Source organism: Pelodiscus sinensis, chromosome 13 (assembly GCF_052426305.1).
Source record: "Pelodiscus sinensis isolate ZL-2025 chromosome 13, ASM5242630v1, whole genome shotgun sequence".
Taxonomy (NCBI): domain Eukaryota; kingdom Metazoa; phylum Chordata; order Testudines; family Trionychidae; genus Pelodiscus; species Pelodiscus sinensis.
Genome location: NC_143064.1, coordinates 36,433,220 through 37,006,392, shown reverse-complemented (window position 1 = coordinate 37,006,392; position 573,173 = coordinate 36,433,220).

The following is a 573,173-nucleotide window of genomic DNA, read 5'->3' as shown; positions in this document are numbered from 1 at the left end:
TCGTCCCCGGGCAGGCTCCTGGGAGCCGCCAGGCTGGTCCTGGGGAGCAGTGGAGGGCTGGGTGTCCTCGGGTGGCTGGCTCATGTTGTGGCAGCTGCAGGGTCTGCTGGCTGGGTGCTGGCAGACTTGCAACTGGCACAAACTGTGTAGCCAGCCTGTGGCCCTTTAAGGGCTCCGGGGCCGGGAGGGGGGCAATAGAGTTTGCCTGGTGTTGGCCAGAGTGGCCACCAGGGCAAGCTGGGAAGGGCTAGCCTCCCACTAGTTTGAATTCAGGGTCTACACAGCCGTTAATTCGAACTAACTAGTTCGAACTAGGCTTAATCCTCGTAAAATGAGGTTTACCTAGTTCGTACTAAGCGCTCCATTAGTTCGAATTAAGTTCGAACTAACGGAGCGCTAGTGTAGCGCCTAGGAAAGTTAGTTCGAACTAACGTCCGTTAGTTCGAACTAACTTTGTAGTGTAGACATACCCTGAAGGACTCGCCATGCAGGAGAGCTATGGACGAGTTCCAGCAGTCACACTTTGCGGCACTCTGATCCCTGGAACAAATCCTGGACTGGAGACTGCAGGAAGACATCCAGCTGCAGCGAGACACCTGGGAAGGGAAGAGTGTGGGAGGAAAGGCAAAGAGAGGCAATGCACAGGGCCGTAGTGGGGCGGACAAGGAGAGAGTGTCATTTGGGTCCTTGTGAGAAACTCTCCCTCGGGGCCTCCCGGTTGTGCATGGCCCCTGCCAGGTGGCAGCCGTTTGCAGCTGCTCGAAGGCCCTGCTGATCCAGTCAGTTTTGCCCACCACTGTGGCAGGAATGCCTCTCCCTTCCTCTCACAAATATTGTGAAGGACACAACATGTGGCCACCACGTGTGGGATGTTCCACTCATAGAAATCCAGCTGGGTGAGGAGGCATCAGAACCAATCCTCCAGATGCCCGAAGGTGCCCTCAACAACCATGCAGGCCTGCTGAGCCTGGCATTTAATCAATCCCTGGAGTGGGCAAGATGGCCAGTATAGGGCTTCCTTATCCAGGGCAAGAGAGGATAGGCCATATCCCACACCATGCACATGGGTATGTTCATGACCCCAACCCAGATTGTGTAGTCAGGGAAAAAAGTCCTGGCATGCAGCTTCTCAAACACACTGGCATTTCAGAAGAAATGGGTGTTGTATGACTTCACCAATGTAGATGTCCGTGAACTGGCCATGGTGGTCTGTGATGGCCTGCAGGACCATCAAAATATACCCCTTCCAGTTAATGAATACAGATGCCCAGTGGTTGGGGCCCAGATGGGGATATAGTGCCATCAATACCCCCTGCTTCACCTTCTTCCCCCCCTGCATTTGGGGAAGCCCATGTTGGCAAAGTTGGCAACGATGTTAGCCACGTCACTAAGCTGGTGGCCCTGAGAAGCAGGACTGTGTTGATGGCCCACACGACTTGTAGAAGGAGACAAACAAACAGAGAATTACAGGGTTGCCAAAGCCCTCAGGCAGTCCCCAAGCTCTCCCTTCCCTCCCCTATCGGGCCTTGGAGACAGCTTGTGCAAACTGCTTCATGAGGTTCAGCACAAGCTGCAATAGCCATCAACTGCCCAGAGGCAGGTCCGGCTCCACAGCTTGAGTGCTGAGGTGTCCACAAGGCAACCACAGCAGGCAGAGAAAAGGCTTTGCTTTCCTTTGAGGAGGTTGGCAAAGGAGAAGAGCCTGTGACATTGCTGTAATAGCAGGGTCCCTTTAAGTATGAGGTCTGATAGCCTCAGGCAGCAGCTCCAAGAAATAACTGCTTCTCTGGTGCCCTTCCTGAAGTGGTTCCAGGTGGCTTTAAATGCGATTCATCAGCCAATGAGTGTGGATGCTCTATTTCAAAATAGCTCATCACTATTTTGATGAGCATTTGGTATGCAGATGCATTATTTTGAAATAAACTATTTTGGATTATTTCTTCCAGAGTAGCTTATTCCAAAATAAGAGTACAATGTAGACATAACCTAGGTAATACATTCCAGTGTTTCACCACCCTGCTAGTGAAATAGTTTTTCCTGAAAACTTGAGACCATGATGACTTGACTGCCTCTCAAGATCTCTTCCAATTCTAGTAGTTCATAATTCTATGTTACCCTTCCTACCTCCCTTACAAGGATGTGGCTCTCTGATTATATTTAAGAATTGTGGTATTTCCTTTTGAATACACATACAAAACAAAACTCACCAAAAGCAATCTTGCATAAAGTGACAGCTGTTTATTTAAATTATACTAGCCTCAGTGTACAACCATCTCTTTCTGACAGACATATGTTCAGTTAGTGCATTAGAAATAGATGCACATATTGTTTGCCATAATGTAATGACAAGGGACTGGACAGTACCAGTTGCTCAGACAGTTGTACTATGTTTGGGACATATTTAAGAAGAATAATGTTTTTATTTAAATCAAATCAGTAGCACATATGTTTCAAGAAATATTTTGACTATGTTTTTGTAACAAGATGTGACTGTGATTACATTAATAATAAACAAACATGTCAAACAAGTAAATGTCTAGTCTCAAGCTTACTGAGTAAAATCAATAACTGGTATATATTTGTTGAAAATAGGATTTACTGGTAATGTTCATATGGATTCATGTCAGTTGTTCCCATTAGAAAGTTTAATATGCAAGTTAAAGATTAAATAAAATCTCCAACATTTAAAATAAGTTTTATTGTCTCTTATTGTATTTAGGTTATCAAAATGCACTCCCTTGTTACAATATTCTATAGTATTTTTTCTTGGGCAATGGACTATGATATCTGGGCAGTTCTATTTCTTAGAGCTGGATTTTATTAATTTCTCCTTTGGCTGGTATTCCCTGAGCCATACAGTGTTTGTTTATCCTTTTCTTTTTCTTGTTTCTGTATGTGAATGTAATGCTCATGAAGGATACTAGGTTGCTTGCGCTAGAAAATACATATTGAACCTCTCTTTCTTCTTCCCTGGTAATGTAGTGAAACAGTGCATGTAGTCAAATACTGTAGTCAAACACTGATTTACATTTGTACGTTCTTATTACTGGCACTTGCTATACAAAGATTTAAAGAAATTCAAGAGCCCCCCAGGTTCTCATTCCAGAAGTATTTATAGTATAGAACTACTTCAAAGAATGTATAATGGCTTTTGTGGAACTGAACAAAGTTTTAGTCTTCTCACCCTTTATAGTTCATCCAGAAAAACATCCAGAATGCACCAACTCTGGCAGCACCAGTTCATACTCCAGCTTAATAAATCCAACTTGAATTTTTTTGTTTTCTGAGAAATTTCAAAATTTTAGCTCTTTTAGCGTTTTATTCTAATTTGGAATGAAATAGAATTGAAATGGTAGAAATTCTGTTGTCCAACCAGCTCTAATCTAGAGTCTATCAGGGTATGTCTACACTACCCCACTAGTTCGAACTAGCGGGGGTAATGTAGTCATCCGCAGTTGCAAATGAAGCCCGGGATTTGAATTTCCCGGGCTTCATTTGCATGAAGCCGGCCGGCGCCATTTTTAAATGCCAGCTAGTTCGAACCCCGTGCCGCGTGGCTACACGCGGCACGGAGTAGCTAGTTCGGATTAGGCTTCTAATCCGAACTAGCTGTACTCCTCGTGGAAGCCTAATCCGAACTAGCTACTCCATGCCGCGTGTAGCCACGCGGCACGGGGTTCGAACTAGCCGGCATTTAAAAATGGCGCCGGCCGGCTTCATTCAAATGAAGCCCGGGAAATTCAAATCCCGGGCTTCATTTGCAACTGCAGATGACTACATTACCCCCGGTTGTTCGAACTAGCGGGGTAGTGTAGACATACCCTCAGTAAAGTTCACTGAGGTTCTGGAAAAGGTTGATGATTTCCCAGTGCCCAGGGTGTCAGTTGCTTGAGGCCTATTTTCACATATTCTGGACATGATATAGGTTCATTGGGGAAGGAAGTAGAGGAAGCATGTTTCCACTTATGACTAAGGAGGTCTATCTCCTCCCACTGTACAGGGGTATTTTGGAAAACCACTACTGATTATTTCTAACAGCAGTCAAGCTAGCAAGCCATAAATAGGCCTCTGAAGCAGCTTTAGTATGACTATGTGGTAGGAGGAGGAGTGCCACAGAAAGGTCAGCTTGAGCCTGCATCCTCCCTGCTGAGTGCTTTGTCGAAATTGCTGAGATATGCATTTAGGAACCAGGAAGCTTGTCTATGTGCCCTCAGGGATGAGGCTATCAGGGCCTCAAGGTATGCAAAGTCTGAAAAAACATATCTGGCTCATTGATGATCAGAAGTCACCCCCTTGCCTAAACTTTAACATTTTTTGCTTAACAAGTTTCCTTTGAGTGATGTGTTAATATAATATTAATGAATAAATAAGGGAAGAAAGTTTGGGGTAATTGGACTCTTCAGGAACTCTTCCTCTGGACACAGCTTATGTTACCCACTGGAAGATGGAAGATTGGTCATCAGAAAACGACTACTGTGTCACTTGAGAGTCATACCAACTTTGGTAATTATTGAGGGTTGGAGATGTTTTACTAATCTGTTGCAGATGTGGGTAAGTGCTTGAGACTAAGTAAAGTTTAGCTTTAAGTAAAAGCACTCCTATGTTGTCCTGTTTGAGCCAGCCATCTATTGGTCTCACTTGATTTATTTCCTGACACTATCTCGCACAGAGTGAAGCTACTGTGAGCTTTGGATTGAAAGAAACCCCAGTAATACTGACATCAATTAACCACGCAAGAACATTTCAGCATTGCTCAGAGTTCCTGGAGTCTGAGTTGGTTCCACTAGCCAGGAATCTTTTTTGCATATGGTTCAGTGTGCACCATGAGATTGCTGTATGCACACTTGCACTACATCTCATGGAGCTAGATCAAGTATAAATAGTAATGTATCTGTGACAGCACAGGTAGCAACAATGGAGGCTGTGTATATACCTCCACATTTCAAGGAGATTTGGGTTTTGCTTGTTTCAATAGAGTCTCTAATGCTGCTATCCATGTTATCATAGCTACACTACTATTAATATGATGAAAGCTAGTGTATATGTATTTGCACACAAACAGGAGAATCACACGTCTAGTTAATAGTGTAGTCATAGCCCAAATCTTGAGATGATTTCCATCATTTGTCTTACATGAGGACTTTGTTACATGCCTTCTTGACTGCCAGAGTGCTTTATCAGAAAGCCTCTGAATGGGGCTGCTTTTTTGAAAACTGCTCAGAAGGTGTAGAATGGGTGGGCCACTCTCCCAGGGCTAATAGTTGGTGATACCAGTGTCCCATAATCTACACTGAATTTCTACTTACTTTCAGGTTCAGTGCAAGACTTAATGCTGAAGTCCAGAGTGGTTTGGGTTAATTATGTGCTTTAATTATCTCCTTTCTCTGTCACATCAATGGAGACTACAAAAGGTCAGACAGCAGTATCATTAGCCTTTGAAGCCGATTTCCAGTTAAGTGACTACTTGTGAGGTGCTGATCCCATACCAGTAGAAGTTCTATTCATGAATGTTAGAGACACGGGCCTCTTTATTGTACTTTATTACAGCATTACACTAATCAATTGAATGTAATTCTTCTAGAAACCAAGAAAAAGACCATGACCTTACCTCTTCACTTTTGAATTTCACTAGGATAAGTGTGATGTATTCATTATACTTTATATTTTCAGCTTGGCCCAAACCCACCTTCAATTATTTTCAGGGGAGGGGGAGGGGAGAGTCTGGACTTGTAACAGGGGTTTTTTAGTAAGTGTTTGCACATTGGAATTATTTATTTATTCGTCATTTTCAGTCACAAACTGATTGCAAGATAGATAGCTATAATTAGAGGATATATGCCATTAAGTGCCAGCAATGCCCCTCTGCCATGTATATTGGACAAACTGTACAGTCTCTGTGACAAAGGATAAATGGACACAAGTCAGATATTAGAAATAGTAATACACCAAAACCTGCAGGAGAACATTTTAACCTACTTGGGTACTCATTTATGGTTTTTAAAGTAGACATTCTTCTACAAAGGAATTTCAAAAACCAGGTACAGATGGTACAAACTGTGGAATTGGCCTTCATATGCAAATCTGGCTTGAACATAAACATAAACTGGATGGGCCATTATAAAACCCGCTTTCCTTACAGTCAACACCCAATTGATATCAAAAGCTAAGTATGGGACACTTCCAGCCCACTAAATTAGCCTCATTAGCACCAGCACTACAATTCACAGGTACCTTCCACCCCTTGTTTTTCTGTTATAAATTGAGAGAGTCTCCCCTTTTCTCTCCACTCTGCTCATCTGAAAAGGTGTGTTTTTCCCATGAAAGCTCATGATCTAAGCATACATCTACACAGCAGTCTTATTTTGGAATAACTGATGTTATTCTGAAATATCATCTGCATATACACTACAAGCAGTTATTTTGACAATGTCAAAACAATATAGAGATGGAGGGCTTCTTACTCCAACTCCTGCAACCCTAACTTTATGAGGAGTAAGGGAAGTCAGAGGAAGAGTGCTCTGTTGTGTGGGCAGTGCCAAAAGCCAAAATAAGCTATTTCGACATGGAATTGACATAGCTGAAGTTGTGTAGGTTATTTTGGCTTTAGCCCTACCGTGTAGATGTGCCCTAAGGTGCTACAGAACTACTCCTTTCTTTTTTAAAGTTACAAACTCTCTGGGGGTGAAGGGGTTAGTATAATAAAATGTGCTTACAATTATCCGAGCCTGCAAATTATAAATGAAAAATAGTGAAGACTACTGAACTACTGTTTTTAAATCTTGAGTCAAGTCTATGCAAAAGTGAAGTTGTAGATAGGCAGCATGGGTAATGTATTGCTATACAGAGACATGAAAATCTTCAGGCTATCTCATCACAGTAGAATTAACCCAAGCTCTAATTTGCATATTGTGCCCATTTTCTTTCCTGACCATAAACAAAATCCCCTCATTTGAGGTGGTGCTTTCTAGCTGGGTTAGTTGGCACAACTGGGACTATAGGCTAAACCCCTCCTTCTGCATTAACCAAGGCTGGTAACCAATAATTTTTGCAGTGTGGACCCAGGCTAAATCACTCAAATACTGGTGGTCCTCTAATGCCTTCACATAATTTCTCTGTGTTCTCAGAATGGCAAACATGGTTCCCCCACAATTCACTTGGAAAAAATCATAGCCCTCCTCAACTTACTGCTCATTGCAGCACAAAAACGACTGGAGAGGCCCCCAGAAGACACAAATGCGGGAGTGTAGTGCCAATGAAGACACAGTAAATGGAGCATATTTTACAATGTGATTACTCACTTCTAGACAAGGCTTATGTGGGAACCAATTACCTGAGTTAACTCTGCAATGAAGATATACCCTTTGTTAACTGGGAGATTCTATGACTGAAGTTTATTTTACTTTACTCCTCCCTTCCTACCCTCGAGAGACAAAAAAAAAAAAAAGAAAGCGAGGCTAATCTAAGTAATAAGCACACCTCTCTTGTAAGTAGATATGATAGATTACAGGCAATTGGAGATTTTCAAAGTTCTAATCAGCTCCTATTGTTAGTTGCCAAAATGGGAGCTGTTGGGTGCTGAGCTCTTTTAAAAAATATAGTAAAAAGAGAATTGCATACACTGGAGACATGGGTATGAAATAATGCCATCTAAATAGTGTTGATATCCTCAACATAGACTGCAGATCCATATGGTAAATTACATGTGCCATGCATCTTCGACTATCTCTTCTGCACTTTGTCCACTTATCTATTTCCCATAGAATAACTTCTGAAAATCCAAACCTCTCCTTAGCAATTTATCATACGTGTATGAGTAATGGAGAAACAAGAGTTTGTACTAAGTAATGAATGACTGCATGCTAGATGAGATGAGTTCACAGAGAAATAGATTATTTTCTGCTGTAAAGTGTTCATATATTAATAATAGCAATACATTTATATATCAATGCCCTCTACAGTGATGAATGATGTCGAAAGACCTATGAATAAATAAAATGCCACCTTTGGTCAAGATACGTTGCAGTTGGATTTTCCAGTTTAACAAGATAAATTTGATGCCAAGAGTCAGTATCGTGAATAGTCCTTGTGAGCAGTACATTGTAGAAAGGTTGAAAGCCACTGTGCTTTAAGAATGTAGTATGATGGGAATGAGAGATCAAGAACATCTTTCATAAGGGCAACCGTCACAGAAACTCATATTGAGAAGACATAATCCTGTTTAGTTCTATCCAATCATATTCCCTTTGAAAGCACTGGCAAAATTTGCAGTGATTTCAGTGGGAGCAGCTTCAAGATTAAAGTGATTAGCCAAATGGCCTGTAATCCTGGACAATCAAAGTATTTTATCATATTTTAACACCCATGTTCAATTTGAAAGTGTTTCTTTGTAAGTTGTCAGGATATGGGTAAACTCCCCCTGCCTTACAAAAATAAGAGAGCTTATATAACTTTGGCATCTCTGTGCTTTTAGGAATATATTTTACCTTTGTGGATTTTACCTGCACTCATTTGGAACATGAAGCAATAGAGCACCGGAAGATCATAGGTAACTCTCTCTGGGCTCCCCTCCCCCCATTTCTTCTTTGGGTGGAGGCAGCATTCTGCTTTGTAGGTGGGGATTTATTAGGTTGTGATTGTTTGAACTTATTGACAAAGGGAAACAGAAATGATGCTGTGGGGATAGAAGAAACTCAGGGTATGTCTACACTAAAAAGTTAATTCGAACTAACAGCTGTTAGTTCGAATTAATTTTGACAGGCGCTACACAGGCAAAACGCTAGTTCGAACTAGTGGAGAGCTTAATTCGAACTAGGTAAACCTCATTCTACGAGGACTAATGCCTAGTTCGAATTAAGTAGTTCGAATTAAGGGCTGTGTAGCCACTTAATTCGAACTAGTGGGAGGCTAGCCCTTCCCAGCTTGCCCTGGTGGCCACTCTGGGCACCACCAGGGAAACTCGTCTGCCCCCCTCCCGGCCCCGAAGCCCTTAAAGAGGCACGGGCTGGCTACGGTGCCCGTGCCAGGTGCAAGCCTGCCAGCACCCAGCCAGCAAACCCTGCACCTGGCATGGCATGAACCAGCCACCCACTGCCACCCAGCCCTCCGCCTCTTCCCGGGACCAGGCTGGCGGCTCCCGGGAGCCTGCCTGGGGTCGCAAGAGGCGGGCGCCCGCCTGGTCTAGTGCGGACATCGTGGACCTCATCCAGGTTTGGGGGGAAGCCTCCAACGTCCACGACCTCCGCACTAGGCACAGGAAAGTGGCCGTCTAGGGCAGGATAACTGCCAGCCTGGCCACCGAGGAGCAGGTTTGCATGAAAATCAAGGTGGTCCAGTGAGACCCCCGACCCTGAGCCCTGAGCTTAGAACATAAAAACATAAGAACAGCCAAACTGAGTCAGACCAAAGGTCCATCTAGCCCAGTAGCCTGTCTGCCAACAGCGGCCAAGAGTAGGTACCCTGGAGGGGATGGACCAAAGACAATGACCAAGCCATTTGTCTCGTGCCATCCATCTCCAGCCTTCCACAAACAGAGGTCAGGAACACCATTTCTACCCCCTGGCTTATAGCACTCCATGGACTCAACCCCCATGAATTTATCTAACTTCTCTTTAAACTCTGTTATAGTCCTAGCCTGCACAGCCTCCTGCAGCAAGGAGTTCCACAGGTTGACTATTTTCTTTGTGAAGAAGAACTTTCTGTTATTAGTTTGAAGCCTGCTACCCCTTCATTTCATTTGATGTCCTCTAGTCCTTCTATTATGGGAACTAATGGAGAACTTTTCTTTATGCACCCTCTTCACAGCACTCATGCTTTTAAAGACCTCTATCATATCCCCCCTCAGTCTCCTCTTTTTTAAGCTGAAAAGTCCCAGTCTCTTTAGCCTCTCTTCATATGGGACCTGTTCCAAACCTCTGATCATTTTAGTTGCCCTCTCCTCTCCCACCCTCTCTCTTCCCCTCTCCCACCTCCTTTTCCCAGTCTCCCCAGAGGTTAATCCCCCCCACCCCGAGTGGGGAACCCCTGAGAACTGTCTGTCCAGGGTGGGGGTCAGGTCCCTTTAAGCACAGCCCTTGGCTAGCCTGAGACAGCAGCTCCACGCTCTAAGTCCTAATCTGATGCCCTGCCGGCACTGCTTCCGGCCAGTGTTAACCTCGGTTCAGGGTCCACTCAATGTGGACATGCTAGTTCAAATTAGCAAAATGCTAATTTGAACTAGTTTTTAGGTCTTGATGCACTAGTTCGAATTAGCTTAGTGCGAATTAACTAATTAAGTTAATTAAGTTCGAATTAAGTTAGTTTGAATTAGTGCTGTCGTGTAGATATGCCCTCAGTGAGTATCCAACCCTAAGAAACAGCCCTGGTTAGGTGCTCACCAGGTTATACCTTCTGCAGTGATGTGGAAAGATTGCTGTTAGATATCCATCCTGGGACTCTGCCTCATCCCCCTCTTTGTGTTCCCCTTTAAGAGAGAAGAGATGAAAAGTCTGCCAGGTTCTCTCCAGCAATGAATTGCTTACATAGTGCAAAAATGTGTATTTCATCTTGCCATGAGAAAAGAGGAGAAGGCCTCACTCATGGAGAATGGGAAGTGAAAGACAGACAGAATAGATGAGGGTAGGAGAAAGGAAAAGTAATAAGTTAAAGGATAGAGATGGGAAAGGGCAAACTACTAGCAAACTTAAGACAATAGGAGAAATGAGTGGAAATTTGCAGTTTCTAATTCACTCACTAATAATGCTACATTGTTATCATGCAGTACTTTTCATCAGCAAATTTCAACGTGTTTTACAAAGTAATTTAGGATCTTATCTTCATTTTAAAATGGGAAAACTGAGGCATGGAATAATATGATTTGCCCAAGTTTAACAGGCAGAACCCAGGGATCACTGAAATGCTCTATTCACTACTCCTACTGGAATGTTGGGTAGAAAGAGAAGATGCAGTTGAATTTCAGTTGCTAGCTACCATGTGATGCTCTTTAGGGCTATAAATCAGAGGAACTCCTGGGCTATGTACATGTGGTTCAGAATTACTTCTTTGAATATTTCTGGCTTTTGTAAGGGGTTCAAGGATTTTTCCACAGAGAAGCCGTGCTGTGTAAGGTTAAGAAAGGGCTCAGTAGTTTCTATAGTAGGGGAGACCAGCTCTATAGTAAGTTCTTCTGTCTCTCTGCGCCTCTTCCATCACCCAGATTTGCTCTTAGTCCTCACAGATTAAGTGTTTTATTTTATGTGGTCCCATTTCAAATCCTTTCCAGCAGAGTTTTATTAATTTCAAAATTCACATGAAAATAAATATTTAAAGAGGATTCAATAAAAAGAGGGAGGGTTCAAATATTTAAAGAGGGCTCAATAAAAAACAGGGAGACCTAAAATCAGCTTGCTTAGATACCCATTAGCTGTGCGTCGCATCTCCAAGCAGGAAAATCATCTTTGGTTTCAGTTTTCAACCACTTGCCCCAACTTGCAGTCAGAGAATGCAAAATTCTGCAGTCAGAGAGGGCAGAACACTGCTCACCTGTATCTTATTGTTCCCCACTGAGATATCTAATGAACAGTATTACTAATAATTGGGAGGATTCTTGTTCTATACAAGAATGTTATATACAAGGTGGGAGTGAAAAGGGAAAACATGGGATTTATGTAGCTGTTTATAAAAAACAATGGAAAAACAACTTCAATTCCTCTAACATATGTAATGAGCAAACTTCATTAGCCAGTAGCAGTCTGTGCTTCGTAAGTGTCTGGATTTCCGGTTTTCTATTTCTATTGAAACAGAGCTTATTCCAAAGCACTGAGACTTCACTGTTCCTTTTTGTGGCCAGAATGGAGAGGTTTCCCCCAAGGTTACGTACTGGGACCAATCCTATTCAACATGCTTATAAATGATCTAGAGAAATGATCACAGTGAGGTGGCAAAATTTGCAGATTATACCAAACTGCTCAAAATAATAAAGTCCAAGGCAGACTGTGAAGCGCTTCAAAAGGATCTCACAAAACTAAGGGTGCATCTACACATCAGCATTATTTCAGAATAATGGCCATTATTCCAAATAGCAATGTGAGCATTTACACAGAAATTTGGTTATTTCGATATACATTTGAAAAAACGGATGACTTATTCTGACTTCTGTAAACCTCATTCCATGAGGAATAATGGCTAATCCGAAATAGCTATTTTGGAATAGCACTAGTGTGGATGTTCCACTGCTGATATTTCAAAATAGCTCCTACCCAGGGCCATTCAAAGCAATTACTCCCCAGTGCCTCCTCGGGCTCTAAATTGAAGTAACATGTCCACATTATGGAAGCCTGCCTTGAGACTAATTTTGAGGATTCCTTGTTGTGTAGATGTGCTATTTAAAAATAAACTATTTTGGAGTATTTCTTCCGAAATAGCTTATTTAGAAATAAGCATTCAGTGTAGGGTACATCTACACTACAAACTTCTTTTGGAATAAGCTTTTCCAGAAGATATGCTATTTTGAAATAGTACTTCTGCACGCAAAAACCACAATGAAATAGCTAAGTACTATTTTGAAAGAAAGCGTCCACACTGACAGTTACCTAGGGAAGTAGTAAAGTCTCCATCCCTAGAGGTGTTTAAGTCTCGGCTTGACAAAGCCCTGGCCGAGTTGATTTAGTTGGAATTGGTCCTGCCTAGAGCAGGGGGCTGGACTTGATGACCTTCTGAGGGCTCTTCCAGTTCTATGAGTCTATGATTCTATGACAGGGGCGGATATAGGGCAGGATGAACGGGGCAGCCGCCCCGGGCCCTGCACTCCAGAAAGCCCCGCACATGCGCCGTGGCAGGGCAATAGGTCAGCAATTGCTTTCGGCTGCTTCTGCCTAAGGCTATCTGAGCTGCGTGCTTAAAGGCTTTCCCCCTTCCCCCACACCCTGACAGCCATTTCTCAAGTTTGTCTGCTTGCTTGCCTACCTCTCTGAAAGAGCTCTGAACAGATAAGACCTTGCCTTCAAGACTATGTTCTCAGAGGATGGCTAGTCTACACTAAGAAAGTATTTTGAAATTAGTAAATTCAAAGCCTCAAAATTAGTTCAAATTATTCTGAAATAGTACATCAACATTGAACAGAGCCTGTTCCTCAGAGTTCCTCAACAGAAAGTGGTGTTTCTCCATGGTGTTGTGAGCCTTCATGGATCACAAGGGTTGCTTCACCAACATCAACATCAGATGGTCAGGAAAGGAGCACAATGCCTGCAGCTTTTGGAACTCCTTCCTCTTCCAAAAGATGCATGCCAGCACTTCTTTTCACCATTAGAGTCCAGGAAGTTGACATCGCCAGCGTGATCTTGGGCAACAGAGCCTACCCCTTGCTTCCCTGGTTCATGAAGCCCTACTTGGGCAGCCTAGATCCAGCAAGGAGCAATTCAACACTAGGCTGCAAAGATACCAAATGGTGGTTGATACCAAATGTTCATTCGGCTGTTTAAAGGGGTTGTTCAAGAGTATCGTCAGCAAGCAGGACATCTGCTTTGTGGTGGTGGCCTGCTGTATGCTCCAGAACCTATGTGAGAAGAAGGGGGAGACTTTTCTGCCAGGGAGGGGAGCTGAGGCTGAACATCTGACCAGAAAGTTTGAGCAGCCAAACACCAGCACCATCAGAAAAGCTCAGCAAGGAGCTATGTTCATCAGAGAGATCTTGAAGGACAATTTTATGCAAGGCCAGTACTGAAACTCTCACCTATGCCTCTTCACAAGGGGCCTCTCTATTTCCTGTGTGTGCCTTTCCTCCCCTATCCCTGCCTTCCCCTGCCCTCCCTTTCCACCTCCTCCCCTTCCCCTGCAGAGCAAACAATAAAAACATTGTTTTTGAAAAATAACAACAGGAGTCTTTATTCGGGTAATATACAACAGGTAAGGGAATGGGAAAGAACCTGGAATGGGAGAGGGATGGGACTGGGAAGTCTCGAGGCTCCAGCTGCTCTAGAGATCCCGCCGCCCCATGTTCTGGGGCCCCAGTGGCCTGTGAGGCGACTTGGAAGGGAAGCTATTAGGCAGGCAGGGAGGTGGCTGGTGGCCCAGCTCCATGTGCAAACAAAATGATGCCTCCTATCGCCAAGGTGAGGGTGGAGATCATGGTGTTGTGCTGCTACACTATTTCTTCCCAGATAGACTTCCTCTCTTCATGTGCAACTCCTCCTGGTCAGTGGCCTGCTCCTGCCTCATATCCCTAGATGAGGGACTGCAGACACACCATCTGCCCTTTTATGCATTTCTTGCCTGCATATCCCACTCAGTTGGGTAGATGGAGTGGGAGATAGGGGATGCGCCAAGCTTGCAGCTGTCCCAGCTATGAAGAAAGTTATAAAGGCAGTCATCACTGGTGACACTGTGTATGAAGCCTAGCCCTAATCTCTGAGCCAATACCAAAGGTCTCAGTTCAGACGATGGTGATGTACCTCAGTCAAGGTCATATGTTTCCTAGACAGCAGGCACTTTCCAGCAAGGATGCAGACGTGCCAGGAGAGCATTGCAACACCATGACCTGGGGACAAGCAGGTCAGAAGCCTGTGGAAGGGAATAGGAGACTGGGTGGTTTAGCTTCCTACTGTGTCCAGCACAAACTGGGTCCAGTGCTGGTAGCAGCCTGCACAAAGAGAATTTCCATACCTGCCTGCTAGAGTGTGGGGGTGGTGTGTATGAACAGTAGATGCCATTGGCAGACAAAGTATTTATGGGTTCCCCTCCTCTTCTTTGTCCTAGAAAGTTCCCATGCATGAGATCAGTCTCCTCCATATCACTATGCTTGATCGGAAGCAGATACTTATTGAGGGCAGGCATGACCCTGGGCCATGTGTGGCACTGCTTTGGGGTTCCATGACCCCAGGCTACTTAGTGGTGGCTGTGTATGTGAAGGTGTCCTACCATGGAGGCCTCTCCAGGAACTTTTGAGAAAGAGTGAGGGGTTCCTGAGTGAGAGTGTCATGGGGGTGGAGTGCTCCAGACTGGTGTTCCATGTGCACACATGTGAACAAGCTGTAGTGAGATTCCCCTAGGTCAAACAGGACAAGAGAGGAGCATGCAGCACCTCACAGCCCGTTGCTTACCCCTGATTGTAGATAAGAAGAGGCAGAGAACTCACCAGAAGTGCCTTTCCTGGGTTCCTCAGAAGCCTGGGAGACCTCCTGGGTGTGGGAGGACTAGCTCCACAGTGAGGAGCAGCTCCTAGCTGGTGGGCTTGATCATCTGGCTGGTCTCCACTGTTTCCTCCTCATCCTCTTCCACCACCCTAACTTCCTGCAGGTTGAGGTCAGGCGTGTCCTGGCTGGACTTGATGATGGCAGGGAGGTGACCAACCCCCCCTCCCAGGATGGCTTCCACCTGCTCAAAGTAGTTGCAGGTGTGTGGTGCCACCCCAGAGCATCTGCGCTGCTCCCTGGCCTTGTGGTAGGCCTGGAACAGTTCTTTTATTTTGAGCCAACACTGTTCAAGGGTCCTGACACCAAGACATGCTGGCATCTTTCCTGCTATAGATGACAGCACTACACTTCTTGGTGTGGAGATCCTGGAGGTTGAAATCCTCTTCCCACACCTTGATGAGGTCCAGGATCTCTACACCAGTCGAGAGAAGTTGGGGACAGGTCTTTGTACCTGGTGGTGGGGCCCTGTCTGAGGGCCTAAACAACACTGATTGCACACTAGGGGGAGGGATAGCTCAGTGGTTTGAGCATTGGCCTGCTAAACCTGGGGTTGTGAGTTCAATCATTGTGGAGGCCATTTAGGAATTTGAGGCAAAAAATTCATGAAGGTGATACTTGGTCCTGCTGTGTAGGCAGAGAACTGGACTTGATAACCTTTCAAGGTCCATGTTCTAGGAGATAGGCAATCTCCATTAGTTAATTTATTTATTTTTATTCTCATATGTCCCTGGGCAGTTGGAGGCCCCAGGAACAGCAGAAATGCTTGCAGCAATCAGAGGGTTCAAGGGTATGTCTACACTACAAAGTTAATTCGAACTAACAGCCATTAGTTCGAATTAAGTTTCATAGCATCTATACTTGCAAACTGCTAGTTCAAATTTAATTTGAACTAGCAGAGCGCTTAATACGAACTAGGTAAACCTCATTCTACAAGGAGTAACGCCTAGTTTGAATTAAATAGTTCGAATTAAGGGCTGTGTAGCCACTTAATTCAAACTAGTTGGAGGCTAGCCCTTCCCAGCTTGTTCTGGTGGCCACTCTGAGCACAACCAGGGAAACTCTTCTGCCCCCTTACAGGGCCACAGTCTGGCTATGGTGCTTGTGCCAGTTGCAAGCCTGCCAGCACCTGCACCTGGCACAAGATGAGCCAGCCACCCGCTGGAGACTCCCAGGAGCAAGAGGCGGGCGCCCGCCTGGTCTAGTGTGGAGATCATGGACCTCATCAAGGTTTGGGGAGAGGCCTCCAATGTCCACGATCTCTGCACTAGACATAGGAACGCGGCCATCTACAGCCGCATGGCTGACAGCCTGGCCACCAGACGCCACATGTGGACCCGGGAGCAGGTCCGCTGCAAAATTAAGGACCTGCAGCAGGCCTACTCCAGGGCCTCCCGGCCAGGGGCTGACCCAGATGCATGCCCTCAATTCAAGGCCCTGGACCACATCCTGGGAGCTCACACAGTGCATGCTCCCCGGGTGGTGATCGACCCCAGGGGAGGGGGACTCATCCTGGACCCAGAGGAGGAGGACACTGAGAGCCAGGAGCCTGCAGGGAGCCTGCCCAGGACCCAGGACCCCCGAGGCACCCCACAGAGCACATCGGCTATGTCGTCCGAGGCCAGGGAGGGCTCCACATGTGAGTGCCATCATGCTCCCCTTATGTGTACGGGGACGGGGGGGGGAGAGGGAGCCCAGGGACCTTGTGTCTGGGCCTTGCCCACCGTGGAGCAGCAGCTGGGTGTCATGCAGGGGCCCTGGCCCCTTCCCCACACACCGACCTTGCCTTGCAGAGGGGGGGCTGGGTTTCACCCACCGTATCCCCAGGGAGAACTGACCACTGCTCTTATTTCACTACAGCTGCAGAACCTGGGACTGCAAGGCGCACCACCCCGCCTGCAACAGCCACCCGCACCCGGGCTAGCAGGTGCACCAGGAACCTGGAGGACTACCACCAGCTGCACCTGCGGCTACTGGAGCACCAGATCCGCATCCAGGAGCACTGGGTCTGGGTGGACCTGCGGCTGTAGCAGCGGAGCTTGGAGGTGCTGGAGGAGCAGAGCTGTGCCCTCAGAGGTCACCTCCAGACCCTGGTGGACAGGTTCCTGCCTCCTCCTGCTCCAGCCCCTGCGGCTCTTGCACCTCCTCTCACTCCTGCTCCCCCTCCCACTTCTTCCGCACCTCCCCGTCTCTCCCGCCCCACCCTCCATACCCACTCCCCCCCCGATACCCCCACAAACACAGTGCTGTGAGACAGGAGAGCCAGCAGGACCCCCAACCCTAAGCTTTTCATTCCCTTCCTCCCCTTCCACCCGCTTCCAGCTCCCTCCTCCCAGGTTTCTCCCTCCCCTCTCACACCCTCACTCCTCTCTCCCCCACCCCAGTTATGTACAATAAAGAGAGATTTTTGCTGGCAAAGCAGGTGTCTTTATTTGACATTAGGAAGGGGGGTTAGGGAGGGGAAAGGGGAAGAAGGGGAGGGTGGAAGAAGGCCCCAGTGGGGCATGCAGGGAGAGTTCAGTCCTACTCCTCCACCTGGGAGCTTTCCTGCAGGGCTTCCCGGATCTGGACGGACCCCCGCTGGGCTTCCCGGATGGCATTGGTGTGGGGCTGCACGTACTCACCAGCCATGTGCTCAGCCTCAGCCATACAGGCTGGCAGGAAAGGCTCCCCCTTCCGCTCACATAAATTGTGCAGCACACAACATGCTGCCACCATTAGAGGGATATTGTGCTTGGCGAGGTCGAGGAGGGTGAGGAGGCATCGAAATCAGGCTTTCAGGAGTCCGAAGGCCCCCTCCACCATGATGCAGGCCCTGGTGAGCCTGGCACTGAAGGCCTGCCGGGAGGGTTTGAGGTGCCCCGTGTATAGATTCATGAGCCGGGGCTGTAGGGGGTAGGCTGCATCCCCCACCAGGCAGACAGGCATGTCCATGTCCCCGACCCTGATGTGGTGGTTGGGAAAGAAGGTCCCATCCTGCAGCCTCTGGCACACGGAGGAGATCCAGAACACCCTGGCGTTGTGTGCCTTGCCGGACCAGCCCACATTAATATCCATGAACTGGCCCCAGTGGTCACAAACAGCCTGCAGGAGGACGGAGAAGTACCCTTTGCGGTTGATGTACTGGGAGGCCTGGTATTCCGGGGCATGGATGGGGATGTGTGTCCCGTCGATGGCCCTCCCGCAGTTGGGGAAGCCAAGGGCGCCGAACCCCCGGATGACCGCGTCCGTGTCGGTGAGGCAGACCACCCTGCGGAGCAGCACCCAGTTGATGGCCTTGACCAACTGCAGAGAGACACAGAAAACTATGAATCACTGGGACATCCGAGTGGCTGGGAGTGTTCGTTCCCTGGCACTGCCCCACGCCCCACTCCTGGAAGCAACCCCCGCGGGTGGCATGTAGTACGGCAGGGACAGACCGAACCCTCCTGGGGCACTTTTGCCTCCTCCTGCCCCTACCCCGTTTTCCCTGGGCAGCCCATCCCCTCCTTGCAGCCCCCGCCCTCCCGGCCCACTGGCTGGTTGGTGCTGTACCTGCATGAGCACTTCTCCGATGGTGGATCTTCCCACACCGAACTGGTTCCCGATGGATCGGTAGCTGTCCAGCGTGGAGAGCTTCCACAGGGCGATGGCCACACATTTCTGGAGGGGGATGATGGGCTTCATGTGAGTGTCCCATCACCGCAGAGCAGGGGCAAGCCACTTGCAGAGCTCCTTCTTCATCCTGAAGTTCTGGGTCCACTGTTGGTCTCTCCAGGACAATGCGGTCCCACCAGTCGCTACTGGTGTCCAGACGCCAGATGCGGCAGGGCACGCTGTTATCCGGGCGCTGCTTCCACTCCTCCACAACCTCCGGGGAGGTCAGGGGAAGAGGCAGGGGGCTGACATGCACCAGATGGTCCAAGGCAGCCTCCACACGTTGCTGGCAGGCTTGCAGCAGCAAGTCCAAAACTGGAGCAGCATGCCCAGGGCAAGCTCTGGCTCCATGGTGCCAACTGTGGCGGTGTCCCCAATGGGAAGCACTGACACAGGTAGGCAGAGAGAAAAATGCTTTGCTGTCCCTCGGCGAGGTAGGCAAGGAAGCGGAAAAGCTGAGAACCGGCTGTCCAGAGGGGTCCCTTTAAGCACAAGCCTCAGATAGCCTCAAACAGCAGCCACACAAAACAACTACTGACCTGATGCCCTGCCAGAACCAGTTTCAGCTGCCCTTAAATGTGACCCAATGTCCAATCAGTGTGGACGCGCTAGTTAGATTAGCAAAACGCTAATTCAAATTAGTTTTTGGGTCTAGATGCACTAGTTTGAATTAGCTTAGTTCGAATGAACTAATTTGAATTAAGTTAGTTGGAATTAGTGCTGTAGTGTAGACATACCCCAAGAGAGCACTGGGGTCACTCATGTCTGTCTCAGGTCCTGGTCTCTCACACAGGGCACATGCAGCTGACCATGTGCAACAAGCCATTCTCCTCTTCCTGTGACTTCTACAGCTCTTCAGGAGGAGAAGAGCAGTGGAAATGCCTCATATGATCAGAGAGGTCAGAGCTGCAGCTGCGGGAGGCCTCCAGAGGCCAGTTATTTCAAATGAGTGGCACAAGAGCGTCTACACCACCATTATTTAAAAATTACTATTTCTAAATTAGCGTTACTCCTCATGAAAAGCAGAAATACAGAGATTGAATTCTGGGTCCTGTTATTTTGAAATAATGGATTTGGTAGTGTGAACGCTCCACTTATAAATTCAGCCTGTGTGTGGGGCGGAGGGAGGTATTTCGAAATAAAGTGCTAGCATAGACCAGGATAGAGTATTTGTTCTTTCTCTTCTATAGGTGAGCATAAAGATGTGGGGAGTAATGGTGCTTGCTGACTAAATAAAATGTATGTAGAACGTATGAGTGATAGCATGCAGAGATGAAATTACAAGGGAATGTATGACCAATGCAGCAAATCCAGGAATTGCTCATGGCTACAGAATATGACAGTGAAAACTGCACTGCAACAAACAAGCTTTCAAATTTAAACAAATTTTCCATTTTAGACAATGAAATGTCCCACATTAGTTTTCAAACAGTTTTCATGCTACTTTATCCAGTAGTGTCTCCTGTCTGAAATATATAGTTTTTACAGTTAGTTGTGCTTGGTATCCTTTTTCTGTCAAATCATCCTCTTGAAGCTACTTTACAAAACACAATGTTCTTTGTTTTCCAGTACATCTTCAGTGGCTTAACGTGTCTTTGAGAATGATACATCTGGAACCAAAGCTCAAAGCCTTAATTCAGCAGTTAGTCAAATCCTTTTCGGACAAAATAGGAGCAAAATCAGAATTTGGAAGGACAGTTTGTATAATTATGCCAGAATAATGTTACTTTACCAGTCTAGAGTGGAGAATGAAAGAAAGGGACTTTTTTATTGATTCAGAACATAGCCTTTTCAGGAAAATAAATAGTTTATCCCATAGTTTATTTTAAAATAACTTTTGGTAGATTAGCTAATAATAGCTAATGGCACACCAAGTAAAGCTTTTCTTTTTATGCAGTATGGCTAGGTCTTTGTGGTTTTTTTCATCCTGCATAATCTCTTTCCAGTCTATCCTATTTAAAACTAATTCACATTTAGTACAGTAGATAGTAAATATTTCAGGCACAGATGAAAACCACTGAGAATCTCAGGAGACCAGTCTGCAGCAGGTATGGAAAACTAATGATTCTTAGAGGTTTTTTTATTTAGGTTCCAAAAATGCATCTATAAGAGCTTTCATTCCCCTGCTATTGATTTATTTCCAGCAAAAACAAGTTGGATTAGATTTCTGCAGGTGGCAATTTTACACCTTGGTGTGCTGCTCTACAGTTTTCTAAGTATGGACTCTTATGTCACCAGGGTCCACTCGATCTGAAGTAGGGTCTTGCTCATTTTGTCCCTCAGAATCTGTTGTGTTACTGTTGAATGGTACACTCACAGACAATACAACAGCAGCTATAGGAGAGACTTTCACAATATCTGTCTCTGGGACACTTTGCATGAAGTGAAGGTGGAAGTCCACTTGTGGAGAACGTATCAGTTTTACTTCCATTCTATAAAAGAATATCTACATACCCCTCTGTTTTAGAAAAAGAGAAGAAACATCTTCTCTTTTCCTCTACAGTTGTGACTACAGTCACTTCAAAAGTAGGGCAAATTCCTCATGTTTGCAACATATCATGTAACTTCTTGATGCAAGTAGAGCCAGGTCCAAGTATGGACCTGCTGCTCTTTCTGTGCACATGATCTCCCAGTGGGCAGGTGTAACTCACACACCTAAGCTGTGTCTAGACTGGCCAGTTTTTCCGTAAAATCAGCCGCTTTTCCGGAAAAACTTGCCAGCTGTCTACACTGGCCGCTTGAATTTCCGCAAAAGCACTGACGATCTCATGTAAGATTGTCGGTGTTTTTGCAGAAATACTATGCTGCTCCCGTTCAGGCAAAAGTCCTTTTGCGCAAATCTTTTGCGCAAAAGGGCCAGTGTAGACAGCCCAGATATGTTTTCCACAAAAAAGCCCCGATTGCGAAAATGGCGATCAGGGCTTTTTTGCGAAAAAGCGCTTCTAGATTGACACGGACGCTTTTCCGCAAAAAGTGCTTTTGCGGAAAAGTGTCCATGCCAATCTAGACGCTCTGTTCTGAAAATGCTTTTAATGGAAAACTTTTCCGTTAAAAGCATTTCTGGAAAATCATGCCAGTCTAGATGTAGCCATAGGGTATGTTTACACTTGCAGCCTAATTCAAACTAGGGTTGCAAATGTAGGCATTCAGAATTGCAAATCAAGCCCAGGATTTAAATATCCCGTGCTTGATTTGCATCTTCCTGGCCGGGCGCCATTTTTTTGAAATTCACAAGCCCAAGGTAACTACCCGCAACAGTGAAACTACATGCAACAGTGAAACAGGTATTCGAAATAAAGCCCTAGTTTGAACTACCTGTTATTCCTCTGCAATGAGGTTTAACAGGTAGTTCAAACTAGGGCTTTATTTCGAATGCCTGTTCCACTGCCGCGTGTAGATATGGGCAGTTGCTTCAGGCTTGTAAATTTCAAAAAATGGCGCTCAGACGGGAAGATACAAATCAAGCACGGTATATTTAAATCCCGGGCTTGATTTGCAATTCCGAATGCCTACATTTGCAACTCTAGTTCAAATTAGGCTGCAAGTGTAGACATACCCCTAGTGGCTCAAGAGACCTCTACAGCCAGGAACTGTTTTAGGAAGTGTGGGTCCCAATTCGAACAGTTTGGCGGGGCCCCCGCACCCAAGATTTTTCAATAAAATTTAAGGTTTGATTTTTAAAAAGTTATCAAAGAGCGTTGCAGTTTTCTGTTACATTGATTTACTTTTTAAATAGCAAACATGGAGTCTTGGTTAAGAAAGTGTCAGTTCTATGGTCAAATTCCAGTCCTTAGTGATTTCAGCACCACTGATTTCACTAGATAATATGGTACCTCACCACCATTGCCTCCTTTGCATTGCCCTTCAACACACTGCCTGCATGTTGAGTCCAAGATCAGTCTACACAAGATTTTATCAATGATTTTTGCTCAAGCGACCACTGAGACAAGACAAGTACTCTCAACTGATTCTAGTCAGCTCTGCCTTTAAACACTGGATATAAAGTATCAGATATGATTGAGCACTCCCAAATAGACTCTACACCACCAGAAATAAAACCTGTTTCCATCTTCTGTGACTTTCAGTTAGATGTGACTCACTATCCTCTGCTTAGAGTTCAGGTTATGGTAGACCCTAAGCCAGGTCCTATTAAGTTCAGGTCTTTTAACTTTTAATCATACAATATGGATTACAACATTTCATTCTCCCAGCTCCAAGTCTTACTTGAATTTCAACCCAAAAGAGCCAAAATTGAGCGCCTTGACACAGCAAGTGTGTCTACTGATCTCTGTGGCAAAGTAGGTATGTCTATATAAATAAGGTCCCTACAGTTGATTAACAGATGGCAGTAGATAACTCATTTAGACCACTGGCTGATAATAGTTAGTCACCCTGACCAGTCATTAACCAGAGTCATGGCCTCACCCTACTCTCCATTGTCTCTATGATTCTCTGCTGACCTGTGACAAAAAAGGAGGGTGGAAAGGGAAACTGAAGGGAGAGACCTTTCTAAATTCACCAATCAAATTCACCAATCAATTTCCAACCCAAAAATCACAAGGAACGCCTACACAAAGTTATGAGAATGGTCTACAAATTAGAAAATATTTTAAAAATAAAACATGTTGGATTTTTATTGGCCTTTTGTTTCTTGAGTATTTATGGTTTGTGTTTTAAAACTTTCTTCCTTAGCTGTAAGGCCCAAAAGTATAGAGAACTTTTTTTAAATGAAAGCTGAGATTCCTACATAATCAATTGACTTCAGGCCTTTAGAAAAACACCAAGGCTATGTCTACACTCGCGGCTTCTTGCGTAAGTAATATGCAAATGAGGCTAAGCGTGGAATATCGCCGAGTCTCATTTGCATACCTAATGAGCCACCATTTTTTTCAGAAGAGGCTCTTGCGCAAGAAGGAGCATCTACACTGACCCTTCTTTCACAAGAAAAACCATCTTGCGCAATGCCATTCTTCCTGAAAATAATAGGTGTAACGGCATTGCTCAAGAGGGTTTTTCTTGCGCAAGAAAGGGCAGTGTAGATGCTCCTTCTTGCGCAAGAGCCTCTTCTGAAAAAAATGGTGGCTCATTAGGTATTCAGATGAGGCTCAGCGATAGTCCACGCTTAGCCTCATTTGCATATTACTTGCGCAAGAAGCCGCGAGTGTAGACATAGCCCAAATGTTTTGAGACTCATGGTAAAACAATGGAGGAATTCTTGTGAGCCCATGCTTTGCCCACGGTATAAATAAATAAAAATAATAATATCTTTTCCACTAAACATCCTAATGAGATACTGCAAATGGTAAACTGAATTTAACAGCTCCTGATATGAACCGAGTTTTTAATATTTGAGATGGGTTACAAGGAATCATACATGACAATATGAAATCTTTCCACTCTCAAGTCAGCATATTCACCTATAATTTTGATCCATGCATTTATTGGATAGTGAAAGAGAAAGGAGGGGAATTGGCACAAGGAGTAACAGTTAATTCGAACTAAGGAGTTAGTTCGAATTAATGTTTAACTGTCGCGTCTAGGTGTGGGCAGTTAGTTCGAACTAAGGGGGATTTAAAAATGGCAGCGCCTAGCAACATGCAAATGAAGCCCAGGATATTTAAATCCCAGGCTTCATCTGCAACTCCAGTTGCCCTCATTTGCCTACCTAGCTCGAACTAACGAGCTAGTGTAGACATACCCTAAAAGTATCATAAGGAGGAGGAAGAAAAATTGTTCTGCTTGGCCTCTGAGGTTAGGATGAGAAGCAATGGGCTTAAATTGCAGATATTTAAAACCAGTTAGACAGACACCTGTCAGGGATGAGCTAGGGCAACTCAACTTTGGAAGCCCCAGGGGCCACACTGATACTTACAGAACATGCTGAAGGCCTCAACTTAAGTGTGGTTGCATATGCAATCAAATATATACAAATAGCTTCTTTCATACTGACAAGCATAAATACAAAGATTAAGGCAAGACTACACAACACACAGGCCCCATTTAAGTCAGTTCTGCTGATATTAATAAAATGCAATACTTACCCGATTTCTACCCATATGACAGCACTTTTCATGAGCAATGACAGTCCAAAAATGTAACTACTAAAACACATATCAACAGAAGATCATTACACTGACTACTTTTTTGTTTTGGCTCCCACTCGCTGGCCACGTGTTGATCCCCACATTAACCCAATCTGCACCATGGGGCGCAAACAAACTGGCCGTGGGCAGCATACCACGTTATTAATAAATATTTTATAAACCTTTCCCTTTTCTCTCTGCTGCCATGTCTCCTCTCCTTGCTCCATCATCTCCCCTGGTGCCTGCTGCCCCCCAACTCCTCACCCTCCTCTGCTGTCCTGACTCCTGCCCTTCTCACTGCCCTCAGCCCTCCTGCAACCTGCCCCCCTCCATCAGCCTTTCTCTCCCCCCTGTGCCCACTCTTCCAGTAGCCCCACTCTGATCATGTGAGCTACTCCTCTTCTAACACCTCCCTCTACACATCTGCCCTGCCTCTCTCCTCTGGTGCTGGTCCCTCCCCTGGAAGTGTTTTCCCTTCTGCTTCACGTCCAGAATCCCCTGGCACCTGCACCTTCCGTTAGCCCTGCACCCTCCTTGTGCCTCCCCTTTCCCTCACTGCCCCTGCACCTTTTTTCCCTGTTGCCCATCCCCTCACCACTCTCTGCCCCCGTTCCCCTCACACACCTGTGCCCTCACACATGCCTTGCTCCATCCCCACCTCTCATGCCCATCCCTTCTTTCAATCCTTCTCCCAGCACCTTCTCCTCCAGCCCCCAATGCCCTTCCCCTCTCCTCTCCTCTCCCCACATCACCCTGTCCCCCCTCCCACTGACACCTCCCCTCCTGCCTTTTTCCTCATTGTCTGTACTTGGCCCCCTGGCATTTGTCTCTCCTCCAGCCTGTCTCTTGGTACCCTCTCCTTTCTTCCCCCTCCCCCTCAGCACAAGCCTCTTCTTCTCTCCCCTTCCCCTCTGCAGAAGCCTCTTCCTCTCCTACCGCTTCCAAGCCCCCTTCCCCCCTCCCCCCCGCTCCTGCTCCACTCCCACTCCCCTACCTTCTGCGGGGCCGGACTGCAAACTGCGTGCGCCATGGCAGCGGCAGCATGGCACTTTTCAGTTTTAAAATCCCAGGCGTGATGTTACATCATGCCCAGGCGTCTCCCTACCCACCTGCAAACAGCACGCATGGCAGCAGCAGCCAGCAGCATGCGCAGCGCAGGTAAGGGGGAGCCGAGCCAAGGGAGCCGACTTCTGGGTGCAGGGCACGGGGCCCCTTTAGGCACAGGGCTTAAGGCCAGCCCTATTTACAGAATGGGCTAGGAGCCAGCTGGCTTTTAGCTCAGAGGGTAGAGGCTCCAGAGGTCCCAAGTTCAAATCCACCTGGTGGTGGTTATACAGGCACTTGCAGCAATATGAAAGTGGGCTGTGGTCGAAATTCAGATACAGAGGAGAGGATATGGCTTTTGTTTTAATACCCTCACTGTGCGTGGCTTTTGAGGAATGCACTTCTTGCTATAACCCATACCTGTCTAAAGCCAAAAGTCACATTTAGTTATGTGATGCAGCACACTATTTTCTATAAACTTAAAAAACAACAAATGGTCTGGTAGCACTTTATAGACTAACAAAACATGTAGACAGTATCACGAACTTTCATGGGCAAAGCCCACTTCTTCAGATGACTGGAGTTTTACATATTTTCTATGTCCTATTACATAGGACATGGTGAAGTACAATGCTGCTAACATTTTTATTGTGTTTTCATGGGAACCGCAAGTTTGAAGTGGCTGTTTTCCATTGTGACACTGAGTAATCTTCTCATACATATTGAAGAAAATCATTGTTACTTATACAGTACTCGCCTAAAGAGATTATAGGTTCTCCTATAAAATGCCATATTTTGGTCTTATAAAACCTTATGAAAAAGATTATTTCATTTGGTGTTCTCATTTCTGTAAGAATAATGTCTTTCCCACATCTTCCTCATTTTATGACAATAACAATTATGTGCTACAGGAGAATTTCAGCTTTTAAAGCACTTAATATGAACTGCATATTTAAAGCTGCTTTTGTTTTGAAATAAGTTCTAAAGAAATTGTATCTAAAAGTAATGAAGCACACTTCCAACTTGTTGACAGTGTAAAAACAATTTCAATTGGTCTTTACCCAATCACTATAAATAAGTAAGATATTTATAAAGAACTATTGAACTAGCACAAATTGGATTGTCTACTAAATAACAAGCTTTGCAAGTGAAGTTATATTTACATTAATTGGTGCTAATTACCTCAGAAGTGTTAACATTAATGTTTTACTTTTGTGTAACAGTGACTGGGATTGCACATGAAATCCAGTGTGTCAATTGCTGAGTCACTTTTGAATTATACAATTGCGAGGATGGCAATAATTTAAAGGTTTGGATGGTTTTTATGGATAAGAATTCCAAATATAGAGTGCTTCATATTCCTTTAATCTAAGGCTATATCTAGATTACCTAGAATTTTCGAAAGAGGATATGCAAAAAGTAGTCTGGACATGGGTTTTTTCAGAAAAAAAACCTTTTTTGAAAAAAACACTTATCTTTAAAAAAGGAGGTTTACTCATTTTTTTCCGAAAAAGGTTTTTTTTCCTGAAAAACCAATGAACAGAGGCTTCTAGATTTCAAACCCTGATTAGAAGCTCACAGCTTCCACCTGCCAGCCACAGCACACACCCCTTGACGGGGGTAGAGGGGGAAAAAAACAAACACCCAAATACAAGCTCAACACAAGCTATTTTATGACAAAGCAACTGTGGATATGGGGAAGGTAGATGAGGAGTACCGGTAGTTTGAATTAGAGATCCTAATTCGAACTACCTACTCTGTACCGCGTGTAGCTGCAGACACGGAGTTCGGACTAAGGGGGATTTAAAAATGGCAGCGCCCGGGAAGATGCAAATGAAGCCCGGGATATTTAAATCTTGGGCTTCATTTGCAACTCCGGTTGCCCTCATTTGCCTATCTAGCTCGAACTAACGAGCTGGAGTAGATATGCCCATAGAAAGAGGTGAGATCCACCTACCCAAGAGAGGAAAGAGCATCTTAATGGGCAGGCTTCCAAACCTAGTGAGGAGGGCTTTAAACTAGGTTCATTGGGGGATGGTGACCAAACCCCTGAGGTAAGTGAGGAAGTTGGACACCGGGAAAAATCACAAGGAGGAACAAGCAACAAAGGAGGACCCTAATTTGAATGGACAAAGGAGGGCGATCAACTGGTTACCTAAGGTGTTTGTACACCAATGCAAGAAGCCTGGAAAACAAACAGGAAAAATTAGATGCCCTGGCCCAGTTGAAGAACTGTGATTTGATTGGAATAACGGAGACTTGGTGGGATGACTCTCATGACTGGAGCACTGTCATAAAAGGGTATAAACTGTTCAGAAAAAACAGGTGGGGGAGAAAAGGAGGAAGAGTTGCATTGTATGTAAGAGAACAGTATGATTGCTTGGAGCTCCAGGATATAGAGGGAGAAAAGCCTGCTGAGAGTCTATGGGTTAAGTTTAAAGGAGCAAACAACAGCAGTGATGTTGTGTTTGGTGTCTGCTATAGACCACTGGATTAGGTGAATTAGGTAGATGAAGCTTTCTTTGGACAACTGAGAAAAGCTTCCAGATTGCAGGCCCTGGTTCTCATGGGTGACTATAATCACCTTGACATCTGTTGGGAGACTAATACAGCAGTACACAGACAATCCAGGAAGTTTTTGAAGAATGTTGGGAATAACTTCTTGGTACAAGTGCTGAAGGAACCAACCAGGGGCCATGAGCAGCTTGACCTGCTGCTCACAAAAAGGGAGGAACTAATAGGGGAAGGAGAGACGGGTGGCAGCCTGGAAGCAGTGATCGTGAGATGGTAGATTTCAGGATCCTGACCAAAGGAAGAAAAGAGAGTGGCAAAATACACACCCTGGACTTCAGAAGAGCAGACTTTGACTCCCTCAGAGAACTGATGAGCAGGATCCCCTAGGATGCTTACATAAAGGGGAAAGGAGCCCAAGAGAGCTGGCATTTTTTTTAAAGAAGCCTTATTAAAGGCACAGGTAGAAACTATCCCAATGCATAGCAAGAAAAGCAAATATGGTAGGCAACCAGATTGGCTTACCAGGGACATCCATGGTGAGCTTAAACACAAAAAGGAAGCTTACAAGAAGTGGAAATTTGGACTGATGACTAAGGAGGAGTATAAATATATTGTTCGAGAATGCAGGGGAGTTATCAGGAAGGCGAAAGCGCAGTTGGAATTACAGTTGGCACGGCATGTGAAGAGTAACAAGAAAGGTTTCTATAGGCATGTTACCAATAAGAGGGTGATTAGAGAGGTTGTGGGGCCCTTACTGGATGAGGGAGATAACCGAGGGTATGTCTACACTACCCTCCTAATTCGAAATAGGAAGGTGTGGGGCCCTTACTGGATGAGGGAGGTAACCGAGGGTATGTCTACACTACCCTCCTAATTCGAAATAGGAGGGTAATGTAGGCATACCACAATTGCAAATGAAACCCGGGATTTGAATTTCCCAGGCTTCATTTGCATAAGCGGGGCTCCGCCATTTTTAAATCCCCGCTCGTTCGAACCCTGAGCCACGCGGCTACACGCGGCACGAACTAGGTACGAGTGGGGATTTAAAAATGGCGGAGCCCCGCTTATGCAAATGAAGCCCGGGAAATTCAAATCCTGGGCTTCATTTGCAATTGCGGTATGCCTACATTACCTTCCTATTTCGAATTAGGAGGGTAGTGTCGACATACCCCTAGTGACAGATGATGTGGGAAAAGCTGAAGTACTCAATGCTTTCTTTGCCTCTGTCTTCACGGACAAGGTCTGCTCCCAGACAAATGCACTGGGCAACGCAGTATGAGAATGAGGTGGATAGCCCTTGGTGGGGAAAGAACAGGTTAGAAACTATTTAGAAAAGATAAACATACACAAATCCATGGGCCCAGATTTAATGCAGCCGAGTGTACTGATGGAGTTGGCAAATGTCATTGTGGAGCCTTTGGCCATTATCTTTGAAAATTCATGGAGATTGGGAGAGATCCCAGATGATTGGAAAAAGGCAAATATAGTGCCCATCTTTAAAAAAGGTAAGACGGACAATCCAGGGAACTACAGACCAGTCAACCTTACCTCAGTCCCTGGAAAAATCATGGAGGGGATCCTCAAGGAATCCATTTTACAGTACTTGGAAGAGAGGAAAGTGATCAGGAATAGTCAACATGGATTCACAAAGGACAAGTCATGCCTGACCAATCTGATTAGCTTCTATAATGAGGATATGGGAAAGTCAGTGGATGTGATATATCTTGACTTTAGCAAAGTTATTGATGTGGTCTCCCACAATATACTTACCAGCAAGTTAAGGGCGTATGGATTGGATAAATGGACTGTAAGATGGATAGAAAGCTGGCTAGACTCTTGGGCCCAATGGGTACTGATCAACGCCTTGATGTCAGGTTGGTGGTCGGTTTCTATCGGAGTGCCCAAAGAGTCAGTTCTTGGACTAGTTTTGTTCAACATCTTTATTGGATGAGGGGATGGATTGCATCCTCAGCAAGTTTGCAGATGACACTAAACTAGGGGGAAAGATAGATATGCTGGAGGACAGGAATAAGGTCCAGAGTGATCTGGACAGATTAGAGGATTGGGCCAAAATAAATCTGATGAGGTTCAACAAGGACAAGTGCAGGACTCCCAAGTATTGTTACAGGCTGGGGACTGACTGGCTCAGTAGCAGTTCTTCAGAAATGGACCTGGGGGTTACAGTGGATGAGAAGCTGGATATGAGTCAACAGTGTGCCCTTATAGCCAAGGAGGCTAATGGCATATTAGGGTATATTAAAAGGAGAATTGCCAGCAGATCCAGAGAAGTGATTATTCCCCTTTATTCGGCTCTGGTGAGGCCACATCTGGAATATTGTGTCCATTTCTGGGCCCCCACTATAGAAAGCATTGGAGAGGGTCCAGCGGAGGGCGACCAAAATTATTAGGGGGCTGGAGCGCATGACCTATGAGGAGAAACTGAGGGATTTGGTCTTATTTATTCCGCAGAAGCGAAGAGTGAGGGGGGATTTGATAGCAGCCTTCAACTTTCTGAAGGGAGGTTCCAAAGAGGATGGAGAGAGGCTGTTCACAGTAGTGACGGATGGCAGAACAAAGAGCAATGGTCTCAAGTTCCAGTGGAGGAGGTCTAGGTTGGATATTAGGAAAAACTATTTCACTTGGAGGGTGGTGAAGTACTGTAATTGGAGTTCAGCCAGGGTTACCTAGGGAGGTTGTGGAATCTCCATCCATAGAGATGGTTAAATCTCGACTTGACAAAGCCCTGGCTGGGTTGATTTAGTTGGAATTGGTCCTGCCTTGGGCAGGGGCCTGGTCCTGATGACCTCCTGAAGTTTCTTCCAGCTCTATGATTCTATGAAAAGACACTAAGTTTGGTCAGGCATGACTTGCCCTTGGTGAATCCATGTTGATTGTTCCTGATCACTTCCCTCTTGTCCAAGTACTTCAAAATGGATTTCTTGTGTGCTATTGTGTTCCTTGAGTACTCCTAATGTTCTACAACTGTACATCTAGGCATATAAATGGGAATGTAAATATGTTTGTGGTCAGTTCTTGGAAAGTTATTTGAGATCCTTGGCTGAAGGTGCTATTCATGTTGAAATATTCATATACCCCTAAATAGGATTGTGACAGACCCAGCCAGGTCCACACTCGCCCCAGGTGGGGGGAGAGCCCTCCCAACGGCGCTGGGTGAGCAGCAGGCAGCCTGGGAGATGGGGGAAGCCTCGGCCAGGTGGAAACCCGCCTCGGTGCAGAGCGTCCTGCCCCGCATTGGGGAAGGCGGGGCCAGGAGCGACTGCGGCAGGCGGGCAGGGAGCCCAAGCGGTGCACCGGCTGACTGGGGCTGCGCAGGACCAGAGTCAGTGCGGCACGCCCCGGCCCTGACATCAGGGAGTGTGCGGATGCCCGGGGGCGAAGCCAACGTCCCCGGCATCCTTGCCCGGGCCGCTTGAAAATCGGCCGGACAGAGCAGCTAGAGGCAGCACCCGGAGGAGCCGCCAAAGACCCCACTACCAGGCAGACACCCCACCCCCGTTGGAGAACAGGAAGGCCAGCCCCAGAACCCGCAGGACAGCAGCTGGATGAGGCCGACGCTTTGGGCGGGGTAAACGCCTCTGGCAGGCACGCCGACAGGGCGAAAGGGAGTGGGGAGTGGAAGGAGCCCGGGGCGGGGCCCTTCTGGCACCCGTGGACAGGTGAGTTACGGGGATAGTCCCCACGTGGTACGTGGAGGAACGTGGCTATTGTTCCCCTACTCAGGGCCCCGGGCTGGGACCCGGTGGAGAGGGTGGGCCTGGGTCCCCCACGCAGCCCCCCTCCTTGCACAAGCCCGACTTACTCCGTAGGCTGTGGCAACACTCTCCCGCGCCACGGTGGTAAACAGACAAACAGGACTACACAGCGAGCCGTCCTATATTTCCTTCCCCCTCCCAGCAAGGACCTCATCCCAGAAAAGGCCCCGGGAGGCCCCTACCCCCCTTTACTGTACATTCGGACCCAGGAACCCTAATTGGGCCGGGCCAGGAGTTCGCCGAGCCCTGGTCTGGACCTTCGGCCGGGTGATCACACTCCGACTCCCGTGCCCAGGGGCCAACACCGGGGTTATTGCGGTAACTTCAGGCAGTGAGTCCACTGAGCCTCCCTGCCCTGCCGGGAGGGGGCGCTCGCACCCTCTTAAAGCCGCCACAGTGGTGGAGAATGTGGGTACTGGCGCTGTTGTGACCCTCCCCCGTAGGGCCCAAATGCCCAGGCAGCTGGCAAACTCTTCAGGCAGTGAGTGAGGATGACCCGGACGGCGCAATGGAGCCATGCCAGCTGCTGGAATGGTTCGGGGAAACCCAACGACAACAGCAGCAGGCCCAGCAAGAACCGCAGGCTCAACTGGTCCAGCAGCTAGCCACGCAGTTCCAAGAACACCAGAGGCAGCTGGTCCGGGAACTGGTGGCACAGCAAGACCAATGGAGACAGACGGTGGAGAAAAAACTGGAAATACCGGCCGGTATTGCCCTGGGTCATGAGGAGGAACCAGGACTACCCTTACGCCTCATGAAATTGGGGCCTCAAGATGACCCCGAGGCATTCCTCACGACATTTGAGAGGGTGGCAACGGCGGCCCGCTGGGTCCCCGAGCAATGGGCCACCCTGCTGGCCCCCTACTTGAGCTGGCCCACCCAACTGGCTTATCGAAGCCTCTCCGTCAGCGACATGCTCAATTACCACAAGGTCCGAGAGGCAATACTGGACCAGTTGAGCCACTCCCCTGAGACCTGCCGGCAGAGGTTCCAGCAGGAGGCCTTCAAGAAGGGAGACCATCCACGAGCAGTAGCCCAGCGCCTCCGTGAGTGGGCAGCCCGGTGGCTGGAGCCAGAACACAAGACGGGAGCCCAGGTCATGGAGATGGTGGTCATGGAACAGTTTTTACATATCCTGCCCCGAAATGGCCAACGGCGGGTACGTAGAAACCAGCCCACGACCCTGAACGAGGCAGTGGGCTTCATGGCGGCACACCTCCTTGCTGAAGCAGGGAAGGGAGGCGGTCGGCGGGAGACGCTACCAGGACCGAGAGCAGTAGGCCTGAAGCCCCAAGGCAAGACCGCAGAAAGGAGCCAACCCCCAGGACCCAGCGGGAAAGGGACAACATCCCCAGGCTGGCCCCAGTGTGGCCCTCAAGGGTTCTGGAGAAGCCCGAGTGGGAGGGAGGCCCCAAGAAACCCCAGGGAGAAGTCAGAACTGGCCCGCGGGGGCCCTGCTTCCAGTGTGGCCAAGAGGGGCACTTTAAGCGGGATTGCCCACTTATGGATTGCATGCTGATCCAGGAAGAGCCGGCTGGTCCCAGGGGGGTCCACGAAAGAGACCAGAACAGGGTCCTAGCCGAAATGAAGGTTGAGGGCCGACACGTGGAGGCCCTAGTGGACTCGGGCGCAACAATGACATTGGTTCGGGCGGAGCTGATACCCCCAGGGTGGCCCACAGGTGAGCCCGTGTGGATGAGATGCGTCCACGGGGATGTAAAGGCATATCCCACAGTCTGGGTCCGTCTGACCGGGGGCAGACAGGACCGAACCTGGAGAGTGGGGAGAGCCACTCACCTGCCCTATTCCGTACTAATCGGGTGAGATTGGCCGGGATTCGGACAGTTGTTACAGGGCCAAGGAATCCGGAATGCCGGGGAGCGAGTCCAGAGGAGCCGTGAAGGAGTGGCCTGCATAGGGGTGGAGGAGGCCCCCGACTTCATGGCGGAGCAGTGACAGGACCCATCGCTCCAACATGCCTGGGACCGGGCGAACGGCCTGGAGTAGCCAGAGGGGCCCTCGGACCACCAAACCAAAGGCCCGTGCTTTCAGGTACTAAACAACCGCCTCTATCGGGTGACTCGGGAACGAGAGGGCGGGGATCTGAAACAACTTGTAGTCCCCGCATGGTTCCGGCAGGAGGTCATGGAGCTGGGGCACGCGAACCCGTGGTCGTGCCATCTGGGGCGGGAAAAGATGCTAACACAGATACTCCAGAGATTTTACTGGCCCGGGGTGTTCCGAGCCATGCAGGACTTCTGCGAGTCTTGCCCTGAGTGCCAACGAACCGCCCCGGCCTGAGTCCCAAAGGCACCGCCAGTACCCCTCCCTATCATCACGGTGCCATTTGAACGGGTGGCGATGGATTTGGTAGGGCCCCTTGAACTCTCGGGGAGGGGACACTGGTATATAATGGTGGTAATAGACTATGCTACCCAGTACCCTTAGGCGGTCCCGCTTAGAAACACCAAGGCCCCTACCCTGGCTCGGGAATTAATGAAGATCTTCTCAAGGGTAGGCCTTCCCCAGGAGATTTTAACTGACCAGGGCCCGAATGTCACCTCCCGGGTTATCAAGGAACTATGCCGCATGCTGAAGATTAGGCGACTCCAGACATCCGTATACCACCCGTAGACCGACGGCCTGGTCGAGCGCTTCAACCAAACCCTGAAGGGAATGCTGAGGAGGTTCGTGCAGGACGACCCCCGGGGATGGGACCAGATGCTCCCTGACCTCTTATTCGCAGTCCGGGAAGTCCCCCAGTAGTCAGCAGGATTCTCGCCATTCGAACTACTATACGGCCGCCACCCCCGAGAGATATTAGACCTGTTGCGCGAAGGATGGGAGAACCAAACCACCGCAGGCAGAGGGACCATCCAGTATATCACCCAGCTGCGAGAGAAGTTGAGACAGCTAGGGGAGTATGCCTGCCTAAACATGGAAGACAGTCAGAGGCGCCAGACCCAGTACTACTATGCCAAGGCCCGACGGAGGGAATTTCGACCGGGGGATCGGGTGATGCTCCTGCAACCAACAAAGGAGTCCAAACTATTGGCTCAGTGGCAAGGCCCCTTTGAGGTAATCAAGAAAATAGGTGAGGTGGATTACGAGATAAAGATGACGGGACAACAGCGGGGGACCCAAGTCTTTCACGTGAACTTATTGAAAAAGTGGGTCCCCCGGGAAGCCCTGATGATCGCAACCCCATCCGAAGGAGAGGATCTCGGCCCGTGGGGTGGAGATGAGGATACAAAGGAGGTGGCTGACATAGGCGTGGAGCTAACGCCCCAGCAGCAGGAGCAACTACGAGCCGTCCTCCAGCGACACCAACAGATGCTCACAACCCAACCCGGGCGCATGACCCTGGGAGTGACAAAAGACGGGAAAATCGTACGGGAGCCACTAAGGAAAGTCTGGGACACCGTGGCAAAAGAGATTCAACAGATGCAGCAGTGGGGTGTAATAGAAGAGTCGAACAGCAAGTGGCGAAGCCCCATCGTCCTGGTCCCAAAACCCGATGGGTCGACGCAGTTCTGCATTGACTTTTGTAGGGTCAACTCAATATCTCGCTTCGACGCCTACCCCAAACCCCGAGTGGACGAGCTCCTGGAGCGGTTAGGCCAAGCCGTGTACATATCCACCTTGGACCTCTCGAAAGGGTACTGGCAAATTCCGCTGGACCACGAAGCCAGATAGAAGACAGCCTTTTCGACTCCCGTGGGGCTGTTCCAATTCATCACTATGCCATTCGGCCTACACGGGGTGGCTGCCACCTTCCAGCGAGTGATGGACCGGATATTGGCACCCCACCAAGGGTACTCGACAGCCTATATAGACGATATCATCGTTTATAGCCAGACTTGGGAGGAGCACCTGAGACACCTAGAGGAGATACTCATTGCCCTTGGAGAGGCCGGCCTCACGGCTAACCCAAAAAAGTGCCACTTTGCACAATGAGAAGTGTCCTACCAGGGGTACACGGTCGGGAGGGGGAAGCTGAAGCCGATCTACAACAAAGTGCAGGTGCTATGGGACTACCCAACGCCAACGACAAAGAGGCAGGTACGGCAATTTTGGGGGCTCGCAGGCTATTATAGGAGATTTGTCCCACGATTTGCCACCCTTGCTGCACCCCTGACTGAACTGGTAAAGAACACTGAGCCAACGTGGGTGCGATGGACCCTGCAGGCTGAACGGGCATTCCAGACATTAAAATAGAAGTTGTCAGATGCCCCAATACTGACCCAGCCGGATTTCAACCGACCTTTCCTCCTGTACACAGATGCCTCAGACTTGGGCCTAGGCACGGTGCTTGTGAAGGAACACCAAGGAGAAGAACACCCCATCCTGTACCTCAGCAGGAAGCTCCTACCCCGAGAGCAAAGCTACGCCACCGTGGAGAAAGAGGCTCTGGCAGTGAGGTGGGCAATAGATGCCCTAAGATATTATTTATGGGGTAATAAATTTAAGTTAATAACTGACCATGCACCCCTAGTGTGGTTGAACGCGATGAAAGACACAAATGCTCGAATCATGCGGTGGTACCTAGCGCTCCAACCCTATTGTTTTGAAGTAGTGCATCGGCCGGGGGCCGCCCATAAAAACGCAGACTTCTTTTCGCGAATAGGGGAAACAGAGACAACCCCGAGGGAGCCTCTCCAAAGGGGAGAGGTGTGTGACAGACCCAGCCGTGTCCACACTCGCCCCAGGCGGGGGGGGAACACCATCCGAACGGCGCCGGGTGAGCAAGCAGACAGCCCGGGAGATGGGGGAAGCCTCGGCCGGGTGGAAACCCGTCTCGGGGCGGAGCATCCTGCCCAGCACTGTGGGAGGCGGGGCCAGGAGCGACTGCGCAGGACCGGAGTCAGTGCGGCACGCCCCGGCCATGATGTCAGGGAGCATGCGGACACCCAGGGGGCGGAGCCAACGTCCCCGCTACCAGGCAGACACCCCCCCCTGTTGGAGGACCGGAAGGCCAGCCCCAGAACCCACAGGATGGCAGCTGGACGAGGCCGATGCTTCGGGCGGGGTAAGCGCCTCTGGCAGGGTGAAGGGGAGCGGGGAGTGGAAGGAGCCCGGGGCGGGGCCCTTCTGGCACCCGTGGACAGGTGAGTTACAGGGATAGTCCCCACCTGTCACATAGCGGAACGCGGCTATTGTTCCCTTACTCAGGGCCCCGGGCTGGGACCCGGTGGAGAGGGTGGACCCGGGTCCCTCACGTACCCTCCCTCCTCGCACAAGCCCGACTTACTCTGTAGGCTGTGGCAACACTCTCCCGCGCCACGGTGGTAGACAGACAAACAGGACTATGCAGCGAGCTGTCCTATATTTCCTTCTCTCTCCCAGCAAGGACCTCATCCCAGAACAGGCCCCGAGAGGCTCCTGCCCCCCTTTACAGTACATTCGGACCCAGGAACCCTAATTGGACCGGGCCAGTAGTTCGCCGAGCCCCGGTCCGGACCTTCGGCCAGGTGATCGCACTCCGACTCCCATACCCGGGGGCCAACCCCGGGGTTATTGCGGTAATTTCAGGCGGCGGGTCCGCTGAGCCCCCCTGCCCTGCCGGGTGGGGGCGCTCGCATCCTCTTAAAGCTGTCACAAAGATCATTTTCAAGAATTGTATCATTTACAAACTGAGTAGCAATTTTGTTTGGAATTACAACGTTTGACTCTGTCCTATGTGCAGTTCTTGTGAACACGGACCCTTGCTAATTCCAGGCACCACTTCTACAAATCTGTATTAGGGTAATATAAAAAAACATCATGTGTTTATAGCAGAATGAGAGTTGGGAAGGTGCTGGCGGTAGGTGAGGGAGGGCGGGTTAGGGAGATAGAAAGAAATGAATATTGAAAGCTAAAAAAATGTGGTCACCAACATAGTATTGAAGGCCTGAACAAGAGGCCAAATACTTTAATCCAAAATTCTTTATATATAAGAGTATGTCTACACTAGCCACCCTAGTTCGAACTAGGGTGGCTAATGTAGTCATTCGAACTTGCAAATGAAGCCTGGGATTTAAATATCCCGGGCTTTATTTGCATGTTCCCAGGCACCACCATTTTTAAATCCCCCTTAGTTCAAACTCCCTGCCTGTGGCTATACGTGGCACAGGCTATGTAGTTCGAACTAAAACCCCTAATTCGGATTACCATTACTCCTCCTGCAATAAGGAGTATGTCTCACTGAGGGTATGTCTACACTTGCAGCCTATTTCGTAATAGGGCTGCAAATGTAAGCATTTGGAATTGCAAATCAAGTCCAGGATTTAAATATCCAATGCTTGATTTGCATCTTCCCAGCCGGGCGACATTTTTTGAAATTTACAAGCGCAGAATAACTGCCCACGTCTACATGCTGCAGTGAAATGGGAGATCGAAATAAAGCCCTATTTTGAACTACCTGTTAAACCTCATAGCAGGAGGAATAACAGGTAGTTTGAAATAGGGCTTTATTTTGAATGCCCATTTCACTGCTGCATGTAGACGCGGGCAGTTATTCCGGGCTTGTAAATTTCAAAAATGGCGCCCGGCCGGGAAGATGCAAATCAAGCATTGGATATTTAAATCCTGGACTTGATTTGCAATTCTGAATGCCTACATTTGCAGCCCTATTACGAAATAGTCTGCAAGTGTAGACATACCCTAAAACACTTACCTGGTATTGCTCGTGTCTTTAACTCAAATATGTGTTGTTTCACTACATTTTTCTGGGTTGGAACTGGGGAGGAGGGTTCCAGTATGCTGGCTGCCCTGGGGGAGAACGGATAACCCCAGCCGTCTCTTACTGCAGGAGCTTGAGGCCAGGTGAGAATCACCTTTCCATGGCACTGCAGTTGTTGGAAGGAGTCCATGTCGCCCAGCTGGGAGACAGATATATAGTAGATCCATGTCTCCTCCTGTGCTCCCTACTGGCCCAAAGGAGTTAAAGCTGTCCCAGTCCCCACCTCTGGTCCTTTGCCGCCCTCTGTGATCATTCTGTAATATAACTCAACTCTCTCCTGGCAGAGCCTTCCTTTCTATTTTATAAAAAACAACCACATTCCACACACATTTCATTATCCTGGCACAACAAAACCATGACCTTGCTCTAAGTTATGATAAGAGGAAGCTGCATACCAAAACTGGTGAGCGTAGCTCTTACCGTTTAGGAGGCATTCTTAAACAAACAGACTCACAGATGGGCAGACCAGACAGATGTCTAAAATATATAATAAGAAGGTGAAACAGAATCATAATTTGAATCTCACTCTTGTAGTGCATAGTCATAGTGACAAGTATCATAGGGTAGCTGTGTTAGTCTGGATCTGCAAAAGTGATAAGGAGTCCTGTAGCACCTTAGGGTATGTCTACACTACAAAGTTAATTCAAACTAACAGACTTTAGTTCGAATTAACTTTGATAGGCACTACAGATACAAACCGCTAGTTCGAACTTAATTCGAACTAGCGGAGAGCTTAATTCGAACTAGGTAAACCTCATTCTACGAGGACTAACGCCTAGTTCGAATTAAGTAATTCGAATTAAGGGCTATGTAGCCACTTAATTTGAACTAGTGGGAGGCTAGCCCTCGCCAGCTTTCCCTGGTGGCCACTCTGGGCACCACCAGGGAAACTCTTCTGCCCTCCTCCCGGCCCCAGAGCCCTTAAAGGGCCACAGTCTGGCTACAGTTCCCATGCAAGGTGCAAGCCTGCCAGTACCCAGCCAGCAGACCCTGCACCTGGCACGGCACGAACCAGCCACCCGCTGCCACCCAAGCCCCCCGCTTCTACCCAGGACCACACTGGCGGCTCCCAGGAGCCTGCCCATGCCTGCAAGAGGCGGGCGCACACCCAGTCTAGTGCAGACATTGTGGACCTCATCCATTACCTCTGCACTAGGCACAGGAAAGTTGCCATCTAGGGCAGGAGAGCTGCCAGCCTGGCCACCCAGGAGCAGGTTTGCATGAAAATCAAGGTGGTCCAGTGAGACCCCCGACCCTGAGCCCTGAGCTTACAATGGCCGTACTGGGTCAGACCAAAGGTCCATCTAGCCCAGTAGCCTGTCTGCCAACAGCGGCCAACACCAGCTACCCCAGAGGGGATGGACCGAAGACAATGACCAAGCCATTTGTCTCATGCCATCCATCTCCAGCCTTCCAAAACAGAGGCCAGGGACACCATTTCTATCCCCTGGCTAATACCACTCCATGGACCCAGTCTCCATGACTTTATCTAACTTCTCTTTAAAATCTGTTCTAGTTCTAGCCTTCACAGCCTCCTGCAGCAAGGAGTTCCACAGGTTGACTACTTGCTTTGTGAAGAAGAACTTTATGTTATTAGTTTGAAGCCTGCTACCCATTCATTTCATTTGGTGTCCTCTAGTTCTTCTATTATGGGAACTAATGAAGAACTTTTCTTTATGCACTCTCTCCACACCACTCATGCTTTTATAGACCTCTATCATATCCCCCCCCTCAGTCTCCTCTTTTCTAAGCTGAGAAGTCCCAGTCTCTTTAGCCTCTCTTCATATGGGACCTGTTCCAAACCCCTGATCATTTTAGTTGCCCTCCCCTCTCCCATCCTCTCTCTTTCCCTCTCCCACCTCCTTTTCCCAGTCTCCCCGAGTTTTGTTCAATAAAGAGAGTTTCTATTTTTGACCACACGTGTTCTTTATTTTGTACATCAGGAAGGGGGGCTAGGAAGGGGTAAGTGGAAGGAGGTGAGGGAGGAATGGGGTACAAGCCCCCGATGGAGAGGACTGGAGTGGCTCCTCGGAGTGGAAGCTCTCCGGCAGCCCTCCGATTGACCCTTCCCCCCCCCCCCCCCCGGATGGCAGCCTGCGGCAAGTGTAGCCGGGCTGATGGCCGAGTGCTGTGATGTGCCCAGTGTGGGCATTCAGGTCACTCCAAGCCAGGACAGCTTTGCTGTCCCTCATCAAGTTAGACAAGCGAGCGGGGAACCCCTGAGAACTGTCTGTCCGGGGTGGGGGTCGGGTCCCTTTAAGCACAGACCTCGGCTAGCCTGAGACAGCAGCTCCACGCTCTAAGTCATAATCTGATGCCCTGCCAGCACTGCTTCTAGCCATCCTTAACCTTGGTTCAGGGTCCACTCAGTGTGGACATGCTAGTTCAAATTAGCAAAACGCTAATTCGAACTAGTTTTTAGGTCTAGATACACTAGTTCGAATTAACTTAGTTCGAACTAATTCGAATTAAGTTAGTTCGAATTAGTGCTGTACTGTAGACATACCCTAAGTTTACTTTGCTCTCAGTAAAGGAATTCAACTGAGGGTAGTATATTATTCTTACATTTTACAAAGGAGTGCCTGGTGCTTCTAAATGCTGTGCACTCCTTGTAGGATGGGAGCAGGGTGGGAGGAGATTTCACACATTTGGATCAGCAGGGACTCCACAGGCCAGATCAACTCACTTAGTGGTCCAGATCTTGCCTGCTGAAGCCCTTTTGCCCATTCCTGAGCTAAATGGTGCTTGGTCCTGAGTTGATGACTTCTTGAGGGCCCTTCTAGTTCCTATTTGTATTAGGATTCTATAACCTTCTGTTTATATACTAAAAATAGCTCAAATCATTGAGAGAAAAGCTACATTCTACAGTGCCTAAAGCATCTAGGTATGCTCCAAGATGAGTATCTTTCAGTCTAGGACTCTGAGCTTCAATGCCAATCTGGTTAGCCTAAAGAAATTAGTGCACATCTTTCCTCTGAACTAAAGAAGACAAACTTTTTTTATTATTATTAGGAAAAAAGGTGTAGAATATGCATAATATCACAAATACATAGTGTTGAATCAAGCACCTTGGCAAAGAATAAACGAATGATGCATAATGACTAGCTCATTAGAGAAGCCACCTGTTTCTGTATTGCTTGATCCCCAATAAGCAACTTCAAGATAAATGCACCTCTCCTAAGACCAGCTGTCTGGAAATATCTTTATTTTCTAATCACAGAGTAGCTCTTTTTATCAGATTCCACGGTAATTGAAACATCTGTTGGTATTCCTCAATATGGATTACAGTTCGGTATGTAAATCTTTCAAAAATTGTTCAATAGGATGACAGTTACATGGGGGGTTTTTACTTCTTAACTGTTCACCACTAGAAGCAAATTACTTATATCTTCATAGGGATAAATGTATGGCTTTAATGCTGAAAAGTAATCCTACACTTAACATGTTTGCTCCATCAACAATTCAATCATGATTTTGGTTTGAACTCTCCATTTTAATTTGTTACTTGAACAAATGAAGTGGTTTGACTGCATTGCATGGCCTATAGTACCTTTATAAGATTTGAACACTTAACAGATTATTTGATTAGGGAGAAGCACATTTCAAAGATGAATGTTACAACAAGTCAGTGATTAGTTTTCAATGGTTTAGCTAAACAGATTCTTATGTTTCAAACTCAATAAACAGTAGCATTTTTATAGTGGGAATGATTTTAAAAGAAGTTACTTCAGTCTGAGGACCAGCAAGTGTTGGGGGTAGGGCGAGAGGCATCTTGCTTCCCATAAACTAAGGGTAGTGATGTGTCACAGGTTGATGCTCCCCTTCCCCTCCAATCACTGGTGACACTAAGCTATATAATTGGCTCTATCTCCTGCTGATTGCCCACTCCCTCCATCCTATAGTTATTCTCAGTGTAAAGAAAAGCTGACCCCTACTGGTTCCACAGCACTTCTGTGTCCAGCAGCGGTGTAAAGGGTAACTCCTTAACCTCAGAGCAGGAAAGGCTCTGTGCTCTGCATAGCATTTACTTTACCCATGAGAAGAGATTGCTAAAGATGACCCTATAGTAAAAGAGAAAACTCTGAAGGCTGTCTTTGGGGACTATCCTCTCATCCAAGAGCAGTCTGCAACTTCTCCATGTAGTTGAACTGAATATCACCAGAAACTTGGCTAGCCACTACTGGCACCACAGAAGAGGAAGATACATACATCCTCTCTCTAGAAGATATGTCTACACTAGCCCCCTAGTTAGAACTAGGGAGGCTAATGTAGGTGTTCAAAGTTGCAAATGAAGCCCGGGATTTAAATGAAGCCTGAGACCTGGAGTGAGGGTCCTGGGCTGAGACCTGGAGGGAGGGAGGGCCCAGGTCTCCCTTCCCCCTCAGCATGCCGGTTTTTCAGGACTAATACCAAAGGTGTGAGGAGGACTCTTTTCTGAACTGGGGATAAGAGCAGCAACAAACTGTAACACATGATGGAGAACATGGGTACAGATCTCTAGCCCCTGGGTATAGGGGTGTACAAAAAAAAGGAGAGAGAGAGAAAAGGGTTTGTCAAGCCAGAGAAAAACTGCAGTAGCGACTATGGATCCAGCCAAAATATTTGAATGGCTAGCAGAACAGCAAAAGCAGCAGCAGCAACAGCAAGTTCAAATGCTTCTGCAACTGACTGCTCAGACTCAGGAACAGCAATGGCAGTTAGTCAGGGAAATGGCAGACCAACAAGAGAGATGGCTCCAGCAAGAGGCAGCCCTGGGGAGAGCTAATGTGGGAGTTCTCATAGAGGGAGGAGAAGGACAGATGGGAACGACCCACCTACCAATCAGGCTGACAAAAATGGGGCCTTTGGATGACCCCAAAGCCTATCAGGTCACTTTCAAGAGGGTAGCCCTAGCAGCTCATTGGACAGAGGAACACTGGGCCATCCTCCTCGCCCCATATCTTACAGGGCCTGCTCAATTAGCATACTGTAGCCTAGCTGCCAAGGAGGAACTAAACTATTACAAAGTTAAAGAGGCCATACTGGATCAAGCTGGTATAACTCCAGAAACTTATAGGCAAAAATTCAGGGTATGTCTATACTACCCCACTAGTTCGAACTAGCAGGGTAATGTAGGCATACCGCACTTGCAAATGAAGCCCGGGATTTGAATTTCCCGGGCTTCATTTGCATAAGCGGGGAGCCGCCATTTTTAAAACCCCGCTGGTTCGAACCCCGTGCAGCGTGGCTACACGGGGCACGAACTAGGTAGTTCGAACTAGACTTCCTAGTTCGAACTACTGTTACTCCTCGTGAAATGAGGAGTAATGGTAGTTCGAACTAGGAAGCCTAGTTCGAACTACCTAGTTCATGCCCCATGTAGCCGCGCTGCACGGGGTTCGAACCAGCTGGGTTTTAAAAATGGCGGCTCCCCGCTTATGCAAATGAAGCCCGGGAAATTCAAATCCCAGGCTTCATTTGCAAGTGCGGTATGCCTACATTACCCTCCTAGTTCAAACTAGGAGGGTAGTGTAGACATACCCTTAGACAGTAATGATACCCCATGGGCACCCAGCCACATATAGTAGCCCAGAAGGTGCGCGAATTAGGCTGGTGCTGGCTGGAGCCTGATAAGCATGATAGTTCACAGTTGGCGGCCATTGTGGTCTTGGAACAATTTCTGCAGATTTTACCGATGTGCGCACAACAATGGGTGCGTAGGCACCGCCCTCCAACTCTAACAGATGCGGTGACCCTTATGGAAGACTATTTAGCGGCTGAAGCACCAGGGGGACTAGGAAAGGAAAGCAAGGAAGCCAGGCAGGAGCGAGTGACCCTCGGAAGGGGACGCCCATTCCGCAGCGTGAGAGAGGCAGAACCCCGAATAAGCCTGGGTAGAGGAAGGGGGTGTAAGAACCCCGAGGACATCAAAAAAGGGTTAGTAGAAACCCTGAGGGAGACTTGGAGTAGGGTAAGAGAGTGGGGCTTAACTCCCAGAGGGGAGGCGGCCCCACGGAATCGTTGCTTTGAGTGTGGGCAGGAGGGACATTTAAAGAGGGATTGTCCCTTCATGGATTGCTCCTATGGACAGGAAGTGGCCCTGGGTGGCCATGCTCCTTCCCAGGAGAGAGCTACAGTAACTACCCAGGTAAAAGTGGAAGAGATACCGGTATCGACATTAGTAGATTACGGGTGCTGCCAAACCATGACCCAAGCCAATTTGGTCCCAGATCCAGAGCAGGCCAGTTCTACTGTCTGGGTTAAACACATACATTTTACCCATACCCGACTGCCTGGGTAAAAATACAAGATGAAGTTGAGGAGGCAGTGTGTCTAGTGTACTTGGTGTTATTGGGCCAGGATTGCCCGGGGCTTCCACAGGTGCTGAAAGCATGGAGCCAAAGGTGTCTTCAGAAAATAAGGGGAGAATCGCAGGAGGAGGTACCAGTCACCCCAAGAGCCAACCCAGAAGACCTCGGGAGCCAAAGAGAGGGAACCAAGCTGGATTGGGTCACCAATGGGATTTCCTTCAAGAACAAAGAGAAGACCCTTCCTTAACCCGGGCTTGGGAGCAGGCAGGAGAAAAAAGCGTCCAATCTTCCCAGACACAGCCAGGACCTTATTCTGAGGTACAAGGGGACCATTTATACAGGGTCACACTGGAAAGGGAGGGAAGAGGAGGTATATGGCAATTGCTAGTTCCTGCCCTGTATAGGAACAAGGTTCTAGAGCTAGCACATGCCAACCTGTGGGATGGGCATCTAGGAAGGGAAAATACCCTCCAGCGACTTACCCAGTGATTTTTTTGGCCAGGGATATATAGGGCAGTGCAAGATTTTTGTGACTCATGTCTGGCCTGCCAGCAGACCTGATTGCAGTTGAAACCTAAGGCTCCTTTGGTCCCCCTGCCGGTTGTGGGGGTACCATTTGATAAGGTAGCTTTGGATTTGGTAGGACCCTTGGAACATTCCAAGGTGGGCTCCCAATATATTTTAGTCCTGTTAGGCTATGCGACTAGGTACCCAGAGGCTGTCCCCTTAAAGAATACAATAGCCCCCATGATTGCTGAGGAGTTGGTTAAGATCTTTGCCCAGGTAGGGATCCCTAAAGAGATCCTTACGGATCAGGGGACTAATGTCACTTCCAAGCTTATGGGGGAATTATGTAAGTTGTTAAAAGTCAAAACATTAAGGACCTCTCTATATCACCCCCAAACGGATGGCTTAGTAGAGAGATTCAACCGAACTCTCAAAGAAATGTTGAAGCAATTTTTCAGAGGAGGATCCCCGAGTGTGGGATGAGGCATTACCAGCCCTCCTCTTCACCGTGAGAGGGGTACCCCAGGCCTCAACGGGATTTTCCCCGTTCAAGCTCTTGTATGGGAGACAGCCCCGGGGAATACTAGATCTAATTAGAGAGACCTGGGAGGACCAAGAGGCCTGGGTATGGTGAAGTATGATTTAAAACTATGAGAACGATTGCAGAAGCTTGGGCAATTAGCGAAATAGAACCTAGAACAAGCTCAAGATCGGCAGGCCTAGTATTATAATAGCGATGCTAAACTGAGAGAGTTTAAACCGGGGGATAAAGTACTCTTATTGATACCCATAAGAGAGTCGAAGCTTTTAGCAAGGTGGCAGGGTTCCTTTGAAATACTGAGAAGAGTAGGGAAGGTAGACTATGAAGTACACTTAACAGGAAAAAGAAAAGGGTTACAGATTTATCATGTGAATTTACTAAAGAAATCATAGAATCATAGAACTGGAAGAGACCTCAGAAGGTCATCAAGTCCAGCCCCCTGCTTTAGGCAGGACCAATTCCAACTAAATCAACCCGGCCAGGGCTTTGTCAAGCCAAGACTTAAACACCTCTAGGGATGGAGACTCCACTACTTCCCTAGGTAACCCATTCCAGTGCTTCACCACCCTCCTAGTGAAATAGTTTTTCCTAATATCCAACCTGGACCTCTCCCACCACAACTTGAGACCATTGCTCCTTGTTCTGCCATCTGTCACTACTGAGAACAGCCTCTCTCCATCCTCTTTGGAACCTCCCTTCAGGAAGTTGAAGGCTGCTATCAAATCCCCCCTCACTCTTCGCTTCTGCAGACTAAACAGACCCAACTCCCTCAGCCTCTCCTCATAAGTCATATGCTCCAGCCCCCTAACCATTTTGGTCACTTTCCGCTGGACCCTCTCCAATGCATCCTCATCCTTTTTGTAGTGGGGGGCCCAGAACTGGACACAACACTCCAGATGCGGCCTCACCAAAGCCGAATAAAGGGAAATGATGACATCTCTGGATCTGCTGGCAATGCTCCTCTTAATGCAACCTAACATGCCATTAGCCTTCTTGGCTATAAGGGCACACTGTTGACTCATATCTAGCTTCTCATCCACTGTAACCCCCAGGTCCTTTTCTGCAGAACTACTACTTAACCGGTTGGTCCCCAGCTTGTAACTATGCTTGGGATTCTTCCATCCCAAGTGCAGGACTCTACACTTGTCCTTGTTGAACCTCATCAGATTTCTTGTGGCCCAATCCTCCAATTTGTCTAAGTCATTCTGTACCCTATCTACCTCTCCCCCCAGCTTAGTGTCATCCTCAAACTTGCTGAGGGTGCAATCCATCCCTTCATCCAGATAATTAATAAAGATATTGAACAAAACCGGTCCTAGAACGAAATCTTGGGGCACTCCGCTAGAAACCGACCGCCATCCTGACATCGAGCCATTGATCACTACCTGCTGGGCCTGGCCTTCTAGCCATCTTTCTATCCATCTTACCATCCATTTATCCAATCCACAATCCCTTAACTTGCTGGCAAGAATTTTGTGGGAGACCGTATCAAAAGCCTTGCTAAAGTCAAGGTATATAACATCCACTGACTTCCCCATGTCCACCAAGCCAGTTACTTCATCATAGAAGCTACTCAGATTGGTCAGGCATGACTTGCCCTTTGTGAATCCATGCTGACTATTCCTAATCACTTTCCTCTCATCCAAGTGCCTCAATATGGATTCCTTAAGGATCCCTTCCATGATTTTTCCAGGAACCGAGGTAAGACTGACCAGCCTATAGTTCCCTGGATCATCCTTCTTCCCTTATTTGAAGATGGGCACTACATTTGCCTTTTTCCAGTCATCTGGGATTTCTCCCGATCTCCACGACTTTTCAAAGATAATAGCCAAAGGCTCCACAATGACATTTGCCAACTCCCTCAGTACCCTTGGATGCACTAAGTCCAGACCCATATATTTGTGTATGTATAGCTTTTCTAAATAGTTCCTAACCTGTTCTTTCCCCCCACGGGCTGTCCATCTTCATCCCTTCTTGCATCACTTAGCGCAGAAGTCCAGGAGCAGACCTTGTCCGTGAAGACAGAGGCAAAGAAAGCATTGAATACTTCAGCTTTCCCCGCATCATCTGTCACTAGGTTACCTCCCTTCATCCATTAGGGGCCGCACACCCTCTCTGATCACCTTCTTCTTGTTAACATGCCTGTAGAAACCTTTCTTGTTATCCTTCACATCCTTAGCCAGTCGCAATTCCATTTGCGCTTTCGCCTTCCTGATAACCCCCCGGCATTCTCGAGCTATACCTTTAAACTCCTGTCTGGTCATTTGTCCAAGTTTCCACTCTTTGTAAGCTTCCTTTTTGTGCTTAAGTTCACCAAGGATTTCCCCTGTAAGCCAGTCCGGTCTCCTACCATGTTTGCCTCTCTTGCTACGTGTCGGGATGGTTTCTTTCTGTGCCTTCAATAAGGCTTCTTTAAAATACTGCCAGCTGTCCTGGACTCCTTTCCCCTTTATGTTAACATCCCAGGGGATTCTGCCCATCAGATCTCGGAGGGAGTCAAAATCTGCTTTTTTGAAGTCCAAGGTGTGTACTTTACTACTCTCTTTTCTTCCTTTGGTCAGGATCCTGAAATCTACCATCTCATGATCACTGCTTCCCAGGTTGTCACCCACCTCCACTTCCCCTATTAGTTCCTCCCTGTTTGTGAGCAGAAGATCAAGCTGCGCACAGCCCCTGGTCGGATCCTTCAGCACCTGTGTCAAGAAGTTATCCCCAACATTCTCCAAAAACTTCCTGGATTGCCTGTGTACTGCCGTATAAGTTTCCCAGCAGATGTCAGGGTGATTAAAGTCCCCCACGAGAACCAGGACCTGTGATCTGGAAGCTTCGCTCAGTTGTCCGAAGAAAGCCTCATCTACCTCATCCACCTGATTCGGTGGCCTGTAGCAAACACCAACCACAACATCAAGGCTTTTGTTTGCTCCTTTAAACTTAACCCATAGACTCTCAACAGGTTTTTCTCCCTCTTTATACTGGAGTTCAGAGCAATCATAGTGCTCTCTTACATATAGTGCAACTCCTCCTCCTTTTCTCCCCTGCCTGTTCTTCCTGAACGGTCTATACCCTTCCATGACAGCACTCCAGTCATGCGAGTCATCCCACCAAGTCTCTGTTATCTCAATTAAATCATATTTCTTGGTCTGGGCCAGGGCCTCCAGTTCTTCCTGTTTGTTGCCCAGGCTTCTCGCATTAGTGTACAAACACTTCAGGTAACCAGTTGATCGTCCTATCTTCTCCATTTGAAACATGGGTCCTCCTTTCTTGCCCCTTCCTCTCTGCATTTCTTCCCGGTATCCGACTTTCCCATTCCCCTCAGGGTTTTGGTCACCGTCCCCCGACGAACCTAGTTTAAAGCCCTCCTCACTAGGTTTGCAAGCTTGCCCGTGAAGATGCTCCTTCCTCTCTTGGTTAGGTGGATCCCATCTCTTCCTAACAATCCTTGCGCCTGGAACAGAGTCCCATGGTCGAAGAAACCAAAGCCCTCTCTGTGACACCATCTGCGCAACCACGCATTTACGTCCTCAATTCGACGATCCCTGCCCAGTCCTTTCCCTTCAACAGGGAGGATGGAGGAGAATACCACTTGCGCTCCAAATTCTTGGATCCTTCTTCCCAGCGCTACATAATCCACAGTAACACGCTCAAGATCATTCTTGGCCGTATCATTAGTTCCCCCGTGGAGAAGCAGGAAGGGGTAGCGATCCAAAGGTTTGATCAGCTTGGTAAGCCTCTCAGTGACATCCTGAATGCGAGCTCCCGGTAAGCAGCACACCTATCAAGATTCCAGGTCCAGATGGCAGAGGGATGGCTCAGTCCCTGTTAGAAGGGAGTTCCCGACCACCACCACCCGTCATTTCCTTTTGGGCGTGGTGGCCGTGGAACCCCCATCCGTAGGACTACGCATCCCATGCCTTCCAGTAGATGGTGTTCCCTTCTGGTTTCTTCCTTGTGAGGTCCCTTCCAGAGGTTTCAGCACTGCAGAGCCTGTGGAGAGAGCTTGAAAGCGATTGCTTACCTCTATAGCATTGGGGGATTCCCGTGCTGGCCTTTTTTCCCTTCTAGAAGTTACATGCTGCCAGTTCTCTTCTTGGTCACGTACTGCCCTCTCTGGCTCTTCTACCTGCCGTGCTTGAAGGATTAAATGCTGCCTTCTATCGAGGAAGTCTTCATCCTCTCTGATCAAGCGTAGGGTCGACACTTGGACCTCCAGTCCTCTAATTTTTTCTTTCAAAATGTTAACCAGCTTGCACTTGGTGCAGATGAAATCTGTTCTTTCTTCTGGGAGGAAGACAAACATGGCACACGCTGTGCAGGTAACAACAGCAGACCCATCACCAACCATCGCTGCTGTCCTGGAAAAGGGATTTAAAAAGAAAGGCAAAAGAACCTCCCACCCTTCCCTCTCCCCTTCTGAATTCCCTCTCAAAACTCCGTTAGCAATCACCTGTTCGCAAGCTCCTTGGTCGCTTGCCCACTGCCTTATAAAGCCCCTCCCCCTACCAAGGCTCAGCCAATCAGCAGAGGCTTCTAGAATTCAAACTTTAATTAGAAGCCAACAGTTTCCACCTGCCAATCACAACCAATCACAGCACAAACTCCATCAAGGGGGGGGTAGAGGGGAGGGGGGAAAAAAGCCTCACTCTCAAACACAGGGGGAAATAAATAAATAAACAAACAAACAAACAAAAAACAAAAAAGAACACACACCAACCCTCACTCACAAACACAAGCTCAGCACACAGCAAGAAAGCCCCAAACACAACACCCACTTCCCTCAAGACTCCTGTATCTGCTTCTCCTGTACTTGGAGAACTCCTTCTCTAAAGCCTCACTCAAACAGGGAAAGGAAAATAAATAAATAAATAAATAATAATTAAATGGAAGCCCCAGAAAGCTCTTATGTTAGCACCTGCGATAGGAGAGCCCAAATTGGGCCCCTAATCCGGGGAGGTAGGTGAGGTTTTCGACAGAACAAGTGGGAGATGAATTGACGTGAGCCCAACATGAAGAAGTGGCGTGGATCACCGGATCCTATGCCATCGTCCTATCCGCAATACCGGGTCGTACCAAGGCTGTATGTCACCATATTGCTATGACTCCAGGCTGCAAGGTATGTGACCCGGTGTACCCGTTTGTCTATACCCATCCCGAGTTCGGGTTGGATCGTCTGTGACTACGGTCTTTCCCAAGGAGGGTTATCAATTTCCCTTATATAACTATATAGGTGCATATTGGCTAGGAGGCCAGGAAGGGGGCTCGGGCCCTCCCTCTCTCCGAGCCCCGGCCCAGGGCCCTAAGGCTGGGACCCTGGTCCCTAGCCAGTGGAGGGGGCTGAGACCCCTAAACCCTCCACTCACGGGGTTCACGGCCCTGCCCTGGGCCACTTCTTCCTGGTTATGTTCCTACTCCCCAGCACGGGGATAAGCTGACCGGTGAACGGTGTCTCCTGGGGCTGGCGAGCTGCACTCGTCCTTCCCTGGTCGCCCAGTGTGGAGGAAGGCTGGGAGGACACCAGCATTCCCAGCTGCTCCTCCCCCCTTACTCCGGTTCCCGGCCCTTTTCAAAGGGCTGTGCCTCGGCGTTTCTGGCCAGCCCCACCTCCGTGCGCTCCGCCGCACCTCCTGGGGGATCCTGGGTGATGTCGCTAATGACATCATCTGGGCGTGTCAGCCAGGACAGCCGACCTGTGGCTGCAGCTGTCTCTGCCGCGTCTAGCATGGCCCTGGGTCCCGCCGTGGCCATCTGGCCGTTCCCCGGCACCCCCACCATCTGCTCTGCCCCCCACCCAGGGTCCCTCTTAGTGCGGGGCTGCACAGCTGAGCCGTCTGCCCCGTCACACCTGATAAGACCCCTGCCCCAGAATATGTGGGACATAGTGAGGAAGGAAGTACAAGAAATGCTAAGGATGGGTGTTATCGAGGAGTCGCATAGTAAGTGGAGAAGCTCCATAGTACTGGTGCCCAAACCGGGGGAATCAATACAGTGTGGACTTTAGAAAAGTGAATGCTATTTCCAGGTTCGATGCCTACCCAATGCCCCGGATTGATGAGTTATTAGAGAGATTGGGGCAGGCCCAGTACATAACAATCCTACATCTGACCAAAAGGTATTGGCAGATCCCCCTAACACCAGCCTCCAAGGAGAAAACAGCATTCGCCACCCTTTTCAGACTGTTCCAGTTTAGAACTATGCCTTTTGGACTCCATGGGGCCGTAGCCACTTTCCAAAGATTAATGGACCAGGTGCTACAGGAGCACTGGGGCTATGCAGCCGCCTATATTGATGATACCGCGATCTATAGTGGTAATTGGAGGGAACACCTATGGCATCTACAGGCAGTGTTACAAATCACCGGAAGAGGCTGGGTTAACAGCCAATCCTGCGAAATGTCACATAGGACAGCGGGAGGTGACGTACCTGGGATATACAGTGGAGAGAGGGAAACTGAGGCCCCTGGTTAGCAAGGTACAGGCATTAGTCGAATACCAGTTCCCTACAACTAAGAAACAAGTCCTACCGTTTTTGAGTTTAGCGGGGTATTACCGCCAGTTTATAGCAAACTTCACAACCATAGCAGCCCCCCTTACGGATGTAACTAAGACTTCCCAGCCAAAAAAGGTCACCCGGTCGGAACAAAGGTGTGACGGACCGGGCCGTGTCTGGGCACAGCTGAGGGCGTCCGCTCTGGGCGAATTGCTCAAATCCGGGGCTCCTTACAGCCCCCAGACTGGTGACCTCTCCAAACAGGCCACAAACCAGCAATATCTGTGCCCCAGATGGCCCTGGGCCTCATACACAGGTGGTGGGGGGTCCTAGCACCCAATCCCACCTACCCCGAACAAGTTCTGTCCGGTTCCAAGAAACCAGCCACAGATTCCTGGTCAATTTACCCTCTGGACCTTACCCACAAATCACGCTGGGCCAATCCTTTAACATCTAACAACTAAAGGTTTATTAACACAAGAAAGAAAAGCATGAGAGTAAGGTTGTTAAAGATTAGTACGTTACATGCACCGAATCTCCCAGTCCTCGATGCAGGCTGTAGCAGAGATGTACAGCTGCTGGTTTAAAAGTTCTTGTTGCACATCCTATCATCAGGATGGGCTCACAGGTCTTCCAGGCTCTTCGATCCCTGCAATGCTGCCTCTGGGATGAAGTGCTGAGCTGAGAACAAAAATGGCATCGACCACATGGCCTCTTTATACCTTCTTCCTGGCCTCTTCTAGTATGTAGCAGGTCACCTGATCAGAGGCCAATCTCTGTGTTCCCTGCTGGCTGCTCTCAGGTGACAGCCCCCATTCTTTGGGTGTGTCTTTGGCCCATTGAGAGCCATTGTTCCACGGGGCCTCAGTAATTAGCATGTCCACAGGCTCGGCCCTGCCCAATGCTTAACCACATGCAGGGAAATCTTCAGTGTCCATACAAGTACATGCTAATAATTGCACACAGACATTATACAAACACATGAACAGCGTGCATAGGATTATCCGATAATAAGCTTCTATTCAACACCTCACATAGTCCCCTTCTATACCATTTTTGGGGCCAACACCCACACCTATGGGTGCATCAGTGATCTGGCTGCTCCCCTCAAGATCCAGCAACGTGACAAAAGGGAAAAGGCCTTCCTTGAGCTTAAGAGGTGTTTAATGGAAGCACCAGTATTAACTCAACCCGACTTCTCCAAATACTTTGTGGTACAGATGGATGCCTCTGAGGTAGGGCTGGGAGCAATCCTGTCACAAGAGGTAGAAGGGGAAGAGCACCCTATATTTATGTTGGAAGTTATCTTCCAGGGAACAGGCCTATGCCACAATAGACAAAGAAGCGCTGGCTGTAAAGTGGGCAATAGAACCTTTGAGGTACTACCTTCTGGGAAGCTCTTTTACATTAATAACGGACCACGCCCCCTTGAAGTGGTTGCAGTCGATGAAGGAAGTAAATCCTCGCGTAACCAGATGGTATCTGGCATTACAACCTTACAGGTTTGAAGTGGCACACAGAGTAAGCATAAGAATGAGGACTTCCTTTCAAGGATGGCAGAATCAGAGGAGATGGTGGTGAATGAATAGGAGGAAGTCAGAGATGCAAGGGAGGGGTGTGACGGGGTGGTGGGGTTTGAAGGGAGAAACCCTGCTCCCTGCACTAAACGCTCGCTTGGCTCCAGCACGGCGGGGAGCAAACAGCTATATCGGGCTTGCTCAGAAGCCACGGCATCTGCATGTGCAGGAAGCCCCAGCCCTGCCACTCCAGGCAGGGGAGGAGAGCGCAGATGCCGGCATCCTGAAGAAAGGCTGCCAGCTTGGAAAAGGGAGGACCCTGGCCCAAAGGGGGAGGAGGAGAGGGGTCAAAGAGCCGGAAGGAGGAGTCAGCAGGCAGAGAAGAAAAAGTAGCGCACTGAGCCAGACGAAGCAGCAGGACTAAGGATGAGCCACGGAAGCCAACGAGAGGGAAGGACGCAGTCCAGGATGGAGCAGGATATTGCCCGCAGGCTGGTGAGTTTTGGTATGGACCTCACCAACCCAACAGGTAACTATTGAACGTGGGCTGAGACCTGGAGTGAGGGTCCTGGGCTGAGACCTGGAGCAAGGGAGGGCCCAGGTCTTCCTTCCCCTTTGGCATTCCCATCTTTTGGGACTAACACCAAAGGCATGCGGAGGACTCTTCTCCAAACTGGGGATAAGGGCGGCAATGAACTATAACAGAAGGGCTTTGAAAAATCAGGGTGGAACAAGATGGGCGCTTTGGTAAGTTTGTCCTTCAGGGTCCTGAAGGCCTTCTCGCACTCCGCTAACTAGCTTACTTTATTCAGCTGGGCATTTTTAGTGAGGTCCGATAATGGGGTGGCAATATTCAAAAACCCAGGTATAAACCGGTGATAATATCCAGCTAGTCCCAAAAACTGGCATACCTGTTTTTTTTGTTGTGGGCACCTTACATTCCCGCAAGGCTTCCACCTTGTCTACCAGTGGCCGTACTGTCCCCTGTCTGACAGTGTACCCTAAATAGGTCACCTGGCGGCAACCCAACTGACATTTCCGCGGGTTGGCTGTAAGGCCTGCCTTCCTCAGGGTCTCCAATACTGCTTCCAAGTGTTGTAGATGTGTTAGAAGAATAGGGGGCCTCAAGGGAAAAAGGCCGGGGAGGTATGGAGAGACTGAACTTCCTTAGGACCCCTAGCTCACAGACAATCCTGCCCCCACTATTTCCCCTGCAGCCGCTTTCGCAAGATAAAAATATATAGTTTGGCTTGCACATTTCTACTTGGCGGGAAGCCATAAAATACTGTCAAGGATTATTAGGTTAAAAGATAGAGTCACATTGCTGCTTGCTGCATGTGCTCAAAGTGCGCAATAAGAGGAAGCTAGGCAGATGTATCCTGGTTGGGTAATCAGACTGCTTGTAGTGCAAAACTAAGCCATTTACTTCATGGTATAAAAGTGTGCTGTATGCTTAATTTGGTGTGCCTCTCCCTCTGGCATAAGTCGAGGGGAGAACCCGATCAGCTGACTGACAAATAAAGGGCTTGGTGTTTATCCTTTTGGGCCTCCTTGGGGTAATTGACTAGCTCCAGGGGGAAACGAGCCCATTTGGCTAACAGATGTGCCCTCCAAGTCGGACTATAGATCACCACATCGTCTATATAGGCAGTCATGTTGGAGTAGTGGGGCTGTAACAACCAGTCCATCAATCACTGAAACGTGGCTGCAGCCCCATGTAGCCCAAACAGCATGGTCACAAACTGAAACAGTCTAAAGGGGGTGGGGAAGGCAGTTTTTTCCTTAGGGGCTGGTGTCAGGGGGTTCTGCCAGTACCTTTTAGTCATATCTAGGATCGAGAAGTTTTCCACCTGTCTGAGCCGGTCCAGTTACTCCTCAGTTTGAGGCATTGGCTAGGCATCAAACCGTTAAATGGTGTTGACTTTGCAGAAATCGATGCAGAACCATGTCGTGCCATCAGGTTTTGGGATGAGGACAATAGGGATCCTCCACTCGGTGTGGGATTCCTCCATGATTCCCATCTCTAACATCATCTGGAGCTCCGTCCGGACGGTTTCCCACATCTTCCCGGGTACGGGCCAGTTTTGATCCCGCACTTTGTGGCCTGTATATGTAGCAATGTAGTGACATATGGCGCTGGTCCAGCCAGGTTGGGTAGAGAAAAACTGCAAATCTCTGGACCACCTGCTGTAAGTCTCTCCATTGCGCTGGACTTAGTTCCTCACTCACTATGACCTGCGCAGGTCCCTGGAAGTCTTCTACTGCAGGCCCCAACTCCAGGTCCACGGAGTTCGGAGTGATCAGTAGGCCCTCAGCCGTCTTCCATTTCTTCAGGAGGTTTATGTGATAAAGTCGCACCTCTTCCGTCCTTCCCAGTAACCTCACTTCATAATCTACGGCTCCTATGCGCCATACCACCTCAAATGGGCCTTGCCACTGGGCTAACAGCTTGAAGTCGCTGGACAGCAGTAGGACGAATACATGTTCCCCTGATCAAAAGAGCGGAGCTTGGCTCTTTGATTGTAATACTGGGCCTGGGTCTCTTGTGCCTGTAAGAGGTTAGTCTTGGCAAATTCTCCTACCTTCTGCAAGCACTCCCACAACTGTGCCTTGGACCCGAGATTCATGTTCTTCCCAGATTTCTTTCAATATGTCGAGTATCCCCCTAGGCTGGCGTCCATACAGGGGTTTGAAAGGAAAGAACCCCGTTGACACCTGGGGGGACCTGCCATATGGCGAACAACAGGGCTGGGAGGAGCTTGTCTGAGTGGCAGGAGTCTTCGGCTACGAATTTGTGGAGCATCAACTTTAACATTTGATTAAAATGTTCCACCAGGCCATCTCTCTAGGGATGGTAAACAGTCATTCTAAGAGGGCGGATATTTAACAACCGAGACAGTTCTGCCATTAGTTGGGATGACACATTGGTGCCCTGGTCAGTCAGGACCTCTTTAGGGATCCCCACCTGTGCACATAACTTGAAAAGCTCCTCCACGAGGGTGCGGGCAGTGGTATTCTGTAGTGGCACCACTTCGGGGTAACGTGTGGCATAGTCCACCACCACCATGATATACCGACAGCCCGAACTGGCCTTCTTTAGGGGCCCCACCAGGTCCAACCCAATCCTTTCAAAGGGTATCCTCACCACAGGCAGCGCTACGAGGGGGGCCTTCAGCACCCCCTTTTGGCTGGTGCGTTGGCACTCTGGGCACGATTCACACAAGTCCTGTACTGCACAGTGAATGTCCGGCTAAAAAAATCTCAGACCTACCCGTTGCAAAGTCTTCTCCCAGCCTAGATGGCCTGCCCAGTGTAGCCAGACAGGAACCCCCCTTGTAACATCCATTTTTGCTTGCCTGGAGCATACAGGGCACACAGAGCAGAAGGCCCAGGCTGCTGTGACCATGAATGGCTGTAAACAGAGATATGCCAGTTGCTGACCAAGAGGCTGCCAAGGAATGCCCTTGACTCAAACCCATATTGATACAAACACACAGCCGCCCGCGGGAGGAGGAATCTCTCGCCCAGTAAAAAAAAGTCTAGTATTTACAATTTAGTTATCTCTCTTGCAAGTGTAAATTAACTTGAAACTTGCTTGTAAGAACTGGCGCCACAAAACGGACCAGTACAATTCGGCATCTTAGATAAGAAAGAGGATACGGGTCCCCAGGGGTATAAAGATGGGTCCAGCAGCGCATTTTCTCTGAGTGTCAATCTACCATCTATCTGCTGGTCAGGTTAGGTGTTTGATCTCCCGAGGTTCCAAAGGGGACGCCCACCTCATATTCGTCTTTCCTAGGAATTGAGAGACCGGCCCTGGCCTGACACGCTGGAGTCAAGAGGCACAGAAGGGGGTAAAAATTGTACCTGAATGTGGTCCTTTGTTTAAGTATATATACATAGTGTTAGAGCTCTTTAAAAGATTAAGCTGTCATTTGGTACCATTATTTCTATTTTCTATCTTTACCTTTTTCCTGTAACCATTTTAAGATCTCTATTTTGCTAATAATTATGAAATAGAGCAATAGCCATTGTAACCATATGATTTATAAGTTCCTTTAATAAACCTGTAACTGTTTAAGTTTTAACCTGACTCCTTCAGTTGCTATAATAGAACCAAGAACAATTTAAAAGAACTTCAGCCGGTCATAAAGGGACAGACATAGGGAGAGCTTGGGCGTTTGGATCTGTGTCACTCCTAGGTGACAAGATCCATTGGGGCACCTTTCCAGCCTTTCCCAGGCTGCCCGCTGCGAAGGAACTTTGTGTTCTAGCAGTTAAAATCTAAGGTGTAATAAGCTCTTCCTATATAACGGGGCGTCTGTTGGCCTGCTGGCCACCCTCTGCGACGGGACCCTGGTCCTAGCAGTAAAGACACGGATGTTAAACCTTTTCTCGGAAACACACACACACACTGCCCTGACCATCGGCTGACACCCAGGGAATCCTGTGTGCCAGACATAGTACTGTATTTCTATACTTGCCAGGGACCAGGAGCTGCCACACTTCTTCCTCTGTCTGTGGGTCTCGAACCACCCGATATAGACAGTCCACTCTTACTTGAAAGTGCGGGTCTTGAGGTTTGCGGGTGTCCCTGGCTTCCTCCTCGCCTGTTCCTTGCACCTGCACCCAGGCTCAGCTCAGTGTCTGGTCCTCCCTTTGTTCTCTTAGGAAGTCTCCCTCCACTTCCAGTGTTTCTACTGCCTCCTCCGAGGTCGGGTGGTCCCCTCTGGTGGGTAGTGGGTTCTCCTATTGGCTCAGGGTCAGCCCTTCCTCTGCTTCTAGATTCTTGCCTTGGGCAGCCTCTTCCAAGTCTTGAGAGGATAGGAATGGGCCCTGCACTGACTGCTGTCTCCATTCTCGTAGCACCCTGCGGAAGCCCTTCCAGTCCCGGCCCAATATAACAGAGTAGGCCAAAGCTGGGGTCAACCCTACTCAGTAGACTCTGGCATCCTGACTGGCAGCTAGCCGCACCCATGCTGTCGGGTATGCCGCACCTCCCCATGCACACATAACAGTTGAATGGGCATTCTGACTGGCTCGGGTCCTTTTATTAGGTTCACCCTTACCAGCATCTGTCTGCATACTGAGTCTACCAACGCTGTCACTGGGGTCCCCTCCATCCAGAGTTCCACCGCCATCTTGGTGAGGTCTCCTTCTCCATTCCCAAGCCACTTGTCCAAAGGGACAGACTATGCAGGGGTTCTCCCACCTATGCCAGTCTTCTAGTCCATTCCCCCCCATTTTCTCTGTATAGGGTTCATCCCTTTGCCTTTTCCTTTGGGCAGCATCACACTTACCCCTGGGTCTCCACTGGTGGTCCCTGGCTCGTGCCCCCTCTTCCATTGTGCCTTCAGCTGAGCTGCAACCTCCTGCATCCACTGGCACTGCCATCACTGTAACGCAACCAACTGCTGTTGCAGCTGGGTATGGTATAATTCCTGCTTCCATTGCCATTTTGACAACCGCTCGCCCCACTCCCTGGGATCCATTTTCCTTGGTCTGCCAACCCCTCTGCTCAACCCCTCAGCACAGAGGTGGGATCGTCTGCCCACAGTCACCACGTGTCAAAGGGCACACCCTATGTCAGGGTGCCGCCCAGGCATGGAGTAAATTTCAGTCTTCTACGGCCTAGTTTTCCCAAAGTACAATGCCCCTGGCTTAGGGGAAATATGGCCCTCTGGCCCAGTCACAACATACAATGCCCCTGGTTTAGGGGAAATACGGCCCTCCAGCCTAGTCCCAAAATACAATGCCCCTGGTTTAGGGGAAATACAGCCCTCTGGCCTAGTTCCAAAGTACAATGCCCCTGCAGTCTCTGCTGGTGGCATGTGGAGTGGTGGGAAAGGTAGGGGGACTCAGGCTCTCCCACTCCACTGGCTCCCAGCCCAGGGCCCTTGATGGCAGCGAAGGTTTTCACTGCCTGGTCAGTGGGGATGCCTGCCAGAATACACTGACCTCCCAGAGGTTTTTCCTCTGCCCTGGGCTGTCTCTTACCTCTCCCCTTTCCAGGTTGGGCCCTCTACAGGTTAGTCCTGGGCTGCTCCTGAAGCAACTTGGATGGTGAGTCAGACTCCTGAGATGGCAGCAATGGCAGACTGGATTCAGGTGGTGGTTTGGGCTTTTTCGGAGCTCCTTGCCAAGCCCCTGCCTCTTCGCCCCCTCCCCCCATCTGCCTTCTTGTCTGGGTATTTATCCCCGGCCTGTAGCCTGAGCATGCTCCACAGGGCTGTGGGGATAGGGCCCCTTCAGCCACCTGGGTCAGGTGGACTCCTTGGGCTTGAGTGCAGGGCAGTGCCGCCCCGTCACATATGGTCATAAGCCTTAGATAAGACTACTATAGCCAACACTGTTATCTTACTGTTCTGTACTTCAGCTAGCAGCTATCCAAAGAGTCCAGTTACAGTGCAAACTGGTGGGTGTTTAAATTATTACAGTTTCTCTGCATAACTTTCAGCTAACACAAAGTGTTTGTAAAACCAACACAAGATTTTCAGAAATAAGGATGGAAGTTGTATTGTCACCTTGTAGATCAAGATAAGGAAAACTAAACAATGTGTATGACAATGCTTAGCTGTAAATGGCTGTGTTGAAATATGGACTCACAGACCTAGTGCCTTCTACAAGCTGAAAGGCACCATATATGCCCATTTCCATTTTGCTGCCAGATACTAACTATGCTTAAATGTCTAATGCAGCTTGCTTTATGATTTTAGGCTTTTTGCACACTGAAAAGCACATGAATTTACTTCTGGCTTGCATTTGAATCCTTTTTTTTAAAACAACATGTTAACAAATTAAATCAGGAAGGTACTGGGAGAGAAGAAATTCGGAACAAAGTGCTACTGGTTTTTTTCATGCATTAAGCATTGCTTTTTAGCAATTCTAACACATTCTAATCTTCAAACTTGGCTTTTTTGATAGAGCTCTTGTTTTGTAGATCTAACTAGTAAATTTTTAGAACACTTTTGTAGTATTTTTCTGTGAACAACCTACTCTTTGGTTTGCAGACTCAGCAAACTGAATTATTTGACAGAGGTAAGTAATTCCATCAGTAAATCTTGTGCAGGCAAATGAAAATATGATTCATGGGGGAATGAATATCTGGGCTATTTAACCTAATTTTAAAAATGGGCAAGTGTAGAGTTGTGGTGCATTAAAAGTTTGGAGATTATGCAACCATAGTTATCACAATGTGGATAAAAGGAGCATTTTTAAATGCTTCCTTTAGAAGAAGTTAGAAAACATTTTTAAGACAGATCTAACTATTTCTAATTATTGTGTAAAATTTGAATTCCATCATTCCATAGATATTTTGATGTATTTTTCTTTGTAAAATATGTTCGCCATTTATCTACTGATTGCATTCAGCTACATAATTATAGGAAGTGCAATTTTTAGCTATTTAATTACATTTACCTCACTAATAAAATAAGTATAGCTTTACTAAACTAATTTAGCTCTACTAAACAAATATAGTTACCTTTCTGATTTTTACACTATCTATTTATTTGAGTATAAACCACACACTTCAACTCTAGGTCAAGTTCCAAGGTCTTATGTTTTGTTTGGTCTTGTCTCTATTTATAAGATGCACGTTCTTCCTCTTAAACATTTCAATGTGCCACTGTAAAATGGAAATTGTGACTGTGAAGGTGACAAATGTTGCTTCATTAACAAAAGTTATCACATACTTAATAAACAGTTTAAGGATTTATTTTTAAAAAATCTAATTTACCAAGTGATATCCTACAGTATGCAACACTGAGAAAACTAAAGCATTGAAACCAAATATACGCATTAACTATAAGATTAACATTTTCTATAAAATGTGCCTGTAATAATGAACCAGCTTCAGGGAACCCATGTAGATGTAAACTTTGAAACATGGTAAAATGCTACCCTCTGCTGGCATTCTAAAACTCACTTTTCTCAGCTGGCTCACCCATTTATAGTTCATGACCATCTTCAATATTGTGTATCATCTGTGATTTCCAAGCAGAATATTTCCATAAGTAAATTTAGCGAAGTGGCAATGTACATAAGTTTCAGAACCTATTTAACAGAATTCCTATACTAATAATTTAGTTGAGTGGACGCACTAAACGTTCAGCAACATTTGCATTTTCCTGTATAATATGTAATGTAAATTCTTATATATAAAAACTTTATTAGAGCTAATAAGATAGAACTGAAAGATTTTTCTTTGAACTTTAACTTGTATAAGACTCATTTTTTTGAATGACCATGAGCTTATCCTTTAGCTGAGTCCTATTGTGAAATGGCAAAGACTCTTCAAAAACACTGCTAGAAAATTCAGCAATTTTTTAGCTTTTTCTGGTACATTTCATTCTTAGTATTAAAATCTAAAGCTCTGGGTTTAAAAGCTGCTTTCATATATAGAGGAGAAATTTCCTTAGATGTTATGTCTTCTCTTTCAGTTTCAGACTATGTTAGGAGAGCTGTGCTATGAATATTTTTTTTGGCTAAGGACAATGTAGCTCTCACTGTACATTGACTTTGGGGCATGAATATCAAGACAGTGAAATAAATGTATTTTTAATTTATGTTATGATTTATTTTGGAAGCTATATTTTTCAGCATTTCTAGTCTCAATAACAACTTGTAAAGAATGGTAAAAGGATTTAAAAGGACTTAAATGAAAATGGATAATAAAGTAAATTACAAAAGTATTGTTTTGAGGAGATTTAGTTGTCAGGACAAGGGGTTTTTTGTAAGAAAAAGGTTTGCAGTAGAATCCTCGATACTATCTTCTGGTTTTGGGGAAGAACATTTCTACCATCTGGACTTGAGTGCAGGCTCTCAGGAAAAGAAGTCCTCTGAAGAGATACAAAAAGTATATTTTCCTTTTATTAATTGTTTTATTAATTTGTACTGTTTACATTATACCTGATTCATCTGATTATTTTCTGCAGAAAATAATGAAAATGTATTGAGGTCCCTCTTTAGCTCATATAGGGTATGTCTACACTACAAAGTTAATTCGAACTAACGCATGTTAGTTGGAATGAACTTTGATAGGCGCTACACTAGCGCTCCGCTAGTTCGAACTTAATTCGAACTAGCGGAGCACTTAGTTCGAACTAGGTAATCCTCATTCTATGAGGACTAAGCCTAGTTCGAATTTACTAGTTCGAATTAAGGGATGTGTAGCCCCTTAATTCGAACTAGTGGGAGGCTAGCCCTCCCCCGCTTTCCCTGGTGGCCACTCTGGCCAACACCAGGGAAACTCTATTGCCCCCTCCCGGCCCCAGACCCCTTAAAGGGGCATGGGCTGGCTACGGTGCCTGTGCCAGATGCAAGCCTGCCAGCACCCAGCCAGCAGACCCTGCACCTGGCACGGATCGAGCCAGCCACCCGCTGCCCCCCAGCCCTCCCCCTCTTCCCGGGACCAGGCTGGCGGCTCCCAGGAGCTTGCCCGGGACTGCAAGAGGCAGGCATCCGCCTGGTCTAGTGCGGACATCGTGGACCTCGTCCACGACCTCCGCACTAGGCACAGGAAAGTGGCTGTCTAGGACAGGAGAGCTGCCAGCCTGGCCACCCAGGAGCAGGTGTGCATGAAAATCAAGATAGTCCACTGAGACCCCCGACCCTGAGCTTACAATGGCCGTACTGGGTCAGACCAAAGGTCCATCTAGCCCAGTAGCCTGTCTGCCGACAGTGGCCAACACCAGCTACCCCAGAGGGGATGGACCGAAGACAGTGACCAAGCCATTTGTCTCGTGCCATCCCTCTCCAGCCTTCCACAAACTTCGGGCAGGGACACCTCTCCTACCCCCTGGCTAATACCACTCCATGGACCCAACCTCCATCACTTGATCTCACTTCTCTTTAAATGCTGTTCTAGTTCTAGCCTTCACAGCCTCCTGCAGCAAGGAGTTCCACAGGTTGACTCTTTGCTTTGTGAAGAACAACTTTCTGTTACTAGTTTGAAACCTGCTACCCATTCCTTTCCTTTGGTGTCCTCTAGTTCTATTATGGGAATTAATGAAGAACTTTTCTTGATGCACCCTCTCCATCCCACTCATGCTTTTATAGACCTCTATCCTACCCCCCTCAGTCTCCTCTTTTCTAAGCTGAGAAGTCCCAGTCTCTTTAGCCTCTCTTCATATGGGACCTGTTCCAAATCCCTGATCATTTTCATTGCCCTCCCCTCTCCCAGCCTCTCTCTTCCCCTCTCCCACCTCCTTTTCCCAGTCTCCCCCAGTTTTGTTCAATAAAGAGAGATTCTATTTTTGAACACAATTGTCCTTTATTTTGTACATCAGGAAGGGGGGCTAGGAAGGGGTAAGTGGAAGGAGGTGAGGGAGGAATGGGGTATGAGCCCCCAATGGGGAGGACTGGGCTGGCTCTGCGGGCTTCTGGGGGTGGAACCTCTCCTGCAGCCCCCTAATTGCCCCCTCTCCCCAGATGACAGCCTGCAGCAAGTGCAGCCGGGCTGATGGCCGAGTGGTGTGATGTGCCCAGTGTGGGTACTCCGGGCAATCCAAGCCAGGACTGCTTTGCAAGTGGGGCACCCCTGAGAACTGTCTGTCTGGGGTGGGGGTCGGGTCCCTTTAAGCACAGCCCTCGGCTAGCCTGAGACAGCAGCTCCACGCTCTAAGTCTTCATCTGATGCCCTGCCGGCACTGCTTCCGGCCACCTTTAACCCCGGTTCAGGGTCCACTCTGTGTGGACAAGCTAGTTCGAATTAGCAAAATGCTAATTCGAACTAGTTTTTTAGTCTGGATGTGTTAGTTCGAATTAGCACTGTAGTGTAGACATATCCATACTCTTTTATTCTCACTACATAACACTGATAAAGAGCTGTGGCTTTTTGTGAACAGTCATTGCTATATAGTAGGATAGGTTGCTATTATGATGGCTAAGAAACAGTCACTGTCAAGCCTACTATATATGCTGACAAGTAAAAATGATCATGTGTTGCTTTTATGGGGGCTGATCCATTAAACTATGATTCATTAAACCGTGAAGGTAGAGAGATTACAGGGCTTCTCCAGTGGCATAGTGGATAAGGTGTCTGTCTGGAGGTTAAGAGTTCAATGCCTGCCTACCGTGAGGAAACTCATCACCAGCCTCCCAAGGGAGGGATGGAGCTGGCTTGCTTGGAAGTTAGGAATGATAAGGGTGCCCATTAAGGTCATGAGACTGGGAGGCTCCTACAGTGCCTCAATGGATCGGGTGCCTTTGATTGGCACTGATGTGGTATTTGATATCTCTCCCTGGAACTTCAGCTTTTTAATATGAAGTACTGAAATAACTGGATAGTGAATCAAATATTCTTTTCCAGGTGAATCAAAACCTGGATATAAAAGCTTTGAGAATGTATGTTTGCTTTAGCAGCCAAAACTGTAAGTATGAGAGGAACAAGGCAAGTTTAAAATGTTAGATTTGCTCTTTTTGGAAAACAATAATCAATCCCTTTGGCTGTGTCTAGACTGGCCAGTTTTTCCAGAAAATCAGCCGCTTTTCTGGAAAAACTGGCTAGCTGTCTACACTGGCCGCTTGAATTTCCGCAAAAGCACTGATGATCTCATGTAAGATTGTCAATGTTCTTGCGGAAATACTATGCTGCTCCCATTCGGGCAAAAGTCCTTTTGGGTAAAACTTTTGTGCAAAAGGGCCAGTATAGACAGCTCAGATTTGTTTTCCACAAAAAAGCCCCGATTGTGAAAATGGCGATCGGGTCTTTTTTACGGAAAAGCGCATCTAGGTTGGCACGGACGCTTTTCCGCAAAAAGTGCTTTTGCGGAAAAGTGTCTGTGCCAATCTAGATGCTCTGTTCCAAAAATACTTTTAACGGAAAACTTTTCCGTTCAAAGCATTTCCGGAAAATCATGCCAGTCTAGACATAGCCCTAGTGTCAAGCTGTATTTGATACTGTATCACTTAATCTATGTTATCATCCTGAACTTGACAAACTGTTTGGATTAGGACTTGTCACAAAGGAAAATTTCAATTTAAATTTCAAAAGATTTCTGCAGAATTTTAATTAATAAAGTGATTCAAATTTGAAAATGATAAATGAATGTGGCAACAATTCAGTTACTCACAGTAGTTCATTTGAAGTGTCTACCACATTAATCAGATTTTGTGTTGGTGAACATGATAGAGTATCAAGGTAAAGCTGTACCTTAACCTCATGACAAAATCATTGACATCAGACTCAGTTAGCCACAAAGGAAATGCTTTCTACACAGTTTGGTGATCCCAATGCTCAAAGAGAGGGGCTGAAAGCCAAGAAAGGTATTAGTGGAATCTGAATTCTCTGGACCCAAAGCAAACTTTTATTCTAGTAATTGATGACAACCATTAATCTTTAATCTTTCATACGTAACCTTATAACCAACTTATACATCTTCATAGCCTGATGTGAACATAAATGTTGGGTTACATGTTTTCCTTCAGTGCTGAAATGGGAAACATTTTGTTTAACTGGATACATAATTTGGATTTGGTGAAGAATGTTGGCATAAGGTACTTGAATGGTCCTGGAATGGTTTTCTGATAATAGCTCGGCAAAGTTTTTTTAGTCAAAATCTTTTAAAATTAAAATTCTCAGAGGGACAACCATGTTAGTCTTAACTTTAAATATAAATTAGTCCTATGGCCCATTAGAGACTATAATAAATATATACACAACGAGAGTATATTTGTATCATGATCATCTAATCTGAAGAAGTGGGTTCTAAAGAATCATGAGCTTTTGTAGGCAAAACCCACTTCTTCAGATGAGATGATCTTGAGACAAATATTTTGTGGCTTTGGCTCAAATTGCACAATTTTTATAACTTAAAACTTTAAAATTACTCTAATTTTCTATTTTATAGTTAATTATTATATCTGAAATTTAAAACAAAACTCATGAGGGGTTAACTCGCTCATATGGATGTCACTGGACAAAAATCAACCCTACTAAGTGAAACTATTCATACAGCAAATTTTTAAATCCATCACGTTTCACTCTGGCAGCACTGTCAGATGCCTTCAATAGAAAGCTTACCTGTTAATAGTGTTGACATCACGTCCACTCGTGGGGTAGCAGAAGTAAGACTTTCTTCTAAGACCACACAGACATTTTTTCTTTAAGGAAAACATTCAGGCAAATAGGCTTAGAAACTACTCAGTATCAGCATGACTTGCTTTGGAGGTAGTTCAACCAACCTCCGTGACAGTATCTGCAACATTAAGGGTTACAAACATTTTAATTTCACAAAATTGAACACACTTGTTCCACCTGTCTGTGAGACACCCCCCCCCCCACTCCCACTAAGTGCATTTCCACTCCCTCTGTTACTTGTTCTGCCCCATCTTTTCTCACTCACTCATGGGGCAGAAAAAGAGGGTGCAGTAGTCATCATGAACAGAACAGATTATGAACAGGAAGTAACCAGACAACTCACCAATACCATATTCTAGAAGCCTCTCTCCTGTTATCCCTCTAAAGTATACCTAAAAAACCTGAAACAAGCGCCCATAAAGCTCTCTGATGCTGCTCAGGACCAGATTTACACTAACACCCCCTCCCTCCCAATTCCTGACCAGGATTTTTCTATTTGGTACCCAAGATACACAAACCTGGAAATCCCAGACAACCCAGCATCTCAAGCATTGGCACACTTACAACAGGATTATCTGGCTATATTGACTCTCTCTTAAGTCTCTATACTACCAGCACTCCCATCTACCTTCGCAACACCACCGACTTCCTGAGGAAACTACAAAACATCAGTACCGTAAATTAGAGAATAATACATGCGTCCAAGTATAACACGCACTCATGCATTACCCACAGTTTTTCTATCATGTGTAAAAAATATATTAGAAAACCCGTGGATGTACATAACCCACAGAGACCTCTGCCACCTTCATAAAAGAATCTGGTGGTCTGTAACCGAGTCTCTCTTCGGGGGCCACAGGGCACCCCCCCCCAGTCCGAGGGTCCTTGTCCTAGTATGTCCTGTGCCTCCCGTTCCCGGTCTCTACCCCGCTGTCTCCCCAGACGCGGGCTCCACTGCTGGTCCTCCTGGGGCCGGTGGCCTCACTGTCCTTGGCTCAGCTCGGATCCAGGGTCCTTCCCGGTCCGTCCCCCGGCCGTCCCTTCTCTGGTGGGGCTTGGCTCCATCCTGCTCCCCACCGCTCCGGTCGTCCCCGCTGGGTGGTCGGCTTCCACTGCTGGGCTCCACGCCGCTCCAGGTGGGGTCCTTCTCGTGCCCTGCAGAGGAGGCTGAGAGCAGAATCCTCCCTGCTCCGCCCAGGCCTCCTCCCCTCCTGTTCCTTCCTCCCCCTTTTTGAATTCCCCACTCGGTGTCTGGCCGGCCCCCGCCCTTCCAAGCGCCGGCTCTGCGCTCCTGGGCCCTAGCGCTGGCCGGGTTCCAGCCGTGCCGTCCTGCGCCTGCGCGCCGGTCATGCTGAGTTCCCCTCGCTCTCCTGCCGGCTCTGGTGTGCAGCGCTGGGCTCCTGTTCCCAGCTGACCTTCCGCGCGAGGCACGGGGCCGCGGTCCCTGTGGCTGGGAGTGCGGGGGTAAGTTCCCCCGTCACACCCCTCCCCCCTAGTTTCCCTTGTCTCTCCTTTTACCTCCTCTCTCTCAACGCACCTGGACAGAAAGTCTGCGTTTGAGTGCTCTCGCCCCGCCAGATGCACTATTATAAATGAATATTGCTGCAAAAACAGGTACCATCTCATTATCCGGGGATTAACCTCTTTCATGTTATGCATCCACGTTAAGGGTGCATGGTCTGTCACTAATCGGAACGTGTTGCCCCAGAGGTAATACCTCAGCATTTCTACAGCCCACCTAAGTGCTAGAGCTTCCTTTTCTATGGTGGAATACTGTTGTTCTCGCGGCAGTAGTTTGCGGCTCAGGTATACAATGGGTCTATCCCCCCTTCCTTGGTCCTGGGCCAAGACTGCACCCACCCCTATATTGGATGCGTCTGTCTGCACAATGAAGGGTTTAGTGAAGTCGGGTTGTGTTAGTACTGGTGCGGAGGTAAGCCTCTGCTTCAGCTGTTGGAATGCCTCTTCGCACCGCTCCGTCCACTTCACTTTTTCCGGGTAACCCTTTCTTGTTAGGTCTGTTAGGGGGGGTGCGATGGTGGCGAACTGGGGGATGAATCGGCGGTAGTATCCGGCCAGACCTAGGAACTGCCGCACCTGTTTCTTCATGGTCGGGGCCCGGTAGTTCTGTACCGCTTCTACCTTGTTCACTTGTGGCTTCAAGTGGCCCCTTCCTACCACGTACCCCAGGTATGCTACTTCTGCCTGGCCGAATGTGCACTTGGCCGAGTTGGCTGTCAGTCGCGCGTCTTTTAATGCCTGGAGGACCGCTCGGACGTGTGTCAGGTCTCTTCCCACAATGCACTAAAGACGATGATATCATCGATATAGGCGGCGGCGTACGCCTGATGGTCCCACAACACCTAGTCCATTACCCTCTGGAAGGTGGCCGCCGCTCCATTTAGTCCGAAAGGCATTGTGAGGAAGTGATACAGTCCCGATGGGGTGGCGAAGGCAGTCTTTGCTTGTGACGCGGGCGTGAGCGGGATCTGCCAATATCCTTTGGTCAGATCTAATGTCAACAGATATTGTGCCCGCCCCAGTCTCTCCAGTAACTCCTCTACCCGCGGCATCGGGTAGGCATCCATTCGGGAGATGACATTCACCTTTCGGAAATCGATGCAGAACCACAGGGTCCCGTCCCACTTGGAGACAAGCACAATAGGGCTTCGCCAGGCGCTCTGGGATTCTCATATGACCCCCATCTGCAGCATCTTGCTTACCTCCTCCCGCACAGGGTCCCACATCTTCCGAGGTAGTGGGTGGAGGGGTTCTCGAATCTTCTGTCCGGGTGGCATCTGGATGTGGTGGTACCCTGCCGTGGTCTTGCCCGGCTGAGTCGACAGCATGTCTGCGAACTCCCGCAGCAGGCTTCTCATCCCCTCCTTCTGGGGCTCCATCAGCTCTGCTCCCAGGGATGCCTCTTCCTCCGCGTCCTTGATGTCACCGCCCCAGGGTCCCAATTCCGGCTCAGCCCTCTGCAAACTGACCATGAGGCCTTCTCGTTCCTTCCATCTCTTTAACAGGTTTACATGGTAGATTTGTGCCCCTTTTCGCCGGTCTGGGTTTGATCTCATAATCCACTGGGCCTACTTACCAAATGACTTCATAGGGGCCCTGCCATTTTGCTAGTGACTTTGATTCTGCCGACGGCAGCAGCAGCAGAACCCAGGGCAAAGGTCCGCACTTGTGCCCCTCAGTTGTAGTAGCGAGCTTGCCTCGCTTGGGCCTTGCGGAGGTTCCCCCGGGCCAGATCTCCTACCGCTCTCAATCTCTCTCGTAGTCCTAAAATATACGGGACCATCCCTTGTACCTTGGGGGGCTGTTCTTCCCATTCCTCTTTGATAAGATCCAATATGCCCCGAGGCTGCCTCCCGTAGAGTAACTCGAACAGGGAAAATCCGGTAGAAGCCTGGGGTACTTCCCACACTGCAAACAGGAGGGCCGGGAGGAACTGGTCCCAATCCTGGGGGTCTCTTTCTACAAACTTCCGGAGCAGGGTTTTAAGCGTCCTATTAAAATGCTGCACCAACCCATCCGTTTGGGGGGGTGTGACTGGGCAGGCGCCGCGTCCATGCTCCCCCGCACTGAGTCAGGAACCGGGGGGGGCGAGACAGGCGCCGTGCCCGCAACCCCCTGCACGGAGCCAGGGTCTGGGACAGAGACCGGCCCGCCGGGGAGGCGGGCAATCAGAAGGGGTCCGGCTGCGAGGGATCCGGGAGACAGGGCGGAGGGAGGGAGGACAAGCGGCCGCGAGGACGCTCCGGCATGGCCGGATGACGTCATGGGAAGTGGCGAGCAGGACGCCCAGGAGGGCGGGGCCGCAGGTGCTGGGGGAAGACCCACCCTGCCACTTGGGCAGGGATTTCAAAAGGGCAAGAGCCCCAGCCCGGACGACGCCAGGGGCGGTGAGGCGGACAGACCCCCGCCAGGGGAGGAGAGCACCGGAGAACCCAGGCCCACGGACCCTCGACAGAGGCAGAGACCGGGGGTAAGCCTATTCCCCAGCTGGGGAATCCCCCGGGGCTAAGCCGGGAAGAAGAGACCCTGGGCGGGGCCGCGGTCCCCGCAAGTGGAGGGTTTGGGGGAACTCGGCCCCCTCCACTATCCAGGGACTGACGTCCCTGTCTCAGGGCCCTGGGTCAGGGCTCGGAGTGTGGGAGGGCCCGAGCCCCCTTCCTGGCCCCCTCATGTCCATCGGAGCACGGGCCGACAGCGCGTACAGTTAGGACCACGGGCAGGCGGTCAGTCACAAGACAGGAAGGGCACCTGAACTTGGGGTGACCTCCGGAGACTTGGTAACACGTGGTGGAGAACGTGGGCATGACCTGAGCCCCGGTTAGGGGGACACGGGGGAAAAAAAAGGGACAGGAGGGCACGGAGGGGAGGACCCCCCCTTTTTTTTGTTGTAATCCGCTAATTTCCCCAGGAAAGATGGATCTAAACAGTGTTGGACTGGCTGGTGGACAACCAGAAGCAATGGCAACAGCAGCAGTCGCAAGCGTTGCAGCAGTTCCTGGAAAAATTCCGGGAACAGGCCGCAGCCAGCGTGGCCAGTAGCGGGGCGCCGCCAGTGGGAACCGATGAGGAGGCGGTGGGCCGTCAGCTTCCCATTAGGCTAACAAAGTTGGGACCCAAGGACAACCCAGAGGCCTTCTTAGTGACCTTTGCACGAGTGGTAATAGCAGCAAAATGACCCCAGGACCACTGGGCAACCCTATTAGCCCCTTACTTGTCGGGAGCGGCGCAACTGGCCTACCGGGGTATGTCGGCAAGGGACGCCCTATGCTATTACAAGGTAAAGGAGGCCATCTTGGACCAGTTTGGGGTGTCGCCCGAATCCCACCGTCAGCGGTTCCGGGAGGCCCGGTACAGCCCAGGGGAATGCCCGAGGGCGGTAGCCCAGAGAGTTAGAGAGGCTGGGATGCGCTGGTTGGAACCAGAGAATAAGTCCGGAACGCAGGTAGCAGAAATAGTGATCCTTGAGCAGTATGTGAAGATCCTCCCCACAGAAGGGCAGCGATGGGTGAGGAGGCACCTTCCGGAGACCCTAGAGGAGGCCATCACCCTGATGGAACGCTTCCTCACCGCGGAAGGAAGTGAAGCCCCCCGCTCCCTGAGCACGACGTGGGACCCCCATGCAGAGGGTCCTATCCCAGTGAAAGGCGAAAGTAAGCCTTCAGGAAGCCAGGGGAACCGAGCCACAATGGGCCAGACTATAGGGCGCGGACTGGCGCCCCGATGGAGCCGCCCGGAAGGGCGAGGTACAGACACCGAAGGGCCAGCCCAGGCCCCCGAGAAGGATCCACGACCCGAAGGGGGAGCAAAAGGAGCCTGCTATCAATGCGGACAGGAAGGGCACTTTAAGAAGGACTGCCCTCTCATGGACTGTACCTTCGGGCAAGGCCCGGCGCGAAAGGTAACAGGGGGCGAACGGGGGCGTAAGCAGATGATGCATGAAATAAGGGTTAATGGACACCGGGTGAGGGCGGTGCTGGACTCGGGGTGTGGACAAATGATAGTAAAGGCCAGCCTCGTGGGGTCGCGGGTGCCCTGTGGGCCAAAGGTATATATGAAGTGCGTCCATGAGGATATCCACCCCTATGTGACGGCAAAGGTGGAGATTGATGACGGGAGGATAAGGGACTCATGTACGGTCACGGTGGCCCCCCGCCTGGCGTATCCAGCACTACTAGGCCGGGATTGGCCCGGCCTAGGGCACCTGCTGAGCAACTGGGGACGGGAGCCCCAAGACATAGGAGGGGAAAGGTGTAGAAGCCCTAGGTTCACGGACCATGGCAAGGAGGTGAGTGATCCGACGCCTAGAGAAGAGGCCTCGAACGACGCTTGGTCGCAGACGCTCCGTCTAGACCCAGATGAGGGCGACTTCCTTGCTCTACAGAGAGAAGACCCGACCTTGCAACACGCTTGGACCCAGGTAGGAGAGACTGGGGGTGAAGACCGAGGAGGGAGGGACCCTCAGTTTGAGGTCCAGGGAGACCGCCTATTTCGGGTCACACCACAGGAGAGGGGGATGGAGGAACGGCACCAGCTGCTTGTACCAAAGCCCTATCACGGGAAGGTGCTAGAACTTGCCCACGACCACACCTGGGCCGGACACCTCGGGGCAGAAAAGACGCAGCACCGGGTACTCCAGAGGTTCTACTGGCCAGGAGTGTATCAGGACATAAAGAATTACTGCGCCTCGTGTCCCCAGTGCCAACAGACATCGACCGCAAGGGTACCCCCGGCCCCTCTCATACCCCTCCCCATCGTAGGAACACCCTTCGAGCGCATCGCGCTGGACCTGGTAGGACCACTGGAGAAGTCGAGCAGGGGTTACGTGTATATCCTGGTTGTCATAGATTACGCAACCCGATTCCCTGAGGCCCTCCCGTTGAGGCGAGCAACCGCGGGGGCGATAGCGGAAGAATTGATGAGACTGTTCTCATGAGTAGGCCTCCCCAAAGAATTGCTGACCGATCAGGGGACAAACCTAACATCAAAGATAATGACGGAATTATGTAAAGTCCTGCAGGTACGGAAACTACGAACGTCCGTGTACCACCCCCAGACGGATGGACTCGTGGAGAGGTTTAACCGCACCCTGAAGGAGATGTTACGCAAATTCATCAAGGAGGACCCGCGGGACTGGGACCAGCTATTACCGGCCCTGATGTTCACGGTACGTGAAGTCCCCCAGGCATCGCTATGCTTCTCGCCCTTCGAGCTACTATATGGGCGACGACCGAGAGGGATCCTAGACCTAGTGAAGGAAGGATGGGAGGAACAGAGAACGCCGACCTTGGGAGTAGCCCAGTACGTGGGCAATTTGAGAAAGAACCTCCGCGGGCTGGCGGAGTGGGCCCAAGAAAACCTAAAAAGGGCCCAATAGAGGCAACAAGCCCACTACAACCAGAAGGCCCAGGTAAGAACGTTTGCACCGGGTGACTCGGTCCTACTTGTGGCAAGGGCCCTTCAAAATAGTGAGATAAGTCGGGCTGGTAGACTATGAGATATTAATTAACAGTAACTGGAAAGAGACACAGATCTGCCATGTAAACTTGCTAAAAAGGTGGAACCCTCGGGAAGCGTTCTTAATTGACCCCCGGCCCCAGGATATCGAGTTCGGGCCCTGGGGCGAATCAGAGGTAGCCGTAGGCCAGGCCCAAGTTGGGGAGGGGTTATCGCAGATCCAACGGGACCAGGTGAAGGCGGTACTGCAACAGTTCCAGGAAACCTTAACCAGTCGCCCGGGACAGACGCGAGAAGTTTACCACGAAATAGTAACAGAGGCAGGGAAGATAGTGCGGGACCACCTGCGGCCTGTACCCCGAAAGATGTGGGACACCGTAAAGAGGGAGCTTCAAGCAATGCTGGAATGGGGGGTGATTCGGAAATCCCGCAGCGAGTGGCGGAGCCCAATAGTATTAGTCCCAAAACCAGATGGAGCCACCAGGTTCTGTATAGACTTTCGATAAGTAAATGCCATCTCCCGGTTCGACGCATATCCCATGCCTCGCGTAGATGAGCTACTTAACCGAGTGGGGAAGGCCCAATACCTGTCAACGATAGATCTGACAAAGGGGTACTGGAAGATCCCCCTGTCCCCCGAGGCACAAAAGAAAACGGCGTTCGCCATGCCTTTCGGGCTGTACCAATTCATAAACATGCCTTTCGGCTTACACGGGGCAGCCGCCACCTTCCAGAGACTAATGGACCATATATTGCGGGATCATTATGAGTACGCAGCCGCGTATATAGTCGATATCGTCATTTTTAGTAGGTTATGGGAACAACACCTCGAGCATGTCACGGCAGTGTTGGAGGCGCTCAGGCGAGAAAACCTGACGGCCAACCCAAAGAAGTGCCACTTCGGAAAGAGGGAGGTCTCGTACTTGGGATATACGGTAGGGAGAGGTCAACTTAAACCCCTGCTAAGTAAAATCCAGGCAGTACAGGAGTACCCAATCCCAACGACGAAGAAACAGGTCCGACAGTTTTTAGGGCTTGCCGGGTACTACCGCCGGTTTGTAGCCAACTTTGCGACAGCAGCAGCACCTCTAATGGACCTCACCAGGGGCAGCCCCAGAACGTGAGATGGACAGAACAATGTAACAACGCCTTCGAGAAACTGAAATACGAGCTCACCCACGCCCCGGTGTTGATCCAACCCGATTTTAAGACTGACGCTTCGGAGCTAGGGCTAGGGGCGGTGCTGGCCGAAGAGGAGGAGGGGACGGAACATCCCGTGTTGTACTTAAGTCGTAAACTATTCCCTCGGGAAAAAAGTTATGCCACCATTGAAAAAGAAGCCTTGGCCCTCAAGTGGGCCATTGACTCTCTACGATATTTCCTCTTAGGGTCCGAGTTCACGCTGGTGACCGACCACGCACCCTTCCGGTGGATCCAGGGGATGAAGGTGGTACCTGAGTTTACAACCATATAAATTCGAAGTAAAACACAGGTTGGGTACAGCAAACGGGAATGCCGACTGTTTGTCGCGGGTACCAGAAGAGGTGACCGGAAGGGAGGTGGGGATGGAAAGGAGTTTAAGGGGGGAGGGATGTGACTGGGCAGGTGCCGCGTCCGCGCTCCCCCGCACTGAGTCGGGAACCAGGGGGGGCGAGGCAGGCGCCGTGCCCGCAACCCCCCGCACGGAGCCAGGGTCTGGGACAGAGACCGGCCCGCCGGGGAGGCGGGCGATCAGGAGGGGTCCGGCTGCGAAGGATCCGGGAGACAGGGCGGAGGGAGGGAGGACAAGCGGCCGCGAGGACGCTCCGGCGCGGCCGGATGACGTCATGGGAAGTGGCGAGCAGGATGCCCAGGAGGGCGGGGCCGCAGGCGCCAGGGGAAGACCCGCCCTGCCGCTTGGGCGGGGATTTCAAAAGGGCAAGAGCCCCAGCCCAGAGGACGCCAGGGGCAGTGAGGCGGACAGACCCCCGCCAGGGGAGGAGAGCACTGGAGAACCCAGGCCCACGGACCCTCGACAGAGGCAGAGACCGGGGGTAAGCCTATTCCCCAGCTGGGGAATCCCCCAGGGCTAAGCCGGGAAGAAGAGACCCAGGGCGGGGCCGCGGTCCCCGCAAGTGGAGGGTTTGGGGGAACTCGGCCCCCTCCACTATCCAGGGACTAACGTCCCTGTCTCAGGGCCCTGGGTCAGGGCTCAGAGTGTGGGAGGGCCCGAGCCCCCTTCCCGGCCCCCTCAGGCCCATCGGAGCACGGGCCGACAGCGCGTACAGTTAGGACCACGGGCAGGCGGTCAGTCACAAGACAGGGAGGGCACCCGAACTTGGGTAGTATACGGAGGTGTGGAGCTGTTTCACCCGGAGTAGGCGGCAAAGCTCAGCTAGGACTTGCCCCGTTAAGTTCGTCCCTTGGTCCGTTAGTATTTCTTGGGGTAACCCGACCTGGAAGAACACCTTAACCAGCTCCTCGGTCAGGACCGGAACCTTCGTGCTGCGGAGTGGGACTGCCTCCGCGTAGCGAGTGGCGTAGTCTATTAATATTAAAATGTATCGGTTGCCCTTTCTCAACCTCTCGAGGGGCCCCACTAGGTCCAATGCTATTCTCCTAAAAGGCACATCCACCACTGGCAAGGGTACCAGTGGAGCCCTCGCCACGTTCTTCCCTGCCACTCGCTGGCACTCCGGACAGGAGTCGCAAAAGTCTCTGGTTTCTTTGTGAATCCCCGGCCAATAAAACCGTTGCAGTATGAGCTGCAGTGTTTTTTCGCTCCCTAAGTGTCCTGCCCAGGGGTTGGCGTGAGCTGCCTCCAGCACTCGCCATCACCGCCGGGCTGGCACCAGTAGCTGCCATACCTCTCCCTTCTGCTCTGGGGGGCAGACTACCCGATACAGTCGGTCGTCTCTTACCTCGAAACGAGGTCCCCTCTCGCCGGTCCTGTCCGGATCCGCCGTGTCCCCCGCTTGCTCCCACGCATGCGTCAGGGATTCGTCCTCGCACTGCTCCCGTACGAACTCATGGTTGTCCGCCGGCTTCCCTCTCCTAGCGTCGACGCTTGGCGTATCTCCGGCCCAGGCCTCCTGCAGGGACGCTGTTGCATTGGGTCACGCCTCCACCCCCTTCTCCTGGGTGGGGTGGGCCTTTCCCCACTCTTGGAGGAGTTTTGTTAGTCCTGGCCAGTCCCGCCCTACCACTACAGGGTAAGCCAGGCTAGGGACCACGGCCACCCGGCACCTCCGCTGTTGGTCCCCGTCTGTGATCAGGACCCATTGCGTCGGGTAGTGCTTCACGTCCCCGTGGATGCACTGCATCGCTATTGTCGGGCCCATCATACCTTCCCGGGACAGCAACGCCTCCCGGACCATCTTCTGGTTGCACCCTGTGTCCACCAGGGCCCATACCTCCTTCCCCACCACGCCTACCTGTACAGTGATCTTGTCGTCGGCCCTGCTCCTAGCCCGTTAGGCTGCCATCAGGGTCCTTCCACACGAGCAGTCCATAAATGGGCAGTCCCTGCGGAAGTGTCCCTCCTGCCCACACTCGAAGCAGGCACCGGGTGTCAGCGCCTCTGGGAGTCTCGGGATGGCCGCCAGCTTTTCCCGGGGCAGGTTCTCCTTCGGGGGTCCAGGTGGGGGCGTGGTAGAAGGCTCCCCCCACCTTTTCCACGGTATGGGTGGCGTGCCCCAGCTTCCACTGGCCCTTGGGAGCTGTGCTCTCCCGCGCTCCCCACGACCTCCGGGGCCTTCGGGGCCCCTTTCCACCCTCTTCTCTCCACCTGCCGCTGCCATGTAATTCTCCAATATAGAGGTAGCATCTCTCAGGGTAGTGGGCTGGTGGTGACGGACCCACAGGCGACTATCCGGGGGCAGGATCTGCAGGAATTGGTCCAACGCTACCATCTCCACAACTTGCATTGCTGACTTTCTCTCGGGCTCCAGCCACCTCACGGCCGCCTCTTTGAGCCTCTGCACCACCGCTCTCGGGTGCTCGCCTGGTCGATATTTCTCTGCCCTAAACCTCTGCCGGTGCGTCTCCGGCGTGATCCCTGCCTGGTCTAAGATGGCCTCCTTTACTTTATGGTAGTGCAAAGCATCCCGTGCCGCCAGACCCCTGAAAGCCCCTTGCGCGGCCCCAGTGAGATACGGGGCCAACAGTGTCGCCCAGTTCTCCTCTGGCCACCTGGCCGCCATTGCCACTCTTTCAAACGTTACGAGAAACGCTTCGGGATCGTCACTCGGGGGCACTTTCATTAACCTCAGGGGTAGTGCTAGGGCCGCCCCTACGCCGGCCCCCTCGCCCGTGGCCCCAGGTGGGCCCCCTGTCCCTGCCTGGAGCCAGTGCTCCACCTGCCCTTGCTGCTGCTCCATTAACTCCCTTACCAGCCTTTGTTGTTCTTTCTGTTGCTCAGCCATTTGTTGGAGGAGCTGAGTTTGCTATTGCTGCTGTTGGCGCTGGTTATCAGCCAGCCACTCCAGCAGCTTCCCTGCATCCATCTCTGTGCCCCCCGTTGCCCTCAATCTACCTCGTCCTTTGGGTCTATACATACATACATATGGTGCACCCCTGTCCGCTTTTTTTTTTTGCTATACTACTCCTGCACCCCCTTTTCCCCTTGGGGTCCTGCCCACATTCTCCACCAGTGTTACCAAGTCTCTCTTCGGGGCCACAGGGCACCCCCTCCAACCGAGGGTCCTTGTCCTAGTATGCCCTGTGCCTCCCGTTCCCTGTCTCTACCCCACTGTCTCCCCAGACGCAGGCTCCACTGCTGGTCCTCCTGGGGCCGGCGGCCTCACTGTCCTTGGCTCAGCTCGGGTACAGGGTCCTTCCTGGTCCATCCCCCGGCTGTCCCTTCTCTGGTGGGGCTTGGCTCCATCCTGCTCCCCACCGCTCCGGTCGTCCCCGCTGGGTGGTCGGCTTCCACTGCTGGGCTCCGCGCCGCTACAGGTGGGGTCCTTCTCATGCCCTGCAGAGGAGGCTGAGAGCAGAATCCTCCCTGCTCCACCCAGGCCTCCTCCCCTCCTGTTCCTTCCTCCCCCTTTTTGAATTCCCCGCTCAGCGTCTGGCCGGCCTCCGCCCTTCCGAGCGCCAGCTCTGCGCTCCTGGGCCCTAGCGCTGGCCGGGTTCCAGCTGTGCCGTCCAGCGCCTGCGCGCCGGTCATGCTGGGTTCCCCTCGCTCTCCTGCCGGCTCCGGCGCGCAGCGCTGGGCTCCTGTCCCCAGCTGACCTTCCGCGCGAGGCACGGGACCGCGGTCCCCGTGGCTGGGAGTGCGGGGGTAAGTTCCCCCGTCACATGGTCTTTGATGTGATTGCCACTTGCCAGCTATAAAGATTGAAGATCAAAATGTACCGATAATACAGGGTCTTATTATTTTATTTTAGTAAACACACCAGCATTGCCGCTCTTATTAAATTATTAAATGGAAGATGCTGATTTTATTATGTTGATCTTCTCTTCTTGTAATAAGAGTAAAATATGAGTAAAAATCAAATTGCATAAGACGCGGACATATATCCCATGGGGGAGGAGGGGAGCATAGTAGGTAAAAACATGGAAAACCTATGGGCTATATTAGCTAATTTATGGTAATCTTCCTCAAAGTACCATCCTGGCCACCATGGACGTAGAAGCCCTGTACACCAACATTCCACATGAAGATGGATTACAGGCTATCAGGAACACCATCTCCAATGACAGCACTGCATATCTGGTTACAGGGTTCTGCAACTTTGTCCTCAACCACAACTACTTTGATTCAGAGACAATTTGTATCTTCAAGTCAGCTACACAGCCATGGGCACCCCCCGCATGGCACCACAATATGCCAACATTTTTATGGCTGACCTTGAACAATGTTTTCTCATCTCTCGCCACCTAACACCTTTACTGTACTTACACTACATCGATGACATCTTCATCATATGGACTCACAGGAATGAGACCCTTGAAGAATTTCACAAGGATTTAACAACTTCTCCCCTCCTCTCACTCCCCCACCAACATCAGCTTGGATAAATCCACATGAGAAATCCACTTCCTTGACACTACAGTGCAATTAAATGATGGACAAATTTCCAACACCATATATCTGAAACCTACTGACCGCTACACTTACCTTCATGCCTCTAGCTTCCATCCCAGACATTGTATCTATTGTATACAGCCAAACCCTGAGATATAACAAGATCTATTCCAATCCCACAGACAGAGACAAAAAAATCTACAGGACCTATATAGAGCATTCTTTAAACTGAAATAACCACCCAGAGAAGTGAAAAAACAAATTGTCAGAGCCAAAAAAGTACCCAGACATGAACTACTTCAAGACAGGCCCAAAAGAGAAGACAACAGAATTCCACTTGTCATCACCTACAGTCCACAACTTAGAACCCTCTAATGCATTATCAAAAATCTACAACTTATCCTGGAAAATGACCCCCCTCACTCTCAGAGGCCTTTGAGGAAAGGCCAATTCTGGTTTACAGACAACCCGCAATCTGAAACAAATTATTTCCAGTAACCACGCAACACAGCTACATCATAAGCATCCAGGAACACACCCCTTTCCCCTGCAATCAACCCCAGTGCCAATTATGCCCACACATCTACACAAGCAAGCACATTAGTGGATGGCTCATTCGAATCAGAGGAATGAGCCATCCACTAATGTGATCTATGCCATCAAATGTCAGCAATGCCGCACTGCAATGTATATTGGCTTATGCCTTTGCTTTGAATTGGTATATCAGATGGCTTGCACATTATCAACCAACTAATGAAGATGCTAATGGTTCTTGATGTTTGTTTAGAATCTGGTGTTGGTTATCTTCCTTTCCAAGTGCTAACTAGTGGTTATTATCAGCCTCTTGTAACTTGTTGTTTTTAAGTTTTTCCTGTTACAGACTCACTCAGCTATCCCTCTGAAGCTTATCTGCTCACTATCTGTTTTCTTCCTCTCCTTCAATTATTTTTCCTTCTCCTCCCCTCCCTCCTTCCCTTATTTATCCTTGGATCTGCACTTCCAAAATTCCTGTCAGCTGAAGAAGTGGGTTGTGCCCATGAAAGCTCATGATAATATGTTTTGAAACAAAATACAGGACTATGTAGCACTTTAAAGACTAACAAGATGGTTTATTAGATGATGAGCTTCCGTGGGCCAGACCCACTTCCTCAGATCAAATAGTGGAAGAAAATAGTCACAACCATATATACCAAAGGATACAATTTAAAAAAATTGAACACATATGAAAAGGACAAATCACATTTCAGAACTGAAGAGGGATGGGGGGGGAGTGTGGAAAAGGTAAATGTCTGTGAGCTAATGGCATTAGAGGTGATAATTGGGGAAGCTATCTTTGTAATGGGTAAGATAGTTGGCGCCTTTGTTGTTAACATGTTTTGTTCGTCTTTAATGGTGCTACCAGACTTTTTGTTATTTTCTAAGTTTTTCCTGCTACAGACTAAGGGTACGTCTAGACTACATGCCTCTGTCACCAGAGGAATGTAGATTAGGCTACCAGACATAGGAAAATGAAGCGCGATAGTTTGGACGTGCGGGTGGCGACATCAAAGGTATTTGTCAACCACCCAGATATGCCTCCTGGGATGAGGTTTACCTGGGTGGTCGACAAATACCTTTGATGTCGACACCTGCGTGTCTAGACTATCGCGCTGAGCCGACAAACAGCTGATTAGCTGTTTGTTGGCTCAGCGTGGCAGCCATGTAAATTTAAATGAAGCGGCGATTCATTTAAATGGCAACAGAAGCATGTAGTCTAGACGTACCCTAACTCGGCTACCCATCTGAAGCTTAGCTTTACCTATTTATTTAAACAACCATCCATTCTCTCCACTAATTGGGGTCTTTCATGTTCTCTTTTTATGTGATTGGTCTAGAAATCTTTATTTCATCAAACATGATGGTGAACTCAGTGCCCCCCACAACAATAACATTGACAAAGAGATGATAGTTACCAAAAGGAGTGAGTAGGTCTAATTTACCACACTTTCTCATCTGTACTGAGATACAAAAAAAATTGATTTTGGACTGGCATTTCATAATGAAATTTGCTACAAAATACCTCGAAAGCAAAAAGTAAAAACAAAAAGCATGTGGGGGGGAAAAGTGAGTAATGGTGAAAAAAGGAGGGAGCATAAACACTGCTAGTATAAGGAATAAAGGAAGTCAGAAGAAGAATGCTCTTTTTCAAAGAAAGTGCTGTGTCGATGCTCTCAATTTCAAAATAAGTTATTTAGAAATAAGCTATGCAACAAATATAGCTCAATTTGCATATTTTATTTCAAGTTAAGCCCAGAACATGAGCAGCAGTATAGCGTTCTCCAGAGTGAGTTCCAGGTTCCAAAGCATTTTGGAGCCAATATAAAAGATGGGCGAAAATGTATCTCGGCTGCTCGGAAGCGTGACAAAGCTCTTCTGTGAGTGGAAGTCCCTCACGTTTACTTGCAAAACGTCTCCCAGTCACGTTTCTTAATGCGGGCAGTAGCAGAAATGAAGGTCTAGGGTTGTATCTCAAAGTATCACTATCTGAAGCAAATTGAGTGCACTAGCAGCTTTCTGACGCTCTCCAGAATGTGTGACGGAGTTTTTCATGGCACTATGAGACAATATAAGAAATTGCGAGACAAAGTGTCTTTTCTGTGTCGAAACACCTCACGTTTAGTTTCAAAGCGTCTGCGAATCAACTTCCTTCACGAGGTACAGCTCGCGTAAAAATAGTTTTCTCAGAGCTACTGAAACAATTAGGGTGGTTTTTCCCACAGCACACGAAGAGGTATGCGGCATTTGAAAGAATTCGTGAGAGGTTTTTGACAAACTTCTGAGCCAATGGATCAATTTCTGTAACAGTATCACGGCTGGCTCGGAAAACCTTCCATTTTGTTCCAAAAGTTCTGGAGTCTGAGTGAAAGGTTTTTCTTTTCTTTTCTTTTCTTTTCTTTTCTTTTCTTTTCTTTTCTTTTCTTTTCTTTTCTTTTTAACGCATTTATGAGGTACTACGAGTAAATTTGTGGAAAAGGAGCGTACAAGGAATCCCAGGCGAAAACAGCCCATGGGAGGAAGCCTCAGCCCCCACCCCTGGTTTTTGGTCTGCAAATCAACTTACTTTTCGAGGGCAATTGCTGAAGGGTACAGGTATAGTCAGGTTCTTCTCAGAAATAAGGAAACACTAGAATTTTCAAAAAACTAGAATCTCCCCACAAATTCTGCCTATTAACAGATTTAAGGCATTCTGAAGAAAGTGTGACAGGTTTTTAACGGCCATTTGACCAATATAATGATTTGCCTTAAAGTATGTCGACTGCTCGGACGCTCCTTACACTTACTACAAAACGTCTCCAAATCAACTTCCTCCTGAGTTTCCATTTCACTGAAAGACATAGAGCGAGTGAAAACTTCCTTCTCAGAGGAACGGCTGCAACTGAGTTTTCTTGAAAGTAAGAAGTGCCCAAACAAAGACTGTCCAGAATAAGCTTGAGGCTTCTCCAGTATGCATGACACATTAGTAACGCTTTTTTGAGCCAGTATAAAAATGGTGATGGAAAGTAGCTGGTTTTTGTGGAACCATCTCACAGTTACTGCCAAAAAGTCTGCAACCAACGTCCTTCATTCGGGCAATTGCGGAACTGTAAAGCGCACCTGAAATGGACCTTCTCAGCCCTAATGACTGGACAGGGCTTGTTTGTTTTTTTCTGAATGTATGCCTTCCGAATTCATGAGGAGGTGTCTGGCGTTTTTCTGAATGCGATAGCTCTCCACGCGTATTTGAGATAAAATAGGCCATGGCCAAGGCCCGAGGTAGTGTCTTGGAGGGAGGGATAGCTCAGTGGCTTGAGCATTGGCCTGCTAAACCCAGGATTATGAGTTCAATCCTTGAAGAGACCATTTAGGGATCTAGGGCAAAGTCTCTCAGGGATGGTACTTGGTCCTGCTGTGAAAGCAGGGGACTAGACACAATGACCTTTCAAGGTCCCTTCCAGTTTAAAAAAAAACACTTTTTTGAGCCAGTATGAAAATGGTGATGGAAAGTAGCTGGTTTTTATGGAACCATCTCACAGTTACTGCCAAAAAGTCTCCAACCAACGTCCTTCATTCAGGCAATTGCGGAACTGCAAAGCGCTCCTGAAATGTACCTTCTCCGCCATAATGACTGAACAGGGTTTGTCTGTTTTTTTCTGAAAGTATACCTTCCCAATTAATGAGGAGGTGTCCGGCGTTTTCCTGAATGCGACAGCTCTTCCACGTGTATTGGAGATAAAATAGCCCCTGGCCTGAGGAAGTGTCTTGTCTGTGTGGAACCACTCGCATTTAGTTCTAAAAGGGCGGCAAGTCACCTTCCTTCAAAAATGCAAGTCCTGAAAGGTACAGACCACGCAACCAACTTTTTCTGAGCGCTAAAGAAGACCTAGTTGTTCCTGAAAGTAAAGAACATTAACTGATTTCCGGTGGTCTCCTGCGAGTGTGAGAGGCTTTCAAGGCATTTCGGAGCTAATTTAAGAAAGGCTCTAAAAGTATCGCCCCTGGCAGGAAGCCACTTACATTAAGATCCAAAGCATCTGGACAGTCTCTGCATTGCCTAGGCCAATTGTTGAAATTCCGTGTACAGTCTTCTCAGCTCTAAGCAAGGAATAGGATTTCCTGAAGAAGCAAATCTTGTGCGTGAGCGGCTGTGTAGTGTTGTCCAGAGCGAGTGCCAGGCTTTAATTCATGTCGGAAGATGTAGTTGAACAGAGCTGTTGCTTTCTCTAGACCGTGCGGAAGGCTTTTCACATATTTCTGAGGCAATACCAGGAACATCGTGAACAAGCGTCTCGTAAGCAGAACTGATCTAGGGGAATGTTGAATCCAGCTGCTCACCGTGTTGGAATGGCCCAGGGTGCAAACATCTGAGCTACAGCTAAAAATCAATTCAAACCAACTTCTTAGAAGTGCTATAGGGGAATGTTGAATGAAGTGTTTCTTGCCATCCACAGTTTCTTAAGTCCTATATAGGCACACTCCGTTGTGTTTGCGGAACTAATCTCCATATGGGGGCTCATGCAGAGCTTTTGAAAGCTTTCTGTTCCGGGAAATGACAGCCCTCATTACTCCCCATTTATGACAGTTCCATCCAAAAGTTGTACTTGACCAGAGCTGCTGCTTTCTCTAGACCGTGCGGAAGGCTTTTCACTCATTTCTGAGGACATACCAGAAACATCGCGAGAAAGCGTCTCGTAAGCAGAACTGATCTAGGGGAATGAAGCATCCAGCTGCTCACAGTGTTCGAACGGTCCACGGTACAGACATATCAGCTACAGCTCAGACATAGAGGACTGTTGACCTACATGTATGCAGCTAGATACAGTGTTTTAATGCACATTCGCCCAAATTCCATACCATTCGCTCGAAAAAGGCTCCGAAGCAAGACTCATGTAGTGCCTGTGACAACTTTCCTCTCAGCAAGCATGAAAACATTACTTTTACTCTCTGCGTGAAGGTGCCGTACAAATCATGGGTTTGGCCCGAGTTGTTGCGGTTTCTGTAGCGTCTGGCAAGCTTTTCACACCTTTCCGAGGCAATGCAAGAAATAGTTTGACAAATCGTCTCCCAATCAAAAGTGCTGTAGGGGAATCTTGAATGAAGTGTTTCTAGCTAGCCACAGTTGGTTAAGTCTCATATGGGCAAACTCCGTACAGATTGCTGAACTTGTCTCCAGATGAGGACTCATGCAGAGCTTTTGAAAGCTTTCTGTGGCGGGAAAATGAAAGCTTTCATTTTTCCCCATGTATGACAGGCCCACCCAAAAGTTGTAGATGAACAGAGCTGTTTCTTTCTCGAGACCTTGCGGAAGGCTTTTCACACATTTCTGAGGCAATACCAGAAAGCGTCTCGTAAGCAGAACTGATCTAGGGGAATGTTGTATCCAGCTGGTCACAGTGTTGGAATGGCCCAGGGTGCAAACAGCTACAGCTAAAAATCAATTCAAACCAACTTCTTAGAAGTGCTATAGGGGAATGTTGAATGAAGTTTTTCTAGCTAGGCACAGTTTCTTAAGTCCCATACAGGCAAACTCCGTAGTGTTTGCGGATCTAATCTCCAGATGAGGACTCATGCAGAGCTTTTGAAAGCTTTCTGTTGCTGGAAAAGGAAAGCTTTCATTTTTCCCCATGTATGACAGGCCCACCCAAAAGATGTAGTTGAACAGAGCTGTTGCTTTCTCTAGACCGTGCGGAAGGCTTTTCACACATTTCTGAGGCAATACCAGAAACATCGCGAGGAAGCGTCTCATAAGCAGAACTGATCTAGGGGAATTTTGTATCCAACTGGTCACCGTGTTGGAATGGCCCAGGTTGCAAACATCTCAGCTACAGCTAAAAATCAATTCAAACCAACTTCTTAGAAGTGCTATAGGGGAATCTTGAATGAAGTGTTTCTAGCTAGCCACAGTTGGTTAAGTCTCATATGGGCAAACTCCGTACAGATTGCTGAACTTGTCTCCAGATGAGGACTTATACAGAGCTTTTGAAAGCTTTCTGTTCCGGGAAATGACAGCCTTCATTTTTCCCCATTTATGACAGTTCCATCCAAAAGATGTACTTGACCAGAGCTGCTGCTTTCTCTATATCGTGCGGAAGGCTTTTCACTCATTTGTGAGGCAATACCAGAGACATCGCGAGAAAGCGTCTCGTAAGCAGAACTGATCTAGGGGAATGCAGCATCCAGCTGCTCACAGTGTTCAAACGGTCCACGGTACAGACATATCAGCTACAGCTCAGAAATCAATTCAAACTTACTTCTTTTATGAGGGACATTGCCTACAGGGCTACAGCTTCAGACAATCGTCTCCTGAAACATAATGAGCAGTTGGGTTCTTGTACCAATGTCTCGAGATGATCTGAATGTAAACTGACTTGCAGCGGTGTGTAGAACGGAAGGCAGGACTTTCACGCATTTCTGAGCCAGTTGACGTCACTGTGTGGAAAAGTGTCTCGCAAACAAAACTGATTGGGGAAAGTTATACTCAGCTAGTCAGTTTTCTAAAGTCCACAGTGATAAACACGACAGGTGATGCTGAAAGCGCTTTTCAAAAGAGGGATCATGCAGCAAAATGGAGCACGAGCTTGTGAAAGTCATCTTGTCCGTGGGAACGAACGACTGCATTTTGCTCTGTGCAAGCACGTTCCGAGCATTCCCCGTAGCTGAGATGCGTAGTTGTGTGCTCCAGAACGGGGGGAAGGCTTTTCACACATTTCTGAGGTACTTCAAGTGATTGGTGGGAGGATAAACGGAATCCTAACCAAAACAGACATAGAGGACTGTTGACCTAAATGTATGCAGCTAGATACAGTGTTTTAATGCACATTCACCCAAATTCCATACCTTTCGCTCGAAAAAGACTCCGAAGCCAGACTCATGTAGTGCCTGTGACAACTTTCCTCTCAGCAAACATGAAAACATTACTTTTACTCTCTGCGTGAAGGTGCTGTACAAATCAATGTGTTTGGCCCGAGTTGTTGCGGTTTCTGTAGCGTCTGGCAAGCTTTTCCCACCTTTCCGAGGCAATGCAAGAAATAGTTTGACAAATCGTCTCCTAATCAAAAGTGCTGTAGGGGAATCTTGAATGAAGTGTTTCTAGCTAGCCACAGTTGGTTAAGTCTCATATTGGCAAACTCCGTACAGATTGCTGAACTTGTCTCCAGATGACGACTCATGCAGAACTCTTGAAAGCTATCTGTGGCGGGAAAACGAAAGCTTTCATTTTTCCCTATGTATGACAGGCCTACCCAAAAGATGTAGTTGAACAGAGCTGTTGCTTTCTCTAGACCGTGCGAAAGGCTTTTCACACATTTCTGAGGCAATACCAGAAACATCGCGAGCAAGCGTCTCGTAAGCAGAACTGATCTAGGGGAATGTTGTATCCAACTGGTCACCGTGTTGGAATGGCCCAGTGTGCAAGCATCTCAGCTACAGCTAAAAATCAATTCAAACCAACTTCTTAGAAGTGCTATAGGGGAATCTTCAATGAAGAATTTCTAGCTAGCCACAGTTGGTTAAGTCCCATATGGGCAAACTCCGTACAGATTGCTGAACTTGTCTCCAGATCAGGACTCATGCAGAACTTTTGAAAGCTTTCTGTGGCGGGAAAATGAAAGCTTTAATTTTTCCCCATGTATGACAGGCCCACCCAAAAGATGTAGTTGAACAGAACTGTTGTTTTCTCCAGACCTTGCGGAAGGCTTTTCACACATTTCTGAGGCAATACCAGAAAGCATCTCGTAAGCAGAAGTGATCTAGGGGAATGTTGTATCCAGCTGGGCACAGTGTTGGAATGGCCCAGGGTGGAAACAGCTACAGCTAAAAATCAATTCAAACCAACTTCTTAGAAGTGCTATAGGGGAATCTTGAATGAAGTGTTTCTAGCTAGCCACAGTTGGTTAAGTCTCATATGGGCAAACTCCGTACAGATTGCTAAACTTGTCTCCAGATGAGGACTCATGCAGAGCTTTTGAAAGCTTTCTGTTCCGGGAAATGACAGCCTTCATTTCTCCCCATTTATGACAGTTCCATCCAAAAGATGTACTTGACCAGAGCTGCTGCTTTCTCTATATCGTGCGGAAGGCTTTTCACTCATTTGTGAGGCAATACCAGAGACATCGCGAGGAAGCGTCTCGTAAGCAGAACTGATCTAGGGGAATTGTGTATCCAACTGGTCACCGTGTTGGAATGGCCCAGGTTGCAAACATCTCAGCTACAGCTAAAAATCAATTCAAACTTACTTCTTTTATGAGGGACATTGCCTACAGGGCTACAGCTTCAGACAATCGCCTCCTGAAACATAATGAGCAGTTGGGTTCTTGTACCAATGTCTCGAGATGATCTGTATGTAAACTGACTTGCAGCGGTGTGTAGAACGGAAGGCAGGCCTTTCACGCATTTCTGAGCCAGTTGACGTCACTGTGTGGAAAAGTGTCTCGCAAACAAAACTGATTGGGGAAAGTTATACGCAGCTAGTCAGTTTTCTAAAGTCCACAGTGATAAACACGACAGGTGATGCTGAAAGCGCTTTTCAAAAGAGGGATCATGCAGCAAAATGGAGCACGAGTCATCTTGTCCGTGGGAATGAACGACTGCATTTTGCTCTGTGCAAGCACGTTCCGAGCATTCCCCGTAGCTGAGATGCGTTGTTGTGTTCTCCAGAACGGGGGGAAGGCTTTTCACACATTTCTGAGCTACTTCAAGTGATTGGTGGGAGGATAAACGGAATCCTAACCAAAACAGACATAGAGGACTGTTGACCTAAATGTATGCAGCTAGATACAGTGTTTTAATGCACATTCGCACGAATTCCATACCTTTCGCTCGAAAAAGGCTCCGAAGCCAGACTCATGTAGGGCCTGTGACAACTTTCCTCTCAGCAAGCATGAAAACATTACTTTTACTCTCTACGTGAAGGTGCTGTACAAATCAATGGGTTTGGCCCGAGTTGTTGCGGTTTGTGTAGCGTCTGGCAAGCTTTTCCCACCTTTCCGAGGCAATGCAAGAAATAGTTTGACAAATCGTCTCCTAATCAAAAGTGCTGTAGGGGAATCTTGAATGAAGTGTTTCTAGCTAGCCACAGTTGGTTAAATCTCATATGGGCAAACTCCGTACAGATTGCTGAACTTGTCTCCAGATGAGGACTTATACAGAGCTTTTGAAAGCTTTCTGTTCTGGGAAATGACAGCCTTCATTTTTCCCCATTTATGACAGTTCCATCCAAAAGATGTACTTGACCAGAGCTGCTGCTTTCTCTATATCGTGCGGAAGGCTTTTCACTCATTTGTGAGGCAATACCAGAGACATCGCGAGAAAGCGTCTCGTAAGCAGAACTGATCTAGGGGAATGCAGCATCCAGCTGCTCACAGTGTTCGAACGGTCCACGGTACAGACATATCAGCTACAGCTCAGAAATCAATTCAAACTTACTTCTTTTATGAGGGACATTGCCTACAGGGCTACAGCTTCAGACAATCGTCTCCTGAAACATAATGAGCAGTTGGGTTCTTGTACCAATGTCTCGAGATGATCTGAATGTAAACTGACTTGCAGCGGTGTGTAGAACGGAAGGCAGGCCTTTCACGCATTTCTGAGCCAGTTGACGTCACTGTGTGGAAAAGTGTCTCGCAAACAAAACTGATTGGGGAAAGTTATACGCAGCTAGTCAGTTTTCTAAAGTCCACAGTGATAAACACGACAGGTGATGCTGAAAGCGCTTTTCAAAAGAGGGATCATGCAGCAAAATGGAGCACGGCTTGTGAAAGTCATCTTGTCCGTGGGAATGAACGACTGCATTTTGCTCTGTGCAAGCACGTTCCGAGCATTCCCCGTAGCTGAGATGCGTTGTTGTGTTCTCCAGAACGGGGGGAAGGCTTTTCACACATTTCTGAGGTACTTCAAGTGATTGGTGGGAGGATAAACGGAATCCTAACCAAAACAGACATAGAGGACTGTTGACCTAAATGTATGCAGCTAGATACAGTGTTTTAATGCACATTCGCCCAAATTCCATACCTTTCGCTCGAAAAAGGCTCCGAAGCCAGACTCATGTAGGGCCTGTGACAACTTTCCTCTCAGCAAACATGAAAACATTACTTTTACTCTCTGCGTGAAGGTGCTGTACAAATCAATGGGTTTGGCCCGAGTTGTTGCGGTTTCTGTAGCGTCTGGCAAGCTTTTCCCACCTTTCCGAGGCAATGCAAGAAATAGTTTGACAAATCGTCTCCTAATCAAAAGTGCTGTAGGGGAATCTTGAATGAAGTGTTTCTAGCTAGCCACAGTTGGTTAAGTCTCATATGGGCAAACTCCGTACAGATTGCTGAACTTGTCTCCAGATGAGGACTCATGCAGAGCTTTTGAAAGCTTTCTGTGGCGGGAAAATGAAAGCTTTCATTTTTCCCCATGTATGACAGGCCCACCCAAAAGATGTAGTTGAACAGAGCTGTTGCTTTCTCTAGACCGTGCGGAAGGCTTTTTACACATTTCTGAGGCAATACCAGAAACATCGCGAGCAAGCGTCTCGTAAGCAGAACTGATCTAGGGGAATGTTGTATCCAACTGGTCACCGTGTTGGAATGGCCCAGTGTGCAAACATCTCAGCTACAGCTAAAAATCAATTCAAACCAACTTCTTAGAAGTGCTATAGGGGAATCTTGAATGAAGTGTTTCTAGCTAGCCACAGTTGGTTAAGTCTCATATGGGCAAACTCCGTACAGATTGCTAAACTTGTCTCCAGATGAGGACTCATGCAGAGCTTTTGAAAGCTTTCTGTTCCGGGAAATGACAGCCTTCATTTTTCCCCATTTATGACAGTTCCATCCAAAAGATGTACTTGACCAGAGCTGCTGCTTTCTCTAAATCGTGCTGAAGGCTTTTCACTCATTTGTGAGGCAATACCAGAGACATCGCGAGGAAGCGTCTCGTAAGCAGAACTGATCTAGGGGAATTGTGTATCCAACTGGTCACCGTGTTGGAATGGCCCAGGTTGCAAACATCTCAGCTACAGCTAAAAATCAATTCAAACTTACTTCTTTTATGAGGGACATTGCCTACAGTGCTACAGCTTCAGACAATCGCCTCCTGAAACATAATGAGCAGTTGGGTTCTTGTACCAATGTCTCGAGATGATCTGTATGTAAACTCACTTGCAGCGGTGTGTAGAACGGAAGGCAGGCCTTTCACGCATTTCTGAGCCAGTTGACGTCACTGTGTGGAAAAGTGTCTCGCAAACAAAACTGATTGGGGAAAGTTATATGCAGCTAGTCAGTTTTCTAAAGACCACAGTGATAAACACGACAGGTGATGCTGAAAGCGCTTTTCAAAAGAGGGATCATGCAGCAAAATGGAGCACGAGTCATCTTGTCCGTGGGCATGAACGACTGCATTTTGCTCTGTGCAAGCACGTTCCGAGCATTCCCCGTAGCTGAGATGCGTTGTTGTGTTCTCCAGAACGGGGGGAAGGCTTTTCACACATTTCTGAGGTACTTCAAGTGATTGGTGGGAGGATAAACGGAATCCTAACCAAAACAGACATAGAGGACTGTTGACCTAAATGTATGCAGCTAGATACAGTGTTTTAATGCACATTCGCCCAAATTCCATACCTTTCGCTCGAAAAAGGCTCCGAAGCCAGACTCATGTAGGGCCTGTGACAACTTTCCTCTCAGCAAGCATGAAAACATTACTTTTACTCTCTGCGTGAAGGTGCTGTACAAATCAATGGGTTTGGCCCGAGTTGTTGCGGTTTGTGTAGCGTCTGGCAAGCTTTTCCCACCTTTCCGAGGCAATGCAAGAAATAGTTTGACAAATCGTCTCCTAATCAAAAGTGCTGTAGGGGAATCTTGAATGAAGTGTTTCTAGCTAGCCACAGTTGGTTAAGTCCCATATGGGCAAACTCCGTACAGATTGCTGAACTTGTCTCCAGATCAGGACTCATGCAGAACTTTTGAAAGCTTTCTGTGGCGGGAAAATGAAAGCTTTAATTTTTCCCCATGTATGACAGGCCCACCCAAAAGATGTAGTTGAACAGAACTGTTGTTTTCTCCAGACCTTGCGGAAGGCTTTTCACACATTTCTGAGGCAATACCAGAAAGCATCTCGTAAGCAGAAGTGATCTAGGGGAATGTTGTATCCAGCTGGGCACAGTGTTGGAATGGCCCAGGGTGGAAACAGCTACAGCTAAAAATCAATTCAAACCAACTTCTTAGAAGTGCTATAGGGGAATCTTGAATGAAGTGTTTCTAGCTAGCCACAGTTGGTTAAGTCTCATATGGGCAAACTCCGTACAGATTGCTAAACTTGTCTCCAGATGAGGACTCATGCAGAGCTTTTGAAAGCTTTCTGTTCCGGGAAATGACAGCCTTCATTTCTCCCCATTTATGACAGTTCCATCCAAAAGATGTACTTGACCAGAGCTGCTGCTTTCTCTATATCGTGCGGAAGGCTTTTCACTCATTTGTGAGGCAATACCAGAGACATCGCGAGGAAGCGTCTCGTAAGCAGAACTGATCTAGGGGAATTGTGTATCCAACTGGTCACCGTGTTGGAATGGCCCAGGTTGCAAACATCTCAGCTACAGCTAAAAATCAATTCAAACTTACTTCTTTTATGAGGGACATTGCCTACAGGGCTACAGCTTCAGACAATCGCCTCCTGAAACATAATGAGCAGTTGGGTTCTTGTACCAATGTCTCGAGATGATCTGTATGTAAACTGACTTGCAGCGGTGTGTAGAACGGAAGGCAGGCCTTTCACGCATTTCTGAGCCAGTTGACGTCACTGTGTGGAAAAGTGTCTCGCAAACAAAACTGATTGGGGAAAGTTATACGCAGCTAGTCAGTTTTCTAAAGTCCACAGTGATAAACACGACAGGTGATGCTGAAAGCGCTTTTCAAAAGAGGGATCATGCAGCAAAATGGAGCACGAGTCATCTTGTCCGTGGGAATGAACGACTGCATTTTGCTCTGTGCAAGCACGTTCCGAGCATTCCCCGTAGCTGAGATGCGTTGTTGTGTTCTCCAGAACGGGGGGAAGGCTTTTCACACATTTCTGAGCTACTTCAAGTGATTGGTGGGAGGATAAACGGAATCCTAACCAAAACAGACATAGAGGACTGTTGACCTAAATGTATGCAGCTAGATACAGTGTTTTAATGCACATTCGCACGAATTCCATACCTTTCGCTCGAAAAAGGCTCCGAAGCCAGACTCATGTAGGGCCTGTGACAACTTTCCTCTCAGCAAGCATGAAAACATTACTTTTACTCTCTACGTGAAGGTGCTGTACAAATCAATGGGTTTGGCCCGAGTTGTTGCGGTTTGTGTAGCGTCTGGCAAGCTTTTCCCACCTTTCCGAGGCAATGCAAGAAATAGTTTGACAAATCGTCTCCTAATCAAAAGTGCTGTAGGGGAATCTTGAATGAAGTGTTTCTAGCTAGCCACAGTTGGTTAAATCTCATATGGGCAAACTCCGTACAGATTGCTGAACTTGTCTCCAGATGAGGACTTATACAGAGCTTTTGAAAGCTTTCTGTTCTGGGAAATGACAGCCTTCATTTTTCCCCATTTATGACAGTTCCATCCAAAAGATGTACTTGACCAGAGCTGCTGCTTTCTCTATATCGTGCGGAAGGCTTTTCACTCATTTGTGAGGCAATACCAGAGACATCGCGAGAAAGCGTCTCGTAAGCAGAACTGATCTAGGGGAATGCAGCATCCAGCTGCTCACAGTGTTCGAACGGTCCACGGTACAGACATATCAGCTACAGCTCAGAAATCAATTCAAACTTACTTCTTTTATGAGGGACATTGCCTACAGGGCTACAGCTTCAGACAATCGTCTCCTGAAACATAATGAGCAGTTGGGTTCTTGTACCAATGTCTCGAGATGATCTGAATGTAAACTGACTTGCAGCGGTGTGTAGAACGGAAGGCAGGCCTTTCACGCATTTCTGAGCCAGTTGACGTCACTGTGTGGAAAAGTGTCTCGCAAACAAAACTGATTGGGGAAAGTTATACGCAGCTAGTCAGTTTTCTAAAGTCCACAGTGATAAACACGACAGGTGATGCTGAAAGCGCTTTTCAAAAGAGGGATCATGCAGCAAAATGGAGCACGAGCTTGTGAAAGTCATCTTGTCCGTGGGAATGAACGACTGCATTTTGCTCTGTGCAAGCACGTTCCGAGCATTCCCCGTAGCTGAGATGCGTTGTTGTGTTCTCCAGAACGGGGGGAAGGCTTTTCACACATTTCTGAGGTACTTCAAGTGATTGGTGGGAGGATAAACGGAATCCTAACCAAAACAGACATAGAGGACTGTTGACCTAAATGTATGCAGCTAGATACAGTGTTTTAATGCACATTCGCCCAAATTCCATACCTTTCGCTCGAAAAAGGCTCCGAAGCCAGACTCATGTAGGGCCTGTGACAACTTTCCTCTCAGCAAACATGAAAACATTACTTTTACTCTCTGCGTGAAGGTGCTGTACAAATCAATGGGTTTGGCCCGAGTTGTTGCGGTTTCTGTAGCGTCTGGCAAGCTTTTCCCACCTTTCCGAGGCAATGCAAGAAATAGTTTGACAAATCGTCTCCTAATCAAAAGTGCTGTAGGGGAATCTTGAATGAAGTGTTTCTAGCTAGCCACAGTTGGTTAAGTCTCATATGGGCAAACTCCGTACAGATTGCTGAACTTGTCTCCAGATGAGGACTCATGCAGAGCTTTTGAAAGCTTTCTGTGGCGGGAAAATGAAAGCTTTCATTTTTCCCCATGTATGACAGGCCCACCCAAAAGATGTAGTTGAACAGAGCTGTTGCTTTCTCTAGACCGTGCGGAAGGCTTTTTACACATTTCTGAGGCAATACCAGAAACATCGCGAGCAAGCGTCTCGTAAGCAGAACTGATCTAGGGGAATGTTGTATCCAACTGGTCACCGTGTTGGAATGGCCCAGTGTGCAAACATCTCAGCTACAGCTAAAAATCAATTCAAACCAACTTCTTAGAAGTGCTATAGGGGAATCTTGAATGAAGTGTTTCTAGCTAGCCACAGTTGGTTAAGTCTCATATGGGCAAACTCCGTACAGATTGCTAAACTTGTCTCCAGATGAGGACTCATGCAGAGCTTTTGAAAGCTTTCTGTTCCGGGAAATGACAGCCTTCATTTTTCCCCATTTATGACAGTTCCATCCAAAAGATGTACTTGACCAGAGCTGCTGCTTTCTCTAAATCGTGCTGAAGGCTTTTCACTCATTTGTGAGGCAATACCAGAGACATCGCGAGGAAGCGTCTCGTAAGCAGAACTGATCTAGGGGAATTGTGTATCCAACTGGTCACCGTGTTGGAATGGCCCAGGTTGCAAACATCTCAGCTACAGCTAAAAATCAATTCAAACTTACTTCTTTTATGAGGGACATTGCCTACAGTGCTACAGCTTCAGACAATCGCCTCCTGAAACATAATGAGCAGTTGGGTTCTTGTACCAATGTCTCGAGATGATCTGTATGTAAACTCACTTGCAGCGGTGTGTAGAACGGAAGGCAGGCCTTTCACGCATTTCTGAGCCAGTTGACGTCACTGTGTGGAAAAGTGTCTCGCAAACAAAACTGATTGGGGAAAGTTATATGCAGCTAGTCAGTTTTCTAAAGACCACAGTGATAAACACGACAGGTGATGCTGAAAGCGCTTTTCAAAAGAGGGATCATGCAGCAAAATGGAGCACGAGTCATCTTGTCCGTGGGCATGAACGACTGCATTTTGCTCTGTGCAAGCACGTTCCGAGCATTCCCCGTAGCTGAGATGCGTTGTTGTGTTCTCCAGAACGGGGGGAAGGCTTTTCACACATTTCTGAGGTACTTCAAGTGATTGGTGGGAGGATAAACGGAATCCTAACCAAAACAGACATAGAGGACTGTTGACCTAAATGTATGCAGCTAGATACAGTGTTTTAATGCACATTCGCCCAAATTCCATACCTTTCGCTCGAAAAAGGCTCCGAAGCCAGACTCATGTAGGGCCTGTGACAACTTTCCTCTCAGCAAGCATGAAAACATTACTTTTACTCTCTGCGTGAAGGTGCTGTACAAATCAATGGGTTTGGCCCGAGTTGTTGCGGTTTGTGTAGCGTCTGGCAAGCTTTTCCCACCTTTCCGAGGCAATGCAAGAAATAGTTTGACAAATCGTCTCCTAATCAAAAGTGCTGTAGGGGAATCTTGAATGAAGTGTTTCTAGCTAGCCACAGTTGGTTAAATCTCATATGGGCAAACTCCGTACAGATTGCTGAACTTGTCTCCAGATGAGGACTTATACAGAGCTTTTGAAAGCTTTCTGTTCTGGGAAATGACAGCCTTCATTTTTCCCCATTTATGACAGTTCCATCCAAAAGATGTACTTGACCAGAGCTGCTGCTTTCTCTATATCGTGCGGAAGGCTTTTCACTCATTTGTGAGGCAATACCAGAGACATCGCGAGAAAGCGTCTCGTAAGCAGAACTGATCTAGGGGAATGCAGCATCCAGCTGCTCACAGTGTTCGAACGGTCCACGGTACAGACATCTCAGCTACAGCTAAGAAATCAATTCAAACTTACTTCTTTTATGAGGGACATTGCCTACAGGGCTACAGCTTCAGACAATCGTCTCCTGAAACATAATGAGCAGTTGGGTTCTTGTACCAATGTCTCGAGATGATCTGAATGTAAACTGACTTGCAGCGGTATGTAGAACGGAAGGCAGGCCTTTCACGCATTTCTGAGCCAGTTGACGTCACTGTGTGGAAAAGTGTCTCGCAAACAAAACTGATTGGGGAAAGTTATACGCAGCTAGTCAGTTTTCTAAAGTCCACAGTGATAAACACGACAGGTGATGCTGAAAGCGCTTTTCAAAAGAGGGATCATGCAGCAAAATGGAGCACGAGCTTGTGAAAGTCATCTTGTCCGTGGGAATGAACGACTGCATTTTGCTCTGTGCAAGCACGTTCCGAGCATTCCCCGTAGCTGAGATGCGTTGTTGTGTTCTCCAGAACGGGGGGAAGGCTTTTCACACATTTCTGAGGTACTTCAAGTGATTGGTGGGAGGATAAACGGAATCCTAACCAAAACAGACATAGAGGACTGTTGACCTAAATGTATGCAGCTAGATACAGTGTTTTAATGCACATTCGCCCAAATTCCATACCTTTCGCTCGAAAAAGGCTCCGAAGCCAGACTCATGTAGGGCCTGTGACAACTTTCCTCTCAGCAAACATGAAAACATTACTTTTACTCTCTGCGTGAAGGTGCTGTACAAATCAATGGGTTTGGCCCGAGTTGTTGCGGTTTCTGTAGCGTCTGGCAAGCTTTTCCCACCTTTCCGAGGCAATGCAAGAAATAGTTTGACAAATCGTCTCCTAATCAAAAGTGCTGTAGGGGAATCTTGAATGAAGTGTTTCTAGCTAGCCACAGTTGGTTAAGTCTCATACAGGCAAACTCCGTATAGATTGCTGAACTTGTCTCCAGATGAGGACTCATGCAGAGCTTTTGAAAGCTTTCTGTTCCGGGAAATGACAGACTTCATTTCTCCCCATTTATGACAGTTCCAACCAAAATATGTACTTGAGCAGAGCTGCTGCTTTCTCTATATCGTGCGGAAGTCTTTTCACTCATTTCTGAGGCAATACCAGAAACCTTCAGAGAAAGCGTCTCGTAAGCAGAACTGATCTAGCGGAATGCAGCATCCAGCTGGTCACAGTGTTGGAATGGCCCAGGGTGCAAACATCTCAGCTACAGCTAAAAATCAATTCAAACCAACTTCTTAGAAGTGCTATAGGGGAATGTTGAATGAAGTGTTTCTTGCTATCCACAGTTTCTTAAGTCCCATATAGGCAAACTGCGTTGTGTTTGCGGAACTAATCTCCATATGGGGGCTGATGCAGAGCTTTTGAAAGCTTTCTGTTCCGGGAAATGACAGCCTTCATTTCTCCCCATTTATGACAGCTCCATCCAAAAGATGTACTTGACCAGAGCTGCTGCTTTCTCTAGACCGTGCGGAAGGCTTTTCACTCATTTGTGAGGCAATACTAGAAACATTGCGAGAAAGCGTCTCGTAAGCAGAACTGATCTAGGGGAATGCAGCATCCAGCTGCTCACAGTGTTCGAACGGTACACATTACAAACATCTCAGCTACAGCTAAGAAATCAATTCAAACTTACTTCTTTTATGAGGGACATTGCCTACAGGGCTACAGCTTCAGAAAATCGTCTCCTGAAACATAATGAGCAGTTGGGTTCGTGTACCAATGTCTCGAGCTGATCTGTATGTAAACTGAGTTGCTGCGGTGTGTAGAACGGAAGGCAGGACTTTCACGCATTTCTGAGCCAGTTGACGTCACTGTGTGGAAAAGTGTCTCGCAAACAAAACTGATTGGGGAAAGTTATACGCTGTAGGGGAATCTTGAATGAAGTGTTTCTAGCTAGCCACAGTTGGTTAAGTCTCATATGGGCAAACTCCGTACAGATTGCTGAACTTGTCTCCAGATGAGGACTCATGCAGAGCTTTTGAAAGCTTTCTGTGGTGGGAAAATGAAAGCTTTAATTTTTCCCCATGTATGACAGGCCCACCCAAAAGATGTAGTTGAACAGAGCTGTTGCTTTCTCTAGACCGTGTGGAAGGCTTTTCACACATTTCTGAGGCAACACCAGAAACATCGCGAGCTAGTGTCTCGTAAGGAGAACTGATCTAGGGGACTGTTGTATCCAGCTGGTCACCGTGTTGGAATGGCCCAGGGTGCAAACATCTCAGCTACAGCTAAAAATCAATTCAAACCAACTTCTTAGAAGTGCTATAAGGGAATATTGTATGAAGTGTTTCTAGCTAGCCACGGTATGTTAACTCGCATATGGGCAAACTCATGCATAGCTTTTGAAGGCTTTCTGTTGCTTCTAAGAACGTCGGAAGGACATCTCGTGTGAAAAAGTAGTTGAGTAGTCCTCCAGTACGTGTGACAGTTTTTTAGCGCATTCTTGAGGCTATATGAGAATTTGGTGAGAATAATGCCTCGGTAGGAATACTGACATGTGGCAATGCTGAGATATTGGTGTTCAAGTCGTGAGCACATTCTAAAGCACCTACCCCAAACTACTACTGGCCTTTCCTGCAAAAGAAACATGAAGTTCGGAGGTTGGGCGGAGTCATTGAGAACAGGCATCAATTTTTAAAAAAATGCCTCTAACAGCTCATGAAGGATTAGGATTTTTTTCCTGCACGTGAACACATCCCAAGCAAATATCGTGTACTAATCGAATTTGGCAGTCGTATAGTATCTGTCGATGGTATTTAGCGCACCTTTGAGGCCAGCTAAGAAGTCCTTTAAAAACGTGTTTTACTAGGATTCCTGATATTGGTCAAGATGGAGATGGGGGTGTACAAGTATTGGTAACAATTTAGGAATCCCAGCATTCTCTAAGCTCAGCAGAGCAGAGTGGAGCAATCACTAGCTAGACACTGTTTCACGCCCATTCTCATGCAGCTTCACAGAAGTGCCTACTACGGTCCCAAACCTTTGCAGCACATTTTCTGCCTTAGAATGTCCAGACTTCGCAAATGCCACTAGCTCAGCATTGTGCAATGGAAGTCGTACTAGCCAGACTCCGTTTCACACAAATTCTTATATGGCTTCAGAAATTTGCTATGTACCCGCCACACGTGCTGGAATACTGCAGAACTACATTCGCACACGAGATTTCCTTGCCAAGTTCTCACATGCACGAAAAACACCTAATCGTTTAGTAGCACTGTAAAGACGTGGTTTACTAATGCCATCCTCTTATCAATGCCCCCACCTCTCCCTATATCAAGTTTCTTTTGAAGCAGAACGGAGCGCATTCTATGCTGCTTGTACTCCTTAGAGTGGGTAATGCTGAGCACATTTAAAGCACCTACCCCATAACTACTGCTGCCATTTACTGCAAAAGCAACGTTCAGTTCGGGGGTTGGGCGGGGTCATTGAGAACAGTCATCAATTTTGTAAAAAAAAATGCCTCTAAACAGCTAATGACCGATTCGTTTTTTTTTCCTGCACGTGAACACGTCCCAAGCAAATCTCGTGTACGACTCGAATTTTCCAGTCCTATAGTATCTGCCGCCAGTATTTAGCGCAGCTTTGAGGACAGCTAGGAAGTCCTCTATAAACATGTTTTACTAGGATTAGTGATATTGGTCAAGATGGAGATGGGGGTGTACAAGTATTGGCAACAATTTAAGAATCACGGCATTCTTTAAGCTCAGCAGAGCCGAGTGTAGCTATCACTAGCTAGACACTGTTTCACGCCCATTCTTATGCAGTTTCACAGAAGCGCCTACTACGGTGCCAAAGCTTTGCAGCGCATTTTCTGCCTTAGAATGTCCTGACTACGTGAACGCCACTAATTCAGCATTGTCCAATAGAAGTCTTACCAGCCAGTCTCCGTTTCACAAAAATTCTTATATGGCTTCAGAAATGTCCTACATACCCGCCACACGTGCTGGAAGACTGAAGAACTACATTCGCACACGAGATTTCCTTGCCAAGTTCTCACATGCACGAAAAACACCTAATCGTTCATTAGCACTGTAAAGACGTGGTTTACTAATGCCATCCTGTTAGCAAAGCTCCCACCTCTCCCTATACATCAAGTTTCTTTGAAGCAGAACGGAGCGCATTCTATGCTGCTTGTCCTCCTTAGAGTGGGCAATGCTGAGCTCTTGGTTTAAAAGTAGGATCGCGTTCTAACGCAGATGTAGTATGGCCTGTGCTGCGTCACGCCTGAGAGGATCCGTGCTCTTTGAGGTGGCATTGAAAACAAACATCGAGCTTGGCGCGCATGTCTTTACAGAGCTAATGAAGGAGTAGGTGCTTTTCCTTCATGTAAGAACGTCCCAAGCAAATGGAGGTGTGCGAATGTACTTCTGCAGTCCTCCAGTCCGTGTGTCCCGGTTTCAAGCGCATTTCTGGAGCCATATAAGAAATTGTGTGAAACAGTGTCAGCTAGTAATAGTTACATTGGGCAATGTGGTGTACGAGGCGCCCTAGCATTCTAACGCACATACAGCATAAACTGCGCTGCGTTTTCATAAAGGAAACGTGATTGTTGAGGCGTCATTGAAACAGGGCTCAATCTTGTAAAGGATGTCATTAGCGAACTAGAGAACGATTAGGGTTTTTTTCCCAATGCATGTAAGAACAACGGAAGGACATCTCGTGTGAAAAAGTAGTTGAGTAGGCCTCGACTACGTGTAGCAGTTTTTTAGAGCATTATTGAGGCCATATGAGAATTTGGCGAGAATAATGCCTCGGTAGGAATACTGACAAGTGGCAATGCTGAGATATTGGTGTTCAAGTCGTGAGCACATTCTAAAGCACCTATCCCAAAATACTACTGGCCTTTCCTGCAAAAGAAACGTGAAGTTCGGAGGTTGGGCGGAGTCATTGAGAACAGGCATCAATTTTGTAAAAAAAAAAATGCCTCTAAACAGCTAATGAACGAATCCGTTTTTTTTCCTGCACGTGAACACGTCCCAAGCAAATCTCAGCTCTAAGCAAGGACTAGGCTTTCGTGAACAAGCAAGTCCTGTAGGTCAGCGGCTGTGTAGCGTTCTCCAGAGCCAGTGCCAGGCTTTAAGCCATGTCGGAGCCACTAGAAAAGGCTGTGCGAAAATGTAGCTCGACTGCTCGGAAGCGCCCTCCATATAGCTCAGGAACATCTGCCGGTCAGCTTCCTTCGTGAGCGCAATTGTTGAAAGGCACCTAGCGGGTGGAAAGTTGCTTCTGACTTATTGAGACGGACGCGGGGGCTTTCCTGAAAGTCAGAAGGTCCCAAGCAAATCCTTTACATCCGGAGAGAAGAGGAGTTCGCAAGAATGTGTGGCCTCTCTGGAACGCATTTCTGCCTCACTTTAAGCAATTGCATGAGAAAGCGTGGAAGTCCCTCACGTTCAAAACGTCTCTCGGTCAAGTTTCTTCATGCGGGCAGTAGCAGCAATGAAGGACTCGGGTTTTTTCTCAAAGTATCACTATCCGAAGCAAATTCAGTGCACTAGCAGCTTTCTAACGCTCTCCAGAATGTGTGACAGAGGTTTTCAGGGCTCTCGGAGACCATGTTGCGAGACAACGTGTCTTCCATGTGTGGCAACACGTCCCGTTTAGTTTCAAAGCGTCTGCAGGTCAACTTCCTTCACGAGGTACAGCGCGCCTAAAAATGTTTTTCTCAGCTCTACTGAAACAGTAATTCCTCCCCACCCCCGCCCCGCACATGAAGCGGTCTGCGGCATTCACAAGATTTCGTGAGAGGTTTTTTTGACGCCCTTCTGAACCAATACGTCCCTTTCTGTAACAGTATCGCCGTTGGCTCGAAAAACCTTCCACATCATTCCAAGCGGTCTGGAGTCTGTTTGACGGGGTTTTAGATGGTTTCTTTTGTTTTGTTTTGAACGCATTTCTGAAGTCCTACAAGGAATTTTGAGGAGAAGGAGAGGGCTAGGAATCGCAGGCTGAAACAGCTCTTGGAAGGAACCAACCCTCCGCCCCCAGTTTCCTCCCAAACCTCTGCAAATCAACTTGCTTCTCCAGGGCAATTGCTGAAGGGGACAGATGGCGTGATCAGGTTCTTCTCAGACATAAGGAAGGGTAAGTATTTTCTAAAAGCTAAACTGTCCCCACAACTCCTGTCTATTTACAGAGTTGAGGCGTTCTGAAGAACGTGTGACAGGTTGCTAACGGCCATTCAACCCATAGAATGCTTTCTCTTAAAGCATGTCGACTGCTTGGACGCTCCTTACACTTACTCCAAAACGTCTCCAAATCAACTTCCTTCCTGAGTTTCCCTTTCACTGAAAGACGCAGGGAGAGTGAAAACTTCCTTCTCAGACGAACGGCTGCAACTAAGTTTCCTTGAAAGTAAGAAGTGCCCAATCAAAGACCGTGTAGAATAAGCTTGAGGCTTCTCCAGTATGCATAACACCTTAGTAACGCTTTTTTGAGCCACTATAAAAATGGTGATGGAAAGTAGCTGGTTTGTGTGAAACCATCTGACAGTTCCTGCCAAAAGGTCTCCCACCAACGTCCTTCATTCGGGCAATTGCGGAACTGTAAAGCACTCCTGAAATGCACCTTCTCAGCCCTAACGACTGGACAGGGCTTGTTTGTTTTTTGTTTCTAGACGTATCCCTTCCGATTTCATGAGGAGGTGCCTGGCGTTCTTCTGAATGCGACAGCTCTTCCACGCGTATTGGAGATAAAATAGCCCCTGGCCGGAGGAAGTGTCTTCTCAGTTTGGAAGCCACTCACATTTAGTTGTAAAAGGGCGGCAAGTAGCCATCCTTCAAAAATGCAAGTCCTGTAAGGTACAGACCGCGCGACCAACTTTTTCTGAGCGCTAAAGAAGACCTAGTTGTTCCTGAAAGTAAGTCTGTCGCAATCAAAAACTGAACATTAAGTGATTTCCGGTGGTCTCCAGCGAGTGTGACAGGCTTTCAAAGACTTTCGGAGCTAATTTAGGAAAGGCTCTAAAAGTATCGCCCCTGGCAGGAAGGCACTTCCATTGAGTTCCAAAGCGTCTGGACCGTCTCTGCATTGCCTAGGCTAATTGTTGACATTCCCTGTACAATGTTCTCAGCTCTAAGCAAGGACTAGGCTTTCGTGAACAAGCAAGTAGGTCAGCCGCTGTGTAGCGTTCTCCAGAGCCAGAGCCAGTGCCAGGCTTTAAGCCATGTCGGAGCCACTAGAAAAGGCTGTGCGAAAATGTAGCTCGACTGCTCGGAAGCGCCCTCCATATAGCTCAGGAACATCTGCCGGTCAGCTTCCTTCGTGAGCGCAATTGTTGAAAGGCACCTAGCGGGTGGAAAGTTGCTTCTGACTTATTGAGACGGACGCGGGGGCTTTCCTGAAAGTCAGAAGGTCCCAAGCAAATCCTTTACATCCGGAGAGAAGAGGAGTTCGCAAGAATGTGTGGCCTCTCTGGAACGCATTTCTGCCTCACTTTAAGCAATTGCATGAGAAAGCGTGGAAGTCCCTCACGTTCAAAACGTCTCTCGGTCAAGTTTCTTCATGCGGGCAGTAGCAGCAATGAAGGACTCGGGTTTTTTCTCAAAGTATCACTATCCGAAGCAAATTCAGTGCACTAGCAGCTTTCTAACGCTCTCCAGAATGTGTGACAGAGGTTTTCAGGGCTCTCGGAGACCATGTTGCGAGACAACGTGTCTTCCATGTGTGGCAACACGTCCCGTTTAGTTTCAAAGCGTCTGCAGGTCAACTTCCTTCACGAGGTACAGCGCGCCTAAAAATGTTTTTCTCAGCTCTACTGTTTCGGTAACCGGGTTTGGTTCTTTAAAGGATTTGAAACCACAGAGAGAGGAATACTTCTTTTTAGGGTTAAACAAAGATTATTTATTTTTTCTATTTACTTTATAATCAATTTTCCATTTAAATCAATTCATTATTTTTGATTCTTTTAAGACAATATAATATACAAAGTAAAAGTAGAAAAACAGTACAGTTAAAAATAACAAGAAATAATAACTTCTCCTACTGATATACCCTCCTGAGTTACCTTTAAGAAATTTTTGGAGTTAACAGTTATATAATACTCACGTTAAGAAAGATAGAAGCATTGCTTAGATTCAGGAGATATTCTTTTCTTTATGTTTTTCCTTTCTTTGGATTTTTCGTTGCAACTTACGACCGGTATTCGTTCCCCTTTCGGAGCTTATTTGTTCCCCTTTCGGAGCTTACGTGCGGCAGCGAGATTCAGCGCCGGGGAGGGAGCCCTGGTTGATCAGACCTGGCTTTTCGGATTCGCAACCCGTCCGCTCGTGGTCTGTTTCAGCCCACCTTATATACCCTGTTTCGGTATTTTGGTACTCCTCCACTCGCCTGACAATTGCTGACGTTAGATTTTTGTTGTCTCATTCTGCCCTTACAAAAAACTTTCGTCTGCTCCATTTGGGGTAATCAGCACTTTGTTGCATACTGCTGTCTGAGTTACTTACTTCCCTAAAAGCGGGGTTATTGTTGGTCAACCAATCAAATTTTGTTTTTATTTTTATCTCCTGTATCTGAGTGCTGCCTTTCCTTTCCACTTACAATTAAACTGGTGCTCATTTGACATATTCTGGGTAGGCCTCAATACCTTCCTTTCACATCCTCCCGTGTCAAATGAGACACTTTAATTACAATAACTCTATTTCCCTCTGTGCTTGTGCATCTGCTATTTGCTCATTTTCTATTTGTTTTATTTTCATATATTTTATAGTTTGTTTTTGGGAAAATATTCCACACATATATAATATTCTTATCACAATTATTAATATTATTATTGCACAAACAGTCCAAAACCATTTTCCTGATATCAACATGGATAAAAAGTTCCAAACACTTGCTCCCCATCCTATTGCACTTTCTATACCTTTATTAATTGTTCCATCCAAATCATTTAATATGTCCACAATTGTTATGGGTGATTCGTCCACATTCCTTACAGTTTGATTCTTGATTGCTAGCTCAAGAAATTTTCCATTTTTTAACAAAATGTTCCAATTTCGTTTCTCCACGTCCAGATTTATAACCTCTATTTTTTGTAAGTCCAGTTTTTGTATTGTGAAATGCTCCACTCGTAATATTACTTGGGCGTTTTGGAAAGTTTGTTTTGTTATGGCTTTCACTTCTCCTGTTAAAAATCGGATCCACAACACCGTATTTTGTTCAATAGTCTTATTGCCTTTTCCAGTGCAGTTGTATCCCATTTGTGTTAAGTTCCATAGTCCATTTACATTACAAAAAGGTACGGTGACATTCATTTTAACTGGTACAACATAACATTTATTATGCATTATCTTTTTGCTTAACAATTGCCAAATTGAGTCACTACAGTGACAAACAATTAAATGGGTCTGGTTAGAGCCTATGTATTCTTTACATTTGTTTGGTAACCAATTAATTTTACCCGTTAATGTGGACACAACTTTCTGTCCATTAAACAATGCTGGTTTACACATCCTGAACTTTTCTGAACTATTACACCAACGCTCAGGTGTAGTAACCATTCCTCTTCCCCATACTTCACTTGTTTCTTTATATCCTACTTGTTGGTACACCATTGCTTCCCATCCTATTTTAATTCTATGGGATATTATTTCATGACTTATTTGTGCTGTATTTGGTATTTTTACCAATGGTGCCCTTCCACTTATCCCTCTCTCATCTTCCTCAATTTTTTGCAATAATTTTTTTCTAAAACTACTACTACTATACAAACTTATACAATTTAGATTATTTAAATACATAGATATATTTTTACTCCATTCTTGTGTTTTATCAGCATTTGTATTAGATATGTTTACAGCTGTATTTACCCAATGTAATAATTTTGCCGTTTCAGCTTTCATGGTGACTATTATTTTTTTACTTAATGAATCAATTGCTAACAAATCTGGTTTTACATCCTCCTCCCATTGCCTTAATAATTTTTTGGTTGCCCATATATCCCATGCTCCTCTTTTCTTTCTTCGTGACCCCCATGTTGTGCAATTTATGCTATATTTTATATTCCTTCCTTCATTTTCATATGCTGGTTGCAATCTTATTATTACTCCTCCTGTTTCTGTTGATTGTAATTTTGAGGGGGGTATTACAACTGTTAATGTTGGAAGGGTTGTATTACTATCTGGTGTAGCTAAGGCTGTGGTTCCAGATAGTGGAATTGTTACAAATGTAGGTTGGATCCATGGGTCACATGTTTCTGTTGAGTTGCTAATATTAAGCCATACGCCATATAATGGTGTTAAGCTAAAGCCAAATACACCCAGGCTTGGGGCCTGTATGCCTATCATTGTATTGGGGGGAGTGCTATCATATGATTTGTTTACCCAATTGTTCATATTAGCTTCAATACTATACAAGCGGGACATATTCCAACTGGTATCATTTTCCTGAACTATAACTAGAGTTTGATTTACCTCCTCTTTCCAGTGGGTGGTATATTTTATTTTACACACTTGCCACTGGGCTGGTTTGTTAGCTAATTTAGTTTGAGTATTGTTGTTATTTTTGACCCAGGTCCAGTTTTGTTGTAATGGATCATACTTACCATCTACGCTGGTCCATCCTGCACCATTAACATGATTTTCAGTGATGATGAACAACCTGTAACATATAATCTTGCGTAACTGTTAATTTCATTCTCTACTACTTAGCCAATTATGGTGTGCTAATCCTTTTCTTGTTTTTGTTGTGATTACATAGGTGAATGGTAACTTTCCAGCTTCCATTACTGTTCCTTCTAATGCCACTCTTTTCTCCTTATCCTCCGTTGGCCATACAATCCATATTTTTTCTCCTTGCTTATAGGAGGGCTCCCAGTTTGGTTGCTGCTTAGGTTTTATATCTGGCCATCGGCTTGTATGTTCATTCACATTTAATAAAACTGTATCCAATACTAGGTGCCAACCTTTAAAGGTGCCATCCTTAGTTGCCATTTTTAAATGTTGTTTTAAAATATCAATTTTCTTTTCTACTACTCCGCTGGATTGAGGATGGTATGGGAGATTTAAATGCCATGTTATGCCCTTTTCCATGGACCATTGTTCTAATTTCTTACTTCCAAATGGTGGGCCTCCATCTGACTGTATTATTTGTGGGCGTCCCCAAGCTGCCATTATTTTTTCTAAGGCTTTTAGTATATGTTCTGCTTTTGTTTTTTTCAAAGGAATTACCATAGTACTCCGACTTCCCAAATCTACTACAATTACTCCCTTTGGGTATTGTTTAGCATTTGGTAATGGTCCTATTAAATCTATTTGCCAGTGGTTTCCTGGTTTATAATATTCTGGGTTATATGCACCATAGGCATATTTTAGCTGATTCATGCGTTTAGTATTGTGACAGATTTTACAGGCTTTATGTATTTTTTCATGTTCTTTTACTCCAATTATTGATTCGCCTCCTGTGTATTGTCTTATCCATTCTCTTTCCTTTTGTATCCCAAAGTGGCCTGTACATTCATGTAACCATTTTATGAATGGATCCACTTCTCCTTTTTCTTTGGTTTTTTCTACTAACACTTCAAATTCTTGCAATTCTTTATCTAGTTGTTTGTGGTCAGGATTGTATCCTTCTTTATGGCTAGGGATATGTTTCACTGATGTGCCACTTACCTGATTTCTAATTATGGCCCATATTTCTCTCCATCCTGCATGTGTTTCAATGTCTATATTCCCTTTTAACAGTGTCTTTATACAATACATACTATCTATGCCTAATTCCCATGGTTCGTTAGGGTGACTCTCTTGTGCATGTTGTAATCCTATTCTAACTCCTTCTACTTCTGCTTCTTGGGCATTCACTTTTTCCCCTAACACAATAAAGAACTTTTTTTCACATTTGGTACAGTAATATCCTGCCTTTGCTTTTCCCCCTTTTGTGCTCCCATCTGTAAATATCCAGGGTGTTTCTGTTATTCCTGGTGTAGCTTTTGGGGCCTCCCAGGGTACTAAATTTTTTCCCAGTTTAACATTTGACCAACTTACTAGCCAGCTATAATACAGTTTTTCCCAAGTATTTTTCTGGCCCTCAAAGTTTGGTGGTATTATTTCCATGGTAAGCCATGCTAAAGCTGACACCCTTGGAGCGTGTAAAGTAAGACCTACATTTGTCATTAAAAAGTACCTATCTTTTATTTCATTTAAAACCCATAATAATTTTCCATATTCACCATAATGTCTTTGGGGTCCGTTAAATTGCAAAATCCATCTATCTACCTCTTCCTGTGTTTCGCCTTGTGTTGCACTTCCTGTTACCCACTCTTCATTCCAGTTAATTTGTAATTCTAGCGGGGGTCCCTTAGGGTCCCATCTTTTTAATGGAGTGGGGTATTTCAAATCCTGGTTTAACTCTATTAAGGCTGCTTGGGCTTTTTCATTCCAGTTAATTAAATCTTTCCCTCCTTTTAATAATTTCAATAAGGGTTTTATTTTATGTCCTAACCGTTGAATACTTGCCCTATTATAATTTACCATGCCTAAGACTTCCTGTAGCTGTTTGCGGGTTTTCGGAGGGCTTTTTAACCACTTACCTACACCATTGGGGTAAGTTGTACCTATTGTTATTTTATTTTCCATCACCTGAATTCCTAGAAAGGAGTATTCAGTTTGGGCCATAGTTACTTTTCTTTCGTTTATCTGCCATCCCTGAGTGGTTAAGTGTTCTATAACTTCTTGTTTTAATTTCTCAGTTTTTTCTTGTGTCTTTTCTCTTATTAAAAGATCATCTACATAGTATATTATTCGGGGATCTTGTTCCCAACCTCGTTGACTAAGGGTATACCTCATGGCATCTGTTGCTAATGCTGGTGAATTTTTATAACCTTGGGGTAATACATTCCACTTATAGTATTTTCCTCCAATTGAAAAATTTAAGGCTCCTTTTTTATCTTTTATAGGTATACTATAAAACATATCCTTTAAATCTATTAGTGCTCCCCATTTTAATTCTCCATTTTCTTTTAAATATTGTTCTATAGTTGGTTTGTCCCAGGGGGTGGTAAAGGCAACTGGTTGTATTGCTTCATTTATTTTTCTATAATCTATTACCATTCGCCATTTTCCCTTTTCCTTTTTCTGTATCCCCCATGCTGGACTCCTATATTGGGTGTGTAATACTTGTTCAATTTTTCCTTGATCTAGTAACTCTTTTAATAACTGATTAATGGGTTCTTTTCCTTCTGCTTTTGTTGGTATACTATTCACCTTTTGTGACCTTAATTTATTCTCATCAATTTGTGGGATATGTAATTTTTCATTGGATATTTGTATTGGTAATACTGCTTTTAAATTCTGTCGTATTGCTGGATTCTGTATTATTATATCCATGCCTAGTATATTCTCTTCCCCTAGTACTACCGTGGTTTTTGTTACATTCTGTCCCTGTTTTACTTCTATTACCCCTGTTCGATACATTTTATCCCCATTTAGTCCAGACACCCATATTTTACGTTTTCTTCTTCTATGTGGTACTTTTGCTTCATCTATTATGGTTATTTGGGCCCCTGTATCTAATAACCATTTAAATTGTTCATAATTCCCAGTGTTCCAATTTAATACTTCAGCACTTATATAAATTCTATTATCTTTTTTTCTTGGATTGTTTCCGGACCCTTGGTTTGGGGCCTCTGCTATTCGTTTTTTGATTTAGGGAATTTTGTCCATTCCTGCCATCCTTTTTCTATTGCTGCCTGTTTTTGTTCTTGGGGCGTCATCTTTTTTAAATCTGGTCTACTGTATCCATTTCCTAACAGAAAACCAAATATGGCTTTTTCTTCCTTGTTTGGGTCTTTCCCCTTCTGCGGGGTTTGGAAACTTTCACACGTTTTACGCGTGTCTCTCAGGGGTTCGTATGTTGGTGCTGGGGTATGTTTGCGTACTACTTCCAAATCATTTATAGTTTCCAGTATTCCCCAAACACTGCTCCCTGTTAGGGCTGTTAGCCATGTCGGAGCCACTAGAAAAGGCTGTGCGAAAATGTAGTTCGACTGCTAGGAAGCGCCCTCCATATAGCTCAGGAACATCTGCCGGTCAGCTTCCTTCGTGAGCGCAATTGTTGAAAGGCACCTAGCGAGTGGAAAGTTGCTTCTGACTTATTGAGACGGACGAGGGGGCTTTCCTGAAAGTCAGAAGGTCCCAAGCAAATCCTTTACATCCGGAGAGAAGAGGAGTTCGCAAGAATGTGTGGCCTCTCTGGAACGCATTTCTGCCTCACTTTAAGCAATTGCATGAGAAAGCGTGGAAGTCCCTCACGTTCAAAACGTCTCTCGGTCAAGTTTCTTCATGCGGGCAGTAGCAGCAATGAAGGACTCGGGTTTTTTTCTCAAAGTATCACTATCCGAAGCAAATTCAGTGCACTAGCAGCTTTCTAACGCTCTCCAGAATGTGTGACAGAGGTTTTCAGGGCTCTCGGAGACCATGTTGCGAGACAACGTGTCTTCCATGTGTGGCAACACGTCCCGTTTAGTTTCAAAGCGTCTGCAGGTCAACTTCCTTCACGAGGTACAGCGCGCCTAAAAATGTTTTTCTCAGCTCTACTGAAACAGTAATTCCTCCCCACCCCCGCCCCGCACATGAAGCGGTCTGCGGCATTCACAAGATTTCGTGAGAGGTTTTTTTGACGCCCTTCTGAACCAATACGTCCCTTTCTGTAACAGTATCGCCGTTGGCTCGAAAAACCTGCCATATCATTCCAAGCGGTCTGGAGTCTGTTTGACGGGGTTTTAGATGGTTTCTTTTGTTTTGTTTTTAACGCATTTCTGAAGTCCTACAAGGAATTTTGAGGAAAAGGAGAGGGCTAGGAATCGCAGGCTGAAACAGCTCTTGGAAGGAACCAACCCTCCGCCCCCAGTTTCCTCCCAAACCTCTGCAAATCAACTTGCTTCTCGAAGGCAATTGCTGAAGGGGACAGATGGCGTGATCAGGTTCTTCTCAGACATAAGGAAGGGTAAGTATTTTCTAAAAGCTAAACTGTCCCCACAACTCCTGTCTATTTACAGAGTTGAGGCGTTCTGAAGAACGTGTGACAGGTTGCTAACGGCCATTCAACCCATAGAATGCTTTCTCTTAAAGCATGTCGACTGCTTGGACGCTCCTTACACTTACTCCAAAACGTCTCCAAATCAACTTCCTTCCTGAGTTTCCCTTTCACTGAAAGACGCAGGGAGAGTGAAAACTTCCTTCTCAGACGAACGGCTGCAACTAAGTTTCCTTGAAAGTAAGAAGTGCCCAATCAAAGACCGTGTAGAATAAGCTTGAGGCTTCTCCAGTATGCATAACACCTTAGTAACGCTTTTTGGAGCCACTATAAAAATGGTGATGGAAAGTAGCTGGTTTGTGTGAAACCATCTGACAGTTCCTGCCAAAAGGTCTCCCACCAACGTCCTTCATTCGGGCAATTGCGGAACTGTAAAGCACTCCTGAAATGCACCTTCTCAGCCCTAAGGACTGGACAGGGCTTGTTTGTTTTTTGTTTCTAAACGGATCCCTTCCGATTTCATGAGGAGGTGCCTGGCGTTCTTCTGAATGCGACAGCTCTTCCACGCGTATTGGAGATAAAATAGCCCCTGGCCGGAGGAAGTGTCTTCTCAGTTTGGAAGCCACTCACATTTAGTTGTAAAAGGGCGGCAAGTAGCCATCCTTCAAAAATGCAAGTCCTGTAAGGTACAGACCGCGCGACCAACCTTTTTCTGAGCGCTAAAGAAGACCTAGTTGTTCCTGAAAGTAAGTCTGTCGCAATCAAAAACTGAACATTAAGTGATTTCCGGTGGTCTCCAGCGAGTGTGACAGGCTTTCAAAGACTTTCGGAGCTAATTTAGGAAAGGCTCTAAAAGTATCGCCCCTGGCAGGAAGGCACTTCCATTGAGTTCCAAAGCGTCTGGACCGTCTCTGCATTGCCTAGGCTAATTGTTGACATTCCCTGTACAATGTTCTCAGCTCTAAGCAAGGACTAGGCTTTCGTGAACAAGCAAGTCCTGTAGGTCAGCGGCTGTGTAGCGTTCTCCAGAGCCGGTGCCAGGCTTTAAGCCATGTCGGAGCCACTAGAAAAGGCTGTGCGAAAATGTAGCTCGACTGCTCGGAAGCGCCCTCCATATAGCTCAGGAACATCTGCCGGTCAGCTTCCTTCGTGAGCGCAATTGTTGAAAGGCACCTAGCGGGTGGAAAGTTGCTTCTGACTTATTGAGACGGACGCGGGGGCTTTCCTGAAAGTCAGAAGGTCCCAAGCAAATCCTTTACATCCGGAGAGAAGAGGAGTTCGCAAGAATGTGTGGCCTCTCTGGAACGCATTTCTGCCTCACTTTAAGCAATTGCATGAGAAAGCGTGGAAGTCCCTCACGTTCAAAACGTCTCTCGGTCAAGTTTCTTCATGCGGGCAGTAGCAGCAATGAAGGACTCGGGTTTTTTCTCAAAGTATCACTATCCGAAGCAAATTCAGTGCACTAGCAGCTTTCTAACGCTCTCCAGAATGTGTGACAGAGGTTTTCAGGGCTCTCGGAGACCATGTTGCGAGACAACGTGTCTTCCATGTGTGGCAACACGTCCCGTTTAGTTTCAAAGCGTCTGCAGGTCAACTTCCTTCACGAGGTACAGCGCGCCTAAAAATGTTTTTCTCAGCTCTACTGAAACAGTAATTCCTCCCCACCCCCGCCCCGCACATGAAGCGGTCTGCGGCATTCACAAGATTTCGTGAGAGGTTTTTTTGACGCCCTTCTGAACCAATACGTCCCTTTCTGTAACAGTATCGCCGTTGGCTCGAAAAACCTTCCATATCATTCCAAGCGGTCTGGAGTCTGTTTGACGGGCTTTTAGATGGTTTCTTTTGTTTTGTTTTGAACGCATTTCTGAAGTCCTACAAGGAATTTTGAGGAAAAGGAGAGGGCTAGGAATCGCAGGCTGAAACAGCTCTTGGAAGGAACCAAACCCTCCGCCCCCAGTTTCCTCCCAAGCCTCTGCAAATCAACTTGCTTCTCGAAGGCAATTGCTGAAGGGGACAGATGGCGTGATCAGGTTCTTCTCAGACATAAGGAAGGGTAAGTATTTTCTAAAAGCTAAACTGTCCCCACAACTCCTGTCTATTTACAGAGTTGAGGCGTTCTGAAGAACGTGTGACAGGTTGCTAACGGCCATTCAACCCATAGAATGCTTTCTCTTAAAGCATGTCGACTGCTTGGACGCTCCTTACACTTACTCCAAAACGTCTCCAAATCAACTTCCTTCCTGAGTTTCCCTTTCACTGAAAGACGCAGGGAGAGTGAAAACTTCCTTCTCAGACGAACGGCTGCAACTAAGTTTCCTTGAAAGTAAGAAGTGCCCAATCAAAGACCGTGTAGAATAAGCTTGAGGCTTCTCCAGTATGCATAACACCTTAGTAACGCTTTTTTGAGCCACTATAAAAATGGTGATGGAAAGTAGCTGGTTTGTGTGAAACCATCTGACAGTACCTGCCAAAAGGTCTCCCACCAACGTCCTTCATTCGGGCAATTGCGGAACTGTAAAGCACTCCTGAAATGCACCTTCTCAGCCCTAAGGACTGGACAGGGCTTGTTTGTTTTTTGTTTCTAAACGGATCCCTTCCGATTTCATGAGGAGGTGCCTGGCGTTCTTCTGAATGCGACAGCTCTTCCACGCGTATTGGAGATAAAATAGCCCCTGGCCGGAGGAAGTGTCTTCTCAGTTTGGAAGCCACTCACATTTAGTTGTAAAAGGGCGGCAAGTAGCCATCCTTCAAAAATGCAAGTCCTGTAAGGTACAGACCGCGCGACCAACTTTTTCTGAGCGCTAAAGAAGACCTAGTTGTTCCTGAAAGTAAGTCTGTCGCAATCAAAAACTGAACATTAAGTGATTTCCGGTGGTCTCCAGCGAGTGTGACAGGCTTTCAAATACTTTCGGAGCTAATTTAGGAAAGGCTCTAAAAGTATCGCCCCTGGCAGGAAGGCACTTCCATTGAGTTCCAAAGCGTCTGGACCGTCTCTGCATTGCCTAGGCTAATTGTTGACATTCCCTGTACAATGTTCTCAGCTCTAAGCAAGGACTAGGCTTTCGTGAACAAGCAAGTCCTGTAGGTCAGCGGCTGTGTAGCGTTCTCCAGAGCCGGTGCCAGGCTTTAAGCCATGTCGGAGCCACTAGAAAAGGCTGTGCGAAAATGTAGCTCGACTGCTCGGAAGCGCCCTCCATATAGCTCAGGAACATCTGCCGGTCAGCTTCCTTCGTGAGCGCAATTGTTGAAAGGCACCTAGCGGGTGGAAAGTTGCTTCTGACTTATTGAGACGGACGCGGGGGCTTTCCTGAAAGTCAGAAGGTCCCAAGCAAATCCTTTACATCCGGAGAGAAGAGGAGTTCGCAAGAATGTGTGGCCTCTCTGGAACGCATTTCTGCCTCACTTTAAGCAATTGCATGAGAAAGCGTGGAAGTCCCTCACGTTCAAAACGTCTCTCGGTCAAGTTTCTTCATGCGGGCAGTAGCAGCAATGAAGGACTCGGGTTTTTTCTCAAAGTATCACTATCCGAAGCAAATTCAGTGCACTAGCAGCTTTCTAACGCTCTCCAGAATGTGTGACAGAGGTTTTCAGGGCTCTCGGAGACCATGTTGCGAGACAACGTGTCTTCCATGTGTGGCAACACGTCCCGTTTAGTTTCAAAGCGTCTGCAGGTCAACTTCCTTCACGAGGTACAGCGCGCCTAAAAATGTTTTTCTCAGCTCTACTGAAACAGTAATTCCTCCCCACCCCCGCCCCGCACATGAAGCGGTCTGCGGCATTCACAAGATTTCGTGAGAGGTTTTTTTGACGCCCTTCTGAACCAATACGTCCCTTTCTGTAACAGTATCGCCGTTGGCTCGAAAAACCTTCCATATCATTCCAAGCGGTCTGGAGTCTGTTTGACGGGCTTTTAGATGGTTTCTTTTGTTTTGTTTTTAACGCATTTCTGAAGTCCTACAAGGAATTTTGAGGAAAAGGAGAGGGCTAGGAATCGCAGGCTGAAACAGCTCTTGGAAGGAACCAAACCCTCCGCCCCCAGTTTCCTCCCAAGCCTCTGCAAATCAACTTGCTTCTCGAAGGCAATTGCTGAAGGGGACAGATGGCGTGATCAGGTTCTTCTCAGACATAAGGAAGGGTAAGTATTTTCTAAAAGCTAAACTGTCCCCACAACTCCTGTCTATTTACAGAGTTGAGGCGTTCTGAAGAACGTGTGACAGGTTGCTAACGGCCATTCAACCCATAGAATGCTTTCTCTTAAAGCATGTCGACTGCTTGGACGCTCCTTACACTTACTCCAAAACGTCTCCAAATCAACTTCCTTCCTGAGTTTCCCTTTCACTGAAAGACGCAGGGAGAGTGAAAACTTCCTTCTCAGACGAACGGCTGCAACTAAGTTTCCTTGAAAGTAAGAAGTGCCCAATCAAAGACCGTGTAGAATAAGCTTGAGGCTTCTCCAGTATGCATAACACCTTAGTAACGCTTTTTGGAGCCACTATAAAAATGGTGATGGAAAGTAGCTGGTTTGTGTGAAACCATCTGACAGTTCCTGCCAAAAGGTCTCCCACCAACGTCGTTCATTCGGGCAATTGCGGAACTGTAAAGCACTCCTGAAATGCACCTTCTCAGCCCTAAGGACTGGACAGGGCTTGTTTGTTTTTTGTTTCTAAACGGATCCCTTCCGATTTCATGAGGAGGTGCCTGGCGTTCTTCTGAATGCGACAGCTCTTCCACGCGTATTGGAGATAAAATAGCCCCTGGCCGGAGGAAGTGTCTTCTCAGTTTGGAAGCCACTCACATTTAGTTGTAAAAGGGCGGCAAGTAGCCATCCTTCAAAAATGCAAGTCCTGTAAGGTACAGACCGCGCGACCAACTTTTTCTGAGCGCTAAAGAAGACCTAGTTGTTCCTGAAAGTAAGTCTGTCGCAATCAAAAACTGAACATTAAGTGATTTCCGGTGGTCTCCAGCGAGTGTGACAGGCTTTCAAAGACTTTCGGAGCTAATTTAGGAAAGGCTCTAAAAGTATCGCCCCTGGCAGGAAGGCACTTCCATTGAGTTCCAAAGCGTCTGGACCGTCTCTGCATTGCCTAGGCTAATTGTTGACATTCCCTGTACAATGTTCTCAGCTCTAAGCAAGGACTAGGCTTTCGTGAACAAGCAAGTCCTGTAGGTCAGCGGCTGTGTAGCGTTCTCCAGAGCCGGTGCCAGGCTTTAAGCCATGTCGGAGCCACTAGAAAAGGCTGTGCGAAAATGTAGCTCGACTGCTCGGAAGCGCCCTCCATATAGCTCAGGAACATCTGCCGGTCAGCTTCCTTCGTGAGCGCAATTGTTGAAAGGCACCTAGCGGGTGGAAAGTTGCTTCTGACTTATTGAGACGGACGCGGGGGCTTTCCTGAAAGTCAGAAGGTCCCAAGCAAATCCTTTACATCCGGAGAGAAGAGGAGTTCGCAAGAATGTGTGGCCTCTCTGGAACGCATTTCTGCCTCACTTTAAGCAATTGCATGAGAAAGCGTGGAAGTCCCTCACGTTCAAAACTTCTCTCGGTCAAGTTTCTTCATGCGGGCAGTAGCAGCAATGAAGGACTCGGGTTTTTTCTCAAAGTATCACTATCCGAAGCAAATTCAGTGCACTAGCAGCTTTCTAACGCTCTCCAGAATGTGTGACAGAGGTTTTCAGGGCTCTCGGAGACCATGTTGCGAGACAACGTGTCTTCCATGTGTGGCAACACGTCCCGTTTAGTTTCAAAGCGTCTGCAGGTCAACTTCCTTCACGAGGTACAGCGCGCCTAAAAATGTTTTTCTCAGCTCTACTGAAACAGTAATTCCTCCCCACCCCCGCCCCGCACATGAAGCGGTCTGCGGCATTCACAAGATTTCGTGAGAGGTTTTTTTGACGCCCTTCTGAACCAATACGTCCCTTTCTGTAACAGTATCGCCGTTGGCTCGAAAAACCTTCCATATCATTCCAAGCGGTCTGGAGTCTGTTTGACGGGCTTTTAGATGGTTTCTTTTGTTTTGTTTTTAACGCATTTCTGAAGTCCTACAAGGAATTTTGAGGAAAAGGAGAGGGCTAGGAATCGCAGGCTGAAACAGCTCTTGGAAGGAACCAACCCTCCGCCCCCAGTTTCCTCCCAAACCTCTGCAAATCAACTTGCTTCTCCAGGGCAATTGCTGAAGGGGACAGATGGCGTGATCAGGTTCTTCTCAGACATAAGGAAGGGTAAGTATTTTCTAAAAGCTAAACTGTCCCCACAACTCCTGTCTATTTACAGAGTTGAGGCGTTCTGAAGAACGTGTGACAGGTTGCTAACGGCCATTCAACCCATAGAATGCTTTCTCTTAAAGCATGTCGACTGCTTGGACGCTCCTTACACTTACTCCAAAACGTCTCCAAATCAACTTCCTTCCTGAGTTTCCCTTTCACTGAAAGACGCAGGGAGAGTGAAAACTGCCTTCTCAGACGAACGGCTGCAACTAAGTTTCCTTGAAAGTAAGAAGTGCCCAATCAAAGACCGTGTAGAATAAGCTTGAGGCTTCTCCAGTATGCATAACACCTTAGTAACGCTTTTTTGAGCCACGATAAAAATGGTGATGGAAAGTAGCTGGTTTGTGTGAAACCATCTGACAGTTCCTGCCAAAAGGTCTCCCACCAACGTCGTTCATTCGGGCAATTGCGGAACTGTAAAGCACTCCTGAAATGCACCTTCTCAGCCCTAAGGACTGGACAGGGCTTGTTTGTTTTTTGTTTCTAAACGGATCCCTTCCGATTTCATGAGGAGGTGCCTGGCGTTCTTCTGAATGCGACAGCTCTTCCACGCGTATTGGAGATAAAATAGCCCCTGGCCGGAGGAAGTGTCTTCTCAGTTTGGAAGCCACTCACATTTAGTTGTAAAAGGGCGGCAAGTAGCCATCCTTCAAAAATGCAAGTCCTGTAAGGTACAGACCGCGCGACCAACCTTTTTCTGAGCGCTAAAGAAGACCTAGTTGTTCCTGAAAGTAAGTCTGTCGCAATCAAAAACTGAACATTAAGTGATTTCCGGTGGTCTCCAGCGAGTGTGACAGGCTTTCAAAGACTTTCGGAGCTAATTTAGGAACGGCTCTAAAAGTATCGCCCCTGGCAGGAAGGCACTTCCATTGAGTTCCAAAGCGTCTGGACCGTCTCTGCATTGCCTAGGCTAATTGTTGACATTCCCTGTACAATGTTCTCAGCTCTAAGCAAGGACTAGGCTTTCGTGAACAAGCAAGTCCTGTAGGTCAGCGGCTGTGTAGCGTTCTCCAGAGCCAGTGCCAGGCTTTAAGCCATGTCGGAGCCACTAGAAAAGGCTGTGCGAAAATGTAGCTCGACTGCTCGGAAGCGCCCTCCATATAGCTCAGGAACATCTGCCGGTCAGCTTCCTTCGTGAGCGCAATTGTTGAAAGGCACCTAGCGGGTGGAAAGTTGCTTCTGACTTATTGAGACGGACGCGGGGGCTTTCCTGAAAGTCAGAAGGTCCCAAGCAAATCCTTTACATCCGGAGAGAAGAGGAGTTCGCAAGAATGTGTGGCCTCTCTGGAACGCATTTCTGCCTCACTTTAAGCAATTGCATGAGAAAGCGTGGAAGTCCCTCACGTTCAAAACTTCTCTCGGTCAAGTTTCTTCATGCGGGCAGTAGCAGCAATGAAGGACTCGGGTTTTTTCTCAAAGTATCACTATCCGAAGCAAATTCAGTGCACTAGCAGCTTTCTAACGCTCTCCAGAATGTGTGACAGAGGTTTTCAGGGCTCTCGGAGACCATGTTGCGAGACAACGTGTCTTCCATGTGTGGCAACACGTCCCGTTTAGTTTCAAAGCGTCTGCAGGTCAACTTCCTTCACGAGGTACAGCGCGCCTAAAAATGTTTTTCTCAGCTCTACTGAAACAGTAATTCCTCCCCACCCCCGCCCCGCACATGAAGCGGTCTGCGGCATTCACAAGATTTCGTGAGAGGTTTTTTTGACGCCCTTCTGAACCAATACGTCCCTTTCTGTAACAGTATCGCCGTTGGCTCGAAAAACCTTCCATATCATTCCAAGCGGTCTGGAGTCTGTTTGACGGGGTTTTAGATGGTTTCTTTTGTTTTGAACGCATTTCTGAAGTCCTACAAGGAATTTTGAGGAGAAGGAGAGGGCTAGGAATCGCAGGCTGAAACAGCTCTTGGAAGGAACCAAACCCTCCGCCCCCAGTTTCCTCCCAAACCTCTGCAAATCAACTTGCTTCTCCAGGGCAATTGCTGAAGGGGACAGATGGCGTGATCAGGTTCTTCTCAGACATAAGGAAGGGTAAGTATTTTCTAAAAGCTAAACTGTCCCCACAACTCCTGTCTATTTACAGAGTTGAGGCGTTCTGAAGAACGTGTGACAGGTTGCTAACGGCCATTCAACCCATAGAATGCTTTCTCTTAAAGCATGTCGACTGCTTGGACGCTCCTTACACTTACTCCAAAACGTCTCCAAATCAACTTCCTTCCTGAGTTTCCCTTTCACTGAAAGACGCAGGGAGAGTGAAAACTGCCTTCTCAGACGAACGGCTGCAACTAAGTTTCCTTGAAAGTAAGAAGTGCCCAATCAAAGACCGTGTAGAATAAGCTTGAGGCTTCTCCAGTATGCATAACACCTTAGTAACGCTTTTTTGAGCCACGATAAAAATGGTGATGGAAAGTAGCTGGTTTGTGTGAAACCATCTGACAGTTCCTGCCAAAAGGTCTCCCACCAACGTCCTTCATTCGGGCAATTGCGGAACTGTAAAGCACTCCTGAAATGCACCTTCTCAGCCCTAAGGACTGGACAGGGCTTGTTTGTTTTTTGTTTCTAAACGGATCCCTTCCGATTTCATGAGGAGGTGCCTGGCGTTCTTCTGAATGCGACAGCTCTTCCACGCGTATTGGAGATAAAATAGCCCCTGGCCGGAGGAAGTGTCTTCTCAGTTTGGAAGCCACTCACATTTAGTTGTAAAAGGGCGGCAAGTAGCCATCCTTCAAAAATGCAAGTCCTGTAAGGTACAGACCGCGCGACCAACTTTTTCTGAGCGCTAAAGAAGACCTAGTTGTTCCTGAAAGTAAGTCTGTCGCAATCAAAAACTGAACATTAAGTGATTTCCGGTGGTCTCCAGCGAGTGTGACAGGCTTTCAAAGACTTTCGGAGCTAATTTAGGAACGGCTCTAAAAGTATCGCCCCTGGCAGGAAGGCACTTCCATTGAGTTCCAAAGCGTCTGGACCGTCTCTGCATTGCCTAGGCTAATTGTTGACATTCCCTGTACAATGTTCTCAGCTCTAAGCAAGGACTAGGCTTTCGTGAACAAGCAAGTCCTGTAGGTCAGCGGCTGTGTAGCGTTCTCCAGAGCCAGTGCCAGGCTTTAAGCCATGTCGGAGCCACTAGAAAAGGCTGTGCGAAAATGTACCTCGACTGCTCGGAAGCGCCCTCCATATAGCTCAGGAACATCTGCCGGTCAGCTTCCTTCGTGAGCGCAATTGTTGAAAGGCACCTAGCGGGTGGAAAGTTGCTTCTGACTTATTGAGACGGACGCGGGGGCTTTCCTGAAAGTCAGAAGGTCCCAAGCAAATCCTTTACATCCGGAGAGAAGAGGAGTTCGCAAGAATGTGTGGCCTCTCTGGAACGCATTTCTGCCTCACTTTAAGCAATTGCATGAGAAAGCGTGGAAGTCCCTCACGTTCAAAACGTCTCTCGGTCAAGTTTCTTCATGCGGGCAGTAGCAGCAATGAAGGACTCGGGTTTTTTTCTCAAAGTATCACTATCCGAAGCAAATTCAGTGCACTAGCAGCTTTCTAACGCTCTCCAGAATGTGTGACAGAGGTTTTCAGGGCTCTCGGAGACCATGTTGCGAGACAACGTGTCTTCCATGTGTGGCAACAGGTCCCGTTTAGTTTCAAAGCGTCTGCAGGTCAACTTCCCTCACGAGGTACAGCGCGCCTAAAAATGTTTTTCTCAGCTCTACTGAAACAGTAATTCCTCCCCACCCCCGCCCCGCACATGAAGCGGTCTGCGGCATTCACAAGATTTCGTGAGAGGTTTTTTTGACGCCCTTCTGTACCAATACGTCCCTTTCTGTAAAAGTATCGCCGTTGGCTCGAAAAACCTTCCATATCATTCCAAGCGGTCTGGAGTCTGTTTGACGGGGTTTTAGATGGTTTCTTTTGTTTTGAACGCATTTCTGAAGTCCTACAAGGAATTTTGAGGAAAAGGAGAGGGCTAGGAATCGCAGGCTGAAACAGCTCTTGGAAGGAACCAACCCTCCGCCCCCAGTTTCCTCCCAAACCTCTGCAAATCAACTTGCTTCTCCAGGGCAATTGCTGAAGGGGACAGATGGCGTGATCAGGTTCTTCTCAGACATAAGGAAGGGTAAGTATTTTCTAAAAGCTAAACTGTCCCCACAACTCCTGTCTATTTACAGAGTTGAGGCGTTCTGAAGAACGTGTGACAGGTTGCTAACGGCCATTCAACCCATAGAATGCTTTCTCTTAAAGCATGTCGACTGCTTGGACGCTCCTTACACTTACTCCAAAACGTCTCCAAATCAACTTCCTTCCTGAGTTTCCCTTTCACTGAAAGACGCAGGGAGAGTGAAAACTGCCTTCTCAGACGAACGGCTGCAACTAAGTTTCCTTGAAAGTAAGAAGTGCCCAATCAAAGACCGTGTAGAATAAGCTTGAGGCTTCTCCAGTATGCATAACACCTTAGTAACGCTTTTTTGAGCCACTATAAAAATGGTGATGGAAAGTAGCTGGTTTGTGTGAAACCATCTGACAGTTCCTGCCAAAAGGTCTCCCACCAACGTCCTTCATTCGGGCAATTGGGGAACTGTAAAGCACTCCTGAAATGCACCTTCTCAGCCCTAACGACTGGACAGGGCTTGCTTGTTTTTTGTTTCTAAACGTATCCCTTCCGATTTCATGAGGAGGTGCCTGGCGTTCTTCTGAATGCGACAGCTCTTCCACGCGTATTGGAGATAAAATAGCCCCTGGCCGGAGGAAGTGTCTTCTCAGTTTGGAAGCCACTCACATTTAGTTGTAAAAGGGCGGCAAGTAGCCATCCTTCAAAAATGCAAGTCCTGTAAGGTACAGACCGCGCGACCAACCTTTTTCTGAGCGCTAAAGAAGACCTAGTTGTTCCTGAAAGTAAGTCTGTCGCAATCAAAAACTGAACATTAAGTGATTTCCGGTGGTCTCCAGCGAGTGTGACAGGCTTTCAAAGACTTTCGGAGCTAATTTAGGAACGGCTCTAAAAGTATCGCCCCTGGCAGGAAGGCACTTCCATTGAGTTCCAAAGCGTCTGGACCGTCTCTGCATTGCCTAGGCTAATTGTTGACATTCCCTGTACAATGTTCTCAGCTCTAAGCAAGGACTAGGCTTTCGTGAACAAGCAAGTCCTGTAGGTCAGCGGCTGTGTAGCGTTCTCCAGAGCCAGTGCCAGGCTTTAAGCCATGTCGGAGCCACTAGAAAAGGCTGTGCGAAAATGTAGCTCGACTGCTCGGAAGCGCCCTCCATATAGCTCAGGAACATCTGCCGGTCAGCTTCCTTCGTGAGCGCAATTGTTGAAAGGCACCTAGCGGGTGGAAAGTTGCTTCTGACTTATTGAGACGGACGCGGGGGCTTTCCTGAAAGTCAGAAGGTCCCAAGCAAATCCTTTACATCCGGAGAGAAGAGGAGTTCGCAAGAATGTGTGGCCTCTCTGGAACGCATTTCTGCCTCACTTTAAGCAATTGCATGAGAAAGCGTGGAAGTCCCTCACGTTCAAAACGTCTCTCGGTCAAGTTTCTTCATGCGGGCAGTAGCAGCAATGAAGGACTCGGGTTTTTTTCTCAAAGTATCACTATCCGAAGCAAATTCAGTGCACTAGCAGCTTTCTAACGCTCTCCAGAATGTGTGACAGAGGTTTTCAGGGCTCTCGGAGACCTTGTTGCGAGACAACGTGTCTTCCATGTGTGGCAACACGTCCCGTTTAGTTTCAAAGCGTCTGCAGGTCAACTTCCTTCACGAGGTACAGCGCGCCTAAAAATGTTTTTCTCAGCTCTACTGAAACAGTAATTCCTCCCCACCCCCGCCCCGCACATGAAGCGGTCTGCGGCATTCACAAGATTTCGTGAGAGGTTTTTTTGACGCCCTTCTGAACCAATACGTCCCTTTCTGTAACAGTATCGCCGTTGGCTCGAAAAACCTTCCATATCATTCCAAGCGGTCTGGAGTCTGTTTGACGGGGTTTTAGATGGTTTCTTTTGTTTTGAACGCATTTCTGAAGTCCTACAAGGAATTTTGAGGAGAAGGAGAGGGCTAGGAATCGCAGGCTGAAACAGCTCTTGGAAGGAACCAACCCTCCGCCCCCAGTTTCCTCCCAAACCTCTGCAAATCAACTTGCTTCTCCAGGGCAATTGCTGAAGGGGACAGATGGCGTGATCAGGTTCTTCTCAGACATAAGGAAGGGTAAGTATTTTCTAAAAGCTAAACTGTCCCCACAACTCCTGTCTATTTACAGAGTTGAGGCGTTCTGAAGAACGTGTGACAGGTTGCTAACGGCCATTCAACCCATAGAATGCTTTCTCTTAAAGCATGTCGACTGCTTGGACGCTCCTTACACTTACTCCAAAACGTCTCCAAATCAACTTCCTTCCTGAGTTTCCCTTTCACTGAAAGACGCAGGGAGAGTGAAAACTTCCTTCTCAGACGAACGGCTGCAACTAAGTTTCCTTGAAAGTAAGAAGTGCCCAATCAAAGACCGTGTAGAATAAGCTTGAGGCTTCTCCAGTATGCATAACACCTTAGTAACGCTTTTTTGAGCCACGATAAAAATGGTGATGGAAAGTAGCTGGTTTGTGTGAAACCATCTGACAGTTCCTGCCAAAAGGTCTCCCACCAACGTCCTTCATTCGGGCAATTGCGGAACTGTAAAGCACTCCTGAAATGCACCTTCTCAGCCCTAAGGACTGGACAGGGCTTGCTTGTTTTTTGTTTCTAAACGTATCCCTTCCGATTTCATGAGGAGGTGCCTGGCGTTCTTCTGAATGCGACAGCTCTTCCACGCGTATTGGAGATAAAATAGCCCCTGGCCGGAGGAAGTGTCTTCTCAGTTTGGAAGCCACTCACATTTAGTTGTCAAAGGGCGGCAAGTAGCCATCCTTCAAAAATGCAAGTCCTGTAAGGTACAGACCGCGCGACCAACCTTTTTCTGAGCGCTAAAGAAGACCTAGTTGTTCCTGAAAGTAAGTCTGTCGCAATCAAAAACTGAACATTAAGTGATTTCCGGTGGTCTCCAGCGAGTGTGACAGGCTTTCAAAGACTTTCGGAGCTAATTTAGGAACGGCTCTAAAAGTATCGCCCCTGGCAGGAAGGCACTTCCATTGAGTTCCAAAGCGTCTGGACCGTCTCTGCATTGCCTAGGCTAATTGTTGACATTCCCTGTACAATGTTCTCAGCTCTAAGCAAGGACTAGGCTTTCGTGAACAAGCAAGTCCTGTAGGTCAGCGGCTGTGTAGCGTTCTCCAGAGCCAGTGCCAGGCTTTAAGCCATGTCGGAGCCACTAGAAAAGGCTGTGCGAAAATGTAGCTCGACTGCTCGGAAGCGCCCTCCATATAGCTCAGGAACATCTGCCGGTCAGCTTCCTTCGTGAGCGCAATTGTTGAAAGGCACCTAGCGGGTGGAAAGTTGCTTCTGACTTATTGAGACGGACGCGGGGGCTTTCCTGAAAGTCAGAAGGTCCCAAGCAAATCCTTTACATCCGGAGAGAAGAGGAGTTCGCAAGAATGTGTGGCCTCTCTGGAACGCATTTCTGCCTCACTTTAAGCAATTGCATGAGAAAGCGTGGAAGTCCCTCACGTTCAAAACGTCTCTCGGTCAAGTTTCTTCATGCCGGCAGTAGCAGCAATGAAGGACTCGGGTTTTTTCTCAAAGTATCACTATCCGAAGCAAATTCAGTGCACTAGCAGCTTTCTAACGCTCTCCAGAATGTGTGACAGAGGTTTTCAGGGCTCTCGGAGACCATGTTGCGAGACAACGTGTCTTCCATGTGTGGCAACACGTCCCGTTTAGTTTCAAAGCGTCTGCAGGTCAACTTCCTTCACGAGGTACAGCGCGCCTAAAAATGTTTTTCTCAGCTCTACTGAAACAGTAATTCCTCCCCACCCCCGCCCCGCACATGAAGCGGTCTGCGGCATTCACAAGATTTCGTGAGAGGTTTTTTTGACGCCCTTCTGAACCAATACGTCCCTTTCTGTAACAGTATCGCCGTTGGCTCGAAAAACCTTCCATATCATTCCAAGCGGTCTGGAGTCTGTTTGACGGGGTTTTAGATGGTTTCTTTTGTTTTGAACGCATTTCTGAAGTCCTACAAGGAATTTTGAGGAGAAGGAGAGGGCTAGGAATCGCAGGCTGAAACAGCTCTTGGAAGGAACCAAACCCTCCGCCCCCAGTTTCCTCCCAAACCTCTGCAAATCAACTTGCTTCTCCAGGGCAATTGCTGAAGGGGACAGAGGGCGTGATCAGGTTCTTCTCAGACATAAGGAAGGGTAAGTATTTTCTAAAAGCTAAACTGTCCCCACAACTCCTGTCTATTTACAGAGTTGAGGCGTTCTGAAGAACGTGTGACAGGTTGCTAACGGCCATTCAACCCATAGAATGCTTTCTCTTAAAGCATGTCGACTGCTTGGACGCTCCTTACACTTACTCCAAAACGTCTCCAAATCAACTTCCTTCCTGAGTTTCCCTTTCACTGAAAGACGCAGGGAGAGTGAAAACTTCCTTCTCAGACGAACGGCTGCAACTAAGTTTCCTTGAAAGTAAGAAGTGCCCAATCAAAGACCGTGTAGAATAAGCTTGAGGCTTCTCCAGTATGCATAACACCTTAGTAACGCTTTTTTGAGCCACGATAAAAATGGTGATGGAAAGTAGCTGGTTTGTGTGAAACCATCTGACAGTTCCTGCCAAAAGGTCTCCCACCAACGTCCTTCATTCGGGCAATTGCGGAACTGTAAAGCACTCCTGAAATGCACCTTCTCAGCCCTAAGGACTGGACAGGGCTTGTTTGTTTTTTGTTTCTAAACGGATCCCTTCCGATTTCATGAGGAGGTGCCTGGCGTTCTTCTGAATGCGACAGCTCTTCCACGCGTATTGGAGATAAAATAGCCCCTGGCCGGAGGAAGTGTCTTCTCAGTTTGGAAGCCACTCACATTTAGTTGTAAAAGGGCGGCAAGTAGCCATCCTTCAAAAATGCAAGTCCTGTAAGGTACAGACCGCGCGACCAACTTTTTCTGAGCGCTAAAGAAGACCTAGTTGTTCCTGAAAGTAAGTCTGTCGCAATCAAAAACTGAACATTAAGTGATTTCCGGTGGTCTCCAGCGAGTGTGACAGGCTTTCAAAGACTTTCGGAGCTAATTTAGGAACGGCTCTAAAAGTATCGCCCCTGGCAGGAAGGCACTTCCATTGAGTTCCAAAGCGTCTGGACCGTCTCTGCATTGCCTAGGCTAATTGTTGACATTCCCTGTACAATGTTCTCAGCTCTAAGCAAGGACTAGGCTTTCGTGAACAAGCAAGTCCTGTAGGTCAGCGGCTGTGTAGCGTTCTCCAGAGCCAGTGCCAGGCTTTAAGCCATGTCGGAGCCACTAGAAAAGGCTGTGCGAAAATGTAGCTCGACTGCTCGGAAGCGCCCTCCATATAGCTCAGGAACATCTGCCGGTCAGCTTCCTTCGTGAGCGCAATTGTTGAAAGGCACCTAGCGGGTGGAAAGTTGCTTCTGACTTATTGAGACGGACGCGGGGGCTTTCCTGAAAGTCAGAAGGTCCCAAGCAAATCCTTTACATCCGGAGAGAAGAGGAGTTCGCAAGAATGTGTGGCCTCTCTGGAACGCATTTCTGCCTCACTTTAAGCAATTGCATGAGAAAGCGTGGAAGTCCCTCACGTTCAAAACGTCTCTCGGTCAAGTTTCTTCATGCGGGCAGTAGCAGCAATGAAGGACTCGGGTTTTTTTCTCAAAGTATCACTATCCGAAGCAAATTCAGTGCACTAGCAGCTTTCTAACGCTCTCCAGAATGTGTGACAGAGGTTTTCAGGGCTCTCGGAGACCTTGTTGCGAGACAACGTGTCTTCCATGTGTGGCAACACGTCCCGTTTAGTTTCAAAGCGTCTGCAGGTCAACTTCCTTCACGAGGTACAGCGCGCCTAAAAATGTTTTTCTCAGCTCTACTGAAACAGTAATTCCTCCCCACCCCCGCCCCGCACATGAAGCGGTCTGCGGCATTCACAAGATTTCGTGAGAGGTTTTTTTGACGCCCTTCTGAACCAATACGTCCCTTTCTGTAACAGTATCGCCGTTGGCTCGAAAAACCTTCCATATCATTCCAAGCGGTCTGGAGTCTGTTTGACGGGGTTTTAGATGGTTTCTTTTGTTTTGAACGCATTTCTGAAGTCCTACAAGGAATTTTGAGGAGAAGGAGAGGGCTAGGAATCGCAGGCTGAAACAGCTCTTGGAAGGAACCAACCCTCCGCCCCCAGTTTCCTCCCAAACCTCTGCAAATCAACTTGCTTCTCCAGGGCAATTGCTGAAGGGGACAGATGGCGTGATCAGGTTCTTCTCAGACATAAGGAAGGGTAAGTATTTTCTAAAAGCTAAACTGTCCCCACAACTCCTGTCTATTTACAGAGTTGAGGCGTTCTGAAGAACGTGTGACAGGTTGCTAACGGCCATTCAACCCATAGAATGCTTTCTCTTAAAGCATGTCGACTGCTTGGACGCTCCTTACACTTACTCCAAAACGTCTCCAAATCAACTTCCTTCCTGAGTTTCCCTTTCACTGAAAGACGCAGGGAGAGTGAAAACTTCCTTCTCAGACGAACGGCTGCAACTAAGTTTCCTTGAAAGTAAGAAGTGCCCAATCAAAGACCGTGTAGAATAAGCTTGAGGCTTCTCCAGTATGCATAACACCTTAGTAACGCTTTTTTGAGCCACTATAAAAATGGTGATGGAAAGTAGCTGGTTTGTGTGAAACCATCTGACAGTTCCTGCCAAAAGGTCTCCCACCAACGTCCTTCATTCGGGCAATTGCGGAACTGTAAAGCACTCCTGAAATGCACCTTCTCAGCCCTAAGGACTGGACAGGGCTTGCTTGTTTTTTGTTTCTAAACGGATCCCTTCCGATTTCATGAGGAGGTGCCTGGCGTTCTTCTGAATGCGACAGCTCTTCCACGCGTATTGGAGATAAAATAGCCCCTGGCCGGAGGAAGTGTCTTCTCAGTTTGGAAGCCACTCACATTTAGTTGTAAAAGGGCGGCAAGTAGCCATCCTTCAAAAATGCAAGTCCTGTAAGGTACAGACCGCGCGACCAACTTTTTCTGAGCGCTAAAGAAGACCTAGTTGTTCCTGAAAGTAAGTCTGTCGCAATCAAAAACTGAACATTAAGTGATTTCCGGTGGTCTCCAGCGAGTGTGACAGGCTTTCAAAGACTTTCGGAGCTAATTTAGGAACGGCTCTAAAAGTATCGCCCCTGGCAGGAAGGCACTTCCATTGAGTTCCAAAGCGTCTGGACCGTCTCTGCATTGCCTAGGCTAATTGTTGACATTCCCTGTACAATGTTCTCAGCTCTAAGCAAGGACTAGGCTTTCGTGAACAAGCAAGTCCTGTAGGTCAGCGGCTGTGTAGCGTTCTCCAGAGCCAGTGCCAGGCTTTAAGCCATGTCGGAGCCACTAGAAAAGGCTGTGCGAAAATGTAGCTCGACTGCTCGGAAGCGCCCTCCATATAGCTCAGGAACATCTGCCGGTCAGCTTCCTTCGTGAGCGCAATTGTTGAAAGGCACCTAGCGGGTGGAAAGTTGCTTCTGACTTATTGAGACGGACGCGGGGGCTTTCCTGAAAGTCAGAAGGTCCCAAGCAAATCCTTTACATCCGGAGAGAAGAGGAGTTCGCAAGAATGTGTGGCCTCTCTGGAACGCATTTCTGCCTCACTTTAAGCAATTGCATGAGAAAGCGTGGAAGTCCCTCACGTTCAAAACGTCTCTCGGTCAAGTTTCTTCATGCGGGCAGTAGCAGCAATGAAGGACTCGGGTTTTTTTCTCAAAGTATCACTATCCGAAGCAAATTCAGTGCACTAGCAGCTTTCTAACGCTCTCCAGAATGTGTGACAGAGGTTTTCAGGGCTCTCGGAGACCATGTTGCGAGACAACGTGTCTTCCATGTGTGGCAACAGGTCCCGTTTAGTTTCAAAGCGTCTGCAGGTCAACTTCCCTCACGAGGTACAGCGCGCCTAAAAATGTTTTTCTCAGCTCTACTGAAACAGTAATTCCTCCCCACCCCCGCCCCGCACATGAAGCGGTCTGCGGCATTCACAAGATTTCGTGAGAGGTTTTTTTGACGCCCTTCTGTACCAATACGTCCCTTTCTGTAAAAGTATCGCCGTTGGCTCGAAAAACCTTCCATATCATTCCAAGCGGTCTGGAGTCTGTTTGACGGGGTTTTAGATGGTTTCTTTTGTTTTGAACGCATTTCTGAAGTCCTACAAGGAATTTTGAGGAAAAGGAGAGGGCTAGGAATCGCAGGCTGAAACAGCTCTTGGAAGGAACCAACCCTCCGCCCCCAGTTTCCTCCCAAACCTCTGCAAATCAACTTGCTTCTCCAGGGCAATTGCTGAAGGGGACAGATGGCGTGATCAGGTTCTTCTCAGACATAAGGAAGGGTAAGTATTTTCTAAAAGCTAAACTGTCCCCACAACTCCTGTCTATTTACAGAGTTGAGGCGTTCTGAAGAACGTGTGACAGGTTGCTAACGGCCATTCAACCCATAGAATGCTTTCTCTTAAAGCATGTCGACTGCTTGGACGCTCCTTACACTTACTCCAAAACGTCTCCAAATCAACTTCCTTCCTGAGTTTCCCTTTCACTGAAAGACGCAGGGAGAGTGAAAACTTCCTTCTCAGACGAACGGCTGCAACTAAGTTTCCTTGAAAGTAAGAAGTGCCCAATCAAAGACCGTGTAGAATAAGCTTGAGGCTTCTCCAGTATGCATAACACCTTAGTAACGCTTTTTTGAGCCACGATAAAAATGGTGATGGAAAGTAGCTGGTTTGTGTGAAACCATCTGACAGTTCCTGCCAAAAGGTCTCCCACCAACGTCCTTCATTCGGGCAATTGCGGAACTGTAAAGCACTCCTGAAATGCACCTTCTCAGCCCTAAGGACTGGACAGGGCTTGCTTGTTTTTTGTTTCTAAACGTATCCCTTCCGATTTCATGAGGAGGTGCCTGGCGTTCTTCTGAATGCGACAGCTCTTCCACGCGTATTGGAGATAAAATAGCCCCTGGCCGGAGGAAGTGTCTTCTCAGTTTGGAAGCCACTCACATTTAGTTGTCAAAGGGCGGCAAGTAGCCATCCTTCAAAAATGCAAGTCCTGTAAGGTACAGACCGCGCGACCAACCTTTTTCTGAGCGCTAAAGAAGACCTAGTTGTTCCTGAAAGTAAGTCTGTCGCAATCAAAAACTGAACATTAAGTGATTTCCGGTGGTCTCCAGCGAGTGTGACAGGCTTTCAAAGACTTTCGGAGCTAATTTAGGAACGGCTCTAAAAGTATCGCCCCTGGCAGGAAGGCACTTCCATTGAGTTCCAAAGCGTCTGGACCGTCTCTGCATTGCCTAGGCTAATTGTTGACATTCCCTGTACAATGTTCTCAGCTCTAAGCAAGGACTAGGCTTTCGTGAACAAGCAAGTCCTGTAGGTCAGCGGCTGTGTAGCGTTCTCCAGAGCCAGTGCCAGGCTTTAAGCCATGTCGGAGCCACTAGAAAAGGCTGTGCGAAAATGTACCTCGACTGCTCGGAAGCGCCCTCCATATAGCTCAGGAACATCTGCCGGTCAGCTTCCTTCGTGAGCGCAATTGTTGAAAGGCACCTAGCGGGTGGAAAGTTGCTTCTGACTTATTGAGACGGACGCGGGGGCTTTCCTGAAAGTCAGAAGGTCCCAAGCAAATCCTTTACATCCGGAGAGAAGAGGAGTTCGCAAGAATGTGTGGCCTCTCTGGAACGCATTTCTGCCTCACTTTAAGCAATTGCATGAGAAAGCGTGGAAGTCCCTCACGTTCAAAACGTCTCTCGGTCAAGTTTCTTCATGCCGGCAGTAGCAGCAATGAAGGACTCGGGTTTTTTCTCAAAGTATCACTATCCGAAGCAAATTCAGTGCACTAGCAGCTTTCTAACGCTCTCCAGAATGTGTGACAGAGGTTTTCAGGGCTCTCGGAGACCATGTTGCGAGACAACGTGTCTTTCATGTGTGGCAACACGTCCCGTTTAGTTTCAAAGCGTCTGCAGGTCAACTTCCTTCACGAGGTACAGCGCGCCTAAAAATGTTTTTCTCAGCTCTACTGAAACAGTAATTCCTCCCCACCCCCGCCCCGCACATGAAGCGGTCTGCGGCATTCACAAGATTTCGTGAGAGGTTTTTTTGACGCCCTTCTGAACCAATACGTCCCTTTCTGTAAAAGTATCGCCGTTGGCTCGAAAAACCTTCCATATCATTCCAAGCGGTCTGGAGTCTGTTTGACGGGGTTTTAGATGGTTTCTTTTGTTTTGTTTTTAACGCGTTTCTGAAGTCCTACAAGGAATTTTGAGGAAAAGGAGAGGGCTAGGAATCGCAGGCTGAAACAGCTCTTGGAAGGAACCAACCCTCCGCCCCCAGTTTCCTCCCAAACCTCTGCAAATCAATTTGCTTCTCCAGGGCAATTGCTGAAGGGGACAGATGGCGTGATCAGGTTCTTCTCAGACATAAGGAAGGGTAAGTATTTTCTAAAAGCTAAACTGTCCCCACAACTCCTGTCTATTTACAGAGTTGAGGCGTTCTGAAGAACGTGTGACAGGTTGCTAACGGCCATTCAACCCATAGAATGCTTTCTCTTAAAGCATGTCGACTGCTTGGACGCTCCTTACACTTACTCCAAAACGTCTCCAAATCAACTTCCTTCCTGAGTTTCCCTTTCACTGAAAGACGCAGGGAGAGTGAAAACTGCCTTCTCAGACGAACGGCTGCAACTAAGTTTCCTTGAAAGTAAGAAGTGCCCAATCAAAGACCGTGTAGAATAAGCTTGAGGCTTCTCCAGTATGCATAACACCTTAGTAACGCTTTTTTGAGCCACGATAAAAATGGTGATGGAAAGTAGCTGGTTTGTGTGAAACCATCTGACAGTTCCTGCCAAAAGGTCTCCCACCAACGTCCTTCATTCGGGCAATTGCGGAACTGTAAAGCACTCCTGAAATGCACCTTCTCAGCCCTAAGGACTGGACAGGGCTTGTTTGTTTTTTGTTTCTAAACGTATCCCTTCCGATTTCATGAGGAGGTGCCTGGCGTTCTTCTGAATGCGACAGCTCTTCCACGCGTATTGGAGATAAAATAGCCCCTGGCCGGAGGAAGTGTCTTCTCAGTTTGGAAGCCACTCACATTTAGTTGTAAAAGGGCGGCAAGTAGCCATCCTTCAAAAATGCAAGTCCTGTAAGGTACAGACCGCGCGACCAACCTTTTTCTGAGCGCTAAAGAAGACCTAGTTGTTCCTGAAAGTAAGTCTGTCGCAATCAAAAACTGAACATTAAGTGATTTCCGGTGGTCTCCAGCGAGTGTGACAGGCTTTCAAAGACTTTCGGAGCTAATTTAGGAACGGCTCTAAAAGTATCGCCCCTGGCAGGAAGCCACTTCCATTGAGTTCCAAAGCGTCTGGACCGTCTCTGCATTGCCTAGGCTAATTGTTGACATTCCCTGTACAATGTTCTCAGCTCTAAGCAAGGACTAGGCTTTCGTGAACAAGCAAGTCCTGTAGGTCAGCGGCTGTGTAGCGTTCTCCAGAGCCAGTGCCAGGCTTTAAGCCATGTCGGAGCCACTAGAAAAGGCTGTGCGAAAATGTAGCTCGACTGCTCGGAAGCGCCCTCCATATAGCTCAGGAACATCTGCCGGTCAGCTTCCTTCGTGAGCGCAATTGTTGAAAGGCACCTAGCGGGTGGAAAGTTGCTTCTGACTTATTGAGACGGACGCGGGGGCTTTCCTGAAAGTCAGAAGGTCCCAAGCAAATCCTTTACATCCGGAGAGAAGAGGAGTTCGCAAGAATGTGTGGCCTCTCTGGAACGCATTTCTGCCTCACTTTAAGCAATTGCATGAGAAAGCGTGGAAGTCCCTCACGTTCAAAACGTCTCTCGGTCAAGTTTCTTCATGCGGGCAGTAGCAGCAATGAAGGACTCGGGTTTTTTCTCAAAGTATCACTATCCGAAGCAAATTCAGTGCACTAGCAGCTTTCTAACGCTCTCCAGAATGTGTGACAGAGGTTTTCAGGGCTCTCGGAGACCATGTTGCGAGACAACGTGTCTTCCATGTGTGGCAACACGTCCCGTTTAGTTTCAAAGCGTCTGCAGGTCAACTTCCTTCACGAGGTACAGCGCGCCTAAAAATGTTTTTCTCAGCTCTACTGAAACAGTAATTCCTCCCCACCCCCGCCCCGCACATGAAGCGGTCTGCGGCATTCACAAGATTTCGTGAGAGGTTTTTTTGACGCCCTTCTGAACCAATACGTCCCTTTCTGTAAAAGTATCGCCGTTGGCTCGAAAAACCTTCCATATCATTCCAAGCGGTCTGGAGTCTGTTTGACGGGGTTTTAGATGGTTTCTTTTGTTTTGTTTTTAACGCGTTTCTGAAGTCCTACAAGGAATTTTGAGGAAAAGGAGAGGGCTAGGAATCGCAGGCTGAAACAGCTCTTGGAAGGAACCAACCCTCCGCCCCCAGTTTCCTCCCAAACCTCTGCAAATCAACTTGCTTCTCCAGGGCAATTGCTGAAGGGGACAGATGGCGTGATCAGGTTCTTCTCAGACATAAGGAAGGGTAAGTATTTTCTAAAAGCTAAACTGTCCCCACAACTCCTGTCTATTTACAGAGTTGAGGCGTTCTGAAGAACGTGTGACAGGTTGCTAACGGCCATTCAACCCATAGAATGCTTTCTCTTAAAGCATGTCGACTGCTTGGACGCTCCTTACACTTACTCCAAAACGTCTCCAAATCAACTTCCTTCCTGAGTTTCCCTTTCACTGAAAGACGCAGGGAGAGTGAAAACTGCCTTCTCAGACGAACGGCTGCAACTAAGTTTCCTTGAAAGTAAGAAGTGCCCAATCAAAGACCGTGTAGAATAAGCTTGAGGCTTCTCCAGTATGCATAACACCTTAGTAACGCTTTTTTGAGCCACGATAAAAATGGTGATGGAAAGTAGCTGGTTTGTGTGAAACCATCTGACAGTTCCTGCCAAAAGGTCTCCCACCAACGTCCTTCATTCGGGCAATTGCGGAACTGTAAAGCACTCCTGAAATGCACCTTCTCAGCCCTAAGGACTGGACAGGGCTTGTTTGTTTTTTGTTTCTAAACGGATCCCTTCCGATTTCATGAGGAGGTGCCTGGCGTTCTTCTGAATGCGACAGCTCTTCCACGCGTATTGGAGATAAAATAGCCCCTGGCCGGAGGAAGTGTCTTCTCAGTTTGGAAGCCACTCACATTTAGTTGTAAAAGGGCGGCAAGTAGCCATCCTTCAAAAATGCAAGTCCTGTAAGGTACAGACCGCGCGACCAACCTTTTTCTGAGCGCTAAAGAAGACCTAGTTGTTCCTGAAAGTAAGTCTGTCGCAATCAAAAACTGAACATTAAGTGATTTCCGGTGGTCTCCAGCGAGTGTGACAGGCTTTCAAAGACTTTCGGAGCTAATTTAGGAACGGCTCTAAAAGTATCGCCCCTGGCAGGAAGCCACTTCCATTGAGTTCCAAAGCGTCTGGACCGTCTCTGCATTGCCTAGGCTAATTGTTGACATTCCCTGTACAATGTTCTCAGCTCTAAGCAAGGACTAGGCTTTCGTGAACAAGCAAGTAGGTCAGCCGCTGTGTAGCGTTCTCCAGAGCCAGAGCCAGTGCCAGGCTTTAAGCCATGTCGGAGCCACTAGAAAAGGCTGTGCGAAAATGTAGCTCGACTGCTCGGAAGCGCCCTCCATATAGCTCAGGAACATCTGCCGGTCAGCTTCCTTCGTGAGCGCAATTGTTGAAAGGCACCTAGCGGGTGGAAAGTTGCTTCTGACTTATTGAGACGGACGCGGGGGCTTTCCTGAAAGTCAGAAGGTCCCAAGCAAATCCTTTACATCCGGAGAGAAGAGGAGTTCGCAAGAATGTGTGGCCTCTCTGGAACGCATTTCTGCCTCACTTTAAGCAATTGCATGAGAAAGCGTGGAAGTCCCTCACGTTCAAAACTTCTCTCGGTCAAGTTTCTTCATGCGGGCAGTAGCAGCAATGAAGGACTCGGGTTTTTTCTCAAAGTATCACTATCCGAAGCAAATTCAGTGCACTAGCAGCTTTCTAACGCTCTCCAGAATGTGTGACAGAGGTTTTCAGGGCTCTCGGAGACCATGTTGCGAGACAACGTGTCTTCCATGTGTGGCAACACGTCCCGTTTAGTTTCAAAGCGTCTGCAGGTCAACTTCCTTCACGAGGTACAGCGCGCCTAAAAATGTTTTTCTCAGCTCTACTGAAACAGTAATTCCTCCCCATCCCCGCCCCGCACATGAAGCGGTCTGCGGCATTCACAAGATTTCGTGAGAGGTTTTTTTGACGCCCTTCTGAACCAATACGTCCCTTTCTGTAAAAGTATCGCCGTTGGCTCGAAAAACCTTCCATATCATTCCAAGCGGTCTGGAGTCTGTTTGACGGGGTTTTATATGGTTTCTTTTGTTTTGTTTTTAACGCGTTTCTGAAGTCCTACAAGGAATTTTGAGGAGAAGGAGAGGGCTAGGAATCGCAGGCTGAAACAGCTCTTGGAAGGAACCAACCCTCCGCCCCCAGTTTCCTCCCAAACCTCTGCAAATCAACTTGCTTCTCCAGGGCAATTGCTGAAGGGGACAGATGGCGTGATCAGGTTCTTCTCAGACATAAGGAAGGGTAAGTATTTTCTAAAAGCTAAACTGTCCCCACAACTCCTGTCTATTTACAGAGTTGAGGCGTTCTGAAGAACGTGTGACAGGTTGCTAACGGCCATTCAACCCATAGAATGCTTTCTCTTAAAGCATGTCGACTGCTTGGACGCTCCTTACACTTACTCCAAAACGTCTCCAAATCAACTTCCTTCCTGAGTTTCCCTTTCACTGAAAGACGCAGGGAGAGTGAAAACTTCCTTCTCAGACGAACGGCTGCAACTAAGTTTCCTTGAAAGTAAGAAGTGCCCAATCAAAGACCGTGTAGAATAAGCTTGAGGCTTCTCCAGTATGCATAACACCTTAGTAACGCTTTTTTGAGCCACTATAAAAATGGTGATGGAAAGTAGCTGGTTTGTGTGAAACCATCTGACAGTTCCTGCCAAAAGGTCTCCCACCAACGTCCTTCATTCGGGCAATTGCGGAACTGTAAAGCACTCCTGAAATGCACCTTCTCAGCCCTAAGGACTGGACAGGGCTTGTTTGTTTTTTGTTTCTAAACGGATCCCTTCCGATTTCATGAGGAGGTGCCTGGCGTTCTTCTGAATGCGACAGCTCTTCCACGCGTATTGGAGATAAAATAGCCCCTGGCCGGAGGAAGTGTCTTCTCAGTTTGGAAGCCACTCACATTTAGTTGTAAAAGGGCGGCAAGTAGCCATCCTTCAAAAATGCAAGTCCTGTAAGGTACAGACCGCGCGACCAACTTTTTCTGAGCGCTAAAGAAGACCTAGTTGTTCCTGAAAGTAAGTCTGTCGCAATCAAAAACTGAACATTAAGTGATTTCCGGTGGTCTCCAGCGAGTGTGACAGGCTTTCAAAGACTTTCGGAGCTAATTTAGGAAAGGCTCTAAAAGTATCGCCCCTGGCAGGAAGGCACTTCCATTGAGTTCCAAAGCGTCTGGACCGTCTCTGCATTGCCTAGGCTAATTGTTGACATTCCCTGTACAATGTTCTCAGCTCTAAGCAAGGACTAGGCTTTCGTGAACAAGCAAGTCCTGTAGGTCAGCGGCTGTGTAGCGTTCTCCAGAGCCAGTGCCAGGCTTTAAGCCATGTCGGAGCCACTAGAAAAGGCTGTGCGAAAATGTAGCTCGACTGCTCGGAAACGCCCTCCATATAGCTCAGGAACATCTGCCGGTCAGCTTCCTTCGTGAGCGCAATTGTTGAAAGGCACCTAGCGGGTGGAAAGTTGCTTCTGACTTATTGAGACGGACGCGGGGGCTTTCCTGAAAGTCAGAAGGTCCCAAGCAAATCCTTTACATCCGGAGAGAAGAGGAGTTCGCAAGAATGTGTGGCCTCTCTGGAACGCATTTCTGCCTCACTTTAAGCAATTGCATGAGAAAGCGTGGAAGTCCCTCACGTTCAAAACGTCTCTCGGTCAAGTTTCTTCATGCGGGCAGTAGCAGCAATGAAGGACTCGGGTTTTTTCTCAAAGTATCACTATCCGAAGCAAATTCAGTGCACTAGCAGCTTTCTAACGCTCTCCAGAATGTGTGACAGAGGTTTTCAGGGCTCTCGGAGACCATGTTGCGAGACAACGTGTCTTCCATGTGTGGCAACACGTCCCGTTTAGTTTCAAAGCGTCTGCAGGTCAACTTCCTTCACGAGGTACAGCGCGCCTAAAAATGTTTTTCTCAGCTCTACTGAAACAGTAATTCCTCCCCACCCCCGCCCCGCACATGAAGCGGTCTGCGGCATTCACAAGATTTCGTGAGAGGTTTTTTTGACGCCCTTCTGTACCAATACGTCCCTTTCTGTAAAAGTATCGCCGTTGGCTCGAAAAACCTTCCATATCATTCCAAGCGGTCTGGAGTCTGTTTGACGGGGTTTTAGATGGTTTCTTTTGTTTTGAACGCATTTCTGAAGTCCTACAAGGAATTTTGAGGAGAAGGAGAGGGCTAGGAATCGCAGGCTGAAACAGCTCTTGGAAGGAACCAACCCTCCGCCCCCAGTTTCCTCCCAAACCTCTGCAAATCAACTTGCTTCTCCAGGGCAATTGCTGAAGGGGACAGATGGCGTGATCAGGTTCTTCTCAGACATAAGGAAGGGTAAGTATTTTCTAAAAGCTAAACTGTCCCCACAACTCCTGTCTATTTACAGAGTTGAGGCGTTCTGAAGAACGTGTGACAGGTTGCTAACGGCCATTCAACCCATAGAATGCTTTCTCTTAAAGCATGTCGACTGCTTGGACGCTCCTTACACTTACTCCAAAACGTCTCCAAATCGACTTCCTTCCTGAGTTTCCCTTTCACTGAAAGACGCAGGGAGAGTGAAAACTGCCTTCTCAGACGAACGGCTGCAACTAAGTTTCCTTGAAAGTAAGAAGTGCCCAATCAAAGACCGTGTAGAATAAGCTTGAGGCTTCTCCAGTATGCATAACACCTTAGTAACGCTTTTTGGAGCCACTATAAAAATGGTGATGGAAAGTAGCTGGTTTGTGTGAAACCATCTGACAGTTCCTGCCAAAAGGTCTCCCACCAACGTCCTTCATTCGGGCAATTGCGGAACTGTAAAGCACTCCTGAAATGCACCTTCTCAGCCCTAAGGACTGGACAGGGCTTGTTTGTTTTTTGTTTCTAAACGGATCCCTTCCGATTTCATGAGGAGGTGCCTGGCGTTCTTCTGAATGCGACAGCTCTTCCACGCGTATTGGAGATAAAATAGCCCCTGGCCGGAGGAAGTGTCTTCTCAGTTTGGAAGCCACTCACATTTAGTTGTCAAAGGGCGGCAAGTAGCCATCCTTCAAAAATGCAAGTCCTGTAAGGTACAGACCGCGCGACCAACCTTTTTCTGAGCGCTAAAGAAGACCTAGTTGTTCCTGAAAGTAAGTCTGTCGCAATCAAAAACTGAACATTAAGTGATTTCCGGTGGTCTCCAGCGAGTGTGACAGGCTTTCAAAGACTTTCGGAGCTAATTTAGGAAAGGCTCTAAAAGTATCGCCCCTGGCAGGAAGCCACTTCCATTGAGTTCCAAAGCGTCTGGACCGTCTCTGCATTGCCTAGGCTAATTGTTGACATTCCCTGTACAATGTTCTCAGCTCTAAGCAAGGACTAGGCTTTCGTGAACAAGCAAGTCCTGTAGGTCAGCGGCTGTGTAGCGTTCTCCAGAGCCAGTGCCAGGCTTTAAGCCATGTCGGAGCCACTAGAAAAGGCTGTGCGAAAATGTAGCTCGACTGCTCGGAAGCGCCCTCCATATAGCTCAGGAACATCTGCCGGTCAGCTTCCTTCGTGAGCGCAATTGTTGAAAGGCACCTAGCGGGTGGAAAGTTGCTTCTGACTTATTGAGACGGACGCGGGGGCTTTCCTGAAAGTCAGAAGGTCCCAAGCAAATCCTTTACATCCGGAGAGAAGAGGAGTTCGCAAGAATGTGTGGCCTCTCTGGAACGCATTTCTGCCTCACTTTAAGCAATTGCATGAGAAAGCGTGGAAGTCCCTCACGTTCAAAACGTCTCTCGGTCAAGTTTCTTCATGCGGGCAGTAGCAGCAATGAAGGACTCGGGTTTTTTCTCAAAGTATCACTATCCGAAGCAAATTCAGTGCACTAGCAGCTTTCTAACGCTCTCCAGAATGTGTGACAGAGGTTTTCAGGGCTCTCGGAGACCATGTTGCGAGACAACGTGTCTTCCATGTGTGGCAACACGTCCCGTTTAGTTTCAAAGCGTCTGCAGGTCAACTTCCTTCACGAGGTACAGCGCGCCTAAAAATGTTTTTCTCAGCTCTACTGAAACAGTAATTCCTCCCCACCCCCGCCCCGCACATGAAGCGGTCTGCGGCATTCACAAGATTTCGTGAGAGGTTTTTTTGACGCCCTTCTGAACCAATACGTCCCTTTCTGTAACAGTATCGCCGTTGGCTCGAAAAACCTACCACATCATTCCAAGCGGTCTGGAGTCTGTTTGACGGGGTTTTAGATGGTTTCTTTTGTTTTGTTTTTAACGCGTTTCTGAAGTCCTACAAGGAATTTTGAGGAAAAGGAGAGGGCTAGGAATCGCAGGCTGAAACAGCTCTTGGAAGGAACCAACCCTCCGCCCCCAGTTTCCTCCCAAACCTCTGCAAATCAACTTGCTTCTCCAGGGCAATTGCTGAAGGGGACAGATGGCGTGATCAGGTTCTTCTCAGACATAAGGAAGGGTAAGTATTTTCTAAAAGCTAAACTGTCCCCACAACTCCTGTCTATTTGCAGAGTTGAGGCGTTCTGAAGAACGTGTGACAGGTTGCTAACGGCCATTCAACCCATAGAATGCTTTCTCTTAAAGCATGTCGACTGCTTGGACGCTCCTTACACTTACTCCAAAACGTCTCCAAATCAACTTCCTTCCTGAGTTTCCCTTTCACTGAAAGACGCAGGGAGAGTGAAAACTGCCTTCTCAGACGAACGGCTGCAACTAAGTTTCCTTGAAAGTAAGAAGTGCCCAATCAAAGACCGTGTAGAATAAGCTTGAGGCTTCTCCAGTATGCATAACACCTTAGTAACGCTTTTTTGAGCCACTATAAAAATGGTGATGGAAAGTAGCTGGTTTGTGTGAAACCATCTGACAGTTCCTGCCAAAAGGTCTCCCACCAACGTCCTTCATTCGGGCAATTGCGGAACTGTAAAGCACTCCTGAAATGCACCTTCTCAGCCCTAAGGACTGGACAGGGCTTGTTTGTTTTTTGTTTCTAAACGGATCCCTTCCGATTTCATGAGGAGGTGCCTGGCGTTCTTCTGAATGCGACAGCTCTTCCACGCGTATTGGAGATAAAATAGCCCCTGGCCGGAGGAAGTGTCTTCTCAGTTTGGAAGCCACTCACATTTAGTTGTAAAAGGGCGGCAAGTAGCCATCCTTCAAAAATGCAAGTCCTGTAAGGTACAGACCGCGCGACCAACCTTTTTCTGAGCGCTAAAGAAGACCTAGTTGTTCCTGAAAGTAAGTCTGTCGCAATCAAAAACTGAACATTAAGTGATTTCCGGTGGTCTCCAGCGAGTGTGACAGGCTTTCAAAGACTTTCGGAGCTAATTTAGGAAAGGCTCTAAAAGTATCGCCCCTGGCAGGAAGGCACTTCCATTGAGTTCCAAAGCGTCTGGACCGTCTCTGCATTGCCTAGGCTAATTGTTGACATTCCCTGTACAATGTTCTCAGCTCTAAGCAAGGACTAGGCTTTCGTGAACAAGCAAGTCCTGTAGGTCAGCGGCTGTGTAGCGTTCTCCAGAGCCAGTGCCAGGCTTTAAGCCATGTCGGAGCCACTAGAAAAGGCTGTGCGAAAATGTAGCTCGACTGCTCGGAAGCGCCCTCCATATAGCTCAGGAACATCTGCCGGTCAGCTTCCTTCGTGAGCGCAATTGTTGAAAGGCACCTAGCGGGTGGAAAGTTGCTTCTGACTTATTGAGACGGACGCGGGGGCTTTCCTGAAAGTCAGAAGGTCCCAAGCAAATCCTTTACATCCGGAGAGAAGAGGAGTTCGCAAGAATGTGTGGCCTCTCTGGAACGCATTTCTGCCTCACTTTAAGCAATTGCATGAGAAAGCGTGGAAGTCCCTCACGTTCAAAACGTCTCTCGGTCAAGTTTCTTCATGCGGGCAGTAGCAGCAATGAAGGACTCGGGTTTTTTCTCAAAGTATCACTATCCGAAGCAAATTCAGTGCACTAGCAGCTTTCTAACGCTCTCCAGAATGTGTGACAGAGGTTTTCAGGGCTCTCGGAGACCATGTTGCGAGACAACGTGTCTTCCATGTGTGGCAACACGTCCCGTTTAGTTTCAAAGCGTCTGCACGAGGTACAGCGCGCCTAAAAATGTTTTTCTCAGCTCTACTGAAACAGTAATTCCTCCCCACCCCCGCCCCGCACATGAAGCGGTCTGCGGCATTCACAAGATTTCGTGAGAGGTTTTTTTGACGCCCTTCTGAACCAATACGTCCCTTTCTGTAACAGTATCGCCGTTGGCTCGAAAAACCTTCCACATCATTCCAAGCGGTCTGGAGTCCGTTTGACGGGGTTTTAGATGGTTTCTTTTGTTTTGTTTTTAACGCGTTTCTGAAGTCCTACAAGGAATTTTGAGGAAAAGGAGAGGGCTAGGAATCGCAGGCTGAAACAGCTCTTGGAAGGAACCAAACCCTCCGCCCCCAGTTTCCTCCCAAGCCTCTGCAAATCAACTTGCTTCTCGAAGGCAATTGCTGAAGGGGACAGATGGCGTGATCAGGTTCTTCTCAGACATAAGGAAGGGTAAGTATTTTCTAAAAGCTAAACTGTCCCCACAACTCCTGTCTATTTACAGAGTTGAGGCGTTCTGAAGAACGTGTGACAGGTTGCTAACGGCCATTCAACCCATAGAATGCTTTCTCTTAAAGCATGTCGACTGCTTGGACGCTCCTTACACTTACTCCAAAACGTCTCCAAATCAACTTCCTTCCTGAGTTTCCCTTTCACTGAAAGACGCAGGGAGAGTGAAAACTTCCTTCTCAGACGAACGGCTGCAACTAAGTTTCCTTGAAAGTAAGAAGTGCCCAATCAAAGACCGTGTAGAATAAGCTTGAGGCTTCTCCAGTATGCATAACACCTTAGTAACGCTTTTTTGAGCCACTATAAAAATGGTGATGGAAAGTAGCTGGTTTGTGTGAAACCATCTGACAGTTCCTGCCAAAAGGTCTCCCACCAACGTCCTTCATTCGGGCAATTGCGGAACTGTAAAGCACTCCTGAAATGCACCTTCTCAGCCCTAAGGACTGGACAGGGCTTGTTTGTTTTTTGTTTCTAAACGGATCCCTTCCGATTTCATGAGGCGTTCTTCTGAATGCGACAGCTCTTCCACGCGTATTGGAGATAAAATAGCCCCTGGCCGGAGGAAGTGTCTTCTCAGTTTGGAAGCCACTCACATTTAGTTGTAAAAGGGCGGCAAGTAGCCATCCTTCAAAAATGCAAGTCCTGTAAGGTACAGACCGCGCGACCAACTTTTTCTGGGCGCTAAAGAAGACCTAGTTGTTCCTGAAAGTAAGTCTGTCGCAATCAAAAACTGAACATTAAGTGATTTCCGGTGGTCTCCAGCGAGTGTGACAGGCTTTCAAAGACTTTCGGAGCTAATTTAGGAAAGGCTCTAAAAGTATCGCCCCTGGCAGGAAGCCACTTCCATTGAGTTCCAAAGCGTCTGGACCGTCTCTGCATTGCCTAGGCTAATTGTTGACATTCCCTGTACAATGTTCTCAGCTCTAAGCAAGGACTAGGCTTTCGTGAACAAGCAAGTCCTGTAGGTCAGCGGCTGTGTAGCGTTCTCCAGAGCCAGTGCCAGGCTTAAGCCATGTCGGAGCCACTAGAAAAGGCTGTGCGAAAATGTAGCTCGACTGCTCGGAAGCGCCCTCCATATAGCTCAGGAACATCTGCCGGTCAGCTTCCTTCGTGAGCGCAATTGTTGAAAGGCACCTAGCGGGTGGAAAGTTGCTTCTGACTTATTGAGACGGACGCGGGGGCTTTCCTGAAAGTCAGAAGGTCCCAAGCAAATCCTTTACATCCGGAGAGAAGAGGAGTTCGCAAGAATGTGTGGCCTCTCTGGAACGCATTTCTGCCTCACTTTAAGCAATTGCATGAGAAAGCGTGGAAGTCCCTCACGTTCAAAACGTCTCTCGGTCAAGTTTCTTCATGCGGGCAGTAGCAGCAATGAAGGACTCGGGTTTTTTCTCAAAGTATCACTATCCGAAGCAAATTCAGTGCACTAGCAGCTTTCTAACGCTCTCCAGAATGTGTGACAGAGGTTTTCAGGGCTCTCGGAGACCATGTTGCGAGACAACGTGTCTTCCATGTGTGGCAACACGTCCCGTTTAGTTTCAAAGCGTCTGCACGAGGTACAGCGCGCCTAAAAATGTTTTTCTCAGCTCTACTGAAACAGTAATTCCTCCCCACCCCCGCCCCGCACATGAAGCGGTCTGCGGCATTCACAAGATTTCGTGAGAGGTTTTTTTGACGCCCTTCTGAACCAATACGTCCCTTTCTGTAACAGTATCGCCGTTGGCTCGAAAAACCTTCCATATCATTCCAAGCGGTCTGGAGTCTGTTTGACGGGGTTTTAGATGGTTTCTTTTGTTTTGTTTTTAACGCGTTTCTGAAGTCCTACAAGGAATTTTGAGGAAAAGGAGAGGGCTAGGAATCGCAGGCTGAAACAGCTCTTGGAAGGAACCAAACCCTCCGCCCCCAGTTTCCTCCCAAGCCTCTGCAAATCAACTTGCTTCTCGAAGGCAATTGCTGAAGGGGACAGATGGCGTGATCAGGTTCTTCTCAGACATAAGGAAGGGTAAGTATTTTCTAAAAGCTAAACTGTCCCCACAACTCCTGTCTATTTACAGAGTTGAGGCGTTCTGAAGAACGTGTGACAGGTTGCTAACGGCCATTCAACCCATAGAATGCTTTCTCTTAAAGCATGTCGACTGCTTGGACGCTCCTTACACTTACTCCAAAACGTCTCCAAATCAACTTCCTTCCTGAGTTTCCCTTTCACTGAAAGACGCAGGGAGAGTGAAAACTTCCTTCTCAGACGAACGGCTGCAACTAAGTTTCCTTGAAAGTAAGAAGTGCCCAATCAAAGACCGTGTAGAATAAGCTTGAGGCTTCTCCAGTATGCATAACACCTTAGTAACGCTTTTTGGAGCCACTATAAAAATGGTGATGGAAAGTAGCTGGTTTGTGTGAAACCATCTGACAGTTCCTGCCAAAAGGTCTCCCACCAACGTCCTTCATTCGGGCAATTGCGGAACTGTAAAGCACTCCTGAAATGCACCTTCTCAGCCCTAAGGACTGGACAGGGCTTGTTTGTTTTTTGTTTCTAAACGTATCCCTTCCGATTTCATGAGGCGTTCTTCTGAATGCGACAGCTCTTCCACGCGTATTGGAGATAAAATAGCCCCTGGCCGGAGGAAGTGTCTTCTCAGTTTGGAAGCCACTCACATTTAGTTGTAAAAGGGCGGCAAGTAGCCATCCTTCAAAAATGCAAGTCCTGTAAGGTACAGACCGCGCGACCAACTTTTTCTGAGCGCTAAAGAAGACCTAGTTGTTCCTGAAAGTAAGTCTGTCGCAATCAAAAACTGAACATTAAGTGATTTCCGGTGGTCTCCAGCGAGTGTGACAGGCTTTCAAAGACTTTCGGAGCTAATTTAGGAAAGGCTCTAAAAGTATCGCCCCTGGCAGGAAGGCACTTCCATTGAGTTCCAAAGCGTCTGGACCGTCTCTGCATTGCCTAGGCTAATTGTTGACATTCCCTGTACAATGTTCTCACCTCTAAGCAAGGACTAGGCTTTCGTGAACAAGCAAGTCCTGTAGGTCAGCGGCTGTGTAGCGTTCTCCAGAGCCAGTGCCAGGCTTTAAGCCATGTCGGAGCCACTAGAAAAGGCTGTGCGAAAATGTAGCTCGACTGCTCGGAAGCGCCCTCCATATAGCTCAGGAACATCTGCCGGTCAGCTTCCTTCGTGAGCGCAATTGTTGAAAGGCACCTAGCGGGTGGAAAGTTGCTTCTGACTTATTGAGACGGACGCGGGGCCTTTCCTGAAAGTCAGAAGGTCCCAAGCAAATCCTTTACATCCGGAGAGAAGAGGAGTTCGCAAGAATGTGTGGCCTCTCTGGAACGCATTTCTGCCTCACTTTAAGCAATTGCATGAGAAAGCGTGGAAGTCCCTCACGTTCAAAACTTCTCTCGGTCAAGTTTCTTCATGCGGGCAGTAGCAGCAATGAAGGACTCGGGTTTTTTCTCAAAGTATCACTATCCGAAGCAAATTCAGTGCACTAGCAGCTTTCTAACGCTCTCCAGAATGTGTGACAGAGGTTTTCAGGGCTCTCGGAGACCATGTTGCGAGACAACGTGTCTTCCATGTGTGGCAACACGTCCCGTTTAGTTTCAAAGCGTCTGCACGAGGTACAGCGCGCCTAAAAATGTTTTTCTCAGCTCTACTGAAACAGTAATTCCTCCCCACCTCCGCCCCGCACATGAAGCGGTCTGCGGCATTCACAAGATTTCGTGAGAGGTTTTTTTGACGCCCTTCTGAACCAATACGTCCCTTTCTGTAACAGTATCGCCGTTGGCTCGAAAAACCTTCCATATCATTCCAAGCGGTCTGGAGTCTGTTTGACGGGGTTTTAGATGGTTTCTTTTGTTTTGTTTTTAACGCGTTTCTGAAGTCCTACAAGGAATTTTGAGGAAAAGGAGAGGGCTAGGAATCGCAGGCTGAAACAGCTCTTGGAAGGAACCAAACCCTCCGCCCCCAGTTTCCTCCCAAGCCTCTGCAAATCAACTTGCTTCTCGAAGGCAATTGCTGAAGGGGACAGATGGCGTGATCAGGTTCTTCTCAGACATAAGGAAGGGTAAGTATTTTCTAAAAGCTAAACTGTCCCCACAACTCCTGTCTATTTACAGAGTTGAGGCGTTCTGAAGAACGTGTGACAGGTTGCTAACGGCCATTCAACCCATAGAATGCTTTCTCTTAAAGCATGTCGACTGCTTGGACGCTCCTTACACTTACTCCAAAACGTCTCCAAATCAACTTCCTTCCTGAGTTTCCCTTTCACTGACAGACGCAGGGAGAGTGAAATCTTCCTTCTCAGACGAACGGCTGCAACTAAGTTTCCTTGAAAGTAAGAAGTGCCCAATCAAAGACCGTGTAGAATAAGCTTGAGGCTTCTCCAGTATGCATAACACCTTAGTAACGCTTTTTGGAGCCACTATAAAAATGGTGATGGAAAGTAGCTGGTTTGTGTGAAACCATCTGACAGTTCCTGCCAAAAGGTCTCCCACCAACGTCCTTCATTCGGGCAATTGCGGAACTGTAAAGCACTCCTGAAATGCACCTTCTCAGCCCTAAGGACTGGACAGGGCTTGTTTGTTTTTTGTTTCTAAACGTATCCCTTCCGATTTCATGGGGCGTTCTTCTGAATGCGACAGCTCTTCCACGCGTATTGGAGATAAAATAGCCCCTGGCCGGAGGAAGTGTCTTCTCAGTTTGGAAGCCACTCACATTTAGTTGTAAAAGGGCGGCAAGTAGCCATCCTTCAAAAATGCAAGTCCTGTAAGGTACAGACCGCGCGACCAACTTTTTCTGAGCGCTAAAGAAGACCTAGTTGTTCCTGAAAGTAAGTCTGTCGCAATCAAAAACTGAACATTAAGTGATTTCCGGTGGTCTCCAGCGAGTGTGACAGGCTTTCAAAGACTTTCGGAGCTAATTTAGGAAAGGCTCTAAAAGTATCGCCCCTGGCAGGAAGCCACTTCCATTGAGTTCCAAAGCGTCTGGACCGTCTCTGCATTGCCTAGGCTAATTGTTGACATTCCCTGTACAATGTTCTCAGCTCTAAGCAAGGACTAGGCTTTCGTGAACAAGCAAGTCCTGTAGGTCAGCGGCTGTGTAGCGTTCTCCAGAGCCAGTGCCAGGCTTTAAGCCATGTCTGAGCCACTAGAAAAGGCTGTGCGAAAATGTAGCTCGACTGCTCGGAAGCGCCCTCCATATAGCTCAGGAACATCTGCCGGTCAGCTTCCTTCGTGAGCGCAATTCTTGAAAGGCACCTAGCGGGTGGAAAGTTGCTTCTGACTTATTGAGACGGACGCGGGGGCTTTCCTGAAAGTCAGAAGGTCCCAAGCAAATCCTTTACATCCGGAGAGAAGAGGAGTTCGCAAGAATGTGTGGCCTCTCTGGAACGCATTTCTGCCTCACTTTAAGCAATTGCATGAGAAAGCGTGGAAGTCCCTCACGTTCAAAACGTCTCTTGGTCAAGTTTCTTCATGCGGGCAGTAGCAGCAATGAAGGACTCGGGTTTTTTCTCAAAGTATCACTATCCGAAGCAAATTCAGTGCACTAGCAGCTTTCTAACGCTCTCCAGAATGTGTGACAGAGGTTTTCAGGGCTCTCGGAGACCATGTTGCGAGACAACCAACGTGTCTTCCATGTGTGGCAACACGTCCCGTTTAGTTTCAAAGCGTCTGCAGGTCAACTTCCTTCACGAGGTACAGCGCGCCTAAAAATGTTTTTCTCAGCTCTACTGAAACAGTAATTCCTCCCCACCTCCGCCCCGCACATGAAGCGGTCTGCGGCATTCACAAGATTTCGTGAGAGGTTTTTTTGACGCCCTTCTGAACCAATACGTCCCTTTCTGTAACAGTATCGCCGTTGGCTCGAAAAACCTTCCATATCATTCCAAGCGGTCTGGAGTCTGTTTGACGGGGTTTTAGATGGTTTCTTTTGTTTTGTTTTTAACGCGTTTCTGAAGTCCTACAAGGAATTTTGAGGAAAAGGAGAGGGCTAGGAATCGCAGGCTGAAACAGCTCTTGGAAGGAACCAAACCCTCCGCCCCCAGTTTCCTCCCAAGCCTCTGCAAATCAACTTGCTTCTCGAAGGCAATTGCTGAAGGGGACAGATGGCGTGATCAGGTTCTTCTCAGACATAAGGAAGGGTAAGTATTTTCTAAAAGCTAAACTGTCCCCACAACTCCTGTCTATTTACAGAGTTGAGGCGTTCTGAAGAACGTGTGACAGGTTGCTAACGGCCATTCAACCCATAGAATGCTTTCTCTTAAAGCATGTCGACTGCTTGGACGCTCCTTACACTTACTCCAAAACGTCTCCAAATCAACTTCCTTCCTGAGTTTCCCTTTCACTGAAAGACGCAGGGAGAGTGAAAACTTCCTTCTCAGACGAACGGCTGCAACTAAGTTTCCTTGAAAGTAAGAAGTGCCCAATCAAAGACCGTGTAGAATAAGCTTGAGGCTTCTCCAGTATGCATAACACCTTAGTAACGCTTTTTGGAGCCACTATAAAAATGGTGATGGAAAGTAGCTGGTTTGTGTGAAACCATCTGACAGTTCCTGCCAAAAGGTCTCCCACCAACGTCCTTCATTCGGGCAATTGCGGAACTGTAAAGCACTCCTGAAATGCACCTTCTCAGCCCTAAGGACTGGACAGGGCTTGTTTGTTTTTTGTTTCTAAACGGATCCCTTCCGATTTCATGAGGCGTTCTTCTGAATGCGACAGCTCTTCCACGCGTATTGGAGATAAAATAGCCCCTGGCCGGAGGAAGTGTCTTCTCAGTTTGGAAGCCACTCACATTTAGTTGTAAAAGGGCGGCAAGTAGCCATCCTTCAAAAATGCAAGTCCTGTAAGGTACAGACCGCGCGACCAACTTTTTCTGAGCGCTAAAGAAGACCGAGTTGTTCCTGAAAGTAAGTCTGTCGCAATCAAAAACTGAACATTAAGTGATTTCCGGTGGTCTCCAGCGAGTGTGACAGGCTTTCAAAGACTTTCGGAGCTAATTTAGGAAAGGCTCTAAAAGTATCGCCCCTGGCAGGAAGGCACTTCCATTGAGTTCCAAAGCGTCTGGACCGTCTCTGCATTGCCTAGGCTAATTGTTGACATTCCCTGTACAATGTTCTCAGCTCTAAGCAAGGACTAGGCTTTCGTGAACAAGCAAGTCCTGTAGGTCAGCGGCTGTGTAGCGTTCTCCAGAGCCAGTGCCAGGCTTTAAGCCATGTCGGAGCCACTAGAAAAGGCTGTGCGAAAATGTAGCTCGACTGCTCGGAAGCGCCCTCCATATAGCTCAGGAACATCTGCCGGTCAGCTTCCTTCGTGAGCGCAATTCTTGAAAGGCACCTAGCGGGTGGAAAGTTGCTTCTGACTTATTGAGACGGACGCGGGGGCTTTCCTGAAAGTCAGAAGGTCCCAAGCAAATCCTTTACATCCGGAGAGAAGAGGAGTTCGCAAGAATGTGTGGCCTCTCTGGAACGCATTTCTGCCTCACTTTAAGCAATTGCATGAGAAAGCGTGGAAGTCCCTCACGTTCAAAACGTCTCTCGGTCAAGTTTCTTCATGCGGGCAGTAGCAGCAATGAAGGACTCGGGTTTTTTCTCAAAGTATCACTATCCGAAGCAAATTCAGTGCACTAGCAGCTTTCTAACGCTCTCCAGAATGTGTGACAGAGGTTTTCAGGGCTCTCGGAGACCATGTTGCGAGACAACGTGTCTTCCATGTGTGGCAACACGTCCCGTTTAGTTTCAAAGCGTCTGCACGAGGTACAGCGCGCCTAAAAATGTTTTTCTCAGCTCTACTGAAACAGTAATTCCTCCCCACCCCCGCCCCGCACATGAAGCGGTCTGCGGCATTCACAAGATTTCGTGAGAGGTTTTTTTGACGCCCTTCTGAACCAATACGTCCCTTTCTGTAACAGTATCGCCGTTGGCTCGAAAAACCTTCCATATCATTCCAAGCGGTCTGGAGTCTGTTTGACGGGGTTTTAGATGGTTTCTTTTGTTTTGTTTTTAACGCGTTTCTGAAGTCCTACAAGGAATTTTGAGGAAAAGGAGAGGGCTAGGAATCGCAGGCTGAAACAGCTCTTGGAAGGAACCAAACCCTCCGCCCCCAGTTTCCTCCCAAGCCTCTGCAAATCAACTTGCTTCTCGAAGGCAATTGCTGAAGGGGACAGATGGCGTGATCAGGTTCTTCTCAGACATAAGGAAGGGTAAGTATTTTCTAAAAGCTAAACTGTCCCCACAACTCCTGTCTATTTACAGAGTTGAGGCGTTCTGAAGAACGTGTGACAGGTTGCTAACGGCCATTCAACCCATAGAATGCTTTCTCTTAAAGCATGTCGACTGCTTGGACGCTCCTTACACTTACTCCAAAACGTCTCCAAATCAACTTCCTTCCTGAGTTTCCCTTTCACTGAAAGACGCAGGGAGAGTGAAAACTTCCTTCTCAGACGAACGGCTGCAACTAAGTTTCCTTGAAAGTAAGAAGTGCCCAATCAAAGACCGTGTAGAATAAGCTTGAGGCTTCTCCAGTATGCATAACACCTTAGTAACGCTTTTTGGAGCCACTATAAAAATGGTGATGGAAAGTAGCTGGTTTGTGTGAAACCATCTGACAGTTCCTGCCAAAAGGTCTCCCACCAACGTCCTTCATTCGGGCAATTGCGGAACTGTAAAGCACTCCTGAAATGCACCTTCTCAGCCCTAAGGACTGGACAGGGCTTGTTTGTTTTTTGTTTCTAAACGGATCCCTTCCGATTTCATGAGGCGTTCTTCTGAATGCGACAGCTCTTCCACGCGTATTGGAGATAAAATAGCCCCTGGCCGGAGGAAGTGTCTTCTCAGTTTGGAAGCCACTCACATTTAGTTGTAAAAGGGCGGCAAGTAGCCATCCTTCAAAAATGCAAGTCCTGTAAGGTACAGACCGCGCGACCAACTTTTTCTGAGCGCTAAAGAAGACCGAGTTGTTCCTGAAAGTAAGTCTGTCGCAATCAAAAACTGAACATTAAGTGATTTCCGGTGGTCTCCAGCGAGTGTGACAGGCTTTCAAAGACTTTCGGAGCTAATTTAGGAAAGGCTCTAAAAGTATCGCCCCTGGCAGGAAGGCACTTCCATTGAGTTCCAAAGCGTCTGGACCGTCTCTGCATTGCCTAGGCTAATTGTTGACATTCCCTGTACAATGTTCTCAGCTCTAAGCAAGGACTAGGCTTTCGTGAACAAGCAAGTCCTGTAGGTCAGCGGCTGTGTAGCGTTCTCCAGAGCCAGTGCCAGGCTTTAAGCCATGTCGGAGCCACTAGAAAAGGCTGTGCGAAAATGTAGCTCGACTGCTCGGAAGCGCCCTCCATATAGCTCAGGAACATCTGCCGGTCAGCTTCCTTCGTGAGCGCAATTGTTGAAAGGCACCTAGCGGGTGGAAAGTTGCTTCTGACTTATTGAGACGGACGCGGGGGCTTTCCTGAAAGTCAGAAGGTCCCAAGCAAATCCTTTACATCCGGAGAGAAGAGGAGTTCGCAAGAATGTGTGGCCTCTCTGGAACGCATTTCTGCCTCACTTTAAGCAATTGCATGAGAAAGCGTGGAAGTCCCTCACGTTCAAAACGTCTCTCGGTCAAGTTTCTTCATGCGGGCAGTAGCAGCAATGAAGGACTCGGGTTTTTTCTCAAAGTATCACTATCCGAAGCAAATTCAGTGCACTAGCAGCTTTCTAACGCTCTCCAGAATGTGTGACAGAGGTTTTCAGGGCTCTCGGAGACCATGTTGCGAGACAACGTGTCTTCCATGTGTGGCAACACGTCCCGTTTAGTTTCAAAGCGTCTGCACGAGGTACAGCGCGCCTAAAAATGTTTTTCTCAGCTCTACTGAAACAGTAATTCCTCCCCACCCCCGCCCCGCACATGAAGCGGTCTGCGGCATTCACAAGATTTCGTGAGAGGTTTTTTTGACGCCCTTCTGAACCAATACGTCCCTTTCTGTAACAGTATCGCCGTTGGCTCGAAAAACCTTCCATATCATTCCAAGCGGTCTGGAGTCTGTTTGACGGGGTTTTAGATGGTTTCTTTTGTTTTGTTTTTAACGCGTTTCTGAAGTCCTACAAGGAATTTTGAGGAAAAGGAGAGGGCTAGGAATCGCAGGCTGAAACAGCTCTTGGAAGGAACCAAACCCTCCGCCCCCAGTTTCCTCCCAAGCCTCTGCAAATCAACTTGCTTCTCGAAGGCAATTGCTGAAGGGGACAGATGGCGTGATCAGGTTCTTCTCAGACATAAGGAAGGGTAAGTATTTTCTAAAAGCTAAACTGTCCCCACAACTCCTGTCTATTTACAGAGTTGAGGCGTTCTGAAGAACGTGTGACAGGTTGCTAACGGCCATTCAACCCATAGAATGCTTTCTCTTAAAGCATGTCGACTGCTTGGACGCTCCTTACACTTACTCCAAAACGTCTCCAAATCAACTTCCTTCCTGAGTTTCCCTTTCACTGAAAGACGCAGGGAGAGTGAAAACTTCCTTCTCAGACGAACGGCTGCAACTAAGTTTCCTTGAAAGTAAGAAGTGCCCAATCAAAGACCGTGTAGAATAAGCTTGAGGCTTCTCCAGTATGCATAACACCTTAGTAACGCTTTTTGGAGCCACTATAAAAATGGTGATGGAAAGTAGCTGGTTTGTGTGAAACCATCTGACAGTTCCTGCCAAAAGGTCTCCCACCAACGTCCTTCATTCGGGCAATTGCGGAACTGTAAAGCACTCCTGAAATGCACCTTCTCAGCCCTAAGGACTGGACAGGGCTTGTTTGTTTTTTGTTTCTAAACGGATCCCTTCCGATTTCATGAGGCGTTCTTCTGAATGCGACAGCTCTTCCACGCGTATTGGAGATAAAATAGCCCCTGGCCGGAGGAAGTGTCTTCTCAGTTTGGAAGCCACTCACATTTAGTTGTAAAAGGGCGGCAAGTAGCCATCCTTCAAAAATGCAAGTCCTGTAAGGTACAGACCGCGCGACCAACTTTTTCTGAGCGCTAAAGAAGACCGAGTTGTTCCTGAAAGTAAGTCTGTCGCAATCAAAAACTGAACATTAAGTGATTTCCGGTGGTCTCCAGCGAGTGTGACAGGCTTTCAAAGACTTTCGGAGCTAATTTAGGAAAGGCTCTAAAAGTATCGCCCCTGGCAGGAAGGCACTTCCATTGAGTTCCAAAGCGTCTGGACCGTCTCTGCATTGCCTAGGCTAATTGTTGACATTCCCTGTACAATGTTCTCAGCTCTAAGCAAGGACTAGGCTTTCGTGAACAAGCAAGTCCTGTAGGTCAGCGGCTGTGTAGCGTTCTCCAGAGCCAGTGCCAGGCTTTAAGCCATGTCGGAGCCACTAGAAAAGGCTGTGCGAAAATGTAGCTCGACTGCTCGGAAGCGCCCTCCATATAGCTCAGGAACATCTGCCGGTCAGCTTCCTTCGTGAGCGCAATTCTTGAAAGGCACCTAGCGGGTGGAAAGTTGCTTCTGACTTATTGAGACGGACGCGGGGGCTTTCCTGAAAGTCAGAAGGTCCCAAGCAAATCCTTTACATCCGGAGAGAAGAGGAGTTCGCAAGAATGTGTGGCCTCTCTGGAACGCATTTCTGCCTCACTTTAAGCAATTGCATGAGAAAGCGTGGAAGTCCCTCACGTTCAAAACGTCTCTCGGTCAAGTTTCTTCATGCGGGCAGTAGCAGCAATGAAGGACTCGGGTTTTTTCTCAAAGTATCACTATCCGAAGCAAATTCAGTGCACTAGCAGCTTTCTAACGCTCTCCAGAATGTGTGACAGAGGTTTTCAGGGCTCTCGGAGACCATGTTGCGAGACAACGTGTCTTCCATGTGTGGCAACACGTCCCGTTTAGTTTCAAAGCGTCTGCACGAGGTACAGCGCGCCTAAAAATGTTTTTCTCAGCTCTACTGAAACAGTAATTCCTCCCCACCCCCGCCCCGCACATGAAGCGGTCTGCGGCATTCACAAGATTTCGTGAGAGGTTTTTTTGACGCCCTTCTGAACCAATACGTCCCTTTCTGTAACAGTATCGCCGTTGGCTCGAAAAACCTTCCACATCATTCCAAGCGGTCTGGAGTCTGTTTGACGGGGTTTTAGATGGTTTCTTTTGTTTTGTTTTTAACGCGTTTCTGAAGTCCTACAAGGAATTTTGAGGAAAAGGAGAGGGCTAGGAATCGCAGGCTGAAACAGCTCTTGGAAGGAACCAAACCCTCCGCCCCCAGTTTCCTCCCAAGCCTCTGCAAATCAACTTGCTTCTCGAAGGCAATTGCTGAAGGGGACAGATGGCGTGATCAGGTTCTTCTCAGACATAAGGAAGGGTAAGTATTTTCTAAAAGCTAAACTGTCCCCACAACTCCTGTCTATTTACAGAGTTGAGGCGTTCTGAAGAACGTGTGACAGGTTGCTAACGGCCATTCAACCCATAGAATGCTTTCTCTTAAAGCATGTCGACTGCTTGGACGCTCCTTACACTTACTCCAAAACGTCTCCAAATCAACTTCCTTCCTGAGTTTCCCTTTCACTGAAAGACGCAGGGAGAGTGAAAACTTCCTTCTCAGACGAACGGCTGCAACTAAGTTTCCTTGAAAGTAAGAAGTGCCCAATCAAAGACCGTGTAGAATAAGCTTGAGGCTTCTCCAGTATGCATAACACCTTAGTAACGCTTTTTGGAGCCACTATAAAAATGGTGATGGAAAGTAGCTGGTTTGTGTGAAACCATCTGACAGTTCCTGCCAAAAGGTCTCCCACCAACGTCCTTCATTCGGGCAATTGCGGAACTGTAAAGCACTCCTGAAATGCACCTTCTCAGCCCTAAGGACTGGACAGGGCTTGTTTGTTTTTTGTTTCTAAACGGATCCCTTCCGATTTCATGAGGCGTTCTTCTGAATGCGACAGCTCTTCCACGCGTATTGGAGATAAAATAGCCCCTGGCCGGAGGAAGTGTCTTCTCAGTTTGGAAGCCACTCACATTTAGTTGTAAAAGGGCGGCAAGTAGCCATCCTTCAAAAATGCAAGTCCTGTAAGGTACAGACCGCGCGACCAACTTTTTCTGAGCGCTAAAGAAGACCTAGTTGTTCCTGAAAGTAAGTCTGTCGCAATCAAAAACTGAACATTAAGTGATTTCCGGTGGTCTCCAGCGAGTGTGACAGGCTTTCAAAGACTTTCGGAGCTAATTTAGGAACGGCTCTAAAAGTATCGCCCCTGGCAGGAAGCCACTTCCGTTGAGTTCCAAAGCGTCTGGACCGTCTCTGCATTGCCTAGGCTAATTGTTGACATTCCCTGTACAATGTTCTCAGCTCTAAGCAAGGACTAGGCTTTCGTGAACAAGCAAGTCCTGTAGGTCAGCGGCTGTGTAGCGTTCTCCAGAGCCAGTGCCAGGCTTAAGCCATGTCGGAGCCACTAGAAAAGGCTGTGCGAAAATGTAGCTCGACTGCTCGGAAGCGCCCTCCATATAGCTCAGGAACATCTGCCGGTCAGCTTCCTTCGTGAGCGCAATTGTTGAAAGGCACCTAGCGGGTGGAAAGTTGCTTCTGACTTATTGAGACGGACGCGGGGGCTTTCCTGAAAGTCAGAAGGTCCCAAGCAAATCCTTTACATCCGGAGAGAAGAGGAGTTCGCAAGAATGTGTGGCCTCTCTGGAACGCATTTCTGCCTCACTTTAAGCAATTGCATGAGAAAGCGTGGAAGTCCCTCACGTTCAAAACGTCTCTCGGTCAAGTTTCTTCATGCGGGCAGTAGCAGCAATGAAGGACTCGGGTTTTTTCTCAAAGTATCACTATCCGAAGCAAATTCAGTGCACTAGCAGCTTTCTAACGCTCTCCAGAATGTGTGACAGAGGTTTTCAGGGCTCTCGGAGACCATGTTGCGAGACAACGTGTCTTCCATGTGTGGCAACACGTCCCGTTTAGTTTCAAAGCGTCTGCACGAGGTACAGCGCGCCTAAAAATGTTTTTCTCAGCTCTACTGAAACAGTAATTCCTCCCCACCCCCGCCCCGCACATGAAGCGGTCTGCGGCATTCACAAGATTTCGTGAGAGGTTTTTTTGACGCCCTTCTGAACCAATACGTCCCTTTCTGTAACAGTATCGCCGTTGGCTCGAAAAACCTTCCATATCATTCCAAGCGGTCTGGAGTCTGTTTGACGGGGTTTTAGATGGTTTCTTTTGTTTTGTTTTTAACGCGTTTCTGAAGTCCTACAAGGAATTTTGAGGAAAAGGAGAGGGCTAGGAATCGCAGGCTGAAACAGCTCTTGGAAGGAACCAAACCCTCCGCCCCCAGTTTCCTCCCAAGCCTCTGCAAATCAACTTGCTTCTCGAAGGCAATTGCTGAAGGGGACAGATGGCGTGATCAGGTTCTTCTCAGACATAAGGAAGGGTAAGTATTTTCTAAAAGCTAAACTGTCCCCACAACTCCTGTCTATTTACAGAGTTGAGGCGTTCTGAAGAACGTGTGACAGGTTGCTAACGGCCATTCAACCCATAGAATGCTTTCTCTTAAAGCATGTCGACTGCTTGGACGCTCCTTACACTTACTCCAAAACGTCTCCAAATCAACTTCCTTCCTGAGTTTCCCTTTCACTGACAGACGCAGGGAGAGTGAAATCTTCCTTCTCAGACGAACGGCTGCAACTAAGTTTCCTTGAAAGTAAGAAGTGCCCAATCAAAGACCGTGTAGAATAAGCTTGAGGCTTCTCCAGTATGCATAACACCTTAGTAACGCTTTTTGGAGCCACTATAAAAATGGTGATGGAAAGTAGCTGGTTTGTGTGAAACCATCTGACAGTTCCTGCCAAAAGGTCTCCCACCAACGTCCTTCATTCGGGCAATTGCGGAACTGTAAAGCACTCCTGAAATGCACCTTCTCAGCCCTAAGGACTGGACAGGGCTTGTTTGTTTTTTGTTTCTAAACGTATCCCTTCCGATTTCATGGGGCGTTCTTCTGAATGCGACAGCTCTTCCACGCGTATTGGAGATAAAATAGCCCCTGGCCGGAGGAAGTGTCTTCTCAGTTTGGAAGCCACTCACATTTAGTTGTAAAAGGGCGGCAAGTAGCCATCCTTCAAAAATGCAAGTCCTGTAAGGTACAGACCGCGCGACCAACTTTTTCTGAGCGCTAAAGAAGACCTAGTTGTTCCTGAAAGTGAGTCTGTCGCAATCAAAAACTGAACATTAAGTGATTTCCGGTGGTCTCCAGCGAGTGTGACAGGCTTTCAAAGACTTTCGGAGCTAATTTAGGAAAGGCTCTAAAAGTATCGCCCCTGGCAGGAAGCCACTTCCATTGAGTTCCAAAGCGTCTGGACCGTCTCTGCATTGCCTAGGCTAATTGTTGACATTCCCTGTACAATGTTCTCAGCTCTAAGCAAGGACTAGGCTTTCGTGAACAAGCAAGTCCTGTAGGTCAGCGGCTGTGTAGCGTTCTCCAGAGCCAGTGCCAGGCTTAAGCCATGTCGGAGCCACTAGAAAAGGCTGTGCGAAAATGTAGCTCGACTGCTCGGAAGCGCCCTCCATATAGCTCAGGAACATCTGCCGGTCAGCTTCCTTCGTGAGCGCAATTGTTGAAAGGCACCTAGCGGGTGGAAAGTTGCTTCTGACTTATTGAGACGGACGCGGGGGCTTTCCTGAAAGTCAGAAGGTCCCAAGCAAATCCTTTACATCCGGAGAGAAGAGGAGTTCGCAAGAATGTGTGGCCTCTCTGGAACGCATTTCTGCCTCACTTTAAGCAATTGCATGAGAAAGCGTGGAAGTCCCTCACGTTCAAAACGTCTCTCGGTCAAGTTTCTTCATGCGGGCAGTAGCAGCAATGAAGGACTCGGGTTTTTTCTCAAAGTATCACTATCCGAAGCAAATTCAGTGCACTAGCAGCTTTCTAACGCTCTCCAGAATGTGTGACAGAGGTTTTCAGGGCTCTCGGAGACCATGTTGCGAGACAACGTGTCTTCCATGTGTGGCAACACGTCCCGTTTAGTTTCAAAGCGTCTGCACGAGGTACAGCGCGCCTAAAAATGTTTTTCTCAGCTCTACTGAAACAGTAATTCCTCCCCACCCCCGCCCCGCACATGAAGCGGTCTGCGGCATTCACAAGATTTCGTGAGAGGTTTTTTTGACGCCCTTCTGAACCAATACGTCCCTTTCTGTAACAGTATCGCCGTTGGCTCGAAAAACCTTCCATATCATTCCAAGCGGTCTGGAGTCTGTTTGACGGGGTTTTAGATGGTTTCTTTTGTTTTGTTTTTAACGCGTTTCTGAAGTCCTACAAGGAATTTTGAGGAAAAGGAGAGGGCTAGGAATCGCAGGCTGAAACAGCTCTTGGAAGGAACCAAACCCTCCGCCCCCAGTTTCCTCCCAAGCCTCTGCAAATCAACTTGCTTCTCGAAGGCAATTGCTGAAGGGGACAGATGGCGTGATCAGGTTCTTCTCAGACATAAGGAAGGGTAAGTATTTTCTAAAAGCTAAACTGTCCCCACAACTCCTGTCTATTTACAGAGTTGAGGCGTTCTGAAGAACGTGTGACAGGTTGCTAACGGCCATTCAACCCATAGAATGCTTTCTCTTAAAGCATGTCGACTGCTTGGACGCTCCTTACACTTACTCCAAAACGTCTCCAAATCAACTTCCTTCCTGAGTTTCCCTTTCACTGACAGACGCAGGGAGAGTGAAATCTTCCTTCTCAGACGAACGGCTGCAACTAAGTTTCCTTGAAAGTAAGAAGTGCCCAATCAAAGACCGTGTAGAATAAGCTTGAGGCTTCTCCAGTATGCATAACACCTTAGTAACGCTTTTTGGAGCCACTATAAAAATGGTGATGGAAAGTAGCTGGTTTGTGTGAAACCATCTGACAGTTCCTGCCAAAAGGTCTCCCACCAACGTCCTTCATTCGGGCAATTGCAGAACTGTAAAGCACTCCTGAAATGCACCTTCTCAGCCCTAAGGACTGGACAGGGCTTGTTTGTTTTTTGTTTCTAAACGGATCCCTTCCGATTTCATGGGGCGTTCTTCTGAATGCGACAGCTCTTCCACGCGTATTGGAGATAAAATAGCCCCTGGCCGGAGGAAGTGTCTTCTCAGTTTGGAAGCCACTCACATTTAGTTGTAAAAGGGCGGCAAGTAGCCATCCTTCAAAAATGCAAGTCCTGTAAGGTACAGACCGCGCGACCAACTTTTTCTGAGCGCTAAAGAAGACCTAGTTGTTCCTGAAAGTAAGTCTGTCGCAATCAAAAACTGAACATTAAGTGATTTCCGGTGGTCTCCAGCGAGTGTGACAGGCTTTCAAAGACTTTCGGAGCTAATTTAGGAAAGGCTCTAAAAGTATCGCCCCTGGCAGGAAGCCACTTCCATTGAGTTCCAAAGCGTCTGGACCGTCTCTGCATTGCCTAGGCTAATTGTTGACATTCCCTGTACAATGTTCTCAGCTCTAAGCAAGGACTAGGCTTTCGTGAACAAGCAAGTCCTGTAGGTCAGCGGCTGTGTAGCGTTCTCCAGAGCCAGTGCCAGGCTTTAAGCCATGTCGGAGCCACTAGAAAAGGCTGTGCGAAAATGTAGCTCGACTGCTCGGAAGCGCCCTCCATATAGCTCAGGAACATCTGCCGGTCAGCTTCCTTCGTGAGCGCAATTGTTGAAAGGCACCTAGCGGGTGGAAAGTTGCTTCTGACTTATTGAGACGGACGCGGGGGCTTTCCTGAAAGTCAGAAGGTCCCAAGCAAATCCTTTACATCCGGAGAGAAGAGGAGTTCGCAAGAATGTGTGGCCTCTCTGGAACGCATTTCTGCCTCACTTTAAGCAATTGCATGAGAAAGCGTGGAAGTCCCTCACGTTCAAAACGTCTCTCGGTCAAGTTTCTTCATGCGGGCAGTAGCAGCAATGAAGGACTCGGGTTTTTTCTCAAAGTATCACTATCCGAAGCAAATTCAGTGCACTAGCAGCTTTCTAACGCTCTCCAGAATGTGTGACAGAGGTTTTCAGGGCTCTCGGAGACCATGTTGCGAGACAACGTGTCTTCCATGTGTGGCAACACGTCCCGTTTAGTTTCAAAGCGTCTGCACGAGGTACAGCGCGCCTAAAAATGTTTTTCTCAGCTCTACTGAAACAGTAATTCCTCCCCACCCCCGCCCCGCACATGAAGCGGTCTGCGGCATTCACAAGATTTCGTGAGAGGTTTTTTTGACGCCCTTCTGAACCAATACGTCCCTTTCTGTAACAGTATCGCCGTTGGCTCGAAAAACCTTCCATATCATTCCAAGCGGTCTGGAGTCTGTTTGACGGGGTTTTAGATGGTTTCTTTTGTTTTGTTTTTAACGCGTTTCTGAAGTCCTACAAGGAATTTTGAGGAAAAGGAGAGGGCTAGGAATCGCAGGCTGAAACAGCTCTTGGAAGGAACCAAACCCTCCGCCCCCAGTTTCCTCCCAAGCCTCTGCAAATCAACTTGCTTCTCGAAGGCAATTACTGAAGGGGACAGATGGCGTGATCAGGTTCTTCTCAGACATAAGGAAGGGTAAGTATTTTCTAAAAGCTAAACTGTCCCCACAACTCCTGTCTATTTACAGAGTTGAGGCGTTCTGAAGAACGTGTGACAGGTTGCTAACGGCCATTCAACCCATAGAATGCTTTCTCTTAAAGCATGTCGACTGCTTGGACGCTCCTTACACTTACTCCAAAACGTCTCCAAATCAACTTCCTTCCTGAGTTTCCCTTTCACTGAAAGACGCAGGGAGAGTGAAAACTTCCTTCTCAGACGAACGGCTGCAACTAAGTTTCCTTGAAAGTAAGAAGTGCCCAATCAAAGACCGTGTAGAATAAGCTTGAGGCTTCTCCAGTATGCATAACACCTTAGTAACGCTTTTTGGAGCCACTATAAAAATGGTGATGGAAAGTAGCTGGTTTGTGTGAAACCATCTGACAGTTCCTGCCAAAAGGTCTCCCACCAACGTCCTTCATTCGGGCAATTGCGGAACTGTAAAGCACTCCTGAAATGCACCTTCTCAGCCCTAAGGACTGGACAGGGCTTGTTTGTTTTTTGTTTCTAAACGTATCCCTTCCGATTTCATGGGGCGTTCTTCTGAATGCGACAGCTCTTCCACGCGTATTGGAGATAAAATAGCCCCTGGCCGGAGGAAGTGTCTTCTCAGTTTGGAAGCCACTCACATTTAGTTGTAAAAGGGCGGCAAGTAGCCATCCTTCAAAAATGCAAGTCCTGTAAGGTACAGACCGCGCGACCAACTTTTTCTGAGCGCTAAAGAAGACCTAGTTGTTCCTGAAAGTAAGTCTGTCGCAATCAAAAACTGAACATTAAGTGATTTCCGGTGGTCTCCAGCGAGTGTGACAGGCTTTCAAAGACTTTCGGAGCTAATTTAGGAAAGGCTCTAAAAGTATCGCCCCTGGCAGGAAGGCACTTCCATTGAGTTCCAAAGCGTCTGGACCGTCTCTGCATTGCCTAGGCTAATTGTTGACATTCCCTGTACAATGTTCTCAGCTCTAAGCAAGGACTAGGCTTTCGTGAACAAGCAAGTCCTGTAGGTCAGCGGCTGTGTAGCGTTCTCCAGAGCCAGTGCCAGGCTTTAAGCCATGTCGGAGCCACTAGAAAAGGCTGTGCGAAAATGTAGCTCGACTGCTCGGAAGCGCCCTCCATATAGCTCAGGAACATCTGCCGGTCAGCTTCCTTCGTGAGCGCAATTGTTGAAAGGCACCTAGCGGGTGGAAAGTTGCTTCTGACTTATTGAGACGGACGCGGGGGCTTTCCTGAAAGTCAGAAGGTCCCAAGCAAATCCTTTACATCCGGAGAGAAGAGGAGTTCGCAAGAATGTGTGGCCTCTCTGGAACGCATTTCTGCCTCACTTTAAGCAATTGCATGAGAAAGCGTGGAAGTCCCTCACGTTCAAAACGTCTCTCGGTCAAGTTTCTTCATGCGGGCAGTAGCAGCAATGAAGGACTCGGGTTTTTTCTCAAAGTATCACTATCCGAAGCAAATTCAGTGCACTAGCAGCTTTCTAACGCTCTCCAGAATGTGTGACAGAGGTTTTCAGGGCTCTCGGAGACCATGTTGCGAGACAACGTGTCTTCCATGTGTGGCAACACGTCCCGTTTAGTTTCAAAGCGTCTGCAGGTCAACTTCCTTCACGAGGTACAGCGCGCCTAAAAATGTTTTTCTCAGCTCTACTGAAACAGTAATTCCTCCCCACCTCCGCCCCGCACATGAAGCGGTCTGCGGCATTCACAAGATTTCGTGAGAGGTTTTTTTGACGGCCTTCTGAACCAATACGTCCCTTTCTGTAACAGTATCGCCGTTGGCTCGAAAAACCTTCCATATCATTCCAAGCGGTCTGGAGTCTGTTTGACGGGGTTTTAGATGGTTTCTTTTGTTTTGTTTTTAACGCGTTTCTGAAGTCCTACAAGGAATTTTGAGGAAAAGGAGAGGGCTAGGAATCGCAGGCTGAAACAGCTCTTGGAAGGAACCAAACCCTCCGCCCCCAGTTTCCTCCCAAGCCTCTGCAAATCAACTTGCTTCTCGAAGGCAATTGCTGAAGGGGACAGATGGCGTGATCAGGTTCTTCTCAGACATAAGGAAGGGTAAGTATTTTCTAAAAGCTAAACTGTCCCCACAACTCCTGTCTATTTACAGAGTTGAGGCATTCTGAAGAACGTGTGACAGGTTGCTAACGGCCATTCAACCCATAGAATGCTTTCTCTTAAAGCATGTCGACTGCTTGGACGCTCCTTACACTTACTCCAAAACGTCTCCAAATCAACTTCCTTCCTGAGTTTCCCTTTCACTGAAAGACGCAGGGAGAGTGAAAACTTCCTTCTCAGACGAACGGCTGCAACTAAGTTTCCTTGAAAGTAAGAAGTGCCCAATCAAAGACCGTGTAGAATAAGCTTGAGGCTTCTCCAGTATGCATAACACCTTAGTAACGCTTTTTGGAGCCACTATAAAAATGGTGATGGAAAGTAGCTGGTTTGTGTGAAACCATCTGACAGTTCCTGCCAAAAGGTCTCCCACCAACGTCCTTCATTCGGGCAATTGCGGAACTGTAAAGCACTCCTGAAATGCACCTTCTCAGCCCTAAGGACTGGACAGGGCTTGTTTGTTTTTTGTTTCTAAACGGATCCCTTCCGATTTCATGAGGCGTTCTTCTGAATGCGACAGCTCTTCCACGCGTATTGGAGATAAAATAGCCCCTGGCCGGAGGAAGTGTCTTCTCAGTTTGGAAGCCACTCACATTTAGTTGTAAAAGGGCGGCAAGTAGCCATCCTTCAAAAATGCAAGTCCTGTAAGGTACAGACCGCGCGACCAACTTTTTCTGAGCGCTAAAGAAGACCGAGTTGTTCCTGAAAGTAAGTCTGTCGCAATCAAAAACTGAACATTAAGTGATTTCCGGTGGTCTCCAGCGAGTGTGACAGGCTTTCAAAGACTTTCGGAGCTAATTTAGGAAAGGCTCTAAAAGTATCGCCCCTGGCAGGAAGGCACTTCCATTGAGTTCCAAAGCGTCTGGACCGTCTCTGCATTGCCTAGGCTAATTGTTGACATTCCCTGTACAATGTTCTCAGCTCTAAGCAAGGACTAGGCTTTCGTGAACAAGCAAGTCCTGTAGGTCAGCGGCTGTGTAGCGTTCTCCAGAGCCAGTGCCAGGCTTTAAGCCATGTCGGAGCCACTAGAAAAGGCTGTGCGAAAATGTAGCTCGACTGCTCGGAAGCGCCCTCCATATAGCTCAGGAACATCTGCCGGTCAGCTTCCTTCGTGAGCGCAATTCTTGAAAGGCACCTAGCGGGTGGAAAGTTGCTTCTGACTTATTGAGACGGACGCGGGGGCTTTCCTGAAAGTCAGAAGGTCCCAAGCAAATCCTTTACATCCGGAGAGAAGAGGAGTTCGCAAGAATGTGTGGCCTCTCTGGAACGCATTTCTGCCTCACTTTAAGCAATTGCATGAGAAAGCGTGGAAGTCCCTCACGTTCAAAACGTCTCTCGGTCAAGTTTCTTCATGCGGGCAGTAGCAGCAATGAAGGACTCGGGTTTTTTCTCAAAGTATCACTATCCGAAGCAAATTCAGTGCACTAGCAGCTTTCTAACGCTCTCCAGAATGTGTGACAGAGGTTTTCAGGGCTCTCGGAGACCATGTTGCGAGACAACGTGTCTTCCATGTGTGGCAACACGTCCCGTTTAGTTTCAAAGCGTCTGCACGAGGTACAGCGCGCCTAAAAATGTTTTTCTCAGCTCTACTGAAACAGTAATTCCTCCCCACCCCCGCCCCGCACATGAAGCGGTCTGCGGCATTCACAAGATTTCGTGAGAGGTTTTTTTGACGCCCTTCTGAACCAATACGTCCCTTTCTGTAACAGTATCGCCGTTGGCTCGAAAAACCTTCCATATCATTCCAAGCGGTCTGGAGTCTGTTTGACGGGGTTTTAGATGGTTTCTTTTGTTTTGTTTTTAACGCGTTTCTGAAGTCCTACAAGGAATTTTGAGGAGAAGGAGAGGGCTAGGAATCGCAGGCTGAAACAGCTCTTGGAAGGAACCAAACCCTCCGCCCCCAGTTTCCTCCCAAGCCTCTGCAAATCAACTTGCTTCTCGAAGGCAATTGCTGAAGGGGACAGATGGCGTGATCAGGTTCTTCTCAGACATAAGGAAGGGTAAGTATTTTCTAAAAGCTAAACTGTCCCCACAACTCCTGTCTATTTACAGAGTTGAGGCGTTCTGAAGAACGTGTGACAGGTTGCTAACGGCCATTCAACCCATAGAATGCTTTCTCTTAAAGCATGTCGACTGCTTGGACGCTCCTTACACTTACTCCAAAACGTCTCCAAATCAACTTCCTTCCTGAGTTTCCCTTTCACTGAAAGACGCAGGGAGAGTGAAAACTTCCTTCTCAGACGAACGGCTGCAACTAAGTTTCCTTGAAAGTAAGAAGTGCCCAATCAAAGACCGTGTAGAATAAGCTTGAGGCTTCTCCAGTATGCATAACACCTTAGTAACGCTTTTTGGAGCCACTATAAAAATGGTGATGGAAAGTAGCTGGTTTGTGTGAAACCATCTGACAGTTCCTGCCAAAAGGTCTCCCACCAACGTCCTTCATTCGGGCAATTGCGGAACTGTAAAGCACTCCTGAAATGCACCTTCTCAGCCCTAAGGACTGGACAGGGCTTGTTTGTTTTTTGTTTCTAAACGGATCCCTTCCGATTTCATGAGGCGTTCTTCTGAATGCGACAGCTCTTCCACGCGTATTGGAGATAAAATAGCCCCTGGCCGGAGGAAGTGTCTTCTCAGTTTGGAAGCCACTCACATTTAGTTGTAAAAGGGCGGCAAGTAGCCATCCTTCAAAAATGCAAGTCCTGTAAGGTACAGACCGCGCGACCAACTTTTTCTGAGCGCTAAAGAAGACCGAGTTGTTCCTGAAAGTAAGTCTGTCGCAATCAAAAACTGAACATTAAGTGATTTCCGGTGGTCTCCAGCGAGTGTGACAGGCTTTCAAAGACTTTCGGAGCTAATTTAGGAAAGGCTCTAAAAGTATCGCCCCTGGCAGGAAGGCACTTCCATTGAGTTCCAAAGCGTCTGGACCGTCTCTGCATTGCCTAGGCTAATTGTTGACATTCCCTGTACAATGTTCTCAGCTCTAAGCAAGGACTAGGCTTTCGTGAACAAGCAAGTCCTGTAGGTCAGCGGCTGTGTAGCGTTCTCCAGAGCCAGTGCCAGGCTTTAAGCCATGTCGGAGCCACTAGAAAAGGCTGTGCGAAAATGTAGCTCGACTGCTCGGAAGCGCCCTCCAGATAGCTCAGGAACATCTGCCGGTCAGCTTCCTTCGTGAGCGCAATTGTTGAAAGGCACCTAGCGGGTGGAAAGTTGCTTCTGACTTATTGAGACGGACGCGGGGGCTTTCCTGAAAGTCAGAAGGTCCCAAGCAAATCCTTTACATCCGGAGAGAAGAGGAGTTCGCAAGAATGTGTGGCCTCTCTGGAACGCATTTCTGCCTCACTTTAAGCAATTGCATGAGAAAGCGTGGAAGTCCCTCACGTTCAAAACGTCTCTCGGTCAAGTTTCTTCATGCGGGCAGTAGCAGCAATGAAGGACTCGGGTTTTTTCTCAAAGTATCACTATCCGAAGCAAATTCAGTGCACTAGCAGCTTTCTAACGCTCTCCAGAATGTGTGACAGAGGTTTTCAGGGCTCTCGGAGACCATGTTGCGAGACAACGTGTCTTCCATGTGTGGCAACACGTCCCGTTTAGTTTCAAAGCGTCTGCACGAGGTACAGCGCGCCTAAAAATGTTTTTCTCAGCTCTACTGAAACAGTAATTCCTCCCCACCCCCGCCCCGCACATGAAGCGGTCTGCGGCATTCACAAGATTTCGTGAGAGGTTTTTTTGACGCCCTTCTGAACCAATACGTCCCTTTCTGTAACAGTATCGCCGTTGGCTCGAAAAACCTTCCATATCATTCCAAGCGGTCTGGAGTCTGTTTGACGGGGTTTTAGATGGTTTCTTTTGTTTTGTTTTTAACGCGTTTCTGAAGTCCTACAAGGAATTTTGAGGAAAAGGAGAGGGCTAGGAATCGCAGGCTGAAACAGCTCTTGGAAGGAACCAAACCCTCCGCCCCCAGTTTCCTCCCAAGCCTCTGCAAATCAACTTGCTTCTCGAAGGCAATTGCTGAAGGGGACAGATGGCGTGATCAGGTTCTTCTCAGACATAAGGAAGGGTAAGTATTTTCTAAAAGCTAAACTGTCCCCACAACTCCTGTCTATTTACAGAGTTGAGGCGTTCTGAAGAACGTGTGACAGGTTGCTAACGGCCATTCAACCCATAGAATGCTTTCTCTTAAAGCATGTCGACTGCTTGGACGCTCCTTACACTTACTCCAAAACGTCTCCAAATCAACTTCCTTCCTGAGTTTCCCTTTCACTGAAAGACGCAGGGAGAGTGAAAACTTCCTTCTCAGACGAACGGCTGCAACTAAGTTTCCTTGAAAGTAAGAAGTGCCCAATCAAAGACCGTGTAGAATAAGCTTGAGGCTTCTCCAGTATGCATAACACCTTAGTAACGCTTTTTGGAGCCACTATAAAAATGGTGATGGAAAGTAGCTGGTTTGTGTGAAACCATCTGACAGTTCCTGCCAAAAGGTCTCCCACCAACGTCCTTCATTCGGGCAATTGCGGAACTGTAAAGCACTCCTGAAATGCACCTTCTCAGCCCTAAGGACTGGACAGGGCTTGTTTGTTTTTTGTTTCTAAACGGATCCCTTCCGATTTCATGAGGCGTTCTTCTGAATGCGACAGCTCTTCCACGCGTATTGGAGATAAAATAGCCCCTGGCCGGAGGAAGTGTCTTCTCAGTTTGGAAGCCACTCACATTTAGTTGTAAAAGGGCGGCAAGTAGCCATCCTTCAAAAATGCAAGTCCTGTAAGGTACAGACCGCGCGACCAACTTTTTCTGAGCGCTAAAGAAGACCGAGTTGTTCCTGAAAGTAAGTCTGTCGCAATCAAAAACTGAACATTAAGTGATTTCCGGTGGTCTCCAGCGAGTGTGACAGGCTTTCAAAGACTTTCGGAGCTAATTTAGGAAAGGCTCTAAAAGTATCGCCCCTGGCAGGAAGGCACTTCCATTGAGTTCCAAAGCGTCTGGACCGTCTCTGCATTGCCTAGGCTAATTGTTGACATTCCCTGTACAATGTTCTCAGCTCTAAGCAAGGACTAGGCTTTCGTGAACAAGCAAGTCCTGTAGGTCAGCGGCTGTGTAGCGTTCTCCAGAGCCAGTGCCAGGCTTTAAGCCATGTCGGAGCCACTAGAAAAGGCTGTGCGAAAATGTAGCTCGACTGCTCGGAAGCGCCCTCCATATAGCTCAGGAACATCTGCCGGTCAGCTTCCTTCGTGAGCGCAATTGTTGAAAGGCACCTAGCGGGTGGAAAGTTGCTTCTGACTTATTGAGACGGACGCGGGGGCTTTCCTGAAAGTCAGAAGGTCCCAAGCAAATCCTTTACATCCGGAGAGAAGAGGAGTTCGCAAGAATGTGTGGCCTCTCTGGAACGCATTTCTGCCTCACTTTAAGCAATTGCATGAGAAAGCGTGGAAGTCCCTCACGTTCAAAACGTCTCTCGGTCAAGTTTCTTCATGCGGGCAGTAGCAGCAATGAAGGACTCGGGTTTTTTCTCAAAGTATCACTATCCGAAGCAAATTCAGTGCACTAGCAGCTTTCTAACGCTCTCCAGAATGTGTGACAGAGGTTTTCAGGGCTCTCGGAGACCATGTTGCGAGACAACGTGTCTTCCATGTGTGGCAACACGTCCCGTTTAGTTTCAAAGCGTCTGCAGGTCAACTTCCTTCACGAGGTACAGCGCGCCTAAAAATGTTTTTCTCAGCTCTACTGAAACAGTAATTCCTCCCCACCTCCGCCCCGCACATGAAGCGGTCTGCGGCATTCACAAGATTTCGTGAGAGGTTTTTTTGACGCCCTTCTGAACCAATACGTCCCTTTCTGTAACAGTATCGCCGTTGGCTCGAAAAACCTTCCATATCATTCCAAGCGGTCTGGAGTCTGTTTGACGGGGTTTTAGATGGTTTCTTTTGTTTTGTTTTTAACGCATTTCTGAAGTTCTACAAGGAATTTTGAGGAAAAGGAGAGGGCTAGGAATCGCAGGCTGAAACAGCTCTTGGAAGGAACCAACCCTCCGCCCCCAGTTTCCTCCCAAACCTCTGCAAATCAACTTGCTTCTCGCAGGCAATTGCTGAAGGGGACAGATGGCGTGATCAGGTTCTTCTCAGACATAAGGAAGGGTAAGTATTTTCTAAAAGCTAAACTGTCCCCACAACTCCTGTCTATTTACAGAGTTGAGGCGTTCTGAAGAACGTGTGACAGGTTGCTAACGGCCATTCAACCCATAGAATGCTTTCTCTTAAAGTATGTCGACTGCTTGGACGCTCCTTACACTTACTCCAAAACGTCTCCAAATCAACTTCCTTCCTGAGTTTCCCTTTCGCTGAAAGACGCAGGGAGAGTGAAAACTGCCTTCTCAGACGAACGGCTGCAACTAAGTTTCCTTGAAAGTAAGAAGTGCCCAATCAAAGACCGTGTAGAATAAGCTTGAGGCTTCTCCAGTATGCATAACACCTTAGTAACGCTTTTTTGAGCCACTATAAAAATGGTGATGGAAAGTAGCTGGTTTGTGTGAAACCATCTGACAGTTCCTGCCAAAAGGTCTCCCACCAACGTCCTTCATTCGGGCAATTGCGGAACTGTAAAGCACTCCTGAAATGCACCTTCTCAGCCCTAAGGACTGGACAGGGCTTGTTTGTTTTTTGTTTCTAAACGGATCCCTTCCGATTTCATGAGGCGTTCTTCTGAATGCGACAGCTCTTCCACGCGTATTGGAGATAAAATAGCCCCTGGCCGGAGGAAGTGTCTTCTCAGTTTGGAAGCCACTCACATTTAGTTGTAAAAGGGCGGCAAGTAGCCATCCTTCAAAAATGCAAGTCCTGTAAGGTACAGACCGCGCGACCAACTTTTTCTGAGCGCTAAAGAAGACCGAGTTGTTCCTGAAAGTAAGTCTGTCGCAATCAAAAACTGAACATTAAGTGATTTCCGGTGGTCTCCAGCGAGTGTGACAGGCTTTCAAAGACTTTCGGAGCTAATTTAGGAAAGGCTCTAAAAGTATCGCCCCTGGCAGGAAGGCACTTCCATTGAGTTCCAAAGCGTCTGGACCGTCTCTGCATTGCCTAGGCTAATTGTTGACATTCCCTGTACAATGTTCTCAGCTCTAAGCAAGGACTAGGCTTTCGTGAACAAGCAAGTCCTGTAGGTCAGCGGCTGTGTAGCGTTCTCCAGAGCCAGTGCCAGGCTTTAAGCCATGTCGGAGCCACTAGAAAAGGCTGTGCGAAAATGTAGCTCGACTGCTCGGAAGCGCCCTCCATATAGCTCAGGAACATCTGCCGGTCAGCTTCCTTCGTGAGCGCAATTGTTGAAAGGCACCTAGCGGGTGGAAAGTTGCTTCTGACTTATTGAGACGGACGCGGGGGCTTTCCTGAAAGTCAGAAGGTCCCAAGCAAATCCTTTACATCCGGAGAGAAGAGGAGTTCGCAAGAATGTGTGGCCTCTCTGGAACGCATTTCTGCCTCACTTTAAGCAATTGCATGAGAAAGCGTGGAAGTCCCTCACGTTCAAAACGTCTCTCGGTCAAGTTTCTTCATGCGGGCAGTAGCAGCAATGAAGGACTCGGGTTTTTTCTCAAAGTATCACTATCCGAAGCAAATTCAGTGCACTAGCAGCTTTCTAACGCTCTCCAGAATGTGTGACAGAGGTTTTCAGGGCTCTCGGAGACCATGTTGCGAGACAACGTGTCTTCCATGTGTGGCAACACGTCCCGTTTAGTTTCAAAGCGTCTGCAGGTCAACTTCCTTCACGAGGTACAGCGCGCCTAAAAATGTTTTTCTCAGCTCTACTGAAACAGTAATTCCTCCCCACCTCCGCCCCGCACATGAAGCGGTCTGCGGCATTCACAAGATTTCGTGAGAGGTTTTTTTGACGCCCTTCTGAACCAATACGTCCCTTTCTGTAACAGTATCGCCGTTGGCTCGAAAAACCTTCCATATCATTCCAAGCGGTCTGGAGTCTGTTTGACGGGGTTTTAGATGGTTTCTTTTGTTTTGTTTTTAACGCGTTTCTGAAGTCCTACAAGGAATTTTGAGGAAAAGGAGAGGGCTAGGAATCGCAGGCTGAAACAGCTCTTGGAAGGAACCAAACCCTCCGCCCCCAGTTTCCTCCCAAGCCTCTGCAAATCAACTTGCTTCTCGAAGGCAATTGCTGAAGGGGACAGATGGCGTGATCAGGTTCTTCTCAGACATAAGGAAGGGTAAGTATTTTCTAAAAGCTAAACTGTCCCCACAACTCCTGTCTATTTACAGAGTTGAGGCGTTCTGAAGAACGTGTGACAGGTTGCTAACGGCCATTCAACCCATAGAATGCTTTCTCTTAAAGCATGTCGACTGCTTGGACGCTCCTTACACTTACTCCAAAACGTCTCCAAATCAACTTCCTTCCTGAGTTTCCCTTTCACTGAAAGACGCAGGGAGAGTGAAAACTTCCTTCTCAGACGAACGGCTGCAACTAAGTTTCCTTGAAAGTAAGAAGTGCCCAATCAAAGACCGTGTAGAATAAGCTTGAGGCTTCTCCAGTATGCATAACACCTTAGTAACGCTTTTTGGAGCCACTATAAAAATGGTGATGGAAAGTAGCTGGTTTGTGTGAAACCATCTGACAGTTCCTGCCAAAAGGTCTCCCACCAACGTCCTTCATTCGGGCAATTGCGGAACTGTAAAGCACTCCTGAAATGCACCTTCTCAGCCCTAAGGACTGGACAGGGCTTGTTTGTTTTTTGTTTCTAAACGGATCCCTTCCGATTTCATGAGGCGTTCTTCTGAATGCGACAGCTCTTCCACGCGTATTGGAGATAAAATAGCCCCTGGCCGGAGGAAGTGTCTTCTCAGTTTGGAAGCCACTCACATTTAGTTGTAAAAGGGCGGCAAGTAGCCATCCTTCAAAAATGCAAGTCCTGTAAGGTACAGACCGCGCGACCAACTTTTTCTGAGCGCTAAAGAAGACCGAGTTGTTCCTGAAAGTAAGTCTGTCGCAATCAAAAACTGAACATTAAGTGATTTCCGGTGGTCTCCAGCGAGTGTGACAGGCTTTCAAAGACTTTCGGAGCTAATTTAGGAAAGGCTCTAAAAGTATCGCCCCTGGCAGGAAGGCACTTCCATTGAGTTCCAAAGCGTCTGGACCGTCTCTGCATTGCCTAGGCTAATTGTTGACATTCCCTGTACAATGTTCTCAGCTCTAAGCAAGGACTAGGCTTTCGTGAACAAGCAAGTCCTGTAGGTCAGCGGCTGTGTAGCGTTCTCCAGAGCCAGTGCCAGGCTTTAAGCCATGTCGGAGCCACTAGAAAAGGCTGTGCGAAAATGTAGCTCGACTGCTCGGAAGCGCCCTCCATATAGCTCAGGAACATCTGCCGGTCAGCTTCCTTCGTGAGCGCAATTGTTGAAAGGCACCTAGCGGGTGGAAAGTTGCTTCTGACTTATTGAGACGGACGCGGGGGCTTTCCTGAAAGTCAGAAGGTCCCAAGCAAATCCTTTACATCCGGAGAGAAGAGGAGTTCGCAAGAATGTGTGGCCTCTCTGGAACGCATTTCTGCCTCACTTTAAGCAATTGCATGAGAAAGCGTGGAAGTCCCTCACGTTCAAAACGTCTCTCGGTCAAGTTTCTTCATGCGGGCAGTAGCAGCAATGAAGGACTCGGGTTTTTTCTCAAAGTATCACTATCCGAAGCAAATTCAGTGCACTAGCAGCTTTCTAACGCTCTCCAGAATGTGTGACAGAGGTTTTCAGGGCTCTCGGAGACCATGTTGCGAGACAACGTGTCTTCCATGTGTGGCAACACGTCCCGTTTAGTTTCAAAGCGTCTGCAGGTCAACTTCCTTCACGAGGTACAGCGCGCCTAAAAATGTTTTTCTCAGCTCTACTGAAACAGTAATTCCTCCCCACCCCCGCCCCGCACATGAAGCGGTCTGCGGCATTCACAAGATTTCGTGAGAGGTTTTTTTTGACGCCCTTCTGAACCAATACGTCGCTTTCTGTAACAGTATCGCCGTTGGCTCGAAAAACCTTCCATATCATTCCAAGCGGTCTGGAGTCTGTTTGACGGGGTTTTAGATGGTTTCTTTGTTTTGTTTTTAACGCGTTTCTGAAGTCCTACAAGGAATTTTGAGGAAAAGGAGAGGGCTAGGAATCGCAGGCTGAAACAGCTCTTGGAAGGAACCAAACCCTCCGCCCCCAGTTTCCTCCCAAGCCTCTGCAAATCAACTTGCTTCTCGAAGGCAATTGCTGAAGGGGACAGATGGCGTGATCAGGTTCTTCTCAGACATAAGGAAGGGTAAGTATTTTCTAAAAGCTAAACTGTCCCCACAACTCCTGTCTATTTACAGAGTTGAGGCGTTCTGAAGAACGTGTGACAGGTTGCTAACGGCCATTCAACCCATAGAATGCTTTCTCTTAAAGCATGTCGACTGCTTGGACGCTCCTTACACTTACTCCAAAACGTCTCCAAATCAACTTCCTTCCTGAGTTTCCCTTTCACTGAAAGACGCAGGGAGAGTGAAAACTTCCTTCTCAGACGAACGGCTGCAACTAAGTTTCCTTGAAAGTAAGAAGTGCCCAATCAAAGACCGTGTAGAATAAGCTTGAGGCTTCTCCAGTATGCATAACACCTTAGTAACGCTTTTTTGAGCCACTATAAAAATGGTGATGGAAAGTAGCTGGTTTGTGTGAAACCATCTGACAGTTCCTGCCAAAAGGTCTCCCACCAACGTCCTTCATTCGGGCAATTGCGGAACTGTAAAGCACTCCTGAAATGCACCTTCTCAGCCCTAAGGATTGGACAGGGCTTGTTTGTTTTTTGTTTCTAAACGTATCCCTTCCGATTTCATGAGGAGGTGCCTGGCGTTCTTCTGAATGCGACAGCTCTTCCACGCGTATTGGAGATAAAATAGCCCCTGGCCGGAGGAAGTGTCTTCTCAGTTTGGAAGCCACTCACATTTAGTTGTAAAAGGGCGGCAAGTAGCCATCCTTCAAAAATGCAAGTCCTGTAAGGTACAGACCGCGCGACCAACTTTTTTCTGAGCGCTAAAGAAGACCTAGTTGTTCCTGAAAGTAAGTCTGTCGCAATCAAAAACTGAACATTAAGTGATTTCCGGTGGTCTCCAGCGAGTGTGACAGGCTTTCAAAGACTTTCGGAGCTAATTTAGGAAAGGCTCTAAAAGTATCGCCCCTGGCAGGAAGGCACTTCCATTGAGTTCCAAAGCGTCTGGACCGTCTCTGCATTGCCTAGGCTAATTGTTGACATTCCCTGTACAATGTTCTCAGCTCTAAGCAAGGACTAGGCTTTCGTGAACAAGCAAGTCCTGTAGGTCAGCGGCTGTGTAGCGTTCTCCAGAGCCAGTGCCAGGCTTTAAGCCATGTCGAAGCCACTAGAAAAGGCTGTGCGAAAATGTAGCTCGACTGCTCGGAAGCGCCCTCCATATAGCTCAGGAACATCTGCCGGTCAGCTTCCTTCGTGAGCGCAATTGTTGAAAGGCACCTAGCGGATGGAAAGTTGCTTCTGACTTATTGAGACGGACGCGGGGGCTTTCCTGAAAGTCAGAAGGTCCCAAGCAAATCCTTTACATCCGGAGAGAAGAGGAGTTCGCAAGAATGTGTGGCCTCTCTGGAACGCATTTCTGCCTCACTTTAAGCAATTGCATGAGAAAGCGTGGAAGTCCCTCACGTTCAAAACGTCTCTCGGTCAACTTTCTTCATGCGAGCAGTAGCAGCAATGAAGGACTCGGGTTTTTTCTCAAAGTATCACTATCCGAAGCAAATTCAGTGCACTAGCAGCTTTCTAACGCTCTCCAGAATGTGTGACAGAGGTTTTCAGGGCTCTCGGAGACCATGTTGCGAGACAACGTGTCTTCCATGTGTGGCAACACGTCCCGTTTAGTTTCAAAGCGTCTGCAGGTCAACTTCCTTCACGAGGTACAGCGCGCCTAAAAATGTTTTTCTCAGCTCTACTGAAACAGTAATTCCTCCCCACCTCCGCCCCGCACATGAAGCGGTCTGCGGCATTCACAAGATTTCGTGAGAGGTTTTTTTGACGCCCTTCTGAACCAATACGTCCCTTTCTGTAACAGTATCGCCGTTGGCTCGAAAAACCTTCCATATCATTCCAAGCGGTCTGGAGTCTGTTTGACGGGGTTTTAGATGGTTTCTTTTGTTTTGAACGCATTTCTGAAGTCCTACAAGGAATATTGAGGAAAAGGAGAGGGCTAGGAATCGCAGGCTGAAACAGCTCTTGGAAGGAACCAACCCTCCGCCCCCAGTTTCCTCCCAAACCTCTGCAAATCAACTTGCTTCTCGCAGGCAATTGCTGAAGGGGACAGATGGCGTGATCAGGTTCTTCTCAGACATAAGGAAGGGTAAGTATTTTCTAAAAGCTAAACTGTCCCCACAACTCCTGTCTATTTACAGAGTTGAGGCGTTCTGAAGAACGTGTGACAGGTTGCTAACGGCCATTCAACCCATAGAATGCTTTCTCTTAAAGTATGTCGACTGCTTGGACGCTCCTTACACTTACTCCAAAACGTCTCCAAATCAACTTCCTTCCTGAGTTTCCCTTTCGCTGAAAGACGCAGGGAGAGTGAAAACTGCCTTCTCAGACGAACGGCTGCAACTAAGTTTCCTTGAAAGTAAGAAGTGCCCAATCAAAGACCGTGTAGAATAAGCTTGAGGCTTCTCCAGTATGCATAACACCTTAGTAACGCTTTTTGGAGCCACTATAAAAATGGTGATGGAAAGTAGCTGGTTTGTGTGAAACCATCTGACAGTTCCTGCCAAAAGGTCTCCCACCAACGTCCTTCATTCGGGCAATTGCGGAACTGTAAAGCACTCCTGAAATGCACCGTCTCAGCCCTAAGGACTGGACCGGGCTTGTTTGTTTTTTGTTTCTAAACGTATCCCTTCCGATTTCATGAGGAGGTGCCTGGCGTTCTTCTGAATGCGACAGCTCTTCCACGCGTATTGGAGATAAAATAGCCCCTGGCCGGAGGAAGTGTCTTCTCAGTTTGGAAGCCACTCACATTTAGTTGTAAAAGGGCGGCAAGTAGCCATCCTTCAAAAATGCAAGTCCTGTAAGGTACAGACCGCGCGACCAACTTTTTCTGAGCGCTAAAGAAGACCGAGTTGTTCCTGAAAGTAAGTCTGTCGCAATCAAAAACTGAACATTAAGTGATTTCCGGTGGTCTCCAGCGAGTGTGACAGGCTTTCAAAGACTTTCGGAGCTAATTTAGGAAAGGCTCTAAAAGTATCGCCCCTGGCAGGAAGGCACTTCCATTGAGTGCCAAAGCGTCTGGACCGTCTCTGCATTGCCTAGGCTAATTGTTGACATTCCCTGTACAATGTTCTCAGCTCTAAGCAAGGACTAGGCTTTCGTGAACAAGCAAGTCCTGTAGGTCAGCGGCTGTGTAGCGTTCTCCAGAGCCAGTGCCAGGCTTTAAGCCATGTCGGAGCCACTAGAAAAGGCTGTGCGAAAATGTAGCTCGACTGCTCGGAAGCGCCCTCCATATAGCTCAGGAACATCTGCCGGTCAGCTTCCTTCGTGAGCGCAATTGTTGAAAGGCACCTAGCGGGTGGAAAGTTGCTTCTGACTTATTGAGACGGACGCGGGGGCTTTCCTGAAAGTCAGAAGGTCCCAAGCAAATCCTTTACATCCGGAGAGAAGAGGAGTTCGCAAGAATGTGTGGCCTCTCTGGAACGCATTTCTGCCTCACTTTAAGCAATTGCATGAGAAAGCGTGGAAGTCCCTCACGTTCAAAACGTCTCTCGGTCAAGTTTCTTCATGCGGGCAGTAGCAGCAATGAAGGACTCGGGTTTTTTCTCAAAGTATCACTATCCGAAGCAAATTCAGTGCACTAGCAGCTTTCTAACGCTCTCCAGAATGTGTGACAGAGGTTTTCAGGGCTCTCGGAGACCATGTTGCGAGACAACGTGTCTTCCATGTGTGGCAACACGTCCCGTTTAGTTTCAAAGCGTCTGCAGGTCAACTTCCTTCACGAGGTACAGCGCGCCTAAAAATGTTTTTCTCAGCTCTACTGAAACAGTAATTCCTCCCCACCTCCGCCCCGCACATGAAGCGGTCTGCGGCATTCACAAGATTTCGTGAGAGGTTTTTTTGACGCCCTTCTGAACCAATACGTCCCTTTCTGTAACAGTATCGCCGTTGGCTCGAAAAACCTTCCATATCATTCCAAGCGGTCTGGAGTCTGTTTGACGGGGTTTTAGATGGTTTCTTTTGTTTTGTTTTTAACGCATTTCTGAAGTTCTACAAGGAATTTTGAGGAAAAGGAGAGGGCTAGGAATCGCAGGCTGAAACAGCTCTTGGAAGGAACCAACCCTCCGCCCCCAGTTTCCTCCCAAACCTCTGCAAATCAACTTGCTTCTCGCAGGCAATTGCTGAAGGGGACAGATGGCGTGATCAGGTTCTTCTCAGACATAAGGAAGGGTAAGTATTTTCTAAAAGCTAAACTGTCCCCACAACTCCTGTCTATTTACAGAGTTGAGGCGTTCTGAAGAACGTGTGACAGGTTGCTAACGGCCATTCAACCCATAGAATGCTTTCTCTTAAAGTATGTCGACTGCTTGGACGCTCCTTACACTTACTCCAAAACGTCTCCAAATCAACTTCCTTCCTGAGTTTCCCTTTCGCTGAAAGACGCAGGGAGAGTGAAAACTGCCTTCTCAGACGAACGGCTGCAACTAAGTTTCCTTGAAAGTAAGAAGTGCCCAATCAAAGACCGTGTAGAATAAGCTTGAGGCTTCTCCAGTATGCATAACACCTTAGTAACGCTTTTTTGAGCCACTATAAAAATGGTGATGGAAAGTAGCTGGTTTGTGTGAAACCATCTGACAGTTCCTGCCAAAAGGTCTCCCACCAACGTCCTTCATTCGGGCAATTGCGGAACTGTAAAGCACTCCTGAAATGCACCTTCTCAGCCCTAAGGACTGGACAGGGCTTGTTTGTTTTTTGTTTCTAAACGGATCCCTTCCGATTTCATGAGGCGTTCTTCTGAATGCGACAGCTCTTCCACGCGTATTGGAGATAAAATAGCCCCTGGCCGGAGGAAGTGTCTTCTCAGTTTGGAAGCCACTCACATTTAGTTGTAAAAGGGCGGCAAGTAGCCATCCTTCAAAAATGCAAGTCCTGTAAGGTACAGACCGCGCGACCAACTTTTTCTGAGCGCTAAAGAAGACCGAGTTGTTCCTGAAAGTAAGTCTGTCGCAATCAAAAACTGAACATTAAGTGATTTCCGGTGGTCTCCAGCGAGTGTGACAGGCTTTCAAAGACTTTCGGAGCTAATTTAGGAAAGGCTCTAAAAGTATCGCCCCTGGCAGGAAGGCACTTCCATTGAGTTCCAAAGCGTCTGGACCGTCTCTGCATTGCCTAGGCTAATTGTTGACATTCCCTGTACAATGTTCTCAGCTCTAAGCAAGGACTAGGCTTTCGTGAACAAGCAAGTCCTGTAGGTCAGCGGCTGTGTAGCGTTCTCCAGAGCCAGTGCCAGGCTTTAAGCCATGTCGGAGCCACTAGAAAAGGCTGTGCGAAAATGTAGCTCGACTGCTCGGAAGCGCCCTCCATATAGCTCAGGAACATCTGCCGGTCAGCTTCCTTCGTGAGCGCAATTCTTGAAAGGCACCTAGCGGGTGGAAAGTTGCTTCTGACTTATTGAGACGGACGCGGGGGCTTTCCTGAAAGTCAGAAGGTCCCAAGCAAATCCTTTACATCCGGAGAGAAGAGGAGTTCGCAAGAATGTGTGGCCTCTCTGGAACGCATTTCTGCCTCACTTTAAGCAATTGCATGAGAAAGCGTGGAAGTCCCTCACGTTCAAAACGTCTCTCGGTCAAGTTTCTTCATGCGGGCAGTAGCAGCAATGAAGGACTCGGGTTTTTTCTCAAAGTATCACTATCCGAAGCAAATTCAGTGCACTAGCAGCTTTCTAACGCTCTCCAGAATGTGTGACAGAGGTTTTCAGGGCTCTCGGAGACCATGTTGCGAGACAACGTGTCTTCCATGTGTGGCAACACGTCCCGTTTAGTTTCAAAGCGTCTGCACGAGGTACAGCGCGCCTAAAAATGTTTTTCTCAGCTCTACTGAAACAGTAATTCCTCCCCACCCCCGCCCCGCACATGAAGCGGTCTGCGGCATTCACAAGATTTCGTGAGAGGTTTTTTTGACGCCCTTCTGAACCAATACGTCCCTTTCTGTAAAAGTATCGCCGTGGGCTCGAAAAACCTTCCATATCATTCCAAGCGGTCTGGAGTCTGTTTGACGGGGTTTTAGATGGTTTCTTTTGTTTTGAACGCATTTCTGAAGTCCTACAAGGAATTTTGAGGAGAAGGAGAGGGCTAGGAATCGCAGGCTGAAACAGCTCTTGGAAGGAACCAACCCTCCGCCCCCAGTTTCCTCCCAAACCTCTGCAAATCAACTTGCTTCTCGAGGGCAATTGCTGAAGGGGACAGATGGCGTGATCAGGTTCTTCTCAGACATAAGGAAGGGTAAGTATTTTCTAAAAGCTAAACTGTCCCCACAACTCCTGTCTATTTACAGAGTTGAGGCGTTCTGAAGAACGTGTGACAGGTTGCTAACGGCCATTCAACCCATAGAATGCTTTCTCTTAAAGCATGTCGACTGCTTGGACGCTCCTTACACTTACTACAAAACGTCTCCAAATCAACTTCCTTCCTGAGTTTCCCTTTCACTGAAAGTCGCAGGGAGAGTGAAAACTTCCATCTCAGACGAACGGCTGCAACTAAGTTTCCTTGAAAGTAAGAAGTGCCCAATCAAAGACCGTGTAGAATAAGCTTGAGGCTTCTCCAGTATGCATAACACCTTAGTAACGCTTTTTGGAGCCACTATAAAAATGGTGATGGAAAGTAGCTGGTTTGTGTGAAACCATCTGACAGTTCCTGCCAAAAGGTCTCCCACCAACGTCCTTCATTCGGGCAATTGCGGAACTGTAAAGCACTCCTGAAATGCACCGTCTCAGCCCTAACGACTGGACAGGGCTTGTTTGTTTTTTGTTTCTAAACGTATCCCTTCCGATTTCATGAGGAGGTGCCTGGCGTTCTTCTGAATGCGACAGCTCTTCCACGCGTATTGGAGATAAAATAGCCCCTGGCCGGAGGAAGTGTCTTCTCAGTTTGGAAGCCACTCACATTTAGTTGTAAAAGGGCGGCAAGTAGCCATCCTTCAAAAATGCAAGTCCTGTAAGGTACAGACCGCGCGACCAACCTTTTTCTGAGCGCTAAAGAAGACCTAGTTGTTCCTGACAGTAAGTCTGTCGCAATCAAAAACTGAACATTAAGTGATTTCCGGTGGTCTCCAGCGAGTGTGACAGGCTTTCAAAGACTTTCGGAGCTAATTTAGGAAAGGCTCTAAAAGTATCGCCCCTGGCAGGAAGCCACTTCCATTGAGTTCCAAAGCGTCTGGACCGTCTCTGCATTGCCTAGGCTAACTGTTGACATTCCCTGTACAATGTTCTCAGCTCTAAGCAAGGACTAGGCTTTCGTGAACAAGCAAGTCCTGTAGGTCAGCGGCTGTGTAGCGTTCTCCAGAGCCAGTGCCAGGCTTTAAGCCATGTCGGAGCCACTAGAAAAGGCTGTGCGAAAATGTAGCTCGACTGCTCGGAAGCGCCCTCCATATAGCTCAGGAACATCTGCCGGTCAGCTTCCTTCGTGAGCGCAATTGTTGAAAGGCACCTAGCGGGTGGAAAGTTGCTTCTGACTTATTGAGACGGACGCGGGGGCTTTCCTGAAAGTCAGAAGGTCCCAAGCAAATCCTTTACATCCGGAGAGAAGAGGAGTTCGCAAGAATGTGTGGCCTCTCTGGAACGCATTTCTGCCTCACTTTAAGCAATTGCATGAGAAAGCGTGGAAGTCCCTCACGTTCAAAACGTCTCTCGGTCAAGTTTCTTCATGCGGGCAGTAGCAGCAATGAAGGACTCGGGTTTTTTCTCAAAGTATCACTAGCCGAAGCAAATTCAGTGCACTAGCAGCTTTCTAACGCTCTCCAGAATGTGTGACAGAGGTTTTCAGGGCTCTCGGAGACCATGTTGCGAGACAACGTGTCTTCCATGTGTGGCAACACGTCCCGTTTAGTTTCAAAGCGTCTGCACGAGGTACAGCGCGCCTAAAAATGTTTTTCTCAGCTCTACTGAAACAGTAATTCCTCCCCACCCCCGCCCCGCACATGAAGCGGTCTGCGGCATTCACAAGATTTCGTGAGAGGTTTTTTTGACGCCCTTCTGAACCAATACGTCCCTTTCTGTAACAGTATCGCCGTTGGCTCGAAAAACCTTCCATATCATTCCAAGCGGTCTGGAGTCTGTTTGACGGGGTTTTAGATGGTTTCTTTTGTTTTGAACGCATTTCTGAAGTCCTACAAGGAATTTTGAGGAGAAGGAGAGGGCTAGGAATCGCAGGCTGAAACAGCTCTTGGAAGGAACCAACCCTCCGCCCCCAGTTTCCTCCCAAACCTCTGCAAATCAACTTGCTTCTCGAGGGCAATTGCTGAAGGGGACAGATGGCGTGATCAGGTTCTTCTCAGACATAAGGAAGGGTAAGTATTTTCTAAAAGCTAAACTGTCCCCACAACTCCTGTCTATTTACAGAGTTGAGGCGTTCTGAAGAACGTGTGACAGGTTGCTAACGGCCATTCAACCCATAGAATGCTTTCTCTTAAAGCATGTCGACTGCTTGGACGCTCCTTACACTTACTCCAAAACGTCTCCAAATCAACTTCCTTCCTGAGTTTCCCTTTCACTGAAAGACGCAGGGAGAGTGAAAACTGCCTTCTGAGACGAACGGCTGCAACTAAGTTTCCTTGAAAGTAAGAAGTGCCCAATCAAAGACCGTGTAGAATAAGCTTGAGGCTTCTCCAGTATGCATAACACCTTAGTAACGCTTTTTGGAGCCACTATAAAAATGGTGATGGAAAGTAGCTGGTTTGTGTGAAACCATCTGACAGTTCCTGCCAAAAGGTCTCCCACCAACGTCCTTCATTCGGGCAATTGCGGAACTGTAAAGCACTCCTGAAATGCACCGTCTCAGCCCTAAGGACTGGACAGGGCTTGTTTGTTTTTTGTTTCTAAACGTATCCCTTCCGATTTCATGAGGAGGTGCCTGGCGTTCTTCTGAATGCGACAGCGCTTCCACGCGTATTGGAGATAAAATAGCCCCTGGCCGGAGGAAGTGTCTTCTCAGTTTGGAAGCCACTCACATTTAGTTGTAAAAGGGCGGCAAGTAGCCATCCTTCAAAAATGCAAGTCCTGTAAGGTACAGACCGCGCGACCAACTTTTTCTGAGCGCTAAAGAAGACCGAGTTGTTCCTGAAAGTAAGTCTGTCGCAATCAAAAACTGAACATTAAGTGATTTCCGGTGGTCTCCAGCGAGTGTGACAGGCTTTCAAAGACTTTCGGAGCTAATTTAGGAAAGGCTCTAAAAGTATCGCCCCTGGCAGGAAGGCACTTCCATTGAGTGCCAAAGCGTCTGGACCGTCTCTGCATTGCCTAGGCTAATTGTTGACATTCCCTGTACAATGTTCTCAGCTCTAAGCAAGGACTAGGCTTTCGTGAACAAGCAAGTCCTGTAGGTCAGCGGCTGTGTAGCGTTCTCCAGAGCCAGTGCCAGGCTTTAAGCCATGTCGGAGCCACTAGAAAAGGCTGTGCGAAAATGTAGCTCGACTGCTCGGAAGCGCCCTCCATATAGCTCAGGAACATCTGCCGGTCAGCTTCCTTCGTGAGCGCAATTGTTGAAAGGCACCTAGCGGGTGGAAAGTTGCTTCTGACTTATTGAGACGGACGCGGGGGCTTTCCTGAAAGTCAGAAGGTCCCAAGCAAATCCTTTACATCCGGAGAGAAGAGGAGTTCGCAAGAATGTGTGGCCTCTCTGGAACGCATTTCTGCCTCACTTTAAGCAATTGCATGAGAAAGCGTGGAAGTCCCTCACGTTCAAAACGTCTCTCGGTCAAGTTTCTTCATGCGGGCAGTAGCAGCAATGAAGGACTCGGGTTTTTTCTCAAAGTATCACTATCCGAAGCAAATTCAGTGCACTAGCAGCTTTCTAACGCTCTCCAGAATGTGTGACAGAGGTTTTCAGGGCTCTCGGAGACCATGTTGCGAGACAACGTGTCTTCCATGTGTGGCAACACGTCCCGTTTAGTTTCAAAGCGTCTGCACGAGGTACAGCGCGCCTAAAAATGTTTTTCTCAGCTCTACTGAAACAGTAATTCCTCCCCACCCCCGCCCCGCACATGAAGCGGTCTGCGGCATTCACAAGATTTCGTGAGAGGTTTTTTTTGACGCCCTTCTGAACCAATACGTCGCTTTCTGTAACAGTATCGCCGTTGGCTCGAAAAACCTTCCATATCATTCCAAGCGGTCTGGAGTCTGTTTGACGGGGTTTTAGATGGTTTCTTTTGTTTTGTTTTTAACGCGTTTCTGAAGTCCTACAAGGAATTTTGAGGAAAAGGAGAGGGCTAGGAATCGCAGGCTGAAACAGCTCTTGGAAGGAACCAAACCCTCCGCCCCCAGTTTCCTCCCAAGCCTCTGCAAATCAACTTGCTTCTCGAAGGCAATTGCTGAAGGGGACAGATGGCGTGATCAGGTTCTTCTCAGACATAAGGAAGGGTAAGTATTTTCTAAAAGCTAAACTGTCCCCACAACTCCTGTCTATTTACAGAGTTGAGGCGTTCTGAAGAACGTGTGACAGGTTGCTAACGGCCATTCAACCCATAGAATGCTTTCTCTTAAAGCATGTCGACTGCTTGGACGCTCCTTACACTTACTCCAAAACGTCTCCAAATCAACTTCCTTCCTGAGTTTCCCTTTCACTGAAAGACGCAGGGAGAGTGAAAACTTCCTTCTCAGACGAACGGCTGCAACTAAGTTTCCTTGAAAGTAAGAAGTGCCCAATCAAAGACCGTGTAGAATAAGCTTGAGGCTTCTCCAGTATGCATAACACCTTAGTAACGCTTTTTGGAGCCACTATAAAAATGGTGATGGAAAGTAGCTGGTTTGTGTGAAACCATCTGACAGTTCCTGCCAAAAGGTCTCCCACCAACGTCCTTCATTCGGGCAATTGCGGAACTGTAAAGCACTCCTGAAATGCACCGTCTCAGCCCTAAGGACTGGACAGGGCTTGTTTGTTTTTTGTTTCTAAACGTATCCCTTCCGATTTCATGAGGAGGTGCCTGGCGTTCTTCTGAATGCGACAGCGCTTCCACGCGTATTGGAGATAAAATAGCCTCTGGCCGGAGGAAGTGTCTTCTCAGTTTGGAAGCCACTCACATTTAGTTGTAAAAGGGCGGCAAGTAGCCATCCTTCAAAAATGCAAGTCCTGTAAGGTACAGACCGCGCGACCAACTTTTTCTGAGCGCTAAAGAAGACCGAGTTGTTCCTGAAAGTAAGTCTGTCGCAATCAAAAACTGAACATTAAGTGATTTCCGGTGGTCTCCAGCGAGTGTGACAGGCTTTCAAAGACTTTCGGAGCTAATTTAGGAAAGGCTCTAAAAGTATCGCCCCTGGCAGGAAGGCACTTCCATTGAGTGCCAAAGCGTCTGGACCGTCTCTGCATTGCCTAGGCTAATTGTTGACATTCCCTGTACAATGTTCTCAGCTCTAAGCAAGGACTAGGCTTTCGTGAACAAGCAAGTCCTGTAGGTCAGCGGCTGTGTAGCGTTCTCCAGAGCCAGTGCCAGGCTTTAAGCCATGTCGGAGCCACTAGAAAAGGCTGTGCGAAAATGTAGCTCGACTGCTCGGAAGCGCCCTCCATATAGCTCAGGAACATCTGCCGGTCAGCTTCCTTCGTGAGCGCAATTGTTGAAAGGCACCTAGCGGGTGGAAAGTTGCTTCTGACTTATTGAGACGGACGCGGGGGCTTTCCTGAAAGTCAGAAGGTCCCAAGCAAATCCTTTACATCCGGAGAGAAGAGGAGTTCGCAAGAATGTGTGGCCTCTCTGGAACGCATTTCTGCCTCACTTTAAGCAATTGCATGAGAAAGCGTGGAAGTCCCTCACGTTCAAAACGTCTCTCGGTCAAGTTTCTTCATGCGGGCAGTAGCAGCAATGAAGGACTCGGGTTTTTTCTCAAAGTATCACTATCCGAAGCAAATTCAGTGCACTAGCAGCTTTCTAACGCTCTCCAGAATGTGTGACAGAGGTTTTCAGGGCTCTCGGAGACCATGTTGCGAGACAACGTGTCTTCCATGTGTGGCAACACGTCCCGTTTAGTTTCAAAGCGTCTGCACGAGGTACAGCGCGCCTAAAAATGTTTTTCTCAGCTCTACTGAAACAGTAATTCCTCCCCACCCCCGCCCCGCACATGAAGCGGTCTGCGGCATTCACAAGATTTCGTGAGAGGTTTTTTTTGACGCCCTTCTGAACCAATACGTCGCTTTCTGTAACAGTATCGCCGTTGGCTCGAAAAACCTTCCATATCATTCCAAGCGGTCTGGAGTCTGTTTGACGGGGTTTTAGATGGTTTCTTTTGTTTTGTTTTTAACGCGTTTCTGAAGTCCTACAAGGAATTTTGAGGAAAAGGAGAGGGCTAGGAATCGCAGGCTGAAACAGCTCTTGGAAGGAACCAAACCCTCCGCACCCAGTTTCCTCCCAAGCCTCTGCAAATCAACTTGCTTCTCGAAGGCAATTGCTGAAGGGGACAGATGGCGTGATCAGGTTCTTCTCAGACATAAGGAAGGGTAAGTATTTTCTAAAAGCTAAACTGTCCCCACAACTCCTGTCTATTTACAGAGTTGAGGCGTTCTGAAGAACGTGTGACAGGTTGCTAACGGCCATTCAACCCATAGAATGCTTTCTCTTAAAGCATGTCGACTGCTTGGACGCTCCTTACACTTACTCCAAAACGTCTCCAAATCAACTTCCTTCCTGAGTTTCCCTTTCACTGAAAGACGCAGGGAGAGTGAAAACTTCCTTCTCAGACGAACGGCTGCAACTAAGTTTCCTTGAAAGTAAGAAGTGCCCAATCAAAGACCGTGTAGAATAAGCTTGAGGCGTCTCCAGTATGCATAACACCTTAGTAACGCTTTTTTGAGCCACTATAAAAATGGTGATGGAAAGTAGCTGGTTTGTGTGAAACCATCTGACAGTTCCTGCCAAAAGGTCTCCCACCAACGTCCTTCATTCGGGCAATTGCGGAACTGTAAAGCACTCCTGAAATGCACCTTCTCAGCCCTAAGGACTGGACAGGGCTTGTTTGTTTTTTGTTTCTAAACGGATCCCTTCCGATTTCATGAGGAGGTGCCTGGCGTTCTTCTGAATGCGACAGCTCTTCCACGCGTATTGGAGATAAAATAGCCCCTGGCCGGAGGAAGTGTCTTCTCAGTTTGGAAGCCACTCACATTTAGTTGTAAAAGGGCGGCAAGTAGCCATCCTTCAAAAATGCAAGTCCTGTAAGGTACAGACCGCGCGACCAACTTTTTCTGAGCGCTAAAGAAGACCGAGTTGTTCCTGAAAGTAAGTCTGTCGCAATCAAAAACTGAACATTAAGTGATTTCCGGTGGTCTCCAGCGAGTGTGACAGGCTTTCAAAGACTTTCGGAGCTAATTTAGGAAAGGCTCTAAAAGTATCGCCCCTGGCAGGAAGGCACTTCCATTGAGTTCCAAAGCGTCTGGACCGTCTCTGCATTGCCTAGGCTAATTGTTGACATTCCCTGTACAATGTTCTCAGCTCTAAGCAAGGACTAGGCTTTCGTGAACAAGCAAGTCCTGTAGGTCAGCGGCTGTGTAGCGTTCTCCAGAGCCAGTGCCAGGCTTTAAGCCATGTCGGAGCCACTAGAAAAGGCTGTGCGAAAATGTAGCTCGACTGCTCGGAAGCGCCCTCCATATAGCTCAGGAACATCTGCCGGTCAGCTTCCTTCGTGAGCGCAATTGTTGAAAGGCACCTAGCGGGTGGAAAGTTGCTTCTGACTTATTGAGACGGACGCGGGGGCTTTCCTGAAAGTCAGAAGGTCCCAAGCAAATCCTTTACATCCGGAGAGAAGAGGAGTTCGCAAGAATGTGTGGCCTCTCTGGAACGCATTTCTGCCTCACTTTAAGCAATTGCATGAGAAAGCGTGGAAGTCCCTCACGTTCAAAACGTCTCTCGGTCAAGTTTCTTCATGCGGGCAGTAGCAGCAATGAAGGACTCGGGTTTTTTCTCAAAGTATCACTATCCGAAGCAAATTCAGTGCACTAGCAGCTTTCTAACGCTCTCCAGAATGTGTGACAGAGGTTTTCAGGGCTCTCGGAGACCATGTTGCGAGACAACGTGTCTTCCATGTGTGGCAACACGTCCCGTTTAGTTTCAAAGCGTCTGCAGGTCAACTTCCTTCACGAGGTACAGCGCGCCTAAAAATGTTTTTCTCAGCTCTACTGAAACAGTAATTCCTCCCCACCTCCGCCCCGCACATGAAGCGGTCTGCGGCATTCACAAGATTTCGTGAGAGGTTTTTTTGACGCCCTTCTGAACCAATACGTCCCTTTCTGTAACAGTATCGCCGTTGGCTCGAAAAACCTTCCATATCATTCCAAGCGGTCTGGAGTCTGTTTGACGGGGTTTTAGATGGTTTCTTTTGTTTTGTTTTTAACGCATTTCTGAAGTTCTACAAGGAATTTTGAGGAAAAGGAGAGGGCTAGGAATCGCAGGCTGAAACAGCTCTTGGAAGGAACCAACCCTCCGCCCCCAGTTTCCTCCCAAACCTCTGCAAATCAACTTGCTTCTCGCAGGCAATTGCTGAAGGGGACAGATGGCGTGATCAGGTTCTTCTCAGACATAAGGAAGGGTAAGTATTTTCTAAAAGCTAAACTGTCCCCACAACTCCTGTCTATTTACAGAGTTGAGGCGTTCTGAAGAACGTGTGACAGGTTGCTAACGGCCATTCAACCCATAGAATGCTTTCTCTTAAAGTATGTCGACTGCTTGGACGCTCCTTACACTTACTCCAAAACGTCTCCAAATCAACTTCCTTCCTGAGTTTCCCTTTCGCTGAAAGACGCAGGGAGAGTGAAAACTGCCTTCTCAGACGAACGGCTGCAACTAAGTTTCCTTGAAAGTAAGAAGTGCCCAATCAAAGACCGTGTAGAATAAGCTTGAGGCTTCTCCAGTATGCATAACACCTTAGTAACGCTTTTTTGAGCCACTATAAAAATGGTGATGGAAAGTAGCTGGTTTGTGTGAAACCATCTGACAGTTCCTGCCAAAAGGTCTCCCACCAACGTCCTTCATTCGGGCAATTGCGGAACTGTAAAGCACTCCTGAAATGCACCTTCTCAGCCCTAAGGACTGGACAGGGCTTGTTTGTTTTTTGTTTCTAAACGGATCCCTTCCGATTTCATGAGGCGTTCTTCTGAATGCGACAGCTCTTCCACGCGTATTGGAGATAAAATAGCCCCTGGCCGGAGGAAGTGTCTTCTCAGTTTGGAAGCCACTCACATTTAGTTGTAAAAGGGCGGCAAGTAGCCATCCTTCAAAAATGCAAGTCCTGTAAGGTACAGACCGCGCGACCAACTTTTTCTGAGCGCTAAAGAAGACCGAGTTGTTCCTGAAAGTAAGTCTGTCGCAATCAAAAACTGAACATTAAGTGATTTCCGGTGGTCTCCAGCGAGTGTGACAGGCTTTCAAAGACTTTCGGAGCTAATTTAGGAAAGGCTCTAAAAGTATCGCCCCTGGCAGGAAGGCACTTCCATTGAGTTCCAAAGCGTCTGGACCGTCTCTGCATTGCCTAGGCTAATTGTTGACATTCCCTGTACAATGTTCTCAGCTCTAAGCAAGGACTAGGCTTTCGTGAACAAGCAAGTCCTGTAGGTCAGCGGCTGTGTAGCGTTCTCCAGAGCCAGTGCCAGGCTTTAAGCCATGTCGGAGCCACTAGAAAAGGCTGTGCGAAAATGTAGCTCGACTGCTCGGAAGCGCCCTCCATATAGCTCAGGAACATCTGCCGGTCAGCTTCCTTCGTGAGCGCAATTGTTGAAAGGCACCTAGCGGGTGGAAAGTTGCTTCTGACTTATTGAGACGGACGCGGGGGCTTTCCTGAAAGTCAGAAGGTCCCAAGCAAATCCTTTACATCCGGAGAGAAGAGGAGTTCGCAAGAATGTGTGGCCTCTCTGGAACGCATTTCTGCCTCACTTTAAGCAATTGCATGAGAAAGCGTGGAAGTCCCTCACGTTCAAAACGTCTCTCGGTCAAGTTTCTTCATGCGGGCAGTAGCAGCAATGAAGGACTCGGGTTTTTTCTCAAAGTATCACTATCCGAAGCAAATTCAGTGCACTAGCAGCTTTCTAACGCTCTCCAGAATGTGTGACAGAGGTTTTCAGGGCTCTCGGAGACCATGTTGCGAGACAACGTGTCTTCCATGTGTGGCAACACGTCCCGTTTAGTTTCAAAGCGTCTGCACGAGGTACAGCGCGCCTAAAAATGTTTTTCTCAGCTCTACTGAAACAGTAATTCCTCCCCACCCCCGCCCCGCACATGAAGCGGTCTGCGGCATTCACAAGATTTCGTGAGAGGTTTTTTTGACGCCCTTCTGAACCAATACGTCCCTTTCTGTAAAAGTATCGCCGTGGGCTCGAAAAACCTTCCATATCATTCCAAGCGGTCTGGAGTCTGTTTGACGGGGTTTTAGATGGTTTCTTTTGTTTTGAACGCATTTCTGAAGTCCTACAAGGAATTTTGAGGAGAAGGAGAGGGCTAGGAATCGCAGGCTGAAACAGCTCTTGGAAGGAACCAACCCTCCGCCCCCAGTTTCCTCCCAAACCTCTGCAAATCAACTTGCTTCTCGAGGGCAATTGCTGAAGGGGACAGATGGCGTGATCAGGTTCTTCTCAGACATAAGGAAGGGTAAGTATTTTCTAAAAGCTAAACTGTCCCCACAACTCCTGTCTATTTACAGAGTTGAGGCGTTCTGAAGAACGTGTGACAGGTTGCTAACGGCCATTCAACCCATAGAATGCTTTCTCTTAAAGCATGTCGACTGCTTGGACGCTCCTTACACTTACTACAAAACGTCTCCAAATCAACTTCCTTCCTGAGTTTCCCTTTCACTGAAAGTCGCAGGGAGAGTGAAAACTTCCATCTCAGACGAACGGCTGCAACTAAGTTTCCTTGAAAGTAAGAAGTGCCCAATCAAAGACCGTGTAGAATAAGCTTGAGGCTTCTCCAGTATGCATAACACCTTAGTAACGCTTTTTGGAGCCACTATAAAAATGGTGATGGAAAGTAGCTGGTTTGTGTGAAACCATCTGACAGTTCCTGCCAAAAGGTCTCCCACCAACGTCCTTCATTCGGGCAATTGCGGAACTGTAAAGCACTCCTGAAATGCACCGTCTCAGCCCTAACGACTGGACAGGGCTTGTTTGTTTTTTGTTTCTAAACGTATCCCTTCCGATTTCATGAGGAGGTGCCTGGCGTTCTTCTGAATGCGACAGCTCTTCCACGCGTATTGGAGATAAAATAGCCCCTGGCCGGAGGAAGTGTCTTCTCAGTTTGGAAGCCACTCACATTTAGTTGTAAAAGGGCGGCAAGTAGCCATCCTTCAAAAATGCAAGTCCTGTAAGGTACAGACCGCGCGACCAACCTTTTTCTGAGCGCTAAAGAAGACCTAGTTGTTCCTGACAGTAAGTCTGTCGCAATCAAAAACTGAACATTAAGTGATTTCCGGTGGTCTCCAGCGAGTGTGACAGGCTTTCAAAGACTTTCGGAGCTAATTTAGGAAAGGCTCTAAAAGTATCGCCCCTGGCAGGAAGCCACTTCCATTGAGTTCCAAAGCGTCTGGACCGTCTCTGCATTGCCTAGGCTAACTGTTGACATTCCCTGTACAATGTTCTCAGCTCTAAGCAAGGACTAGGCTTTCGTGAACAAGCAAGTCCTGTAGGTCAGCGGCTGTGTAGCGTTCTCCAGAGCCAGTGCCAGGCTTTAAGCCATGTCGGAGCCACTAGAAAAGGCTGTGCGAAAATGTAGCTCGACTGCTCGGAAGCGCCCTCCATATAGCTCAGGAACATCTGCCGGTCAGCTTCCTTCGTGAGCGCAATTGTTGAAAGGCACCTAGCGGGTGGAAAGTTGCTTCTGACTTATTGAGACGGACGCGGGGGCTTTCCTGAAAGTCAGAAGGTCCCAAGCAAATCCTTTACATCCGGAGAGAAGAGGAGTTCGCAAGAATGTGTGGCCTCTCTGGAACGCATTTCTGCCTCACTTTAAGCAATTGCATGAGAAAGCGTGGAAGTCCCTCACGTTCAAAACGTCTCTCGGTCAAGTTTCTTCATGCGGGCAGTAGCAGCAATGAAGGACTCGGGTTTTTTTCTCAAAGTATCACTATCCGAAGCAAATTCAGTGCACTAGCAGCTTTCTAACGCTCTCCAGAATGTGTGACAGAGGTTTTCAGGGCTCTCGGAGACCATGTTGCGAGACAACGTGTCTTCCATGTGTGGCAACACGTCCCGTTTAGTTTCAAAGCGTCTGCACGAGGTACAGCGCGCCTAAAAATGTTTTTCTCAGCTCTACTGAAACAGTAATTCCTCCCCACCCCCGCCCCGCACATGAAGCGGTCTGCGGCATTCACAAGATTTCGTGAGAGGTTTTTTTGACGCCCTTCTGAACCAATACGTCCCTTTCTGTAAAAGTATCGCCGTTGGCTCGAAAAACCTTCCATATCATTCCAAGCGGTCTGGAGTCTGTTTGACGGGGTTTTAGATGGTTTCTTTTGGTTTGAACGCATTTCTGAAGTCCTACAAGGAATTTTGAGGAGAAGGAGAGGGCTAGGAATCGCAGGCTGAAACAGCTCTTGGAAGGAACCAACCCTCCGCCCCCAGTTTCCTCCCAAACCTCTGCAAATCAACTTGCTTCTCGAGGGCAATTGCTGAAGGGGACAGATGGCGTGATCAGGTTCTTCTCAGACATAAGGAAGGGTAAGTATTTTCTAAAAGCTAAACTGTCCCCACAACTCCTGTCTATTTACAGAGTTGAGGCGTTCTGAAGAACGTGTGACAGGTTGCTAACGGCCATTCAACCCATAGAATGCTTTCTCTTAAAGCATGTCGACTGCTTGGACGCTCCTTACACTTACTCCAAAACGTCTCCAAATCAACTTCCTTCCTGAGTTTCCCTTTCACTGAAAGACGCAGGGAGAGTGAAAACTTCCTTCTCAGACGAACGGCTGCAACTAAGTTTCCTTGAAAGTAAGAAGTGCCCAATCAAAGACCGTGTAGAATAAGCTTGAGGCTTCTCCAGTATGCATAACACCTTAGTAACGCTTTTTGGAGCCACTATAAAAATGGTGATGGAAAGTAGCTGGTTTGTGTGAAACCATCTGACAGTTCCTGCCAAAAGGTCTCCCACCAACGTCCTTCATTCGGGCAATTGCGGAACTGTAAAGCACTCCTGAAATGCACCGTCTCAGCCCTAAGGACTGGACAGGGCTTGTTTGTTTTTTGTTTCTAAACGTATCCCTTCCGATTTCATGAGGAGGTGCCTGGCGTTCTTCTGAATGCGACAGCTCTTCCACGCGTATTGGAGATAAAATAGCCCCTGGCCGGAGGAAGTGTCTTCTCAGTTTGGAAGCCACTCACATTTAGTTGTAAAAGGGCGGCAAGTAGCCATCCTTCAAAAATGCAAGTCCTGTAAGGTACAGACCGCGCGACCAACTTTTCTGAGCGCTAAAGAAGACCGAGTTGTTCCTGAAAGTAAGTCTGTCGCAATCAAAAACTGAACATTAAGTGATTTCCGGTGGTCTCCAGCGAGTGTGACAGGCTTTCAAAGACTTTCGGAGCTAATTTAGGAAAGGCTCTAAAAGTATCGCCCCTGGCAGGAAGGCACTTCCATTGAGTTCCAAAGCGTCTGGACCGTCTCTGCATTGCCTAGGCTAATTGTTGACATTCCCTGTACAATGTTCTCAGCTCTAAGCAAGGACTAGGCTTTCGTGAACAAGCAAGTCCTGTAGGTCAGCGGCTGTGTAGCGTTCTCCAGAGCCAGTGCCAGGCTTTAAGCCATGTCGGAGCCACTAGAAAAGGCTGTGCGAAAATGTAGCTCGACTGCTCGGAAGCGCCCTCCATATAGCTCAGGAACATCTGCCGGTCAGCTTCCTTCGTGAGCGCAATTGTTGAAAGGCACCTAGCGGGTGGAAAGTTGCTTCTGACTTATTGAGACGGACGCGGGGGCTTTCCTGAAAGTCAGAAGGTCCCAAGCAAATCCTTTACATCCGGAGAGAAGAGGAGTTCGCAAGAATGTGTGGCCTCTCTGGAACGCATTTCTGCCTCACTTTAAGCAATTGCATGAGAAAGCGTGGAAGTCCCTCACGTTCAAAACGTCTCTCGGTCAAGTTTCTTCATGCGGGCAGTAGCAGCAATGAAGGACTCGGGTTTTTTCTCAAAGTATCACTAGCCGAAGCAAATTCAGTGCACTAGCAGCTTTCTAACGCTCTCCAGAATGTGTGACAGAGGTTTTCAGGGCTCTCGGAGACCATGTTGCGAGACAACGTGTCTTCCATGTGTGGCAACACGTCCCGTTTAGTTTCAAAGCGTCTGCAGGTCAACTTCCTTCACGAGGTACAGCGCGCCTAAAAATGTTTTTCTCAGCTCTACTGAAACAGTAATTCCTCCCCACCCCCGCCCCGCACATGAAGCGGTCTGCGGCATTCACAAGATTTCGTGAGAGGTTTTTTTGACGCCCTTCTGAACCAATACGTCCCTTTCTGTAACAGTATCGCCGTTGGCTCGAAAAACCTTCCATATCATTCCAAGCGGTCTGGAGTCTGTTTGACGGGGTTTTAGATGGTTTCTTTTGTTTTGAACGCATTTCTGAAGTCCTACAAGGAATTTTGAGGAGAAGGAGAGGGCTAGGAATCGCAGGCTGAAACAGCTCTTGGAAGGAACCAACCCTCCGCCCCCAGTTTCCTCCCAAACCTCTGCAAATCAACTTGCTTCTCGAGGGCAATTGCTGAAGGGGACAGATGGCGTGATCAGGTTCTTCTCAGACATAAGGAAGGGTAAGTATTTTCTAAAAGCTAAACTGTCCCCACAACTCCTGTCTATTTACAGAGTTGAGGCGTTCTGAAGAACGTGTGACAGGTTGCTAACGGCCATTCAACCCATAGAATGCTTTCTCTTAAAGCATGTCGACTGCTTGGACGCTCCTTACACTTACTCCAAAACGTCTCCAAATCAACTTCCTTCCTGAGTTTCCCTTTCACTGAAAGACGCAGGGAGAGTGAAAACTTCCTTCTCAGACGAACGGCTGCAACTAAGTTTCCTTGAAAGTAAGAAGTGCCCAATCAAAGACCGTGTAGAATAAGCTTGAGGCTTCTCCAGTATGCATAACACCTTAGTAACGCTTTTTGGAGCCACTATAAAAATGGTGATGGAAAGTAGCTGGTTTGTGTGAAACCATCTGACAGTTCCTGCCAAAAGGTCTCCCACCAACGTCCTTCATTCGGGCAATTGCGGAACTGTAAAGCACTCCTGAAATGCACCGTCTCAGCCCTAAGGACTGGACAGGGCTTGTTTGTTTTTTGTTTCTAAACGTATCCCTTCCGATTTCATGAGGAGGTGCCTGGCGTTCTTCTGAATGCGACAGCTCTTCCACGCGTATTGGAGATAAAATAGCCCCTGGCCGGAGGAAGTGTCTTCTCAGTTTGGAAGCCACTCACATTTAGTTGTAAAAGGGCGGCAAGTAGCCATCCTTCAAAAATGCAAGTCCTGTAAGGTACAGACCGCGCGACCAACTTTTTCTGAGCGCTAAAGAAGACCGAGTTGTTCCTGAAAGTAAGTCTGTCGCAATCAAAAACTGAACATTAAGTGATTTCCGGTGGTCTCCAGCGAGTGTGACAGGCTTTCAAAGACTTTCGGAGCTAATTTAGGAAAGGCTCTAAAAGTATCGCCCCTGGCAGGAAGGCACTTCCATTGAGTTCCAAAGCGTCTGGACCGTCTCTGCATTGCCTAGGCTAATTGTTGACATTCCCTGTACAATGTTCTCAGCTCTAAGCAAGGACTAGGCTTTCGTGAACAAGCAAGTCCTGTAGGTCAGCGGCTGTGTAGCGTTCTCCAGAGCCAGTGCCAGGCTTTAAGCCATGTCGGAGCCACTAGAAAAGGCTGTGCGAAAATGTAGCTCGACTGCTCGGAAACGCCCTCCATATAGCTCAGGAACATCTGCCGGTCAGCTTCCTTCGTGAGCGCAATTGTTGAAAGGCACCTAGCGGGTGGAAAGTTGCTTCTGACTTATTGAGACGGACGCGGGGGCTTTCCTGAAAGTCAGAAGGTCCCAAGCAAATCCTTTACATCCGGAGAGAAGAGGAGTTCGCAAGAATGTGTGGCCTCTCTGGAACGCATTTCTGCCTCACTTTAAGCAATTGCATGAGAAAGCGTGGAAGTCCCTCACGTTCAAAACGTCTCTCGGTCAAGTTTCTTCATGCGGGCAGTAGCAGCAATGAAGGACTCGGGTTTTTTTCTCAAAGTATCACTATCCGAAGCAAATTCAGTGCACTAGCAGCTTTCTAACGCTCTCCAGAATGTGTGACAGAGGTTTTCAGGGCTCTCGGAGACCATGTTGCGAGACAACGTGTCTTCCATGTGTGGCAACACGTCCCGTTTAGTTTCAAAGCGTCTGCACGAGGTACAGCGCGCCTAAAAATGTTTTTCTCAGCTCTACTGAAACAGTAATTCCTCCCCACCCCCGCCCCGCACATGAAGCGGTCTGCGGCATTCACAAGATTTCGTGAGAGGTTTTTTTTGACGCCCTTCTGAACCAATACGTCCCTTTCTGTAAAAGTATCGCCGTTGGCTCGAAAAACCTTCCATATCATTCCAAGCGGTCTGGAGTCTGTTTGACGGGGTTTTAGATGGTTTCTTTTGTTTTGAACGCATTTCTGAAGTCCTACAAGGAATTTTGAGGAGAAGGAGAGGGCTAGGAATCGCAGGCTGAAACAGCTCTTGGAAGGAACCAAACCCTCCGCCCCCAGTTTCCTCCCAAGCCTCTGCAAATCAACTTGCTTCTCGAAGGCAATTGCTGAAGGGGACAGATGGCGTGATCAGGTTCTTCTCAGACATAAGGAAGGGTAAGTATTTTCTAAAAGCTAAACTGTCCCCACAACTCCTGTCTATTTACAGAGTTGAGGCGTTCTGAAGAACGTGTGACAGGTTGCTAACGGCCATTCAACCCATAGAATGCTTTCTCTTAAAGCATGTCGACTGCTTGGACGCTCCTTACACTTACTCCAAAACGTCTCCAAATCAACTTCCTTCCTGAGTTTCCCTTTCACTGAAAGACGCAGGGAGAGTGAAAACTTCCTTCTCAGACGAACGGCTGCAACTAAGTTTCCTTGAAAGTAAGAAGTGCCCAATCAAAGACCGTGTAGAATAAGCTTGAGGCTTCTCCAGTATGCATAACACCTTAGTAACGCTTTTTGGAGCCACTATAAAAATGGTGATGGAAAGTAGCTGGTTTGTGTGAAACCATCTGACAGTTCCTGCCAAAAGGTCTCCCACCAACGTCCTTCATTCGGGCAATTGCGGCACTGTAAAGCACTCCTGAAATGCACCTTCTCAGCCCTAAGGACTGGACAGGGCTTGTTTGTTTTTTGTTTCTAAACGTATCCCTTCCGATTTCATGAGGAGGTGCCTGGCGTTCTTCTGAATGCGACAGCTCTTCCACGCGTATTGGAGATAAAATAGCCCCTGGCCGGAGGAAGTGTCTTCTCAGTTTGGAAGCCACTCACATTTAGTTGTAAAGGGCGGCAAGTAGCCATCCTTCAAAAATGCAAGTCCTGTAAGGTACAGACCGCGCGACCAACTTTTTCTGAGCGCTAAAGAAGACCTAGTTGTTCCTGACAGTAAGTCTGTCGCAATCAAAAACTGAACATTAAGTGATTTCCGGTGGTCTCCAGCGAGTGTGACAGGCTTTCAAAGACTTTCGGAGCTAATTTAGGAAAGGCTCTAAAAGTATCGCCCCTGGCAGGAAGGCACTTCCATTGAGTTCCAAAGCGTCTGGACCGTCTCTGCATTGCCTAGGCTAATTGTTGACATTCCCTGTACAATGTTCTCAGCTCTAAGCAAGGACTAGGCTTTCGTGAACAAGCAAGTCCTGTAGGTCAGCGGCTGTGTAGCGTTCTCCAGAGCCAGTGCCAGGCTTTAAGCCATGTCGGAGCCACTAGAAAAGGCTGTGCGAAAATGTAGCTCGACTGCTCGGAAGCGCCCTCCATATAGCTCAGGAACATCTGCCGGTCAGCTTCCTTCGTGAGCGCAATTGTTGAAAGGCACCTAGCGGGTGGAAAGTTGCTTCTGACTTATTGAGACGGACGCGGGGGCTTTCCTGAAAGTCAGAAGGTCCCAAGCAAATCCTTTACATCCGGAGAGAAGAGGAGTTCGCAAGAATGTGTGGCCTCTCTGGAACGCATTTCTGCCTCACTTTAAGCAATTGCATGAGAAAGCGTGGAAGTCCCTCACGTTCAAAACGTCTCTCGGTCAAGTTTCTTCATGCGGGCAGTAGCAGCAATGAAGGACTCGGGTTTTTTCTCAAAGTATCACTATCCGAAGCAAATTCAGTGCACTAGCAGCTTTCTAACGCTCTCCAGAATGTGTGACAGAGGTTTTCAGGGCTCTCGGAGACCATGTTGCGAGACAACGTGTCTTCCATGTGTGGCAACACGTCCCGTTTAGTTTCAAAGCGTCTGCACGAGGTACAGCGCGCCTAAAAATGTTTTTCTCAGCTCTACTGAAACAGTAATTCCTCCCCACCCCCGCCCCGCACATGAAGCGGTCTGCGGCATTCACAAGATTTCGTGAGAGGTTTTTTTGACGCCCTTCTGAACCAATACGTCGCTTTCTGTAACAGTATCGCCGTTGGCTCGAAAAACCTTCCATATCATTCCAAGCGGTCTGGAGTCTGTTTGACGGGGTTTTAGATGGTTTCTTTTGTTTTGTTTTTAACGCGTTTCTGAAGTCCTACTAGGAATTTTGAGGAAAAGGAGAGGGCTAGGAATCGCAGGCTGAAACAGCTCTTGGAAGGAACCAAACCCTCCGCCCCCAGTTTCCTCCCAAGCCTCTGCAAATCAACTTGCTTCTCGAAGGCAATTGCTGAAGGGGACAGATGGCGTGATCAGGTTCTTCTCAGACATAAGGAAGGGTAAGTATTTTCTAAAAGCTAAACTGTCCCCACAACTCCTGTCTATTTACAGAGTTGAGGCGTTCTGAAGAACGTGTGACAGGTTGCTAACGGCCATTCAACCCATAGAATGCTTTCTCTTAAAGCATGTCGACTGCTTGGACGCTCCTTACACTTACTCCAAAACGTCTCCAAATCAACTTCCTTCCTGAGTTTCCCTTTCACTGAAAGACGCAGGGAGAGTGAAAACTTCCTTCTCAGACGAACGGCTGCAACTAAGTTTCCTTGAAAGTAAGAAGTGCCCAATCAAAGACCGTGTAGAATAAGCTTGAGGCTTCTCCAGTATGCATAACACCTTAGTAACGCTTTTTGGAGCCACGATAAAAATGGTGATGGAAAGTAGCTGGTTTGTGTGAAACCATCTGACAGTTCCTGCCAAAAGGTCTCCCACCAACGTCCTTCATTCGGGCAATTGCGGAACTGTAAAGCACTCCTGAAATGCACCGTCTCAGCCCTAAGGACTGGACAGGGCTTGTTTGTTTTTTTGTTTCTAAACGGATCCCTTCCGATTTCATGAGGAGGTGCCTGGCGTTCTTCTGAATGCGACAGCTCTTCCACGCGTATTGGAGATAAAATAGCCCCTGGCCGGAGGAAGTGTCTTCTCAGTTTGGAAGCCACTCACATTTAGTTGTAAAAGGGCGGCAAGTAGCCATCCTTCAAAAATGCAAGTCCTGTAAGGTACAGACCGCGCGACCAACTTTTTCTGAGCGCTAAAGAAGACCGAGTTGTTCCTGAAAGTAAGTCTGTCGCAATCAAAAACTGAACATTAAGTGATTTCCGGTGGTCTCCAGCGAGTGTGACAGGCTTTCAAAGACTTTCGGAGCTAATTTAGGAAAGGCTCTAAAAGTATCGCCCCTGGCAGGAAGGCACTTCCATTGAGTTCCAAAGCGTCTGGACGGTCTCTGCATTGCCTAGGCTAATTGTTGACATTCCCTGTACACTGTTCTCAGCTCTAAGCACGGACTAGGCTTTCGTGAACAAGCAAGTCCTGTAGGTCAGCGGCTGTGTAGCGTTCTCCAGAGCCAGTGCCAGGCTTTAAGCCATGTCGGAGCCACTAGAAAAGGCTGTGCGAAAATGTAGCTCGACTGCTCGGAAGCGCCCTCCATATAGCTCAGGAACATCTGCCGGTCAGCTTCCTTCGTGAGCGCAATTGTTGAAAGGCACCTAGCGGGTGGAAAGTTGCTTCTGACTTATTGAGACGGACGCGGGGGCTTTCCTGAAAGTCAGAAGGTCCCAAGCAAATCCTTTACATCCGGAGAGAAGAGGAGTTCGCAAGAATGTGTGGCCTCTCTGGAACGCATTTCTGCCTCACTTTAAGCAATTGCATGAGAAAGCGTGGAAGTCCCTCACGTTCAAAACGTCTCTCGGTCAAGTTTCTTCATGCGGGCAGTAGCAGCAATGAAGGACTCGGGTTTTTTCTCAAAGTATCACTATCCGAAGCAAATTCAGTGCACTAGCAGCTTTCTAACGCTCTCCAGAATGTGTGACAGAGGTTTTCAGGGCTCTCGGAGACCATGTTGCGAGACAACGTGTCTTCCATGTGTGGCAACACGTCCCGTTTAGTTTCAAAGCGTCTGCACGAGGTACAGCGCGCCTAAAAATGTTTTTCTCAGCTCTACTGAAACAGTAATTCCTCCCCACCCCCGCCCCGCACATGAAGCGGTCTGCGGCATTCACAAGATTTCGTGAGAGGTTTTTTTGACGCCCTTCTGAACCAATACATCCCTTTCTGTAACAGTATCGCCGTTGGCTCGAAAAACCTTCCATATCATTCCAAGCGGTCTGGAGTCTGTTTGACGGGGTTTTAGATGGTTTCTTTTGTTTTGAACGCATTTCTGAAGTCCTACAAGGAATTTTGAGGAGAAGGAGAGGGCTAGGAATCGCAGGCTGAAACAGCTCTTGGAAGGAACCAAACCCTCCGCCCCCAGTTTCCTCCCAAGCCTCTGCAAATCAACTTGCTTCTCGAAGGCAATTGCTGAAGGGGACAGATGGCGTGATCAGGTTCTTCTCAGACATAAGGAAGGGTAAGTATTTTCTAAAAGCTAAACTGTCCCCACAACTCCTGTCTATTTACAGAGTTGAGGCGTTCTGAAGAACGTGTGACAGGTTGCTAACGGCCATTCAACCCATAGAATGCTTTCTCTTAAAGCATGTCGACTGCTTGGACGCTCCTTACACTTACTCCAAAACGTCTCCAAATCAACTTCCTTCCTGAGTTTCCCTTTCACTGAAAGACGCAGGGAGAGTGAAAACTTCCTTCTCAGACGAACGGCTGCAACTAAGTTTCCTTGAAAGTAAGAAGTGCCCAATCAAAGACCGTGTAGAATAAGCTTGAGGCTTCTCCAGTATGCATAACACCTTAGTAACGCTTTTTGGAGCCACTATAAAAATGGTGATGGAAAGTAGCTGGTTTGTGTGAAACCATCTGACAGTTCCTGCCAAAAGGTCTCCCACCAACGTCCTTCATTCGGGCAATTGCGGCACTGTAAAGCACTCCTGAAATGCACCTTCTCAGCCCTAAGGACTGGACAGGGCTTGTTTGTTTTTTGTTTCTAAACGTATCCCTTCCGATTTCATGAGGAGGTGCCTGGCGTTCTTCTGAATGCGACAGCTCTTCCACGCGTATTGGAGATAAAATAGCCCCTGGCCGGAGGAAGTGTCTTCTCAGTTTGGAAGCCACTCACATTTAGTTGTAAAGGGCGGCAAGTAGCCATCCTTCAAAAATGCAAGTCCTGTAAGGTACAGACCGCGCGACCAACTTTTTCTGAGCGCTAAAGAAGACCTAGTTGTTCCTGACAGTAAGTCTGTCGCAATCAAAAACTGAACATTAAGTGATTTCCGGTGGTCTCCAGCGAGTGTGACAGGCTTTCAAAGACTTTCGGAGCTAATTTAGGAAAGGCTCTAAAAGTATCGCCCCTGGCAGGAAGGCACTTCCATTGAGTTCCAAAGCGTCTGGACCGTCTCTGCATTGCCTAGGCTAATTGTTGACATTCCCTGTACAATGTTCTCAGCTCTAAGCAAGGACTAGGCTTTCGTGAACAAGCAAGTCCTGTAGGTCAGCGGCTGTGTAGCGTTCTCCAGAGCCAGTGCCAGGCTTTAAGCCATGTCGGAGCCACTAGAAAAGGCTGTGCGAAAATGTAGCTCGACTGCTCGGAAGCGCCCTCCATATAGCTCAGGAACATCTGCCGGTCAGCTTCCTTCGTGAGCGCAATTGTTGAAAGGCACCTAGCGGGTGGAAAGTTGCTTCTGACTTATTGAGACGGACGCGGGGGCTTTCCTGAAAGTCAGAAGGTCCCAAGCAAATCCTTTACATCCGGAGAGAAGAGGAGTTCGCAAGAATGTGTGGCCTCTCTGGAACGCATTTCTGCCTCACTTTAAGCAATTGCATGAGAAAGCGTGGAAGTCCCTCACGTTCAAAACGTCTCTCGGTCAAGTTTCTTCATGCGGGCAGTAGCAGCAATGAAGGACTCGGGTTTTTTCTCAAAGTATCACTATCCGAAGCAAATTCAGTGCACTAGCAGCTTTCTAACGCTCTCCAGAATGTGTGACAGAGGTTTTCAGGGCTCTCGGAGACCATGTTGCGAGACAACGTGTCTTCCATGTGTGGCAACACGTCCCGTTTAGTTTCAAAGCGTCTGCACGAGGTACAGCGCGCCTAAAAATGTTTTTCTCAGCTCTACTGAAACAGTAATTCCTCCCCACCCCCGCCCCGCACATGAAGCGGTCTGCGGCATTCACAAGATTTCGTGAGAGGTTTTTTTGACGCCCTTCTGAACCAATACGTCCCTTTCTGTAACAGTATCGCCGTTGGCTCGAAAAACCTTCCATATCATTCCAAGCGGTCTGGAGTCTGTTTGACGGGGTTTTAGATGGTTTCTTTTGTTTTGTTTTTAACGCGTTTCTGAAGTCCTACTAGGAATTTTGAGGAAAAGGAGAGGGCTAGGAATCGCAGGCTGAAACAGCTCTTGGATGGAACCAAACCCTCCGCCCCCAGTTTCCTCCCAAGCCTCTGCAAATCAACTTGCTTCTCGAAGGCAATTGCTGAAGGGGACAGATGGCGTGATCAGGTTCTTCTCAGACATAAGGAAGGGTAAGTATTTTCTAAAAGCTAAACTGTCCCCACAACTCCTGTCTATTTACAGAGTTGAGGCGTTCTGAAGAACGTGTGACAGGTTGCTAACGGCCATTCAACCCATAGAATGCTTTCTCTTAAAGCATGTCGACTGCTTGGACGCTCCTTACACTTACTCCAAAACGTCTCCAAATCAACTTCCTTCCTGAGTTTCCCTTTCACTGAAAGACGCAGGGAGAGTGAAAACTTCCTTCTCAGACGAACGGCTGCAACTAAGTTTCCTTGAAAGTAAGAAGTGCCCAATCAAAGACCGTGTAGAATAAGCTTGAGGCTTCTCCAGTATGCATAACACCTTAGTAACGCTTTTTGGAGCCACGATAAAAATGGTGATGGAAAGTAGCTGGTTTGTGTGAAACCATCTGACAGTTCCTGCCAAAAGGTCTCCCACCAACGTCCTTCATTCGGGCAATTGCGGAACTGTAAAGCACTCCTGAAATGCACCGTCTCAGCCCTAAGGACTGGACAGGGCTTGTTTGTTTTTTTGTTTCTAAACGGATCCCTTCCGATTTCATGAGGAGGTGCCTGGCGTTCTTCTGAATGCGACAGCTCTTCCACGCGTATTGGAGATAAAATAGCCCCTGGCCGGAGGAAGTGTCTTCTCAGTTTGGAAGCCACTCACATTTAGTTGTAAAAGGGCGGCAAGTAGCCATCCTTCAAAAATGCAAGTCCTGTAAGGTACAGACCGCGCGACCAACTTTTTCTGAGCGCTAAAGAAGACCGAGTTGTTCCTGAAAGTAAGTCTGTCGCAATCAAAAACTGAACATTAAGTGATTTCCGGTGGTCTCCAGCGAGTGTGACAGGCTTTCAAAGACTTTCGGAGCTAATTTAGGAAAGGCTCTAAAAGTATCGCCCCTGGCAGGAAGGCACTTCCATTGAGTTCCAAAGCGTCTGGACCGTCTCTGCATTGCCTAGCCTAATTGTTGACATTCCCTGTACACTGTTCTCAGCTCTAAGCAAGGACTAGGCTTTCGTGAACAAGCAAGTCCTGTAGGTCAGCGGCTGTGTAGCGTTCTCCAGAGCCAGTGCCAGGCTTTAAGCCATGTCGGAGCCACTAGAAAAGGCTGTGCGAAAATGTAGCTCGACTGCTCGGAAGCGCCCTCCATATAGCTCAGGAACATCTGCCGGTCAGCTTCCTTCGTGAGCGCAATTGTTGAAAGGCACCTAGCGGGTGGAAAGTTGCTTCTGACTTATTGAGACGGACGCGGGGGCTTTCCTGAAAGTCAGAAGGTCCCAAGCAAATCCTTTACATCCGGAGAGAAGAGGAGTTCGCAAGAATGTGTGGCCTCTCTGGAACGCATTTCTGCCTCACTTTAAGCAATTGCATGAGAAAGCGTGGAAGTCCCTCACGTTCAAAACGTCTCTCGGTCAAGTTTCTTCATGCGGGCAGTAGCAGCAATGAAGGACTCGGGTTTTTTTCTCAAAGTATCACTATCCGAAGCAAATTCAGTGCACTAGCAGCTTTCTAACGCTCTCCAGAATGTGTGACAGAGGTTTTCAGGGCTCTCGGAGACCATGTTGCGAGACAACGTGTCTTCCATGTGTGGCAACACGTCCCGTTTAGTTTCAAAGCGTCTGCACGAGGTACAGCGCGCCTAAAAATGTTTTTCTCAGCTCTACTGAAACAGTAATTCCTCCCCACCCCCGCCCCGCACATGAAGCGGTCTGCGGCATTCACAAGATTTCGTGAGAGGTTTTTTTGACGCCCTTCTGAACCAATACGTCCCTTTCTGTAACAGTATCGCCGTTGGCTCGAAAAACCTTCCATATCATTCCAAGCGGTCTGGAGTCTGTTTGACGGGGTTTTAGATGGTTTCTTTTGTTTTGTTTTTAACGCGTTTCTGAAGTCCTACTAGGAATTTTGAGGAAAAGGAGAGGGCTAGGAATCGCAGGCTGAAACAGCTCTTGGAAGGAACCAAACCCTCCGCCCCCAGTTTCCTCCCAAGCCTCTGCAAATCAACTTGCTTCTCGAAGGCAATTGCTGAAGGGGACAGATGGCGTGATCAGGTTCTTCTCAGACATAAGGAAGGGTAAGTATTTTCTAAAAGCTAAACTGTCCCCACAACTCCTGTCTATTTACAGAGTTGAGGCGTTCTGAAGAACGTGTGACAGGTTGCTAACGGCCATTCAACCCATAGAATGCTTTCTCTTAAAGCATGTCGACTGCTTGGACGCTCCTTACACTTACTCCAAAACGTCTCCAAATCAACTTCCTTCCTGAGTTTCCCTTTCACTGAAAGACGCAGGGAGAGTGAAAACTTCCTTCTCAGACGAACGGCTGCAACTAAGTTTCCTTGAAAGTAAGAAGTGCCCAATCAAAGACCGTGTAGAATAAGCTTGAGGCTTCTCCAGTATGCATAACACCTTAGTAACGCTTTTTGGAGCCACGATAAAAATGGTGATGGAAAGTAGCTGGTTTGTGTGAAACCATCTGACAGTTCCTGCCAAAAGGTCTCCCACCAACGTCCTTCATTCGGGCAATTGCGGAACTGTAAAGCACTCCTGAAATGCACCGTCTCAGCCCTAAGGACTGGACAGGGCTTGTTTGTTTTTTTGTTTCTAAACGGATCCCTTCCGATTTCATGAGGAGGTGCCTGGCGTTCTTCTGAATGCGACAGCTCTTCCACGCGTATTGGAGATAAAATAGCCCCTGGCCGGAGGAAGTGTCTTCTCAGTTTGGAAGCCACTCACATTTAGTTGTAAAAGGGCGGCAAGTAGCCATCCTTCAAAAATGCAAGTCCTGTAAGGTACAGACCGCGCGACCAACTTTTTCTGAGCGCTAAAGAAGACCGAGTTGTTCCTGAAAGTAAGTCTGTCGCAATCAAAAACTGAACATTAAGTGATTTCCGGTGGTCTCCAGCGAGTGTGACAGGCTTTCAAAGACTTTCGGAGCTAATTTAGGAAAGGCTCTAAAAGTATCGCCCCTGGCAGGAAGGCACTTCCATTGAGTTCCAAAGCGTCTGGACGGTCTCTGCATTGCCTAGGCTAATTGTTGACATTCCCTGTACACTGTTCTCAGCTCTAAGCACGGACTAGGCTTTCGTGAACAAGCAAGTCCTGTAGGTCAGCGGCTGTGTAGCGTTCTCCAGAGCCAGTGCCAGGCTTTAAGCCATGTCGGAGCCACTAGAAAAGGCTGTGCGAAAATGTAGCTCGACTGCTCGGAAGCGCCCTCCATATAGCTCAGGAACATCTGCCGGTCAGCTTCCTTCGTGAGCGCAATTGTTGAAAGGCACCTAGCGGGTGGAAAGTTGCTTCTGACTTATTGAGACGGACGCGGGGGCTTTCCTGAAAGTCAGAAGGTCCCAAGCAAATCCTTTACATCCGGAGAGAAGAGGAGTTCGCAAGAATGTGTGGCCTCTCTGGAACGCATTTCTGCCTCACTTTAAGCAATTGCATGAGAAAGCGTGGAAGTCCCTCACGTTCAAAACGTCTCTCGGTCAAGTTTCTTCATGCGGGCAGTAGCAGCAATGAAGGACTCGGGTTTTTTCTCAAAGTATCACTATCCGAAGCAAATTCAGTGCACTAGCAGCTTTCTAACGCTCTCCAGAATGTGTGACAGAGGTTTTCAGGGCTCTCGGAGACCATGTTGCGAGACAACGTGTCTTCCATGTGTGGCAACACGTCCCGTTTAGTTTCAAAGCGTCTGCACGAGGTACAGCGCGCCTAAAAATGTTTTTCTCAGCTCTACTGAAACAGTAATTCCTCCCCACCCCCGCCCCGCACATGAAGCGGTCTGCGGCATTCACAAGATTTCGTGAGAGGTTTTTTTGACGCCCTTCTGAACCAATACATCCCTTTCTGTAACAGTATCGCCGTTGGCTCGAAAAACCTTCCATATCATTCCAAGCGGTCTGGAGTCTGTTTGACGGGGTTTTAGATGGTTTCTTTTGTTTTGAACGCATTTCTGAAGTCCTACAAGGAATTTTGAGGAGAAGGAGAGGGCTAGGAATCGCAGGCTGAAACAGCTCTTGGAAGGAACCAAACCCTCCGCCCCCAGTTTCCTCCCAAGCCTCTGCAAATCAACTTGCTTCTCGAAGGCAATTGCTGAAGGGGACAGATGGCGTGATCAGGTTCTTCTCAGACATAAGGAAGGGTAAGTAGTTTCTAAAAGCTAAACTGTCCCCACAACTCCTGTCTATTTACAGAGTTGAGGCGTTCTGAAGAACGTGTGACAGGTTGCTAACGGCCATTCAACCCATAGAATGCTTTCTCTTAAAGCATGTCGACTGCTTGGACGCTCCTTACACTTACTCCAAAACGTCTCCAAATCAACTTCCTTCCTGAGTTTCCCTTTCACTGAAAGACGCAGGGAGAGTGAAAACTTCCTTCTCAGACGAACGGCTGCAACTAAGTTTCCTTGAAAGTAAGAAGTGCCCAATCAAAGACCGTGTAGAATAAGCTTGAGGCTTCTCCAGTATGCATAACACCTTAGTAACGCTTTTTGGAGCCACTATAAAAATGGTGATGGAAAGTAGCTGGTTTGTGTGAAACCATCTGACAGTTCCTGCCAAAAGGTCTCCCACCAACGTCCTTCATTCGGGCAATTGCGGCACTGTAAAGCACTCCTGAAATGCACCTTCTCAGCCCTAAGGACTGGACAGGGCTTGTTTGTTTTTTGTTTCTAAACGTATCCCTTCCGATTTCATGAGGAGGTGCCTGGCGTTCTTCTGAATGCGACAGCTCTTCCACGCGTATTGGAGATAAAATAGCCCCTGGCCGGAGGAAGTGTCTTCTCAGTTTGGAAGCCACTCACATTTAGTTGTAAAAGGGCGGCAAGTAGCCATCCTTCAAAAATGCAAGTCCTGTAAGGTACAGACCGCGCGACCAACTTTTTCTGAGCGCTAAAGAAGACCTAGTTGTTCCTGACAGTAAGTCTGTCGCAATCAAAAACTGAACATTAAGTGATTTCCGGTGGTCTCCAGCGAGTGTGACAGGCTTTCAAAGACTTTCGGAGCTAATTTAGGAAAGGCTCTAAAAGTATCGCCCCTGGCAGGAAGGCACTTCCATTGAGTTCCAAAGCGTCTGGACCGTCTCTGCATTGCCTAGGCTAATTGTTGACATTCCCTGTACAATGTTCTCAGCTCTAAGCAAGGACTAGGCTTTCGTGAACAAGCAAGTCCTGTAGGTCAGCGGCTGTGTAGCGTTCTCCAGAGCCAGTGCCAGGCTTTAAGCCATGTCGGAGCCACTAGAAAAGGCTGTGCGAAAATGTAGCTCGACTGCTCGGAAGCGCCCTCCATATAGCTCAGGAACATCTGCCGGTCAGCTTCCTTCGTGAGCGCAATTGTTGAAAGGCACCTAGCGGGTGGAAAGTTGCTTCTGACTTATTGAGACGGACGCGGGGGCTTTCCTGAAAGTCAGAAGGTCCCAAGCAAATCCTTTACATCCGGAGAGAAGAGGAGTTCGCAAGAATGTGTGGCCTCTCTGGAACGCATTTCTGCCTCACTTTAAGCAATTGCATGAGAAAGCGTGGAAGTCCCTCACGTTCAAAACGTCTCTCGGTCAAGTTTCTTCATGCGGGCAGTAGCAGCAATGAAGGACTCGGGTTTTTTCTCAAAGTATCACTATCCGAAGCAAATTCAGTGCACTAGCAGCTTTCTAACGCTCTCCAGAATGTGTGACAGAGGTTTTCAGGGCTCTCGGAGACCATGTTGCGAGACAACGTGTCTTCCATGTGTGGCAACACGTCCCGTTTAGTTTCAAAGCGTCTGCACGAGGTACAGCGCGCCTAAAAATGTTTTTCTCAGCTCTACTGAAACAGTAATTCCTCCCCACCCCCGCCCCGCACATGAAGCGGTCTGCGGCATTCACAAGATTTCGTGAGAGGTTTTTTTGACGCCCTTCTGAACCAATACGTCCCTTTCTGTAACAGTATCGCCGTTGGCTCGAAAAACCTTCCATATCATTCCAAGCGGTCTGGAGTCTGTTTGACGGGGTTTTAGATGGTTTCTTTTGTTTTGTTTTTAACGCGTTTCTGAAGTCCTACTAGGAATTTTGAGGAAAAGGAGAGGGCTAGGAATCGCAGGCTGAAACAGCTCTTGGATGGAACCAAACCCTCCGCCCCCAGTTTCCTCCCAAGCCTCTGCAAATCAACTTGCTTCTCGAAGGCAATTGCTGAAGGGGACAGATGGCGTGATCAGGTTCTTCTCAGACATAAGGAAGGGTAAGTATTTTCTAAAAGCTAAACTGTCCCCACAACTCCTGTCTATTTACAGAGTTGAGGCGTTCTGAAGAACGTGTGACAGGTTGCTAACGGCCATTCAACCCATAGAATGCTTTCTCTTAAAGCATGTCGACTGCTTGGACGCTCCTTACACTTACTCCAAAACGTCTCCAAATCAACTTCCTTCCTGAGTTTCCCTTTCACTGAAAGACGCAGGGAGAGTGAAAACTTCCTTCTCAGACGAACGGCTGCAACTAAGTTTCCTTGAAAGTAAGAAGTGCCCAATCAAAGACCGTGTAGAATAAGCTTGAGGCTTCTCCAGTATGCATAACACCTTAGTAACGCTTTTTGGAGCCACGATAAAAATGGTGATGGAAAGTAGCTGGTTTGTGTGAAACCATCTGACAGTTCCTGCCAAAAGGTCTCCCACCAACGTCCTTCATTCGGGCAATTGCGGAACTGTAAAGCACTCCTGAAATGCACCGTCTCAGCCCTAAGGACTGGACAGGGCTTGTTTGTTTTTTTGTTTCTAAACGGATCCCTTCCGATTTCATGAGGAGGTGCCTGGCGTTCTTCTGAATGCGACAGCTCTTCCACGCGTATTGGAGATAAAATAGCCCCTGGCCGGAGGAAGTGTCTTCTCAGTTTGGAAGCCACTCACATTTAGTTGTAAAAGGGCGGCAAGTAGCCATCCTTCAAAAATGCAAGTCCTGTAAGGTACAGACCGCGCGACCAACTTTTTCTGAGCGCTAAAGAAGACCGAGTTGTTCCTGAAAGTAAGTCTGTCGCAATCAAAAACTGAACATTAAGTGATTTCCGGTGGTCTCCAGCGAGTGTGACAGGCTTTCAAAGACTTTCGGAGCTAATTTAGGAAAGGCTCTAAAAGTATCGCCCCTGGCAGGAAGGCACTTCCATTGAGTTCCAAAGCGTCTGGACCGTCTCTGCATTGCCTAGCCTAATTGTTGACATTCCCTGTACACTGTTCTCAGCTCTAAGCAAGGACTAGGCTTTCGTGAACAAGCAAGTCCTGTAGGTCAGCGGCTGTGTAGCGTTCTCCAGAGCCAGTGCCAGGCTTTAAGCCATGTCGGAGCCACTAGAAAAGGCTGTGCGAAAATGTAGCTCGACTGCTCGGAAGCGCCCTCCATATAGCTCAGGAACATCTGCCGGTCAGCTTCCTTCGTGAGCGCAATTGTTGAAAGGCACCTAGCGGGTGGAAAGTTGCTTCTGACTTATTGAGACGGACGCGGGGGCTTTCCTGAAAGTCAGAAGGTCCCAAGCAAATCCTTTACATCCGGAGAGAAGAGGAGTTCGCAAGAATGTGTGGCCTCTCTGGAACGCATTTCTGCCTCACTTTAAGCAATTGCATGAGAAAGCGTGGAAGTCCCTCACGTTCAAAACGTCTCTCGGTCAAGTTTCTTCATGCGGGCAGTAGCAGCAATGAAGGACTCGGGTTTTTTCTCAAAGTATCACTATCCGAAGCAAATTCAGTGCACTAGCAGCTTTCTAACGCTCTCCAGAATGTGTGACAGAGGTTTTCAGGGCTCTCGGAGACCATGTTGCGAGACAACGTGTCTTCCATGTGTGGCAACACGTCCCGTTTAGTTTCAAAGCGTCTGCACGATGTACAGCGCGCCTAAAAATGTTTTTCTCAGCTCTACTGAAACAGTAATTCCTCCCCACCCCCGCCCCGCACATGAAGCGGTCTGCGGCATTCACAAGATTTCGTGAGAGGTTTTTTTGACGCCCTTCTGAACCAATACATCCCTTTCTGTAACAGTATCGCCGTTGGCTCGAAAAACCTTCCATATCATTCCAAGCGGTCTGGAGTCTGTTTGACGGGGTTTTAGATGGTTTCTTTTGTTTTGTTTTTAACGCGTTTCTGAAGTCCTACTAGGAATTTTGAGGAAAAGGAGAGGGCTAGGAATCGCAGGCTGAAACAGCTCTTGGAAGGAACCAAACCCTCCGCCCCCAGTTTCCTCCCAAGCCTCTGCAAATCAACTTGCTTCTCGAAGGCAATTGCTGAAGGGGACAGATGGCGTGATCAGGTTCTTCTCAGACATAAGGAAGGGTAAGTATTTTCTAAAAGCTAAACTGTCCCCACAACTCCTGTCTATTTACAGAGTTGAGGCGTTCTGAAGAACGTGTGACAGGTTGCTAACGGCCATTCAACCCATAGAATGCTTTCTCTTAAAGCATGTCGACTGCTTGGACGCTCCTTACACTTACTCCAAAACGTCTCCAAATCAACTTCCTTCCTGAGTTTCCCTTTCACTGAAAGACGCAGGGAGAGTGAAAACTTCCTTCTCAGACGAACGGCTGCAACTAAGTTTCCTTGAAAGTAAGAAGTGCCCAATCAAAGACCGTGTAGAATAAGCTTGAGGCTTCTCCAGTATGCATAACACCTTAGTAACGCTTTTTGGAGCCACTATAAAAATGGTGATGGAAAGTAGCTGGTTTGTGTGAAACCATCTGACAGTTCCTGCCAAAAGGTCTCCCACCAACGTCCTTCATTCGGGCAATTGCGGAACTGTAAAGCACTCCTGAAATGCACCTTCTCAGCCCTAAGGACTGGACAGGGCTTGTTTGTTTTTTGTTTCTAAACGGATCCCTTCCGATTTCATGAGGCGTTCTTCTGAATGCGACAGCTCTTCCACGCGTATTGGAGATAAAATAGCCCCTGGCCGGAGGAAGTGTCTTCTCAGTTTGGAAGCCACTCACATTTAGTTGTAAAAGGGCGGCAAGTAGCCATCCTTCAAAAATGCAAGTCCTGTAAGGTACAGACCGCGCGACCAACTTTTTCTGAGCGCTAAAGAAGACCGAGTTGTTCCTGAAAGTAAGTCTGTCGCAATCAAAAACTGAACATTAAGTGATTTCCGGTGGTCTCCAGCGAGTGTGACAGGCTTTCAAAGACTTTCGGAGCTAATTTAGGAAAGGCTCTAAAAGTATCGCCCCTGGCAGGAAGGCACTTCCATTGAGTTCCAAAGCGTCTGGACCGTCTCTGCATTGCCTAGGCTAATTGTTGACATTCCCTGTACAATGTTCTCAGCTCTAAGCAAGGACTAGGCTTTCGTGAACAAGCAAGTCCTGTAGGTCAGCGGCTGTGTAGCGTTCTCCAGAGCCAGTGCCAGGCTTTAAGCCATGTCGGAGCCACTAGAAAAGGCTGTGCGAAAATGTAGCTCGACTGCTCGGAAGCGCCCTCCATATAGCTCAGGAACATCTGCCGGTCAGCTTCCTTCGTGAGCGCAATTGTTGAAAGGCACCTAGCGGGTGGAAAGTTGCTTCTGACTTATTGAGACGGACGCGGGGGCTTTCCTGAAAGTCAGAAGGTCCCAAGCAAATCCTTTACATCCGGAGAGAAGAGGAGTTCGCAAGAATGTGTGGCCTCTCTGGAACGCATTTCTGCCTCACTTTAAGCAATTGCATGAGAAAGCGTGGAAGTCCCTCACGTTCAAAACGTCTCTCGGTCAAGTTTCTTCATGCGGGCAGTAGCAGCAATGAAGGACTCGGGTTTTTTCTCAAAGTATCACTATCCGAAGCAAATTCAGTGCACTAGCAGCTTTCTAACGCTCTCCAGAATGTGTGACAGAGGTTTTCAGGGCTCTCGGAGACCATGTTGCGAGACAACGTGTCTTCCATGTGTGGCAACACGTCCCGTTTAGTTTCAAAGCGTCTGCACGAGGTACAGCGCGCCTAAAAATGTTTTTCTCAGCTCTACTGAAACAGTAATTCCTCCCCACCCCCGCCCCGCACATGAAGCGGTCTGCGGCATTCACAAGATTTCGTGAGAGGTTTTTTTGACGCCCTTCTGAACCAATACGTCCCTTTCTGTAAAAGTATCGCCGTTGGCTCGAAAAACCTTCCATATCATTCCAAGCGGTCTGGAGTCTGTTTGACGGGGTTTTAGATGGTTTCTTTTGTTTTGAACGCATTTCTGAAGTCCTACAAGGAATTTTGAGGAGAAGGAGAGGGCTAGGAATCGCAGGCTGAAACAGCTCTTGGAAGGAACCAACCCTCCGCCCCCAGTTTCCTCCCAAACCTCTGCAAATCAACTTGCTTCTCCAGGGCAATTGCTGAAGGGGACAGATGGCGTGATCAGGTTCTTCTCAGACATAAGGAAGGGTAAGTATTTTCTAAAAGCTAAACTGTCCCCACAACTCCTGTCTATTTACAGAGTTGAGGCGTTCTGAAGAACGTGTGACAGGTTGCTAACGGCCATTCAACCCATAGAATGCTTTCTCTTAAAGCATGTCGACTGCTTGGACGCTCCTTACACTTACTCCAAAACGTCTCCAAATCAACTTCCTTCCTGAGTTTCCCTTTCACTGAAAGACGCAGGGAGAGTGAAAACTGCCTTCTCAGACGAACGGCTGCAACTAAGTTTCCTTGAAAGTAAGAAGTGCCCAATCAAAGACCGTGTAGAATAAGCTTGAGGCTTCTCCAGTATGCATAACACCTTAGTAACGCTTTTTTGAGCCACTATAAAAATGGTGATGGAAAGTAGCTGGTTTGTGTGAAACCATCTGACAGTTCATGCCAAAAGGTCTCCCACCAACGTCCTTCATTCGGGCAATTGCGGAACTGTAAAGCACTCCTGAAATGCACCTTCTCAGCCCTAACGACTGGACAGGGCTTGTTTGTTTTTTGTTTCTAAACGGATCCCTTCCGATTTCATGAGGAGGTGCCTGGCGTTCTTCTGAATGCGACAGCTCTTCCACGCGTATTGGAGATAAAATAGCCCCTGGCCGGAGGAAGTGTCTTCTCAGTTTGGAAGCCACTCACATTTAGTTGTAAAAGGGCGGCAAGTAGCCATCCTTCAAAAATGCAAGTCCTGTAAGGTACAGACCGCGCGACCAACCTTTTTCTGAGCGCTAAAGAAGACCTAGTTGTTCCTGACAGTAAGTCTGTCGCAATCAAAAACTGAACATTAAGTGATTTCCGGTGGTCTCCAGCGAGTGTGACAGGCTTTCAAAGACTTTCGGAGCTAATTTAGGAAAGGCTCTAAAAGTATCGCCCCTGGCAGGAAGGCACTTCCATTGAGTTCCAAAGCGTCTGGACCGTCTCTGCATTGCCTAGGCTAATTGTTGACATTCCCTGTACAATGTTCTCAGCTCTAAGCAAGGACTAGGCTTTCGTGAACAAGCAAGTCCTGTAGGTCAGCGGCTGTGTAGCGTTCTCCAGAGCCAGTGCCAGGCTTTAAGCCATGTCGGAGCCACTAGAAAAGGCTGTGCGAAAATGTAGCTCGACTGCTCGGAAGCGCCCTCCATATAGCTCAGGAACATCTGCCGGTCAGCTTCCTTCGTGAGCGCAATTGTTGAAAGGCACCTAGCGGGTGGAAAGTTGCTTCTGACTTATTGAGACGGACGCGGGGGCTTTCCTGAAAGTCAGAAGGTCCCAAGCAAATCCTTTACATCCGGAGAGAAGAGGAGTTCGCAAGAATGTGTGGCCTCTCTGGAACGCATTTCTGCCTCACTTTAAGCAATTGCATGAGAAAGCGTGGAAGTCCCTCACGTTCAAAACGTCTCTCGGTCAAGTTTCTTCATGCGGGCAGTAGCAGCAATGAAGGACTCGGGTTTTTTTCTCAAAGTATCACTATCCGAAGCAAATTCAGTGCACTAGCAGCTTTCTAACGCTCTCCAGAATGTGTGACAGAGGTTTTCAGGGCTCTCGGAGACCATGTTGCGAGACAACGTGTCTTCCATGTGTGGCAACACGTCCCGTTTAGTTTCAAAGCGTCTGCACGAGGTACAGCGCGCCTAAAAATGTTTTTCTCAGCTCTACTGAAACAGTAATTCCTCCCCACCCCCGCCCCGCACATGAAGCGGTCTGCGGCATTCACAAGATTTCGTGAGAGGTTTTTTTGACGCCCTTCTGAACCAATACGTCCCTTTCTGTAAAAGTATCGCCGTTGGCTCGAAAAACCTTCCATATCATTCCAAGCGGTCTGGAGTCTGTTTGACGGGGTTTTAGATGGTTTCTTTTGGTTTGAACGCATTTCTGAAGTCCTACAAGGAATTTTGAGGAGAAGGAGAGGGCTAGGAATCGCAGGCTGAAACAGCTCTTGGAAGGAACCAACCCTCCGCCCCCAGTTTCCTCCCAAACCTCTGCAAATCAACTTGCTTCTCGAGGGCAATTGCTGAAGGGGACAGATGGCGTGATCAGGTTCTTCTCAGACATAAGGAAGGGTAAGTATTTTCTAAAAGCTAAACTGTCCCCACAACTCCTGTCTATTTACAGAGTTGAGGCGTTCTGAAGAACGTGTGACAGGTTGCTAACGGCCATTCAACCCATAGAATGCTTTCTCTTAAAGCATGTCGACTGCTTGGACGCTCCTTACACTTACTCCAAAACGTCTCCAAATCAACTTCCTTCCTGAGTTTCCCTTTCACTGAAAGACGCAGGGAGAGTGAAAACTTCCTTCTCAGACGAACGGCTGCAACTAAGTTTCCTTGAAAGTAAGAAGTGCCCAATCAAAGACCGTGTAGAATAAGCTTGAGGCTTCTCCAGTATGCATAACACCTTAGTAACGCTTTTTGGAGCCACTATAAAAATGGTGATGGAAAGTAGCTGGTTTGTGTGAAACCATCTGACAGTTCCTGCCAAAAGGTCTCCCACCAACGTCCTTCATTCGGGCAATTGCGGAACTGTAAAGCACTCCTGAAATGCACCGTCTCAGCCCTAAGGACTGGACAGGGCTTGTTTGTTTTTTGTTTCTAAACGGATCCCTTCCGATTTCATGAGGAGGTGCCTGGCGTTCTTCTGAATGCGACAGCTCTTCCACGCGTATTGGAGATAAAATAGCCCCTGGCCGGAGGAAGTGTCTTCTCAGTTTGGAAGCCACTCACATTTAGTTGTAAAAGGGCGGCAAGTAGCCATCCTTCAAAAATGCAAGTCCTGTAAGGTACAGACCGCGCGACCAACCTTTTTCTGAGCGCTAAAGAAGACCTAGTTGTTCCTGACAGTAAGTCTGTCGCAATCAAAAACTGAACATTAAGTGATTTCCGGTGGTCTCCAGCGAGTGTGACAGGCTTTCAAAGACTTTCGGAGCTAATTTAGGAAAGGCTCTAAAAGTATCGCCCCTGGCAGGAAGGCACTTCCATTGAGTTCCAAAGCGTCTGGACCGTCTCTGCATTGCCTAGGCTAATTGTTGACATTCCCTGTACAATGTTCTCAGCTCTAAGCAAGGACTAGGCTTTCGTGAACAAGCAAGTCCTGTAGGTCAGCGGCTGTGTAGCGTTCTCCAGAGCCAGTGCCAGGCTTTAAGCCATGTCGGAGCCACTAGAAAAGGCTGTGCGAAAATGTAGCTCGACTGCTCGGAAGCGCCCTCCATATAGCTCAGGAACATCTGCCGGTCAGCTTCCTTCGTGAGCGCAATTGTTGAAAGGCACCTAGCGGGTGGAAAGTTGCTTCTGACTTATTGAGACGGACGCGGGGGCTTTCCTGAAAGTCAGAAGGTCCCAAGCAAATCCTTTACATCCGGAGAGAAGAGGAGTTCGCAAGAATGTGTGGCCTCTCTGGAACGCATTTCTGCCTCACTTTAAGCAATTGCATGAGAAAGCGTGGAAGTCCCTCACGTTCAAAACGTCTCTCGGTCAAGTTTCTTCATGCGGGCAGTAGCAGCAATGAAGGACTCGGGTTTTTTCTCAAAGTATCACTATCCGAAGCAAATTCAGTGCACTAGCAGCTTTCTAACGCTCTCCAGAATGTGTGACAGAGGTTTTCAGGGCTCTCGGAGACCATGTTGCGAGACAACGTGTCTTCCATGTGTGGCAACACGTCCCGTTTAGTTTCAAAGCGTCTGCACGAGGTACAGCGCGCCTAAAAATGTTTTTCTCAGCTCTACTGAAACAGTAATTCCTCCCCACCCCCGCCCCGCACATGAAGCGGTCTGCGGCATTCACAAGATTTCGTGAGAGGTTTTTTTGACGCCCTTCTGAACCAATACGTCCCTTTCTGTAAAAGTATCGCCGTTGGCTCGAAAAACCTTCCATATCATTCCAAGCGGTCTGGAGTCTGTTTGACGGGGTTTTAGATGGTTTCTTTTGTTTTGAACGCATTTCTGAAGTCCTACAAGGAATTTTGAGGAGAAGGAGAGGGCTAGGAATCGCAGGCTGAAACAGCTCTTGGAAGGAACCAACCCTCCGCCCCCAGTTTCCTCCCAAACCTCTGCAAATCAACTTGCTTCTCGAGGGCAATTGCTGAAGGGGACAGATGGCGTGATCAGGTTCTTCTCAGACATAAGGAAGGGTAAGTATTTTCTAAAAGCTAAACTGTCCCCACAACTCCTGTCTATTTACAGAGTTGAGGCGTTCTGAAGAACGTGTGACAGGTTGCTAACGGCCATTCAACCCATAGAATGCTTTCTCTTAAAGCATGTCGACTGCTTGGACGCTCCTTACACTTACTCCAAAACGTCTCCAAATCAACTTCCTTCCTGAGTTTCCCTTTCACTGAAAGACGCAGGGAGAGTGAAAACTGCCTTCTCAGACGAACGGCTGCAACTAAGTTTCCTTGAAAGTAAGAAGTGCCCAATCAAAGACCGTGTAGAATAAGCTTGAGGCTTCTCCAGTATGCATAACACCTTAGTAACGCTTTTTGGAGCCACTATAAAAATGGTGATGGAAAGGAGCTGGTTTGTGTGAAACCATCTGACAGTTCCTGCCAAAAGGTCTCCCACCAACGTCCTTCATTCGGGCAATTGCGGAACTGTAAAGCACTCCTGAAATGCACCGTCTCAGCCCTAAGGACTGGACAGGGCTTGTTTGTTTTTTGTTTCTAAACGGATCCCTTCCGATTTCATGAGGAGGTGCCTGGCGTTCTTCTGAATGCGACAGCTCTTCCACGCGTATTGGAGATAAAATAGCCCCTGGCCGGAGGAAGTGTCTTCTCAGTTTGGAAGCCACTCACATTTAGTTGTAAAAGGGCGGCAAGTAGCCATCCTTCAAAAATGCAAGTCCTGTAAGGTACAGACCGCGCGACCAACCTTTTTCTGAGCGCTAAAGAAGACCGAGTTGTTCCTGACAGTAAGTCTGTCGCAATCAAAAACTGAACATTAAGTGATTTCCGGTGGTCTCCAGCGAGTGTGACAGGCTTTCAAAGACTTTCGGAGCTAATTTAGGAAAGGCTCTAAAAGTATCGCCCCTGGCAGGAAGGCACTTCCATTGAGTTCCAAAGCGTCTGGACCGTCTCTGCATTGCCTAGGCTAATTGTTGACATTCCCTGTACAATGTTCTCAGCTCTAAGCAAGGACTAGGCTTTCGTGAACAAGCAAGTCCTGTAGGTCAGCGGCTGTGTAGCGTTCTCCAGAGCCAGTGCCAGGCTTTAAGCCATGTCGGAGCCACTAGAAAAGGCTGTGCGAAAATGTAGCTCGACTGCTCGGAAGCGCCCTCCATATAGCTCAGGAACATCTGCCGGTCAGCTTCCTTCGTGAGCGCAATTGTTGAAAGGCACCTAGCGGGTGGAAAGTTGCTTCTGACTTATTGAGACGGACGCGGGGGCTTTCCTGAAAGTCAGAAGGTCCCAAGCAAATCCTTTACATCCGGAGAGAAGAGGAGTTCGCAAGAATGTGTGGCCTCTCTGGAACGCATTTCTGCCTCACTTTAAGCAATTGCATGAGAAAGCGTGGAAGTCCCTCACGTTCAAAACGTCTCTCGGTCAAGTTTCTTCATGCGGGCAGTAGCAGCAATGAAGGACTCGGGTTTTTTCTCAAAGTATCACTATCCGAAGCAAATTCAGTGCACTAGCAGCTTTCTAACGCTCTCCAGAATGTGTGACAGAGGTTTTCAGGGCTCTCGGAGACCATGTTGCGAGACAACGTGTCTTCCATGTGTGGCAACACGTCCCGTTTAGTTTCAAAGCGTCTGCACGAGGTACAGCGCGCCTAAAAATGTTTTTCTCAGCTCTACTGAAACAGTAATTCCTCCCCACCCCCGCCCCGCACATGAAGCGGTCTGCGGCATTCACAAGATTTCGTGAGAGGTTTTTTTGACGCCCTTCTGAACCAATACGTCCCTTTCTGTAAAAGTATCGCCGTTGGCTCGAAAAACCTTCCATATCATTCCAAGCGGTCTGGAGTCTGTTTGACGGGGTTTTAGATGGTTTCTTTTGTTTTGAACGCATTTCTGAAGTCCTACAAGGAATTTTGAGGAGAAGGAGAGGGCTAGGAATCGCAGGCTGAAACAGCTCTTGGAAGGAACCAACCCTCCGCCCCCAGTTTCCTCCCAAACCTCTGCAAATCAACTTGCTTCTCGAGGGCAATTGCTGAAGGGGACAGATGGCGTGATCAGGTTCTTCTCAGACATAAGGAAGGGTAAGTATTTTCTAAAAGCTAAACTGTCCCCACAACTCCTGTCTATTTACAGAGTTGAGGCGTTCTGAAGAACGTGTGACAGGTTGCTAACGGCCATTCAACCCATAGAATGCTTTCTCTTAAAGCATGTCGACTGCTTGGACGCTCCTTACACTTACTCCAAAACGTCTCCAAATCAACTTCCTTCCTGAGTTTCCCTTTCACTGAAAGACGCAGGGAGAGTGAAAACTTCCTTCTCAGACGAACGGCTGCAACTAAGTTTCCTTGAAAGTAAGAAGTGCCCAATCAAAGACCGTGTAGAATAAGCTTGAGGCTTCTCCAGTATGCATAACACCTTAGTAACGCTTTTTGGAGCCACTATAAAAATGGTGATGGAAAGGAGCTGGTTTGTGTGAAACCATCTGACAGTTCCTGCCAAAAGGTCTCCCACCAACGTCCTTCATTCGGGCAATTGCGGAACTGTAAAGCACTCCTGAAATGCACCGTCTCAGCCCTAAGGACTGGACAGGGCTTGTTTGTTTTTTGTTTCTAAACGGATCCCTTCCGATTTCATGAGGAGGTGCCTGGCGTTCTTCTGAATGCGACAGCTCTTCCACGCGTATTGGAGATAAAATAGCCCCTGGCCGGAGGAAGTGTCTTCTCAGTTTGGAAGCCACTCACATTTAGTTGTAAAAGGGCGGCAAGTAGCCATCCTTCAAAAATGCAAGTCCTGTAAGGTACAGACCGCGCGACCAACTTTTTCTGAGCGCTAAAGAAGACCTAGTTGTTCCTGACAGTAAGTCTGTCGCAATCAAAAACTGAACATTAAGTGATTTCCGGTGGTCTCCAGCGAGTGTGACAGGCTTTCAAAGACTTTCGGAGCTAATTTAGGAAAGGCTCTAAAAGTATCGCCCCTGGCAGGAAGGCACTTCCATTGAGTTCCAAAGCGTCTGGACCGTCTCTGCATTGCCTAGGCTAATTGTTGACATTCCCTGTACAATGTTCTCAGCTCTAAGCAAGGACTAGGCTTTCGTGAACAAGCAAGTCCTGTAGGTCAGCGGCTGTGTAGCGTTCTCCAGAGCCAGTGCCAGGCTTTAAGCCATGTCGGAGCCACTAGAAAAGGCTGTGCGAAAATGTAGCTCGACTGCTCGGAAGCGCCCTCCATATAGCTCAGGAACATCTGCCGGTCAGCTTCCTTCGTGAGCGCAATTGTTGAAAGGCACCTAGCGGGTGGAAAGTTGCTTCTGACTTATTGAGACGGACGCGGGGGCTTTCCTGAAAGTCAGAAGGTCCCAAGCAAATCCTTTACATCCGGAGAGAAGAGGAGTTCGCAAGAATGTGTGGCCTCTCTGGAACGCATTTCTGCCTCACTTTAAGCAATTGCATGAGAAAGCGTGGAAGTCCCTCACGTTCAAAACGTCTCTCGGTCAAGTTTCTTCATGCGGGCAGTAGCAGCAATGAAGGACTCGGGTTTTTTCTCAAAGTATCACTATCCGAAGCAAATTCAGTGCACTAGCAGCTTTCTAACGCTCTCCAGAATGTGTGACAGAGGTTTTCAGGGCTCTCGGAGACCATGTTGCGAGACAACGTGTCTTCCATGTGTGGCAACACGTCCCGTTTAGTTTCAAAGCGTCTGCACGAGGTACAGCGCGCCTAAAAATGTTTTTCTCAGCTCTACTGAAACAGTAATTCCTCCCCACCCCCGCCCCGCACATGAAGCGGTCTGCGGCATTCACAAGATTTCGTGAGAGGTTTTTTTGACGCCCTTCTGAACCAATACGTCCCTTTCTGTAAAAGTATCGCCGTTGGCTCGAAAAACCTTCCATATCATTCCAAGCGGTCTGGAGTCTGTTTGACGGGGTTTTAGATGGTTTCTTTTGTTTTGAACGCATTTCTGAAGTCCTACAAGGAATTTTGAGGAGAAGGAGAGGGCTAGGAATCGCAGGCTGAAACAGCTCTTGGAAGGAACCAACCCTCCGCCCCCAGTTTCCTCCCAAACCTCTGCAAATCAACTTGCTTCTCGAGGGCAATTGCTGAAGGGGACAGATGGCGTGATCAGGTTCTTCTCAGACATAAGGAAGGGTAAGTATTTTCTAAAAGCTAAACTGTCCCCACAACTCCTGTCTATTTACAGAGTTGAGGCGTTCTGAAGAACGTGTGACAGGTTGCTAACGGCCATTCAACCCATAGAATGCTTTCTCTTAAAGCATGTCGACTGCTTGGACGCTCCTTACACTTACTCCAAAACGTCTCCAAATCAACTTCCTTCCTGAGTTTCCCTTTCACTGAAAGACGCAGGGAGAGTGAAAACTTCCTTCTCAGACGAACGGCTGCAACTAAGTTTCCTTGAAAGTAAGAAGTGCCCAATCAAAGACCGTGTAGAATAAGCTTGAGGCTTCTCCAGTATGCATAACACCTTAGTAACGCTTTTTGGAGCCACTATAAAAATGGTGATGGAAAGGAGCTGGTTTGTGTGAAACCATCTGACAGTTCCTGCCAAAAGGTCTCCCACCAACGTCCTTCATTCGGGCAATTGCGGAACTGTAAAGCACTCCTGAAATGCACCGTCTCAGCCCTAAGGACTGGACAGGGCTTGTTTGTTTTTTGTTTCTAAACGGATCCCTTCCGATTTCATGAGGAGGTGCCTGGCGTTCTTCTGAATGCGACAGCTCTTCCACGCGTATTGGAGATAAAATAGCCCCTGGCCGGAGGAAGTGTCTTCTCAGTTTGGAAGCCACTCACATTTAGTTGTAAAAGGGCGGCAAGTAGCCATCCTTCAAAAATGCAAGTCCTGTAAGGTACAGACCGCGCGACCAACCTTTTTCTGAGCGCTAAAGAAGACCTAGTTGTTCCTGACAGTAAGTCTGTCGCAATCAAAAACTGAACATTAAGTGATTTCCGGTGGTCTCCAGCGAGTGTGACAGGCTTTCAAAGACTTTCGGAGCTAATTTAGGAAAGGCTCTAAAAGTATCGCCCCTGGCAGGAAGGCACTTCCATTGAGTTCCAAAGCGTCTGGACCGTCTCTGCATTGCCTAGGCTAATTGTTGACATTCCCTGTACAATGTTCTCAGCTCTAAGCAAGGACTAGGCTTTCGTGAACAAGCAAGTCCTGTAGGTCAGCGGCTGTGTAGCGTTCTCCAGAGCCAGTGCCAGGCTTTAAGCCATGTCGGAGCCACTAGAAAAGGCTGTGCGAAAATGTAGCTCGACTGCTCGGAAGCGCCCTCCATATAGCTCAGGAACATCTGCCGGTCAGCTTCCTTCGTGAGCGCAATTGTTGAAAGGCACCTAGCGGGTGGAAAGTTGCTTCTGACTTATTGAGACGGACGCGGGGGCTTTCCTGAAAGTCAGAAGGTCCCAAGCAAATCCTTTACATCCGGAGAGAAGAGGAGTTCGCAAGAATGTGTGGCCTCTCTGGAACGCATTTCTGCCTCACTTTAAGCAATTGCATGAGAAAGCGTGGAAGTCCCTCACGTTCAAAACGTCTCTCGGTCAAGTTTCTTCATGCGGGCAGTAGCAGCAATGAAGGACTCGGGTTTTTTTCTCAAAGTATCACTATCCGAAGCAAATTCAGTGCACTAGCAGCTTTCTAACGCTCTCCAGAATGTGTGACAGAGGTTTTCAGGGCTCTTGGAGACCATGTTGCGAGACAACGTGTCTTCCATGTGTGGCAACACGTCCCGTTTAGTTTCAAAGCGTCTGCACGAGGTACAGCGCGCCTAAAAATGTTTTTCTCAGCTCTACTGAAACAGTAATTCCTCCCCACCCCCGCCCCGCACATGAAGCGGTCTGCGGCATTCACAAGATTTCGTGAGAGGTTTTTTTGACGCCCTTCTGAACCAATACGTCCCTTTCTGTAAAAGTATCGCCGTTGGCTCGAAAAACCTTCCATATCATTCCAAGCGGTCTGGAGTCTGTTTGACGGGGTTTTAGATGGTTTCTTTTGTTTTGAACGCATTTCTGAAGTCCTACAAGGAATTTTGAGGAGAAGGAGAGGGCTAGGAATCGCAGGCTGAAACAGCTCTTGGAAGGAACCAACCCTCCGCCCCCAGTTTCCTCCCAAACCTCTGCAAATCAACTTGCTTCTCGAGGGCAATTGCTGAAGGGGACAGATGGCGTGATCAGGTTCTTCTCAGACATAAGGAAGGGTAAGTATTTTCTAAAAGCTAAACTGTCCCCACAACTCCTGTCTATTTACAGAGTTGAGGCGTTCTGAAGAACGTGTGACAGGTTGCTAACGGCCATTCAACCCATAGAATGCTTTCTCTTAAAGCATGTCGACTGCTTGGACGCTCCTTACACTTACTCCAAAACGTCTCCAAATCAACTTCCTTCCTGAGTTTCCCTTTCACTGAAAGACGCAGGGAGAGTGAAAACTTCCTTCTCAGACGAACGGCTGCAACTAAGTTTCCTTGAAAGTAAGAAGTGCCCAATCAAAGACCGTGTAGAATAAGCTTGAGGCTTCTCCAGTATGCATAACACCTTAGTAACGCTTTTTGGAGCCACTATAAAAATGGTGATGGAAAGGAGCTGGTTTGTGTGAAACCATCTGACAGTTCCTGCCAAAAGGTCTCCCACCAACGTCCTTCATTCGGGCAATTGCGGAACTGTAAAGCACTCCTGAAATGCACCGTCTCAGCCCTAAGGACTGGACAGGGCTTGTTTGTTTTTTGTTTCTAAACGGATCCCTTCCGATTTCATTAGGAGTTGCCTGGCGTTCTTCTGAATGCGACAGCTCTTCCACGCGTATTGGAGATAAAATAGCCCCTGGCCGGAGGAAGTGTCTTCTCAGTTTGGAAGCCACTCACATTTAGTTGTAAAAGGGCGGCAAGTAGCCATCCTTCAAAAATGCAAGTCCTGTAAGGTACAGACCGCGCGACCAACCTTTTTCTGAGCGCTAAAGAAGACCTAGTTGTTCCTGACAGTAAGTCTGTCGCAATCAAAAACTGAACATTAAGTGATTTCCGGTGGTCTCCAGCGAGTGTGACAGGCTTTCAAAGACTTTCGGAGCTAATTTAGGAAAGGCTCTAAAAGTATCGCCCCTGGCAGGAAGGCACTTCCATTGAGTTCCAAAGCGTCTGGACCGTCTCTGCATTGCCTAGGCTAATTGTTGACATTCCCTGTACAATGTTCTCAGCTCTAAGCAAGGACTAGGCTTTCGTGAACAAGCAAGTCCTGTAGGTCAGCGGCTGTGTAGCGTTCTCCAGAGCCAGTGCCAGGCTTTAAGCCATGTCGGAGCCACTAGAAAAGGCTGTGCGAAAATGTAGCTCGACTGCTCGGAAGCGCCCTCCATATAGCTCAGGAACATCTGCCGGTCAGCTTCCTTCGTGAGCGCAATTGTTGAAAGGCACCTAGCGGGTGGAAAGTTGCTTCTGACTTATTGAGACGGACGCGGGGGCTTTCCTGAAAGTCAGAAGGTCCCAAGCAAATCCTTTACATCCGGAGAGAAGAGGAGTTCGCAAGAATGTGTGGCCTCTCTGGAACGCATTTCTGCCTCACTTTAAGCAATTGCATGAGAAAGCGTGGAAGTCCCTCACGTTCAAAACGTCTCTCGGTCAAGTTTCTTCATGCGGGCAGTAGCAGCAATGAAGGACTCGGGTTTTTTTCTCAAAGTATCACTATCCGAAGCAAATTCAGTGCACTAGCAGCTTTCTAACGCTCTCCAGAATGTGTGACAGAGGTTTTCAGGGCTCTCGGAGACCATGTTGCGAGACAACGTGTCTTCCATGTGTGGCAACACGTCCCGTTTAGTTTCAAAGCGTCTGCACGAGGTACAGCGCGCCTAAAAATGTTTTTCTCAGCTCTACTGAAACAGTAATTCCTCCCCACCCCCGCCCCGCACATGAAGCGGTCTGCGGCATTCACAAGATTTCGTGAGAGGTTTTTTTGACGCCCTTCTGAACCAATACGTCCCTTTCTGTAAAAGTATCGCCGTTGGCTCGAAAAACCTTCCATATCATTCCAAGCGGTCTGGAGTCTGTTTGACGGGGTTTTAGATGGTTTCTTTTGTTTTGAACGCATTTCTGAAGTCCTACAAGGAATTTTGAGGAGAAGGAGAGGGCTAGGAATCGCAGGCTGAAACAGCTCTTGGAAGGAACCAACCCTCCGCCCCCAGTTTCCTCCCAAACCTCTGCAAATCAACTTGCTTCTCGAGGGCAATTGCTGAAGGGGACAGATGGCGTGATCAGGTTCTTCTCAGACATAAGGAAGGGTAAGTATTTTCTAAAAGCTAAACTGTCCCCACAACTCCTGTCTATTTACAGAGTTGAGGCGTTCTGAAGAACGTGTGACAGGTTGCTAACGGCCATTCAACCCATAGAATGCTTTCTCTTAAAGCATGTCGACTGCTTGGACGCTCCTTACACTTACTCCAAAACGTCTCCAAATCAACTTCCTTCCTGAGTTTCCCTTTCACTGAAAGACGCAGGGAGAGTGAAAACTTCCTTCTCAGACGAACGGCTGCAACTAAGTTTCCTTGAAAGTAAGAAGTGCCCAATCAAAGACCGTGTAGAATAAGCTTGAGGCTTCTCCAGTATGCATAACACCTTAGTAACGCTTTTTGGAGCCACTATAAAAATGGTGATGGAAAGTAGCTGGTTTGTGTGAAACCATCTGACAGTTCCTGCCAAAAGGTCTCCCACCAACGTCCTTCATTCGGGCAATTGCGGAACTGTAAAGCACTCCTGAAATGCACCGTCTCAGCCCTAACGACTGGACAGGGCTTGTTTGTTTTTTGTTTCTAAACGGATCCCTTCCGATTTCATGAGGAGGTGCCTGGCGTTCTTCTGAATGCGACAGCTCTTCCACGCGTATTGGAGATAAAATAGCCCCTGGCCGGAGGAAGTGTCTTCTCAGTTTGGAAGCCACTCACATTTAGTTGTAAAAGGGCGGCAAGTAGCCATCCTTCAAAAATGCAAGTCCTGTAAGGTACAGACCGCGCGACCAACCTTTTTCTGAGCGCTAAAGAAGACCTAGTTGTTCCTGACAGTAAGTCTGTCGCAATCAAAAACTGAACATTAAGTGATTTCCGGTGGTCTCCAGCGAGTGTGACAGGCTTTCAAAGACTTTCGGAGCTAATTTAGGAAAGGCTCTAAAAGTATCGCCCCTGGCAGGAAGGCACTTCCATTGAGTTCCAAAGCGTCTGGACCGTCTCTGCATTGCCTAGGCTAATTGTTGACATTCCCTGTACAATGTTCTCAGCTCTAAGCAAGGACTAGGCTTTCGTGAACAAGCAAGTCCTGTAGGTCAGCGGCTGTGTAGCGTTCTCCAGAGCCAGTGCCAGGCTTTAAGCCATGTCGGAGCCACTAGAAAAGGCTGTGCGAAAATGTAGCTCGACTGCTCGGAAGCGCCCTCCATATAGCTCAGGAACATCTGCCGGTCAGCTTCCTTCGTGAGCGCAATTGTTGAAAGGCACCTAGCGGGTGGAAAGTTGCTTCTGACTTATTGAGACGGACGCGGGGGCTTTCCTGAAAGTCAGAAGGTCCCAAGCAAATCCTTTACATCCGGAGAGAAGAGGAGTTCGCAAGAATGTGTGGCCTCTCTGGAACGCATTTCTGCCTCACTTTAAGCAATTGCATGAGAAAGCGTGGAAGTCCCTCACGTTCAAAACGTCTCTCGGTCAAGTTTCTTCATGCGGGCAGTAGCAGCAATGAAGGACTCGGGTTTTTTTCTCAAAGTATCACTATCCGAAGCAAATTCAGTGCACTAGCAGCTTTCTAACGCTCTCCAGAATGTGTGACAGAGGTTTTCAGGGCTCTCGGAGACCATGTTGCGAGACAACGTGTCTTCCATGTGTGGCAACACGTCCCGTTTAGTTTCAAAGCGTCTGCACGAGGTACAGCGCGCCTAAAAATGTTTTTCTCAGCTCTACTGAAACAGTAATTCCTCCCCACCCCCGCCCCGCACATGAAGCGGTCTGCGGCATTCACAAGATTTCGTGAGAGGTTTTTTTGACGCCCTTCTGAACCAATACGTCCCTTTCTGTAAAAGTATCGCCGTTGGCTCGAAAAACCTTCCATATCATTCCAAGCGGTCTGGAGTCTGTTTGACGGGGTTTTAGATGGTTTCTTTTGTTTTGAACGCATTTCTGAAGTCCTACAAGGAATTTTGAGGAGAAGGAGAGGGCTAGGAATCGCAGGCTGAAACAGCTCTTGGAAGGAACCAACCCTCCGCCCCCAGTTTCCTCCCAAACCTCTGCAAATCAACTTGCTTCTCGAGGGCAATTGCTGAAGGGGACAGATGGCGTGATCAGGTTCTTCTCAGACATAAGGAAGGGTAAGTATTTTCTAAAAGCTAAACTGTCCCCACAACTCCTGTCTATTTACAGAGTTGAGGCGTTCTGAAGAACGTGTGACAGGTTGCTAACGGCCATTCAACCCATAGAATGCTTTCTCTTAAAGCATGTCGACTGCTTGGACGCTCCTTACACTTACTCCAAAACGTCTCCAAATCAACTTCCTTCCTGAGTTTCCCTTTCACTGAAAGACGCAGGGAGAGTGAAAACTTCCTTCTCAGACGAACGGCTGCAACTAAGTTTCCTTGAAAGTAAGAAGTGCCCAATCAAAGACCGTGTAGAATAAGCTTGAGGCTTCTCCAGTATGCATAACACCTTAGTAACGCTTTTTGGAGCCACTATAAAAATGGTGATGGAAAGTAGCTGGTTTGTGTGAAACCATCTGACAGTTCCTGCCAAAAGGTCTCCCACCAACGTCCTTCATTCGGGCAATTGCGGAACTGTAAAGCACTCCTGAAATGCACCGTCTCAGCCCTAACGACTGGACAGGGCTTGTTTGTTTTTTGTTTCTAAACGGATCCCTTCCGATTTCATGAGGAGGTGCCTGGCGTTCTTCTGAATGCGACAGCTCTTCCACGCGTATTGGAGATAAAATAGCCCCTGGCCGGAGGAAGTGTCTTCTCAGTTTGGAAGCCACTCACATTTAGTTGTAAAAGGGCGGCAAGTAGCCATCCTTCAAAAATGCAAGTCCTGTAAGGTACAGACCGCGCGACCAACTTTTTCTGAGCGCTAAAGAAGACCGAGTTGTTCCTGAAAGTAAGTCTGTCGCAATCAAAAACTGAACATTAAGTGATTTCCGGTGGTCTCCAGCGAGTGTGACAGGCTTTCAAAGACTTTCGGAGCTAATTTAGGAAAGGCTCTAAAAGTATCGCCCCTGGCAGGAAGGCACTTCCATTGAGTTCCAAAGCGTCTGGACCGTCTCTGCATTGCCTAGGCTAATTGTTGACATTCCCTGTACAATGTTCTCAGCTCTAAGCAAGGACTAGGCTTTCGTGAACAAGCAAGTCCTGTAGGTCAGCGGCTGTGTAGCGTTCTCCAGAGCCAGTGCCAGGCTTTAAGCCATGTCGGAGCCACTAGAAAAGGCTGTGCGAAAATGTAGCTCGACTGCTCGGAAGCGCCCTCCATATAGCTCAGGAACATCTGCCGGTCAGCTTCCTTCGTGAGCGCAATTGTTGAAAGGCACCTAGCGGGTGGAAAGTTGCTTCTGACTTATTGAGACGGACGCGGGGGCTTTCCTGAAAGTCAGAAGGTCCCAAGCAAATCCTTTACATCCGGAGAGAAGAGGAGTTCGCAAGAATGTGTGGCCTCTCTGGAACGCATTTCTGCCTCACTTTAAGCAATTGCATGAGAAAGCGTGGAAGTCCCTCACGTTCAAAACGTCTCTCGGTCAAGTTTCTTCATGCGGGCAGTAGCAGCAATGAAGGACTCGGGTTTTTTTCTCAAAGTATCACTATCCGAAGCAAATTCAGTGCACTAGCAGCTTTCTAACGCTCTCCAGAATGTGTGACAGAGGTTTTCAGGGCTCTCGGAGACCATGTTGCGAGACAACGTGTCTTCCATGTGTGGCAACACGTCCCGTTTAGTTTCAAAGCGTCTGCACGAGGTACAGCGCGCCTAAAAATGTTTTTCTCAGCTCTACTGAAACAGTAATTCCTCCCCACCCCCGCCCCGCACATGAAGCGGTCTGCGGCATTCACAAGATTTCGTGAGAGGTTTTTTTGACGCCCTTCTGAACCAATACGTCCCTTTCTGTAAAAGTATCGCCGTTGGCTCGAAAAACCTTCCATATCATTCCAAGCGGTCTGGAGTCTGTTTGACGGGGTTTTAGATGGTTTCTTTTGTTTTGAACGCATTTCTGAAGTCCTACAAGGAATTTTGAGGAGAAGGAGAGGGCTAGGAATCGCAGGCTGAAACAGCTCTTGGAAGGAACCAACCCTCCGCCCCCAGTTTCCTCCCAAACCTCTGCAAATCAACTTGCTTCTCGAGGGCAATTGCTGAAGGGGACAGATGGCGTGATCAGGTTCTTCTCAGACATAAGGAAGGGTAAGTATTTTCTAAAAGCTAAACTGTCCCCACAACTCCTGTCTATTTACAGAGTTGAGGCGTTCTGAAGAACGTGTGACAGGTTGCTAACGGCCATTCAACCCATAGAATGCTTTCTCTTAAAGCATGTCGACTGCTTGGACGCTCCTTACACTTACTCCAAAACGTCTCCAAATCAACTTCCTTCCTGAGTTTCCCTTTCACTGAAAGACGCAGGGAGAGTGAAAACTTCCTTCTCAGACGAACGGCTGCAACTAAGTTTCCTTGAAAGTAAGAAGTGCCCAATCAAAGACCGTGTAGAATAAGCTTGAGGCTTCTCCAGTATGCATAACACCTTAGTAACGCTTTTTGGAGCCACTATAAAAATGGTGATGGAAAGTAGCTGGTTTGTGTGAAACCATCTGACAGTTCCTGCCAAAAGGTCTCCCACCAACGTCCTTCATTCGGGCAATTGCGGAACTGTAAAGCACTCCTGAAATGCACCGTCTCAGCCCTAACGACTGGACAGGGCTTGTTTGTTTTTTGTTTCTAAACGTATCCCTTCCGATTTCATGAGGAGGTGCCTGGCGTTCTTCTGAATGCGACAGCTCTTCCACGCGTATTGGAGATAAAATAGCCCCTGGCCGGAGGAAGTGTCTTCTCAGTTTGGAAGCCACTCACATTTAGTTGTAAAAGGGCGGCAAGTAGCCATCCTTCAAAAATGCAAGTCCTGTAAGGTACAGACCGCGCGACCAACTTTTTCTGAGCGCTAAAGAAGACCGAGTTGTTCCTGAAAGTAAGTCTGTCGCAATCAAAAACTGAACATTAAGTGATTTCCGGTGGTCTCCAGCGAGTGTGACAGGCTTTCAAAGACTTTCGGAGCTAATTTAGGAAAGGCTCTAAAAGTATCGCCCCTGGCAGGAAGGCACTTCCATTGAGTTCCAAAGCGTCTGGACCGTCTCTGCATTGCCTAGGCTAATTGTTGACATTCCCTGTACAATGTTCTCAGCTCTAAGCAAGGACTAGGCTTTCGTGAACAAGCAAGTCCTGTAGGTCAGCGGCTGTGTAGCGTTCTCCAGAGCCAGTGCCAGGCTTTAAGCCATGTCGGAGCCACTAGAAAAGGCTGTGCGAAAATGTAGCTCGACTGCTCGGAAGCGCCCTCCATATAGCTCAGGAACATCTGCCGGTCAGCTTCCTTCGTGAGCGCAATTGTTGAAAGGCACCTAGCGGGTGGAAAGTTGCTTCTGACTTATTGAGACGGACGCGGGGGCTTTCCTGAAAGTCAGAAGGTCCCAAGCAAATCCTTTACATCCGGAGAGAAGAGGAGTTCGCAAGAATGTGTGGCCTCTCTGGAACGCATTTCTGCCTCACTTTAAGCAATTGCATGAGAAAGCGTGGAAGTCCCTCACGTTCAAAACGTCTCTCGGTCAAGTTTCTTCATGCGGGCAGTAGCAGCAATGAAGGACTCGGGTTTTTTCTCAAAGTATCACTATCCGAAGCCAATTCAGTGCACTAGCAGCTTTCTAACGCTCTCCAGAATGTGTGACAGAGGTTTTCAGGGCTCTCGGAGACCATGTTGCGAGACAACGTGTCTTCCATGTGTGGCAACACGTCCCGTTTAGTTTCAAAGCGTCTGCACGAGGTACAGCGCGCCTAAAAATGTTTTTCTCAGCTCTACTGAAACAGTAATTCCTCCCCACCCCCGCCCCGCACATGAAGCGGTCTGCGGCATTCACAAGATTTCGTGAGAGTTTTTTTTGACGCCCTTCTGAACCAATACGTCCCTTTCTGTAAAAGTATCGCCGTTGGCTCGAAAAACCTTCCATATCATTCCAAGCGGTCTGGAGTCTGTTTGACGGGGTTTTAGATGGTTTCTTTTGTTTTGAACGCATTTCTGAAGTCCTACAAGGAATTTTGAGGAGAAGGAGAGGGCTAGGAATCGCAGGCTGAAACAGCTCTTGGAAGGAACCAACCCTCCGCCCCCAGTTTCCTCCCAAACCTCTGCAAATCAACTTGCTTCTCGAGGGCAATTGCTGAAGGGGACAGATGGCGTGATCAGGTTCTTCTCAGACATAAGGAAGGGTAAGTATTTTCTAAAAGCTAAACTGTCCCCACAACTCCTGTCTATTTACAGAGTTGAGGCGTTCTGAAGAACGTGTGACAGGTTGCTAACGGCCATTCAACCCATAGAATGCTTTCTCTTAAAGCATGTCGACTGCTTGGACGCTCCTTACACTTACTCCAAAACGTCTCCAAATCAACTTCCTTCCTGAGTTTCCCTTTCACTGAAAGACGCAGGGAGAGTGAAAACTTCCTTCTCAGACGAACGGCTGCAACTAAGTTTCCTTGAAAGTAAGAAGTGCCCAATCAAAGACCGTGTAGAATAAGCTTGAGGCTTCTCCAGTATGCATAACACCTTAGTAACGCTTTTTGGAGCCACTATAAAAATGGTGATGGAAAGTAGCTGGTTTGTGTGAAACCATCTGACAGTTCCTGCCAAAAGGTCTCCCACCAACGTCCTTCATTCGGGCAATTGCGGAACTGTAAAGCACTCCTGAAATGCACCGTCTCAGCCCTAACGACTGGACAGGGCTTGTTTGTTTTTTGTTTCTAAACGTATCCCTTCCGATTTCATGAGGAGGTGCCTGGCGTTCTTCTGAATGCGACAGCTCTTCCACGCGTATTGGAGATAAAATAGCCCCTGGCCGGAGGAAGTGTCTTCTCAGTTTGGAAGCCACTCACATTTAGTTGTAAAAGGGCGGCAAGTAGCCATCCTTCAAAAATGCAAGTCCTGTAAGGTACAGACCGCGCGACCAACTTTTTCTGAGCGCTAAAGAAGACCGAGTTGTTCCTGAAAGTAAGTCTGTCGCAATCAAAAACTGAACATTAAGTGATTTCCGGTGGTCTCCAGCGAGTGTGACAGGCTTTCAAAGACTTTCGGAGCTAATTTAGGAAAGGCTCTAAAAGTATCGCCCCTGGCAGGAAGGCACTTCCATTGAGTTCCAAAGCGTCTGGACCGTCTCTGCATTGCCTAGGCTAATTGTTGACATTCCCTGTACAATGTTCTCAGCTCTAAGCAAGGACTAGGCTTTCGTGAACAAGCAAGTCCTGTAGGTCAGCGGCTGTGTAGCGTTCTCCAGAGCCAGTGCCAGGCTTTAAGCCATGTCGGAGCCACTAGAAAAGGCTGTGCGAAAATGTAGCTCGACTGCTCGGAAGCGCCCTCCATATAGCTCAGGAACATCTGCCGGTCAGCTTCCTTCGTGAGCGCAATTGTTGAAAGGCACCTAGCGGGTGGAAAGTTGCTTCTGACTTATTGAGACGGACGCGGGGGCTTTCCTGAAAGTCAGAAGGTCCCAAGCAAATCCTTTACATCCGGAGAGAAGAGGAGTTCGCAAGAATGTGTGGCCTCTCTGGAACGCATTTCTGCCTCACTTTAAGCAATTGCATGAGAAAGCGTGGAAGTCCCTCACGTTCAAAACGTCTCTCGGTCAAGTTTCTTCATGCGGGCAGTAGCAGCAATGAAGGACTCGGGTTTTTTCTCAAAGTATCACTATCCGAAGCCAATTCAGTGCACTAGCAGCTTTCTAACGCTCTCCAGAATGTGTGACAGAGGTTTTCAGGGCTCTCGGAGACCATGTTGCGAGACAACGTGTCTTCCATGTGTGGCAACACGTCCCGTTTAGTTTCAAAGCGTCTGCACGAGGTACAGCGCGCCTAAAAATGTTTTTCTCAGCTCTACTGAAACAGTAATTCCTCCCCACCCCCGCCCCGCACATGAAGCGGTCTGCGGCATTCACAAGATTTCGTGAGAGTTTTTTTTGACGCCCTTCTGAACCAATACGTCCCTTTCTGTAAAAGTATCGCCGTTGGCTCGAAAAACCTTCCATATCATTCCAAGCGGTCTGGAGTCTGTTTGACGGGGTTTTAGATGGTTTCTTTTGTTTTGAACGCATTTCTGAAGTCCTACAAGGAATTTTGAGGAGAAGGAGAGGGCTAGGAATCGCAGGCTGAAACAGCTCTTGGAAGGAACCAACCCTCCGCCCCCAGTTTCCTCCCAAACCTCTGCAAATCAACTTGCTTCTCCAGGGCAATTGCTGAAGGGGACAGATGGCGTGATCAGGTTCTTCTCAGACATAAGGAAGGGTAAGTATTTTCTAAAAGCTAAACTGTCCCCACAACTCCTGTCTATTTACAGAGTTGAGGCGTTCTGAAGAACGTGTGACAGGTTGCTAACGGCCATTCAACCCATAGAATGCTTTCTCTTAAAGCATGTCGACTGCTTGGACGCTCCTTACACTTACTCCAAAAAGTCTCCAAATCAACTTCCTTCCTGAGTTTCCCTTTCACTGAAAGACGCAGGGAGAGTGAAAACTTCCTTCTCAGACGAACGGCTGCAACTAAGTTTCCTTGAAAGTAAGAAGTGCCCAATCAAAGACCGTGTAGAATAAGCTTGAGGCTTCTCCAGTATGCATAACACCTTAGTAACGCTTTTTTGAGCCACTATAAAAATGGTGATGGAAAGTAGCTGGTTTGTGTGAAACCATCTGACAGTTCCTGCCAAAAGGTCTCCCACCAACGTCCTTCATTCGGGCAATTGCGGAACTGTAAAGCACTCCTGAAATGCACCTTCTCAGCCCTAACGACTGGACAGGGCTTGTTTGTTTTTTGTTTCTAAACGGATCCCTTCCGATTTCATGAGGAGGTGCCTGGCGTTCTTCTGAATGCGACAGCTCTTCCACGCGTATTGGAGATAAAATAGCCCCTGGCCGGAGGAAGTGTCTTCTCAGTTTGGAAGCCACTCACATTTAGTTGTAAAAGGGCGGCAAGTAGCCATCCTTCAAAAATGCAAGTCCTGTAAGGTACAGACCGCGCGACCAACCTTTTTCTGAGCGCTAAAGAAGACCTAGTTGTTCCTGACAGTAAGTCTGTCGCAATCAAAAACTGAACATTAAGTGATTTCCGGTGGTCTCCAGCGAGTGTGACAGGCTTTCAAAGACTTTCGGAGCTAATTTAGGAAAGGCTCTAAAAGTATCGCCCCTGGCAGGAAGGCACTTCCATTGAGTTCCAAAGCGTCTGGACCGTCTCTGCATTGCCTAGGCTAATTGTTGACATTCCCTGTACAATGTTCTCAGCTCTAAGCAAGGACTAGGCTTTCGTGAACAAGCAAGTCCTGTAGGTCAGCGGCTGTGTAGCGTTCTCCAGAGCCAGTGCCAGGCTTTAAGCCATGTCGGAGCCACTAGAAAAGGCTGTGCGAAAATGTAGCTCGACTGCTCGGAAGCGCCCTCCATATAGCTCAGGAACATCTGCCGGTCAGCTTCCTTCGTGAGCGCAATTGTTGAAAGGCACCTAGCGGGTGGAAAGTTGCTTCTGACTTATTGAGACGGACGCGGGGGCTTTCCTGAAAGTCAGAAGGTCCCAAGCAAATCCTTTACATCCGGAGAGAAGAGGAGTTCGCAAGAATGTGTGGCCTCTCTGGAACGCATTTCTGCCTCACTTTAAGCAATTGCATGAGAAAGCGTGGAAGTCCCTCACGTTCAAAACGTCTCTCGGTCAAGTTTCTTCATGCGGGCAGTAGCAGCAATGAAGGACTCGGGTTTTTTCTCAAAGTATCACTATCCGAAGCAAATTCAGTGCACTAGCAGCTTTCTAACGCTCTCCAGAATGTGTGACAGAGGTTTTCAGGGCTCTCGGAGACCATGTTGCGAGACAACGTGTCTTCCATGTGTGGCAACACGTCCCGTTTAGTTTCAAAGCGTCTGCACGAGGTACAGCGCGCCTAAAAATGTTTTTCTCAGCTCTACTGAAACAGTAATTCCTCCCCACCCCCGCCCCGCACATGAAGCGGTCTGCGGCATTCACAAGATTTCGTGAGAGTTTTTTTTGACGCCCTTCTGAACCAATACGTCCCTTTCTGTAAAAGTATCGCCGTTGGCTCGAAAAACCTTCCATATCATTCCAAGCGGTCTGGAGTCTGTTTGACGGGGTTTTAGATGGTTTCTTTTGTTTTGAACGCATTTCTGAAGTCCTACAAGGAATTTTGAGGAGAAGGAGAGGGCTAGGAATCGCAGGCTGAAACAGCTCTTGGAAGGAACCAACCCTCCGCCCCCAGTTTCCTCCCAAACCTCTGCAAATCAACTTGCTTCTCCAGGGCAATTGCTGAAGGGGACAGATGGCGTGATCAGGTTCTTCTCAGACATAAGGAAGGGTAAGTATTTTCTAAAAGCTAAACTGTCCCCACAACTCCTGTCTATTTACAGAGTTGAGGCGTTCTGAAGAACGTGTGACAGGTTGCTAACGGCCATTCAACCCATATAATGCTTTCTCTTAAAGCATGTCGACTGCTTGGACGCTCCTTACACTTACTCCAAAAAGTCTCCAAATCAACTTCCTTCCTGAGTTTCCCTTTCACTGAAAGACGCAGGGAGAGTGAAAACTTCCTTCTCAGACGAACGGCTGCAACTAAGTTTCCTTGAAAGTAAGAAGTGCCCAATCAAAGACCGTGTAGAATAAGCTTGAGGCTTCTCCAGTATGCATAACACCTTAGTAACGCTTTTTTGAGCCACTATAAAAATGGTGATGGAAAGTAGCTGGTTTGTGTGAAACCATCTGACAGTTCCTGCCAAAAGGTCTCCCACCAACGTCCTTCATTCGGGCAATTGCGGAACTGTAAAGCACTCCTGAAATGCACCTTCTCAGCCCTAAGGACTGGACAGGGCTTGTTTGTTTTTTGTTTCTAAACGGATCCCTTCCGATTTCATGAGGAGGTGCCTGGCGTTCTTCTGAATGCGACAGCTCTTCCACGCGTATTGGAGATAAAATAGCCCCTGGCCGGAGGAAGTGTCTTCTCAGTTTGGAAGCCACTCACATTTAGTTGTAAAAGGGCGGCAAGTAGCCATCCTTCAAAAATGCAAGTCCTGTAAGGTACAGACCGCGCGACCAACCTTTTTCTGAGCGCTAAAGAAGACCTAGTTGTTCCTGACAGTAAGTCTGTCGCAATCAAAAACTGAACATTAAGTGATTTCCGGTGGTCTCCAGCGAGTGTGACAGGCTTTCAAAGACTTTCGGAGCTAATTTAGGAAAGGCTCTAAAAGTATCGCCCCTGGCAGGAAGGCACTTCCATTGAGTTCCAAAGCGTCTGGACCGTCTCTGCATTGCCTAGGCTAATTGTTGACATTCCCTGTACAATGTTCTCAGCTCTAAGCAAGGACTAGGCTTTCGTGAACAAGCAAGTCCTGTAGGTCAGCGGCTGTGTAGCGTTCTCCAGAGCCAGTGCCAGGCTTTAAGCCATGTCGGAGCCACTAGAAAAGGCTGTGCGAAAATGTAGCTCGACTGCTCGGAAGCGCCCTCCATATAGCTCAGGAACATCTGCCGGTCAGCTTCCTTCGTGAGCGCAATTGTTGAAAGGCACCTAGCGGGTGGAAAGTTGCTTCTGACTTATTGAGACGGACGCGGGGGCTTTCCTGAAAGTCAGAAGGTCCCAAGCAAATCCTTTACATCCGGAGAGAAGAGGAGTTCGCAAGAATGTGTGGCCTCTCTGGAACGCATTTCTGCCTCACTTTAAGCAATTGCATGAGAAAGCGTGGAAGTCCCTCACGTTCAAAACGTCTCTCGGTCAAGTTTCTTCATGCGGGCAGTAGCAGCAATGAAGGACTCGGGTTTTTTTCTCAAAGTATCACTATCCGAAGCAAATTCAGTGCACTAGCAGCTTTCTAACGCTCTCCAGAATGTGTGACAGAGGTTTTCAGGGCTCTCGGAGACCATGTTGCGAGACAACGTGTCTTCCATGTGTGGCAACACGTCCCGTTTAGTTTCAAAGCGTCTGCACGAGGTACAGCGCGCCTAAAAATGTTTTTCTCAGCTCTACTGAAACAGTAATTCCTCCCCACCCCCGCCCCGCACATGAAGCGGTCTGCGGCATTCACAAGATTTCGTGAGAGTTTTTTTTGACGCCCTTCTGAACCAATACGCCCCTTTCTGTAAAAGTATCGCCGTTGGCTCGAAAAACCTTCCATATCATTCCAAGCGGTCTGGAGTCTGTTTGACGGGGTTTTAGATGGTTTCTTTTGTTTTGAACGCATTTCTGAAGTCCTACAAGGAATTTTGAGGAGAAGGAGAGGGCTAGGAATCGCAGGCTGAAACAGCTCTTGGAAGGAACCAACCCTCCGCCCCCAGTTTCCTCCCAAACCTCTGCAAATCAACTTGCTTCTCGAGGGCAATTGCTGAAGGGGACAGATGGCGTGATCAGGTTCTTCTCAGACATAAGGAAGGGTAAGTATTTTCTAAAAGCTAAACTGTCCCCACAACTCCTGTCTATTTACAGAGTTGAGGCGTTCTGAAGAACGTGTGACAGGTTGCTAACGGCCATTCAACCCATAGAATGCTTTCTCTTAAAGCATGTCGACTGCTTGGACGCTCCTTACACTTACTCCAAAACGTCTCCAAATCAACTTCATTCCTGAGTTTCCCTTTCACTGAAAGTCGCAGGGAGAGTGAAAACTTCCTTCTCAGACGAACGGCTGCAACTAAGTTTCCTTGAAAGTAAGAAGTGCCCAATCAAAGACCGTGTAGAATAAGCTTGAGGCTTCTCCAGTATGCATAACACCTTAGTAACGCTTTTTTGAGCCACTATAAAAATGGTGATGGAAAGTAGCTGGTTTGTGTGAAACCATCTGACATTTCCTGCCAAAAGGTCTCCCACCAACGTCCTTCATTCGGGCAATTGCGGAACTGTAAAGCACTCCTGAAATGCACCGTCTCAGCCCTAACGACTGGACAGGGCTTGTTTGTTTTTTGTTTCTAAACGTATCCCTTCCGATTTCATGAGGAGGTGCCTGGCGTTCTTCTGAATGCGACAGCTCTTCCACGCGTATTGGAGATAAAATAGCCCCTGGCCGGAGGAAGTGTCTTCTCAGTTTGGAAGCCACTCACATTTAGTTGTAAAAGGGCGGCAAGTAGCCATCCTTCAAAAATGCAAGTCCTGTAAGGTACAGACCGCGCGACCAACCTTTTTCTGAGCGCTAAAGAAGACCGAGTTGTTCCTGACAGTAAGTCTGTCGCAATCAAAAACTGAACATTAAGTGATTTCCGGTGGTCTCCAGCGAGTGTGACAGGCTTTCAAAGACTTTCGGAGCTAATTTAGGAAAGGCTCTAAAAGTATCGCCCCTGGCAGGAAGGCACTTCCATTGAGTTCCAAAGCGTCTGGACCGTCTCTGCATTGCCTAGGCTAATTGTTGACATTCCCTGTACAATGTTCTCAGCTCTAAGCAAGGACTAGGCTTTCGTGAACAAGCAAGTCCTGTAGGTCAGCGGCTGTGTAGCGTTCTCCAGAGCCAGTGCCAGGCTTTAAGCCATGTCGGAGCCACTAGAAAAGGCTGTGCGAAAATGTAGCTCGACTGCTCGGAAGCGCCCTCCATATAGCTCAGGAACATCTGCCGGTCAGCTTCCTTCGTGAGCGCAATTGTTGAAAGGCACCTAGCGGGTGGAAAGTTGCTTCTGACTTATTGAGACGGACGCGGGGGCTTTCCTGAAAGTCAGAAGGTCCCAAGCAAATCCTTTACATCCGGAGAGAAGAGGAGTTCGCAAGAATGTGTGGCCTCTCTGGAACGCATTTCTGCCTCACTTTAAGCAATTGCATGAGAAAGCGTGGAAGTCCCTCACGTTCAAAACGTCTCTCGGTCAAGTTTCTTCATGCGGGCAGTAGCAGCAATGAAGGACTCGGGTTTTTTCTCAAAGTATCACTATCCGAAGCAAATTCAGTGCACTAGCAGCTTTCTAACGCTCTCCAGAATGTGTGACAGAGGTTTTCAGGGCTCTCGGAGACCATGTTGCGAGACAACGTGTCTTCCATGTGTGGCAACACGTCCCGTTTAGTTTCAAAGCGTCTGCACGAGGTACAGCGCGCCTAAAAATGTTTTTCTCAGCTCTACTGAAACAGTAATTCCTCCCCACCCCCGCCCCGCACATGAAGCGGTCTGCGGCATTCACAAGATTTCGTGAGAGGTTTTTTTGACGCCCTTCTGAACCAATACGTCCCTTTCTGTAAAAGTATCGCCGTTGGCTCGAAAAACCTTCCATATCATTCCAAGCGGTCTGGAGTCTGTTTGACGGGGTTTTAGATGGTTTCTTTTGTTTTGAACGCATTTCTGAAGTCCTACAAGGAATTTTGAGGAGAAGGAGAGGGCTAGGAATCGCAGGCTGAAACAGCTCTTGGAAGGAACCAAACCCTCCGCCCCCAGTTTCCTCCCAAGCCTCTGCAAATCAACTTGCTTCTCGAAGGCAATTGCTGAAGGGGACAGATGGCGTGATCAGGTTCTTCTCAGACATAAGGAAGGGTAAGTATTTTCTAAAAGCTAAACTGTCCCCACAACTCCTGTCTATTTACAGAGTTGAGGCGTTCTGAAGAACGTGTGACAGGTTGCTAACGGCCATTCAACCCATAGAATGCTTTCTCTTAAAGCATGTCGACTGCTTGGACGCTCCTTACACTTACTCCAAAACGTCTCCAAATCAACTTCCTTCCTGAGTTTCCCTTTCACTGAAAGTCGCAGGGAGAGTGAAAACTTCCTTCTCAGACGAACGGCTGCAACTAAGTTTCCTTGAAAGTAAGAAGTGCCCAATCAAAGACCGTGTAGAATAAGCTTGAGGCTTCTCCAGTATGCATAACACCTTAGTAACGCTTTTTTGAGCCACTATAAAAATGGTGATGGAAAGTAGCTGGTTTGTGTGAAACCATCTGACAGTTCCTGCCAAAAGGTCTCCCACCAACGTCCTTCATTCGGGCAATTGCGGAACTGTAAAGCACTCCTGAAATGCACCTTCTCAGCCCTAACGACTGGACAGGGCTTGTTTGTTTTTTGTTTCTAAACGGATCCCTTCCGATTTCATGAGGAGGTGCCTGGCGTTCTTCTGAATGCGACAGCTCTTCCACGCGTATTGGAGATAAAATAGCCCCTGGCCGGAGGAAGTGTCTTCTCAGTTTGGAAGCCACTCACATTTAGTTGTAAAAGGGCGGCAAGTAGCCATCCTTCAAAAATGCAAGTCCTGTAAGGTACAGACCGCGCGACCAACTTTTTCTGAGCGCTAAAGAAGACCGAGTTGTTCCTGAAAGTAAGTCTGTCGCAATCAAAAACTGAACATTAAGTGATTTCCGGTGGTCTCCAGCGAGTGTGACAGGCTTTCAAAGACTTTCGGAGCTAATTTAGGAAAGGCTCTAAAAGTATCGCCCCTGGCAGGAAGGCACTTCCATTGAGTTCCAAAGCGTCTGGACCGTCTCTGCATTGCCTAGGCTAATTGTTGACATTCCCTGTACAATGTTCTCAGCTCTAAGCAAGGACTAGGCTTTCGTGAACAAGCAAGTCCTGTAGGTCAGCGGCTGTGTAGCGTTCTCCAGAGCCAGTGCCAGGCTTTAAGCCATGTCGGAGCCACTAGAAAAGGCTGTGCGAAAATGTAGCTCGACTGCTCGGAAGCGCCCTCCATATAGCTCAGGAACATCTGCCGGTCAGCTTCCTTCGTGAGCGCAATTGTTGAAAGGCACCTAGCGGGTGGAAAGTTGCTTCTGACTTATTGAGACGGACGCGGGGGCTTTCCTGAAAGTCAGAAGGTCCCAAGCAAATCCTTTACATCCGGAGAGAAGAGGAGTTCGCAAGAATGTGTGGCCTCTCTGGAACGCATTTCTGCCTCACTTTAAGCAATTGCATGAGAAAGCGTGGAAGTCCCTCACGTTCAAAACGTCTCTCGGTCAAGTTTCTTCATGCGGGCAGTAGCAGCAATGAAGGACTCGGGTTTTTTCTCAAAGTATCACTATCCGAAGCAAATTCAGTGCACTAGCAGCTTTCTAACGCTCTCCAGAATGTGTGACAGAGGTTTTCAGGGCTCTCGGAGACCATGTTGCGAGACAACGTGTCTTCCATGTGTGGCAACACGTCCCGTTTAGTTTCAAAGCGTCTGCACGAGGTACAGCGCGCCTAAAAATGTTTTTCTCAGCTCTACTGAAACAGTAATTCCTCCCCACCCCCGCCCCGCACATGAAGCGGTCTGCGGCATTCACAAGATTTCGTGAGAGGTTTTTTTGACGCCCTTCTGAACCAATACGTCCCTTTCTGTAACAGTATCGCCGTTGGCTCGAAAAACCTTCCATATCATTCCAAGCGGTCTGGAGTCTGTTTGACGGGGTTTTAGATGGTTTCTTTTGTTTTGTTTTTAACGCGTTTCTGAAGTCCTACAAGGAATTTTGAGGAGAAGGAGAGGGCTAGGAATCGCAGGCTGAAACAGCTCTTGGAAGGAACCAAACCCTCCGCCCCCAGTTTCCTCCCAAGCCTCTGCAAATCAACTTGCTTCTCGAAGGCAATTGCTGAAGGGGACAGATGGCGTGATCAGGTTCTTCTCAGACATAAGGAAGGGTAAGTAGTTTCTAAAAGCTAAACTGTCCCCACAACTCCTGTCTATTTACAGAGTTGAGGCGTTCTGAAGAACGTGTGACAGGTTGCTAACGGCCATTCAACCCATAGAATGCTTTCTCTTAAAGCATGTCGACTGCTTGGACGCTCCTTACACTTACTCCAAAACGTCTCCAAATCAACTTCCTTCCTGAGTTTCCCTTTCACTGAAAGACGCAGGGAGAGTGAAAACTTCCTTCTCAGACGAACGGCTGCAACTAAGTTTCCTTGAAAGTAAGAAGTGCCCAATCAAAGACCGTGTAGAATAAGCTTGAGGCTTCTCCAGTATGCATAACACCTTAGTAACGCTTTTTGGAGCCACTATAAAAATGGTGATGGAAAGTAGCTGGTTTGTGTGAAACCATCTGACAGTTCCTGCCAAAAGGTCTCCCACCAACGTCCTTCATTCGGGCAATTGCGGAACTGTAAAGCACTCCTGAAATGCACCGTCTCAGCCCTAAGGACTGGACAGGGCTTGTTTGTTTTTTGTTTCTAAACGTATCCCTTCCGATTTCATGAGGAGGTGCCTGGCGTTCTTCTGAATGCGACAGCTCTTCCACGCGTATTGGAGATAAAATAGCCCCTGGCCGGAGGAAGTGTCTTCTCAGTTTGGAAGCCACTCACATTTAGTTGTAAAAGGGCGGCAAGTAGCCATCCTTCAAAAATGCAAGTCCTGTAAGGTACAGACCGCGCGACCAACTTTTTCTGAGCGCTAAAGAAGACCGAGTTGTTCCTGAAAGTAAGTCTGTCGCAATCAAAAACTGAACATTAAGTGATTTCCGGTGGTCTCCAGCGAGTGTGACAGGCTTTCAAAGACTTTCGGAGCTAATTTAGGAAAGGCTCTAAAAGTATCGCCCCTGGCAGGAAGGCACTTCCATTGAGTTCCAAAGCGTCTGGACCGTCTCTGCATTGCCTAGGCTAATTGTTGACATTCCCTGTACAATGTTCTCAGCTCTAAGCAAGGACTAGGCTTTCGTGAACAAGCAAGTCCTGTAGGTCAGCGGCTGTGTAGCGTTCTCCAGAGCCAGTGCCAGGCTTTAAGCCATGTCGGAGCCACTAGAAAAGGCTGTGCGAAAATGTAGCTCGACTGCTCGGAAGCGCCCTCCATATAGCTCAGGAACATCTGCCGGTCAGCTTCCTTCGTGAGCGCAATTGTTGAAAGGCACCTAGCGGGTGGAAAGTTGCTTCTGACTTATTGAGACGGACGCGGGGGCTTTCCTGAAAGTCAGAAGGTCCCAAGCAAATCCTTTACATCCGGAGAGAAGAGGAGTTCGCAAGAATGTGTGGCCTCTCTGGAACGCATTTCTGCCTCACTTTAAGCAATTGCATGAGAAAGCGTGGAAGTCCCTCACGTTCAAAACGTCTCTCGGTCAAGTTTCTTCATGCGGGCAGTAGCAGCAATGAAGGACTCGGGTTTTTTTCTCAAAGTATCACTATCCGAAGCAAATTCAGTGCACTAGCAGCTTTCTAACGCTCTCCAGAATGTGTGACAGAGGTTTTCAGGGCTCTCGGAGACCATGTTGCGAGACAACGTGTCTTCCATGTGTGGCAACACGTCCCGTTTAGTTTCAAAGCGTCTGCAGGTCAACTTCCTTCACGAGGTACAGCGCGCCTAAAAATGTTTTTCTCAGCTCTACTGAAACAGTAATTCCTCCCCACCCCCGCCCCGCACATGAAGCGGTCTGCGGCATTCACAAGATTTCGTGAGAGTTTTTTTTGACGCCCTTCTGAACCAATACGCCCCTTTCTGTAAAAGTATCGCCGTTGGCTCGAAAAACCTTCCATATCATTCCAAGCGGTCTGGAGTCTGTTTGACGGGGTTTTAGATGGTTTCTTTTGTTTTGAACGCATTTCTGAAGTCCTACAAGGAATTTTGAGGAGAAGGAGAGGGCTAGGAATCGCAGGCTGAAACAGCTCTTGGAAGGAACCAACCCTCCGCCCCCAGTTTCCTCCCAAACCTCTGCAAATCAACTTGCTTCTCGAGGGCAATTGCTGAAGGGGACAGATGGCGTGATCAGGTTCTTCTCAGACATAAGGAAGGGTAAGTATTTTCTAAAAGCTAAACTGTCCCCACAACTCCTGTCTATTTACAGAGTTGAGGCGTTCTGAAGAACGTGTGACAGGTTGCTAACGGCCATTCAACCCATAGAATGCTTTCTCTTAAAGCATGTCGACTGCTTGGACGCTCCTTACACTTACTCCAAAACGTCTCCAAATCAACTTCCTTCCTGAGTTTCCCTTTCACTGAAAGTCGCAGGGAGAGTGAAAACTTCCTTCTCAGACGAACGGCTGCAACTAAGTTTCCTTGAAAGTAAGAAGTGCCCAATCAAAGACCGTGTAGAATAAGCTTGAGGCTTCTCCAGTATGCATAACACCTTAGTAACGCTTTTTGGAGCCACTATAAAAATGGTGATGGAAAGTAGCTGGTTTGTGTGAAACCATCTGACATTTCCTGCCAAAAGGTCTCCCACCAACGTCCTTCATTCGGGCAATTGCGGAACTGTAAAGCACTCCTGAAATGCACCTTCTCAGCCCTAACGACTGGACAGGGCTTGTTTGTTTTTTGTTTCTAAACGTATCCCTTCCGATTTCATGAGGAGGTGCCTGGCGTTCTTCTGAATGCGACAGCTCTTCCACGCGTATTGGAGATAAAATAGCCCCTGGCCGGAGGAAGTGTCTTCTCAGTTTGGAAGCCACTCACATTTAGTTGTAAAAGGGCGGCAAGTAGCCATCCTTCAAAAATGCAAGTCCTGTAAGGTACAGACCGCGCGACCAACCTTTTTCTGAGCGCTAAAGAAGACCTAGTTGTTCCTGACAGTAAGTCTGTCGCAATCAAAAACTGAACATTAAGTGATTTCCGGTGGTCTCCAGCGAGTGTGACAGGCTTTCAAAGACTTTCGGAGCTAATTTAGGAAAGGCTCTAAAAGTATCGCCCCTGGCAGGAAGGCACTTCCATTGAGTTCCAAAGCGTCTGGACCGTCTCTGCATTGCCTAGGCTAATTGTTGACATTCCCTGTACAATGTTCTCAGCTCTAAGCAAGGACTAGGCTTTCGTGAACAAGCAAGTCCTGTAGGTCAGCGGCTGTGTAGCGTTCTCCAGAGCCAGTGCCAGGCTTTAAGCCATGTCGGAGCCACTAGAAAAGGCTGTGCGAAAATGTAGCTCGACTGCTCGGAAGCGCCCTCCATATAGCTCAGGAACATCTGCCGGTCAGCTTCCTTCGTGAGCGCAATTGTTGAAAGGCACCTAGCGGGTGGAAAGTTGCTTCTGACTTATTGAGACGGACGCGGGGGCTTTCCTGAAAGTCAGAAGGTCCCAAGCAAATCCTTTACATCCGGAGAGAAGAGGAGTTCGCAAGAATGTGTGGCCTCTCTGGAACGCATTTCTGCCTCACTTTAAGCAATTGCATGAGAAAGCGTGGAAGTCCCTCACGTTCAAAACGTCTCTCGGTCAAGTTTCTTCATGCGGGCAGTAGCAGCAATGAAGGACTCGGGTTTTTTCTCAAAGTATCACTATCCGAAGCAAATTCAGTGCACTAGCAGCTTTCTAACGCTCTCCAGAATGTGTGACAGAGGTTTTCAGGGCTCTCGGAGACCATGTTGCGAGACAACGTGTCTTCCATGTGTGGCAACACGTCCCGTTTAGTTTCAAAGCGTCTGCACGAGGTACAGCGCGCCTAAAAATGTTTTTCTCAGCTCTACTGAAACAGTAATTCCTCCCCACCCCCGCCCCGCACATGAAGCGGTCTGCGGCATTCACAAGATTTCGTGAGAGGTTTTTTTGACGCCCTTCTGAACCAATACGTCCCTTTCTGTAACAGTATCGCCGTTGGCTCGAAAAACCTTCCATATCATTCCAAGCGGTCTGGAGTCTGTTTGACGGGGTTTTAGATGGTTTCTTTTGTTTTGTTTTTAACGCGTTTCTGAAGTCCTACTAGGAATTTTGAGGAAAAGGAGAGGGCTAGGAATCGCAGGCTGAAACAGCTCTTGGAAGGAACCAAACCCTCCGCCCCCAGTTTCCTCCCAAGCCTCTGCAAATCAACTTGCTTCTCGAAGGCAATTGCTGAAGGGGACAGATGGCGTGATCAGGTTCTTCTCAGACATAAGGAAGGGTAAGTATTTTCTAAAAGCTAAACTGTCCCCACAACTCCTGTCTATTTACAGAGTTGAGGCGTTCTGAAGAACGTGTGACAGGTTGCTAACGGCCATTCAACCCATAGAATGCTTTCTCTTAAAGCATGTCGACTGCTTGGACGCTCCTTACACTTACTCCAAAACGTCTCCAAATCAACTTCCTTCCTGAGTTTCCCTTTCACTGAAAGACGCAGGGAGAGTGAAAACTTCCTTCTCAGACGAACGGCTGCAACTAAGTTTCCTTGAAAGTAAGAAGTGCCCAATCAAAGACCGTGTAGAATAAGCTTGAGGCTTCTCCAGTATGCATAACACCTTAGTAACGCTTTTTGGAGCCACTATAAAAATGGTGATGGAAAGTAGCTGGTTTGTGTGAAACCATCTGACAGTTCCTGCCAAAAGGTCTCCCACCAACGTCCTTCATTCGGGCAATTGCGGAACTGTAAAGCACTCCTGAAATGCACCTTCTCAGCCCTAAGGACTGGACAGGGCTTGTTTGTTTTTTGTTTCTAAACGTATCCCTTCCGATTTCATGAGGAGGTGCCTGGCGTTCTTCTGAATGCGACAGCTCTTCCACGCGTATTGGAGATAAAATAGCCCCTGGCCGGAGGAAGTGTCTTCTCAGTTTGGAAGCCACTCACATTTAGTTGTAAAAGGGCGGCAAGTAGCCATCCTTCAAAAATGCAAGTCCTGTAAGGTACAGACCGCGCGACCAACTTTTTCTGAGCGCTAAAGAAGACCGAGTTGTTCCTGAAAGTAAGTCTGTCGCAATCAAAAACTGAACATTAAGTGATTTCCGGTGGTCTCCAGCGAGTGTGACAGGCTTTCAAAGACTTTCGGAGCTAATTTAGGAAAGGCTCTAAAAGTATCGCCCCTGGCAGGAAGGCACTTCCATTGAGTTCCAAAGCGTCTGGACGGTCTCTGCATTGCCTAGGCTAATTGTTGACATTCCCTGTACAATGTTCTCAGCTCTAAGCAAGGACTAGGCTTTCGTGAACAAGCAAGTCCTGTAGGTCAGCGGCTGTGTAGCGTTCTCCAGAGCCAGTGCCAGGCTTTAAGCCATGTCGGAGCCACTAGAAAAGGCTGTGCGAAAATGTAGCTCGACTGCTCGGAAGCGCCCTCCATATAGCTCAGGAACATCTGCCGGTCAGCTTCCTTCGTGAGCGCAATTGTTGAAAGGCACCTAGCGGGTGGAAAGTTGCTTCTGACTTATTGAGACGGACGCGGGGGCTTTCCTGAAAGTCAGAAGGTCCCAAGCAAATCCTTTACATCCGGAGAGAAGAGGAGTTCGCAAGAATGTGTGGCCTCTCTGGAACGCATTTCTGCCTCACTTTAAGCAATTGCATGAGAAAGCGTGGAAGTCCCTCACGTTCAAAACGTCTCTCGGTCAAGTTTCTTCATGCGGGCAGTAGCAGCAATGAAGGACTCGGGTTTTTTCTCAAAGTATCACTATCCGAAGCAAATTCAGTGCACTAGCAGCTTTCTAACGCTCTCCAGAATGTGTGACAGAGGTTTTCAGGGCTCTCGGAGACCATGTTGCGAGACAACGTGTCTTCCATGTGTGGCAACACGTCCCGTTTAGTTTCAAAGCGTCTGCACGAGGTACAGCGCGCCTAAAAATGTTTTTCTCAGCTCTACTGAAACAGTAATTCCTCCCCACCCCCGCCCCGCACATGAAGCGGTCTGCGGCATTCACAAGATTTCGTGAGAGGTTTTTTTGACGCCCTTCTGAACCAATACGTCCCTTTCTGTAACAGTATCGCCGTTGGCTCGAAAAACCTTCCATATCATTCCAAGCGGTCTGGAGTCTGTTTGACGGGGTTTTAGATGGTTTCTTTTGTTTTGTTTTTAACGCGTTTCTGAAGTCCTACAAGGAATTTTGAGGAGAAGGAGAGGGCTAGGAATCGCAGGCTGAAACAGCTCTTGGAAGGAACCAAACCCTCCGCCCCCAGTTTCCTCCCAAGCCTCTGCAAATCAACTTGCTTCTCGAAGGCAATTGCTGAAGGGGACAGATGGCGTGATCAGGTTCTTCTCAGACATAAGGAAGGGTAAGTAGTTTCTAAAAGCTAAACTGTCCCCACAACTCCTGTCTATTTACAGAGTTGAGGCGTTCTGAAGAACGTGTGACAGGTTGCTAACGGCCATTCAACCCATAGAATGCTTTCTCTTAAAGCATGTCGACTGCTTGGACGCTCCTTACACTTACTCCAAAACGTCTCCAAATCAACTTCCTTCCTGAGTTTCCCTTTCACTGAAAGACGCAGGGAGAGTGAAAACTTCCTTCTCAGACGAACGGCTGCAACTAAGTTTCCTTGAAAGTAAGAAGTGCCCAATCAAAGACCGTGTAGAATAAGCTTGAGGCTTCTCCAGTATGCATAACACCTTAGTAACGCTTTTTGGAGCCACTATAAAAATGGTGATGGAAAGTAGCTGGTTTGTGTGAAACCATCTGACAGTTCCTGCCAAAAGGTCTCCCACCAACGTCCTTCATTCGGGCAATTGCGGAACTGTAAAGCACTCCTGAAATGCACCGTCTCAGCCCTAAGGACTGGACAGGGCTTGTTTGTTTTTTGTTTCTAAACGTATCCCTTCCGATTTCATGAGGAGGTGCCTGGCGTTCTTCTGAATGCGACAGCTCTTCCACGCGTATTGGAGATAAAATAGCCCCTGGCCGGAGGAAGTGTCTTCTCAGTTTGGAAGCCACTCACATTTAGTTGTAAAAGGGCGGCAAGTAGCCATCCTTCAAAAATGCAAGTCCTGTAAGGTACAGACCGCGCGACCAACTTTTTCTGAGCGCTAAAGAAGACCGAGTTGTTCCTGAAAGTAAGTCTGTCGCAATCAAAAACTGAACATTAAGTGATTTCCGGTGGTCTCCAGCGAGTGTGACAGGCTTTCAAAGACTTTCGGAGCTAATTTAGGAAAGGCTCTAAAAGTATCGCCCCTGGCAGGAAGGCACTTCCATTGAGTTCCAAAGCGTCTGGACCGTCTCTGCATTGCCTAGGCTAATTGTTGACATTCCCTGTACAATGTTCTCAGCTCTAAGCAAGGACTAGGCTTTCGTGAACAAGCAAGTCCTGTAGGTCAGCGGCTGTGTAGCGTTCTCCAGAGCCAGTGCCAGGCTTTAAGCCATGTCGGAGCCACTAGAAAAGGCTGTGCGAAAATGTAGCTCGACTGCTCGGAAGCGCCCTCCATATAGCTCAGGAACATCTGCCGGTCAGCTTCCTTCGTGAGCGCAATTGTTGAAAGGCACCTAGCGGGTGGAAAGTTGCTTCTGACTTATTGAGACGGACGCGGGGGCTTTCCTGAAAGTCAGAAGGTCCCAAGCAAATCCTTTACATCCGGAGAGAAGAGGAGTTCGCAAGAATGTGTGGCCTCTCTGGAACGCATTTCTGCCTCACTTTAAGCAATTGCATGAGAAAGCGTGGAAGTCCCTCACGTTCAAAACGTCTCTCGGTCAAGTTTCTTCATGCGGGCAGTAGCAGCAATGAAGGACTCGGGTTTTTTCTCAAAGTATCACTATCCGAAGCAAATTCAGTGCACTAGCAGCTTTCTAACGCTCTCCAGAATGTGTGACAGAGGTTTTCAGGGCTCTCGGAGACCATGTTGCGAGACAACGTGTCTTCCATGTGTGGCAACACGTCCCGTTTAGTTTCAAAGCGTCTGCACGAGGTACAGCGCGCCTAAAAATGTTTTTCTCAGCTCTACTGAAACAGTAATTCCTCCCCACCCCCGCCCCGCACATGAAGCGGTCTGCGGCATTCACAAGATTTCGTGAGAGGTTTTTTTGACGCCCTTCTGAACCAATACGTCCCTTTCTGTAACAGTATCGCCGTTGGCTCGAAAAACCTTCCATATCATTCCAAGCGGTCTGGAGTCTGTTTGACGGGGTTTTAGATGGTTTCTTTTGTTTTGTTTTTAACGCGTTTCTGAAGTCCTACTAGGAATTTTGAGGAAAAGGAGAGGGCTAGGAATCGCAGGCTGAAACAGCTCTTGGAAGGAACCAAACCCTCCGCCCCCAGTTTCCTCCCAAGCCTCTGCAAATCAACTTGCTTCTCGAAGGCAATTGCTGAAGGGGACAGATGGCGTGATCAGGTTCTTCTCAGACATAAGGAAGGGTAAGTATTTTCTAAAAGCTAAACTGTCCCCACAACTCCTGTCTATTTACAGAGTTGAGGCGTTCTGAAGAACGTGTGACAGGTTGCTAACGGCCATTCAACCCATAGAATGCTTTCTCTTAAAGCATGTCGACTGCTTGGACGCTCCTTACACTTACTCCAAAACGTCTCCAAATCAACTTCCTTCCTGAGTTTCCCTTTCACTGAAAGACGCAGGGAGAGTGAAAACTTCCTTCTCAGACGAACGGCTGCAACTAAGTTTCCTTGAAAGTAAGAAGTGCCCAATCAAAGACCGTGTAGAATAAGCTTGAGGCTTCTCCAGTATGCATAACACCTTAGTAACGCTTTTTGGAGCCACTATAAAAATGGTGATGGAAAGTAGCTGGTTTGTGTGAAACCATCTGACAGTTCCTGCCAAAAGGTCTCCCACCAACGTCCTTCATTCGGGCAATTGCGGAACTGTAAAGCACTCCTGAAATGCACCTTCTCAGCCCTAAGGACTGGACAGGGCTTGTTTGTTTTTTGTTTCTAAACGTATCCCTTCCGATTTCATGAGGAGGTGCCTGGCGTTCTTCTGAATGCGACAGCTCTTCCACGCGTATTGGAGATAAAATAGCCCCTGGCCGGAGGAAGTGTCTTCTCAGTTTGGAAGCCACTCACATTTAGTTGTAAAAGGGCGGCAAGTAGCCATCCTTCAAAAATGCAAGTCCTGTAAGGTACAGACCGCGCGACCAACTTTTTCTGAGCGCTAAAGAAGACCGAGTTGTTCCTGAAAGTAAGTCTGTCGCAATCAAAAACTGAACATTAAGTGATTTCCGGTGGTCTCCAGCGAGTGTGACAGGCTTTCAAAGACTTTCGGAGCTAATTTAGGAAAGGCTCTAAAAGTATCGCCCCTGGCAGGAAGGCACTTCCATTGAGTTCCAAAGCGTCTGGACCGTCTCTGCATTGCCTAGGCTAATTGTTGACATTCCCTGTACAATGTTCTCAGCTCTAAGCAAGGACTAGGCTTTCGTGAACAAGCAAGTCCTGTAGGTCAGCGGCTGTGTAGCGTTCTCCAGAGCCAGTGCCAGGCTTTAAGCCATGTCGGAGCCACTAGAAAAGGCTGTGCGAAAATGTAGCTCGACTGCTCGGAAGCGCCCTCCATATAGCTCAGGAACATCTGCCGGTCAGCTTCCTTCGTGAGCGCAATTGTTGAAAGGCACCTAGCGGGTGGAAAGTTGCTTCTGACTTATTGAGACGGACGCGGGGGCTTTCCTGAAAGTCAGAAGGTCCCAAGCAAATCCTTTACATCCGGAGAGAAGAGGAGTTCGCAAGAATGTGTGGCCTCTCTGGAACGCATTTCTGCCTCACTTTAAGCAATTGCATGAGAAAGCGTGGAAGTCCCTCACGTTCAAAACGTCTCTCGGTCAAGTTTCTTCATGCGGGCAGTAGCAGCAATGAAGGACTCGGGTTTTTTCTCAAAGTATCACTATCCGAAGCAAATTCAGTGCACTAGCAGCTTTCTAACGCTCTCCAGAATGTGTGACAGAGGTTTTCAGGGCTCTCGGAGACCATGTTGCGAGACAACGTGTCTTCCATGTGTGGCAACACGTCCCGTTTAGTTTCAAAGCGTCTGCACGAGGTACAGCGCGCCTAAAAATGTTTTTCTCAGCTCTACTGAAACAGTAATTCCTCCCCACCCCCGCCCCGCACATGAAGCGGTCTGCGGCATTCACAAGATTTCGTGAGAGGTTTTTTGACGCCCTTCTGAACCAATACGTCCCTTTCTGTAACAGTATCGCCGTTGGCTCGAAAAACCTTCCATATCATTCCAAGCGGTCTGGAGTCTGTTTGACGGGGTTTTAGATGGTTTCTTTTGTTTTGTTTTTAACGCGTTTCTGAAGTCCTACAAGGAATTTTGAGGAGAAGGAGAGGGCTAGGAATCGCAGGCTGAAACAGCTCTTGGAAGGAACCAAACCCTCCGCCCCCAGTTTCCTCCCAAGCCTCTGCAAATCAACTTGCTTCTCGAAGGCAATTGCTGAAGGGGACAGATGGCGTGATCAGGTTCTTCTCAGACATAAGGAAGGGTAAGTAGTTTCTAAAAGCTAAACTGTCCCCACAACTCCTGTCTATTTACAGAGTTGAGGCGTTCTGAAGAACGTGTGACAGGTTGCTAACGGCCATTCAACCCATAGAATGCTTTCTCTTAAAGCATGTCGACTGCTTGGACGCTCCTTACACTTACTCCAAAACGTCTCCAAATCAACTTCCTTCCTGAGTTTCCCTTTCACTGAAAGACGCAGGGAGAGTGAAAACTTCCTTCTCAGACGAACGGCTGCAACTAAGTTTCCTTGAAAGTAAGAAGTGCCCAATCAAAGACCGTGTAGAATAAGCTTGAGGCTTCTCCAGTATGCATAACACCTTAGTAACGCTTTTTGGAGCCACTATAAAAATGGTGATGGAAAGTAGCTGGTTTGTGTGAAACCATCTGACAGTTCCTGCCAAAAGGTCTCCCACCAACGTCCTTCATTCGGGCAATTGCGGAACTGTAAAGCACTCCTGAAATGCACCGTCTCAGCCCTAAGGACTGGACAGGGCTTGTTTGTTTTTTGTTTCTAAACGTATCCCTTCCGATTTCATGAGGAGGTGCCTGGCGTTCTTCTGAATGCGACAGCTCTTCCACGCGTATTGGAGATAAAATAGCCCCTGGCCGGAGGAAGTGTCTTCTCAGTTTGGAAGCCACTCACATTTAGTTGTAAAAGGGCGGCAAGTAGCCATCCTTCAAAAATGCAAGTCCTGTAAGGTACAGACCGCGCGACCAACTTTTTCTGAGCGCTAAAGAAGACCGAGTTGTTCCTGAAAGTAAGTCTGTCGCAATCAAAAACTGAACATTAAGTGATTTCCGGTGGTCTCCAGCGAGTGTGACAGGCTTTCAAAGACTTTCGGAGCTAATTTAGGAAAGGCTCTAAAAGTATCGCCCCTGGCAGGAAGGCACTTCCATTGAGTTCCAAAGCGTCTGGACCGTCTCTGCATTGCCTAGGCTAATTGTTGACATTCCCTGTACAATGTTCTCAGCTCTAAGCAAGGACTAGGCTTTCGTGAACAAGCAAGTCCTGTAGGTCAGCGGCTGTGTAGCGTTCTCCAGAGCCAGTGCCAGGCTTTAAGCCATGTCGGAGCCACTAGAAAAGGCTGTGCGAAAATGTAGCTCGACTGCTCGGAAGCGCCCTCCATATAGCTCAGGAACATCTGCCGGTCAGCTTCCTTCGTGAGCGCAATTGTTGAAAGGCACCTAGCGGGTGGAAAGTTGCTTCTGACTTATTGAGACGGACGCGGGGGCTTTCCTGAAAGTCAGAAGGTCCCAAGCAAATCCTTTACATCCGGAGAGAAGAGGAGTTCGCAAGAATGTGTGGCCTCTCTGGAACGCATTTCTGCCTCACTTTAAGCAATTGCATGAGAAAGCGTGGAAGTCCCTCACGTTCAAAACGTCTCTCGGTCAAGTTTCTTCATGCGGGCAGTAGCAGCAATGAAGGACTCGGGTTTTTTCTCAAAGTATCACTATCCGAAGCAAATTCAGTGCACTAGCAGCTTTCTAACGCTCTCCAGAATGTGTGACAGAGGTTTTCAGGGCTCTCGGAGACCATGTTGCGAGACAACGTGTCTTCCATGTGTGGCAACACGTCCCGTTTAGTTTCAAAGCGTCTGCACGAGGTACAGCGCGCCTAAAAATGTTTTTCTCAGCTCTACTGAAACAGTAATTCCTCCCCACCCCCGCCCCGCACATGAAGCGGTCTGCGGCATTCACAAGATTTCGTGAGAGGTTTTTTTGACGCCCTTCTGAACCAATACGTCCCTTTCTGTAACAGTATCGCCGTTGGCTCGAAAAACCTTCCATATCATTCCAAGCGGTCTGGAGTCTGTTTGACGGGGTTTTAGATGGTTTCTTTTGTTTTGTTTTTAACGCGTTTCTGAAGTCCTACTAGGAATTTTGAGGAAAAGGAGAGGGCTAGGAATCGCAGGCTGAAACAGCTCTTGGAAGGAACCAAACCCTCCGCCCCCAGTTTCCTCCCAAGCCTCTGCAAATCAACTTGCTTCTCGAAGGCAATTGCTGAAGGGGACAGATGGCGTGATCAGGTTCTTCTCAGACATAAGGAAGGGTAAGTATTTTCTAAAAGCTAAACTGTCCCCACAACTCCTGTCTATTTACAGAGTTGAGGCGTTCTGAAGAACGTGTGACAGGTTGCTAACGGCCATTCAACCCATAGAATGCTTTCTCTTAAAGCATGTCGACTGCTTGGACGCTCCTTACACTTACTCCAAAACGTCTCCAAATCAACTTCCTTCCTGAGTTTCCCTTTCACTGAAAGACGCAGGGAGAGTGAAAACTTCCTTCTCAGACGAACGGCTGCAACTAAGTTTCCTTGAAAGTAAGAAGTGCCCAATCAAAGACCGTGTAGAATAAGCTTGAGGCTTCTCCAGTATGCATAACACCTTAGTAACGCTTTTTGGAGCCACTATAAAAATGGTGATGGAAAGTAGCTGGTTTGTGTGAAACCATCTGACAGTTCCTGCCAAAAGGTCTCCCACCAACGTCCTTCATTCGGGCAATTGCGGAACTGTAAAGCACTCCTGAAATGCACCTTCTCAGCCCTAAGGACTGGACAGGGCTTGTTTGTTTTTTGTTTCTAAACGTATCCCTTCCGATTTCATGAGGAGGTGCCTGGCGTTCTTCTGAATGCGACAGCTCTTCCACGCGTATTGGAGATAAAATAGCCCCTGGCCGGAGGAAGTGTCTTCTCAGTTTGGAAGCCACTCACATTTAGTTGTAAAAGGGCGGCAAGTAGCCATCCTTCAAAAATGCAAGTCCTGTAAGGTACAGACCCCGCGACCAACTTTTTCTGAGCGCTAAAGAAGACCGAGTTGTTCCTGAAAGTAAGTCTGTCGCAATCAAAAACTGAACATTAAGTGATTTCCGGTGGTCTCCAGCGAGTGTGACAGGCTTTCAAAGACTTTCGGAGCTAATTTAGGAAAGGCTCTAAAAGTATCGCCCCTGGCAGGAAGGCACTTCCATTGAGTTCCAAAGCGTCTGGACCGTCTCTGCATTGCCTAGGCTAATTGTTGACATTCCCTGTACAATGTTCTCAGCTCTAAGCAAGGACTAGGCTTTCGTGAACAAGCAAGTCCTGTAGGTCAGCGGCTGTGTAGCGTTCTCCAGAGCCAGTGCCAGGCTTTAAGCCATGTCGGAGCCACTAGAAAAGGCTGTGCGAAAATGTAGCTCGACTGCTCGGAAGCGCCCTCCATATAGCTCAGGAACATCTGCCGGTCAGCTTCCTTCGTGAGCGCAATTGTTGAAAGGCACCTAGCGGGTGGAAAGTTGCTTCTGACTTATTGAGACGGACGCGGGGGCTTTCCTGAAAGTCAGAAGGTCCCAAGCAAATCCTTTACATCCGGAGAGAAGAGGAGTTCGCAAGAATGTGTGGCCTCTCTGGAACGCATTTCTGCCTCACTTTAAGCAATTGCATGAGAAAGCGTGGAAGTCCCTCACGTTCAAAACGTCTCTCGGTCAAGTTTCTTCATGCGGGCAGTAGCAGCAATGAAGGACTCGGGTTTTTTCTCAAAGTATCACTATCCGAAGCAAATTCAGTGCACTAGCAGCTTTCTAACGCTCTCCAGAATGTGTGACAGAGGTTTTCAGGGCTCTCGGAGACCATGTTGCGAGACAACGTGTCTTCCATGTGTGGCAACACGTCCCGTTTAGTTTCAAAGCGTCTGCACGAGGTACAGCGCGCCTAAAAATGTTTTTCTCAGCTCTACTGAAACAGTAATTCCTCCCCACCCCCGCCCCGCACATGAAGCGGTCTGCGGCATTCACAAGATTTCGTGAGAGGTTTTTTTGACGCCCTTCTGAACCAATACGTCCCTTTCTGTAACAGTATCGCCGTTGGCTCGAAAAACCTTCCATATCATTCCAAGCGGTCTGGAGTCTGTTTGACGGGGTTTTAGATGGTTTCTTTTGTTTTGTTTTTAACGCGTTTCTGAAGTCCTACAAGGAATTTTGAGGAGAAGGAGAGGGCTAGGAATCGCAGGCTGAAACAGCTCTTGGAAGGAACCAAACCCTCCGCCCCCAGTTTCCTCCCAAGCCTCTGCAAATCAACTTGCTTCTCGAAGGCAATTGCTGAAGGGGACAGATGGCGTGATCAGGTTCTTCTCAGACATAAGGAAGGGTAAGTAGTTTCTAAAAGCTAAACTGTCCCCACAACTCCTGTCTATTTACAGAGTTGAGGCGTTCTGAAGAACGTGTGACAGGTTGCTAACGGCCATTCAACCCATAGAATGCTTTCTCTTAAAGCATGTCGACTGCTTGGACGCTCCTTACACTTACTCCAAAACGTCTCCAAATCAACTTCCTTCCTGAGTTTCCCTTTCACTGAAAGACGCAGGGAGAGTGAAAACTTCCTTCTCAGACGAACGGCTGCAACTAAGTTTCCTTGAAAGTAAGAAGTGCCCAATCAAAGACCGTGTAGAATAAGCTTGAGGCTTCTCCAGTATGCATAACACCTTAGTAACGCTTTTTGGAGCCACTATAAAAATGGTGATGGAAAGTAGCTGGTTTGTGTGAAACCATCTGACAGTTCCTGCCAAAAGGTCTCCCACCAACGTCCTTCATTCGGGCAATTGCGGAACTGTAAAGCACTCCTGAAATGCACCGTCTCAGCCCTAAGGACTGGACAGGGCTTGTTTGTTTTTTGTTTCTAAACGTATCCCTTCCGATTTCATGAGGAGGTGCCTGGCGTTCTTCTGAATGCGACAGCTCTTCCACGCGTATTGGAGATAAAATAGCCCCTGGCCGGAGGAAGTGTCTTCTCAGTTTGGAAGCCACTCACATTTAGTTGTAAAAGGGCGGCAAGTAGCCATCCTTCAAAAATGCAAGTCCTGTAAGGTACAGACCGCGCGACCAACTTTTTCTGAGCGCTAAAGAAGACCGAGTTGTTCCTGAAAGTAAGTCTGTCGCAATCAAAAACTGAACATTAAGTGATTTCCGGTGGTCTCCAGCGAGTGTGACAGGCTTTCAAAGACTTTCGGAGCTAATTTAGGAAAGGCTCTAAAAGTATCGCCCCTGGCAGGAAGGCACTTCCATTGAGTTCCAAAGCGTCTGGACCGTCTCTGCATTGCCTAGGCTAATTGTTGACATTCCCTGTACAATGTTCTCAGCTCTAAGCAAGGACTAGGCTTTCGTGAACAAGCAAGTCCTGTAGGTCAGCGGCTGTGTAGCGTTCTCCAGAGCCAGTGCCAGGCTTTAAGCCATGTCGGAGCCACTAGAAAAGGCTGTGCGAAAATGTAGCTCGACTGCTCGGAAGCGCCCTCCATATAGCTCAGGAACATCTGCCGGTCAGCTTCCTTCGTGAGCGCAATTGTTGAAAGGCACCTAGCGGGTGGAAAGTTGCTTCTGACTTATTGAGACGGACGCGGGGGCTTTCCTGAAAGTCAGAAGGTCCCAAGCAAATCCTTTACATCCGGAGAGAAGAGGAGTTCGCAAGAATGTGTGGCCTCTCTGGAACGCATTTCTGCCTCACTTTAAGCAATTGCATGAGAAAGCGTGGAAGTCCCTCACGTTCAAAACGTCTCTCGGTCAAGTTTCTTCATGCGGGCAGTAGCAGCAATGAAGGACTCGGGTTTTTTTCTCAAAGTATCACTATCCGAAGCAAATTCAGTGCACTAGCAGCTTTCTAACGCTCTCCAGAATGTGTGACAGAGGTTTTCAGGGCTCTCGGAGACCATGTTGCGAGACAACGTGTCTTCCATGTGTGGCAACACGTCCCGTTTAGTTTCAAAGCGTCTGCAGGTCAACTTCCTTCACGAGGTACAGCGCGCCTAAAAATGTTTTTCTCAGCTCTACTGAAACAGTAATTCCTCCCCACCCCCGCCCCGCACATGAAGCGGTCTGCGGCATTCACAAGATTTCGTGAGAGTTTTTTTTGACGCCCTTCTGAACCAATACGCCCCTTTCTGTAAAAGTATCGCCGTTGGCTCGAAAAACCTTCCATATCATTCCAAGCGGTCTGGAGTCTGTTTGACGGGGTTTTAGATGGTTTCTTTTGTTTTGAACGCATTTCTGAAGTCCTACAAGGAATTTTGAGGAGAAGGAGAGGGCTAGGAATCGCAGGCTGAAACAGCTCTTGGAAGGAACCAACCCTCCGCCCCCAGTTTCCTCCCAAACCTCTGCAAATCAACTTGCTTCTCGAGGGCAATTGCTGAAGGGGACAGATGGCGTGATCAGGTTCTTCTCAGACATAAGGAAGGGTAAGTATTTTCTAAAAGCTAAACTGTCCCCACAACTCCTGTCTATTTACAGAGTTGAGGCGTTCTGAAGAACGTGTGACAGGTTGCTAACGGCCATTCAACCCATAGAATGCTTTCTCTTAAAGCATGTCGACTGCTTGGACGCTCCTTACACTTACTCCAAAACGTCTCCAAATCAACTTCCTTCCTGAGTTTCCCTTTCACTGAAAGTCGCAGGGAGAGTGAAAACTTCCTTCTCAGACGAACGGCTGCAACTAAGTTTCCTTGAAAGTAAGAAGTGCCCAATCAAAGACCGTGTAGAATAAGCTTGAGGCTTCTCCAGTATGCATAACACCTTAGTAACGCTTTTTGGAGCCACTATAAAAATGGTGATGGAAAGTAGCTGGTTTGTGTGAAACCATCTGACATTTCCTGCCAAAAGGTCTCCCACCAACGTCCTTCATTCGGGCAATTGCGGAACTGTAAAGCACTCCTGAAATGCACCTTCTCAGCCCTAACGACTGGACAGGGCTTGTTTGTTTTTTGTTTCTAAACGTATCCCTTCCGATTTCATGAGGAGGTGCCTGGCGTTCTTCTGAATGCGACAGCTCTTCCACGCGTATTGGAGATAAAATAGCCCCTGGCCGGAGGAAGTGTCTTCTCAGTTTGGAAGCCACTCACATTTAGTTGTAAAAGGGCGGCAAGTAGCCATCCTTCAAAAATGCAAGTCCTGTAAGGTACAGACCGCGCGACCAACCTTTTTCTGAGCGCTAAAGAAGACCTAGTTGTTCCTGACAGTAAGTCTGTCGCAATCAAAAACTGAACATTAAGTGATTTCCGGTGGTCTCCAGCGAGTGTGACAGGCTTTCAAAGACTTTCGGAGCTAATTTAGGAAAGGCTCTAAAAGTATCGCCCCTGGCAGGAAGGCACTTCCATTGAGTTCCAAAGCGTCTGGACCGTCTCTGCATTGCCTAGGCTAATTGTTGACATTCCCTGTACAATGTTCTCAGCTCTAAGCAAGGACTAGGCTTTCGTGAACAAGCAAGTCCTGTAGGTCAGCGGCTGTGTAGCGTTCTCCAGAGCCAGTGCCAGGCTTTAAGCCATGTCGGAGCCACTAGAAAAGGCTGTGCGAAAATGTAGCTCGACTGCTCGGAAGCGCCCTCCATATAGCTCAGGAACATCTGCCGGTCAGCTTCCTTCGTGAGCGCAATTGTTGAAAGGCACCTAGCGGGTGGAAAGTTGCTTCTGACTTATTGAGACGGACGCGGGGGCTTTCCTGAAAGTCAGAAGGTCCCAAGCAAATCCTTTACATCCGGAGAGAAGAGGAGTTCGCAAGAATGTGTGGCCTCTCTGGAACGCATTTCTGCCTCACTTTAAGCAATTGCATGAGAAAGCGTGGAAGTCCCTCACGTTCAAAACGTCTCTCGGTCAAGTTTCTTCATGCGGGCAGTAGCAGCAATGAAGGACTCGGGTTTTTTCTCAAAGTATCACTATCCGAAGCAAATTCAGTGCACTAGCAGCTTTCTAACGCTCTCCAGAATGTGTGACAGAGGTTTTCAGGGCTCTCGGAGACCATGTTGCGAGACAACGTGTCTTCCATGTGTGGCAACACGTCCCGTTTAGTTTCAAAGCGTCTGCACGAGGTACAGCGCGCCTAAAAATGTTTTTCTCAGCTCTACTGAAACAGTAATTCCTCCCCACCCCCGCCCCGCACATGAAGCGGTCTGCGGCATTCACAAGATTTCGTGAGAGGTTTTTTTGACGCCCTTCTGAACCAATACGTCCCTTTCTGTAACAGTATCGCCGTTGGCTCGAAAAACCTTCCATATCATTCCAAGCGGTCTGGAGTCTGTTTGACGGGGTTTTAGATGGTTTCTTTTGTTTTGTTTTTAACGCGTTTCTGAAGTCCTACTAGGAATTTTGAGGAAAAGGAGAGGGCTAGGAATCGCAGGCTGAAACAGCTCTTGGAAGGAACCAAACCCTCCGCCCCCAGTTTCCTCCCAAGCCTCTGCAAATCAACTTGCTTCTCGAAGGCAATTGCTGAAGGGGACAGATGGCGTGATCAGGTTCTTCTCAGACATAAGGAAGGGTAAGTATTTTCTAAAAGCTAAACTGTCCCCACAACTCCTGTCTATTTACAGAGTTGAGGCGTTCTGAAGAACGTGTGACAGGTTGCTAACGGCCATTCAACCCATAGAATGCTTTCTCTTAAAGCATGTCGACTGCTTGGACGCTCCTTACACTTACTCCAAAACGTCTCCAAATCAACTTCCTTCCTGAGTTTCCCTTTCACTGAAAGACGCAGGGAGAGTGAAAACTTCCTTCTCAGACGAACGGCTGCAACTAAGTTTCCTTGAAAGTAAGAAGTGCCCAATCAAAGACCGTGTAGAATAAGCTTGAGGCTTCTCCAGTATGCATAACACCTTAGTAACGCTTTTTGGAGCCACTATAAAAATGGTGATGGAAAGTAGCTGGTTTGTGTGAAACCATCTGACAGTTCCTGCCAAAAGGTCTCCCACCAACGTCCTTCATTCGGGCAATTGCGGAACTGTAAAGCACTCCTGAAATGCACCTTCTCAGCCCTAAGGACTGGACAGGGCTTGTTTGTTTTTTGTTTCTAAACGTATCCCTTCCGATTTCATGAGGAGGTGCCTGGCGTTCTTCTGAATGCGACAGCTCTTCCACGCGTATTGGAGATAAAATAGCCCCTGGCCGGAGGAAGTGTCTTCTCAGTTTGGAAGCCACTCACATTTAGTTGTAAAAGGGCGGCAAGTAGCCATCCTTCAAAAATGCAAGTCCTGTAAGGTACAGACCGCGCGACCAACTTTTTCTGAGCGCTAAAGAAGACCGAGTTGTTCCTGAAAGTAAGTCTGTCGCAATCAAAAACTGAACATTAAGTGATTTCCGGTGGTCTCCAGCGAGTGTGACAGGCTTTCAAAGACTTTCGGAGCTAATTTAGGAAAGGCTCTAAAAGTATCGCCCCTGGCAGGAAGGCACTTCCATTGAGTTCCAAAGCGTCTGGACCGTCTCTGCATTGCCTAGGCTAATTGTTGACATTCCCTGTACAATGTTCTCAGCTCTAAGCAAGGACTAGGCTTTCGTGAACAAGCAAGTCCTGTAGGTCAGCGGCTGTGTAGCGTTCTCCAGAGCCAGTGCCAGGCTTTAAGCCATGTCGGAGCCACTAGAAAAGGCTGTGCGAAAATGTAGCTCGACTGCTCGGAAGCGCCCTCCATATAGCTCAGGAACATCTGCCGGTCAGCTTCCTTCGTGAGCGCAATTGTTGAAAGGCACCTAGCGGGTGGAAAGTTGCTTCTGACTTATTGAGACGGACGCGGGGGCTTTCCTGAAAGTCAGAAGGTCCCAAGCAAATCCTTTACATCCGGAGAGAAGAGGAGTTCGCAAGAATGTGTGGCCTCTCTGGAACGCATTTCTGCCTCACTTTAAGCAATTGCATGAGAAAGCGTGGAAGTCCCTCACGTTCAAAACGTCTCTCGGTCAAGTTTCTTCATGCGGGCAGTAGCAGCAATGAAGGACTCGGGTTTTTTCTCAAAGTATCACTATCCGAAGCAAATTCAGTGCACTAGCAGCTTTCTAACGCTCTCCAGAATGTGTGACAGAGGTTTTCAGGGCTCTCGGAGACCATGTTGCGAGACAACGTGTCTTCCATGTGTGGCAACACGTCCCGTTTAGTTTCAAAGCGTCTGCAGGTCAACTTCCTTCAAGAGGTACAGCGCGCCTAAAAATGTTTTTCTCAGCTCTACTGAAACAGTAATTCCTCCCCACCCCCGCCCAGCACATGAAGCGGTCTGCGGCATTCACAAGATTTCGTGAGAGGTTTTTTTGACGCCCTTCTGAACCAATACGTCCCTTTCTGTAACAGTATCGCCGTTGGCTCGAAAAACCTTCCATATCATTCCAAGCGGTCTGGAGTCTGTTTGACGGGGTTTTAGATGGTTTCTTTTGTTTTGTTTTTAACGCATTTCTGAAGTCCTACAAGGAATTTTGAGGAAAAGGAGAGGGCTAGGAATCGCAGGCTGAAACAGCTCTTGGAAGGAACCAAACCCTCCGCCCCCAGTTTCCTCCCAAGCCTCTGCAAATCAACTTGCTTCTCGAAGGCAATTGCTGAAGGGGACAGATGGCGTGATCAGGTTCTTCTCAGACATAAGGAAGGGTAAGTATTTTCTAAAAGCTAAACTGTCCCCACAACTCCTGTCTATTTACAGAGTTGAGGCGTTCTGAAGAACGTGTGACAGGTTGCTAACGGCCATTCAACCCATAGAATGCTTTCTCTTAAAGCATGTCGACTGCTTGGACGCTCCTTACACTTACTCCAAAACGTCTCCAAATCAACTTCCTTCCTGAGTTTCCCTTTCACTGAAAGTCGCAGGGAGAGTGAAAACTTCCTTCTCAGACGAACGGCTGCAACTAAGTTTCCTTGAAAGTAAGAAGTGCCCAATCAAAGACCGTGTAGAATAAGCTTGAGGCTTCTCCAGTATGCATAACACCTTAGTAACGCTTTTTTGAGCCACTATAAAAATGGTGATGGAAAGTAGCTGGTTTGTGTGAAACCATCTGACAGTTCCTGCCAAAAGGTCTCCCACCAACGTCCTTCATTCGGGCAATTGCGGAACTGTAAAGCACTCCTGAAATGCACCTTCTCAGCCCTAACGACTGGACAGGGCTTGTTTGTTTTTTGTTTCTAAACGGATCCCTTCCGATTTCATGAGGAGGTGCCTGGCGTTCTTCTGAATGCGACAGCTCTTCCACGCGTATTGGAGATAAAATAGCCCCTGGCCGGAGGAAGTGTCTTCTCAGTTTGGAAGCCACTCACATTTAGTTGTAAAAGGGCGGCAAGTAGCCATCCTTCAAAAATGCAAGTCCTGTAAGGTACAGACCGCGCGACCAACTTTTTCTGAGCGCTAAAGAAGACCGAGTTGTTCCTGAAAGTAAGTCTGTCGCAATCAAAAACTGAACATTAAGTGATTTCCGGTGGTCTCCAGCGAGTGTGACAGGCTTTCAAAGACTTTCGGAGCTAATTTAGGAAAGGCTCTAAAAGTATCGCCCCTGGCAGGAAGGCACTTCCATTGAGTTCCAAAGCGTCTGGACCGTCTCTGCATTGCCTAGGCTAATTGTTGACATTCCCTGTACAATGTTCTCAGCTCTAAGCAAGGACTAGGCTTTCGTGAACAAGCAAGTCCTGTAGGTCAGCGGCTGTGTAGCGTTCTCCAGAGCCAGTGCCAGGCTTTAAGCCATGTCGGAGCCACTAGAAAAGGCTGTGCGAAAATGTAGCTCGACTGCTCGGAAGCGCCCTCCATATAGCTCAGGAACATCTGCCGGTCAGCTTCCTTCGTGAGCGCAATTGTTGAAAGGCACCTAGCGGGTGGAAAGTTGCTTCTGACTTATTGAGACGGACGCGGGGGCTTTCCTGAAAGTCAGAAGGTCCCAAGCAAATCCTTTACATCCGGAGAGAAGAGGAGTTCGCAAGAATGTGTGGCCTCTCTGGAACGCATTTCTGCCTCACTTTAAGCAATTGCATGAGAAAGCGTGGAAGTCCCTCACGTTCAAAACGTCTCTCGGTCAAGTTTCTTCATGCGGGCAGTAGCAGCAATGAAGGACTCGGGTTTTTTCTCAAAGTATCACTATCCGAAGCAAATTCAGTGCACTAGCAGCTTTCTAACGCTCTCCAGAATGTGTGACAGAGGTTTTCAGGGCTCTCGGAGACCATGTTGCGAGACAACGTGTCTTCCATGTGTGGCAACACGTCCCGTTTAGTTTCAAAGCGTCTGCACGAGGTACAGCGCGCCTAAAAATGTTTTTCTCAGCTCTACTGAAACAGTAATTCCTCCCCACCCCCGCCCCGCACATGAAGCGGTCTGCGGCATTCACAAGATTTCGTGAGAGGTTTTTTTGACGCCCTTCTGAACCAATACGTCCCTTTCTGTAACAGTATCGCCGTTGGCTCGAAAAACCTTCCATATCATTCCAAGCGGTCTGGAGTCTGTTTGACGGGGTTTTAGATGGTTTCTTTTGTTTTGTTTTTAACGCGTTTCTGAAGTCCTACTAGGAATTTTGAGGAAAAGGAGAGGGCTAGGAATCGCAGGCTGAAACAGCTCTTGGAAGGAACCAAACCCTCCGCCCCCAGTTTCCTCCCAAGCCTCTGCAAATCAACTTGCTTCTCGAAGGCAATTGCTGAAGGGGACAGATGGCGTGATCAGGTTCTTCTCAGACATAAGGAAGGGTAAGTATTTTCTAAAAGCTAAACTGTCCCCACAACTCCTGTCTATTTACAGAGTTGAGGCGTTCTGAAGAACGTGTGACAGGTTGCTAACGGCCATTCAACCCATAGAATGCTTTCTCTTAAAGCATGTCGACGGCTTGGACGCTCCTTACACTTACTCCAAAACGTCTCCAAATCAACTTCCTTCCTGAGTTTCCCTTTCACTGAAAGACGCAGGGAGAGTGAAAACTTCCTTCTCAGACGAACGGCTGCAACTAAGTTTCCTTGAAAGTAAGAAGTGCCCAATCAAAGACCGTGTAGAATAAGCTTGAGGCTTCTCCAGTATGCATAACACCTTAGTAACGCTTTTTGGAGCCACTATAAAAATGGTGATGGAAAGTAGCTGGTTTGTGTGAAACCATCTGACAGTTCCTGCCAAAAGGTCTCCCACCAACGTCCTTCATTCGGGCAATTGCGGAACTGTAAAGCACTCCTGAAATGCACCGTCTCAGCCCTAAGGACTGGACAGGGCTTGTTTGTTTTTTGTTTCTAAACGTATCCCTTCCGATTTCATGAGGAGGTGCCTGGCGTTCTTCTGAATGCGAGAGCTCTTCCACGCGTATTGGAGATAAAATAGCCCCTGGCCGGAGGAAGTGTCTTCTCAGTTTGGAAGCCACTCACATTTAGTTGTAAAAGGGCGGCAAGTAGCCATCCTTCAAAAATGCAAGTCCTGTAAGGTACAGACCGCGCGACCAACTTTTTCTGAGCGCTAAAGAAGACCGAGTTGTTCCTGAAAGTAAGTCTGTCGCAATCAAAAACTGAACATTAAGTGATTTCCGGTGGTCTCCAGCGAGTGTGACAGGCTTTCAAAGACTTTCGGAGCTAATTTAGGAAAGGCTCTAAAAGTATCGCCCCTGGCAGGAAGGCACTTCCATTGAGTTCCAAAGCGTCTGGACCGTCTCTGCATTGCCTAGGCTAATTGTTGACATTCCCTGTACAATGTTCTCAGCTCTAAGCAAGGACTAGGCTTTCGTGAACAAGCAAGTCCTGTAGGTCAGCGGCTGTGTAGCGTTCTCCAGAGCCAGTGCCAGGCTTTAAGCCATGTCGGAGCCACTAGAAAAGGCTGTGCGAAAATGTAGCTCGACTGCTCGGAAGCGCCCTCCATATAGCTCAGGAACATCTGCCGGTCAGCTTCCTTCGTGAGCGCAATTGTTGAAAGGCACCTAGCGGGTGGAAAGTTGCTTCTGACTTATTGAGACGGACGCGGGGGCTTTCCTGAAAGTCAGAAGGTCCCAAGCAAATCCTTTACATCCGGAGAGAAGAGGAGTTCGCAAGAATGTGTGGCCTCTCTGGAACGCATTTCTGCCTCATTTTAAGCAATTGCATGAGAAAGCGTGGAAGTCCCTCACGTTCAAAACGTCTCTCGGTCAAGTTTCTTCATGCGGGCAGTAGCAGCAATGAAGGACTCGGGTTTTTTCTCAAAGTATCACTATCCGAAGCAAATTCAGTGCACTAGCAGCTTTCTAACGCTCTCCAGAATGTGTGACAGAGGTTTTCAGGGCTCTCGGAGACCATGTTGCGAGACAACGTGTCTTCCATGTGTGGCAACACGTCCCGTTTAGTTTCAAAGCGTCTGCACGAGGTACAGCGCGCCTAAAAATGTTTTTCTCAGCTCTACTGAAACAGTAATTCCTCCCCACCCCCGCCCCGCACATGAAGCGGTCTGCGGCATTCACAAGATTTCGTGAGAGGTTTTTTTGACGCCCTTCTGAACCAATACGTCCCTTTCTGTAACAGTATCGCCGTTGGCTCGAAAAACCTACCATATCATTCCAAGCGGTCTGGAGTCTGTTTGACGGGGTTTTAGATGGTTTCTTTTGTTTTGTTTTTAACGCGTTTCTGAAGTCCTACTAGGAATTTTGAGGAAAAGGAGAGGGCTAGGAATCGCAGGCTGAAACAGCTCTTGGAAGGAACCAAACCCTCCGCCCCCAGTTTCCTCCCAAGCCTCTGCAAATCAACTTGCTTCTCGAAGGCAATTGCTGAAGGGGACAGATGGCGTGATCAGGTTCTTCTCAGACATAAGGAAGGGTAAGTATTTTCTAAAAGCTAAACTGTCCCCACAACTCCTGTCTATTTACAGAGTTGAGGCGTTCTGAAGAACGTGTGACAGGTTGCTAACGGCCATTCAACCCATAGAATGCTTTCTCTTAAAGCATGTCGACTGCTTGGACGCTCCTTACACTTACTCCAAAACGTCTCCAAATCAACTTCCTTCCTGAGTTTCCCTTTCACTGAAAGACGCAGGGAGAGTGAAAACTTCCTTCTCAGACGAACGGCTGCAACTAAGTTTCCTTGAAAGTAAGAAGTGCCCAATCAAAGACCGTGTAGAATAAGCTTGAGGCTTCTCCAGTATGCATAACACCTTAGTAACGCTTTTTGGAGCCACTATAAAAATGGTGATGGAAAGTAGCTGGTTTGTGTGAAACCATCTGACAGTTCCTGCCAAAAGGTCTCCCACCAACGTCCTTCATTCGGGCAATTGCGGAACTGTAAAGCACTCCTGAAATGCACCGTCTCAGCCCTAAGGACTGGACAGGGCTTGTTTGTTTTTTGTTTCTAAACGTATCCCTTCCGATTTCATGAGGAGGTGCCTGGCGTTCTTCTGAATGCGACAGCTCTTCCACGCGTATTGGAGATAAAATAGCCCCTGGCCGGAGGAAGTGTCTTCTCAGTTTGGAAGCCACTCACATTTAGTTGTAAAAGGGCGGCAAGTAGCCATCCTTCAAAAATGCAAGTCCTGTAAGGTACAGACCGCGCGACCAACTTTTTCTGAGCGCTAAAGAAGACCGAGTTGTTCCTGAAAGTAAGTCTGTCGCAATCAAAAACTGAACATTAAGTGATTTCCGGTGGTCTCCAGCGAGTGTGACAGGCTTTCAAAGACTTTCGGAGCTAATTTAGGAAAGGCTCTAAAAGTATCGCCCCTGGCAGGAAGGCACTTCCATTGAGTTCCAAAGCGTCTGGACCGTCTCTGCATTGCCTAGGCTAATTGTTGACATTCCCTGTACAATGTTCTCAGCTCTAAGCAAGGACTAGGCTTTCGTGAACAAGCAAGTCCTGTAGGTCAGCGGCTGTGTAGCGTTCTCCAGAGCCAGTGCCAGGCTTTAAGCCATGTCGGAGCCACTAGAAAAGGCTGTGCGAAAATGTAGCTCGACTGCTCGGAAGCGCCCTCCATATAGCTCAGGAACATCTGCCGGTCAGCTTCCTTCGTGAGCGCAATTGTTGAAAGGCACCTAGCGGGTGGAAAGTTGCTTCTGACTTATTGAGACGGACGCGGGGGCTTTCCTGAAAGTCAGAAGGTCCCAAGCAAATCCTTTACATCCGGAGAGAAGAGGAGTTCGCAAGAATGTGTGGCCTCTCTGGAACGCATTTCTGCCTCACTTTAAGCAATTGCATGAGAAAGCGTGGAAGTCCCTCACGTTCAAAACGTCTCTCGGTCAAGTTTCTTCATGCGGGCAGTAGCAGCAATGAAGGACTCGGGTTTTTTCTCAAAGTATCACTATCCGAAGCAAATTCAGTGCACTAGCAGCTTTCTAACGCTCTCCAGAATGTGTGACAGAGGTTTTCAGGGCTCTCGGAGACCATGTTGCGAGACAACGTGTCTTCCATGTGTGGCAACACGTCCCGTTTAGTTTCAAAGCGTCTGCAGGTCAACTTCCTTCACGAGGTACAGCGCGCCTAAAAATGTTTTTCTCAGCTCTACTGAAACAGTAATTCCTCCCCACCCCCGCCCCGCACATGAAGCGGTCTGCGGCATTCACAAGATTTCGTGAGAGGTTTTTTTGACGCCCTTCTGAACCAATACGTCCCTTTCTGTAAAAGTATCGCCGTTGGCTCGAAAAACCTTCCATATCATTCCAAGCGGTCTGGAGTCTGTTTGACGGGGGTTTAGATGGTTTCTTTTGTTTTGAACGCATTTCTGAAGTCCTACAAGGAATTTTGAGGAGAAGGAGAGGGCTAGGAATCGCAGGCTGAAACAGCTCTTGGAAGGAACCAACCCTCCGCCCCCAGTTTCCTCCCAAACCTCTGCAAATCAACTTGCTTCTCCAGGGCAATTGCTGAAGGGGACAGATGGCGTGATCAGGTTCTTCTCAGACATAAGGAAGGGTAAGTATTTTCTAAAAGCTAAACTGTCCCCACAACTCCTGTCTATTTACAGAGTTGAGGCGTTCTGAAGAACGTGTGACAGGTTGCTAACGGCCATTCATGCCATAGAATGCTTTCTCTTAAAGCATGTCGACTGCTTGGACGCTCCTTACACTTACTCCAAAACGTCTCCAAATCAACTTCCTTCCTGAGTTTCCCTTTCACTGAAAGTCGCAGGGAGAGTGAAAACTTCCTTCTCAGACGAACGGCTGCAACTAAGTTTCCTTGAAAGTAAGAAGTGCCCAATCAAAGACCGTGTAGAATAAGCTTGAGGCTTCTCCAGTATGCATAACACCTTAGTAACGCTTTTTGGAGCCACTATAAAAATGGTGATGGAAAGTAGCTGGTTTGTGTGAAACCATCTGACAGTTCCTGCCAAAAGGTCTCCCACCAACGTCCTTCATTCGGGCAATTGCGGCACTGTAAAGCACTCCTGAAATGCACCGTCTCAGCCCTAACGACTGGACAGGGCTTGTTTGTTTTTTGTTTCTAAACGTATCCCTTCCGATTTCATGAGGAGGTGCCTGGCGTTCTTCTGAATGCGACAGCTCTTCCACGCGTATTGGAGATAAAATAGCCCCTGGCCGGAGGAAGTGTCTTCTCAGTTTGGAAGCCACTCACGTTTAGTTGTAAAAGGGCGGCAAGTAGCCATCCTTCAAAAATGCAAGTCCTGTAAGGTACAGACCGCGCGACCAACCTTTTCCTGAGCGCTAAAGAAGACCTAGTTGTTCCTGACAGTAAGTCTGTCGCAATCAAAAACTGAACATTAAGTGATTTCCGGTGGTCTCCAGCGAGTGTGACAGGCTTTCAAAGACTTTCGGAGCTAATTTAGGAAAGGCTCTAAAAGTATCGCCCCTGGCAGGAAGGCACTTCCATTGAGTTCCAAAGCGTCTGGACCGTCTCTGCATTGCCTAGGCTAATTGTTGACATTCCCTGTACAATGTTCTCAGCTCTAAGCAAGGACTAGGCTTTCGTGAACAAGCAAGTCCTGTAGGTCAGCGGCTGTGTAGCGTTCTCCAGAGCCAGTGCCAGGCTTTAAGCCATGTCGGAGCCACTAGAAAAGGCTGTGCGAAAATGTAGCTCGACTGCTCGGAAGCGCCCTCCATATAGCTCAGGAACATCTGCCGGTCAGCTTCCTTCGTGAGCGCAATTGTTGAAAGGCACCTAGCGGGTGGAAAGTTGCTTCTGACTTATTGAGACGGACGCGGGGGCTTTCCTGAAAGTCAGAAGGTCCCAAGCAAATCCTTTACATCCGGAGAGAAGAGGAGTTCGCAAGAATGTGTGGCCTCTCTGGAACGCATTTCTGCCTCACTTTAAGCAATTGCATGAGAAAGCGTGGAAGTCCCTCACGTTCAAAACGTCTCTCGGTCAAGTTTCTTCATGCGGGCAGTAGCAGCAATGAAGGACTCGGGTTTTTTCTCAAAGTATCACTATCCGAAGCAAATTCAGTGCACTAGCAGCTTTCTAACGCTCTCCAGAATGTGTGACAGAGGTTTTCAGGGCTCTCGGAGACCATGTTGCGAGACAACGTGTCTTCCATGTGTGGCAACACGTCCCGTTTAGTTTCAAAGCGTCTGCAGGTCAACTTCCTTCACGAGGTACAGCGCGCCTAAAAATGTTTTTCTCAGCTCTACTGAAACAGTAATTCCTCCCCACCCCCGCCCCGCACATGAAGCGGTCTGCGGCATTCACAAGATTTCGTGAGAGGTTTTTTTGACGCCCTTCTGAACCAATACGTCCCTTTCTGTAAAAGTATCGCCGTTGGCTCGAAAAACCTTCCATATCATTCCAAGCGGTCTGGAGTCTGTTTGACGGGGGTTTAGATGGTTTCTTTTGTTTTGAACGCATTTCTGAAGTCCTACAAGGAATTTTGAGGAGAAGGAGAGGGCTAGGAATCGCAGGCTGAAACAGCTCTTGGAAGGAACCAACCCTCCGCCCCCAGTTTCCTCCCAAACCTCTGCAAATCAACTTGCTTCTCCAGGGCAATTGCTGAAGGGGACAGATGGCGTGATCAGGTTCTTCTCAGACATAAGGAAGGGTAAGTATTTTCTAAAAGCTAAACTGTCCCCACAACTCCTGTCTATTTACAGAGTTGAGGCGTTCTGAAGAACGTGTGACAGGTTGCTAACGGCCATTCATGCCATAGAATGCTTTCTCTTAAAGCATGTCGACTGCTTGGACGCTCCTTACACTTACTCCAAAACGTCTCCAAATCAACTTCCTTCCTGAGTTTCCCTTTCACTGAAAGTCGCAGGGAGAGTGAAAACTTCCTTCTCAGACGAACGGCTGCAACTAAGTTTCCTTGAAAGTAAGAAGTGCCCAATCAAAGACCGTGTAGAATAAGCTTGAGGCTTCTCCAGTATGCATAACACCTTAGTAACGCTTTTTGGAGCCACTATAAAAATGGTGATGGAAAGTAGCTGGTTTGTGTGAAACCATCTGACAGTTCCTGCCAAAAGGTCTCCCACCAACGTCCTTCATTCGGGCAATTGCGGAACTGTAAAGCACTCCTGAAATGCACCTTCTCAGCCCTAAGGACTGGACAGGGCTTGTTTGTTTTTTGTTTCTAAACGGATCCCTTCCGATTTCATGAGGAGGTGCCTGGCGTTCTTCTGAATGCGACAGCTCTTCCACGCGTATTGGAGATAAAATAGCCCCTGGCCGGAGGAAGTGTCTTCTCAGTTTGGAAGCCACTCACATTTAGTTGTAAAAGGGCGGCAAGTAGCCATCCTTCAAAAATGCAAGTCCTGTAAGGTACAGACCGCGCGACCAACCTTTTTCTGAGCGCTAAAGAAGACCGAGTTGTTCCTGACAGTAAGTCTGTCGCAATCAAAAACTGAACATTAAGTGATTTCCGGTGGTCTCCAGCGAGTGTGACAGGCTTTCAAAGACTTTCGGAGCTAATTTAGGAAAGGCTCTAAAAGTATCGCCCCTGGCAGGAAGGCACTTCCATTGAGTTCCAAAGCGTCTGGACCGTCTCTGCATTGCCTAGGCTAATTGTTGACATTCCCTGTACAATGTTCTCAGCTCTAAGCAAGGACTAGGCTTTCGTGAACAAGCAAGTCCTGTAGGTCAGCGGCTGTGTAGCGTTCTCCAGAGCCAGTGCCAGGCTTTAAGCCATGTCGGAGCCACTAGAAAAGGCTGTGCGAAAATGTAGCTCGACTGCTCGGAAGCGCCCTCCATATAGCTCAGGAACATCTGCCGGTCAGCTTCCTTCGTGAGCGCAATTGTTGAAAGGCACCTAGCGGGTGGAAAGTTGCTTCTGACTTATTGAGACGGACGCGGGGGCTTTCCTGAAAGTCAGAAGGTCCCAAGCAAATCCTTTACATCCGGAGAGAAGAGGAGTTCGCAAGAATGTGTGGCCTCTCTGGAACGCATTTCTGCCTCACTTTAAGCAATTGCATGAGAAAGCGTGGAAGTCCCTCACGTTCAAAACGTCTCTCGGTCAAGTTTCTTCATGCGGGCAGTAGCAGCAATGAAGGACTCGGGTTTTTTCTCAAAGTATCACTATCCGAAGCAAATTCAGTGCACTAGCAGCTTTCTAACGCTCTCCAGAATGTGTGACAGAGGTTTTCAGGGCTCTCGGAGACCATGTTGCGAGACAACGTGTCTTCCATGTGTGGCAACACGTCCCGTTTAGTTTCAAAGCGTCTGCAGGTCAACTTCCTTCACGAGGTACAGCGCGCCTAAAAATGTTTTTCTCAGCTCTACTGAAACAGTAATTCCTCCCCACCCCCGCCCCGCACATGAAGCGGTCTGCGGCATTCACAAGATTTCGTGAGAGGTTTTTTTGACGCCCTTCTGAACCAATACGTCCCTTTCTGTAAAAGTATCGCCGTTGGCTCGAAAAACCTTCCATATCATTCCAAGCGGTCTGGAGTCTGTTTGACGGGGTTTTAGATGGTTTCTTTTGTTTTTAACGCATTTCTGAAGTCCTACAAGGAATTTTGAGGAAAAGGAGAGGGCTAGGAATCGCAGGCTGAAACAGCTCTTGGAAGGAACCAACCCTCCGCCCCCAGTTTCCTCCCAAACCTCTGCAAATCAACTTGCTTCTCGAGGGCAATTGCTGAAGGGGACAGATGGCGTGATCAGGTTCTTCTCAGACATAAGGAAGGGTAAGTATTTTCTAAAAGCTAAACTGTCCCCACAACTCCTGTCTATTTACAGAGTTGAGGCGTTCTGAAGAACGTGTGACAGGTTGCTAACGGCCATTCAACCCATAGAATGCTTTCTCTTAAAGCATGTCGACTGCTTGGACGCTCCTACACTTACTCCAAAACGTCTCCAAATCAACTTCCTTCCTGAGTTTCCCTTTCACTGAAAGTCGCAGGGAGAGTGAAAACTTCCTTCTCAGACGAACGGCTGCAACTAAGTTTCCTTGAAAGTAAGAAGTGCCCAATCAAAGACCGTGTAGAATAAGCTTGAGGCTTCTCCAGTATGCATAACACCTTAGTAACGCTTTTTGGAGCCACTATAAAAATGGTGATGGAAAGTAGCTGGTTTGTGTGAAACCATCTGACAGTTCCTGCCAAAAGGTCTCCCACCAACGTCCTTCATTCGGGCAATTGCGGAACTGTAAAGCACTCCTGAAATGCACCTTCTCAGCCCTAAGGACTGGACAGGGCTTGTTTGTTTTTTGTTTCTAAACGGATCCCTTCCGATTTCATGAGGAGGTGCCTGGCGTTCTTCTGAATGCGACAGCTCTTCCACGCGTATTGGAGATAAAATAGCCCCTGGCCGGAGGAAGTGTCTTCTCAGTTTGGAAGCCACTCACATTTAGTTGTAAAAGGGCGGCAAGTAGCCATCCTTCAAAAATGCAAGTCCTGTAAGGTACAGACCGCGCGACCAACCTTTTTCTGAGCGCTAAAGAAGACCGAGTTGTTCCTGACAGTAAGTCTGTCGCAATCAAAAACTGAACATTAAGTGATTTCCGGTGGTCTCCAGCGAGTGTGACAGGCTTTCAAAGACTTTCGGAGCTAATTTAGGAAAGGCTCTAAAAGTATCGCCCCTGGCAGGAAGGCACTTCCATTGAGTTCCAAAGCGTCTGGACCGTCTCTGCATTGCCTAGGCTAATTGTTGACATTCCCTGTACAATGTTCTCAGCTCTAAGCAAGGACTAGGCTTTCGTGAACAAGCAAGTCCTGTAGGTCAGCGGCTGTGTAGCGTTCTCCAGAGCCAGTGCCAGGCTTTAAGCCATGTCGGAGCCACTAGAAAAGGCTGTGCGAAAATGTAGCTCGACTGCTCGGAAGCGCCCTCCATATAGCTCAGGAACATCTGCCGGTCAGCTTCCTTCGTGAGCGCAATTGTTGAAAGGCACCTAGCGGGTGGAAAGTTGCTTCTGACTTATTGAGACGGACGCGGGGGCTTTCCTGAAAGTCAGAAGGTCCCAAGCAAATCCTTTACATCCGGAGAGAAGAGGAGTTCGCAAGAATGTGTGGCCTCTCTGGAACGCATTTCTGCCTCACTTTAAGCAATTGCATGAGAAAGCGTGGAAGTCCCTCACGTTCAAAACGTCTCTCGGTCAAGTTTCTTCATGCGGGCAGTAGCAGCAATGAAGGACTCGGGTTTTTTTCTCAAAGTATCACTATCCGAAGCAAATTCAGTGCACTAGCAGCTTTCTAACGCTCTCCAGAATGTGTGACAGAGGTTTTCAGGGCTCTCGGAGACCATGTTGCGAGACAACGTGTCTTCCATGTGTGGCAACACGTCCCGTTTAGTTTCAAAGCGTCTGCAGGTCAACTTCCTTCACGAGGTACAGCGCGCCTAAAAATGTTTTTCTCAGCTCTACTGAAACAGTAATTCCTCCCCACCCCCGCCCCGCACATGAAGCGGTCTGCGGCATTCACAAGATTTCGTGAGAGGTTTTTTTGACGCCCTTCTGAACCAATACGTCCCTTTCTGTAAAAGTATCGCCGTTGGCTCGAAAAACCTTCCATATCATTCCAAGCGGTCTGGAGTCTGTTTGACGGGGTTTTAGATGGTTTCTTTTGTTTTTAACGCATTTCTGAAGTCCTACAAGGAATTTTGAGGAAAAGGAGAGGGCTAGGAATCGCAGGCTGAAACAGCTCTTGGAAGGAACCAACCCTCCGCCCCCAGTTTCCTCCCAAACCTCTGCAAATCAACTTGCTTCTCGAGGGCAATTGCTGAAGGGGACAGATGGCGTGATCAGGTTCTTCTCAGACATAAGGAAGGGTAAGTATTTTCTAAAAGCTAAACTGTCCCCACAACTCCTGTCTATTTACAGAGTTGAGGCGTTCTGAAGAACGTGTGACAGGTTGCTAACGGCCATTCAACCCATAGAATGCTTTCTCTTAAAGCATGTCGACTGCTTGGACGCTCCTACACTTACTCCAAAACGTCTCCAAATCAACTTCCTTCCTGAGTTTCCCTTTCACTGAAAGTCGCAGGGAGAGTGAAAACTTCCTTCTCAGACGAACGGCTGCAACTAAGTTTCCTTGAAAGTAAGAAGTGCCCAATCAAAGACCGTGTAGAATAAGCTTGAGGCTTCTCCAGTATGCATAACACCTTAGTAACGCTTTTTTGAGCCACTATAAAAATGGTGATGGAAAGTAGCTGGTTTGTGTGAAACCATCTGACAGTTCCTGCCAAAAGGTCTCCCACCAACGTCCTTCATTCGGGCAATTGCGGAACTGTAAAGCACTCCTGAAATGCACCGTCTCAGCCCTAAGGACTGGACAGGGCTTGTTTGTTTTTTGTTTCTAAACGTATCCCTTCCGATTTCATGAGGAGGTGCCTGGCGTTCTTCTGAATGCGACAGCTCTTCCACGCGTATTGGAGATAAAATAGCCCCTGGCCGGAGGAAGTGTCTTCTCAGTTTGGAAGCCACTCACATTTAGTTGTAAAAGGGCGGCAAGTAGCCATCCTTCAAAAATGCAAGTCCTGTAAGGTACAGACCGCGCGACCAACCTTTTCCTGAGCGCTAAAGAAGACCTAGTTGTTCCTGACAGTAAGTCTGTCGCAATCAAAAACTGAACATTAAGTGATTTCCGGTGGTCTCCAGCGAGTGTGACAGGCTTTCAAAGACTTTCGGAGCTAATTTAGGAAAGGCTCTAAAAGTATCGCCCCTGGCAGGAAGGCACTTCCATTGAGTTCCAAAGCGTCTGGACCGTCTCTGCATTGCCTAGGCTAATTGTTGACATTCCCTGTACAATGTTCTCAGCTCTAAGCAAGGACTAGGCTTTCGTGAACAAGCAAGTCCTGTAGGTCAGCGGCTGTGTAGCGTTCTCCAGAGCCAGTGCCAGGCTTTAAGCCATGTCGGAGCCACTAGAAAAGGCTGTGCGAAAATGTAGCTCGACTGCTCGGAAGCGCCCTCCATATAGCTCAGGAACATCTGCCGGTCAGCTTCCTTCGTGAGCGCAATTGTTGAAAGGCACCTAGCGGGTGGAAAGTTGCTTCTGACTTATTGAGACGGACGCGGGGGCTTTCCTGAAAGTCAGAAGGTCCCAAGCAAATCCTTTACATCCGGAGAGAAGAGGAGTTCGCAAGAATGTGTGGCCTCTCTGGAACGCATTTCTGCCTCACTTTAAGCAATTGCATGAGAAAGCGTGGAAGTCCCTCACGTTCAAAACGTCTCTCGGTCAAGTTTCTTCATGCGGGCAGTAGCAGCAATGAAGGACTCGGGTTTTTTCTCAAAGTATCACTATCCGAAGCAAATTCAGTGCACTAGCAGCTTTCTAACGCTCTCCAGAATGTGTGACAGAGGTTTTCAGGGCTCTCGGAGACCATGTTGCGAGACAACGTGTCTTCCATGTGTGGCAACACGTCCCGTTTAGTTTCAAAGCGTCTGCAGGTCAACTTCCTTCACGAGGTACAGCGCGCCTAAAAATGTTTTTCTCAGCTCTACTGAAACAGTAATTCCTCCCCACCCCCGCCCCGCACATGAAGCGGTCTGCGGCATTCACAAGATTTCGTGAGAGGTTTTTTTGACGCCCTTCTGAACCAATACGTCCCTTTCTGTAACAGTATCGCCGTTGGCTCGAAAAACCTTCCACATCATTCCAAGCGGTCTGGAGTCTGTTTGACGGGGTTTTAGATGGTTTCTTTTGTTTTGAACGCATTTCTGAAGTCCTACAAGGAATTTTGAGGAGAAGGAGAGGGCTAGGAATCGCAGGCTGAAACAGCTCTTGGAAGGAACCAACCCTCCGCCCCCAGTTTCCTCCCAAACCTCTGCAAATCAACTTGCTTCTCCAGGACAATTGCTGAAGGGGACAGATGGCGTGATCAGGTTCTTCTCAGACATAAGGAAGGGTAAGTATTTTCTAAAAGCTAAACTGTCCCCACAACTCCTGTCTATTTACAGAGTTGAGGCGTTCTGAAGAACGTGTGATAGGTTGCTAACGGCCATTCAACCCATAGAATGCTTTCTCGTAAAGCATGTCGACTGCTTGGACGCTCCTTACACTTACTCCAAAACGTCTCCAAATCAACTTCCTTCCTGAGTTTCCCTTTCACTGAAAGTCGCAGGGAGAGTGAAAACTTCCTTCTCAGACGAACGGCTGCAACTATGTTTCCTTGAAAGTAAGAAGTGCCCAATCAAAGACCGTGTAGAATAAGCTTGAGGCTTCTCCAGTATGCATAACACCTTAGTAACGCTTTTTTGAGCCACTATAAAAATGGTGATGGAAAGTAGCTGGTTTGTGTGAAACCATCTGACAGTTCCTGCCAAAAGGTCTCCCACCAACGTCCTTCATTCGGGCAATTGCGGAACTGTAAAGCACTCCTGAAATGCACCGTCTCAGCCATAAGGACTGGACAGGGCTTGTTTGTTTTTTGTTTCTAAACGGATCCCTTCCGATTTCATGAGGAGGTGCCTGGCGTTCTTCTGAATGCGACAGCTCTTCCACGCGTATTGGAGATAAAATAGCCCCTGGCCGGAGGAAGTGTCTTCTCAGTTTGGAAGCCACTCACATTTAGTTGTAAAAGGGCGGCAAGTAGCCATCCTTCAAAAATGCAAGTCCTGTAAGGTACAGACCGCGCGACCAACCTTTTTCTGAGCGCTAAAGAAGACCTAGTTGTTCCTGACAGTAAGTCTGTCGCAATCAAAAACTGAACATTAAGTGATTTCCGGTGGTCTCCAGCGAGTGTGACAGGCTTTCAAAGACTTTCGGAGCTAATTTAGGAAAGGCTCTAAAAGTATCGCCCCTGGCAGGAAGGCACTTCCATTGAGTTCCAAAGCGTCTGGACCGTCTCTGCATTGCCTAGGCTAATTGTTGACATTCCCTGTACAATGTTCTCAGCTCTAAGCAAGGACTAGGCTTTCGTGAACAAGCAAGTCCTGTAGGTCAGCGGCTGTGTAGCGTTCTCCAGAGCCAGTGCCAGGCTTTAAGCCATGTCGGAGCCACTAGAAAAGGCTGTGCGAAAATGTAGCTCGACTGCTCGGAAGCGCCCTCCATATAGCTCAGGAACATCTGCCGGTCAGCTTCCTTCGTGAGCGCAATTGTTGAAAGGCACCTAGCGGGTGGAAAGTTGCTTCTGACTTATTGAGACGGACGCGGGGGCTTTCCTGAAAGTCAGAAGGTCCCAAGCAAATCCTTTACATCCGGAGAGAAGAGGAGTTCGCAAGAATGTGTGGCCTCTCTGGAACGCATTTCTGCCTCACTTTAAGCAATTGCATGAGAAAGCGTGGAAGTCCCTCACGTTCAAAACGTCTCTCGGTCAAGTTTCTTCATGCGGGCAGTAGCAGCAATGAAGGACTCGGGTTTTTTCTCAAAGTATCACTATCCGAAGCAAATTCAGTGCACTAGCAGCTTTCTAACGCTCTCCAGAATGTGTGACAGAGGTTTTCAGGGCTCTCGGAGACCATGTTGCGAGACAACGTGTCTTCCATGTGTGGCAACACGTCCCGTTTAGTTTCAAAGCGTCTGCAGGTCAACTTCCTTCACGAGGTACAGCGCGCCTAAAAATGTTTTTCTCAGCTCTACTGAAACAGTAATTCCTCCCCACCCCCGCCCCGCACATGAAGCGGTCTGCGGCATTCACAAGATTTCGTGAGAGGTTTTTTTGACGCCCTTCTGAACCAATACGTCCCTTTCTGTAACAGTATCGCCGTTGGCTCGAAAAACCTTCCACATCATTCCAAGCGGTCTGGAGTCTGTTTGACGGGGTTTTAGATGGTTTCTTTTGTTTTGAACGCATTTCTGAAGTCCTACAAGGAATTTTGAGGAGAAGGAGAGGGCTAGGAATCGCAGGCTGAAACAGCTCTTGGAAGGAACCAACCCTCCGCCCCCAGTTTCCTCCCAAACCTCTGCAAATCAACTTGCTTCTCCAGGGCAATTGCTGAAGGGGACAGATGGCGTGATCAGGTTCTTCTCAGACATAAGGAAGGGTAAGTATTTTCTAAAAGCTAAACTGTCCCCACAACTCCTGTCTATTTACAGAGTTGAGGCGTTCTGAAGAACGTGTGACAGGTTGCTAACGGCCATTCAACCCATAGAATGCTTTCTCGTAAAGCATGTCGACTGCTTGGACGCTCCTTACACTTACTCCAAAACGTCTCCAAATCAACTTCCTTCCTGAGTTTCCCTTTCACTGAAAGTCGCAGGGAGAGTGAAAACTTCCTTCTCAGACGAACGGCTGCAACTAAGTTTCCTTGAAAGTAAGAAGTGCCCAATCAAAGACCGTGTAGAATAAGCTTGAGGCTTCTCCAGTATGCATAACACCTTAGTAACGCTTTTTGGAGCCACTATAAAAATGGTGATGGAAAGTAGCTGGTTTGTGTGAAACCATCTGACAGTTCCTGCCAAAAGGTCTCCCACCAACGTCCTTCATTCGGGCAATTGCGGAACTGTAAAGCACTCCTGAAATGCACCGTCTCAGCCCTAACGACTGGACAGGGCTTGTTTGTTTTTTGTTTCTAAACGGATCCCTTCCGATTTCATGAGGAGGTGCCTGGCGTTCTTCTGAATGCGACAGCTCTTCCACGCGTATTGGAGATAAAATAGCCCCTGGCCGGAGGAAGTGTCTTCTCAGTTTGGAAGCCACTCACATTTAGTTGTAAAAGGGCGGCAAGTAGCCATCCTTCAAAAATGCAAGTCCTGTAAGGTACAGACCGCGCGACCAACCTTTTTCTGAGCGCTAAAGAAGACCTAGTTGTTCCTGACAGTAAGTCTGTCGCAATCAAAAACTGAACATTAAGTGATTTCCGGTGGTCTCCAGCGAGTGTGACAGGCTTTCAAAGACTTTCGGAGCTAATTTAGGAAAGGCTCTAAAAGTATCGCCCCTGGCAGGAAGGCACTTCCATTGAGTTCCAAAGCGTCTGGACCGTCTCTGCATTGCCTAGGCTAATTGTTGACATTCCCTGTACAATGTTCTCAGCTCTAAGCAAGGACTAGGCTTTCGTGAACAAGCAAGTCCTGTAGGTCAGCGGCTGTGTAGCGTTCTCCAGAGCCAGTGCCAGGCTTTAAGCCATGTCGGAGCCACTAGAAAAGGCTGTGCGAAAATGTAGCTCGACTGCTCGGAAGCGCCCTCCATATAGCTCAGGAACATCTGCCGGTCAGCTTCCTTCGTGAGCGCAATTGTTGAAAGGCACCTAGCGGGTGGAAAGTTGCTTCTGACTTATTGAGACGGACGCGGGGGCTTTCCTGAAAGTCAGAAGGTCCCAAGCAAATCCTTTACATCCGGAGAGAAGAGGAGTTCGCAAGAATGTGTGGCCTCTCTGGAACGCATTTCTGCCTCACTTTAAGCAATTGCATGAGAAAGCGTGGAAGTCCCTCACGTTCAAAACGTCTCTCGGTCAAGTTTCTTCATGCGGGCAGTAGCAGCAATGAAGGACTCGGGTTTTTTCTCAAAGTATCACTATCCGAAGCAAATTCAGTGCACTAGCAGCTTTCTAACGCTCTCCAGAATGTGTGACAGAGGTTTTCAGGGCTCTCGGAGACCATGTTGCGAGACAACGTGTCTTCCATGTGTGGCAACACGTCCCGTTTAGTTTCAAAGCGTCTGCAGGTCAACTTCCTTCACGAGGTACAGCGCGCCTAAAAATGTTTTTCTCAGCTCTACTGAAACAGTAATTCCTCCCCACCCCCGCCCCGCACATGAAGCGGTCTGCGGCATTCACAAGATTTCGTGAGAGGTTGTTTTGACGCCCTTCTGAACCAATACGTCCCTTTCTGTAACAGTATCGCCGTTGGCTCGAAAAACCTTCCACATCATTCCAAGCGGTCTGGAGTCTGTTTGACGGGGTTTTAGATGGTTTCTTTTGTTTTGAACGCATTTCTGAAGTCCTACAAGGAATTTTGAGGAGAAGGAGAGGGCTAGGAATCGCAGGCTGAAACAGCTCTTGGAAGGAACCAACCCTCCGCCCCCAGTTTCCTCCCAAACCTCTGCAAATCAACTTGCTTCTCCAGGGCAATTGCTGAAGGAGACAGATGGCGTGATCAGGTTCTTCTCAGACATAAGGAAGGGTAAGTATTTTCTAAAAGCTAAACTGTCCCCACAACTCCTGTCTATTTACAGAGTTGAGGCGTTCTGAAGAACGTGTGACAGGTTGCTAACGGCCATTCAACCCATAGAATGCTTTCTCGTAAAGCATGTCGACTGCTTGGACGCTCCTTACACTTACTCCAAAACGTCTCCAAATCAACTTCCTTCCTGAGTTTCCCTTTCACTGAAAGTCGCAGGGAGAGTGAAAACTTCCTTCTCAGACGAACGGCTGCAACTAAGTTTCCTTGAAAGTAAGAAGTGCCCAATCAAAGACCGTGTAGAATAAGCTTGAGGCTTCTCCAGTATGCATAACACCTTAGTAACGCTTTTTGGAGCCACTATAAAAATGGTGATGGAAAGTAGCTGGTTTGTGTGAAACCATCTGACAGTTCCTGCCAAAAGGTCTCCCACCAACGTCCTTCATTCGGGCAATTGCGGAACTGTAAAGCACTCCTGAAATGCACCGTCTCAGCCCTAAGGACTGGACAGGGCTTGTTTGTTTTTTGTTTCTAAACGTATCCCTTCCGATTTCATGAGGAGGTGCCTGGCGTTCTTCTGAATGCGACAGCTCTTCCACGCGTATTGGAGATAAAATAGCCCCTGGCCGGAGGAAGTGTCTTCTCAGTTTGGAAGCCACTCACATTTAGTTGTAAAAGGGCGGCAAGTAGCCATCCTTCAAAAATGCAAGTCCTGTAAGGTACAGACCGCGCGACCAACCTTTTTCTGAGCGCTAAAGAAGACCTAGTTGTTCCTGACAGTAAGTCTGTCGCAATCAAAAACTGAACATTAAGTGATTTCCGGTGGTCTCCAGCGAGTGTGACAGGCTTTCAAAGACTTTCGGAGCTAATTTAGGAAAGGCTCTAAAAGTATCGCCCCTGGCAGGAAGGCACTTCCATTGAGTTCCAAAGCGTCTGGACCGTCTCTGCATTGCCTAGGCTAATTGTTGACATTCCCTGTACAATGTTCTCAGCTCTAAGCAAGGACTAGGCTTTCGTGAACAAGCAAGTCCTGTAGGTCAGCGGCTGTGTAGCGTTCTCCAGAGCCAGTGCCAGGCTTTAAGCCATGTCGGAGCCACTAGAAAAGGCTGTGCGAAAATGTAGCTCGACTGCTCGGAAGCGCCCTCCATATAGCTCAGGAACATCTGCCGGTCAGCTTCCTTCGTGAGCGCAATTGTTGAAAGGCACCTAGCGGGTGGAAAGTTGCTTCTGACTTATTGAGACGGACGCGGGGGCTTTCCTGAAAGTCAGAAGGTCCCAAGCAAATCCTTTACATCCGGAGAGAAGAGGAGTTCGCAAGAATGTGTGGCCTCTCTGGAACGCATTTCTGCCTCACTTTAAGCAATTGCATGAGAAAGCGTGGAAGTCCCTCACGTTCAAAACGTCTCTCGGTCAAGTTTCTTCATGCGGGCAGTAGCAGCAATGAAGGACTCGGGTTTTTTCTCAAAGTATCACTATCCGAAGCAAATTCAGTGCACTAGCAGCTTTCTAACGCTCTCCAGAATGTGTGACAGAGGTTTTCAGGGCTCTCGGAGACCATGTTGCGAGACAACGTGTCTTCCATGTGTGGCAACACGTCCCGTTTAGTTTCAAAGCGTCTGCAGGTCAACTTCCTTCACGAGGTACAGCGCGCCTAAAAATGTTTTTCTCAGCTCTACTGAAACAGTAATTCCTCCCCACCCCCGCCCAGCACATGAAGCGGTCTGCGGCATTCACAAGATTTCGTGAGAGGTTTTTTTGACGCCCTTCTGAACCAATACGTCCCTTTCTGTAACAGTATCGCCGTTGGCTCGAAAAACCTTCCATATCATTGCAAGCGGTCTGGAGTCTGTTTGACGGGGTTTTAGATGGTTTCTTTTGTTTTGTTTTTAACGCGTTTCTGAAGTCCTACTAGGAATTTTGAGGAAAAGGAGAGGGCTAGGAATCGCAGGCTGAAACAGCTCTTGGAAGGAACCAAACCCTCCGCCCCCAGTTTCCTCCCAAGCCTCTGCAAATCAACTTGCTTCTCGAAGGCAATTGCTGAAGGGGACAGATGGCGTGATCAGGTTCTTCTCAGACATAAGGAAGGGTAAGTATTTTCTAAAAGCTAAACTGTCCCCACAACTCCTGTCTATTTACAGAGTTGAGGCGTTCTGAAGAACGTGTGACAGGTTGCTAACGGCCATTCAACCCATAGAATGCTTTCTCTTAAAGCATGTCGACTGCTTGGACGCTCCTTACACTTACTCCAAAACGTCTCCAAATCAACTTCCTTCCTGAGTTTCCCTTTCACTGAAAGACGCAGGGAGAGTGAAAACTTCCTTCTCAGACGAACGGCTGCAACTAAGTTTCCTTGAAAGTAAGAAGTGCCCAATCAAAGACCGTGTAGAATAAGCTTGAGGCTTCTCCAGTATGCATAACACCTTAGTAACGCTTTTTTGAGCCACTATAAAAATGGTGATGGAAAGTAGCTGGTTTGTGTGAAACCATCTGACAGTTCCTGCCAAAAGGTCTCCCACCAACGTCCTTCATTCGGGCAATTGCGGAACTGTAAAGCACTCCTGAAATGCACCTTCTCAGCCCTAAGGACTGGACAGGGCTTGTTTGTTTTTTGTTTCTAAACGGATCCCTTCCGATTTCATGAGGAGGTGCCTGGCGTTCTTCTGAATGCGACAGCTCTTCCACGCGTATTGGAGATAAAATAGCCCCTGGCCGGAGGAAGTGTCTTCTCAGTTTGGAAGCCACTCACATTTAGTTGTAAAAGGGCGGCAAGTAGCCATCCTTCAAAAATGCAAGTCCTGTAAGGTACAGACCGCGCGACCAACTTTTTCTGAGCGCTAAAGAAGACCTAGTTGTTCCTGACAGTAAGTCTGTCGCAATCAAAAACTGAACATTAAGTGATTTCCGGTGGTCTCCAGCGAGTGTGACAGGCTTTCAAAGACTTTCGGAGCTAATTTAGGAAAGGCTCTAAAAGTATCGCCCCTGGCAGGAAGGCACTTCCATTGAGTTCCAAAGCGTCTGGACCGTCTCTGCATTGCCTAGGCTAATTGTTGACATTCCCTGTACAATGTTCTCAGCTCTAAGCAAGGACTAGGCTTTCGTGAACAAGCAAGTCCTGTAGGTCAGCGGCTGTGTAGCGTTCTCCAGAGCCAGTGCCAGGCTTTAAGCCATGTCGGAGCCACTAGAAAAGGCTGTGCGAAAATGTAGCTCGACTGCTCGGAAGCGCCCTCCATATAGCTCAGGAACATCTGCCGGTCAGCTTCCTTCGTGAGCGCAATTGTTGAAAGGCACCTAGCGGGTGGAAAGTTGCTTCTGACTTATTGAGACGGACGCGGGGGCTTTCCTGAAAGTCAGAAGGTCCCAAGCAAATCCTTTACATCCGGAGAGAAGAGGAGTTCGCAAGAATGTGTGGCCTCTCTGGAACGCATTTCTGCCTCACTTTAAGCAATTGCATGAGAAAGCGTGGAAGTCCCTCACGTTCAAAACGTCTCTCGGTCAAGTTTCTTCATGCGGGCAGTAGCAGCAATGAAGGACTCGGGTTTTTTTCTCAAAGTATCACTATCCGAAGCAAATTCAGTGCACTAGCAGCTTTCTAACGCTCTTCAGAATGTGTGACAGAGGTTTTCAGGGCTCTCGGAGACCATGTTGCGAGACAACGTGTCTTCCATGTGTGGCAACACGTCCCGTTTAGTTTCAAAGCGTCTGCAGGTCAACTTCCTTCACGAGGTACAGCGCGCCTAAAAATGTTTTTCTCAGCTCTACTGAAACAGTAATTCCTCCCCACCCCCGCCCCGGACATGAAGCGGTCTGCGGCATTCACAAGATTTCGTGAGAGGTTGTTTTGACGCCCTTCTGAACCAATACGTCCCTTTCTGTAACAGTATCGCCGTTGGCTCGAAAAACCTTCCATATCATTCCAAGCGGTCTGGAGTCTGTTTGACGGGGTTTTAGATGGTTTCTTTTGTTTTGTTTTTAACGCATTTCTGAAGTCCTACAAGGAATTTTGAGGAAAAGGAGAGGGCTAGGAATCGCAGGCTGAAACAGCTCTTGGAAGGAACCAAACCCTCCGCCCCCAGTTTCCTCCCAAGCCTCTGCAAAGCAACTTGCTTCTCGAAGGCAATTGCTGAAGGGGACAGATGGCGTGATCAGGTTCTTCTCAGACATAAGGAAGGGTAAGTATTTTCTAAAAGCTAAACTGTCCCCACAACTCCTGTCTATTTACAGAGTTGAGGCGTTCTGAAGAACGTGTGACAGGTTGCTAACGGCCATTCAACCCATAGAATGCTTTCTCTTAAAGCATGTCGACTGCTTGGACGCTCCTTACACTTACTCCAAAACGTCTCCAAATCAACTTCCTTCCTGAGTTTCCCTTTCACTGAAAGACGCAGGGAGAGTGAAAACTGCCTTCTCAGACGAACGGCTGCAACTAAGTTTCCTTGAAAGTAAGAAGTGCCCAATCAAAGACCGTGTAGAATAAGCTTGAGGCTTCTCCAGTATGCATAACACCTTAGTAACGCTTTTTGGAGCCACTATAAAAATGGTGATGGAAAGTAGCTGGTTTGTGTGAAACCATCTGACAGTTCCTGCCAAAAGGTCTCCCACCAACGTCCTTCATTCGGGCAATTGCGGCACTGTAAAGCACTCCTGAAATGCACCTTCTCAGCCCTAAGGACTGGACAGGGCTTGTTTGTTTTTTGTTTCTAAACGGATCCCTTCCGATTTCATGAGGAGGTGCCTGGCGTTCTTCTGAATGCGACAGCTCTTCCACGCGTATTGGAGATAAAATAGCCCCTGGCCGGAGGAAGTGTCTTCTCAGTTTGGAAGCCACTCACATTTAGTTGTAAAAGGGCGGCAAGTAGCCATCCTTCAAAAATGCAAGTCCTGTAAGGTACAGACCGCGCGACCAACTTTTTCTGAGCGCTAAAGAAGACCGAGTTGTTCCTGACAGTTAGTCTGTCGCAATCAAAAACTGAACATTAAGTGATTTCCGGTGGTCTCCAGCGAGTGTGACAGGCTTTCAAAGACTTTCGGAGCTAATTTAGGAAAGGCTCTAAAAGTATCGCCCCTGGCAGGAAGCCACTTCCATTGAGTTCCAAAGCGTCTGGACCGTCTCTGCATTGCCTAGGCTAATTGTTGACATTCCCTGTACAATGTTCTCAGCTCTAAGCAAGGACTAGGCTTTCGTGAACAAGCAAGTCCTGTAGGTCAGCGGCTGTGTAGCGTTCTCCAGAGCCAGTGCCAGGCTTTAAGCCATGTCGGAGCCACTAGAAAAGGCTGTGCGAAAATGTAGCTCGACTGCTCGGAAGCGCCCTCCATATAGCTCAGGAACATCTGCCGGTCAGCTTCCTTCGTGAGCGCAATTGTTGAAAGGCACCTAGCGGGTGGAAAGTTGCTTCTGACTTATTGAGACGGACGCGGGGGCTTTCCTGAAAGTCAGAAGGTCCCAAGCAAATCCTTTACATCCGGAGAGAAGAGGAGTTCGCAAGAATGTGTGGCCTCTCTGGAACGCATTTCTGCCTCACTTTAAGCAATTGCATGAGAAAGCGTGGAAGTCCCTCACGTTCAAAACGTCTCTCGGTCAAGTTTCTTCATGCGGGCAGTAGCAGCAATGAAGGACTCGGGTTTTTTCTCAAAGTATCACTATCCGAAGCAAATTCAGTGCACTAGCAGCTTTCTAACGCTCTTCAGAATGTGTGACAGAGGTTTTCAGGGCTCTCGGAGACCATGTTGCGAGACAACGTGTCTTCCATGTGTGGCAACACGTCCCGTTTAGTTTCAAAGCGTCTGCAGGTCAACTTCCTTCACGAGGTACAGCGCGCCTAAAAATGTTTTTCTCAGCTCTACTGAAACAGTAATTCCTCCCCACCCCCGCCCCGGACATGAAGCGGTCTGCGGCATTCACAAGATTTCGTGAGAGGTTGTTTTGACGCCCTTCTGAACCAATACGTCCCTTTCTGTAACAGTATCGCCGTTGGCTCGAAAAACCTTCCATATCATTCCAAGCGGTCTGGAGTCTGTTTGACGGGGTTTTAGATGGTTTCTTTTGTTTTGTTTTTAACGCATTTCTGAAGTCCTACAAGGAATTTTGAGGAAAAGGAGAGGGCTAGGAATCGCAGGCTGAAACAGCTCTTGGAAGGAACCAAACCCTCAGCCCCCAGTTTCCTCCCAAGCCTCTGCAAAGCAACTTGCTTCTCGAAGGCAATTGCTGAAGGGGACAGATGGCATGATCAGGTTCTTCTCAGACATAAGGAAGGGTAAGTATTTTCTAAAAGCTAAACTGTCCCCACAACTCCTGTCTATTTACAGAGTTGAGGCGTTCTGAAGAACGTGTGACAGGTTGCTAACGGCCATTCAACCCATAGAATGCTTTCTCTTAAAGCATGTCGACTGCTTGGACGCTCCTTACACTTACTCCAAAACGTCTCCAAATCAACTTCCTTCCTGAGTTTCCCTTTCACTGAAAGACGCAGGGAGAGTGAAAACTGCCTTCTCAGACGAACGGCTGCAACTAAGTTTCCTTGAAAGTAAGAAGTGCCCAATCAAAGACCGTGTAGAATAAGCTTGAGGCTTCTCCAGTATGCATAACACCTTAGTAACGCTTTTTGGAGCCACTATAAAAATGGTGATGGAAAGTAGCTGGTTTGTGTGAAACCATCTGACAGTTCCTGCCAAAAGGTCTCCCACCAACGTCCTTCATTCGGGCAATTGCGGCACTGTAAAGCACTCCTGAAATGCACCTTCTCAGCCCTAAGGACTGGACAGGGCTTGTTTGTTTTTTGTTTCTAAACGGATCCCTTCCGATTTCATGAGGAGGTGCCTGGCGTTCTTCTGAATGCGACAGCTCTTCCACGCGTATTGGAGATAAAATAGCCCCTGGCCGGAGGAAGTGTCTTCTCAGTTTGGAAGCCACTCACATTTAGTTGTAAAAGGGCGGCAAGTAGCCATCCTTCAAAAATGCAAGTCCTGTAAGGTACAGACCGCGCGACCAACTTTTTCTGAGCGCTAAAGAAGACCGAGTTGTTCCTGACAGTTAGTCTGTCGCAATCAAAAACTGAACATTAAGTGATTTCCGGTGGTCTCCAGCGAGTGTGACAGGCTTTCAAAGACTTTCGGAGCTAATTTAGGAAAGGCTCTAAAAGTATCGCCCCTGGCAGGAAGGCACTTCCATTGAGTTCCAAAGCGTCTGGACCGTCTCTGCATTGCCTAGGCTAATTGTTGACATTCCCTGTACAATGTTCTCAGCTCTAAGCAAGGACTAGGCTTTCGTGAACAAGCAAGTCCTGTAGGTCAGCGGCTGTGTAGCGTTCTCCAGAGCCAGTGCCAGGCTTTAAGCCATGTCGGAGCCACTAGAAAAGGCTGTGCGAAAATGTAGCTCGACTGCTCGGAAGCGCCCTCCATATAGCTCAGGAACATCTGCCGGTCAGCTTCCTTCGTGAGCGCAATTGTTGAAAGGCACCTAGCGGGTGGAAAGTTGCTTCTGACTTATTGAGACGGACGCGGGGGCTTTCCTGAAAGTCAGAAGGTCCCAAGCAAATCCTTTACATCCGGAGAGAAGAGGAGTTCGCAAGAATGTGTGGCCTCTCTGGAACGCATTTCTGCCTCACTTTAAGCAATTGCATGAGAAAGCGTGGAAGTCCCTCACGTTCAAAACGTCTCTCGGTCAAGTTTCTTCATGCGGGCAGTAGCAGCAATGAAGGACTCGGGTTTTTTCTCAAAGTATCACTATCCGAAGCAAATTCAGTGCACTAGCAGCTTTCTAACGCTCTTCAGAATGTGTGACAGAGGTTTTCAGGGCTCTCGGAGACCATGTTGCGAGACAACGTGTCTTCCATGTGTGGCAACACGTCCCGTTTAGTTTCAAAGCGTCTGCAGGTCAACTTCCTTCACGAGGTACAGCGCGCCTAAAAATGTTTTTCTCAGCTCTACTGAAACAGTAATTCCTCCCCACCCCCGCCCCGGACATGAAGCGGTCTGCGGCATTCACAAGATTTCGTGAGAGGTTGTTTTGACGCCCTTCTGAACCAATACGTCCCTTTCTGTAACAGTATCGCCGTTGGCTCGAAAAACCTTCCATATCATTCCAAGCGGTCTGGAGTCTGTTTGACGGGGTTTTAGATGGTTTCTTTTGTTTTGTTTTTAACGCATTTCTGAAGTCCTACAAGGAATTTTGAGGAAAAGGAGAGGGCTAGGAATCGCAGGCTGAAACAGCTCTTGGAAGGAACCAAACCCTCAGCCCCCAGTTTCCTCCCAAGCCTCTGCAAAGCAACTTGCTTCTCGAAGGCAATTGCTGAAGGGGACAGATGGCATGATCAGGTTCTTCTCAGACATAAGGAAGGGTAAGTATTTTCTAAAAGCTAAACTGTCCCCACAACTCCTGTCTATTTACAGAGTTGAGGCGTTCTGAAGAACGTGTGACAGGTTGCTAACGGCCATTCAACCCATAGAATGCTTTCTCTTAAAGCATGTCGACTGCTTGGACGCTCCTTACACTTACTCCAAAACGTCTCCAAATCAACTTCCTTCCTGAGTTTCCCTTTCACTGAAAGACGCAGGGAGAGTGAAAACTGCCTTCTCAGACGAACGGCTGCAACTAAGTTTCCTTGAAAGTAAGAAGTGCCCAATCAAAGACCGTGTAGAATAAGCTTGAGGCTTCTCCAGTATGCATAACACCTTAGTAACGCTTTTTGGAGCCACTATAAAAATGGTGATGGAAAGTAGCTGGTTTGTGTGAAACCATCTGACAGTTCCTGCCAAAAGGTCTCCCACCAACGTCCTTCATTCGGGCAATTGCGGAACTGTAAAGCACTCCTGAAATGCACCTTCTCAGCCCTAAGGACTGGACAGGGCTTGTTTGTTTTTTGTTTCTAAACGGATCCCTTCCGATTTCATGAGGAGGTGCCTGGCGTTCTTCTGAATGCGACAGCTCTTCCACGCGTATTGGAGATAAAATAGCCCCTGGCCGGAGGAAGTGTCTTCTCAGTTTGGAAGCCACTCACATTTAGTTGTAAAAGGGCGGCAAGTAGCCATCCTTCAAAAATGCAAGTCCTGTAAGGTACAGACCGCGCGACCAACCTTTTTCTGAGCGCTAAAGAAGACCTAGTTGTTCCTGACAGTAAGTCTGTCGCAATCAAAAACTGAACATTAAGTGATTTCCGGTGGTCTCCAGCGAGTGTGACAGGCTTTCAAAGACTTTCGGAGCTAATTTAGGAAAGGCTCTAAAAGTATCGCCCCTGGCAGGAAGCCACTTCCATTGAGTTCCAAAGCGTCTGGACCGTCTCTGCATTGCCTAGGCTAATTGTTGACATTCCCTGTACAATGTTCTCAGCTCTAAGCAAGGACTAGGCTTTCGTGAACAAGCAAGTCCTGTAGGTCAGCGGCTGTGTAGCGTTCTCCAGAGCCAGTGCCAGGCTTTAAGCCATGTCGGAGCCACTAGAAAAGGCTGTGCGAAAATGTAGCTCGACTGCTCGGAAGCGCCCTCCATATAGCTCAGGAACATCTGCCGGTCAGCTTCCTTCGTGAGCGCAATTGTTGAAAGGCACCTAGCGGGTGGAAAGTTGCTTCTGACTTATTGAGACGGACGCGGGGGCTTTCCTGAAAGTCAGAAGGTCCCAAGCAAATCCTTTACATCCGGAGAGAAGAGGAGTTCGCAAGAATGTGTGGCCTCTCTGGAACGCATTTCTGCCTCACTTTAAGCAATTGCATGAGAAAGCGTGGAAGTCCCTCACGTTCAAAACGTCTCTCGGTCAAGTTTCTTCATGCGGGCAGTAGCAGCAATGAAGGACTCGGGTTTTTTCTCAAAGTATCACTATCCGAAGCAAATTCAGTGCTCTAGCAGCTTTCTAACGCTCTTCAGAATGTGTGACAGAGGTTTTCAGGGCTCTCGGAGACCATGTTGCGAGACAACGTGTCTTCCATGTGTGGCAACACGTCCCGTTTAGTTTCAAAGCGTCTGCAGGTCAACTTCCTTCACGAGGTACAGCGCGCCTAAAAATGTTTTTCTCAGCTCTACTGAAACAGTAATTCCTCCCCACCCCCGCCCCGCACATGAAGCGGTCTGCGGCATTCACAAGATTTCGTGAGAGGTTTTTTTGACGCCCTTCTGAACCAATACGTCCCTTTCTGTAAAAGTATCGCCGTTGGCTCGAAAAACCTTCCATATCATTCCAAGCGGTCTGGAGTCTGTTTGACGGGGTTTTAGATGGTTTCTTTTGTTTTTAACGCATTTCTGAAGTCCTACAAGGAATTTTGAGGAAAAGGAGAGGGCTAGGAATCGCAGGCTGAAACAGCTCTTGGAAGGAACCAACCCTCCGCCCCCAGTTTCCTCCCAAACCTCTGCAAATCAACTTGCTTCTCGAGGGCAATTGCTGAAGGGGACAGATGGCGTGATCAGGTTCTTCTCAGACATAAGGAAGGGTAAGTATTTTCTAAAAGCTAAACTGTCCCCACAACTCCTGTCTATTTACAGAGTTGAGGCGTTCTGAAGAACGTGTGACAGGTTGCTAACGGCCATTCAACCCATAGAATGCTTTCTCTTAAAGCATGTCGACTGCTTGGACGCTCCTACACTTACTCCAAAACGTCTCCAAATCAACTTCCTTCCTGAGTTTCCCTTTCACTGAAAGTCGCAGGGAGAGTGAAAACTTCCTTCTCAGACGAACGGCTGCAACTAAGTTTCCTTGAAAGTAAGAAGTGCCCAATCAAAGACCGTGTAGAATAAGCTTGAGGCTTCTCCAGTATGCATAACACCTTAGTAACGCTTTTTTGAGCCACTATAAAAATGGTGATGGAAAGTAGCTGGTTTGTGTGAAACCATCTGACAGTTCCTGCCAAAAGGTCTCCCACCAACGTCCTTCATTCGGGCAATTGCGGAACTGTAAAGCACTCCTGAAATGCACCGTCTCAGCCCTAAGGACTGGACAGGGCTTGTTTGTTTTTTGTTTCTAAACGTATCCCTTCCGATTTCATGAGGAGGTGCCTGGCGTTCTTCTGAATGCGACAGCTCTTCCACGCGTATTGGAGATAAAATAGCCCCTGGCCGGAGGAAGTGTCTTCTCAGTTTGGAAGCCACTCACATTTAGTTGTAAAAGGGCGGCAAGTAGCCATCCTTCAAAAATGCAAGTCCTGTAAGGTACAGACCGCGCGACCAACCTTTTCCTGAGCGCTAAAGAAGACCTAGTTGTTCCTGACAGTAAGTCTGTCGCAATCAAAAACTGAACATTAAGTGATTTCCGGTGGTCTCCAGCGAGTGTGACAGGCTTTCAAAGACTTTCGGAGCTAATTTAGGAAAGGCTCTAAAAGTATCGCCCCTGGCAGGAAGGCACTTCCATTGAGTTCCAAAGCGTCTGGACCGTCTCTGCATTGCCTAGGCTAATTGTTGACATTCCCTGTACAATGTTCTCAGCTCTAAGCAAGGACTAGGCTTTCGTGAACAAGCAAGTCCTGTAGGTCAGCGGCTGTGTAGCGTTCTCCAGAGCCAGTGCCAGGCTTTAAGCCATGTCGGAGCCACTAGAAAAGGCTGTGCGAAAATGTAGCTCGACTGCTCGGAAGCGCCCTCCATATAGCTCAGGAACATCTGCCGGTCAGCTTCCTTCGTGAGCGCAATTGTTGAAAGGCACCTAGCGGGTGGAAAGTTGCTTCTGACTTATTGAGACGGACGCGGGGGCTTTCCTGAAAGTCAGAAGGTCCCAAGCAAATCCTTTACATCCGGAGAGAAGAGGAGTTCGCAAGAATGTGTGGCCTCTCTGGAACGCATTTCTGCCTCACTTTAAGCAATTGCATGAGAAAGCGTGGAAGTCCCTCACGTTCAAAACGTCTCTCGGTCAAGTTTCTTCATGCGGGCAGTAGCAGCAATGAAGGACTCGGGTTTTTTCTCAAAGTATCACTATCCGAAGCAAATTCAGTGCACTAGCAGCTTTCTAACGCTCTCCAGAATGTGTGACAGAGGTTTTCAGGGCTCTCGGAGACCATGTTGCGAGACAACGTGTCTTCCATGTGTGGCAACACGTCCCGTTTAGTTTCAAAGCGTCTGCAGGTCAACTTCCTTCACGAGGTACAGCGCGCCTAAAAATGTTTTTCTCAGCTCTACTGAAACAGTAATTCCTCCCCACCCCCGCCCCGCACATGAAGCGGTCTGCGGCATTCACAAGATTTCGTGAGAGGTTTTTTTGACGCCCTTCTGAACCAATACGTCCCTTTCTGTAACAGTATCGCCGTTGGCTCGAAAAACCTTCCACATCATTCCAAGCGGTCTGGAGTCTGTTTGACGGGGTTTTAGATGGTTTCTTTTGTTTTGAACGCATTTCTGAAGTCCTACAAGGAATTTTGAGGAGAAGGAGAGGGCTAGGAATCGCAGGCTGAAACAGCTCTTGGAAGGAACCAACCCTCCGCCCCCAGTTTCCTCCCAAACCTCTGCAAATCAACTTGCTTCTCCAGGACAATTGCTGAAGGGGACAGATGGCGTGATCAGGTTCTTCTCAGACATAAGGAAGGGTAAGTATTTTCTAAAAGCTAAACTGTCCCCACAACTCCTGTCTATTTACAGAGTTGAGGCGTTCTGAAGAACGTGTGATAGGTTGCTAACGGCCATTCAACCCATAGAATGCTTTCTCGTAAAGCATGTCGACTGCTTGGACGCTCCTTACACTTACTCCAAAACGTCTCCAAATCAACTTCCTTCCTGAGTTTCCCTTTCACTGAAAGTCGCAGGGAGAGTGAAAACTTCCTTCTCAGACGAACGGCTGCAACTAAGTTTCCTTGAAAGTAAGAAGTGCCCAATCAAAGACCGTGTAGAATAAGCTTGAGGCTTCTCCAGTATGCATAACACCTTAGTAACGCTTTTTTGAGCCACTATAAAAATGGTGATGGAAAGTAGCTGGTTTGTGTGAAACCATCTGACAGTTCCTGCCAAAAGGTCTCCCACCAACGTCCTTCATTCGGGCAATTGCGGAACTGTAAAGCACTCCTGAAATGCACCGTCTCAGCCATAAGGACTGGACAGGGCTTGTTTGTTTTTTGTTTCTAAACGGATCCCTTCCGATTTCATGAGGAGGTGCCTGGCGTTCTTCTGAATGCGACAGCTCTTCCACGCGTATTGGAGATAAAATAGCCCCTGGCCGGAGGAAGTGTCTTCTCAGTTTGGAAGCCACTCACATTTAGTTGTAAAAGGGCGGCAAGTAGCCATCCTTCAAAAATGCAAGTCCTGTAAGGTACAGACCGCGCGACCAACCTTTTTCTGAGCGCTAAAGAAGACCTAGTTGTTCCTGACAGTAAGTCTGTCGCAATCAAAAACTGAACATTAAGTGATTTCCGGTGGTCTCCAGCGAGTGTGACAGGCTTTCAAAGACTTTCGGAGCTAATTTAGGAAAGGCTCTAAAAGTATCGCCCCTGGCAGGAAGGCACTTCCATTGAGTTCCAAAGCGTCTGGACCGTCTCTGCATTGCCTAGGCTAATTGTTGACATTCCCTGTACAATGTTCTCAGCTCTAAGCAAGGACTAGGCTTTCGTGAACAAGCAAGTCCTGTAGGTCAGCGGCTGTGTAGCGTTCTCCAGAGCCAGTGCCAGGCTTTAAGCCATGTCGGAGCCACTAGAAAAGGCTGTGCGAAAATGTAGCTCGACTGCTCGGAAGCGCCCTCCATATAGCTCAGGAACATCTGCCGGTCAGCTTCCTTCGTGAGCGCAATTGTTGAAAGGCACCTAGCGGGTGGAAAGTTGCTTCTGACTTATTGAGACGGACGCGGGGGCTTTCCTGAAAGTCAGAAGGTCCCAAGCAAATCCTTTACATCCGGAGAGAAGAGGAGTTCGCAAGAATGTGTGGCCTCTCTGGAACGCATTTCTGCCTCACTTTAAGCAATTGCATGAGAAAGCGTGGAAGTCCCTCACGTTCAAAACGTCTCTCGGTCAAGTTTCTTCATGCGGGCAGTAGCAGCAATGAAGGACTCGGGTTTTTTCTCAAAGTATCACTATCCGAAGCAAATTCAGTGCACTAGCAGCTTTCTAACGCTCTCCAGAATGTGTGACAGAGGTTTTCAGGGCTCTCGGAGACCATGTTGCGAGACAACGTGTCTTCCATGTGTGGCAACACGTCCCGTTTAGTTTCAAAGCGTCTGCAGGTCAACTTCCTTCACGAGGTACAGCGCGCCTAAAAATGTTTTTCTCAGCTCTACTGAAACAGTAATTCCTCCCCACCCCCGCCCCGCACATGAAGCGGTCTGCGGCATTCACAAGATTTCGTGAGAGGTTTTTTTGACGCCCTTCTGAACCAATACGTCCCTTTCTGTAAGAGTATCGCCGTTGGCTCGAAAAACCTTCCACATCATTCCAAGCGGTCTGGAGTCTGTTTGACGGGGTTTTAGATGGTTTCTTTTGTTTTGAACGCATTTCTGAAGTCCTACAAGGAATTTTGAGGAGAAGGAGAGGGCTAGGAATCGCAGGCTGAAACAGCTCTTGGAAGGAACCAACCCTCCGCCCCCAGTTTCCTCCCAAACCTCTGCAAATCAACTTGCTTCTCCAGGGCAATTGCTGAAGGGGACAGATGGCGTGATCAGGTTCTTCTCAGACATAAGGAAGGGTAAGTATTTTCTAAAAGCTAAACTGTCCCCACAACTCCTGTCTATTTACAGAGTTGAGGCGTTCTGAAGAACGTGTGACAGGTTGCTAACGGCCATTCAACCCATAGAATGCTTTCTCGTAAAGCATGTCGACTGCTTGGACGCTCCTTACACTTACTCCAAAACGTCTCCAAATCAACTTCCTTCCTGAGTTTCCCTTTCACTGAAAGTCGCAGGGAGAGTGAAAACTTCCTTCTCAGACGAACGGCTGCAACTAAGTTTCCTTGAAAGTAAGAAGTGCCCAATCAAAGACCGTGTAGAATAAGCTTGAGGCTTCTCCAGTATGCATAACACCTTAGTAACGCTTTTTTGAGCCACTATAAAAATGGTGATGGAAAGTAGCTGGTTTGTGTGAAACCATCTGACAGTTCCTGCCAAAAGGTCTCCCACCAACGTCCTTCATTCGGGCAATTGCGGAACTGTAAAGCACTCCTGAAATGCACCGTCTCAGCCCTAACGACTGGACAGGGCTTGTTTGTTTTTTGTTTCTAAACGGATCCCTTCCGATTTCATGAGGAGGTGCCTGGCGTTCTTCTGAATGCGACAGCTCTTCCACGCGTATTGGAGATAAAATAGCCCCTGGCCGGAGGAAGTGTCTTCTCAGTTTGGAAGCCACTCACATTTAGTTGTAAAAGGGCGGCAAGTAGCCATCCTTCAAAAATGCAAGTCCTGTAAGGTACAGACCGCGCGACCAACCTTTTTCTGAGCGCTAAAGAAGACCTAGTTGTTCCTGACAGTAAGTCTGTCGCAATCAAAAACTGAACATTAAGTGATTTCCGGTGGTCTCCAGCGAGTGTGACAGGCTTTCAAAGACTTTCGGAGCTAATTTAGGAAAGGCTCTAAAAGTATCGCCCCTGGCAGGAAGGCACTTCCATTGAGTTCCAAAGCGTCTGGACCGTCTCTGCATTGCCTAGGCTAATTGTTGACATTCCCTGTACAATGTTCTCAGCTCTAAGCAAGGACTAGGCTTTCGTGAACAAGCAAGTCCTGTAGGTCAGCGGCTGTGTAGCGTTCTCCAGAGCCAGTGCCAGGCTTTAAGCCATGTCGGAGCCACTAGAAAAGGCTGTGCGAAAATGTAGCTCGACTGCTCGGAAGCGCCCTCCATATAGCTCAGGAACATCTGCCGGTCAGCTTCCTTCGTGAGCGCAATTGTTGAAAGGCACCTAGCGGGTGGAAAGTTGCTTCTGACTTATTGAGACGGACGCGGGGGCTTTCCTGAAAGTCAGAAGGTCCCAAGCAAATCCTTTACATCCGGAGAGAAGAGGAGTTCGCAAGAATGTGTGGCCTCTCTGGAACGCATTTCTGCCTCACTTTAAGCAATTGCATGAGAAAGCGTGGAAGTCCCTCACGTTCAAAACGTCTCTCGGTCAAGTTTCTTCATGCGGGCAGTAGCAGCAATGAAGGACTCGGGTTTTTTCTCAAAGTATCACTATCCGAAGCAAATTCAGTGCACTAGCAGCTTTCTAACGCTCTCCAGAATGTGTGACAGAGGTTTTCAGGGCTCTCGGAGACCATGTTGCGAGACAACGTGTCTTCCATGTGTGGCAACACGTCCCGTTTAGTTTCAAAGCGTCTGCAGGTCAACTTCCTTCACGAGGTACAGCGCGCCTAAAAATGTTTTTCTCAGCTCTACTGAAACAGTAATTCCTCCAAACCCCCGCACCGCACATGAAGCGGTCTGCGGCATTCACAAGATTTCGTGAGAGGTTGTTTTGACGCCCTTCTGAACCAATACGTCCCTTTCTGTAACAGTATCGCCGTTGGCTCGAAAAACCTTCCACATCATTCCAAGCGGTCTGGAGTCTGTTTGACGGGGTTTTAGATGGTTTCTTTTGTTTTGAACGCATTTCTGAAGTCCTACAAGGAATTTTGAGGAGAAGGAGAGGGCTAGGAATCGCAGGCTGAAACAGCTCTTGGAAGGAACCAACCCTCCGCCCCCAGTTTCCTCCCAAACCTCTGCAAATCAACTTGCTTCTCCAGGGCAATTGCTGAAGGAGACAGATGGCGTGATCAGGTTCTTCTCAGACATAAGGAAGGGTAAGTATTTTCTAAAAGCTAAACTGTCCCCACAACTCCTGTCTATTTACAGAGTTGAGGCGTTCTGAAGAACGTGTGACAGGTTGCTAACGGCCATTCAACCCATAGAATGCTTTCTCGTAAAGCATGTCGACTGCTTGGACGCTCCTTACACTTACTCCAAAACGTCTCCAAATCAACTTCCTTCCTGAGTTTCCCTTTCACTGAAAGTCGCAGGGAGAGTGAAAACTTCCTTCTCAGACGAACGGCTGCAACTAAGTTTCCTTGAAAGTAAGAAGTGCCCAATCAAAGACCGTGTAGAATAAGCTTGAGGCTTCTCCAGTATGCATAACACCTTAGTAACGCTTTTTGGAGCCACTATAAAAATGGTGATGGAAAGTAGCTGGTTTGTGTGAAACCATCTGACAGTTCCTGCCAAAAGGTCTCCCACCAACGTCCTTCATTCGGGCAATTGCGGAACTGTAAAGCACTCCTGAAATGCACCGTCTCAGCCCTAAGGACTGGACAGGGCTTGTTTGTTTTTTGTTTCTAAACGTATCCCTTCCGATTTCATGAGGAGGTGCCTGGCGTTCTTCTGAATGCGACAGCTCTTCCACGCGTATTGGAGATAAAATAGCCCCTGGCCGGAGGAAGTGTCTTCTCAGTTTGGAAGCCACTCACATTTAGTTGTAAAAGGGCGGCAAGTAGCCATCCTTCAAAAATGCAAGTCCTGTAAGGTACAGACCGCGCGACCAACCTTTTTCTGAGCGCTAAAGAAGACCTAGTTGTTCCTGACAGTAAGTCTGTCGCAATCAAAAACTGAACATTAAGTGATTTCCGGTGGTCTCCAGCGAGTGTGACAGGCTTTCAAAGACTTTCGGAGCTAATTTAGGAAAGGCTCTAAAAGTATCGCCCCTGGCAGGAAGGCACTTCCATTGAGTTCCAAAGCGTCTGGACCGTCTCTGCATTGCCTAGGCTAATTGTTGACATTCCCTGTACAATGTTCTCAGCTCTAAGCAAGGACTAGGCTTTCGTGAACAAGCAAGTCCTGTAGGTCAGCGGCTGTGTAGCGTTCTCCAGAGCCAGTGCCAGGCTTTAAGCCATGTCGGAGCCACTAGAAAAGGCTGTGCGAAAATGTAGCTCGACTGCTCGGAAGCGCCCTCCATATAGCTCAGGAACATCTGCCGGTCAGCTTCCTTCGTGAGCGCAATTGTTGAAAGGCACCTAGCGGGTGGAAAGTTGCTTCTGACTTATTGAGACGGACGCGGGGGCTTTCCTGAAAGTCAGAAGGTCCCAAGCAAATCCTTTACATCCGGAGAGAAGAGGAGTTCGCAAGAATGTGTGGCCTCTCTGGAACGCATTTCTGCCTCACTTTAAGCAATTGCATGAGAAAGCGTGGAAGTCCCTCACGTTCAAAACGTCTCTCGGTCAAGTTTCTTCATGCGGGCAGTAGCAGCAATGAAGGACTCGGGTTTTTTCTCAAAGTATCACTATCCGAAGCAAATTCAGTGCACTAGCAGCTTTCTAACGCTCTCCAGAATGTGTGACAGAGGTTTTCAGGGCTCTCGGAGACCATGTTGCGAGACAACGTGTCTTCCATGTGTGGCAACACGTCCCGTTTAGTTTCAAAGCGTCTGCAGGTCAACTTCCTTCACGAGGTACAGCGCGCCTAAAAATGTTTTTCTCAGCTCTACTGAAACAGTAATTCCTCCCCACCCCCGCCCAGCACATGAAGCGGTCTGCGGCATTCACAAGATTTCGTGAGAGGTTTTTTTGACGCCCTTCTGAACCAATACGTCCCTTTCTGTAACAGTATCGCCGTTGGCTCGAAAAACCTTCCATATCATTGCAAGCGGTCTGGAGTCTGTTTGACGGGGTTTTAGATGGTTTCTTTTGTTTTGTTTTTAACGCGTTTCTGAAGTCCTACTAGGAATTTTGAGGAAAAGGAGAGGGCTAGGAATCGCAGGCTGAAACAGCTCTTGGAAGGAACCAAACCCTCCGCCCCCAGTTTCCTCCCAAGCCTCTGCAAATCAACTTGCTTCTCGAAGGCAATTGCTGAAGGGGACAGATGGCGTGATCAGGTTCTTCTCAGACATAAGGAAGGGTAAGTATTTTCTAAAAGCTAAACTGTCCCCACAACTCCTGTCTATTTACAGAGTTGAGGCGTTCTGAAGAACGTGTGACAGGTTGCTAACGGCCATTCAACCCATAGAATGCTTTCTCTTAAAGCATGTCGACTGCTTGGACGCTCCTTACACTTACTCCAAAACGTCTCCAAATCAACTTCCTTCCTGAGTTTCCCTTTCACTGAAAGACTCAGGGAGAGTGAAAACTTCCTTCTCAGACGAACGGCTGCAACTAAGTTTCCTTGAAAGTAAGAAGTGCCCAATCAAAGACCGTGTAGAATAAGCTTGAGGCTTCTCCAGTATGCATAACACCTTAGTAACGCTTTTTTGAGCCACTATAAAAATGGTGATGGAAAGTAGCTGGTTTGTGTGAAACCATCTGACAGTTCCTGCCAAAAGGTCTCCCACCAACGTCCTTCATTCGGGCAATTGCGGAACTGTAAAGCACTCCTGAAATGCACCTTCTCAGCCCTAAGGACTGGACAGGGCTTGTTTGTTTTTTGTTTCTAAACGGATCCCTTCCGATTTCATGAGGAGGTGCCTGGCGTTCTTCTGAATGCGACAGCTCTTCCACGCGTATTGGAGATAAAATAGCCCCTGGCCGGAGGAAGTGTCTTCTCAGTTTGGAAGCCACTCACATTTAGTTGTAAAAGGGCGGCAAGTAGCCATCCTTCAAAAATGCAAGTCCTGTAAGGTACAGACCGCGCGACCAACTTTTTCTGAGCGCTAAAGAAGACCTAGTTGTTCCTGACAGTAAGTCTGTCGCAATCAAAAACTGAACATTAAGTGATTTCCGGTGGTCTCCAGCGAGTGTGACAGGCTTTCAAAGACTTTCGGAGCTAATTTAGGAAAGGCTCTAAAAGTATCGCCCCTGGCAGGAAGGCACTTCCATTGAGTTCCAAAGCGTCTGGACCGTCTCTGCATTGCCTAGGCTAATTGTTGACATTCCCTGTACAATGTTCTCAGCTCTAAGCAAGGACTAGGCTTTCGTGAACAAGCAAGTCCTGTAGGTCAGCGGCTGTGTAGCGTTCTCCAGAGCCAGTGCCAGGCTTTAAGCCATGTCGGAGCCACTAGAAAAGGCTGTGCGAAAATGTAGCTCGACTGCTCGGAAGCGCCCTCCATATAGCTCAGGAACATCTGCCGGTCAGCTTCCTTCGTGAGCGCAATTGTTGAAAGGCACCTAGCGGGTGGAAAGTTGCTTCTGACTTATTGAGACGGACGCGGGGGCTTTCCTGAAAGTCAGAAGGTCCCAAGCAAATCCTTTACATCCGGAGAGAAGAGGAGTTCGCAAGAATGTGTGGCCTCTCTGGAACGCATTTCTGCCTCACTTTAAGCAATTGCATGAGAAAGCGTGGAAGTCCCTCACGTTCAAAACGTCTCTCGGTCAAGTTTCTTCATGCGGGCAGTAGCAGCAATGAAGGACTCGGGTTTTTTTCTCAAAGTATCACTATCCGAAGCAAATTCAGTGCACTAGCAGCTTTCTAACGCTCTTCAGAATGTGTGACAGAGGTTTTCAGGGCTCTCGGAGACCATGTTGCGAGACAACGTGTCTTCCATGTGTGGCAACACGTCCCGTTTAGTTTCAAAGCGTCTGCAGGTCAACTTCCTTCACGAGGTACAGCGCGCCTAAAAATGTTTTTCTCAGCTCTACTGAAACAGTAATTCCTCCCCACCCCCGCCCCGGACATGAAGCGGTCTGCGGCATTCACAAGATTTCGTGAGAGGTTGTTTTGACGCCCTTCTGAACCAATACGTCCCTTTCTGTAACAGTATCGCCGTTGGCTCGAAAAACCTTCCATATCATTCCAAGCGGTCTGGAGTCTGTTTGACGGGGTTTTAGATGGTTTCTTTTGTTTTGTTTTTAACGCATTTCTGAAGTCCTACAAGGAATTTTGAGGAAAAGGAGAGGGCTAGGAATCGCAGGCTGAAACAGCTCTTGGAAGGAACCAAACCCTCCGCCCCCAGTTTCCTCCCAAACCTCTGCAAAGCAACTTGCTTCTCGAAGGCAATTGCTGAAGGGGACAGATGGCGTGATCAGGTTCTTCTCAGACATAAGGAAGGGTAAGTATTTTCTAAAAGCTAAACTGTCCCCACAACTCCTGTCTATTTACAGAGTTGAGGCGTTCTGAAGAACGTGTGACAGGTTGCTAACGGCCATTCAACCCATAGAATGCTTTCTCTTAAAGCATGTCGACTGCTTGGACGCTCCTTACACTTACTCCAAAACGTCTCCAAATCAACTTCCTTCCTGAGTTTCCCTTTCACTGAAAGACGCAGGGAGAGTGAAAACTGCCTTCTCAGACGAACGGCTGCAACTAAGTTTCCTTGAAAGTAAGAAGTGCCCAATCAAAGACCGTGTAGAATAAGCTTGAGGCTTCTCCAGTATGCATAACACCTTAGTAACGCTTTTTGGAGCCACTATAAAAATGGTGATGGAAAGTAGCTGGTTTGTGTGAAACCATCTGACAGTTCCTGCCAAAAGGTCTCCCACCAACGTCCTTCATTCGGGCAATTGCGGCACTGTAAAGCACTCCTGAAATGCACCTTCTCAGCCCTAAGGACTGGACAGGGCTTGTTTGTTTTTTGTTTCTAAACGGATCCCTTCCGATTTCATGAGGAGGTGCCTGGCGTTCTTCTGAATGCGACAGCTCTTCCACGCGTATTGGAGATAAAATAGCCCCTGGCCGGAGGAAGTGTCTTCTCAGTTTGGAAGCCACTCACATTTAGTTGTAAAAGGGCGGCAAGTAGCCATCCTTCAAAAATGCAAGTCCTGTAAGGTACAGACCGCGCGACCAACTTTTTCTGAGCGCTAAAGAAGACCGAGTTGTTCCTGACAGTTAGTCTGTCGCAATCAAAAACTGAACATTAAGTGATTTCCGGTGGTCTCCAGCGAGTGTGACAGGCTTTCAAAGACTTTCGGAGCTAATTTAGGAAAGGCTCTAAAAGTATCGCCCCTGGCAGGAAGCCACTTCCATTGAGTTCCAAAGCGTCTGGACCGTCTCTGCATTGCCTAGGCTAATTGTTGACATTCCCTGTACAATGTTCTCAGCTCTAAGCAAGGACTAGGCTTTCGTGAACAAGCAAGTCCTGTAGGTCAGCGGCTGTGTAGCGTTCTCCAGAGCCAGTGCCAGGCTTTAAGCCATGTCGGAGCCACTAGAAAAGGCTGTGCGAAAATGTAGCTCGACTGCTCGGAAGCGCCCTCCATATAGCTCAGGAACATCTGCCGGTCAGCTTCCTTCGTGAGCGCAATTGTTGAAAGGCACCTAGCGGGTGGAAAGTTGCTTCTGACTTATTGAGACGGACGCGGGGGCTTTCCTGAAAGTCAGAAGGTCCCAAGCAAATCCTTTACATCCGGAGAGAAGAGGAGTTCGCAAGAATGTGTGGCCTCTCTGGAACGCATTTCTGCCTCACTTTAAGCAATTGCATGAGAAAGCGTGGAAGTCCCTCACGTTCAAAACGTCTCTCGGTCAAGTTTCTTCATGCGGGCAGTAGCAGCAATGAAGGACTCGGGTTTTTTCTCAAAGTATCACTATCCGAAGCAAATTCAGTGCACTAGCAGCTTTCTAACGCTCTTCAGAATGTGTGACAGAGGTTTTCAGGGCTCTCGGAGACCATGTTGCGAGACAACGTGTCTTCCATGTGTGGCAACACGTCCCGTTTAGTTTCAAAGCGTCTGCAGGTCAACTTCCTTCACGAGGTACAGCGCGCCTAAAAATGTTTTTCTCAGCTCTACTGAAACAGTAATTCCTCCCCACCCCCGCCCCGGACATGAAGCGGTCTGCGGCATTCACAAGATTTCGTGAGAGGTTGTTTTGACGCCCTTCTGAACCAATACGTCCCTTTCTGTAACAGTATCGCCGTTGGCTCGAAAAACCTTCCATATCATTCCAAGCGGTCTGGAGTCTGTTTGACGGGGTTTTAGATGGTTTCTTTTGTTTTGTTTTTAACGCATTTCTGAAGTCCTACAAGGAATTTTGAGGAAAAGGAGAGGGCTAGGAATCGCAGGCTGAAACAGCTCTTGGAAGGAACCAAACCCTCCGCCACCAGTTTCCTCCCAAGCCTCTGCAAAGCAACTTGCTTCTCGAAGGCAATTGCTGAAGGGGACAGATGGCATGATCAGGTTCTTCTCAGACATAAGGAAGGGTAAGTATTTTCTAAAAGCTAAACTGTCCCCACAACTCCTGTCTATTTACAGAGTTGAGGCGTTCTGAAGAACGTGTGACAGGTTGCTAACGGCCATTCAACCCATAGAATGCTTTCTCTTAAAGCATGTCGACTGCTTGGACGCTCCTTACACTTACTCCAAAACGTCTCCAAATCAACTTCCTTCCTGAGTTTCCCTTTCACTGAAAGACGCAGGGAGAGTGAAAACTGCCTTCTCAGACGAACGGCTGCAACTAAGTTTCCTTGAAAGTAAGAAGTGCCCAATCAAAGACCGTGTAGAATAAGCTTGAGGCTTCTCCAGTATGCATAACACCTTAGTAACGCTTTTTGGAGCCACTATAAAAATGGTGATGGAAAGTAGCTGGTTTGTGTGAAACCATCTGACAGTTCCTGCCAAAAGGTCTCCCACCAACGTCCTTCATTCGGGCAATTGCGGAACTGTAAAGCACTCCTGAAATGCACCTTCTCAGCCCTAAGGACTGGACAGGGCTTGTTTGTTTTTTGTTTCTAAACGTATCCCTTCCGATTTCATGAGGAGGTGCCTGGCGTTCTTCTGAATGCGACAGCTCTTCCACGCGTATTGGAGATAAAATAGCCCCTGGCCGGAGGAAGTGTCTTCTCAGTTTGGAAGCCACTCACATTTAGTTGTAAAAGGGCGGCAAGTAGCCATCCTTCAAAAATGCAAGTCCTGTAAGGTACAGACCGCGCGACCAACCTTTTTCTGAGCGCTAAAGAAGACCTAGTTGTTCCTGACAGTAAGTCTGTCGCAATCAAAAACTGAACATTAAGTGATTTCCGGTGGTCTCCAGCGAGTGTGACAGGCTTTCAAAGACTTTCGGAGCTAATTTAGGAAAGGCTCTAAAAGTATCGCCCCTGGCAGGAAGCCACTTCCATTGAGTTCCAAAGCGTCTGGACCGTCTCTGCATTGCCTAGGCTAATTGTTGACATTCCCTGTACAATGTTCTCAGCTCTAAGCAAGGACTAGGCTTTCGTGAACAAGCAAGTCCTGTAGGTCAGCGGCTGTGTAGCGTTCTCCAGAGCCAGTGCCAGGCTTTAAGCCATGTCGGAGCCACTAGAAAAGGCTGTGCGAAAATGTAGCTCGACTGCTCGGAAGCGCCCTCCATATAGCTCAGGAACATCTGCCGGTCAGCTTCCTTCGTGAGCGCAATTGTTGAAAGGCACCTAGCGGGTGGAAAGTTGCTTCTGACTTATTGAGACGGACGCGGGGGCTTTCCTGAAAGTCAGAAGGTCCCAAGCAAATCCTTTACATCCGGAGAGAAGAGGAGTTCGCAAGAATGTGTGGCCTCTCTGGAACGCATTTCTGCCTCACTTTAAGCAATTGCATGAGAAAGCGTGGAAGTCCCTCACGTTCAAAACGTCTCTCGGTCAAGTTTCTTCATGCGGGCAGTAGCAGCAATGAAGGACTCGGGTTTTTTCTCAAAGTATCACTATCCGAAGCAAATTCAGTGCTCTAGCAGCTTTCTAACGCTCTTCAGAATGTGTGACAGAGGTTTTCAGGGCTCTCGGAGACCATGTTGCGAGACAACGTGTCTTCCATGTGTGGCAACACGTCCCGTTTAGTTTCAAAGCGTCTGCAGGTCAACTTCCTTCACGAGGTACAGCGCGCCTAAAAATGTTTTTCTCAGCTCTACTGAAACAGTAATTCCTCCCCACCCCCGCCCCGGACATGAAGCGGTCTGCGGCATTCACAAGATTTCGTGAGAGGTTGTTTTGACGCCCTTCTGAACCAATACGTCCCTTTCTGTAACAGTATCGCCGTTGGCTCGAAAAACCTTCCATATCATTCCAAGCGGTCTGGAGTCTGTTTGACGGGGTTTCAGATGGTTTCTTTTGTTTTGTTTTTAACGCATTTCTGAAGTCCTACAAGGAATTTTGAGGAAAAGGAGAGGGCTAGGAATCGCAGGCTGAAACAGCTCTTGGAAGGAACCAAACCCTCCGCCCCCAGTTTCCTCCCAAGCCTCTGCAAAGCAACTTGCTTCTCGAAGGCAATTGCTGAAGGGGACAGATGGCGTGATCAGGTTCTTCTCAGACATAAGGAAGGGTAAGTATTTTCTAAAAGCTAAACTGTCCCCACAACTCCTGTCTATTTACAGAGTTGAGGCGTTCTGAAGAACGTGTGACAGGTTGCTAACGGCCATTCAACCCATAGAATGCTTTCTCTTAAAGCATGTCGACTGCTTGGACGCTCCTTACACTTACTCCAAAACGTCTCCAAATCAACTTCCTTCCTGAGTTTCCCTTTCACTGAAAGACGCAGGGAGAGTGAAAACTGCCTTCTCAGACGAACGGCTGCAACTAAGTTTCCTTGAAAGTAAGAAGTGCCCAATCAAAGACAGTGTAGAATAAGCTTGAGGCTTCTCCAGTATGCATAACACCTTAGTAACGCTTTTTGGAGCCACTATAAAAATGGTGATGGAAAGTAGCTGGTTTGTGTGAAACCATCTGACAGTTCCTGCCAAAAGGTCTCCCACCAACGTCCTTCATTCGGGCAATTGCGGAACTGTAAAGCACTCCTGAAATGCACCTTCTCAGCCCTAAGGACTGGACAGGGCTTGTTTGTTTTTTGTTTCTAAACGGATCCCTTCCGATTTCATGAGGAGGTGCCTGGCGTTCTTCTGAATGCGACAGCTCTTCCACGCGTATTGGAGATTAAATAGCCCCTGGCCGGAGGAAGTGTCTTCTCAGTTTGGAAGCCACTCACATTTAGTTGTAAAAGGGCGGCAAGTAGCCATCCTTCAAAAATGCAAGTCCTGTAAGGTACAGACCGCGCGACCAACCTTTTTCTGAGCGCTAAAGAAGACCTAGTTGTTCCTGACAGTAAGTCTGTCGCAATCAAAAACTGAACATTAAGTGATTTCCGGTGGTCTCCAGCGAGTGTGACAGGCTTTCAAAGACTTTCGGAGCTAATTTAGGAAAGGCTCTAAAAGTATCGCCCCTGGCAGGAAGCCACTTCCATTGAGTTCCAAAGCGTCTGGACCGTCTCTGCATTGCCTAGGCTAATTGTTGACATTCCCTGTACAATGTTCTCAGCTCTAAGCAAGGACTAGGCTTTCGTGAACAAGCAAGTCCTGTAAGTCAGCGGCTGTGTAGCGTTCTCTAGAGCCAGTGCCAGGCTTTAAGCCATGTCGGAGCCACTAGAAAAGGCTGTGCGAAAATGTAGCTCGACTGCTCGGAAGCGCCCTCCATATAGCTCAGGAACATCTGCCGGTCAGCTTCCTTCGTGAGCGCAATTGTTGAAAGGCACCTAGCGGGTGGAAAGTTGCTTCTGACTTATTGAGACGGACGCGGGGGCTTTCCTGAAAGTCAGAAGGTCCCAAGCAAATCCTTTACATCCGGAGAGAAGAGGAGTTCGCAAGAATGTGTGGCCTCTCTGGAACGCATTTCTGCCTCACTTTAAGCAATTGCATGAGAAAGCGTGGAAGTCCCTCACGTTCAAAACGTCTCTCGGTCAAGTTTCTTCATGCGGGCAGTAGCAGCAATGAAGGACTCGGGTTTTTTCTCAAAGTATCACTATCCGAAGCAAATTCAGTGCACTAGCAGCTTTCTAACGCTCTTCAGAATGTGTGACAGAGGTTTTCAGGGCTCTCGGAGACCATGTTGCGAGACAACGTGTCTTCCATGTGTGGCAACACGTCCCGTTTAGTTTCAAAGCGTCTGCAGGTCAACTTCCTTCACGAGGTACAGCGCGCCTAAAAATGTTTTTCTCAGCTCTACTGAAACAGTAATTCCTCCCCACCCCCGCCCCGGACATGAAGCGGTCTGCGGCATTCACAAGATTTCGTGAGAGGTTGTTTTGACGCCCTTCTGAACCAATACGTCCCTTTCTGTAACAGTATCGCCGTTGGCTCGAAAAACCTTCCATATCATTCCAAGCGGTCTGGAGTCTGTTTGACGGGGTTTTAGATGGTTTCTTTTGTTTTGTTTTTAACGCATTTCTGAAGTCCTACAAGGAATTTTGAGGAAAAGGAGAGGGCTAGGAATCGCAGGCTGAAACAGCTCTTGGAAGGAACCAAACCCTCCGCCCCCAGTTTCCTCCCAAGCCTCTGCAAAGCAACTTGCTTCTCGAAGGCAATTGCTGAAGGGGACAGATGGCGTGATCAGGTTCTTCTCAGACATAAGGAAGGGTAAGTATTTTCTAAAAGCTAAACTGTCCCCACAACTCCTGTCTATTTACAGAGTTGAGGCGTTCTGAAGAACGTGTGACAGGTTGCTAACGGCCATTCAACCCATAGAATGCTTTCTCTTAAAGCATGTCGACTGCTTGGACGCTCCTTACACTTACTCCAAAACGTCTCCAAATCAACTTCCTTCCTGAGTTTCCCTTTCACTGAAAGTCGCAGGGAGAGTGAAAACTTCCTTCTCAGACAAACGGCTGCAACTAAGTTTCCTTGAAAGTAAGAAGTGCCCAATCAAAGACCGTGTAGAATAAGCTTGAGGCTTCTCCAGTATGCATAACACCTTAGTAACGCTTTTTGGAGCCACTATAAAAATGGTGATGGAAAGTAGCTGGTTTGTGTGAAACCATCTGACAGTTCCTGCCAAAAGGTCTCCCACCAACGTCCTTCATTCGGGCAATTGCGGAACTGTAAAGCACTCCTGAAATGCACCTTCTCAGCCCTAAGGACTGGACAGGGCTTGTTTGTTTTTTGTTTCTAAACGGATCCCTTCCGATTTCATGAGGAGGTGCCTGGCGTTCTTCTGAATGCGACAGCTCTTCCACGCGTATTGGAGATTAAATAGCCCCTGGCCGGAGGAAGTGTCTTCTCAGTTTGGAAGCCACTCACATTTAGTTGTAAAAGGGCGGCAAGTAGCCATCCTTCAAAAATGCAAGTCCTGTAAGGTACAGACCGCGCGACCAACCTTTTTCTGAGCGCTAAAGAAGACCTAGTTGTTCCTGACAGTAAGTCTGTCGCAATCAAAAACTGAACATTAAGTGATTTCCGGTGGTCTCCAGCGAGTGTAACAGGCTTTCAAAGACTTTCGGAGCTAATTTAGGAAAGGCTCTAAAAGTATCGCCCCTGGCAGGAAGCCACTTCCATTGAGTTCCAAAGCGTCTGGACCGTCTCTGCATTGCCTAGGCTAATTGTTGACATTCCCTGTACAATGTTCTCAGCTCTAAGCAAGGACTAGGCTTTCGTGAACAAGCAAGTCCTGTAGGTCAGCGGCTGTGTAGGTTCTCCAGAGCCAGTGCCAGGCTTTAAGCCATGTCGGAGCCACTAGAAAAGGCTGTGCGAAAATGTAGCTCGACTGCTCGGAAGCGCCCTCCATATAGCTCAGGAACATCTGCCGGTCAGCTTCCTTCGTGAGCGCAATTGTTGAAAGGCACCTAGCGGGTGGAAAGTTGCTTCTGACTTATTGAGACGGACGCGGGGGCTTTCCTGAAAGTCAGAAGGTCCCAAGCAAATCCTTTACATCCGGAGAGAAGAGGAGTTCGCAAGAATGTGTGGCCTCTCTGGAACGCATTTCTGCCTCACTTTAAGCAATTGCATGAGAAAGCGTGGAAGTCCCTCACGTTCAAAACGTCTCTCGGTCAAGTTTCTTCATGCGGGCAGTAGCAGCAATGAAGGACTCGGGTTTTTTCTCAAAGTATCACTATCCGAAGCAAATTCAGTGCACTAGCAGCTTTCTAACGCTCTTCAGAATGTGTGACAGAGGTTTTCAGGGCTCTCGGAGACCATGTTGCGAGACAACGTGTCTTCCATGTGTGGCAACACGTCCCGTTTAGTTTCAAAGCGTCTGCAGGTCAACTTCCTTCACGAGGTACAGCGCGCCTAAAAATGTTTTTCTCAGCTCTACTGAAACAGTAATTCCTCCCCACCCCCGCCCCGCACATGAAGCGGTCTGCGGCATTCACAAGATTTCGTGAGAGGTTTTTTTGACGCCCTTCTGAACCAATACGTCCCTTTCTGTAACAGTATCGCCGTTGGCTCGAAAAACCTTCCATATCATTCCAAGCGGTCTGGAGTCTGTTTGACGGGGTTTTAGATGGTTTCTTTTGTTTTGTTTTTAACGCATTTCTGAAGTCCTACAAGGAATTTTGAGGAAAAGGAGAGGGCTAGGAATCGCAGGCTGAAACAGCTCTTGGAAGGAACCAAACCCTCCGCCACCAGTTTCCTCCCAAGCCTCTGCAAAGCAACTTGCTTCTCGAAGGCAATTGCTGAAGGGGACAGATGGCGTGATCAGGTTCTTCTCAGACATAAGGAAGGGGAAGTATTTTCTAAAAGCTAAACTGTCCCCACAACTCCTGTCTATTTACAGAGTTGAGGCGTTCTGAAGAACGTGTGACAGGTTGCTAACGGCCATTCAACCCATAGAATGCTTTCTCTTAAAGCATGTCGACTGCTTGGACGCTCCTTACACTTACTCCAAAACGTCTCCAAATCAACTTCCTTCCTGAGTTTCCCTTTCACTGAAAGACGCAGGGAGAGTGAAAACTGCCTTCTCAGACGAACGGCTGCAACTAAGTTTCCTTGAAAGTAAGAAGTGCCCAATCAAAGACCGTGTAGAATAAGCTTGAGGCTTCTCCAGTATGCATAACACCTTAGTAACGCTTTTTGGAGCCACTATAAAAATGGTGATGGAAAGTAGCTGGTTTGTGTGAAACCATCTGACAGTTCCTGCCAAAAGGTCTCCCACCAACGTCCTTCATTCGGGCAATTGCGGCACTGTAAAGCACTCCTGAAATGCACCTTCTCAGCCCTAAGGACTGGACAGGGCTTGTTTGTTTTTTGTTTCTAAACGGATCCCTTCCGATTTTATGAGGAGGTGCCTGGCGTTCTTCTGAATGCGACAGCTCTTCCACGCGTATTGGAGATAAAATAGCCCCTGGCCGGAGGAAGTGTCTTCTCAGTTTGGAAGCCACTCACATTTAGTTGTAAAAGGGCGGCAAGTAGCCATCCTTCAAAAATGCAAGTCCTGTAAGGTACAGACCGCGCGACCAACTTTTTCTGAGCGCTAAAGAAGACCGAGTTGTTCCTGACAGTTAGTCTGTCGCAATCAAAAACTGAACATTAAGTGATTTCCGGTGGTCTCCAGCGAGTGTGACAGGCTTTCAAAGACTTTCGGAGCTAATTTAGGAAAGGCTCTAAAAGTATCGCCCCTGGCAGGAAGCCACTTCCATTGAGTTCCAAAGCGTCTGGACCGTCTCTGCATTGCCTAGGCTAATTGTTGACATTCCCTGTACAATGTTCTCAGCTCTAAGCAAGGACTAGGCTTTCGTGAACAAGCAAGTCCTGTAGGTCAGCGGCTGTGTAGCGTTCTCCAGAGCCAGTGCCAGGCTTTAAGCCATGTCGGAGCCACTAGAAAAGGCTGTGCGAAAATGTAGCTCGACTGCTCGGAAGCGCCCTCCATATAGCTCAGGAACATCTGCCGGTCAGCTTCCTTCGTGAGCGCAATTGTTGAAAGGCACCTAGCGGGTGGAAAGTTGCTTCTGACTTATTGAGACGGACGCGGGGGCTTTCCTGAAAGTCAGAAGGTCCCAAGCAAATCCTTTACATCCGGAGAGAAGAGGAGTTCGCAAGAATGTGTGGCCTCTCTGGAACGCATTTCTGCCTCACTTTAAGCAATTGCATGAGAAAGCGTGGAAGTCCCTCACGTTCAAAACGTCTCTCGGTCAAGTTTCTTCATGCGGGCAGTAGCAGCAATGAAGGACTCGGGTTTTTTCTCAAAGTATCACTATCCGAAGCAAATTCAGTGCACTAGCAGCTTTCTAACGCTCTTCAGAATGTGTGACAGAGGTTTTCAGGGCTCTCGGAGACCATGTTGCGAGACAACGTGTCTTCCATGTGTGGCAACACGTCCCGTTTAGTTTCAAAGCGTCTGCAGGTCAACTTCCTTCACGAGGTACAGCGCGCCTAAAAATGTTTTTCTCAGCTCTACTGAAACAGTAATTCCTCCCCACCCCCGCCCCGGACATGAAGCGGTCTGCGGCATTCACAAGATTTCGTGAGAGGTTGTTTTGACGCCCTTCTGAACCAATACGTCCCTTTCTGTAACAGTATCGCCGTTGGCTCGAAAAACCTTCCATATCATTCCAAGCGGTCTGGAGTCTGTTTGACGGGGTTTTAGATGGTTTCTTTTGTTTTGTTTTTAACGCATTTCTGAAGTCCTACAAGGAATTTTGAGGAAAAGGAGAGGGCTAGGAATCGCAGGCTGAAACAGCTCTTGGAAGGAACCAAACCCTCAGCCCCCAGTTTCCTCCCAAGCCTCTGCAAAGCAACTTGCTTCTCGAAGGCAATTGCTGAAGGGGACAGATGGCATGATCAGGTTCTTCTCAGACATAAGGAAGGGTAAGTATTTTCTAAAAGCTAAACTGTCCCCACAACTCCTGTCTATTTACAGAGTTGAGGCGTTCTGAAGAACGTGTGACAGGTTGCTAACGGCCATTCAACCCATAGAATGCTTTCTCTTAAAGCATGTCGACTGCTTGGACGCTCCTTACACTTACTCCAAAACGTCTCCAAATCAACTTCCTTCCTGAGTTTCCCTTTCACTGAAAGACGCAGGGAGAGTGAAAACTTCCTTCTCAGACGAACGGCTGCAACTAAGTTTCCTTGAAAGTAAGAAGTGCCCAATCAAAGACCGTGTAGAATAAGCTTGAGGCTTCTCCAGTATGCATAACACCTTAGTAACGCTTTTTGGAGCCACTATAAAAATGGTGATGGAAAGTAGCTGGTTTGTGTGAAACCATCTGACAGTTCCTGCCAAAAGGTCTCCCACCAACGTCCTTCATTCGGGCAATTGCGGCACTGTAAAGCACTCCTGAAATGCACCTTCTCAGCCCTAAGGACTGGACAGGGCTTGTTTGTTTTTTGTTTCTAAACGGATCCCTTCCGATTTCATGAGGAGGTGCCTGGCGTTCTTCTGAATGCGACAGCTCTTCCACGCGTATTGGAGATAAAATAGCCCCTGGCCGGAGGAAGTGTCTTCTCAGTTTGGAAGCCACTCACATTTAGTTGTAAAAGGGCGGCAAGTAGCCATCCTTCAAAAATGCAAGTCCTGTAAGGTACAGACCGCGCGACCAACTTTTTCTGAGCGCTAAAGAAGACCTAGTTGTTCCTGACAGTAAGTCTGTCGCAATCAAAAACTGAACATTAAGTGATTTCCGGTGGTCTCCAGCGAGTGTGACAGGCTTTCAAAGACTTTCGGAGCTAATTTAGGAAAGGCTCTAAAAGTATCGCCCCTGGCAGGAAGCCACTTCCATTGAGTTCCAAAGCGTCTGGACCGTCTCTGCATTGCCTAGGCTAATTGTTGACATTCCCTGTACAATGTTCTCAGCTCTAAGCAAGGACTAGGCTTTCGTGAACAAGCAAGTCCTGTAAGTCAGCGGCTGTGTAGCGTTCTCCAGAGCCAGTGCCAGGCTTTAAGCCATGTCGGAGCCACTAGAAAAGGCTGTGCGAAAATGTAGCTCGACTGCTCGGAAGCGCCCTCCATATAGCTCAGGAACATCTGCCGGTCAGCTTCCTTCGTGAGCGCAATTGTTGAAAGGCACCTAGCGGGTGGAAAGTTGCTTCTGACTTATTGAGACGGACGCGGGGGCTTTCCTGAAAGTCAGAAGGTCCCAAGCAAATCCTTTACATCCGGAGAGAAGAGGAGTTCGCAAGAATGTGTGGCCTCTCTGGAACGCATTTCTGCCTCACTTTAAGCAATTGCATGAGAAAGCGTGGAAGTCCCTCACGTTCAAAACGTCTCTCGGTCAAGTTTCTTCATGCGGGCAGTAGCAGCAATGAAGGACTCGGGTTTTTTCTCAAAGTATCACTATCCGAAGCAAATTCAGTGCACTAGCAGCTTTCTAACGCTCTCCAGAATGTGTGACAGAGGTTTTCAGGGCTCTCGGAGACCATGTTGCGAGACAACGTGTCTTCCATGTGTGGCAACACGTCCCGTTTAGTTTCAAAGCGTCTGCAGGTCAACTTCCTTCACGAGGTACAGCGCGCCTAAAAATGTTTTTCTCAGCTCTACTGAAACAGTAATTCCTCCCCACCCCCGCCCAGCACATGAAGCGGTCTGCGGCATTCACAAGATTTCGTGAGAGGTTTTTTTGACGCCCTTCTGAACCAATACGTCCCTTTCTGTAACAGTATCGCCGTTGGCTCGAAAAACCTTCCATATCATTCCAAGCGGTCTGGAGTCTGTTTGACGGGGTTTTAGATGGTTTCTTTTGTTTTGTTTTTAACGCATTTCTGAAGTCCTACAAGGAATTTTGAGGAAAAGGAGAGGGCTAGGAATCGCAGGCTGAAACAGCTCTTGGAAGGAACCAAACCCTCCGCCCCCAGTTTCCTCCCAAGCCTCTGCAAAGCAACTTGCTTCTCGAAGGCAATTGCTGAAGGGGACAGATGGCGTGATCAGGTTCTTCTCAGACATAAGGAAGGGTAAGTATTTTCTAAAAGCTAAACTGTCCCCACAACTCCTGTCTATTTACAGAGTTGAGGCGTTCTGAAGAACGTGTGACAGGTTGCTAACGGCCATTCAACCCATAGAATGCTTTCTCTTAAAGCATGTCGACTGCTTGGACGCTCCTTACACTTACTCCAAAACGTCTCCAAATCAACTTCCTTCCTGAGTTTCCCTTTCACTGAAAGACGCAGGGAGAGTGAAAACTGCCTTCTCAGACGAACGGCTGCAACTAAGTTTCCTTGAAAGTAAGAAGTGCCCAATCAAAGACCGTGTAGAATAAGCTTGAGGCTTCTCCAGTATGCATAACACCTTAGTAACGCTTTTTGGAGCCACTATAAAAATGGTGATGGAAAGTAGCTGGTTTGTGTGAAACCATCTGACAGTTCCTGCCAAAAGGTCTCCCACCAACGTCCTTCATTCGGGCAATTGCGGCACTGTAAAGCACTCCTGAAATGCACCTTCTCAGCCCTAAGGACTGGACAGGGCTTGTTTGTTTTTTGTTTCTAAACGGATCCCTTCCGATTTTATGAGGAGGTGCCTGGCGTTCTTCTGAATGCGACAGCTCTTCCACGCGTATTGGAGATAAAATAGCCCCTGGCCGGAGGAAGTGTCTTCTCAGTTTGGAAGCCACTCACATTTAGTTGTAAAAGGGCGGCAAGTAGCCATCCTTCAAAAATGCAAGTCCTGTAAGGTACAGACCGCGCGACCAACTTTTTCTGAGCGCTAAAGAAGACCGAGTTGTTCCTGACAGTTAGTCTGTCGCAATCAAAAACTGAACATTAAGTGATTTCCGGTGGTCTCCAGCGAGTGTGACAGGCTTTCAAAGACTTTCGGAGCTAATTTAGGAAAGGCTCTAAAAGTATCGCCCCTGGCAGGAAGCCACTTCCATTGAGTTCCAAAGCGTCTGGACCGTCTCTGCATTGCCTAGGCTAATTGTTGACATTCCCTGTACAATGTTCTCAGCTCTAAGCAAGGACTAGGCTTTCGTGAACAAGCAAGTCCTGTAGGTCAGCGGCTGTGTAGCGTTCTCCAGAGCCAGTGCCAGGCTTTAAGCCATGTCGGAGCCACTAGAAAAGGCTGTGCGAAAATGTAGCTCGACTGCTCGGAAGCGCCCTCCATATAGCTCAGGAACATCTGCCGGTCAGCTTCCTTCGTGAGCGCAATTGTTGAAAGGCACCTAGCGGGTGGAAAGTTGCTTCTGACTTATTGAGACGGACGCGGGGGCTTTCCTGAAAGTCAGAAGGTCCCAAGCAAATCCTTTACATCCGGAGAGAAGAGGAGTTCGCAAGAATGTGTGGCCTCTCTGGAACGCATTTCTGCCTCACTTTAAGCAATTGCATGAGAAAGCGTGGAAGTCCCTCACGTTCAAAACGTCTCTCGGTCAAGTTTCTTCATGCGGGCAGTAGCAGCAATGAAGGACTCGGGTTTTTTCTCAAAGTATCACTATCCGAAGCAAATTCAGTGCACTAGCAGCTTTCTAACGCTCTTCAGAATGTGTGACAGAGGTTTTCAGGGCTCTCGGAGACCATGTTGCGAGACAACGTGTCTTCCATGTGTGGCAACACGTCCCGTTTAGTTTCAAAGCGTCTGCAGGTCAACTTCCTTCACGAGGTACAGCGCGCCTAAAAATGTTTTTCTCAGCTCTACTGAAACAGTAATTCCTCCCCACCCCCGCCCCGGACATGAAGCGGTCTGCGGCATTCACAAGATTTCGTGAGAGGTTGTTTTGACGCCCTTCTGAACCAATACGTCCCTTTCTGTAACAGTATCGCCGTTGGCTCGAAAAACCTTCCATATCATTCCAAGCGGTCTGGAGTCTGTTTGACGGGGTTTTAGATGGTTTCTTTTGTTTTGTTTTTAACGCATTTCTGAAGTCCTACAAGGAATTTTGAGGAAAAGGAGAGGGCTAGGAATCGCAGGCTGAAACAGCTCTTGGAAGGAACCAAACCCTCAGCCCCCAGTTTCCTCCCAAGCCTCTGCAAAGCAACTTGCTTCTCGAAGGCAATTGCTGAAGGGGACAGATGGCATGATCAGGTTCTTCTCAGACATAAGGAAGGGTAAGTATTTTCTAAAAGCTAAACTGTCCCCACAACTCCTGTCTATTTACAGAGTTGAGGCGTTCTGAAGAACGTGTGACAGGTTGCTAACGGCCATTCAACCCATAGAATGCTTTCTCTTAAAGCATGTCGACTGCTTGGACGCTCCTTACACTTACTCCAAAACGTCTCCAAATCAACTTCCTTCCTGAGTTTCCCTTTCACTGAAAGACGCAGGGAGAGTGAAAACTTCCTTCTCAGACGAACGGCTGCAACTAAGTTTCCTTGAAAGTAAGAAGTGCCCAATCAAAGACCGTGTAGAATAAGCTTGAGGCTTCTCCAGTATGCATAACACCTTAGTAACGCTTTTTGGAGCCACTATAAAAATGGTGATGGAAAGTAGCTGGTTTGTGTGAAACCATCTGACAGTTCCTGCCAAAAGGTCTCCCACCAACGTCCTTCATTCGGGCAATTGCGGCACTGTAAAGCACTCCTGAAATGCACCTTCTCAGCCCTAAGGACTGGACAGGGCTTGTTTGTTTTTTGTTTCTAAACGGATCCCTTCCGATTTCATGAGGAGGTGCCTGGCGTTCTTCTGAATGCGACAGCTCTTCCACGCGTATTGGAGATAAAATAGCCCCTGGCCGGAGGAAGTGTCTTCTCAGTTTGGAAGCCACTCACATTTAGTTGTAAAAGGGCGGCAAGTAGCCATCCTTCAAAAATGCAAGTCCTGTAAGGTACAGACCGCGCGACCAACTTTTTCTGAGCGCTAAAGAAGACCTAGTTGTTCCTGACAGTAAGTCTGTCGCAATCAAAAACTGAACATTAAGTGATTTCCGGTGGTCTCCAGCGAGTGTGACAGGCTTTCAAAGACTTTCGGAGCTAATTTAGGAAAGGCTCTAAAAGTATCGCCCCTGGCAGGAAGCCACTTCCATTGAGTTCCAAAGCGTCTGGACCGTCTCTGCATTGCCTAGGCTAATTGTTGACATTCCCTGTACAATGTTCTCAGCTCTAAGCAAGGACTAGGCTTTCGTGAACAAGCAAGTCCTGTAAGTCAGCGGCTGTGTAGCGTTCTCCAGAGCCAGTGCCAGGCTTTAAGCCATGTCGGAGCCACTAGAAAAGGCTGTGCGAAAATGTAGCTCGACTGCTCGGAAGCGCCCTCCATATAGCTCAGGAACATCTGCCGGTCAGCTTCCTTCGTGAGCGCAATTGTTGAAAGGCACCTAGCGGGTGGAAAGTTGCTTCTGACTTATTGAGACGGACGCGGGGGCTTTCCTGAAAGTCAGAAGGTCCCAAGCAAATCCTTTACATCCGGAGAGAAGAGGAGTTCGCAAGAATGTGTGGCCTCTCTGGAACGCATTTCTGCCTCACTTTAAGCAATTGCATGAGAAAGCGTGGAAGTCCCTCACGTTCAAAACGTCTCTCGGTCAAGTTTCTTCATGCGGGCAGTAGCAGCAATGAAGGACTCGGGTTTTTTCTCAAAGTATCACTATCCGAAGCAAATTCAGTGCACTAGCAGCTTTCTAACGCTCTCCAGAATGTGTGACAGAGGTTTTCAGGGCTCTCGGAGACCATGTTGCGAGACAACGTGTCTTCCATGTGTGGCAACACGTCCCGTTTAGTTTCAAAGCGTCTGCAGGTCAACTTCCTTCAAGAGGTACAGCGCGCCTAAAAATGTTTTTCTCAGCTCTACTGAAACAGTAATTCCTCCCCACCCCCGCCCAGCACATGAAGCGGTCTGCGGCATTCACAAGATTTCGTGAGAGGTTTTTTTGACGCCCTTCTGAACCAATACGTCCCTTTCTGTAACAGTATCGCCGTTGGCTCGAAAAACCTTCCATATCATTCCAAGCGGTCTGGAGTCTGTTTGACGGGGTTTTAGATGGTTTCTTTTGTTTTGTTTTTAACGCATTTCTGAAGTCCTACAAGGAATTTTGAGGAAAAGGAGAGGGCTAGGAATCGCAGGCTGAAACAGCTCTTGGAAGGAACCAAACCCTCCGCCCCCAGTTTCCTCCCAAGCCTCTGCAAAGCAACTTGCTTCTCGAAGGCAATTGCTGAAGGGGACAGATGGCGTGATCAGGTTCTTCTCAGACATAAGGAAGGGTAAGTATTTTCTAAAAGCTAAACTGTCCCCACAACTCCTGTCTATTTACAGAGTTGAGGCGTTCTGAAGAACGTGTGACAGGTTGCTAACGGCCATTCAACCCATAGAATGCTTTCTCTTAAAGCATGTCGACTGCTTGGACGCTCCTTACACTTACTCCAAAACGTCTCCAAATCAACTTCCTTCCTGAGTTTCCCTTTCACTGAAAGACGCAGGGAGAGTGAAAACTGCCTTCTCAGACGAACGGCTGCAACTAAGTTTCCTTGAAAGTAAGAAGTGCCCAATCAAAGACCGTGTAGAATAAGCTTGAGGCTTCTCCAGTATGCATAACACCTTAGTAACGCTTTTTGGAGCCACTATAAAAATGGTGATGGAAAGTAGCTGGTTTGTGTGAAACCATCTGACAGTTCCTGCCAAAAGGTCTCCCACCAACGTCCTTCATTCGGGCAATTGCGGCACTGTAAAGCACTCCTGAAATGCACCTTCTCAGCCCTAAGGACTGGACAGGGCTTGTTTGTTTTTTGTTTCTAAACGGATCCCTTCCGATTTCATGAGGAGGTGCCTGGCGTTCTTCTGAATGCGACAGCTCTTCCACGCGTATTGGAGATTAAATAGCCCCTGGCCGGAGGAAGTGTCTTCTCAGTTTGGAAGCCACTCACATTTAGTTGTAAAAGGGCGGCAAGTAGCCATCCTTCAAAAATGCAAGTCCTGTAAGGTACAGACCGCGCGACCAACCTTTTTCTGAGCGCTAAAGAAGACCTAGTTGTTCCTGACAGTAAGTCTGTCGCAATCAAAAACTGAACATTAAGTGATTTCCGGTGGTCTCCAGCGAGTGTGACAGGCTTTCAAAGACTTTCGGAGCTAATTTAGGAAAGGCTCTAAAAGTATCGCCCCTGGCAGGAAGCCACTTCCATTGAGTTCCAAAGCGTCTGGACCGTCTCTGCATTGCCTAGGCTAATTGTTGACATTCCCTGTACAATGTTCTCAGCTCTAAGCAAGGACTAGGCTTTCGTGAACAAGCAAGTCCTGTAAGTCAGCGGCTGTGTAGCGTTCTCCAGAGCCAGTGCCAGGCTTTAAGCCATGTCGGAGCCACTAGAAAAGGCTGTGCGAAAATGTAGCTCGACTGCTCGGAAGCGCCCTCCATATAGCTCAGGAACATCTGCCGGTCAGCTTCCTTCGTGAGCGCAATTGTTGAAAGGCACCTAGCGGGTGGAAAGTTGCTTCTGACTTATTGAGACGGACGCGGGGGCTTTCCTGAAAGTCAGAAGGTCCCAAGCAAATCCTTTACATCCGGAGAGAAGAGGAGTTCGCAAGAATGTGTGGCCTCTCTGGAACGCATTTCTGCCTCACTTTAAGCAATTGCATGAGAAAGCGTGGAAGTCCCTCACGTTCAAAACGTCTCTCGGTCAAGTTTCTTCATGCGGGCAGTAGCAGCAATGAAGGACTCGGGTTTTTTCTCAAAGTATCACTATCCGAAGCAAATTCAGTGCACTAGCAGCTTTCTAACGCTCTTCAGAATGTGTGACAGAGGTTTTCAGGGCTCTCGGAGACCATGTTGCGAGACAACGTGTCTTCCATGTGTGGCAACACGTCCCGTTTAGTTTCAAAGCGTCTGCAGGTCAACTTCCTTCATGAGGTACAGCGCGCCTAAAAATGTTTTTCTCAGCTCTACTGAAACAGTAATTCCTCCCCACCCCCGCCCCGGACATGAAGCGGTCTGCGGCATTCACAAGATTTCGTGAGAGGTTGTTTTGACGCCCTTCTGAACCAATACGTCCCTTTCTGTAACAGTATCGCCGTTGGCTCGAAAAACCTTCCATATCATTCCAAGCGGTCTGGAGTCTGTTTGACGGGGTTTTAGATGGTTTCTTTTGTTTTGTTTTTAACGCATTTCTGAAGTCCTACAAGGAATTTTGAGGAAAAGGAGAGGGCTAGGAATCGCAGGCTGAAACAGCTCTTGGAAGGAACCAAACCCTCCGCCCCCAGTTTCCTCCCAAGCCTCTGCAAAGCAACTTGCTTCTCGAAGGCAATTGCTGAAGGGGACAGATGGCGTGATCAGGTTCTTCTCAGACATAAGGAAGGGTAAGTATTTTCTAAAAGCTAAACTGTCCCCACAACTCCTGTCTATTTACAGAGTTGAGGCGTTCTGAAGAACGTGTGACAGGTTGCTAACGGCCATTCAACCCATAGAATGCTTTCTCTTAAAGCATGTCGACTGCTTGGACGCTCCTTACACTTACTCCAAAACGTCTCCAAATCAACTTCCTTCCTGAGTTTCCCTTTCACTGAAAGACGCAGGGAGAGTGAAAACTGCCTTCTCAGACGAACGGCTGCAACTAAGTTTCCTTGAAAGTAAGAAGTGCCCAATCAAAGACCGTGTAGAATAAGCTTGAGGCTTCTCCAGTATGCATAACACCTTAGTAACGCTTTTTGGAGCCACTATAAAAATGGTGATGGAAAGTAGCTGGTTTGTGTGAAACCATCTGACAGTTCCTGCCAAAAGGTCTCCCACCAACGTCCTTCATTCGGGCAATTGCGGCACTGTAAAGCACTCCTGAAATGCACCTTCTCAGCCCTAAGGACTGGACAGGGCTTGTTTGTTTTTTGTTTCTAAACGTATCCCTTCCGATTTCATGAGGAGGTGCCTGGCGTTCTTCTGAATGCGACAGCTCTTCCACGCGTATTGGAGATAAAATAGCCCCTGGCCGGAGGAAGTGTCTTCTCAGTTTGGAAGCCACTCACATTTAGTTGTAAAAGGGCGGCAAGTAGCCATCCTTCAAAAATGCAAGTCCTGTAAGGTACAGACCGCGCGACCAACTTTTTCTGAGCGCTAAAGAAGACCTAGTTGTTCCTGACAGTTAGTCTGTCGCAATCAAAAACTGAACATTAAGTGATTTCCGGTGGTCTCCAGCGAGTGTGACAGGCTTTCAAAGACTTTCGGAGCTAATTTAGGAAAGGCTCTAAAAGTATCGCCCCTGGCAGGAAGCCACTTCCATTGAGTTTCAAAGCGTCTGGACCGTCTCTGCATTGCCTAGGCTAATTGTTGACATTCCCTGTACAATGTTCTCAGCTCTAAGCAAGGACTAGGCTTTCGTGAACAAGCAAGTCCTGTAGGTCAGCGGCTGTGTAGCGTTCTCCAGAGCCAGTGCCAGGCTTTAAGCCATGTCGGAGCCACTAGAAAAGGCTGTGCGAAAATGTAGCTCGACTGCTCGGAAGCGCCCTCCATATAGCTCAGGAACATCTGCCGGTCAGCTTCCTTCGTGAGCGCAATTGTTGAAAGGCACCTAGCGGGTGGAAAGTTGCTTCTGACTTATTGAGACGGACGCGGGGGCTTTCCTGAAAGTCAGAAGGTCCCAAGCAAATCCTTTACATCCGGAGAGAAGAGGAGTTCGCAAGAATGTGTGGCCTCTCTGGAACGCATTTCTGCCTCACTTTAAGCAATTGCATGAGAAAGCGTGGAAGTCCCTCACGTTCAAAACGTCTCTCGGTCAAGTTTCTTCATGCGGGCAGTAGCAGCAATGAAGGACTCGGGTTTTTTCTCAAAGTATCACTATCCGAAGCAAATTCAGTGCACTAGCAGCTTTCTAACGCTCTCCAGAATGTGTGACAGAGGTTTTCAGGGCTCTCGGAGACCATGTTGCGAGACAACGTGTCTTCCATGTGTGGCAACACGTCCCGTTTAGTTTCAAAGCGTCTGCAGGTCAACTTCCTTCAAGAGGTACAGCGCGCCTAAAAATGTTTTTCTCAGCTCTACTGAAACAGTAATTCCTCCCCACCCCCGCCCAGCACATGAAGCGGTCTGCGGCATTCACAAGATTTCGTGAGAGGTTTTTTTGACGCCCTTCTGAACCAATACGTCCCTTTCTGTAACAGTATCGCCGTTGGCTCGAAAAACCTTCCATATCATTCCAAGCGGTCTGGAGTCTGTTTGACGGGGTTTTAGATGGTTTCTTTTGTTTTGTTTTTAACGCATTTCTGAAGTCCTACAAGGAATTTTGAGGAAAAGGAGAGGGCTAGGAATCGCAGGCTGAAACAGCTCTTGGAAGGAACCAAACCCTCCGCCACCAGTTTCCTCCCAAGCCTCTGCAAATCAACTTGCTTCTCGAAGGCAATTGCTGAAGGGGACAGATGGCGTGATCAGGTTCTTCTCAGACATAAGGAAGGGTAAGTATTTTCTAAAAGCTAAACTGTCCCCACAACTCCTGTCTATTTACAGAGTTGAGGCGTTCTGAAGAACGTGTGACAGGTTGCTAACGGCCATTCAACCCATAGAATGCTTTCTCTTAAAGCATGTCGACTGCTTGGACGCTCCTTACACTTACTCCAAAACGTCTCCAAATCAACTTCCTTCCTGAGTTTCCCTTTCACTGAAAGTCGCAGGGAGAGTGAAAACTTCCTTCTCAGACGAACGGCTGCAACTAAGTTTCCTTGAAAGTAAGAAGTGCCCAATCAAAGACCGTGTAGAATAAGCTTGAGGCTTCTCCAGTATGCATAACACCTTAGTAACGCTTTTTGGAGCCACTATAAAAATGGTGATGGAAAGTAGCTGGTTTGTGTGAAACCATCTGACAGTTCCTGCCAAAAGGTCTCCCACCAACGTCCTTCATTCGGGCAATTGCGGAACTGTAAAGCACTCCTGAAATGCACCTTCTCAGCCCTAAGGACTGGACAGGGCTTGTTTGTTTTTTGTTTCTAAACGGATCCCTTCCGATTTCATGAGGAGGTGCCTGGCGTTCTTCTGAATGCGACAGCTCTTCCACGCGTATTGGAGATAAAATAGCCCCTGGCCGGAGGAAGTGTCTTCTCAGTTTGGAAGCCACTCACATTTAGTTGTAAAAGGGCGGCAAGTAGCCATCCTTCAAAAATGCAAGTCCTGTAAGGTACAGACCGCGCGACCAACCTTTTTCTGAGCGCTAAAGAAGACCTAGTTGTTCCTGACAGTAAGTCTGTCGCAATCAAAAACTGAACATTAAGTGATTTCCGGTGGTCTCCAGCGAGTGTAACAGGCTTTCAAAGACTTTCGGAGCTAATTTAGGAAAGGCTCTAAAAGTATCGCCCCTGGCAGGAAGCCACTTCCATTGAGTTCCAAAGCGTCTGGACCGTCTCTGCATTGCCTAGGCTAATTGTTGACATTCCCTGTACAATGTTCTCAGCTCTAAGCAAGGACTAGGCTTTCGTGAACAAGCAAGTCCTGTAGGTCAGCGGCTGTGTAGGTTCTCCAGAGCCAGTGCCAGGCTTTAAGCCATGTCGGAGCCACTAGAAAAGGCTGTGCGAAAATGTAGCTCGACTGCTCGGAAGCGCCCTCCATATAGCTCAGGAACATCTGCCGGTCAGCTTCCTTCGTGAGCGCAATTGTTGAAAGGCACCTAGCGGGTGGAAAGTTGCTTCTGACTTATTGAGACGGACGCGGGGGCTTTCCTGAAAGTCAGAAGGTCCCAAGCAAATCCTTTACATCCGGAGAGAAGAGGAGTTCGCAAGAATGTGTGGCCTCTCTGGAACGCATTTCTGCCTCACTTTAAGCAATTGCATGAGAAAGCGTGGAAGTCCCTCACGTTCAAAACGTCTCTCGGTCAAGTTTCTTCATGCGGGCAGTAGCAGCAATGAAGGACTCGGGTTTTTTCTCAAAGTATCACTATCCGAAGCAAATTCAGTGCACTAGCAGCTTTCTAACGCTCTTCAGAATGTGTGACAGAGGTTTTCAGGGCTCTCGGAGACCATGTTGCGAGACAACGTGTCTTCCATGTGTGGCAACACGTCCCGTTTAGTTTCAAAGCGTCTGCAGGTCAACTTCCTTCACGAGGTACAGCGCGCCTAAAAATGTTTTTCTCAGCTCTACTGAAACAGTAATTCCTCCCCACCCCCGCCCCGCACATGAAGCGGTCTGCGGCATTCACAAGATTTCGTGAGAGGTTTTTTTGACGCCCTTCTGAACCAATACGTCCCTTTCTGTAACAGTATCGCCGTTGGCTCGAAAAACCTTCCATATCATTCCAAGCGGTCTGGAGTCTGTTTGACGGGGTTTTAGATGGTTTCTTTTGTTTTGTTTTTAACGCATTTCTGAAGTCCTACAAGGAATTTTGAGGAAAAGGAGAGGGCTAGGAATCGCAGGCTGAAACAGCTCTTGGAAGGAACCAAACCCTCCGCCCCCAGTTTCCTCCCAAGCCTCTGCAAAGCAACTTGCTTCTCGAAGGCAATTGCTGAAGGGGACAGATGGCGTGATCAGGTTCTTCTCAGACATAAGGAAGGGGAAGTATTTTCTAAAAGCTAAACTGTCCCCACAACTCCTGTCTATTTACAGAGTTGAGGCGTTCTGAAGAACGTGTGACAGGTTGCTAACGGCCATTCAACCCATAGAATGCTTTCTCTTAAAGCATGTCGACTGCTTGGACGCTCCTTACACTTACTCCAAAACGTCTCCAAATCAACTTCCTTCCTGAGTTTCCCTTTCACTGAAAGACGCAGGGAGAGTGAAAACTGCCTTCTCAGACGAACGGCTGCAACTAAGTTTCCTTGAAAGTAAGAAGTGCCCAATCAAAGACCGTGTAGAATAAGCTTGAGGCTTCTCCAGTATGCATAACACCTTAGTAACGCTTTTTGGAGCCACTATAAAAATGGTGATGGAAAGTAGCTGGTTTGTGTGAAACCATCTGACAGTTCCTGCCAAAAGGTCTCCCACCAACGTCCTTCATTCGGGCAATTGCGGAACTGTAAAGCACTCCTGAAATGCACCTTCTCAGCCCTAAGGACTGGACAGGGCTTGTTTGTTTTTTGTTTCTAAACGGATCCCTTCCGATTTCATGAGGAGGTGCCTGGCGTTCTTCTGAATGCGACAGCTCTTCCACGCGTATTGGAGATAAAATAGCCCCTGGCCGGAGGAAGTGTCTTCTCAGTTTGGAAGCCACTCACATTTAGTTGTAAAAGGGCGGCAAGTAGCCATCCTTCAAAAATGCAAGTCCTGTAAGGTACAGACCGCGCGACCAACCTTTTTCTGAGCGCTAAAGAAGACCTAGTTGTTCCTGACAGTAAGTCTGTCGCAATCAAAAACTGAACATTAAGTGATTTCCGGTGGTCTCCAGCGAGTGTGACAGGCTTTCAAAGACTTTCGGAGCTAATTTAGGAAAGGCTCTAAAAGTATCGCCCCTGGCAGGAAGCCACTTCCATTGAGTTCCAAAGCGTCTGGACCGTCTCTGCATTGCCTAGGCTAATTGTTGACATTCCCTGTACAATGTTCTCAGCTCTAAGCAAGGACTAGGCTTTCGTGAACAAGCAAGTCCTGTAAGTCAGCGGCTGTGTAGCGTTCTCCAGAGCCAGTGCCAGGCTTTAAGCCATGTCGGAGCCACTAGAAAAGGCTGTGCGAAAATGTAGCTCGACTGCTCGGAAGCGCCCTCCATATAGCTCAGGAACATCTGCCGGTCAGCTTCCTTCGTGAGCGCAATTGTTGAAAGGCACCTAGCGGGTGGAAAGTTGCTTCTGACTTATTGAGACGGACGCGGGGGCTTTCCTGAAAGTCAGAAGGTCCCAAGCAAATCCTTTACATCCGGAGAGAAGAGGAGTTCGCAAGAATGTGTGGCCTCTCTGGAACGCATTTCTGCCTCACTTTAAGCAATTGCATGAGAAAGCGTGGAAGTCCCTCACGTTCAAAACGTCTCTCGGTCAAGTTTCTTCATGCGGGCAGTAGCAGCAATGAAGGAGTCGGGTTTTTCTCAAAGTATCACTATCCGAAGCAAATTCAGTGCACTAGCAGCTTTCTAACGCTCTTCAGAATGTGTGACAGAGGTTTTCAGGGCTCTCGGAGACCATGTTGCGAGACAACGTTTCTTCCATGTGTGGCAACACGTCCCGTTTAGTTTCAAAGCGTCTGCAGGTCAACTTCCTTCACGAGGTACAGCGCGCCTAAAAATGTTTTTCTCAGCTCTACTGAAACAGTAATTCCTCCCCACCCCCGCCCCGCACATGAAGCGGTCTGCGGCATTCACAAGATTTCGTGAGAGGTTGTTTTGACGCCCTTCTGAACCAATACGTCCCTTTCTGTAACAGTATCGCCGTTGGCTCGAAAAACCTTCCATATCATTCCAAGCGGTCTGGAGTCTGTTTGACGGGGTTTTAGATGGTTTCTTTTGTTTTGTTTTTAACGCATTTCTGAAGTCCTACAAGGAATTTTGAGGAAAAGGAGAGGGCTAGGAATCGCAGGCTGAAACAGCTCTTGGAAGGAACCAAACCCTCCGCCACCAGTTTCCTCCCAAGCCTCTGCAAAGCAACTTGCTTCTCGAAGGCAATTGCTGAAGGGGACAGATGGCGTGATCAGGTTCTTCTCAGACATAAGGAAGGGTAAGTATTTTCTAAAAGCTAAACTGTCCCCACAACTCCTGTCTATTTACAGAGTTGAGGCGTTCTGAAGAACGTGTGACAGGTTGCTAACGGCCATTCAACCCATAGAATGCTTTCTCTTAAAGCATGTCGACTGCTTGGACGCTCCTTACACTTACTCCAAAACGTCTCCAAATCAACTTCCTTCCTGAGTTTCCCTTTCACTGAAAGACGCAGGGAGAGTGAAAACTGCCTTCTCAGACGAACGGCTGCAACTAAGTTTCCTTGAAAGTAAGAAGTGCCCAATCAAAGACCGTGTAGAATAAGCTTGAGGCTTCTCCAGTATGCATAACACCTTAGTAACGCTTTTTGGAGCCACTATAAAAATGGTGATGGAAAGTAGCTGGTTTGTGTGAAACCATCTGACAGTTCCTGCCAAAAGGTCTCCCACCAACGTCCTTCATTCGGGCAATTGCGGCACTGTAAAGCACTCCTGAAATGCACCTTCTCAGCCCTAACGACTGGACAGGGCTTGTTTGTTTTTTGTTTCTAAACGTATCCCTTCCGATTTCATGAGGAGGTGCCTGGCGTTCTTCTGAATGCGACAGCTCTTCCACGCGTATTGGAGATAAAATAGCCCCTGGCCGGAGGAAGTGTCTTCTCAGTTTGGAAGCCACTCACATTTAGTTGTAAAAGGGCGGCAAGTAGCCATCCTTCAAAAATGCAAGTCCTGTAAGGTACAGACCGCGCGACCAACCTTTTTCTGAGCGCTAAAGAAGACCTAGTTGTTCCTGACAGTAAGTCTGTCGCAATCAAAAACTGAACATTAAGTGATTTCCGGTGGTCTCCAGCGAGTGTGACAGGCTTTCAAAGACTTTCGGAGCTAATTTAGGAAAGGCTCTAAAAGTATCGCCCCTGGCAGGAAGCCACTTCCATTGAGTTCCAAAGCGTCTGGACCGTCTCTGCATTGCCTAGGCTAATTGTTGACATTCCCTGTACAATGTTCTCAGCTCTAAGCAAGGACTAGGCTTTCGTGAACAAGCAAGTCCTGTAGGTCAGCGGCTGTGTAGCGTTCTCCAGAGCCAGTGCCAGGCTTTAAGCCATGTCGGAGCCACTAGAAAAGGCTGTGCGAAAATGTAGCTCGACTGCTCGGAAGCGCCCTCCATATAGCTCAGGAACATCTGCCGGTCAGCTTCCTTCGTGAGCGCAATTGTTGAAAGGCACCTAGCGGGTGGAAAGTTGCTTCTGACTTATTGAGACGGACGCGGGGGCTTTCCTGAAAGTCAGAAGGTCCCAAGCAAATCCTTTACATCCGGAGAGAAGAGGAGTTCGCAAGAATGTGTGGCCTCTCTGGAACGCATTTCTGCCTCACTTTAAGCAATTGCATGAGAAAGCGTGGCAGTCCCTCACGTTCAAAACGTCTCTCGGTCAAGTTTCTTCATGCGGGCAGTAGCAGCAATGAAGGACTCGGGTTTTTTCTCAAAGTATCACTATCCGAAGCAAATTCAGTGCACTAGCAGCTTTCTAACGCTCTCCAGAATGTGTGACAGAGGTTTTCAGGGCTCTCGGAGACCATGTTGCGAGACAACGTGTCTTCCATGTGTGGCAACACGTCCCGTTTAGTTTCAAAGCGTCTGCAGGTCAACTTCCTTCACGAGGTACTGCGCGCCTAAAAATGTTTTTCTCAGCTCTACTGAAACAGTAATTCCTCCCCACCCCCGCCCCGGACATGAAGCGGTCTGCGGCATTCACAAGATTTCGTGAGAGGTTTTTTTGACGCCCTTCTGAACCAATACGTCCCTTTCTGTAACAGTATCGCCGTTGGCTCGAAAAACCTTCCATATCATTCCAAGCGGTCTGGAGTCTGTTTGACGGGGTTTTAGATGGTTTCTTTTGTTTTGTTTTTAACGCATTTCTGAAGTCCTACAAGGAATTTTGAGGAAAAGGAGAGGGCTAGGAATCGCAGGCTGAAACAGCTCTTGGAAGGAACCAACCCTCCGCCCCCAGTTTCCTCCCAAACCTCTGCAAATCAACTTGCTTCTCGAGGGCAATTGCTGAAGGGGACAGATGGCGTGATCAGGTTCTTCTCAGACATAAGGAAGGGTAAGTATTTTCTAAAAGCTAAACTGTCCCCACAACTCCTGTCTATTTACAGAGTTGAGGCGTTCTGAAGAACGTGTGACAGGTTGCTAACGGCCATTCAACCCATAGAATGCTTTCTCTTAAAGCATGTCGACTGCTTGGACGCTCCTTACACTTACTCCAAAACGTCTCCAAATCAACTTCCTTCCTGAGTTTCCCTTTCACTGAAAGACGCAGGGAGAGTGAAAACTTCCTTCTCAGACGAACGGCTGCAACTAAGTTTCCTTGAAAGTAAGAAGTGCCCAATCAAAGACCGTGTAGAATAAGCTTGAGGCTTCTCCAGTATGCATAACACCTTAGTAACGCTTTTTTGAGCCACTATAAAAATGGTGATGGAAAGTAGCTGGTTTGTGTGAAACCATCTGACAGTTCCTGCCAAAAGGTCTCCCACCAACGTCCTTCATTCGGGCAATTGCGGAACTGTAAAGCACTCCTGAAATGCACCTTCTCAGCCCTAAGGACTGGACAGGGCTTGTTTGTTTTTTGTTTCTAAACGGATCCCTTCCGATTTCATGAGGAGGTGCCTGGCGTTCTTCTGAATGCGACAGCTCTTCCACGCGTATTGGAGATAAAATAGCCCCTGGCCGGAGGAAGTGTCTTCTCAGTTTGGAAGCCACTCACATTTAGTTGTAAAAGGGCGGCAAGTAGCCATCCTTCAAAAATGCAAGTCCTGTAAGGTACAGACCGCGCGACCAACCTTTTTCTGAGCGCTAAAGAAGACCTAGTTGTTCCTGACAGTAAGTCTGTCGCAATCAAAAACTGAACATTAAGTGATTTCCGGTGGTCTCCAGCGAGTGTGACAGGCTTTCAAAGACTTTCGGAGCTAATTTAGGAAAGGCTCTAAAAGTATCGCCCCTGGCAGGAAGGCACTTCCATTGAGTTCCAAAGCGTCTGGACCGTCTCTGCATTGCCTAGGCTAATTGTTGACATTCCCTGTACAATGTTCTCAGCTCTAAGCAAGGACTAGGCTTTCGTGAACAAGCAAGTCCTGTAGGTCAGCGGCTGTGTAGCGTTCTCCAGATCCAGTGCCAGGCTTTAAGCCATGTCGGAGCCACTAGAAAAGGCTGTGCGAAAATGTAGCTCGACTGCTCGGAAGCGCCCTCCATATAGCTCAGGAACATCTGCCGGTCAGCTTCCTTCGTGAGCGCAATTGTTGAAAGGCACCTAGCGGGTGGAAAGTTGCTTCTGACTTATTGAGACGGACGCGGGGGCTTTCCTGAAAGTCAGAAGGTCCCAAGCAAATCCTTTACATCCGGAGAGAAGAGGAGTTCGCAAGAATGTGTGGCCTCTCTGGAACGCATTTCTGCCTCACTTTAAGCAATTGCATGAGAAAGCGTGGCAGTCCCTCACGTTCAAAACGTCTCTCGGTCAAGTTTCTTCATGCGGGCAGTAGCAGCAATGAAGGACTCGGGTTTTTTCTCAAAGTATCACTATCCGAAGCAAATTCAGTGCACTAGCAGCTTTCTAACGCTCTCCAGAATGTGTGACAGAGGTTTTCAGGGCTCTCGGAGACCATGTTGCGAGACAACGTGTCTTCCATGTGTGGCAACACGTCCCGTTTAGTTTCAAAGCGTCTGCAGGTCAACTTCCTTCACGAGGTACTGCGCGCCTAAAAATGTTTTTCTCAGCTCTACTGAAACAGTAATTCCTCCCCACCCCCGCCCAGCACATGAAGCGGTCTGCGGCATTCACAAGATTTCGTGAGAGGTTTTTTTGACGCCCTTCTGAACCAATACGTCCCTTTCTGTAACAGTATCGCCGTTGGCTCGAAAAACCTTCCATATCATTCCAAGCGGTCTGGAGTCTGTTTGACGGGGTTTTAGATGGTTTCTTTTGTTTTGTTTTTAACGCATTTCTGAAGTCCTACAAGGAATTTTGAGGAAAAGGAGAGGGCTAGGAATCGCAGGCTGAAACAGCTCTTGGAAGGAACCAACCCTCCGCCCCCAGTTTCCTCCCAAACCTCTGCAAATCAACTTGCTTCTCGAGGGCAATTGCTGAAGGGGACAGATGGCGTGATCAGGTTCTTCTCAGACATAAGGAAGGGTAAGTATTTTCTAAAAGCTAAACTGTCCCCACAACTCCTGTCTATTTACAGAGTTGAGGCGTTCTGAAGAACGTGTGACAGGTTGCTAACGGCCATTCAACCCATAGAATGCTTTCTCTTAAAGCATGTCGACTGCTTGGACGCTCCTTACACTTACTCCAAAACGTCTCCAAATCAACTTCCTTCCTGAGTTTCCCTTTCACTGAAAGACGCAGGGAGAGTGAAAACTTCCTTCTCAGACGAACGGCTGCAACTAAGTTTCCTTGAAAGTAAGAAGTGCCCAATCAAAGACCGTGTAGAATAAGCTTGAGGCTTCTCCAGTATGCATAACACCTTAGTAACGCTTTTTTGAGCCACTATAAAAATGGTGATGGAAAGTAGCTGGTTTGTGTGAAACCATCTGACAGTTCCTGCCAAAAGGTCTCCCACCAACGTCCTTCATTCGGGCAATTGCGGAACTGTAAAGCACTCCTGAAATGCACCTTCTCAGCCCTAAGGACTGGACAGGGCTTGTTTGTTTTTTGTTTCTAAACGGATCCCTTCCGATTTCATGAGGAGGTGCCTGGCGTTCTTCTGAATGCGACAGCTCTTCCACGCGTATTGGAGATAAAATAGCCCCTGGCCGGAGGAAGTGTCTTCTCAGTTTGGAAGCCACTCACATTTAGTTGTAAAAGGGCGGCAAGTAGCCATCCTTCAAAAATGCAAGTCCTGTAAGGTACAGACCGCGCGACCAACCTTTTTCTGAGCGCTAAAGAAGACCTAGTTGTTCCTGAAAGTAAGTCTGTCGCAATCAAAAACTGAACATTAAGTGATTTCCGGTGGTCTCCAGCGAGTGTGACAGGCTTTCAAAGACTTTCGGAGCTAATTTAGGAAAGGCTCTAAAAGTATCGCCCCTGGCAGGAAGCCACTTCCATTGAGTTCCAAAGCGTCTGGACCGTCTCTGCATTGCCTAGGCTAATTGTTGACATTCCCTGTACAATGTTCTCAGCTCTAAGCAAGGACTAGGCTTTCGTGAACAAGCAAGTCCTGTAGGTCAGCGGCTGTGTAGCGTTCTCCAGAGCCAGTGCCAGGCTTTAAGCCATGTCGGAGCCACTAGAAAAGGCTGTGCGAAAATGTAGCTCGACTGCTCGGAAGCGCCCTCCATATAGCTCAGGAACATCTGCCGGTCAGCTTCCTTCGTGAGCGCAATTGTTGAAAGGCACCTAGCGGGTGGAAAGTTGCTTCTGACTTATTGAGACGGACGCGGGGGCTTTCCTGAAAGTCAGAAGGTCCCAAGCAAATCCTTTACATCCGGAGAGAAGAGGAGTTCGCAAGAATGTGTGGCCTCTCTGGAACGCATTTCTGCCTCACTTTAAGCAATTGCATGAGAAAGCGTGGCAGTCCCTCACGTTCAAAACGTCTCTCGGTCAAGTTTCTTCATGCGGGCAGTAGCAGCAATGAAGGACTCGGGTTTTTTCTCAAAGTATCACTATCCGAAGCAAATTCAGTGCACTAGCAGCTTTCTAACGCTCTCCAGAATGTGTGACAGAGGTTTTCAGGGCTCTCGGAGACCATGTTGCGAGACAACGTGTCTTCCATGTGTGGCAACACGTCCCGTTTAGTTTCAAAGCGTCTGCAGGTCAACTTCCTTCACGAGGTACTGCGCGCCTAAAAATGTTTTTCTCAGCTCTACTGAAACAGTAATTCCTCCCCACCCCCGCCCCGGACATGAAGCGGTCTGCGGCATTCACAAGATTTCGTGAGAGGTTTTTTTGACGCCCTTCTGAACCAATACGTCCCTTTCTGTAACAGTATCGCCGTTGGCTCGAAAAACCTTCCATATCATTCCAAGCGGTCTGGAGTCTGTTTGACGGGGTTTTAGATGGTTTCTTTTGTTTTGTTTTTAACGCATTTCTGAAGTCCTACAAGGAATTTTGAGGAAAAGGAGAGGGCTAGGAATCGCAGGCTGAAACAGCTCTTGGAAGGAACCAACCCTCCGCCCCCAGTTTCCTCCCAAACCTCTGCAAATCAACTTGCTTCTCCAGGGCAATTGCTGAAGGGGACAGATGGCGTGATCAGGTTCTTCTCAGACATAAGGAAGGGTAAGTATTTTCTAAAAGCTAAACTGTCCCCACAACTCCTGTCTATTTACAGAGTTGAGGCGTTCTGAAGAACGTGTGACAGGTTGCTAACGGCCATTCAACCCATAGAATGCTTTCTCTTAAAGCATGTCGACTGCTTGGACGCTCCTTACACTTACTCCAAAACGTCTCCAAATCAACTTCCTTCCTGAGTTTCCCTTTCACTGAAAGACGCAGGGAGAGTGAAAACTTCCTTCTCAGACGAACGGCTGCAACTAAGTTTCCTTGAAAGTAAGAAGTGCCCAATCAAAGACCGTGTAGAATAAGCTTGAGGCTTCTCCAGTATGCATAACACCTTAGTAACGCTTTTTTGAGCCACTATAAAAATGGTGATGGAAAGTAGCTGGTTTGTGTGAAACCATCTGACAGTTCCTGCCAAAAGGTCTCCCACCAACGTCCTTCATTCGGGCAATTGCGGAACTGTAAAGCACTCCTGAAATGCACCTTCTCAGCCCTAAGGACTGGACAGGGCTTGTTTGTTTTTTGTTTCTAAACGGATCCCTTCCGATTTCATGAGGAGGTGCCTGGCGTTCTTCTGAATGCGACAGCTCTTCCACGCGTATTGGAGATAAAATAGCCCCTGGCCGGAGGAAGTGTCTTCTCAGTTTGGAAGCCACTCACATTTAGTTGTAAAAGGGCGGCAAGTAGCCATCCTTCAAAAATGCAAGTCCTGTAAGGTACAGACCGCGCGACCAACCTTTTTCTGAGCGCTAAAGAAGACCTAGTTGTTCCTGACAGTAAGTCTGTAGCAATCAAAAACTGAACATTAAGTGATTTCCGGTGGTCTCCAGCGAGTGTGACAGGCTTTCAAAGACTTTCGGAGCTAATTTAGGAAAGGCTCTAAAAGTATCGCCCCTGGCAGGAAGCCACTTCCATTGAGTTCCAAAGCGTCTGGACCGTCTCTGCATTGCCTAGGCTAATTGTTGACATTCCCTGTACAATGTTCTCAGCTCTAAGCAAGGACTAGGCTTTCGTGAACAAGCAAGTCCTGTAGGTCAGCGGCTGTGTAGCGTTCTCCAGAGCCAGTGCCAGGCTTTAAGCCATGTCGGAGCCACTAGAAAAGGCTGTGCGAAAATGTAGCTCGACTGCTCGGAAGCGCCCTCCATATAGCTCAGGAACATCTGCCGGTCAGCTTCCTTCGTGAGCGCAATTGTTGAAAGGCACCTAGTGGGTGGAAAGTTGCTTCTGACTTATTGAGACGGACGCGGGGGCTTTCCTGAAAGTCAGAAGGTCCCAAGCAAATCCTTTACATCCGGAGAGAAGAGGAGTTCGCAAGAATGTGTGGCCTCTCTGGAACGCATTTCTGCCTCACTTTAAGCAATTGCATGAGAAAGCGTGGCAGTCCCTCACGTTCAAAACGTCTCTCGGTCAAGTTTCTTCATGCGGGCAGTAGCAGCAATGAAGGACTCGGGTTTTTTCTCAAAGTATCACTATCCGAAGCAAATTCAGTGCACTAGCAGCTTTCTAACGCTCTCCAGAATGTGTGACAGAGGTTTTCAGGGCTCTCGGAGACCATGTTGCGAGACAACGTGTCTTCCATGTGTGGCAACACGTCCCGTTTAGTTTCAAAGCGTCTGCAGGTCAACTTCCTTCACGAGGTACTGCGCGCCTAAAAATGTTTTTCTCAGCTCTACTGAAACAGTAATTCCTCCCCACCCCCGCCCCGGACATGAAGCGGTCTGCGGCATTCACAAGATTTCGTGAGAGGTTTTTTTGACGCCCTTCTGAACCAATACGTCCCTTTCTGTAACAGTATCGCCGTTGGCTCGAAAAACCTTCCATATCATTCCAAGCGGTCTGGAGTCTGTTTGACGGGGTTTTAGATGGTTTCTTTTGTTTTGTTTTTAACGCATTTCTGAAGTCCTACAAGGAATTTTGAGGAAAAGGAGAGGGCTAGGAATCGCAGGCTGAAACAGCTCTTGGAAGGAACCAACCCTCCGCCCCCAGTTTCCTCCCAAACCTCTGCAAATCAACTTGCTTCTCCAGGGCAATTGCTGAAGGGGACAGATGGCGTGATCAGGTTCTTCTCAGACATAAGGAAGGGTAAGTATTTTCTAAAAGCTAAACTGTCCCCACAACTCCTGTCTATTTACAGAGTTGAGGCGTTCTGAAGAACGTGTGACAGGTTGCTAACGGCCATTCAACCCATAGAATGCTTTCTCTTAAAGCATGTCGACTGCTTGGACGCTCCTTACACTTACTCCAAAACGTCTCCAAATCAACTTCCTTCCTGAGTTTCCCTTTCACTGAAAGACGCAGGGAGAGTGAAAACTTCCTTCTCAGACGAACGGCTGCAACTAAGTTTCCTTGAAAGTAAGAAGTGCCCAATCAAAGACCGTGTAGAATAAGCTTGAGGCTTCTCCAGTATGCATAACACCTTAGTAACGCTTTTTTGAGCCACTATAAAAATGGTGATGGAAAGTAGCTGGTTTGTGTGAAACCATCTGACAGTTCCTGCCAAAAGGTCTCCCACCAACGTCCTTCATTCGGGCAATTGCGGAACTGTAAAGCACTCCTGAAATGCACCTTCTCAGCCCTAAGGACTGGACAGGGCTTGTTTGTTTTTTGTTTCTAAACGGATCCCTTCCGATTTCATGAGGAGGTGCCTGGCGTTCTTCTGAATGCGACAGCTCTTCCACGCGTATTGGAGATAAAATAGCCCCTGGCCGGAGGAAGTGTCTTCTCAGTTTGGAAGCCACTCACATTTAGTTGTAAAAGGGCGGCAAGTAGCCATCCTTCAAAAATGCAAGTCCTGTAAGGTACAGACCGCGCGACCAACCTTTTTCTGAGCGCTAAAGAAGACCTAGTTGTTCCTGACAGTAAGTCTGTCGCAATCAAAAACTGAACATTAAGTGATTTCCGGTGGTCTCCAGCGAGTGTGACAGGCTTTCAAAGACTTTCGGAGCTAATTTAGGAAAGGCTCTAAAAGTATCGCCCCTGGCAGGAAGCCACTTCCATTGAGTTCCAAAGCGTCTGGACCGTCTCTGCATTGCCTAGGCTAATTGTTGACATTCCCTGTACAATGTTCTCAGCTCTAAGCAAGGACTAGGCTTTCGTGAACAAGCAAGTCCTGTAGGTCAGCGGCTGTGTAGCGTTCTCCAGAGCCAGTGCCAGGCTTTAAGCCATGTCGGAGCCACTAGAAAAGGCTGTGCGAAAATGTAGCTCGACTGCTCGGAAGCGCCCTCCATATAGCTCAGGAACATCTGCCGGTCAGCTTCCTTCGTGAGCGCAATTGTTGAAAGGCACCTAGTGGGTGGAAAGTTGCTTCTGACTTATTGAGACGGACGCGGGGGCTTTCCTGAAAGTCAGAAGGTCCCAAGCAAATCCTTTACATCCGGAGAGAAGAGGAGTTCGCAAGAATGTGTGGCCTCTCTGGAACGCATTTCTGCCTCACTTTAAGCAATTGCATGAGAAAGCGTGGCAGTCCCTCACGTTCAAAACGTCTCTCGGTCAAGTTTCTTCATGCGGGCAGTAGCAGCAATGAAGGACTCGGGTTTTTTCTCAAAGTATCACTATCCGAAGCAAATTCAGTGCACTAGCAGCTTTCTAACGCTCTCCAGAATGTGTGACAGAGGTTTTCAGGGCTCTCGGAGACCATGTTGCGAGACAACGTGTCTTCCATGTGTGGCAACACGTCCCGTTTAGTTTCAAAGCGTCTGCAGGTCAACTTCCTTCACGAGGTACTGCGCGCCTAAAAATGTTTTTCTCAGCTCTACTGAAACAGTAATTCCTCCCCACCCCCGCCCCGGACATGAAGCGGTCTGCGGCATTCACAAGATTTCGTGAGAGGTTTTTTTGACGCCCTTCTGAACCAATACGTCCCTTTCTGTAACAGTATCGCCGTTGGCTCGAAAAACCTTCCATATCATTTCAAGCGGTCTGGAGTCTGTTTGACGGGGTTTTAGATGGTTTCTTTTGTTTTGTTTTTAACGCATTTCTGAAGTCCTACAAGGAATTTTGAGGAAAAGGAGAGGGCTAGGAATCGCAGGCTGAAACAGCTCTTGGAAGGAACCAACCCTCCGCCCCCAGTTTCCTCCCAAACCTCTGCAAATCAACTTGCTTCTCGAGGGCAATTGCTGAAGGGGACAGATGGCGTGATCAGGTTCTTCTCAGACATAAGGAAGGGTAAGTATTTTCTAAAAGCTAAACTGTCCCCACAACTCCTGTCTATTTACAGAGTTGAGGCGTTCTGAAGAACGTGTGACAGGTTGCTAACGGCCATTCAACCCATAGAATGCTTTCTCTTAAAGCATGTCGACTGCTTGGACGCTCCTTACACTTACTCCAAAACGTCTCCAAATCAACTTCCTTCCTGAGTTTCCCTTTCACTGAAAGACGCAGGGAGAGTGAAAACTTCCTTCTCAGACGAACGGCTGCAACTAAGTTTCCTTGAAAGTAAGAAGTGCCCAATCAAAGACCGTGTAGAATAAGCTTGAGGCTTCTCCAGTATGCATAACACCTTAGTAACGCTTTTTTGAGCCACTATAAAAATGGTGATGGAAAGTAGCTGGTTTGTGTGAAACCATCTGACAGTTCCTGCCAAAAGGTCTCCCACCAACGTCCTTCATTCGGGCAATTGCGGAACTGTAAAGCACTCCTGAAATGCACCTTCTCAGCCCTAAGGACTGGACAGGGCTTGTTTGTTTTTTGTTTCTAAACGGATCCCTTCCGATTTCATGAGGAGGTGCCTGGCGTTCTTCTGAATGCGACAGCTCTTCCACGCGTATTGGAGATAAAATAGCCCCTGGCCGGAGGAAGTGTCTTCTCAGTTTGGAAGCCACTCACATTTAGTTGTAAAAGGGCGGCAAGTAGCCATCCTTCAAAAATGCAAGTCCTGTAAGGTACAGACCGCGCGACCAACCTTTTTCTGAGCGCTAAAGAAGACCTAGTTGTTCCTGACAGTAAGTCTGTCGCAATCAAAAACTGAACATTAAGTGATTTCCGGTGGTCTCCAGCGAGTGTGACAGGCTTTCAAAGACTTTCGGAGCTAATTTAGGAAAGGCTCTAAAAGTATCGCCCCTGGCAGGAAGCCACTTCCATTGAGTTCCAAAGCGTCTGGACCGTCTCTGCATTGCCTAGGCTAATTGTTGACATTCCCTGTACAATGTTCTCAGCTCTAAGCAAGGACTAGGCTTTCGTGAACAAGCAAGTCCTGTAGGTCAGCGGCTGTGTAGCGTTCTCCAGAGCCAGTGCCAGGCTTTAAGCCATGTCGGAGCCACTAGAAAAGGCTGTGCGAAAATGTAGCTCGACTGCTCGGAAGCGCCCTCCATATAGCTCAGGAACATCTGCCGGTCAGCTTCCTTCGTGAGCGCAATTGTTGAAAGGCACCTAGCGGGTGGAAAGTTGCTTCTGACTTATTGAGACGGACGCGGGGGCTTTCCTGAAAGTCAGAAGGTCCCAAGCAAATCCTTTACATCCGGAGAGAAGAGGAGTTCGCAAGAATGTGTGGCCTCTCTGGAACGCATTTCTGCCTCACTTTAAGCAATTGCATGAGAAAGCGTGGAAGTCCCTCACGTTCAAAACGTCTCTCGGTCAAGTTTCTTCATGCGGGCAGTAGCAGCAATGAAGGACTCGGGTTTTTTCTCAAAGTATCACTATCCGAAGCAAATTCAGTGCACTAGCAGCTTTCTAACGCTCTTCAGAATGTGTGACAGAGGTTTTCAGGGCTCTCGGAGACCATGTTGCGAGACAACGTGTCTTCCATGTGTGGCAACACGTCCCGTTTAGTTTCAAAGCGTCTGCAGGTCAACTTCCTTCACGAGGTACAGCGCGCCTAAAAATGTTTTTCTCAGCTCTACTGAAACAGTAATTCCTCCCCACCCCCGCCCCGCACATGAAGCGGTCTGCGGCATTCACAAGATTTCGTGAGAGGTTGTTTTGACGCCCTTCTGAACCAATACGTCCCTTTCTGTAACAGTATCGCCGTTGGCTCGAAAAACCTTCCATATCATTCCAAGCGGTCTGGAGTCTGTTTGACGGGGTTTTAGATGGTTTCTTCTGTTTTGTTTTTAACGCATTTCTGAAGTCCTACAAGGAATTTTGAGGAAAAGGAGAGGGCTAGGAATCGCAGGCTGAAACAGCTCTTGGAAGGAACCAAACCCTCCGCCCCCAGTTTCCTCCCAAGCCTCTGCAAAGCAACTTGCTTCTCGAAGGCAATTGCTGAAGGGGACAGATGGCGTGATCAGGTTCTTCTCAGACATAAGGAAGGGTAAGTATTTTCTAAAAGCTAAACTGTCCCCACAACTCCTGTCTATTTACAGAGTTGAGGCGTTCTGAAGAACGTGTGACAGGTTGCTAACGGCCATTCAACCCATAGAATGCTTTCTCTTAAAGCATGTCGACTGCTTGGACGCTCCTTACACTTACTCCAAAACGTCTCCAAATCAACTTCCTTCCTGAGTTTCCCTTTCACTGAAAGACGCAGGGAGAGTGAAAACTGCCTTCTCAGACGAACGGCTGCAACTAAGTTTCCTTGAAAGTAAGAAGTGCCCAATCAAAGACCGTGTAGAATAAGCTTGAGGCTTCTCCAGTATGCATAACACCTTAGTAACGCTTTTTTGAGCCACTATAAAAATGGTGATGGAAAGTAGCTGGTTTGTGTGAAACCATCTGACAGTTCCTGCCAAAAGGTCTCCCACCAACGTCCTTCATTCGGGCAATTGCGGAACTGTAAAGCACTCCTGAAATGCACCTTCTGAGCCCTAAGGACTGGACAGGGCTTGTTTGTTTTTTGTTTCTAAACGGATCCCTTCCGATTTCATGAGGAGGTGCCTGGCGTTCTTCTGAATGCGACAGCTCTTCCACGCGTATTGGAGATAAAATAGCCCCTGGCCGGAGGAAGTGTCTTCTCAGTTTGGAAGCCACTCACATTTAGTTGTAAAAGGGCGGCAAGTAGCCATCCTTCAAAAATGCAAGTCCTGTAAGGTACAGACCGCGCGACCAACCTTTTTCTGAGCGCTAAAGAAGACCTAGTTGTTCCTGACAGTAAGTCTGTCGCAATCAAAAACTGAACATTAAGTGATTTCCGGTGGTCTCCAGCGAGTGTGACAGGCTTTCAAAGACTTTCGGAGCTAATTTAGGAAAGGCTCTAAAAGTATCGCCCCTGGCAGGAAGCCACTTCCATTGAGTTCCAAAGCGTCTGGACCGTCTCTGCATTGCCTAGGCTAATTGTTGACATTCCCTGTACAATGTTCTCAGCTCTAAGCAAGGACTAGGCTTTCGTGAACAAGCAAGTCCTGTAGGTCAGCGGCTGTGTAGCGTTCTCCAGAGCCAGTGCCAGGCTTTAAGCCATGTCGGAGCCACTAGAAAAGGCTGTGCGAAAATGTAGCTCGACTGCTCGGAAGCGCCCTCCATATAGCTCAGGAACATCTGCCGGTCAGCTTCCTTCGTGAGCGCAATTGTTGAAAGGCACCTAGCGGGTGGAAAGTTGCTTCTGACTTATTGAGACGGACGCGGGGGCTTTCCTGAAAGTCAGAAGGTCCCAAGCAAATCCTTTACATCCGGAGAGAAGAGGAGTTCGCAAGAATGTGTGGCCTCTCTGGAACGCATTTCTGCCTCACTTTAAGCAATTGCATGAGAAAGCGTGGCAGTCCCTCACGTTCAAAACGTCTCTCGGTCAAGTTTCTTCATGCGGGCAGTAGCAGCAATGAAGGACTCGGGTTTTTTCTCAAAGTATCACTATCCGAAGCAAATTCAGTGCACTAGCAGCTTTCTAACGCTCTCCAGAATGTGTGACAGAGGTTTTCAGGGCTCTCGGAGACCATGTTGCGAGACAACGTGTCTTCCATGTGTGGCAACACGTCCCGTTTAGTTTCAAAGCGTCTGCAGGTCAACTTCCTTCACGAGGTACTGCGCGCCTAAAAATGTTTTTCTCAGCTCTACTGAAACAGTAATTCCTCCCCACCCCCGCCCCGGACATGAAGCGGTCTGCGGCATTCACAAGATTTCGTGAGAGGTTTTTTTGACGCCCTTCTGAACCAATACGTCCCTTTCTGTAACAGTATCGCCGTTGGCTCGAAAAACCTTCCATATCATTCCAAGCGGTCTGGAGTCTGTTTGACGGGGTTTTAGATGGTTTCTTTTGTTTTGTTTTTAACGCATTTCTGAAGTCCTACAAGGAATTTTGAGGAAAAGGAGAGGGCTAGGAATCGCAGGCTGAAACAGCTCTTGGAAGGAACCAACCCTCCGCCCCCAGTTTCCTCCCAAACCTCTGCAAATCAACTTGCTTCTCGAGGGCAATTGCTGAAGGGGACAGATGGCGTGATCAGGTTCTTCTCAGACATAAGGAAGGGTAAGTATTTTCTAAAAGCTAAACTGTCCCCACAACTCCTGTCTATTTACAGAGTTGAGGCGTTCTGAAGAACGTGTGACAGGTTGCTAACGGCCATTCAACCCATAGAATGCTTTCTCTTAAAGCATGTCGACTGCTTGGACGCTCCTTACACTTACTCCAAAACGTCTCCAAATCAACTTCCTTCCTGAGTTTCCCTTTCACTGAAAGACGCAGGGAGAGTGAAAACTTCCTTCTCAGACGAACGGCTGCAACTAAGTTTCCTTGAAAGTAAGAAGTGCCCAATCAAAGACCGTGTAGAATAAGCTTGAGGCTTCTCCAGTATGCATAACACCTTAGTAACGCTTTTTTGAGCCACTATAAAAATGGTGATGGAAAGTAGCTGGTTTGTGTGAAACCATCTGACAGTTCCTGCCAAAAGGTCTCCCACCAACGTCCTTCATTCGGGCAATTGCGGAACTGTAAAGCACTCCTGAAATGCACCTTCTCAGCCCTAAGGACTGGACAGGGCTTGTTTGTTTTTTGTTTCTAAACGGATCCCTTCCGATTTCATGAGGAGGTGCCTGGCGTTCTTCTGAATGCGACAGCTCTTCCACGCGTATTGGAGATAAAATAGCCCCTGGCCGGAGGAAGTGTCTTCTCAGTTTGGAAGCCACTCACATTTAGTTGTAAAAGGGCGGCAAGTAGCCATCCTTCAAAAATGCAAGTCCTGTAAGGTACAGACCGCGCGACCAACCTTTTTCTGAGCGCTAAAGAAGACCTAGTTGTTCCTGACAGTAAGTCTGTCGCAATCAAAAACTGAACATTAAGTGATTTCCGGTGGTCTCCAGCGAGTGTGACAGGCTTTCAAAGACTTTCGGAGCTAATTTAGGAAAGGCTCTAAAAGTATCGCCCCTGGCAGGAAGCCACTTCCATTGAGTTCCAAAGCGTCTGGACCGTCTCTGCATTGCCTAGGCTAATTGTTGACATTCCCTGTACAATGTTCTCAGCTCTAAGCAAGGACTAGGCTTTCGTGAACAAGCAAGTCCTGTAGGTCAGCGGCTGTGTAGCGTTCTCCAGAGCCAGTGCCAGGCTTTAAGCCATGTCGGAGCCACTAGAAAAGGCTGTGCGAAAATGTAGCTCGACTGCTCGGAAGCGCCCTCCATATAGCTCAGGAACATCTGCCGGTCAGCTTCCTTCGTGAGCGCAATTGTTGAAAGGCACCTAGCGGGTGGAAAGTTGCTTCTGACTTATTGAGACGGACGCGGGGGCTTTCCTGAAAGTCAGAAGGTCCCAAGCAAATCCTTTACATCCGGAGAGAAGAGGAGTTCGCAAGAATGTGTGGCCTCTCTGGAACGCATTTCTGCCTCACTTTAAGCAATTGCATGAGAAAGCGTGGCAGTCCCTCACGTTCAAAACGTCTCTCGGTCAAGTTTCTTCATGCGGGCAGTAGCAGAAATGAAGGACTCGGGTTTTTTCTCAAAGTATCACTATCCGAAGCAAATTCAGTGCACTAGCAGCTTTCTAACGCTCTCCAGAATGTGTGACAGAGGTTTTCAGGGCTCTCGGAGACCATGTTGCGAGACAACGTGTCTTCCATGTGTGGCAACACGTCCCGTTTAGTTTCAAAGCGTCTGCAGGTCAACTTCCTTCACGAGGTACTGCGCGCCTAAAAATGTTTTTCTCAGCTCTACTGAAACAGTAATTCCTCCCCACCCCCGCCCCGGACATGAAGCGGTCTGCGGCATTCACAAGATTTCGTGAGAGGTTGTTTTGACGCCCTTCTGAACCAATACGTCCCTTTCTGTAACAGTATCGCCGTTGGCTCGAAAAACCTTCCATATCATTCCAAGCGGTCTGGAGTCTGTTTGACGGGGTTTTAGATGGTTTCTTTTGTTTTGTTTTTAACGCATTTCTGAAGTCCTACAAGGAATTTTGAGGAAAAGGAGAGGGCTAGGAATCGCAGGCTGAAACAGCTCTTGGAAGGAACCAAACCCTCCGCCCCCAGTTTCCTCCCAAGCCTCTGCAAAGCAACTTGCTTCTCGAAGGCAATTGCTGAAGGGGACAGATGGCGTGATCAGGTTCTTCTCAGACATAAGGAAGGGTAAGTATTTTCTAAAAGCTAAACTGTCCCCACAACTCCTGTCTATTTACAGAGTTGAGGCGTTCTGAAGAACGTGTGACAGGTTGCTAACGGCCATTCAACCCATAGAATGCTTTCTCTTAAAGCATGTCGACTGCTTGGACGCTCCTTACACTTACTCCAAAACGTCTCCAAATCAACTTCCTTCCTGAGTTTCCCTTTCACTGAAAGACGCAGGGAGAGTGAAAACTTCCTTCTCAGACGAACGGCTGCAACTAAGTTTCCTTGAAAGTAAGAAGTGCCCAATCAAAGACCGTGTAGAATAAGCTTGAGGCTTCTCCAGTATGCATAACACCTTAGTAACGCTTTTTGGAGCCACTATAAAAATGGTGATGGAAAGTAGCTGGTTTGTGTGAAACCATCTGACAGTTCCTGCCAAAAGGTCTCCCACCAACGTCCTTCATTCGGGCAATTGCGGAACTGTAAAGCACTCCTGAAATGCACCTTCTCAGCCCTAAGGACTGGACAGGGCTTGTTTGTTTTTTGTTTCTAAACGGATCCCTTCCGATTTCATGAGGAGGTGCCTGGCGTTCTTCTGAATGCGACAGCTCTTCCACGCGTATTGGAGATAAAATAGCCCCTGGCCGGAGGAAGTGTCTTCTCAGTTTGGAAGCCACTCACATTTAGTTGTAAAAGGGCGGCAAGTAGCCATCCTTCAAAAATGCAAGTCCTGTAAGGTACAGACCGCGCGACCAACCTTTTTCTGAGCGCTAAAGAAGACCTAGTTGTTCCTGACAGTAAGTCTGTCGCAATCAAAAACTGAACATTAAGTGATTTCCGGTGGTCTCCAGCGAGTGTGACAGGCTTTCAAAGACTTTCGGAGCTAATTTAGGAAAGGCTCTAAAAGTATCGCCCCTGGCAGGAAGCCACTTCCATTGAGTTCCAAAGCGTCTGGACCGTCTCTGCATTGCCTAGGCTAATTGTTGACATTCCCTGTACAATGTTCTCAGCTCTAAGCAAGGACTAGGCTTTCGTGAACAAGCAAGTCCTGTAGGTCAGCGGCTGTGTAGCGTTCTCCAGAGCCAGTGCCAGGCTTTAAGCCATGTCGGAGCCACTAGAAAAGGCTGTGCGAAAATGTAGCTCGACTGCTCGGAAGCGCCCTCCATATAGCTCAGGAACATCTGCCGGTCAGCTTCCTTCGTGAGCGCAATTGTTGAAAGGCACCTAGCGGGTGGAAAGTTGCTTCTGACTTATTGAGACGGACGCGGGGGCTTTCCTGAAAGTCAGAAGGTCCCAAGCAAATCCTTTACATCCGGAGAGAAGAGGAGTTCGCAAGAATGTGTGGCCTCTCTGGAACGCATTTCTGCCTCACTTTAAGCAATTGCATGAGAAAGCGTGGAAGTCCCTCACGTTCAAAACGTCTCTCGGTCAAGTTTCTTCATGCGGGCAGTAGCAGAAATGAAGGACTCGGGTTTTTTCTCAAAGTATCACTATCCGAAGCAAATTCAGTGCACTAGCAGCTTTCTAACGCTCTCCAGAATGTGTGACAGAGGTTTTCAGGGCTCTCGGAGACCATGTTGCGAGACAACGTGTCTTCCATGTGTGGCAACACGTCCCGTTTAGTTTCAAAGCGTCTGCAGGTCAACTTCCTTCACGAGGTACAGCGCGCCTAAAAATGTTTTTCTCAGCTCTACTGAAACAGTAATTCCTCCCCACCCCCGCCCCGGACATGAAGCGGTCTGCGGCATTCACAAGATTTCGTGAGAGGTTGTTTTGACGCCCTTCTGAACCAATACGTCCCTTTCTGTAACAGTATCGCCGTTGGCTCGAAAAACCTTCCATATCATTCCAAGCGGTCTGGAGTCTGTTTGACGGGGTTTTAGATGGTTTCTTTTGTTTTGTTTTTAACGCATTTCTGAAGTCCTACAAGGAATTTTGAGGAAAAGGAGAGGGCTAGGAATCGCAGGCTGAAACAGCTCTTGGAAGGAACCAAACCCTCCGCCCCCAGTTTCCTCCCAAGCCTCTGCAAAGCAACTTGCTTCTCGAAGGCAATTGCTGAAGGGGACAGATGGCGTGATCAGGTTCTTCTCAGACATAAGGAAGGGTAAGTATTTTCTAAAAGCTAAACTGTCCCCACAACTCCTGTCTATTTACAGAGTTGAGGCGTTCTGAAGAACGTGTGACAGGTTGCTAACGGCCATTCAACCCATAGAATGCTTTCTCTTAAAGCATGTCGACTGCTTGGACGCTCCTTACACTTACTCCAAAACGTCTCCAAATCAACTTCCTTCCTGAGTTTCCCTTTCACTGAAAGACGCAGGGAGAGTGAAAACTTCCTTCTCAGACGAACGGCTGCAACTAAGTTTCCTTGAAAGTAAGAAGTGCCCAATCAAAGACCGTGTAGAATAAGCTTGAGGCTTCTCCAGTATGCATAACACCTTAGTAACGCTTTTTGGAGCCACTATAAAAATGGTGATGGAAAGTAGCTGGTTTGTGTGAAACCATCTGACAGTTCCTGCCAAAAGGTCTCCCACCAACGTCCTTCATTCGGGCAATTGCGGAACTGTAAAGCACTCCTGAAATGCACCTTCTCAGCCCTAAGGACTGGACAGGGCTTGTTTGTTTTTTGTTTCTAAACGGATCCCTTCCGATTTCATGAGGAGGTGCCTGGCGTTCGTCTGAATGCGACAGCTCTTCCACGCGTATTGGAGATAAAATAGCCCCTGGCCGGAGGAAGTGTCTTCTCAGTTTGGAAGCCACTCACATTTAGTTGTAAAAGGGCGGCAAGTAGCCATCCTTCAAAAATGCAAGTCCTGTAAGGTACAGACCGCGCGACCAACCTTTTTCTGAGCGCTAAAGAAGACCTAGTTGTTCCTGACAGTAAGTCTGTCGCAATCAAAAACTGAACATTAAGTGATTTCCGGTGGTCTCCAGCGAGTGTGACAGGCTTTCAAAGACTTTCGGAGCTAATTTAGGAAAGGCTCTAAAAGTATCGCCCCTGGCAGGAAGCCACTTCCATTGAGTTCCAAAGCGTCTGGACCGTCTCTGCATTGCCTAGGCTAATTGTTGACAGTCCCTGTACAATGTTCTCAGCTCTAAGCAAGGACTAGGCTTTCGTGAACAAGCAAGTCCTGTAGGTCAGCGGCTGTGTAGCGTTCTCCAGAGCCAGTGCCAGGCTTTAAGCCATGTCGGAGCCACTAGAAAAGGCTGTGCGAAAATGTAGCTCGACTGCTCGGAAGCGCCCTCCATATAGCTCAGGAACATCTGCCGGTCAGCTTCCTTCGTGAGCGCAATTGTTGAAAGGCACCTAGCGGGTGGAAAGTTGCTTCTGACTTATTGAGACGGACGCGGGGGCTTTCCTGAAAGTCAGAAGGTCCCAAGCAAATCCTTTACATCCGGAGAGAAGAGGAGTTCGCAAGAATGTGTGGCCTCTCTGGAACGCATTTCTGCCTCACTTTAAGCAATTGCATGAGAAAGCGTGGAAGTCCCTCACGTTCAAAACGTCTCTCGGTCAAGTTTCTTCATGCGGGCAGTAGCAGCAATGAAGGAGTCGGGTTTTTTCTCAAAGTATCACTATCCGAAGCAAATTCAGTGCACTAGCAGCTTTCTAACGCTCTTCAGAATGTGTGACAGAGGTTTTCAGGGCTCTCGGAGACCATGTTGCGAGACAACGTGTCTTCCATGTGTGGCAACACGTCCCGTTTAGTTTCAAAGCGTCTGCAGGTCAACTTCCTTCACGAGGTACAGCGCGCCTAAAAATGTTTTTCTCAGCTCTACTGAAACAGTAATTCCTCCCCACCCCCGCCCCGGACATGAAGCGGTCTGCGGCATTCACAAGATTTCGTGAGAGGTTGTTTTGACGCCCTTCTGAACCAATACGTCCCTTTCTGTAACAGTATCGCCGTTGGCTCGAAAAACCTTCCATATCATTCCAAGCGGTCTGGAGTCTGTTTGACGGGGTTTTAGATGGTTTCTTTTGTTTTGTTTTTAACGCATTTCTGAAGTCCTACAAGGAATTTTGAGGAAAAGGAGAGGGCTAGGAATCGCAGGCTGAAACAGCTCTTGGAAGGAACCAAACCCTCCGCCCCCAGTTTCCTCCCAAGCCTCTGCAAAGCAACTTGCTTCTCGAAGGCAATTGCTGAAGGGGACAGATGGCGTGATCAGGTTCTTCTCAGACATAAGGAAGGGTAAGTATTTTCTAAAAGCTAAACTGTCCCCACAACTCCTGTCTATTTACAGAGTTGAGGCGTTCTGAAGAACGTGTGACAGGTTGCTAACGGCCATTCAACCCATAGAATGCTTTCTCTTAAAGCATGTCGACTGCTTGGACGCTCCTTACACTTACTCCAAAACGTCTCCAAATCAACTTCCTTCCTGAGTTTCCCTTTCACTGAAAGACGCAGGGAGAGTGAAAACTTCCTTCTCAGACGAACGGCTGCAACTAAGTTTCCTTGAAAGTAAGAAGTGCCCAATCAAAGACCGTGTAGAATAAGCTTGAGGCTTCTCCAGTATGCATAACACCTTAGTAACGCTTTTTGGAGCCACTATAAAAATGGTGATGGAAAGTAGCTGGTTTGTGTGAAACCATCTGACAGTTCCTGCCAAAAGGTCTCCCACCAACGTCCTTCATTCGGGCAATTGCGGAACTGTAAAGCACTCCTGAAATGCACCGTCTCAGCCCTAACGACTGGACAGGGCTTGTTTGTTTTTTGTTTCTAAACGGATCCCTTCCGATTTCATGAGGAGGTGCCTGGCGTTCTTCTGAATGCGACAGCTCTTCCACGCGTATTGGAGATAAAATAGCCCCTGGCCGGAGGAAGTGTCTTCTCAGTTTGGAAGCCACTCACATTTAGTTGTAAAAGGGCGGCAAGTAGCCATCCTTCAAAAATGCAAGTCCTGTAAGGTACAGACCGCGCGACCAACCTTTTTCCGAGCGCTAAAGAAGACCTAGTTGTTCCTGACAGTAAGTCTGTCGCAATCAAAAACTGAACATTAAGTGATTTCCGGTGGTCTCCAGCGAGTGTGACAGGCTTTCAAAGACTTTCGGAGCTAATTTAGGAAAGGCTCTAAAAGTATCGCCCCTGGCAGGAAGCCACTTCCATTGAGTTCCAAAGCGTCTGGACCGTCTCTGCATTGCCTAGGCTAATTGTTGACATTCCCTGTACAATGTTCTCAGCTCTAAGCAAGGACTAGGCTTTCGTGAACAAGCAAGTCCTGTAGGTCAGCGGCTGTGTAGCGTTCTCCAGAGCCAGTGCCAGGCTTTAAGCCATGTCGGAGCCACTAGAAAAGGCTGTGCGAAAATGTAGCTCGACTGCTCGGAAGCGCCCTCCATATAGCTCAGGAACATCTGCCGGTCAGCTTCCTTCGTGAGCGCAATTGTTGAAAGGCACCTAGCGGGTGGAAAGTTGCTTCTGACTTATTGAGACGGACGCGGGGGCTTTCCTGAAAGTCAGAAGGTCCCAAGCAAATCCTTTACATCCGGAGAGAAGAGGAGTTCGCAAGAATGTGTGGCCTCTCTGGAACGCATTTCTGCCTCACTTTAAGCAATTGCATGAGAAAGCGTGGAAGTCCCTCACGTTCAAAACGTCTCTCGGTCAAGTTTCTTCATGCGGGCAGTAGCAGAAATGAAGGACTCGGGTTTTTTCTCAAAGTATCACTATCCGAAGCAAATTCAGTGCACTAGCAGCTTTCTAACGCTCTCCAGAATGTGTGACAGAGGTTTTCAGGGCTCTCGGAGACCATGTTGCGAGACAACGTGTCTTCCATGTGTGGCAACACGTCCCGTTTAGTTTCAAAGCGTCTGCAGGTCAACTTCCTTCACGAGGTACAGCGCGCCTAAAAATGTTTTTCTCAGCTCTACTGAAACAGTAATTCCTCCCCACCCCCGCCCCGCACATGAAGCGGTCTGCGGCATTCACAAGATTTCGTGAGAGGTTTTTTTGACGCCCTTCTGAACCAATACGTCCCTTTCTGTAACGGTATCGCCGTTGGCTCGAAAAACCTTCCATATCATTCCAAGCGGTCTGGAGTCTGTTTGACGGGGTTTTAGATGGTTTCTTTTGTTTTGTTTTTAACGCATTTCTGAAGTCCTACAAGGAATTTTGAGGAAAAGGAGAGGGCTAGGAATCGCAGGCTGAAACAGCTCTTGGAAGGAACCAAACCCTCCGCCCCCAGTTTCCTCCCAAGCCTCTGCAAAGCAACTTGCTTCTCGAAGGCAATTGCTGAAGGGGACAGATGGCGTGATCAGGTTCTTCTCAGACATAAGGAAGGGTAAGTATTTTCTAAAAGCTAAACTGTCCCCACAACTCCTGTCTATTTACAGAGTTGAGGCGTTCTGAAGAACGTGTGACAGGTTGCTAACGGCCATTCAACCCATAGAATGCTTTCTCTTAAAGCATGTCGACTGCTTGGACGCTCCTTACACTTACTCCAAAACGTCTCCAAATCAACTTCCTTCCTGAGTTTCCCTTTCACTGAAAGACGCAGGGAGAGTGAAAACTTCCTTCTCAGACGAACGGCTGCAACTAAGTTTCCTTGAAAGTAAGAAGTGCCCAATCAAAGACCGTGTAGAATAAGCTTGAGGCTTCTCCAGTATGCATAACACCTTAGTAACGCTTTTTTGAGCCACTATAAAAATGGTGATGAAGTAGCTGGTTTGTGTGAAACCATCTGACAGTTCCTGCCAAAAGGTCTCCCACCAACGTCCTTCATTCGGGCAATTGCGGAACTGTAAAGCACTCCTGAAATGCACCTTCTCAGCCCTAACGACTGGACAGGGCTTGTTTGTTTTTTGTTTCTAAACGTATCCCTTCCGATTTCATGAGGAGGTGCCTGGCGTTCTTCTGAATGCGACAGCTCTTCCACGCGTATTGGAGATAAAATAGCCCCTGGCCGGAGGAAGTGTCTTCTCAGTTTGGAAGCCACTCACATTTAGTTGTAAAAGGGCGGCAAGTAGCCATCCTTCAAAAATGCAAGTCCTGTAAGGTACAGACCGCGCGACCAACTTTTTCTGAGCGCTAAAGAAGACCTAGTTGTTCCTGAAAGTAAGTCTGTCGCAATCAAAAACTGAACATTAAGTGATTTCCGGTGGTCTCCAGCGAGTGTGACAGGCTTTCAAAGACTTTCGGAGCTAATTTAGGAAAGGCTCTAAAAGTATCGCCCCTGGCAGGAAGCCACTTCCATTGAGTTCCAAAGCGTCTGGACCGTCTCTGCATTGCCTAGGCTAATTGTTGACAGTCCCTGTACAATGTTCTCAGCTCTAAGCAAGGACTAGGCTTTCGTGAACAAGCAAGTCCTGTAGGTCAGCGGCTGTGTAGCGTTCTCCAGAGCCAGTGCCAGGCTTTAAGCCATGTCGGAGCCACTAGAAAAGGCTGTGCGAAAATGTAGCTCGACTGCTCGGAAGCGCCCTCCATATAGCTCAGGAACATCTGCCGGTCAGCTTCCTTCGTGAGCGCAATTGTTGAAAGGCACCTAGCGGGTGGAAAGTTGCTTCTGACTTATTGAGACGGACGCGGGGGCTTTCCTGAAAGTCAGAAGGTCCCAAGCAAATCCTTTACATCCGGAGAGAAGAGGAGTTCGCAAGAATGTGTGGCCTCTCTGGAACGCATTTCTGCCTCACTTTAAGCAATTGCATGAGAAAGCGTGGAAGTCCCTCACGTTCAAAACGTCTCTCGGTCAAGTTTCTTCATGCGGGCAGTAGCAGCAATGAAGGACTCGGGTTTTTTCTCAAAGTATCACTATCCGAAGCAAATTCAGTGCACTAGCAGCTTTCTAACGCTCTTCAGAATGTGTGACAGAGGTTTTCAGGGCTCTCGGAGACCATGTTGCGAGACAACGTGTCTTCCATGTGTGGCAACACGTCCCGTTTAGTTTCAAAGCGTCTGCAGGTCAACTTCCTTCACGAGGTACAGCGCGCCTAAAAATGTTTTTCTCAGCTCTACTGAAACAGTAATTCCTCCCCACCCCCGCCCCGGACATGAAGCGGTCTGCGGCATTCACAAGATTTCGTGAGAGGTTTTTTGACGCCCTTCTGAACCAATACGTCCCTTTCTGTAACAGTATCGCCGTTGGCTCGAAAAACCTTCCATATCATTCCAAGCGGTCTGGAGTCTGTTTGACGGGGTTTTAGATGGTTTCTTTTGTTTTGTTTTTAACGCATTTCTGAAGTCCTACAAGGAATTTTGAGGAAAAGGAGAGGGCTAGGAATCGCAGGCTGAAACAGCTCTTGGAAGGAACCAAACCCTCCGCCCCCAGTTTCCTCCCAAGCCTCTGCAAAGCAACTTGCTTCTCGAAGGCAATTGCTGAAGGGGACAGATGGCGTGATCAGGTTCTTCTCAGACATAAGGAAGGGTAAGTATTTTCTAAAAGCTAAACTGTCCCCACAACTCCTGTCTATTTACAGAGTTGAGGCGTTCTGAAGAACGTGTGACAGGTTGCTAACGGCCATTCAACCCATAGAATGCTTTCTCTTAAAGCATGTCGACTGCTTGGACGCTCCTTACACTTACTCCAAAACGTCTCCAAATCAACTTCCTTCCTGAGTTTCCCTTTCACTGAAAGACGCAGGGAGAGTGAAAACTTCCTTCTCAGACGAACGGCTGCAACTAAGTTTCCTTGAAAGTAAGAAGTGCCCAATCAAAGACCGTGTAGAATAAGCTTGAGGCTTCTCCAGTATGCATAACACCTTAGTAACGCTTTTTGGAGCCACTATAAAAATGGTGATGGAAAGTAGCTGGTTTGTGTGAAACCATCTGACAGTTCCTGCCAAAAGGTCTCCCACCAACGTCCTTCATTCGGGCAATTGCGGAACTGTAAAGCACTCCTGAAATGCACCTTCTCAGCCCTAAGGACTGGACAGGGCTTGTTTGTTTTTTGTTTCTAAACGGATCCCTTCCGATTTCATGAGGAGGTGCCTGGCGTTCGTCTGAATGCGACAGCTCTTCCACGCGTATTGGAGATAAAATAGCCCCTGGCCGGAGGAAGTGTCTTCTCAGTTTGGAAGCCACTCACATTTAGTTGTAAAAGGGCGGCAAGTAGCCATCCTTCAAAAATGCAAGTCCTGTAAGGTACAGACCGCGCGACCAACCTTTTTCTGAGCGCTAAAGAAGACCTAGTTGTTCCTGACAGTAAGTCTGTCGCAATCAAAAACTGAACATTAAGTGATTTCCGGTGGTCTCCAGCGAGTGTGACAGGCTTTCAAAGACTTTCGGAGCTAATTTAGGAAAGGCTCTAAAAGTATCGCCCCTGGCAGGAAGGCACTTCCATTGAGTTCCAAAGCGTCTGGACCGTCTCTGCATTGCCTAGGCTAATTGTTGACATTCCCTGTACAATGTTCTCAGCTCTAAGCAAGGACTAGGCTTTCGTGAACAAGCAAGTCCTGTAGGTCAGCGGCTGTGTAGCGTTCTCCAGAGCCAGTGCCAGGCTTTAAGCCATGTCGGAGCCACTAGAAAAGGCTGTGCGAAAATGTAGCTCGACTGCTCGGAAGCGCCCTCCATATAGCTCAGGAACATCTGCCGGTCAGCTTCCTTCGTGAGCGCAATTGTTGAAAGGCACCTAGCGGGTGGAAAGTTGCTTCTGACTTATTGAGACGGACGCGGGGGCTTTCCTGAAAGTCAGAAGGTCCCAAGCAAATCCTTTACATCCGGAGAGAAGAGGAGTTCGCAAGAATGTGTGGCCTCTCTGGAACGCATTTCTGCCTCACTTTAAGCAATTGCATGAGAAAGCGTGGCAGTCCCTCACGTTCAAAACGTCTCTCGGTCAAGTTTCTTCATGCGGGCAGTAGCAGCAATGAAGGACTCGGGTTTTTTCTCAAAGTATCACTATCCGAAGCAAATTCAGTGCACTAGCAGCTTTCTAACGCTCTCCAGAATGTGTGACAGAGGTTTTCAGGGCTCTCGGAGACCATGTTGCGAGACAACGTGTCTTCCATGTGTGGCAACACGTCCCGTTTAGTTTCAAAGCGTCTGCAGGTCAACTTCCTTCACGAGGTACTGCGCGCCTAAAAATGTTTTTCTCAGCTCTACTGAAACAGTAATTCCTCCCCACCCCCGCCCCGCACATGAAGCGGTCTGCGGCATTCACAAGATTTCGTGAGAGGTTTTTTTGACGCCCTTCTGAACCAATACGTCCCTTTCTGTAACAGTATCGCCGTTGGCTCGAAAAACCTTCCATATCATTCCAAGCGGTCTGGAGTCTGTTTGACGGGGTTTTAGATGGTTTCTTTTGTTTTGTTTTTAACGCATTTCTGAAGTCCTACAAGGAATTTTGAGGAAAAGGAGAGGGCTAGGAATCGCAGGCTGAAACAGCTCTTGGAAGGAACCAACCCCTCCGCCCCCAGTTTCCTCCCAAACCTCTGCAAATCAACTTGCTTCTCGAGGGCAATTGCTGAAGGGGACAGATGGCGTGATCAGGTTCTTCTCAGACATAAGGAAGGGTAAGTATTTTCTAAAAGCTAAACTGTCCCCACAACTCCTGTCTATTTACAGAGTTGAGGCGTTCTGAAGAACGTGTGACAGGTTGCTAACGGCCATTCAACCCATAGAATGCTTTCTCTTAAAGCATGTCGACTGCTTGGACGCTCCTTACACTTACTCCAAAACGTCTCCAAATCAACTTCCTTCCTGAGTTTCCCTTTCACTGAAAGACGCAGGGAGAGTGAAAACTTCCTTCTCAGACGAACGGCTGCAACTAAGTTTCCTTGAAAGTAAGAAGTGCCCAATCAAAGACCGTGTAGAATAAGCTTGAGGCTTCTCCAGTATGCATAACACCTTAGTAACGCTTTTTTGAGCCACTATAAAAATGGTGATGAAGTAGCTGGTTTGTGTGAAACCATCTGACAGTTCCTGCCAAAAGGTCTCCCACCAACGTCCTTCATTCGGGCAATTGCGGAACTGTAAAGCACTCCTGAAATGCACCTTCTCAGCCCTAACGACTGGACAGGGCTTGTTTGTTTTTTGTTTCTAAACGTATCCCTTCCGATTTCATGAGGAGGTGCCTGGCGTTCTTCTGAATGCGACAGCTCTTCCACGCGTATTGGAGATAAAATAGCCCCTGGCCGGAGGAAGTGTCTTCTCAGTTTGGAAGCCACTCACATTTAGTTGTAAAAGGGCGGCAAGTAGCCATCCTTCAAAAATGCAAGTCCTGTAAGGTACAGACCGCGCGACCAACTTTTTCTGAGCGCTAAAGAAGACCTAGTTGTTCCTGAAAGTAAGTCTGTCGCAATCAAAAACTGAACATTAAGTGATTTCCGGTGGTCTCCAGCGAGTGTGACAGGCTTTCAAAGACTTTCGGAGCTAATTTAGGAAAGGCTCTAAAAGTATCGCCCCTGGCAGGAAGCCACTTCCATTGAGTTCCAAAGCGTCTGGACCGTCTCTGCATTGCCTAGGCTAATTGTTGACAGTCCCTGTACAATGTTCTCAGCTCTAAGCAAGGACTAGGCTTTCGTGAACAAGCAAGTCCTGTAGGTCAGCGGCTGTGTAGCGTTCTCCAGAGCCAGTGCCAGGCTTTAAGCCATGTCGGAGCCACTAGAAAAGGCTGTGCGAAAATGTAGCTCGACTGCTCGGAAGCGCCCTCCATATAGCTCAGGAACATCTGCCGGTCAGCTTCCTTCGTGAGCGCAATTGTTGAAAGGCACCTAGCGGGTGGAAAGTTGCTTCTGACTTATTGAGACGGACGCGGGGGCTTTCCTGAAAGTCAGAAGGTCCCAAGCAAATCCTTTACATCCGGAGAGAAGAGGAGTTCGCAAGAATGTGTGGCCTCTCTGGAACGCATTTCTGCCTCACTTTAAGCAATTGCATGAGAAAGCGTGGAAGTCCCTCACGTTCAAAACGTCTCTCGGTCAAGTTTCTTCATGCGGGCAGTAGCAGCAATGAAGGAGTCGGGTTTTTTCTCAAAGTATCACTATCCGAAGCAAATTCAGTGCACTAGCAGCTTTCTAACGCTCTTCAGAATGTGTGACAGAGGTTTTCAGGGCTCTCGGAGACCATGTTGCGAGACAACGTGTCTTCCATGTGTGGCAACACGTCCCGTTTAGTTTCAAAGCGTCTGCAGGTCAACTTCCTTCACGAGGTACAGCGCGCCTAAAAATGTTTTTCTCAGCTCTACTGAAACAGTAATTCCTCCCCACCCCCGCCCCGGACATGAAGCGGTCTGCGGCATTCACAAGATTTCGTGAGAGGTTTTTTGACGCCCTTCTGAACCAATACGTCCCTTTCTGTAACAGTATCGCCGTTGGCTCGAAAAACCTTCCATATCATTCCAAGCGGTCTGGAGTCTGTTTGACGGGGTTTTAGATGGTTTCTTTTGTTTTGTTTTTAACGCATTTCTGAAGTCCTACAAGGAATTTTGAGGAAAAGGAGAGGGCTAGGAATCGCAGGCTGAAACAGCTCTTGGAAGGAACCAAACCCTCCGCCCCCAGTTTCCTCCCAAGCCTCTGCAAAGCAACTTGCTTCTCGAAGGCAATTGCTGAAGGGGACAGATGGCGTGATCAGGTTCTTCTCAGACATAAGGAAGGGTAAGTATTTTCTAAAAGCTAAACTGTCCCCACAACTCCTGTCTATTTACAGAGTTGAGGCGTTCTGAAGAACGTGTGACAGGTTGCTAACGGCCATTCAACCCATAGAATGCTTTCTCTTAAAGCATGTCGACTGCTTGGACGCTCCTTACACTTACTCCAAAACGTCTCCAAATCAACTTCCTTCCTGAGTTTCCCTTTCACTGAAAGACGCAGGGAGAGTGAAAACTTCCTTCTCAGACGAACGGCTGCAACTAAGTTTCCTTGAAAGTAAGAAGTGCCCAATCAAAGACCGTGTAGAATAAGCTTGAGGCTTCTCCAGTATGCATAACACCTTAGTAACGCTTTTTGGAGCCACTATAAAAATGGTGATGGAAAGTAGCTGGTTTGTGTGAAACCATCTGACAGTTCCTGCCAAAAGGTCTCCCACCAACGTCCTTCATTCGGGCAATTGCGGAACTGTAAAGCACTCCTGAAATGCACCGTCTCAGCCCTAACGACTGGACAGGGCTTGTTTGTTTTTTGTTTCTAAACGGATCCCTTCCGATTTCATGAGGAGGTGCCTGGCGTTCTTCTGAATGCGACAGCTCTTCCACGCGTATTGGAGATAAAATAGCCCCTGGCCGGAGGAAGTGTCTTCTCAGTTTGGAAGCCACTCACATTTAGTTGTCAAAGGGCGGCAAGTAGCCATCCTTCAAAAATGCAAGTCCTGTAAGGTACAGACCGCGCGACCAACCTTTTTCTGAGCGCTAAAGAAGACCTAGTTGTTCCTGACAGTAAGTCTGTCGCAATCAAAAACTGAACATTAAGTGATTTCCGGTGGTCTCCAGCGAGTGTGACAGGCTTTCAAAGACTTTCGGAGCTAATTTAGGAAAGGCTCTAAAAGTATCGCCCCTGGCAGGAAGCCACTTCCATTGAGTTCCAAAGCGTCTGGACCGTCTCTGCATTGCCTAGGCTAATTGTTGACATTCCCTGTACAATGTTCTCAGCTCTAAGCAAGGACTAGGCTTTCGTGAACAAGCAAGTCCTGTAGGTCAGCGGCTGTGTAGCGTTCTCCAGAGCCAGTGCCAGGCTTTAAGCCATGTCGGAGCCACTAGAAAAGGCTGTGCGAAAATGTAGCTCGACTGCTCGGAAGCGCCCTCCATATAGCTCAGGAACATCTGCCGGTCAGCTTCCTTCGTGAGCGCAATTGTTGAAAGGCACCTAGCGGGTGGAAAGTTGCTTCTGACTTATTGAGACGGACGCGGGGGCTTTCCTGAAAGTCAGAAGGTCCCAAGCAAATCCTTTACATCCGGAGAGAAGAGGAGTTCGCAAGAATGTGTGGCCTCTCTGGAACGCATTTCTGCCTCACTTTAAGCAATTGCATGAGAAAGCGTGGAAGTCCCTCACGTTCAAAACGTCTCTCGGTCAAGTTTCTTCATGCGGGCAGTAGCAGAAATGAAGGACTCGGGTTTTTTCTCAAAGTATCACTATCCGAAGCAAATTCAGTGCACTAGCAGCTTTCTAACGCTCTCCAGAATGTGTGACAGAGGTTTTCAGGGCTCTCGGAGACCATGTTGCGAGACAACGTGTCTTCCATGTGTGGCAACACGTCCCGTTTAGTTTCAAAGCGTCTGCAGGTCAACTTCCTTCACGAGGTACAGCGCGCCTAAAAATGTTTTTCTCAGCTCTACTGAAACAGTAATTCCTCCCCACCCCCGCCCCGCACATGAAGCGGTCTGCGGCATTCACAAGATTTCGTGAGAGGTTTTTTTGACGCCCTTCTGAACCAATACGTCCCTTTCTGTAACGGTATCGCCGTTGGCTCGAAAAACCTTCCATATCATTCCAAGCGGTCTGGAGTCTGTTTGACGGGGTTTTAGATGGTTTCTTTTGTTTTGTTTTTAACGCATTTCTGAAGTCCTACAAGGAATTTTGAGGAAAAGGAGAGGGCTAGGAATCGCAGGCTGAAACAGCTCTTGGAAGGAACCAAACCCTCCGCCCCCAGTTTCCTCCCAAGCCTCTGCAAAGCAACTTGCTTCTCGAAGGCAATTGCTGAAGGGGACAGATGGCGTGATCAGGTTCTTCTCAGACATAAGGAAGGGTAAGTATTTTCTAAAAGCTAAACTGTCCCCACAACTCCTGTCTATTTACAGAGTTGAGGCGTTCTGAAGAACGTGTGACAGGTTGCTAACGGCCATTCAACCCATAGAATGCTTTCTCTTAAAGCATGTCGACTGCTTGGACGCTCCTTACACTTACTCCAAAACGTCTCCAAATCAACTTCCTTCCTGAGTTTCCCTTTCACTGAAAGACGCAGGGAGAGTGAAAACTTCCTTCTCAGACGAACGGCTGCAACTAAGTTTCCTTGAAAGTAAGAAGTGCCCAATCAAAGACCGTGTAGAATAAGCTTGAGGCTTCTCCAGTATGCATAACACCTTAGTAACGCTTTTTTGAGCCACTATAAAAATGGTGATGGAAAGTAGCTGGTTTGTGTGAAACCATCTGACAGTTCCTGCCAAAAGGTCTCCCACCAACGTCCTTCATTCGGGCAATTGCGGAACTGTAAAGCACTCCTGAAATGCACCTTCTCAGCCCTAAGGACTGGACAGGGCTTGTTTGTTTTTTGTTTCTAAACGGATCCCTTCCGATTTCATGAGGAGGTGCCTGGCGTTCTTCTGAATGCGACAGCTCTTCCACGCGTATTGGAGATAAAATAGCCCCTGGCCGGAGGAAGTGTCTTCTCAGTTTGGAAGCCACTCACATTTAGTTGTCAAAGGGCGGCAAGTAGCCATCCTTCAAAAATGCAAGTCCTGTAAGGTACAGACCGCGCGACCAACCTTTTTCTGAGCGCTAAAGAAGACCTAGTTGTTCCTGAAAGTAAGTCTGTCGCAATCAAAAACTGAACATTAAGTGATTTCCGGTGGTCTCCAGCGAGTGTGACAGGCTTTCAAAGACTTTCGGAGCTAATTTAGGAAAGGCTCTAAAAGTATCGCCCCTGGCAGGAAGCCACTTCCATTGAGTTCCAAAGCGTCTGGACCGTCTCTGCATTGCCTAGGCTAATTGTTGACATTCCCTGTACAATGTTCTCAGCTCTAAGCAAGGACTAGGCTTTCGTGAACAAGCAAGTCCTGTAGGTCAGCGGCTGTGTAGCGTTCTCCAGAGCCAGTGCCAGGCTTTAAGCCATGTCGGAGCCACTAGAAAAGGCTGTGCGAAAATGTAGCTCGACTGCTCGGAAGCGCCCTCCATATAGCTCAGGAACATCTGCCGGTCAGCTTCCTTCGTGAGCGCAATTGTTGAAAGGCACCTAGCGGGTGGAAAGTTGCTTCTGACTTATTGAGACGGACGCGGGGGCTTTCCTGAAAGTCAGAAGGTCCCAAGCAAATCCTTTACATCCGGAGAGAAGAGGAGTTCGCAAGAATGTGTGGCCTCTCTGGAACGCATTTCTGCCTCACTTTAAGCAATTGCATGAGAAAGCGTGGAAGTCCCTCACGTTCAAAACGTCTCTCGGTCAAGTTTCTTCATGCGGGCAGTAGCAGCAATGAAGGACTCGGGTTTTTTCTCAAAGTATCACTATCCGAAGCAAATTCAGTGCACTAGCAGCTTTCTAACGCTCTCCAGAATGTGTGACAGAGGTTTTCAGGGCTCTCGGAGACCATGTTGCGAGACAACGTGTCTTCCATGTGTGGCAACACGTCCCGTTTAGTTTCAAAGCGTCTGCAGGTCAACTTCCTTCACGAGGTACAGCGCGCCTAAAAATGTTTTTCTCAGCTCTACTGAAACAGTAATTCCTCCCCACCCCCGCCCCGCACATGAAGCGGTCTGCGGCATTCACAAGATTTCGTGAGAGGTTGTTTTGACGCCCTTCTGAACCAATACGTCCCTTTCTGTAACAGTATCGCCGTTGGCTCGAAAAACCTTCCATATCATTCCAAGCGGTCTGGAGTCTGTTTGACGGGGTTTTAGATGGTTTCTTTTGTTTTGTTTTTAACGCATTTCTGAAGTCCTACAAGGAATTTTGAGGAAAAGGAGAGGGCTAGGAATCGCAGGCTGAAACAGCTCTTGGAAGGAACCAAACCCTCCGCCCCCAGTTTCCTCCCAAGCCTCTGCAAATCAACTTGCTTCTCGAAGGCAATTGCTGAAGGGGACAGATGGCGTGATCAGGTTCTTCTCAGACATAAGGAAGGGTAAGTATTTTCTAAAAGCTAAACTGTCCCCACAACTCCTGTCTATTTACAGAGTTGAGGCGTTCTGAAGAACGTGTGACAGGTTGCTAACGGCCATTCAACCCATAGAATGCTTTCTCTTAAAGCATGTCGACTGCTTGGACGCTCCTTACACTTACTCCAAAACGTCTCCAAATCAACTTCCTTCCTGAGTTTCCCTTTCACTGAAAGACGCAGGGAGAGTGAAAACTGCCTTCTCAGACGAACGGCTGCAACTAAGTTTCCTTGAAAGTAAGAAGTGCCCAATCAAAGACCGTGTAGAATAAGCTTGAGGCTTCTCCAGTATGCATAACACCTTAGTAACGCTTTTTTGAGCCACTATAAAAATGGTGATGGAAAGTAGCTGGTTTGTGTGAAACCATCTGACAGTTCCTGCCAAAAGGTCTCCCACCAACGTCCTTCATTCGGGCAATTGCGGAACTGTAAAGCACTCCTGAAATGCACCTTCTCAGCCCTAAGGACTGGACAGGGCTTGTTTGTTTTTTGTTTCTAAACGGATCCCTTCCGATTTCATGAGGAGGTGCCTGGCGTTCTTCTGAATGCGACAGCTCTTCCACGCGTATTGGAGATAAAATAGCCCCTGGCCGGAGGAAGTGTCTTCTCAGTTTGGAAGCCACTCACATTTAGTTGTCAAAGGGCGGCAAGTAGCCATCCTTCAAAAATGCAAGTCCTGTAAGGTACAGACCGCGCGACCAACCTTTTTCCGAGCGCTAAAGAAGACCTAGTTGTTCCTGAAAGTAAGTCTGTCGCAATCAAAAACTGAACATTAAGTGATTTCCGGTGGTCTCCAGCGAGTGTGACAGGCTTTCAAAGACTTTCGGAGCTAATTTAGGAAAGGCTCTAAAAGTATCGCCCCTGGCAGGAAGGCACTTCCATTGAGTTCCAAAGCGTCTGGACCGTCTCTGCATTGCCTAGGCTAATTGTTGACATTCCCTGTACAATGTTCTCAGCTCTAAGCAAGGACTAGGCTTTCGTGAACAAGCAAGTCCTGTAGGTCAGCGGCTGTGTAGCGTTCTCCAGAGCCAGTGCCAGGCTTTAAGCCATGTCGGAGCCACTAGAAAAGGCTGTGCGAAAATGTAGCTCGACTGCTCGGAAGCGCCCTCCATATAGCTCAGGAACATCTGCCGGTCAGCTTCCTTCGTGAGCGCAATTGTTGAAAGGCACCTAGCGGGTGGAAAGTTGCTTCTGACTTATTGAGACGGACGCGGGGGCTTTCCTGAAAGTCAGAAGGTCCCAAGCAAATCCTTTACATCCGGAGAGAAGAGGAGTTCGCAAGAATGTGTGGCCTCTCTGGAACGCATTTCTGCCTCACTTTAAGCAATTGCATGAGAAAGCGTGGAAGTCCCTCACGTTCAAAACGTCTCTCGGTCAAGTTTCTTCATGCGGGCAGTAGCAGCAATGAAGGACTCGGGTTTTTTCTCAAAGTATCACTATCCGAAGCAAATTCAGTGCACTAGCAGCTTTCTAACGCTCTCCAGAATGTGTGACAGAGGTTTTCAGGGCTCTCGGAGACCATGTTGCGAGACAACGTGTCTTCCATGTGTGGCAACACGTCCCGTTTAGTTTCAAAGCGTCTGCAGGTCAACTTCCTTCACGAGGTACAGCGCGCCTAAAAATGTTTTTCTCAGCTCTACTGAAACAGTAATTCCTCCCCACCCCCGCCCCGCACATGAAGCGGTCTGCGGCATTCACAAGATTTCGTGAGAGGTTTTTTTGACGCCCTTCTGAACCAATACGTCCCTTTCTGTAACAGTATCGCCGTTGGCTCGAAAAACCTTCCATATCATTCCAAGCGGTCTGGAGTCTGTTTGACGGGGTTTTAGATGGTTTCTTTTGTTTTGTTTTTAACGCATTTCTGAAGTCCTACAAGGAATTTTGAGGAAAAGGAGAGGGCTAGGAATCGCAGGCTGAAACAGCTCTTGGAAGGAACCAAACCCTCCGCCCCCAGTTTCCTCCCAAGCCTCTGCAAATCAACTTGCTTCTCGAGGGCAATTGCTGAAGGGGACAGATGGCGTGATCAGGTTCTTCTCAGACATAAGGAAGGGTAAGTATTTTCTAAAAGCTAAACTGTCCCCACAACTCCTGTCTATTTACAGAGTTGAGGCGTTCTGAAGAACGTGTGACAGGTTGCTAACGGCCATTCAACCCATAGAATGCTTTCTCTTAAAGCATGTCGACTGCTTGGACGCTCCTTACACTTACTCCAAAACGTCTCCAAATCAACTTCCTTCCTGAGTTTCCCTTTCACTGAAAGACGCAGGGAGAGTGAAAACTGCCTTCTCAGACGAACGGCTGCAACTAAGTTTCCTTGAAAGTAAGAAGTGCCCAATCAAAGACCGTGTAGAATAAGCTTGAGGCTTCTCCAGTATGCATAACACCTTAGTAACGCTTTTTTGAGCCACGATAAAAATGGTGATGGAAAGTAGCTGGTTTGTGTGAAACCATCTGACAGTTCCTGCCAAAAGGTCTCCCACCAACGTCCTTCATTCGGGCAATTGCGGAACTGTAAAGCACTCCTGAAATGCACCTTCTCAGCCCTAAGGACTGGACAGGGCTTGTTTGTTTTTTGTTTCTAAACGGATCCCTTCCGATTTCATGAGGAGGTGCCTGGCGTTCTTCTGAATGCGACAGCTCTTCCACGCGTATTGGAGATAAAATAGCCCCTGGCCGGAGGAAGTGTCTTCTCAGTTTGGAAGCCACTCACATTTAGTTGTCAAAGGGCGGCAAGTAGCCATCCTTCAAAAATGCAAGTCCTGTAAGGTACAGACCGCGCGACCAACCTTTTTCCGAGCGCTAAAGAAGACCTAGTTGTTCCTGAAAGTAAGTCTGTCGCAATCAAAAACTGAACATTAAGTGATTTCCGGTGGTCTCCAGCGAGTGTGACAGGCTTTCAAAGACTTTCGGAGCTAATTTAGGAAAGGCTCTAAAAGTATCGCCCCTGGCAGGAAGGCACTTCCATTGAGTTCCAAAGCGTCTGGACCGTCTCTGCATTGCCTAGGCTAATTGTTGACATTCCCTGTACAATGTTCTCAGCTCTAAGCAAGGACTAGGCTTTCGTGAACAAGCAAGTCCTGTAGGTCAGCGGCTGTGTAGCGTTCTCCAGAGCCAGTGCCAGGCTTTAAGCCATGTCGGAGCCACTAGAAAAGGCTGTGCGAAAATGTAGCTCGACTGCTCGGAAGCGCCCTCCATATAGCTCAGGAACATCTGCCGGTCAGCTTCCTTCGTGAGCGCAATTGTTGAAAGGCACCTAGCGGGTGGAAAGTTGCTTCTGACTTATTGAGACGGACGCGGGGGCTTTCCTGAAAGTCAGAAGGTCCCAAGCAAATCCTTTACATCCGGAGAGAAGAGGAGTTCGCAAGAATGTGTGGCCTCTCTGGAACGCATTTCTGCCTCACTTTAAGCAATTGCATGAGAAAGCGTGGAAGTCCCTCACGTTCAAAACGTCTCTCGGTCAAGTTTCTTCATGCGGGCAGTAGCAGCAATGAAGGACTCGGGTTTTTTCTCAAAGTATCACTATCCGAAGCAAATTCAGTGCACTAGCAGCTTTCTAACGCTCTCCAGAATGTGTGACAGAGGTTTTCAGGGCTCTCGGAGACCATGTTGCGAGACAACGTGTCTTCCATGTGTGGCAACACGTCCCGTTTAGTTTCAAAGCGTCTGCAGGTCAACTTCCTTCACGAGGTACAGCGCGCCTAAAAATGTTTTTCTCAGCTCTACTGAAACAGTAATTCCTCCCCACCCCCGCCCCGCACATGAAGCGGTCTGCGGCATTCACAAGATTTCGTGAGAGGTTTTTTTGACGCCCTTCTGAACCAATACGTCCCTTTCTGTAACAGTATCGCCGTTGGCTCGAAAAACCTTCCATATCATTCCAAGCGGTCTGGAGTCTGTTTGACGGGGTTTTAGATGGTTTCTTTTGTTTTGTTTTTAACGCATTTCTGAAGTCCTACAAGGAATTTTGAGGAAAAGGAGAGGGCTAGGAATCGCAGGCTGAAACAGCTCTTGGAAGGAACCAAACCCTCCGCCCCCAGTTTCCTCCCAAGCCTCTGCAAAGCAACTTGCTTCTCGAGGGCAATTGCTGAAGGGGACAGATGGCGTGATCAGGTTCTTCTCAGACATAAGGAAGGGTAAGTATTTTCTAAAAGCTAAACTGTCCCCACAACTCCTGTCTATTTACAGAGTTGAGGCGTTCTGAAGAACGTGTGACAGGTTGCTAACGGCCATTCAACCCATAGAATGCTTTCTCTTAAAGCATGTCGACTGCTTGGACGCTCCTTACACTTACTCCAAAACGTCTCCAAATCAACTTCCTTCCTGAGTTTCCCTTTCACTGAAAGACGCAGGGAGAGTGAAAACTGCCTTCTCAGACGAACGGCTGCAACTAAGTTTCCTTGAAAGTAAGAAGTGCCCAATCAAAGACCGTGTAGAATAAGCTTGAGGCTTCTCCAGTATGCATAACACCTTAGTAACGCTTTTTTGAGCCACGATAAAAATGGTGATGGAAAGTAGCTGGTTTGTGTGAAACCATCTGACAGTTCCTGCCAAAAGGTCTCCCACCAACGTCCTTCATTCGGGCAATTGCGGAACTGTAAAGCACTCCTGAAATGCACCTTCTCAGCCCTAAGGACTGGACAGGGCTTGTTTGTTTTTTGTTTCTAAACGGATCCCTTCCGATTTCATGAGGAGGTGCCTGGCGTTCTTCTGAATGCGACAGCTCTTCCACGCGTATTGGAGATAAAATAGCCCCTGGCCGGAGGAAGTGTCTTCTCAGTTTGGAAGCCACTCACATTTAGTTGTCAAAGGGCGGCAAGTAGCCATCCTTCAAAAATGCAAGTCCTGTAAGGTACAGACCGCGCGACCAACCTTTTTCCGAGCGCTAAAGAAGACCTAGTTGTTCCTGAAAGTAAGTCTGTCGCAATCAAAAACTGAACATTAAGTGATTTCCGGTGGTCTCCAGCGAGTGTGACAGGCTTTCAAAGACTTTCGGAGCTAATTTAGGAAAGGCTCTAAAAGTATCGCCCCTGGCAGGAAGGCACTTCCATTGAGTTCCAAAGCGTCTGGACCGTCTCTGCATTGCCTAGGCTAATTGTTGACATTCCCTGTACAATGTTCTCAGCTCTAAGCAAGGACTAGGCTTTCGTGAACAAGCAAGTCCTGTAGGTCAGCGGCTGTGTAGCGTTCTCCAGAGCCAGTGCCAGGCTTTAAGCCATGTCGGAGCCACTAGAAAAGGCTGTGCGAAAATGTAGCTCGACTGCTCGGAAGCGCCCTCCATATAGCTCAGGAACATCTGCCGGTCAGCTTCCTTCGTGAGCGCAATTGTTGAAAGGCACCTAGCGGGTGGAAAGTTGCTTCTGACTTATTGAGACGGACGCGGGGGCTTTCCTGAAAGTCAGAAGGTCCCAAGCAAATCCTTTACATCCGGAGAGAAGAGGAGTTCGCAAGAATGTGTGGCCTCTCTGGAACGCATTTCTGCCTCACTTTAAGCAATTGCATGAGAAAGCGTGGAAGTCCCTCACGTTCAAAACGTCTCTCGGTCAAGTTTCTTCATGCGGGCAGTAGCAGCAATGAAGGACTCGGGTTTTTTCTCAAAGTATCACTATCCGAAGCAAATTCAGTGCACTAGCAGCTTTCTAACGCTCTCCAGAATGTGTGACAGAGGTTTTCAGGGCTCTCGGAGACCATGTTGCGAGACAACGTGTCTTCCATGTGTGGCAACACGTCCCGTTTAGTTTCAAAGCGTCTGCAGGTCAACTTCCTTCACGAGGTACAGCGCGCCTAAAAATGTTTTTCTCAGCTCTACTGAAACAGTAATTCCTCCCCACCCCCGCCCCGCACATGAAGCGGTCTGCGGCATTCACAAGATTTCGTGAGAGGTTTTTTTGACGCCCTTCTGAACCAATACGTCCCTTTCTGTAACAGTATCGCCGTTGGCTCGAAAAACCTTCCATATCATTCCAAGCGGTCTGGAGTCTGTTTGACGGGGTTTTAGATGGTTTCTTTTGTTTTGTTTTTAACGCATTTCTGAAGTCCTACAAGGAATTTTGAGGAAAAGGAGAGGGCTAGGAATCGCAGGCTGAAACAGCTCTTGGAAGGAACCAAACCCTCCGCCCCCAGTTTCCTCCCAAGCCTCTGCAAATCAACTTGCTTCTCGAGGGCAATTGCTGAAGGGGACAGATGGCGTGATCAGGTTCTTCTCAGACATAAGGAAGGGTAAGTATTTTCTAAAAGCTAAACTGTCCCCACAACTCCTGTCTATTTACAGAGTTGAGGCGTTCTGAAGAACGTGTGACAGGTTGCTAACGGCCATTCAACCCATAGAATGCTTTCTCTTAAAGCATGTCGACTGCTTGGACGCTCCTTACACTTACTCCAAAACGTCTCCAAATCAACTTCCTTCCTGAGTTTCCCTTTCACTGAAAGACGCAGGGAGAGTGAAAACTGCCTTCTCAGACGAACGGCTGCAACTAAGTTTCCTTGAAAGTAAGAAGTGCCCAATCAAAGACCGTGTAGAATAAGCTTGAGGCTTCTCCAGTATGCATAACACCTTAGTAACGCTTTTTTGAGCCACGATAAAAATGGTGATGGAAAGTAGCTGGTTTGTGTGAAACCATCTGACAGTTCCTGCCAAAAGGTCTCCCACCAACGTCCTTCATTCGGGCAATTGCGGAACTGTAAAGCACTCCTGAAATGCACCTTCTCAGCCCTAAGGACTGGACAGGGCTTGTTTGTTTTTTGTTTCTAAACGGATCCCTTCCGATTTCATGAGGAGGTGCCTGGCGTTCTTCTGAATGCGACAGCTCTTCCACGCGTATTGGAGATAAAATAGCCCCTGGCCGGAGGAAGTGTCTTCTCAGTTTGGAAGCCACTCACATTTAGTTGTCAAAGGGCGGCAAGTAGCCATCCTTCAAAAATGCAAGTCCTGTAAGGTACAGACCGCGCGACCAACCTTTTTCCGAGCGCTAAAGAAGACCTAGTTGTTCCTGAAAGTAAGTCTGTCGCAATCAAAAACTGAACATTAAGTGATTTCCGGTGGTCTCCAGCGAGTGTGACAGGCTTTCAAAGACTTTCGGAGCTAATTTAGGAAAGGCTCTAAAAGTATCGCCCCTGGCAGGAAGGCACTTCCATTGAGTTCCAAAGCGTCTGGACCGTCTCTGCATTGCCTAGGCTAATTGTTGACATTCCCTGTACAATGTTCTCAGCTCTAAGCAAGGACTAGGCTTTCGTGAACAAGCAAGTCCTGTAGGTCAGCGGCTGTGTAGCGTTCTCCAGAGCCAGTGCCAGGCTTTAAGCCATGTCGGAGCCACTAGAAAAGGCTGTGCGAAAATGTAGCTCGACTGCTCGGAAGCGCCCTCCATATAGCTCAGGAACATCTGCCGGTCAGCTTCCTTCGTGAGCGCAATTGTTGAAAGGCACCTAGCGGGTGGAAAGTTGCTTCTGACTTATTGAGACGGACGCGGGGGCTTTCCTGAAAGTCAGAAGGTCCCAAGCAAATCCTTTACATCCGGAGAGAAGAGGAGTTCGCAAGAATGTGTGGCCTCTCTGGAACGCATTTCTGCCTCACTTTAAGCAATTGCATGAGAAAGCGTGGAAGTCCCTCACGTTCAAAACGTCTCTCGGTCAAGTTTCTTCATGCGGGCAGTAGCAGCAATGAAGGACTCGGGTTTTTTCTCAAAGTATCACTATCCGAAGCAAATTCAGTGCACTAGCAGCTTTCTAACGCTCTCCAGAATGTGTGACAGAGGTTTTCAGGGCTCTCGGAGACCATGTTGCGAGACAACGTGTCTTCCATGTGTGGCAACACGTCCCGTTTAGTTTCAAAGCGTCTGCAGGTCAACTTCCTTCACGAGGTACAGCGCGCCTAAAAATGTTTTTCTCAGCTCTACTGAAACAGTAATTCCTCCCCACCCCCGCCCCGCACATGAAGCGGTCTGCGGCATTCACAAGATTTCGTGAGAGGTTTTTTTGACGCCCTTCTGAACCAATACGTCCCTTTCTGTAACAGTATCGCCGTTGGCTCGAAAAACCTTCCATATCATTCCAAGCGGTCTGGAGTCTGTTTGACGGGGTTTTAGATGGTTTCTTTTGTTTTGTTTTTAACGCATTTCTGAAGTCCTACAAGGAATTTTGAGGAAAAGGAGAGGGCTAGGAATCGCAGGCTGAAACAGCTCTTGGAAGGAACCAAACCCTCCGCCCCCAGTTTCCTCCCAAGCCTCTGCAAATCAACTTGCTTCTCGAGGGCAATTGCTGAAGGGGACAGATGGCGTGATCAGGTTCTTCTCAGACATAAGGAAGGGTAAGTATTTTCTAAAAGCTAAACTGTCCCCACAACTCCTGTCTATTTACAGAGTTGAGGCGTTCTGAAGAACGTGTGACAGGTTGCTAACGGCCATTCAACCCATAGAATGCTTTCTCTTAAAGCATGTCGACTGCTTGGACGCTCCTTACACTTACTCCAAAACGTCTCCAAATCAACTTCCTTCCTGAGTTTCCCTTTCACTGAAAGACGCAGGGAGAGTGAAAACTGCCTTCTCAGACGAACGGCTGCAACTAAGTTTCCTTGAAAGTAAGAAGTGCCCAATCAAAGACCGTGTAGAATAAGCTTGAGGCTTCTCCAGTATGCATAACACCTTAGTAACGCTTTTTTGAGCCACGATAAAAATGGTGATGGAAAGTAGCTGGTTTGTGTGAAACCATCTGACAGTTCCTGCCAAAAGGTCTCCCACCAACGTCCTTCATTCGGGCAATTGCGGAACTGTAAAGCACTCCTGAAATGCACCTTCTCAGCCCTAAGGACTGGACAGGGCTTGTTTGTTTTTTGTTTCTAAACGGATCCCTTCCGATTTCATGAGGAGGTGCCTGGCGTTCTTCTGAATGCGACAGCTCTTCCACGCGTATTGGAGATAAAATAGCCCCTGGCCGGAGGAAGTGTCTTCTCAGTTTGGAAGCCACTCACATTTAGTTGTCAAAGGGCGGCAAGTAGCCATCCTTCAAAAATGCAAGTCCTGTAAGGTACAGACCGCGCGACCAACCTTTTTCCGAGCGCTAAAGAAGACCTAGTTGTTCCTGAAAGTAAGTCTGTCGCAATCAAAAACTGAACATTAAGTGATTTCCGGTGGTCTCCAGCGAGTGTGACAGGCTTTCAAAGACTTTCGGAGCTAATTTAGGAAAGGCTCTAAAAGTATCGCCCCTGGCAGGAAGGCACTTCCATTGAGTTCCAAAGCGTCTGGACCGTCTCTGCATTGCCTAGGCTAATTGTTGACATTCCCTGTACAATGTTCTCAGCTCTAAGCAAGGACTAGGCTTTCGTGAACAAGCAAGTCCTGTAGGTCAGCGGCTGTGTAGCGTTCTCCAGAGCCAGTGCCAGGCTTTAAGCCATGTCGGAGCCACTAGAAAAGGCTGTGCGAAAATGTAGCTCGACTGCTCGGAAGCGCCCTCCATATAGCTCAGGAACATCTGCCGGTCAGCTTCCTTCGTGAGCGCAATTGTTGAAAGGCACCTAGCGGGTGGAAAGTTGCTTCTGACTTATTGAGACGGACGCGGGGGCTTTCCTGAAAGTCAGAAGGTCCCAAGCAAATCCTTTACATCCGGAGAGAAGAGGAGTTCGCAAGAATGTGTGGCCTCTCTGGAACGCATTTCTGCCTCACTTTAAGCAATTGCATGAGAAAGCGTGGAAGTCCCTCACGTTCAAAACGTCTCTCGGTCAAGTTTCTTCATGCGGGCAGTAGCAGCAATGAAGGACTCGGGTTTTTTCTCAAAGTATCACTATCCGAAGCAAATTCAGTGCACTAGCAGCTTTCTAACGCTCTCCAGAATGTGTGACAGAGGTTTTCAGGGCTCTCGGCGACCATGTTGCGAGACAACGTGTCTTCCATGTGTGGCAACACGTCCCGTTTAGTTTCAAAGCGTCTGCAGGTCAACTTCCTTCACGAGGTACAGCGCGCCTAAAAATGTTTTTCTCAGCTCTACTGAAACAGTAATTCCTCCCCACCCCCGCCCCGCACATGAAGCGGTCTGCGGCATTCACAAGATTTCGTGAGAGGTTTTTTTGACGCCCTTCTGAACCAATACGTCCCTTTCTGTAACAGTATCGCCGTTGGCTCGAAAAACCTTCCATATCATTCCAAGCGGTCTGGAGTCTGTTTGACGGGGTTTTAGATGGTTTCTTTTGTTTTGTTTTTAACGCATTTCTGAAGTCCTACAAGGAATTTTGAGGAAAAGGAGAGGGCTAGGAATCGCAGGCTGAAACAGCTCTTGGAAGGAACCAAACCCTCCGCCCCCAGTTTCCTCCCAAGCCTCTGCAAATCAACTTGCTTCTCGAGGGCAATTGCTGAAGGGGACAGATGGCGTGATCAGGTTCTTCTCAGACATAAGGAAGGGTAAGTATTTTCTAAAAGCTAAACTGTCCCCACAACTCCTGTCTATTTACAGAGTTGAGGCGTTCTGAAGAACGTGTGACAGGTTGCTAACGGCCATTCAACCCATAGAATGCTTTCTCTTAAAGCATGTCGACTGCTTGGACGCTCCTTACACTTACTCCAAAACGTCTCCAAATCAACTTCCTTCCTGAGTTTCCCTTTCACTGAAAGACGCAGGGAGAGTGAAAACTGCCTTCTCAGACGAACGGCTGCAACTAAGTTTCCTTGAAAGTAAGAAGTGCCCAATCAAAGACCGTGTAGAATAAGCTTGAGGCTTCTCCAGTATGCATAACACCTTAGTAACGCTTTTTTGAGCCACGATAAAAATGGTGATGGAAAGTAGCTGGTTTGTGTGAAACCATCTGACAGTTCCTGCCAAAAGGTCTCCCACCAACGTCCTTCATTCGGGCAATTGCGGAACTGTAAAGCACTCCTGAAATGCACCTTCTCAGCCCTAAGGACTGGACAGGGCTTGTTTGTTTTTTGTTTCTAAACGGATCCCTTCCGATTTCATGAGGAGGTGCCTGGCGTTCTTCTGAATGCGACAGCTCTTCCACGCGTATTGGAGATAAAATAGCCCCTGGCCGGAGGAAGTGTCTTCTCAGTTTGGAAGCCACTCACATTTAGTTGTCAAAGGGCGGCAAGTAGCCATCCTTCAAAAATGCAAGTCCTGTAAGGTACAGACCGCGCGACCAACCTTTTTCCGAGCGCTAAAGAAGACCTAGTTGTTCCTGAAAGTAAGTCTGTCGCAATCAAAAACTGAACATTAAGTGATTTCCGGTGGTCTCCAGCGAGTGTGACAGGCTTTCAAAGACTTTCGGAGCTAATTTAGGAAAGGCTCTAAAAGTATCGCCCCTGGCAGGAAGGCACTTCCATTGAGTTCCAAAGCGTCTGGACCGTCTCTGCATTGCCTAGGCTAATTGTTGACATTCCCTGTACAATGTTCTCAGCTCTAAGCAAGGACTAGGCTTTCGTGAACAAGCAAGTCCTGTAGGTCAGCGGCTGTGTAGCGTTCTCCAGAGCCAGTGCCAGGCTTTAAGCCATGTCGGAGCCACTAGAAAAGGCTGTGCGAAAATGTAGCTCGACTGCTCGGAAGCGCCCTCCATATAGCTCAGGAACATCTGCCGGTCAGCTTCCTTCGTGAGCGCAATTGTTGAAAGGCACCTAGCGGGTGGAAAGTTGCTTCTGACTTATTGAGACGGACGCGGGGGCTTTCCTGAAAGTCAGAAGGTCCCAAGCAAATCCTTTACATCCGGAGAGAAGAGGAGTTCGCAAGAATGTGTGGCCTCTCTGGAACGCATTTCTGCCTCACTTTAAGCAATTGCATGAGAAAGCGTGGAAGTCCCTCACGTTCAAAACGTCTCTCGGTCAAGTTTCTTCATGCGGGCAGTAGCAGCAATGAAGGACTCGGGTTTTTTCTCAAAGTATCACTATCCGAAGCAAATTCAGTGCACTAGCAGCTTTCTAACGCTCTCCAGAATGTGTGACAGAGGTTTTCAGGGCTCTCGGAGACCATGTTGCGAGACAACGTGTCTTCCATGTGTGGCAACACGTCCCGTTTAGTTTCAAAGCGTCTGCAGGTCAACTTCCTTCACGAGGTACAGCGCGCCTAAAAATGTTTTTCTCAGCTCTACTGAAACAGTAATTCCTCCCCACCCCCGCCCCGCACATGAAGCGGTCTGCGGCATTCACAAGATTTCGTGAGAGGTTTTTTTGACGCCCTTCTGAACCAATACGTCCCTTTCTGTAACAGTATCGCCGTTGGCTCGAAAAACCTTCCATATCATTCCAAGCGGTCTGGAGTCTGTTTGACGGGGTTTTAGATGGTTTCTTTTGTTTTGTTTTTAACGCATTTCTGAAGTCCTACAAGGAATTTTGAGGAAAAGGAGAGGGCTAGGAATCGCAGGCTGAAACAGCTCTTGGAAGGAACCAAACCCTCCGCCCCCAGTTTCCTCCCAAGCCTCTGCAAATCAACTTGCTTCTCGAGGGCAATTGCTGAAGGGGACAGATGGCGTGATCAGGTTCTTCTCAGACATAAGGAAGGGTAAGTATTTTCTAAAAGCTAAACTGTCCCCACAACTCCTGTCTATTTACAGAGTTGAGGCGTTCTGAAGAACGTGTGACAGGTTGCTAACGGCCATTCAACCCATAGAATGCTTTCTCTTAAAGCATGTCGACTGCTTGGACGCTCCTTACACTTACTCCAAAACGTCTCCAAATCAACTTCCTTCCTGAGTTTCCCTTTCACTGAAAGACGCAGGGAGAGTGAAAACTGCCTTCTCAGACGAACGGCTGCAACTAAGTTTCCTTGAAAGTAAGAAGTGCCCAATCAAAGACCGTGTAGAATAAGCTTGAGGCTTCTCCAGTATGCATAACACCTTAGTAACGCTTTTTTGAGCCACGATAAAAATGGTGATGGAAAGTAGCTGGTTTGTGTGAAACCATCTGACAGTTCCTGCCAAAAGGTCTCCCACCAACGTCCTTCATTCGGGCAATTGCGGAACTGTAAAGCACTCCTGAAATGCACCTTCTCAGCCCTAAGGACTGGACAGGGCTTGTTTGTTTTTTGTTTCTAAACGGATCCCTTCCGATTTCATGAGGAGGTGCCTGGCGTTCTTCTGAATGCGACAGCTCTTCCACGCGTATTGGAGATAAAATAGCCCCTGGCCGGAGGAAGTGTCTTCTCAGTTTGGAAGCCACTCACATTTAGTTGTCAAAGGGCGGCAAGTAGCCATCCTTCAAAAATGCAAGTCCTGTAAGGTACAGACCGCGCGACCAACCTTTTTCCGAGCGCTAAAGAAGACCTAGTTGTTCCTGAAAGTAAGTCTGTCGCAATCAAAAACTGAACATTAAGTGATTTCCGGTGGTCTCCAGCGAGTGTGACAGGCTTTCAAAGACTTTCGGAGCTAATTTAGGAAAGGCTCTAAAAGTATCGCCCCTGGCAGGAAGGCACTTCCATTGAGTTCCAAAGCGTCTGGACCGTCTCTGCATTGCCTAGGCTAATTGTTGACATTCCCTGTACAATGTTCTCAGCTCTAAGCAAGGACTAGGCTTTCGTGAACAAGCAAGTCCTGTAGGTCAGCGGCTGTGTAGCGTTCTCCAGAGCCAGTGCCAGGCTTTAAGCCATGTCGGAGCCACTAGAAAAGGCTGTGCGAAAATGTAGCTCGACTGCTCGGAAGCGCCCTCCATATAGCTCAGGAACATCTGCCGGTCAGCTTCCTTCGTGAGCGCAATTGTTGAAAGGCACCTAGCGGGTGGAAAGTTGCTTCTGACTTATTGAGACGGACGCGGGGGCTTTCCTGAAAGTCAGAAGGTCCCAAGCAAATCCTTTACATCCGGAGAGAAGAGGAGTTCGCAAGAATGTGTGGCCTCTCTGGAACGCATTTCTGCCTCACTTTAAGCAATTGCATGAGAAAGCGTGGAAGTCCCTCACGTTCAAAACGTCTCTCGGTCAAGTTTCTTCATGCGGGCAGTAGCAGCAATGAAGGACTCGGGTTTTTTCTCAAAGTATCACTATCCGAAGCAAATTCAGTGCACTAGCAGCTTTCTAACGCTCTCCAGAATGTGTGACAGAGGTTTTCAGGGCTCTCGGCGACCATGTTGCGAGACAACGTGTCTTCCATGTGTGGCAACACGTCCCGTTTAGTTTCAAAGCGTCTGCAGGTCAACTTCCTTCACGAGGTACAGCGCGCCTAAAAATGTTTTTCTCAGCTCTACTGAAACAGTAATTCCTCCCCACCCCCGCCCCGCACATGAAGCGGTCTGCGGCATTCACAAGATTTCGTGAGAGGTTTTTTTGACGCCCTTCTGAACCAATACGTCCCTTTCTGTAACAGTATCGCCGTTGGCTCGAAAAACCTTCCATATCATTCCAAGCGGTCTGGAGTCTGTTTGACGGGGTTTTAGATGGTTTCTTTTGTTTTGTTTTTAACGCATTTCTGAAGTCCTACAAGGAATTTTGAGGAAAAGGAGAGGGCTAGGAATCGCAGGCTGAAACAGCTCTTGGAAGGAACCAAACCCTCCGCCCCCAGTTTCCTCCCAAGCCTCTGCAAATCAACTTGCTTCTCGAGGGCAATTGCTGAAGGGGACAGATGGCGTGATCAGGTTCTTCTCAGACATAAGGAAGGGTAAGTATTTTCTAAAAGCTAAACTGTCCCCACAACTCCTGTCTATTTACAGAGTTGAGGCGTTCTGAAGAACGTGTGACAGGTTGCTAACGGCCATTCAACCCATAGAATGCTTTCTCTTAAAGCATGTCGACTGCTTGGACGCTCCTTACACTTACTCCAAAACGTCTCCAAATCAACTTCCTTCCTGAGTTTCCCTTTCACTGAAAGACGCAGGGAGAGTGAAAACTGCCTTCTCAGACGAACGGCTGCAACTAAGTTTCCTTGAAAGTAAGAAGTGCCCAATCAAAGACCGTGTAGAATAAGCTTGAGGCTTCTCCAGTATGCATAACACCTTAGTAACGCTTTTTTGAGCCACGATAAAAATGGTGATGGAAAGTAGCTGGTTTGTGTGAAACCATCTGACAGTTCCTGCCAAAAGGTCTCCCACCAACGTCCTTCATTCGGGCAATTGCGGAACTGTAAAGCACTCCTGAAATGCACCTTCTCAGCCCTAAGGACTGGACAGGGCTTGTTTGTTTTTTGTTTCTAAACGGATCCCTTCCGATTTCATGAGGAGGTGCCTGGCGTTCTTCTGAATGCGACAGCTCTTCCACGCGTATTGGAGATAAAATAGCCCCTGGCCGGAGGAAGTGTCTTCTCAGTTTGGAAGCCACTCACATTTAGTTGTCAAAGGGCGGCAAGTAGCCATCCTTCAAAAATGCAAGTCCTGTAAGGTACAGACCGCGCGACCAACCTTTTTCCGAGCGCTAAAGAAGACCTAGTTGTTCCTGAAAGTAAGTCTGTCGCAATCAAAAACTGAACATTAAGTGATTTCCGGTGGTCTCCAGCGAGTGTGACAGGCTTTCAAAGACTTTCGGAGCTAATTTAGGAAAGGCTCTAAAAGTATCGCCCCTGGCAGGAAGGCACTTCCATTGAGTTCCAAAGCGTCTGGACCGTCTCTGCATTGCCTAGGCTAATTGTTGACATTCCCTGTACAATGTTCTCAGCTCTAAGCAAGGACTAGGCTTTCGTGAACAAGCAAGTCCTGTAGGTCAGCGGCTGTGTAGCGTTCTCCAGAGCCAGTGCCAGGCTTTAAGCCATGTCGGAGCCACTAGAAAAGGCTGTGCGAAAATGTAGCTCGACTGCTCGGAAGCGCCCTCCATATAGCTCAGGAACATCTGCCGGTCAGCTTCCTTCGTGAGCGCAATTGTTGAAAGGCACCTAGCGGGTGGAAAGTTGCTTCTGACTTATTGAGACGGACGCGGGGGCTTTCCTGAAAGTCAGAAGGTCCCAAGCAAATCCTTTACATCCGGAGAGAAGAGGAGTTCGCAAGAATGTGTGGCCTCTCTGGAACGCATTTCTGCCTCACTTTAAGCAATTGCATGAGAAAGCGTGGAAGTCCCTCACGTTCAAAACGTCTCTCGGTCAAGTTTCTTCATGCGGGCAGTAGCAGCAATGAAGGACTCGGGTTTTTTCTCAAAGTATCACTATCCGAAGCAAATTCAGTGCACTAGCAGCTTTCTAACGCTCTCCAGAATGTGTGACAGAGGTTTTCAGGGCTCTCGGCGACCATGTTGCGAGACAACGTGTCTTCCATGTGTGGCAACACGTCCCGTTTAGTTTCAAAGCGTCTGCAGGTCAACTTCCTTCACGAGGTACAGCGCGCCTAAAAATGTTTTTCTCAGCTCTACTGAAACAGTAATTCCTCCCCACCCCCGCCCCGCACATGAAGCGGTCTGCGGCATTCACAAGATTTCGTGAGAGGTTTTTTTGACGCCCTTCTGAACCAATACGTCCCTTTCTGTAACAGTATCGCCGTTGGCTCGAAAAACCTTCCATATCATTCCAAGCGGTCTGGAGTCTGTTTGACGGGGTTTTAGATGGTTTCTTTTGTTTTGTTTTTAACGCATTTCTGAAGTCCTACAAGGAATTTTGAGGAAAAGGAGAGGGCTAGGAATCGCAGGCTGAAACAGCTCTTGGAAGGAACCAAACCCTCCGCCCCCAGTTTCCTCCCAAGCCTCTGCAAATCAACTTGCTTCTCGAGGGCAATTGCTGAAGGGGACAGATGGCGTGATCAGGTTCTTCTCAGACATAAGGAAGGGTAAGTATTTTCTAAAAGCTAAACTGTCCCCACAACTCCTGTCTATTTACAGAGTTGAGGCGTTCTGAAGAACGTGTGACAGGTTGCTAACGGCCATTCAACCCATAGAATGCTTTCTCTTAAAGCATGTCGACTGCTTGGACGCTCCTTACACTTACTCCAAAACGTCTCCAAATCAACTTCCTTCCTGAGTTTCCCTTTCACTGAAAGACGCAGGGAGAGTGAAAACTGCCTTCTCAGACGAACGGCTGCAACTAAGTTTCCTTGAAAGTAAGAAGTGCCCAATCAAAGACCGTGTAGAATAAGCTTGAGGCTTCTCCAGTATGCATAACACCTTAGTAACGCTTTTTTGAGCCACGATAAAAATGGTGATGGAAAGTAGCTGGTTTGTGTGAAACCATCTGACAGTTCCTGCCAAAAGGTCTCCCACCAACGTCCTTCATTCGGGCAATTGCGGAACTGTAAAGCACTCCTGAAATGCACCTTCTCAGCCCTAAGGACTGGACAGGGCTTGTTTGTTTTTTGTTTCTAAACGGATCCCTTCCGATTTCATGAGGAGGTGCCTGGCGTTCTTCTGAATGCGACAGCTCTTCCACGCGTATTGGAGATAAAATAGCCCCTGGCCGGAGGAAGTGTCTTCTCAGTTTGGAAGCCACTCACATTTAGTTGTCAAAGGGCGGCAAGTAGCCATCCTTCAAAAATGCAAGTCCTGTAAGGTACAGACCGCGCGACCAACCTTTTTCCGAGCGCTAAAGAAGACCTAGTTGTTCCTGAAAGTAAGTCTGTCGCAATCAAAAACTGAACATTAAGTGATTTCCGGTGGTCTCCAGCGAGTGTGACAGGCTTTCAAAGACTTTCGGAGCTAATTTAGGAAAGGCTCTAAAAGTATCGCCCCTGGCAGGAAGGCACTTCCATTGAGTTCCAAAGCGTCTGGACCGTCTCTGCATTGCCTAGGCTAATTGTTGACATTCCCTGTACAATGTTCTCAGCTCTAAGCAAGGACTAGGCTTTCGTGAACAAGCAAGTCCTGTAGGTCAGCGGCTGTGTAGCGTTCTCCAGAGCCAGTGCCAGGCTTTAAGCCATGTCGGAGCCACTAGAAAAGGCTGTGCGAAAATGTAGCTCGACTGCTCGGAAGCGCCCTCCATATAGCTCAGGAACATCTGCCGGTCAGCTTCCTTCGTGAGCGCAATTGTTGAAAGGCACCTAGCGGGTGGAAAGTTGCTTCTGACTTATTGAGACGGACGCGGGGGCTTTCCTGAAAGTCAGAAGGTCCCAAGCAAATCCTTTACATCCGGAGAGAAGAGGAGTTCGCAAGAATGTGTGGCCTCTCTGGAACGCATTTCTGCCTCACTTTAAGCAATTGCATGAGAAAGCGTGGAAGTCCCTCACGTTCAAAACGTCTCTCGGTCAAGTTTCTTCATGCGGGCAGTAGCAGCAATGAAGGACTCGGGTTTTTTCTCAAAGTATCACTATCCGAAGCAAATTCAGTGCACTAGCAGCTTTCTAACGCTCTCCAGAATGTGTGACAGAGGTTTTCAGGGCTCTCGGCGACCATGTTGCGAGACAACGTGTCTTCCATGTGTGGCAACACGTCCCGTTTAGTTTCAAAGCGTCTGCAGGTCAACTTCCTTCACGAGGTACAGCGCGCCTAAAAATGTTTTTCTCAGCTCTACTGAAACAGTAATTCCTCCCCACCCCCGCCCCGCACATGAAGCGGTCTGCGGCATTCACAAGATTTCGTGAGAGGTTTTTTTGACGCCCTTCTGAACCAATACGTCCCTTTCTGTAACAGTATCGCCGTTGGCTCGAAAAACCTTCCATATCATTCCAAGCGGTCTGGAGTCTGTTTGACGGGGTTTTAGATGGTTTCTTTTGTTTTGTTTTTAACGCATTTCTGAAGTCCTACAAGGAATTTTGAGGAAAAGGAGAGGGCTAGGAATCGCAGGCTGAAACAGCTCTTGGAAGGAACCAAACCCTCCGCCCCCAGTTTCCTCCCAAGCCTCTGCAAATCAACTTGCTTCTCGAGGGCAATTGCTGAAGGGGACAGATGGCGTGATCAGGTTCTTCTCAGACATAAGGAAGGGTAAGTATTTTCTAAAAGCTAAACTGTCCCCACAACTCCTGTCTATTTACAGAGTTGAGGCGTTCTGAAGAACGTGTGACAGGTTGCTAACGGCCATTCAACCCATAGAATGCTTTCTCTTAAAGCATGTCGACTGCTTGGACGCTCCTTACACTTACTCCAAAACGTCTCCAAATCAACTTCCTTCCTGAGTTTCCCTTTCACTGAAAGACGCAGGGAGAGTGAAAACTGCCTTCTCAGACGAACGGCTGCAACTAAGTTTCCTTGAAAGTAAGAAGTGCCCAATCAAAGACCGTGTAGAATAAGCTTGAGGCTTCTCCAGTATGCATAACACCTTAGTAACGCTTTTTTGAGCCACGATAAAAATGGTGATGGAAAGTAGCTGGTTTGTGTGAAACCATCTGACAGTTCCTGCCAAAAGGTCTCCCACCAACGTCCTTCATTCGGGCAATTGCGGAACTGTAAAGCACTCCTGAAATGCACCTTCTCAGCCCTAAGGACTGGACAGGGCTTGTTTGTTTTTTGTTTCTAAACGGATCCCTTCCGATTTCATGAGGAGGTGCCTGGCGTTCTTCTGAATGCGACAGCTCTTCCACGCGTATTGGAGATAAAATAGCCCCTGGCCGGAGGAAGTGTCTTCTCAGTTTGGAAGCCACTCACATTTAGTTGTCAAAGGGCGGCAAGTAGCCATCCTTCAAAAATGCAAGTCCTGTAAGGTACAGACCGCGCGACCAACCTTTTTCCGAGCGCTAAAGAAGACCTAGTTGTTCCTGAAAGTAAGTCTGTCGCAATCAAAAACTGAACATTAAGTGATTTCCGGTGGTCTCCAGCGAGTGTGACAGGCTTTCAAAGACTTTCGGAGCTAATTTAGGAAAGGCTCTAAAAGTATCGCCCCTGGCAGGAAGGCACTTCCATTGAGTTCCAAAGCGTCTGGACCGTCTCTGCATTGCCTAGGCTAATTGTTGACATTCCCTGTACAATGTTCTCAGCTCTAAGCAAGGACTAGGCTTTCGTGAACAAGCAAGTCCTGTAGGTCAGCGGCTGTGTAGCGTTCTCCAGAGCCAGTGCCAGGCTTTAAGCCATGTCGGAGCCACTAGAAAAGGCTGTGCGAAAATGTAGCTCGACTGCTCGGAAGCGCCCTCCATATAGCTCAGGAACATCTGCCGGTCAGCTTCCTTCGTGAGCGCAATTGTTGAAAGGCACCTAGCGGGTGGAAAGTTGCTTCTGACTTATTGAGACGGACGCGGGGGCTTTCCTGAAAGTCAGAAGGTCCCAAGCAAATCCTTTACATCCGGAGAGAAGAGGAGTTCGCAAGAATGTGTGGCCTCTCTGGAACGCATTTCTGCCTCACTTTAAGCAATTGCATGAGAAAGCGTGGAAGTCCCTCACGTTCAAAACGTCTCTCGGTCAAGTTTCTTCATGCGGGCAGTAGCAGCAATGAAGGACTCGGGTTTTTTCTCAAAGTATCACTATCCGAAGCAAATTCAGTGCACTAGCAGCTTTCTAACGCTCTCCAGAATGTGTGACAGAGGTTTTCAGGGCTCTCGGAGACCATGTTGCGAGACAACGTGTCTTCCATGTGTGGCAACACGTCCCGTTTAGTTTCAAAGCGTCTGCAGGTCAACTTCCTTCACGAGGTACAGCGCGCCTAAAAATGTTTTTCTCAGCTCTACTGAAACAGTAATTCCTCCCCACCCCCGCCCCGCACATGAAGCGGTCTGCGGCATTCACAAGATTTCGTGAGAGGTTTTTTTGACGCCCTTCTGAACCAATACGTCCCTTTCTGTAACAGTATCGCCGTTGGCTCGAAAAACCTTCCATATCATTCCAAGCGGTCTGGAGTCTGTTTGACGGGGTTTTAGATGGTTTCTTTTGTTTTGTTTTTAACGCATTTCTGAAGTCCTACAAGGAATTTTGAGGAAAAGGAGAGGGCTAGGAATCGCAGGCTGAAACAGCTCTTGGAAGGAACCAAACCCTCCGCCCCCAGTTTCCTCCCAAGCCTCTGCAAATCAACTTGCTTCTCGAGGGCAATTGCTGAAGGGGACAGATGGCGTGATCAGGTTCTTCTCAGACATAAGGAAGGGTAAGTATTTTCTAAAAGCTAAACTGTCCCCACAACTCCTGTCTATTTACAGAGTTGAGGCGTTCTGAAGAACGTGTGACAGGTTGCTAACGGCCATTCAACCCATAGAATGCTTTCTCTTAAAGCATGTCGACTGCTTGGACGCTCCTTACACTTACTCCAAAACGTCTCCAAATCAACTTCCTTCCTGAGTTTCCCTTTCACTGAAAGACGCAGGGAGAGTGAAAACTGCCTTCTCAGACGAACGGCTGCAACTAAGTTTCCTTGAAAGTAAGAAGTGCCCAATCAAAGACCGTGTAGAATAAGCTTGAGGCTTCTCCAGTATGCATAACACCTTAGTAACGCTTTTTTGAGCCACGATAAAAATGGTGATGGAAAGTAGCTGGTTTGTGTGAAACCATCTGACAGTTCCTGCCAAAAGGTCTCCCACCAACGTCCTTCATTCGGGCAATTGCGGAACTGTAAAGCACTCCTGAAATGCACCTTCTCAGCCCTAAGGACTGGACAGGGCTTGTTTGTTTTTTGTTTCTAAACGGATCCCTTCCGATTTCATGAGGAGGTGCCTGGCGTTCTTCTGAATGCGACAGCTCTTCCACGCGTATTGGAGATAAAATAGCCCCTGGCCGGAGGAAGTGTCTTCTCAGTTTGGAAGCCACTCACATTTAGTTGTCAAAGGGCGGCAAGTAGCCATCCTTCAAAAATGCAAGTCCTGTAAGGTACAGACCGCGCGACCAACCTTTTTCCGAGCGCTAAAGAAGACCTAGTTGTTCCTGAAAGTAAGTCTGTCGCAATCAAAAACTGAACATTAAGTGATTTCCGGTGGTCTCCAGCGAGTGTGACAGGCTTTCAAAGACTTTCGGAGCTAATTTAGGAAAGGCTCTAAAAGTATCGCCCCTGGCAGGAAGGCACTTCCATTGAGTTCCAAAGCGTCTGGACCGTCTCTGCATTGCCTAGGCTAATTGTTGACATTCCCTGTACAATGTTCTCAGCTCTAAGCAAGGACTAGGCTTTCGTGAACAAGCAAGTCCTGTAGGTCAGCGGCTGTGTAGCGTTCTCCAGAGCCAGTGCCAGGCTTTAAGCCATGTCGGAGCCACTAGAAAAGGCTGTGCGAAAATGTAGCTCGACTGCTCGGAAGCGCCCTCCATATAGCTCAGGAACATCTGCCGGTCAGCTTCCTTCGTGAGCGCAATTGTTGAAAGGCACCTAGCGGGTGGAAAGTTGCTTCTGACTTATTGAGACGGACGCGGGGGCTTTCCTGAAAGTCAGAAGGTCCCAAGCAAATCCTTTACATCCGGAGAGAAGAGGAGTTCGCAAGAATGTGTGGCCTCTCTGGAACGCATTTCTGCCTCACTTTAAGCAATTGCATGAGAAAGCGTGGAAGTCCCTCACGTTCAAAACGTCTCTCGGTCAAGTTTCTTCATGCGGGCAGTAGCAGCAATGAAGGACTCGGGTTTTTTCTCAAAGTATCACTATCCGAAGCAAATTCAGTGCACTAGCAGCTTTCTAACGCTCTCCAGAATGTGTGACAGAGGTTTTCAGGGCTCTCGGCGACCATGTTGCGAGACAACGTGTCTTCCATGTGTGGCAACACGTCCCGTTTAGTTTCAAAGCGTCTGCAGGTCAACTTCCTTCACGAGGTACAGCGCGCCTAAAAATGTTTTTCTCAGCTCTACTGAAACAGTAATTCCTCCCCACCCCCGCCCCGCACATGAAGCGGTCTGCGGCATTCACAAGATTTCGTGAGAGGTTTTTTTGACGCCCTTCTGAACCAATACGTCCCTTTCTGTAACAGTATCGCCGTTGGCTCGAAAAACCTTCCATATCATTCCAAGCGGTCTGGAGTCTGTTTGACGGGGTTTTAGATGGTTTCTTTTGTTTTGTTTTTAACGCATTTCTGAAGTCCTACAAGGAATTTTGAGGAAAAGGAGAGGGCTAGGAATCGCAGGCTGAAACAGCTCTTGGAAGGAACCAAACCCTCCGCCCCCAGTTTCCTCCCAAGCCTCTGCAAATCAACTTGCTTCTCGAGGGCAATTGCTGAAGGGGACAGATGGCGTGATCAGGTTCTTCTCAGACATAAGGAAGGGTAAGTATTTTCTAAAAGCTAAACTGTCCCCACAACTCCTGTCTATTTACAGAGTTGAGGCGTTCTGAAGAACGTGTGACAGGTTGCTAACGGCCATTCAACCCATAGAATGCTTTCTCTTAAAGCATGTCGACTGCTTGGACGCTCCTTACACTTACTCCAAAACGTCTCCAAATCAACTTCCTTCCTGAGTTTCCCTTTCACTGAAAGACGCAGGGAGAGTGAAAACTGCCTTCTCAGACGAACGGCTGCAACTAAGTTTCCTTGAAAGTAAGAAGTGCCCAATCAAAGACCGTGTAGAATAAGCTTGAGGCTTCTCCAGTATGCATAACACCTTAGTAACGCTTTTTTGAGCCACGATAAAAATGGTGATGGAAAGTAGCTGGTTTGTGTGAAACCATCTGACAGTTCCTGCCAAAAGGTCTCCCACCAACGTCCTTCATTCGGGCAATTGCGGAACTGTAAAGCACTCCTGAAATGCACCTTCTCAGCCCTAAGGACTGGACAGGGCTTGTTTGTTTTTTGTTTCTAAACGGATCCCTTCCGATTTCATGAGGAGGTGCCTGGCGTTCTTCTGAATGCGACAGCTCTTCCACGCGTATTGGAGATAAAATAGCCCCTGGCCGGAGGAAGTGTCTTCTCAGTTTGGAAGCCACTCACATTTAGTTGTCAAAGGGCGGCAAGTAGCCATCCTTCAAAAATGCAAGTCCTGTAAGGTACAGACCGCGCGACCAACCTTTTTCCGAGCGCTAAAGAAGACCTAGTTGTTCCTGAAAGTAAGTCTGTCGCAATCAAAAACTGAACATTAAGTGATTTCCGGTGGTCTCCAGCGAGTGTGACAGGCTTTCAAAGACTTTCGGAGCTAATTTAGGAAAGGCTCTAAAAGTATCGCCCCTGGCAGGAAGGCACTTCCATTGAGTTCCAAAGCGTCTGGACCGTCTCTGCATTGCCTAGGCTAATTGTTGACATTCCCTGTACAATGTTCTCAGCTCTAAGCAAGGACTAGGCTTTCGTGAACAAGCAAGTCCTGTAGGTCAGCGGCTGTGTAGCGTTCTCCAGAGCCAGTGCCAGGCTTTAAGCCATGTCGGAGCCACTAGAAAAGGCTGTGCGAAAATGTAGCTCGACTGCTCGGAAGCGCCCTCCATATAGCTCAGGAACATCTGCCGGTCAGCTTCCTTCGTGAGCGCAATTGTTGAAAGGCACCTAGCGGGTGGAAAGTTGCTTCTGACTTATTGAGACGGACGCGGGGGCTTTCCTGAAAGTCAGAAGGTCCCAAGCAAATCCTTTACATCCGGAGAGAAGAGGAGTTCGCAAGAATGTGTGGCCTCTCTGGAACGCATTTCTGCCTCACTTTAAGCAATTGCATGAGAAAGCGTGGAAGTCCCTCACGTTCAAAACGTCTCTCGGTCAAGTTTCTTCATGCGGGCAGTAGCAGCAATGAAGGACTCGGGTTTTTTCTCAAAGTATCACTATCCGAAGCAAATTCAGTGCACTAGCAGCTTTCTAACGCTCTCCAGAATGTGTGACAGAGGTTTTCAGGGCTCTCGGAGACCATGTTGCGAGACAACGTGTCTTCCATGTGTGGCAACACGTCCCGTTTAGTTTCAAAGCGTCTGCAGGTCAACTTCCTTCACGAGGTACAGCGCGCCTAAAAATGTTTTTCTCAGCTCTACTGAAACAGTAATTCCTCCCCACCCCCGCCCCGCACATGAAGCGGTCTGCGGCATTCACAAGATTTCGTGAGAGGTTTTTTTGACGCCCTTCTGAACCAATACGTCCCTTTCTGTAACAGTATCGCCGTTGGCTCGAAAAACCTTCCATATCATTCCAAGCGGTCTGGAGTCTGTTTGACGGGGTTTTAGATGGTTTCTTTTGTTTTGTTTTTAACGCATTTCTGAAGTCCTACAAGGAATTTTGAGGAAAAGGAGAGGGCTAGGAATCGCAGGCTGAAACAGCTCTTGGAAGGAACCAAACCCTCCGCCCCCAGTTTCCTCCCAAGCCTCTGCAAATCAACTTGCTTCTCGAGGGCAATTGCTGAAGGGGACAGATGGCGTGATCAGGTTCTTCTCAGACATAAGGAAGGGTAAGTATTTTCTAAAAGCTAAACTGTCCCCACAACTCCTGTCTATTTACAGAGTTGAGGCGTTCTGAAGAACGTGTGACAGGTTGCTAACGGCCATTCAACCCATAGAATGCTTTCTCTTAAAGCATGTCGACTGCTTGGACGCTCCTTACACTTACTCCAAAACGTCTCCAAATCAACTTCCTTCCTGAGTTTCCCTTTCACTGAAAGACGCAGGGAGAGTGAAAACTGCCTTCTCAGACGAACGGCTGCAACTAAGTTTCCTTGAAAGTAAGAAGTGCCCAATCAAAGACCGTGTAGAATAAGCTTGAGGCTTCTCCAGTATGCATAACACCTTAGTAACGCTTTTTTGAGCCACGATAAAAATGGTGATGGAAAGTAGCTGGTTTGTGTGAAACCATCTGACAGTTCCTGCCAAAAGGTCTCCCACCAACGTCCTTCATTCGGGCAATTGCGGAACTGTAAAGCACTCCTGAAATGCACCTTCTCAGCCCTAAGGACTGGACAGGGCTTGTTTGTTTTTTGTTTCTAAACGGATCCCTTCCGATTTCATGAGGAGGTGCCTGGCGTTCTTCTGAATGCGACAGCTCTTCCACGCGTATTGGAGATAAAATAGCCCCTGGCCGGAGGAAGTGTCTTCTCAGTTTGGAAGCCACTCACATTTAGTTGTCAAAGGGCGGCAAGTAGCCATCCTTCAAAAATGCAAGTCCTGTAAGGTACAGACCGCGCGACCAACCTTTTTCCGAGCGCTAAAGAAGACCTAGTTGTTCCTGAAAGTAAGTCTGTCGCAATCAAAAACTGAACATTAAGTGATTTCCGGTGGTCTCCAGCGAGTGTGACAGGCTTTCAAAGACTTTCGGAGCTAATTTAGGAAAGGCTCTAAAAGTATCGCCCCTGGCAGGAAGGCACTTCCATTGAGTTCCAAAGCGTCTGGACCGTCTCTGCATTGCCTAGGCTAATTGTTGACATTCCCTGTACAATGTTCTCAGCTCTAAGCAAGGACTAGGCTTTCGTGAACAAGCAAGTCCTGTAGGTCAGCGGCTGTGTAGCGTTCTCCAGAGCCAGTGCCAGGCTTTAAGCCATGTCGGAGCCACTAGAAAAGGCTGTGCGAAAATGTAGCTCGACTGCTCGGAAGCGCCCTCCATATAGCTCAGGAACATCTGCCGGTCAGCTTCCTTCGTGAGCGCAATTGTTGAAAGGCACCTAGCGGGTGGAAAGTTGCTTCTGACTTATTGAGACGGACGCGGGGGCTTTCCTGAAAGTCAGAAGGTCCCAAGCAAATCCTTTACATCCGGAGAGAAGAGGAGTTCGCAAGAATGTGTGGCCTCTCTGGAACGCATTTCTGCCTCACTTTAAGCAATTGCATGAGAAAGCGTGGAAGTCCCTCACGTTCAAAACGTCTCTCGGTCAAGTTTCTTCATGCGGGCAGTAGCAGCAATGAAGGACTCGGGTTTTTTCTCAAAGTATCACTATCCGAAGCAAATTCAGTGCACTAGCAGCTTTCTAACGCTCTCCAGAATGTGTGACAGAGGTTTTCAGGGCTCTCGGAGACCATGTTGCGAGACAACGTGTCTTCCATGTGTGGCAACACGTCCCGTTTAGTTTCAAAGCGTCTGCAGGTCAACTTCCTTCACGAGGTACAGCGCGCCTAAAAATGTTTTTCTCAGCTCTACTGAAACAGTAATTCCTCCCCACCCCCGCCCCGCACATGAAGCGGTCTGCGGCATTCACAAGATTTCGTGAGAGGTTTTTTTGACGCCCTTCTGAACCAATACGTCCCTTTCTGTAACAGTATCGCCGTTGGCTCGAAAAACCTTCCATATCATTCCAAGCGGTCTGGAGTCTGTTTGACGGGGTTTTAGATGGTTTCTTTTGTTTTGTTTTTAACGCATTTCTGAAGTCCTACAAGGAATTTTGAGGAAAAGGAGAGGGCTAGGAATCGCAGGCTGAAACAGCTCTTGGAAGGAACCAAACCCTCCGCCCCCAGTTTCCTCCCAAGCCTCTGCAAATCAACTTGCTTCTCGAGGGCAATTGCTGAAGGGGACAGATGGCGTGATCAGGTTCTTCTCAGACATAAGGAAGGGTAAGTATTTTCTAAAAGCTAAACTGTCCCCACAACTCCTGTCTATTTACAGAGTTGAGGCGTTCTGAAGAACGTGTGACAGGTTGCTAACGGCCATTCAACCCATAGAATGCTTTCTCTTAAAGCATGTCGACTGCTTGGACGCTCCTTACACTTACTCCAAAACGTCTCCAAATCAACTTCCTTCCTGAGTTTCCCTTTCACTGAAAGACGCAGGGAGAGTGAAAACTGCCTTCTCAGACGAACGGCTGCAACTAAGTTTCCTTGAAAGTAAGAAGTGCCCAATCAAAGACCGTGTAGAATAAGCTTGAGGCTTCTCCAGTATGCATAACACCTTAGTAACGCTTTTTTGAGCCACGATAAAAATGGTGATGGAAAGTAGCTGGTTTGTGTGAAACCATCTGACAGTTCCTGCCAAAAGGTCTCCCACCAACGTCCTTCATTCGGGCAATTGCGGAACTGTAAAGCACTCCTGAAATGCACCTTCTCAGCCCTAAGGACTGGACAGGGCTTGTTTGTTTTTTGTTTCTAAACGGATCCCTTCCGATTTCATGAGGAGGTGCCTGGCGTTCTTCTGAATGCGACAGCTCTTCCACGCGTATTGGAGATAAAATAGCCCCTGGCCGGAGGAAGTGTCTTCTCAGTTTGGAAGCCACTCACATTTAGTTGTCAAAGGGCGGCAAGTAGCCATCCTTCAAAAATGCAAGTCCTGTAAGGTACAGACCGCGCGACCAACCTTTTTCCGAGCGCTAAAGAAGACCTAGTTGTTCCTGAAAGTAAGTCTGTCGCAATCAAAAACTGAACATTAAGTGATTTCCGGTGGTCTCCAGCGAGTGTGACAGGCTTTCAAAGACTTTCGGAGCTAATTTAGGAAAGGCTCTAAAAGTATCGCCCCTGGCAGGAAGGCACTTCCATTGAGTTCCAAAGCGTCTGGACCGTCTCTGCATTGCCTAGGCTAATTGTTGACATTCCCTGTACAATGTTCTCAGCTCTAAGCAAGGACTAGGCTTTCGTGAACAAGCAAGTCCTGTAGGTCAGCGGCTGTGTAGCGTTCTCCAGAGCCAGTGCCAGGCTTTAAGCCATGTCGGAGCCACTAGAAAAGGCTGTGCGAAAATGTAGCTCGACTGCTCGGAAGCGCCCTCCATATAGCTCAGGAACATCTGCCGGTCAGCTTCCTTCGTGAGCGCAATTGTTGAAAGGCACCTAGCGGGTGGAAAGTTGCTTCTGACTTATTGAGACGGACGCGGGGGCTTTCCTGAAAGTCAGAAGGTCCCAAGCAAATCCTTTACATCCGGAGAGAAGAGGAGTTCGCAAGAATGTGTGGCCTCTCTGGAACGCATTTCTGCCTCACTTTAAGCAATTGCATGAGAAAGCGTGGAAGTCCCTCACGTTCAAAACGTCTCTCGGTCAAGTTTCTTCATGCGGGCAGTAGCAGCAATGAAGGACTCGGGTTTTTTCTCAAAGTATCACTATCCGAAGCAAATTCAGTGCACTAGCAGCTTTCTAACGCTCTCCAGAATGTGTGACAGAGGTTTTCAGGGCTCTCGGAGACCATGTTGCGAGACAACGTGTCTTCCATGTGTGGCAACACGTCCCGTTTAGTTTCAAAGCGTCTGCAGGTCAACTTCCTTCACGAGGTACAGCGCGCCTAAAAATGTTTTTCTCAGCTCTACTGAAACAGTAATTCCTCCCCACCCCCGCCCCGCACATGAAGCGGTCTGCGGCATTCACAAGATTTCGTGAGAGGTTTTTTTGACGCCCTTCTGAACCAATACGTCCCTTTCTGTAACAGTATCGCCGTTGGCTCGAAAAACCTTCCATATCATTCCAAGCGGTCTGGAGTCTGTTTGACGGGGTTTTAGATGGTTTCTTTTGTTTTGTTTTTAACGCATTTCTGAAGTCCTACAAGGAATTTTGAGGAAAAGGAGAGGGCTAGGAATCGCAGGCTGAAACAGCTCTTGGAAGGAACCAAACCCTCCGCCCCCAGTTTCCTCCCAAGCCTCTGCAAATCAACTTGCTTCTCGAGGGCAATTGCTGAAGGGGACAGATGGCGTGATCAGGTTCTTCTCAGACATAAGGAAGGGTAAGTATTTTCTAAAAGCTAAACTGTCCCCACAACTCCTGTCTATTTACAGAGTTGAGGCGTTCTGAAGAACGTGTGACAGGTTGCTAACGGCCATTCAACCCATAGAATGCTTTCTCTTAAAGCATGTCGACTGCTTGGACGCTCCTTACACTTACTCCAAAACGTCTCCAAATCAACTTCCTTCCTGAGTTTCCCTTTCACTGAAAGACGCAGGGAGAGTGAAAACTGCCTTCTCAGACGAACGGCTGCAACTAAGTTTCCTTGAAAGTAAGAAGTGCCCAATCAAAGACCGTGTAGAATAAGCTTGAGGCTTCTCCAGTATGCATAACACCTTAGTAACGCTTTTTTGAGCCACGATAAAAATGGTGATGGAAAGTAGCTGGTTTGTGTGAAACCATCTGACAGTTCCTGCCAAAAGGTCTCCCACCAACGTCCTTCATTCGGGCAATTGCGGAACTGTAAAGCACTCCTGAAATGCACCTTCTCAGCCCTAAGGACTGGACAGGGCTTGTTTGTTTTTTGTTTCTAAACGGATCCCTTCCGATTTCATGAGGAGGTGCCTGGCGTTCTTCTGAATGCGACAGCTCTTCCACGCGTATTGGAGATAAAATAGCCCCTGGCCGGAGGAAGTGTCTTCTCAGTTTGGAAGCCACTCACATTTAGTTGTCAAAGGGCGGCAAGTAGCCATCCTTCAAAAATGCAAGTCCTGTAAGGTACAGACCGCGCGACCAACCTTTTTCCGAGCGCTAAAGAAGACCTAGTTGTTCCTGAAAGTAAGTCTGTCGCAATCAAAAACTGAACATTAAGTGATTTCCGGTGGTCTCCAGCGAGTGTGACAGGCTTTCAAAGACTTTCGGAGCTAATTTAGGAAAGGCTCTAAAAGTATCGCCCCTGGCAGGAAGGCACTTCCATTGAGTTCCAAAGCGTCTGGACCGTCTCTGCATTGCCTAGGCTAATTGTTGACATTCCCTGTACAATGTTCTCAGCTCTAAGCAAGGACTAGGCTTTCGTGAACAAGCAAGTCCTGTAGGTCAGCGGCTGTGTAGCGTTCTCCAGAGCCAGTGCCAGGCTTTAAGCCATGTCGGAGCCACTAGAAAAGGCTGTGCGAAAATGTAGCTCGACTGCTCGGAAGCGCCCTCCATATAGCTCAGGAACATCTGCCGGTCAGCTTCCTTCGTGAGCGCAATTGTTGAAAGGCACCTAGCGGGTGGAAAGTTGCTTCTGACTTATTGAGACGGACGCGGGGGCTTTCCTGAAAGTCAGAAGGTCCCAAGCAAATCCTTTACATCCGGAGAGAAGAGGAGTTCGCAAGAATGTGTGGCCTCTCTGGAACGCATTTCTGCCTCACTTTAAGCAATTGCATGAGAAAGCGTGGAAGTCCCTCACGTTCAAAACGTCTCTCGGTCAAGTTTCTTCATGCGGGCAGTAGCAGCAATGAAGGACTCGGGTTTTTTCTCAAAGTATCACTATCCGAAGCAAATTCAGTGCACTAGCAGCTTTCTAACGCTCTCCAGAATGTGTGACAGAGGTTTTCAGGGCTCTCGGAGACCATGTTGCGAGACAACGTGTCTTCCATGTGTGGCAACACGTCCCGTTTAGTTTCAAAGCGTCTGCAGGTCAACTTCCTTCACGAGGTACAGCGCGCCTAAAAATGTTTTTCTCAGCTCTACTGAAACAGTAATTCCTCCCCACCCCCGCCCCGCACATGAAGCGGTCTGCGGCATTCACAAGATTTCGTGAGAGGTTTTTTTGACGCCCTTCTGAACCAATACGTCCCTTTCTGTAACAGTATCGCCGTTGGCTCGAAAAACCTTCCATATCATTCCAAGCGGTCTGGAGTCTGTTTGACGGGGTTTTAGATGGTTTCTTTTGTTTTGTTTTTAACGCATTTCTGAAGTCCTACAAGGAATTTTGAGGAAAAGGAGAGGGCTAGGAATCGCAGGCTGAAACAGCTCTTGGAAGGAACCAAACCCTCCGCCCCCAGTTTCCTCCCAAGCCTCTGCAAATCAACTTGCTTCTCGAGGGCAATTGCTGAAGGGGACAGATGGCGTGATCAGGTTCTTCTCAGACATAAGGAAGGGTAAGTATTTTCTAAAAGCTAAACTGTCCCCACAACTCCTGTCTATTTACAGAGTTGAGGCGTTCTGAAGAACGTGTGACAGGTTGCTAACGGCCATTCAACCCATAGAATGCTTTCTCTTAAAGCATGTCGACTGCTTGGACGCTCCTTACACTTACTCCAAAACGTCTCCAAATCAACTTCCTTCCTGAGTTTCCCTTTCACTGAAAGACGCAGGGAGAGTGAAAACTTCCTTCTCAGACGAACGGCTGCAACTAAGTTTCCTTGAAAGTAAGAAGTGCCCAATCAAAGACCGTGTAGAATAAGCTTGAGGCTTCTCCAGTATGCATAACACCTTAGTAACGCTTTTTTGAGCCACGATAAAAATGGTGATGGAAAGTAGCTGGTTTGTGTGAAACCATCTGACAGTTCCTGCCAAAAGGTCTCCCACCAACGTCCTTCATTCGGGCAATTGCGGAACTGTAAAGCACTCCTGAAATGCACCTTCTCAGCCCTAACGACTGGACAGGGCTTGTTTGTTTTTTGTTTCTAAACGGATCCCTTCCGATTTCATGAGGAGGTGCCTGGCGTTCTTCTGAATGCGACAGCTCTTCCACGCGTATTGGAGATAAAATAGCCCCTGGCCGGAGGAAGTGTCTTCTCAGTTTGGAAGCCACTCACATTTAGTTGTCAAAGGGCGGCAAGTAGCCATCCTTCAAAAATGCAAGTCCTGTAAGGTACAGACCGCGCGACCAACCTTTTTCCGAGCGCTAAAGAAGACCTAGTTGTTCCTGAAAGTAAGTCTGTCGCAATCAAAAACTGAACATTAAGTGATTTCCGGTGGTCTCCAGCGAGTGTGACAGGCTTTCAAAGACTTTCGGAGCTAATTTAGGAAAGGCTCTAAAAGTATCGCCCCTGGCAGGAAGGCACTTCCATTGAGTTCCAAAGCGTCTGGACCGTCTCTGCATTGCCTAGGCTAATTGTTGACATTCCCTGTACAATGTTCTCAGCTCTAAGCAAGGACTAGGCTTTCGTGAACAAGCAAGTCCTGTAGGTCAGCGGCTGTGTAGCGTTCTCCAGAGCCAGTGCCAGGCTTTAAGCCATGTCGGAGCCACTAGAAAAGGCTGTGCGAAAATGTAGCTCGACTGCTCGGAAGCGCCCTCCATATAGCTCAGGAACATCTGCCGGTCAGCTTCCTTCGTGAGCGCAATTGTTGAAAGGCACCTAGCGGGTGGAAAGTTGCTTCTGACTTATTGAGACGGACGCGGGGGCTTTCCTGAAAGTCAGAAGGTCCCAAGCAAATCCTTTACATCCGGAGAGAAGAGGAGTTCGCAAGAATGTGTGGCCTCTCTGGAACGCATTTCTGCCTCACTTTAAGCAATTGCATGAGAAAGCGTGGAAGTCCCTCACGTTCAAAACGTCTCTCGGTCAAGTTTCTTCATGCGGGCAGTAGCAGCAATGAAGGACTCGGGTTTTTTCTCAAAGTATCACTATCCGAAGCAAATTCAGTGCACTAGCAGCTTTCTAACGCTCTCCAGAATGTGTGACAGAGGTTTTCAGGGCTCTCGGAGACCATGTTGCGAGACAACGTGTCTTCCATGTGTGGCAACACGTCCCGTTTAGTTTCAAAGCGTCTGCAGGTCAACTTCCTTCACGAGGTACAGCGCGCCTAAAAATGTTTTTCTCAGCTCTACTGAAACAGTAATTCCTCCCCACCCCCGCCCCGCACATGAAGCGGTCTGCGGCATTCACAAGATTTCGTGAGAGGTTTTTTTGACGCCCTTCTGAACCAATACGTCCCTTTCTGTAACAGTATCGCCGTTGGCTCGAAAAACCTTCCATATCATTCCAAGCGGTCTGGAGTCTGTTTGACGGGGTTTTAGATGGTTTCTTTTGTTTTGTTTTTAACGCATTTCTGAAGTCCTACAAGGAATTTTGAGGAAAAGGAGAGGGCTAGGAATCGCAGGCTGAAACAGCTCTTGGAAGGAACCAAACCCTCCGCCCCCAGTTTCCTCCCAAGCCTCTGCAAATCAACTTGCTTCTCGAGGGCAATTGCTGAAGGGGACAGATGGCGTGATCAGGTTCTTCTCAGACATAAGGAAGGGTAAGTATTTTCTAAAAGCTAAACTGTCCCCACAACTCCTGTCTATTTACAGAGTTGAGGCGTTCTGAAGAACGTGTGACAGGTTGCTAACGGCCATTCAACCCATAGAATGCTTTCTCTTAAAGCATGTCGACTGCTTGGACGCTCCTTACACTTACTCCAAAACGTCTCCAAATCAACTTCCTTCCTGAGTTTCCCTTTCACTGAAAGACGCAGGGAGAGTGAAAACTGCCTTCTCAGACGAACGGCTGCAACTAAGTTTCCTTGAAAGTAAGAAGTGCCCAATCAAAGACCGTGTAGAATAAGCTTGAGGCTTCTCCAGTATGCATAACACCTTAGTAACGCTTTTTTGAGCCACTATAAAAATGGTGATGGAAAGTAGCTGGTTTGTGTGAAACCATCTGACAGTTCCTGCCAAAAGGTCTCCCACCAACGTCCTTCATTCGGGCAATTGCGGAACTGTAAAGCACTCCTGAAATGCACCTTCTCAGCCCTAAGGACTGGACAGGGCTTGTTTGTTTTTTGTTTCTAAACGGATCCCTTCCGATTTCATGAGGAGGTGCCTGGCGTTCTTCTGAATGCGACAGCTCTTCCACGCGTATTGGAGATAAAATAGCCCCTGGCCGGAGGAAGTGTCTTCTCAGTTTGGAAGCCACTCACATTTAGTTGTCAAAGGGCGGCAAGTAGCCATCCTTCAAAAATGCAAGTCCTGTAAGGTACAGACCGCGCGACCAACCTTTTTCCGAGCGCTAAAGAAGACCTAGTTGTTCCTGAAAGTAAGTCTGTCGCAATCAAAAACTGAACATTAAGTGATTTCCGGTGGTCTCCAGCGAGTGTGACAGGCTTTCAAAGACTTTCGGAGCTAATTTAGGAAAGGCTCTAAAAGTATCGCCCCTGGCAGGAAGGCACTTCCATTGAGTTCCAAAGCGTCTGGACCGTCTCTGCATTGCCTAGGCTAATTGTTGACATTCCCTGTACAATGTTCTCAGCTCTAAGCAAGGACTAGGCTTTCGTGAACAAGCAAGTCCTGTAGGTCAGCGGCTGTGTAGCGTTCTCCAGAGCCAGTGCCAGGCTTTAAGCCATGTCGGAGCCACTAGAAAAGGCTGTGCGAAAATGTAGCTCGACTGCTCGGAAGCGCCCTCCATATAGCTCAGGAACATCTGCCGGTCAGCTTCCTTCGTGAGCGCAATTGTTGAAAGGCACCTAGCGGGTGGAAAGTTGCTTCTGACTTATTGAGACGGACGCGGGGGCTTTCCTGAAAGTCAGAAGGTCCCAAGCAAATCCTTTACATCCGGAGAGAAGAGGAGTTCGCAAGAATGTGTGGCCTCTCTGGAACGCATTTCTGCCTCACTTTAAGCAATTGCATGAGAAAGCGTGGAAGTCCCTCACGTTCAAAACGTCTCTCGGTCAAGTTTCTTCATGCGGGCAGTAGCAGCAATGAAGGACTCGGGTTTTTTCTCAAAGTATCACTATCCGAAGCAAATTCAGTGCACTAGCAGCTTTCTAACGCTCTCCAGAATGTGTGACAGAGGTTTTCAGGGCTCTCGGAGACCATGTTGCGAGACAACGTGTCTTCCATGTGTGGCAACACGTCCCGTTTAGTTTCAAAGCGTCTGCAGGTCAACTTCCTTCACGAGGTACAGCGCGCCTAAAAATGTTTTTCTCAGCTCTACTGAAACAGTAATTCCTCCCCACCCCCGCCCCGCACATGAAGCGGTCTGCGGCATTCACAAGATTTCGTGAGAGGTTTTTTTGACGCCCTTCTGAACCAATACGTCCCTTTCTGTAACAGTATCGCCGTTGGCTCGAAAAACCTTCCATATCATTCCAAGCGGTCTGGAGTCTGTTTGACGGGGTTTTAGATGGTTTCTTTTGTTTTGTTTTTAACGCATTTCTGAAGTCCTACAAGGAATTTTGAGGAAAAGGAGAGGGCTAGGAATCGCAGGCTGAAACAGCTCTTGGAAGGAACCAAACCCTCCGCCCCCAGTTTCCTCCCAAGCCTCTGCAAATCAACTTGCTTCTCGAGGGCAATTGCTGAAGGGGACAGATGGCGTGATCAGGTTCTTCTCAGACATAAGGAAGGGTAAGTATTTTCTAAAAGCTAAACTGTCCCCACAACTCCTGTCTATTTACAGAGTTGAGGCGTTCTGAAGAACGTGTGACAGGTTGCTAACGGCCATTCAACCCATAGAATGCTTTCTCTTAAAGCATGTCGACTGCTTGGACGCTCCTTACACTTACTCCAAAACGTCTCCAAATCAACTTCCTTCCTGAGTTTCCCTTTCACTGAAAGACGCAGGGAGAGTGAAAACTTCCTTCTCAGACGAACGGCTGCAACTAAGTTTCCTTGAAAGTAAGAAGTGCCCAATCAAAGACCGTGTAGAATAAGCTTGAGGCTTCTCCAGTATGCATAACACCTTAGTAACGCTTTTTTGAGCCACGATAAAAATGGTGATGGAAAGTAGCTGGTTTGTGTGAAACCATCTGACAGTTCCTGCCAAAAGGTCTCCCACCAACGTCCTTCATTCGGGCAATTGCGGAACTGTAAAGCACTCCTGAAATGCACCTTCTCAGCCCTAAGGACTGGACAGGGCTTGTTTGTTTTTTGTTTCTAAACGGATCCCTTCCGATTTCATGAGGAGGTGCCTGGCGTTCTTCTGAATGCGACAGCTCTTCCACGCGTATTGGAGATAAAATAGCCCCTGGCCGGAGGAAGTGTCTTCTCAGTTTGGAAGCCACTCACATTTAGTTGTCAAAGGGCGGCAAGTAGCCATCCTTCAAAAATGCAAGTCCTGTAAGGTACAGACCGCGTGACCAACCTTTTTCCGAGCGCTAAAGAAGACCTAGTTGTTCCTGAAAGTAAGTCTGTCGCAATCAAAAACTGAACATTAAGTGATTTCCGGTGGTCTCCAGCGAGTGTGACAGGCTTTCAAAGACTTTCGGAGCTAATTTAGGAAAGGCTCTAAAAGTATCGCCCCTGGCAGGAAGGCACTTCCATTGAGTTCCAAAGCGTCTGGACCGTCTCTGCATTGCCTAGGCTAATTGTTGACATTCCCTGTACAATGTTCTCAGCTCTAAGCAAGGACTAGGCTTTCGTGAACAAGCAAGTCCTGTAGGTCAGCGGCTGTGTAGCGTTCTCCAGAGCCAGTGCCAGGCTTTAAGCCATGTCGGAGCCACTAGAAAAGGCTGTGCGAAAATGTAGCTCGACTGCTCGGAAGCGCCCTCCATATAGCTCAGGAACATCTGCCGGTCAGCTTCCTTCGTGAGCGCAATTGTTGAAAGGCACCTAGCGGGTGGAAAGTTGCTTCTGACTTATTGAGACGGACGCGGGGGCTTTCCTGAAAGTCAGAAGGTCCCAAGCAAATCCTTTACATCCGGAGAGAAGAGGAGTTCGCAAGAATGTGTGGCCTCTCTGGAACGCATTTCTGCCTCACTTTAAGCAATTGCATGAGAAAGCGTGGAAGTCCCTCACGTTCAAAACGTCTCTCGGTCAAGTTTCTTCATGCGGGCAGTAGCAGCAATGAAGGACTCGGGTTTTTTCTCAAAGTATCACTATCCGAAGCAAATTCAGTGCACTAGCAGCTTTCTAACGCTCTCCAGAATGTGTGACAGAGGTTTTCAGGGCTCTCGGAGACCATGTTGCGAGACAACGTGTCTTCCATGTGTGGCAACACGTCCCGTTTAGTTTCAAAGCGTCTGCAGGTCAACTTCCTTCACGAGGTACAGCGCGCCTAAAAATGTTTTTCTCAGCTCTACTGAAACAGTAATTCCTCCCCACCCCCGCCCCGCACATGAAGCGGTCTGCGGCATTCACAAGATTTCGTGAGAGGTTTTTTTGACGCCCTTCTGAACCAATACGTCCCTTTCTGTAACAGTATCGCCGTTGGCTCGAAAAACCTTCCATATCATTCCAAGCGGTCTGGAGTCTGTTTGACGGGGTTTTAGATGGTTTCTTTTGTTTTGTTTTTAACGCATTTCTGAAGTCCTACAAGGAATTTTGAGGAAAAGGAGAGGGCTAGGAATCGCAGGCTGAAACAGCTCTTGGAAGGAACCAAACCCTCCGCCCCCAGTTTCCTCCCAAGCCTCTGCAAATCAACTTGCTTCTCGAGGGCAATTGCTGAAGGGGACAGATGGCGTGATCAGGTTCTTCTCAGACATAAGGAAGGGTAAGTATTTTCTAAAAGCTAAACTGTCCCCACAACTCCTGTCTATTTACAGAGTTGAGGCGTTCTGAAGAACGTGTGACAGGTTGCTAACGGCCATTCAACCCATAGAATGCTTTCTCTTAAAGCATGTCGACTGCTTGGACGCTCCTTACACTTACTCCAAAACGTCTCCAAATCAACTTCCTTCCTGAGTTTCCCTTTCACTGAAAGACGCAGGGAGAGTGAAAACTTCCTTCTCAGACGAACGGCTGCAACTAAGTTTCCTTGAAAGTAAGAAGTGCCCAATCAAAGACCGTGTAGAATAAGCTTGAGGCTTCTCCAGTATGCATAACACCTTAGTAACGCTTTTTTGAGCCACGATAAAAATGGTGATGGAAAGTAGCTGGTTTGTGTGAAACCATCTGACAGTTCCTGCCAAAAGGTCTCCCACCAACGTCCTTCATTCGGGCAATTGCGGAACTGTAAAGCACTCCTGAAATGCACCTTCTCAGCCCTAAGGACTGGACAGGGCTTGTTTGTTTTTTGTTTCTAAACGGATCCCTTCCGATTTCATGAGGAGGTGCCTGGCGTTCTTCTGAATGCGACAGCTCTTCCACGCGTATTGGAGATAAAATAGCCCCTGGCCGGAGGAAGTGTCTTCTCAGTTTGGAAGCCACTCACATTTAGTTGTCAAAGGGCGGCAAGTAGCCATCCTTCAAAAATGCAAGTCCTGTAAGGTACAGACCGCGCGACCAACCTTTTTCCGAGCGCTAAAGAAGACCTAGTTGTTCCTGAAAGTAAGTCTGTCGCAATCAAAAACTGAACATTAAGTGATTTCCGGTGGTCTCCAGCGAGTGTGACAGGCTTTCAAAGACTTTCGGAGCTAATTTAGGAAAGGCTCTAAAAGTATCGCCCCTGGCAGGAAGGCACTTCCATTGAGTTCCAAAGCGTCTGGACCGTCTCTGCATTGCCTAGGCTAATTGTTGACATTCCCTGTACAATGTTCTCAGCTCTAAGCAAGGACTAGGCTTTCGTGAACAAGCAAGTCCTGTAGGTCAGCGGCTGTGTAGCGTTCTCCAGAGCCAGTGCCAGGCTTTAAGCCATGTCGGAGCCACTAGAAAAGGCTGTGCGAAAATGTAGCTCGACTGCTCGGAAGCGCCCTCCATATAGCTCAGGAACATCTGCCGGTCAGCTTCCTTCGTGAGCGCAATTGTTGAAAGGCACCTAGCGGGTGGAAAGTTGCTTCTGACTTATTGAGACGGACGCGGGGGCTTTCCTGAAAGTCAGAAGGTCCCAAGCAAATCCTTTACATCCGGAGAGAAGAGGAGTTCGCAAGAATGTGTGGCCTCTCTGGAACGCATTTCTGCCTCACTTTAAGCAATTGCATGAGAAAGCGTGGAAGTCCCTCACGTTCAAAACGTCTCTCGGTCAAGTTTCTTCATGCGGGCAGTAGCAGCAATGAAGGACTCGGGTTTTTTCTCAAAGTATCACTATCCGAAGCAAATTCAGTGCACTAGCAGCTTTCTAACGCTCTCCAGAATGTGTGACAGAGGTTTTCAGGGCTCTCGGAGACCATGTTGCGAGACAACGTGTCTTCCATGTGTGGCAACACGTCCCGTTTAGTTTCAAAGCGTCTGCAGGTCAACTTCCTTCACGAGGTACAGCGCGCCTAAAAATGTTTTTCTCAGCTCTACTGAAACAGTAATTCCTCCCCACCCCCGCCCCGCACATGAAGCGGTCTGCGGCATTCACAAGATTTCGTGAGAGGTTTTTTTGACGCCCTTCTGAACCAATACGTCCCTTTCTGTAACAGTATCGCCGTTGGCTCGAAAAACCTTCCATATCATTCCAAGCGGTCTGGAGTCTGTTTGACGGGGTTTTAGATGGTTTCTTTTGTTTTGTTTTTAACGCATTTCTGAAGTCCTACAAGGAATTTTGAGGAAAAGGAGAGGGCTAGGAATCGCAGGCTGAAACAGCTCTTGGAAGGAACCAAACCCTCCGCCCCCAGTTTCCTCCCAAGCCTCTGCAAATCAACTTGCTTCTCGAGGGCAATTGCTGAAGGGGACAGATGGCGTGATCAGGTTCTTCTCAGACATAAGGAAGGGTAAGTATTTTCTAAAAGCTAAACTGTCCCCACAACTCCTGTCTATTTACAGAGTTGAGGCGTTCTGAAGAACGTGTGACAGGTTGCTAACGGCCATTCAACCCATAGAATGCTTTCTCTTAAAGCATGTCGACTGCTTGGACGCTCCTTACACTTACTCCAAAACGTCTCCAAATCAACTTCCTTCCTGAGTTTCCCTTTCACTGAAAGACGCAGGGAGAGTGAAAACTTCCTTCTCAGACGAACGGCTGCAACTAAGTTTCCTTGAAAGTAAGAAGTGCCCAATCAAAGACCGTGTAGAATAAGCTTGAGGCTTCTCCAGTATGCATAACACCTTAGTAACGCTTTTTTGAGCCACGATAAAAATGGTGATGGAAAGTAGCTGGTTTGTGTGAAACCATCTGACAGTTCCTGCCAAAAGGTCTCCCACCAACGTCCTTCATTCGGGCAATTGCGGAACTGTAAAGCACTCCTGAAATGCACCTTCTCAGCCCTAAGGACTGGACAGGGCTTGTTTGTTTTTTGTTTCTAAACGGATCCCTTCCGATTTCATGAGGAGGTGCCTGGCGTTCTTCTGAATGCGACAGCTCTTCCACGCGTATTGGAGATAAAATAGCCCCTGGCCGGAGGAAGTGTCTTCTCAGTTTGGAAGCCACTCACATTTAGTTGTCAAAGGGCGGCAAGTAGCCATCCTTCAAAAATGCAAGTCCTGTAAGGTACAGACCGCGCGACCAACCTTTTTCCGAGCGCTAAAGAAGACCTAGTTGTTCCTGAAAGTAAGTCTGTCGCAATCAAAAACTGAACATTAAGTGATTTCCGGTGGTCTCCAGCGAGTGTGACAGGCTTTCAAAGACTTTCGGAGCTAATTTAGGAAAGGCTCTAAAAGTATCGCCCCTGGCAGGAAGGCACTTCCATTGAGTTCCAAAGCGTCTGGACCGTCTCTGCATTGCCTAGGCTAATTGTTGACATTCCCTGTACAATGTTCTCAGCTCTAAGCAAGGACTAGGCTTTCGTGAACAAGCAAGTCCTGTAGGTCAGCGGCTGTGTAGCGTTCTCCAGAGCCAGTGCCAGGCTTTAAGCCATGTCGGAGCCACTAGAAAAGGCTGTGCGAAAATGTAGCTCGACTGCTCGGAAGCGCCCTCCATATAGCTCAGGAACATCTGCCGGTCAGCTTCCTTCGTGAGCGCAATTGTTGAAAGGCACCTAGCGGGTGGAAAGTTGCTTCTGACTTATTGAGACGGACGCGGGGGCTTTCCTGAAAGTCAGAAGGTCCCAAGCAAATCCTTTACATCCGGAGAGAAGAGGAGTTCGCAAGAATGTGTGGCCTCTCTGGAACGCATTTCTGCCTCACTTTAAGCAATTGCATGAGAAAGCGTGGAAGTCCCTCACGTTCAAAACGTCTCTCGGTCAAGTTTCTTCATGCGGGCAGTAGCAGCAATGAAGGACTCGGGTTTTTTCTCAAAGTATCACTATCCGAAGCAAATTCAGTGCACTAGCAGCTTTCTAACGCTCTCCAGAATGTGTGACAGAGGTTTTCAGGGCTCTCGGAGACCATGTTGCGAGACAACGTGTCTTCCATGTGTGGCAACACGTCCCGTTTAGTTTCAAAGCGTCTGCAGGTCAACTTCCTTCACGAGGTACAGCGCGCCTAAAAATGTTTTTCTCAGCTCTACTGAAACAGTAATTCCTCCCCACCCCCGCCCCGCACATGAAGCGGTCTGCGGCATTCACAAGATTTCGTGAGAGGTTTTTTTGACGCCCTTCTGAACCAATACGTCCCTTTCTGTAACAGTATCGCCGTTGGCTCGAAAAACCTTCCATATCATTCCAAGCGGTCTGGAGTCTGTTTGACGGGGTTTTAGATGGTTTCTTTTGTTTTGTTTTTAACGCATTTCTGAAGTCCTACAAGGAATTTTGAGGAAAAGGAGAGGGCTAGGAATCGCAGGCTGAAACAGCTCTTGGAAGGAACCAAACCCTCCGCCCCCAGTTTCCTCCCAAGCCTCTGCAAATCAACTTGCTTCTCGAAGGCAATTGCTGAAGGGGACAGATGGCGTGATCAGGTTCTTCTCAGACATAAGGAAGGGTAAGTATTTTCTAAAAGCTAAACTGTCCCCACAACTCCTGTCTATTTACAGAGTTGAGGCGTTCTGAAGAACGTGTGACAGGTTGCTAACGGCCATTCAACCCATAGAATGCTTTCTCTTAAAGCATGTCGACTGCTTGGACGCTCCTTACACTTACTCCAAAACGTCTCCAAATCAACTTCCTTCCTGAGTTTCCCTTTCACTGAAAGACGCAGGGAGAGTGAAAACTTCCTTCTCAGACGAACGGCTGCAACTAAGTTTCCTTGAAAGTAAGAAGTGCCCAATCAAAGACCGTGTAGAATAAGCTTGAGGCTTCTCCAGTATGCATAACACCTTAGTAACGCTTTTTTGAGCCACGATAAAAATGGTGATGGAAAGTAGCTGGTTTGTGTGAAACCATCTGACAGTTCCTGCCAAAAGGTCTCCCACCAACGTCCTTCATTCGGGCAATTGCGGAACTGTAAAGCACTCCTGAAATGCACCTTCTCAGCCCTAAGGACTGGACAGGGCTTGTTTGTTTTTTGTTTCTAAACGGATCCCTTCCGATTTCATGAGGAGGTGCCTGGCGTTCTTCTGAATGCGACAGCTCTTCCACGCGTATTGGAGATAAAATAGCCCCTGGCCGGAGGAAGTGTCTTCTCAGTTTGGAAGCCACTCACATTTAGTTGTCAAAGGGCGGCAAGTAGCCATCCTTCAAAAATGCAAGTCCTGTAAGGTACAGACCGCGCGACCAACCTTTTTCCGAGCGCTAAAGAAGACCTAGTTGTTCCTGAAAGTAAGTCTGTCGCAATCAAAAACTGAACATTAAGTGATTTCCGGTGGTCTCCAGCGAGTGTGACAGGCTTTCAAAGACTTTCGGAGCTAATTTAGGAAAGGCTCTAAAAGTATCGCCCCTGGCAGGAAGGCACTTCCATTGAGTTCCAAAGCGTCTGGACCGTCTCTGCATTGCCTAGGCTAATTGTTGACATTCCCTGTACAATGTTCTCAGCTCTAAGCAAGGACTAGGCTTTCGTGAACAAGCAAGTCCTGTAGGTCAGCGGCTGTGTAGCGTTCTCCAGAGCCAGTGCCAGGCTTTAAGCCATGTCGGAGCCACTAGAAAAGGCTGTGCGAAAATGTAGCTCGACTGCTCGGAAGCGCCCTCCATATAGCTCAGGAACATCTGCCGGTCAGCTTCCTTCGTGAGCGCAATTGTTGAAAGGCACCTAGCGGGTGGAAAGTTGCTTCTGACTTATTGAGACGGACGCGGGGGCTTTCCTGAAAGTCAGAAGGTCCCAAGCAAATCCTTTACATCCGGAGAGAAGAGGAGTTCGCAAGAATGTGTGGCCTCTCTGGAACGCATTTCTGCCTCACTTTAAGCAATTGCATGAGAAAGCGTGGAAGTCCCTCACGTTCAAAACGTCTCTCGGTCAAGTTTCTTCATGCGGGCAGTAGCAGCAATGAAGGACTCGGGTTTTTTCTCAAAGTATCACTATCCGAAGCAAATTCAGTGCACTAGCAGCTTTCTAACGCTCTCCAGAATGTGTGACAGAGGTTTTCAGGGCTCTCGGAGACCATGTTGCGAGACAACGTGTCTTCCATGTGTGGCAACACGTCCCGTTTAGTTTCAAAGCGTCTGCAGGTCAACTTCCTTCACGAGGTACAGCGCGCCTAAAAATGTTTTTCTCAGCTCTACTGAAACAGTAATTCCTCCCCACCCCCGCCCCGCACATGAAGCGGTCTGCGGCATTCACAAGATTTCGTGAGAGGTTTTTTTGACGCCCTTCTGAACCAATACGTCCCTTTCTGTAACAGTATCGCCGTTGGCTCGAAAAACCTTCCATATCATTCCAAGCGGTCTGGAGTCTGTTTGACGGGGTTTTAGATGGTTTCTTTTGTTTTGTTTTTAACGCATTTCTGAAGTCCTACAAGGAATTTTGAGGAAAAGGAGAGGGCTAGGAATCGCAGGCTGAAACAGCTCTTGGAAGGAACCAAACCCTCCGCCCCCAGTTTCCTCCCAAGCCTCTGCAAATCAACTTGCTTCTCGAGGGCAATTGCTGAAGGGGACAGATGGCGTGATCAGGTTCTTCTCAGACATAAGGAAGGGTAAGTATTTTCTAAAAGCTAAACTGTCCCCACAACTCCTGTCTATTTACAGAGTTGAGGCGTTCTGAAGAACGTGTGACAGGTTGCTAACGGCCATTCAACCCATAGAATGCTTTCTCTTAAAGCATGTCGACTGCTTGGACGCTCCTTACACTTACTCCAAAACGTCTCCAAATCAACTTCCTTCCTGAGTTTCCCTTTCACTGAAAGACGCAGGGAGAGTGAAAACTTCCTTCTCAGACGAACGGCTGCAACTAAGTTTCCTTGAAAGTAAGAAGTGCCCAATCAAAGACCGTGTAGAATAAGCTTGAGGCTTCTCCAGTATGCATAACACCTTAGTAACGCTTTTTTGAGCCACTATAAAAATGGTGATGGAAAGTAGCTGGTTTGTGTGAAACCATCTGACAGTTCCTGCCAAAAGGTCTCCCACCAACGTCCTTCATTCGGGCAATTGCGGAACTGTAAAGCACTCCTGAAATGCACCTTCTCAGCCCTAAGGACTGGACAGGGCTTGTTTGTTTTTTGTTTCTAAACGTATCCCTTCCGATTTCATGAGGAGGTGCCTGGCGTTCTTCTGAATGCGACAGCTCTTCCACGCGTATTGGAGATAAAATAGCCCCTGGCCGGAGGAAGTGTCTTCTCAGTTTGGAAGCCACTCACATTTAGTTGTCAAAGGGCGGCAAGTAGCCATCCTTCAAAAATGCAAGTCCTGTAAGGTACAGACCGCGCGACCAACCTTTTTCCGAGCGCTAAAGAAGACCTAGTTGTTCCTGAAAGTAAGTCTGTCGCAATCAAAAACTGAACATTAAGTGATTTCCGGTGGTCTCCAGCGAGTGTGACAGGCTTTCAAAGACTTTCGGAGCTAATTTAGGAAAGGCTCTAAAAGTATCGCCCCTGGCAGGAAGGCACTTCCATTGAGTTCCAAAGCGTCTGGACCGTCTCTGCATTGCCTAGGCTAATTGTTGACATTCCCTGTACAATGTTCTCAGCTCTAAGCAAGGACTAGGCTTTCGTGAACAAGCAAGTCCTGTAGGTCAGCGGCTGTGTAGCGTTCTCCAGAGCCAGTGCCAGGCTTTAAGCCATGTCGGAGCCACTAGAAAAGGCTGTGCGAAAATGTAGCTCGACTGCTCGGAAGCGCCCTCCATATAGCTCAGGAACATCTGCCGGTCAGCTTCCTTCGTGAGCGCAATTGTTGAAAGGCACCTAGCGGGTGGAAAGTTGCTTCTGACTTATTGAGACGGACGCGGGGGCTTTCCTGAAAGTCAGAAGGTCCCAAGCAAATCCTTTACATCCGGAGAGAAGAGGAGTTCGCAAGAATGTGTGGCCTCTCTGGAACGCATTTCTGCCTCACTTTAAGCAATTGCATGAGAAAGCGTGGAAGTCCCTCACGTTCAAAACGTCTCTCGGTCAAGTTTCTTCATGCGGGCAGTAGCAGCAATGAAGGACTCGGGTTTTTTCTCAAAGTATCACTATCCGAAGCAAATTCAGTGCACTAGCAGCTTTCTAACGCTCTCCAGAATGTGTGACAGAGGTTTTCAGGGCTCTCGGCGACCATGTTGCGAGACAACGTGTCTTCCATGTGTGGCAACACGTCCCGTTTAGTTTCAAAGCGTCTGCAGGTCAACTTCCTTCACGAGGTACAGCGCGCCTAAAAATGTTTTTCTCAGCTCTACTGAAACAGTAATTCCTCCCCACCCCCGCCCCGCACATGAAGCGGTCTGCGGCATTCACAAGATTTCGTGAGAGGTTTTTTTGACGCCCTTCTGAACCAATACGTCCCTTTCTGTAACAGTATCGCCGTTGGCTCGAAAAACCTTCCATATCATTCCAAGCGGTCTGGAGTCTGTTTGACGGGGTTTTAGATGGTTTCTTTTGTTTTGTTTTTAACGCATTTCTGAAGTCCTACAAGGAATTTTGAGGAAAAGGAGAGGGCTAGGAATCGCAGGCTGAAACAGCTCTTGGAAGGAACCAAACCCTCCGCCCCCAGTTTCCTCCCAAGCCTCTGCAAATCAACTTGCTTCTCGAGGGCAATTGCTGAAGGGGACAGATGGCGTGATCAGGTTCTTCTCAGACATAAGGAAGGGTAAGTATTTTCTAAAAGCTAAACTGTCCCCACAACTCCTGTCTATTTACAGAGTTGAGGCGTTCTGAAGAACGTGTGACAGGTTGCTAACGGCCATTCAACCCATAGAATGCTTTCTCTTAAAGCATGTCGACTGCTTGGACGCTCCTTACACTTACTCCAAAACGTCTCCAAATCAACTTCCTTCCTGAGTTTCCCTTTCACTGAAAGACGCAGGGAGAGTGAAAACTTCCTTCTCAGACGAACGGCTGCAACTAAGTTTCCTTGAAAGTAAGAAGTGCCCAATCAAAGACCGTGTAGAATAAGCTTGAGGCTTCTCCAGTATGCATAACACCTTAGTAACGCTTTTTTGAGCCACGATAAAAATGGTGATGGAAAGTAGCTGGTTTGTGTGAAACCATCTGACAGTTCCTGCCAAAAGGTCTCCCACCAACGTCCTTCATTCGGGCAATTGCGGAACTGTAAAGCACTCCTGAAATGCACCTTCTCAGCCCTAAGGACTGGACAGGGCTTGTTTGTTTTTTGTTTCTAAACGGATCCCTTCCGATTTCATGAGGAGGTGCCTGGCGTTCTTCTGAATGCGACAGCTCTTCCACGCGTATTGGAGATAAAATAGCCCCTGGCCGGAGGAAGTGTCTTCTCAGTTTGGAAGCCACTCACATTTAGTTGTCAAAGGGCGGCAAGTAGCCATCCTTCAAAAATGCAAGTCCTGTAAGGTACAGACCGCGCGACCAACCTTTTTCCGAGCGCTAAAGAAGACCTAGTTGTTCCTGAAAGTAAGTCTGTCGCAATCAAAAACTGAACATTAAGTGATTTCCGGTGGTCTCCAGCGAGTGTGACAGGCTTTCAAAGACTTTCGGAGCTAATTTAGGAAAGGCTCTAAAAGTATCGCCCCTGGCAGGAAGGCACTTCCATTGAGTTCCAAAGCGTCTGGACCGTCTCTGCATTGCCTAGGCTAATTGTTGACATTCCCTGTACAATGTTCTCAGCTCTAAGCAAGGACTAGGCTTTCGTGAACAAGCAAGTCCTGTAGGTCAGCGGCTGTGTAGCGTTCTCCAGAGCCAGTGCCAGGCTTTAAGCCATGTCGGAGCCACTAGAAAAGGCTGTGCGAAAATGTAGCTCGACTGCTCGGAAGCGCCCTCCATATAGCTCAGGAACATCTGCCGGTCAGCTTCCTTCGTGAGCGCAATTGTTGAAAGGCACCTAGCGGGTGGAAAGTTGCTTCTGACTTATTGAGACGGACGCGGGGGCTTTCCTGAAAGTCAGAAGGTCCCAAGCAAATCCTTTACATCCGGAGAGAAGAGGAGTTCGCAAGAATGTGTGGCCTCTCTGGAACGCATTTCTGCCTCACTTTAAGCAATTGCATGAGAAAGCGTGGAAGTCCCTCACGTTCAAAACGTCTCTCGGTCAAGTTTCTTCATGCGGGCAGTAGCAGCAATGAAGGACTCGGGTTTTTTCTCAAAGTATCACTATCCGAAGCAAATTCAGTGCACTAGCAGCTTTCTAACGCTCTCCAGAATGTGTGACAGAGGTTTTCAGGGCTCTCGGAGACCATGTTGCGAGACAACGTGTCTTCCATGTGTGGCAACACGTCCCGTTTAGTTTCAAAGCGTCTGCAGGTCAACTTCCTTCACGAGGTACAGCGCGCCTAAAAATGTTTTTCTCAGCTCTACTGAAACAGTAATTCCTCCCCACCCCCGCCCCGCACATGAAGCGGTCTGCGGCATTCACAAGATTTCGTGAGAGGTTTTTTTGACGCCCTTCTGAACCAATACGTCCCTTTCTGTAACAGTATCGCCGTTGGCTCGAAAAACCTTCCATATCATTCCAAGCGGTCTGGAGTCTGTTTGACGGGGTTTTAGATGGTTTCTTTTGTTTTGTTTTTAACGCATTTCTGAAGTCCTACAAGGAATTTTGAGGAAAAGGAGAGGGCTAGGAATCGCAGGCTGAAACAGCTCTTGGAAGGAACCAAACCCTCCGCCCCCAGTTTCCTCCCAAGCCTCTGCAAATCAACTTGCTTCTCGAGGGCAATTGCTGAAGGGGACAGATGGCGTGATCAGGTTCTTCTCAGACATAAGGAAGGGTAAGTATTTTCTAAAAGCTAAACTGTCCCCACAACTCCTGTCTATTTACAGAGTTGAGGCGTTCTGAAGAACGTGTGACAGGTTGCTAACGGCCATTCAACCCATAGAATGCTTTCTCTTAAAGCATGTCGACTGCTTGGACGCTCCTTACACTTACTCCAAAACGTCTCCAAATCAACTTCCTTCCTGAGTTTCCCTTTCACTGAAAGACGCAGGGAGAGTGAAAACTTCCTTCTCAGACGAACGGCTGCAACTAAGTTTCCTTGAAAGTAAGAAGTGCCCAATCAAAGACCGTGTAGAATAAGCTTGAGGCTTCTCCAGTATGCATAACACCTTAGTAACGCTTTTTTGAGCCACGATAAAAATGGTGATGGAAAGTAGCTGGTTTGTGTGAAACCATCTGACAGTTCCTGCCAAAAGGTCTCCCACCAACGTCCTTCATTCGGGCAATTGCGGAACTGTAAAGCACTCCTGAAATGCACCTTCTCAGCCCTAACGACTGGACAGGGCTTGTTTGTTTTTTGTTTCTAAACGTATCCCTTCCGATTTCATGAGGAGGTGCCTGGCGTTCTTCTGAATGCGACAGCTCTTCCACGCGTATTGGAGATAAAATAGCCCCTGGCCGGAGGAAGTGTCTTCTCAGTTTGGAAGCCACTCACATTTAGTTGTCAAAGGGCGGCAAGTAGCCATCCTTCAAAAATGCAAGTCCTGTAAGGTACAGACCGCGCGACCAACCTTTTTCCGAGCGCTAAAGAAGACCTAGTTGTTCCTGAAAGTAAGTCTGTCGCAATCAAAAACTGAACATTAAGTGATTTCCGGTGGTCTCCAGCGAGTGTGACAGGCTTTCAAAGACTTTCGGAGCTAATTTAGGAAAGGCTCTAAAAGTATCGCCCCTGGCAGGAAGGCACTTCCATTGAGTTCCAAAGCGTCTGGACCGTCTCTGCATTGCCTAGGCTAATTGTTGACATTCCCTGTACAATGTTCTCAGCTCTAAGCAAGGACTAGGCTTTCGTGAACAAGCAAGTCCTGTAGGTCAGCGGCTGTGTAGCGTTCTCCAGAGCCAGTGCCAGGCTTTAAGCCATGTCGGAGCCACTAGAAAAGGCTGTGCGAAAATGTAGCTCGACTGCTCGGAAGCGCCCTCCATATAGCTCAGGAACATCTGCCGGTCAGCTTCCTTCGTGAGCGCAATTGTTGAAAGGCACCTAGCGGGTGGAAAGTTGCTTCTGACTTATTGAGACGGACGCGGGGGCTTTCCTGAAAGTCAGAAGGTCCCAAGCAAATCCTTTACATCCGGAGAGAAGAGGAGTTCGCAAGAATGTGTGGCCTCTCTGGAACGCATTTCTGCCTCACTTTAAGCAATTGCATGAGAAAGCGTGGAAGTCCCTCACGTTCAAAACGTCTCTCGGTCAAGTTTCTTCATGCGGGCAGTAGCAGCAATGAAGGACTCGGGTTTTTTCTCAAAGTATCACTATCCGAAGCAAATTCAGTGCACTAGCAGCTTTCTAACGCTCTCCAGAATGTGTGACAGAGGTTTTCAGGGCTCTCGGAGACCATGTTGCGAGACAACGTGTCTTCCATGTGTGGCAACACGTCCCGTTTAGTTTCAAAGCGTCTGCAGGTCAACTTCCTTCACGAGGTACAGCGCGCCTAAAAATGTTTTTCTCAGCTCTACTGAAACAGTAATTCCTCCCCACCCCCGCCCCGCACATGAAGCGGTCTGCGGCATTCACAAGATTTCGTGAGAGGTTTTTTTGACGCCCTTCTGAACCAATACGTCCCTTTCTGTAACAGTATCGCCGTTGGCTCGAAAAACCTTCCATATCATTCCAAGCGGTCTGGAGTCTGTTTGACGGGGTTTTAGATGGTTTCTTTTGTTTTGTTTTTAACGCATTTCTGAAGTCCTACAAGGAATTTTGAGGAAAAGGAGAGGGCTAGGAATCGCAGGCTGAAACAGCTCTTGGAAGGAACCAAACCCTCCGCCCCCAGTTTCCTCCCAAGCCTCTGCAAATCAACTTGCTTCTCGAGGGCAATTGCTGAAGGGGACAGATGGCGTGATCAGGTTCTTCTCAGACATAAGGAAGGGTAAGTATTTTCTAAAAGCTAAACTGTCCCCACAACTCCTGTCTATTTACAGAGTTGAGGCGTTCTGAAGAACGTGTGACAGGTTGCTAACGGCCATTCAACCCATAGAATGCTTTCTCTTAAAGCATGTCGACTGCTTGGACGCTCCTTACACTTACTCCAAAACGTCTCCAAATCAACTTCCTTCCTGAGTTTCCCTTTCACTGAAAGACGCAGGGAGAGTGAAAACTGCCTTCTCAGACGAACGGCTGCAACTAAGTTTCCTTGAAAGTAAGAAGTGCCCAATCAAAGACCGTGTAGAATAAGCTTGAGGCTTCTCCAGTATGCATAACACCTTAGTAACGCTTTTTTGAGCCACGATAAAAATGGTGATGGAAAGTAGCTGGTTTGTGTGAAACCATCTGACAGTTCCTGCCAAAAGGTCTCCCACCAACGTCCTTCATTCGGGCAATTGCGGAACTGTAAAGCACTCCTGAAATGCACCTTCTCAGCCCTAAGGACTGGACAGGGCTTGTTTGTTTTTTGTTTCTAAACGTATCCCTTCCGATTTCATGAGGAGGTGCCTGGCGTTCTTCTGAATGCGACAGCTCTTCCACGCGTATTGGAGATAAAATAGCCCCTGGCCGGAGGAAGTGTCTTCTCAGTTTGGAAGCCACTCACATTTAGTTGTCAAAGGGCGGCAAGTAGCCATCCTTCAAAAATGCAAGTCCTGTAAGGTACAGACCGCGCGACCAACCTTTTTCCGAGCGCTAAAGAAGACCTAGTTGTTCCTGAAAGTAAGTCTGTCGCAATCAAAAACTGAACATTAAGTGATTTCCGGTGGTCTCCAGCGAGTGTGACAGGCTTTCAAAGACTTTCGGAGCTAATTTAGGAAAGGCTCTAAAAGTATCGCCCCTGGCAGGAAGGCACTTCCATTGAGTTCCAAAGCGTCTGGACCGTCTCTGCATTGCCTAGGCTAATTGTTGACATTCCCTGTACAATGTTCTCAGCTCTAAGCAAGGACTAGGCTTTCGTGAACAAGCAAGTCCTGTAGGTCAGCGGCTGTGTAGCGTTCTCCAGAGCCAGTGCCAGGCTTTAAGCCATGTCGGAGCCACTAGAAAAGGCTGTGCGAAAATGTAGCTCGACTGCTCGGAAGCGCCCTCCATATAGCTCAGGAACATCTGCCGGTCAGCTTCCTTCGTGAGCGCAATTGTTGAAAGGCACCTAGCGGGTGGAAAGTTGCTTCTGACTTATTGAGACGGACGCGGGGGCTTTCCTGAAAGTCAGAAGGTCCCAAGCAAATCCTTTACATCCGGAGAGAAGAGGAGTTCGCAAGAATGTGTGGCCTCTCTGGAACGCATTTCTGCCTCACTTTAAGCAATTGCATGAGAAAGCGTGGAAGTCCCTCACGTTCAAAACGTCTCTCGGTCAAGTTTCTTCATGCGGGCAGTAGCAGCAATGAAGGACTCGGGTTTTTTCTCAAAGTATCACTATCCGAAGCAAATTCAGTGCACTAGCAGCTTTCTAACGCTCTCCAGAATGTGTGACAGAGGTTTTCAGGGCTCTCGGAGACCATGTTGCGAGACAACGTGTCTTCCATGTGTGGCAACACGTCCCGTTTAGTTTCAAAGCGTCTGCAGGTCAACTTCCTTCACGAGGTACAGCGCGCCTAAAAATGTTTTTCTCAGCTCTACTGAAACAGTAATTCCTCCCCACCCCCGCCCCGCACATGAAGCGGTCTGCGGCATTCACAAGATTTCGTGAGAGGTTTTTTTGACGCCCTTCTGAACCAATACGTCCCTTTCTGTAACAGTATCGCCGTTGGCTCGAAAAACCTTCCATATCATTCCAAGCGGTCTGGAGTCTGTTTGACGGGGTTTTAGATGGTTTCTTTTGTTTTGTTTTTAACGCATTTCTGAAGTCCTACAAGGAATTTTGAGGAAAAGGAGAGGGCTAGGAATCGCAGGCTGAAACAGCTCTTGGAAGGAACCAAACCCTCCGCCCCCAGTTTCCTCCCAAGCCTCTGCAAATCAACTTGCTTCTCGAGGGCAATTGCTGAAGGGGACAGATGGCGTGATCAGGTTCTTCTCAGACATAAGGAAGGGTAAGTATTTTCTAAAAGCTAAACTGTCCCCACAACTCCTGTCTATTTACAGAGTTGAGGCGTTCTGAAGAACGTGTGACAGGTTGCTAACGGCCATTCAACCCATAGAATGCTTTCTCTTAAAGCATGTCGACTGCTTGGACGCTCCTTACACTTACTCCAAAACGTCTCCAAATCAACTTCCTTCCTGAGTTTCCCTTTCACTGAAAGACGCAGGGAGAGTGAAAACTGCCTTCTCAGACGAACGGCTGCAACTAAGTTTCCTTGAAAGTAAGAAGTGCCCAATCAAAGACCGTGTAGAATAAGCTTGAGGCTTCTCCAGTATGCATAACACCTTAGTAACGCTTTTTTGAGCCACGATAAAAATGGTGATGGAAAGTAGCTGGTTTGTGTGAAACCATCTGACAGTTCCTGCCAAAAGGTCTCCCACCAACGTCCTTCATTCGGGCAATTGCGGAACTGTAAAGCACTCCTGAAATGCACCTTCTCAGCCCTAAGGACTGGACAGGGCTTGTTTGTTTTTTGTTTCTAAACGTATCCCTTCCGATTTCATGAGGAGGTGCCTGGCGTTCTTCTGAATGCGACAGCTCTTCCACGCGTATTGGAGATAAAATAGCCCCTGGCCGGAGGAAGTGTCTTCTCAGTTTGGAAGCCACTCACATTTAGTTGTCAAAGGGCGGCAAGTAGCCATCCTTCAAAAATGCAAGTCCTGTAAGGTACAGACCGCGCGACCAACCTTTTTCCGAGCGCTAAAGAAGACCTAGTTGTTCCTGAAAGTAAGTCTGTCGCAATCAAAAACTGAACATTAAGTGATTTCCGGTGGTCTCCAGCGAGTGTGACAGGCTTTCAAAGACTTTCGGAGCTAATTTAGGAAAGGCTCTAAAAGTATCGCCCCTGGCAGGAAGGCACTTCCATTGAGTTCCAAAGCGTCTGGACCGTCTCTGCATTGCCTAGGCTAATTGTTGACATTCCCTGTACAATGTTCTCAGCTCTAAGCAAGGACTAGGCTTTCGTGAACAAGCAAGTCCTGTAGGTCAGCGGCTGTGTAGCGTTCTCCAGAGCCAGTGCCAGGCTTTAAGCCATGTCGGAGCCACTAGAAAAGGCTGTGCGAAAATGTAGCTCGACTGCTCGGAAGCGCCCTCCATATAGCTCAGGAACATCTGCCGGTCAGCTTCCTTCGTGAGCGCAATTGTTGAAAGGCACCTAGCGGGTGGAAAGTTGCTTCTGACTTATTGAGACGGACGCGGGGGCTTTCCTGAAAGTCAGAAGGTCCCAAGCAAATCCTTTACATCCGGAGAGAAGAGGAGTTCGCAAGAATGTGTGGCCTCTCTGGAACGCATTTCTGCCTCACTTTAAGCAATTGCATGAGAAAGCGTGGAAGTCCCTCACGTTCAAAACGTCTCTCGGTCAAGTTTCTTCATGCGGGCAGTAGCAGCAATGAAGGACTCGGGTTTTTTCTCAAAGTATCACTATCCGAAGCAAATTCAGTGCACTAGCAGCTTTCTAACGCTCTCCAGAATGTGTGACAGAGGTTTTCAGGGCTCTCGGAGACCATGTTGCGAGACAACGTGTCTTCCATGTGTGGCAACACGTCCCGTTTAGTTTCAAAGCGTCTGCAGGTCAACTTCCTTCACGAGGTACAGCGCGCCTAAAAATGTTTTTCTCAGCTCTACTGAAACAGTAATTCCTCCCCACCCCCGCCCCGCACATGAAGCGGTCTGCGGCATTCACAAGATTTCGTGAGAGGTTTTTTTGACGCCCTTCTGAACCAATACGTCCCTTTCTGTAACAGTATCGCCGTTGGCTCGAAAAACCTTCCATATCATTCCAAGCGGTCTGGAGTCTGTTTGACGGGGTTTTAGATGGTTTCTTTTGTTTTGTTTTTAACGCATTTCTGAAGTCCTACAAGGAATTTTGAGGAAAAGGAGAGGGCTAGGAATCGCAGGCTGAAACAGCTCTTGGAAGGAACCAAACCCTCCGCCCCCAGTTTCCTCCCAAGCCTCTGCAAATCAACTTGCTTCTCGAGGGCAATTGCTGAAGGGGACAGATGGCGTGATCAGGTTCTTCTCAGACATAAGGAAGGGTAAGTATTTTCTAAAAGCTAAACTGTCCCCACAACTCCTGTCTATTTACAGAGTTGAGGCGTTCTGAAGAACGTGTGACAGGTTGCTAACGGCCATTCAACCCATAGAATGCTTTCTCTTAAAGCATGTCGACTGCTTGGACGCTCCTTACACTTACTCCAAAACGTCTCCAAATCAACTTCCTTCCTGAGTTTCCCTTTCACTGAAAGACGCAGGGAGAGTGAAAACTGCCTTCTCAGACGAACGGCTGCAACTAAGTTTCCTTGAAAGTAAGAAGTGCCCAATCAAAGACCGTGTAGAATAAGCTTGAGGCTTCTCCAGTATGCATAACACCTTAGTAACGCTTTTTTGAGCCACGATAAAAATGGTGATGGAAAGTAGCTGGTTTGTGTGAAACCATCTGACAGTTCCTGCCAAAAGGTCTCCCACCAACGTCCTTCATTCGGGCAATTGCGGAACTGTAAAGCACTCCTGAAATGCACCTTCTCAGCCCTAAGGACTGGACAGGGCTTGTTTGTTTTTTGTTTCTAAACGTATCCCTTCCGATTTCATGAGGAGGTGCCTGGCGTTCTTCTGAATGCGACAGCTCTTCCACGCGTATTGGAGATAAAATAGCCCCTGGCCGGAGGAAGTGTCTTCTCAGTTTGGAAGCCACTCACATTTAGTTGTCAAAGGGCGGCAAGTAGCCATCCTTCAAAAATGCAAGTCCTGTAAGGTACAGACCGCGCGACCAACCTTTTTCCGAGCGCTAAAGAAGACCTAGTTGTTCCTGAAAGTAAGTCTGTCGCAATCAAAAACTGAACATTAAGTGATTTCCGGTGGTCTCCAGCGAGTGTGACAGGCTTTCAAAGACTTTCGGAGCTAATTTAGGAAAGGCTCTAAAAGTATCGCCCCTGGCAGGAAGGCACTTCCATTGAGTTCCAAAGCGTCTGGACCGTCTCTGCATTGCCTAGGCTAATTGTTGACATTCCCTGTACAATGTTCTCAGCTCTAAGCAAGGACTAGGCTTTCGTGAACAAGCAAGTCCTGTAGGTCAGCGGCTGTGTAGCGTTCTCCAGAGCCAGTGCCAGGCTTTAAGCCATGTCGGAGCCACTAGAAAAGGCTGTGCGAAAATGTAGCTCGACTGCTCGGAAGCGCCCTCCATATAGCTCAGGAACATCTGCCGGTCAGCTTCCTTCGTGAGCGCAATTGTTGAAAGGCACCTAGCGGGTGGAAAGTTGCTTCTGACTTATTGAGACGGACGCGGGGGCTTTCCTGAAAGTCAGAAGGTCCCAAGCAAATCCTTTACATCCGGAGAGAAGAGGAGTTCGCAAGAATGTGTGGCCTCTCTGGAACGCATTTCTGCCTCACTTTAAGCAATTGCATGAGAAAGCGTGGAAGTCCCTCACGTTCAAAACGTCTCTCGGTCAAGTTTCTTCATGCGGGCAGTAGCAGCAATGAAGGACTCGGGTTTTTTCTCAAAGTATCACTATCCGAAGCAAATTCAGTGCACTAGCAGCTTTCTAACGCTCTCCAGAATGTGTGACAGAGGTTTTCAGGGCTCTCGGAGACCATGTTGCGAGACAACGTGTCTTCCATGTGTGGCAACACGTCCCGTTTAGTTTCAAAGCGTCTGCAGGTCAACTTCCTTCACGAGGTACAGCGCGCCTAAAAATGTTTTTCTCAGCTCTACTGAAACAGTAATTCCTCCCCACCCCCGCCCCGCACATGAAGCGGTCTGCGGCATTCACAAGATTTCGTGAGAGGTTTTTTTGACGCCCTTCTGAACCAATACGTCCCTTTCTGTAACAGTATCGCCGTTGGCTCGAAAAACCTTCCATATCATTCCAAGCGGTCTGGAGTCTGTTTGACGGGGTTTTAGATGGTTTCTTTTGTTTTGTTTTTAACGCATTTCTGAAGTCCTACAAGGAATTTTGAGGAAAAGGAGAGGGCTAGGAATCGCAGGCTGAAACAGCTCTTGGAAGGAACCAAACCCTCCGCCCCCAGTTTCCTCCCAAGCCTCTGCAAATCAACTTGCTTCTCGAGGGCAATTGCTGAAGGGGACAGATGGCGTGATCAGGTTCTTCTCAGACATAAGGAAGGGTAAGTATTTTCTAAAAGCTAAACTGTCCCCACAACTCCTGTCTATTTACAGAGTTGAGGCGTTCTGAAGAACGTGTGACAGGTTGCTAACGGCCATTCAACCCATAGAATGCTTTCTCTTAAAGCATGTCGACTGCTTGGACGCTCCTTACACTTACTCCAAAACGTCTCCAAATCAACTTCCTTCCTGAGTTTCCCTTTCACTGAAAGACGCAGGGAGAGTGAAAACTGCCTTCTCAGACGAACGGCTGCAACTAAGTTTCCTTGAAAGTAAGAAGTGCCCAATCAAAGACCGTGTAGAATAAGCTTGAGGCTTCTCCAGTATGCATAACACCTTAGTAACGCTTTTTTGAGCCACGATAAAAATGGTGATGGAAAGTAGCTGGTTTGTGTGAAACCATCTGACAGTTCCTGCCAAAAGGTCTCCCACCAACGTCCTTCATTCGGGCAATTGCGGAACTGTAAAGCACTCCTGAAATGCACCTTCTCAGCCCTAAGGACTGGACAGGGCTTGTTTGTTTTTTGTTTCTAAACGTATCCCTTCCGATTTCATGAGGAGGTGCCTGGCGTTCTTCTGAATGCGACAGCTCTTCCACGCGTATTGGAGATAAAATAGCCCCTGGCCGGAGGAAGTGTCTTCTCAGTTTGGAAGCCACTCACATTTAGTTGTCAAAGGGCGGCAAGTAGCCATCCTTCAAAAATGCAAGTCCTGTAAGGTACAGACCGCGCGACCAACCTTTTTCCGAGCGCTAAAGAAGACCTAGTTGTTCCTGAAAGTAAGTCTGTCGCAATCAAAAACTGAACATTAAGTGATTTCCGGTGGTCTCCAGCGAGTGTGACAGGCTTTCAAAGACTTTCGGAGCTAATTTAGGAAAGGCTCTAAAAGTATCGCCCCTGGCAGGAAGGCACTTCCATTGAGTTCCAAAGCGTCTGGACCGTCTCTGCATTGCCTAGGCTAATTGTTGACATTCCCTGTACAATGTTCTCAGCTCTAAGCAAGGACTAGGCTTTCGTGAACAAGCAAGTCCTGTAGGTCAGCGGCTGTGTAGCGTTCTCCAGAGCCAGTGCCAGGCTTTAAGCCATGTCGGAGCCACTAGAAAAGGCTGTGCGAAAATGTAGCTCGACTGCTCGGAAGCGCCCTCCATATAGCTCAGGAACATCTGCCGGTCAGCTTCCTTCGTGAGCGCAATTGTTGAAAGGCACCTAGCGGGTGGAAAGTTGCTTCTGACTTATTGAGACGGACGCGGGGGCTTTCCTGAAAGTCAGAAGGTCCCAAGCAAATCCTTTACATCCGGAGAGAAGAGGAGTTCGCAAGAATGTGTGGCCTCTCTGGAACGCATTTCTGCCTCACTTTAAGCAATTGCATGAGAAAGCGTGGAAGTCCCTCACGTTCAAAACGTCTCTCGGTCAAGTTTCTTCATGCGGGCAGTAGCAGCAATGAAGGACTCGGGTTTTTTCTCAAAGTATCACTATCCGAAGCAAATTCAGTGCACTAGCAGCTTTCTAACGCTCTCCAGAATGTGTGACAGAGGTTTTCAGGGCTCTCGGAGACCATGTTGCGAGACAACGTGTCTTCCATGTGTGGCAACACGTCCCGTTTAGTTTCAAAGCGTCTGCAGGTCAACTTCCTTCACGAGGTACAGCGCGCCTAAAAATGTTTTTCTCAGCTCTACTGAAACAGTAATTCCTCCCCACCCCCGCCCCGCACATGAAGCGGTCTGCGGCATTCACAAGATTTCGTGAGAGGTTTTTTTGACGCCCTTCTGAACCAATACGTCCCTTTCTGTAACAGTATCGCCGTTGGCTCGAAAAACCTTCCATATCATTCCAAGCGGTCTGGAGTCTGTTTGACGGGGTTTTAGATGGTTTCTTTTGTTTTGTTTTTAACGCATTTCTGAAGTCCTACAAGGAATTTTGAGGAAAAGGAGAGGGCTAGGAATCGCAGGCTGAAACAGCTCTTGGAAGGAACCAAACCCTCCGCCCCCAGTTTCCTCCCAAGCCTCTGCAAATCAACTTGCTTCTCGAGGGCAATTGCTGAAGGGGACAGATGGCGTGATCAGGTTCTTCTCAGACATAAGGAAGGGTAAGTATTTTCTAAAAGCTAAACTGTCCCCACAACTCCTGTCTATTTACAGAGTTGAGGCGTTCTGAAGAACGTGTGACAGGTTGCTAACGGCCATTCAACCCATAGAATGCTTTCTCTTAAAGCATGTCGACTGCTTGGACGCTCCTTACACTTACTCCAAAACGTCTCCAAATCAACTTCCTTCCTGAGTTTCCCTTTCACTGAAAGACGCAGGGAGAGTGAAAACTGCCTTCTCAGACGAACGGCTGCAACTAAGTTTCCTTGAAAGTAAGAAGTGCCCAATCAAAGACCGTGTAGAATAAGCTTGAGGCTTCTCCAGTATGCATAACACCTTAGTAACGCTTTTTTGAGCCACGATAAAAATGGTGATGGAAAGTAGCTGGTTTGTGTGAAACCATCTGACAGTTCCTGCCAAAAGGTCTCCCACCAACGTCCTTCATTCGGGCAATTGCGGAACTGTAAAGCACTCCTGAAATGCACCTTCTCAGCCCTAAGGACTGGACAGGGCTTGTTTGTTTTTTGTTTCTAAACGTATCCCTTCCGATTTCATGAGGAGGTGCCTGGCGTTCTTCTGAATGCGACAGCTCTTCCACGCGTATTGGAGATAAAATAGCCCCTGGCCGGAGGAAGTGTCTTCTCAGTTTGGAAGCCACTCACATTTAGTTGTCAAAGGGCGGCAAGTAGCCATCCTTCAAAAATGCAAGTCCTGTAAGGTACAGACCGCGCGACCAACCTTTTTCCGAGCGCTAAAGAAGACCTAGTTGTTCCTGAAAGTAAGTCTGTCGCAATCAAAAACTGAACATTAAGTGATTTCCGGTGGTCTCCAGCGAGTGTGACAGGCTTTCAAAGACTTTCGGAGCTAATTTAGGAAAGGCTCTAAAAGTATCGCCCCTGGCAGGAAGGCACTTCCATTGAGTTCCAAAGCGTCTGGACCGTCTCTGCATTGCCTAGGCTAATTGTTGACATTCCCTGTACAATGTTCTCAGCTCTAAGCAAGGACTAGGCTTTCGTGAACAAGCAAGTCCTGTAGGTCAGCGGCTGTGTAGCGTTCTCCAGAGCCAGTGCCAGGCTTTAAGCCATGTCGGAGCCACTAGAAAAGGCTGTGCGAAAATGTAGCTCGACTGCTCGGAAGCGCCCTCCATATAGCTCAGGAACATCTGCCGGTCAGCTTCCTTCGTGAGCGCAATTGTTGAAAGGCACCTAGCGGGTGGAAAGTTGCTTCTGACTTATTGAGACGGACGCGGGGGCTTTCCTGAAAGTCAGAAGGTCCCAAGCAAATCCTTTACATCCGGAGAGAAGAGGAGTTCGCAAGAATGTGTGGCCTCTCTGGAACGCATTTCTGCCTCACTTTAAGCAATTGCATGAGAAAGCGTGGAAGTCCCTCACGTTCAAAACGTCTCTCGGTCAAGTTTCTTCATGCGGGCAGTAGCAGCAATGAAGGACTCGGGTTTTTTCTCAAAGTATCACTATCCGAAGCAAATTCAGTGCACTAGCAGCTTTCTAACGCTCTCCAGAATGTGTGACAGAGGTTTTCAGGGCTCTCGGAGACCATGTTGCGAGACAACGTGTCTTCCATGTGTGGCAACACGTCCCGTTTAGTTTCAAAGCGTCTGCAGGTCAACTTCCTTCACGAGGTACAGCGCGCCTAAAAATGTTTTTCTCAGCTCTACTGAAACAGTAATTCCTCCCCACCCCCGCCCCGCACATGAAGCGGTCTGCGGCATTCACAAGATTTCGTGAGAGGTTTTTTTGACGCCCTTCTGAACCAATACGTCCCTTTCTGTAACAGTATCGCCGTTGGCTCGAAAAACCTTCCATATCATTCCAAGCGGTCTGGAGTCTGTTTGACGGGGTTTTAGATGGTTTCTTTTGTTTTGTTTTTAACGCATTTCTGAAGTCCTACAAGGAATTTTGAGGAAAAGGAGAGGGCTAGGAATCGCAGGCTGAAACAGCTCTTGGAAGGAACCAAACCCTCCGCCCCCAGTTTCCTCCCAAGCCTCTGCAAATCAACTTGCTTCTCGAGGGCAATTGCTGAAGGGGACAGATGGCGTGATCAGGTTCTTCTCAGACATAAGGAAGGGTAAGTATTTTCTAAAAGCTAAACTGTCCCCACAACTCCTGTCTATTTACAGAGTTGAGGCGTTCTGAAGAACGTGTGACAGGTTGCTAACGGCCATTCAACCCATAGAATGCTTTCTCTTAAAGCATGTCGACTGCTTGGACGCTCCTTACACTTACTCCAAAACGTCTCCAAATCAACTTCCTTCCTGAGTTTCCCTTTCACTGAAAGACGCAGGGAGAGTGAAAACTTCCTTCTCAGACGAACGGCTGCAACTAAGTTTCCTTGAAAGTAAGAAGTGCCCAATCAAAGACCGTGTAGAATAAGCTTGAGGCTTCTCCAGTATGCATAACACCTTAGTAACGCTTTTTTGAGCCACGATAAAAATGGTGATGGAAAGTAGCTGGTTTGTGTGAAACCATCTGACAGTTCCTGCCAAAAGGTCTCCCACCAACGTCCTTCATTCGGGCAATTGCGGAACTGTAAAGCACTCCTGAAATGCACCTTCTCAGCCCTAAGGACTGGACAGGGCTTGTTTGTTTTTTGTTTCTAAACGTATCCCTTCCGATTTCATGAGGAGGTGCCTGGCGTTCTTCTGAATGCGACAGCTCTTCCACGCGTATTGGAGATAAAATAGCCCCTGGCCGGAGGAAGTGTCTTCTCAGTTTGGAAGCCACTCACATTTAGTTGTCAAAGGGCGGCAAGTAGCCATCCTTCAAAAATGCAAGTCCTGTAAGGTACAGACCGCGCGACCAACCTTTTTCCGAGCGCTAAAGAAGACCTAGTTGTTCCTGAAAGTAAGTCTGTCGCAATCAAAAACTGAACATTAAGTGATTTCCGGTGGTCTCCAGCGAGTGTGACAGGCTTTCAAAGACTTTCGGAGCTAATTTAGGAAAGGCTCTAAAAGTATCGCCCCTGGCAGGAAGGCACTTCCATTGAGTTCCAAAGCGTCTGGACCGTCTCTGCATTGCCTAGGCTAATTGTTGACATTCCCTGTACAATGTTCTCAGCTCTAAGCAAGGACTAGGCTTTCGTGAACAAGCAAGTCCTGTAGGTCAGCGGCTGTGTAGCGTTCTCCAGAGCCAGTGCCAGGCTTTAAGCCATGTCGGAGCCACTAGAAAAGGCTGTGCGAAAATGTAGCTCGACTGCTCGGAAGCGCCCTCCATATAGCTCAGGAACATCTGCCGGTCAGCTTCCTTCGTGAGCGCAATTGTTGAAAGGCACCTAGCGGGTGGAAAGTTGCTTCTGACTTATTGAGACGGACGCGGGGGCTTTCCTGAAAGTCAGAAGGTCCCAAGCAAATCCTTTACATCCGGAGAGAAGAGGAGTTCGCAAGAATGTGTGGCCTCTCTGGAACGCATTTCTGCCTCACTTTAAGCAATTGCATGAGAAAGCGTGGAAGTCCCTCACGTTCAAAACGTCTCTCGGTCAAGTTTCTTCATGCGGGCAGTAGCAGCAATGAAGGACTCGGGTTTTTTCTCAAAGTATCACTATCCGAAGCAAATTCAGTGCACTAGCAGCTTTCTAACGCTCTCCAGAATGTGTGACAGAGGTTTTCAGGGCTCTCGGAGACCATGTTGCGAGACAACGTGTCTTCCATGTGTGGCAACACGTCCCGTTTAGTTTCAAAGCGTCTGCAGGTCAACTTCCTTCACGAGGTACAGCGCGCCTAAAAATGTTTTTCTCAGCTCTACTGAAACAGTAATTCCTCCCCACCCCCGCCCCGCACATGAAGCGGTCTGCGGCATTCACAAGATTTCGTGAGAGGTTTTTTTGACGCCCTTCTGAACCAATACGTCCCTTTCTGTAACAGTATCGCCGTTGGCTCGAAAAACCTTCCATATCATTCCAAGCGGTCTGGAGTCTGTTTGACGGGGTTTTAGATGGTTTCTTTTGTTTTGTTTTTAACGCATTTCTGAAGTCCTACAAGGAATTTTGAGGAAAAGGAGAGGGCTAGGAATCGCAGGCTGAAACAGCTCTTGGAAGGAACCAAACCCTCCGCCCCCAGTTTCCTCCCAAGCCTCTGCAAATCAACTTGCTTCTCGAGGGCAATTGCTGAAGGGGACAGATGGCGTGATCAGGTTCTTCTCAGACATAAGGAAGGGTAAGTATTTTCTAAAAGCTAAACTGTCCCCACAACTCCTGTCTATTTACAGAGTTGAGGCGTTCTGAAGAACGTGTGACAGGTTGCTAACGGCCATTCAACCCATAGAATGCTTTCTCTTAAAGCATGTCGACTGCTTGGACGCTCCTTACACTTACTCCAAAACGTCTCCAAATCAACTTCCTTCCTGAGTTTCCCTTTCACTGAAAGACGCAGGGAGAGTGAAAACTTCCTTCTCAGACGAACGGCTGCAACTAAGTTTCCTTGAAAGTAAGAAGTGCCCAATCAAAGACCGTGTAGAATAAGCTTGAGGCTTCTCCAGTATGCATAACACCTTAGTAACGCTTTTTTGAGCCACGATAAAAATGGTGATGGAAAGTAGCTGGTTTGTGTGAAACCATCTGACAGTTCCTGCCAAAAGGTCTCCCACCAACGTCCTTCATTCGGGCAATTGCGGAACTGTAAAGCACTCCTGAAATGCACCTTCTCAGCCCTAAGGACTGGACAGGGCTTGTTTGTTTTTTGTTTCTAAACGTATCCCTTCCGATTTCATGAGGAGGTGCCTGGCGTTCTTCTGAATGCGACAGCTCTTCCACGCGTATTGGAGATAAAATAGCCCCTGGCCGGAGGAAGTGTCTTCTCAGTTTGGAAGCCACTCACATTTAGTTGTCAAAGGGCGGCAAGTAGCCATCCTTCAAAAATGCAAGTCCTGTAAGGTACAGACCGCGCGACCAACCTTTTTCTGAGCGCTAAAGAAGACCTAGTTGTTCCTGAAAGTAAGTCTGTCGCAATCAAAAACTGAACATTAAGTGATTTCCGGTGGTCTCCAGCGAGTGTGACAGGCTTTCAAAGACTTTCGGAGCTAATTTAGGAAAGGCTCTAAAAGTATCGCCCCTGGCAGGAAGGCACTTCCATTGAGTTCCAAAGCGTCTGGACCGTCTCTGCATTGCCTAGGCTAATTGTTGACATTCCCTGTACAATGTTCTCAGCTCTAAGCAAGGACTAGGCTTTCGTGAACAAGCAAGTCCTGTAGGTCAGCGGCTGTGTAGCGTTCTCCAGAGCCAGTGCCAGGCTTTAAGCCATGTCGGAGCCACTAGAAAAGGCTGTGCGAAAATGTAGCTCGACTGCTCGGAAGCGCCCTCCATATAGCTCAGGAACATCTGCCGGTCAGCTTCCTTCGTGAGCGCAATTGTTGAAAGGCACCTAGCGGGTGGAAAGTTGCTTCTGACTTATTGAGACGGACGCGGGGGCTTTCCTGAAAGTCAGAAGGTCCCAAGCAAATCCTTTACATCCGGAGAGAAGAGGAGTTCGCAAGAATGTGTGGCCTCTCTGGAACGCATTTCTGCCTCACTTTAAGCAATTGCATGAGAAAGCGTGGAAGTCCCTCACGTTCAAAACGTCTCTCGGTCAAGTTTCTTCATGCGGGCAGTAGCAGCAATGAAGGACTCGGGTTTTTTCTCAAAGTATCACTATCCGAAGCAAATTCAGTGCACTAGCAGCTTTCTAACGCTCTCCAGAATGTGTGACAGAGGTTTTCAGGGCTCTCGGAGACCATGTTGCGAGACAACGTGTCTTCCATGTGTGGCAACACGTCCCGTTTAGTTTCAAAGCGTCTGCAGGTCAACTTCCTTCACGAGGTACAGCGCGCCTAAAAATGTTTTTCTCAGCTCTACTGAAACAGTAATTCCTCCCCACCCCCGCCCCGCACATGAAGCGGTCTGCGGCATTCACAAGATTTCGTGAGAGGTTTTTTTGACGCCCTTCTGAACCAATACGTCCCTTTCTGTAACAGTATCGCCGTTGGCTCGAAAAACCTTCCACATCATTCCAAGCGGTCTGGAGTCTGTTTGACGGGCTTTTAGATGGTTTCTTTTGTTTTGTTTTTAACGCATTTCTGAAGTCCTACAAGGAATTTTGAGGAAAAGGAGAGGGCTAGGAATCGCAGGCTGAAACAGCTCTTGGAAGGAACCAAACCCTCCGCCCCCAGTTTCCTCCCAAGCCTCTGCAAATCAACTTGCTTCTCGAGGGCAATTGCTGAAGGGGACAGATGGCGTGATCAGGTTCTTCTCAGACATAAGGAAGGGTAAGTATTTTCTAAAAGCTAAACTGTCCCCACAACTCCTGTCTATTTACAGAGTTGAGGCGTTCTGAAGAACGTGTGACAGGTTGCTAACGGCCATTCAACCCATAGAATGCTTTCTCTTAAAGCATGTCGACTGCTTGGACGCTCCTTACACTTACTCCAAAACGTCTCCAAATCAACTTCCTTCCTGAGTTTCCCTTTCACTGAAAGACGCAGGGAGAGTGAAAACTTCCTTCTCAGACGAACGGCTGCAACTAAGTTTCCTTGAAAGTAAGAAGTGCCCAATCAAAGACCGTGTAGAATAAGCTTGAGGCTTCTCCAGTATGCATAACACCTTAGTAACGCTTTTTTGAGCCACTATAAAAATGGTGATGGAAAGTAGCTGGTTTGTGTGAAACCATCTGACAGTTCCTGCCAAAAGGTCTCCCACCAACGTCCTTCATTCGGGCAATTGCGGAACTGTAAAGCACTCCTGAAATGCACCTTCTCAGCCCTAAGGACTGGACAGGGCTTGTTTGTTTTTTGTTTCTAAACGTATCCCTTCCGATTTCATGAGGAGGTGCCTGGCGTTCTTCTGAATGCGACAGCTCTTCCACGCGTATTGGAGATAAAATAGCCCCTGGCCGGAGGAAGTGTCTTCTCAGTTTGGAAGCCACTCACATTTAGTTGTCAAAGGGCGGCAAGTAGCCATCCTTCAAAAATGCAAGTCCTGTAAGGTACAGACCGCGCGACCAACCTTTTTCCGAGCGCTAAAGAAGACCTAGTTGTTCCTGAAAGTAAGTCTGTCGCAATCAAAAACTGAACATTAAGTGATTTCCGGTGGTCTCCAGCGAGTGTGACAGGCTTTCAAAGACTTTCGGAGCTAATTTAGGAAAGGCTCTAAAAGTATCGCCCCTGGCAGGAAGGCACTTCCATTGAGTTCCAAAGCGTCTGGACCGTCTCTGCATTGCCTAGGCTAATTGTTGACATTCCCTGTACAATGTTCTCAGCTCTAAGCAAGGACTAGGCTTTCGTGAACAAGCAAGTCCTGTAGGTCAGCGGCTGTGTAGCGTTCTCCAGAGCCAGTGCCAGGCTTTAAGCCATGTCGGAGCCACTAGAAAAGGCTGTGCGAAAATGTAGCTCGACTGCTCGGAAGCGCCCTCCATATAGCTCAGGAACATCTGCCGGTCAGCTTCCTTCGTGAGCGCAATTGTTGAAAGGCACCTAGCGGGTGGAAAGTTGCTTCTGACTTATTGAGACGGACGCGGGGGCTTTCCTGAAAGTCAGAAGGTCCCAAGCAAATCCTTTACATCCGGAGAGAAGAGGAGTTCGCAAGAATGTGTGGCCTCTCTGGAACGCATTTCTGCCTCACTTTAAGCAATTGCATGAGAAAGCGTGGAAGTCCCTCACGTTCAAAACGTCTCTCGGTCAAGTTTCTTCATGCGGGCAGTAGCAGCAATGAAGGACTCGGGTTTTTTCTCAAAGTATCACTATCCGAAGCAAATTCAGTGCACTAGCAGCTTTCTAACGCTCTCCAGAATGTGTGACAGAGGTTTTCAGGGCTCTCGGAGACCATGTTGCGAGACAACGTGTCTTCCATGTGTGGCAACACGTCCCGTTTAGTTTCAAAGCGTCTGCAGGTCAACTTCCTTCACGAGGTACAGCGCGCCTAAAAATGTTTTTCTCAGCTCTACTGAAACAGTAATTCCTCCCCACCCCCGCCCCGCACATGAAGCGGTCTGCGGCATTCACAAGATTTCGTGAGAGGTTTTTTTGACGCCCTTCTGAACCAATACGTCCCTTTCTGTAACAGTATCGCCGTTGGCTCGAAAAACCTTCCACATCATTCCAAGCGGTCTGGAGTCTGTTTGACGGGGGTTTAGATGGTTTCTTTTGTTTTGTTTTTAACGCATTTCTGAAGTCCTACAAGGAATTTTGAGGAAAAGGAGAGGGCTAGGAATCGCAGGCTGAAACAGCTCTTGGAAGGAACCAAACCCTCCGCCCCCAGTTTCCTCCCAAGCCTCTGCAAATCAACTTGCTTCTCGAGGGCAATTGCTGAAGGGGACAGATGGCGTGATCAGGTTCTTCTCAGACATAAGGAAGGGTAAGTATTTTCTAAAAGCTAAACTGTCCCCACAACTCCTGTCTATTTACAGAGTTGAGGCGTTCTGAAGAACGTGTGACAGGTTGCTAACGGCCATTCAACCCATAGAATGCTTTCTCTTAAAGCATGTCGACTGCTTGGACGCTCCTTACACTTACTCCAAAACGTCTCCAAATCAACTTCCTTCCTGAGTTTCCCTTTCACTGAAAGACGCAGGGAGAGTGAAAACTTCCTTCTCAGACGAACGGCTGCAACTAAGTTTCCTTGAAAGTAAGACGTGCCCAATCAAAGACCGTGTAGAATAAGCTTGAGGCTTCTCCAGTATGCATAACACCTTAGTAACGCTTTTTTGAGCCACTATAAAAATAGTGATGGAAAGTAGCTGGTTTGTGTGAAACCATCTGACAGTTCCTGCCAAAAGGTCTCCCACCAACGTCCTTCATTCGGGCAATTGCGGAACTGTAAAGCACTCCTGAAATGCACCTTCTCAGCCCTAAGGACTGGACAGGGCTTGTTTGTTTTTTGTTTCTAAACGTATCCCTTCCGATTTCATGAGGAGGTGCCTGGCGTTCTTCTGAATGCGACAGCTCTTCCACGCGTATTGGAGATAAAATAGCCCCTGGCCGGAGGAAGTGTCTTCTCAGTTTGGAAGCCACTCACATTTAGTTGTCAAAGGGCGGCAAGTAGCCATCCTTCAAAAATGCAAGTCCTGTAAGGTACAGACCGCGCGACCAACCTTTTTCCGAGCGCTAAAGAAGACCTAGTTGTTCCTGAAAGTAAGTCTGTCGCAATCAAAAGCTGAACATTAAGTGATTTCCGGTGGTCTCCAGCGAGTGTGACAGGCTTTCAAAGACTTTCGGAGCTAATTTAGGAAAGGCTCTAAAAGTATCGCCCCTGGCAGGAAGGCACTTCCATTGAGTTCCAAAGCGTCTGGACCGTCTCTGCATTGCCTAGGCTAATTGTTGACATTCCCTGTACAATGTTCTCAGCTCTAAGCAAGGACTAGGCTTTCGTGAACAAGCAAGTCCTGTAGGTCAGCGGCTGTGTAGCGTTCTCCAGAGCCAGTGCCAGGCTTTAAGCCATGTCGGAGCCACTAGAAAAGGCTGTGCGAAAATGTAGCTCGACTGCTCGGAAGCGCCCTCCATATAGCTCAGGAACATCTGCCGGTCAGCTTCCTTCGTGAGCGCAATTGTTGAAAGGCACCTAGCGGGTGGAAAGTTGCTTCTGACTTATTGAGACGGACGCGGGGGCTTTCCTGAAAGTCAGAAGGTCCCAAGCAAATCCTTTACATCCGGAGAGAAGAGGAGTTCGCAAGAATGTGTGGCCTCTCTGGAACGCATTTCTGCCTCACTTTAAGCAATTGCATGAGAAAGCGTGGAAGTCCCTCACGTTCAAAACGTCTCTCGGTCAAGTTTCTTCATGCGGGCAGTAGCAGCAATGAAGGACTCGGGTTTTTTCTCAAAGTATCACTATCCGAAGCAAATTCAGTGCACTAGCAGCTTTCTAACGCTCTCCAGAATGTGTGACAGAGGTTTTCAGGGCTCTCGGAGACCATGTTGCGAGACAACGTGTCTTCCATGTGTGGCAACACGTCCCGTTTAGTTTCAAAGCGTCTGCAGGTCAACTTCCTTCACGAGGTACAGCGCGCCTAAAAATGTTTTTCTCAGCTCTACTGAAACAGTAATTCCTCCCCACCCCCGCCCCGCACATGAAGCGGTCTGCGGCATTCACAAGATTTCGTGAGAGGTTTTTTTGACGCCCTTCTGAACCAATACGTCCCTTTCTGTAACAGTATCGCCGTTGGCTCGAAAAACCTTCCATATCATTGCAAGCGGTCTGGAGTCTGTTTGACGGGGTTTTAGATGGTTTCTTTTGTTTTGTTTTTAACGCATTTCTGAAGTCCTACAAGGAATTTTGAGGAAAAGGAGAGGGCTAGGAATCGCAGGCTGAAACAGCTCTTGGAAGGAACCAAACCCTCCGCCCCCAGTTTCCTCCCAAGCCTCTGCAAATCAACTTGCTTCTCGAAGGCAATAGCTGAAGGGGACAGATGGCGTGATCAGGTTCTTCTCAGACATAAGGAAGGGTAAGTATTTTCTAAAAGCTAAACTGTCCCCACAACTCCTGTCTATTTACAGAGTTGAGGCGTTCTGAAGAACGTGTGACAGGTTGCTAACGGCCATTCAACCCATAGAATGCTTTCTCTTAAAGCATGTCGACTGCTTGGACGCTCCTTACACTTACTCCAAAACGTCTCCAAATCAACTTCCTTCCTGAGTTTCCCTTTCACTGAAAGACGCAGGGAGAGTGAAAACTTCCTTCTCAGACGAACGGCTGCAACTAAGTTTCCTTGAAAGTAAGGAGTGTCCAATCAAAGACCGTGTAGAATAAGCTTGAGGCTTCTCCAGTATGCATAACACCTTAGTAACGCTTTTTTGAGCCACGATAAAAATGGTGATGGAAAGTAGCTGGTTTGTGTGAAACCATCTGACAGTTCCTGCCAAAAGGTCTCCCACCAACGTCCTTCATTCGGGCAATTGCAGAACTGTAAAGCACTCCTGAAATGCACCTTCTCAGCCCTAAGGACTGGACAGGGCTTGTTTGTTTTTTGTTTCTAAACGGATCCCTTCCGATTTCATGAGGAGGTGCCTGGCGTTCTTCTGAATGCGACAGCTCTTCCACGCGTATTGGAGATAAAATAGCCCCTGGCCGGAGGAAGTGTCTTCTCAGTTTGGAAGCCACTCACATTTAGTTGTCAAAGGGCGGCAAGTAGCCATCCTTCAAAAATGCAAGTCCTGTAAGGTACAGACCGCGCGACCAACCTTTTTCTGAGCGCTAAAGAAGACCTAGTTGTTCCTGAAAGTAAGTCTGTCGCAATCAAAACCTGAACATTAAGTGATTTCCGGTGGTCTCCAGCGAGTGTGACAGGCTTTCAAAGACTTTCGGAGCTAATTTAGGAAAGGCTCTAAAAGTATCGCCCCTGGCAGGAAGGCACTTCCATTGAGTTCCAAAGCGTCTGGACCGTCTCTGCATTGCCTAGGCTAATTGTTGACATTCCCTGTACAATGTTCTCAGCTCTAAGCAAGGACTAGGCTTTCGTGAACAAGCAAGTCCTGTAGGTCAGCGGCTGTGTAGCGTTCTCCAGAGCCAGTGCCAGGCTTTAAGCCATGTCGGAGCCACTAGAAAAGGCTGTGCGAAAATGTAGCTCGACTGCTCGGAAGCGCCCTCCATATAGCTCAGGAACATCTGCCGGTCAGCTTCCTTCGTGAGCGCAATTGTTGAAAGGCACCTAGCGGGTGGAAAGTTGCTTCTGACTTATTGAGACGGACGCGGGGGCTTTCCTGAAAGTCAGAAGGTCCCAAGCAAATCCTTTACATCCGGAGAGAAGAGGAGTTCGCAAGAATGTGTGGCCTCTCTGGAACGCATTTCTGCCTCACTTTAAGCAATTGCATGAGAAAGCGTGCAAGTCCCTCACGTTCAAAACGTCTCTCGGTCAAGTTTCTTCATGCGGGCAGTAGCAGCAATGAAGGACTCGGGTTTTTTCTCAAAGTATCACTATCCGAAGCAAATTCAGTGCACTAGCAGCTTTCTAACGCTCTCCAGAATGTGTGACAGAGGTTTTCAGGGCTCTCGGAGACCATGTTGCGAGACAACGTGTCTTCCATGTGTGGCAACACGTCCCGTTTAGTTTCAAAGCGTCTGCAGGTCAACTTCCTTCACGAGGTACAGCGCGCCTAAAAATGTTTTTCTCAGCTCTACTGAAACAGTAATTCCTCCCCACCCCCGCCCCGCACATGAAGCGGTCTGCGGCATTCACAAGATTTCGGGAGAGGTTTTTTTGACGCCCTTCTGAACCAATACGTCCCTTTCTGTAACAGTATCGCCGTTGGCTCGAAAAACCTTCCACATCATTCCAAGCGGTCTGGAGTCTGTTTGACGGGGTTTTAGATGGTTTCTTTTGTTTTGTTTTTAACGCATTTCTGAAGTCCTACAAGGAATTTTGAGGAAAAGGAGAGGGCTAGGAATCGCAGGCTGAAACAGCTCTTGGAAGGAACCAAACCCTCCGCCCCCAGTTTCCTCCCAAGCCTCTGCAAATCAACTTGCTTCTCGAAGGCAATTGCTGAAGGGGACAGATGGCGTGATCAGGTTCTTCTCAGACATAAGGAAGGGTAAGTAGTTTCTAAAAGCTAAACTGTCCCCACAACTCCTGTCTATTTACAGAGTTGAGGCGTTCTGAAGAACGTGTGACTGGTTGCTAACGGCCATTCAACCCATAGAATGCTTTCTCTTAAAGCATGTCGACTGCTTTGACGCTCCTTACACTTACTCCAAAACGTCTCCAAATCAACTTCCTTCCTGAGTTTCCCTTTCACTGAAAGACGCAGGGAGAGTGAAAACTTCCTTCTCAGACGAACGGCTGCAACTAAGTTTCCTTGAAAGTAAGAAGTGCCCAATCAAAGACCGTGTAGAATAAGCTTGAGGCTTCTCCAGTATGCATAACACCTTAGTAACGCTTTTTTGAGCCACTATAAAAATGGTGATGGAAAGTAGCTGGTTTGTGTGAAACCATCTGACAGTTCCTGCCAAAAGGTCTCCCACCAACGTCCTTCATTCGGGCAATTGCGGAACTGTAAAGCACTCCTGAAATGCACCTTCTCAGCCCTAAGGACTGGACAGGGCTTGTTTGTTTTTTGTTTCTAAACGGATCCCTTCCGATTTCATGAGGAGGTGCCTGGCGTTCTTCTGAATGCGACAGCTCTTCCACGCGTATTGGAGATAAAATAGCCCCTGGCCGGAGGAAGTGTCTTCTCAGTTTGGAAGCCACTCACATTTAGTTGTCAAAGGGCGGCAAGTAGCCATCCTTCAAAAATGCAAGTCCTGTAAGGTACAGACCGCGCGACCAACCTTTTTCTGAGCGCTAAAGAAGACCTAGTTGTTCCTGAAAGTAAGTCTGTCGCAATCAAAAACTGAACATTAAGTGATTTCCGGTGGTCTCCAGCGAGTGTGACAGGCTTTCAAAGACTTTCGGAGCTAATTTAGGAAAGGCTCTAAAAGTATCGCCCCTGGCAGGAAGGCACTTCCATTGAGTTCCAAAGCGTCTGGACCGTCTCTGCATTGCCTAGGCTAATTGTTGACATTCCCTGTACAATGTTCTCAGCTCTAAGCAAGGACTAGGCTTTCGTGAACAAGCAAGTCCTGTAGGTCAGCGGCTGTGTAGCGTTCTCCAGAGCCAGTGCCAGGCTTTAAGCCATGTCGGAGCCACTAGAAAAGGCTGTGCGAAAATGTAGCTCGACTGCTCGGAAGCGCCCTCCATATAGCTCAGGAACATCTGCCGGTCAGCTTCCTTCGTGAGCGCAATTGTTGAAAGGCACCTAGCGGGTGGAAAGTTGCTTCTGACTTATTGAGACGGACGCGGGGGCTTTCCTGAAAGTCAGAAGGTCCCAAGCAAATCCTTTACATCCGGAGAGAAGAGGAGTTCGCAAGAATGTGTGGCCTCTCTGGAACGCATTTCTGCCTCACTTTAAGCAATTGCATGAGAAAGCGTGGAAGTCCCTCACGTTCAAAACGTCTCTCGGTCAAGTTTCTTCATGCGGGCAGTAGCAGCAATGAAGGACTCGGGTTTTTTCTCAAAGTATCACTATCCGAAGCAAATTCAGTGCACTAGCAGCTTTCTAACGCTCTCCAGAATGTGTGACAGAGGTTTTCAGGGCTCTCGGAGACCATGTTGCGAGACAACGTGTCTTCCATGTGTGGCAACACGTCCCGTTTAGTTTCAAAGCGTCTGCAGGTCAACTTCCTTCACGAGGTACAGCGCGCCTAAAAATGTTTTTCTCAGCTCTACTGAAACAGTAATTCCTCCCCACCCCCGCCCCGCACATGAAGCGGTCTGCGGCATTCACAAGATTTCGGGAGAGGTTTTTTTGACGCCCTTCTGAACCAATACGTCCCTTTCTGTAACAGTATCGCCGTTGGCTCGAAAAACCTTCCACATCATTCCAAGCGGTCTGGAGTCTGTTTGACGGGGGTTTAGATGGTTTCTTTTGTTTTGTTTTTAACGCATTTCTGAAGTCCTACAAGGAATTTTGAGGAAAAGGAGAGGGCTAGGAATCGCAGGCTGAAACAGCTCTTGGAAGGAACCAAACCCTCCGCCCCCAGTTTCCTCCCAAGCCTCTGCAAATCAACTTGCTTCTCGAGGGCAATTGCTGAAGGGGACAGATGGCGTGATCAGGTTCTTCTCAGACATAAGGAAGGGTAAGTAGTTTCTAAAAGCTAAACTGTCCCCACAACTCCTGTCTATTTACAGAGTTGAGGCGTTCTGAAGAACGTGTGACAGGTTGCTAACGGCCATTCAACCCATAGAATGCTTTCTCTTAAAGCATGTCGACTGCTTTGACGCTCCTTACACTTACTCCAAAACGTCTCCAAATCAACTTCCTTCCTGAGTTTCCCTTTCACTGAAAGACGCAGGGAGAGTGAAAACTTCCTTCTCAGACGAACGGCTGCAACTAAGTTTCCTTGAAAGTAAGAAGTGCCCAATCAAAGACCGTGTAGAATAAGCTTGAGGCTTCTCCAGTATGCATAACACCTTAGTAACGCTTTTTTGAGCCACTATAAAAATGGTGATGGAAAGTAGCTGGTTTGTGTGAAACCATCTGACAGTTCCTGCCAAAAGGTCTCCCACCAACGTCCTTCATTCGGGCAATTGCGGAACTGTAAAGCACTCCTGAAATGCACCTTCTCAGCCCTAAGGACTGGACAGGGCTTGTTTGTTTTTTGTTTCTAAACGGATCCCTTCCGATTTCATGAGGAGGTGCCTGGCGTTCTTCTGAATGCGACAGCTCTTCCACGCGTATTGGAGATAAAATAGCCCCTGGCCGGAGGAAGTGTCTTCTCAGTTTGGAAGCCACTCACATTTAGTTGTCAAAGGGCGGCAAGTAGCCATCCTTCAAAAATGCAAGTCCTGTAAGGTACAGACCGCGCGACCAACCTTTTTCTGAGCGCTAAAGAAGACCTAGTTGTTCCTGAAAGTAAGTCTGTCGCAATCAAAAGCTGAACATTAAGTGATTTCCGGTGGTCTCCAGCGAGTGTGACAGGCTTTCAAAGACTTTCGGAGCTAATTTAGGAAAGGCTCTAAAAGTATCGCCCCTGGCAGGAAGGCACTTCCATTGAGTTCCAAAGCGTCTGGACCGTCTCTGCATTGCCTAGGCTAATTGTTGACATTCCCTGTACAATGTTCTCAGCTCTAAGCAAGGACTAGGCTTTCGTGAACAAGCAAGTCCTGTAGGTCAGCGGCTGTGTAGCGTTCTCCAGAGCCAGTGCCAGGCTTTAAGCCATGTCGGAGCCACTAGAAAAGGCTGTGCGAAAATGTAGCTCGACTGCTCGGAAGCGCCCTCCATATAGCTCAGGAACATCTGCCGGTCAGCTTCCTTCGTGAGCGCAATTGTTGAAAGGCACCTAGCGGGTGGAAAGTTGCTTCTGACTTATTGAGACGGACGAGGGGGCTTTCCTGAAAGTCAGAAGGTCCCAAGCAAATCCTTTACATCCGGAGAGAAGAGGAGTTCGCAAGAATGTGTGGCCTCTCTGGAACGCATTTCTGCCTCACTTTAAGCAATTGCATGAGAAAGCGTGGAAGTCCCTCACGTTTAGTTGCAAAAGTCTCGCAGTTAAGTTTCTTCATGTGAGCAGTAGCAGCAATGAAGGACTCCGGGTGTTTCTCAAAGTATCACTATCGGAATCAAATTCAGTGCACTAGCAGCTTTCTGACGCTCTCCAGAATGTGTGACAAAGTTTTTCAGGGCTCTCGGAGACCATGTTGCGAGACAACGTGTCTTCCATGTGTGGCAACACGTCCCGTTTAGTTTCAAAGCGTCTGCAGGTCAACTTCCTTCACGAGGTACAGCGCGCCTAAAAATGTTTTTCTCAGCTCTACTGAAACAGTAATTCCTCCCCACCCCCGCCCAGCACATGAAACGGTCTGCGGCATTCACAAGATTTCGTGATAGGTTTTTTGACGCACTTCTGAACCTGTATATCCCTTTCTCTAACAGTATCGCCGTTTGCTCGAAAAACCTTCCATATCGTTCCAAAAGGTCTGGAGTCTGTTTGACGGGGTTTTTGTTTGTTTCGTTTTGTTTTTAACGCATTTCCGAAGTCCTACAAGTAATTTTGAGGAAAAGGAGAGGGCTAGGAATCGCAGGCTGAAACAGCCCTTGGAAGGAACCAACCCTCCGCCCCCAGTTTCGTCCCAAACCTCTGCAAATCAGCTTGCTTCTCGAGGGCAATTGCTGAAGGGGACAGATGGCGTGATCAGGTTCTTCTCAGACATAAGGAAGGGTAAGTATTTTCTAAAAGCTAGACTGTCCCCACAAATCCTGTTTATTTACAGATTTGAGGCGTTCTGAAGAACGTGTGACAGGTTGCTAACGGCCATTCAACCCATAGAATGCTTTCTCTTAAAGCATGTCGACTGCTTGGACGCTCCTTACACTTACTCCAAAACGTCTCCAAATCAACTTCCTTCCTGAGTTTCCCTTTCACTGAAAGTCGCAGGGAGAGTGAAATCTTCCTTCTCAGACGAACGGCTGCAACTAAGTTTCCTTGAAAGTAAGAAGTGCCCAATCAAAGACCGTGTAGAATAAGCTTGAGGCTTCTCCAGTATGCATAACACCTTAGTAACGCTTTTTTGAGCCACTATAAAAATGGTGATGGAAAGTAGCTGGTTTGTGTGAAACCATCTGACAGTTCCTGCCAAAAGGTCTCCCACCAACGTCCTTCATTCGGGCAATTGCGGAACTGTAAAGCGCTCCTGAAATGGACCTTCTCAGACCTAATGAAGGGACAGGGTTTGATTTATTTTCCTGAAAGTATATCTGCATAATTTATGAGGAGGTGGCCTGAGTTCTTCTGAATGTGACAGCTCTTCCAGGCGTTTTTGAGACAAAATAGGTTATCGCGTGAGGAAGTGTCTTCTCTGTGTTGAAGCAACTCACATTTAATTCCCAAACGTCAAGTAATCACTTACCTTCATAATGGCAATTGCTGAATGGTACAGACTGGGCGAACAGCTTCTTCTAAAATCTAATAAAGAAAGAGGTTTTTCTAAAAGTAAATATGTCCCTATGAAATAGAGTACACAAATTGATTTCAGTTATTCTCCAGAATGTGGGAAAGGTTTTTGAGGTATTTCTGAGATATTATAAAATATTCCAGAAAAGTATGGCGACTTCCTGTGGTTCCGTGTATTTCTAAAATGTGTCCAAATCAATATCCTTGAGGATAGTAAGAGCAGAAAGGTAGAGACCATGTGAAAATCTTCTTCTGAAATCTAAAGAAGAAAAAGATGTTTCAGAAAGTAAATATGTCACAAAGAAATACTGAACATGAAATGATTTCTGTCATTCTTCAGAACGTGTGACAGGTTATGAATGCTTTTCTGAGCCAAATTAGTAATGTCTAAAAGTATCGCCACTGGCAGGAATCACCTTACATTTAGTTCCAAAGCATCTCAAGGGTAGCAGGCGGAAGCTGTGAGATTCTTAACAAGGATGTGAAATCTAGAACACTCTGGTCATTGGTGAAGCCATAACCAGGATGCAGGGCTATCAATAAATTAAAGCCAAGTCTGTGTTAAGCCCACTAGTAGGTGACCAGGGAGCCTAGTGAAAAGGAGAAAGTATAATGAAGCTTTATGATGGAATTTAGAAGGGGAGTAGGAAGAGGGCTACATACACTTGGCATTCTTTAAAACTTTTAACCTAAACTAGAACCAAAACTACCTCATTTAAATAAAATCTCCATCAATAATCTAATTATCTGTAGGAGAGAATGCAGGCTGAAGACTAGAAGCAGAGTGGGGGCTATTCTGTTTATTGTACCCAATGATTACCTGACCTATGGACAGGTGGCGCATGCGTGCTTTTGGTGTGAGGAGCAAGAGACCATGTATGGACTTTGGAGGCTAGATTGGCTGAATTATAGGAGGTAAGGGAGGCAGAGAAGTACATTGATGAGGCTTTTTGGGAGACTGTAAAGCTGTCCCACTTTCAGTCAGACAGTCCCTGTGCTGTTAAGGCTGGTGAAAAGCTCAGGGAATAAGAATATTCATCTAGAGCAGAAGGAAACCACTCCTTCCAGATGATGTTATGGTATTCTCTCACACTGATGATACTTCTCTGGGGAAAGGAACTCCTGTCATTAGGAAAAGGAAGATATTAGGAATGGGTGATTCGATCATTCAAAACATAGGTAGCTAGGTTTGTGATGACTAGGAGAACTGTATGGTGACTTGCCTGCCTAGTGCAAAGGTTGCGGATTTCTTGAGACATCTATATAGACTTATGTGTATTACTGGGGAGGAGCCGGTGTTCGTGGTTCACGTAGGTACCAAAGAAATAGGGTATGTCTACACTACCACCCTAGTTCGAACTAGGGTGGTAATGTAGGCAACCGGCGTTGCAAATGAAGCCTGGGATTTGAATTTCCCGGGCTTCATTTGCATATTGCCGGGCGTCGCCATTTTTAAATGTCCGCTAGTTCGGACTCCGTGCCCCGCGGCTACACGCAGCATGAACTAGGTAGTTCGGATTAGGCTTCCTATTCCAAACTACCGTTACTCCTTGGGGAGCAAGCAAGGCAGACGAACCCATGGAGACCCGACAAGAGCAGCAAACCCAATTGGTCCAGCAGCTGACTACCCAATTTCAGGAGCATCAGAGACAGTTGATCTAGGAATTAGTTGCGCAACAAGACCAGTGGCAGCAGATGGTGAAGTGGAGATGGGGAACGACGGCGGGCAGACCAGGGGGAGCTGGGGAGGGACCCAACCTACCCCTGTGCCTCACGAAGCTGGGACCTCAGGACGACCCCGAAGCATTCCTCACCACGTTCGAGCACGCAGCCTGATGGCCGCCGGAACAGTGGGCCACCCTGCTGGCCCCCTACCTGAGTGGACTGGCCCAGCTGGCGTATCTCATCCTGGCAATCATGGATGCTCTGAATTACCACAAGGTGAGGGAGGTCATATTAAATCAGCAAGGACATTCACCCAAGACTTGCCAACAGAAGTTTAAAGTGTTTAGGACAGACGACCGACCCCAGGCGGTGGCGCAATGACTGTGGGAGTGGGCCAACCGCTGGTTGGAACCCGAACACAAGACCAGCGCGCAGGTCACAGAGATGGTGGTAATGGAGCAGTTCATACACATCCTACCGCATAAAGGACAAAGGTGGGTGTGGAGGAACCAGCCCACGACCCTCAACGAGGCGGTCACCTTTATGGAGACCCATCCCCTGACTGAGCGAGAAGCAGGCGGCAGCAAGCAGGAGACCCTGCCAGGCCCGAAGGTAGGGGGGCCCAGGCCCCAGGGTAAACCCGCAGGGAGAGAGGCACCCCTGGGAGTTTGGCAGGGATGGGACAACATCCCTCGGCTGGCACCAGTCTGGCCCAGCCCACCTCCGGAGAAGGCAGAAGGGGGGGAACGGCCGGAGGTGACCCCGAAGGAAGCCCAACCGGGGCCCTGGGGCCATGTTTTCAGTGTGGCCAGGAGGGGCATTTCAAGCGGGAGTGTCCCCTGATGGACTGCACATTGAATCAGGGGGAACTGCCCGAACCAGAGGACGGTGGCACTGGGGAAAGGAACCGGGTGCTACGAAAAATGACAATAGAGAGCCGTTCGGTCCAAGCCCTAGTGGATTCCGGCTCCTCGGTAACGCTCGTAAGGGCTGACCTCATCCCCCCCGGGCTACCCGAAGGCCAGCCAGTGTGGATGAGATGTGTCCACGGGGAGGGAAGAGCTTACCCAATGGTCCAGGTCCGCATAACGGGCTGTGGACAGGACCACATCTGGAAGGTAGGCAAGGCAAGAGCCTGGGGTAGAGCAGGGCTCTTGCCTTGCCTACCTTCCAGAAGTGGTCCGGAAAGTCGGGGAGGTTGACTACGAGGTAAAGATGTCAGGCCACCAACAAGGGACCCAGCTCTTCCACGTCAACCTGCTAAAGAAATGGTTACCCCGAGAAGCCCTATTGATCGCGCTGCCCTCCGAGGGAGACAACCTGGGATCGTGGAGCAGGGACGAGGTGGAACACCCTGAGATTACTCTAGACCCCGAGCTGACCTCTCAGCAGCAGGGACAACTGCAAGGCATCCTCCAGTGACACCAGGAGACCCTCACGACCCGACCTGGACGGACGACCCTAGGAATACATCGGATCATCATGGAGGAGGGCTGGATCGTGCGAGAACCTCTACACCTCCTTCCTGGAAAATGTGGGACACCGTGAGGCGGGAGATCCAATTGATGCAGCGGTGAGGGGTAATAGAGGAGTCAGCGAGCAAGTGGCACAGCCCAATTGTCCTGGTCCCTAAAGCCAATGGCTCGACGCAATTCTGTATAGACTTCTGGCGGGTAAACTCGATATTCTGCTTCGACACATACCTGATGCCGAGAGTGGACAAGCTCCTGGAACGGCTCGGGCAGGCCTCCTATATAACGACCCTGGATCTGTCGAAGGGGACAGATATCCCTCGACCCAGAAGCCCGAGAGAAGGCCGCCTTTTTGACCCCCTTCGGCCTGTTCCACTTCCGAACCATGCCTTTTGGTCTCCATGGGGCAGCGGCAACCTTCCAGCAGCTGACAGATCGGATACTGACCCCACATCACGAATACGCCACTGACTACATAGATGACATCGTCATCTACAGCCCGACGTGGGAGGACCATCTGAGGCATGTAGAGGCAGTGCTCTCATCCCTGGGTAAGGCCGGGCGCACAGCCAACCCAAATAAATGTCATTTCGCCCAAAGCGAAGTCTCGTATTTTGGGTACTCAGTGGGGCAGGGGCAGTTGAAACCCATGTACAGCAAAGTACAAGCTTTAAGAGACTATCCGACCCCGACAACTAAAAAACAGGTCCACCAATTCCTGGGGCTCGCGGGGTACTATAGGAGATTCGTACCGCAGTTCGCCACGTTGGCAACGCCGTTGACTGAACTAGTGAGTAACACTGAACCCTCCAAGGTGAGATGGAACCCCCAGGCAGAGCGAGTCTTTCAGGTATTAAAAGAGAGACTGGCCTCGGCTCCCGTGTTAACACAACCAAATTTCAATAAGCCCTTTACTCTTTACACAGATGCCTCGGAGGTGGGACTCGGCGCTGTATTAGTGCAGGAAGAGCCGGGCGGGGATCCTATACCCATCCTATACCTCAGCCAAAAGCTGTTGCCCTGCGAACGAGCCTACGCTACCATCGAGAAGGAAGCACTGGCGGTGAAATGGGTGGTTGACACATTGAGATACTATCTATGGGGTACTAAATTCAGATTGGTGACGGACCATGCCCCTTTGGTCTGGATAAACTCTATGAAGGATACGAACGCCCGCATAATGCGGTGGTATCTGGCCCTACAGCCCTACTGTTTTGGGGTAGTGCACCGACCGGGGGTCACTCACCTTAACGTGGACTTCTTTTTGCGGATAGGGGAACAAACCTCAACCCGTTGCAAACCCCTGCAAAAGGGGGAGGTGTGTGACAGACCAGGCGAGGTCCGCACTAGCCTTGGGGGGAGGGTTACCCCCAAGGCCAGGAAACGGACGTCGCGGCCAGCAGTGTCGGGGCCATCTCCAACCGGCCGGAGCAAGGGCGTGGGGAAGCGTGGACAAGCCCGTGCCAGGGGAGACGGGGACTGGCCTGAGCCATGGGGAAGAGTCCCGTCGGGGCGCATCAACCCGCCCAGGGGGGTGGAGCCCCAGACACGCGCCGGAGAGAGCCCAGAAGGAAAGACGCAGGAGGGGCAGGGCTAACCTCCCTGACGTCACTCCCCAGGCACTTTAAAAGTGGCGGCCAGATGCCAAGGCAGGGGGGAGCGAGGCAGCAGCCACCCTGGCTTCCAGAGGTGCCAAGCCTCCTGCCTTCCAGGCGAAGAAGGAGGACAGCCCCGGCAGCCTGCGGATCGTGGTTGGATGGACACGGTGGCACCAGCGGGGTGAGTGATCCAGCGGACGTCCTGCCGAGGAAGTTGGAAGGTGGGGAGTGGAAGGAGCCCGGGCCGGCGCCTTTTTGGTGCCCGTGGGCAGACGAGTTTAACGCGGCGGCCCCGTCTGCCGTGAAGAGCGGCTTGCAGGTACCGAACTCCACTTAGAGCCTCGGGCTGGGACCCAGAGGAGAGGGCAGGCCAGGGTCCCCCACTCCCCACAACCCGAAAGCACTCCTGAGTAAGGGTATGTCTACACTACCCCGCTAGTTCGAAGTAGCGGAGTAATGTATGCATACCAAACTTGCTAATGAAGCCCGGGATTTGAATTTCCCGGGCTTCATTAGCATAAAGCCGGCGCCGCCATTTTTAAAAGCCGGCTAGCGCGAACCCCGTGCCGCGCAGCTACACGTGGCACGGGCTAGATAGTTCGAACTACGTAGCCATTCCGAACTATCTGTATGCCTCGTTCTACGTAGTTCGAACTATCTAGCCCGTGCCGCGTGTAGCCGCGCGGCACGGGGTTCGCGCTAGCCGGCTTTTAAAAATGGCGGCGCCGGCTTTATGCTAATGAAGCCCGGGAAATTCAAATCCCGGGCTTCATTAGCAAGTTCAGTATGCATACATTACCCCGCTACTTCGAACTAGCGGGGTAGTGTAGACATACCCTCTCTGAGACCCATGGCGACGAGGGCCGGGTGAGGACAGGGGTCGCTCCCCACTCCCTCGGATGCTGAAACACCCGTTCTAGGGACGGGAACGGGGCGCAAGGACACCGCGGCTCGTTGTCGAGCCCAAAAGGGCCCCCCCTCCCGGTCCTGCGGAAGGGGGGCAACGCGGTGGAGCGTCAGCTGAGCCCCCTCTGCTGGCTAAAGCAGGGGGGTGATCGCACCCATCGATCCCACCGACCATAGACCCTGGACAGGGATTCCCCCAATCAAACTTAAGGCAGTGTGTCCGCAGGGCCCCTACCGTCCCCCGCTTAATTTGAACTAGGAAAACCTCATTTTACGAGGATTGAGCCTAGTTCGAACTAGCTAGTTTGAATTAAGGGGTGTGTAGCCCCTTAATTTGAACTAGTGGCAGGCTAGCCCTCCCCAGCTTTCCCTGGTGGCCACTCTGGCCAACACCAGAGAAACTCGTCTGTCCCCCTCCCGGCCCCAGACTCCTTAAAGGGGCAGGGGCTGGCTACGGTGCCCGTGCCAGGTGAAAGCCTGCCAGCACCCAGCCAGCAGACCCTGCACCTGGCACGGATTGAGCCACCCACCCGATGCCCCCCAGCCCTCCCCCTCTTCCCGGGATCAGGCTGGCAGCTCCCGGGAGCTTGCCCAGGACCGCAAGAGGCGGGCACCCGCCTGGGCTAGTGCGGACATCGTGGACCTCGTCCACGACCTCCGCACTAGGCACAGGAAAGTGGCCGGCTAGGGCAGGAGAGCTGCCAGCCTGGCCACCCAGGAGCAGGTGTGCATGAAAATCAAGGTGGTCCACTGAGACCCCCCGACCCTGAGCCCTGAGCTAAAATGGCTGTACTGGGTCAGACCAAAGGTCCATCTAGCCCAGTAGCCTGTCTGCCGACAGTGGCCAACCCTAGGAACCCTGGAGGGGATGGACCGAAGACAGTGACCAAGCCATTTGTCTCCCTGGCTAATAGCACTCCATGGACCCAACCTCCATCACTTTATCTCACTTCCCTTTAAACTCTGTTCTAGTTGTAGCCTTCACAGCCTCCTGCAGCAAGGAGTTCCACAGGTTGACTCTTTGCTTTGTGAAGAACAACTTTCTGTTACTAGTTTGAAGCCTGCCACCCATTCCTTTCCTTTGGTGTCCTCTAGTCCTTCTTTATGGGAACTAATGAAGAACTTTTCTGTATGCACCCTCTCCACCCAACTCCTCCTATTAGAGACCTCTATCCTGTCCCCCCTCCGTCCCCTCTTTTCTAAGCTAAAAGTCCCAGTTTCTTTAGCCTCTCTTCATATGGGACCTGTTCCCAACCCCTGATCATTGTAGTTGCCCTCCCCTCTCCCACGCTCTCTCTTCCCCTCTCCCACCTCCTTTTCCCAGTCTCCCCCAGTTTTGTTCAATAAAGACAGATTCCATTTCTGAACACAATTGTCCTTTATTTTGTACATCAAGAAGAGGGGCTAGAGAAGGGTAAGTGGAAGGAGGTGAGGGAGGAATGGAGTACGCACCCCCGATGGGGAGGACTGGGCTGGCTCTGTGGGCTTCTGGGGGTGGAAGCTCTCCTGCAGCCCCCCAATTGCCCCCTCTCCCCAGATGGCAGCCTGCGGCAAGTGCAGCCAGTCTGATGGCCGAGTGGTGTGATGTGCCCAGTGTGGGTAGAACGGGCACTCCAAACCAGGACTGCTTTGCAAGCGGGGCAGCCCTGAGACCTGTCTGTCCGGGGTGGGGGTTGGGACCCTTTAAGCACAGCCCTCGGCAAGCCTGAGACAGCATCTCCACGCTCTAAGTCCTCCTCTGATGCCCTGCCGGCACTGCTTCTGGCCATCCTTAAGCCCGGTTTAAGGTCCACTTAATGTGGACATGCTAGTTCGAATTAGCAAAACGCTAATTCGAACTAGTTTTTTAGTCTGGATCCATTAGTTCAAATTAGCTTAGTTCGAATTAACTAATTCGAACTATGTTAGTTCGAATTAACGTTGTAGTGTAGACATACCCCCAGTGGGGCCTCTGGACAATTGAGATGCCAAAGGAGTACTAAAGATGATACAGTCAATGTGGAGAAACTAAATGAATTCTTTGATTCACTCTTCAATGGCTGAGGATGTGAGGGAGATTCCCAAACCTGAGCCATTCTTTTTAGGAGACAAATCTGAGGAATTGTCCCAGACCGAGGTATCATTTGGAGAGGTTTTAGGACAAATTGATAAATTTAACAGTAACAAGTGACTGGGACCAGATGCATTCACCCAAGAGTTCTGAAAGAACTCAAATGTGAAATTGCAAAACTGTTAACTGTGGTTTGTATAAATAAGATTTTGTACCTTAAGACTGGAAGATGGCTAATGTGATGCCAATATTTCAAAAGGCCTATGAATGTGATCATGGCAATTACAGACTAGTAAATTTAACTTCAGTACCAGTCATATTAATTGTAACCATAGTAAAGAATAAAATTGTCAGACACCTAGATGAACATAATTTGTTGGGGGAAAGTCAAAATGGTGTCTGTAAAGCGAATTTATGGTTTCTGTAAAGGGAACTTATGCCTTACTAATCTACTAGAATTCTTTGAGGGAGTCAACAAACATGTGGAAAAGAGGGATCCAGTAGATAAAGTGTACTTAGATTTCCAGAAAGCCTTTGACAAGGTCCCTCAGCAAAGGTTCTTAAGTAAAAAAAGTTATCATGGGATAAGAGGGAAGGTCCTGTCATGCGCTAATAACTGGCTGATAAAATTTTAACTGATTAAATTTGCAGATGATATTAAACTGCTTAAGCAAGTTAAGACCAAAGCAGACTGTGAAGAGCTTCAAAAAGATCTCACAAAACTAAGTGGCTGGGCAACAAAATGGCAAATGAAATTTAATGTTGATAAATGTAAAGTAATGCACACTTGAAAAAATTACCCCAACTATATATACAATATGATGAAGACTAATTTAGCTGTAATTGATCAAGAGAGAGATCTTGAATCATTGAGGATAGTTCCCTGAAAACCTTCACTCAATGTGCAGTGGCAATCAAAAAAGCAAATAAAATGTTAGGAATCATTAAACAAGGGATAGAGAATAAGACAGAAGAACATCTTATTGCTGCTATATAAACGCAAGGCAACCCCACATGCTGAATACTGCATACAGATGTGGTCGCCAAATCTCAAAAATACATGTTGGTATTGGAAAAGGTTCAGAAAAGAGCAACAAAGAGGATTAGGGGTTTGGAATGGGTCCCAGATGAAAAGAAATTAAAAAGACTGTGACTTTTCATCTGAGGGAATGTCTACACTACAGCACTAATTCGAACTAACTTAGTTCGAATTAGTTAAAATTCGAACTAAGCTAATTCGAATTAGCACATCTAGACTTAAAAAACTAGTTTGAATTAGCGTTTTGCTAATTCGAACTAGCATGTCCACACTGAGTGGACCCTAAACCGAGGTTAAGAATGGCCGGAAGCAGTGCCGGCAGGGCATCAGATTAGGACTTAGAGCGTGGAGCTTCTGTCACAGGCTAGCTGAAGGCTGTGCTTAAAGGGACCCGACCCCCACCCCAGACAGACAGTTCTCAGGGGTTCCCCGCTTGCAAAGCAGTCCTGGCTTGGAGTGCCCTGAGTGCCCACACTTGGTACATCACAGCACTCGGCCATCAGCCCGGCTGCACTTGCCGCAGGCTGCCATCTGGGGGGGGGGGTCAAGAAAGGGGCTTCAGGAGAGTTTCCACCTCAAGGAGCCCTCAGAGCCAGCCCAGTCCTCCCCATCGGCGGCTCGGACCCCATTCCTCCCTCACCTCCTTCCACTTACCCCTCCCTAACCCCCCTTTCTGATGTGCAAAATAAAGGACACGTGTGTTCAAAAATAGAAACTCTATTGAACAAAACTCGGGGAGACTGGGAAAAGAAGGTGGGAGAGGGGAAGAGAGAGGGTGGGAGAGGGGAGGGCAACTAAAATGATCAGGGGTTTGGAACAGGTCCCATATGAAGAGAGGCTAAAGAGACTGGGACTTCTCAGCTTAGAAAAGAGGAGAGGGGGCATATGATAGAGGTCTATAAAAGCATGAGTGGTGTGGAGAGGGTGCATACAGAAAAGTTCTTCATTAGTTCCCATAAAAGAAGGACTAAAGGACACCAAATGAAATGAATGAGTAGCAGGCTTCAAGCTAGTAACAGAAAGTTCTTCTTCACAAAGCAAATAGTCAACCTGTAGAACTCCTTGCTGCAGGAGGCTGTGAAGGCTACAACTAGAACAGAGTTTAAAGAGAAGTGAGATAAAGTCATGGAGGGTGGGACCATGGAGTGCTATTAGCCAGGGGGTAGGAATGGTGTCCCTGGCCTCTGTTTGTGGAAGGCTAGAGATGGATGGCACGAGACAAATGGCTTGGTCATTGTCTTCGGTCCATCCCCTCCAGGGTACCTAGTGTTGGCCGCTGTTGGCAGACAGGCTACTGGGCTAGATGGACCTTTGGTCCGACCCAGTACGGCCATTCTAAGCTCAGGGCTCAGGGTCGGGGGTCTCACTGGACCATCTTGATTTTCATGCCATCCTGCTCCTGGGTGGCCAGGCCGGCAGCTATCCTGCCCTAGACAGCCACTTTCCTGTGCCTAGTGCGGCGGTCGTGGATGAGGTCCACGATGTCTGCACTAGACCAGGCGGGCGTCCGCCTCTTGCGGACCTGGGCAGGCTCCCGGGAGCCACCAACCTGGTCCTGGGAAGAGGCGGAGGGCTGGGTGGCAACGGGTGGCCGGCTCGAACCGTGCCAGGTGCAGGGTCTGCTGGCTGGGTGCTGGCAGGCTTGCACCTGGCACGGACACCTTAGCCAGCCTGTGCCCCTTTAAGGGCTCTGGGGCTGGGAGGGGGGCAGAAGAGTTTCCCTGGTGGTGCCCAGAGTGGCCACCAGGGAAAGCTGGGGAGGGCTAGCCTCCCACTAGTTCAAATTAAGTGGCTACATAGCACGTGTAGCGCCTACCTAAGTTAATTCGAACTAACGTCTGTTAGGGTACGTCTGTTGCCAGAGGCATGTAGATTAGGCTACCAGACATAGGAAAATGAAGCGTCGACTTAAACAATCGCTGCTTCTTTTAAATTTACATTGCTGCCGCGCTGAGCTGACAAACAGCTGACCAGCTGTTTGTCAGCTCAGCGTGATAGTCTGGACACGCGGGTGGCGACATCAAAAGCATTTGTCGACCACCCAGGTATGCCTCCAGGGATGAGGTATACCTGGGTGGTCGACAAATACCTTTGATGTCAACACCCGCGCGTCCAGGTGCGTCCAGACTGCCGCGCTGAGCCGACAAACAGCTGATGAGCTGTTTGTCGGCTGAGTGCGGCAGCCATGTAAATTTAAATGAAGCGGCATTTATTTAAATCACCGCTTCATTTTCCTATGTCTGGTAGCCTAATCTACATGCCTCTGGCGACAGAGGCATGTAGTCTAGACGTACCCTTAGTTCGAATTAACTTTGTAGTGTAGACATACCCTCAGAAAAGAGGAGACTAGGGGAGATACTATAGAGGTCGATAAAATCATGACTGGTGTGGAAAAAGTGAATAAGGAAAAGTTATTTATTTGTTTCCATAACATAAGAACTAGGAGTCACTAAATGAAATTAATAGGTAGCAGGTTTTAAAAAACAAAACAAAGTTTTTTTCATTTAGCACTTGGTCTGCCTGTGGGACTCCTTGCTAGAGGAGGTTGTGAAGACCAGGACACTAACAGGGTTCAAGAAAGAACTAGGTAATTTCATGGAGGTTAGGTCCATCAATGGCTATTAGCCAGGATGGGTAGGAATGGTGTTCCTAGCCTCTGTCAGAGGCTGAGAGTGGGTGACAGGAGAGGGATTTCTTGATGATTCCCTGTTCTGTTCACTCCCTCTGTGGCCACTGTCAGAAGACAGGATACTGGGCTAGATGGACCTTTGGTCTGGCCACTCTTATGTTCTTATGCACCTTTCCTGACACTTCCATGTTGATGTCAATGAAGTGGTCCTTGCAATCCACAAGCACCTGCACCACCATGGATAAGTACCTTTTCTGGTTGATATATTCTAAGATACAGTGTTCAGGGGTCAAGATGGAGATTTGTGTGCCATCCATGGCATCACCATAGTTAGGGAAGCCCTTGGCAGCAAAACCCTCCATTATGATGTCCATGTTCCCCAGAATCACAACCCTCTGTAGCAGGATTTTATTGATGGCCTTGACTATTTGTATTAGACGAGCCCCGACTATAGATGTCCCCATCCCGAACTGATTCTAAACTGTCAGGCCTGGCAAGCTTACATACAGCAATTACCAAGTGCTTCTCCATGGTCAGAGCAGGTCTCATGTGGGTATCCTGGCACCTCAGGACAGGAGAAAGCCATTTGCAAAGTTTCAAGAAAGTAGCCTCTCTCATTTGGAAGTTCTGCAGCCTGTTTCTTCTCTGCCTCACAATGTGGTCCACCAATCTCATGGCAGGAGAACTGGTGCTCCATTGGTTCCAGAGGATTGACTGGGGAGTATGCTAGCATGAGGCCTTGCCAGAACTGGGCTTCCATGCCACACTGAGCTTCCTCCTCATCCTCTTCGAGTAACAGGCATATGTTCTTGAAGTACAGTGCCATAAGGCATACCGTGACATCCATGAGCATGATGATGCTTTCCTACACACTGGACTCCATGCTTACAGTGCTCTGGCATCCATGTGGGCAACCAGTGCATAAAAAGGCATGAACAAAACATACTGCATCTCCTTTATCTCATGTGAGGGGGAAGGGACTTGAGAAGTGCCTTATGGGATGCATTTGATATAAGTCCCTCTAACCAACTGCAGCAGAGTTTTGGACCCAGTGGGCACTGAAAACATAGCCCAGACTGAAAAGCTGCTCACAATGCCTTGCTCTCTGAGTCAATGGTAGGCTCCCTAATGGGGAGACAACATTTTTCTCCGTAATGAAAACATGGACCTTCGACTTCGCAGAATCAGGTGTCCAGACGTTGACTGTAATAGAGTTGATCTTATCTTGTAGTGTAGAAGTGCCTTTAGTGTATTTGTCATTGATTTCATTTTGTATCAATTAAACCTTGTTCATAAAGCTAATACTTATAGTTACACAGACACACACAACTGATAGTAGCTTTGGTTTAAATGCCTCCTTTTTTACAGCTACAAAGTATACAAAAAAGCATTTTGTTTCTCTTGTCTTTTTAATTTTAATATTTAAAAATCAAGAAGGGGCAGATAGAGATTAAGATGGAAAACTGTATAACCCTCCATATACTTGACCCCTTAAAATGTCCACTCTTTTACATATGCCCTTTTACAGCTTTGAGCGAAAGACATGCTTGACTCTTATGTATCTCTAGCATTACAAATAAAGAAATGTGATATAGTACACTGAAACTAATACAGTACTGAATTTAGTTAAATAAAATAAAAATGTGTTCAGAAATATGTTAGCTCAAAATATGTAGTTGCACCAATTCATAATGTGAAAGAATCAGAACAAAAAGTAGTCCTATTGGATTCTGGGAGGGGGTGGGAATTAGCCTACATCTAAAGGACTTTCCCCTGACCTACGGGGATAAGCCACAGAGCCCAGGATGCCAAATGTTTACTGGGGGCAAATAGAGAAAAAACAGGGATTGGTGTAGAGGTCATAGGGTCAAAACGAGGGAGCTGGATGGGGACACCAAGCCTCTCGAGAAGGTCTTGATAAGTCAGTTGATGCTGCCTAGTGGAACTCTGCCCAGATACTGGAGCGCAAATAGGCCCCACAGTCACAGGCCCATCCCTCAGCCAACATCTGCTCCCTGGTCTTGTAAAATGCCATCTTGACTATAGCCAGAAGGGGGTGGAGGAGCTACAGATGGGGTGTGCATAAATTAATAGGTGAGAGGAACCAGAAGCTGGGCTGTAACTTGGCACACTTGAGATAAGTGTGCGCCAGGGTCTTCCTTATGCTACAGAAGGGGCAAGTGTTGGGAACAGGGGTGAACCGCACCAAGTACAGACTCATGCTCACAGCGCCATGAAGGCAGGCTATGGAACCAAGGTGGAGTAGAGGCTGGCCCATTGGGACTCCCCACTCTCTATTGGTGGTAGGAAGTCCCACCACTTGATATTTAGGTGGGACACGAGGGTGGGGAAGTGAAGAGTGTTAAGCACGAGCATGTACAGATGACCCTTTGGCACGGTTCGAAAGGGAACTGAATGCAATGCGTGCAGCTGGCTTGGATGATGAGGGAAAGGTAGTCAAAAAGGTATGCAGGGCTGGAGGCTGATGGAGAGATCAAAAGGGCCCGGGGTGAGGAGTGGGTGGGGTGTGCTGAGGAGTACATAAGGTAGAGAGCCCCATGTGCTGGGCAAGCGCTGGAGGATCCACCCAGTTTCTCTGGTCGTAGTCCAGGACGTCTCTGATACTGGTGACTTCTGCCAGGACCAACCTCTGGTGCACCGAGGGGGACTCCAATGCCTGCACACAAAAATGGGGATTGTGTAGCGGGGATTCTGTGGGGAGGTCTACCTCCACAGTGGCTCAACAGAAGACCATTATATTGATTACTTTTTTGTTTTGGCTCCGACCTGCGGGCAGCAAACAAACGGGTCATAGGCCATGTGTTGAGTAGCCCTGCGTTAGCCAGAACTATTTGTCAATTATAACAAAATTTCTAGCTTATGAGTTTTCACTTCAAGTATAATTTGCTTGTGAGGTTTCTGGAAGAGCTGCAAAGTGTATGTACCAAAGAAGTTGTAAAATGAGTAGTTAAGCTATAATGGAGCACTCTGAATTTTTTTTTCAAATTTAATCTCTAAATTGTCACTTTCATTCCTGTTTCATTACCAATATTTCACACACAGTTCAAGACATTTAGAAGTCCACTTAAAATGTCCATTATATCAGAGAAGGGATGTTCACTCATTGGAGCAAGTCCAGCGGAGGACAACAAAAACGATTAGGGGCTGGAGCACATGATTTATGAGGAGAGGCTGAGGGATTGGGTCTTATGTAGTATATAGAAGAGAAGAGTGAGATAGGATTTGAGTAGTTTGGTTTTGTGTTGGTTTTTCTGGTTTTTTATCTTTTTTTCCCCATGGAGCTGGAACTGTCCCTGGGCAGGTGATGACTCCACACTGCCATGCTGCAAATTCTCCTGTGCCTCGATGACACCATCATGATGCTCCTGTCCCATCTGGACTCAGCACCCAGCCTTGAGCCTCTCACCCAAGGTGTAGCATCAATGGCCTTCCCACTGAACTTCCCTGTGGAAAGGTGATTTTGGAGACTGGACACCAGTTCTGACTGGTGGGACTATCTCATAATGGAGTAGTGGGACGACCAGCATTGGCTCTGAAACTTCCGTATGCAGAAGGCTGCATTCCAGGAGCTGTGTGCCTGGCTTGCTCCTGCCCTACAATGACAGGGCACTCACTTGCAGCCTGCCATCCCCCTGGAGAAGCAGGTCACTATTGCCCTGTGGAAGCTGGCAACCCCTGACAACTACTGCTTGGTGGGACACCAATTTGGTGTGGGGAGGTCTACTGTGGGGGACTACTTGATGGAGGTAAGTTGCTCTTGGGGGACAGTCCATACAGGGTGGGGGACTCAAAAATGGGGACTGTCAGGAAAGGGCAGATGGAGTGGGGGATGGAGTGGGAATGGAGGGGATGCTCTTGGGCTCACCCTTCCCTTCTGCTGGGAGGGACACCTGGGATCTTTGGGGGAATGGTGGGGGGAACCTCCCAAGGGCTAAGGTACTCCCTTTAATTTCCTGTTTTGTGTGTTTTATTTGTCTCTCTCTGCAGAGATTAGGATTAGGAAGCCTAACCCAAACTAGCTAGTTCTTGCCGCATGTAGCCGCGCGGCACGGGGTCCGAACTAGCCAGCATTTAAAAATGGCGCCGGCCGGCTTCATGCAAATGAAGCCCGGGAAATTCAAATCCCGGGCTCCATTTGCAACTCCGTATGACTACATTACCCCCCCAGTTCGAACTAGGGGGGTAGTGTAGACATACCCCTAGTGTGTGGCCATCGCCCTGTGAAAGCTCTCCACGCCGGATAGCTACCAATCTGTCGGGAACCAGTTCGGCATGGGGAAATCCACTGTTGGAGCCGTGCTCATGCAGGTACGGCACTCACTGGCCACTGTTCCGGGGGGAGGGTATAGGGTCTGCAAAGAGGGGATGGGCTGCTCCAGGGAATACGGGGGGGAGGAGGCAAAAGTGCCCTGCACGGGAGGGTTCGGTCTGTCCCAGCCATACTACACATCACCCGCGGTGACCAGGATTGTAGCGGGGGTTGCTACTGGGAGTGGGGCAGTGCCAGGAAATGAACACTCCCAGCCACCCGGGCACCCCAGTGATTCTCGGTTTTCTGTGTCTCTGTGCAGGTGGTCAAGGCCATCAATGGGGGACTGCTCCACAGGGTGGTCTGCCTCACAGACCTGCACACGGTCATCCAGGGGTTCAGCACCCAGGGCTTCCTCAACTGCAGGGGGGAGATCGACGGGACGCACATTCCCATCCATGCCCCAGAACACCAGGCCTTCCTGTATATCAGCAGGAAGGGCTACTTCTCAGTGATCCTGCAGGCCGTGTCTGACCAGTGGGGCCAGTTCACAGAAATTAATGTGGGTTGGTCCGGCAAGGCACATGACACACAGGTGTTCTGCAACTCCTCCATGTGCCAGAGGCTGCACACCAGGACCTTCTTCCTCGACCGCCATGTCAGGGTCAGGGACATGGACATGCCCGTCTGTCTGGTGGGGGATGTGGCCTACCCCCTACAGCCCTGGCTGATGAAGCCATACACGGAGCACCTCAACCCCTCCTGGCAGACCTTCAATGCCAGGCTCACTAGAGCCAGCATCAAGGTGGAGGGGGCCTTTAGACGCCTGAAAGCACACTTCAGATGCCTCCTTACCCTCCTTGACCTCGCTGAGCACAATATCCCTCCCATGGTGGCAGCATGTTGTGTGCTGCGCAATTTATGCGAGAGGAAGGGGGATGCTTTCCTGCCAGCCTGGATGGCTGAGGTGGAACACTTGGCTGGCCATGTATGCACAGCCTCACACCAATGCCATCTGGGAGGCCCAGCGGGAGAGCTTCCAGGTGGAGGAGGACTGAAGTTTCCCTGGCATGCCCCACTGGGGCCTTCTTCTACCCTCACCTCCTTCCCCTTTCCCCTTCCTAACCCCCTTCCTAATGTAAAATAAAAACACCTGTTTTCTCTTTCATTTCACAGAACTGAGGAGGGGGAAGGGAGGAATGAGGGTGTTAGAGGGGAGGGGGAAACCTGGGAGGAGGGAGCTGGAAGGGGGAGGCAAGGGGAGGAAGGAAAGGGAAAGCTCAGAGTTCGGGGTCTTGCACGCTCTCCCGTCTCGCAGCACTGTGGATGCAGAGGTGTCGGGGGGAGTGGGTGTGGAGGGTGGGGCAGGAGAGATGGGGGGGTGGAGGAAGCGGGAGGGGGACCAGAGGTGGGAGGAGGAGCGAGAGCTGGGGCGGCCACAGGGGCTGGAGCAGGAGGAGGCAGGAACCTATCCATCAGGGACTGGAGGTGACCTCTGAGGTCACGGCCCTAATCCTCCAGTGCCTGCGAGCTCTGCTGCTGCAGCCGCAGCCGCAGCCACAACCGCAGCTACAGGTCCTCACTGACCCAGTGCTCCTGGTTGCGGAGCTGCTGCCCCAGTAGCCACAGGTGCCACCGCTGGTACTCCTCCAGGTTCCAGGTGCGCTTGCTGGCCCGGGTGCGGGTGGCTGTTCCAGGCGGGATGATACGCCCTGCACTCGCAGGTGCAGCGGCTGTGGTGAAACAAGAGCAGTGGTCAGTTCTCTCTGGGGACATAGTGGGTGAAACCCAGCCCCCTCTGCAAGACAAGGTCGGCGCTTGGGGAACGGGCCAGGGCCCTTGCATGACACCCAGCTGCTGCTCCATGGTGCGCCTGGCCCAGGTGCATGGTACCTGGGCTCCTTCCCCCCTGCCACATAAGGGGAGCATGATGGCACTGAAATGTGGAGTCCTCCCCAGTCTGAGACGACACAGCTGATGGGCTCTGTGGGATGACTCGGGGGTTCTGGATCCTGGGCAGGCTCCCTGCAGGCTCCTGACTATCGTCCTCCTCCTCTTCTTCCTCTTTCCCTGTTTCAGGGGTGGGGCCCTCTGCCTCAGGGTCGATCACCACTTGGGGGGGCACGGCCTGTGTGAGTCCCCAGGATGCGGTGCAGGGCCTTGTAATGAGGGCAGGTGTCTGGGTCGGCCCCTGGTTTGGGGGCCCTGGAGTAGGCCTGCTGCAGGTCTTTGATTTTGTAGTGGACCTGCTCCTGGGTCTGCAGGTGGCCTCTGGTGGCCAGGCTCGGCTGTAGATGGCCACATTCCTGTACCTCGTGTGGAGATTATGGACATTGGAGGCCTCCCCCCAAACCTCAATAAGGTTCATGATCTCCGCACTAGACCAGGCGGGCGCCCGTCTTTTTCGGCCCCAGGTAGGCTCCTGGGAGCCGCCAGCCTGGTCCTGGGAAGAAGTGGAGGGCTGGGTGGCAACGGGTGGCTGGCTCATGCCGTGCCTGGTGCAGAGTCTGCTGGCCGGGTGCTGGCAGGCTGGCAAGTGGCACAGGCACTGTGGCCAGAATGTGCCCCTTTAAGGGCAGGAAGAGGAGCAGGAAGCAGGAGCAGAAGAATTTTCCTGGTTTGGCCCAGAGTGGTCACCAGGGGAACCTGGGAAGGGCTAGCCTCCAGCTAGTTTGAATTAAGTGGCTACATAGCACTTAATTCGAACTACTTAATTTGAATTTGGCATTACTCATTGTAGAATGTGGTTTATCAAGTTCGAATTAAGCGTTCTGCTAATTAAATTCGAAATAGAGGTTTGTATGTATAGTTAATTCGAACTAACGGCTGTTAGTTAGAATTAACTTTGTAGTGTAGACATACCCATACCGACCTAGGTTCAGGACGAGATCGGAATTGACAGGATAGTAAGTAAGCCCCCCTTCCATAAGGTGAGGGGTGGTAGCTAGGCAACAGAGGGCATGTAAAGAAATGATGTAAGTTGTTTGTACATGTCTATAAAAAGACACCGCAAAGGGTGCTCTCCAGCTGACCTTGGGGGGGGCAGCACTAGGTGCCTGAATGGCAGGTGTCATTGCTTAAACTTAGAGAATGCACAGTAGCTTAACTTTGACTAACTGCTGTTAATATCTGATATACGGCAATAGGCCTGCCCGGTGTTTGTACCTTGTCAACGCGGGCCATAGTGCCCAGTGGTGTAACATTGTACTGATCTGTGTTACCAACTGGTAGAGTTTCACATTTGACAATAAACCTGCTCGATTGATTTCAAACCTTGCCTGCATCTGTCGTTTCTGGGGCCTCTCCGAGTTCTCTTCTGTTGACCCAAGTGCACGGGGTCTAACACTCCAGATAAAGGGAGTACCGATTGTTACGCACACAGCTGAAAGTTTAGCATCACCGATGGAGTAGAGGTCCTGTCAGGAGCACGCCAGGATGACTGTGACCAGACAACACTGACACTGACAGTTCAGACCACCTAAGGTACAGAACACCGAGGTACGACAGCCGTGTGTTGCATGCTACACAACTTGGTGGAAAGGAAAGGGGAGGCCTTCCTCCCAGCGTGGGAGACGAGGGCTGATGGTGAGGGGAAGCAATTCAAGCACGCCCAGACAGCTGCCATCTACCAGGCCTATGAGTCTGGAATGCGCATCCGGGAAGCGCTGAGGGAGAGAGTCTCAGAAGGAGCCCAGAGTATGTGTACACTACAACGTTAATTCGAACTAACTTAGTTAGAATTAGTTAATTCGAACTAAGCTAATTTGAACTAACGGATCCAGACTAAAAAACTAGTTCGAATTAGCGTTTTGCTAATTCGAACTAGCTTTTCCACATTAAGTGGACCCTGAACCGGGCTTAAGGATGGCCGGAAGCAGTGCCGGCAGGGCATCAGAGGAGGACTTAGAGCGTGGAGATGTTGTCTCAGGCTAGCCAAGGGCTGTGCTGGTCCCGACCCCCACCCCGGACAGACAGTTCTCAGGGGTGCCCCGCTTGCAAAGCAGTCCTGGCTTAGAGTGCCCGGACTACCCACACTGGGCACATCACACCACTCGGCCATCAGACCGGCTGCACTTGCCGCAGGCTGCCATCTGGAGAGAGGGGGCAATTGGGGGGCTGCAGGAGAGCTTCCACCTCCAGAAGCCCACAGAGCCAGCCCAGTCCTCCCCATCAGGGGCTCGTGACCCATTCCTCCCTCACCTCCTTCCACTTACCCTTCCCTAGCCCCTCTTCTTGATGTACAAAATAAAGATAACGTGTCTTCCAAAATGGAATCTGTCTTTATTGAACAAAACTGGGGGAGAATGGGAAAAGGAGGTGGGAGAGGGGAAGAGAGAGGCTGGGAGAGGGGAGGGCAACTAAAATGATCAGGGGTTGGGAACAGGTCCCATATGAAGAGAGGCTAAAGAGACTGGGACTTTTCAGCTTAGAAAAGAGGAGACTGAGGGGGGACAGGATAGAAGTCTCTAAAAGCAGGAGTTGGGTGGAGAGGGTGCATACAGAAAAGTTCTTCATTAGTTCCCATAAAGAAGGACTAGAGGACACCAAGGAAAGGAATGGGTAGCAGGCTTCAAACTAGTAACAGAAAGTTGTTCTTCACAAAGCAAAGAGTCAACCTGTGGAACTCCTTGCTGCAGGAGGCTGTGAAGGCTAGAACTAGAACAGAGTTTAAAGGGAAGTGAGATAAAGTGATGGAGGTTGGGTCCATGGAGTACTATTAGCCAGGGGGTAGGAGTGGTGTCCCTGGCCAAGGTTTGTGGAAGGCTGGAGAGGGATGGCACGAGACAAATGGCTTGGTCACTGTTTTTGGTCCATCCCCTCCAGGGTCCCTAGGGTTGGGCGCTGTCGGCAGACAGGCTACTGGGCTAGATGGACCTTTGGTCTGACCCAGGACGGTCATTGTAAGCTCAGGGCTCAGGATCGGGGGTCTCAGTGTACCCCCTTGATTCTCTTGCACACCTGCTCCTGGGTGGCCAGGCTGGCAGCTCTCGTGCCTTAAATGGCCACTTTCCTGTGCCTAGTGCGGAGATCGTGGACGAGGTCCACGATGTCTGCACTAGCCCAGGCGGGTGCCCACCTGTTGCGGTCCCGGGCAAGCTCCCGGGAGCTGCCAGCCCGGTCCCGGGAAGAGGGGGAGGGCTGGGGGGCATCGGGTGGGTGGCTCGATCCGTGCCAGGTTCAGGGTCTGCTGGCTGGGTGCTGGCAGGCTTGTACCTGGCACGGGCACCGGAGCCAGCCCGTGCCCCTTTAAGGGGTCCGGGGCCGGGAGGGGGGCAGACGAGTTTCCCTGGTGTTGGCCAGAGTGGCCACCAGGGAAACCTGGGGAGAGCTAGCCTCCCACTAGTTCGAATTAAGGGGCTACACACCCCTTAATTCCAACTAGCTAGTTCGAACTAGGCTTAATCCTCATAAAATGAGGTTTTCCTAGTTCGAACTAAGCGCTCCGCTAGTTCGAATTAAGTTCGAACTAGCGGAGCGCTAGTGTAGTGCCTATCAATGTTAATTCGAACTAACGTCCGTTACTTCGAATTAACTTTGTAGTGTAGACATACCCCCTGTGACTTTCCTCGAGGCCTCCCCAATGGAGGCTTGGGCCTGACCCCCCAATACCTTCCCTTTCACAACCTATCCCTATCCCACTTTCCAGACAGTAAACACAGACATCAGGTTTTCTTTGAAAAATTGACTGTGTATTGAATAACAAACAAGTAAATTGTGTTTTGAATAATAAGCAATAAGAAAAGAACAGTGTTGTTTTCAAACATAAAATTTGTCTTACATTTACAAATGTTTCTTTCCTGGGGTTGATGGGGGCTCTAAACCTGGAGGGGGGAGGCTCAAGGCTGAAGGTCTGCCACAGGTCTGGGACTTTGATGAAATTGTGGTTGGATATGGCCTGGGACAGTAGGGGGCTGGGCAGGAGGGGGGGCCTGAAGCTGGGTCTGGGATGGAAAGGGGTGAGAAGGGGGCAGGGGCTGAGAAGGGGACTAGGGGGGCAAGGCAACGGGGGGAAGGAGTGCAGAGGGTACAGGAGCAGGTTGAGTAGGAGGAGCGGAAAAAGGGACAGGACTTGGGAAACCCAAGACTTCCCTCATTATGGCACAGATTGTTGTACGCTGCTGGATGAGCTCCTCCAGCAGTCATGCCACACAGCCTCTGCCTGTGTCCTCTTGGCTATGGTGTCCTTAAATTCATGGAGGATCCCAATGAGCTGGCGCATGAGGTCATGGTAGATGCACTAGTGCCTGTGGCTTCCATGGACCCAGCTTGGTGGTGCGATAGGTGTTTTACCATCAGGGATGGCTGGTCCGGCTGTGGAAGACAAGAGGGAGAAGTGGTCAGTCATGTGTGCACACACTGTCCCTGCTTGTGAGCAGTGAATAGCTGTCCTTGGAACAGGGGATGCCAATGATCTGACAAGGAAGCCAACGTGTGGCCTGGCCAGAAGCCAGGGGCTATGAGGTGCCCAGGACAACATACCATGTCCCTCCCCACCATGGCCAAGCATCCCAGGTAAGTCTCCAGCCACAGTGGGTTCCCAGGTGTTTGAGAGAGACCTGGGGCAGCCTGGTCCTCTCAGTCAACCCCTCCCCCCCATGCCTGCACATGGCAGCACTGTCTGTGGCAGCAGTTGTTGTCTTGCACGTGCATACATGGCATAGTGCTATGTGCAACACTTGTCAGTCTCTGTGATGTTGTGCATGCACCCTTGTGTCCAGCCTTCTTCTTGCAGTGCCTGGCGGGGGAAGGACAGCCCTCCCTGGGGTCGGACCTGTGTGAGGCCCTACCCAGGCTGTGAGCAGCAGCCCGTGTGTGCCCCAGAAAGAGATGTGCCTTGGAACTTCATGTGCTTGCACGTGCATGGACAGCTGGATGCTGTCCAGGCCGAGCATGGTTCAGGGTGCGGGGGTGATGGCCTTTCTTGGCCAGCCCTTCGGCCATACGCCCATAAACTTCAGCATTCCTGCAACAGGATTGCAGGGCCTGCAGGGACTCCTCCTCTGACCACAGCTCTAAGAAGGTGTTGATCTCTGCCCCTGACCACACAGGGGCTCAACATTTACTGCTCCTGGGTGGGTCCTGGGACCCCTGGGGCTGCTCCCTGGAAAGTCCTGTGTGGTCTCGGGGGGGTGGGTTGTGGCTGTGCCATAGCTGGATCTACTTGTGGCAGCAAGAGCTGTGTGGTCAAGGTCCTGCTTTGGCTGCAGAGGCATAGCAAGGGTATTATGCACCCGGGGGCAAAAGCAAAATTTGTGCCTCCCCACCCCACCCCTACATGACAGGGCCCTGAACCTGGTGCACAGATAAGCTGGACCCTGGGAGGAGGGGGGGAGCTTGTATCGTTCTTCCCCCACCCTCTCCAGTTTGTGGCGGGCACTATCCCGCTGGTGAAGAGGGTGGGGCTGGGGGCACAGAGGCAGAGAGGAGGCTTCAGCAGGCAGTGGTAAAATATATAAATAAATACTTTATATGCAAAGGTACTGAGAAATGTATATGTCAATACCAGGGCTCGACAATCTATGTAATCTACTCACCTGTGGGGAGTAGATTACATCCCGGAAGAGCCAGGTTTAGGCAATCTGCGCATTCGCAGAATGATCTGCGCATGCACCGAATGCCGGGCAGCGCGGCTGGCGAGTGGGGGTCATTGCGGCTCAGCGAGCCCTGGTCAATACCATGATGGCAATGTGCATATTATCTAAATAATACCAAATAATGATTGCCAAATGAGACTACTTCCCAACCTGCTAACAAAACATCTAATCCAATTTAAAATTTAAGCTAGGATTGGACCCAAAACAATCTGTTGATATGACCCAAGAAGATCCAGATAACATTTAGTCACCCTTCAAACATATAAGGGACCAGTCAGTAAAAGCCCCATTGCCTGGTAGAGGTGATCTTTGAAGAAAATTGGAGAGACTTTGAATTTACTTTTTCTGACAGCAGCGCTTTCTCTAACTGGATGTGGAGTCTTCAGCACAGGTTTTACTTTATGGCTGTGTTTAGACTGGCAAGTTTTTCCGCAAAATCATCTGCTTTTGTGGAAAAACTTGCCAGCTGTCTACACTGGCCGCTTGAATTTCCGCAAAAGCACTGATGATCTCATGTAAAATCAGCAGTGCTTTTCCAGAAAAACTATGCCACTTCCGTTCAGGCAAAAGTCTTTTTCTTAAAGACTTTTGCGGAAAAGAGCCAGTGTAGACAGCATAGTACTGTTTTCCGCAAAAAAGCCCCGATCGTAGAAAAAGGCGATCGGGGCTTTTTTGCGGAAAACCAAACCTCGATTGGCCACGGACACTTTTCTGCAAAAAGTACTTTTGCGGAAAAGCATCCAGCCAATCTAGATGTGCTTTTCCGAAAATGCTTTTAACGGAAAATTTTTCCATTAAAAGCATTTTCGGAAAATCATGCCAGTGTAGACGTAGCCATATATGTGTCAGAATAACACAGAAATGTGTTGTCACAACTAACTCCATTTAGGTCAAAGCAACGTGCACCCAGAAGAACAAATCTCTTGAAGCTGGAAGTCAAAACATCTCACCTCTTCACAGAGCTCACAAAGCATCTTGTTCACTCAGATACACAAGTCATGACAACTCTCTCTGGAGAGAGAAAAAACATCTTGCTTGTCTATGGACACACCAAGGCTATATCTAGAATGGCTCGTTCTTGCGCAAGTTGCCAAGGAGGGAGAGGATGGGAGTTGGGCGGTGACGTACACGGCCAGGAGGCGGGGCCGTATACGTCACCTTATCCTTCTCCTCCCACTGTGGCACTCAGCTGAGTGATGCACCCCTCAGCTGGGCCGCTGGTGGAGCCAGTAGTGCAAGGGGCTGTTTGGGCTCCCCCGGGGTGGGAGGGGAAGGGTGGACGGTGATGTACATGGCCTTGGCCCTTGACCGTGTACGTCACCGCCCAGCCACCCTCCCTCACGGCAGCCCGGCTGAGCAGGCAGCACTCAGCCAAGCGCCACGGTGGGAGGTAAGAAGAAGGTGAAGTGGAATGGGGGTGGGGAGAGACAGAGGGGAGAGAGAGGCAGGAGGAGGAGGAGAAGAGAAAGGGAGAGTGAGAGGCAGGAGGGGGAGAAGAGAAAGAAAGAGACAGAGAGAGAAACAGGAGGCGGAGGAGAGCTGAGAGAGAGGAGGGGAGGCAGTAGGAAGAGCGGGTATGTCTACACTACAGCACTAATTCAAACTAACTTAGTTCGAATTAGTTAATTCGAACTAAGCTAATTCGAACTAGCACAGCAAGACTTAAAAACTAGTTCGAATTAGCGTTTTGCTAATTCTAACTAGCGCGTCCACACTGATTGGACACAGGGGCGCATTTAAGGGCAGTTGAAACCGGTTCTGGCAGGGCATCAGGTCAGTAGTTGCTTTGTGTGGCTGCTGTCTGAGGCTATCTGAGGCTCGTGCTTAACGGGACCCCCCTGGACAGCTGGTTCTCAGCTTTTCCTGCTTGCTTGCCTACCTCGCCGAGGGACAGCAAAGTGTTTTTCTCTGCGCCCGTGTGTGTCAGTGCTTCCCTTAGGGGGGGCCGCCGCAGGTGGCAACATGGAGCCAGAGCTCCCCCTGCACTTTCTGGTGCAGTTTATGGACTTGCTGCTGCAAGCCTCCCAGCTATGGGTGGAGGCTGCCATGCACCACTTGGTGCATTTCAGCTCCCTGCCTCTCCGCCTGGCTGCCCTGGGGGCCATGGTGCAGATGCAGGGGCACCCGGGTGCTGGCGTGCCCCGCCGCATCTGGCGTCTGGACACCAGCAGCGACTGGTGGGACCGCATCGTCCTGGAGCGCTGGGGAGACAGACAGTGGACCCAGAACTTCAAGATGAGGAGGGACACCTTCCTGGAGCTCTGCGAGTGGCTCGCCCGTGCTCTGTGCAGAAGGGACACTCGCATGAGGTCCGCCAGCCCCCTCCAGAAGCGTGTGGCCATTGCCCTCTGGAAGCTCTCCACGCCGGACAGCTACCGATCCATTGGGAACTAGTTCGGCGTGGGGAGATCCACCGTCGGAGCGGTGCTCATGCAGGTACGGCACTTGCCGGCCACTGGACCGGGGGTTATGGGGGTCTGCAAGGAGGGGATGGGCCAGGGCTGTAGGGGGTAGGCCACATCCCCCAGGGAAAACGGGGGTTGGGGGGGAAGGAGGCAAAAGTGCCCTGCACTGTACTACACGCCGCCCGGGGGGGTTGCTTCCGGGAGTGGGGCACGGGGCACTGCTAGGGCACGAGCACTCCCAGCCACCCGGGCGCCCCACTGATTCGTGCTTTGCTGTGTCTCTCTGCAGGTGGTCAAGGCCATCAACCGGGTGCTGCTCTGCAGGGTGGTCCGCCTCGCTGAACCGGACGCCATCATCCGGGGGTTTGGCGCCCTCGGCTTCCCCAACTGCGGGGGGGCCATCGACGGGACGCACATCCCCATCCGTGCCCCGGAACACCAGGCCTCCCAGTATGTGAACCGCAAGGGGTACTTCTCCATGATCCTGTAGGCCGTGTGTGACCACCAGAGACAGTTCACGGACATTAATGTGGGTTGGTCCGGCAAGGCACACGACACACGGGTGTTCTGCAACTCCTCCATGTGCCAGAGGCTGCAGGCTGGAACCTTCTTCCCCGACTGCCACATCAGGGTCGGGGACATGGACATGCCCGTCTGCCTGGTGGGAGATGTGGCCTACCCCCTACAGCCCTGGCTCATGAAGCCCTACACAGGGCACCTCAACCCCTCCCACCAGGCCTTCAATGCGAGGCTGACCAGGGCCCGCATCGTGATAGAGGAGGCTTTCGGGCGACTGAAAGACCGCTTTCGATGCCTCCTCACCCGTCTCGACCTCGCCAAGCATAACATCCCTCCCGTGGTGGCGGCATGTTCTGTGCTACACAATTTGTGTGAGCGAAACGGGGAGGCTTTCCTACCAGCCTGGATGGCTGACGCTGACTGCATGGCTGGACACTATGGTCAGCCCCGCACCGCTGCCGTCCGGGAAGCCCAGCGGGGGGCCGTCTGGATCCGGGAAGCCCTGCGGGAGAGCTTCCAGGTAGAGGAGGAGGACTGAACTCTCCCTGCATGCCCCACTGGGGCCTTCTTCCACCCTCCCCTTCTTCCCCTTTCCTCTCCCTAACCCCCCCTCCTAAGAAATGTAAAATAAAGACACCTGTTTTGGCAAACAAAATCTCTTTTTATTGTACATAACTGGGGTGGGGGGAGGGAGGAGTGAGGGTGGGAGAGCAGAGGGGGAAACCTGGGAGGGGGAAACCTGGGAGGAGGGAGCTGGAAGGGGGGGAAGGTTGGGGTTCAGGCTGGCTCTCCCGTCTCACAGCAGTGAGGGTGCGGGAGCCTCGGGGGGGAATGACTGTGGAGGGTGGGGCAGGAGGGACGGGGGAGGCGGAGGAAGTGGGAGGGGGAGCAGGGGCAGAGGGAGCAGGGGGAGCAGGGGTAGAAGGGGTGGGAGGAGGAGCGAGAGCTAGTGCAGCTGCAGGAGCTGGAGCAGGAGGAGGCAGGAACCTGTCCACCGGGGTCTGGAGGTGGCCTCTGAGGGCACGGCTCTGCTCCTCTAGCACCTCCAAACTCCGCTGGCGCAGCCGAAGGTCCTCCAGGACCCAGTGCTCCTGATTGCGGAGCACCTGCTCCATGGACCAGAGGTGCCGCCGCTGGTACTCCTCCTCATTCCTGGCACGCCTGCTGACCTGGGTGCGGGTGGCTGTTGCAGGCGGGGTTGTGCGCCCTGCAGTCCCAGGTGCTGCAGCTGTGGTGAAACAAGAGCAGCGGTCAATTCTCCCTGGGGCCCAGGTGGGTGAAACCCAGCCCCCCTCTGCAAGGCCAGGGCCCCTGCATGACACCCAGCTGCTGCTCCGTGGTGGGCAAGGCCCAGGCACTCGGTCCCAGGGCTCCCTCTCCCCCTCCACACCTCCGTACACATAAGGGGAGCATGATGGTACTCACAGGTAGAAGTCTCCCCGGCCTCGGACGACACAGGAGACGTGCTCAGTGGTGTGCCTCAGGGGTCCTGGGTCCTGGGCAGGCTGCCGGCAGGCTACTGGCTCTCAGCGTCCTCCGGCTCCTCCTCCTTTGTGTCCGGGAGTGGTCCCTCTGCCCCGGGGTCAATAACCACCTGGGGGGCATGGACGGTGTGAGCCCTGAGGATGCGGTCCAGAGCCTGAAAGTGGGAGCAAGCCTCCGGGTCACCCCCTGTCTGGCAGGCCCGGGAGTAGGACTGCCGCAGGTCCTTAATTTTGCACCGGACCTGCTCCCGGCTGCGCTGGTGGCCTCTGGTGGCCAGGCTGGCAGCCATGCGGCTGTAGACAGCCGTGTTCCTGTGGCTAGTGTGGAGATCGTGGACATTGGAGGCTTCCCCCCAAACCTGGATGAGGACCATGATCTCCGCACTTGACCAAGTGGGCGCCCACCTCTTGCGTCCCCGGGCAGGCTCCTGGGAGCTGCCAGGCTGGTCCTGGGGAGCAGTGGAGGGCTGGGTGGCATCAGGTGGCTGGCTCATTTTGTGGCAGGTGCAGGGTCTGCTGGCTGGGTGCTAGCAGGCTTGCAACTGGCACAAACAGTGTAGCCAGCCCGGGGCCCTTTAAGGGCTCCGGGGCCGGGAGGGGGGCAGAAGAGTTTGCCTGGTGTTGGCCAGAGTGGCCACCAGGGCAAGCTGGGAAGGGCTAGCCTCCCACTAGTTCGAATTAAGTGGCTACACAGCCCTTAATTCGAACTAGTTAATTCGAGCTAGGCGTTAGTTCTCATAAAATGAGGCTTGCTTAGTTCGAATTAAGCGCTCCGCTAGTTCGAATTAAGTTCGAACTAGCGGAGCACTAGTGTAGCACCTATGAAAGTTAATTCGAACTTACGTCTGTTTGTTCGAATTAACTTTGTAGTGTAGACATACCCTGAGAGAGAGAGCGAGAGAGAGAGAGAGAGCGCTCAGGAAAGAAGACCTGAAAATCCCATCTTATGACGGGCTAATTGGCTAGTTTATTCATAATTATTAAAATGATATATGTATGAGATATGTACATGATATGATGGCAGCATTTGCTTTTCATTGTTACTATTGAGTGTAGTCACCTTAGTTCAAATGGTGTTCTTTCTGACTGATGATGGATGGATAATGTAACTACCATTTATGGTGGGGACAGTGCAGATTCTTTCGAGAAGAGGGTCTGAAATGTTTGTGGAAACTAAGCTGACAGATTTAGGGAATTTTTAAAAATAGTACACTCAATGACCTCCTTTCTAGGGACCTTGCCTACCCTGCACTGCAGAAAACTTTTTTCAGTAAAGGTGAAAGTATCCACATGTACAGGGCAGTATTATATATGCCAAGTTTTAAACCAATTTGTGTCCAAAAGGAAAGTTGCACTGGTTTCAATAAACCTTTAGTTAAACTAGTGTGGCTTTTCAGGTTAAAAAAGACATACAATTGTTGTTGATGATAGATAAGTTGTGAGTCATGGGTGCTAATCAGTTGAGTTGATGCCTTGCATCCTCAATTTGACTTTAGTTATCATTAACAATGAGAGAGAAAGAGAAAGACAAGATCAAAAGTCACTATACTTCTAAATTTACATTTAGCAGGGGAGAGTGCACAGAAGAAAACTAAGAGTAGTATTGTCAGATCTCTTTTACACTCTCCAGATAGCAAGTGCCAGATCAATAATGGAAATCTCGACCCAAACCCTAAAAGTTATTCCTCCCCCCCATGATTTAAACACCGCTTATGAGTGCAATTCATGACTACTTGACATTTTGCAAATCTGTTTCATAAGCCATTTTACCAAATAACTGTAGAAATAATTCACCATGTGGAAAGAGTCAACAGTCAAAAGTGTATAAGAATTATGAGTTTTCCCATGATTTCTAATGATTTCATGTAACCACATTTTAAAAAACAACCAGCACCCCTTCCAACAATTCTCTTTGGGTATGTCTACATTACCCCACAAGTTTGAACTAGGGGGGGTAATGTAGTCATACAGAGTTGCAAATGAAGCCCGGGATTTGAATTTCCCGGGCTTCATTTGCATAAAGCCGGCCGGCGCCATTTTTAAATGCCAGCTAGGTCGGACCCCATGCCGCGCGGCTACACGCGGCACAGACTAGCTAGTTCGGATTAGGCTTCCTCATGGCATACAGGTAGTTCGGATTAGGAAGCCTAATCCGAACTAGCTAGTCCGTGCCGCGTGTAGCCGCGCGGCACGGGGTCCGACCTAGCCGGCATTTAAAAATGGCGCCGGCCGGCTTTATGCAAATGAAGCCCGGGAAATTCAAATCCCGGGCTTCATTTGCAACTCCGTATGACTACATTACCCCCCCCAGTTCGAACAAGGGGGGTAGTGTAGATATACCCTTTGTCATGTGTTGGTTAAGAATAACTACAGTTTATACAGTGTTGGCATTTTCATGTCTCTCTTGAGGTGAGTAGTAAAGCAATGTTATCACAATAGTTTCACTGATGGGAAGGAATTACTCCCTTTACCTTTATCATCTCCTACATTGTTCCTATATGAAATAAATGACAGAAGCAAGCGGTAAAATGTTAGATACCTCAATTTTTGAAACAGCTTTAATTTACAAGTATATTAGGACATCAATAATTTTCTCACATTTACCTAATCTTCCCTGATGGATTCAGGCCATGCTTTTCATTTACTCCAGATGTGATAATCAAACTGTCTACTATGTTTCAGATTTTCTTTTAATCTTTCCCTGGAGCCAATAATGAAAGATTAGTAATTGACAGCGGTTGCTAAGCAAAGAGTAATGCTTATTTAAAATATGGAATGCCAGAGCTGTATTCTTTGATGAGATAATTTGTGGGAGTCCAGAAAATTGGATTACTTTGTTATCTGTTGTGTAAATGACAAAGATATTCAGTGTCCTTAAAATGTCAAGGAAACTTCAATTAAAAATGCACTACTTAATTTTTTTGAGGGGGATATGGAAGTATTGAAACAATTTACATACTCTACAAGGCAAGAAGAGAATGTGATAAAAGTTATTTAAAAAGCAAAGATGAAGGTGACCATGATCTGTTATCTAAATATGCAATGCCCATAAACTATCTTTCATTTCAATGAGGGAAAAAACCCTATTATTAACAAAAATGTTTTACTTGGAATATAAAACACCCTATTATTAACAAAAATGTTTTACTTGGAATATAAATGTACTACTATAATTCATCAATGTTTTGGCACTCAAGGGTCCAAAAACCTTGCTCTTTCCCAATGCAAGCTGGCAACCTATATATCCCACTTTGTTATACTTGAGTCCCTTGTCTTCTGGACACGTACATTGTACATTGATCCACTACCTTCATGAAAGCAGTGCATCCTAATACACCACTCTTCTTAGCATAAGGCATTGTGACGTTACCCAGGGCACAATCTGAACTAATGAAGCTGTGTCCCCTTAATTTTCCAATTTGGGGAGCCTTTTACATGGCTTTACTGTGAAAGCAACCATTTGTGGGCTCCCCACACATAGCCTCCAGCATGTTAATCACCTCCATCCATACTGTATCAGTGCTATAAACAGCAACCAATGAATTATGCAATAGAGCAACACTAGAAAATTTTCAGTCCCAGACTTTCCACTACAAATGTGCACTTTGTACTGCCCTTTTGGACAAAGCAAGCTCATATAAAGTCTGACCTTTCATTTATAGAAAATCATAAACACAAATCTTATCTCAAATAGATTTCCCAAACACACTGGTTTAGATAAAACAAGTCAACTACAGAAAGATTGTAGATTATTATAAGTGAGGGTATGTCTACATTAGACACCCTAGTTCAAACTAGGATGGCTAATGTAGTCATTCAAACTTGCAAATGAAGCCTGGGATAAAAATATCCCGGGCTTTATTTGCATGTTCCCGGGCGCCGTCATTTTTAAATGCCCGGTAGTTCGAACTCCCTGCCCGTGGCTACATGTGGAACAGGCTAGGTAGTTCGAACTAAAGCCCCTAATTCAGACTACTGTTACTCCTCCTGGGTATGTCTACACTAGCTCATTAGTTCGAGCTAGGTAGGGTAATTAGGGCAACTGGAGTTGCAAATGAAGCCTGGGATTTAAATATCCCGGGCTTCATTTACATGTTCCTGGGCGCCGCCATTTTTAAATCCCCCTTAGTCCGAACTCCATGCCCGCGACTACATGCGGCACAGAGTAGGTAGTTCAAATTAGAGATCCTAATTCGAACTACCGTTACTCCTCGTGGAATGATATTTAAATCCTGAGCTTCATTTGCAACTCCGGTTGCCCTAATTACCCTACCTAGCTCGAACTAATGAGCTAATGTAGACATACCCCCTCATTGCAGGAGGAGTAATGGTAGTCTGAATTAGGGGCGTTAGTTCGAACTACCTAGCCAGTGCTGCATGTAGCCGCAGGTAGGGAGTGCGAACTACCGGGCATTTAAAAATGGCGGCGCCCAGGAACATGCAAATAAAGCCAAGGATATTTTAATCCCAGGCTTTATTTGCAAGTTCGAATGACTACATTAGCCACCCTAGTTTGAACTAGGGTGGCAGTGTAGATATAACCTAAGAAAAAGGTTTATTTATTCTTATTTTATTTTATTCATTTAGTTACAATTGAATAAAGGTCAAATGGATGTAATACTTTATTTAACAAGCTAAATTAATTAAAAGCAAAGATTTCTTGCAACACATATGTTAGCAGCCTTACTTGCTGCAGTCATTCTAGTCAGGACCCTTCCCTCAGGTCAGTGCTGATTTCCTTGTTCTTATAATTACAGGCTGTTGTCACTCAGACCAAGATCCCTTCTTTAGAGAACTGTCAGAAGATTCATTTCTCCTTCTAAATTCTGGCGCTCGCTAGTCCAAAGTGTAGTGTAAACAAACTTCTTGTGTAACCAACACATCTCGGGTGGTTCACTGCCCCATGCAGTGGCACTTAGTCCACCCAACAATGGATAAAAATGGGGCCTTGGGGAGAATACGTGGAGATTGGGTGCTCCATCGCCAGTCCCCAACGCCACCCAAACCATAGCATGCTCCCCGCCACCAGCACACAGCTCCATCCTCCAGCAGCAATTGAAAGGGCCTGAGACTCCAGGTGCCATCACTACTGCAGTAGCGAAGGCTAGAAACCTCAGACCCTTTTGAATTGCTGGGTCACCTTCTTTTTCCCCACCTTCGTTGGCAGGCCTGCCATTATTCTAATCTTTATCGTTTACTGTGAGAGCACATTTCAGTTTATGTGACAAATCTGACTTCAACAGTCTTACAACCTAAGATTTTACATGTAACATATATCTTAAATTAGAAAGCATCTCATAATCTTAGCTTAATTTTTAGCTTTGAGCTCAGACTGCACAGTTAAATATTCAGAAGGTGGTTGGACACAAGAGTAATATACTGCCTGGATACGTCTGCACATAGTTACCTATATCCTGTAGACACAAAGGCTACGTCTACACTGGCATGATTTTCCGAAAATGCTTCTAACGGAAAATTTTTCTGTTAAAAGCATTTTCGGAAAAGCACGTCTACATTGGCAGGAAGCTTTTCTGCAAAAGCACTTTTTGCAGAAAAGCGTCCGTGCCCAATCTAGACGCGATTTTCCGCAAAAAAGCCCTGATCGCCATTTTCACGATCGGGGCTTTTTTGCGTAAAACAGTACTGTGCTTTGTGCAAGAGGGCTTTTGCCCGAATGGGAGCAGCACAGTATTTCCATAAGAACACAGACGATCTTACATGAGATCGTCAGTGTTCTTGCGGAAATTCAAACGGCCAGCGTCAGATGATTTTGCGGAAAAACTTGCCAGTCTAGACACAGCCCTAAAGTGTAGCAACAAAAAAAGAAAAACAAAGAAAACAAGGAACAGACACCAAGGAGATTTGATAAATCTCTTTGGAAGATCCAGGAAATAAATATGACTTTTTCATACTTGATCAAGAATATTGATCCTAGATTCCATCTCATAAATGCTAAGCAATAGTTACTGAGCTAGGGTACGTCTACACTACCCTCCTAGTTCGAACTAGGAGGGTAATGTAGGCATACCGCACTTGCAAATGAAGCCCGGGATTTGAATTTCCCGGGCTTCATTTGCATAAGCGGGGAGCCGCCATTTCTAAAACCCCGCTGGTTCGAACCCTGTGCAGCGTGGCTTCCTAGTTCGAACTACCGTTACTCCTCATTTCACTGGATCCTCTCCAGTGCAGAACTGGACACAATACTCCAGATGTGGCCTCACCAAAGCCGAATAAAGGGGAATAATGACATCTCTGGATCTTCTGGCAATGCTCCTCTTAGTGCAACCTAATATGCCATTAGCCTTCTTGGCTACAAGGGCACACTGTTGACTCATATCCAGCTTCTCATCCACTGTAACCCCCAGGTCTTTTCTGCAGAACTACTACTTAACTGGTTGGTCCCCAGCTTGTAACTATGCTTGGGATTCTTCATTCCTAAGAACAGGACTCTACACTTGTCCTTGTTGAACCTCATCAGATTTCTTGTGGCCCAATCCTCCAATTTGTCTAAGTCACTCTGGACCCTATCTCTGCCCTTAAGAGTATCTACCTTTCCCCCCTGCTTAGTGTCATCCTCAAACTTGCTGAGGGTGCAATCCATCCCCTCATCGAGGTCATTAATAAACATATTGAACAAAACCGGTCCTAGAACTGAAACTTGGGGCACTCCGCTAGAAAATGACCACCATCCTGACATCGTGCCGTTGATCACTACCCGCTGGGCCCAGCCTTCTAGCCATATTTCTATCCATCTTACCGTTCACTTATCCAATCCACATTCTCTTAACTTGCTGGCAAGAATATTGTGGGAGACCATATCAAAAGCCTTGCTAAAGTCAAGGTATATCACATCCACTGACTTTCCCATGTCCACCGAGCCAGTTACCTCATCATAGAAGCTCATCAGATTGGTCAGGCACGACTTGCCCTTTGTGAATCCATGCTGACTATTCCTAATCACTTTCCTCTCATCCAAGTGCCTCAAAATGGATTCCTTAAGGATCCCTTCCATGATTTTTCCAGGAACCGAGGTAAGACTGACTCGCCTATAGTTCCCTGGATCATCCTTCTTCCCGTTTTTGAAGATGGGCACTACATTTGCCTTTTTCCAATCATCCGAGATTTCTCCCAATCTCCACGACTTTTCAAAGATAATAGCCAAAGGCTCCTCAAGGACGTTTGCCAACTCCCTCAGTACCCTCGGATGCATTAAGTCCAGACCCATGGATTTGTGTACGTTTAGCTTTTCGAAAGAGTTCCTAACCTGTTCTTTATACACCACGGGCTGTCCATCTTCATCCCATCTTGCGTCACTTAGCGCAGAAGTCCAGGAGCCGACCTTGTCCGTGAATACAGAGGCAAAGAAAGCATCGAGTACTTCAGCTTTCCCCACATCTGTCACTAGGTTACCTCCTTCATCCATTAGGGGCTGCACACCCTCTCTGATCACCTTCTTCTTGTTAACATGCCTGTAGAAACCTTTCTTGTTATCCTTTACATCCTTAGCCAGTCACAATTCCATTTGCGCTTTCGCTTTCCTGATAACCCCCCGGTATTCTCGAGCTGTACATTTAAACTCCTTCCTGGTCATTTGTCCAAGTTTCCACTTTTTGTAAGTTCACCAAGGATTTCCCCTGTAAGCCAATCCGGTCTCCTACCATGTTTGCCTCTCTTGCTACACGTCAGGATGGTTTCTTTCTGTGCCTTCAATAAGGCTTCTTTAAAATACTGCCGGCTGTCCTGGACTCCTTTCCCCTTCATGTTAGCATCCCAGGGGATTCTGCCCATCAGATCTCTGAGGGTATGTCTACACTACCCCGCTATTTTGAACTAGCGGGGTAATGTAGGCATACCACACTTGCAAATGAAGCCCGGGACTAGGCTTTCTAGTTCGAACTACCGTTATTCCTCGTGGAAGTTCAAGGTGTGTATTTTACTACTCTCTTTTCTTCCTTTGGTCAGGATCCTGAAATCTACCATCTCATGATTACTTCTTCCCAGGTTGTCACCCACCTCCACTTCCCCTATTAGTTCCTCCTTGTTCGGGAGCAGAAGGTCAAGCTGTGCACGGCCCCTGGTCGGATCCTTCAGCACTTGTGTCAAGAAGTTATCCCCAACATTCTACAAAAACTTCCTGGATTGCCTGTGTACTGCCGTATTGGTTTCCCAACAGATGTCAGTGTGATTAAAGTCCCCCATGAGAACCAGGGCCTGCGATCTGGAAGCTTCGCTCAGTTGTCCAAAGAAAGCCTCATCTACCTCATCCACCTGATTCGGTAGCCTGTGGCAGACGCCAACCACATCACTGCTGTTGTTTGCTCCTTTAAATTTAACCCATAGACTCTCAACAGGTTTTTCTCTCTCTCTATACTAGAGTTCAGCGCAATCGTAGTGCTGTCTTACATATAGTGCAACTCCTCCTCCTTTTCTCCCCTGCCTGTTCTTCCTGAACGGTCTATACTCTTCCATGACAGCGCTCCAGTCATGCGAGTCATCCCACCAAGTCTCTGTTATCCCAATTAAATCATATTTCTTGGACTGGGGCAGGGCCTCCAGTTCTTCCTGTTTGTTGCCCAGGCTTCTCACATTAGTGGACAAACACTTCAGGTAACCAGTTGATTGCCCTATCTTCTCCATTCGAAACAGGGGTCCTCCTTTCCTGCTCCTTCCTCTCTGCATTTCTTCCCGGTATCCGACTTTCCCACTCCCCTCAGGGTTTTGGTCACCGTCCCCCGACGAACCTAGTTTAAAGCCCTCCTCACTAGGTTTGCAAGCCTGCCCGCTAAGATGCTCCTTTCTCTCTTCGTTAGGTGGATCCCATCTCTTCCTAACAATCCTTGTGCCCGGAACAGAGTCCCATGCTCGAAGAAACCAAAGCCCTCTCTGTGACACCACCTGCGCAACCACGCATTTAGATCCTCAATTTGACGATCCCTGCCCAGTCCTTTCCCTTCAACAGGGAGGATGGACGAGAACACCACTTGCGCTCTGAATTCTTGGATCCTTCTTCCCAGCGCTACATAATCCACAGTAACACGCTCAAGGTCATTCTTGGCCGTATCATTAGTTCCCGTGTGGAGAAGCAGGAAGGGGTAGCGATCCGAACGTTTGATCAGTTTGGTAAGCCTCTCAGTGACATCCTGAATGAGAGCTCCCGGTAAGCAGCTCACCTCTCGAGATTCCAGGTCCAGACAGCAGAGGGATGGCTCAGTCCCTCTTAGAAGGGAGTCCCCAACCACCACCACCTGTCGTTTTCTTTTGGGGGTGGTGGCCGTGGAACCCCCATCCCTAGGACTACGCATCCCATGCCTTCCAGTAGATGGTGTTCCCTTCTGGTTTCTTCCTTGTGAGGTCCCTTCCAAAGCTTTCAGCACTGCAGAGCCTGTGGAGAGAGCTTGAAAGCGATTACTTACCTCTATAGCATTGGGGGGGTTCCCGTGCTGGCCTTTTTCCCCTTCTAGAAGTTACATGCTGCCAGTTCTCTTCTTGGTCACGTACTGTCCTCTCTGGCTCCTCTGCCTGCCGTGCTTGAAGGATTAAACGCTGCCGTCTATCGAGGAAGTCTTCATCCTCTCTGATCAAGCGTAGGGTCGACACTTGGGCCTCCAGTCCTCTAATTTTTTCTTCCAAAATGTTGACCAACTTGCACTTCATGCAGATTAAATCTGTTCTTTCTTCTGGGAGGAAGACAAACATGGCACACGCTGTGCAGGTAACAACAGCAGACCTATCACCATCCATCGCTGCTGTCCTGGAGAAGGGATTTAAAAAGAAAGGCAAGAGAACCTCACGCCCTTCCCAACTCCCTCTCTAAACTCCCTGTTAGCATTCACCTGTTTGTAAGCTCCTTGGTCGCTTTCCCACTGCCTTATAAAGCCCTGGAGTGCCTGAAAGTCCCTCCCCCTACCAAGGCTCAGCCAATCAGCAGAGGCTTCTAGAATTCAAACTTTAATTAGAAGCCAACAGTTTCCACCTGCCAATCACAGCCAATCACAGCACCTACCAATCATAGCCAATCACAGCACAAACTCCATCAAGGGGAGGGGAAAGACAAAGGGGAAGTGGGAGGGAAAAAAAAACCTCACTCACAAACACAGGGGAAAAACAAACAAACAAAGCAAAAAAGAACACACACCAACCCTCACGCACAAACACAAGCTCAGCACACAGCAAGAAAGCCCCAAACACAAACACACTTCCCTCAAGAGTCTTGTATCTGCTTCTCCTCTACCTGGAGAACTCCCTCTCTAAAGCTTCACTCAAAAACAGTCTTGCCCTTTGCACAGCTAAGAATGGAATTTTATGGCTGTAACTCATCGAGGTTTTTCCCTGAACCTATGGATCATTTATTAATTATAGTTATAAACCCCTAAAGGATGATAGTAGCACCTACTCAAATCCTCATAGCCTTGATAAAGCAGGAATGGGCAAACAGGTCTATGTTAAAAAGGGGAAAGTGTGTTTATCTCCATTTACATATGTGCAAAGAAGGTCAGAGGGAGAAAAGGGAAATCTGTTATGAATTGTTATGAACAGCAGCAAACCTCTTTCACTAGGGTTGTGTCTAGACTGGCCACTTTTTCCGGAAAATCAACCGCTTTTCCGGAAAAAGTTGCCAGCTGTCTACACTGGCTGCTTGATTTTCCACAAAAGCAGTGACGATCTACTGTCCAAAATCAGTACTTCTTCTGGAAAAGCTTTGACGCTCCCGTTCGGGCAAAAGTCCTTTTTGCAAAAAACTGTTGCGCAAAAGGGCCAGTGCAGACAGCTAGCTAAGACTTTTGTGCAAAAGCAGGCTAAATGGAAAAAATCTGTTTGGATGCTGGGAGACCCCGTAGTAGCCCCGGACTTCCTGGTAACCCGAGCTCTTAAAGGAGCCGCAGGCTGCTGAGCTCACGTGGCAGGAGCATGCCTCAGACCTCTGACCTGAGGTCTGCCACAGTGCCCCTGCCATGCCCAGCAGCCACCTTGCAGCCCAGCATGGCAGCTCCGGGCGCTCAGCCACCTGCACCCCCAGCACAGGAGGCCCCCAGGGGCCAGAAAAAAAGAGCCCCATCATGGTCCTCGGGGGAGATGGAGACCCTCCTGGACCTGTGGCAGGAGGAGAAGGGCCTCCACGACACCCGGTCCTGGTGCTGCAATGCCGAAATCTTTGGCCGCATGGCCCAGGCGCTAGTCCAACAGGGCCATCCAGCCCGGAATCTGGAACAGGTCCGGGCTAAAGTCAAAGAACTTCACCTGACTACGTGCGGGCCAGCGAGGGCCAGGGGCAGGACCAGACACCTGCCCCCACTATGACTGGCTGCATGCCATCCTGGGCCAGCCAGTCCCAGATGTGCCCGTCGACAGCAGCGTGCGCCCCCCCTGTCATCAGGACCACCGAGGCAGGGAAAGGAGATGACAGCAGTGCATCAGAGGATGAGGCCAGCACTGCCACCCAGCAGGCCCCCTCTAGCAGCCCTGACATCTCCCGCGCATCCTCCGAGGCCGGGGAAGGATCCACCAGTGAGTCTTGCACTTTGCACTCACAAGGGCGGAGGGCGGGGGGGGAAACAGGCGCCCGGAGGGGGGAGGAGGAGAGCATGTCACTCAGGCCACGTGAGCTGCACGCTGTGGAGCATTAGGCAGGAAGCAGCATGTGAAACCACGTGCAGCCTGGTGACCGAGAGGCATGTGGCTGTGGCAGGCAGCTCCAGGGTAGGCCTGTGACTGTGCTGCTCACACACATCCGGCGGGAATGGGGGGAAGGGTGGATGCCGGCTGGAACCAGCCAGGGCCCCAGGGACTCAGCCCAGATCCCGCACCTCCGTAAGGATGCAGCACACAGAACGGCACACTGTCCCATGCCTGGCTGTGAGGCACAGCCAGCTGCTCCTGGGTAGACCGCAGCATCACCGCTCTGTGAGTGTGGCCCCCACTGAGCCCCTCTCCTGCTCCCGGTGCCTTGGCTGGGTCCCCGAGGGAAGTCCCCACTGTGGCCACACATGTCCCTTGGCTACGTGTGTGAGGGATAGTGGGAGGGAGAAGGGGGGAAGCGCTTGGGCTGCCCCTAGGGGTGCCTGAGTTTTGCTGCAAGGATGGGACACCCCCCCAGTCACTCTCCTGATTCCGTCCAGGAGATATCCCACGTGATGGGGATCTGAGAACCCAGACCACATCTGCCAGATGTGCTCCCAGGAACTCTGTGGGGATGCATCTCCCTCCCTGTCAAACACCAGTGATTAGTCCAAAGCCTCACAGCCTCCATTGATGGAGTTCCACAGGTTAATGCAACACAAGCGCCCTCCCGCCCTCCACAGGGCCAGGACACAGACCGGTGGTTACAATAAATGGAGGAGGACCCTACTCCAGGAGCGGTCCTCCTTACAAACATACAACACGGGGGGCAGGAGGGGAACCGAGTGGGCCCAGCCACACTACTGTGGTGACACCTGGGCTCAGGGGTGGAGGGCATGAGGTGGTGGGGACAGTGGCCGGCCTGCCTGCCTGACCCATCCTTTCTTCTCTTCCCTGCAGCGTGACCAAGCACAAGCCAGGGACCCTCCAGTCTGGCAGCAGCAGCACCCCCAACTGCCCAACCAGGGGAGAGGAACAGCCAGGAGATCCCTCCATGGAAGACGACGGCGAAGCTGGCAACCTCAATCCTTTGGTCCTTCCAGGCCTCGGGAGAGGAACAGCCAGGAGATCCATCGAAGACAACTGGAATCGGGTAAGCTGACTCGAGCCTTCCACAAGAACCACGAATCCTCTTCCTGTTCTTCGGGACAGCTCTGACAGGCAATAGTGGCCTAAACTAAAAGAAAAACCCTAGCTATGTCTGATGCACCCAACGAACATTCACGATGACGGCCGATGTGCTTGGAACCAACGCTTTACAATTGGGGGGAAGTAAGGGGAGGGGAAGGGGAAAGGTAGGGGATGGGAGGAAGTTGTATGGAGAGACCGAAGTGACTCTACTATGGGGCTTGTGCGAACATGCCCATCAGGGCTTCTCGGATGTGTACACCATCCTGGTGTGCCTGGCGGATGGTAGCTGTGTGGGGTTGTTCAAACGTCTGTGCCTCGGTGTGACGGGGCAGGTGCCTTGCCCGCGCTCCCCCGCACTGGACCGGGCACCGTGGCAGAGAGAGAGCCCCTGGGAAGGCGAGCGGATGGGAGAGGGCCGGCCGCGGGAAACCTGGAAGCCGGAGTAAGGATAGGGATGGCCAGCAGCCGAGAGGACTGTCCGGTGTGGCCGGATGACGTCAGGGGAGGCGACGAGTGGGACGCCCAGAAGGGCGAGGCCCCGGACGCCGGGAGGAGGCCCGCCCAGGAGGTGGTGGTGATTCAAAAGGGTGAGAGCCCGCGACAAGAGGGAGGCTCCAAGAGGTGGGAGGAGGTCAGCCCCCTGCCAGGAGAGCGTAGCACGGGAGAACCCCTGTGCACGGACCCCCGCCAGAGGAAGGGACTCAGGGTGAGTCTATCCCCCAGCTGGGGAATCCACGGGGATTGAGCCAGGAAGAAGAGACCCAGGGCGGGGCCGCGGACCCCGCGAGTGGAGGGTTTGGGGAACCTGACCCCCTCCACTGTCAAGGGACAGACGTCCCCGTTTTAGGGCCCTGGGTCGGTGCTCGGAGTGTGGGAGGGCCCGAGCCCCCTTCCCGGCCCCTCGGATCCGTGTGGGTCTGGAGGGCACCGGAGCTATAAGCCTCAGACCGCGGTCAGGCGGTCAGTCACAAGGCGAGTACTCTCCTAGCGGGACGAGAGCCCACCTGAACTCGGGGGGCCCCAGGGAACTGGGTAACACGTGGTGGAGAATGTGGGTATGACCTGAGCCCCGGTTAAGGGGGCACGTGGAAAAAAAAGGGAGAAGGAGGAAGGGAGGTCCCTCGCAGCCCAGGACCCCTCCCCGCGATAGTAATCTGCTAATTTCCCAAGGAAAGATGGAGTTGAACAAAGTGCTGGACTGGTTGGTAGATAACCAGAAACAATGGCAGCAGCAGCAGTTGCAGGCATTGCAGCAGATCCTGGATAAGTTCGAGGAGCAACAAGCCGGCGCTGGCATGGCCAGCGGTGGAGCAACACTAATGGGAGCCGACGAAGAGACGGTGGGCCGACAACTCCCCATCAGGTTGACAAAATTGGGACCCGAGGATGACCCGGAGGCCTTCCTAGTGACCTTCGAATGGGTGGCGATAGCGGCAAAATGGCCGCAGGACCACTGGGTGACCCTCTTAGCCCCTTATTTGTCGGGAGCAGCACAATTGGCCTACCGGGGAATGTCGGCAAGGGACGCGTTATGCTACTACAAAGTAAAGGAGGCAATCCTGGACCAACTCGGGGTTTCCCCCGAATCCCACCGTCAACGGTTCCGGGAAGCCAAATACAGCCCGGGGGAGCGCCCGAGGGCCGTGGCCCAAAGAGTTAAGGAGGCAGGGATGGGCTGGCTTGAGCCCGAAAATAAGTCCGGAATGCAAGTAGCGGAAACCGTGATTTTGGAACAATACATGAAGATACTCCCCGCTGAAGGACAGCGCTGGGTGAGGAGACACCTTCCTGAGACCCTCGAGGAACCCATCACCCTGATGGAACGCTTCCTTGCCGCCGAAGGAGCAGAAACATCCTGCCCCCAGAGCACGCTACGAGAACCCCACGTGGGGGGGCCCACCCCGGCGAAATGCGGAACCAAGCCACTGGGGGGACCCGGAACCAGAACCACGATGGGCCAGGCTATAGGGCGTGGATTTGCGCCCCGATGGAACCACCCGGAGGAACGAGGCCCAGACGCCGAAGGACAAACCCAGGGCCCCGAGAAAAGTCCACGGCCCGAAGGGGGAGCGAAGGGAGCCTGCTACCAATGCGGACAGGAAGGACACTTTAAGAAGGACTGCCCCCTCATGGACTGTACCTTCGGGCAAGGCCCCTCGAGAAAGGTAACGGGGGACAAACGGGGGCGGAAACAGATGATGCATGAAATAAGAGTTAACAGACACCGGGTGAGGGTGGTGCTAGACTCAGGGTGTGGACAGACGATAATAAGGGCCAGCCTCCTGGGGTCTCGGGTGCCCCGGGGTCGAAAGGTATACATGAAATGCATCCATGGGGATATCCACCCCTATGTGACAGCAAGGGTGGAGATTGACGATGGGAGGATACGGGGCGCGTGTACGGTCGCTGTGGCCCCCAACCTAGTGTATCCCACGTTACTAGGCCGGGATTGGCCCGGCGGGGCACCTGCTACATAACTGGGGACAGGGGCAACGAAATGTAGAAGGGGGAAGGTGTAGAAGCCCCACTGATTGGCGCTTTGCTGTGTCTCTCTCCGCAGGTGGTCAAGGCCGTCAACCGGGTGCTGCTCCGCAGGGTAGTCCGCCTCGCCGACCCGAACGCCATCATCTGGGGCTTCGGCACCCTCGGCTTCCCCAACTGCGGGGGGCCATCGACGGGGCGCACATCCCCATCCGTGCCCCGGAACACCAGGCGTCCCGGTACGTGAACCGCAAGGGGTACTTCTCCGTGATCCTGCAGGCCATGTGTGACCACCGGGGACAGTTCACGGACATTAATGTGGGCTGGTCCGGCAAGGCACATGACTCCCGGGTGTACCACAACTCCTCTGTGTTCCAGCGGCTGCAGGCCGGGACCTTCTTCCCCGACTGCCACATCAGGGTCGGGGACGTGGACAAGCCCGTGTGCCTGGTGGGGGATGCCGCCTACCCACTGCAGCCGTGGCTGATGAAGCCCTACACGGGACACCTCAATCCCTCCCGCCAGGCCTTCAATGCCAGGCTGACCAGGGCCCGCATCGTGGTGGAGGGGGCCTTCGGGCGACAGAAAGCCTGCTTTCGATGCCTCCTCACCCGTTTGGACCTGACCGAGAACAACATCCCTCCCGTGGTGGCGGCATGTTGTGTGCTCCACAATTTGTGTGAGCGAAAGGGGGAGGCTTTCTTGCCAGCCTGGATGGCTGAGGCTGACTGCATGGCTGGACACTACGGTCAGCCCCGCACCGCCGCCATCTGGGAAGCCCAGCGGGGGGCCGTCCGGATCCGGGAAGCCCTGTGGGAGAGCTTCCTGGTGGTGGAGGAGGACTGACCTCTCCCTGCATGCCCCACTGGGGCACTCTTCCACCCTACCACCCTTCCCCTCCCCCCTCCCTATCTACTGTAAAATAAAGACACCTGTTTTTGAAACAAAAACGTCTGTTTATTTCACATAACTGGGGTGGGGGAAGGGAGGAATGAGGGTGGGAGAGGGGAGGGGGAAACCTGGGACGAGGGAGCTGGAAGGGGAGGGGAGGGAAGGGAGGAAGGGAAAGGAAAGCTCAGGGGTGGGAGTCCGGCTGCCTCTCCCGTCTCGCCACACTGCAGGTCCAGGGGCGTCGGTGGGAAATGTTTGTGGAGGGGGGTGCAGGAGGGACAGGGGGTGTGGAGGAAGCAGGAGCGGAAGCAGGAGCAGGAACAGGAGGGGGAGCAGGGGGAGCAGGAGGAGCAGGAGGAGCAGAGGGAGCAAGGGGAACAGCAGGAGGAGGAAATGGGAAGCGGTCGAGCAGGCTCTGGAGGTGGCCTCGCAGGGCACGGCCCTGCTCCTCCAGGGCCTCCAGACTCCTCTGGCACAGCCTCAGGTCCTCCTGGACCCAGTGGTCCTGGGTGAGGAGCTGGTGGTCCATGAACCGGAGGTGCCGCCTTTGGTAGTCCTCCTCATTCCTGGCTCTCCTGCTTGCCCGGGCACGGGCAGCTGCTGCAGGCGGTGTGGTGCACCCTGCAGGCCCAGGTGCTGCAGCTGTGGTGCAACAAGACCAGTGGTCAATTACCCCAGGGGCCCAGGTATGTGAAACCCAGCTCCCCTCTGCAAGGCCAGGGCCCCTGCAGGATCCCCAGCTGCTGCTCCTTGGTGGGCAAGGCCCAGGCGCACGGTCCCGGGGCTCCCTCTCGCCCGAGCCCCCCGTACACATAAGGGGAACTCGATGGTACTCACATGTGGACGCCTCCCCGGCCTCGGACGACACAGGCGAGTGGCTCTGTGGGGTGCCTCGGGGGTCCCGGGTCCTGGGCAGGCTGGCGGCAGGCTCCTGGCTCTCAGAGTCCTCCTCTTCCTCCTCCGTCTCCTGGAGCGGTCCTTCTGTCCCGGGGTCTATCACATCCCGGGGGGCAGGGACGGCATGAGCCCCCAGGAGGCAGTCCAGGGTGTGGAAGTGGGGGCAGGCCTCCGGGTTGGCCCCTGGCTGGCAGGCCCGGGAGTAGGACTGCCGCAGGTCTTTCACCTTGCAGCGCACCTGCTCCCGGCTGCGCTGGTGGCCCCTGGCGGCCAGGCTGGCAGCCATGAGTCCGTAGATGGCCGCGTTCCTGTGGCTAGTGCAGAGATCATGGACATTGGAGGCTTCCCCCCAAACCTCGATGAGGTCCACGATCTCCGCACTTGACCAGGCGGGCGCCCGCCTTTTGCGCCCCCGGGCAGGCTCCTGGGAGCCGCCAGGCTGGTCCTGGGGAGCAGTGGAGGGCTGGGTGTCCTCGGGTGGCTGGCTCATAGTGTGGCAGGTGCAGGGTGTGCTGGCACAGGTGCTGGCAGCCTTGCAACTGGCACAAACTGTGTAGTCAGCCCGTGGCCCTTTAAGGGCTCCGGGGCCGGGAGGGGGGCAATAGAGTTTCTCTGGTGTTGGCCAGAGTGGCCACCAGGGAAACCTGGGAAGCCTTAGCCTCCCACTAGTTCGAATTAAGGGGCTACACACCCCTTAATTCGAATTAGCTAGTTCGAACTAGGCTTAATCCTCATAAAATGAGATTTACCTAGTTCGAACTAAGCGCTCCGTTAGTTCGAATTAAGTTCGAACTAGCGGAGCGCTAGTGTAGAGCCTATCAAAGTTAGTTCGAACTAACGTCCGGTAGTTCGAACTAACTTTGTAGTGTAGACATACCCAGAGTGTGTATGGGGGGGGAGGGTATAGAACAGTTTTCATATGAGGCAATATTAACTGTGACTTAGCTTGGAAAAGAGAAAACAAACAGAGGATGTGATAGAGTTCTAGATGAGTGGTGTGGAGAAAATAAATCAGGAAGTCTATTTACTTTTCATGACACAAGAACTAGGGGCCACCCAATGAAATTATTAAGAAGCATGCTTAAAACAAACAAAAGAAAGTATTTCTTCACAAAATGCACCATCAACCTGAGGCACTCTTTGCCAGGGCATGTTGTGAAAGCGAAGACCATGACAGGGTTCAAAAAAAGATCTAGATACATTCATGGAGGATTTGGTCAGTCACTGGCTATTAGTCAGGAGAGGCAAGGACGGCACCCCTAGGCGAAGCTGGAAATGTATGACAGGGGATGGATCACTTCATGAATACCTGTTCTGTTCATTCCTCAGGAGTACCTAGCATTGGCCACTATTGAAAGACAGGATCTTGTGCTAGATGGACTTTTGGTATAACCATACTTATGTTCTCAAATAATTATATTTTCAGAACAAATGTCAGGTATTTCAGGAATTGTTCTTTTCTTCTCATAGGATTTCATTGTAGTCCATTGACTTCAGAAGAGATAAAATTAATTATACAAACCATTTTGATTAAGGTAGCTGTATCACTACACAATTATGAAATAAATAATATTATGGCCAAGAAATAAGACAAAACAATTAATGAAGATTAAAATGTCCAAAATTCTGAAATGAAGGCGTTAGTAAGAAATCTTAGTATTCCTTGCTATGAATTTTATTTTGGGAAAATATAATATAAAAACATATAAATAAAACTCACAATAACACCAAAACAAACCCCACCGTACAACTAAAAACTCCTTTACAAAAAATAACATGTAACTCATAAGGCAACTAAAGATTGAAACAAAGCGAATGAAATGACAGATTTCAGAAGAGAATAGAAGCATGCGCCTGAAACTGCAGATATAAATTTTCAAATACATCTAAGTGATTTCAAAGCCAGCACTCATTTTGAATATTGACAACATGTGGATTCTTAAACCTTAGTAATTTTTTTCAAGGGAATTGAGGATGTTAAATAGACTCATAGACTCATAGGCTGTGTCTAGACTGGCCAGTTTTTCTGGAAAATCAGCTGCTTTTCTGGAAAAACTTGCCAGCTGTCTACACTGGCCACTTGAATTTCTGCAAAAGCACTGACTTCCTACTGTAAGAAATCAGTGCTTTTTGTGGAAATATTATGCTGCTCCCATTCAGGCAAAAGTCCCTTTTGCGCAAAACTTTTGTGCAAAAGGGCCAGTGTAGACAGCTCAGATTTGTTTTCCGCAAAAAAGCCCCGATCGCAAAAATGGCGATCGGGGCTTTTTTGTGGAAAAATGCGTCTAGATTGGCTACGGATGCTTTTCTGCAAAAAGTGCTTTTGCGGAAAAGCGTCCGTGCCAATCTAGATGCTCTTTTCCGCAAATGCTTTTAACAGAAAACTTTTCCGTTAAAAGCATTTGCGGAAAATCATGCCAGTCTAGACGTAGCCATAGACTTTAAGGTCAGAAGAGACCATTATGATCATCTAGTCTGACCGCCTGCACAACTCAGGCCACAGAATCTCACCCACCCCCTCCTAGAATAGTCCTCTCACCTATATCTCAGATATTGAAGCCTTCAAAAAGTTTGAAGACCCCAAGATGCAGAGAATCCTCCAGCTGTGATCTGTACCCCATGCTACAGAGGAAGGCGAAAAACCTCCAGGGCCTCTGCCAATCTACCCTGGAGGAAAACTCCTTTTGGACCCCAAATATGGCGATCAGCTAAACCCTGAGCATGTGGGCAAGATTCATCAGCCAGACATCCAGAAAGTTCTCTATAGTAACTCCTATCATCCCTCCATTGACCTATTTACCACTGATAATGAATGGTCAATTAGTTACCAAGATCATGTTATCTCATCAAACCATCCCCTTCATAAACCCATCTAGTTTAATCTTGAAGCCAGACAGATCTTTTGCCCCCACTACTTCCCTTGGAGGGCCGTTCCAGAACCTCATTCCTCTAATGGTTAGAAACCTTGTCTAATCTCAAGTCTAAACTTCCTACTAGCCAGTTTATATCAATTTGTTCTTGTGTCCACATTGGTATTAAGCTTAAATAATTCCTCTCCCTCCCTGGTATTTATCCCTCTAATATATTTAAAGAGTGCAATCATGTCCCCCCTCAGCCTTCTTTTGGTTAAGGTAAACAAGCCAAGCTCCTTGAGCCTCCTTTCATAAGATAGGTTTTCCATTCCTCGGATCATCCTAGTGGCCCTTCTTTGTACCTGTTCCAGTTTGAATTCATCCTTCTTAAACATGGGAGACCAGAACTGCACACAGTATTCCAAATGGGGTCTCACCAATGCCTTGTATAACGGCACTAACATCTCCTTATCCCTACTGGAAATACCTCGCCTAATACATCCCAAGACCATATTAGCCTTTTTCACAGCCATGTCACAATGGCGGCTCATAGTCATCCTATAATCAATCAGGACTCCGAGGTCCTTCTCCTCCTCCATTACTTCCAACTGATATGTCCCCATCTTATAACTAAAATTCTTGTTATTAATCCCTAAATGCATAACCTTACACTTCTCACTATTCAATTTCATCCTATTGCTATCACTTTTCTGAATTGGCAATACCTCCCAACTTTGTGTCATCTGCAAATTTTATCAGGACACTTCCACTTTTGGTGCCAAGGTCAGCGATAAAACGATTAAATAAAATTGGCCCCAAAACTGATCCTTGAGGAACTCCGCTAGTAACCTTCCTCCAACCTGACAGTTCGTGAAATGAGGAGTAACGGTAGTTCGAACTAGGAAGCCTAGTTCGAACTACCTAGTTCGTGCCCCGTGCAGCCGCGCTGCACGGGGTTCGAACCAGCGGGGTTTTAAAAATGGCGGCTCCCCGCTTATGCAAATGAAGCCCGGGAAAATCAAATCCCGGCCTTCATTTGCAAGTGCGGTATGCCTACATTACCCTCCTAGTTCGAACTAGGAGGGTAGTGTAGACATACCCTGAGATGCCCAAGTCATTTTGAAAATTGTGTGCCTAAATCTACCAGTAATTTATTTCCATTATGCATGTGATTAGCTTGCATTTCATACTGGTAACTATTGTACAGCAGCTAGTTTATAGTAACACTATATAATGAAATGTGGATTTCAGACAGCGGATATCAAGGAAATGCTAACAAAAGTGCTAATGAGCTGGAATCTTTATTTGTACTATCTTGTCAGGGATGGTACTTGGTCCTACTGTGAAGGCAGGGGACTGGACTCGATGAGCTCTCAAGGTCCCTTCCAGTTCTAGGAGATAGGCAATCTCCATTAATAAAAAAAGTTCACCTTTATCAACTATGTACAAAATACTAACCACAGGAGTGTGATATGACCGATGAGAAGTTGACAGCTGTGCAGGGTGAACCAGATTCAGTGAGTTCAGACTGTCTGAATTAGTAGCTTTAAATAGTCAAAGTCGAGGCGTACCTTTATTTATGTGATATTACATACTATTAATCAGCCATTGTGGTATATATCTTTTTAAAAAGTTAATATTTCTTCGAAATATCAGCATTACAATTCACTTCATTCCCAGTACAGATCGATACCAGTGTTGCATAGTGCTTATTTAAATGTTTTTATATAAATTCAGATAAAATGCATTATAACAAAAAAGAAATGAAGAGTCAGTTAAACCATCATACTAATGAGAGAATGTGTTCTTCTGAGGGGAAAAAGTATTACGGATGTTTGGAAACTGCCTCTCCAATAAGTAGAATTGACAGAAAATACAATGAAAAAGGCTTATTAGCGGAATCTTGTAAGATACAAAATCTGGCAGGAATTTTAACTAATATGCAGCACTCATGGGAAAACAAATCTATCCTTGGAAAAAGATGTCTCTGAAAACATGATTATATCCACAAGAAGCAGAGTTAAATTATTTTGAAAGTCTAATATTGAATTGTAAGTTGCAACCTCCAAAGTAAAAGACAATTTGAATCAGCACTACATGCCTGGACAAAAAAGGGGAAACATTGTTGTTCCTGTTTCATAAGTCACAGTTTCAAAGCGTTTTGGGGCCCATTTTGGTTAAGAAAAGATCTCGCTGAACTGGCCACTTTCACTGGCATTTCTTGCACATAAAAATTAACTTCTTCTAACCAAACTTTTGAGCCAGTGGTTAGTTCTTGCATTAATACTTCATCAAAGTGACTTTGAGACACTAGGGGTATGTCGAGACTGCATCCTTCTGTCAGCAGAGGGATGCAGATTAGGCAGGTCAACATTGCAAATGAGGCAGGGATTTAAATATCCCGTGCCTACTTTGCATAAAAATGGCTGCTGCGTTTTGCCGACTTAGAACTTTGTCGACAAAAAGCAGCAGTCTAGAGGGCGATCTGTTGAAAAAGAAAGCCTTTTTCGACATATCCCTTATGCCTCCTGCAAGGAGGTTTACAGGATCTGTTGAAAAAGGCTTTCTTTTTCAACAGATTCCCCTCTAGACTGCTGCTTTTTGCTGGCAAAGTGCTGAGTCGGCAAAATGCAGCAGCCATTTTTATGCAAATTAGGCACAGGATATTTAAATCCCTGCCTTATTTGCAATGTCGACCTGCCTAATATGCATCCCTCTGCCAACAGAGGAATGCAGTCTAGACATACCCTAGTAGAGTGGTGTTTGGGAAGTGTTATTCACCAGGGAAAAATGTTGAACACAGTCACAATAGTAAGACAATTTTCTGTAATTAAGACAAGTTTCTGTAATGCCAGTATAGTTCTTTCAGTAGCACGTTATGGAAATGTGTTCGGTTTCCAGATCCACATACTGTTTAGATCAGATGACAAAGCATTCAAAATTTCAGATCAATGTTCACTCTAATTGTTTCCATGCATGTGTGGGGTTTTTTTTGGTCATGCTTTTAAAGTGCATCAAGGCATGTGGAAATGTGCACCATCCATAGAAACAAAAAATCCTGGCCGTAGGTGATCTACTAATCAGCTGGACATCATCTGAATCTCTGCTCAACAGCTGCATAATTACACCTTACAGGGGACACTACTAGAGGCCCAGGCACAAAGATGGGAGCTGTGATGGTATGCATGTTTTTGAAGAAGTGAATAGCATTAAAAGAGTTGATTTTTTTCAAAAGCTATGGGTCTATTTTCAAAAGACAATAAGGCATTTAAAACTCAGGCTTTAGAAAATATTATCTACAGTCTAAAAATCATACTGGAGACTGATGCCCCTAATTGCCCCTAGCTGGTGGCTAAGTTTGACACCACGATGAAAACTTTGGAATTCGGGACATAAAGTTAAGCTCCTAAACCCCATATAGGTGCCCATTAGTGGGAATTTTCAAAATGTTGTTAACTCCAATTTCCATTATATTCAAAGGAACTAAGTCACTAGAAGGGCTTGACTATACTACAAGATAATCTTGAATCTACTATGATCAATTTCTGGGCCCCTGATGTTGAGAAGGTGAGGGGACATTTCCCCACTACAGGCAAAATTCAAATGTTCTTCAAGGTAGCGCATCCACATTCACAGATCCTCGCTTGGACTTAGAGAGAGAGGAAGCACCGTGGGGAGCTTGGCAGGCCAACCTATACTTCCAGTGTCTGCTAAGTCCAAAAGGGCACTTACATGGGCTCCTCTCAGCCATGTCTTAGAAGGCACACTTCTAGCCCCTCCCACTTCGTGTGACATAAATGGGACACAGTGCCATGGAGTAAATTAGGGTACTTCTCCATGGTGCTTCATGCACTTGTGAATCACAGGGCTGCTTCATCAATATCAGGGTGGGATGGTCAGGAAAGATGCATGACATGCACATCTTTCTGAACTCATACCTCTTCTGAAAGATGTACCCAGCACTTTTTTCCCTCACTGGACAATCAGAGGTGGAGAGATGACATGCCCATTGTGATCCTGGGTCATCTTGCTCCCTTGGCTCAAAAAGCCTGACATGGGCAGCCTGGACCCCAGCATGGTGGAATTCAATAACAGGCTGAGCAGATGTAGAAAGGTGGTGGAATGTACATTTATTTAAAGGGGAGGCACAGGAGTCTCCTCATCTGCATGGACCTCAGCGAGTACAATGTCTCCTGTGTAGTGGTGGCATGTTGTGTGTTCCACAACCAACGTGAAAATTAGGTGGAAACTTTTCTGCCAGAGGAGGGGGCTGAGGTAGAGTACCTGGCCAAGGAGTTTGAACAACTAGACACCAGTGCCATAAAGAGAGCAAAGTTCAGTGCTAATCAGAGAAGCCTTGAAGGACAGTTTTATGCAAGGCAAGTTGTGAGACTCTTCCTTGTGGCTCTGTATCCACAAGGGGCCCTGCATTCCCTGTCTTTCCTTTTCATCCCCGAAGTGGGGCAGAGTAGCTGCCCACTGACCCCAAGGGGAAGGAGCCCCTCCCTGAGCCTTGGTGGGCAGCACCTGGCCCTAGCAACTCACTTGACCAGAAGCCACGTGGTGGGGCCAGGGATATAAAAGGCTTGCCAGAGAGGCTAGTCAAGCCCCAATGACCAGAGAAGTCATAAGCCTCCCATGTGCACCCAAGCAAGGAGATGGACCCCAGGAAAGCTGAGGCCTGGCTTGGGCCACCGGGCCCACTACTAGATGACTGCCTTGAGAGTCTGTTTGCCTGGTCAGAGGTTCCTGAACAATGGTGCCTAATGGACCTGCACTGGACCCAGGTACAACCCAGGGGGAGAGTGGAAAGAGCCCAGGGATAGCCAACCCCCATTTGGCTGAGCTTGCTGTTCCCAATAAGCAGCATGCATCTGCCGGGCTTCTGCCTGAGCAAGGGGACCTGGCTGGGGTTGTTGTGAATGGAACTTGAAGTGTTTGTTTTCCTGCTGCCCTGCCCTGCCCTGAGCCAGGATCTGGGCCTACAAACTGTTTTTCTGCTGTCCTGTCCTGGCCTGAACCAGGGTTTGGGCTTACAAACAGTTTCCTGCTGCCCGCCCTGAACCAGGGACTGGTCATTGAACCATTTGGTTGCCTGCTGCCCCACCTTGAGCGAGGGTCAGGCCTGAGGATGGGCTTGGGAGTTACTGTTGCCCTGCCCTGGATGAGGGCTGATGCTTAAAGACTTGGGTTACAGACTTTGTGTGGGCTATTTGCTACAGAAATCCTCAACTTTCTTAAAATCTGATATCCTGCATATAGTATATGATTACTGATAGGATTTGCACAGTGAACTGCTCATTTCCTTATTTGCTGGTGTTGTGTATTGTGTTAAAAACAATAGTGTATTAGGCTGAACAGAATTAACAAGCAAATTAACTGTATTTACAGGAAACAGTGTCTCAGAAGGGCAAAGGCCAAAGCAATGACAGTTTTGCTAATAGAAAAACATCCAAAAGGTGGTAAAGACCCAATTAAAGGCAAAATATGCATGAAACACAAGGATTATCTATGATGGAAATTGAAAGAATAAACATAAAAAAAATAAAGCACAAGGTTATATTACTAAAGAAAAGTATGGGTATGCTAAAAACATTGGTTACTGAAACGCCCCCCAGTATTAATTGGAATATTTTATTCAACTTCTCACCTGCAAGTCCAGCTGAATGTACCTTGAAGTGGCATAAAATTGAAAGTTAGAAAAGAAGTGAGAACTCTTTCAAAATGGAAATTGAGATACAGGGATTTATCAGGATTAGAGTGAAATTGTCCCAGACCTGTGACTGGGCTATGAAGAGATTCGAAATAGACTGTGCAGAGTGACTCAGGACTTTGACTGAGGATGAAGAGAGGTGGCAGACATCAACATGAGATATGAGATGATGTGAAATTCTGCATTGTATATGTGTCAAAGATTCTACTGAGATACATGGAGGTATAGTGTTTAGTTTGGAAACAGTTGCAGAGCTGGGATTGGAATAGGAAGACCTTGATTGTGAATGTTAAAATTGTGTTGTAATGTTGAAATTTCAATGTTGAACTTAATATATGAGTAGATGTCAGGTTTAGCAGTGACATTGTCCCAGGGTTGTAACTGGGCTATGGAGAGATTTGAGAATGATTGCAAAATGTGTTTCAAAGATTTGACTAGGCTATAAGAATATGTGAGGATCACTGTAGAAATTGTAGCAGAATTGAAACTGTACTCTGAGTTCTGAGGTTTACTGTCACCTGAATGTCTAAAATGTGGCTGAGATACAAGGAGGATTAAGGGTTAGTCCTTGGGATAAGGAAGGGCCATGGGGGTGCCTTTTGAGCTCCCCGCCTCAGGTGCCAAAATGTTGTGGGCCGGCCCTGCTCATATCACAAGGAATGCTTAAGGAGTTTTAAGCCTTCGTGTAGTTCAGAACATCTTTGACACACAGGTGAGAGTAGAACCTTACAATTCCTTATATCTCAGTTTCAGCTCTCATACAATTTCCACAGTGAACATTTCATCTGCTCATTGCTAGTTAAAGCTCATTGCTAGTCAAAGCTTTCCACAGTCATCCTCATGTCTCCTCATTATCTCAAATCCCAATAACAATGTTGGGATGCTTTCACCACTAATCCTGGGAACTCTGATTGAATCTATCAATATTCACTGTGCAACTTGTCCTCTCCTACGTCGGCCCTAGGACAGTATCCAAACTAACTGTCAAATCTCCGCATACCTCTGCCGTATCTTTGGATCCCAGACCACAATGAACCTCTAATCTCGTCTCAATCTAGTCAGAGATTTCAGACACTTTCCACTCTCATTCTCAAATTTCTTCACCGCCTAATCACCATTCTGACACTGTTTATACACTAAACATGCACTCTGCTCATGTCAGTTTCAACTCAGAGACAATAGTCATATTCACATTTAAAAGCACATCTCTAGGACTGTTATGAAACTAACTCCCAAATATCTGTGTATTCCAGCCATATAGTTGATACACATTACACACTAAACCTCACATTCCCTAATAGTTCAAGTTCAACTTTGAGATAATTTCTATGGCAATCCTCAAACATTTCCTATCCTAGTATTGGATTTGACACATTCCACAGTAAACTTCAAATTTCCTCACGTTGTAATCGCACTTCTTGAATACTTTCCATGCGAATTCTGAAATTCACTCACATCTCATTTGCAATGCTGAGCGAATTTCCAGAGCCACCCTCAAACCTCCTTCTATCCCAAGCACAGATCTAGGACCTGGTCTATGCTAAGACTTTACATTGAATTTAGGTGGTCATGCTATCAAGCCAGTTACATCGCCCTTAAGGGCCGTGGAAGTCAATGCCTTTATGCCTGCTTTTTACCAGGAGTAATGCTATTCCCAACCATGCATGGTCAAAGCTATGTAGTGTAGATGCAGTGCAGTGTAGCTAGAAATTCAATGCTACTGGCCTCCAGGAGGCCTCCCACAGATCTTCTGCTGTGAATAGTCTGCCCAGCATTTCTGCCTCTACTGCTTTCCCATTTTTCTCAAAAAGCCCCAGGAACCATTGAATGGTCTGTCCCAAGTGGCTAGCCTTGAAAGCCCCTTGCCAGTGAACAGTGCACTGTGGAACATGTGAAAATGAATTCCTCCAGCAATGGAGGTAATGGGTGGCAATCTCAAATGTCAGGAGTGAGGTGTAACTTGTTTGTACCAGTGTGTAAAAGTGAACTCCAAAGGATTGTCTTTGTCTAGCCAAGGGGGCAATGCTAGATCCATGGTATTGACTGTCCATTGTCCATTGTCATGGGTACATATGTGTAGTGGCTAAGCAGCAAATCTGTTCACTCACAACTATTACTGTATTTCGCTTGGCAATAAACCTGGCAGAGTGTTTTCAATCCTTTTCTGATTTGTTGTCTCTAGGGGCTTTCTCAGAGTCTATGGTGTTATGTGCATGGTTAACACAATATGCGGGGGAATATACATAAGCATTAAGACAAAAGTGTATCATCATTGACAGAGCAGAAGACCTGTCTGGAACCAATTGGAAGCCAGACTGATGATACCGCATATATAATGTGTGAACTAGAAAAAAAAATCTAAGTATAAAAGGCATGTGCAGGCATGAGAGTGGTAATCTTTGCCCTGAGGATTTTACATGACTGTCTGATGGAAATATAAAGCAAAAAGTATAATTTTTCTTTGAAGGTGAATAGATGAGCCAATCAGTTTGTTATGTTTCACATATTCAAACTTTGATTTTGACTGGTGTATTTCAACTCACTTTGTCAATGAAAAGTCAGCTTTTAAACAATTTCTGTGGGCCTTTCTTGTCCTGTACGGAATGAAATCTTGAGAAATCATGTCCCACTCATCTGGATTGTTTCAGGATATTTTTATATTACCATCACTGGGAAAGTCTTCAGAGGAGTACAGTGAGATTGTACCTAAAGTGACAGGAAGCTGCTCTTTTTCATCAGGTGCAGCTGGTTCACTTGGGCTGGTATTTGCCTGGACAGCCTCACTACTTGAATTAATAGGAGGGAAAAATGTTAGGAGAGAAGGAGTAACTTTCAGCACTACATTTTGTCTTTGTTGTCTTTCTCTGGCCTCCTTCAATTTCTTCCATTTTCCTTTCTTTGACATGGTGGTTTCTGTTCTCCAGTGTAGGCCTATTATGTTAAATATTGCTTGGACCAACAAACTTAGCTCACATAAAGACAAAATCATAGCCATGGTAAATTGAATGCACAATCTCCTTCTTCTACACCTTGTCTCCTGCCTGCCCATTTCCTCCAACCCTGTTTCCTCCCCCTATTCAGTACCATCCCTCTTCCTTCCCCACGGCAAAGAGTAAGGTTTAAGCACAATTGTCAGCATGCACATAGAGTGGTTGTAAATCTGTAATCTGCCTCTTGGATGGCTATTTAGCCCAGGGCATGCTTTAAAGCCCCTGGACCTGTGTGGAGACTCTGGCTTTTGGTTAATGTGGGAGCTAGAGAGCAAGCAGAAGCTACTACAGTGCCCTGTCCATAGTAGGCAGACTTTAAAAAATAAATACATTTTCTCTGTAGTCATTAGCTCTTCCACAATTAAAATAAAATAATCATAGGACTGGAAGGAAGATGCCTCTAGAGGTAATCTAGTCTGGTCCCTTGTACTCATGGCAAGAGGACTCTATTCTAGACTGTGTGATCAGCAGCTCTGACATGACAGGAGGTCTAAGCATGAGTTTTGTGTGCAGTGCTCTGGCTACAGTTCGCATTTGTTGATTTAAAGCTTTCTGTAAGAAAAGCCGGTAACAGGCAGCCAGAAATAAAATAAATCAGATGGTTGCCCAGCATTTTTGTATTGTTAACTCTTTAAAATCAGTGTACAAACATTAAACAAACCTAACGTAAAGCTTTAAGCTTTTGAATGATTAGGACAAAACAGAGCTGCTGGGTTCTCTGTCCCTTGAACAAAAAGACTTAATTTAAAACCAGCATCTCAAAAGAGCAATCAAGTTGGTGTTTGTTTACTAGGCTGGTGTAGATTAAGGGATCAAGTAGAGAGATGCTCATTACAGTTCCCAGAAAAGTTTCAGATGCCATCCACCCTGCCCCTTCCCCAGCCTCATACACTTCAGTCTTTTCCCAAATGATTACCCAAATAGATAGAATGCTCTAAAAATTTGAATTATTTAATTTATTCTTTAATTAAACATTTGTCATCTTTAAATTCAAGAATCCTCAGAGATAACACCTTTTCTCTTATAAACCATGAGGAATTAAACTTGGATATTTCTTCATAGTATGGGGAAATAGGTGTACCACAAGCCATTTGGGTCTTTAGAAATCAAAACAATGTAAGGTCTACGGAGAGCTGACAAACAGCTAATGAAGATTTTGGAGAACTGATATACCATGAATTAGCATATATAACCGACGGATTATACATGGTTTTACACCCTCCTCCCCTGGTGGGATATACATGTCTGTGGGGAATACAAGTTTATTTTTATTCACAAGCAGCTCTGCTCCATTAGAATTGGGTCAGCTCCGCTCTGCTGCAGGGAGGGCCTGAAGAGCTTCCAGCGTGCCTGTGTTGTGCTCTCCGTTCCTCTACCCAGAGGAGTATGGGTTGTACCAGGCTGCGGCTGCACGGGGCTTGGGTGAGAGTGTGGCTCCCTTCCCGTAGGCTGGCCAGCTTGCCTACACTGTTCTCTCCATTCCCCCTGTTGGCAGAACAACAGGCTCCATTCCCCCTGCTGGCAGAACAACAGGATCCGCAGGTTATACACATCCGAGGGTAATCTAAGGGTTTTTTAACACAAAAAAGAAAAACACAGGGGTGGGTTATACACGGGGGCGGGTTATACACGGGGGTGAGTTAGATACGCTAAAATACGGTAATGGAAAAGCCCTGGTTAAAAGGTAAGGAGTTTCAGTTTTCAGTTTAAGACATCTAGGGAGCACTTCAGTAGTCTAATGCATTACAGTATCATAATCTGAGAGAAAATTCTTCAGCCTGTGAAATTCTTTCCAGTTGCAGAAATCTGAGTAACATATAAATGTAATCTATACAATGTAAAAGAGCATCTATTATATACAATTTATATAGACTAACATTTTTTTCAGAAGTAGAAATTGCTGGTTATTTTTGAAAATCAAGCTCTTTACATTCACGTTTTTAAAGGTGTTTAAATGTGTAAAGATACACAGAGGCATTTCGGTGATTTAAAAAAGCCACTAGAGGTGGTTCTGTGAGCCTCTGAGGGAAGCAATAGACCTGAAAGTTCAGGACTCATCAATGTTGAGGAGGAGCTGTGTAACCGTAGGTAAATGGTACATTAAAAGGTAGGATTTTTAACTAGTTTAAAAGAGGTTTGAGCATGCTAAGTATGATATATGCTGAAGACCAGATGTTTGTGGGATAGCTAGTATGTTAAATGCTGTCACAAATGCACTCTGATACCTGTCGCTTTCTGTGTTAGTGTTCTGAGATATTTTCATTTGAGATAAGTAGGAACTGATTGAAATGCATGGCTCTACCCAATCACCATATGAAAGCAGAAAACAAAATGCATTTACATTAATCATGCTAGGGCTTTTGTCAGAAAAATCTGTAACTACAGCAAGTAGAATAACCTTGAAACTTGAGTAAGGTCACTTGCGATTGATTGCCACGATTGGCTAGTGGTGTGTGATATGGCATTTCCATACATATGGTTAAGCTAATTTCTGTCATTTGTGTAGGACAGAGATGTGGACAGGGGAGAAATCTGCTCTCTAGATTAGTTTGCTGCACATTTCTGACATCAGTAAAGTGTAATCTTCCCCCACAAACTCATCTAGGATGCTCTGAAAAAGAAAAGAACAATTGGAATGATGGCATAACATAGGGTGTGTCTAGACTACAGGGTTTTGTCGACAAAAGTGGACTTTTGTCGACAAAACTATACCTGCGTCCACACTACCTCTGAGTTCTGTCGACATAATGTCGACAGAACGCTGCAGTTTTGTCGACGCTGGTAAACCTCATTTTACAAGGCATAACGCCTTCTGTCGACAGAGTTTCTGTCGACAGAAGGTGTTATTGCATGTAAACTGTTCTTTGCGTCCACACTACCATGTCGACAAAGCAGCTTGCTTTGTCGACAGAACTGAATGTAATCTAGATGCTCTTTGTCGACAGAAGTTTTGTTGACAGTATCTGTCGACAAAACTTCTGTTGACAGAAGCCTGTAGTCTAGACGTACCCATAGTTACTTGAATCTTTTAGATTGCATATTTTAGCTTAGATGGACACACTTGCAAAATATTCAATTATTTTGCTGTTAAATTGATGTAAGGATGAACTTTTTTCTTTCTGAAAAACAAAAAATAGTCTGGTAGCATTTTGTAGACTATCAAAACATGTAGATTTTATCATGAGCTTTCATGGGCACAGTCCACTTCTTCAGATGACCAGAGTGTTGGGTGTCTAGGATCAAAATAAATAGGGGAGACAGGGAGGTGGGAGGGGGAGGTGGAAGACGGGAAAATTGGGAGGGGAGCAAGAAAAGACAGTGGGTAAAAAATATATCAAGGGAAAGCTGAGTTTGGAAAGCAATAGGGAAAAATAATTGTCTATAAGCACCTAAAGACTAGATAGTCAAAGGGGGCAGATAAGAACCATTAATTAGCAAATAACAAAGAGTAAGGAAACACTTAAAGACCGATGAAATATTTAGATGGTATCATGAGAGTCTTCAAAGACAAAGAACCATTGTCACCCTCATTGTTTGATACATAGGTAATGGCCTAACAATTCAATTTCTTTGTTTAATCCAGAAATGTGAGAATTGAATTTGGGAATGAGCCGAAGTTCCAGTCCTTCCCTGTGTATGTGGCTCCTGACCTTGAACAATGTTTCCTCACCCCTCACCCCCTAACACTCCTACTTTACTTACGCTACATCAATGACATTTTCATCGTATAGACCCATGGGAAAGAGACTCTTGAAGAATTTCACAAGAATTTCAACAACTTCCACCCCAACATCAACCTCAGCCTGGACCAGTCCACACAGGAAATCCACTTCCTGGACACTACAGTGCAATTACAAAATGGATACATTTCTACCACCCTATACCAGAAACCCACTGACCACCTTCATGCCTCCAGCTTCTATCCCAGACACATTTCTCAATCCATTGTATACAGCCAAGCCCTAAGATATAACTGGATTTGCTCTAATCCCACAAACAGAGACAAACACCTGCAGGATCTTTATAAAGCATTCCAAAAACTGACATACCCACCTGGAGAAGTGAAAAAACAAATTGTCAGAGCCAAAAAAGTACCCAGACATGAACTACTTCAAGACAGACCCAAAAGAGAAAACAACAGAATTTCACTTGTCATCACCTACAACCCACAACTTAAACCTCTCCAACGCATTATTCAGAATCTTCAACCTATCTTGGAAAATGATCCCTCATTGTCAGAGGTCTTTGGGGAAAGGCCTATTCTTGCTTACAGACAACCCCTCCAACCTGAAACGTATTCTTTCCAATAACCATGCAACACAGCTGCATCATAAACACCCAGGAACCCATCCTTGCAATCAACCATGGTGCCAACTCTGCCCACATAACTATACAAGTGAACTCATTAGGAAGCCTAATCCAAACTAGCTAGTTCATGCTGCGTGTAGCCGTGCGGCACACAGTCCGAACTAGCAGGCATTTAAAAATGGCGCCGGCCGACTTCATGCAAATGAAGCCCGGGAAATTCAAATCCCGGGCTTCATTTGCAACTCCGTATGACTACATTACCCCCCCTAGTTCGAACTAGGATGGTAGTGTAGACATACCCTGAGGGAGCTGGAGGCCCTACTGGACCTGTGGGAGGAGGAGGAGGCCCTCCACGACACCCGCTTCTGTCACCGCAACGCGAAGATCTTCGACCGCATGGCCCAGACGCTCTTGCACCAGGGACATCCAGCCCGGACCCTCAATCAGGTCAGGGCTAAGGTGAAAGAGCTGCACTTGGGATATGTCTGGGCCAGCGAGAGCCAGGGGGCAGTAGCCAACAGCTGCCCCCACTACCAGTGGCTCCACCGCATCCCGGGCCAAGCACCACCCCAGGGACCATCTGTCCCTGTGGACACCCACCTGTCACCAGGACCAGCGAGGCGGGGGAGGAAGATGAGCCAGCCAGCGGGTCAGAGGACAAGGGCAGCACTGTGACCCTCCAGGTGGAGGCCCCCTCCGGCAGCCCCAATGTCTCCCGTGCTTCCTCGGAGGCCGGGGAAGGATCCACTGGTGAGTGTTGCACTTTGCACTCAGAAGGGCGAGGGGGGGGGGAGCCAGGCGCCTGGAGGAGCCAGGTGGGGGGAAGAGCGCATCACTCAGGCCACGTGAGCTGCACGCTGTGTAGCATTAGAAGTATGCTGCACATGCAACCACGTGCAGCCTGGTGACCGAGCAGCATGTGGCTATGGCAGGCAGCTCCAGGGCACGCCTGGGACCATGCTGCTCACACACATCCAGCAGGACCAGGGGAGAAGGGTGTATGCTGGCTGGAACCAGCCAGGGCACCAGGGAACCAGCCAGGCACACTGTCCCATGCCTGGCTGTGAGGCACAGCCAGCTGCTCCTGGGAAAACCGCAGCGTCACAGCCCTGTGAGCGTGGCCCCCACTGAGCCCCTCTCCTGCTCCCAGTGCCTTGGCTGGCCCCCTGAGGGAAGTCCCCACTACGGCCACACATGTCCCTGGGCAACGTGTGTGAGGGCTGGAGGGAGGGGGAGGGGGGAAGCGCTCGGGCCGGCCCTAGGGCCACCTGAGTTTTGCAGCAAGGCTGGTACACTCCCCAGTCACTCTCCTGGTTCCGTCCAGGATATATCCCACATGATGGGGATTTGAGAGTCCAGACCACGTCTGCCAGATGTGCTCCCAGGCACTGTGTGGGGATTCATCTTGCCCCCTGTCAAACACCATTGAGTAGCCCAAAGCCTCACAGCCTCCACCGGCAGGGAGTTCCACAGGTTAACACAACACAAGTGCCCTCCCACCCCCCCAAGGGGCCAGGACACAGACCGGTGGTTACAATACATGGAGGAGGACCCTACTCCAGGGGCTGTCCTGTATGCAAACATACAACATAGGGGGAGGAGGGTAACTGAGCGGTCCCAAGCCACACTACTGTGGTGTCACCTGGGCTCAGGGGTGGAGGGCATGAGGGGTGGGGACGGTGGCCGGCCTGCCTGACTGACCCATCCTTTCTTCTCTTCCCTGCAGCAGGACCAAGCAGAAGCAGGGGACCCCCCAAGCCACCCAACCACCAAGGTGGCGGGTCCGGCAGCGGGACCAGCTCCTTCGGCAGCACTTGCAGGCCATCGAACAGGTGGAGGCAGCCATCACGCGCCGGGTGGAGGTGGACCTGCAGTGGCGTCAGGAGGCCTGGGGCCCCTTCCAGGCCCAGTGTGTGCATATGGCAGATGTCATTTCCACCCTCACTGCGCACATTGGCCATGCCATACATTATGGCCCCATGCACCCACCATCCCTCCCATTGCAATGTCTGGGCCCCCTCCTGCTCATGCCCCTCCAGCTCCTGCTCTCGCAATGGCCCCTCTTGTTCCTATCCCTGCCCCTCCTGCTCCTGTACCTGCCCCTCCTGCCCGCCTCCCCATGCTGCCTGCCCCGACACGGCCTCGCCCCCATGTGCAGGTCCACCCCCCGCAGAAGCAGTCGCAGAGGCCACCACTCCCAGCAGTAGCTCCTCTCCCTCCCAGTTAAGAGCCTCCTCACCCTCCCACCCTACATCTCCCCTCTCCCCATTGTAAATAAAAAGTTCAAATGTTGTGTTCCAAAAAAACCTGTGTTGTTGTTTATTGGGAGGTAAGGGGAGGGGAGGAGGGAAGGGTTGGAGATGGGAGGGAGATGTCAAGGGAGACAGAGGCGACCCTACTATGGGGCCTGGGAGAACATGTCCATCAGGGCCTCCCGGATGCGCACCCCATCGTGGTGCGCCTGGCAGATGGCAGCTGTGCAGGGCTGCTCGTAGGCCTGGCCCCCGCCTGCCATCCATGTCGGGAGGAAGACGTCCTTCCTCCGCTCCACGGGATTGTGGAGCACGCAGCATGCAGCCACTACCTCTGGGACATTCCACTCACCCATCTCCAGATGGGTGAGCAAACAACAGAACCGGGCTTTCAGATGCCCGAAGGTGCACTCCACTTGGTTGCGGGCCCAGCTGAGTCAGTCGTTGAACCGGGCCTGGTTGTGGTCCAGCTGCCCCATGTAGGGCCGCATTAGCCAGGGCAGCAGGGGGTAGGCCACATGCCCCACAACACATGTGGGCATGATCACGTCCCTGACAGTAAATTCCCGCTGGGGGAAATAAGTGCCCGCCTCTAGCCTGCCAAACAGGCCAGAGTTGCGTAAGATGTGGGTGTCATGTGCCCTGGCGGACCAGCCCACATAAATGTCCAGGAAGCAGCCACGGTGGTCCATAAGGGCCTGGAGGACAATTGAGAAATACACCTTTATGTTTATAAAATGGGCCGCTCGATGCTCCGGGGCACGGCTGGGGATGCGGGTTGCATCCAGGGCTCCCTGCAGTTGGGGAACCTGAGGGCAGCGAAGCCGGCCACCGTAGCCTCCACGTTGTGCAGGCGGATGACTCTCGGGAGCAGGACGTCATTGATGGCATGGACGACCTGCAGAAGGGTGCAGAGAAACACAGAGGAACACATCACATAAGGCAGGGTGAGTGAGTGCGTGCTCCCTTGGGGGGCCCCCTCTGTGATACCCTCTGTCCTCACACACATGCACCAGGGACCCCTCGTCCCACGGCCCTCCCCCCACCAGCAGGCCTGTGCAAGGAAGGGACGGCCCAAACCCCTGGGCAGCACCCTCCTCCCCGCCACTGCCCTTGGGACTTACCTGCATGACGACGGCACTGACGGTCAATCTGCCCACCCCAAACTGGTGTGCCACCAATCGGTAGCTGTCCAGGGTGGCCAGCTTCCATAGTGTGATGACGACCCTCTTGGCCACTGGGATGGGTGCCCGCAGCCAGGTGGTGGCTCTCTGGAGCACAGGGGCGAGCCAGGCACATAGCTCCAGGAACGTCCACTTTCGCATGCGAAAGTTCCGGAGCCATTGCTGGTCGTTCCATTGCCCCAGGACCAGCCGGTCCCACCAGTCGGTACTGGTGTCCAGTCTCCACAATGGCCTCTCCACAGTTGTGTGGGGATGGCACAGGGACACCATAGCCTCCCTGGTGAGGGAATCCAGAGTGACCCTGCACCTCGAGGTCCTGGACGAGGAGTGCAGCAGCCTGGAGCAGCAGCTGCAGGCACTCCAAAATGGCTGGAAGGAGCCAGAGCAGGCACAAGGCCACCCCTGGCTCCATGGCACAAGAAACAAGCTGAGCTACAAAAATCAGCCAAAGGCACTAAAAGGCACAAGGCAGTGGTGTCCAAAAAGGCAGAGGGTAACCACAAATAGAACTGCTACAGCTGTCAGTCCCTGCAAGAGGTCCTATAGCACGCAGCAGGAGAGAAACGGCTCTCCAGGGAAATCCCTTTAAGCACATGTCTCAAAGGAGCTCCAGCCCCCGCCCCTGGAAAGGCTGGTGCCCTTTTGCCCTCTTCAAAATGGTTCCGGGCTTCTGCTTTTGTGCAAAAGCATCCTGCCAATGTAGACACGCTTTTGTGCAAAAGTGCATCATTCTTAAGATGAGTCCTGGACCAATATAGACGCTCTCTTGCGCAAATACTTTTAACGCAAAAACTCTTGCGTTAAAAGTATTTGCACAAAGTCATGCCAGTGTAGACATAGCCTTAATTAGTCAATCTGATTTATTTTAATACAAAGGGAATTGAGACTTTTAAAGTCATGTTACTTTTAAAAAGTAGTTTTGGAGACCATTTCTTCCATTCTTTCTCTTATAATTATTTCTTCTGAGAGAGAGAAATGACTTTCTCAAACTAGTAAACTTATCATTAGTGTGGTGTCCACAATTCAGATGGAATTTCAATACAGTGTTAAAAAATGGACTGAAATGTTCATTCAAGAATAATGTCTATGAGAATAAATTTTAATATATGATATTCATCATTAGTTGTTCATTTTTAACATTATTCTCTGTGTAATATCTGCTAATATATATGCTGCAATATTATCATAAAACAACTTCAAATGCTTCATAAGTATATTACTATCTCTTTAGGATGTTATAAATAATATATAAATTAAAGATACTTTGAATTAGAATTATAAAAATTCTTAGATATGTAATGAGCCACCGCACTGGGCAACATGAATATAAAAAAAGATAAAAGACATGCTGGTGGAATTTTCATGGCACATTATTAGAGAATGTATGCTTTTTAGCTAATTTAATTCAGCTTTCTTTTCCAGCAGATGGAAAATTTTAGCATTTAGAATTCAGTTATCCAAAGAGCTAACTAAAATGTTGATAATGAAGAAAACAAGCTACTGCCAATTTTTTTTTTCTGGCATTATAAGTTGACCATACTGGACATTGGTAAAATGCCTCCAAAAATCACAAACTCTTTTCCATTTTGAAGAATCCTAAAGTGATTAATATGTTGTGCATGTGGAGAGTTCACTCCACTGCTGAAATACAGCTACATCTAAATTAGAAATATCAAGGTCATTCTCCATTAAAACAATTGTAAGAGAATTTTTAGAAGAAGATAGAAGAATGATTTTTTTCAATTAAAATGAAAAGTTATTTAGATGGTTAAGTTTGAGAAGGCTTCATGTTTGGATTCAGATAAGCATTCAAAATTGGGTGCCTCTCTAATCTGTTTTTGGCTTGGAAAACTTAAAAGAACAGGCTTTCATGTGAGTTTTCTGGTATTTCAGATACTTATTTTTTAGAATTTGTATTTGTTCTTATTTGTTTTAATTTTGTTTCTCTTAGGCCTACATTAGGGTTATGTCTACACTGCCAGTTTTCGAGGCAGAAAATATGTTAATGAGGGACTCATTAGCATACATCGCAATCTCATTAGCATATTTTCTGCAGATCTATTTTTCTGCTGGGGTTTTTGCACAAAGCAGTTTTCTTTTTGTGCAAAAACCCCTTTTTACGCAAGATTGGTATACCTCCTTTTTTGGGGCATAAGGATCTTGCAGGAAAAGGGGTTTTTGAGCAAAAAGAAAATGTTCACTCTGTTTTTGTGTAAAAACCCCAGTGCAAATGGCAGAAAATATGCAAATGAAATTGCATCTCATGCAAATGAGTCCCTCATTTGCATATTTTGGCAGAGAAAACTCATAGTGTAGTCGTAGCCTAGGAGTTTACACTCTATTTAGCTGCGTATGGTCAATTTTCTAAAGAATGTGTCCACATTACATACTCTGTCTCATAAGAGGGAGGAGGAAGAGGAGGATGGCCAGCCAGCAATTGGCAAGAGCCAAGAATTGTTCATTATGCTGGAGCCAGACCCCTCTTTTTAGGATGTCAACTCCAATGAGGGCACTTCTGGTGAGTTCACAATCATTGTCTTATTACAAGTGGGTTAAGACAATTTGTTGTGATGCGTGATGATCTTTGTGCATACACAGCATGGGGGGGGCCCAGAACATGTCTGGCATTTCAGAAAGCTGCAGAGGGGCCACTTCTGGGCCTCACCAGGCTCTGCACTCTACCCTCTGCCACTGGGAAAGGAGAACCTACCAGTGAGAAAAGGCGAGAGGGTGGAAGGGAGGAGTCAGGCAGGACACAGAGTGACATGATGACATCACTCTGTCATCCTGCAGGAAAAGTTTTTTTTATGAACATAAATAGATTTCTTTTTTCAAATGTGACTGGGCTCTCAGGGTTCAAACTGGTTATTTGGTTATTAGTTGGCATAAAAGACACCAGTCTGTTTATTCACAAGTTAGAATTAGTAATGAACTGTTTGTAAAAATAGAACATCAGTTCTTAAAATAATAGAAAATGGGTGAGTTTTTTTCAAAGCAGGTTATTTCTATAACGGATTAAGGGAATGTGGACTGGATAAATAGACAGTAAGATGGATAGAAAGATGGCTAGAACGCCGGGCCCAGCAGGTAGTGATCAATGGCTCAATGTCAGGATGGCGGTCGGTTTCTAGTGAAGTGCCCCAAGGTTCGGTTCTAGGACCAGTTTTATTCAATATCTTTATTAATGACCTGGATGAGGGGATGGATTGCACCCTCAGCAAGTTTGCGGATGACACTAAGCTATGGGGAGAGGTAGATACGCTTGAGGGCAGAGATAGGGTCCAGAGTGACTTCAACAAATTGGAGGATTGGGCCATAAGAAATCTGATGAGGTTCAACAAGGACAAGTGCAGAGTCCTGCACTTGGGACGGAAGAATCCCAAGCATAGTTTCAAGCTGGGGACCAGCCAGCTATATATTAGTTCTGCAGAAAAGGACCTGGGGGTTACAGTGGATGAGAAGCTGGATATGAGTCAACAGTGTGCCCTTGTAGCCAAGAAGGCTAATGGCATATTAGGGTGCATTAAGAGGAGCATTGCCAGCAGATCTAGAGATGTCATTATTTCCCTTTATTCGGCTCTGGTGAGGCCACATCTGGAGTATTGTGTCCAGTTCTGGGCCCCCCACTACAAAAAGGATGTGGATGCATTGGAGAGGATCCAGCGGAAGGCAACCAAAATGATTAGGAGGCTGGAGCATATTACCTATGAGTAGAGGCTGAGGGAGCTGGGTCTGTTTAGTCTGCAGAAGTGAAGAGTGAGGGGGGATTTGATAGCAGCCTTCAACTTCCTGAAGGGGGGTTCCAAAAAGGATGGAGAGAGGCTGTTCTCAGTAGTGACGGATGGCAGAACAAGGAGCAATGGTCTCAAGTTGTGGTGGGAAAGGTCCAGTTTGGATAGTAGAAAAAACTATTTTTCTAGGAGGGTAGTGAAGCACTGTAATGGGTTACCTAGGGAAGTAGTGGAATCTCCATCCCTAGAGGTGTTTAAGTCTTGGCTTGACAAAGCCCTGGCTGGGTTGATTAAGTTGGGATTGGTCCTGCCTAGAGCAGGAGGCTGGACTTGATGACCTTCTGAGGTCTCTTTCAGCTCTATGGTTCTATGATTCTATTTCTTCAGCCTCAAAATTTTCATACAAAGTTTTAGATATAAATTTCATGTATATGAAAAGAAGTTAAAAAAAGGGGAAAGAATTGTCATATTTCTTCTTTGTAAAGAATTAAGAGGTACCATTTTTTTCTGAATTTGAATTTAAAATTGAAATATAGAATTTAAAACACAGGAAAAGAGGTCATTATCCACGAAGGTAGTGATTATTAACAAATTTGTGTTTGGAGTGAAAAATGTAATAATTTTGGTCCTTATTGCATGAAATTCATTTCTGGAAGAGAACTGGGTCTGCTGTGATACCATTTGGTGGAATTTACACGAAAGCTGTTAGATTATTGATGTACTCACCAATTGCATTTAGTCTCATAGATTGCCAGTCCCAGATTGCTTACTACTTATTGGTAACACAACTATCTAAAATTCAGGTTAGGAATGTATGCAGCGAGAAAGAAACAAATGGATAGATTTACCATCTGTTTCTCAAATCTTCAGTCATGAATAAAAACATATAGAAGTCTTGAAGAGATATGATTTAAAACAATGTATGTAGTTCATTCAACTTCTTGTTGCAGGAGTCTATAAGACAAAAGACCTCATATTAGAACTTTCCTTGAAGGGGAAGGAGGTAAACATTCCTGGCCAAACCATATTAGCTAACTGGGGATAGAATGCACTATATTTGAAAAACTGAAGTTGAAAATGTTCATATTATTTATGAGTTTCCAATACTAAGAGACAAACAAAAAAGTTGAATGTAAAAAGTAGATAGAAGATTAGGACTATATAGAGGCTACACCAAGACATCCCAAGATACAGAATATGTTTCCAGAGGTATCCCAAAATAGCTATTCTATGTCTACACAAGCAACCCATTATTTCAAAATATTTTATGAAATAATAGGTGTGCTTTATGGGTAACCCCCATAAAGTCTGTCTTGAAATAGCACATTATTTTGAAATTCAGCACTGTGTAGATGTGCCAAATTTCAAAATAAGCTATTTTGAAATAAATTTAAAACAAGATACACAATTTGCATAGTGCAAATTGCGTATTGTATTTTGCGTTTAGGGTGATGTGTAGATGCAGCCTAAGATGCCATAGAAGTAAGTAGCTTACATCAGTTTAATAATTAAACAATGGAGAGAAGTGGCTGAAGAGTGATGTGGAGGGTGTCTGCTAGGGTATGTCTACACTACAATGTTAGTTCGAACTAACGCATGTTAGTTCGAACTAACATTCATAGCCGCTACACTAGCGCTCCGCTAGTGCGAATTTGAATCGAACTAGCGGAGCTCTTAGTTCGAACTAGGAAAACCTAATTTTACGAGGATTAAGCCTAGTTCGAACTTACTAGTTCGAATTAAGGGGTGTGTAGCCCCTTAATTCGAACTAGTGGGAGACTAGCCCTCCCCAGCTTTCCCTGGTGGCCACTCTGGCCAACACCAGGGAAACTCGTCTGCCCCCCTCCCGGCCCCGGACCCCTTAAAGGGGCACGGGCTGGCTCCGGTGCCCGTGCCAGGTACAAGCCTGCCAGCACCCAGCCAGCAGACCCTGCACCTGGCACGGCACAGAGCCACCCACCCGATGTCCCCCAGCCCACTCCCTCTTCCCGTGACCAGGCTGGCGGCTCCCGGGAGCTTGCCCGGGACTGCAAGAGGCGGGCACCAGCCTGGACTAGTGCGGACATCGTGGACCTCATCCACGATCTCCGCAATAGGCACAGGAAAGTGGCCGGGTTGGACAGGAGAGCTGCCAGCCTGGCCACCCAGGAACAGGTGTGCATGAAAATCAAGGGGGTCCACTGAGACCCCCAACCCTGAGCCCTGAGCTTACAATGGCCGTCCTGGGTCAGACCAAAGGTCCATCTAGCCCAGTAGCCTGTCTGCCGACAGTGGCCAACCCTAGGGACCCTGGAGGGGATGGACCGAAGACAGTGACCAAGCCATTTGTCTCGTGCCATCCCTCTCCAGCCTTCCACAAACCTTGGGCAGGGACACCACTCCTACCCCCTGGCTAATACCGCTCCATGAACCAAACCTCCATGACTTGATCTCACGTCCCTTTAAACTCTGTTCTAGTTCTAGCCTTCACAGCCTCCTGCAGCAAGAAGTTCCACAGGTTGACTCTTTGCTTTGTGAAGAAGAACTTTCTGTTACTAGTTTGAAGCCTGCCACCCATTCCTTTCCTTTGGTGTCCTCTAGTCCTTCTTTATGGGAACTAATGAAGAACTTTTCTGTATGCACCCTCTCCACCCAACTCCTGCTTTTAGAGACCTCTATCCTGTCCCCCCTCCGTCTCCTCTTTTCTAAGCTGAGAAGTCCCAGTCTCTTTAGCCTCTCTTCATATGGGACCTGTTCCCAACCCCTGATCATTGTAGTTGCCCTCTCCTCTCCCACCCTCTCTCTTCCCTTCTCCCACCTCCTTTTCCCAGTCTCCCCCAGTTTTGTTCAATAAAGACAGATTCCATTTTTGAACACAATTGTCCTTTATTTTGTACATCAAGAAAAGGGGCTAGGGAAGGGTAAGTGGAAGGACGTGAGGGAGGAATGGGGTACGAGCCCCCGATGGGGAGGACTGGGCTGGCTCTGCGGGTTTCTGGGGGTGGAAGCTCTCCTGCAGCCCCCCAATTGCCCCCTCTCCACAGATGGCAGCCTGCGGCAAGTGCAGCCGGTCTGATGGCCGAGTGGTGTGATGTGCCCAGTGTGGGCACTCCGGGCACTCCAAGCCAGGACTGGTTTTCAAGTGGGGCACCCCTGAGGACTGTCTGTCCGGGGTGAGGGTCGGGTCCCTTTAAGCACAGCCCTTGGCTAGCCTGAGACAGCAGCTCCACGCTCTAAGTCCTCCTCTGATGCCCTGCCGGCACTGCTTCCGGCCATCCTTAAGCCCTGTTCAGGGTCCACTTAATGTAGACATGCTAGTTCGAATTAGCAAAACGCTAATTCAAACTAGTTTTTAGTTCTAGACGCGTTAGTTCGAATTAGCTTAGTTCAAATTAACTAATTCGAACTAAGTTAGTTCGAACTAACTCTGTAGTGTAGACATACCCCTATAGACCACCCAATCTGGTGCATGAGGCAGATGAGGCTTTCTTCGCACAGCTAACATAAGCATCCTTATCTTAGGCCCTGGTTCTCATGGAGGACTTCAGTCACCCTAACATCTGCTGGGAGACCAATACAGCAATTCACAGACAATCCAGAAGGTTTTTGGAGGATGTTGGGGTCAGCTTCCTAGTACAGGTGCTGAAGCAGCAAACCAGGGGCTATGCGCAGCTTTATCTGCTGTTCACAAACAGGGGAATTCATAGGGGAATTAAATGTATGTGGCAAACCTGGCCAGCAGTGACCATGAGATGGTAGATTTCAGGATCCTGATCAAAAGAAGAAAGGAGATTAGCAAAATACACACCCTAGACTTCAGAAGAGCAGAATTTGACTCCCTCAGGTTATGTCTACACTAGCCCCCTAGATCGATGTAGGGAGGCTAATGAGGGCGACCGGAATTGCAAATCAAGCCCAGGATTTAAATATCTCACACTTGATTTGCATGTTGCAAGCTGGTCGCCATTTTAGACATTGACTAGCCTGAAGAAACTGCCTGTGTCTACACGTGGCAGTGAAACAGGATTCTGATTTAAAGCCCCTAACTCAAATTAGCAGGTAAACCTCATTGCAGGAGGAATACCAACTAATGTCCACGTCCCTACCCACTATCAACTATTGTCCAATCATAAAAGATCTCAGAAAACGGTGGCTTTTTTTCTAAGCTCAAAACAGATTCCTGATAGAGAGGATCAAATATTTTATTTAATTAAAGGATAAATGAATAAAGAAAATAACTTTTTTATGGGCAGAGTTGACTCTACTGACAAATTGATGCTTATGAAAACTTTTTTTAATCTGTATTCCAGATAAGAATAATAGAACACTCAGAACTGCCATATTTCGGAGGTTACATCTAAACTGCAAGCTTCATTGCACGAGGAGTAACAGTTATTTCAAGGGAAGGGTTTTGGACCAGACTACCATGTTTACACGCGACGAGTTAATTTGGGCTACCAGCTTTTTAAAATAGCGACCGGCCGCGAATATGCTAATCGAGCGTGGGATATTTAAATCCCGTGCTTCATTAGCAACTTCTGTATGCTTCATTTGCCTCCCTAGTTTGAACATTGATTAGATGCTATCTCGCATACAAGGCCATCTGGAACCAGTTCAGGCAGGGCATGAGAGACTTGCTTAAAGGGATCCCCTTGGACAGCTGTTTCTCTACTTGTGCTGCGTGCTTGCCTACCTCTTCGAGGGACAGCAAAGCTTTAGAAGTGTGTGCTTTGGTTGCCCAGCTTTTGGACACCTGAGCATTCTTCGTGACGTGGAGCCGGAGTTGCCCCTGGCATGCAAAGACCCCTCATGGCCATGGTGCAGTTTCTACAGCAGTTTGTGCAGGCTGCCTTCATGGCCCTGCATGAGTTCAACACCGAGCTCATCACTGAGACTTTCCCTATGTGCGGAAGCAAGACCCTTGCAACCACACCCCACGGTGGAGAGACGGTTTTGGAGAGTGGTCACCAGTTCCGATTGGTGGGACCACATCGTCATGGAGCGGTGGGACGACCAGCAGTGGCTCCAAAACTTTTGCATGTGGAAGGCCACCTTCATGGAGCCATGTGCCTGGCTTGTTCCTGCCCAAATGACGTGACACCCACCTGAGTCCTGCCATCCCTCTGGAGAAGCGAGTCGCAATCACTGTCTGGAAACTCACCACCCCAGACAGCTACCAGTCAATGGGCAAACAGTTTGGCATGGGGAAGTCTACCAATGGTGCTCTCCAGTCCTTATGGAGGGAAGGCACTCTCAGGATCCAGTCTTGCAGGGGAGGGGGACGTGATCATGGCATCGGGGGTAGGCCTCATCCCCACGATGCATGGCGGCAATGCCTTTGGCTGGGTGAGCCATGTAGTCAGGTGCTGCTCCCTGGGCCAGCTTCCTGCCACAAGGGTTGTCCAGGGTGCCTGCAGATTTAAGAGTTGACAAGAGAAAGGAACTATAGCATTCCGATTAATTTGGACAGAGTAGCCACAAGGGCACCTGTGGTTATTTCCTGGAGGCCTCTTCTTTTGAAAAAAAAGCCTCTTCCATGTCCATATATGCCTTTTTCCGAAAGAGATCTTTCAGAAAAAGGCTTCTTCCTCACAGAAAGAAGCTTACCTCTGTTGGAAAAACTCCTGCATTCTTTCAACTTTCTATAGAAAGAACGAAATAGCTGTGCGGATGTATGTGTAGTTTTTCAGAAAAAAATGGCTTTCCTGGAAAAACACTGTGGTGTAGACATACCCAGAAAGTATTTGAAAAAAATTGAAGATCAGAATTTATCCAGATTATTCTTCAATCTTTGCTAAATAGGAAAACTTTGGTAGACACAGTATTAAGAGATCTCTGAGGATAGGGCACAATAACTCATGATATCTGAAGAAATGGGTTGTGCCCACGAAAACTCATGATATTAATTTAGAGATATTACCTCTGAGACCAACCAATGAGTTTGCCAAAAGTGGGAACTAAGAAGAAGGGGCAGGCATCATTAAATACCAGTAAATTCCTGGATCAGCTTCTAACAAAAACTTAACATTGAATATGAGGTTGTTCACATATATCAGGGTATGTCTACACTACAGCGCTAATTCGAACTAACTTAGTTCAAATTAGTTAATTCAAACTAAGCTAATTCGAATTAGCACAGCTAAACTTAAAAACTAGTTTGAATTAGCTTTTTGCTAATTCGAACTAGCGCGTCCACACTGATTGGACGCTGGGGCTCACTTAAGGGCAGCTGAAACCGGTTCTGGCAGGGCATCAGGTCAATAGTTGCTTTGTGTGGCTGCTGTCTGAGGCTATCTGAGGCTCGTGCTTAAAGGGACCCCCCTGGACAGCCGGTTCTCAGCTTTTCCGCTTGCTTGCCTACCTCACCGAGGGAAAGCAAAGCGTTTTTCTCTGCGCCCATCAGTGTCAGTGGTTCCCTTCGGGGATGCCGCCACAGGTGGCAAAATGGAGCCAGAGCTCGCCCTGCAGTTTCTGGTGCAGTTTGTGGACTTGCTGCTGCAAGCCTGCCAGCAATGGCTGGAGGCTGCCTGGCACCACCTGGTGCACGTCAGATCCCTGCCTCTCCGCCAGGCCTCCCTGGGGGCCGTGGAGGAGCCACAGCAGCACCTGGATGCCGGTGTGCGCTGCCGCATCTGGCGTCTGGACACCAGCACTGACTGGTGGGACCGCATCGTCCTGGAGAGCTGGGGAGACAAGCAGTGGACCCAGAACTTCAGGATGAAAAGGGACACCTTCCTGGAGCTCTGCGAGTGGCTCGCCCCAGCTCTGCGGAGAAGGGACACTCGCATGAGGCCCGCCATCCCCCTCCAGAAGTGTGTGGCCATCGCCCTCTGGAAGCTCTCCACGCTGGACAGCTACCGATCCATCAGGAACCAGTTCAGCGTGGGGAGATCCACTGTCGGAGCAGTGCTCATGCAGGTATGGCACTCGCTGGCCACTGGGCCGGGAGGGAGGGGGGTTGCAAGGAGGGGATGGGCCGCCCCAGGGAAAATGGGGGGAATGGGAGGGAGGAGGCAAAAGTGCCCCGCACCGGAGGGGTCGGTCTGTCCCTGCCGTACTACACGCCGCCTGGGGGGGTTGCTTCTGGGAGTGGGGCGCGGGGCACTGCCAGGGCACGAACACTCCCAGCCACCCCAGTGATTCGCGCTTTGCTGTGTCTCTCTGCAGGTGGTCAAGGGCATCAACCAGGTGCTGCTCCGCAGGGTGGTCCGCCATCGTCCAGGGGTTCGGTGCCCTCGGCTTCCCCAACAGCGGAGGGGCCATCGACGGGACACACATCCCCATCCATGCCCTGGAACATTGGGCCTCCAAGTACATGAACTGCAAGGGGTACTTCTCCGTGCTCCTGCAGGCCGTGTGTGACCACCAGAGACAGTTCACGGACATTAATGTGGGCTGGTCTGGTAAGGCACACGATGCCAGGGTGTACCGGAACTCCTCTGTGTGCCAGAGGCTGCAGGTTGGGACCTTCTTCCCTGACTGCCACATCAGGGTCGGGGATGTGGACATGCCCGTGTACCTGGTGGGGGATGCGGCCTACCCCCTACAGCCCTGGCTCAATAAGCCCTACACAGGGCACCTCAACCCATCTCGCCAGGCCTTCAATGCCAGGCTGACCAGGGCCCGCATCATCACTGAGGGGGCCTTCAGGCAACTGAAAGCCTGATTTAGATGCCTCCTCACCCGTCTCGACCTTGCAGAGCACAATATCCCTTCCGTGGTGGCAGCATGTTGTGTGGTACACAATTTGTGAGAAAGGAAGGGGGAGGCTTTCCGCTCAGCCCTGCACCGCCGTCGTCTGGGAAGCCCAGCGGAGGGCCGTCCAGATCTGGGAAGCCCTGCGGGAGAGCTTCCATGTGGAGGAGGAGGACTGACCTCTCCCTGCATGCTCCACTGGGGCCTTCTTCCACCCTGCCCCCTTCCCATTTCCCCTCCCTAACTCCCCTTCCTAATGTCAAATAAAGACAACTTTTTGCCAACAAAATTCTCTTTTTAATTTACATAACTGGGGTGGGGGGAGGGAGGAATGAGGGTGGGAGAAGGGAGGGGAAAACCTGGGAGGAGGGAGCTGGAAGTGGAGGAAGGGGAGGAAGGGAAGGGAACGCTCTGGCTTGGGGGTCCGGCTGGCTCTCCCATCTTGCAGTACTGCGGGTGCGGGGGTGTCGGAGGGAATGGGTGTGGAGGGTGGGGCAGGAGGGACGGGGGGTGCGGAGGAAGCGGGAGGGGCAGCAGGGGCAGGAGGAGCAGGGGCAGCAGGAACAGGGGGAGCAGGGGTGGGAGGAGGAGCGAGAGCTGGGGCAGCCGCAGAAGCCAGAGCAGGAGGAGGCAGGAACCTGTCCACCAGGGTCTGGAGGTGGCCTCTGAGGGCACGGTCGTGCTCCTCCAGCGCCTCCAAGCTCCGCTGGTGCAACCGAAGGTCCTCCTGGACCCAGTGGTCCTGGGTGCGTATCAGGTGATCCAGGAACCGCAGGTGCCGCCTCTGGTACTCCTCCTCGTTCCTGGCACGCCTGCTGACCTGGGTGTGGGTGGCTGTTGCAGGCGGGGTGGTGCGTCCTGCAGTCCCAGGTGCTGCGGCTGTGGTGAAACAAGAGCAGCGGTCAATTCTCCCTGGGGACAAGGTCGGTAAAACCCAGCCCTCCTCTGCAAGGCCAGGGCCCCTGCATGACACCCAGCTGCTGCTCCATGGCGGGCAAGACCCAGGCGCACGGTCCCTGGGCTCCCTCTTCCCCCACAGCCCCTCGTACACATAAGGGGAGCATGATGGTACTCACATGTGGAGGCCTCCCTGGCCTCGGACAACACAGGCATTGTGCTCTGTGGGGTGCCTTGTGAGTCCTGGGTCCTGGGCAGGCTCCTGGCTCTCGGCGTCCTCCTGCTCCTCCTCCTCCGTGTCCGGGATGGGTCCGTCTGTCCCAGGGTTGATCACCACCTGGGGGGCATGGATGGCGTGAGCCCCCAGGATGCGGTCTAGGGCCTGAAAGTGGGGGCAAGCCTCCGGGTCGGCCCCTGGCTGGCAGGCCCAGGAGTAGGACTGCCGCAGGTCCTTAATTTTACAGCGGACCTGATCCCGGCTCCGCTAGTGGCCTCTGGCAGCCAGGCTGTCAGCCATGCGGCTGTACACGGCCGCGTTCCTGTGGCTAGTGCGGAGATCGTGGACCTCGATGAGGTCCACGATCTCCGCACTGACCAAGCGGGCGCCCGCCTCTTGCGGCCCTGGGCAGGCTTCCGGGAAGAGGGGGAGGGCTGGGGGGCAGCGGGTGGCTGGCTCATCAGGTGGCAGGTGCAGGGTCTCCTGGCTGGGTGCTGGCAGACTTGTAACTGGCACAAACACTGTAGCCAGATTGTGGCCCTTTAAGGGGTCCGGGGCCGGAAGGGGGGCATAGAGTTTCCCTGGTGTTGGCCAGAGTGGCCACCAGGGCAAGCTGGAAAGGGCTAGCCTCCCACTAGTTCGAATTAAGTGGCTACATTAAGTGGCTACAGTCCTTGTGGAATGAGGTAGGCATTAAGTAGGCGTTAGTCCTTGTGGAATGAGGTTTACCTAGTTCGAATTAAGCGCTCCGCTCGTTCGAATTAAGTTCGAACGAGTGGTTCGCGTGTGTAGCGCCTATCAAAGTTAATTCAAACTAACGGCTGTTAGTTCGAATTAACTTTGTAGTGTAGACATACCCTCAGAGCAGTAACTGTAAAAAATGGAAAACTGAGAGTTGTTTGGACCTCATAGTGGAAAACAAAGACAATAATGCACAGGAAATGCATTTTATAGATCTCCTTTTTAATAGAATATTTATTAGCATATTTTTGTAGCTTTGAGTACATTTAAATTTAGAAAAGCAGTGTCGTGAACAGTTTCCTGCAAGTATTCAGTCCCCAGTATTTCTCAATCAGAGGCTATGGCTGCATTGCTGTTGTTTGCAGAAGAAGATATGCAAATCACGCTTGCATTTGTATATCTTCTTCAGATTATTTTTGTGGAAGAGGTTTTGCTGATATTTGGCCCCTTGTAGATGGGGCCGAATGTTGGGAAAAAAACACCCCTCTTTCGCAAGACCCTGTAAACTTTGATATACGAGGAATAAGGGGTCTTGCGAAAGAGGTTTTTTTCCCAACATTTGGCCCTGTCTACATGGGGCCAAATATCAGCAAAACCTCTTCCACAAAAAGAATAGGAAGAAGATATGCAAATGCGAGTGCGATTTGCATATCTTTTTCCACACAAAAAATGGCAGTATAGCCATAGCCTGAGATGTGGCATTCAGGTACCATTTTTATCAATCTCATGGTGGTAGTGTATTAATTGATGGGATAAATGCACAAGCACTTCCAAAAGCAATACAGTATCTCCTAATATGATCCAAAATTCATGGTTTCTTCCCATTATGCATGTGAAACTGATTTTTCCTTCCTAAGTGGACTACTTCACACTTGTTCTTATTAAACTTCATCCTAATTTACATCAGAACATTTCTCCAGTTTGTATTATGGATTATGACCCTATCCTCCAAAGAACTTGCAACCCTCTGTCCCCCCGCAAGCTTAGTATCATCTGCAAATTTAATAAGCGTACTCTCTATGCCAGTGGTCTTCAACCTTTTTACACCCAAGATCACTTTTTAAATCTGCAAACAGGCGAAGATCTACCACCCCGCCCCTTCCTTGAATCCCCGCCCCTTTCTTGAAGCCCCGCCCTCTCTATTCTTCTCCTGTCCATCATTTGCTATCCCCAGCCCTTACTTACACACTCTGATAAACAGTTTATTTTTAAATTATGCGATGTATAAAATTAAAATCACGTGTTTATAGTTATGAAATAAATGGTCTGTTTTTTATTCATGCTATTTAAATCTAAAATGAAGCATTTATAATTATACATTTTGTGGAGACAGAGTTCTGCAGCTGGGGGCAGGGGAGAGGGAACAGAGTGCTGGGAGGGCAGAGGACAGGTTTCCGCAGCTGGGGACAGGGTGCCAGTGGGGACAGGAATAGGGACATAGTTCTGTAGCTGGGAACAGGGGAGTGGGAACAGAATTCTGTGGCTGGGGACAGGGGAGTGGGGACAGAGTTCGGGGAGTGAGGAACAGAATTCTGTGGCTGGGGACAGAGTTCGGGGAGTGGGCACAGGGGAGTGGGGACAGAGTTCGGGGAGTGGGGACAGAGTTCTGTGGCTGGGGACAGGGGAGTGGGGACAGAGTTTGGGGAGTGGGGAGGGGAGTGGAGACAGAGTTCTGTGGCTGGGGAGTGGGGTGCCAGTGGAGGCAGAGTCCCCTGTATCTGCCTCCTCCCAGGATTCCCCCGCCCCCAGAGGGAAACCAGAGCGTGCCTGCCCCGGGGCTGACCCACCCGCGGCGCAGGGAAGCCCTGCGCGTGCACGCCTGCCCCGGGGCTGACCCCACGCAGGAAAGCCCCCCGTGCGCACGCGCCTGCCCCGGGGCCAATTCCCCTGGCGCAGGAAAACCCTGCACGCACCTGCCCCAGGGCCGACCCCCGGGGCTCCCCTGGGGCTCCCCTGGGGCTGACTCACCCCTCCTGTGCGGTGCAGGGAGCCGATGCTCCCTCCCGCAGTACACCCGGCAGAGCAGCTAGCGCTACTTCCGTAATCGCTGGAAGTTGCGCTAAGCTGCGGGACTTCTGCCCATCTCCGGGAAGCCTACGCTACCTCCATTTTCACTGGAGGTAGGTAGTGGGGCTTCTCGGGCGTGGGAGGGAAATGGGGGCGGGGCGGACAGGATGCCTCGCGATCGACTGGTGACCACAGCTCTATGCCATCATCTAAATCATTGATGAAGATATTGAACATAACCAGTCCCAAAACAGACCCCTGCAGAACTCCACTTGTTATGCCCTTCCAACCCTTAATAACTACTCTCTGAAAACAGTTATCAAGCCAGTTATGCACCCATCTAAAAGAGCCTCATTTAGGTTGTATTTCCCTAGTTTATTGATAAGAAGGTCATAGGAGTATCAAATACCTTACTAAACTCATGTATACCAAGTCCACTGCTTCTCCCTAGCCACAAGACTTGTTATCCTAACATCAGAAAGCTATCACATTGGTTTGACATGATTTGTTCTTTACAAATCCATGCTGGATGTTACTTATCGCCTTATTTTCTTCCAGATGTTTACAGATGGATACCTTAATTACTTGCTCCATTATCTTTCCTGACACTGACTGGTCTGTAGTTTACTGAGTTGTTCTTACTTCCCTTTTTATACATGGGCACTATATTTGTCCCTTTCCAGACTTCTGGAATCTCTCCTAGTTTCCATGATTTTTCAAAGATGATAACTAAAGATTGAAATACCTCCTCTATCAGCTCTGTGAGTATTTTGCATTTCATCAGGCCCTGGTGTCTTCAAGCTGTAGCAATAGAAACCAATAAAAGCTCACAAGATTTTCATTAAAATATAAGGTTACATTAGGAATAGGGCCCTGCCAAATTCACAGTCCTTTTTTATCCATTTCTCATTCACAGAATTAAAAAAAATAAATGTAATGATTTCAGGTATTTCAATCTGAACTTTTGTGGTGCTGTAATTGGTAAGGGTCTTTTCCAAAAAAGGAGTTGGAAGGGTGGTAGTATTTTCAATCTCTCTGCAACTCCCTTTTGGGTCAGACTGTTATGCTTATAAAATGGTTAAAGCATCTTTTTAGTGCTAAACTTTAAATTTATGATTATTAGTGTGTGCGCTCAGACTTTTTATGTACTTTTATTACTACTCTGATTACTTAAAAGACAACTTAAGGCTCAATTTTTTTAACATTTTTTTTTTGCACCTGACTTTTACTGTTACTTTAGAAAGCACTTTTTATTTTTATTTAATCATGAATTTATTACTGCAGCTTTTGGCTGCCATTTATTACAATCATGACATTGGTCTTTGTATAAAAACATATTAAACTTTATAAAGCATTAAGGTACATTAAGGGTTAAATGCTAACTACCAAAGCCAAATAGCACAAATTACTGTACTGGCAAAAAGTGTTTGTTAATATAATAACTTTGAATAGAAAATTTAAATGGGTTTTACTAGCATTAATTAAAAACAAAACAAATTCAATTTATTTTACATTTACAAACAGGATTTTACAAGCTAGGAGTATTAGTTTGGATCCTTAAAAATCTCCATTTATTTATACACTAGACGATTTACCCAGAGTTCCTTGGGTCTTTAACTAAATTAATTTTTGTTTTTTGGAAAATAAAATGATGTGTCTAGAGATGAGGGGTTCAGTATGCAGGCTGTCCTAGGGAGAGAGGATTATCGCAGCTTGGGGCCAGGTAAGACGTGTTTCTCTATGACTGCTTCAGCTCCAGCAGAACAACCGGGGGGAGGAGTACATGTCCCCTGTCTGGGGCAGGTCTAGGTTCATCTGTCCCTTGTACTCCCCAGCCAGAGTGAAGAGTACAGCAAACTGTGCACTTTTCCCCGATGGAACAGCCAGCAGTATTCCCATAACAAACGGGGCAGGGCAGAACTTACACACACTCCCTCCCTAAAGAGTGCCCGTGGGATAGAAGGCTCGGGGCTGGGGCAGTCCTAGATGGGAGGGGCACTCCCTTAACCAGCCCCTTTCACCTACCTGGTGATTCTGTCTCATTTCTGTACAGTTTTATGTGTCCCCATATGAATGGGGGAAGGGAGGGTGTGGTGCCCCTGTCCTCCCTAAGGGACATCTGTCAGGGAGTGGAAGGCCTGGAGCTGGGGTAGTCCCAGATGGGGGAGGGCACTTGCCCAGCCAGCCCCTTTCACCTGCCTGGTGATTCTGTCTCTTTTCTGTATGGTTTTATGAGAAGCAATCCCATTTCGTGCATATCCTGTTTTCTTGGCACAACAAACACATAGGGTATGTCTACACTACAGAGTTAGTTCGAACTAACATAGTTCAAATTAGTTAATTCGAACTAAGCTAATTCGAATTAACGCGTCTAGAACTAAAAACTACTTCGAATTAGCGTTTTGCTAATTCGAACTAGCATGTCCACATTGAGTGGACCCTGAACAGGGCTTAAGGATGGCCGGAAGCAGTGCCAGCAGGGTATCAGAGGAGGACTTAGAGCGTGGAGATGCTGTCTCAGGGTAGCCGAGGGCTGCGCTTAAAGGGACCCAACCCCCACCCCGGACAGACAGTTCTCAGAGGTGCCCCGCTTGAAAACCAGTCTTGGCTTGGAGTGCCCGGAGTACCCACACTGGGCACATCACAGCACTCGGCCATCAGACCGGCTGCACTTGCCGCAGGCTGCCATCTGGGGAGAGGGGGTAATTGGGGGGCTGCAGGAGAGCTTCCACCCCCAGAAGCCCGCAGAGCCAGCCCAGTCCTCCCCATCGGGGGCTCGTACCCCATTCCTCCCTCACCTCCTTCAACTTACCCTTCCCTAGCCCCCCTTCCTGATGTACAAAATAAAGATAACGTTTCTTCCAACATTGACTCTGTCTTTATTGAACAAAACTGGGGGAGACTGGAAAAAGGAGGTGGGAGAGGGGAAGAGAAAGGCTGGGAGAGGGGAGGGCAACTAACATGATCAGGGGTTGGGAACAGGTCCCATATGAAGAGAGGCTACAGAGACTGGGACTGTTCAGCTTAGAAAAGAGGAGATGGAGCGGGGACAGGATAGAGGTCTCTAAAAGCAGAGGTTGGGTGGAGAGGGTGCATTCAGAAAAGTTCTTCATGAGTTCCCATAAAGAAGGACTAGAGGACACCAAAGGAAAGGACTGGGTAGCAGGCTTCAAACTAGTAAGAGAAAGTTGTTCTTCAGAAAGCAAATAGTTAACCTGTGGAACTCCTTGCTGCAGGAAGCTGTGAAGGCTAGAACTAGAACAGAGTTTAAAGGGAAGTGAGATCAAGTCATGGAGGTTGGGTCCATGGAGTAGTCTTAGCCAGGGGGTAGGAGTGGTGTCTCTGCCCAAAGTTTGTGGAAGACTGGAGAGGGATGGACCGAGACAAATGGCTTGGTCACTGTCTTCGGTCCATCCCCTCCAGGGTCCCTAGGGTTGGCTGCTGCCGGCAGACAGGCTACTGGGCTAGATGGACCTTTGGTCTGACCCAGTATGGCCATTGTAAGCTCAGGGCTCAGGGTCGGGGGTCTCAGTGGACCCCCTTGATTTTCATGCACACCTGCTCCTGGGTGGCCAGGCTGGCAGCTCTCCTGCCCTAGACGGCCACTTTCCTGTGCCTACTGCGGAGATCGTGGACGAGGTCCACGATGTCCGTACTAGCCCAGGAAGGTGCCTGCCTCTTGCAGTCCCGGGCAAGCTCCCGGGAGCCGCCAGCCTGGTCCCGGGAAGAGGGGGTGGGCTGGGGGACATCGGGTGGGTGGCTCTGTGCCGTGCCAGGTGCAGGGTCTGCTGGCTAGGTGCTGGCAGGCTTGCACCTGGCACGGGCACCGTAGCCAGCCCGTGCCCCTTTAAGGGGTCCGGGGCCGGGAGGGGGGCAATAGAGTTTCCCTGGTGTTGGCCAGAGTGGCCACCAGGGAAACCTGGGGAGGGCTAGCCTCCCACTAGTTCGAATTAAGGGGCTACACAGCCCTTAATTCGAACTAGTAAGTTCGAACTAGGCTTAATCCTCGTAAATGAGGTTTTCCTAGTTCGAACTAAGCGCTCCACTAGTTCGATTTAAATTCGAACTAGCGGAGTGCTAGTGTAGCGCCTATGAATGTTATTTCGAACTAACGTCCGTTAGTTCGTACTAACATTGTAGTGTAGACATACCCTTACTGTGGTTTAAGTTATGATAAGAGAAAACTGCATAACACTAGCTCTTACCATTTAGGAGGAGTTCTTGAACAAATGAACAGAGGCACAAACAAAGAGACAGGTTCCCAGTCAGGGTATGTCTACACTATCCCGCTAGTTCGAACTAGCGGGGTAATGTATGCATACCGCACTTGCTAATGAAGCCCGGGATTTGAATTTCCCAGGCTTCATTAGCATAAGCGGGGAGCCGCCATTTTTAAATCCCCGCTGCTTCGAACCCCGTGTAGCGCGGCTACACGGGGCTCGAACTAGGTAGTTCGGACTAGGGTCCTATTCCGAACTACCATTACTCCTCGTGAAACGTTACTCCTCCTGCGCTACACGGGGTTCGAAGCAGCGGGGATTTAAAAATGGCGGCTCCCCGCTTATGCTAATGAAGCCCGGGAAATTCAAATCCCGGGCTTCATTAGCAAGTGCGGTATGCATACATTACCCTCCTAGTTCGAACTAGGAGGGTAGTGTAGATATACCCTCAGACACATACACACAATCTCCTAAATACATAGTACACTAGAAGATTTACTCTGCATTGCTCAGGTCCTTAACTTATGTATTTGGGGGGGGGGGGAGGTTTGGAATATAGAATGAAAATGTACGTGCTTTATTTATAGCTTCACTCTGAGATGGGGATGGGAATGGGGATGAGGAGTTCAGTATGCAGGTTGGCCCAGGGAGAGAGGACTATCCCAGCCCTTTCTCACTACTGCAGCTTGGGGCCAGGTGAGAGGCACCTTGTCATGGCTCCTTCCCCACTCTGGCATGATAAATGCAGAAGTGGGGGCCAGCAAGTGTACCCCAAAGCCTTATCTACCAGGCTTTGGTATAAAACTTCCCCCAAAATCTTAAAAACCTAGATTTTGGGAATAAAACTTCCGCTGCCACCCCCCAAATGTTGCTAAAGAAACCAGGGGAAAGATCATTTGGGAAATCTCACCCCTAAAATAAAAATCAGGGCACACAATTAACCGCTGCCAGGTTAATAAAAAGAAAAGAAAGAACTTTTATTATTACAACAATATTCCTGTTGCAACCATAATGACTAGATAGGGAGGTAACAAAATATACTCATGGAGAAACTCCATGGGCCTAGAACTTAGGGTATGTCTACACTACAAAGTTAGTTCGAACTAACGGACGTTAGTTCGAACTAACTTTCCTAGGCGCTACACTAGCGCTCCGTTAGTTCGAACTTAATTCAAACTAACGGAGCGCTTAGTTTGAACTAGGTAAACCTCATTTTACGAGGACTAATGCCTAGTTCGAACTAGCTAGTACGAACTAAGGGCTGTGTAGCCCTTTAGTTCGAACTAGTGGGAGGCTAAGACTTCCCAGGTTTCCCTGGTGGCCACTCTGGCCAACACCAGGGAAACTCTATTGCCCCCTCCCGGCCCCGGAGCCCTTAAAGGGCCACGGGCTGGCTACTCACTTTGTGCCAATTGCAAGGCTGCAAGCACCCGTGCCTGCACAGCCTGCACCTGCCACAGTATGAGCCAGCCATCCGAGGGCTCCCAGCCCTCCACTGCTCCCCATGTCCAGCCTGGCGGCTCCCGGGAGCCTGCCCGGGGGCGCAAAAGGCGGGCGCCCGCCTGGTCAAGTGCGGAGATCGTGGACCTCATCGAGGTTTGGGGGAAAGCCTCCAGTGTCCACAATCTCTGCACTAGCCACAGGAACGCGGCAGTCTACGGCCGCATGGCTGCCAGCCTGGCCGCCAGGGGCCACCAGCACAGCCGGGAGCAGGTGCACTGCAAACTTAAGGACTTGCGGCAGTCCTACTCCTGGGCTTGTCTGCCAGGAGCTGACCCAGAGGCCTGCCCCCACTTCCATGCCCTGGACCACATCCTGGGGCCTCATGCCGTCCCTGCCCCCCGGGACGTGATTGACCCCGGGGCAGAGGGACTGCTCCTGGACACAGAGGAGGAGGAAGAGAGCTCTGAGGGCCAGGAGCCTGCCGTCAGCCTGCCCAGGACCCGGGACCCCCGAGGCACGCCACAGGGCCGCTCGCCTGCATCGTCAGAGGCTGGGGAGGCGTCCACCTGTGAGTACCCTCGTGTTCCCCTTATGTGTACGGGGGGCTGGGGCGAGAGGGAGCCCCGGGACCGTGCGCCTGGGCCTTGCCCACCACGGAGCAGCAGCTGGGGATCCTGCAGGGGCCCTGGCCTTGCAGAGGGGAGCTGGGTTTCACACACCTGGGCCTCTGGGGAAATTGACCGCTGGTCTTCTTGCACCACAGCTGCAGCACCTGGGCCTGCAGGGCGCACCACACCGCCTGCAGCAGCCGCCCACGCCCGGGCAAGCAGGACAGCCAGGAACCAGGAGGACTACCAGAGGCGGCACCTCCGGTTCCTGGACCGACAGCTCCGTCTCCAGGACCACTGGGTCCAGGAGGACCTCAGGCTGCACCAGAGGAGTCTGGAGGCCCTGGAGGAGCAGGGCCGTGCCCTGCGAGGCCACCTCCAGAGCCTGCTGGACCGCTTTCCATTTCCTCCTCCCCTGCTCCCCCTCTTGCTCCTCCTGCTCCCCCTGCTCCCACTCCTGCTTCCGCTCCTGCTTCCTCCACACCCCCTGTTCCCTCTGCCCCCTCCACAACCATTCCCCACCGACGCAGTGTGGCGAGACGGGAGAGGCAGCCGGACTCCCACCCCTGAGCTTTCCTTTCCCTTCCTCCCTTCCCTCCCCTCCCCTTCCAGCTCCCTCGTCCCAGGTTTCTCCCTCCCTTCTCCCACCATCATTCCTCCCTCCCTCCACCCCAGTTCTGTGAAATAAACAGACGTTTTTGTTTGAAAAACAGGTGTCTTTATTTGACAGTAGGTAGGGAGGGGAAAGGGGAAGTGGGGGGTAGTGTGGAAGAAGGCCCCAGTGGGGCATGCAGGGAGAGGTCAGTCCTCCTCCTCCTCCACCTGGAAGCTCTCCCGCAGGGCTTCCCGGATCCGGATGGCCCCCCTCTGGGCTTCCCGGATGGCGGCGGTGCGGGGTTGACCGTAGTGTCCAGCCATGCGGTCAGCCTCAGCCATCCAGGCTGGCAGGAAAGCCTCCCCCTTCCGCTCACACAAATTGTGGAGCACACAACATGTCGCCACCACGGGAGGGATGTTGTGCTCGGCCAGGTCTAGACGGGTGAGGAGGCATCGAAAGCGGGCTTTCAGTCGCCCGAAGGCCCCCTCCACCACTATGCGGGCCCTGGTCAGCCTGGCATTGAAGGCCTGGCGGGAGGGATTGAGGTGCCCCGTGTAGGGCTTCATCAGCCACGACTGCAGTGGGTAGGCGGCATCCCCCACCAGGCAGACGGGCATGTCCACGTCCCCGACCCTGATGTGGCGGTCGGGGAAGAAGGTCCCGTCCTGCAGCCGCTGGCACACGGAGGAGTTGCGGTACACCCATGCGTCGTGTGCTTTGCCGGACCAGCCCACATTAATGTCCGTGAACTGTCCCCGGTGGTCACACACGGCCTGCAGGATCACGGAGAAGTACCCCTTTCTATTGACGTACCAGGAAGCCTGGTGTTCCGGGGCACGGATGGGGATGTGCGTCCCGTCGATGGCCCCCCAGCAGTTGGGGAAGCCGAGGGTGCTGAATCCCCGGATGACGGCGTCCGGGTCGGCGAGGCGAACCACCCTGCGGAGAAGCACCCGGTTGATGGCCTTGACCACCTGCGGAGAGAGACACAGCAAAGCGCCAATCAGTGGGGCGCCCGGGTGGCTGGGAGCGTGCGTGTCCTGGCAGTGCCCCGCGCCCCACTCCCGGAAGCAACCCCCCTGGCGGCGTGTAGTACAGCCGGGACAGCCCGACCCCTGCGGTGCGGGGCGCTTTCGCCTCCTCCCGCCCCCCCCTTTGTCCCTGGGGTGGCCCATCCCCTCCTCGCAGCCCTCCTCCCCCCCGGCTTGGTGGCCGACGAGCGCCGTACCTGCATGAGCACCGCTCCGACGGTGGATCTCCCCACGCCGAACTGGGCGGCCAGGCGGAGAGGCAGGGGGCTGACGTTCCCCAGGTGGTGCCAGGCAGCCTCGATCCATTGCTGGCAGGCTTGCAGCAGCAAGTCCAGAACGTGCACCAGAAGGTGCAGGGCGAGCCGTGGCTCCATGTTGCCACCTGCGGCGGTCCCCCCCGAAGGGAAGCACCGACACAGACGGGCACAGAGACCGACGCTTTGCTGTCCCTCGGCGAGGTTGGCAAGCAAGCAGGAAAAGCTGAGAACCGGCTGTCCAGGGGGGTCCCTTTAAGCACGAGCCTCAGATAGCCTCAGACAGCAGCCACACAAATCAACTACTGACCTGATGCCCTGCCAGAACCGGTTTCAGCTGCCCTTAAATGCCCCCCTGCGTCCAATCAGTGTGGACGCGCTAGTTCGAATTAGCAAAACGCTAATTCGAACTAGTTTTTTAGTTTAGATCCGTTAGTTCGAATTAGCTTAGTTCGAATTAACTAATTCGAACTAAGTTAGTTCGAACTAGTGCTGTAGTGTAGACGTACCCTAAGTTACAAAGAAAAGCCAAAACATCTTTTAAGCAGTGCCAGATCTCAGATCCCATACCCAATCCTTAAAACAATAAAACCTAACGAAACTACCTAAACTTTACCCTACTTACAGAAAATGAAGAATGGTGTCTTGGAGAGAGAGAGACATGCTTGTCCCTCTTTGTACCTGCAGAGATCTCTCTCTCAGAGACAAAAGGGGAAAGGAAAAAAACCCAAATTCCTTTGTCCCAGTTTGAAAAGTCCCACCTACATTCCTATTGGTCACTCCACCTGGCTAGGTGTAGTTAACCCCTTAATCCCCAGGCTGCTGGCTAACCCTCATAATCATGACATACCTCTCCATGGCCACTAAAGCTCTAGCTCAGTGGTCCCCAATGCAGTGCCCGTGGGCGCCATGGCGCCCGCCGGGGTATTTGTGTGTTCCCATCGACAACCTGGGCCAGCCCACCCCCGGCGTGCGGGAAGCACTGGCCCCAGGCGTGCGACACACACCGGTGCCGGGTGTGCAGCGCTCGGGCGGCCCCAGCCCCGGGGCACCTGCGGGCGCACGGCTCTCGAGCGGCGCCGGTGCCAGCCCCAGGTGCGCGGCTCAGGTGGCGGCACTGGCCCCAGGCCCACGGCACAAGGCGCTTGGGTGGCCTCGGCCCCGGGCACAAGGTGCTCAGGCGGCCCCAGCCCCGGCCCTGGGGCACATGCCGGCGCCGGGTGCAAGGGCATCCCCATCCTCTGGCGTGCCCCCGGACGCACGGCCCTGACCCTGTGCGCCCGGCACGTGAGTGGCCCACCCCCCGGGCGCCCGGGAGCCTCTAAAGATTGGGGAGCACTGCTCTAGCTGCGTAGCCAGGGAGGATGTTTGTCACTTGGCTGGGACAGGTCCAGGTTCATCAGCCCCCGTCTCCCCAGCAAGAGTGAGCAATGCAGCAAACTTTGAACTTTCTTCTTGCTCCCTGTTGAAGGGATATAGACAGTAATGTCCCTTTATGAAATGAGTCATAGAATCATAGGGCTGGAAGAGATTTCAGGAGGTCATCGAGTCCAACCCCCTGCCCAAAACAGGACCAATCCCAACTAAATCATCTCAGCCAGGGCTTTGTCAAGACAAGACTTAAAAACCTCTAGGGATGGAGGTATGGAGGTGCCACCACCTCCATAGGTAACCCATTCCAGAACTTCATCACCCTCCTGGTGAAATAGTTTTTCCTAATATCCAACCTCCTTACCCCCCACTATAACTTGAGACCATTGTTCCTTGTTCTGCCATCTGTCACCACTCAGTACAGTTTCTCTCCATCCTCTTTGGAACCTCCCTTCAGGAACTTGAAGGCTGCTGTCAAATCCCCCCTCACTCTTCGCTTCTGCAGACTAAATAAATCCAAATCCCTCAGTCTTTCCTCATAGGTCATGTGTTCCAGCCCCATAATCATTTTGGTTGCCCTTTGCTGGACCCACGCCAAATGGGGGGAGTTCCAGCACCCACTTGTGCTCCCTAAAGGGCACTTAGGAGATCCGGGGATGGGGCAATCCCAGATGTGTGTGTATATCCGCATCCATCGCCTTTTACCTGCCCGGTGATTTTGTTTCTTTTCTGTGGGTATGTCTACACTACCCCGCTAGTTCGAACTAGGGGGGTAATGAATGCATACCGAACTTGCTAATGAAGCCCGGGATTTGAATTTCCCGGGCTTCATTAGCATAAAGCCGGCTCCGCCATTTTTAAAAGCCGGATAGTGCGAACCCCGTGCCGCGCGGCTACACGCGGCACGGGCTAGATAGTTCGAACTACTTAGTTATTCCGAACTATCTGTACGCCTCATGGAATGAGGTGTACTGATAGATCGGAATGGCTACGTAGTTCGAACTATCTAGCCCGTGCCGCGTGTAGCCGCGCGGCACGGGGTTCGCACTAGCCGGCTTTTAAAAATGGCGGAGCCGGCTTTATGCTAATGAAGCCCGGGAAATTCAAATCCCGGGCTTCATTAGCAAGTTCGGTATGCATACATTACCCCGCTAGTTCGAACTAGCGGGGTAGTGTAGACATACCCTGTATGATTACATTGCTTTTAAGATATGAGGAAGCTGTATACCAAATTTGGAGATCCTAGCTCTTACCATTTAGGAGGAATAGTGGAACAGAAAGACAGACTCTTTCCCTTAATATATATTACACACAATTGCAAAAATAATACATGCATGCTTTTTATTGTTTTTTTAAATAGTTTTACACTGCTTTAATTATTTTTACCTAGCGGTACATTTCCTTTTATACATTTGGAAGCAATTAACTTGCAATAAAAAATCCTTTTTAGTGAATTTGACTACATTGTTTATAGTCAAATTGTTTAAATTAGGATGTCTTGAAGTTTTACACACCATTTCTTCAGAAAAAGGCCAATTTTTCTTTAGAATGGCTGCAAAAATATCTTTTTTATCACACTTAGCTTTAACATTTTTACATTTAACTGTTTACTTTCCACTATAATTTGCAGAATTTACTTTTTACTTTTTTAAATTACTTACTTCTTTCCCAAAATGACTTCATTAGTTTTGATATTATCATTTCAAGTGTTATTTCAGGGATTTAATTTTCCCATGCCTGTACTACTGCTGATTTTATTCCTTCCACTATGCTCTTCTGCAGAGCTTTCATCAAATTTTCCAGTTTCTTTATTTATTATCTGCCTGCTTATTTGGACCCAATCATTTTTTCCTTGCTGAACTGTGCCTTTCTATGGACACAGGCTTTGTTCCAGTACTAATTTATCAAAGAACGTGTATTGTTCAACTAGCTTCCACACCTTCTGGTCCCTTTTTTAAAATTTAAGGGCTCTATTCATTTGCTCATTGCCTGTAAATTAGTCACTGAATTTAGGAATCTAGTGATTGTATTACTTGGTCCTCTTTGTTCAGTAGCCAGGGTGGTCACAGCAATTCTAAGTATTGTGGCTATAGATCTGGGGTTGGATTAACACATTCTGGATTTTTGTGCAAACATGTTTTGACTGATCAATATGTAATATTCAGTTATAAAAACTGCAGTTATTTTAGCTATTGTCAATAACCTCACTGTATGTCATCCCCCTTTCACATTTCTCCACCAAAAAGGTTATGCTTATCAGAAGCACATGGGATCTTTTTAGGCAAAAAGGTAATATGCAGCATTTATTGACAATACAAAATAAAAAGCCCTGTTTATGAAGGGCCTCACCTAACTGGAATGAGTGAAAAATATGGCTGGCAATCAGTCACAGAGTTTTCCTGTTGGGATCTTTATAGTAGATCACATACTATCTCAAACTGTCATTGCACTAAGGAGCATTTTATGCTTGCAGCTTGATCAATTCACATCATACATAGAATCATAGAACCATTGTCCTTGTTGAACATCATCGGATTTCTTGTGGCCCAATTCTCCAATTTGTCTAAGTCACTCTGGACCCTATCTCTGCCCTCAAGCATATCTACCTCTCCCCCTAGCTTAGTGTCATCTGCAAACTTGCTGAAGGTGCAATCCATCCCCTCATCCAGGTCATTAATAAAGATATTGAACAAAACCGGTCCTACAACGGAATCTTGGGGCACTCTGCTAGAAACTGACCGCCATCCTGACATCGAGCCATTGATCACTACCCGCTGGGCCTAGCCTTCTAGCCAGCTTTCTATCCATCTTACCGTCCATTTATCCAATCCACATTCCCTTAACTAGCTGGCAAAAATATTGTGGGAGACCGTATCAAAAGCCTTGCTAAAGTCAAGGTATATCACATCCACTGACTTTCCCCATGTCCACAGAACCAGTTACCTCATCATAGAAGCTAATCAGATTGGTCAGGCACAACTTGCCCTTCATGAATCCATGCTGACTATTCCTCATCGCTTTCCTCTCTTCTAAGTGCCTCAACATAGATTCCTTAAGGATCCCTTCCATGATTTTTCCAGGAACCAAGGTAAGACCGATTGGCCTATAGTTCCCTGGATCATCCTTCTTCCCTTTTTTGAAGATGGGCACTACATTTGCCTTTTTCCAATCATCCGGGATCTCTCCCGATCTCCACAATTTTTCAAAGATAATGGCCAAAGGCTCCTCAATGACATTTGCCAATTCCCTCTGTACCCTCAGATGCATTAAGTCCGGGCCCATGGATTTGTGTACGTTTAGCTTTTCTAAATAGTTCCTAATTATCCTTACTCTTACATTTGCTATAATCTTGCAATATTATCAAAATGTACCAACCAAGGCCCAAAATCTGCTCACACATTCTCATATCTGTTGCTCTTGGAATAGCAAGAGATTAAAAAACACTGCTTTCACTTTTTAAATAAAGTATCTATTGCACAGAAATGTTTGAAAATATAAACTCCCAGGCTCTAACTAAAATGTAAATAACAAGGACCCTAACATTACTTTGAAATTTAACAGTGATTATACTAATCTCATAACTTTTAAGATTGAAATTTGGTTTAATTTCTTTCTCTTGTGAAGATGGGAAGATTCCAGTCACTGCTGCTGTAGCACTAATTTCTGATGAAAGGGGGTACAGAGAAGCAGACTTCTCATAGAAACAATCTCTTTTGCATGGGTTGAATGAGAAGACTAGATGCACGGGAGAAATATTTTCTTCCTAATCTTTGATAAAAACGAACAGTAATGGACCAGCAATATTCTTTTAGAAACATCACATTCACTTATGATCCTCCATTAATAATTCCTTTTGATAGCTATCAACTAACTAGATTTGCCATATAGACTGTGCTGATATTGTATGTTGCTAAATTTTAAATTTAAATGTCATTTTGCACTAAATCAAAGCCCGAAAAGTATTAACAACATAGTTTGTATCTTTCGTGCACAAATAAAAGTTAACTTCAGTATAGATGAGTTTTATTTTGGATTTAAAGACCTAGAAAGCATAATGGAGATGTCTCCCTAAAAGAGAAGAGATAGAATGACTAGTCTCTCTCTGCAGGAGTGTGAGTACAAAACAACTGCCTTTCTACACAGGTAGCGGAACCATTGAATAGTTCACTCTGCAGAAGACAAAGATGCAATTTTCAAAATTGTTTCTATATTTATCTAACTTTTTCCTAATGCTTTATCTTTAAATTCTAATCTACTTATTTTACAACAGACAGGACAACCACTAATAGGGAATGAATATAAACAAATGCATTGTCCTCTTACTATGTATAAGGGGGATATATCCATGTATATACAAATGACCAGAATAGTCTACAATATTTTTCAGTAACTTGAAATATAATTATTAATTCTTTAGGTATTTTTTAAATTGCAATTATTTATGTGTGAAAACTGGCTAATTAGAAAGTAATATATTAATGCCTATATGTACCTGTTAGCATAATTTATCTCATCCTGCTTTGATGACATTTTGAAGACTAAATCTCTTGAAGCAGTGTCACTACAGAAACCAGCCAATATTAAAATAATTGTAATTAAACATCTTTGTCTTCTAAAGCATGCAGAGTACAGTATTCTAAAGCATGCAGCGTACAGTATGTCTGAGGGGGCAGGGGATGAATCTAATCAAATACTTCCATCAAACAGGTAAATGGATTTTTAAAAACTGACTCTTGTCTTTAAAAACTGAAGCATGTCTTTCTATTGTTCACATGTAGAATCTTTTGTTGTATCATGCAAGCAAGGTAGTAACAAACTTCAACAGGCCTTGATTTAAGAAAGGTGAAACCTATTTACAAAGCTGCTGCTGCTCCCCTCTGTAGCTCTCACTCAGGCCTGGCCCGTCTCCTCCCCTCTCCTTCCTGTTTCCTGTGCTTCCAGATTCCCAACAGCCAGTGCTCCCAGTTCTAATAATTACAAGCAGCATCTAAAACACCACTTCTTTCTGAGAAATACATTGCCTTTATGAAAGTGTTTAGTAATATCAGTATTTTATGGATTTAATTACATTGAACTGGGGATGCAATTCTACATCTCAAATTAGAGAAATTTAAACCAAACGTATTTATACTATACTTAAAATCTTCAGCTATATTTATAATACACTTCAATATTAATGATACTTCATTTGCATAAAATTCTGTTTTATTGCCTTAATCTAAAAACACTCAGATACCTGAACGATATGCTTTAAAGTCATGTTTATACTAATTTGTTTATTGCTTGGTGTTTAATAATGAAGTAAGCCTTGCTTAACATTACTAAAAGTCTTTAAGTATGTATAATGCAATTTTCCATGAAGTACATTTAAGCAATTATGCATTCTAAGTCCTTAAAAAATGAGATCCGTGAATACTTCAGTGATACAGCTAAAAGCTCTACATGTAGCATTAGTGATTAGATTTGCAAACTACCCCTCTTGGAATACCAAATCACCATTACCAAATATAAAAGCGTAATCAACTTGTTATTTTTATTATTTAAAATATTTTGCACCAATATTTGACAATAGCTTGCTTGATTTAGGGAACTATTACTTGTGTTTTTCTTAAAGTCCTTATGACATATCTGAGGAGAGGATATGTCCCCTCCAATAATCCTTTCATTGTTTTTAATGTTGATAACATGGGCATATATAGAGTGCCTTATAGAATTAAGAACAGACAACCTTAGCACCTTTAAAATAGACAAAACAACAATTCATCTACAAGTAATGACAAAATTCTTGGCTGCAGCCCAATTGGCTAAGCAGCAGTTCTGCAGAAAAGGACCTGGGAATTACATTGGATGAGAAACTGGATGTGTCAACTTTGTGCCCTTGAAGCCAAGAAGGTTAATGGCATATTGGGGTGCATTAGTAAGAGCATTGCCAGCAGATCTAGGCAAGTGATTATTCCACTTTATTTGACACTGGTAAGGCCATATCTGAAGTATTCTATCCAATTCTGGGCTCGCCCATTACAGAAAGGATGTGGACACATTGGGGAGTCCAGTGGAAAGCAAAAAGATGATTAGTAGGCTGGAGCACATGATTTATGAGGAGCGGCTGAGGGAGCTGGGCTTATTTAGTCTACAGTGAGGGGGGATTTGATAGCAGCCTTTAAATACCTGAAGGAATATTCCAAAGAGGACAGAGAGAAGCTGTTCTCAGTGGTCATAGATGACAGAAAGAGGAGCAATGGTCTCAAGCTGCAGTGGAGAGATCTGGTTTAGATATCAGGAAAAACTATTTTACTAGGAAGGTGTGAAGCTCTGGAATGAGGTACCCAGGGAGGTGGTGGAATCTCCATCTCTAAAAGTTTTTAAGTCCTGGTTTGACAAAGCCCTGGCTGGGATGATTTAGTTGGGATTGCTCTTTCTATGAAGAAGAAGCCTTTTTCTGAAAGAGCTCTTTCAGAAAAAGGTGTGTGTGGATGGGGAAGAGGGAGTTCTTTCAAAAGAAGAGGAAAGAGGAAAAAGAACAGGTGCCCTGGTGGCCAATCCATCCATAGCAATCACAGCTTAAATGTGAGACAGTATACATTCAGTGTGGAGGCCATCTTTCGAAAAAGCAGATTACTTTTTCAATGCACTTTGGAAGTGTAGATGCTCTCTTTCTGAAGAAGTTTTTTTGGAAGATCTCTTCCGGAAAAGCTTCTTTTGAAAGAAGCCTGCAGTCTAGACATACCTCAGGCTTAATGGGTAGGGCAGAGAGGACAACAACAGCAGCTGTGCTCTTTATACCTTTGTTACCCTCCAGAGTGAGACATTAGCTAAACTCACAACCACCTGTGGAAAATAATGACACTATTCCGTGCTATGGCCCCATTCTCATAGCCTCAGACTGAGGGCCGAAATTCTGTTGTTTTATGTCACTGAAATGAGAAGCCTTGAGGGTTATCCCCAGCTCGCCCTGAAGAGGAAGAGCAGGAAGAAAAGCACTGCAAAATTCTGCAAGTTAGTGTCGCATCAGATCACAAACAAAAAAGTTTAAAGGCCCATCATGGCAGACAACATGAAGAAGGAAAGCACAGACAAGAAGAGAGGCCCAGAAAAAGGACAAGTAGATGCTCCAGGACATAACTGGTCTTCTCAGGTAGCAAACAAATGTTGTTGACTTTGGCTCATCTACAGATACAAAAGCCCCAGATTCCACACCTTTGGCAATCCTTAGAAAATGCATGCTTATATCTCCCTAAACCCCTCAGTATTTCACATGGTTTCACTGGTCTCATTCCTACCTCAACCACTCCACAGTGAAGTCAGTAAGGAAAAGTAAAGCTTCACATATACTGACCATTAGAACCATGGGACTGGTGTACAGCTAGCTACCACATTCTGCATTGACACAAACACTTCTGGTAAATATGAACAGTGCTGGTGCAAGCAGCCAAGTATATGTGCACACAAGAGGTATTAACCTCAGCAATTTATGCTTATGTAACTTGTGTTGACCAAAGTTCATAGAGTGCACATGGCCAAAATGGTAAAAAGACCAGAAACATTCATATTTTAGCATTGCTGATACAATGGCAATGGGGAAAATTGACAGCACAAGTGGCAGCTGAAACTACAATAGGCACTTTTCAAATTGTATTTATATCACTGATATCCAAAGAAGTCATAGTCATGGGAAAAGTGAGAGTGTGAAATCTAGAATTCCAAATACTCATTGCTGAGGCTATAAACTGAGATTTAGGAGAGAGGAAAATAACTTCTGGTCCACTCCAACACACTCTACAAAAATAATTTGCTAACAATTTGAATCCTCTTGCTATATTGGACTCAAAATACAGAACAACCAACTACATTTATCAATTCTAAACACTACGATACAACTTCATTATTAACATTTTTATATAAAATATCTGAAACCATTTTACAGGGTTAATTCATCTAGTGCAAACTTAATACAAGTCTATTTCTGTAAATACTGAGTCCATTGGCATCTTAATACATTTGTTAGTATTTAAGTTACCACCTGACTCCTTGGGGTTCTTTTTTAATATACAGGACTGCTGAGGGAGATAACATTGAAGAAGCAAAGACAAAAGAGAAGATATATTTTTAGAATACATTTGAGAAGATGGATGGCCAATAAAACAGAAAGGTACCAGAGGGTTTCCATATGACAGGAACTAAAGACAACAGTGGCAAGATTGCATTAAGGGATAGATTTGGTGTTAGATGAACAGAGGGAATCATGAAAGGAACATGCATAAAAATGTAGGATCATTCATTTACTATGAATATATAAGAAAGAAATAGGCACCACTTAAACAATGGAAATAAAGGAGAATGATACATTTCATTTCTTTCTCTCATAATCGGGATCCAACCTTTGAGTATTTTATCCAAATCTCAAATTTAGAAAGGTACTGAACTGAGAAACAAAGTACAAAATATGTTTACATCAAAGCTAGATGGACAACTAAGGTCACAGAATGGTAAAATACATATAGCAAACAGCAGTACAACAAGTATGCAATGTCATATCAAAACATCTGAGCTCAAATGGGGATGGATACTATTCTTTCAATTTTAAGAGCTCAACATAATGGTACTCTTCTCCTGGATAAAGTGGAAACACAGTTCCCAAAATACATATATTTACTCATAAAGTATGCATTTTGGCCACATGTACATTTCAGGCAGAGTAAAAGGTTGGAATACACACACACACACACACACACACACACACACACACACACACACACACTAAAGCTCCAGCTATTTCCCGTTGGTCTTGCACTACTTGTGGATAGTATTAGCCTCAGAAGCTCACTGTGCCCCTCCATATAGCCTCTTTATCTTTACTAGTGGCAGGAACCACCGTCTACTTGAGCCACACTCATCACTAGCTAGTTCATAAGTTTGGAATAAAACCCCCCCTAGAGTCCTGATCTCCTTTTTCTGAGGAAGACTCTGTGATGGCCTGGGGAGGTTTGGGAAGAACCCGGGGCCACCCACTATTCCAGGTTCTGTCCCAAGTACCATAAGGCAGGAGCAACATATAGGGTTATTGCCACTCTATCTGGCAGTTTTCCCTCGGCTACTTCTCCTACGATCCCTCCCCGTATCTTTCCTTTGGTACCTACCAGGAAGACCTCAGTTCTCACTCAAACAGCTCTTCTATACTGCACCTTCTCCATCTAGTCCTTCACTCCTTTCTTCCCCTTTCCTTACCTACAGGGAACCTTTTAAGCCAGCTTCACAGGCCTTAATTGACTGCAGGTGTCTAATTCGCCAATAGCTTCCAGTAAGCTTTCAAAAAAGGGAAGAAGGATGATCCAGGGAACTATAGGCGAGTCAGTCTTACTTCAGTCCCCAGAAAAATCATGGAGGCGATCCTTAAGGAATCCATTTTGAAGAACTTGGAGGAGGGGAAGGTGATCAGTAATACTCAGCATGGATTCATGAGGGGCAAGTCATGCCTGACCAATCTGATTAGCGTCTATGATGAGGTAACTGGCTCTGTAGACATGGGAAAGTCAGTGGATGTGATATACTTCGACTTTAGCAAGGCTTTTGATACGGTCTCCCACAATATTCTTGCCAGCAAGTTAAGGGAATGTGGATTGGATAAATGGACTGTAAGATGGATAGAAAGCTGGCTGGAAGGTCGGGCCTATCGGATAGTGATCAATGGCTCAATGTCAGGATGGCGGTCGGTTTCTAGCGGAGTGCCCCAAGGTGCTGTTGTAGGACCGGTTTTATTCAATATCTTTATTAATGACCTGGATGAGGGGTTGGATTGCACCCTCAGCAAGTTTGCAGATAACACTAAGGCTGTGTCCAGACTCAGGGTTTTTTTCGAAAAAAGTAGCCTTTTTTCGAAAAAACTTCCCCTGCGTCCAGACTCAAGCCGCGTTCTTTCGAAATTAAATCGAAAGAATGCGGCTTTTCTTTTGACGGCGGTACACCTAATTCTACGAGGAAGAACGCCTTTTTCGAGGGAGATCCATCGAAAGTAAGTGAGTGTGGACGGGGGGAGCCCTTTTTTTCGAAAGTATTGGCCTCCAGGAAGAAGCCCTGGTGGACAATCTGGGCCATGGGTTGCATGTCTGTGGTTCCTGGCTGCAGCCATTCCTTAAAGGGACAGGCACCCTCACAGCCACTTGTTGCAGAGAAGGAGCCAGAGCACACAGCTACTTTGCTGCAGCATGTCCCAGCCCCAAGACCGTCCTGGCCCTTCCACAGAGCCTTCTGGGGACCCAGCCAAGGGCTCCAAACGCCGGGCACCATCCTGGTCTGGCCCAGAGCTCAAGAGCCTGCTGGAGCTCTGGGGAGAGGAGGAGGCCTTACAGGCCCTCAAAAGCCGGCGGCGAAATGCCGATATTTATGGCCGCATGGCTGAAGCCCTGGCCCAGAAGGGCCACTACCCCCGCACCCAGGACCAGGTGCGGTCCAAAGTAAAAGAGCTGCACCAGGGGTACGTCAAAGCCAGGGAGGAGAGCTCCCGTTCTGGGGCAGCCCCCTACTACTGCCCCTACTACACCGAGCTGGACCAGATCCTGGGTGGCAGTGGTGAAGCACGCACACCACGGCGGTTCGTCCAGTCTGGATTGGCAGACCCCGTGGTGGACGCTCCCGAGCAGGACCCAGAGCAGTCTGGAGACGGGGACATGGTGCCAGAGGAGGAGGACAGTGAGGAGACGGCGACCCTCACCCTGGAGCCAGTCACCCAGACCCCAGAGGCCTCCCAGGCGTCATCTGGCGCAGGAGAGGAAGCAGCAGGTGAGTACAGTGAGGTTGTGTAACACCTGGGGAGGGGGGAGGTAGGTGGGTGCACAGTGGGTGATGCATAAGGGAAACCTGTCATGCTCAGGCTGATGCCCAGGTCACACACACACAGTGTTACCTTCAGAATGTCTGATTCCCCTGTCTCAAGGGAGAGGGCATGCCCTTTTGGACAGCTGTTGCACACATGACTGATTGTGATAGAAATGTAGCTGTGTTACTCTGATCTGAGGAAGTGGGTCTGGCCCAGGAAAGCTCATCCCCTAATAAACCATCCTGTTAGTATTTTAAGTGCTACAGAGTCCAGTTTTTAGGACTGATTGTGTCTTCTTCTGTTCCTCCACAGCCGGACCAGCCGTGGAAGAGGGCCGCAGCACCCCAGCCCCACCTCCATCTCCATCTCGGGGACATGGGATCCGCAGACACAGGCGTGTCTATGCGGACATCCTCAGGCAGCACGTGGAGGCCGTGCAGGAGTTGAACTCCATCCTCAGAGAGAGGGCGGAGGCAGAGGTTCGCTGGCGTGACCGGCTCATGGATGAGCTGGTCCTGCAGCGCACGTCCCTGTGTGCCACTCTCAGGGAGGTCTGCGGCTTGCCTGCTCCTGTGCCTGGTCCTGCTCCTCCAGCACCCCATGACCCCACCCCACCAAATCCCCCTTCCACAACAGCATCTCTTTCCCCCCTTGGACCTCCCTCTCCCCCAGCCCCCCCAGTTCCCCAGCCCCTCTCTCCCCCCGGCCCTCCTCTCCCCCAGGCTTCCACGTCCCAAGAGCACCCCACCCAGCCAACCGACGGGTGCACCACCCGATCCCGTAGCCGTGGAGCACCCCGAACACGAGGCCCAGGCAGGAGAGGGAAATCAGGCAAGCACCGTGCAACCTGATCCCCTTCCCCCCTCCAGGTTTCCAGTCCCCTTCCCCCCTCCAGGTTTCCAGTCTCCTTCCCCCCTCCAGGTTTCAAGCACCCCCATCACCCCAGTTAAAGCACAAACAAAGGGTTCAACAAAATGTTTGTTTATTGTAAATAGTTTTTTCAACAACAAAAATGAAAAAAAAATTTGTTATGTTTGCTACATGTATACTATTTTTTGAGAATATGTAAAAAAATTAAACAGAACATTTTATTTTGCAACACACCCTGGTGTTACTGATGTGTCCAAACAGGGTCAGGAGATGGGTTGTGGAGGGAAGCTTCTATTGGGCCAGGGCCCAGTCCCCAGGCAGAAGCCCCTCACTACAGTCAGTGGCCTCCACTGGAGAATTGCTCCCGGAGGGCCTCCCGTATGCCAACAGCAGACCGGTGAGCCTGGCAGATGGCAGCTGTCCGGGGCTGGGCAAAGTGCCTCTCCAGGCCATCAGCACCTCTACCCTACCCTGGTAGGAAGGCCTCCCCTTTCCTCTCCACTAAGTTATGGAGAACGCAACACGCAGCCACCACCTCAGGGATGTTGCTCTCCCCCATGTCTAGGCGTGTGAGCAAGCACTGGAATCTGCCTTTTAAACGTCCGAACGCACATTCCACCTGGTTGCGAGCCCGGTTAAGGTGAGCATTAAACTGCTCCTTGCTCGCATCCAGGTGGCCGGTGTAGGGCTTCATCAGCCACGGCATCAGGGGATAGGCGGCATCAGCCACTATGCACACCGGCATGTGCATATCCCCAACCGCAAACTCGCGATGCGGGAAAAATGTTCCTGCCTGAAGCCTCCGGTAGAGGTACGAGTTCCTGAAGATGCGGGCATCGTGTGCCCGCCCTGACCACCCAACACAAATGTCCAAAAACTGGCCACGATGGTCGACCAGGGCCTGGAGAACCATAGAAAAGTAGCCCTTTCTGTTTATGAACTGGGCTGCTCGATGGGGCGGTGCACGGATTGCAATGTGTGTCCCATCGAGCGCTCCTCCGCAATTCGGGAAGCCAAGGGCAGCAAAGCCGGCCATGACGCTGTCCAGATCTGGTAGACAGATGAGCCTGTTGAGCAGCTCTGAATTGATGGCCCTCACCACCTGCAGAACGAGACAGACAACAAAATGTTAGAAGGGGTGCCTTATCTCTTAGGAGGAGAACCCACCGCCCACCTTCCCTCTCAAACACCCCGGGAATCCCCTCCTCAGAACCCCCCCCCAACAATTCAGGGTGAGTGGAGGAGCTCCCTCCCACTCCCACTCCACTTTGCCCTTCCTGACAGTCTCCCTTCCTCCCACCCCAAACTGTGACTGTCCCCAGACAATGACTTACCTCCATCAGGATGGATCCTACGGTAGACCTGCCCACTCCAAATTGGTGTCCCACGGAGCGGTAGCTGTCGGGGGTTGCCAGCTTCCAGAGGGCAATGGTGACCCTCTTTTCCAGGGGGATGGCGGGCCGCAGGTGGGTGTCTTGCCGTTGCAGAGCAGGGGCGAGCCAGGTACACAGCTCCTGGAAAGTGGTCTTTCGCATCCTGAAGTTGCGTAGCCAGTCTTGGTCATCCCAGATCTCCATCACGAGCCGGTCCCACCAGTCAGAGCTGGTGTCAAACCTCCAAACACGCCTGTCCACAAAAAAGTTTGGAGGCAAGGGCAGTGCGGCTGCTTGACGGAGGAGCCCCTCGTACCTCTGGTCTGGGTCCAGCTCGGGAAGTAGCCTCATGACTGTGTCATGCAGATGCAGCAACAGCTGCAGTATGGTGGTGTGGGGCCATCGCCTGCCCAGGGGCAGCTCTGGCTCCATGCCACAAAAATGGGTCTAAACCAGAAAAACCTCCAGAGAAAAAAGCTGCTGGGGTGTCCCAGGAAGCTGAGCACTCCAAACCAGCACTGCAATGCCTTGCTTACTTCCTCGAGGGACAGCAAAGGCAGCTGCAGGAGCAGAGCAACGGGTGTTCAGGAGTGTCCCTTTCACCACACGTCTCTGCAAAGGGCAGGCAGGCAGCACCCAGAAGGAAATGCTGCCCCCATGCCCTGGCAGAAGCAGTTCCGGGTGGCTTTCAATTTTGAAAGAGCGTCCAGCAGTCAGGACGCTCTTTTTCGAAAAAGCGGATCGATTTTTCGATCCGCGTATTGTAGTCTAGACGCGCTCTTTTGAAAGAGGCTCTTTCGAAAGTATCTTTCGAAAGCGCCTCTTTCAAAAGAAGCCTGCAGTTTAGACATAGCCTAAGTTAGGGGGAGAGGTAGATACGCTTGAGAGCAGAGATAGGGTTCAGAGTGACTTAGACAAACTGGAGGATTGGGCCACAAAAAATCTGATGAGGTTCAACAAGGACAAGTGCAGGGTCCTGCACTTGGGACGGAAGAATCCCAGGCATAGTTACAGGCTGGAGACTGACTGGCGAAGTAGTAGTTCTGCAGAAAAGGACCTGGGGATTATAGTGGATGAGAAGCTGGATATGAGTCAACAGTGTGCCCTTGTAGCCAAGAAGGCTAATGGCATATTAGGTTGCTTTAAGAGGAGCATTGCCAGAAGATACAGAGATGTGATTATTCCCCTTTATTCGGCTCTGGTGAGGCCACATCTGGAGTATTGTGTCCAGTTCTGGGCCCCCCACTATAAAAAGGATGTGGACGCATTGGAGAGGGTCCAGCGGAGGGCAACCAAAATGATTAGGGGCCTGGAGCATATGACCTACAAGGAGAGATAGAGGGAATTGGGTCTGTCTAGTCTGCAGAAGAGAAGACTGAGGAGGGATTTGATAGCAACCTTCAATTTTCTGAAGGGAACTTCCAAAGAGGATGGAAAAAGGCTGTTCTCAGTAGTGACAGATGGCAGAACAAAGAACAATGGTCTCAAGTTGCGGTGGGAGAGGTCCAGGTTGGATATTAGGCAAAACTATTTCACTAGGGTTATGTCTAGACTGCATCCCTCTGTTGGCGGAGGGATGCAGATTAGGCAGGTCGACATTGCAAATGAGGCAGTGATTTAAATATCCTCTGGCTAATTTGCATAAAAATGGCCAACGCATTTTTCCGACTCAGCACTTTGTCGGCAGATTTTGTAAACCTCCTTGCAAGAGGCATAAGGGATGTGGAGAAAAAGGCTTTCTTTCTCAACAGATACCCCTCTAGACTGCCACTTTTTGCCTACAAAAAGCCCCGCCTCAGCTCTGCACATCAATCTCCCCTGCAACCAGCTGAGTTCTGCCTGTTCTGCTTTCAATCCCCCAAAATATCCCCAATGCATATGATAACATATGTATGCATTGCATCACTAACTCTTGTCAATTCTCTTTTAAATTTGCAGTTGAAAGGCAAATTGCATAATTTTCTTAAGTAACACGGGAACTTATTTCCCTTTTTAATGCTTTTCCACTTCTCTGATTCTTCTTGTACAAGAATCATATCATAAATATATAAAGCATGAGACACTTTGCCTGATGAGCAACCACAAAATAATAATTTAAATAGTTTTTAAAAATGACTACTGACAGAATTTTGAGAAAAATTCCTTTGAAACAGCGGTTGTTATATGTCTATGAAATAGACTATTAGCTGAAAAAATTATTGAATAATCTAACTGTATCTTTCAATTCTTTTAATGTTGGCTGAGCAACAAGCATTTTATTTTTATGCCTTATATTAATGTTGTATTAGATAAATAAAAAACCCTTCTTTCTTTTTTCCTCCTCCCTACTTACTACACTTTATCTTATGTTTAATGACAGCCAGCATTGTACTGAAAGCTTCTTGCATTGTGTGCCAGCCCTGTGCCACACACCAGCAGCCTTCAGTGCCTTCCCCACCACCATGAGCAACCCCTGTGCTCCCATCGAGCCCTTCAGGGCTGCAAGAGAGCTGGCGGCCAGCTCTGAAGCCCCTCCCTGTGGGCAAAAGAGGAGGGCACCATCCTGGTCTGGTGCAGAGATCGTGGATCTCATTGAGGTCTGGGGAGAGGAGACAAACCCCCACGATCTCCACACCAGATACAGGAACATGGACATATACAGCCAGGTGGCCAACAGCCTGGGTCAGAAGGACCACAGGAGCAAGTACAGATGAAGGTGAAGGATCTGAGGCAGGCCTATACCAAGGCCAGGGAGTGCTTCTCTCACTACGGGGCAGCACCCCACTCCAGCCAGTGAACATGGGTTCATATGGAGCACCTCCTGGAGAAGATAAGAATAAGAGATCCTCCGGAAAAGGGCTTTTTTCTGGAGGATCGGGGCCAGTGTAGACGCTCTTTTCCGGCTTTTCTAAAAGCCGGAAAAAAGCGGCGGACATTTTTATTTAAATGCCGCAGGGGATATTTAAATCCCCCGCGGATTTCCCTATTACGACCTGGAAAATTAGCATGCCCCTTTCGGAAAAGGGGACAGTGTAGACGCAGCCTATGTGTCTAGACTACAGAGTTTTGTCGACAAAAGTGGACTTTTGTCGACAAAACTATACCTGCGTCTACACTACCGCTGAGTTCTGTCGACATAACGCCAACAGAACTCAGCAGTTTTGTCAACGCTGGTAAACCTCATTTTACGAGGCATAACGCCTTTTGTCGACAGAGTTCTGTCGACAGAAGGTGTTATTGCATCTAGGGTTGTGTCTAGACTACAGGGTTTTGTTGACAAAGCAGCTTGCTTTGTTGACAGAACTGAATGTAGTCTAGAAGCTCTTTGTCGACAGAAGCCTGTAGTTTAGACGTACCCTGAGACATGACTGTACAGGCGAGTCCCTTTATTCATGAACCTCAGACAGCCTCAAGCAGCAGCTCCAGGAAGTAAATGGGTCCTGATGCCCTGCCTGAAGTGCCTCAAGGGGGGCTTTAAATGAGATTCAGGCTCCAATCAGGATGGACACTCTATTTCAAAATAGCTCAGCACTACTTTGATTGGAATTTGTATTGTGGATGTGCTATTTCAAAATAATCTATTTCAGAGTGTAGCAGAGTTAATCCCACTCCTGGGTCCCAGACCCCTGTTCTCCCCCCTATCCCACAGTTTAGGGAGTTCAGTATAAGACTCATTTAGTTTCAGCATTTGGCTTTCTGTCCCTCAGTAAAACAACAGCACCCTGGGCTGCTGCCCCAGGCCGATTCCTGGGGCCAGTCGGGGTTGAGTAAAAAAGTCCTCCTCTGGCCCCTTGGGGATAGGGAGTCTCCAAACATTCTGGCTGTGTCTACATTGGCAATATTTTGTGCAAAAGCAGCTGCTTTTGCGCAAAAACTTGTCGCCTGTCTACACTGGCCGCGAGTACTTGAGCAAGAACACTGATGTTCTAATGTATAAAATCAGTGCTTCTTGCGCAAATACTCTGATGTTCCCACTCAGGGATAAGCCCTCTTACGCAACTGTTCTTGCGCAAGAGGCCAGTGTAGACAGGCAACATCATTTCTTGCGCAAGAAAGCCCAATGTTTAAAATGGCCATCAGAACTTTCTTGCACAAGAAAGCATCTACACTGGCACGGATACTCTTGTGCAAAAGCACATCTTTTATGCAAAGGTACATGTCAGTGTAGATGCTTTCTTGCACGAATACTTTTAACGCAAAAACTCTTGCGTTAAAAGTATTTGTGCAAAATCTTGCCACTATAGACGTAGCCTCCCTGCTACAGCTCTTCACTTCCCCCTGCAGCCTTTAGCAGGGCCGGTGTTGTTCCCCACTCAGCTCCTCTGAATCTCCACAACACTTGTTTGTTACTCTCCACCTCCACTCTCCAAACTCCTTCTCCGCTCTCTCCACCCTCCCCCGCTGGGAGAGTTTTTAAAGAGGTCTCATGGCAGCCTGAATCAGTTAACCTGGCCTTGATTAGTAGCAGCCCTGTCTCAGCTGCCCCTCATTAGCCAGGGCCCTTGCTGTCCCTTTTGTAAGAGCTGCCTCTCTCCCCTTCTACCATGCCCTTTAACCTGCCCTGTTACAGGAGTTTTTTCCGAAATAGCTTATTTTGAAATAAGTGTGCAGTGTAGACCTAACTCATTAGGGCTACATCTACCTCCATAAATAAGACACCGGTGAAAATTATTTTTGCAACGACAGTACCTTCAACTTCACACCACTTTGTGCTTCCCTGACACACTAAGGCTACATCTATACTGCCCAATCTTGTGCAAGAGCATATGCAAATAAAGCACAGTGATGCATACTTAATGAGCCGCCATTTTTGCGCAAGAAGGAGTAGTCTACACTGCTCCTTCTTGCGCAAAAACCCTCTCTTGCACAAGAGTTGTTCTGCCTGAAAATAAGTGGCAGAATGGCTCTTGCTCAAGAGAGGGTTTTAGCCGTGTTTCTACAAACAAATTCTTTTCAATAAAGGTAACACTTGTCAAATTGCGAAAATGGCATAACTCTATCAATATTGTGAGATCCAAGTTGCTACCTATTCCAAAAATGAAAATAATAAAATATAACAGAACAATTATGTGATTTATTTCCCAAACAAAACCCCGTATTAAAAGAAACTTGCTTCATCAGCATGATATTGCTTGCTATATTATCTGCTGAAATGTAGAAGAAAGAACCTAATATACTGAGCATTTTCATCATTGAAACATTTGGAGTCATAAGCATGAATTATACAATAAAATAGGGTAAGTTTTGACCCAACAATTTGTTTTCTGGGACTGTAACATAGTACACACAATATATTCTAGACTCTTAAAACAGGCACTTGAAATGTGAAAAATGTTATTTAAAAAATAAGTCTCAAATTACATTTCTGAGTTTAATAGTTTATATGTCACAACCTCGTCATGAAGCAAACAACATCCATGGAGTATTTTTTTAAACAAAAATATAACAGCTTTTTTTCTGATAAAAGTAGTACTTAAGGGAAGTTGGTAATATCTAGGATCTATTTATGATCATTTGAAAGGCTTTTTAACAGCTTTCAAGTTAAGAATTGGTTTGTAATCATCATTCAGGAGTCCAAAAGTTAACTGACTCTCATAATCTCTCATTAAGTCATCTGTGATCTGATTGAAACAAAATATGCCTGTTACAGATGATAGTAGAGTGTATGCAGTTATTCATATGGAGTTAATTTGGATAGACTAAAATATTGTGTAAAAGAAACCTGTTTAACAGATTGTTACTGCTACAGGCTTGTCAGAAATGCAACATGCTGATAAATGGAGAAATCAATGTGCCTGTTACTTGCTTTATGGAGCATGACATGGAAAGCTGTTGGCAACCTGCTATAGTGCTTTTCCGTGCCATGGGATTCTGGAAAGAATCTTTGGCTCCTTTTCCATCAGATTAACACATTATTCATTAGGAGAAAGTGATGCACACTTGTTCATACTTTTTCTACATGTTAAGTTTCTGAAACCTATGATTTCCCAAGTGAATAGTTACACTTCTTTTCTATATCACTGGGAAGCAACACAATGCAAGAGAATTCACTGACCCAGAGAGACACCATAGACACTTCACAAGAATACCACATGCATAAAACAATCATAGAATTATATCAAGTCTAACCTCCTGCCCAAAGCAGGACCAACCCCAACTAAATCATCTCAGCCAGGGATGATATAAAACTCTGAAAAACAGCAGTGGGACTGCAAGGAGTTGTAGCTTCTTCTATGGGGCATTGATTAGATCCCTGTTTGCACTAGCATTTAAATAAATACAGCATCCAATACTGAGTTTGAAAGGTTAAAATCATATAATTTTTTTAGATGCAAAGGCTAGTACTTACCTAAACTCTGTAATTATTGTACACTAGAGCAGGTGAAGTTGTGTGTAGATGCGCTATTTTGTGTGTAGATGCGCTATTTTTTTATCTGGTGGATAGCTTCTGGAAAAACTTATTCTGAAAGAAGCTTGCAGTATAGAAGTACGTTTGGGAAATATCTGAAAGCAATTTTAGTCCACCTTTGGGGCCCTCTTCATGGAGGTAAGGTACTCTCAGCCTGCAGTCTTGGCGGGGGGTGGGGGTGGAGAGTGTTGCATAAGGGGGACCCTCAGGAAAGGGGGGCTGGAGACTGTGGGGGATGGAATGGGGTGGGGGGAAGTCCCATCCTGGGGGGCTTGGGCCATCCCGCCCTCACACAGCCCCACTGCTGGAGCGGTGGGGGGAGGGGAGTTCATAGGCGAATAAGAGATGACTCCTGGGGAGTTTGGGAGAAGAGGAGAGTAGGGGTGGGCATTTGCTTCCCAAGGGCTCAGGTACACTCTCTCTCATTCTCTGCTTTGTGTGTTTCTTTGTCTCATTCTGCAGGTTGTGAGGAACATCAACTCAATCCTGCTGCGGAGGGTCATCCATCTGGGAGATCTGGACATGACCATGTCTGGATTTGCTGCCCGGGGGTTCCTGAACTGCAGGGGAGAAATCGATGGGACCCACATCCTGAGCCATGCACTGGACCATCAAGTGGCCCAGTATATTAATAGGAAGGGCTACTTCTCAGTGGTGCTGCAGGCCTTGGTCGACCACCAGGGAAGTTCACAGACATTTTTGTTGGGTGGTTGGGCAGGGCACACAATGGCAGAGTGTTCAGGAACTCTAGCCTGTACAGGAAACTGGAGGGTGGCATATTCTTCCCCTGCCATGATTTAGTTGTTGGGGACGTGCAGATGCCATTGTGCATTGTGGGGGACATGGCCTACCCCGTTATGTCGTGGCTAATGAAACCACCTGGATCCCAGCAGAGACAAATTCAATGACCATCTGAACGAGGTCAGGATCCAAGTGGAGTACGCCATTGGCAGCCTCAAGGCACATTTCCGGTGCCTCCTCACCCGCCTCAACATCTCCGAGTTGGTGGCGGCATGTTGTGTCCTCCACCACACTGTGGAGAGGAAAGGGTAGGCCTCCCAGGATAGGGGGCAGATGCTGGACACAAGGAGTGAGCCTTCCAGCAGCTGTGCACAGCTGCCATATATCAGGCCCCTTGGGCTGGGGTGCACATCCGGGAGGACCTGAGGGAGAGGTTCTCTCAAGGACCCCAGTAACTCTCCCCAGGGCCTGCTCCCTAGGGGGCCTCTGCCTTGTGGCCCTATCCCTTCCTCACCACAACTCCTCCCTTTGCCATTTCCCTGACCTCCCAGTAAACACACCAGTTTGTTTTAAAACAAAATGCAGTCTGTATTGATTAAAGATTCAGAAAAGGTGGGCAGTGGGAGGGGGTTCATAATTTAGAGGGGGCAGCTGGATATGCCTGCTCAGGTGTGGGGACCTCATCGGGATTGGGTGGGTCCAGGGAGCACACAGAGGTGGAGAGGACATTAGTTTCACCCTGTTCAGTGTTTTGAAGTCATTTTCTCCCAATACATTTGGTAACTGCTGATGGTCCTACACATCATACAGCAGCAGTCTCAGCTGATCCTATAACATGCCCCTCTGTGCATGCCAACTGAGTACTGCTTGATCATTGAATCCCAGCTGAAAGCCCTTGGGCAACTTGGATGTATTCTTGTGAGCCAAAAAACCAATACTGTACTCGTAGATCCATACCCTCACGTGCAGGATTTGACAAACAATATAATCTACTCGCCTATGGCCTAGAAGAGCCTAGAAGAGCCGGCGCAGAGTGATCTGCACATGCACAGAGTGCAGAACTGCGTGGCTGGCAAGCGGGGCTCACAGCCGCTTGGCGTGCCCTGCTCATGTACATGGCTGGCTGTGAGACATTTGAAATGAGAACACAACAAATTAATGCTGGTAATAGGCAACAGCCATTTGTAAAGTACAAATCATGTCAAACTAATCTGATAGCATTCTTTGCTGGATAAACAAGTCTTCTGGATAAGGGGGACGTGGTAGATGTGGGATACCAAGTCTTTAGTAAAATATTTGATACAGTCTTGCATGATCTTTTTATCAATAAACTAGGGAAATACAACATAAATGGGGCTACTAAAAGGTACATAACTGGTTGAATAACCATTCTCAGGGTATGTCTACACTACAAAGTTAATTCGAACTAACAGCCGTTAGTTCAAAATAACTTTAATAGTGGCTATACATGCAAACCGCTATTAATTAAGCGGAGCACTTAATTCTAACTTGGTAAACCTCATTCTACGAGGAGTAATGCCAAGTTCAAATTAAGTAGTTCGAATTAAGGGCTGTATAGCCACTTAATTTGAACTAGCTGGAGGCTAGCCCTTCCCAGGTTGCCCTGGTGGCCATTCTGGGCCAAACCAGGAAAACTCTTCTGCCCCCCTCACAGCCTCGGAGCCTTAAAGGGGCATGGTCTGCCCACGGTGCCTGTGCCCGTTGCAAGCCTGCCAACATCTACCCAGCAGACCCTGCACCTGGCACGAGATGAGCCAGCCACCCACTGCCACCCAGCCCTCGACCTCTTCCCAGGACCAGACTGGTGGCTCACAGAAGCCTGCCCGGGGCCACAAAAATGGGCTCCCACCTGGTCTAGTGTGGAGATCGTGGACCTCATCAAGGTTTTGGGGGAGGCCTCCAATGTTCACAATCTCTGCACTAGGCACAGGAATGCAGCCATCTACAGCTGCATGGCTGCCAGCTTGCACACCAGAGGCCACGTGCGGACCCAGGAGCAGGTCTGCTGCAAATTTAAGGACCTGCGGCAGGCCTACACCAGGGCCTCCCAACCAGGGGCCAACCCAGAGGCCTGCCCTCACTTTGAGTCACTGGACCACTACCTGGGGGTCCATGCTCACAGTCCATGCTCCCCGGGGTGGTGGTCATCCCCGGGGCAGAAATGGAGGAAGAGGAAGATGCCGAGATCCAGGAGCTGCAGGAGCCTGCAGGGAGCCTGCCCAGGATCCAAGACCCCCGAATCATCCCACAGAGCACATCTGCTGTGTCGTCTGAGGCCGGGGAGGGCTCCACATATGAGTGCCATCATGCTCCCCTTATGTGTAGTGAGGGACGGAGAGGGATCCCAGGGACCATGCGCCTGGGCCTTGCCCACCATGGAGCAGCAGCTGGGTGTCATGCAGGGGCCCTGGCCCGTTCCCCACATGCCAACCTTGCCTTGCAGATGTGGTCTGGGTTTCACCCACTGTGTCCCCAGGGAGAACTGACCACTGCTCTTATTTCACCACAGCCGCAGTACCTGGGCCTTCAGGGCACCCCACCCCACCTGGAACAGCCACCCGCACCTGGGCCAGCACGCGCACCCGCGACCAGGAGTACCAGCGGCAACACCTGAGGCTACTGGGGCAGTAGCTCCACAACCAGGAGCATTGGGTCTGCGGGGACCTGCGTCTACGGCAGCAGAGCTTGCAGGCACTGGAAGAGCAGGGCTGTGCCCTCAGAGGTCACCTCCAGACCCTGGTGGACAGGTTCCTGCCTCCTCCTGCTCCAGCCCCTGCGGCCGCCCCAGCTCTCGCTCCTTCTCCCATCCCTGCTCCCCCTCCCACTTTCTCCTGTCCCACCCTCCACACCCACTCTCCCCCAACGCCCCTGCACCCGCAGTGCTGCGAGACAGGATAGCCAGCAAGACCCCAAACTTTGAGCTTTTCCTTCCCTTCCTCCCCTTCCTCCCGCTTCCAGCTCCCTCCTCCCAGGTTTCCCCCTCCCCTCTCCCACCCTCATTCCTCCCTCCCACCACCTCAGTTATGTACAATAAAGAGAGGGTATTTTTGGCAAAATGGGTGTTTTTATTTTACGTTAGGAAGGGGTGTTAGGAAGGGGAAAGCGGAAGGAGGGGACGGTGGAAGAAGGCCCCAGTGGGGCACACAGGGAGACTTCAGTCCTCCTCCACATGGAAGCTCTCCCGCAGGGCTTCCCGGATCTGGACGGCCATCCGGTGGGCCTCCCGGATGGCATTGGTGTGGGGCTGCACGTACTGGCCAGCCAAGTGTTCAACCTCAGCCATCGAGGCTGCCACCACGGGAGGGATATTGTGCTTGGTGAGGTTGAGGCGGGTAAGGAGGCATCGGAATCAGGCTTTCAGGTGTCTGAAGGCCTCCCCCATGATGCGGGCCCTGGTGAGTCTGGCATTGAAGGCCTACCAGGAGGGGTTGAGGTGTCCCATCTAGGGCTTCATTAGCCAGAGCAGTAGTGGGTAGGCCGCATCCCCCACCAGGCAGATGGGCATGTCCACGTCCCCGACCCTGATGTGGCGGTCAGGGAAGAAGGTCCTGGCCTTCAGCCTATGGCACACGGAGGAGTTCCGGAACACTCTGGCGTCGTGTGCCTTGCCAGACGATCCCACATTAATGTCCGTGAAATGTCCCCAGTGGTCAGACGCGGCCTGCAGGAGCATGGAGAAATAACCCTTTCTATGAAGAAGAAAGGGATAGCTCAGTGGTTTGAGCATTGGCCGCCTAAATCCAGTGTTGTGAGTTCGATCCTTGAAAAGTTGCAAGATGGCACTTGGCACAAGTGTTCTTGTGCAAGAACACAACCACACTGCCATGTGCGAGCTGTGCTTTTGCACAGGAGCATCTATGGCAGTGTGGGTGCTCTATTGCCTGAGAAAGTGCCAATGGCCATTTTAGCCATAGAGCTTTCTTGCACAAGAAATTCATGTTTTCTGTCCACACTGGCCGCTTGCGCAAGAACAGTTGCTCAAAAGGTCTTATTCCTGAGCGGGAGCATCATAGTTCTTGCACAAGAAGCCCTGATTTCATACATGAGAACGTCACTGTACTTGCACAAGAACACACAGCCAGTGTAGACAGCAAGCAAGTTTTTGTGCAAGAGCGGCCACTTTGGTGCAAGATCGCTCCAGTGTAGACACAGCCCAAGCAAGGGAGGGAGGCAGGGGCAGGGAATCAGCGCTGGCTCAACATGTCTGCATGGTTTGGGGGAAGGTGCAGGTAAATTGAGCTCAGCTGGGTTGCAGAGTGGGGAGGTCTGGGGAGCTGGGCTGGGCTGGGCTCGGCTGGGTCCACTGTTGATCTCCCCAGCGCTCCAGGAGTATGTGGTCCCACCAGTCCCTGCTGGTGTCCAGATGCTGGATACGGTGGGGTACGCTGGCGTCCGGGCGCTGCTGCAGCTCCTCCACGGCCCCCAGGGAGGCCGGGGGAGGAGGGGCGGAGAGGCAGGGAGCTGACGTGCACCAGATGGTGCCAGGCAGCCTCCAGCCATTGGTGCCAGGTTTGCAGCACCAAGTCCAAAAACTGGACCAGAATGCCCAGGGCGAGCTCTGGCTCCATGGTGCCAACTGCAGCAGTGTCCCCAATGAGAACAACCCATACAGGCAGGGAGAGAGGAAAACGCTTTGCTGTCCCTTGGAGAGGTAGGCCAGCAAGCAAAAAAGCTGAGAACCGGCTGTCCAGGGGGGTCCCTTTAAGCAGGAGCCTCAGATAGCCTCAGACAGCAGCCACACAAAGCAACTACTGACCTGATGCTCTGCTGGAACCAGTTTGAGCTGCCCTTAAATGTGACCCAGCATCCAATCAGTGTGGACGTGCTAATTTGAATTAGCAAAACGCTAATTCGAATTAGTTTTTGGGTCTAGATGCACTAATTCGAATTAGCTTATTTCCAATTAAGTTAATTCAAATTAGCACTGTAATGTAGACATACCCTCAGAGAGTAGTTATCAATGGTTCAGAGTCATGCTGGAACAGCATAATAGGTGGAGTCCCACAGAGGTTAATTTTGGAACAGGTTCTGTTCAATATCTTCACCAATTATTTAGACTGGGGCTGGGCAAGATGTGGCTTGGGTGCCAGATCTGGCCCGCCTAACACTTTGATCTAGCCCACAGACTGTATCTGGCTTTTTTCTAGTTATATCCTGCTGCATGTGTCACCAAATTTCCAGATGGAAAGTTCCTGGAGTACTTGGCTCCCAGCTCCCAGTTGCAGAACTACCCAGTAGGGGCCAGAGATGTAAGCCCTTTAAATAGCCACAGCAACCCTGGGCAGCTGCCAGGTTATGTGTTAGTGGTGGGGCCAGAAGCTGCGAGCTCTTTGCTATGTTTTTACTTCAAAGCTACTGGCCCCAGACAACTCTGGGGGGAAGCAAGTCCCTAGTCCCACCCCTTCTGCCCTGGCCATGCCCCTTCCAAGGTTGGAGCTCGCACATGACCACATAAAAATTCATTAAGTGGCCCCTCTGCGAAAATTATTGCCCACCATTGATTTAGATAATGGCATACAGAGGACCTTTATTAAGTTTGTAGATTATACCAAGGTGGGAAGGGTTACAAGTTCTTTGAAGGATAGAGTCATAATTCACAATGATCTGGGCAAACTGGAGAAATGCCTGAGGTAAACAGGATGAAATTTAATAAGACAAACATAAAGTATTCCACTGAGGAAAGAGCAAACAGGTTCACATATAGGATATGTCTACACTTGCACCCTCTTTTGAGAGAGGGATGCAAATGAAGACATTCGAAATTGCAAATGAAGCTGTGATTTACATATCCCGTGCTTCATTTGCATAATCACGTTATGAAGCTATTTTAAAATAGCGCTATTTCGAAATAACAAACGCTGTTAAGACCCTTCTCTCAAAATAACTGGTAAACCTCATTGTATGAAGATCTAGATGGTGCTTGGTCCTGCCAAGAGGGCAAGGGACTGGACTTGATGATCTCTTGAGGTCCCTTCCAGTTTGAATATTCTGAGTCCACATGAGTACTTACATGCGTTCCATATGCATTGGAATGCCACTGCCTGATTGCCTGAGTAGCCCTGCCTTTCGAAGGGTATGTCTACACTACAGCACTAATTCGAACTAACTTAGTTCGAATTAGTTAATTCGAACTAAGCTAATTCGAACTAACGGATCCAGACTAAAAAACTAGTTCGAATTAGCGTTTTGCTAATTTGAACTAGCATGTCCACATTGAGTGGACCCTGAACAGGGCTTAAGGATGGCCGGAAGCAGTGCCGGCAGGGCATCAGAGGAGGACTTAGAGCGTGGAGATGCTGTCTCAGGCTAGCCGAGAGCTGTGCTTAAAGGGTTCCAACCCCCACCCCGGACAGACAGTTCTCAGGGGTGCCCCGCTTGCAAAGCAGCCCTGGCTTGGATTGCCCGGACTACCCACACTGGGCACATCACACCACTCGGCCATCAGCCCGGCTGCGCTTGCCATAGGCTGCCATTTGGGGAGAGAGGGCAATTGGGGGGCTGCAGGAGAGCTTCCACCCCCAGAAGCCCGCAGAGCCAGCCCAGTCCTCCCCATTGGGGGCTCGTGCCCCATTCCTCCCTCACCTCCTTCCACTTACCCTTCCCTAGCCCCTCTTCTTGATGTACAAAATAAGATAACGTGTCTTCCAAAATGGAATCTGTCTTTATTGGACAAAACTGGGGGAGACTGGGAAAAGGAGGTGGGAGAGGGGAAAAGAGAGGCTAGGAGAGGGGAGGGCAACTAAAATGATCAGGGGTTGGGAACAGGTCCCATATGAAGAGAGGCTAAAGAGACTGGGACTATTCAGCTTAGAAAAGAGGAGACAGAGGGGGGACAGGATAGAGGTCTCTAAAAGCAGGAGTTGGGTGGAGAGGGTGCATACAGAAAAGTTCTTCATTAGTTCCCATAAAGAAGGACTAGAGGACACCAAAGGAAAGGAATGGGTAGCAGGCTTCAAACTAGTAAGAGAAAGTTTTTCTTCACAAAGCAAAGAGTCAACCTGTGGAACTCCGTGCTGCAGGAGGCTGTGAAGGCTAGAACTAGAACAGAGTTTAAAGGGAAGTGAGATCAAGTCATGGAGGTTGGGTCCATGGAGTGGTATTAGCCAGGGGGTAGGAGTGGTGTCCCTGCCCAAGGTTTGCGGAAGGCTGGAGAGGGATGGCACGAGACAAATGGCTTGGTCACTGTCTTCGGTCCATCCCCTCCAGAGTTCCCTAGTGTTGGCCAAAGTCGGCAGACAGGCTACTGGGCTAGATGGACCTTTGGTCTGACCCAGTATGGCTATTGTAAGCTCAGAGCTCAGGGTCGAGGGTCTCAGTGGACCCCCTTGATTCTCTTGCACACCTGCTCCTGGGTGGCCAGGCTGGCAGCTCTCCTTCCCTAGCCAGCCACTTTCCTGTGCCTAGTGCGGAGATCGTGGACGAGGTCCACCTGCCAGCCTGGTCCCGGGAAGTAGGGCATCGGGTGGGTGGCTCGATCTGTGCCAGGTGCAGGGTCTGCTGGCTGGGTGCTGGCAGGCTTGCACCTGGCACGGGCACCGTAGCCAGCCTGTGCCCCTTTAAGGGGTCCGGGGCCGGGAGGGGGGCAGACGAGTTTCCCTGGTGTTGGCCAGAGTGGCCACCAGGGAAAGCTGGGGAGGGCTAGCCTCCCACTAGTTCGAATTAAGGGTCTACACAGCCCTTAATTCGAACTAGTAAGTTCGAACTAGGCTTAATCCTCGTGGAATGAGGATTACCTAGTTCAAACTAAGCGCTCCGTTAGTTCGAATTAAATTCGAACTAACGGAGTGCTAGTGTAGCGCCTATGAAAGTTAGTTCGAACTAACGTCCGTTCGAACTAACGTCCGTTAGTTCGAACTAACTTTGTAGTGTAGACATACCCATACCTATTTGCACTGCTGCTGTAGCTGCCCCTATTGTGAATGAATGGACACCAAATTCATGGGCTGGCCGCCTCTATCTGATCTGTCCTCATCTCATGGAAGTAAACTGATATGTGTTGGGGGACTTCCCATCCCCACATACAAAAAGGGTGACTTCTCCCCTCCACTGTTTTGCCATGTAAGCTTTCAAAGCCCAATCAGAGCAGATTCCAGGCTCATCACCCTCCCATTGGGTAACCAGTTAATCCTGGCCAATTTGATCAGTCCTCAATAATCACAAGTATAATGTCACTGCATACTCATGCCAATGTATATCACAAACTTCCAAAGCCATGGAATCTGACAATGTTGTGTACTGGATTGTAGATATAGATCTTGTTGTTATAGTAACTAAGTTAGGTCACTAGGGGTCAGCACACTAAGGCTGTGTCTACATTGCACGCTTATTGTGCATGAATGGCCATTCCTTGGCCGGCTGTCTACATTGCACGCATGTTCTTGCGCAAGTAAATTTTCAGTATAGTGTTGGAAAACAGGGCTTATTGCTCAAGAGCTCTGATGCTCTGTATTAAGAAGAAGACTTCTTGTGCAAGTGTTCTTGGGCAAGAGGCCAGTGTAGACAGGCAGCCAAGAGTTTTTGTGCAAGGACTGGCCTCCCAGGAAAAAGGCTAAATGGCTACTTGGATGCTCTGTACCTGCACTCACAGCTCCTTACTTCCTGGTTACCGGACCTCCCCTTAAAGTCACATGCAGCCTGCAGAGTCCGCACGGCATCAGCAGCACAGCCAGCAGCTCCACCATGCAGCTCTGCCCTGTTGCACCCAGGAGCCCCCTAGAGATGTCTGCTCCACAGGCACCCCGAGAGCTTGCACCCTCCTCCCAGAAGCCACCCCAGGGGTCCCAGGAGGCCCGGAGAGGCACAAAATAGCATGCCTCTTGCTGATCCTAGGCAGAGGTCAAGGCCCTTCTCAACCTGTAGGCCGAGGAAGAAGCCCTTCATGACCTCCATGCCCATCGCCAGAATGTGGACATTTTTTGCTGCATGGCCCAGGCACTCTCCCAGCAGGGACATCCCGCCTGGACCTTTGAACAGGTCCAGGCTAAGGTGAAGGAGCTGTGCCTGGGCTATGTCTGGGCCACCAAGGGCCAGGGGGCAGGAGCTGACACCTGCCCCCACTATGACTGCCTCCACTATAACCCCTGGGGGACATGGCTGTGGAAGGACCCTCAGTGCCCGTTGACACCAGCCTGTGCTCCACTGTCAACAGACCAGCTGAGCCGGAGGAGGAGGGTGACCTGACCACCGGGTCCGGGTCGGAGGAGGATGAGGATGACCAGAGCAGCATTGTCACCCTCCATCTGGAGTCAGTGGTAAGCTGCCAGGGTGTCTCCTGGGCTTCATTCAAGGCCGGTGAAAGCTCCTCCGGTGAGTGTTGCGCTTCTCACTCCCAAGGGCGGGTACCCAGGGGGGAGGGGGAGGGAGTGTCACTCAGGCAGTTCGAGCTGCATGCTGTGTAACAGTACATAGCACATGCAACCTCGTGCAGCCTGACTGTGTGGCACGTGGATGCGGCAGGTAGCTCCAGGGCATGCCTGGGACCTTGCTGCTTGCACACATCCTGCCTGGGGGGGAGGAGGGATGCCGGCTGGAAGCAGCCAAGGCCCCAAGAGCTCAGGCCAGACCCCACACCTGCCAAAGCATGCTGCACACAGACAGCATGCAGCCATGCCTGGCCGTGCAACACAACAGCTGCTCCTGGGAAAACCAGAGCGACCCAGCCCTGTGAGCCTGGCCCCGATGGAGCCGCTCAGCTGCTCCCGGCCCCTAGGCTGCCCCGGAGGGAAGCCCTTCACTGTGGCCATGCACTTCCCTGGGCTACTTGTGTGAGTGCTAATGGGAGGGGGAGTGGGGAAGCGGTCGGCCTCCAGCTCCCATCCAGAACACACCATCGTCTATAGCCAAGCCCTTCGATACAACCGCATCTGCTCTAATCCCACTGACAGAGACCAGAAACTTCAGGATCAGTACCAAGCATTTATAAACCTCAATTACCCACCTGGAGAAATAAAAAAACAAATTGAAAGAGCCAGACGAATACCCAGAAACCATCTACTTCAAGACAGACCCAAGAAAACCAACAATAGAACACCACTTGTCATCACCTACAGCCCCCAATTTAAACCTGTCCAACATATTATCAATAAACTACAACCTATACTAGAACAGGATACTACACTCCGCGAGGCTCTGGGAGACAGACCCATAGTCTCCTAGGGTATGTCTACACTGCCCTCCTAGTTCGAACTAGGGGGGGTAATGTAGTCATACGGAGTTGCAAATGAAGCCCGGGATTTGAATTTCCCGGGCTTCATTTGCATAAAGCCGGCCAGCGCCATTTTTAAATGCCGGCTAGGTCGGACTCCGTGCCACGCGGCTACACGCAGCATGGACTAGCTAGTTCAGATTAGGCTTCCTAATCTGAACTAGCTGTACACCTCGTTCCATGAAGCGTAGTTCGAACTAGGGGGGTAGTGTAGACATACCCCTACAGACAATCACCTAACCTCAGGATGATTCTTACCAACAACCACAGGACATACCAAACTAATACCAATCCTGGAACTTTTCCTTGCAACAAATCCCGTTGCCAACTTTGTCCACATATTTACTCTGCTGACACCATTATTGGACCTAACCAATTTAGTTATAAGATCAAGAACACATATTCCTGCTCATCCAGAAATATAATTTATGCCATCATGCGCCAACAGTATCCGTCTGCTAAGTACATTGGACAAACGTCTCAGACGCTTCGCCAAAGAATCAATGCACACAAAACGGATATCAGGCAGTATCACAAAGAAAAAACAGTTTCTTGCCATTTCAACCAGAAAAGGCATTGTCTCAACAACTTGATAACATGCGTAATGCTTCAAAGACCTTTTCACACCAGACTTGAACGAGAAACCTCTGAACTGTCATTCATGCTTAAATTTGACACTTTACACCGGGGTCTTAACAAGGACGCTAATTATCTTACCTATTACAAAGATAGCTTCCCCAATTATCACCTCTAATATCATTAGCTCACAGACATTTACCCCCGCCCCCCATTTCCCCTCTGTTTTGAAATTTGATTTGTCCTTTTTATATATGTTCACTTTTTTTGATTGTATCCCTGTGGTATATATGGTTGTGCCAATTTTCTTCCACATATTGATCTGAGGAAGTGGGTCTGGCCCACGAAAGCTCATCACAAAGTGCTACATAGTCCTATTTTTTGAAAATTTAGAGGGAGTGATTTGGATAGACTGGCTGAAGTATAGCTTTCTCTATGAATGTTAGTCCTTCACAGAACACCATGAGACTCTTTGAGTTCATTCCTTTATAAAATAGTGTTCACCAGCTACAAAATGCAGCAACTGGAGACAGGTTGTTTTTTGTAAAACATTCACATACCACGACTATTTGTGAATCAGTTTGATATTTGAACAGAATGGACAAATTTCACAAGGAAACCAAGAGATGCTTGTAGATTATTCACAAATATTTAATTAGTCATTGAGCTTAAAATTGGTGACCCATCATCTTCACTGAGTATAATACCTGTATTCTATGTTGAATATGGATATTCTTGATCAAACACCATTTATTTGACTGAATTCTGGAAACCAGCTTCCCTGTGTTAAGGAATTTCAATACAGATGAATCAAACCAAGGCTCGATGTTCACAAAACTTTTTCTCCAGTAGTAAAACAATTCTGAAAGTAAGGTTTTGTCCCAATATTATTCCTGGAGTTTCTTGAAATACCACTAAAATTGATGACAAGATATTCAAATGGAAATGCAGGGCCAAGTTTGCAAAAGCATCTAAGGGTATGTCTACACTACAAAGTTAATTCGAACTAACAGACGGATACCAACATGAGACCCATTCTGACCATGGAGAAGCGCATGATAATTGCCTTATGGAAGCTTGCCACATCAGACAGCTCAGTTGGGAATCAGTTCAGGTTGGAGAAATCTATGGTTGCTGCTGTTGTCATTTATGTTGCCAACAAGGGTGCCATTTTGGGCATGGGGGGAGTGGGGACAACAGCTTTGTGCTTCAGGAAGTGGCTAGTTTTTCACCAGCCAGGTGTAAGAGGAATGCACAGAATGCAAACACTTTCCCCTCACTCCCTTAGCATCGAGGGAATGGGATAAAAAGCTAGCCACATCCTGGTGCGCATGGCTGCTGGCCCCTCTATGTGCTTGAAATGGTGCCTTTGGTTGCACAGGCAATCAATAACATCCTGCTATGGAGGGTTGTGACTTTGGGGAATGTGGGTAACATGGTGGAGGGCTTTGCCACCATGAGCTTCCTTAACACAAGTGGTGCCATATATGAAACATACATCTCCATCTTGGCCTCAGAGTATATCAACCGCAAAAGATACTTCTCCACGGTGCTCCAAGTGCTCATGAATCACAAGGAGTTTCACCAGCATCAGCGTGGGATGGTCGGGAAAGATGCAGGAGTATAGAAATTAAGTTCTGTGGCTCCTAAGTCTGATGCAAAGGGCTTAGCAGTATGGACATATCACTTAGATAATTGACGTAAGGTCTAAGGTCAATGTAAATTCCTTATGTAGACGAGACCTTTGAGAACTAACTCCCAGTGTTGTATATATTCCAAAGAATACATTTTCCCCATCAAAAATCGTAGAATCATAAGGCTGGAAGAGACCTCAGAAGGTCATTGATTCCAACTCCCTGCTAAAAGCAGGATCAATCCCAACTAAATCATCCCCGCCAGGGCTTTGTCAAGTCGGTACTTAAAAACCTCTAAGGATGGATATTCCATCATCTCCCTAGGTAACCCATTCCAGTGCTTCACCACCCTCCTAGTGAAATAGTTTTTCCTATTATCTAATCTAGACCTCCCCCACTGCAACTTGCGATCATTGCTCCTTGTTCTGCCCTCGGCCACCACTGAGAACAGCCTCTCCTCCATCTTCTTTGGAGCCTCCCTTCAGGTAGTTAAAGGATGTTACCAGATCCCCCCTCACTTGTCTCTTCTGTAGACTAAATAAGCGCAAATTGCTCAAACTCACCTCATAAGTTAGGTGCTCCAGTCCCCTAACTATTCCATCTGCTGGACTTTCTCCAGTACATCCACATCCTTTCTATGTGATGTGGGGGGCCCAGAATTTGATGCAATACTCCAAATATGGCCTCACCAGTGCCAAATAAAAGGGCATAATCACTTTTCTATATCTCCTGTCATTGCTCCTGCTAATGCACCACAATATGTTGTTAGCCTTCTGGGCTACAAGAACACACTTGATTCATATCCAACTTCTCATTTAATGTAATCCGAGGTCCTTTTCTGATGAACTGCTGCTTAGCCAGTTGGTCCTCAGTCTGCAGGAGTGCTTGGAATTCTTCTATCTCAAATGCAGGACTCTAAACTTGTTGAACCTCATCAGATTTCCTTTGGCCCAATCCTCCAGTTTGTCTAGGTCATTCTGGACCCTATCCCTACCGTTGGGGCACTCACTTGATTCTGACCATCAACCAAACATTGAGCTCCACTGTCTAGTCAGGTTTCAATCCACCTTACAGTCCATTTATCCAATCCATACTTCTTTAAGTTGCTGGCAAGAACACTGGGAAACTGTATCAACAGTTTTCATAAAGTCAAGGTATATCATCACCTTCCCCATATTGACAGAGCCAGTTACTTCATTATAGAAGGCGATGAGGTTGGTCAGGCACGACTTGCCCTTGGTAAATCCATGTTGACTTCTCCTGATCACTTTCCTCTCTTCCAAATGCTTCAAAATGGATTCCTTGAGGATCCCCTCCATGATTTTTCCAGGGATTGAGGTACGGCTGACTGCTCTGTGGTTTCCTGGATTTTCCTTCTTCACTTTTTAAAAGATGGGCACCAAGGTTGCCATTTATAGGGAGATTGGAGGGCAGTAGCTCCCCTCCCGAGTTTGAACCCCTTGGATTTCAAACCTGAGGTCTGCTTAAAGTTGCATGCCCTGGCTCCAGAGGCAACAGGGAGTTTGTTATAAATGGAGAGAGGCAGGGGATTAAAAAGAACAAATGACTGGATTGTTAGATCATCATGAAAACATTGCAGGTACTCCAGAAGAAAAAAGAGTAGGAATGAGTGTTGTGGTGCTGGGATTTGCATTTGGATTACGTATTAAACTTGTAAATGTTCTCAAAAAAGGGGTAAACAGGGTGACTGCAAAGAGCTACAAAGGGTTCTCACAAAACTGCGTGACTGGGCAACAGAAAGGCAGATGGAATTCAGTCTTGATAAGTGCAAAGTATTGCACATGGAAAAGCCATCGCACAGGGGCAGTTCCACTTTAAACACTTTCCCGCACAGGTTCTTTGCACATTCTCATCTCTTTCAGTTTACAAAAAAATACTTCAAAGTTCTGTTGTGATGGGGGAGGAGTGAAGCGACAGGTGGAGGTGACCACTGGGAGCTGTAGTCCCGAACCTGCATGTAGCTGGCCTGTGTACTTGGGTTGCTCGATTCTGATCCTGGGACAACAGAGGAGTTCAGCAACATCCCAGGCGATTGAGGAGGCCTTTTTAGGAGTAGCACTGCTCACCCTCAAATGAGGAAGGGGATTAGAAAAGGTGTCCCAAAAATTGCTAGTCCCAACCAAACTGCGGCTGGCAGTTTTACTCTCACAGCGGTCGAAAAACAGTGAAAATAAAGATGATATTTGGATCATGAAACGTTCGCACCCTCTTGGACAGGGAGAATACTGTGAGGCCTGAGAGAAGAACGGCCCTCATAGCAAGAGAACTGGCATGCTATAACATTGATATAGCTTCCTTGAGCAAGACCACACTTGCAGAGGAAGGATCCATCTGCAAACTGAAACGAGATGACACCTTCTTCTGGAAATGCAGGCCAGAAAACGAAGACAGAATCCACGGAGTGGGACTTGTCATTAAGACATCACTACTGTGCCAGCTTCTTGACCTACCAACTTGCATCAGGGAGTGTCTGATCAAATTCCACTTCCCCTTCTACCTCTTTCGTCACATCACAGTTATCAGCGCTTACACCCCCACTCTGACCAGCAGCGATGAAGCAAAAGAGAGTTTCTATGAGGACCTTGATCGTCTTGCAAAAGCAACTCCTCCTAGTGACAAGCTTCTCCTGTTGGGTGACTTAAATGCTAGACTTGGCAAGGGCTGTAAGAACTGGAAAGGGGTGCTGGGGCATCACGGCATTGGTAACATGAATGCCAATGGCCTCCTTTTGCTGAGCTTGTGTGCAGAAAATGACCTGACGATTACCAACACTCTCTTCAGGCAGGCCGATAAATATAAGACCACATGGATGCACCCGAGATCAAAACAGTAGCACCTGATTGACTATGTCATCAGTCGCAGGCAGGACAGGCATCCTGTTAAGATCACTAGGGCCATGCAAGGAGCTGGACTTTTCAGATGTGTCCTTATGCTGTATATCACACCACTGTACTTCAAGAAGCCCAAGGCTGTCAGACCTTCCTTCAACATCAAAGACTTCATCATTGAACATGATGAACTACCAACAACAACAACGCACATGGAAAAATATAATCCTAATTATACATCCAAATTAGCTATTACTACTCAAGGAAGGTCTTGGAATCATTGTGCATAGTTCCCTAAAAACATCCATTCAATGTGCAGTGGCAATCTAAAAACTAAAACAGCTAACAGAATTTTGGAAATCACTAGGAAAGGAATAGATAATAAGACAAAATACCATATTGCCTCTGCATAAAGTCATTATATGCCCACAGTTTGAATATTGTATGCAGATCTGGTCACCCCATATAAAAAAAGATGTATTGGATTTGGAAAATGTACAGAAAGGGCAACAGAAATTATTAGGGGGTAAGAAACAGCTTTCATATGAGGAGAGATTAACAATACTGGGACTTTTCAGCTTGGAAAAGAAATGACTAAAGTGTGTGTGTGTGTGGGGGGGATATATTGGCTGTCTAGAAAATCATGAATGGTGTGAAAAAATAGAATAAAGAAATGTTATTTATTCCTTCACAAACATAACACAAGAAGCTGACCCAATTCAATTTATAGGCAACAGATTTAAAATAAACAAAATACATTATTTTTTCACAATCAGCTTGTGGAACTCTTTGCCAGGAGATGGTGGAAAGACCCAAACCATAACAGGGTTCCAATAAGAATAAAATAAGTTCAAGGAGGATAGGTCCATCAATGGCTACTAGCCAGAATAAGCAGAGATTGAGTCCATAGCCTTTGTTTGCCAGTAGCTGGGAATGGCTGTTAGGGGATGGATCATGATGATTGCCTCTTTTGTTTATTTCTTCTGAAGAACCTGGCATTAACCACTGCTGGAAGACAGGGTACTGGGCTAGAAGGACCTTTAGTCTGACCCAATATGACCATTCTTATGTTCTTATACAAAGCTGAAATTTATGTGCCTCCTTGCAGTTACTTACTAGACCTCACTTGCCTTCCAGAGATGAGGTAGAGCCCAGGAGTCCTCACGGGCTCTGTCTCTTTCCACAAAATTAGTAACAAAATAAGAATATGCATTAAAATTTTAAGGCTAACCTGTGTCCCTTAAACAAAAAACAGGACTGTGTAGCACTTTAAAGACTAACAAGATGGTTAAATAGGTGATGAGCTTTCGTGGGCCAGACCCACTTCCTCAGATCAAATAGTGGAAGAAAATTGTCACAACCATATATACCAAAGGATACAATTAAAAAAAATGAACACATATGAAAAGAACAAATCAAATTTCAGAACAGAAAGGGGATGGAGGGAGGGGGAGGGAGGTAAATGTCTGTGAGCTAATGATATTAGAGGTGATAACTGGAGAAGCTATCTTTGTAATGGGTAAGATAATTAACGTCTTTATTCAAATTTGCATGTAGAGTGTCGAATTTAAGCATGAATGACAGTTCAGACGATTTTCTTTGAAGTGCAGTCTTAAAAGGTCTTTGAAGTAGAATGCAGGTAATCAAGTCATTGAGACAATGTCCTTTCTGGTTGAAGTGGCAAGAAACTGTTTTTTTCTTTGTGATCCTGTCTGATATCTGTTTTGTGGGCATTGATCCTTTGGCGAAGTGTCTGAGATGTTTGTCCAATGTACATAGCAGACGGACACTTTCGGCACATGATAGCATAAATTATATTTCTGAATGCGCAGGAATATGTGTTCTTGATCTTATAACTCACTTGGTTGTCTCAACGACTTGATTACCTGCATCCTACTTCAAATACCTTTTAAGACTGCACTTCAAAGAGAATCCTCTGAACTGTCATTCATGCTTAAATTTGGCACTCTACATGCAAATTTGAATAAAGATGCTAATTATCTTACCCATTACAAAGATAGCTTCCCCAATTATCACCTGTAATATCATTAGCTCACAGACATTTACCTTCCTCCCTTCCCCCCCCCCCCATCTCCCTTCTGTTCTGAAATTTGATTTGTCCTTTTCATATGTGTTCATTTTTTTAATTGAATCCTTTGGTATATATGGTTGTGACAATTTTCTTCCACTATTTGATCTGAGGAAGTGGGTCTGGCCCACGAAAGCTCATCACCTATTTAACCATCTTGTTAGTCTTTAAAGTGCTATGCAGTCCTGTTTTTTGTTTCAGCTGCACCAGACTAACATGGCTACATTTCTATCACTGTGTCCCTTAAGTATTTTGTCACAAGATGTCAGAATATGTTACTATTAGAGCTAAGGGGTCTAATATTTATTTTTCTTTCTCTTACATAGGAATTAGATACAGTGCTCCTGTTGACTAACTGCTAAGTTGTCTGCTAAAAAAGTAGAGTTATCCAGTACCTTGGTAGCCCCTGGATAGAGATGAAATGTGTGTGTGGTGGGAGGGTGAATGAGGTTGGTCCCCACCCTCACATTTGGTGCTTGGCTTGTACCGAGCATGTTCAGTAACATAGCTGAAGCCTCTGTCCTCAATCCGTTCCCCCCTATGCTTTTACTTTCCCCCCGTTACGCATGCACAGGTTGCCCCCAGCCCATAAAAATCTGAAATGATGCCCTTAATGGGCACTGTATTTGCCTTTTTCCAATCATCTGGGACCTCTGTAATTGGCCCCAGGTTTTCAAAGACAATAGTCAATGGCTCTGTAATCACATCAGCCAACTCCCTCAGTACCATTGGCTACATTAAGTCCAGTCTCTTGGATTTGTGTATGTCCGGCTTTTCTAAATAGTGCTGACCTATTCTTTCCCCATGTAGTACTGCCCACCTCATTCCCATACTGAGCTGCCTAGTGCAGTAGTCTGGGAGCTGATCTTATCTGTGAAGACAGAAGCAGAAAAATCTTTGTTGAGTTCAGCCTTTCCCACAACATCTGTCATTAGGGTGTGTCTAGACTACACTGCTCTGTCGCCAGAGCCATGTAGATTAGTTTACTAGACATACCCAAATGAAGCGGCGATTTAAATAATCGCTGCTTCATTTAAATTAAAATGGCTGCTGTGCTGAGCCGATCAGCTGTTTGTCTGCTCAGCGCGCTAGTCTGGACGCTCCATGGTCAACATCAAAGGCATTTGTCGACCGCCCCATTATGCCTCATTTGTCGACCGCCCCAGTAAACCTTATCCCATGAGGCATAATGGGGTGGTCGACAAATGCCTTTGATGTCGACCATGGAGTATCCAGACTAGCGCGCTGAGCAGACAAACAGCTGATCGGCTCAGCGCAGCAGCCATTTTAATTTAAATGAAGAGGAGATTATTTAAATCACCGCTTCATTTGGGTATGTCTAGTAAACTAATCTACATGGCTCTGGCGACAGAGCCGTGTAGTCTAGACATACCCTAGGTTACCACACCTGTAAGGGTCCCACACCTTCCCTGACCACCTTCTTATTGCTAACATTCCTGTAGAAATAAACAAGTTCATTTATGTTTAGAATTCAGAAACTGTAGTCATATATTCTGTACCAAATGCTATCCTTTGGTTGCTGAAAACCTCTGTAATACTTTTTAAAAGTCACAGCATTTACTTTCCAAAAAACAGGATCTGCTGAAAGAAACAAGACTAGGCACCCTTGCTGAATGCAGTGTTGGAGCAGATCCAAATACATTTTAAAGTACCACAATTTTAATTAAGATCTGCTTATGCTACAGGAGTTTATAGATTTTTTTTTAAAAAAAGCTTATTCTCCAGCTGTGTTTCCCTCTCACAACCTGATATTAAACCTTTTCTTCTTTAATCTACTTTTAACATTTAAAGAAGGCTTCATAATTTACTCCAGTTTCCAAATCTGGTTTTGGTATTGCTGGTATTAAAATGTAAGATTTAATTGCTAATCTGAAAGAAGAAACAAAGCAAAACAGAACACTATGAATTAAAAATAAACCAAAATCACTCATGGGACATTGCTTATGGAAGTTAATGTGCATTATTGTTTAATATCTCAGAAAGCGCATATACAAATAATCTACAGCAAATAGGTATAATCCGACATTCCTTCCTGCTATTACTGGCTTATTGAATAGACAAAGTCAACAGCCAAGTCCTCAAATGGTACATCTGTTTCTTTTTCTTTTAAAGCTTAATTAAAGTTTTTCCTCTTGTGTCCTCTACTCTCTAACAAGCCATGACTCTGAAACAGGATATCTGGCACCTAACTATATTTTCAGTTTCTGAATATTTTTCCAGTTCATAAACTTTCTCATGATGATAGCAAATACTATCAAAATACCAATCTTGCATTCCTACAAAATTCCCATCAAATTCAGTTGGAGTAAACCCTGACCTAGATTATGCCTTCTTGTGGTAAAAACAGTGCAAGGTGGCTTAGGAGGGATTCCCATTGTTTTCTCCAAATTCTTCAGTTGCAGTGGAAGGCATGTAGTTTCCCCATTGTAGAATGCACAGTGGTTCAACCACCTATGGGTATGCATATCTTAACTTGACTTTAGCCCGCAGTGTAGAGGTGCCCAAAAATGCAGGTGACCCCTGGATCTGCATGAGGCTTGGATGATTCTCCCAGAAGCCTGGTGCTTGTGCATTGACTTCAAGAGCTCCCCCTCCCATCTCTCTCTGCTCTTCTGTAACATCACCATTCTGTAGAACTGTGCAGCCACTTAGGTCCACATTACCTTTTCAGTGGAATTCCTGCTGGGTTCTAGAAGGTTGTTACACCCCAACCAACTCCTCCCACCATACAGAACCCCAGATTCACTAGTGCAACAGTAGAGGGATACTTCTGTCCAGGAGGAGTCAGATCCACACACACAAGCTCCCCTTGGTACGTGCATATGGAAAGAAGTTTCTTTAGATTAGAAATCATGTATACATCATAGTTAGGGATGGGGGGAAAATCCTGGAATGGAAAAGGTTGAGAACCACTGACCTGCATCATTACAAATCTGGAGTATTTTATCCAATAAATGGAATATTATGTCCAATTCTGGGCCTCTATGATTCTATGAAATAAGATGTAATTCTGTAATTATCAATAGTTAATTATGTTGTGAATAGGATTTCTGAAAGACCAAAGCTATGAATTGAGACGTGCTCAAAAAGGGGGCATGGGAGAGGGAAGGAAAGTTAGTACAGGCAGTCCCCGGGTTACATGGATCCGACTTACATCGGATCCCTACTTACAAACGGGGTGAGGCAACCCTGCACTAGCTGCTTCCCCCCAGCAGACCAGGGAGACGCGAAGCTAGCCCCCCCCCCCCCAGCAGACTAGGGAGATGCAGAGCGGCTTTTCTCAGCAGACACCTCAGCTTGAGAATAAAGGACTGAGGGAAGTGAGGTGTGGGAGAATAAAACTGAGCTCTAGAGAAATGTTTGGCTAGACTTTCCCCAACGATATGTACCAGTTCTGACTTGCATACAAATTCAACTTAAGAACAAACCTACAGTTCCTATCTTGTATGTAACCTGGGGACTGCCTGTATTAATTAGTGAAAGCTTCTGAGTGATTGTCAAAACATTGAAATAAGTTAATTTCATAAAATCTTACAGGAATAAGAATGATATTTTTAAAAAGGAACTATATAGATGTCATGCACTCCATTACATTTTTACATTAAGAGAATATATGTGATTTAAAATATTGTGAGAGAAATAAAATAATTCTGTACATGTATGCTCAGAAACTCCCTTGGCTTCACAAGTAGGATTTTGCTGTAATAAGTGATCATGCAGAATGCATTAGACTTTAGCAGCAATCATTCTAGACCACATGCACAAGGCAGGTAATAGGATTTTCAAATTATTTAATGCAAAAAACAATACTTAAAGTTCAAGATTTACTTGGTGAGCTTATCAAATGTTTATAAGAATATTCCTTAAACCTTACTAGTACTATACCCTACAGTGTCAGATATTTTCTCATACAGTAATCTTCATTAATTCACTTTAAACTGAATTAAGGATTATAGTATAACTCCAATAAATATACGTTTGGAGATGCTTTAAACATTGTCATTTTATGCAAATGATATAACTCCTCAGTAAAATGACCTAATTCAAAATGGCTACACATATCCTAGATGAATACCTTTATTTGCCAGTTATAAGATATTACTAGTAACATAAAGATGGCCATCGAGATGATTGAACTGATCGAAGCACATTTTAAAAGTGTTGTCAGCTGATCTAATCTGAGCAATATATGTCATTTAAAAATTTCCTTTGTAATAATTGGCTATATTAATTTATTGTTAATCATAAATGTTTTTAAGTGATGATACTTAATCTCATGCCAGAGGGTTTTTTTGTTTTTTGCTTTTAGAATAACACTGCCATCTATTGGTATAAAACAGTACTTCCTTTTTTTATTCAGTGCATTATTATATAACATTTATTTTTCTGGCTGAGGTGCAGACAGCACAGCACTAACCAAGTGAAAGCATAGTTTGATTAAGGAAACAAGGGGCATAATTCTGATAGATGCTACATACCATCTATTTGCAGGTAAGTGAATGGGACTGACATGACAGGTACTCTGCATTATTCTCTACAAAAACAACATATGTGTGTGCGTGTGTGTGGGGGGGGTTTGGTAAAGGATTTCAGAATCATTTCGTATGTATGTAGAAGGTTTGTTTACTGCATAGCAGACTTTTGTTTGTTCTACACTAGGAATTTAGTTTGAACTAGGCCTCATTAAGTCAATTTTCTAAACAATGTGTCCTCACCACCCACCCTGTTCTATCGACTTTAAGGGCTGCTAAAGTCAATTTCAGTACTCCTGCTTTCAAAAGAGGCAATGCTAAATTTGATTTTGCATGATCAATTTTAGGGTAGTGCAGATGGAGCGCAATGCAAATTGACATTATTGGCATCCAAGAGATGTCTCACAGTGACCCACTGTGACCATTCTGGCCTAGACTTTCAACTCTACTGCTCTCCAGGGGAATAGGAAAAGTACCGGGAAAAAAATGATTTTCATTTCCAGTGTATGCAGCATGGCGAGCAGACATCAGAGCAGGCAGCACACCTGACCATGAGTTCCATCAGTTCCCAGGGTCACAGATGTGCACTAATATGAAGCATGCAGGAGATCCTGAAACTCTTTGTTATGTGGAGAGAGAAATCCATTCTTGCAGATCTTATGAACCAGCAAAAGAAATGTAGATATCTATGCCAAGATCACAAAGGGCATAAAGAAGAAAGAATAAGCCGGATGCACACAACAGTTCCAACTGAAAATAAAGGAGCCGAGGAAGTTGTACCAAAAGACAAAGGAGGTAAATGGATGCTCTGGACTATCACCACAAAATTGCCACTTCTATGAGCAGCTGCATGTGATCTTAGGGAGGGAACCCAACTAACTTCCCTAGCCAGTCTGTGGATCCAGGGTACCATGGGTGGGGAGTTTAAAGACTCAGGATTTCATATCTGAGGTTTGCTTAAAGCTTCATGCCCGGCTCCAGAGGCAATTCTTTATTGCTTGTATTGAAGGGAGGTGGAGTTTACAGGCAAGCACACTTAATGTGGGGCATGCCATTTAAGAACAATATGCAGATTCTCAAATTTGTCTGTATATAAAGCTATCTTTAAAGTTTTTGTGATTTGCAGTGCTCCTCACTATGCTCTCCTTATTTCCTTAGTGTCTGGCTGCTCATAATCACTGGCTAGGTGCTGTGCCTCAGCCCCCTACCCTGCCATATAATTTTTCCTCTTATTCTCACAAATATTATGGAACATACAGCAGGCTTCTATAACAATGGGAATGTTCCTTTTGCTAACCTAGTCAGTAGACTGTGAAATTTTCCTTTTAAATCCCCAAAAGCACATTCTAGCAACATTCTGCACTTGCTCAGCATCTAGTTAAATTGCTCCTTACTGCGGTCAAGGCTGCCTGTATACGACTTCATGAACCACGGGAGCAAAGGGTAGGCTAGGTCTCCAAGGATCACTATTGGCATTTCAATGTCTCTAATGTTAATTTTCAGGTTTGAGAAGAAAGTTCCAACTTGCAGCCTTGTAAAGAGACAGGAATTGGTAAAGATGCACACATCATGCAACTTTCCCAACCATCCCATATTGATGTTGGTGAAATGGCCCTTGTGACAGGGCGCCTGCCCTGCACTGGGCCTTTAAGCCCAAGGCTCAGGCCTTGAGCCTTAGGGTGGCTGGAAGAACCCAGCTGTAGCGGTTAGGCTAATGAGACCCCAGCTGTCAGAGATCCAGGGAAGCTTGGGTGGCTAGGTGAGCCCAGCTGTCAGCTATAAAGGGAGAAGCACAGTTTGCTGGGGGAGAGCCAGTGGAGGGCTGACTGCAGGGGAAGCAGGAGCTCCTTGGAGGGAGACAAGCTGGGGAGGGCCAGCAAAGGCTGGAAGTAGGCCAGCCAAGACTCTCCTTGACTAGGGGCTGGAGACAAAGGCTCTGGTTCGTGGGCCGATCAGGAGGCCGACTAGGTAAGCAGAGCCGTTGCGACAAATGCCAATGATGAGCACCCATACAGACTGTAACTTGCCCTGAGTGGGGCTATATGAGGAAAGTCAGGGGGCACTGAGGCACAGTGGGGGGCTTGCACCCCTGACAGATGGTGGAGAATGTGGGCACAGTAACCCCACCCTAAGGTAAAAGCGGGGTCATCGTGAACAAATAGTGGTCGGTAGGCCACAGGACTAGAACGGAGAGTTGAGGGGAAAATTTTTTTTTTCTTATAATAATGAATAAGTATTGGAGGGCCTGGGAGGCCCTACAGGCTTGGCCATGGGAAAAGGGGAGCCAGCCATGACAAAGGGGTGACCCTGGACTCCATAATAAACCAGGCTCCAAGAGTTGGGGGCAAGGGCCAAGCCTGAAAATGTGTTTTGCCTGTGGGCACAAGGGACACATGAAGAGGGAGTGCCCCTACGGGGTGGGAGCCAGGAGGCCCCACCCAGCTAATAGGAACAAAGGGAGAGCAGCCCCTGTGAAGGCAACAGGGGAGGCACGGACATATGTTGGGCCTGTGGGGAGCCCGGCCACCTATGGAGGGCATGCCCGAGGAGGACCGGGGGAGCCCCAGCTAGCCCGAGGGGAAGGATGAAGAGACAAAGCCCCTGGAAGAAGCTGTGGGACCACCAGCCCTTGACGTTAAGGGGAACCGAAGGGCGAACAGAAGGTGGTTTGGTGAAACCAATGAGCAAGGGAGCTCAGGCTGGAAGCCCTCCCAGAGGTTGTACGGGCTGGAACCAACAGGAAGCCGGCGACGCCCATACCGAGGGTGTGTATGGCCAGGTGATGGCTGCGGACCTCCGGGCGAGACCACAGGATAGGACAAAGATTACCCTACAGGTAAGGCTGGAGGGGAAGCCAGTGACCGCCCTGGTGGACTCTGGGTGCAGCCAGACAATGGTACGGACAGAGCTGGTCCCAGAGTGGGAGGCAGCCGGGGGAAACATCGCCATGCAATGCATACATGGAGATGTCAGGACCTACCCCACAGGGTGGGTTCGTCTGTCAGATGGGGTAGACGAAGCGATCTGCCGGGTAGCGTTAGCCCCGAAACTGGTATACCCGGTACTACTGGGCCGGGACTGGCTGGGGTTCAGACGCATCCTGCATGAATAGGATGCGCAGGAGCAACCGCCACCAGCTGGGGTGGAGAACTCAAAAAGGGGCACATCCCGAGGGCCAGAGGAGGAGCCCGAACTGGAGAAAACCCTCGATTCAGAGGAGGTAGGAGGGGAAGAGGACTTCCAAAGAGACCAGCGAGAAGACCCCTCCTTAACCCATGCCTGGGAACAAGCGGCCGGAGAGACTGGAGACCCCGACGGGACAGCTCCCCGACCAACCCTGCGATTTGAGGTAAGAGCCAACCGATTATATCGGGTCGCGTGGACAGCTGAAGGGCAGACGGAGGTTACCCAGTTGTTGGTCCCGGCAAGATACCGAAGGCGGGTATTAGACCTTGCGTATGCTAATCCCTGGGCAGGACATTTGGGGAGCGAAAAAAACCCTGCAGTGCATAACACAAAGATTCTTTTGGCCGGGGATTTATAAGGAGGTCCGAGACTTTTGTGAGTCCTGCCCTGAGTGCCAGAGGACGGGTCAGGGAGGGGTGCCAAAAGCCCCTTTAGTTCCCCTCCCCGTGATAGAGGTACCATTCGACCAGGTGGCTTTAGACCTAGTAGGACCCCTGGAGAGGTCCCGAAGAGGACATCAATATATACTTGTTATAATTGACTATGCCACCCGATACCCCGAGGCCGTCCCCCTCAAGAATACGACAGCGTCAACGCTGACACAGGAATTGGTGCAAGTATTCTCCCGGGTGGGAATCTCGAGGGAGATATTAACGGACCAAGGGACCAATGTGACCTCTAAACTGATAGCAGAACTTTGCCGCCTAGTAAACATTAAGTCATTGCGTACCTCAGTTTACCATCCCCAGACTGATGGACTTGTCGAACGCTTTAACAAGACACTAAAGGGGATGTTGCGGCGGTTTGTGGAGCTAGACCCAAAGGACTGGGACTCGTTACTACCGGCCTTATTATTCGCAGTGCGGGAGGTGCCCCAGGCCTCAACGGGATTTGCCCCATTTGAATTGCTTTATGGCCAACAACCCAGGGAGATATTGGACTTAGTGCGGGAGTCATGGGAGGAACAGGATTCAAGGGTGAAGGGTACGGTACCGTATATTTTGGACTTACAAAAGCGACTCCGGACCGTAGGCGAACTGGCTAAAGAGAACCTTCTCCAGGCCCAAAATAGGCAGGCCCAATATTATAATTGAGGGGCCAAATCCAGAACATTTCAACCAGGCGACAGGGTACTCCTGCTGTTACCAGCACCAGACTCGAAATTATTGGCCAAATGGCAAGGGCCCTTCGAGGTCATACGGCAGGTAGGACCAGTTGATTACGAGATCAAATTATCAGGAAAACGGAAAGACAAGCAGATCTATCATGTCAATTTACTAAAGAAGTGGAACGCACAGGAGGGCCACCAGACTTTACAGCCACCAGAACTGGAGCTTGGACCCTGGGGACGCAACTTGGAGGCAGAAGGGGCAACGCATATCGGGGCAGAGTTGACGGAGGAACAACGCCGAGAGATGAATGCCCTTCTGCAGGAATACAAACAGGTCCTAACTACACAACCGGGTAAGACCCCCTTGACGAGCCACCATATCGCGACAACCCCAGGTAAAAAGATCCGGGACCACATACGGCCCCTCCCAAGGAAAATGTGGGCGCCCATTCAGGAAGAGCTGCAACAGATGTTGCAAATGGGGGTGATCAGGGAATCGAGAAGTGAGTGGTGCAGTCCCATCGTATTGGTGCCTAAGCCCGATGGCACAATGCGATTCTGCATAGACTTCCGGAAAGTCAATGCAATTTTGCGATTTGACGCGTATCCTATGCCCAGAGTAAATGAACTGTTGGAATGGTTGGGTAAAGCACACTACATATCTACGCTCGACCTCACTAAGGGGTATTGGCAGATTCCCCTGACGCCAGCCTCTGAGGACAAGACCGCATTTGTCACACCATTTGGCCTGTTCCAGTTCATCACAATGCCATTTGGATTGAACGGGGCAGCAGCGACGTTCCAGAGGCTGTTGGACAAGGTATTATACAAACATCAGGAGTATGCTGCTGCATATATTGATGACATTGTTATTTATAGTGAAACCTGGCCGGAACATCTGCAACATCTAAAGGCGGTCCTTGGAGCCCTGGCCGACGCCAAACTCACGGCTAACCCTGGTAAGTGCCACTTTGGACAAAGGGAAGTATCCTATTTAGGTTATGTGGTGGGACGGGGAAGGATAAAACCACAGGTGGACAAGGTAGAGGCCCTAAGAAGCTACAAAGCCCCCACCACAAAAAGGCAAGTCCGCCAGTTCCTGGGATTAGCCAGTTACTATCGGCGGTTCATCCCCGATTTTGCCACAATTGCGGTGCCCTTGACGGACTTGACCCAAAATACACAACCCCAAAGGGTCCAGTGGACTGCGCAATGTGAGAAAGCATTCCAAGCGTTAAAGCACCGATTGACGCAGACACCGGTTCTCCATCAACCTGACTTTACTAAACCATTTATAGTACAGACAGACGCGTCAGA